Below are 576,716 nucleotides of genomic sequence, written 5' to 3'. Positions count from 1 at the left end.
CTGCGCCAGCGTAGCAATGGTCGCGTTGACTAATGTTCACTGCATCACCCAGACTACCGAAAGGGCTATTGCACCTGTTCAGGTTCCATCCGTTTGTCAGGCGTCTGCACGTTACGACAATCCGTATTACTGAGGCACGCAAGGCATCGCGTCTCGGCACGGTCCTTGATTACATACATGTTTACAACGTGTGAATGAGGCAACCAAAATTTCCTCAGCATCGAGATATATTAAAAGGCAGCTGTGATTCGCGAAATGTTCGCCTATCTGCAGCGACTGCAAAACTTTCTAAAGCACTCAACTTCAAATGAGCAATCAAACGTGAAACCGCCAGCGCCTGTCGCCTGTCACAGTGTTTAACAGCTACGCCGTCGTGGCGCTACAGCCGTGCTATCTACGGCACAATTCAATGCTAATCACACTCTGTCTGAAAGCTATTTCATTCTGAGCGACCCACATCTGGTGAGAGCCAATCCCGAGTATAGCTTTCTCCTGGGAAGCGCTACCCCGCCCATACGAGCGGATGGGAAAAAATCTCTTGTAGACGTCATATTCAATAGGTCAGCGAGAGCCGAGACAACGCAGCGGCAGAAACTGAAGCTGCTTTATTAAGCTGTACGTGACCTCATTGCGTAAAACGAACCCCGTAGTAGACACAAGGCGTTCACGCTTCTGACTCTGGACGTCACGGCATCGTCACCAAACTGTTCTTTAGCCCCACGAAAACGTTGACATTTCTTGCAAGACGGTTGACAATGTGTTTCTGATTTTCTTGTAAATCGCCTATTTAACCTGCTCTCGGCCAGTGTGTCCCGATGGAAGCAGAAATATAAACTGGAAGAATAGTGCCTTACGAGCAGTCGATGGAGGCTGCGTAGATCAGCAAAAACCCGTGAACTAACTGAGCAAAATTCTGACTTCAGAAAAAAGGATCACATTTATTCAGGAAGTATCATTTAGAGTTTTCGTCATACCTGAGATTTCAAAAAATTTCATCTTGTAGATCAGTGGTTCCCAACAGGTGGTCCTCGAGCTATGCCAGAGGGATCCGCAAGATGCTATTAGAATAAAAACATATTAAATATATTTCGTATGATAACAGATTTTTTTGTTTTTGGCCGCTTCCTGCACGAGCAGAGCTTTAGCGAACGTTAACTTCTGCGTCTATCTAGAGCCAACTGACATTAGCACACTCTAGCGGAAAACTAGAGTTAGATAGTGGCAGATAGTTAATAACAATGATGGCTGAATTGAAAAACTTTTAAGCTCAATATTTTTTCAATAATGAATATGCCAATGTTTTTTCTAAGTAACAAAAATAGAAAACGTGTAAAGAGACTCTTCATATGGTTTTTTTAGGTACTTGATACTGTGATATGACAAGGTACCAATCATGCTCGATCAGCGGGTCCTCAAGAAAATTTTGTTGGGAACCCCTGTTCTAGAGGAATTAGACAGAACCTTGGGTGAAGTTAACTTCTGCATGGAAACTAAAGGTTTACTCTGGCGTCAGTTGTAAGTTGCCGATCCACGTGGTCGCTGATGGGGGTCTCTCCGGGGCAGCTAGCTTGTTTTTCATTTTTCAGCAGTGCGAAGCCCAATCGGACTGGAATCAGTCCGGTAAGAGCATCTGTTAAGAGTGAGCTGACTCAAGCAGGGGTCGGCCGTGAGGGGCGCACGGATCTCACACCTGCCGCCAAGGTCGCCTCATCTCGCAGCACGTGACTCCCTCTACGGGAGTTTGACAGGGACTCCGTCTGTGCGACTCCTCTTCCGACAACTCTGGTCGATTGCGACACGACACAGCGAAACAGCTGCGACCGCAGCAACTCCACACAGATTCGCTACGCTACGGGGCGAGTTTGGCTGTCAACTGTGTGCTTGTTTTGCGTCCGGCGGAGGGCCACTGAAAATGTATGAAAGGTACAGTACTGGCCATTAAAATTGCTACACCACGAAGATGACGTGCTACAGACGCGACAGGAAGAAGATGCTCTGATATGCAAATGATTAGCATTTCAGAGGATTCACACAAGGTTGGCGACGGCGGCGACACCTACAACGGGCTGACATGATGAAAGTTTCCAACCCATTTCTCATACACAAACAGCAGTTGACCGGCGTTGCCTGGTGAAACGTTGTTGTGATGCCTCGTGTAAGGAGGAGAAATGCGTACCATCACGTTTCCGACTTTGATAAAGGTCGGATTGTAGCCTATCGCGATTGCGGTTTATCGTATCGCGACATTGCTGCTCGCGTTGGTCCAGATCCAATGACCGTTAGTAGAATATGGAATCGGTGGGTTCAGGAGGGTAATACGGAACGCCGTGCTGGATCCCAACGGCCTCGTATCACTAGTAGTCGAGATGACAGGCATCTTATCAGCATGGCTGTAACGGATCGTGCAGCCACGTCTCGATCCATGAGGCAACAGATGGCGACGATTGCAAGACAACAACCATCTGCACGAACAGTTCGACGACGTTTGCATCAACATGGACTATCAGCTCCGAGACCATGGCTGCGGTTACCTTCACGCTGCATCACAGACAGGAGCGCCTGCGATTGTGTACTCGACGACGAACCTGGGTGCACGAATGGCAAAACGTCATTTTTTTCGGATGAATCCGGGTTCTGTTTACACCATCATGATGGTCGCATCCGTGTTTGGCGACGCACATTGAAAGTGTGTATTCGTCATCGCCATACTGGCGTATCAACCAGCGTGATGGTATGGGGTGCCATTGGTTACACGTCTCGGTCACATCTTGTTCGCATTGATGGTACTCTGAACAGTGGACGTTACATTTCAGATGTGTTACGATCCGTGGCTCTACCTTTCATTCGATCCCTTCCAAACCCTACATTTCAGAAGGATAATGCACGACCGCATGTTGCAGGTCCTGCAGGGGCGTTTCTGGATACAGAAAATATTCGACTGCTGCCCTGGCCAGCAGATTCTCCAGATCTCTGGCCAACTGAAAACGTCTGGTCAATGGTGGGCGAGCAACTGGGTCGTCACAATACGCCAGTCACTACTCTTGATGAACTGTGGTATCGTGTTGAAGCGGCATGGGCAGCTGTAGCTGTACACGCCATCCGAGCTCTGTTTGACTCAATGCCCTGGCATATCAAAGCCATTACTACGGCCAGAGGTGGTTGTTCTGGGTACTGATTTCTCAGGCTCTATGCACCTAAATTGCCTGAAAATGTAATCAAATGTCAGTTCTATTATAATATATTTGTCCAGTGATTACCCGTTTATCATTTGCATTTCTTCTTGATGTAGCAATTTTAATGGCCAGTAGTGTAAATAAATACACTGACCCTTGAACGTAATTGTAAAAAGTATCTCATAGTTCTATATGCAGCCGTGTGAAAGATATGGGCTTGTAAAATCGGATGGTGCTTAGGATATATATATATATATATATATATATATATATATATATATATATATATATATATATTCTCCTATGTGTAAGTTAAAATTTGACCCTAGTTCCTATCTTCATTCAGATGCAGGTTGGTTATTATTAAACTTGAGCTACTTGAGGCACTGTAGACGGAGAACTATTTAAAGTATGAATAACCAAGTTTATAGGAATGCAGTTCAGACTGTGCGCTGTAGAATTTGCGCTGTCAGCAGTGTTGGTGTCATGGCTTGCCGTTCACATTGCGCTACACATTGTCGAAGAAGTTAGTGTTGCCACGGCTGAGAATGCTCTTCCCAATGTGCCACCCTCAGGCAGTGCACGAGCTGTGTAACGACAGCTAAACATTCCACAGTCCGCACTTCTAAAAGTGCTGCCAACAATTGTGAAATGGTATCGTTAGTGCTGTTCCTGGCTGTCGTGGATGCAGATGGTCGGCACACCGAGCAACGTTCGTATCCTGGAACGCAAACCTGGTACGAAATTAACAAATATTACCGTCTCTGGTGGAAATTAAAATTAGTTTCTTTCAAGGTTTCTTTCATTACTTCTCTTCCTCATGCCCTTACAAATGTTTCCACAAATTTTCATTGTTCTACGATCGCTCGTTTTCCATGCCAGCCCTCCCAAGTAGCGAAAGTTCAATTATAACCATCCGGTAGAAGACGTAGTCTTGCGATACACCATGTACTCTGCTGGTACACTTAGTTCCGAAATTGCGATAACAAAGTGTGGTAATGAAATTGTAGCTATGCCTCAGACATAAACACACTTCCGCTCCTTATACAGTAAAATAAACTAAATTAAAACTGCCTCCGAACAGGCCTTGGAAGGCCCAACGGTACTTCAGCCCATGTGCGTCACTGGATGCGGATATGGAGGGGCAAGTTATCAAAACACCGCTCTGCCGGCCGTGTGTTAGTTTACGAGACTGGAGCAGCTACTTCTCAATGAAGTAGCTCCTCAGTTTGCCTCACAAGGGCTGAGTGCACCCCGCTTGCCAACAGAGGTCGACAGACTGGATGGTCACCCATCCAAGTGCTGGCCCAGCCCGACAGCGCTTAACTTCGGTGATATGACGGGAACCGGTGTCACCACAGCGGCAAGGCTGTTGGCTTATCCAATAAACAGCAGAAATCATTCATCTCAGAGTGAGAGGACGCGGTCTCCGGACAGAGGGAGTGAAGATGCGGTTTCCAGCGAGGGGAACAGATGCAGGCGCAGGGGATGCCAGTTGGTTGACATCTGCAACCACTAGTAAGAACAGAATGACCTTCATCAATATTGCAGGTATCTCTGGAAAACATTGTCACCTTAAGCTTCTTTACAAGTATAATGCCACTTTCATTGGAATGGTCCTCAGAAGTATAAAAAAATCGACTGACACAGTAATCCGGACCTAAATTCCCACTAGGAACACCTGAATAACCACCGTCTAAAAACTCTTACAGTATTTCTGATTCGTTCATTTCCTTTAGTTTTCTGAGTACGGCCATGTCTAAAACCAGGAGAAATTTCGGGACGAAAGTAGCAAATGTTTTAAGAATCAAAAGACAATCAAACTGCTAAACAAGCAAAAAGTACAGGAAGGGAATCAAGTTTCAGCTATTGATCGCCAGCTCAACAGACGTAGCAGTTAAACTGTGTGGCAGCAGGCCGCATGTACAGACGGCGTTCACAGAACACGAGTGGCTTCGAGATGCGGCCGTAACGGAAGGGCGCTAAACGCGAGACCCATCCGCAGCGCGTTCAGCGCGTACGGTGAACAAAAAGTTGTCCCGAACTGAGCACAGAGCTGATGTTCACAGTGGCTTCCATGGGATTGCACGTGATAGGGGTAGTAGCGGTTGTCATGCAGGGTACACGTAATCGTACTTTGATTTACGCTATGTCACAGTTTGTACTAAGGTTCTTCCCAATATCCTGAAGAACTCGGTCCTCGGAATCTGGTGTACGCGCAGTGCACCGCCGCCGTGCAAGTTCGTCTGTCTGAAAGGACTCTTGATCGTATAAACGGCCAAAAAGGGCTTGAAACTTTGTGTGATGTGGTCAGTGTCTGTGAGCATACTGGTACTGATATAGCCGTGCCGCCTCTCAACCGTTCCCATCTGCTAGGCCGTTGAGAAACACCATCTCGACTTATTCCCGACTTGAATACCGCACCATTCTGGAGCTTACAGTACACTACGTCAACCACACAGCCTGCAACACATAAGTAGCACATGACACATGGTCAGAGGAACTTTCATCCGTCAGCGCCACCTACCGTGGCAACAATACATTTCCGGACACATGTTCATACGAACTTTTGTTCCGTTAATGCAGTTTATTAATGTTCATCTTGTATAAGCATGCCTAAAGCTTTCAAATTCGATTTTCTTGGAAACGGTTCAGAGTTGCGCCTTCGTTTTAACATACGTAGAACTCCTAGACATGGTCTACACACCCAATCAAGATGAATCAAACCGGTGAGGCCAAGAATGTACGGTTCCCTTGTTTGCCACCGAGCTATACGTACTCCGTAGCAGCCTCGCAAATATAGCAAAGCGATGAATAATAAAATAATTGAACTCGGGAGCGGCAGCGGTATTACCTGTACGTGTCAGGAACGCAAGTGAAGTCTTCATAATTTCTTGAAAACCAATTAGATTCAGATGGTTCAGACTAAAGCGCCTAGAACCGCTCGGCCACACCAGCCGGCGAAAACCAGTTAGGCCATTCTAAAATATGTAATAATGATGGAAAAGTGTAATTAAAAATAAATTTTTCGGTTACTACAGGCGAAACGCCCAATAACATAGAAACAACAACACTGGATTAAACTACTTGCAAATTCCCGTTCTGTCTCCATGCGTTACAGTTATCTGTTCTGAGTGCATCGCTCACTTTTTATAAAAGCGTTAAGAACTATTCCACTGCACGCGAAACAATGTCAGGAGTCCGTAGATTACGCCTGATTTATTATACGGATTACTGGTGCTGCAGAGCTTTCCGTACGACCTGACAGTTCGTCAAACCACATGCAGCAACAACGTAAAGAAACCTTCAATGTGAGGTGCAAAATACATAATACAGCTGTGTCTAAACGAACAGCGGAGACACTTTCGTTCCCGCTACACGAGCATCTACATCTACATCTACAAACATACTCCGCAATCCACCATATGGTGCGTGGCGGAGGCTACCTCGTACCACAACTAGCATATTCTCTCCCTGCTCCACTCCCAAACAGAACGAGGGAAAAATGACTGCCTATATGCCTCTGTACGAGCCCTAATCTCTCTTATCTTATCTTTGTGGTCTTTCCACGAAATATAAGTTGGCGGCAGTAAAATTGTACTGCAGTCAGCCTCAAATGCTGGTTCTCTAAATTTCCTCAGTAGCGATTCACGAAAAGAACGCCTCCTTTCCTTTAGAGACTCCCACCCGAGTTCCTGAAGCATTTTAGTAACACTCGCGTGATGATCAAACCTACCAGTAACAAATCTAGCAGCCCGCCTCTGAATTGCTTCTATGTCCTCCCACAATCCGACCTGATAGGGATCCCAAACGCTCGAGTAGTACTCAAGAATAGGTCGTATTAGTGTTTTATAAGCGGTCTCCTTTACAGATGAACCACATCGTCCCAAAATTCTACCAATGAACCGAAGACTACTATCCGCCTTCCCCACAACTGCCATTACATGCTTGTCCCACTTCATATCGCTCTGTAATATTACGCCCAAATATTTAATCGACGTGACTGTGTTCAAAAAACTGGCTCTGAGCACTATGGGACTCAACTGCTGAGGTCATAAGTCCCCTAGAACTTTAGAATTACTTAAACCTAACTAACCTAAGGATATCACACACATCCATGCCCGAGGCAGGATTCGAACCTGCGATCGTAGCAGTCTCGCGGCTCCGGACTGAGCGCTTAGAACCGCTAGACCACCGCGGCCGGCGACGTGACTGTGTCAAGCGCTACACTATTAATGGAGTATTCAAACATTACAGGATTGTTTTTCCTATTCATCTGCATTAATTTACATTTATCTATATTTAGAGTTAGCTGCCATTCTTTACACCATTCACAAATCCTGTCCAAGTCATCTTCTATCCTCCTACAGTCACTCAACGACGACACCTTCCCGTACACCACAGCTTTATCAGCAAACAGCCGCACATTGCTATCCACCCTATCCAAAAGATCATTTATGTAGATAGAAAACAACAATGGACCTACTAACCTTCCCTGGGGCACTCCAGATGATACCCTCACCTCCGATGAACACTCACCATCGAGGACAACGTACTAGGTTCTATTACTTAAGAAGTCGACGTGCAGATGACAGACGGATCCGAGACCCGATAAGCGAGTCTGACAAGCGGACGATAACGCGCCTGCTAATTTAGCGAACGAGCCACGCCCTGGATGCTGTCCGCGGACTGACGTCTACACAGGATGAGTCTGCTGCACGAAGACTACGTTGGACAACAGGGTCAAATAGTCAGCTCGGTAAAGTGCTTCACGTACAGTCAGCTACAGTGTTTTCCCTCGCTAGCACCAGTAAGTAAGGGAGCTCCGTGTAGGGCGGAACGAGGGCAGACCGACCGCTCCCCGGTGGGAACACCTCGCCCGCGATGGCGGCTCTGCGCCTTTATTCAGCCACGCCGCTCCTTTCTAGCATGAAATCGAGCGTCGAGGCAGCAGAGTAAGGGTAGACGAGTCCCAACGTGACAGTCGTCGCCACAGAAACGGGAACAGATTTCTAGCGCTTCGCAAAACTCCTGTGACGAGGCGGCGCAGCTGGGGTGAGTCAGCACAGCTTCCGAACTATCCAGTAGGTCCCTCTCACGTTGACAGCAGCTCTAGCGTTCTGCAGCATTTCCTTCCATGAGGTAATAAAGAATTTTAATTTCTTCGTAATATACAGGGTGAGTCACCTAACATTACCGCTGGATATATTTCGTAAACAACATCAAATACTGACGAATCGATTCCACAGACCGAACGTGAGGAGAGGGGCTAGTGTAATTGGTTAATACAAAGCATAAAAATGCTCGGAAGTATGTTTTTTAACACAAACCTACGTTTTTTTAAAAAATGGAACCCCGTTAGTTTTGTTAGCACATCTGAAAATAGAAACAAATACGTAATCAGTGCCGTTTGTTGCATTGTAAAATGTTAATTACATCTGGACATATTGTAACCTAAAGTTGACGCTTGTGTACCACTCCTCTGCTGTTCGATCGTGTGTATCGGAAAGCATCGAATTACTTAGGGATCCAAAGGGAACTGTGATGGACCTTAGGTACAGAAGAGTCTGGAATAGCTGATTACGTCCACATGCTAACACCTTTTTATTGGTCTTTTTCACTGACGCGCATGTACATTACGTACACACGTGGTTTCCGTTTTCAATTACGGAGTGGAATAGAGTGTGTCCCGACATGTCAGACCAATAGATGTTCAATGTGGTGGCCATCATTTGCTGCACACAATTGCAATCTCTGGCGTAATGAATGTCATACACGCCGCAGCACATCTGGTGTAATGTCGCCTCAGGCTGCCACAATACGTTGTTTCATATACTCTGGGGTTGTAGGTACATCACGGTGCACATTCTCCTTTAACGTACACCACAGAAAGAAGTCCAGAGGTGTAAGATCAGGAGAACGGGCTGGCCAATTTATGCGTCCTCCACGTCCTATGAAACGCCTGTCGAACATCCTGTCAGGGGCAGCCTAGTGTTAATTGCGGAATGTGCAGGTGCACCATCATGCTGATACTACATACGTCGACGCGTTTCCAGTGGGACATTTTTGAACAACGTTGGCAGATCATTCTGTAGAAACGCGACGTATGTAGAAGCTGTTTGGGCCCCTGCAATGAAGTGAGGACCAATGAGGTGGTCGCCAATGATTCCGCACCATACATTTACAGTCCACGGTCGCTGTCGCTCTACCTGTCTGAGCCAGCGAGGATTGTCCACGGCCCTGTAATGCATGTTCCGTAGATTCACTGCCCCGTGGTTTGTAAAACCCGCTTCATCGGTAAACAGGTAGAACTGCAACGCATTCTCTGTTAATGCCCATTGACAGAATTGCACTCGATGATTAAAGTCATCACCATGTAATTGCTGATGTAGCGACACATGAAACGGGTGAAAGCGGTGACGATGCAGTATGCGCATGACACTACTTTGATTCAGTCCACCGGCTCTCGCAATGTCCCGTGTACTCATGTGTGGGTTCATGGCAACAGCAGCTAACACACCAACTGCCCCCGCTTCTCCTGTGACGGGCCTGTTACGGACCCGTTTGCGTGCTACGACCATACCTGTGGCATACAGTTGGCGGTAGATGTTTTGCAATGTGCGGCACGTTGGATGCTCTCTGTCCGGGTACCCTTCTGCATACACCCTGCAGGCTTCAGCTGCATTTCGTCGACACTCGCCGTAGATGAGTATCATCTCCGCCTTTTCAGAGTTCGAATACACCGTGGTCACAGTTCCTACAACACTCCACTATCACAGACGTCTGGTAACACGGTGTACTACAGTTGGTCTACGTGCGGAGACGAATGCAGAATAACAATAGCAGCAAGCGCTACATGCGGACACTGCGACAGCTAGACCAAACCACAACAGTGCACTACAGCCACACTCGTAAACACGGTCGTCATCGTAAACATGTCCCTGCAGATGCTGCTCGCCGACAGTGGCCGATGTTTGTTACAATACGCAACTGAATGTCGGGGTTTGAAGCGTCAACTTTAGGTTACAATATCTCCGGATGTAATTAACATATTACAATACAACAAACGGCACTGATTACGTATTCGTTTATATGTTCAGATGTGCTAACAAAACCAACGTGGTTCCATTTTAAAAAAACGTAGGTTTGTGTTAAAAAACATACTTCAGTGCATTTTGTATGGTTTGTATTAAGCAATTACGCTAGCCCCTCTCCTCATGTTCGGTCTGTGCAATCGGTTCGTCAGTATTTGATGTTGTTTACGAAATATATCCAGCGGTAACTTTAGGTGACGCAGCCTGTATATTTCCAAAGATTTATTCACCATCTAAAGACTGTATCTTCTAGGCAAATGGAGATAGGGAATAGGGCAAATTTTAATTTACGCAGTAAAAGTAAACGTTTATCACGGTGCTAGTTGTGGGTTGGTGCCTCGTGTGGTTCCCGCCAAGTCTCGCCCTCGTGTTGCTAACTTGTCCGCTCTTTCCCTCAGTTGCGAGAACATGACGTCTCCAGGATACGTGGTTTCTTGTTGTTGTGGTTTTAGAAAGTCTCCAACTACGTGCCTTCACTCCCAACAACTTTGAGTCAGCTGCGACGTTGCATAGCAACAGCAATGAAGGCAAATTGTTCAAATGGCCCTGAGCACTATGCGACTTCTGGGGTCTTCAGTCGCCTAGAACTAAGAACTAATTAAACCTAACTAACCTAAAGACATCACACACATCCATGCCCGAGGCAGGATTTGAACCTGAGCCCGTAGCGGTCGCTCGGCTCCAGAATGTAGCGCCCAGAACCGCACGGCCACTCCTGCCGGCCAATGAAGGCAGTAATCCCACAAAGACTCACAAAAGTACGGGACAACTTCCACTATTGTGTAGGGGTTTATCGTGTGTCCGCTGGAGGACAGTACGATATTTCTCAAAAGGAAAATGAAAACTTCAATATAAACGTAACAATAAGAAATATCCCAACGCTGGACACGCAGCCGCCTAAAATACAGGATGTGCCACAACGGCGTTTGCACTGTGTGAACTTTAATAAATGAGAAGGTATACTTGATAACCTGATCCGATTGTGATTACGTGCTCTCATGGCTTGAGAGTGTATCAGTTCAATTCTTTTTCTTTTGTTTGCGGTCAGTTGCCAGTTACTACACGTAAATAACAACATGGCTGAAAACTTGTCCTCGGAGCAAAGGAAGTGGATTTTAAAGTCTTAAAAATGTTAAAATGTGTGTGAAATCTTATTGGACTTAATTGCTAAGGTCATCAGTCCCTAAGCTTACACACTACTTAACCTAAATTATCCTAAGGACAAACACGCACACCCATGCGCGAGCGCAGTGAAGGGCTTAGGGTGTGTTTGTTGCCCAATACGGCGATCCTCCCTCGTAGTGGTCGGGCCTGGTCGACCGAAACCTTCCCTCACGTTCCCAAGCAGGCCGACATCGGACCACGGTCACAGCCGAATGCCTCACAAATACGGATGTGCCACGATTCGACCAGCAGGCCAAATGGGGATCCACAAAGAAGCTCGTTTCTCACTCTGTGCGGTGCTGACAACACTGCCTCACTCGAGTATGTGGCATCTCCGAGTCATTCATGGTGATCACTCAACATCTGACGCTGTTCTCGCACCAGGTTCGAATCCTGCCTCGGGCATGGATGTGTTGATGTCCTTAGGTTAGTTAGGTTTAATTAGTTCTAAGTTCTAGGCGACTGATGATCTCAGAAGTTAAGTCGCATAGTGCTCAGAGCCATTTGAACCATTTTTTGGAACTTTATTTTTTTTCTCGACGGTGTATGTATATATTAGTTATTACAACGGCGTTTCACATTTTTGTCAAGTAAAACCTGAAGACAATAACACGTGCTTCGCATACAGTATGGAAACACAAAATCGAAAATAAGATACGCATATAACAACTGAAAGTATTGGACCGGAGAGAGCAAAGAAAGATTGGTTCCGACACAAGGATTGACTCCAGAATGCAGAATAACACTTCACAGTGAATTTTGCAGCCAAATCATTTGTAGCAGACTTTGCAACGTTTGTTCGGATACAAAAGGGTTTGTGTGTTCACGCATGGTCTGGTATATTACGTTTCATGTTTGTAAATGCGTAACTGAGAAAGCTTTCTGTGGAGTAAAGGCTTTGGACGTGCGACTGGCGCTTGGGTGACGTCGGGACAATGGAATTTACGGCGAGAGCATTCAGCGGGGTAATATGTGAACTGCGTAGGTAAAAAGAAACGCGAGCGGGGATGAAGCGGAGACGAACGACGTGAGCAACGTACAGCTGCAAATGACATCTTTTGCTGATTTCTTTTTACTACGTTACTATAATTTCTGTCAATTCGACCAGCAAGACTGACAGATCTCTATTACCTGCGTGGCGACCCCTTACCACTAACATTCAACGTGTTCAAGTATTCTTTCTTGCTTATTACAAGGGGATATAAATGACGTCTCCCATCTTTTTAAACATATAAACTCAATAAATGATATTCAAAACGTATTTCTGTTGAAATGATTTCAGACGCAGACGATAGGAAGTTAGGGCTTCACATTCTGTCGAAGACGAGAGGTGGAGGTCAAGTCCCTACTAACGAAGGATGAAGAAGGAACTCGTCCACGTTGCTCTGGAAGGAATCATTTTGCATTTGCCTCAATCGATTTAATGGTGATGATGATGATCTTTGGTTTGTGGGGCGCTCAACTGCGCGGTCATCAGCTCCCGTACAAAGTCCCAATTTGTACACAGTCCAATCTAGGCACTTTCACGAATGATGCTGAAATGATGAGGTCAACACAAACACCCAGTCCCCGGGCAGAGAAAATCCCCAACCCGGCCGGGAATCGAATCGGGCACCCCGTGATCCAGAGGCAGCAACGCTAACCTCTAGACCACGAGTTGCGGACAAGCGGTGTAAGGGAACCATGGAAATCCAATGTGTGGATGCCCAGACGATGACTTGAACGTCCACCTCCTGAACACGAGGCCAGTTTCTCAATCACCGCGCCACTTCCATTGGCGCAGACGTAATGACTAAGCGGGAGGAGTCTATCTGCTAAACAGTAATATCATCTACCGAACAAGACTATAGAGCTAAGACTGCAACAATGTTTTAGTACAAATGAATACCGGTAGATAACACTCCACAAAGATGCGAACACAGGAACACAGCAGAATTTGCAGTTTAACGTCCTGTTGGCATCTGGGTCATTAGGTACGTCGCATTAGTCCCGTCGCAGATAGCTTTGGGCGCAACTTAATGGAACGTAGGGCTTGTTGTTGTTGTTGTTGTTGTTGTCTTCAGTCCTGAGACTGGTTTGATGCAGCAATCCATGCTACTCTATCCTGTGCAAGCTGCTTCATCTCCCAGTACCTACTGCAACCTACATCCTTCTGAATTTCTTTCTCCTGATAACGACATCCTCCTGAGTAGTCCCCGCCCGGAGATCCGAATGGGGGACTATTTTACCTCCGGAATATTTTACCCAAGAGGATGCCATCATCATTTAATCATACAGTAAAGCTGCATGTCATCGGGAAAAATTACGGCTGTAGTTTCCCCTTGCTTTCAGCCGTTCGCAGTACCAGCACAGCAAGGCCGTTTTGGTTAATGTTGCAAGGCCAGATCAGTCAATCATCCAGACTGTTGCCCCTGCAACTACTGAAAAGGCTGCTGCCCCTCTTCAGGAACCACACGTTTGTCTGGCCTCTCAACAGATACCCCTCCGTTGTGGTTGCACCTACGGTACGGCCATCTGTAACGCTGAGGCACGCAAGCCTCCCCACCAACGGCAAGGTCCATGGTTCATGGGGGGAGGGAACGTAGGGCAACCACGGAAAATCCAAGAAGGGAACACTGGACTGGCACTGAAGTACGCCAAAACATTCTGTAGACCATGAAAGGAGATCAGTGTCTCAACAACAAACAAAGGAGAACTTTTGTGTGGCTCAGTGGGAATCCACTCACGGACCGTTTTGTCTCTGACCAGTGCAATGGCAGGTTATTGAATACTAAAACACTGCCTCGATTGTGCCTCACACCAACAATCGTATCAGATTTCACAATTCAAACACATCTTGCCAAACTAGTCTTTCCTAATTGCTACAAACGACTGTGACATTAAAATGCCGTTTACTTTCAACAGAAAAATAATGAAAATATGCGCACAAATTGTAACATGGAGACATTTTTTCCATTGCCATCTGGATCAAGAAAATCGAATGAAGTGCTGAGTTACAAAAGACTTATTCAGTTCGAGTAAGTGCTAAGTTTCACCATATCTTAAGTAGTCAGATAGATTAAATGCAGACATTTCCTTTCAGTTTAGCGTTAGCGTCACATGTGCTCTAGATTCCATTTTTAAGCTCTGCGTAGATTGCTGTGATTGGCAGTCACTACATAAAAAACTGAAGTCAAATGTTGATGTTGAGACAGCAACCAGCCGCAAATTTATTTTAAGTTGCTTTATTCAAAAGGTACCGTTACCGGTTTCGATCATTAGGATTCATCATCAGGCGGCTTTCATGCTTTCATTACAACATGTGCTGCGTTTTTCATTGATTAGTTATCGTTAAATGTCGGTCTGTAGTACTTGTTTTCATAGCTTTCGTCCAGCAGACAACGTTTGTAGTTTCACATCATTGCACACATAAACTTACATAATTGAGCCCTTCATATTTGTCACTGATTGCATTTCCACCATATTTCTATCGTTAAACACGAAAATTGCATCACTGAGCACTTCAGCTTAGTCACAGACCAGACTTCTAACATGCACCGCATGTTTTGAAAGATACAGAGTGTTTACGTGTTTGACGATAGAAATATGGTGGAAATGCAATCGGTGACAAATATGAAGCGGTCAATTATGCAAGTTTATGTGTGCAATGATGTGAATGCGGCGAAAACTACAAACTATGAAAACAAGAACTACAGCCCGACATTTCACGATAAAATAATGGCTCTTAGTACTATGGGACTTAACTTCTGAGGTCATCAGTCCCCTAGAACTTAGAACAACTTAAACCTAACTAACCTAAGGACATCATACACTTCCTTGCCCGAGGCAGGATTCGAACCTGCGACCGTAGCGGTCTCGCGGTTCCAAACTGAAGCGCCTACAACCGCTCGGCCACTCTGCCCGGCATTTAACGATAACTAATCAGTAAAAAACGCAGTACATATTATAATGAAAGCATGAAAGCAGCTTGATGATGAATCGTAATGATTCGAAACCGGTAACGGTACCTTTTGAATAAAGGAACTTAAAATAAATTTGTGGCTGGTTGCTGTCTCAACACAATCAACATAAGTCTTCAAATAACAGCCACGGTCTCCAACCATGTCATCATATGACAAAATCGCGAAAAAAAACTGAAGTGTGTTAATGGAAGACAGGCTCTGTCAGTACACGTGAAATGGCCGTCCAGCGCGCCGAAGTTTGTGAAGGAGCGTTAAACGTAAGGCAAAAACCCTAAATTTTTCAACGAGATCGTTTCACTGTCTAATTTATGCTGTTAATAGTTACCTTCCTGATCTACGTAATTACGTAATGTTCAAGAGAACTTTTACATCACTCTTACGACTTTCATAGTATGGGTACGTTTCTGTGTAGGGAAACTATCGCTTTGCGCACAGGATACCGTCTCGTTTTTGTTTCACGAGGCTTATTATTTTATTTCTATGAATCTAACTAAGCCTACATACAGTCGCAGATGTATGGGTGGTATTAAACTTTTTTATAATTAGTATATTGTAGCGATCGTGCAAGCACAAGCGCCTAGGACCATTCGACAGTGACACACAGCGGGCAAGAAAGTCGAAACAGCAGCCAGTACGCCTGATCTGGTAGGCCGCTGTGTCAATGGACGAACGTCCGTTCCTCCTCGCAATCAGGAGAGTCCAACATTTAACGAAAATAGAAACAACGTGATGCGAATAATGGCACTCTTCTGATAGTCCCTCTTCTTCCATGCCCATCGCCCTTCTGGTGACAAAAATGAAGAGAGTCCAATGCAGCCAATGATTTTTCTCGAATTTTTTATACAACGAGAAAGACATGCACATGAGATTTGCAGTTTATAAGTGACACGAATAAATTTTTGTGGTGAAAGGTATGTAATTATGTAATCTTGCTTATTTATCAAATATCTGCAAACTCAGTAATGATAGTTCTCAGTATACCATCAAAGACACTGGTATAATTATATCGTCAGGCTTCTCTGTGCGACTTTTATGTGGGGCTATGGAAGACCCGTAAGTACTCGTAAAAATATTTGTTTTAATTGCACGTACTGGTGCCCGCAATACTTATCTTCTCACATTAAACACCTATCATCATTCCACAATCGCAACACCAGATCGGATACGTCTATCATCTTGGCTGTACCTTTACATAACACAAAATCTTTCTTCGTGTCATTCTCCATCTCAGCCATAGGACTATGGCACGCGCTCCCCTGTGATCTGCGTTTGATCCAGAACTACTCAACATTCAAGAGGGAACTCAAAACTTACATATTATGGTCGGTATAGCCACCATTGTTGTGCCCCTCCCATCTCTTTCTTTCTCCTCTCCATCACAACTTCGAATTTTACCGTTCTATTTCTCTTCCTCTAACCTATCTACCTCTTATATATCTCTTTCACCCCATTCTATCGTCTTATGTGTCTGCTCGATGAGAATAACTCACAAGCTGCAAGAACATAACGAGAAAATTCCCAACTAACAATGGGACTGACATTCAGAAAAGAAAAGTATGTTTACTTTCATATACATAGTCATTATTATTATTATTATTATTATTATTATTATCATTATTATTCTTGATTGTTATAATTATTTTTTATTGTTATAATTATCGTTGTACTACTGTTATAATATCTATTTTTTCTTTAACATCAATATTGCATAATGGGCTATATGTCCTTAATGTTATGTAGAAACTCGTTCAATCTGAGTATGCCTGGTTAGGTGTAAGAGAGGGCCTGAAGGCCCTAATCTTTCCAGGTAAAATAAATGCATAAATAAATAAAATAAATAAATAAACTAATTTTGACTTCGAGGGGGCACCAAACGACAATGTAAAGGCGTCGAAACTGTGCCTCGATTTAAATTAGTCAGAACTCGTTTCGCTCTCCACGTCAGTGGCAAAAAGGACGCCAGCTGTGATCATCGTGCGATGTCTTGGTAACTGTGAAAGACGTCTCAAACTGCGTTACGGAATCCGCAGAAAGAAAAACCGTGTACGCAGACATTCTGTTACCTAATGGTGTAGACGAGAGAACTCCAAATCGGAAAGTTCAAAGGCGATTTAAAGATGATGTGTGTGCAATTATTGATATCCTTCTGAATGACATAGATCGAAAGTTTAGTCAAGATGATCTGAAACGACTGTCACATCTTGAAGAGATACTTGTCTCGCACTCCCAAGGAAATAGAGATCATCTACGCAACATCTAGAAGAGGGTCGTACTCCACATAAAGGAGAACAGCTGAGGCGAGAAGCGGCCGGCTGGACGAGGGCTGGCTGGCTGCCGCGTAGCCGCCCGTGGCGGCAGTTCTGCACTACATGCTGGGCCAGCCGCGCTCTGGATAGCCGCTGGACGCTGCACGCTGGACGGCGCCGGCCGCTCTGCTGACCCACTCAGGCAACCGGGCCCTTCTCTTCTTTCATCCCAGCTTATACAGGGCGAACGTTGATGAAACCGACAAACTGCAAGCGTACATTCCTCACTGGAAGTGGAGGAAAAAGGGTCCTAAGAACGTAAGTCCCGAAATGCATCGCTGCCACGGTAGATGGCGCTGACGAATAGCAGTTCCTTTGCCGTGGGTTCCTTTGGTGTTGCAGGCATTGAGTAAATATCTCTGGAGTGAGCATTGCGTTCTGCACCTATTGTCAACATTGAACCAGGATTGTCACGTGTTTTCGGGACTTCGCTGTGCGTGTATGCTTTCTGCAGCGTTTGAAGTTTATAATATCAAGAGTTTTTGTTGTGTTTCACCGTTTGTTGATAGTGTAATAGCGATGGTGAATTACTGTTGTTGCTACGGATGCAAAGAAAAATGTGTGTAAGGAGGGACAGTAACTTTTCGCGGGCACATACCATGTAGCTCTAATTATAGTTATCATATTAGTAAGAGACAATGCTTACGTTTAAAAATTTCGAGACGCATTATTATTAGGCTTGATTCTGTAGACCTATTTTTCTCCGATTTTATGACTATATAATAGATATTACGGCTCGTGCAAAAGCTTACAAACAATCGCTTCCTCTCGTAAATTTGCTAGTGGAATAGGAAAAGGAATAGTTAGTTGTTTCAGCAAATACTATCCTCCATGCATTTATCAGTGACTTGTCGATTATGGATATAGATTACTCAGTCTACTATTTATTTAATAAACTGGGAGCAAGTACGTAAATTGCGTTAAATAAATACTTCAAAGTGTGGCTCTGAGCACTATGGCTCTGAGCTCTATGGTACTTAACATCTATGGTCATCAGTCTCCTAGAACTTAGAACTACTTAATCCTAACTAACCTAAGGACATCACACAACACCCAGCCATCACGAGACAGAGAAAATCCCTGACCCCGCCGGGAATCGAACCCGGAAACCCGGGCGTGGGAAGCGAGAACGCTACCGCACGACCACGAGATGCGGGCTTTCAAAGTGTCACCAGTAAAAAAAATGGTTCTTTAGGTCGTAAAAACGAGAAAATAAATACGCAGAAATAGCAGAAAAAAGAACGAATTAGCAGGGATATAATCGCTAATGTGTGGCAAATTCGGTGTTTTTCGGACACTTGCAAAAGTACTAGCGTACTGTCAAGTCGTTTTGCAAGCCTATCACTGCAAAAATGTACTTCAGGCTCTGTAATACTAAAAAGTGCCGTATCATACCGAAAAGTACCAAAAATCGAGTGCATCTGAACTGTGACACCTATCGTAAAGAAGCAGAATGCAATATCACTTGCCCTTAAAAGTTACGTAGCTGGTTTATTCCCGGTATCAAATGGATACTGTTCAAATGTCTGCGCAACATATACAAATAATCCACGACACGTACGAAAAGAATCCATCTGTATTAGGGATGTAGTGCCATTCTAAATATACAGGGCGCTACAGTTTATGAAATATGAACTTTAACAGTGAGGAAGATATTTTCAAGTATGTTTTATATAGTGGCGTGATGTTTTGAAACGAGTTACGTGATATTGCAACAAAAGTAATAAAAAAGAAGTGTAACTTAAATTCGGAGTGCTGATTACGTTTTTACATCATCATTGTCCTAACTTGCAAAAGTATAATCTTCAATAATGGTTTATGAAACACATCTATGAAACTTAAATATCGCAGAATAACACCTAGGCCTCTTTGCATCCGAGCTTGGAATCATCACTACCTAGATTTCCGACGATTGAGCCATGAGTTCACAACGAGACCAGCGTGGGAAACACGAAAAGATGAGTGCCTAGTTTATCCATTAATTCAAGAAATGACTTAATTAACTGTGCTCTAATGACACCTGCCACATAATATAACTTTGTTGTTGCCCGAAAATGCAATATTCAGCAGCGTGAGCAACACTACAATCATAATTAATTTTTGACCTTTGTTATGGTAGAGTTGTTAGAGTAGGCAACCGCAAACATTTTTCCACGAAGGCATTGGCGGTCTTGTCTCACAGGAGGATAAGCGTATTAACTGTTACGGCGATTACTTTTGAAATAATAAACAGACCCACTTTCTTTTCTCCCATCTCTCTCACTTTCATTTGACTGCCCCTTATACAAGCGAACTCTAGCCCCAGAAACTTGGAACTGACTGCAGCCAGTAAAATTCATTACATAACACTGATTTAATCCACAAGATGAATATGTGGATGTGGATGTGGGATTCAGACTTTATTTTTATCTGCCGCAAGGATAGGTGACGTCACGAATTTCATCACCGCAGAAAGAGAAACAGAAAGGCCATTTACGCAAATAATAAAATATGTTGCAGGTATACGGAAGAGACATGAAAAGGAAAACTCAAACAGGACAAGACAACTTACGAGAGAAGGCATTTGTTCCCAACAAGCAATTACAAAGAAGCAGTGGGATATAGTTAACTAAACTATATGTATATGAAAACTTCTCTGTGAGGCTGTGAAAAGATTCAGTGAAAAGAGAAGCAAGCGATAACAGTAAGAGTAAAAAAAAAAAAAAAAAATGGTTCAAATGGCTCTGAGCACTATGGGACTTAACTTCTGAGGTCATCAGTCCCCTAGAACATAGAACTACTTAAACCTAACTAACCTAAGGGCATCACACACATCCATGCCCGAGGCAGGATTCGAACCTGCGACCGTAGCAGCAGCGCGGTACCGGACTGAAGCGCAAAGAACCACTCGGTCGCAGCGGCCGGCCAGTAAGAGTATGGAGAAAAGAAAACAGAAAATTATGGTGTAAGTCTTGTCGACGAAGACCTCTTTGGGGACCGAGCTTGTGGGATGGGGAAGAAAATGAATGCTTCTCAAAGGAACCGTTCCGTGTTCACTTGAAGCGATTTCGGGAAACCACGTAAAACCAAGGTCAGGACAGCCAAATGAGTGTTTGAACTACACTTCTGCCGAATACGAGACCCGCCTGCATTCCACTGAATCCGTTGATCGGGAGAACGGGCATGGAGGAAAATGACTCTTAAACCTCGTTACGTCCGGCACACTGCACACAGTAATTTGCGGAATACGGATGTGACTTGTTTCAGCGCTGTGTTTGAGAGATTTCGTTTTAAATTGTACGCGGAATTCCCGTTATTTAGCTCTAAAGCGCCTGCTGTCATTTGATCCGGGCTCTTTTGTTGGTACAGAGAAATCTCGCACACCTTTACGAGGAGTCCACGATATATTAGTCGTTGTTTCTTTACGAGCAATAGCGCTCTACTTGCGAACGTTTTCGCACCACAATGGCTCTCCGCCAGCGGCTCGGCGGCCGCGGTGCTCTGCCACGCCCCCTTCTCTCGTTAGCTCGCTCCTTTGTGGGCGTGCCGCGAGGTGGGCGTGTCTGCGCGTGCCTAACGGTGCCGCAGGTGGCAGCACGGCGTCCAGCGAAGACGGACGTCCTTGGCGCGGCGCGGCGCGGCGACACAGCCGTGGCGAACCGGTTCCCGCGGCACGTCAGCTGCCGTCATTCATGACAGGCGCCAGCTGTGTGCTGTGCCGCCGAGAGAAAGCGCACACAGGGATCCCCTAACAGAGAAACATTGTTCGTTCCTGTTTCAGCTCGAACGCTTAAAGCCCGTCAGTTCACTAACGGCTCATCGATCATTATACCAAAACAGATTCCGTATCTCCCTTTTCTAACTACATACGTTCAAATTATAAAGGAAGGGTGATGAGTTGTAGGTTCAATAATTAATGACTCACAGTTTTTCTTTTGGCTGAACTGGACACCATGACACCCCTCCAGCACACATTGTAGTCTTAAGAGACACCAAGATTAACATCAACTAGGTTAGTGAATACAGACAACTTTAAGCTCCACGTTTATTCCCATCAGCAGCAACAACAACAACAACAACATCAAGGCGAGTCTTTTGACTCAATGGTTCAAATGGCTCTCAGCACTATGCGACTTAACATCTGAGGTCTTTTGACTGTTTCGTCCTCAAGTATCTCAGAGTTGATCTTCCCATAATATCTGCGGCCTTCCTCTGCTATGTTTCCTTAACGCTGTGTAATAATACATTATTTTTGTATATCTGTTACTGGACATTCTTTCAACACGATTCAACGTGTAATTAACACAAAGAAACTGGTACACCTGCCTTATATCGAGCAGGGCATCCGCGAGCAGGCAGAAGTGCCGCAACATAACGTGGCATGGACTCGGCTAATGTCTGAAGTAGTGATGGACAGAACTGACACCATGAATCCTGCAGGGCAGTACATAAATCCTTAGCCGGCCGCTGTGGTCGAGCGGTTCTAGGCGCCTCAGTCGAGATGCTCGTGGCTGCTACGGTCGCAGGCTCGATCCTCCCTCGGACATGGATGTGTGTGATGTCCTTAGGTAAGTTAGCTTTAAGTAGTTCCAAGTCTAGGCGACTGATAACCTCAGATGTTAAGTCCGTTAGTGCTTAGAGCCATAAATCCGTAACAGCACGCCGCAAGGCATTCCAGACATCCTCAATTATGTTCATGTCTGAGGAGTTTGGTAGCCGCCGGGAGCGTTTAAACTCACAAGAGTGTTCCTGGAGCCACTCTGTAGCAATTCTGGCCTTGTGGGGTGTCGCATTGTGCAGCTGGAATTGTCCAAGTCCGTCGGAATGCACAATGGACATGAATGGATACAGGTGGTCAGACAGGATGCTAACGTACGTGTTACCTGTCAGAGTCGTACCTACACTTATCAGGGGTCCCACATGACTCCAACTGCTCATGCCCCACACTATTACAGAGCCTCTGCCACCTTGAACAGTCCCCTGCTGACATGCAGGGTCCATGGATTCACGAGGTTGTCGCCATACCCGTACACGTCCATCCGCTCGATACAATTTGAAACGAGACTCATCCGACCAGGAAAAATGTTTCCAATCGTCAAGGGTCCAATGTCGGAGTTGACGAGCCCAGACGAGACGTAAAGTGCTCTCCGAAAGCCCATATCGATGATGTTTCGTTGAGTGGTTCGCACGCTGACAGTTGTTGATGGTCCAGCATTGAAATCTGCAGCAATTTCCTGAGGGGCTGCACTTCTGTAACGTTGAACTATTCTCAGTCGTCGTTGGTCCCGTTCTTGTAGGATGTTTTACCGGCCGCAGCGACGTCGGAGATTTGATGTTTTACCGGATTCCTGATATTCACGGTACACTGGTGAAATAGTCGTACCGGAAAATCCCCACTTCATCGCTAACTAGGAGATGCAGTGTCCCATCGCTCGTGCGCCGACTATAACACCACGTTCAAACCCACTTAAATTTTGACAGCCTGTCATTGTAGAGGCAGTAAGTAAGTAATCTAACAACTGCGCCAGACGCTTGTTGTCTTATATAGGCGTTGCCGACCGCAGCACCGTATTCTGCCTCTTTACGTATCTCTGTATTTTAATACGCATGTCTGTACCACATCTTTCCGCTTCAGGGTATTATTTACACCGAATCTGAGTTTTATATCTTCTTTTATGATGAGGTGAGCTCTTATGTGTCCTAAAATCGAACGTAAAAAACACGTTTCTGTTGTCTGGATTCTTCGGCTATATTTGTCTGTCGGGGTTCAACACACTGTTCGATAAAGTATTGTAGGGACAACAATGATTCCAAAAATTTTATGATTGACCTTGCTAACGAAGATTCTTTTAAACTAGAGTATGTTTTTTTTCTTTTTGGAGTCAGTGTCACAGGAATTGTGTAAACTTAAAATACAGTCGATATATGTAAAAAAAAATTGACTTATTCCACAAGTGTGAACTTTATTAAAAGTTTGTGGGTTTTATCCTAATAAGTGCTTGTATCTTACTTTCATGTACAGATATTAAAATAATTCAGGACAGTTCGTAAATGGTTTTTGAAAATCATCTTCAGATTCTGTTTTAGTTATTTTGTGATATGCAAAGAGCAAGTCCACCTTTCGTACTATGCTGGTACTGGACCGAATGTCCACACGATTGATCAGGTAATTTATTTTTGGCATGTCTAAAATATAAACGCAATTCGTGTGCAAATCAGTTATTGGCAAAGGAAGGAAATTTATAGTTTAACCTTCCCCTCTATGGGCCGTTAGAGACGTACACGAACCGAGCCTTTCAAAGGATCCATTCCAGAATTCCCGATGGATAAGAGCCACGGGCAGTAGTATTTCCACTGATTCATTGACGATGGAGTTCCAAAAGTTTTACACAAGGTCCAACCATTATTGTATCATACAGTTGCGTTCTGCCAAAACTGCTACATGAATAACGCAGTAAATGGCACGATTACCGATAGTATAGGAAAAGAAACATAAACATGTAACAGGGAAAATGTGAGCCCACAACTTTTTGTTTTGTTTGGTCGGGTGTTTCTCTTGCACGTAATTAGATCCACACATCATTTTAGTCCATTATCTGTCTTATATATTGACACGATACAAATTGCATTTTATAAGTAACAAAAATTAGTTCATCGCGTAACTTCTGCGCTTTTATGCAACCACTGATTACTTTTGATTCAAATACAGTTTACACACACAAACATAATTATTGTTTTTATTTTATACGTAATCGAACGTTCTTCACCATGATCAAACGCAAGAGTTTCCTGCTATTACTGATAAATGCAAAAGTTGTTTATGAATAACAGAAACATGTTTTATGCAAGTTCGACGAAGTATTGAAGCAAAGTTTGAGATTTTTTGTATTGCGTTCTTTTTATTATTTTGCCTTTTTCTGGAGGAAATTGCATTTTCTGACACTGTATGATAAATCTGTATTGTTCCCTTTATTTTTATTACAACATCACTGTGTTTCAAGAATTTTCAGATAAAACCGGAATTAAACATTGACAATTTCAGTTTTGCTATGAACATTGTTTCTTCTTCAGTTACAGACAGGAGTATAACTATGCAGAACAAAAATGCCGTAGATTACTTGCCCCTTTATATCTCTTCACCCAGTTTCGAGACGGTTCACTGCCTCTGGTTTTTAGGGGAATCTAGTAAGGCACTGATCGTGTAAGTAAAGAAATCAATCGTTGTGAGGTAACGCCCGATAGGTATGCAACACAGCTAACGCACAGGCAACTCGGGTATCAGTTTAAGAAATCAAAGCTACTAGGAAGACTACCGCAATTTACGCTTTTCTATGGTAGTCTGTGGTACAACTCTACTAGTAGCCTAACGAGAGCGGGTTTCCCACCGTGGAACACCAGTGGCATACTTGCCTCCACCGAGGCAGCAAGCAAGTCCGCAACCGGTGAACACTGTATTTCTACTGGTTATTCGATGAAATACACTGAAGCGCCAAAGAAACTTGTATAGGCATGCGTATAAACGCATACAGAGGTATGTAAACAGAAAGAATACGGCGCTGCGGCCGGCAACGCCTATATAAGACAACAAGTGTCTCGCGCAGTTGTTAGTTCGGTTACTGCTGCTACAATCGCAATTCATCAAGATTTAAATGAGTTTGAACGTGCTGCTGTAGTCGGTGCACGAGCGATGCGACACAGCACATCCGAGGCAGTCATGAAGTGGGGATTTTCCCGCACGACCATTTCACGAGTGTGCCATGAGTATCAGGAATCCGGTAAAACATCAAATCTCCGATATCACTGCTGCTGGAAAAAGATCCTGCAAGAACGGGATCAACGACGACTGCAGAGAATCGTTCACGTGCCAAAAGCGCAACCCTTCCGCAAATTGCTGCAGATTTCAATGCTGGGCCATCAATAAGTGTCAGCATGTGAACCATTCAACAAAACATCATCAATATGGGCCTTCGGAACCGAAGGCCGACTCGTGTACCCTTGATGACTGCACGACGACTCCATCAACTCCGGCATTGGACCGTTGATGACTGGAAACATTTTTCGTTTTTCCTGGCCGGGCGAGTCTCGTTTCAAATTGTATCGAGCGGATGGACGTGTACGAGTATGGCGACAACCTCATGAATCCATGGACCATGCACGTCAACAGGGGACTGTTCAAGATGGTGGAAGCTCTCCAGTGGTGTGGGGCGTGTGCAGCTGGAGTGACGTGGGGCCCCTGGTAATTGTAGATACGACTCTGACAGGTGACACGTACGCAAGAATACTGTCAAATGGTTCAAATGTCTCTGAGCACTATGGGGCTCAACTGCTGTGGTCATCAGTCCCCTAGAACTTAGAACTACTTAAACGTAACTAACCTAAGGACATCACACACATCCATGTCCGAGGCAGGATTCGAACCTGCGACCGTAGCAGTCGCGCGGTTCCGGACTGCGCGCCTAGAACCGCTAGACCACCGCGGCCGGCAGAATACCGTCTGATCACCTGCTTCCATTCATGTCCATTGTAGACTGGGGCAATTCCAGCAGCACAATCCGACACCCCAAAAGTCCAGAATTGCTACAGAGAGACTCCAGGAACACTCTTCTGAGTTTAAACACTTCCGCTGGCCACCAAACTCCCCAGACATGAACGTTATTGAGCGTATCTGGGATGCGTTGCAAAGTGCTGTTCAGAAGAGATCGTCACCCCTTCGTGCTCTTACGGATTTATGGATAGCTTGCAGAATTCATGGTCTCCATTCCGTCCAGCATTACTGCAGACATTAGTCGAGTCCCTGCCATGTCGTGCTGCGGCAGTTCTGAGTGCTCGCGGAGGTCCTACACGATACTGGGCAGGTGTACCAGTTTCTTTGGCTCTTCAGTGTAGAATGAAAGAAAAGAAGTCGGAGGATTGAAGCAGACGGTCAGGTGGTATAGTCTGAAGAGCGAGCGAGCGAGTTCCCACTCTGCCAACCGGGCTACGTCACGAGGCGCTTCTACAGGCAGTTTCACAGCGTAGTACCGACCTTGCCGCGGCGAGCGCATCAAATGTGTGGCGAAGCCGTGTACACACACGTCCCGGCTGCGTTTATTTTCAGACAAATGCATTAAGACCATAAGGAATGCAAAAAAACAATACCTTCTTCCGAAAGACAGCATTATAGACTAAATAATATTAACATAAGAACGGATGTCGGGATTCTCAAATGGTTCAAACGGCTCTGAGCACTATGGGACTTAACATCTGTGGTCATCAGTCCCCTAGAAATTAGAACCACTTAAACCTAACTAACCTAAGGACATCACACACATCCATGCCCGAGGCAGGATTCGAACCTGCGACCGTAGCGGTCGCGCGGTTCCGGACTGAGCGCCTAGAACCGATAGGTCGGGATTCTACTACAAACATAGAACCAAATGCCTGTTCATGTGAATGTATGTTCCTCTGTTGCTATTCGTAAAACGAGCCCCATATAATGCAATCAGTCTATATAATTTATGGCTTGTTCTTATTTTGTGTTTCTATTGAAAGGTAGAAGTTTTCTTTGAAGGACTGCATTGAAACTTAACAATTCTTGTAACACAAAGAGTGTTTAAAAAGTAAGCAGAAATTTATAATTTTGTGTGTTGTATTAGTGCGATTTGCACTGCTTTTTGTCACTGTCCTCGTAAACATGACTCAAAAGTATGTGTTCAATGTTATTCATATTGGGTATTTACTCTGTTGTCAGCTGTTACATGTGTTTTGGTAGTATCAATGATTATTTGTTTTGTATAAAAATAAATTAGAAATCTGTATTAAATTTTGTTATAATAATGGAATAAAGTGTATGAAATGTGTACAAATGGTAACTACTGCTTTTGGTGAGCCTGCTATGAGTAAACCAAGTGGTATAAACATTTCAAAGCAGGCCTTAAAGGACAGCGGTTTTGCAAGCATGTATGAGATTAAAATTGCACAGTTAAGAGACCTATAAACTATCCCGAAGAAACAGTTCCTAAAGTGTTTCGGGAATTGGAAAAAGCATTATCATAAGTGTATAGTGTGTGATGTGGAATGTTTTGAAGAGACTAACATTGCTGTAGATTAACAAATAAAGTTCTTACCAAAAAATAAAAATTAATATGTGAACGTACCACGTATGTCAAGCTTTTTGCTTAGAAGTCCAGAATCGGTGTACATGTTTAGAATACCTATTGCGCACATGTTTTAAACAATTTGTCTTACAATCAGGTGAATAGTGACGGAGATAGAGAGTTAGTGTTCCATAAGCATCAAAGGTTTTAGGTGATTTTGAAACTGTATATAACGATGGGTTTCCTCCCAAAATCAATAATTTTCCTTGGTGGCGATTGCAGTAAACCATGCGGCTTATTTTCCGATTCCTTACATCTACATGACTACTCTGCAATTCACATTTAAGTGCTTGGCAGAGGGTTCATCGAACCACAATCATACACAGCGCTACGTGGCGGCGGCGTTACCAATAAAAAAACCTAAACAGCCTACTTACATCTTTCCATCTTCTTTTTTAATTTATTACCTTCCGGAACTTGCCCTTACAGCCACCCCAACACCGGAAATGTTATACTACAGTTTGTTTTCACATTTCAGAATAGATGTTAATTAAGCCCTACCTCGGTACGAAGGTACGTAGGCGCAACAAGAGGCGGACGTAAACAAGTTTTATATCCACAGTATTCTGAAACGAGTAAACAAGACGAAAATAGAACACAAGATGCACAGATATAGTAGACTATAAAAATCCTTTTGGTGTCATAATATAAGATGATAAATCGCTGTTGCCGGCCGGAGTGGCCGTGCGGTTCTGGGCGCTAGTCTGGAACCGAGCGACCGCTACGGTCGCAGGTTCGAATCCTCCCTCGGACATGAATGTGTGTGCTGTCCCTAGGTTAGTTAGGTTTAAGTAGTTCAAAGTTCTATGGGACTGATGACCACAGCTGTTAAGTCCCATAGTGCTCAGAGCCAACTGAACCATTTTTTTGTTGCGGCACTTCTTTGAGCTCGCCGGGGCCCTACACGATGTTAGGCAGCTGTACCAGTTTGTTTGGGTCTACAGTGTAATTACCAACATTAGCAGCGCAGGGAGCTGTATCTTGATGTAGGTGCTCTTGAACAACTCGTACAGAATTTTACACATTCCTGTATCGTTTGATGCTGACATCTGATGACCAGACGTCGGAAGATTATTTGCAATGATGTAGGAATGTATGCCTTCTATCTTCTTGTCCGCAAACACATAGAGGACTAGCGCTTAGGTTGAGCCGATAGAGGTGATTAAATGCCGGCCGTGCTATAACTATATCTACATCTACATCTACATCTACATCTACATGACTACTCTGCAATTCACATTTAAGTGCTTGGCAGAGGGTTCATCGAACCACAATCATACTATATCTCTACTATTCCACTCCCGAACAGCGAGCGGGAAAAACGAACACCTAAACCTTTCTGTTCGAGCTCTGATTTCTCTGATTTTATTTTGATGATCTGTCCTATCTATGTAGGTTGGGCTCAACAAAATATTTTCGCATTCGGAAGAGAAAGTTGGTGACTGAAATTTCGTAAAAAGGTCTCACCGCGACGAAAAAGTCTTTGCTTTAGTGATTTCCATCCCAATTCGGGTATCATATCTGCCACACTCTCTCCTCTATTACGTGATAATACAAAATGAGCTGCCCTTTTTTGCACCCTTTCGATGTCCTTCGTCAATCCCACCTGGTAAGGATCCCACACCGCGCAGCAATATTCTAACAGAGGACGAACGAATGTAGTGTAAGCTGTCTCTTTAGTGGACTTGTTGCATCTTCTAAGTGTCCTGCCAATGAAACGCAACCTTTGTCTCGCCTTCCCCACAATATTATCTATGCGGTCTTTCCAATTGAAGTTGTTCGTAATTTTAACACCCAGGTACTTAGTTGAATTGACAGCCTTGAGAATTGTACTATTTATCGAGTAATCGAATTCCAACGGATTTCTTTTGGAACTCATGTGGATCATCTCACACTTTTCGTTATTTAGCGTCAACTGCCACCTGACACACCATACAGCAATCTTTTCTAAATGGCTTTGCAACTGATACTGGTCTTCGGATGACCTTACTAGACGGTAAATTACAGCATCATTTGCGAACAACCTAAGAGAACTGCTCAGATTGTCACCCAGGGCATTTATATAGATCAGGAACAGCAGAGGTCCCAGGACGCTTCCCTGGGGAACACCTGATATCACTTCACTTACTTATGCGTCCTATTAGTTGAGGCTGACGTTTGCACAAATTGCAGCCCTTTGATTGGGACTGGTAATATTATCCAACAGTTCTTTTGGGTCGCCTCTTTAATACACGCTGTAATAACATTAGAGATGATCGAGCGCTCGTTACTCCCCAAATACCTCATCTTCTTTGGCTACGAAGTCTTTCGCGACGTATTTCTTGAATAAAAATCTCTCGGTGTACATGCCGCGTCAATTCAGGATAAAACTCCAAGCTTTCGACCACTGCCTCCATGGTCGTCGTCAGGGCTAAAACTGACTGTCGTGAACTAGCGATGTTCTCACTTTTGTAAGCAAAGGGCGGCTTCTGATTGGCTGGAATACGTCATAGCAACAGCGATATGGCGCGTAGTGAAGTGGTGCCCTCTACTTCCATAGATGTAGTTTTTATCCCGCGTTGCTTGCAGCGCCATCCCTTGAATCAGGAGGTAAAGTGCGGGTATTCTGCAAATTGTCTTAAAATGCTAGACGATTATCCATCACTTCGAGATATCGAAGTACATCAGTAAGTGTACAAAGTTAACTCACTGACACTGGCACCTACGATCCCACGAACAGAAACGACGTATATCTCTTCACCCCGATCTACACTGCTAGACAGGTAACGGTCAACAGATTCTGGGTGCCTCTGTAGGCCGGTGGCAGCGTTCTTCCGGGAAAGACCCCCACTAAAAGCGGTGCTCGCTCTTGAGTTTACAGACAGACTATATCGGTAAGTTGAATATTTCCGTCTGGAGAGAGTACGGCGTCGGCGTCGCAGCGGCCTCGTGGCTGTGGGGAAATGAGAGGAGGGCCGGGTCAGTGTCCTGGCGGCTCCCGTTATTGGGGAGGCGGCGCGGCGCGGCGCAGCGCAGCCACCCGAACGCCCGCCGCCGCTGCCGGCTTTTTGCGGCGTCGCTCCGGCCAGACCCCGGCGGCCGCGCCGCTCCTTTGATCGCCGTCAGGCATCGCCGCCGGCTTCCCACGCAGGCCGGCCCCTCATCTGCTTTCTTCTCTGGCGGGGCAAGCCGTGTGCGAACGCCTCCGGCCATTTTTGCTCCACTCACTCCGGCGCCGCGGTTCTCTACCCTTCTCACCACCTCTGTCTGCTCTTCGTCAGTCTCTCCCATCGTACCTCTGACTGCCTCCCATGTCTCGTTTTCAGCGTCTTAGGCTAGCAAGTAACAAACCCTATTTCTGCTGTCGCCAAGTATTTTTCTGGAACGGGAAGATCCTAAACGGGCTTCACTCTCCCTCTGGAGGCCAACTGGAAAGTCCTCCAATAAACAGGCAGCCACGATGACGCGAAAATCACAGAAATGGCATCAAAAAATGCTTCAAATGGCTCTGAGCACTATGGTACTTAACATCTGAGGTCATCAGTCCCCTAGAACTTAGAACTACTTAAACCTAACTAACTTAAGGACATCACACACATATATGCCCGAGGCAGGATTCGAACCTGCGACCGTTGTAGTTGCGCGGTTTCTGACTGGAGCGCCTAGAGCCGCTCGGCCACCGTGGCCGGCTGAAATGCCATCAAACGGAGGAGTTCGCAACAGATTGTGAGTCACAAGAAGGTTTACCTACTCATACTGTCAAACATTTGGATTCTCTTTGGCGATACCATTACACGGACTTACATATCTTTCATCGTTTTTGGGTGATATTTGAATTGATTTACTTTTCTTTTGAAAATATTTGTTTGCGTGTACTGCATAACTGATGATTCGACGCATGCTGCTTCGGGATGGTAGTTCTGCAACTGTATAGTACTTATAAATATTTGAAAAAGTTTTATTTTGACCGTCTCAGTTGCATGAATATACATTTTATCCTTTATTTGCTGCAATGGTTATCGGTCTCGGACTGACTCGTCCATTTTCAAACTACAAAACAAAACATTACAAACTGAATGTCGTACAGGTATATGTACGTAGAGACTGCATGTCCATACTGCAAGTACTTATACGACTATAGACGTACCTTGTTATTAACCGTAACTAGTTACACGACATGGCGCCGAAAGGCGCGAAAAGATTTGTACAAGAAAGTCAAACTAAGAGCGACGAAGTCATTGATAAGACAGCCTGTGCATCTACTGCTAGGTCTGAGCGACACAGTCGACCGACAAATATAATTTTAATGGTGTCGCTCTGCCCATTAATTTGCTATTGTGCTGCCACATCCGCTGTCATGTACTAAAACCTTTGAATCACATAGAAAACTACCAGTTTCACATTAGAAAAAATGTCAACAATTTTATTTCACAAAATAACGTAGCATCTATTTTTTTGGGAGCTGTATTACAAAAGAGGCTCTTAGAAATAACGTATTAATGTAAATTTTAACTAAAACTAATGGCGACACTGTTATGCGTGTGAGATCATTGTACAAATAAGAGTTTGGTTTTCACAAGGCCTTTATACCACGGATAATTAGTCTGTCGTTTGATGCTTAATACTGTGCTGCGTTATGTTTCTTCATTGCATATTCGTTGCGTAGCTGCAGATTTGTTATCAAAGGTTACATGTTGTTGTTATTGTTGTTGTTGTGGTCTCCTGTTCAAAGACTGGTTTGATGAAGCTCCCCATGCTACTATATTCTTCTATTCTCTTCTTGTCTAAACTATTTATCGTCCATGTTTCACTTCCGTACATGGCTACACTCCATAGAAACACGCAGAGAAACGACTTCCTGACACTTAAATCTATACTCGATGTTAACAAATTTCTCTTCTTCAGAAACGCTTTACTACTTTAAGTTTCTCATTTCCTAATCTAATTACCTCAGCATCGCCTGATTTATTCGACTACATTCCATTATCCTCGTTTTGCTTCTGTTGATGTTCATCTTAAATCCTCCTTTCAAGACACTGTCCACTGAAGGTTTTTATTTCTTCTCCCTGGATTACGATTCCTCTTCCAAATTTTTCTTTTGTTTCCTTTACTACTTGCTCATTATACAGATTGGATAACGTCGGAGATAGATTTCAACTCTGTCTCATCCCTTCTCAACTACTGCTTCCCTTTCGTGCCCCTCGAATCTTAAAATTGCCATCTGGTTTCTGTACAAATGGTAAATAGCCTTTCGCTACCTGTGTTTTACCCCTGCCACCTTCAGAATTTGAAAGAGAGTATTCGATTCAACATTACCAAAAGCTTTTTCTACGTCTACAAATGCTATAAACGTAGGTTTGCCTTTCTGTAGCCTATATTCTAAGATAAATCATAGCGGTCAGTAGTGTTCCTACATTCCTATAGAATCGAAACCAATCTTCCCCGAGCTCGGCTTCTACCAGTTTTTCCATCGTCTGTAAAGAATTAGTGTTAGTATTTTGTAACCGTGACTTTACACAAATAATGTAATTCGAACAGATGTGACATTTTATGTTTTTCTCCTTATTTTATCTCTCCCAACAATTTGTGATTGGCCGGCAAGAGTGACCGAGCATTTCTAGGCGCTACAGTCTGGAACCGCGCGATCGCTACGGTCGCCGGTTCGAATCCTGCCTCGGGCATGCATGTGTGTGGTGTCCTTAGGTTAGTTAGGTTTAAGTAGTTCTAAGTTCTAAGGGACTGGTGAGCTCAGAAGTTAAGTCCCATAGTGCTCTACATCTACATCCGTACTCCGCAAGCCACCTGACGGTGTGTGGAGGAGGGTACCCTGAGTACCTCTATCGGTTCTCCCTTCTATTCCAGTCTCGTATTGTACGTGGAAAGAAGGATTGTCGGTATGCTTCTGTGTGGGCTCTAATCTCTCTGATTTTATCCTCATGGTCTCTTCGCGAGATATACGTAGGAGGGAGCAATATACTGCTTGACTCTTCGGTGAAGGTATGTTCTCGAAACTTTAACAAAAGCCCGTACCGAGCTAGTGAGGGTCTCTCCTGCAGAGTCTTCCACTGGAGTTTATCTATCATCTCCGTAACGCTTTCGCAATTACTAAATGATCCTGCAACGAAGCGCGCTGCTCTCCGTTGGATCTTCTCTATCTCTTCTATCAACCCTACCTGGTGCGGATCCCACACTGCTGAGCAGTATTCAAGCATTGGGCGAACAAGCGTACTGTAACCTACTTCCTTTGTTGTCGGATTGCATTTCCTTAGGATTCTTCCAATGAATCTCAGTCTGGCATCTGCTTTACCGACGATCAACTCAGAGCCATTTGAACCATTTGAACAATTTGTGATTAACATGTAATAAGAAAAGGATATTTTTGTTTTTAGCATTGGCTATCCGTATGTTATGTAGCAGTTTTTAGTATTGTTTGAAGACGTGGGCAGAAATTTTGCACCTTGCAATGAAAATACGGCAGGGGCGCCTGTCGTAACATCCTAGATGTGTCTGTTTAATTTAGATGCTACATTATTTTGTGACATATAATTGTTAACATTTTTTGTAATGTGAAACTGGTAGTTTCTACGTGATACAAACTTTGTCAGAAAATGACAGCGGATGCGGCGGCAGAGTAGCAAACTAATGGGGAGCGATATGCGCGCGCTCCGATGTACGATGTCGACACCTATCAGGGTGTCCTGTTGACCATTAGAAATTACATTCGTAAGTTTGGCTGTATCGTTCAGATGTAACAGAAGACATACAGGCTATCTTGTACAAATCTATTCGCACCTTTCAGCACCATATTGTATAATTAGTTACGCTTAATATGAAGGTATGCCCGCAACAAAGTAAGCTCTTGTAATACGGAAATGAAGACTGTATGTAAATATTCCTGTACAACACGCACTTTGTAATTTTTAGGTTCAAATGGCTCTGAGCACTATGGGACTTAACTTCTGAGGTCATCAGTCCCCTAGAACTTAGAACTTCTTAAACCTAAGCAACCTAAGGACATCACACACATCCATGCCCGAGTCAGAATTCGAACCTGCGACCGTAGCGGTCGCTCGGTTCCAGACTGTAGCGCCTAGAACCGCTCGGTCAACCCAGCCGACTAATTTTTAGGTGCGTAGTTGGAACGCCGTAACAAAAGACAGTATTTTATTAATGCAAGTGAGATGAACATAACAAAACTTTACCAAATTTTTCTCAGATTAGAACTGGGTAACATATCGGTGGTCAGACACAGAAGCCTGCTTTTGGAGGACAATTCTCTTACCGACTGAGCTACCCAGGCATGACGACTCACCGCACGACCTCATAGCCTTACTTCCGACACAAACTCTGTCATACTTCACGGGCTTCACAGATGTCTTGCGCCCCTCGCGGAACTAACGCTCGCGTACGAAACACAAGAGTCCAGGTTCAAATCCTAGTCGTCAAACAGACAACTGAATCTGCATGGGAGTCTAATTGATAATTTTACTTTTGTGTTACTCCGTATGAAAAGAGGGCGACTCTAATCACCTTTCTCCTCCAGATGTTCTTATTTTAGTTTTTCAAAGTGACCCTTCGTGTTACTCCTCGTTCTGCACTCCCCGTAGTCCTCTTTCGACTCCGACCACGATTCCGTAGCTGAGCTCACTAACGCATGGCAGTGCTGTGTCCCTTGACCCTAAGCCAGCAGGAGAATACTTGGGCGTCGGGTACAGCTGGTGATCGCTACGATGCGGTCCCACGTCTGGGATTAAATCACAAAGTTCCCCCTGCTGCGGTCATCTAGTGAAGACACGTGACACTGCTGGTAATCAGTTCGCCGGATGGGGAACTTAAGCTCGTTGCAACCTACATGTTGTTCGGGAGCAGCAGACTGCGTGCCGACCTTGCTTTTCGCTCTCCTCTACCTTCTCTCTCTGTCCCTCTCTCTCTTTCTCTCTGTCTCTCAATTCCCCTGTCTGCCTCAACAACGCAAACCGGCCACTGTACTTTACACTCACAGGTCACAGTCACTTACGCTAAAACTTTCCTAATGAGAGCAGTGTGCCGCAATGGCTGTCGCCAGTTGTACCGAAATATCCTTTTATTCGCAGTTCTTCACTACTGCAGGGTTTTCGATGTTCCACGCGCTGTAGCCTGCTGTACTCGCTTGAAAATGCAAACGGACCTATTCGGGGCAGAATCAAAATTTTCGTCTGATGATGTATTATTGATTGACAACGTGACAGTACGTGCTCAGATAACACTTCCGAGTGAACTGTGGTCGAACCGAGCTGTTCTCTTAAATCTGAAGAGTCATCTGCGAATTTACATGTCGTATCAACTCAAGAGCAGATAAAAGGCAACCACGAAACCACACAAAGGAGCTGTAATATGCGCGTATTCACGCTCACACAGTTTTGTTCAACTGACCATCTTCAAGTCACGGATTAACGTTACTTGGAATTAAGGAACTGCAACGAACCTTCGTTTAACCAGATGTATTGTTAATCCATGACTGGAAGGCGGTTACAGTGATAGGTGTAAGATAAACTGGTAAAAGTCCAGTCTTACGAGCTTGAGGGTCCTGAGAAGGACATTTTTAGGTATTTTTCCTCCGTAACCTCTGACCGAGAGGTCCGTTAAGTCAGTGTGGTCTCATCTTAATAGTTTTTGCTCGTTTAGGGAGACTCGGGGGACGTGTACGGAAAAGGAGAGCTACTTACCATGGACGTGATCACAGTGATTGAATAATATCTTTAACTTGTAGCAGACGGCATCCCTAGATACTCTGAAGGTAATTCAAAGATATTATTTTCGCATGCCAGGTGTCTGCATGGGAACTCCCAAGCTCTTAGGCATTGTGAGTGTGTTCTTACCATACGACACTCATTGTCTAGAATTTTCCCCGATAAGTAGAATAGAATAACTGTATTTCTTTGAGTACAATTCAATGTAGCATTTAAGACTATCATAGGATGCTAGCATGTTCAGAATTTGTGTTTTTATTGTAATTTCGATGCGAAGTACTTTCTGTGTTCTGGCTGTGGCGCACGGAGCGCTTGTTTGGAGGCGAGCAGGCAGATACTGTCTTTATTTGGGTGCGTGTTATCGTAAATACAAACCTGGGAATGGAAACTGACATCCTAAATGTGTTACTGAGCTCAAAGCCACATCACTTATATGAAATTGAAAACAATACTGTGTGTGTATGAAAACCGATCTTGATCATAAGCAAATAAATAACCAAACCAATAATTTCTCGCTCAGTAGACGTGGTCAGTGTGGACTTTTCGAAAATAAAAAATCGTAATTGCATAAAAATACCAAACTGTAATGCCGACCAGTATAAGAATGCAACCTGAAACACACGAAAATTCCTGCACTGATATATGGACCTGGTAAAATAAAGAAATTGACAGAACCTACAATGCCCAAAGGAAAGAAACAATCACGTGTTATGAATCTCACCTGAAAAATGAAGTACTGGTAGAAATAGCACAACAGCAAGACTCCGCAACAGCTATAAAAATACTGCTAAAAATTAACTACAGGTGGTCCAGGGAGTGTCGACCTAACCGCCGTCTGCTTCACGTCTGCTGTGCAGCGAGCTACCTTAATTTAAGTATTAACTATATTTTTCTTACTTGTCACTTCTTCTTCCGTGTGTTTTTGGTTTTAGGAAGCTTTAATTGTCGAGTGCTATTAATAGTGTTCCATATATTTCATGTTTGTTTTGAATACAGTCAGAGAGAGTCCCTTTAGTCAGCCATAGTGCCAGTAGTGCTAGTGTTTGTTTTGAATACAGTCCAGAGACAGGTAGTGCTATTTTCATTGATTTCTATAAGAAGTGGGTAGCAATCGCAGTTTAGTCAATAATCAGCCGCCTTTAGTGAATTAGCAGTCTAGTTAAAAGTTGATTAAGTCTCTTCAGTAAATTGATTCCTTAGGATGGATAGGATGTGTGACTGCTGTGTACAGACGCAGGAGGAGCTGGCCACTCTTCGCGAACAGCTGAGCGTGTTGATGGCCGCGGTCAGCCGTCTTCAGGCTGCTGCCTCGGAGTGTAGCGGCAGTGGGGAGTCTGGTGCGTCGCAAGGTACACCCCAGGTGTTACATGCTTCACCCACTGTCCCTGCTGTCGAGACATCTTCGTGGGTACCGGGCGCTGTTGGGCCACCCTCTCCCCAAGGGGAGTGGCGGGTTCAGCGGCGTTCGCGGCGCACGAGGCGGAGGGTCAATGCGGAGGCTGGCCGTGTGGCATCGCCCGCTCTGCCGGTGAGTGGACATGTGGCTGCTCCTTCAGCAAGGTCCGAGCAGGCACACGGGGGGAGGGGTTTATTAGTTATTGGGAGCTCCAACGTTAGGCGGGTGATGGAGCCCCTTAGGGAAATAGCGGAAAGGTCGGGGAAGAAGGCCAGTGTTCACTCTGTCTGCTTGCCGGGGGGTCTCATCCGAGATGTGGAGGAGGCCCTACCGGCGGCGATAGAGAGCACTGGGTGCACCCGACTGCAAATTGTTGCTCATGTTGGCACCAATGATTGCCGTCTGGGTTCAAGGTCATCCTCAATTGGCTGAGTTGGTGACGGCGGAAAGCCTCGCTCGCGGGGTGGAATCAGAGCTAACTATTTGTAGTATCGTTCCCAGAACCGATCGCGGTCCTCTGGTTTGGAGCCGAGTGGAAGGCTTAAACCAGAGGCTCAGACGATTCTGCGGAGAGCTGGGGTGCAAATTTCTCGACCTCCGCTATCGGGTGGAGAAATGTAGGGTCCCCCTGAATAGGTCAGGCGTGCACTGCACGCTGGAAGCGGCTACGAGGGTAGCGGAGTACGTGTGGAGTGCACATGGGGTTTTTTTAGGTTAGAGAATTCCCTCCCTACGCCCGACAAGACGCCTCCTGAGACGCGGCAAGGCAGGAGTAGGCAAAATGTAACAAGGAATAACAATATTAATGTGCTAATGTGCTAATGTGCTAATAGTCTATAGAAAGGTCCCAGAATTGCTCTCATTAATAAACGGTCACAACGCCCATATAGTACTAGGAACAGAAAGTTGGCTGAAACCAGACGTAAACAGTAATGAAATCCTAAACTCGGATTGGAATGTATACCGCAGAGATAGGCTGGACAGTGAAGGGGGAGGCGAGTTTATAGCGATAAGAAGTGCAATAGTATCGAAGGAAATTGACGGAGATTCGAATTGTGAAATGATTTGGGTGAAGGTCACTGTTAAAGCAGGCTCAGACATGGTAACTGGATGTCTCTATAGGCCCCCGGGCTCAGCAGCTGTTGTGGCTCGGCACCTGAAGAATAATTTGGAAAATATTTCGAGTAGATTTCCCCTCCATGTTGTAGTTCTGGGAGAAGATTTTAATTTGCCGGATATAGACTGGGAAACTCAAACGTTCATAACGGGTGGCAGGGACAAAGAATCCAGTGAAATATTTTTAAGTGCTTTATGTGAAAACTACCTTGAGCAGTTAAACAGAGAACCGACTCGTGGCGGTAACATATTAGACCTTCTGGTGACAAACAGACCCGAACTATTTGAATCAGTTAATGCAGAACAGGGAATCAGCGATCATAAAGCGGTTACTGCATCGATGATTTCAGCCGTAAATAGAAATATTAAAAAAGGTAGGAAGATTTTTCTGTTTAGCAAAAGTGACAAAAAGCAGATTTCAGAGTACTTGATGGCTCAACACAAAAGTTTTATCTCAAGTACAAATAGTGTTGAGGATCAGTGGACAAAGTTCTAAACCATCGTGCAATATGCGTTAGATGAGTATGTGCCAAGCAAGATCGTAAGAGATGGAAAAGAGCCACCGTGGTACAACAATTGAGTTAGAAAACTGCTGCGGAAGCAAAGGGAACTTCACAGCAAACATAAACATAGCCAAAGCCTTGCACACAAACAAAAATTACGCGAAGCGAAATGTAGTGTGAGGAGGGCTATGCGAGAGGCTTTCAATGAATTCGAAAGTAAAGTTTTATGTAATGACTTGGCAGAAAATCCTAAGAAATTTTGGTCCTATGTCAAAGCGGTTGGTGGATCAAAACAAAATGTCCAGACACTCTGTGACCAAAATGGTACTGAAACAGAGGATGACAGACTAAAGGCCGAAATACTAAATGTCTTCTTCCAAAGCTGTTTCACAGAGGAAGACTGCACTATGCTTCCTTCTCTAGATTGTCGCACAGTTGACAAAATGGTAGATATCGAAATAGACGACAGAGGGATAGAGAAACAATTCAAATCGCTCAAAAGAGGAAAGGCCTCTGGTCCTGATGGGATACCAGTTCGATTTTACACAGAGTACGCGTAGGAACTTGCCCCCCTTCTTGCAGCGGTGTACCGTAGGTCCCAAGAAGAGCGTAGCGTTCCAAAGGATTGGAAAAGGGCACAGGTCATCCCCGTTTTCAAGAAGGGACGTCGAACAGATGTGCAGAGCTATAGACCTATATTTCTAACGTCGATCAGTTGTAGAATTTTGGAACACGTATTATGTTCGAGTATAATGTCTTTCCTGGAGACTAGAAATCTACTCTGTAGGAATCAGCATGGGTTTTAAAAAAGACGGTCGTGTGAAACCCAGCTCGCGCTATTCGTCCACGAGACTCAGAGGGCCTTAGACACGGGTTCACAAGTAGATCCCGTGTTTCTTGACTTCCGCAAGGCGTTTGACACAGTGCCCCACAGTCGTTTAATGTACAAAGTAAGAGCATACGGACTATCAGATCAATTGTGTGATTGGATTGAGGAGTTCCTAGATAACAGAACGCAGCATGTTATTCTCAATGGAGAGAAGTCTTCCGAAGTGAGAGTGATTTCAGGTGTGCCGCAGGGGAGTGTCATAGGACCGTTGCTATTCACAATATACATAAATGACCTGGTGGATGACATCGGAAGTTCACTGAGGCTTTTTGCAGATGATTCTGTGGTGTATCAAGAGGTTGCAACAATGGAAAATTGTACTGAAATGCAGGAGGATCTGCAGCGAATTGACGCATGGTGCACGGAATGGCAATTGAATCTCAATGTAGACAAGTGTAATGTGATGCGAATACATAGAAAGATAGGTCCCTTATCATTTAGCTACAAAATAGCAGGTAAGCAACTGGAAGCAGTTAATTCCATAAATTATCTGGGAGTACGCATTAGGAGTGATTTAAAATGGAATGATAATATAAAGTTGATCATCGGTAAAGCAGATGCCAGACTGAGATTCATTGGAAGAATCCCAACAAAGGAAGTAGGTTACAGTACGCTTGTTCGCCCACTGCTTGAATACTGCTCAGCAGTGTGGGATCCGCACCAGATAGGGTTGATAGAAGAGATAGAGAAGATCCAACGGAGAGCAGCGCGCTTCGTTGCAGGATCATTTAGTAATCGCAAAAGCGTTACGGAGATGATAGGTAAACTCCAGTGGAAGTCTCTGCAGGAGAGACGCTCAGTAGCTCGGTACGGGCTTTTGTTAAAGCTCCGAGAACATACCTTCACCGAAGAGTCAAGCAGTATATTGCTCCCTCCTACGTATATCTCGTGAAGAGACCATGAGGATAAAATCAGAGAGATTAGAGCCCACACAGAAGCATACCGACAATCCTTCTTTCCACGTACAATACGAGACTGGAATAGAAGGTAGAACCGATAGAGGTACTCAGGGTACCCTCCTCCACACACCGTCAGGTGGCTTGCGGAGTATGGATGTAGATTTAGATGTAGATAGATGTAGATGTAGAAATTGCGTTCATAATCTTGACACAGAATACCGATGAAACACATGACTTAACCTTTTGCGCTGAAATTACAGTTAGGGAGGAATTTGTCGAAATAAATTATAGACTATAATATGATAATTCATTTAATCTAATAATTTCCATGGTACACTAAATTAACTCAGAAGATCAATCAATAGAATAATTATAAAAAAGTCGACTGTGGCGAGCGTGAAGTGGACCAACGAACAGAAGTCTACAAAAATAAAAACAATACCTTCCTCTTAGTTTCAAAACATTTTTATGTCGGTACACTATCCAGTCATTGTTATGAGTCATAATTCCTCCTCGTAATGACTCTGCAATTCACATAGTTCCAAAAGTGCGTCCATGCATTACGCTGTGACTCAGTGGAACTCGTATACTACACACCGCAGCTTTCCAATACTGGCTGTCAAAGATTCTACGACTCCAAGATGCTGCTATCGCAGACATAGACACTGTTGCCTAGAAATTGCTTCTCTGACCTCAGCATCAACTCTTCAAATACATCATTTTGCTATACAAACATTAACACATCCAATAAAATCATCAAAAAATACCCATCTTACACTGCTCGTGGGAGCAGTTCTGGAGAGCAGTCACAAAAGTAATAAAGTAAAGTGTTTGTTTCAACTGTGACAGATGCCCGAAGTAACGTGATAACGGTCCCCGAACATTGGATGACATCTTAGACCACTCGGCCGGCCGGTGTGGCCGTGCGGTTCTAGGCGCTTCAGTCTGGAACCTCTCGACTACTACGGTCGCACGTTCGAATCCTACCTCTTGCATGGATGTGTGTGATGTCCTTAGGTTAGTTAGGTTTAAGTAGTTCTAAGTTCTAGGGGACTGATGACCTCAGATGTTAAAACCCATAGTGCTCAGAGCCGTTTGAACCATTTTTAGACCACTCGAATTTGAGCCAGTGGACATGAACTTCGCCTTACGTGAACATTCCATAGATAGCAAGTTGGGTAGCGTGAAAGTGTGGTCAATTTGGTAATGGAAGGAAGTAACGGTGGAGGTGGCGGGGAGATACAAAGTGTTGCGGGAGACCGCAGTGAGGAGGTTTAAGCGGCTGTAGTTACGCGCTGGTGAAGAGACCAGCAGGGGGTGGACTGGCATGGGGACGTGCATCGAAGCGAATGGCGGACATTTGCCACGCCGGACATTTGCCACACTTGGCCCTTCGGCAGGTAGCTTGAGTAGCGATCCCTCAGGTAAGAGACGACCTTCCTCATACTTCTGTCCACTTTCAAACCGGTCTCCACATCTTACTCGATACAACCAGTACGTAAGGGACCTTCTTCTTCGACATCTTGGCGAAATACAGAACATCTTTTCCGAAATCGAAATATTTATAACTTTTGGGAAACGAAAGCAATACCGACGATTATGTCAGCATGTAATTAGTTCTGCCAAGTATAAATATAGATCCCTCTGTCTGCACGGTAGCTTCCTTTCACGCTTACTGATTGCGATAGAAACAGTCAATCGGCAGGGGAGCAACAAGAAAGAAACGGTGTAAAGAGAATGCGAATGTACCCTAATCATTTCTTTTTGATCGCTGCATTTGTGCCTACTTCGATTACTACAACTGCACACCCAAAAGACAATAAGGAAAGAAGAAATGGGAATGCGCATGTTTGAAAAGAAGAACGACGTACTCCATATTAATTTACTCTCTAAAATCCGATATCCCTTGCGGCGAAACATTAGTTAATAAAGTGTAGAGGGACAATGTTCAAAACATGTCTGAAAATAGGTTCACTAAATAGAGGTAAGAACATCTATGATTGACATGTCGTCTAAAGTCGGCGTACAATTTTAAAATGTGAGGAATAAGTAATACAGAATGCTATGCTTGTAACGTACGTTGTTGTTCTACATTGTTTAGCTTTGGTATTTACAGGGTCACAGAGAAAGCATCCTAGGTTTTGGAGGGAAATGCCGTAATTGTAATGATTTGCATTACAACAGAAACAAGAGCTACAACTTAAGTGAAATAATGTAACATGTGATTCAGCTCAGAAGTGACATTGAAGCAGATAGTTCCTGTGACTTAGTATGGGCAGAGTTATATCCGACAACCGGAATAAATTAATAACTGGCTCCTTTTACCGAACCCCGGTCTCAGATGAAACAGTTGCTGAACAGTTCAAAGAAAACTTGAGTCTCATCACATATAGGTAAGCTACTCATACAATTATAGTTGGCAGTGACTTCAATATACCTTCCGTATGTTGACAAAAATACGTTTTCAGACCCTATTGTAAATAGGCCATTCAAATTGTAAATGGTTACAAAAATATACTTGACGTCTTAGCTACAAATAATCCCGAGCATCACAACGGATGCAGGGATTAGTGACACACACAGTCCAGCGAGATTCAATTCCGTAACAAAGAAATTCACCAAAACTAAACACGAAATATATCTATTTATAAAAACAGCTAAAAATTCGTTTGACGTCTTTCTAAGAGAGAGTCTCCAAACCTTCCAAACTTTTCAAGTGACCACCATATGTGGCTTAAGTTCAAAGAAATAGTATCAACAGCACTCGAGAGACTCATACCAAATAAATTAATAAGAGACGGAACTGATCCCCCATGGTACACAAAACACGACATAAAGCTGCTGCAGGAGCACCGAAAAAGGCACGTATAAATTTAGACGAGCGCAAAATCTCCAAGATTGGCGAAGTTTTATTGAGGCTCGAAACTTGGTGCAGATTTCAATGCGAGATGCATGTAATAGTTTAGACAACGAAAGTCTCTAGAAATTTGGCGCAAAATCCAAAGAGATTCTGGTCCTATGTTAAGTAAACCAGCGGAAAGGCTCAGTAAGTACCTTTACTGCACGACAGCGATGTGGAGGAGGGGGAGACAAGGGACCCAACCCTTCGGAGCAAGTAAAGTCGTGGCAGATGTCCGGCGTGGCAAATGTCCCGCACACCCATCCAAGCAGTCTTCCGACTGAACGGCACAGCAGCGTCAACTCACTGATCAGTCTACGTGCAATGAGCCGCTAAAAGCTGATAGGACGAATGCAGGTTAATGAGACGAGAGGGCGGAATTAGAACGTCGCCGCAGACAGGAGAAAAGTTGAAAGCCCCGGTCATCGTGTGAGGACGGACGTGTGCAACGTGGCGAGCGCGCGTCGCCTGTCTCTTGCCGCCCGTCGTGTGTGTGTGTGTGTGTGTGTGTGTGTGTGCGTCGTTGCTTTCACGCTGGAGCGGCGGGCCGCGTGTTCTCACGGGCGAGCGGGCTGTTACAGCCAGTCGTTGATGCTGCCGCGTAGCAGCGGTTTCTCTGGGAGCGGCGCGTCCGCCGTTCCGTGAAAGCGACGGCTGGCCGGTGCACACCCCACACCCCACACCCCACACTCCACGCTGCGCCCGCCTGTGCGAAACCGAAAGGCGGCGCCCGCGCGAAAGCGACGCGACCCATCCGGCGCGCGTCGGCCCAAGCGCGGCCACCGCTACAGGCCGACGTCGCCTTGAACAACGGAGCCGCGATCAGAAGGTGCAGCCCGATCCGCTCCAAACACAAAGCGTGAGCGACAGAGAGAGAGAGAGGTTTCTCTAAATGCTGAGGAGAGGACATAAAAATTCGAGAACAGGGAGCGTGGTATTGGGTCTCCAAGGGGAAAATAGACAAGACTAGGGAAATCATGGGGGTACAAGTTGAGGATAAATATGCAATTAAGAGAAAGGGTGAAGAGCTGTGGCAACAGCAATGGGAAAATCAGGAAACGGGAAGAAGGGTGTGGTGTGCGTACTATAAGACCTTCGGTACACACACCATCAGATTATTTGACTTGTCGCTCTAACGAAGTAGGCGAGTGTGAGCAATATGTCTCGTGGTCTTATCGTGGCGTGTTTATCTTCTGCCATTTAGGTCAGACGATAGAAATGCCACTTGCTCGCTTAGAGTAGCAGATTGACGGTGACCAACTTTAAACAGAACTTGATTAATTTTCACACACATTTATTAAAATAGCAACAAGCATAAAAATTACTTAACTTGATTTTGGATTCTGTTTACAATTGACAATCTGAAGTTCCTTTGGTCCTGGTACGTTAATTCTCACAAAGTGTCCATTCATTTATCTTCATGGCTATGTACAGGAATATGATAATCTTATTAGACGCAGACTGAAACTTGGCTATAGACTGGTACAGGCTAATGCAGTCTGGTACACACTAATGCAGACAAATGCAGACTGACTAATCGGAGGACCCTACACTCGTTATAATACCTCGAGCGTTCAGGTATCACTGCGCGAGTGTGATCCCCGAGGAGAAAAGGTTCTACATTAGCAGCAATCTCATTGGCTGCGTGACATATTAATACGCGGATCGGCGGAAGCAGAATTTGGTCCGTCTCTAAGGCAGCGCCATCTCGTAGAGCGGAGACGGACGAGCGCTGCGCCTGCGCTGTTGTGCTTAGCGGGGCGCGCTCTAGTGGGAAAGCTGTGTACGCGCAGACTACGCGGAACTATGTACACAACAAAGGATATACCAACTATTGCCAAACATTAGATGAGCTGCTTTGAGCCGAGCAGGGGTCTGCTGTACTTTCTTACAGGACATGGGCCATATCCAACATATGTATGTCGATTTGGAAAACGGGTAACACCGGCGTGAGACTGTGGTGCTCCGGGCGGAACACCCAAACATGTCGTCTATGACTGCACTTTGTACGACGATGTGGCGCTCGAACTCGGCAACCAATTACCGAACAGAGATACATATGCACTAATACGACATGCCGAGACCTTTAATGTTCTAATCAGTTTAGAGTTAGAGACCAAAGACAAACCGGTTAAGACACAGGTGCACCTGCAAATGCCGCCGAGCGCGGAACTGGCCGGAAGCCGCGCTGCAGGACCAGGAGGGCAGGTGTATCATTCCCGAACTTGAGATTTCGCACTGGATTTTTAGAAAGTAGTTACACAAGAATAAGGTATAATTAGAACACTAACATAGGTAGGGACTGCAGCGATTTTAAAGTAGATGGCCAACCCAGTGCCAGGGTCACACTCACTAGGATTAGCTCAGTGAGCAGGCCTTAATAGTAGGTTTGTATGTCATCTGGCACACTTGTAACGCTGCAGGGTAGATAGTCTTACAATAACCCAGTGTAGTCAAATTGTTAGATTAACCCTGTCCGTAGCAAGTGCCACAAACCAATTAGTATAAGCTGCTTTGTTATGTATAATAAAAGGACCCACTAATTAAATAAGGTGGTGGGTTATTGTGTTAAACATAATGTTGTCGTTCAAGAATCACTTGTATCATAAACTTGTTTTCAATTGTAAAAAAATTGCTTACTCCACAGTCGTTATAACGGAGAAAGTTTGTATGTAACTGTACGGCATACTGGGACCACATAGATAATATTGTCGGGAAGGCGAGCCAAAGGATGCGTTTCATTGGCAGGACACTTAGAAGATGCAACAAGTCCACTAAAGAGACAGCTTACACTACACTCGTTCGTCCTCTGTTAGAATATTGCTGCGCGGTGTGGGATCCTTACCAGATGGGATTGACGGAGGACATCGAAAGGGTGCAAAAAAGGGCAGCTCGTTTTGTATTATCACGTTATAGGCGAGAGAGTGTGGCAGATATGATACACGAGTTGGGATGGAAGTCATTACAGCAAAGACGTTTTTCGTCGCGGCGAGACGTTTTTACGAAATTTCAGTCATCAACTTTCTCTTCTGAATGCGAAAATATTTTGTTGAGCCCAACCTACATAGGTAGGAATGATCATCAACATAAAATAAGAGAAATGAGAGCTCGAACAGAAAGGTTTAGGTGTTCGTTTTTCCCGCTCGCTGTTCGGGAGTGGAATAGTAGAGAGATAGTATGATTGTGGTTCGATGAACCCTCTGACAAGCACTTAAATGTGAATTGCAGAGTAGTCATGTAGATGTAGATGAAGAGCATCGACTAACAATGAGAATTTAAGACCTCGAGGCGTGCTCGGATAACCAATGGTGAGGCGATGCTCACAAAAAACAAGTGTTTCTGGTTGGAGGCCCTGGTTACAGCACAGAATTTTACGTTTGACGCCATATAAACACCGCAGTCGTTTCAATTAGGGGAGTCTCACTGGTGAACGAATCCTTTTCGCCCGCTGATCAGCTAATGTTCTTTAAAAAGAAGTTTGCAATAATGTGGGGTCAGAACTCATGAAGGATGTATTGCATTAATAATTCATATCATCAAGAGTGGCCCAGGCGAGTGTGATAGGACCGCTGTTGTTCTCTATATACATAAATGATTATTTGGTGGCAGGGTGGGCAGCAGTCTGCGGTTGTTTGCTGACGATAAATTTTTGGATAACATAGTTCTGTGGAGATAACAGCGACTAATTTACTTACAATCAATTGTTCAAAATGACAGTCACAATCGCATTATTTAGTTTGCCGCCAACCGGTTTCAACCCAGGTCATCTTCAGGGCAATTTACACCATTTGGTCGCTCGCTGGAGTTGTCACCCTGCCTGTGCAAGGTAGTTGGTAGTTTTGGTGACTCCGTCTCTGGCGGGCCACTTGAATTCGCGCGTGTAGCGACCTGATTGGCTAACGTCAATGGTAATTAACTCGTAAACGCCGCAACAAATCAAATTTTTTTCTTAACAATTATTTCTCAGCACAACCTACCATGCGACACCATTACAAGCTTTCCACAATATTTATGACCTACATGTATAGTTATATTCATAGTGCAAAATGAGTGATCTGTGGCCAATCGGCGATCACAGTGGGAGCTGTCAGGTGGCTACCAATTACCAAGCTGCCCGTACTATCACAGTAAGTAGCAGAATTCATTTTTAGACACAACACGCGTTCTAGCGGACTGATGACCTCAGAAGTTAAGTCTCATGGTGCTCAGAGCCACTTTTTTTTGCAGTTGCCCCACCTGATGTTTACCATATCAGTTCCTTTCTGTTACTGATCTAGGATTCATTCTTTGCTCGGCTGCAGCTCGAGTCGAGACACCACATAATACCCCCCCCCCCCCCCCCCCCGCCCCATTCTCCTCCTCTCCCCTCCCCCGGGCAATAACATAACGTAAGTGTGACACAATGGAAACAGCCAAAGGTCCGTTATGAGAATGTGAACGACTAATGATCTCACTGCTTGAAATGTGTAAGTCACTTAAAGGGCCAGAGGTAAACTCAGTGACTGGCCATCAATTGCATCTCTCAGCATGATGTATCACCTTGTGCATTGGCGCCATAACAACGTAGTGAAGAATACTTCAAGTTTAAGTAAGATGAATCATATCATGTAGGAAAAAGACACCATAAAGTAAAACAACTAGCTTGACTAGAAAACAGACTATGACCCTGCCCCATAAGTACCACAGAGAGCAAAATATCTTGAACATAATTGATAGAACTGAAGAATCAGATAGTGCTCTTCTACGATATCTTCCAAGGGCTGAATTGACAGAAATATTCTTTTGGCAGGTAAACGGTCACTGCAGCATTACACGCACCCAGCAATAACGTGCACGCACGCACGCACAGACACACACACACACACACACACACACACACACACACACACACACAGACAGAGTGAGGACGGCTTGTTTCAAGGCAGTTTCCGATGCAAACGGGTCCCGCCTCAGGATACGCCAGCCTCGATCACTTCACTTCATAATGACACACCGACCGCCGCTATTCGGCTTGTTAGCCTTGTCAAAGTTTTCTCTTCCGCAAACGACACAGTACCCAGTAATCACCTCGCGTGTCGGGCTGTTACTATCGAGTCCAATTAAGACGTAAAAGAAGGGCAGATCGTCGTTTGCTGACTGGAGCAATCCCCTGCCGCTGCTTCCGCGTGTCCTCCACTGCTTCCTGAATGGATCGATAAGCAGCAGATAACAGCTGAGTGTACAGCACGACGTAAATGTTCTAATTTCGAAATTCGGTATAAAATTTTTCTGTTTCACTGTTAGTGGGGAAGTTAGTAAAGATGCAGCGCGTTGCTGAGAGAAATTATATAGAGTTTTAATTTCATTCAAATAAGTTTGTTGGCAGAGTACATAAACATTTCCAAACGACATTTCACAAAAGTTCGCCGAGTGCGAGTTGTATTCGGCGATGACTTTTACACAGTTTGCAGCCACAGAATGGCGCTGCAAAGCGGAACTCAGCTGGTTGACAGACGGTGGCCGAAGAAACGGTTGAGCACGTGAGATTATGTTCCCCTCATAGCAGTTGGCGAATGTAGTAAGCAGAGAGCTGAACATTCCACAGCCAATTCGTAGTTTGGAGATCGTACGGAAGCGGTTGAAGGAAAACCTCCTGCTTACAGCTGCTCTGATGCCAAGAAAAATATGAATGGCTTTGAGTTTTTTGCACCAAAATCGCAGCATATGCAAAAGGATAGTTTTTGTGACTTATCTATCTTCTTAGATAGAACAGCCTTTTTTATGAACGCACACAATGATCCGATCCGAGGCAGAGAAAATTCTTTGCACTGTCGTAAAGTACGTTCGCTCTTCTTCAAACGCACTTTCCGTACGACCTCATACTTCAAAATTGCTGGTCTCATTCTTTTATACTTACACGACGCATGCTTTGTGGCGAGGATACTGCCAAGATGAGAAACATAGAAGTAGATGCTCTCGGTGTAACAAAGTAGCTTACGTTAGATCTATAATGAGTAAAGCTGTTGCGTACATAATTCCGCGTAGTCAGCGCGTACCCAACTTTCCCAATAGAGAGCGCCCCGCTAAGCACAACAGCGCAGGCGCAGCGCTCGTCCGTCTCCGCACTGCGAGATGGCGCTGCCATAGACACGGACCAAATTCTGCTTCCGCCGATGCGCGTATTAATATGTAACGCAGGCAATGAGATTGCTGCTAATGTAGAACCTTTTCTCCTCGCGGATCACACTCGCGCAGTGATACCTGAACGCGCGAGGTATTATAACGAGTGTACAGACCTCCGATTGGTCAGTCTGCATCAGTCTGCATTAGTCTGTAGTCAAGTTTCAGTCTGCGCCTAATAAGATTATCGTATTCCTGTACACAGCCATGAAGAGAAATGTATAGACACTTTGTCAAGTATCAGAGATATGTGAGAATAAGATTAACGTACCCAGAACAAAGGAACGTCAGATTGTCAATTGTAAACAGCATCCAGAATCAAGTTAAGTAATGTTTATGCTTGTTATTATTTTAATAAATGTGTGTGAAAATTAATCATGTTCTGTTTAAAGTTGGTCACCGTCAATCTGCTACTCTAAGCGTGCAAGTGGCATTTCTATCGTCTGACCTAACGGCAGGAGATAAACACGCCACGATAAGACCACGAGACATATTGCTGGCACTCGCCTCCTTCGTTAGAGCGACAAGTCAAATAATCTGATGGTGTGTGTACCGAAGGTCTTACAGTACGTACCCCACAAAAGCATTGTGCCATTCGCTTTTCTGAATCAGTCAATAATTGAATGTAACAAGACTGCAGGTGAGAGATTTCAAAAGGAGGTCTCGCAAGGACTAGCAGTCCTCATCCATGCAGTGCTGGGCAGACTCGTTAAGAGTGTGGACGCGCTTGTTCTCAGACTGAGGTGCCACATTGCAGCATCTCGTGCTGCTAACACGAGTGAGTGACGTTCGCACTTGGGACGGTGATATCTGAGCGATCACGTGCGAGAAACTAGCGACAAGAATGTCGGCAGATTGACCGTGGGAACGGAAGCTCCAGCACAAATAATTGCGGGTTCCAGTGGCAGCCGAGGGAAATCTGGGACTGCGCTGAGTCCTGGAGAAGCAGGTGTCCGCTCTCCTAGAGGGAACTGTATAGCCGTACAGAGTCGTAGACACGAAGCGGAGTTGGTGCTGTCGTCTCGAACGTTAGGAATTTCTGCCTGCAATAGTACGGGAAATTATTGACACAGTCGATTTGATGACACGGATCTCTCGATAAGAACACCTCTGTGCTCCGTTGACGGTACACAGTAGCTTCTATGAGCATTGGGTGCATTCATTAACTAACGCATCGTCAACGTTGGTGGCTTCAACATTACAACACATACAAGTACTCAGCGCGCTTTGCACGATCAGGAGATACAGAGGGCCGTACACAACACTACCCAGGTTTCTTTACTTTTGGAACGTATTCAATACAGTTCCGCGCTTTTACTCACTGAACAGAATACCTGGTTTACGAAACATCGACTCATCTTAACGAGGCGAAAGCGTCGGACATAAAAGTACTTTGGAAGTGTTACAGGGCCATTGCTGTTCACAGTACGCTGCAATCACCTGGTGGACGACTTTGGATGCTTCGGGAGGTTATTGGCGGATGGTCCTGTTGCATTCGAAAAAGTTACAAAGCCAGAAAACTGTAGGAAAACGCAGGAGGACAATAAATGTGTCCTACTGCGTATAAATAAGGGGGAAGGGCCGTTACTGTTCAAGTGCACCGTTGGCGATAAATCGCTGAAAATAGTTGAAACCCCACACCTTTTTAAAGTAGCTCTCTGGTTCAATATAAAGTGGTACAAACACATGCAGATGGTTGTGGTAGACATGTATACTAGTCGGAGGTTTGGTAGACGAATGCTCAGGAAGTGTAACTCAGCCAGTAAGGAGTAAACCCGAGTACGCTACGCAGGTGGTCATCAAATCCAGTGGCAGATGCTGCGAGACAAGCGCTGTGCATTATTAAGAAGTTTGCAATTACAATTCCCGAAGAGGCAAACAACGTATCACTTCCCTCCGCTTAGCACTTTCTGAAATGACAAGAACGGGAAAAATCAAAGAAATTACAGTTGAGACGGTGGTTCCCGGCAGTGATTTTGGCAATGGAGCGGGACATTCAGTGCTACCGGAAGTACTCTCCAGTGGATATTTGTGTGGTGGCTTTTAAAGCACACGTGCCGCTGTAGAACTGCTCAGTGAATTTCTACGTACCCTGGTGACTTGAGGTACCCGATAACAGCTGCTATACCTCATGTAAAATACGTGAGTATGCTATGGGCAGCCGGCCGCTGCGACCGAGCGGTTCTAGGCGCTTCAGTCCGGAACCGCGCTACTGCTACGGTCGCCGGTTCGAATCCTGCCTGGGTGTGTGTGATGTTCTTAGGTTAGTTAGGTTGAAGTAGTTCTAAGTCTACGGGACTGATGACCTCAGATATTAAGTTCCATAGTACTTAGAGCCATTTGAGCCATTTTTTTGCTATGGACAGCAAAGATACCTTTGAATAAATCTTATTTAGACAGTATTTTTGTCTAGATGCATAGTGGTACAAAATTATCTTTCCATTGAGAACTTGATCTTAACTCTGAAAATTTGTTTTCCTAAATACTATATCTTTCGTATGAAGGTTTGGAGGCAAAAAAAGTTGTACGGTATTGCAAACAGAGAAATCCCATGCGCTTATTCAGCCATCTAATCTTACTACTACTTTACCACAAAAAAAGCGAAACGGAAAACCAAGAAAATACCCTTCGAGAAGACGAACTTGAAGCAGTCACTGGGCTGGGATTTCTCATGCAGCGAAGGCGAGCGCAGGCGGCTGCGGCTACATTTCACGCGGATACAATGCCCACCTCACCGACGGCTGTCCTCCGTAAGAAGAAGCCTCAAGCTGTACGTCTGCAGTGATTACGGTCTTACAATGAAATAATGGAATGAATAATGAATGTCATGTACATCTCTGAAAGTGTAGTTCAGTCTACTGTTGGCCACTCTCGAACAACTTTCACTTTAATCGTCTGAACTGTAACATTTTTAACGCGGTCAAGCTCTGTAATAAAAAAATAAATAAATAACAGAACGGCAATTCGAGAGAAACAGAGAAGAGAGAGAAGAGGTGGTGGAGGAGGAGGGAGGAAAGATGGTGGAACCTGATACAGGGGCATTTCCTGTTCCAGACGAGTACCACCAAGGGTATCGCCAAACATACCGTCCGCATCCGACAGACAAGTCATCACCAACGTTGTGGGAAGCTCTTACTCTACGAGACACTGCGGAGAGCTCACATTGCCACAATGGCTGGCGTGTGTCACTGCCCTGTGTTCACACGTCCTACTCGTGAAGCCAGGATTGGCTCTCAGCACTATGGGACTTAACATCTGACGTCATCAGTCCCCTAGAACTTAGAACTACTTAAACCTAACCAACCTAAGGACATCACACACATCCATGCCCGAGGCAGGATTCGAACCTGGGACCATAGCGGTCGCGCGGTTCCAGACTGTAGCGCCTAGAACCGGTCGGCCACTCCGGCCAGCGAAGCCAGGATTCTGCGAAGTTGTGGGAACATGTAGTGTGAAAACACAAGCGACATCTGCTGTGTTGTATCTTCCTCTCCAGTACGATTCTATTGTGAATGTGAATGTCTGAGACTCCACAGGGGGATACTAGTAAGATGTTTTACTCCTCGTATGGGCTAATTCATGTTTATAAAAAGCGTTACGGTCCGAAAATATAGAAACAAATTGGAGCCATAACTGGTGGTATTCAGCAAAAAGACAGTCGCGTACGTGTTTACCGTAGGATGACTCCTAGCCATCATCCGCGTGCACTCCAGCACAGCAGCAGAATTACACGCGGATAATTAAAAACTGCTTTATTCGTCCTGCGGAGTACGTGAGGACAAGGCGCTCGTGGGTGTGTGTGTGTGTGTGTTTTTATGCCGCCCCCCCCCCCCCCCCCCCACACCCGCCTGCGCTAACAAAGAGCAGCGGGTGCGCAATAGGCGCGTGTGAGCCTTTCCCACGTCCGCCGCCGCCGCACAAAGGCCAGCCAGCCACAGGCAGGCCCCGTACTGGAGGACTCCAGGCTCCAGCCTCCCAGAGGGGCAGTGCTCCAGCTCGCTGGTGGCGGAAGTGCTACGTTCTGCCACCAGCTACACTGATGGGCGTGAAAAGTGTTGCACCATGAAGCACCAGTCCGATATTTACTTAACTCTCTGGACACCTTCACCACTTAATAAATGATAACAATTTCACTATAATCGGAAGTGATGTCCCGAGGTGACGCATACACGTTTACGCGACAGTTAAAGTGCTTTAAAAATCTTGCAAAACTCACCTTGAGAATTGCTGATAAGTTGTCAGTCGAAATATCAGAATGGGAGATAATAATATTAAGGATTCACGCCTGAAAAATGATGGAATGTTCGATCCACCGGCAAAACTTCAAGAAATCCAGGGTTTACCATTGTTGCTACGTACTGGCGAACATTCAACCTCCCTTCGACAACTACCAAATCAGTTCTGCCGTCACATTCCGGAAGTTGGAGAGCTATGGGTCTCGAGAGGCGCTGCTTCCTGACACCTTTCAGCAGATCGTCTGGAAAAGGTTGGCGTCCATTGGCGACCACAAACAGAAGCGACACTCATTGCTGGACACCACAGAATCACTCGGGCTCTACACCACGCAAGTCTCTGTTGTCAGTGCTTCGCAGTCAGTGGCAGTCAGTCAGTTGGTAAGTCGAAAACTCCAAGCAACCTCCAATAATACGATCCCGTCCATTTGTGCTGACACTCTGCCAGTAAGGTCTGCTCGGATTTCACCTGTTGTCATCCGTCTATTTTCAGAGCCAGTCAAACAACCGCCTCCTCGTGGTGTATTCCATCTAAAAAGACGCTGCCTGCTCTCGCTGGCACACAGCTGTCCTACGTCAATCTCGCCGCCACCACACCTGCACTCTTTGCAGTGAACCCAGCAGTGAGAGTGAGCAGTCGGTATGATGTTGACGTGTCCCTCATGCCAATGATTCGATCTATGACGATATGATGTGCTACACGAGCATGACCTCCAGGTATTCTGTTTAGGGGTCTCCAACTGAAAACTTCCAGTAACTTTGGACGCACGCAATAAACATCGTGTACGCACGCGAATCTTTTTTCTGTATTGAAAAGGCTGAAATAAGCAACATAAAGATGAAACATACCTACAGGCATGGAGATACTGGAGTATCAGTTTGATAACGATGAGTGAAGGCGTTTTTGGTCTAACACTTTCCATCTCCATTAGCCTATTTGTGCTTGAGCAGACGTTGCAAGCTAACCTGTTCGAAAACAAGGATGCAGCGAGTAACTCGTAGAACTCATAAATGAATATATAAACAATGGATCTCCTACTGTATTTTTCTATGTTGTGAAATGGTTTTCGTCCGTCGTCTGACAATGTCTGATTTTCGTCGGCTTAGATGGCAGCGTGCTGAAGAACAACTTTGGGAAAGATAGAAAGGTATGTCGTAAAATTCGCAAACTAAAAGTCATCTTTGGTAATAGTATTTCAAGTACGAGCTGAAATTGGACGATGAGATTAGCAAACGTTAGGCAGTAGCCTATTTTGCCTAGATCTAAAGAAAAGCGTATTTTGGTCGCAGCAATTGAATATTCAGAATGTGCAGTAGAAAACTGCATTTGTTTATTACTCTAATGAAGATGCTCAAAAAATAAATATTTTCGCAGATATTCGGATAATAAAGAGTCACCTGCCTCAACTTATCTTAAACTCTCCTCCCATCATAGGCTGTGGAGCAGTATTTACTATTTAAACAGAACTTGGCTCAAAATGGTTCAAATTGCTCTGAGCACTATTGGACGTAACATCTGAGGTCATCAGTCCCCTAGACTTAGAACTAAACGTAACTAACTTAAGGACATGACACATATCCATGCCCGAGGCAGGATTCGAACCTGCGACCGTAGCAGCAGCGCGGTTCCGGACTGAAGGGCCTAGAACCGCTCGGTCACAGCGGCCAGCCGGAACTTGGAGCTAGACATTATGATGTACAGTATACTGTCTCGCTACTAAGACCCAACACAATATCAACAAGTCTGTCAACATATGCTATACCAGCTGACTAACGTGGCTAAACATTTCCGTTACATTATTCTTCCAAGTGCCCGGCAGGTTCTATTGCTAGTTGGCAATAACGCAAAACGTTTACGCAAAAAGATAGCAAGCGAGATCCACGTCTTACTCAGTGCAATCGAGACACAGCAGAAGCTAATCATTCAATAGACTGAAAGGGGCGGCGTACCCCCTAGAATCGTCTAAATTAGACTGTACGTAGGTTGCAATCATGCTGCGACTGTAAATCTTCACGTTGTGTCAGAAACACACGGCTCATCATATTTCCGATAATAGACACTAGACAACTAGTACACAATAGCGGAATACATAAAATTACCGGCCTTGGCTAGATAAATTTGATACTAGTTAGCCACACAGGACCATAAAAGCTATATCAGCTGAAAGTAATGCCGTTTACGAGAAAATTTCTAGGTAGCGAAGGGTAGGTTGCAGTGTTCTGACTACAGCTGCTAAGATTGTTTACAACTGGTGGACACAGCCGGCAGACATACTCCCACGTCCTCTACTCGACACACAAAGGGAGACAGTTGAATGCGATGGAAGCCTACGAAATCAACAAACCTGGGGCATAGGACATTCGCTTAAATTGAAGGACCAAACTCACTATCAGGTTAGTACTTTCCTCTCCTGAACTCTATTCAGTTGCAATCATCCCTAATCTTCCCACAATATATCTGACCTTACTACTCATCCGTATTATGTTACTTTTATTTTATTTGCATTCTCTATGCTTTTCGAATTGCTTAGTATTCCAATGTTTTATGAAATCTGCATCCTCTCTGCAGTTACGTTTAATTCTTCGCGTTTAGAGCAACAATAATTTTTTATATTTGTAGATAATGCGTTATGAACAAAATTCGACTTGGCTGTAGAAGGATTTGAAATTATAATCTAAATGGGTCTCCCTGAACAATCGCCGACAACCTCGATTCCACCACCCCTCTTTTATTTAGTTTTTGATTTTCTTTTTCAGCCATGTTGCGATAACACAATCGAAAACGATTGTTTTTCTGTGAGTTTTGCATCATTCATTTCGTACATATTGTCTTTTCCAAAGTTGTTCCGCAGTATGCTATTGTCTTTGACTGTAGTATCAGTTATTGGCAGACCATGGCTTTGTAAAAGCGGAAACAGGTTCACAGGTTAATTAAATACTATAGCATAATTCTAGGATGTTATTTCAGAGATAAATATGGATGATAACAATTTTGTCCTAGTGCATGCAGGAGCCTTCCTGGTGCATCGGGGAAAACTCACGAAGCCTTCTCAGAACTACTGCCACTCCACGTGGGCTGAGTTGCTCCAGGTGCAAGAAGCCATCAACGGCCGTCGACAACTAACCAGTCTCCTGTGCCATTATTCTCTTTAGAGCGCATTCCAGGCGGGAAAGTCTAGGGTAGAAATCTGCGAACATGCCAAGCCTTAGCGTCATTTCCTCATAGTTTCCTTGGAGACCGCTACATTGAGGTCGCTTTTTACAAATGCGAACCCGCAGTGTAGACTGTCCGTTATTCAGAAAGTACCAATTTTTTCCGTCCATATCGACGCTCAGCAAGGATCTACACTATCTTATCTATCGACAATAAACGAAAAAGTAAATCGGAAGTAGTTTTAGGGCAAAAATTTAGTAACCATCTGATTTAATTAAATCCATATCGTGTACACACTGATCGATAGAATCAGTCGACGAGAAGACAGTCATTCAGAAAACGCCTGAATATACCATCAGTGAGTGAAATGTTTTTCTTTTCTCCTATCCACAAACTTCCCTGAGAGCTACGGAAGGGGAGGAGAGGGGGAGGGCGCGCTCTTGCCGCAGTTATTACTGCTCGACACTCACGAAGCACAGCCGGAAAATGCCAAGGCAGAAATCACTATCCACGGACGAGAGCACGCTTCTCATACTCTGCCTTCCATTCCTTATTGCACTCAGAGCCCTCGTTGATCACCCACCCAACTCCCAAAAAACACAACGAAAATACCACCTCTGCCGTCGAGGCACAATACTCCACTCTGAGCGGGCCGTCGGCCAAACGCCGCGATTTCGTGAGCTCCCCGCTGCTACATGAAATTGTTTAAAATGTAACCTTTTCAGCCAGTCAGAAAACCGGAGCAAAAAGTAAGCACTGTCATTGGCCATTCCCCTGCTCGTGCTTACAACATTCCTGTCACGTGCTGCCCCCTGGTAGGACGTTAGGAACCCTTCCTTCGGCTGCCTTCATGGGGGAATTTCTCGCCAAGCCCGCCATGTAGGCACAAGTAGCCACCATTTAGCAGGATTATCGGAACCCTGGCCCATCATCAGCAGCCGAATACGACGCGAGTGAAACCAGGCCGAGGCGACTACAGAGTGAAACATGACCGACACAAATGGGTGGCCAGGGAGTGATTTGTCACACGTCGTTTCTTAATCCGAGCTTGTGTCCCGTCTCTAATTACCCCAATGTCGACGACATGTTAAACAATAATGCTTTTTGTTTTATTTTATTTATTTATTTATTTACTGCCGGAGGAATGGCGGCATGCAGGACACATGTCCCACGATCAAAGACTGCCCATCGTACCGTCTTTTGAGCAGCCGTCGGCCAGTTGGAGCAGGCCTAAAACCTAATATGTGAATCGTGTTTAAGACTGAACTAACCGTATTGCGTAAAAAAGTTGAATATTTTACGTGGTATTCATCATTTTGTATTTGCTGCTCTTGCATTTGCTGGATTTGTAGATAAACTTATTAGATACAAGGTCCACCTCTTAAGCAAGGCATTGTTTTTGCATATCATCACAGCATCTTTTAGCACCTTTATGCTCTCGTGAGTGGTATTTTCTTTATTCAAATTTGTGAAATATGAAGATATATTAAGTGATACCTAATCTACATAAATTAGCCCTAAAGGTAGTTTTCGTTTTTTGTCGTCATTACCTTAATTTTACATTATACGCCTACGCAGCGCCCTCTGTGTATCACCATGTATGGTAGCTTGTCATCTGCAACTAAATGATGTTAAAGTGAACTTGGTTGGTGAGTTAACACATCAGTTTGTACCTAAACGTAATTTAGTTGTGTCAAGATATTTCGTCCCTATATTTGCTAAAACTTCCGTGTTGCTTTGGCAAATACTTCTTCATTCTCGCTCTCATGAGTTATTGAGAACAATACATGAATGCTACAAAATATTTTTGCAAAATCCTGTTTGTAAACGACACTTTTCACTGTGCCAAAGCACAGTGTAAACGTTGATAAACGTTGATATTGTGTGTCCGGTAACAGTTGGTGCAGACTTGCTCCCGAAGAGTTCGACACCAAATCTGAGTTTTGATCACTTTCTCTCTGTCTCTCTCTTTCCGTATATATATATATATATATATATATATATATATATATATATATATGTGTGTGTGTGTGTGTGTGTGTGTGTGTTAGTTGCGTGATGGTTGTGGGCTATTGGATGGTCAGGATGGTCATCAAATGTGCTATAGCAGCTGTCACTTTTTAGAGCTCTGAGGTGTTCTCAATGTCTCGCTAGAAGTTTCTACATGTATGTTCAATGTATGCTGACGGACTTGTGTTGCTTGTGAGTTGTACGTCGCTGATCTTTTCTATTTATCTGTGCATGTTGCCTGAGTTCTGAGCTTTTTATGTGTTGTGTTTTCTGTCCTGTATCTTATTTGAAGTTCCTGTTTTTTTTAATAGGTTACCTACTCTGTGAATTGTCTTCGAATTCAAGAAAACAATTACGCAAACTTCGACTTTGCTTCCGATCAGGCCGTATCGGCTACGTGTCTATACGGGGTAGCCGATCGGTCTAAGGCGATGCAGTCATTGACTGTGCGGCTGGTCCCGGCGGAAGTTTGAGTCCTCCCTCGGGCGTGGGTGTGTGTGTTTGTTCTTAGTATAATTTAGGTTAAGTAGTGTGTAAGCTTTGGGACTGATGACCTTATCAGTTAAATCCCATAAGATTTCACACACATTTGAACATTTTTTACTATACGGGGTGAACATTAATAAAAACCGACAAACTGCAGGACTGACTAGTAATGGAGGAAAAAAGGTTATGAACATGAGTCCAGAAATGCATCATTACCACGGTAGATGGCGCTGACGGATGAAAGTTCCTCTGGCCATGTGCCCTGTGTTCTTTGTGTGTTGCCGGCTGCGTGACTGTCGGAGTGTACTGTGCGCAGCAGAGTGGTCTGGCATTCATGAAGGGAACAAGCCGAGACAGCGTTTGTGTACGGCGAAGTACTGGAAACGGTCGAGGGGCAGTACGACTATACCAAAACAAGTACCCTCACAGACACCAAACACATCACACAACATTCCAAGTCATTTTCGGATCATTGTGTGATCATGAGACCTTTCAGAAAGAGGGATGTGCAAGGAGGCGGCGGACTGTATGTACACCGCATTTGGAGGTCCAGGTTCTACGGTGTAAGCCAAAGTACGATTATGCGTATCCTGCATGACAACGGCTACTATCCCAATCAGGTGCAATAAGTGTAAGGATTATCAGCAGCGAATTTCCCACTATGGGAAGGATTTTATCGATGGTTTTTGCACCACACCATCACGCTTATGGGACTTCTGTGATCAGTCCTCTTTGCCGACGAAGCAACCTTTACCAGACTGGCATCTTCAATCTGCAAAACCGTCATCTGTGGGCTGTAGACAATCCTCAGCGAACGGCTGAAGCGACTTGCCGGCATCGGTTCAGCATCAGTGCGTAGGCAGGGATTCTTGGCGACCACATACTTGGACCGGTTATTATTCCGCGGCGTCTCGACGGAGCAACGTACCTGGACTTTCTGCGCAACACTCTGCTTGAGAATGAGCGTTTGGCAATATGACTGGTTATGAGGTATTTGCATGATGGAGCACCGTCCGATCAACCGCATTACAATTCGCCGAAACCTCAACAACATCTTCGCCTCGTGAGATTAGCCGAGCGGTCTGTGGCGCTGCAGTCATGGACTGTGCGGCTGGTCCCGGCGGAGGTTCGAGTCCTCCCTCGGGCAGGGGTGAGTGTGTTTGTTCTTATGATAATTTACGTTAAGTAGTGTGTAAGCTTAGGGACTGATGACATTAGCAGTTAAGTCCCATAAGATTTCGCACACAGTATTTTTTCAACAACATCTTCCCCGGACGTAGGACAGAACGCAGAGGTCGTGTAGCATGGCCCCACTAGGTCATCGGTCCTAAGCCGTTGATTATTACTTCTGAGGAATATGAAGAACATTGTTTATGGTGAACCAGTTCCTGATATGCAGACACTTCAGTAGTGTGCTCTTCACGCTGTGACGCTATTTGGAGAGAGGCCGGAATGTGCGGAGAGGTGCGGCAATTAATGATGCGACGTGTGAACGCGCGCTTTGCGTCCCAGAGAGACCACATTATCATCTGTTGTGGCGAGGTTGTGAGCAGCTCTGTACTGTGTTCTGGGACGATTTGCTGTTGTTGCACACAAACTGTCCATTTTCGGACATATGTTCATAGGACCTTTTTACCTCCTTCTTCCAGTCAAGAATCCGTACCTGCGGTTTGTCGGCCATATTAATGTTCACCCTGCATGATGTGGATGTATGGCCTTCCTTGGCGGCGGCGCTCACCGCTCCCACCTCGTGGCCGGTTTCCGCCGCCACAGACACTGCCCAACCCCCACCCCCAACTCTGCCCGGAAGGCCGCAACTTTCTCCCGCTTGCCGGCACACACCCACACACCTCACCGACGCTTCCGCACGCCCTATCGACGCTCGGCCCTCCGTCAGGGCCGCATTATCTCGCAGCTGAGTGTCTGCTTACGTAAGAGTTCGATGTTAGCGATCCACGCCTTAGCCCAGCACCGCCTATCTCCCACTATTCTTCCATTTGCTTCGGGCAACCTGCGCTTTCTCTCCGGCAGTTTACGCAACAGCCGAAAAGCTGTCCCAGGCGGCCACGCTCGAGCAGTTGCGAGGCATTCGTTGCGAATCTTCGCTTCTCCGCTGTGGGCAGAAGTGCGAGCCCATATTGCATTTTCACCCAAGTCTGCCTTCTTCTGCTCCACCTCTCTACCGTACTTGTGCATCCACTCGTTACTGTTTCCCTTATGCTGCCACAGAATTGTCGATTCGTCAACTTCCTAACCAATTTCAACTCCAAACGGACTTCCTTCGCTTTTCTAATAGACAGATCGCGGATAACTTCTTAAACTAAGACAGTGGTCATCAAACCGCGAAGTGGTTACTCTCAGTCGCATTTTGTAATACACTAGCTGGGATATTACGCTTCGCTTGAGGAGCTGATATGAGATTGCGTGGTAGCTGAAATATAAGGATAAACTTTAAAGTATAAGAGGTAAAAAAAAATATTGAAAACATATTCTAACTATTTACAATACTTGTTTATAAACAACACTTTTCATTTTCTTATGCCGGGTATATATGTACAAATTTTTCGAATTTCTTACTCTAGAGCAAAGTACGCATAATTGACCGTGAGAGAAGCAGCAGTCTTTGAGGTTGATGGCGCAATATTTAAACTTTGACCTTCCGCTTTGTTAACTGTGAAACTATAGGCTAATCTGATCGGAAATTGCAGTCTTTGAAACTAGAGTGGCAGTTCAGTAGAGATTAGTGGTATTCTGGGGATAAAAAGTGTGTGTCTTTTGTACTTTTCAGTCATAAGTTCGGCTTCGATGATGTTATTCGATAGCTGTTTGACGGTCATCCTTGTTTCATTACGAAGTTCGGTGAAGATATTTCTAAGTAGTATGATCGGAGATCCAACTTTAAGTAGATAGCGATGTAATGGCATTCCTGGTACTTGCGAGGAGTTTAAAAATCCATAGAGAAGTTCACACTTTCTACAACATTCACTGTCGCGTCCATCGATTTGTATATTTTCTCTCCACCGGGAATTTTCTTTTGAATATTAAAGTTGATATACTTGACAACTGTAAAAATTACTGCGGAGATGCTTCCAGTAGTGATAATCGAATTCCTCCATTCATGCAACAGGTACTGAATTTTTTGCGTTCCAAAGTTTCAGATGTTATCCATTTTTCTGATTACGGTGTTTGTATTTGTTATATTCTTTCGTCGGGTCGTAGTGGAATGCTTCATTCATTAGGTTGTACTGTTTACTCGTCCTCGTCCGTGCTTCTCGTAGGTTGCGGGCTTCAAATCGCACTCGTTTATTATAAGATTTTGTCGCAGTTCTTGATTCTTCAACCTGTTCATTTCGCTGCTCTTCGGTTTCTTTGCTTCTCACGGTGCCCAAACTCGTTCGTTGGGAACCTAAACGTGCTTCGCGTTCTTCGCCTGTTTAGTTTTTTTCGCTGTTCTTTTTGTTTCCGCCATTTTGCTTCAGAACTGACCAGATCTCCTACTCTTTTACGTTCAGGCATTGTCTAAAACACAAATCAAATCAACTTTTTGTTAACAAGTACACTTTACAAACTTTTCGCACTTGGCTCTGAGCACTATGGGGCTTAACTTCTGGTGTCATCAGTCCCCTAGAACTTAGACCTACTTAAACCTAACTAACCTAAGGACAACACACACATCCATGCCCGAGGCAGGATTCGAACCTGCGACCGTAGCAGCAGCGCGGTTCCAGACTGCAGCGCCTAGAACCGCTTGGCCACTCCGACCGGCTTTTTCCCCACTTGATTTTAGATTTATAAAAATGGTTCAAATGGCTCTGAGCACTGTGGGACTCAACATCTTAGGTCATAAGTCCCCTAGAACTTAGAACTACTTAAACTTAACTAACCTAAGGACATCACACACACCCAAGCCCGAGGCAGGATTCGAACCTGCGACCGTAGCAGCCCCGCGGTTCCGGACTGCAGCGCCAGAACCGCACTGCCACCGCGGCCGGTTTTTAGGTTTATATTCAGTCGCTGTATCACTTTGGCTACTCACACTTCACTGTGTGTTTTTATTCACTCAGTGCACTACTTTTACGGTTTCTCTCTTTGTCACTGATAAGGAACCGCCGTTTGAACGCACACCTGGTCTTACTTTATATGCTCTTACCAACGGGTGGTCCCGCCAGTGGCGAATTCCAGAACACACCAAAAAGGCTTCGAATGGTCCACAATGTTTCAAAACATTCCATAACATTTGAGAGTATTCCGGAACGTTCCACAATGATTTGGGATGTTCTCGAACATTCTGGAATCTTCCCGAGTGTATAGACTATTCCCGAACATTCCAGAATATCCCGGATCATTGTGGAACATTTCAAACACGCTGGAATGTTGTGGAATGCTCTCGTGTACTCTAGAATGTTCTGGAAAGTTCTTGAATACTCTCGAATATTCTGGAATGTCCTAGAAATTTCTAGAGGGCTAAATTTCCCAGCCCTTATATCTCCAAAAACACGTCCTTCAGGTAAGAATGGGAACCTTCTTCACGAAGGGAGGATAGAGGGCGACCACACCATATAACTCCCTTGATCGTACCGTGACTCGTTTCTGAGTTTTACTGGCACGAACATTGTACACTAACTTTTGCAGTATACATTGATAATACGCTTCTAACAACCAACAGCAGAATCCAAAAAACGTCAACTAACGTTAAGAGCTTCTTCAGAGGCCATTTTTCTTTATAACCGTCAGCAACAAACAAAAATACTTACAGAGAATAATATTTTGAGAAGTGCTTAATTTTAATTGACGTGGTGCATTCATCCGTGAGGTACGTGAAGTTTGTCGCTTACGTCAGGGGCAGAGCGGTATGCAGAGGGGCCACTGCAGGGTTAACAGAAGCAAAAGGAGAAGTACTTTTTTTGTCTTCCAATGCCAGCAACTCATAAGCGTGCGCAACTAGCACCGATCAGCTGTTAATTGTATAATTGTCAGACGGAAGTAACGTTGATCTTAAAGCGTTAACTGCTAACCCACACTGTTTACACGAGTTCACACAAATTTTGAAAAAAGAAAAAAATATTCGCTCCGTGTAACATATAAACTATATTAATATGTCACCCATCCTATAATATTCACAGCAACTTAATCAAGGCTTAATCAATAGGTTCAAGTTAATTTTAGCCAACGGCCTTACCGCAACGGCAACACCGGTTCCCGTCAGATAACCGAAGTCAAGCACTGTCGGGCGAGGCTAGCATTAGCATGGGTGACCACTCATCTGCCGAGCGCTGTGCGGGTGCACTCAGCCCTTGTGAGGCAAACTGAGGAGCTACTTGATTGAGAAGCAGCGGCTCCGGCCTCGTAAACTAACATGCGGGCGGGAGAGCGGCGTGCTGCGCACATGCCCGTCCATATCCGCATGCAGTGACGCCCATGGTCTGAGGACGACACGGCGACCGGTCGGTTCCGTTGGGCCTTCATGGCCTCTTCGCGAGGAGCTTCTTTTCTGTTTTTGAGTTCAAGTTGATTTTAAGGTGAAACTTTCTGGCAGATTAAAACTGTGTGCCGGACCGAGACTCGAATTCGGGACCTTTACCTTTCGCAGGCAAGTGCTCTACCAACTGAGCTACCCAAGCACGACTCACGCCCAGTCCTCACAACTTTACTTCCGCCAGTACCCTGCCTCCTACCTTCCAAACTTTGGAAGGAGGCGAGGTACTGGCGGAAGGAAAGATGTGAGGACGGGGCGTGAGTCGTGCTTGGGTAGCTCAGTTGGTAGAGCACTTGCCTGCGAAAGGTAAAGGTCCCGAGTTCGAGTCTCGGTCCGGAACACAGTTTTAGTCTGCCATGAAGTTTCGTATCAGCGCACACTCCGCTGCAGAGTGAAAAGCTCATTATGATTTTAAGACGTCTGCCAAATAAAAATAAACGCCTTAAAGCCAAACTAAGAAAGGCACTGTGAACAAGCGTTGATCTAACGAGTTACAACAGTGAGAGATTATTGCGTTGTAGACTTGGACTACGCTTCCGCTGAACGGTAGAGTTCACTTGGGGCTTTCAGCAAAGCAGGAGGCGCCACTTTCGCTGACCAGTTTCGTAGCAAATGATGTTCGGTAAAACTTCGCACGGGGTCGCGGCTACCTTCGTCAACGTAACAACAGCTTATACAGTTAAACTTAAGTCGCGGAGAGCTGATTACACTGCTTGGTGGAATGCAAAAAAATTAATACGTGTAGACTCACCGCCAGATGATATGGTGCTGTTATAAACACTAAGATAAGAGCATAACAAGTTGTTTGGAATGCACATCGTGTTACACAGAGAAGCTAATGTGCCTCAGTCTCTGCCTCCCAATCTCTGATACTCACTTCAAGAAATATGGAAGTCACTAAACAAACTATTAACATAAACTTCCTGTCAGCGTCGATATTCATCAGAACGCCATATTCGAGCTGAGGTACTGTGACTTCCTGCGTCGTAAAAGCGCGTTAACGGCTCGATTAGTCTTCCAGATGGCCGCTGAAACTGTATGCGTGCGAGCGAGCGTTTGTTTGTGTGTTTGTGTGTGTGTGTGTACAATGAGCGCAATTGCTTGCCAGCAACGGGAAAGACTTCCGTTGACCTAACCTACAATCCAGACCGTTAGTTTTGGCATTGGCACAGAGGTCAACGACTCTGTACTGCTCATCGCTGCGGTAATTATTTCTCTACATACCTAACGCTATATGGCAACGGCCTTGCCGCAGTGGATGCACCGGTTCCCGTCAGACTACTGAAGTTAAGCGCTGTCGAGCGTGGCCGGCACGTGGATGGGTGACCATTCAGGCCGCCAGGCGCTGTTGCCATTTTCCGGGGCGCACTCAGCCTCGTGATGCCAATTGAGGAGCTACTCGACCGACTAGTAGCGGCTCCGGTCACAGAAAACCATCGTAACGACCGGGAGAGTGGTGTGCTGACCACACGCCCCCTCCCCCCCCCCCCTCCATTCTCACTGAGGCTGACACGGCGGTCGGATGGTCCCGATGGGCCAGTTGTGGCCTGAAGACGGAGTGCTAATGGTATATACGTGTGTATACTTCTCTATGTCATATACTACGGTATAAAACTCTGTATCTACTTAACACGGCAGTAAGTTCACTTTATGGTATTTTCACTCGTTTAGATGTGCGTTCCATTGCCTTGAGTGCCGTGCTTCCCCTTAGCACTCATTTTCTGACAAAGACCTGTGGATATTATACGACCACAAATGAAAACTGATGTCGGAATACTGAGAATCAAATGTTTCCATGTTTTTATTTTTTCCAAGATAGACTCAAAACGACATCGATCAAACCTGCTTGCTTTGTTAAGAGAACATCCTTTCACAGCTCCGGCCCAAGTTGCGATGAAAGTGCAGGCGGAAGCTCTTAGACTGGCTACAGGAGAAATAAAATTACAAGAATGTACTGAACATTTCATAATTAATTCCATGTCTTGGAAATCATGACCCTTTTGTTACAATAAATAAACTAACACAGTCCAGATCACGACTTTAGCCATTAAAATTGCTCCACCACGGAGATGACGTACTACACACAGGAAACTTAACCGACAGGAAGAAGATGCTGTGATATGCAAATGATTAGCTTTTCAGTGCATTCACACAAGGTTGGCGCCGGTGGCGACACCTACGGCGTGCTGACAGGAAGAAAGTTTCCAACCGATTTCTCATACACAAACAGCACTTGACCGGCGTTGGCTGGTGAAACGTTGTTCTGAGGCCTCATGTAAGGAGGAGAAATGCGTGAAACTTCCTGGCAGATTAAAACTGTGTGCCCGACCGAGACTCGAACTCGGGACCTTTGCCTTTCGCGGGCAAGTGCTCTACCAACTGAGCTACCGAAGCACGACTCACGCCCGGTACTCACAGCTTTACTTCTGCAGTATCCGTCTCCTACCTTCCAAACTTTCAGGAGAAATGCGTACCACTTTGATAAAAGTCGGATTGTAGCCTATCGCGATTGCGGTTTATCGTATCGCGAAATTGCTGCTCGCGTTCCTCGAGATCCAATGACTGTTAGCAGAATATGGAATCGGTGGGTTCAGGAGGGTAATACGGAACGCCGTGCTGGATCCCAACGGCCTCGTATTACTATCAGTCGAGATGACAGGCATCTTATCCGCATGGCCGTAACGGATCGTGCAGCCACGTCTCGATCCCTGAGTCAACAGATGGGGACGTTTGCAAGACAACAACCATCTGCACGAACAGTTCCACGACGTTTGCAGCAGCACGGACTCTCAGCTCGGAGACCATGGCTGCGGTTACCCTTGACGCTGCATCACAGACAGGAGCGCCTGCGATGGTGTACTGAATGACGAACCTGGGTGCACGAATGGCGAAACATCATTTTTTCGGATGAATCCAGGTTCTGTTTACAGCGTCATGATGGTCGCATCCGTGTTTGGCGACACCACGGTGAACGCACGTTGGAAGCGTGTATTCATCATCGCCATATTGGCGTATCACCCCGCGTGAAGGTATGGGGTGCCATTGGTTACACGTCTCGGTCACCTCTAGTTCGCATTGCCGGCACTTTGAACAGTGGACGTTACATTTCAGATGTGTTACGACGCGTGGCTCTACACTTCATTCGATACCTGCGAAACCCTACATTTCAGCAGGATAATGCACGACCGCGTGTTGCAGGTCCTGTACTGGCCGTTCTGGGTACAGAAAATATTCGAGTGCTGCCCTGCCCAGCACATTCTCCAGATGTCTCTCCAATTGAAAACGTCTGGTTAATGGTGGCCGAGCAACTGGCTCGTCACAATACGCCAGTCACTACTCTCGATGAACTGTGGCATCGTGTTGAAGCTGCACGGGCAGCTGTACATGTACACGCCATCCAAGCTCTGTTTGACTCAATGCCCAGGCGAATTAAAGCCGTTATTACGGCTAGAGGTGGTTGCTCAGGGTACTGAGTTCAAAGGGTCTATGCACCCAAATTGCGTGAAAATGTAATCACGAGTCTGTTCTAGTATAATATATTTGTCCAATGAATACCCGTTTATCGTCTGCATTTCTTCTTGGTGTAGCAATTTTAATGGCCAGTAGTGTAAATGAAATAAACACGAGCGCGTGTAGATCGAGCGAGCGACCGATTATGGAGCCTGAAAGCTAACCGCATAGCCGCCGCCAGCTCGCGTTCAGGGTCAGAACGCAGCAGTACATTACTGACGCGTAAAACTTCCCTTGCGAGTTTCACGAAATCACCAAAATAGCACGCCTTACTACGTGATGGACATTGTCTTGTCCTCATGGACTAGTGAAGGGTATGGAGTTTGAAAAATGGTTCAAATGGCTCCGAGCACTATGCGACTTAACTTCTGGGGTCATCAGTCGGCTAGAACTTAGAACTACTTAAAAGTAACTAACCTAAGGACATCACACACATCCATGCCCGAGGCAGGATTCGAACCTGCGGCCGTAGCGGTCGCTCGGCTCCAGACTGAAGCGCCTAGAACCGCACGGCCACTCCGGCCGGCACGAAGTTTGAAGTGGATCCGTTCTGCGAACGCCGTGTCATCTCTTGTCAGACCTGCACACACGCAACTACAGGTTCGGTACGTCGCACAGTGCAGCTGCTCTTGATACGCAAGTGGAGGAGCGGCGGTGCTCGGTGCGACCCGGCGTGACCCCACGCTGGCGCAGGCGGCCGGCCGGCTAGCGGGAACCCAGACCGCGGGCGCCCACAGGCTCCGCGGCCTCTGCAGCAGGCCGCACCTGCCGGCGCCACTGCAAGGCCGAGGAGCAGGCGCCGACAGCCGCACGCGGCGCTGGGGAAGGGACGTCGGTCCGGACAGCGGCGCGCCACACCTTGCTCTGACGTCCAGGCAAGGCCGTGTTTCTCGACTTCCGGAAGCTGTTCGATAGCGTCCAGTTAACAAAATAAGAGCTAGCTGAGTATCAGACCAGAATTGTTACTGGATCCGGGACTTACAAGCACACAGAACTCGACACGGTAACGGGATATACTCCCCTAGCATTACTTTTCCTCAACAGTACTTGTCGATACCACTACCATTATTTGAACATTGAACAGGCCAACGTTATTTCAGCTGCTTTTCTAAAAACTTTCATATAATTTCACACACAGTATCTTATATTTCCAGCTAAAATTTATGAAAAGGAATTACTTTATTCTCGATGTTACAATTCATAATGACCAACCCAGAATGTCCACTTAAAATTATTTTTTTAGAAGCATTTGAAATTACTAGTTATTTCGCATACTTAAAATTTCTATTATTAATTACGCAATCCTGTATTCTTTACTATGTATATTTCTGGATTTACGCTGTTGGCCATTAAAATTGCTACACCAAGAAGAAATGCAGATCATAAACGGGTATTCATTGGACAAATATATTATACTAGAACTGACATGAGATTACATTTTCACGAAGTATGAAAGCATAGATGCTGAGAAATCAGCACCCAGAACAACCACCTCTGTCCGTAAAACGCCTGAACATTGAGTCAAACACCTCTGGCAGTAATAGCGGCCTTGATACGCCCGGGCATTGAGTCAAACAGAGCTCGGATGGCGTGTACATGTACAGCTGCTCACGCAGCTTCAACAGGATACCACAGTTCATCAAGAGTAGTCACTGTCGTATTGTGACGAGCCAGTTGCTCGGCCACCATTGACCAGACGTTTTCAATTGGTGAGAGATCTGGAGAATGTGCTGGCCAGGGCAGCAGTCGAACATTTTCTGTATTCAGAAAGGCCTGTACATGACCTGTAACATGCGGTCGTGTATTATCCTTCTGAAATGTAGGCTTTCGCAGAGATCGAATGAAGGGTAGAGCCACTGGTCGCAACACATCTGAAATGTAACGTCCATTGTTCAAAGTGCCGGCAATGCGAACTAGAGGTGACCGAGACGTGTAACCAATGGCACCCCATGCCTTCACGCGGGGTGATACGCCAATATGGCGATGACGAATACACGCTTCCAACGTGCATTCACCGCGATGTTACCAAACACGGATGCGACCATCATGACGCTGTAAACAGAACCTGGATTCATCCGAAAAAATGAAGTTTCGCCATTCGTGCACCCAGGTTCGTCATTGAGTACACCATCGCAGACGCTCCTGTCTGTGATGCAGCGACAAGGGTAACCGCAGCCATGGTCTCCGAGCTGAGAGTCCATGCTGCTGCAACGTCGTCGAACTGTTCGTGCAGATGGTTGTTGTCTTGCAAACGTCACCATCTGTTGACTCAGGGATCGAGACGTGGCTGCACGATCCGTTACAGCCACACGGATAAGATGCCTGTCATCTCGACTGCTAGTGATACGAGGCCATTGGCATCCAGCACGGCGTTCCGTATTACCCTCCTGAACCCTCCGATCCCAATATTCTGCTGTCATTGGATCTGGACCAACGCGAGCAGTAATGTCGCGATACGATAAACCGCAATCGCCATAGGCTACAATCCGACCTTTATCAAAGTCGGGAACGTGATGGTACGCATTTCTCCTCCTTAAACGGGGCATCACAACAACGTTTCACCAGGCAACGCCTGTCAACTACTGCTTGTGAATGAGAAATCGGTTCGAAATTTTCCTCATGTCCACACGTTGTAGGTGTCGCCACTGGCGCCAACCTTGTGTAAATGCTCTGAAAAGCTAATAATTTGCATATGACAGCATCTTCTTCCTATCGGTTAAATTTCACGTCTGTAGCACGTCATCTTCGTGGTGTAGCAATTTTTATGGCCAGTAGTGTAATATGATGAAAAGACACCTGTATCTGCATGAACTTTCATTGCATTCCCATTGTTATTCGACTGTTTGCTAAATTTTACTATCGCAACAAATGTTAATATTTACGGTAAACTATCGACGAGCAAATGACCAATAGCATAACGTTTCCCTGAAAATGTGTGCCTGGCGTCATTTTCCAAAATCCCTTACATCCGCAATGGTGTAAGGTACTGGAACTGCTCTGCGGCTGGTCGCTTCGATGTGCAGGAGCAGGTATTCAGGGACTAGAGACAAGCTTGGGAAGCTGAAGTCAAACATCGATAAATAATTCAATAGCACAATGAGTTACATTAAAGCAGAATACGGCGGAAATGTACGAATAATCGTCGGATGTGCTTCTGACATTACACATTGCAGGATGATATTTTTCCATACATACGCGGAAAACGTAAGTGAATATGTAGAATAAATTCAATTTTCCCGCGTGCACAACAAATTTAACATTTTCTAAGCAAAAACAAAGCTCGAAAATTTTTTCCTCCTTCCGTCAGTTTGCATGAAAACCAGGCGTAACGCAACATTTGCATAAAAGTCGATGGGCAAAATTGGTGGTGTACAATGAATGTATTTTAATAGCATCGTCATGAGAAGCAATTTCTCGTTCGTTTTCAATCAAATGTCAATAAGTTTGAAGGCGCTTGATGAAGCTTTAATTTGCCTACACGAGCAAAAGTCGAGCAATATTTGTTGTAATAACAAAAATTAGTAAACAGTCAAATATATCGGAAATTCAAGGGAAGTTCATGCAAATACACGTGTCATTTCATCATGCTAGCCGGTCGGTGTGGCCGAACGGTTCTACGCGCTTCAGTCTGAAACCGCGCGACCGCTACGGTCGCAGGTTCGAATCCTGTCTCGGGCATGGATGTGTGTGATGTCCTTAGGTTGGTTAGGTTTAAGTAGTTCTGAGTTCTAGGGGACTGATGACCTCAAATGTTAAGTCCGATAGTGCTCAGAACCATTTGAACCATTTTCATCGTGCTACCTTTCCCTCAATGTAATATGTACGAAATAATACGACTAGCGTTGAAAATATATAAATTAAAAAAAAGAATATGAACAGAACTCAATCCAGCGAGCGACCGATTACGGAGCTGGAACGTTACGCTAACGACGGCCGCCTAACACGTGCACAGGGTCGGAAAGCACCGGTACATCGCTGAAGCGTAGAACTTCTCTTACGATGTTCTCAAACGGCCTCTGCAGTACACCTTACTTTTTGCACATTATATTGTCCTAATGGACTATCAAAAGTGCACAAAGTCTGAAGTAAACCCGTAATCCGAACGTTGCGGCCTCCTCTTCTCACAAGGGAACCTCCCCATCGCACCTCATCAAATTTAGTTATAAGTTGGCACAGTGGATAGGCCTTGAAAAACTGAACACATATCAATCGAGAAAGCAGGAAGAAATTGTGTGGAACTCTGAAAAAAATAAGCAAAATATACAAACTGAGTAGTCCATGTGAAAGATAGGCAACATCAAGGATAGTGTCAAATCAGGAGCGTCGTGGTCCCGTGGTTAGCGTGAGCAGCTGCGGAACGAGAGGTCGTGGGTTCAAGTCTTCCCTCGAGAGAACAGTTTATTTTTATTTTCAGACAATTATTGTCTCTCCGTCCGTCCGTCCGATGCGAGGTAACTGCGCCGTAGTATGGGGACGCTACACCTAAACAAACATCGAAACACACGACGTCAGTCGACCACAGCGCACGGAAGAGAGGGTATTCCTGCTAACGAGGCTCCCTGGCTGGCAGCTGACTGTTCGCTACTTTGGTCGAGAGTGCATTAAATACGTGAGATGTATTCCGTGGGCAATATGAATCCAGCAAAACACAGACACTAAACTTACTACAGTGAACAGAGACGTCATTGAACGAACGTACAGATCATAACTTTGCGAAAATAAAGAAAGTAAACTTTTCCCTCGAGGAAAGATTTGAACCAAGGATCTCGCGTTTCGCAGCTGCTCACGCTAACCACGGGACCACCGCGCTCTTGAGCTCACGTTATCCTTGATGTTGCATGTCTTGCACATGGAGTACTCAGTTTGTATATTTTGCTTATTTATTTCACAGTTCCACACAACTTCTTCCTGTTTTCTCGACTGATCTGTGTTCAGTTTTTCAAGGCCCATCCACTGTGCCAAGTGGGGCGGGGGGGGGGGGGGGGGGTGCGATGTAGAGGTTCCCTTGTCAGCAGGAGGTCAGCCCTCGCAGGCGTGGTGAGCGTCCTTGAACACTTCACGAGCGGCACGCCAGCGATCAGCTTTGTCCCCTCTGGTGTTCCATCGTATCATGGAAACCGTCACAGGGTTCAAAATGGTTCAAATGCCTCTGAGCACTATGCGACTTAACTTCTGGGGTCAACAGTCCCCTAGAACTTAGAACTACTTAAGCCTAACTAACCTAAGGACATCACACACATCCATGCCCGAGGCAGGATTCGAACCTGCGACTGTAGCGGTCGTGCGGTTCCAGACTGTAGTGCCTAGAACTGCTCGGCCATCCCGGCCGGTCCGTCACAGGGGATCTATGTAAATACTATATAGTCCGTATGCACTACCTATTATGTTAAAAAAAAAAAACATCTCGCATAAAAACGGGATTTTTCCGGGGCCCATGGGTGTCAGAAAGGCAGAGACAAGTGGTCGATACCTGCTACCTCAGAAGCGATTATGCTACTGATGTGTAAGTGTCATCATTTCATGTACCACATATGTTCTGCTGCAACAATAAATTGTGAGTGAATTGGAAACTCCAAAAAGGGTGAACTAATTTTTTTTCCGGTACTGTATTTGCGTTGCCTACGTCCCTCCACAAATTTTGCATCAGTTATAGAATAACAGCAGGAAGCTAACTGTGGTGGCAGAGTGTATTACAAGAGCCGCAGCACGCCCGCTGCCTGCTTGCGCTACACCAGTGTGGGGTAAGCGGCGGATACGTGGAGCCTGCAGTTGCGGCAGCGCGGCCGACCCGGTTGCGGGTGGGAAAGACTCGCCACCGAGGCGAGATGTGGCCGGCTGAGGTGAGGTGAGGTGAGGCGGTACCGTTGCTGCGAGCTGGGAGCTGTCCGCGGGAAGATGGGCGCCGCTGCCGCAGCTAGCTGAAAATAGCGCCCGTCCGGTCCCGCTAAGTGCGGCCGGGCGCCAGCACAGCTGCCCAAACCAGTATCCAAAAACTACAAATTAGTCACAGTTTAGAATTACATATGTGTTTCAAATTTATGTTCCTTAAAGATAGAAGCTGAAGCAATGAATTGAAATTTGTGACGTCGCCGGGACTTCAAGTCAGGTCTCCTGCTTCCTACGCAGAAATGCTGCCCATTCAACTGAAGTTTCGGTTAAGGAGGACGCTGGACGAAGGTAGTCGGTGCAGGGGTGCTAGTCACGTTGCTGTGATGGTGTAATGTTTTTTTTTGGGATCCTTTGTTAATACAGGAATGTTATTTAAGATTCGTTACGAGTCCCTAACCCTCCTGAGGAGCAGGGCCGTTGTCATGTCCAGAACATAGCGAAGGCCCTGTTCGTCAGCTGTCACCTGCAACTGTGGCGACGAAGCCCGACGTGCCTCACAAGTCTCTTACTGGAAGCCTTACGACCAACCTCACTCGCACCCCCTGTGATGATATCGGACATCCCAGCACCTTTCTTCTACATTAGACAATTCTTCCTTGAATTAAGCTACATCCGCACTGCACTACTACCCACACGCTTGATGATGACGAGGGCGATATATGCTGCCGTGCAACTGGACGCTGAATGTGATTGAAAGCAAACACCCCACTACAAAGTGGCGCGCTGTGTGGCAGGCAGTGAATGCCACCACCCTCGATACTGACGTGCAATCTGCATGGTACGTAACTGTTAATGGGAAACAGTTGTGCCAGTCCCGCCTACATCACTTCCATATCGCCGACTCACCCTTGTGTGCCACATGCCAAGTGACTGACGCATTTGAACATCGTTTCGAATGCGGGTCGGCAAAGAACGTTTGGTATTGGGTGTGTTGGTTATTGGCTTTTCTCGTACGGACGGCTCCCTGCAGGATAACTACCCGACCACTTCTTTTCCCCGATTTGATGTATTCCCCAAGAGCAAAAACGAACTCTGTGACGTGGATTAGCGGCCACGCTGTTTACTACCTATTCGGTAATGGCGAAAGACAGTACCCGATTTTTGGTATTGTCTCGACGATCGACATTGCGCGATCGTCAAGAACCCTAAATACAGGCAATATTTTTCTAATTTTCTTTGCAGTGCATTCCATAGTCCGCCTCGTAGCTGGATTATCGATGACACGAGAAGATAACCAAAGCACCACTTCCCAGTTCCTTTTCTTTTTTATGGAGACTGAACAAACAACAGAAACAACACAGCAACGAGACGACAGTCATTGAAAAATTCGCAGCGGGCTGTAATATGGAGCATCCTCATGTCGTAACGGGACGACTTCCTGTTATTATGTTTATGTAGCCGAAGATGAACGGTTTTCCTTTATCCATTTGTATAAAAATAAAAAAGACGGAAAAACAAACCTTCCAAAATTCTTTTTCGTTTTTTTACATTTTTGTTAAAAAAGTGGTAATAAAAAGCATGGATAGAGTGTTAAAAAAGTGTAGTTGGTAGTGGCGCCTCATAAAAAAAATGAGTAGTATACCTGACGAGTAAGCAGGAGACCTTTGCTGTTCCACGAATTTTAATTCATTGCTTCAGCTTCTATCCTTCGCCGGAGTTTGATTTTAAAAGGCTCTTATTGGCGAAGGCTCAGCCATAAACAGTACTACAATTTCATTAACATTTAAGTTTTTACTTTAACATTTAAATTTTTACTTTTAAGTTTTTACAAAAATAATTTTTACAAGAAGGATTCCTTTGCGTAAATAATTTCTTCGTTTCTCAAAATATTTGACTATACAATTTATACATTCTGTCAAACTGTCGAACCAATTCCGAAAACATTTTTCCCACTCCACGTTTGGTACTTAAAAAATACGGTTGTCGCGAGTTCAGCATCATGAGGTGATCCAAATGTCTATCGAAGGAAAAGGCAGCGAAAAGAAGTCGTCACGCGACAAATCAGTTTAGTACCCGTAGTGAGACGTTAATCCGACGATTTCCTCCATAATATAATCACTGATTGTTAGGTGTGCTATGTGGCAGCTGGCACTGTCATGATGAAGAAAAATGTGACGTTTTCCGTTATTTCTCCTCATTTCAGCCATGGCTTGTGCCAAAAAGAAAGAAAGAAAAAAATGTGTCTTCCAGTGTTAACTCTTCTTCGATCCTCTAAAGCAGTGCTCGTCAAATTCTTTTGCTCAGCAGCCAACACTAACACTACTGGCCTAGTGCGTTATGAACCCCCAACAGCAAGGATGCAATAAGTTGGCTTCCGGCCCCCAAGTACTCAACGTTAAAAGTTCGGGACCATTGACAACACTTCATGTCGACTGTTTCTTGTTCCAGACAGCTGTCACTGTCAAGGACCTCAGAGCTGCAATCGTAACGAATTCTGATGTGTTGTGTGTGTGAAAGGATGGTCAACTGATTAGTAACAGTAGCTGCACATACATTTCAATGCATTTAGTGAGCGCCGTATGAGGCAGGTTCTTGGAGACTGGTATGGCGGTCTCGTTGTAGGTGGCATAAAAATCAACAGTATAAGGGATGCAGAAGAGACTCTCATGAAAGCAACAGACAAACATCAACTGAAAATCATGCTAAGATTGACCGAACGAAGCAGAGAATATGGTCTTGAAATCAATAACGCAAACATCAAAGTGATGGCTGTAGATCGCCCTACTGACAACAGACCTGACCTCACGAGGACTGCTGTCTACAAGGTTGTCAGTTGCTTCGAGTATTTACGATTTGCTGCCAGTGACACCGGATATTGAGAGCCTGACGTCCGTAGGCGCATTTCGATTGCGAGAATTTCTACAGCAAAACTTGCTCGCATCTGGAAGGACAACTGCGTCGCTGGTAGGATAAATCTCAGCTCCGACCGCACTCCAATCTTCCCAGTCAGCAGAAACTTGGACGACAAAGACGGTGGATCGTCACAGGATTGATGCTCTGGAAATTTGGTGCTATACTGGGTCACTTCGAATGCTAGGGACAGCACATCGACCTAATGAATCGATCATGAGGCAGCGGCATCAGAAGAAGACTGTCGGCTCATCTCACCCAAAATCATCTGAAATATTTTGGTCACATCGTCAGAATGCAAGAGATAATGGAAAGGGGATCTTAGAGGGAAAAGTCGACGTCTGGGTAGACCAGATTAAGAACCCGATCGGGATGTGCTAGCAAGTCACCATGCCCGAGAGAGCACTTCGCAGAGACATCGTCAAGTGATACCACTACACCCTTGAACATTGTTAGACCAAAGAGAGAAAGAGATTTAAATGCATTACGGAGTATCAGACACGATCACAAATGTTTATTAAATGTATTTGAATCTCATTTTTCTTCTGCGCACTGCGTTGTAATACAACAGTCTGGAGTGTAGCCATGTATGGAAGTGAAACGTGGACGATAAATAGTTTAGACAAGAAGAGAATAGAAGCTTTCGAAATGTGGTGCTACAGAAGAATTCTAAAGGTTAAATGGGTAGATCACATAACTAATGAGGAAGTACTGAACAGAATTGGGGAGAAGAGAAATTTGTGGCACAACTTGACTAGGAGAACGGATCGCTTGGTAGGACATGTTCTGAGGCATCAAGGGATCAGCAATTTAGTATTGTAGGGCAGCGTGGAGGTATAAAAATCTTAGAGGGAGACCAAGAGATGACTACACTAAACACACTAAACAGATTCAGAAGGATGTAGGTTGTAATAGGTACTGGGAGATGAAGAAGCTTGCACAGGATAGAATAGCATGGAGCGCTGCATCAAACCAATCTCTGGACTGAAGACCACAACAACAACAACAACAATTTCCCTCTCTGCCCTTGAGGTAAGTCATCAGCTTTACGTAGCCGAATTTACCAACGTCCATTAAAATTACCTCTCTGGGGTGGATGATATTCGTTGGTTTGCCTATCTTTCCGGTCTCATTTTGCTCACAATGTAAAACTTACAATAAGGGTTTATCTTATCTCTAAGACTTGTTTAAAAATCTTTTTTACTAACGAAATTAGAATTATAATCAGTCAGTACAAGTGTGTCATAAAAATAATCGCATATTAGCATATTACGTTGGAGGGACTTTGTTGAGGGTTTAACGTCTTGTCGACTACTTTCAGAGGGACAACAGAACTAGTATCTGCTTAATCACGATGAAAGCAATTTTTATTAGCAGAATTTGATCGTAGCTGGTGGTGCAGAGAGTACAGTTTTGGAATTCTGAAATGTATTCCACTGTCCCGAGTTTTTAACCTCAAGCCCCTGTGAGCGATGGCTCAGGACGTTATATGATGATCAGTTTGGTAAGCGAGAACATTAAAATATCATAGGCCTTGGTGCCGCGCTTTTCCTTTTATTCCTCACATACCCCCCAGTGCAAAAAGTTTCGAGACTGGATCAATAAAAAAAACAGAGAAAAATTAATACGGTGGCTTAATGCAACTTGCAAAGATCTTATGGGACCAAACTGCTTAGGTCGTGGGTCCCTAAGCTTGCACACTACTTAATATAACTTAAACTAACTTACGCTATGGACAACACACACACCCATGTCCGAGGACTCGAACCTCCTACGGGGGGGGGGGGGGGGGGGGGGGGGTAGGAGCCGCGCTGACCGTGACAAGACGCCTTAGATCGCACGGCTGGCTTTATGCTTCAGACGTTCTACGTACTCCGCAACCTACACTTGAGTACAACAGGTAGAACGTTTCTGGAACGAGGTCAGACTTGTCACATTGGCTCGAATGTCGTTTATGCCGTGAAGGCGTTCACCCTTCGTGTGAATTTCTGCACTTGCTGTGTTGTGGTTGGATCGTATAGGTAACAAACACCAAGTCTTCTGGAGAACGTCTTGAACATCTAATTTAGAGACGTTGCTCCACTGCGATTTGCGACACAACAGTGTTGACAGACTACGGTCGCACCTCTACTGCTTAACACTGCCTGTTCTCGACTGACTGGTGGAACGCACGTGTGTTGTTTACAGTTCTTGTCTCCAGATGCCACCATAGTTATTGCGCTGTCGTCAGTTCTACGGCAGAAATAAGAGCAGTCTCGGAAGTGTTTGGACGGACGATGTGTAAGATAATAATATATAAACACACAGAGGCCGGCCGCGGTGGTCGCGCGGTTCTAGGCGCGCAGTCCGGAACCGTGCGACTGCTACGGTCGCAGGTTCGAATCCTGCCTCGGGCATGGATGTGTGTGATGTGCTTAGGTTAGTTAGGTTTAATTAGTTGTAAGTTCTAGGGGACTAATGACCACAGCAGTTGAGTCCCATAGTACTCAGAGCCATTTGAACCATTTTTGAACAAACACGCACACACACGCACACAAACACACACACAGACAGTAGAGCACGACACGACGCGACACTGAGCTACACAAGCGCACATCACAATCATTGAGTCGGTTCTGGTTCACACGTGAAATTACGCTGCAAATTGGTACGAAGCAGCTTGAATTGAAGAAATGTGGTGAGAGACTCAGAACTGTAGCCGGATGGACAATGGCAAGAGATAATAGCAAAGGCAGGTCTAGCTATACGGCTGACCGTTGATAATGTAGGATTCAGCGGTTATGCTGAAATGTAGAGGGTGGGTGGCGAGCGGCAGAAATGGAGAACTGCATCAAATCAGCCTTGGGATAGATGACCTAAAAAAATAACGACAAGATTGTTGTACATATTCCCGACACATTGCCGGTGTAACAACGACCAATTCAGTCCTGAAAAAGTATGTTTGTGTGTACAGTCGCATTTTAATTATTTTCCCTACTGGCTACCAGTTTCGGTACACAATACCATTCTCAGGCAATCCTATGATCAGCATTGCAAGAGAACTTTGCAATGACAGCAAATGTATGGCTTATAGTGAACCTTAAAATGACAGGTAGTCTCTCACCCCTGACACGGAGTCACCACGCTTGCTTCCCAAGTAGGAGCGTCAAATATTTATTTATTTATTTATGCATTTATTTTACCTGGCAAGATTAGGGCCTTCAGGCCCTCTCTTACACCTAACCAGGCATACTCAGATTGAACGAGTTACAGTTACTAAATAACATTAAGAACATTTAACGTATTATGCAGTATTGATGTCAAACGAAAAAAATTTGAGATTATAACAGTAGTACAATGATAGTTATAACAATAAAAATAATTATAACAATCAACAATAATAATGATAATAATAATGATAATAGTAATAATAATAATAATAATAGTGACTAAGTATATGAAAGTAAACATACATTTCTTTTGTGAATGTCAGTTAGTTGGGAATTTTCTCGTTATATTCTTGCAGCTTGTGAGTTATTCTCATCGAGGAGAGACATAAGACGATAGAATGGGGTGAAAGAGATATATAAGAGGTAGATAGGTTAGAGGAAGAGAAAAAGAATGGTAAAATTCGAAGCTGTGATGGAGAGAAGAAAGAAAGAGATGTTAGGGGCACAACAATGGTAGCTATACCGTCCCTAATATGTAAGTTTTGAGTTCCCTCTTGAATGTTGAGTAGTTCTGGATAAGACGCAGATCACAGGGGAGTGCGTTCCATAGTCGTATGGCTGAGATGGAGAATGACACGGAGAAAGATTTTGTGTTATGTAAAGGTACAGCCAAGATGATTGACGTATCCGATCTGGTATTGCGATTGTGGAATGATGATAGATGTTTAATGTGAGAAGATAAGTATTGGGGGCACCAGTGGCTAAGAAATCGATGAAGTAAGCACATTGTGTGGAGATCGCGTGCCTTATGTGGGCGTATCCAACCTAGCTGGGAGTATGAAGGACTGATATGATCATACAACTGAATATTGCACACGTATCTGACGCAAGCATTCATCACTAGCTCGAGGCATCTAGAATTTTCACTATTTGTGCCGTGTTGAACTACATCGCAGTAGAAGAAAAGGAAACTTTTGAGCTTTAAATTGCGGCCAGCAGTCATAGGAGTTTCAATAGGTACAAAGTTTATTTTATTTACGACTACTATTATTATTTCGCCTCTAAAAAAGGTCACAGTGTAAAAGACATCTAAAAATATCCTAAAAACTGAAATTAAGAAATTTCTTAATAAAGTAGTCCCCACTGTAATGACAGATTAAAATCAAAATCGCAAATGTATTTAACCAACTTTACAAATTTTCAAATGTGTGTGAAATCGTATGGGACTTAACTGCTAAGGTCATCAGTCCCTAAGCTTACACACTACTTAACCTAAATTATCCTAAGGACAAACACACACACCCATGCCCGAGGGAGGACTCGAACCTCCAACTTTACATTTTACCGTTATACTGTCAGAGACGGCAAAGGACTTGGAAGAGCAGTTGAACGGAATGGACAGGGTCTTGAAAGGAGGATATAAGATGAACATCAACAAAAGCAAAACAAGGATAATGGAATGTAGTCAAATTAAATCGGGTGATGCTGAGGGAATTAGATTAGGAAATGAGACACTTAAAGTAGTAAAGGAGTTTTGCTATTTAGGAAGTAAAATAACTGATGATGGTCGAAGTAGAGAGGATATAAAATGTAGACTGGCAATGGCAAGGAAAGCGTTTCTCAAGAAGAGAAATTTGTTAACATCGAATATAGATTTATGTATCAGGAAGTCGTTTATGAAAGTATTTGTTTGGAGTGTAGTCATGTATGGAAGTGAAACATGGACGATAACTAGTTTGGACAAGAAGAGAATAGAGGCTTTCGAAATGTGGTGCTACAGAAGAATGCTGAAGATTAGATGGGTAGATCACGTAACTAATGAGGAGGTATTGAATAGGATTGGGGAGAAGAGAAGTTTGTGGCACAACTTGACTAGAAGAAGGGATCGGTTGGTAGGACATGTTTTGAGGCATCAAGGGATCACAAATTTAGCATTGGAGGGCAGCGTGGAGGGTAAAAATCGTAGAGGGAGACCAAGAGATGAATACACTAAGCAGATTCAGAAGGATGTAGGTTGCAGTAGGTACTGGGAGATGAAGCAGCTTGCACAGGATAGAGTAGCATGGAGAGCTGCATCAAACCAGTCTCAGGACTGAAGACAACAACAACAACAACACTGTATACAGTTTATACCGCTATAAAACATCGTTCTGATCACGAATCTGAATGTAGTGGTAAAATGTAAACTTGACTAAACGCATTTGCGACTTTGCTTTTAATAATGTATCACGATGGGGAGTATTTTATTATCCAAATTCTTAGCCTGAAATTTTAGACTATTTTTACATACATTTTACTCTATGACTTCTTTAAGAGGTAAAAAAATACTTACTAAATGAAATATACTCTGCACTCTTGTCATGCTGGCCACTATTTATATCTGTTTTTAACCTTTTCCTGTAGCATTCGGCACACCTACCTGTGAAGCAAGCGTGACGAAACCTTGCCAGGGCTAAGAGAATGCCTCACATGTTAAGGTTCGCTATATGCCATTCGTTTGCTGTCATAAAGGACAAAATATTTTTGTAAATTGCTCTTGCACTACTGTTCGAACTATGGAATCGTATTTCTCGATCTTAGGATGGCCTAAGAATAGTACTATGGACCAAAACCGACAGTCATAGGAAAAGTAGTTAAGTTTGGGCTGTAGACCCAAACATGCACTTTTATAGTAATGTGTAACTGTGAACGGTCTCTAGTAGAACATTGTTCAGAACACCAGTGCGAGATTCTACCGCCACACTCCGTCAGGTGGCTTGCGGAGTATGGATGTAGATGTAGATGTAGAAATGTTACTTACGCTTATTAATAAATACAGTTCATTAAGGAAGCCAGTGTTACTAACACCGTGCAGCAGGTAACTTCTATTACAATGTTTATAATTTACGCAATGACCATCCAACAGTATGGTTTACAGTGTTTACTTAATTCAACTATTCATGGACTGTTTTTTATATTGTCCGCACTACCTCACGGAACAGAGAGCACATAGTGTGTCGTCAACAGCGGAGACTTTAGGGAGAGTGGTTATGGCGCTGGATTCGCATTCCTGTAGAGTGTGGTTGAAAACACCGTTCAGGCATGCTGATTTAGGCTATCCGTGGTTTTCCTGTATCGACTAAGGCTGGGATGACAAATGATGCAGCGCAGTGTGCTTCCGAAACTCTCTCCTATCCCTGCATGTGCTCTGTCTCTTATGACGTCGCCGTCAACGGAAAGTTAAACACTAAAATACTGTATTTCATTCCATTTGCGACAGAGCAATGGGCGAGATGGAAACGGAGAAATAGGTAATTGTCACTACCAAACGAAACATCTCCATTTTGTTATTAATTAAAGAAGTAAATTCCCTAAATGAGTCGGCGTTCACTACGAATTTTTTCTTGATATAATTTTCTACCATTAAGCGATCTGGAAAAGACTATTTGGGAAAATCATTAATTTCGTTGAAATTCAGAGTACAAGCAGGGAGCAACAGAATCGAGTAAAACCGGTTACTGCAGAGTGGGAGTCCAGATGCTTACACTGCAAACTTCTCCTCAGAAGTAAACGGTAGTTTACACTACGAGGAGGCGTCCTGCAGGGGAACTTAACGGTTGCACGATCGGGAGTCGCAGACAGTTCTGAGGTAATCATCTAGACATACGGTTATTTGGAACCTGTTTTATTGCTGCTAAATTCCGTATCCCCTAACTCCATATGGAGCGCCGACTATTACCTCGTAGGATGCTGTGACACATATTTTTCGCCTCTGTATTTTCTTTCTATTTTGAGTCCGACCCGTTGCTGCGCAAGTCTGACTGCTCAATCCAGAACCGTAACAGTTACTTCTTCATTAACAGTTACTACTTCATACTCTTCCTCTCGGTTTTGCAGTCAAGACATTACGTTGGCACACGCTGTTTACAGATACACAGTGATTTTTTCTCTATCCCAGCAACGTATATGGGAGACAGGGGAAAGATTACGCATAACACTTTTCTAGGGAACCAATGTTGCCAGAGAGCTACCAGCAGCGGTAGATTGCTGCTGTCACTTGGTGACTTTACGGCACGAGTTGAGTGAACATCTGAGCGCGAAGAACATTTTATGTTTTTGTCCAAAATGAATAAACTTCGTTATTCAAATGTCGAAGCTACTAGGAAGATTACCTTTTAGAACTGAGAATAAATAAACATATGTTTACCTATGTGTGGTATCTGTTCTTCTGGGCATGGCCGGCCTGCGTGGCCGAGCGGTTCTAGGCGCTACAGTCTGGAACCGCGCGACCGCTACGGTCGCAGGTTCGAATCCTGCTTCGGGCATGGATGTATGTGATGTCCTTAGGTTAGTTAGGTTTAAGTAGTTCTAAGTTGTAGGGGACTGATGACCTCAGAAGTTTAGTCCCATAGTGCTCAGAGCCATTTGAACCATTTTTTCTGGGCATGTCCAAAAGAACAGACACCATTCTTGATCCCACAGCCGTGCTTATACATGACAAAATGATGTAGAAATTGCGACATCAGCCGTAATCGGTCTTTGAAATGAATTCAGTAGCGACAACTGAAAATTTGTGCCGTACCGGGAATTTCCCGCTTTCGGCGAGAGGTTGCCTTAACCGCTTCGGCTGCCCAGGCAGCCCTGTGCAGCCCAGATTTCCGACTCTCCGTGCACTACTTACACGGCAACCCCGGTCCACCACACTCGCTGCTTGCAGCCTCGAGCTGATTCTGTACAAAAGTACAGACACCGTTCTTGATCGTGCAGCAGATGAAATGAACTAGAAATATCTCGCAAACGGCTCGTTGGCGGATCCGTGTTTACTGGAGCGTTTTTGCTGCTGTTATCGTACACTTTCACCGCTGTCAGTTTTCTGTAACGTCGTACAACCAGTGTATTCCACGAGACAATCTATAGTGATTCCAGGGAGGCACCTCATACAAATATCAGCCTTTCCCTGTCCCATTTCATTCGCATATGGAGGAAAGAAAAGTGTCTGTATCCTTCTGCGTACACTAAGAGTCTCTAATCTACAGACTTCTGTGTGAGACAGAAGATGGATATACCGAATCCGTTGGCACATTCTACCTAGAAACTCAGAACTCTAGATTTACCCAACAGACTTCCAATGACAGCAACGTTGCGAAAGAACACTGGACTCGCATATTCGCGAGGATAAATTACATAAGATTAGATTAGAGTCAGTTTTCATTCCATAGACCAAATATTCGCGAGGATAAATTACATAAGATTAGATTAGAGTCAGTTTTCATTCCATAGACCAAAAATGAGATGATTCTCGTGTGTGTGGTACAAGTCAGAAAATCTATAACAAATCTGAGTATAATACTCACTGCGCTGATCAATGATCAAGTGATTGTCAAAATGTGTTAATATATTACAGTAAAGCGGAACTGCTAATATTTACGGAGTTAATACACTGCCAGAATGAAATATAGTTAAGCACTTTTAATAAATTTATCATATAGAAAATACCTCATCTTGACTGTTTTGACCAAGTACTGTCAAAATTGAAATCTAGCAGACATTTTTATTTAATATGGTGTAACAGTTCCTGTTGAGATATCAAAAAGTCGCAATTTATTGAAAATATGTGTTCATGAATATTGCATCCCTTTTCGGACCAAGTAAGTGATTTTAGGCCTTCATGTACATTGTTCTTCCGCCTGTGGGCTGAGAATGACACGGCGGCCTGTCGGTACCGTGGGGCCTACATGGCGTGTTCGGGAGGAGTTTAGCTTAGTTTTTATGTAGAATGTTCTTGTTCCTAGTACTCATACTACGTATTGAGCTACTGGCTGTAAGTAGAGACAAATAACTTGCATCAAATTTCATTAAGGAATAAAATACTGAGAAGCAGTGGTTAGAATACAAAATTCCTTGAACAGGTTTCTAAATGATGTTCTTGAATTTACACCACAAGTGAATCTTATTACACCCTTTTGCACGCTAAAAAATTTTGCTCTATTTGATATCTTACCCCAGAATAATATCCCGTATGACATAATAGAATGAAAGTAAGCAAAGCATGAAAGTTTTTTATATCTATATCTCCTACATCTGACATCATTATCACCGCAAATACAAACTTGTCTAAGTTCTTCAGCAATTCTGTGGTATGTCCTTCCCAACTGAATTTATTATCCAATTGTAATCCCAGAAATTTAACACTGTCAACCTCTTAGATCTTCATATCTTCATATGTCATACACATGTTGGAAGAAAACCTCTTCAGGTTCTGAACTGCATATAGTGGGTCTTTTCAAAGTTTAGTGAAAGTGAATTAGATTTAAACCATTCATTAATGTCAGTGAAAATTTGGTTAGCAGCCATTTCTAAATCAGTACTTGACTTGCTATTTATTGCAATGTTTATACCATTTGCAGACAAAATAAACTTTGCATCTGGCAATTTAACAGACGAGAGATCATTAATATAGAGAAGGAAAAGCAACGGACCCAAGATGGAGCCTTGCGGAACAATGAATTCCCAATCAGATGAAGAGTGACCGCTTATTCCACAGGCGTTTCGCAACGACATCCTTGTTTCCTGTTGGTTAGGTAAGAGTCGAACTTTAAAGTCTGTACCGCCATTAGACTGTTTTTTTATCTACAGTGTTACATTTAGACGATCATGATTTCGGCTTAAAAGTGCCATTATCAATTGTTTTAATGTTATACAATGCCTAAGATGGCATATTGTCGCAATTAAAATACACTATTAGACACATTGTCTAAAGGTCAATGTTTCTGGTAGAAGCCTACTGCTCTTACCAGAAATACTGACCCTTAGACAATGTGTCTCATAGTGTATTTTAAATGCGGCAGTATGCCACCTTAGGCACTGTATAACATTAAAACAATTGATAATGGCACTTTGAAGCCGAAATCATGATCGTCTAAATGTAACACTGCAAATAAAAAACTGTCTAATGGCGGCACTGACTTTAAAGAAATATATTATGACTGTGGCCCTACATTATGAAAAAATTATTAAAAGGCTCCAACCATTTCGCAGCACTGTCAGTTACACCGTAATATTCAAATTACTTAAGGGGACGCTGTGATTCACACCGCCAAAGGCTTTTGACAGTTCACAGAAAATGTCAGTGCCTCTAATTTGTTTTCTAATGCATTAAGAACATTTTCACTGTTCGTGTAAATAGTTTTCTCTATATCGGAAGCCTTATGAAACCCAAGCTGTGACTTGGACAATATATTATTTACAGTCAGCTGCTTAAGGATACGCTTGAACACAACCTTTTCAAATACTTTTGAGAAAGGTGGCAAAAGTGAAACTGGTCGATAGTTTGACTGTGTCTCTTTATCCCCTTTCTTGCAAACTTCGGCATAATTTAGCCAGTATGGAAATCTTCCGCTGATAAGAGATTGATTACACTCAACTCGCACGAGCATTAGCTCCGTTGATGTCTCATCATAACTACTAGAATACTTTGATTTTAAGGATTTTATGATGGGTGGATGGCGGTTCAGTAACCCCATCCAGCGATCCACATTTAGATATTCCGTGTTTTCCCTAATGGCTTAACTCAAATGACGAGTTGGCTCCTCTGAAAAGGTCACTGCCGATTTCTTGCACAACCAGGCAGTCAACCATAATTTTCCTTTCTACCTACTTCCCTTTTCACCGAGAAATTTCACTCGAGTTCCCTGAGCATACCTATTAGTTTCGTACAGCCTCTAACGACCTGTTGCTATCCTAGTGGCGAGCCTCTGAAACATTAGAGCTACTCCGTAAAGATCGCAAGCACTGGAGAAAACTCCATAATATGTACTACCGCCTTTCATGTACGTTCCTTAACAGGTATGCTGTACGTATCTCCTTAGAAGATTTCCAACTAGTCTTTCTCTTCCATACGCTTCCACCACTACTAAGCTAACGTAATCACTCTAGTGTGAAATAGTTTACTTATCCCGTGCCTCTGCACAGGCACTGCTCCAACTCTACGTCACGTCAGTTGCTGGTTGCTGTTATGGTGATTATGATGGTACTAACTGTCTACCACAGATGTGGTAGGCATTTATAGAAGGGCGAAAGTAACATTATGTTGAAACTACGGAAGAAGATGAGAAAGTGGATTAAGATGACATGGGTATCGTGACACAGCGAGGAAAATTTTACATAGTACTGGAATACCTACGTCGAAGCAAGTCACACGGTGCAGACGAGGCTCCATTGCAATTAGTAAGATCATTGGGAGGACCAAGCATCACATAAATGTTTCGCCTGGAACGCAGGATGTATGAGACAAGTCTCATAGTTGCAAAATACAGGCACGAATGACCTGTAGAAGAATGGAACGACTGATAGAAGCCAACCGGAGGGGGGGGGGGGAGGGGGGCAGGGGGAGGGGAGTAGAAAGTGGGTTCCGGAGCAATGTAGGAACACACAAGGCGATAATGATCCAACGGCGTATCTTAGAAAACAGACTGAAGGAAAATCTACTTTTACAGCATTAGTGAAATTTAGAAAAAGCTTTCGAAAATTTTCATTGGAATACTGCCATGGAAATTCTGAAATATTCAGAGATAAAATAGGTGGAGCGAAAGGTTATCTACAAACTGCACAGAAACTAGGCTGAGTTCAAGGATACGAAAAAGGACCAGTGGCTGAGAAAAGGCTGAGACAAGTTTGTAGCCTATAACCCATGTTTTACAATCTGTACATCAACCAAATAGTGAAGAATAGGGGACTGGAATTCGATAGTAGAGGACAAGTAAGAGAAGGAAAAGTAGTCGGTGAATGTGGACTAGTGGAAAGGAATGAAAAAGGAATCCGCCTGGTAGAATTTTGCACAGAGCATAATTTAATAACCGGTAAAACTTGGTAAAGAATCATGAAAGAACGTTATATACGTGGAAGATGCCTGGAGACACCGGAAGGTTCCAGACTGATTATATAATGCTAAGACAGAGATTTCGGAACCAGATTTCAAATTGTATGGCATTTCCGGGGACAAATGTGGACTCTGACCACAATTTATTGTTTATGAATTGTAGAATAAAACTGAAGAAATTGCAGAAATCTGGCAAATTAAGTAGATGGGACCTGGATAACTTGAAAGAACCAAAAATTATTGAGAATTTCAGACGGACCGATTGACAAGAACAGGGGCAAGGAATACATTAGAGGATGAGTGGGTAACACTGAAAAATGAAATAGTGAAGGTAGCAGAGGATGAAACAGGTAAAATGACGAGACCTAGTAGAAATTCTTCGTTAACACAAGAGATATTGAATTTAACTGATGAAAGGAGAAAATATAAAAATGCAGTAAATGAAGCAGACGAAGGAGAATACGAACGTCTGGCTAGAGGACAATTGTAAGAATTTAGAAACATATTTCAGTAAGGGAAAGACAGATACTGCCTAGCCGCTGTATGAATATCAAGAGCTCAAATGGAAAAGCAGTCTTGAGTAAAGAAGTGAAAACTGAAAGGTCCAAGGAGAATATAGAGAGTTCTTACAAGGGAGATGTACTTGAGGTCAATATTATGGGAATGGAAGAGAACTTCGATGACGATGAGATGGGAGATATGATACTGCGAGAAGAATTTGACAGAGCAGGGAAAGACCTCCTGAATAATTTGATTTTTCAGTCATGGTTTCAAAATATATATGTAATATCGTTCGTAAATATCTGTAAAGTTTACTCTCGATCTTTTTCTCAGTAATATAAAGTAGCATACAGATAGGTGAGTTACTTTTAAAAACAAACTGAATTATTTATAACATCTTCTGTTCAGTACGTTAATTTTTATTTAGAAGCATCTAAGGAGGAGCTTAAAGGAACAGCTAAACACTTGCTGCAGCTTAACTGAACTACTTATCGCTGATCTACGTGCGCTGTATGTACACATGAACTGAAACTGAATTGTAGCAGCAGTTTGTGAACTGTTTTCATCTCACTAAGTACCTAACTACTAGTAAAATGGCTCTGAGCACTATGGGACTTAACTTCTGAGGTCATCAGTGCCCTAGAACTTAGAACTACTTAAACCTAACTAACCTAAGCACACCACACACATCCATGCCCGAGGCAGGATTCGAACCTGCGACCGTAGCGGTCGCGTGGCTCCAGACTGTAGCGCCTACAACCGCTCGGACACTCCGGCCGGCTCACTAGTAGTAACTATCGAGTTAATGTAGTCGTATTTTCAGATTCTGTCTGCCGTAAACGATAAAAAGTTTGGGCATATTAAATGTTCGGAAAAATGGTTCAAATGGCTCTGAGCACTATGAGACTTAACATCTGTGGTCATTAGTCCCCTAGAACTTAGTACTACTTAATCCTAACTAACCTAAGGACATCACGCACATCCATGCCCGAGGCAGGATCCGAACCTGCGACCGTAGCAGTCCCGCGGTTCCGGACTGAGTGCCTGAACCGCTAGACCACCGCGGCCGGCCAAATGTTCGGAAATAAAATGCGTCCCAGAAGAATAAAGGAAACAGGTGAGAAATTTTCTAATGACGTTAGAAGATTTTTTTTCGGTTACGTTTGGGGTTGGATTTGGGGGGAGGGGTGAAGATCGAGACAACTTAAACTTCGGCCTACTGCTGGTGGAATACTTGATGAAAAGGCGTCTTTACGTATGAGACTCGCCCAAAACAGTGTCTACCCAATAGTAGTGTATTTGGCAAGTGCACAGAATAGCAGCTAAAACATTTTGAATTGTAGCCTACAGAAACTTAAAAGATTTCGGTCGATTGTGGACAAAAGAAAACAGGAAGGCGTTGTGTGGAAAGCAGTGTTGTACTTGCTTCTCATGAAAGAAAACTCGAAAACATGAGCTATGTTTCGTGTGAAACGCAATCAGTAGTTTATAATACCTTTTGTTTGTGTGACTGACGTGTGTAATGAATTTTTACGAAGTTGACGCTGAGGAAAAGCTGCCTACAGCTACGAGGGGACTTCTAAAAGTAAGACGAACGCTATTATGCAATGCCAACTAACTTTTACTGAATGCTGCACTAAAAGTTAAAGTGCCAGAGATACATGGCACTATTTTGCAACGCAGTCACCGCGTCTGTGTAAACAGCGGTCAGAGCGTTCTACTAATCGTTAAGTCTTGGCTGATAGAAATCCGCCCTCTGGTCACGGAACCGTGTCACCGCTGTGTCAGTGTCCTCGTGCTGGAAAATCTCATTCTCCCCTAGACGTTCTTTCAGCTTGCCGAAAAGACAGAAGTCGCACGCTGCAGTACTTGGACTGTAAGGCGGATCGGTTATCACCCACGTCTGTGCGATCTTGGACAGATTGTTGTTGGCAATATTTCGCTACAGCTTGACGCGGCACTGCGTTTGGTCCGTATACCACCAGAATTTCACGGTGAATCTGTCTGCAATTCAGACATTTTTCCCACAAGAATCGTACAGTTCCGGGTACTTCAGCTTTGGAGTACGTTTCCGGTGGCAGGAGCCATTTCACCCGCACAGTCACGCGCCTGTCAGCAGAACTGTACGCGGGAGAAACGCAGAACACCCACTCTCTTCTGAGAATAGGCCACTCTTGATGCGACACGAGTAAGTTGGTGTCTGAGGTCGGTTCTTCGACTTCATCGTAAGTAAGATATTTGTATAATGCGTGCAGGTCTTCATCTTTGTGATTCCTACATGTGTTTTTCCTCATAAATAATTTATTTCGCGTATGTTGCCATATCATTTTGGTTTTGCGAACAGTCTGAAACCGTGATAAAAAGTTAATGTTTAAACGTAGATGTCACGCTGAAGATAAAATAGCACTTTCAGTAATCAGTAAACATTAATAATGTCATGTATCACATTGAGTAGGCCATAAAGAGGCAACAGGCGGCAACACTTATGATGATCACAGATACGCAGAATATTCGTCGCAGGGAATAATTCGTGAAAATGTCCGGATACGAGTAATCACTAATCACTGCGCGCTTCAGCGCCCTTGAATGGGACCTGTATCTTTATCTGTCCGCAGCGAAATCTGTCAGCAGTACAGATGTCTGTGAGAAGATTTTTAGGAAATCGATTTATGTTTTCAAGATTCTTCTTGCTTGTTATTGGGGTTCCATACATGAGTCGGTAAAAACGAAACCCTTACAGAACGGCTTTGTTGTCCATCCGTCTGACTGTCTGTCTGACTGACTATGAAGAACCATTTTTCTCAGGAATGGGTGCAAGAACGTAGTTGAAATTTATGTCGCGTAGTAAGGTCTACGGTCCGTTGGCAGTGCAAAAAATTAAGGTTCTAAGTAAATGCAATCAGAAGATAAGGTCATTTATATTACACATTTTGATACTCACAAACTTCCTGTTGACCAACAATCATGAAATTTGGTAGAATGCAAAGTTTCACAGTTAAAGTAAAGGAAAAACCCCAAAAAGTGTTAATTTGTAAGTATATTACAAGAAAAAATATTTTTATCATTTTTTATTCGTCTGTCTGTCTGTCTTTCTGTCTGTTCGTCCATTATTATCCATTTTTCTCAGGAATAGCTGGCGACTCAAGCTCAAATGTATGTTACATCCTAAAGTCTACAGTCCCTTGACGGTGTAAAAAATTAAGATTCTATGTCAGTGCAACTGAAAGATACGGCCGTTTACATGTTCTAATACACGCAAACTCACTCATCAAAAGTTATACGGTACTTCCCATTGATCTAGAATCATGAATTTTGGCAAGGAGCAAGGTTTCACAGTACAAGTAAAGGAAAGACCCGAAAATTGTGAAATTTAATTGTCTCACATAAAAATTCAAATTGATCAAATGTGTGTGAAAACTTATGGGACTTAACTGCTAAGCTCATCAGTCCCTAAGCTTACACACTACTTAAGCTATATTATCCTAAGGACAAACACGCAGACCCATGCCCGAGTGAGGACTCGAACCTCCGCCGGGTCCAGCCGCACAGTCCATGACTGCATCGCCTTGGACCGCTCGGCTAATCCCGCGCGGCATAAAAATATCTTTTTGTCATTAGAAATTACATAACATTCATCGCGGTCAAAAGCGTAACAGAAAAGTACTACAGCGTGCAAATACAAAACGTAAATTGTAGTCATTATTCAGCAAGTAAATACAAAATGTTTTGAAGTTACCTGCTCTTTCCTTTTTGTACGTCCGGCTAGTCTTGCGAAGAAGTGTAGAGATTTTGGTACGGTTTAGAAAGGCTCGGTACCTATATCTTGGTAGTATCGATATCGATAGCAGACAAGAATCATCAATATTCACGATTCCCATGAGGGATGAAGTATATACATTGAGGAAAAAAATCGCAACACCATGTAATAACTGATGTAGAGTAATGAAATTTCGGGATTATCGTTTTCTTGGTAACATATTTAAGAGACTAAAGTTGCAAGATCACAGGTTAATGTAAGCACGAGATAAGCCATTGCAAATGTGAAAAGCTGGTACATTAATAGCCGTTCTAACAGCCAGAATCTTGCAGGTATCGTGTTGTACACGTGTCAGATGTAAGTTTGTGGGATGGATTTCCATGTCTGCTGCACATGATCGGTCAGTACTGGGACGGTTACTGTTTGTGGATGACGGAGTTGTCGCCCGACGATGTTCGATATGTGCTCGATTGGAGACAGATGGCCGCGCGGGATTAGCCGAGCGGTTTGAGGTGCTGCAGTCGTGGGCTGTGCGGCTGGTCCCGGCGGAGGTTCGAGTCCTCCCTCGGGCATGGGTGTGTGTGTGTTTGTCCTTAGGATAATGACCTTAGCAGTTAAATCCCATAAGATTTCATAATCATTTGAACATTTTTTGGAGACGCATGTGGTGATCGAACAGATCCAGGCAAAGTGTCAACAGTCTGTAGATCATGTTGAGTTACAACAGCGGTACGTGGGCGAGCGATATCCTGTTGGAAAACACAGCTTGGGATACTGTTCATGAATGGCGGCACAACAGGTCGAATCACCAGATTGACATACAAATTTGTAGTCAGGGTGCGTGGGATAAGCACGAGGGTTCTGCTGCTGTCATAGGAAGGTGAGCGCAGGTGAAGGTCCAGTGTTTCTAGCACTCAGGCACGTTGGTTGCAGGCCTTCAACTGGTTTCCTTCTAGCCGACACGCGGCCATGACTGACACCGAAACAGAACAAGTTTTCATCACAAGAAACATCAGACATACGCCCTGCCCTCCACAGAAATCGCAAATGTCGGTGGTTTGGGGTCGGCGCTTGTGGCTCGGAGTTGTCCCTGAAGTAACCGATTGTAAAAATTCGTTATACCACTGTGGTGCCATGTGGTGCTCAAACTGAAGCTGCGGATGCAGTACGATGCGCGAGAGTCACACGTGGAACACGGTGGAACCACGTATCGTGTACAGTAGCTACATTCCTGCCAAGTCTTTCTGCAATACCGCAGCTTCTCGTAGCCCTGTTACACGACCTCGTTCAAACTCAATGGAATGTTGATAACGTCGTCTTTGTCGCCTTAAAGGCATTTTTCACTGACAGCAACTCATCAGGTGTGTTCTCGAAGGCAATTAACGCTCACGACCGTTACGGCGTGTATTTAAAGCAAACCTGATTTGCATCCTCGTTGTGCCGCTGCTATCGCAACTCTTACGCGACTGGCGTGAAATGTGAATAGACGTCATCTTTCAGACGTAGAAACACGCCTAGCAACTTTGATTTATGTCGCACAAATCCTTCTTGGTGCAACAATATTTTTCCGTCAGTTTATGTACATAATTAAGTTTGTATGGAACCGTCAGTGCGCGGGTCCTATTTGCAACTGGTCACTTTCTTTTTTTTTAACTTGTGAAGTTAAAGTGATCCACAATTTAATCCTTCAGGCCAATGACAACCAGTCGATGAACAGTACAGCTGAATCTAAATAAGACACTTACAGATACTGGCCACAGTATCTACATCTACATCTACATCCGTACTCCGCAAGCCACCTGACGGTGTGTGGCGGAGGGTACCCTGAGTACCTCTATCGGTTCTCCCTTCTATTCCAGTCTCGTATTGTACGTGGAAAGAAGGATTGTCGGTATGCTTCTGTGTGGGCTCTAATCTCTCTGATTTTATCCTCATGGTCTCTTCGCGAGATATACGTAGGAGGGAGCAATATACTGTTTGACTCTTCGGTGAAGGTATGTTCTCGAAACTTCAACAAAAGCCCGTACCGAGCTACTGAGCGTCTCTCCTGCAGAGTCTTCCACTGGAGTTTATCTATCATCTCCGTAACGCTTTCGCAATTACTAAATGATCCTGTAACGAAGCGCGCTGCTCTCCGTTGGATCTTCTCTATCTCTTCTATCAACCCTACCTGGTGCGGATCCCACACTGCTGAGCAGTATTCAAGCATTGGGCGAACAAGCGTACTGTAACCTACTTCCTTTGTTGTCGGATTGCATTTCCTTAGGATTCTTCCAATGAATCTCAGTCTGGCATCTGCTTTACCGACGATCAACTTTATATTATCATTCCATTTTAAATCACTCCTAATGCGTACTCCCAGATAATTTATGGAATTAACTGCTTCCAGTTGCTGACCTGCTATTTTGTAGCTAAATGATAAGGGACCTATCTTTCTATGTATTCCTTGGTTGTATTACCTCTTTATACCACACTGCACAGTACGATGATTTTCCTCTCGTACAATTGCGAGATATTTAATGACATGACGCAAGTTTCATGCTCATGTTCGATACCACATAATTATTGAGTGCAAGGCGATATTATTTTCTCGTGAACGTCCTCTGAATGGATTTCAGGATTCTGACAAATAGCAGCTTTCATGAGATACCTTTCGTTACTTTGGTCCCTTCCCTTCCGCCCTACCTCCGTCCGTCTTGCCTTCACTGATTATGTCTCATGGTTTGACTTTGGTTGTTTTATTGTTGTCTATTACATAGTGAGAGTAGTCTGTGTGTCACTTTACTACAGAGCTGAAGGGCAAAGCTATGACTGACCCGTTACATCAAATTCAAATGGTTGAAATAGCTCTAAGCGCTATGGGAGTTAACATTTGAGTTCATCAGTCACCTAAACTCAGAACTACTTAAACCTAACTAAACTAAGGACATTACACACATTCATGCCCGAGGCAGGATTCGAACCTGTGACCGTATCAGCAGCGCGGTTCCGGACTGAAGCGCCTAGAACCACTCGGCCACAGCAGCCGCACACGTTACTGGGAATCTCAGTCGGCTCTAGCCGCATCTCACCCGAGGTAGTGACGAGTTAAGTGAAACCGCGTAAAATTATTTAAAAACTTTTTGTTTCGTTTTATAGCACATACGAAACGGAGACTAACCGGAGAACGCAAAAAAAGAAACCTATATCGCATAAATTTACGTGGTAAAGTGGTAGGGGAGTCTTCCAGTGGTTATCGGCCATCTATGCACGGAATTAATGCACTGAATCGATATAGGTGTGTTTGGTTTCCTAGATACATCCAGTGATGGGATGTATATTCGGAAATGCGCCGTATATGTTGTAGAACTACTGAGCATCGATAAAGTGCAACCTCAGGGTGTCTGTAACATTTCACTTATTCGTTTCCAATTATTCTCAATAAATTTCTGTCTGCTCTCCATATTGTTCCTTGATGCAAGCAGCACCTTTCTCTTGTAATAGCCTGCCTTTGCCTGAGCACTTCCGCTCTAGTGCAGCTAATTACCAGCTATAATTTAAGATAAAGCGTTACGATATTACTACGATTTCGGAAAGTAGTTGGATCAGTTACGGTCCGTCTCTGTAACACCAAACGGAGAACCACTTCCAGAGTCAGTACAGGTGGGAAGGTATGCACTACGGATTACAGCAGAGGAAGGTATGTTGCAGCAGCGTGGCTTTCAGAGATCGTGAAGCCTTGTCCCACAGCGAGACGTGTCTGTAACATTTCACTTATTCGTTTCCAATTATTCTCAATAAATTTCTATGAGCTCTCCATATTGTTCCTTGATGCAAGCAGCACCTTTTTCTTGTAATAGCCTGCCTTTGCCTGAGCACTTCCGCTCTAGTGCAGCTAATTACCAGCTATAATTTAAGATACAGCGTTACGATATTACTACGATTTCGGAAAGTAGTTGGATCAGTTACGGTCCGCCTCTGTAACACCAAACGGAGAACCACTTCCAGAGTCTGTACAGGTGGGGAGGTATGCACTACGGATTACAGCAGAGGAAGGTATGTTGCAGCAGCGTGGCTTTCAGAGATCGTGAAGCCTTGTCCCACAGCGAGACGTGTCTGTAACATTTCACTTATTCGTTTCCAATTATTCTCAATAAATTTCTATGTGCTCTCCATATTGTTCCTTGACGCAAGCAGCACCTTTTTCTTGTAATAGCCTGCCTTTGCCTGAGCACTTCCGCTCTAGTGCAGCTAATTACCAGCTATAATTTAAGATAAAGCGTTACGATATTACTACGATTTCGGAAAGTAGTTGGATCAGTTACGGTCCGTCTCTGTAACACCAAACGGAGAACCACTTCCAGAGTCAGTACAGGTGGGAAGGTATGCACTACGGATTACAGCAGAGGAAGGTATGTTGCAGCAGCGTGGCTTTCAGAGATCGTGAAGCCTTGTCCCACAGCGAGACGTGTCTGTAACATTTCACTTATTCGTTTCCAATTATTCTCAATAAATTTCTATGTGCTCTCCATATTGTTCCTTGACGCAAGCAGCACCTTTTTCTTGTAATAGCCTGCCTTTGCCTGAGCACTTCCGCTCTAGTGCAGCTAATTACCAGCTATAATTTAAGATAAAGCGTTACGATATTACTGCGATTTCGGAAAGTAGTTGGATCAGTTACGGTCCGTCTCTGTAACACCAAACGGAGAACCACTTCCAGAGTCAGTACAGGTGGGAAGGTATGCACTACGGATTACAGCAGAGGAAGGTATGTTGCAGCAGCGTGGCTTTCAGAGATCGTGAAGCCTTGTCCCACAGCGAGACGTGATCGGGGAGTGGAAACGCCCGGAGTGCTGCAGTCAGTGCGGGGCTGTGCTGTAAGCCGTGATTGCCGATGGGGAGCACGTAGAGGGCGGCTGCCTCAACGGCTGCCTCTGCGGCTCACCTTGGCCCGCGCCCGCGTTTTGCCTCCGCTAACGGTGTTCCCGCGACGCCGGACCTTCGACGCCGCACGGAAACGAGCGACAGCGACTGTCGAGAGCGCATTACTGGTATCTGATGACAGCACTCCTTGTGCCCGTGAACTGAATGACGGATCTTCACAGCCTGGAGAAAATCCGAGGAATGCGACAAGGCCCATTGATGAAGGACGAAACACCAGAACTCAAACATAAAAACAAGTTGGGAGTGACAACTCTAAATGTAATAACCTTAGCTGAAAAGTGTAAATAGGATGTAGACAAGGTGGAGAGGACGAAGGTTCATATCCTCGGCATGATTGAGATCAAATGGAAGGGAATGAATTCAAATCAGCTGACATGTGGGTACATATTATACTGGCTTGGTTTAGAGTGGGTCTTGTGTTTCACAAAGACATTGACCATATTACAGATCTTAGCTTTATAAGCGAAAGAATAATAAAAGCCAGAGTGAACATGGGAAAGAATGATTTCGCTGTACCCCAGTGTACGTCCTTCGCCGCGCGGGATTAGCCGAGCGGTCCAAGTCGATGCAGTCATGGACTGTGCGGCCGGTCCCGGCGGAGCTTCGAGTCCTCCCTCGGGCATGGGTGTGTGTGTCTGTCCATAGGATAATATAGCTTAAGTAGTGTGTAAGCTTAGGGACTGATGACCTTAGCAGTTAAGTCACGTAAGATTTCACGCACATTTGAACATTTGTACGTCCTTCAGCAAGGGCGTAGTGAGGACAAAAGCCGAAATTTCTCCAAGAAATGGACGACCTAGTAACAGAAGATAACAGAATGGCAATTCAAAATGGTTCAAATGGCTCTGAGCTCTATGGCACTTAACATCTATGGTCATCAGTCCCTTAGAACTTAGAACTACTTCAACCTAACTGACCTAAGGACATCACACCCATCCATGCCCGAGGCAGGATTCGAACCTGCGACCGTAGCATTCCCGCAGTTCCGGACTGAAGCGCCTACAACCAGAATGGTAATTGGGGATTTGAATGGTCAGATCGGCATTGACTGAAATGAATACGAGCAATTGATGGGACCTTTTGGATATAGAAAAATAAATGTTGAAAGTAAGGAAATTCTAAATATCTGCGCAAGAAATAGTCTTTTAGTCCTGTGTCTTGAAAGGTGGATATAAGATGAACGTCAATAAAAGCAAAACAAGGATAATGCAATGTAGTCGAATTAAATCGGGTGATGCTGAGGGAATTAGATTAGGAAATGAGACACTTAAAGTAGTAAAGGAGTTTTGCTATTTAGGAAGTAAAATAACTGATGATGGTCGAAGTAGAGAGGATATAAAATGTAGACTGGCAATGGCAAGGAAAGCGTTTCTCAAGAAGAGAAATTTGTTAACATCGAATATAGATTTATGTATCAGGAAGTCGTTTATGAAAGTATTTGTTTGGAGTGTAGTCATGTATGGAAGTGAAACATGGACGATAACTAGTTTGGACAAGAAGAGAATAGAGGCTTTCGAAATGTGGTGCTACAGAAGAATGCTGAAGATTAGATGGGTAGATCACGTAACTAATGAGGAGGTATTGAATAGGATTGGGGAGAAGAGAAGTTTGTGGCACAACTTGACTAGAAGAAGGGATCGGTTGGTAGGACATGTTTTGAGGCATCAAGGGATCACAAATTTAGCATTGGAGGGCAGCGTGGAGGGTAAAAATCGTAGAGGGAGACCAAGAGATGAATACACTAAACAGATTCAGAAGGATGTAGGCTGCAGTAGGTACTGGGAGATGAAGAAGCTTACACAGGGTAGAGTAGCAAGGAGAGTTGCATCAAAGCAGTCTCTGGACTGAAGACCACAACAACAACAACAACAACAACACCTTCTTCAAAAAACGAGATAGCCAAAAGACTGCTAGACATGGCTGGGATGGCAAATCTAACGCAGTTATTGACTATGTGGTAACAGGCAAAGTAACTGAAGTGAGGGGCATTAAAGTTATACCAAGTGAGTGTCTGAATAGCGATAACATGTTACTAGTACCCGATATAAAGTATAAGATTAAAACAGTGATTGCTGCACGAAGAATGCCTAAAATTGGTGAATGAAAGTTGAAAAACGAAAAAATAAGAATAGTTTACAAACGTTAGTAGAACAACAATTCCCAAGAACTGAGATTGGTAGTGTGGTTGAAGACTCTAACTATTTTAGAACGTCCGTAGCCAGTAGTGCTGTGCAAATGTGCGGCAAAACAAAAGGTAAAGTAAAAGATAAAGAAACCAATTGGCGGAACGACAGTGTGAAATATACAACTAAAGAATGCAGTATAGGAAAGAAAAATATGGCGATTGAAAAAAGAGGTTAGGATCAAGGGCTGGCGCCAAAAGATGAGCTCAAGATGATAACATCTGAGGAGGAATAGCGACAGAAGAAACTCCAAGAAAAGAGAGCAGTGAAAGAAGAAAATTGGAAGAGTTGGGAAATATTCACCCAGAAACTAGAGGAAAAGGACAAGGGGAATCAAAAACTGTTATATGGTTTATTGAAAAGCAAAACACAAAACATGTGAAAGAGAAGATATAAAAGCGATTGAAACAGATGATGGGGACATTATCAAGGACATGGAATGCACTAGCGCTGTGGTCAATAACTATTTTGGAGTCTTACTGAATGGTTAAAATGAACAAGAAAGTGACACCGAAGCTATTGAAGTAGAGCAAGAATAGCGTCGTGTTTCTTGGGCAGAAACTGAAAATTCCCTGAAACTTAGGGAAGGTGGCAAGGCGGCAGGCGTAGATGAGATGAAAGTGGATATGATCAAGGCAGATGGAATCTAAGCAGTAGAGTGGAGGTAATATAGAAAGAGAACGAAATGTCGGATGATTGGAAAAAGGGAATTGTAATAACATTGTTTGAAAAACGAAGTAAAACTAAATGCAATAACTGCTGACGACTCACACTGCTAACATAATGCTTTAAGATCATGGAAAAGATCATAGAAAAGTGACTCAGGAAAATCTTAGAACATCAATTTGAGGGACAACAGCATGGATTCAGAAGGAACAGGGGAACGATAGACCTCATTTTCTTCCCTCCGTCAGTTAATGGAGAAGTATTGAGAAAAAGGAAAAGACCTGATAGCAGCGTTCCTGGTTTTGAAAAAAGCGTATGACAGTGTAGCAACGTATGAAACATGGGATTACATAATGTTCCTGACTCATTAATTAAGTACGAAGATTATGAAAGCATTCTACAAGTAGGAAGTGAAAGATCGGAATGGGTTAAGACAAAGGGAGGCATTTCACTGCGTTCAAATTGTCAATTCTTATAATTTCTTATAACAGTATTCATACCTATTCTAAACTTTTTTCTCGCTTGGATGCTTAACGCCAGGTATTTAAGATATTAACTCATTGGTAAAGTAATCAGATGGCTGAAGAACTTTTGCACATGGAAGTTAGATTCATCAAAAAATTGGGGCTGGGGGTTTCATTGGCATAGTTAGAATTCGGCCAATCGTCATTAATGCTATTCTAGCTTTTAGTTCTTTGTCACTCATTCGCTCTATTTCGTAGCAAGTCAGAAGGGAAGAGCTTCTTCCGGCATCTTTACAGTTGGCTGCCCAACGTTCAGCACGAAAGGTCGTGATGAAGGTTAACTGTCACAGTGAAAACACCAAGCTGCGGAACTTGGCGACGGTGTTGGTCTATCTCTACGTGTCCAGCCTTAAGTGCGACACACTTCTGCGAATGATGGATTACTTGGCGCAGGCCTCGGTTGTAGAAGTCTACATTTTTGCTATTCACTATGCGTTCGACCTCGTTGTCGTTCTGAAACAGCATGTCACACAATGGAATAAGGAAGACGTCACTGCGGATCATGTCTCGAGAACACGAGGGTGATTCATAATATGACAGGCAAAAAAAGCAGCGTGTATAACTGTGCCCAGTGCAGAATGAGGCCGGGCATGACGTGACCTTGGACAATTTCCTACAACGCTTAGACTTCACATCCTGTCGTAACCCCGCCGTGAGGACTTCGGTTGTTTGCTCCTGAGACGGTTTTCATCTCACGAGCGTAATTTGTTAGCACCCCGCCCTATGATGGTTGACCCTCACCATTTTCTGAGGCCGTGAATCTGCAAGTTCCCTCTACTTTGTGTAGGGGACATACTGATACACCCGGCATTCGTCCATGATTTACAGGCGTCTAAATGAGACACTATCCACTATCGTGGAACAAGGCTAAAATTATTTTGATACACAAGAAAGGAAGTATTCACAATATTAAAAACTACCGTCCTATCAGTTTGCTCTCAACCTCGTACAAAATTTTCACAAAGATCTTGTTAAATCGAATTAGTTCCACCCTAGACCAGCCTATAGAACAAGCAGGATTCCGAAGCAATTTTAGCACTATTTACCACATTCTGACAGCTAGTGAAGTGATAAGCAGAGCGAATGAATACCAACTGCCTCTCTCCATTGCCTTTATTGACTTAGAAAAGGCATTTGACTCCGGTAGCCACGTAGCTGTCCTCCAAGCTTAGAGTGAGCCAGGAGTGGGAGCAGCATACATTGAAGTGCTCACGAAAATCTACGAGAATTCTTCAACTTACGTTAACATCGGGGAATCAGCTCAAGAAATCCGCATCATGAGGGGAGTCAAGCAAGGCGGTCCCATCTCCCCAACACTGTTCTCTTGGTTCAAATGGCTCTGAGCACTATGTGACTTAACTTCTGAGGTCATCAGTCCCGTAGGACTTAAAACTACTTAAACCTATCTTATTGTTGTTGTTGTTGTTGTTGTCTTCAGTCCTGAGACTGGTTTGATGCAGCTCTCCATGCTAATCTATCCTGTGCAAGCTTCTTCATCTCCCAGTACCTACTGCAACCTACATCCTTCTGAATCTGCTTAGTGTATTCATCTCTTGGTCTCCCTCTACGCTGCCCTCCAATACTAAATTGGTGATCCCTTGATGCCTCAGAACATGTCCTACCAACCGATCCCTTCTTCTGGTCAAGTTGTGCCACAAACTTCTCTTCTCCCCAATCCTGTTCAATACTTCCTCATTAGTTATGTGATCTGCCCATCTAATCTTCAGCATTCTTCTGTAGCACCACATTTCGAAAGCTTCTATTCTCTTCTTGTCCAAACTATTTATCGTCCATGTTTCACTTCCATACATGGCTACACTCCATATAAATACTTTCAGAAATGACTTCCTGACACTTAAATCTATACTAGATGTTAACAAATTTCTCTTCTTCAGAAACGCTTTCCTTGCCATTGCCAGCCTACATTTTATATCATTTCTACTTCGACCATCATCAGTTACTTTGCTCCCTAAATAGCAAAACTCCCTTACTACTTTAAGTGTCTCATTTCCTGATCTATCTAACCTAAGGGAATCACACACATCCGTGCCTGAGGCAGGATTCGAACCTGCGACCGTAGCAGTCACACGGTTCCAGACAGTAGCGCCTAGAACCGCTCGGCCACCCCGGCCGGCCAAAAACTGTTCTCTGCTGTATTGGAAATGGCTATGTCAAAGCTGAGCTGGGAAAGTAAGGGAATTACACTTAATGGAAGAAGGCTTACCAACTTCAGATTTGTTGACGATATTGCCTTACTGGCCAAAGACTTCGCGGAGCTCCAAAACTTAGGTACAGATTTTGCATCGGAATGTCAGCTGGTTGGCTTGAACATGAACCTTTCCAAAACAAAAGTAATGTCCAACAAATGGGTCCCAGCTGGAGATGTGAAAGTCAAGGACAATCTATTAGAAGAGGTCTGTGAATATGTCTACCTTGGGCAGATTATAAATATGAAGGGAGACATAAGACCAGAAATCTATCGACGCATCAAGGTTGACTGGCAAGCATTTGGGAAGAATTCAACAGTATTCAGATCAACAATGGCAGTAAATCTGAAGAAAGCAGAATTTGATGAATGCATTCTTCCTGTTATGACATATGGCTGTGACACATAGACACTGAACTCATTTACAAAAGGGAAACTTAGGACAGCACAGAGAGCCATGGAGAGATCAATACTGGGCTATACAAGAAAGGATAGGAAAAGGGCATATGACATCCGGTCTGTGACGAAGGTTGAGGACATCTTAGAGACAGTAGCCTCCTTGAAATGGGAGTGGGCTGGCCACGTCGCAAGAAGAAAAGACAACAGATGCACGAAGCTAGTACTGGAGTGGAGTCCGGGAGAATACCGGAGGCCTAAAGGAAGACCACCAGACAGATGGGGCAAAGACATCAAGAAGATCGCTGGTAACAACTGGCAGAAAACTGCTCAAGACCGTCCCACTTGGAGAAGACTGCTGAAAGCCTACCTGAATCCACGACTCGAAGAGGCCACATCATTTAATGATTGAACTGGGTGATGATGATGATGATGGAATGAGAAACCTGGATCGGCCTGACACGGCTTCAATATTCCCGCTGCCGACTCGCCGGGTTTTTTGAATAGCTGTGAGCAGTCGTGGAACGCAGCGGTCGGTGACTTTTGCCATCCTCAAAACGCCCACCGAGATGTGGAAAAGTGGTCAGTAACTGATCTCCACTATCACCTCGTTTGTGATAAGCCGGCCTCCGAGCAGCAAGATCTCCTCCTGCGATTCCAAGTTGTTCACAGAGGGACGGTCTGCCACGTCACTGTTCATCGTGGTACTAGTAAGCGGCGTCTGCGAACGGACGCTGCGGAGGACATGTGGGACGTATTGCGGGACCCACTGCTCCCCATTCAGCTGCCGCAGCTTCCATCCAGATTCGTCTGGTCCTCACCAGCAATGTGTTGGACTGCAAACACAGGAGTTGAACGAATTCATAACAAGCACACCACGACGCTACTAAGCATTTGTAGCATTTAAGGATATTAATAGTCTTCGTGTCGTGGGAGGGCCATTCTAATTCTATTAATCTGTTATTAATTTGTCTTCAGACGAGAGCTTTCCCGTGTTTCTGACGCTGGTGTATGTCAAATGTCTTTCTTCTGAAGCCTTTCTGCGATACTGTTCAGCAAGTACGTTTGAAACGTCCCCTTAAAAAATTATACAAAACTGTGCTTAAACTGACACACAATATTTTTTTAGCGCAACGCAATCTGACTTTTAAAAATCCCTACGAAAGAATGGCCCTGACTAACATTAACCTATACCTTTCACAAATCACTTACCTCACAAAAATCTTCGTTACTAAAGCTACTGCAATACAGCGAGCGCCACTACTGCCAGCTAAATAAAAGATTCAAACTACTGAAGCCACTAACTACTGATAGGCATAGTTAGCAAATGAAAGATTTTGATGAACAATCAATGTATTTACCTTAATAGTCATCATATATATAGCAGTTCATGACATCCAGTCTTACAAATTTCAAAACTCCGAAATCTCTCTCCCCAGTTCGACCACTGCTGGCGGCTCACCTCCAACTGCGCAACGCTGCGCGCTGTTAGCATCCAGCTGCCGCTGCCCAACACTACAATGGCAGACAACAATGCAAACCAGGCACAGACTGCACACGGCACAGCCAGTGATTTTCATACAGAGCGCTACGTGGCGGCGGCGTTACCAATAAAAAAACCTAAACAGCCTACTTACATCTTTTCATCTTCTTTTTTAATTTATTACCTTCCGGAACCTGCCCTTACAGCCACCCCAACACCGGAAATGTTATACTACAGTTTGTTTTCACATTTCAGAATAGATGTTAATTAAGCCCTACCTCGGTACGAAGGTACGTAGGCGCAACAAGAGGCGGACGTAAACAAGTTTTATATCCACAGTATTCTGAAACGAGTAAACAAGACGAAAATAGAACACAAGATGCACAGATATAGTAGACTATAAAAATCCTTTTGGTGACATAATATAAGATGATAAATCGCTGTTGCCGGCCGGAGTGGCCGTGCGGTTCTGGGCGCTAGTCTGGAACCGAGCGACCGCTGCGGTCGCATGTTCGAATCCTTCCTCGGGCATGAATGTGTGTGCTGTTCCTAGGTTAGTTAGGTTTAAGTAGTTCTAAGTTCTAGGGGACTGATGACCACAGCTGTTAAGTCCCATAGTGCTCAGAGCCATCTGAACCATTTTTTTTTGTTGCGGCACTTCTTTGAGCTCACGGGGGCCCTACACGATGTTAGGCAGCTGTACCAGTTTCTTTGGGTCTACAGTGCAATTACCAACATTAGCAGCGCAGGGAGCTGTATCTTGATGTAGGTGCTCATGAAGAACTCGTACAGAATTTTACACATTCCTGTATCGTTTGATGCTGACATCTGATGACCAGACGTCAGAAGATTATTTGCAATGATGTTGTAGGAATGTATGCCTTCTATCTTCTTGTCCGCAAACACATAGAGGACTAGCGCTTAGGTTGAGCCGATAGAGGTGATTAAATGCCGGCCGTGCTGTAACTATATCTACATCTACATCTACATCTACATCTACATGACTACTCTGCAATTCACATTTAAGTGCTTGGCAGAGGGTTCATCGAACCACAATCATACTATATCTCTACTATTCCACTCCCGAACAGCGAGCGGGAAAAACGAACACCTAAACCTTTCTGTTCGAGCTCTGATTTCTCTTATTTTATTTTGATGATCATTCCTACCTATGTAGGTTGGGCTCAACAAAATATTTTCGCATTCGGAAGAGAAAGTTGGTGACTGAAATTTCTTAAAAAGGTCTCGCCGCGACGAAAAACGTCTTTGCTGTAATGACTTCCATCCCAACTCTTGTATCATATCTGTCACACTCTCTCGCCTATAACGTGATAATATAAAACGAGCTGCCCTTTTTTGCACCCTTTCGATGTCCCCCGTCAATCCCACCTGGTAAGGATCCCACACCGCGCAGCAATATTCTAACAGAGGACGAACGAGTGTAGTGTAAGCTGTCTCTTTAGTGGACTTGTTGCATCTTCTAAGTGTCCTGCCAATGAAACGCAACCTTTGGCTCGCCTTCCCGACAATATTATCTATGTGGTCCTTCCAACTGAAGTTGTTCGTAATTTTAACACCCAGGTACTTAGTTGAATTGACAGCCTTGAGAATTGTACTATTTATCGAGTAATCGAATTCCAACGGATTTCTTTTGGAACTCATGTGGATCATCTCACACTTTTCGTTATTTAGCGTCAACTGCCACCTCACACACCATACAGCAATCTTTTCTAAATCGCTTTGCAACTGATACTGGTCTTCGGATGACCTTACTAGACGGTAAATTACAGCATCATCTGCGAACAGTCTAAGAGAACTGCTCAGATTGTCACCCAGGTCATTTATAAAGATCAGGAACAGTAGCGGTCCCAGGACGCTTCCCTGGGGAACACCTGATATCACTTCAGTTTTACTCGATGATTTGCCGTCTATTACTACGAATTGCGACCTTCCTGACAGGAAATCACGAATCCAGTCGCACAACTGAGACGATACCCCATAGCTCCGCAGCTTGATTAGAAGTCGCTTGTGAGGAACGGTGTCAAAAGCTTTCCGGAAATCTAGAAATACGGAATCAACTTGAGATCCCCTGTCGATAGCGGCCATTACTTCGTGCGAATAAAGAGCTAGCTGCGTTGCACAAGAGCGATGTTTTCTGAAGCCATGCTGATTACGTGTCAATAGATCGTTCCCTTCGAGGTGATTCATAATGTTTGAATACAGTATATGCTCCAAAACCCTACTGCAAACTGACGTCAATGATATAGGTCTGTAGTTAAATGGATTACTCCTACTACCCTTCTTGAACACTGGTGCGACCTGCGCAATTTTCCAATCTGTAGGTACAGATCTATCGGTGAGCGAGCGGTTGTATATGAGTGCTAAGTAGGGAGCTATAGTATCAGCGTAATCTGAAAGGAACCTAATCGGTATACAATCTGGACCTGAAGACTTGCCCGTATCAAGCGATTTGAGTTGCTTCGCAACCCCTAAGGTATCTACTTCTAAGAAACTCATGCTAGCAGATGTTCGTGTTTCAAATTCTGGAATATTCCATTCGTCTTCCCTGGTGAAGGAATTTCGGAAAACTGCGTTCAATAACTCCGCTTTAGCGGCACAGTCGTCGATAACAGTACCATCGGCACTGCGCAGCGAAGGTATTGACTGCGTCTTGCCGCTTGTGTACTTTACATACGACCAGAATTTCTTCGGATTTTCTACCAAATTTCGAGACAATGTTTCGTTGTGGAACCTATTAAAGGCATCTCGCATCGAAGTACGTGCCAAATTTCGCGCGTCCTAATATACTGTGGTACTGTTGCAATCCTGAAATGCATTAGTGCTGTTGACTGCCTTTGTTTTGAGATGTTCTCGACCATTCGTATTGCAACCGCATCCTGAGCTTGGGTACCATATCTGTGAGAGGGCGTTTTCTCACGAGCGCTATCAGCAAACCAGATGGAAGTGAGCTAGGGACGCGTCGGCGTCGCGGCGACCCACGAGTCCGGCAGGTCGCATCAACCCGGCGCGGGCCCCACCAGGAGCGACAGCCGGGCACGCGTAGCCTTGTGCTGTAAGACCGAGTCGGCGTGTGAGCTGACCACGAGCCGGCCACGCCCCGCCCTCACTCGGCAAAGCCACACTCTCCGACGGACGCAGTCGGAATGTTGAGGCAATACACTACTGGCCTTTAAAATTGCTACACCAAGAAGAAATGCAGATGATAAAAGGGTATTCATTGGACAAATATATTACACTAGAACTGACATGCGATTACATTTTCACGCAATTTGGGTGCATAGAACAACCACCTCTGGCCGTAATAACGGCTTTGATACGCGTGGGCATTGAGTCAAACAGAGCTTGGATGGCGTGTACAGGTACAGCTGCCTATGCAGCTTCAACACGATACCACAGTCGATCAAGAGTAGTGACTGGCGTATTGTGCCGAGCCAGTTGCTCGGCCGCCATTGACCAGACGTTTTCAGTTGGTGAGATATCTAGAGAATGTGCTGGTCAGGGCAGCAGTCGACAATTTTCTGTATCCAGAAAGGCCTGTACAGGACCTGCAACATGCGATCGTGCATTATCCTGCTGAAATGTATTGTTTCGCAGGATTGAATGAAGGGTAGAACCGTTACGCCGGGTGATACGCCAGTATGGCGATGGCGAATACACGCTTCCAATGTGCGTTCACCGCGATGTCGACAAACACGGATGCGACCATCATGATGCTGTAAACAGAACCTGGATTCATCCGAAAAAAAATGACGTTTTGTCATTCGTGCACCCAGATTTGTCGTTGAGTACACCATCGCAGGCGTTCCTGTCTGTAATGCAGCGTGAAGGGTAACCGCAGCCACGGTGTCCGAGCTGATAGTCCATGCTGCTGCAAACGTCGTCAAACTGTTCGTGCAGATGGTTGTTGTCTTGCAAACGTCCCCATCTGTTGACTCGGGGATCGAGACGTGGCTGCACATGCGTTACACCCATGCGGATAAGATGCCTGTCATCTTGACTGCTAGTGATACGAGACTGTTGGGATCCAGCACGGAGTTCCGTATTACCCTCCTGAACCCACCTATTCCATATTCCGCTAACAGACATTGGATCTCGACCAACGGAAATGGTACGCATTTTTCCTCCTTAAACGAGGCATCACAACAACGTTTAACCAGGCAACGCCGGTCAACTGCTGTTTGTGTATGAGAAATCGGTTCGAAACTTTCTTCATATCAGCACGTTGTATGTGTCGCCACCGGCGCCAACGTTGTGTGAATGCTCTGAAAAGCTAATCATTTGCTTATCACAGCATCTTCTTCCTGTCGGTTAAATTTCACGTCTGTAGCAAAGTCATCTTCGTGGTGTAGCAATTTTAATGGCCAGTATTGTACGTAGCCTTCAAAATGCGACTGTAACGGAGCTGCGTTCCAAGCAGAGAGCTGTCATTCAGTTTCTTTTGCGGGAAAACCAAAGCATCGCAGATATTCGTAGGCGCTTGTAGAATGTGTTCGAAGACCTAGCACTGAACAAAAGCTAGTTGAATCGTTGGGCGAGGCGTCCGTCATCATCTTAACCTGTCGGGTCTCCCGCGTGCCGCTCTGCCGCATACTCCTGCAACGTTAAACGTGCGGACACTCTCGTTTCAGATGTTAAACTGTTACAGACAACACCTCGCTTCTCGACTAGTCTGCTGGTAGTGCTGTCAAACTTGTCCACCACTGGTGGCATTGGTTCCTCGCCGCATAGACAGTCGGTTGTCCACCGTTCCGTTTGCTAGGGGAACAGGAAAGGAAATGACTAGCAGTGATGCTAGGTATCCTCCGCCATGATCCGTATGGCGCCTTGCAGAGTATGTCTGTAGCTACACGAAGCTCACTCCAAAAGAAATGCACACAATTTTTGTAAAAATACAGTTTTCATTCTGCATGTGTGAATGTTTTACAGTGTGTAGATACATCCTTCACTCTTGTTTTCAAACTTAGTTTAACCTGTTCCCGCGAGTGGCGCCGTCACAGCATGTCTTAGATATGGCTGCTACACTTGACGTTCGTCAGAAGCAACGTGCTGTCATAGATTTCCTGTGCTGTGAAAACTAGATAGTGGGAAACATCCACAAGAGGTTGAAAAAGTGTATGGAGATACTGCTGTCGATCACAGTACAATTAGTCGGTGGGCAAGCACGTTACGTGATGAAAGCGGGCACGGCAATATTGAGGATTGTCCTCGCAGCGGCAGGCCTCGTACTGCACACACTCCAGGCAATGCGCAGAGAGTTAACGAATTGGTGACTGCTGATTGACGCATCACAGTGAATGAATTGTCACGCTACGTTGGTGTAGGGTAAGGAAGTGTGTGGAGAATACTGAAAGTGTTGGCGTTAAAAAAGGTTCGTGCCAGTTGGGTTCCCAGGATGTTGACAGTGGCTCACAAAGAAACAAGAAAAACTGTGTGCAGCGAACTTTAGGAACAGTACGAGAATGGTGGAGATGAATTTCTTCGAAGAATTGTGACAGGTGATGAAACAAGGCTCCATCATGTTTCACCAGAGACGAAGAGGCAATCAGTGGAGTGGCAACATGCAAAGTCAACCAAGAAAAAAAAAAATTCAAAACCACACCTTGTGCTGGCTACGGTTTTCTATCGATTCCGAACGACTCTTGTTTGTGGACATCGCACCAAGTGGGACCAGCATAAATTCTGATGCATACATGACGACACTTCAAGCTCGACTGAGTCGTGCTCGACCACATCGTCAAAAGCAGGATGTTTTGCTGTTGCACATCAATGCACGGCCACACGTCAGTCAAAAAATCATGGAAGCGGTCACAAAACTCGGATGGACAACACTGAAACAACCACCTTACAGTCCTGGCCTGGTTCCACGTTACTATCATCCCTTTAGAAAACTGAAAGACTCTCTTCGTGGAAAAAGGTTTGAAGATGATGGCTCCCTTGTGCACGCTGCCAAACGGTGGCGCCAACAGGTTGGTCCCGAATTTTACCGTGCGGGTATACAGGCGCTGGTTCCAAGATGGTGTAAGGCATTTGTGACGGATGGAAATTATGTGGAGAAATGAAAATATTGTTCCTAAAGGAAGTATCTACACACTGTAAAACATTCAAACATGTAGAATAAAAGCAGGATTTAAAAGAAAATAGTGTGCATTTCTTTTGGAGTGACCCTCGTAGATTTAAATTTTTTGTAGCCGTTGAACAGCTAGTAACTTCAGAGAATCTTACTGTAGTGAGATATCAGCTTCACATGAGGTAGATGCCACGTATAGGAAAAGTCAGCAAACTTTTTAGAAAAAAGAAAAACAACTTAGTTACTTCTTGCGTTATGGAAGTCAGAGAGGAAGCGAATTGCGTTCGCAGGCGTAAAATTCTACTTAGGTACCACGTCTTATTTTTTCGGCGAGTGTTGAGGAATATGGAGAGAGGACTGTCCGATGAGGAGAGAGAGAGTGTGAGAGAGTGAGACAGAGAGAGAGAGAGAGAGAGAGAGAGAGAGAGAGAGAGAGAGAGAGAGAGAGAGAGACCAACAAATCCCACTGTTTTCGTGCAAATTTGAGTCCGGTGTTTATGTTGACTCTTTTTCTATTGACTTCGAACTGTATTCCCGTTTCTTCGTTGTGATCAGCGGTTGGAGTTTATAATAAATAGATGGATGCCGGCAATCGAAGTTGTAGGTCGCGTCTCGGAACGTGTACCGAAAGTAGTTAGATCGCTACCAGGCTTTCAGTTATTCACTTTGGACTTGTGACGGGCTCAGCCCTGTATCACGTATCAAAGCGAGGCTGGCGATTCCGATTTGAAGTACTTTGCGCTTGTGGCAGTGCAGAGGATTTATCCGGGTCCTCAGACTAACGTTTCGATCCACGGAGCAGCACGCGGCGTAGCTTACCTCGCGAGCTGCAAACCGCTGAAACTGACGTGGCTTCCGCCGCGCCAGCATCGAACTTCCGTATGCGACGCCTTCCGTGCGAAACGCCAGACGCAGCCACATCGGCCGGGATAATATTCTAGCGGCCCTAATGAAGGTAGTAGTAAAGGAGCAGAGGTTTGAATATTTTTCCTTTTCAATAATGACAGATAATAGAAACTTCGACATCAAACTGTCTGGGGTTGCTGCACTAGACGACGGGAGAAGGGGGAGAGATGGAGGAATATCGCTCGTGGTCTCCTTTGGCGTCCCATCCCGGGCTGAAGTGGTCCAGGGAAACCACGGAAATGCTGCATCGGGACGGCCGGAAAAGGATCTCAGCTACGCTACTACCGGATACAGACCCATTGTCTTACCAGGGCAAAGAGAAAATTTCTCGCCTGGTACACTTACGGCGCTGATGAATGAAAGTTGTTTCTGTTCCATTCGTATACGCTGAGCAGTAACGTAAGTGAAGTTTCAAATTGATCTGAATAATAATTTTTTACATGCTTTCTATAAAGAAATGGCGTTGCGTGTGTTTCCTTCAGACAGAACCGAGCGAGCTGGCCCAGTGTCACAAGCTACTGACTGCACTCGTTTGTGGCTGAAATCCTCGTTACCAGTCCAGGTTTACGTCTCCATGAATTCCATAGTCGCTTCATGTGAAAGCCGGGATGGTCCCCCGAAACGGTGCAGCCGATTTCTTTCTCCAGCCTTTCCCTCAGTCCGAGCTTTGGTTCCGTCTCTCACCTCCCTTTCCTTTCTGTCCAAATTGATAAACTGTTATGAGGATCTAGAATGAGATTTTCACTCTGCAGCTGAGAGTGCGCTGATATGAAACTTCCTGGCAGATTAAAACTGTGTGCCGGACCGAGACTTGAACTCGGGACCTATGTTATGAGCATCAGTTGTAAACTTCCTCGGTTTGTACGACTAAACGCCAACGAAAACTCATCTGGAGTGAGTGACGGTTTGTCAGAATCTGCACCAGCGCAGTTAACAAAAATGGTGCTGATTCAAACACGACCGTACTTATCTTGTACGCAATTTATCTGGCGGGAGTCCCAAAGATTCAGCCTCAGCTGAAAACCTCGATAGTGTGGACGGTATGGTATCGGACCATCCGAGAGAAACGGTGCATGATGTACCAGTAACAGTGCATGATGTACCTCACCCCACAGGCTTACGAGAAGAAATATACGGAATATTTTATATCGTATGACAACTGCGATGACACTGTGTAAGATGGTTGCATGTACCCACGTATATGTTTAGGCAATGTAAAAAGCAATATAAAAACATGTAGAAAAAAGTAATTGAAATTAGGAAAAGGAGTCTGATGTTCTAAGTACACATCGAAATAATTCGTTGTAGTATACCGCTAAGATAAATTGAGTATTATCTTAAAAAGTTGAGTCGAAAATAAATTTGGCTTAGGAAAACGTATGAGATTGTAGAATAAATGGAATAAATAAGCAAGAATTTGAAGACAAAATAAAATGTAGAAACAAAATTAAGACATGCAAACCTTTCCAAATACAAGACAGTTCCAGGAAGACAGGGAAGAAAATGGACAACAGCACGGAGGAAAGAAAAAGGGGAGAAAGCATAATGATAGCTTATTAGTTTTGAACATGGTCCTCAGCTGGCCAAGGCTGCCATACATAGTTATATTCTAGATTCCCGCCTAGTGATGGTATCTAGTCGCTGGAGAAACAGACGGAGTTCAGCGTTCAAATTGGTCACTATGTTGAAGATAATTTCATTTCTTACCTAAGATACAGTTTTTCGCAGCTGTTGTTGTTCTTGTCTTCAGTCCTGAGACTGGTTTGATGCAGCTCTCCATGCTACTCTGTCCTGTGCTGGCTTCTTCATCTCCCAGTACCTACTGTAACCTACATCCTTCTGAATCTGCTTACTGTATTAATCTCTTGGTCTCCCTCTACGATTTTTACCCTCCACGCTGCCCTCCAATGCTAAATTTGTGATCCCTTGATGCCTCAGGACATGTCCTACCAACCGATCCCTTCTTCTAGTCAAGTTGTGCCACAAACTTCTCTTCTCCCCAATCCTATTCATTACCTCCTCATTAGTTACGTGATCTATCCACCTTATCTTCAGCATTCTTCTGTAGCACCACATTTCGAAAGCTTTTATTCTCTTCTTGTCCAGACTAGTTATAGTCCATGTTTCACTTCCATACATGGCTACACTCCATACAAATACTTTCAGAAACGATTTCCTGACACTTAAATCTATACTCGATGCTAACAAATGTCTTTTCTTCAGAAACGCTTTCCTTGCCATTGCCACTCTACATTTTATATCCTCTCTACTTCGACCATCATCAGTTATTTTACTTCCTAAATAGCAAAACTCCTTTACTACTTTAAGTGTCTCGTTTCCTAATCTAATTCCCTCAGCATCACCCGATTTAATTCGACTACATTCCATTATCCTCGTTTTGCTTTTGTTGATGTTCATCTTATATCCTCCTTTCAAGACACTGTTCATTCCGTTCAACTGCTCTTCCAGGTCCTTTGCTGTCTCTGACAGAATTACAACGTCATTAGCGAACCCTAAAAGTTTTTACTTCTTCTCCATTAATTTTAATACCTACTCCTAATTTTTCTTTTGTTTCCTTTACTGCTTGCTCAATATACAGATTGAATAACATCGGGGAGAGGCTACAACCCTATCTCACTCCCTTCCCAACCACTGCTTCCCTTTCATGCCCCTCGACTCTTATAACTGCCATCTGGTTTCTGTACAAATTGTAAATAGTCTTTCGCTCCCTGTATTTTACCCCTGCCACCTTCAGAATTTGAAAGAGAGTATTCCAGCCAACATTGTCAAAAGCTTTCTCTAAGTCTACAAATGCTAGAAACGTATGTTTGCCTTTTCTTAATCTTTCTTCTAAGATAAGTCGTAAGGTCAGTATTGCCTCACGTGTTCCAACATTTCGACGGAATCCAAACTGATCCTCCCAGAGGTCCGCATCTACCAGTTTTTCCATTCGTCTGTAAAGAATTCGCGTTAGTATTTTGCAGTTGTGACTTATTAAACTGATAGTTCGGTAATTTTCACATTTGTCAGCATCTGCTTTCTTTGGGATTGGAATTATTATATTCTTCTTGAAATCTGAGGGTATTTCGCCTGTCTCATACATCTTGCTCACCAGCTGGTAGAGTTTTGTCATGACTGGCTCTCCTAAGGCCGTCAGTAGTTCTAATGGAATGTTGTCTACTCCCGTGGCCTTGTTCCGACGCAGCTAGGTTGCTTAATTTTCACCTTACGATCGTAGACATAAAACTATCTTGCTTGGCTCCTTGTTGTTGTGTGGGACGAATGAATCACTCAGTGAACGAACACTTGTAGAACGGACTGCAACCGAAATGACAGCCTGGCACAATTTTAAGAAGACTTAAAGTCTAGTCTGCATGGATTTAAAGGAATTTTCATTTCTTTCATCTGTAAAATAAACTTGCCGTCTGTTTTTCGCTTTGTTACGTTCTTTAAAATAGGTTACAGTTATTATTCTTCACATGCAAAAAGAAAGAAGATTCTATCGTTGCAGCATATGGTTTTCACTTGAAGCAAAAACTGCAGTTCAACTATTAGATAGCACTCCCATGAATTCCACACCAATAAATTACGATCTCAAGCGCTGCTAAAAGAAAAAGTGTCGTACCTGCTAATGTTACATATACTGTATATTCTCGTGTTTTCGCCTGCAGTGCTCGTTTTCAGTTGACCCGCATCACAGTAACGCAATGCGTACAAGCTATCGAGCAGTACGTGCTCTGCTGCCCCACGGTCTGTTAACACCTCCTTAGCCACTTAACGAAAACGTGCCAACAAGAACAAACTTCGGCTGCCAAGACTGTTTGTGTGTGTGTGTGTGTGTGTGTGTGTGTGTGTGTGTGTGCGCCTGTCACACTTTAGTCACGAAGACGGTATCGCATTTTCTCCTGGGAATGGCACCCAGTCGCCAGTTACGGTGTGTGTGTGTGTGTGTGTTTGTGTGTGGTGGAACGTAAACAACAGGTATGGCGACCGTTCCGTTCCCATCCGTAACTTTCGCAAGCAGTGAGAAAGACAGTACACATGGTAAACTCTACTATTGTAATAATTCAAGAACGCCATAACATTTAATACAGAAGACATTTAAAGAACACTCTTTGATCAGTTACCGTAACTGTGCCACTAGGCAAAAGGAAAGCGTGTCTCTGAAATAGAGAAAATGAAGAAAAGCTGGTTCACTCCTGGTAAAAATAAATAAATAAATAAATAAATAAAATTTTAAAAAATGGGTAGAGTACCATATTGAGTGTGTTTTTCGTCAGAAACAGTATCCAATTCAATTTAGTAATCTACCAAAAGTTTGCAGTTCTCCAACGTAAACCGCATCTGCCAGTTATATGTTAGTTAACGAGTGAGCCCCTACTTGAATTATATACAGGATTTTCATAACATATACACAAGAAAAATTCTTACGTAAAGTATAATGCATTTCATAACGAAATAATGTAAGAATAATATAGTGATATGAAATGTCAGTCTGACCCCATGGCCAGGAAAACTTACGTTAAAGACGAGAAAACTTAATAGGTTTCTGTGAGAGGAAACATTCACATCATAATGAAAAATTTAACCTACAGCTGAGAAATGGGACTCGGCAAAAGGGCAGCGGATGACAGCGGTTTTAGGCTGAAATATTAATATAAAGTAAACTTACTCGCCTTTCTTTGAAATGTCTCAAGCGAAACGAATTGTTTTCTTGTGGCATAATTTGGTTCGCTCAGAAAATCTTCTCTTAAACAATATTCCATAGTTACACAGCTTCTAGCGCTACATGACAGTAAGAAAATAACTGACCTGCGTTTTGTGATAATAAAATGGATTTCAAAAGAAATTACTATTTATCTCCGCTTTTATTTTTAGCGGTAAACTGACTATTCAATTTTAAATATGTACAAAAAAATGGGTTTACATGAGTTTCAGTCTCTCTTTCGCTTCTTCTGAAACAGGAACCGGTAAAGAATAAATACAGGTAACACGTATGCTCATAGCTGACAAGTCTGTTTCAAGCGTACGTTATAGGAATGGAAAAAGAAGAATTCCTACGCTTTAGTGACAATTCTGATTATTCGATGTGGGATACACGCATTTTTACACTGCAATCCGTTTTAAAATTAACTATTAGAACAAGAGGAAGTACACGGATTTTTGGAACTGAGGTAAAGGGAGAACCAATGATTCACAATATTAAACAAGAACCGTAAACCGTTTCATAATAAACCCTGGCAGACATCGTTTGCAAATGAATTAGTCATTGAGTACCTACGGACAGTGACAAAGATCGACGCATGTGGGATAGTGAGTAGGTTGGTAATTACTGCCACAATGGCGTACTGCGATTTGTATGCTGATGACTTATTGTTTACCTGTGTTGCATTTACTTAGCGAGTTTACGAGAACGCCCAGGTGTGAAGTTTTTCACGGATATTGCATAAATGCTTATGAGTCATGGTAAACTATGGTACTAATGTCGTATCTAACACGTTGCTTTTTTTCAACTGCGTAAAAAGGCCATCGTAAAGTCTATATTCTCCAAAAGTAACTCGGGTATCAATTGCATTTGAGACAACGTCGAGTTTGGAAGGTTTGGAGCAGGGTCTTGAGCTGTAAATGTAATAACAATCCACCAGTAAAAAAACATTTTCCTGAATTGTACACTATAATAATTCCGTGTGGCTCAACAGCCTGATGGAAATCTTTTTAATTGACGACGCCACTTCTGTGACTTGCGTGTCCTTAAACTACTCCACCAACTCTGTCAGAAAATGGCGACGCACAGTTTAACGTGAAATCCGAGCAACGTGTCGTTTCCGAAGAATCTTCACATAATTGAGGGTTGACAGCTCGTTTAAAGGAAGAGTGGAAAATTTCAGTGCTTCGACCGGTATTCGATCCGGCGATTTATGGGTTTCCGAACTCGAGTCGAACCACTTTACCACCATGCCCTACACCTGTACACGCTTAACCGTACGTCTCTGCGACTTCATGAATCGTAGCCTTTCTATCCACAAAAATACTTTCTTCTTGCTGATTTGTAACCAAAGTAGTCATCCTGGTACATACCTTGCTCGAAAAGAAACAACCCAATGCATCATACGAATATAAGGATAGTTGAATGAGAGAATGTCTGCTAGGCAGAGGACGAGTTTCGAGTCAGAACAGCTCCTGTGTGATAGAAGGATTCTTCTTTCTGGAAAAGTCTCGAAGTTTTTCAGCTGGAAGGTCTTTTGTTCATATTGTGTCTTATGAGCATAACAAAAACGTATTCGTAATTGTATTACCGCGCGCGCACCATATGGAGGTACAGAACAGAAAGTCATGCAGGAGGCAACACGTCGAATTCTAACACCAGATTAATGCTGCAAAGAGTTATGCAAGGGCGCATGCACCTCATCTAAGAAGAAAGTCTTATTGCTCATTACACAACATATTTTTCGGAACAGTATTCTAGAAACTGCTGATGCACTTTAATATTTACAACCAACGCTGAAGCGATGGGTCCGTAATGAAAAGCCACACTATATTTTCTTACACCTTTAGGCTGTTATCAAAACAAAATTAATCTCAAAGTCAACAGAAAACTGACTGCTATTCACGAGAAGGCGATTCCTTCCGTAGGTGCAATTCAGTACATCATAGAGCGACCAGGCTAATTACTCATTATCTTCTGAGGTAAGAGCTGGAAGTTGCTTTTCTGAATGCGACAAAGAAAAAGTCAATTTAGATTTTACTTTGTGTATGTCACTTCACATTTCTACTCGCTATTTAAAAATCTTAGCTTAGTTTTTATTGTATCTGTTGTTTCATGTTACTACTCGCGATCTAAATAATGTATCTTAGCATCTGGAAGGTTGCGTACCTTAATGAAACTAAAACTTATTTATTGTTTCCTGTTCTGCTTTATAATTTTTAATCTGATTTAAGAAACATTGATGATATTGTTGACTAAGCAACATACCACAAAAGCATATGCAAACGCGTTTACCCAATTGCTTCATAATAGTGTTGTTCAGAGCAAACTGTTTATAAAGTCACTATACGCAATCGTGACTGTTAAATAAGTTATTAAGAAGCGTTAACATCGATCATCGAAAGTATTTTCAGGAAAGAAGACATGCCATACGTAAAATTTGTTTTGTCATGTAATTAAGTTGGAAAGGGAAAAACTTTAATTTCACAACAAACGTTGTGCAATGTGATTAGCAAGTGTTCCAAATAGTTAATATAACCCTGTCTACAGAAATATTACTGCTCTCACTGACGATCAAATAACAGACAAGAAAGTTTCAAGATTGTAGCGTACTGTTCCTTTGCACCCAGTATTTTTTACTGCATGCTTCATGGTCATAAATATCAATTTTCAATCAGAGCAGATGTACTCTTTCCTGTGTTCTCAAGAATACACCATTTACGGTCACGGTTTCATAGGTGCAGTCCGTCAGAAACACATAATGAATAGAAAACCCATGCGACTGTAAATAGTTCTTTTAGCAAAGGCCAGTACTGTTTTCTCGTTACATGAGCAGCAGAAGAAGTTCTCAGCCTGACCGTGAACACCTGAGTTATTCGGATAAAAAAATTCACTCATATTTCGCCATAGAAATCTTTCACCTCACGCCTTTTGTCTAACATTTTCGCAGGAAGTAAGAGAATATCAAGTCTGTTAAATAGAGCGCATATTCCATTAATTGCTCTTTGAAAACCGAGGGTTTCTTTATCGTCTAAAAGTCTCTATGGCCACGTGTACTGTTCTCGTGAAAAATCATTTATTTTTCTCTTTTAATCGAGACTTCTACTCACGATTTCAAGGGTTTATTTTATCAATTTGCTCTATACGCCTTGTATGCTATTTGCAGAATTTAGTCTTTGCGAGGAAATCAAGAAGAAGACTCCCATCTGCTTTCCAGAAAACACTAGCTGTAACATTTTCAGCAGACGATATTATTTTTTAGTGCGAAGGCACTGTCGTCGTTTACATAGAAAGTTATCCTGTTTCTGAAGCGATGTACGCAAATCTAATGCACAGTAACAAGTCGGCGCACATACTGGGATTCTTCTCTAAACTATCCACACATTGCTGCAAAATTTACCGCTGAGTTTACATCAGGTGAAAGTGATCTCATTCCTCTGTACTCACATTGCTCACATTGCTCACATTGCTGCAAAATTTACCGCTGAGTTTAAATCAGGTGAAAGTGATCTCATTAGTAAAAAGCTCCGTCAGAGATAGCTCTGCATTTAAAATGTATTTTTATCCCTCTCTTGATATGCTCATAGCATCGGGTAAATCACCGACCTTTGATCGCTTTGTTCAATATAATTTTGTGCATCTTCTCGCAGTTTTTATCTAAAGCCGTCTTTTAGGGAACTTTCTTCATGTGTACGACATGGAAGACAACTGCGATAACGTTGATTTCAGCTACCCATTTACCGAATAAGAAGAACCAGTCTTATTATAGACCTTTACCAACTTTGCTGGCGAGAAGTCGTATAAGAGAGAGTTTTACATAGACATGTATCTTATTTTATCAGTAGAAAACATTCACAATACATTATTCGAAAAAGCTACATAAACGAGATTATTTCTCAGATCAAGTTAACGCGTAACATAAATATGCTATTACGCAACATGGGCCACTGTAAAAAGAGCTGACATTGTATTGCTATCAACACCGTATTTGTGGCAAGTAGAGAAATTTTCTCCTCGCCATCGTTGGAAACTGCTGCAGAGGTGAGCAGATCTTCTCCCACAGAACAGTTCCCCACTGGCGCTTTGGACAGGAAACGGCCATTAGCTAAATGCAACGAGTCGTACGATTTCGTCATGCAGCTTGAATGACCTAAAACTTGTACCCCTTTTATTTCGTGAGCCGATCAAGGTATCGAAAACGAGGATTTCGGGATTTGATAGTACAGAGTAATTTTGTTGCATGTTCAGTCCATTTAAATCTTGTATCAACCGAGATACTGAAGCAAGCATGATTTTTTTTAATGACTAATGACACTTCACATATTTTAACAGTATTCTAAAGTTCCTGAAAAGACGATCAGCATGCAGCGTTATAACGCCTGTCAGTACTGACGTTAAAAAGTTTTCGCAAAGGTATAGTGAAGGTGGCTTGAAATTGAATGGGAAGGCGGCCCGAGTTGGCTATTGCCGTGTAAGCACTGCCAAGTGCCACTTCCGTTTCAGTCTCTGTCGTTATATGCAGCAAGAAGATGGGTCTACGCTACTGATGTAAGATTAAAGGTAATTCTTCTTGGCCCTAATTTACGCGACAATGATTCAAGGTCAGCTATGAGTGGTATGAATGGAACAATGTGTTAACTTATAGCATATCAGAAAGGGTTTGCAAAAAATTTTCAAATGTGTGTACGTACTCAGGTTGAAGCGAACAGCTTTTGGTCATATAGGGAAACAGTCGAAAGCCTTAACACAACAACGGAGCCTGCCACGACAGCCTCGCTTCAGTATCTTGGTCGATATAGAAGTTAAGTCGATTACACACTGAGGTGACAAAAGTCGTGGGATAGCGGTATGCGCATATACAGATGGCGGTATATCGCGTACACAAGGTGTAAAAGCGCAGTGCATTGACAGAGTTGTCATTTGCACTCAGGTGAATCACGTGAAAAGATTTCCGACGTGATTATGCTCGTGCGACGCGAATTAACGACTTTGAACATGGAACGGTACTTGGAGCTGGGAGCAAGGGACATTTCATTTCGAAAATAGTCGGGAATTCCATATTTCGAGATTCACAGAGGGAAGAGTGTGCCGAGATTACCAATTTCAGGCACTGCCTCTCACCACGGACAACGTAGTGGCCGAAGGCCTTCGTTTAACGACCGAGAGCAGCAGGATGTGCGTAGAGTTGTCAGTGCTAATAGACAAGTAACACTACGTGAAGCAACCGCAGAAATCAATGTGGAGCGTACGACGAACGTATCCATTAGGACAGTGGCACTAAATGCCGCGTTAATGGGCTATGGCAGCAGACGACAGACGGGAGGCCTTCGGTAACAGCTCGACATCGCCTGTAGCGCTTCTCCTGGGCCCGTCACGATATCGGTTGGATTCTAGACGACTGGAAAACCGTGGCCAAGAGAGACGAGCCCGATTTCAGATGGTAAGAGCTGATGGTACTGTTCGAGTGTGGCACAGACCCCACGAAGCCATGGACGCAAAGTTGGCAACAAGGCACTGTACAAGCTGGTGGTGGCTCCGTAATGGTGTGGGCTGTATTTACATCTACATCTGCATCTACATCTACATGATTACTCTACAATTCACATTTAAGTGCTTGGCAGAGGGTTCATCGAAACACAATCATACTATCTCTCCACCATTCCACTCCCGAACAGCGCGCGGGCTAAACGAACACCTAAACCTTTCTGTCCGAGCTCTGATTTCTCTTATTTTATTTTGATGATCATTCCTACCTATGCAGGCTGGGCTCAACAAAATATTTTCGCATTCGGAAGAGAAAGTTAGTGACTGAAATTTCGTAAATAGATCTCGCCGCGATGAAAAACGTCTTTGCTTTAATGACTTCCATCCCAACTCGCGTATCATATCTGCCACACTCTCTCCCCTATAACGCGATAATACATAACGAGCTGCCCTTCTTTGCACCCTCTCGATGTCCTCCGTCAATCCCACCTGGTAAGGATCCCACACCGAGCAGCAATATTCTAACAGAGGACGAACGAGTGTAGTGTAAGCTGTCTCTTTAGTGGACTTGTTGCATCTTCTAAGTGTCCTGCCAATGAAACGCAACCTTTGGCTCGCCTTCCCCACAATATCATCTTTGTGGTCTTTGGAACTGAAGTTGTTCGTAATATTAACACCCAGGCACTTAGTTGAATTGACAGCCTTGAGAATTGTACTATTTATCGAGTAATCGAATTCCAACGGATTTCTTTTGGAACTCATGAGGATCACCTCACACTTTTCGTTATTTAGCACCAACTGCCACCTGCCACACCACATGGAATGGACTGTCCTGTCTCGTCCAGCTGAACTGATCATTGACTGGAAATGGTTATGCTCGGCTTCTTGTTCCCAGAAAACAACAATGTAATTTAAATGGATGATAATGAGCCATGGTACCGGGCCACAATTGTTCGCAGAACATTCTGGGCAAGTCGAGAGAATACTTCGCCCTCCCAGATCACCTGACGTGAGTTCCACCGAACATTTATGCATTTATGGGACATAATCGACAGGTCATTTCGTGCACAAAATCCTGCAACGACAACACTTCCGCAGTTATGGACGCCTGTAGAGGTAGCATGGCTCAGTATTTCTTCCAACGATTTGTTGAGTCCATGGCAGGTCGAGCTGCTGCACTTCGCCGAGCTAACAGAGGCCCGACACGGTATTAGGAGGTATGAAATGACTTTTGTCACCGCAGTGCACATGCAACAGAACTGCGTGTCTCTCTGTCTACTATATGTGGAAAACCTCGTTCCGATACCTTGAACGGTTCACGAAATGAAAGGGGCGCAAGTTGTAGGTGATTCGCTTGGTATACTGAAGCAGTACTGTGCCGCGTCGCCCGCTCGGAGGCCTGGGAGGTGAGCCAGAAGGTACGTTCAGCCGGCCGCACCTTCAGCGACGGCGCGCCGCACTTGTGTTTCCAGAGACAAGTTTCTCCGTCCCTCTGGAAAGTGGAGCGGCCGGCCATGATTAGTGGATCGCGCCGGTCACCGCCGAGCGCACTCCTCATCAGTGAAGGCCGAACGCAGGAATGTCCAAGGCCGCTGCGTGAACGGCGTCTCTCTCCCTCTCCCTGCAGTTTTTTTCTTCCTTTTTCCTTTTTGTTTCTCCTTCGCCGCCGACGCCTCGTAAAGTTGCGAACAGCTTTAAGTCAATTGCGAGTGTCCCCCCCTCGCAGACCTATAGCTTTCTCTGACACTGTTTCTCACGGTCGGCGAAAGGAAGAGAGAAAAAGGCAACTCATCGACGCCAGAACAAATACCTACGTGTGATTCGGTTGTGTAGCGCGCGTTCTTCACTTCGTTTGAGCGTCCTCCGTCGAAATTTCGTGTACTATAGCGGCATCTACAGAACGGGTAGTATATTTCCCCCATACTGTTTATTCACATTATTCAAATGGTTCTGAGCACTATGGGACTTAACATCTGAGGTCATCAGTCCCCTAGAACTATTTAAACCTAACTAACCTAAAGACATCACACACATCCATGGCGGAGGCAGGATTCGAACCTGCGACCGTAGCAGTAGCGCGGTTCCAGTGTGAAGCGCCTAGAACCGCTCGGCCTCACCGGCCGGCTTCACATTATTCACTTAAATCTAATTAACTGGATTTCGGTGAGATAATAGTAAATAACACCACCAGCTATACAGCACTCTATGCGGACTGAGTTCGTTTCGGAACCGTGCATTGAAGTCTCCATTCGTGTTCTGGTGGACGGCGGTTTAAATTCCCGTCCGGGTGAATCAAATTTCGATTTTCCGTGATTCCCCTAAATTGCTTAAGGCGAATCCGAGGACCGTTCCTTCGAAAGGGCAGAGGCGACTGCCTTCACCAAAACGATCTTGTGCTCTGTCTCACATAATGTTAAACCTTAGCCTTCGTTGCCTCTGTCCAACTACGTCAGGTGTATAAAATATCACATAGGGCGTACAATGTTGCACTGACGACATCGGTGGTTTCAATGGCCTAAAGATCTTTTCAATTGTCTCTGCGTTGAAAATTCTCAATGTCCGTCAACGTGGAGAAAGGAAAGGTACTGTGCTTAAGAACTACGCAGAATTTTGTGAAGAAAGTGCTATGTTAAAGTGAACACACACACACACACACACACACACACACACACACACACACACAAACACACAAAGGGACACATAAACAGACAGAGAGACAGAAAGAGAAAGAGAGAGGGAAAGAGAGAGAGACCAGGGAGGAGAAGTTAAAATAGAAACAGAGACAAGAAATTAGTATTTCGCTGTTAAGGTATACGGGCGGTAGTCGGAAATAGGGGTTTCTGCAACGTTTGCACTTTCCACGATATGGCGCTGTGTTTGTGTTTACGTAGCTCCAGGAAAATTACACAGACCTGTCGCTCCCGCTGCTTCAGTTCAGGAGAAACGCCGCCAACTACTGTTAAGTTCCTTCCGCTAGCTGTCTAGATGCGCATCAGACTGTAACAGCAGCCACTGCACCTGTACTCCAAACGGTACTGTACCCGTATCTCGGGCACACTATGCCCTAAGCAACAGGAGCTCCACGATTTCATTTTCGCCTCTCGACGTTTTGAGAAGTCGCAGCACTACGGATACAACAGTCACAGCGCGGTGTCTTTCCCGGCAGCTTTTTGCCGAGAGCAGCGTCTAGTTTGCGCTCACCGTCGGCCGAAGAAACGGTAAACGCCGGAGGTAGCGGAGCGGCGTTCACACAGTGGCACCCGGCGAGTCGACGCACTCATCACACGCGGGAGACTCACCTGTGAGAGCAGGCGCTGGCGGCTTCGTGTATCGGTCCACGTGGCCGGTGCCTGTGCTGGAGTCGCAGGCAGCGGGAGCGGAGCGCGCTACGCTGCGGTCAGACCGGGTCTGGCCGCTGGCTGGCTGGCGCGGGGCTGCAGGGTCCGCCGCCGGAGAGGTGGGGGCAGAGTGGGGAGCAGCGAAAGCCGCCGAGGGCCGCGCTCCTCCGAGGACGCCGGCAGCTTTCTGGAAACACGCCCCGTACCAAAAGCTGCGCCTCGTAGGAAATGCGTCAAAGTCACTGACAGAACGTTTAAATAACCCAAAACAAAACAATTTTTGTTGTTGTCATGATCCGCGATTCCTGGTGACGTGATGAATGGTGTCCCTCCACGCACTCTTCCCCATTTCTTCCGGGGTCCTCCTGGTGCTTTCACCGTTGTGTTCTAGCCACCCTCTCGATTTTCCCGGATGCCTTTGACCTTCTGTTCTTCCGAGTGTTTCAGCTTTCTCTGTTGTGTCGGCAGTGAAGGTGACCAATAAACGCAATAAGACATTATTGGTTAAAAACAGTCTCGGTTGCATTTTTTTTTATTATTTTTCAACTACGCGTTTCGCCTTATTTAGGCATCTTCAGGTTGATCTACATAGAAAACACAGAACAAATACATCTATTTAAGAATCGCGATCGTGTTATGCAGGCTTGGATAACCTAAAAGCATGTATAAACAGATCAAATACTGAAAGAGCAGTCCGCAGCTCGTGGTCGTGCGGTAGCGTTCTCGCTTCCCGCGCCCGGGTTCCCGGGTTCGATTTCCGGCGGGGTCAGGAATTTTCTCTGCCTCGTGATGACTGGATGTTATGTGATGTCCTTAGGTTAGTTAGGTTTAAGTAGTTCTAAGTTGTAGGGGACTGATGACCATATATGTTAAGTCCCATAGTGCTCAGAGCCGTTTGAACCATTTGAAAGAACAAATACCTTCATTTGGTATATCTTAGAAACGATCCTTTAGGCAGTTAGCCAAAGGGCATCGTCGAATACATCACGCTAGCATCGCCTTCATTAAACTCAGTAAAAACTAGAAATATAAAATAGTAAAAGCAGATAAGAAAATTAACCAGTGATCGGACACTAGGAAATGTAATCATATTGTCGAAGCCTTAGGATAAGGCCTTACCTTTTCTAGATGGATGCGAGTGACTCCAAGACCCGTATAACGCCTTCCCGTTCACGGGAGCGAGTAACAGAATAAGATGGGGCTCAGGTAGTAAGCATAATGCACCACAGCGTCGTTTGCTAATACTGAAGCCTAATACACAATCACCTCAATAGGTTGCGCTGCCACGCAGCTGCTCGTAAGAATGAGAAATCGTAAACTGGATATACATTGCCACTAAAACTTCATAAATGTAATGCACATAAAACGTGAATATGATGGAATTACTAGGAGCAACACCTGTCCTTAACTTATCATAAAATTTTGACGAAGTAAAATACAAATGAAGGCGATAAATTTAAAATCAGAAAACAGGGTGTATTATACAACACGTAGGTGCAGTATATAAACAGCTTTTACTTATCATATATTTGATGTTCTCGTTATAGTGTTATATGATAGTAAAATCTGTTTATGTACTGCACCTGTGTGTTGTATTATACACCCTGTTTCCTGATTTTAAATTTATCGCCTGCATTTGTATTTTACTTCGTCAAAATTTTAGGATAAGTTAAGGACAGGTGTTGCTCCTAGTAATTCCGTCTTATTCATGTTTTATGTGCATTACATTTATGAAGTTTTAGTGGCAATGTATATCCAGTTTACGATCTCTCATTCTTACCAGCAGTAGCTTCTTATCTGCTTTTACTATTTTATATCTCTAGTTTTTACTGAGTTTAATGAAGGCGATGTTAGCGTGATGTATTCGACGATGCCTTTTGGCTAACTGCCTAAAGGATCGTTTCTAAGAAATACCAAATTAAGGTATTTGCTCTTTCAGTATTTGATCTGTTTATACATCCTTTTAGGTTATCCAAGTCTGCACAACCGATCACCATTCTTGAACAGATGTATTTGTTCTGTGTTTTCTATGTAGATCAACCTGAAGATGCCTAAATAAGGCGAAATGTATAGTTGAAAAATAAAAAAAATAAAAATTCCAACCAAGACTGTTTTTAACCAATACTGTTAAGCACTGGTTTACAGTATGCCACATATGGATTGGAAGAATTGCAATAAGACATCTAAAAGTCAATACATTAATAAGTTTATTTACACTGTCGAATCTTACTAGCATCTAACGTAAAATGAAGGAAAACCGAGGTGGAAGCATTGGTGCCGATGTTCACCTTTATTTGCACCACCTTCACTGTTTTAGATTTCTCAAAGCACATAGAATTTATTCAAACAGTCTTCAGATTTTATGAAGTACACAACATACAAAGTTATCCCGGTTAATACAAAACCGAGGAATCTCTGAAACGGACGTTTAGGTTAAATTTTCAGCAACGAGAAGTTGTCCACGCCATTCAAAATTTGTTAGCTGCAATTTTACAAATTTATGAAATAATGAATAATTAGACCATATATTACTGATGCTGTAAGAATCTGTGGAGAGGGCGTTCAGGTTAGATTTTCGGCAACAAGAAGTTCTCTACACAATTCCAAATTTGGTCAATTAAATTTTACAGAAAATTGAAAATAATGAATAATCACCCCGAGCAATAATTAAATTGTAAGAATCTATAGAGGGGCACCCAAGTTAGATTTTCAGCACAAGATTCTTCAGAAAATACAAAATTTGTTAAGTTCAATTTTATCAGAAATTCTAAAAGGATGGATAATCAGCCAAACTAATATTAAATAGTAAGAATTCACAGGGCGGGCATTTAATTTAAATTTTCAGAAACACTAACTCCCTAAGCCATATAAAAAGGAAATACATCAAAATTTTACAACATTTTCAACCTGACTAATCGGGCGCAGTGACCTACAACCTTGCACTGAGGAAACCGTCTATATCTATCGAGACCTCACAGGAATAGTTCTAAACAGTTAAAATTAAACGCAGAGCACTGAACCGGGGCAAATCTAAAACATAAACAACGTTTAATTACAGCGCCCAAGTGCCCAGCATGATCTGAACAACGAAAAGACTAACTACGCTCTAAGGGGAAAGACAGTATAATTTACAGTAATAAATATTTCTCACTGAAACAGAAGATAACTTAGCCACACACCGTGCTCACATGACTGGACTGCCAAGACAAAATCGCACATCCGAAGTACGGCCGGTCCTGGCATTCATCCGACGCTGAACGTATTTACGGTAATTTCCAAGAATGATTGCCTATCGAAGACGGTGGGTCCAAACGATACACATCGAACGTGCGATCTTAAATCAATCATGCGACTCTAGCGGCGGGCGTTATGAATATGTTTACGTTGGTCACTACAGCAACGACAAAAGAAGAGCGTTACAGAAATACTAGTAATTGCAAAGGAGATGACTTACCTTACTCGTCGTCGTTGTTGTCGTCATGTGGAAGTCCATTACGGTGGTCTGGATGGATAATATGGATAATATGGAAGAATCGAACCATGTATTCTTCCTCATACTCGTTCGTTTTCCACACTGTCCGCAATGAAATTGTAACGGTATTTCAGCATCGAAACTGTTCTTACCCTTCGCACCACCACAGTCTACACAGTCCCTTCTTTCCTCGTCCAGTAGTACTTCATATTTCCGGCAAAAAGACGAGCAATTTTCTATGATTTATAAACATGGAACTAGATTCTTCCATGTGAGAGAATCCGCCGAAGAAACATCAAGAACGCCAGACATCCCACTCACTAACGACTAAATCGTCTGGGTTTCCCTAGCAACTTACAAATAATTCGCGGAGGTATGTAATTTAGAGCAAGTAAGGGAATGACGGAAAACAGATGAAAAAGACGATCACAAATCATTGATCACAACGCCCGCCAACGGAGTCGCATGATCGATTTTCGATCGCACATTCGATATGTATCGTTTGGATCCAACGACTTCGATAGGCAATCATTCTTAAAAATTACCGTATTTACCACGGGGCAAACACAAATAAACAGCGGTGGCGCAGCCATGGTACCGACTACTACAGCAACCCTTAAATGCAACTTAGCACAGGAGTACCGGACACCCAAAATTCTAAAAATTACAACACATCTTAAACTCGGTCAATACACTGGCAATGTCACAATTAATAAAGAAAACTAAGGTGACCGAGATGCCTTAGAAAACTACGCCGAACTACAACAAAGTGAGAATCGATTAAGATAAGCCCCACTAAAGCCTTTGACACACATCACCAAAAATTTGCCATGCGTAACTAGACTGCTACTCCCAACCGATGTGTACCACGTCCATTATACGGGTCAACTATAACCTGCATATGAAGTCACAATACACCTTTATGGAGCCAAGGCTTGACAGTAACCAAAACAGTTTTAAACAACACTTTACACGAGGCACAACATCACACCTCGAAAATTTTTCTTAATTAAATTCGGGGTCTGATTAATATTAAACACAAAGTTTAGAATCTCTTTTGCCAATCCAAGAATTATCATGTCTTGTCACATTTGCGTGAACACACCGCTCTGTGTAACATAACAGGTGAAATTCTGCACCTAAAACGGAGTCATCCATGAGTCCATAAAGCTGTTATCCTCTACGTAGTTCTTCTTATTGTGGTTTTAGGGCGCAAAACTGCTATGGTCATAAGCGCCCATTCTGTGGCTTAGTGAAAGGTAAAAAAACTGAAATTTAAATCAGCGGATATGGGAGCGAAACTCAAGAAAGAAGGAAACGAAAAACGGAAGGAAATATTAGAAAATTGCTATTGAAGGGGGCTTGTTTTTCCCGAAAAGACCTTCAAATGACCGACGTCATCTTAGTAACACTGATAAACTCGAGGACGCGATCGGCTGAGCGCGTGCCATCTGCTAACAGGGAACATGTATCAGGCGACAGTTGTAAACGGGCGCGTAGCGGATTAAAGGTGGCACTGAAGTAAAAGGTGTCTCACCGCCACCCATTGAGAGCAGTGAACAAAGCTGGGGAGGATCGCCACTTAAAAGATGTCGGTGGCTAGAAAGACAGTGACCAGTCCAGAGTCTAGTTAAAATTACCTCCTCCCGACGACGAGGCCGGCAGGAAGAGATCCAAGCACAGGGAAGATGTTGTATGTCCCGTAATTTATTATTGCGAAGTGCAGACCAATGTCTGTGCCATAAAAAAAGCAACACGACGACATAAAACGCTCTGTAGATAGGCAAAGGGAACCATGCGAACAACAGGTCGACGAAGAGATGATGACGATGATTGGTTTGTGGGGCGCTCAACTGCGAGGTCATCAGCGCCCGTGCAAAGTCACAATTTTTTCACAATGCCCACTGTCACAAAGGATGATGATGATGATGAAATGATGAGGACAACACGGACGCCCAGTCCCCGGGCTGAGAAAATTCCAGGAATCGAATCCAGGACCCTGTGATCCAGACGCAGCAATGCTACCCACTAGACTACGAGCTGCAGACCCAAGGAAGAGAGGGACAGCAGCCGTTGCCGCTTTATCAGCTGCCTCGTTTCCGTGGATACCAACATGCCCTGGGATCCAGAGGAATGCAGCAGAGAGGAGCCCCAGTGGAGCATGTGGTGGCAGTCCTGAATCCGGTGGACCGGAGGGGGACGGGATAAAGAGCTTGGAGGTTGAGAAGAGAGATCAGCGAATCTCAGCATATAATATACTGTATCCGCTGATGGCGACGGATGTATTGGACAGCCTGGAGAACAGCGTAAAGCTCCGCAGTAAAAACCGGACACTGGTCGGGAAGCCAAAATCTAGTAGGGGTGTCGGCAACAATATAGGCACTCCTGACACCAAAGGTGGTCTTGGAGCCGTCAGTGTAAATAAATGTGGCATCCTCCATTTGTGCGCATAGAGCAGTAAATGCTAGACGATGAACTATAGGGGAGGGGGGACTATCCTTGTGAAGCTGACAGAAGTCACGGAGAAGGCAGGCCCGGGGTCGGACCCAAGGTGGCATCGTACTCCCATTCCTCAAGAATGTCTTACGAAATTGGAAGGAAAGGTCATGTAGCAATTGATGGAAGCAGACTTCCAGTGGTAGTAGAGAGGAAGGGAGGCCTACATGCTCTAAATCCAAGGAGACGTCGGGAAAAAAGGGCGTGGGTCTCATGAGCAGCATGGAAGACAGATGAATAGCGTAACGACTCAGAAGGACAGCTCACCGATTGGACAGCGGAGGTTCAGCAGTCTCAACGTAAAGGCTCTGCACGGGGCTGGTGTAAAAAGCTCCAGACGCTAAACGCAGTCAACGGTGATAGAAAGACCGTAGACGGTGAAGATGCTTCAGTAGTCCAATATCGAGCGCACTAAGGCGCGATATAGGCGGAGGAGCACCACTCTGTCCACTCCCCAGGAGGTACCACTCGGAACACGGAGGGTGTTGAGGGATCGCAGACAGCGAGCCGAAAGATATGGAACGTGGGAGGACCAGCACTGTTTCTGTTAAACATAAGTCCCAAGAATTTGGTGACGTCCGTGAACGGGAGGGCAAGGCGGAAGGCGGATAAAACTTCGTATGACACCAAAAATTTACACAGATGGTTTCACTGGGAGAAAATCGGAAGCCGGTTTCTATGCTCCAGGACTAGAAGCGATCGAGACATCCTTGAAAACGTCGTTCAAAAAGGCTGGTCCGTTAAGAATGTAAGTAGGCTGTTTAGGTTTTCTTATTGGTAACGCAACATAGCGCTCTGTATGAAAAATCACTGGCTGTGCTGTGCGCAGTCTGTGGCTAGTTTGCATTGTTGTCTGCCATTGTAGTGTTGGGCAGCGGCAGCTGGATGCTAACAGCGCGTGGCGTTGCGCAGTTGGACGTGAGCCGCCAGCAGTGGTGGACGTGGGGGGAGAGATGGAGGAGTTTTGAAATTTGTAAGAATTGGTGTCATGAACTGATATATATATATATATATATATATATATATATATATATATATATATATATATATATATATATATATAATGACTATAAAGGTAAATACATTGTTTGTTCTGTATTAAAATCTTTCATTTGCTAACTGTGCCTATCAGTAGTTAGTGCCTTCAGTAGTTTGAATCTTTTATTTAGCTGGCAGTAGTGGCGCTCGGTGTATTGCAGTAGTTTGAGTAACGAAGATTTTTGTGAGGTAAGTGATTTGTGAAACATATAGGTTAATGTTAGTCAGGGCCATTCTTTCGTAGGGATTTTTGGAAGTCAGATTGCGTTGCACTAAAAACTATTGTTTGTCAGTTTAAGCACAGTCTTGTACAATTTTTCTAAGGGGACGTTTCAAGAACTGTAGTAGAAGGCAAAATCGTCGACAAAGAGGGAGCCAGAGACATCGGGAAAGAGACAATCCATAATTGGATTTATGGCGTTGGCAAACAGTACAACACTTAGCACAGAGTCCAGGGACACCCCGTTTTCTTAGGAGAAGGTATGGGGTAGAGTAGTGTTCACCTGCACCTTAAATGTGCGCTCCGTCGTAAATTCACCGATGAAAAGGTTAGCCGACCTCGAAAGCTCCAAGAGAACAGTGTGCGGAGGTTCAAGTGGTTAAAATGGCTCTGCGCACTTAGCTTCTGAGGTCATCAGCCCCCTAGAACTTGGAACTACTTAAACCTAACTAACCTAAGGACATCACACACATCCATGCCCGAGGAAGGATTCGAACCTGCGACCGTAGCGGTCAAGCGGTTCCAGACAGTAGCGCCTAGAACCGCTCGGCCACTCCGGCCGGCGGTGTGCGGAGGATGCCTGTCCTCAACAGGCATCGTATGCTCTCTTCAGATCACAAAATATTGCTACTGTTTGGCGTTTCCTGAGAAAGTTGTTCATGATATAAGCGGAGAGAGCAACAAGATGGTCAACTGCGGAACGATGCTTTCGGAAACCACACTGGCAGTTAAAAGGTTTCGGTGCTCCAGCCTCCAGCGTAAACGGCAATTTACCATACGCTCCAACACATTACAAACAATACTCATGAGAGAGATTGAGTGATAGGTGGAGGGGAGATGTTTGGCCCTTCCATATTCCGGAACAGGAATGACCATAGCTTCCTCCATCTTCTAGGAAAGGTACTGTCGACCCAAAGTCGCTCATAAAGGCAAAGGAGGTAGCACAGACTAGGGTATGATAGATGCAGCAACATTTGGACGCGTGTATCATCCGATCCTGAAGCAGAATAGCGAGAGGAGGAGAGTAGCCTACATGTCTGAGTATCCGTATAGAAAAAACGGCGTTATAGCTTTCGCGATTTTGAGAGGAAAAAGCAAGAGGTCGCTCTTGTGCTACCCGTTTCTTTGGGAGAAACACTGGTGGGTAATTAGAAGAGATCGAGATCTCAGCAAAGTGTCGACCCAGTGAGTTAGAGGTTGCGACTGGGTACACTAAGGTATCTTGCGCGACAGTTAGCCCAGAGATCGGGAAATAACTGGACGTTTGAGACAGCCGTCGGATTCGACTTCAAACAACTGGTGAGGTAATGAAGGTATTAAAGGAGCTAGTAAAGAAGTCCCAGCTTGCGTTCTTGTTATCGCATATGATGCGACGGCATCGCGCTCTTAACTGCCTATACAGTTGGCCAACGTAGGATGATGGCGAAAAACGCAAAAAGCACGTCTCCGCTCGAGTATTCCGTCATGGCACGCCTCGTTCCACCAAGGAACTTGGGGGCGCCGGGGCGAAGGGCAGGTACGGGTTATTGAACGTTCCGCCGCTTCCATAACATGAGTGACCTGATCGTCGATGCTAGGAAATTGACGGTCATCAAATGTTTCCAGAGAGGAGAAAAGTGTCCAGTCGGCTTGGGGAAACTCCCAGCGTCTTGGGCGCATAGATGGCAGTAGTGGCTGTAATCGAAGGATACATGGGAAATGGTCACTCGAGTATGTGTCACCAAGAGCGAACCATTCAAAGCGCCGAGCTAGCCGACCAGTTCCTACCGAAAGGTCCAAACGAGAGCAGGTTGACATGGAGGCCGACAAAAATGTAGGTTCCCCAGTGCTGACGCAAACAAGATCCACTTGGTGGAAGAGGTCGATTAATAGGGAGCCTCTTAGACAAGGTCGCGGAGATCCCCAAAGCGGGTGGTTGGCGTTGAAGTACCCAACCAGCAAATAGGGGGGTGGGAGGTGACCAAGGAGATGAAGGAGATCGGCTCTTGCCATTGGTGTGGACGATGGAATGTATAAGATACAAAGAGAGTAAATGGATTGGGTGATAATGGATAGTATCATGGAGGAGAATCATAAGTCCCCCGTGTGCCGGAACGCCAGCAACAGATGGGAGATCAAACCAGACTGATTGGAAATGAGGGAAGACAAAGCAATCTTGGGGATGGAGCTCTGTTTCTTGAAGACAGAAGATGACGAAGGAGTAAGATCTTAAGAGGAGCGACAGTTCATCCCGATTGGAGCGAATTCCGCGGATATTCCAATGGATAGTTGACATACGGTGAATGAAAGAAGGAAAAATCTTCCCACAGTTGCTGTCAACTCAGTGACCGCTGTGAGCCGGAGGCCGACGGCATGGAATGGCATTCAGCCAGAGGCAGAAGATCCTAATCCATAGGTTGTTCGGGGGGAGCTCCTGCCGCCAGTGATGGGCTGGCTGATCAACCGCCAGCGGTGCGTCTCAGCGACACGGAAGACGGCCGAGGGCGGCTACTGTTGGGTGGCCTGTAGAAGAGACACGCCGTGACGGAGAAGGAGAGAATCTCTGTATCTTATGACCCTTCTTGGAAACAGGACGATGAAATGAAGGAGGAGTGGTTGTGAGGTCTGGGCATGTAAGAAATTTACACGAGTAGGCTCTTTTTTGGAAGTCTGGATGTCCAATATTGGGGCCCGTGATTTAGCAGCAGCCGATGAAGGTGGAGCCTTAGAGTGAGCAGGAGATAGTGAGGAGGTGGAATGGGCAATCGCTGGGCTGGCCGATCTGACGACCGTGGCACTAAAGGTGAGATCGCAAGTCTGCTTGGCTACCTCCTTATTAGGACGAGGAGAGGCGAGGACAGTGTTGTATTTACCCTCTGGGAGCACAGTGTGCTTTCTACTGAGGAATAACTTACGAGCAGCAAAGGTAAATACCTTTCCCTTCTCTCGGGTTTCTGAATAATTCGTTCATCTTTACATATAGGACAATCTCTAAAGGAAGCACCATGGTCGCCCATACAGTTGATACAGCGAGGGGATGGGGGTGTACAATTACCCTCAGGGGCATCCCTGCGATAGGCAACGCATTTGGCCGTATTGGAACGCGGTTGGCTATTATGATCAAGCCTCTGACACAGATAGTAACTTGTAGGGTTGGGGATGTAAGGGCGAACTGAAATTATCAGATATCCCACTTCAATATGCGATGGAAGTTGAACTCTCTCAAACGTCAAGAAGAGAGTGCGGGTCCATACCAATTCCTTTTCAACCCTTTTCATTGCCCGATGTATGGGCGTTACTCCCTGATGTGAAGAACAATTTTGAATGCCCTCATTTGATAGTCCGTCGAGTAATCGGGTATAAACCACATCGCACGATGAGTTTAAAGTAAGGTGTGCTTCCACCTGGACAGGGAAGGTGTGTAGTAGTGCAGTTCGAAGCAATTTTTGTGCCTGGAGGGCACTGTCTGTTTCTAACAACATGGTGCCATTTAGTAACGGGAATAAGGCTTTACAGGACCTGCAGTTGCGTCGACACCTTTCTGAATAATGACAGGGTTTACTGTTGAGAATTCTTGACCTTCATTAGAGCGAGTAATTACGAGGAGCTTCGACACTGATAGAAGAATTTTCTGTGGCTTTGACTCATCTAGCTTTCTTTTGTGGGCAGAAGTTGTAGAAGTAGAGGAAACCATTACGAAAGTATTCCCCAGGATTACTGGCGTCTCTGATCGCGCGCTTCTTTCTAGTGGGGGCCCTTCTGAAGGCACTCCCGACTTAGGTGATTGTCCACACCTCAGGTCACATCTCCCGAGAAACGGACGGAGGGATCAATCGGCATGTTCGGATATTTAAGGCACCAGCTCAGGCAATCACCCCTCCCTGGGCCTGACCCTTACCAGGGGGTACGAACGTGTCCTATTTGTCTACCTGAGGTGGGGAATTACGCGTTACCCTGTCAGCAGCTACGCGTGGGAAAGCGCGAGTCGGCCTTCAGACACGCAAAAGGAGGAAAGAAAGAGAAAGGGAGGAACAAAGAAAAGGAAAGGAAAAAAGGTAAGAAGGTAAGAATTCTCAGACGCTGCAGTGGAGAAGAACGTAAAGAGAAGAATCAAGGAAAAGACAAGGACAAAGAAAGGACAGAGACTTTCAAGACTCCCGAGAAACGGACGGAGGGATCAATCGGCATGTTCGGATATTTAAGGCACCAGCTCAGGCAATCACCCCTCCCTGGGCCTGACCCTTACCAGGGGGTACGAACGTGTCCTATTTGTCTACCTGAGGTGGGGAATTACGCGTTACCCTGTCAGCAGCTACGCGTGGGAAAGCGCGAGTCGGCCTTCAGACACGCAAAAGGAGGAAAGAAAGAGAAAGGGAGGAACAAAGAAAAGGAAAAGAAAAAAGGTAAGAAGGTAAGAATTCTCAGACGCTGCAGTGGAGAAGAACGTAAAGAGAAGAATCAAGGAAAAGACAAGGACAAAGAAAGGACAGAGACTTTCAAGACTCCCGAGAAACGGACGGAGGGATCAATCGGCATGTTTGGATATTTAAGGCACCAGCTCAGGCAATCACCCCTCCCTGGGCCTGACCCTTACCAGGGGGTACGAACGTGTCCTATTTGTCTACCTGAGGTGGGGAATTACGCGTTACCCTGTCAGCAGCTACGCGTGGGAAAGCGCGAGTCGGCCTTCAGACACGTAAAAGGAGGAAAGAAAGAGAAAGGGAGGAACAAAGAAAAGGAAAGGAAAAAAGGTAAGAAGGTAAGAATTCTCAGACGCTGCAGTGGAGAAGAACGTAAAGAGAAGAATCAAGGAAAAGACAAGGACAAAGAAAGGACAGAGACTTTCAAGACTCCCGAGAAACGGACGGAGGGATCAATCGGCATGTTCGGATATTTAAGGCACCAGCTCAGGCAATCACCCCTCCCTGGGCCTGACCCTTACCAGGGGGTACGAACGTGTCCTATTTGTCTACCTGAGGTGGGGAATTACGCGTTACCCTGTCAGCAGCTACGCGTGGGAAAGCGTGAGTCGGCCTTCAGACACGCAAAAGGAGGAAAGAAAGAGAAAGGGAGGAACAAAGAAAAGGAAAGGAAAAAAGGTAAGAAGGTAAGAATTCTCAGACGCTGCAGTGGAGAAGAACGTAAAGAGAAGAATCAAGGAAAAGACAAGGACAAAGAAAGGACAGAGACTTTCAAGACTCCCGAGAAACGGACGGAGGGATCAATCGGCATGTTCGGATATTTAAGGCACCAGCTCAGGCAATCACCCCTCCCTGGGCCTGACCCTTACCAGGGGGTACGAACGTGTCCTATTTGTCTACCTGAGGTGGGGAATTACGCGTTACCCTGTCAGCAGCTACGCGTGGGAAAGCGCGAGTCGGCCTTCAGACACGCAAAAGGAGGAAAGAAAGAGAAAGGGAGGAACAAAGAAAAGGAAAGGAAAAAAGGTAAGAAGGTAAGAATTCTCAGACGCTGCAGTGGAGAAGAACGTAAAGAGAAGAATCAAGGAAAAGACAAGGACAAAGAAAGGACAGAGACTTTCAAGACTCCCGAGAAACGGACGGAGGGATCAATCGGCATGTTCGGATATTTAAGGCACCAGCTCAGGCAATCACCCCTCCCTGGGCCTGACCCTTACCAGGGGGTACGAACGTGTCCTATTTGTCTACCTGAGGTGGGGAATTACGCGTTACCCTGTCAGCAGCTACGCGTGGGAAAGCGTGAGTCGGCCTCCAGACACGCAAAAGGAGGAAAGAAAGAGAAAGGGAGGAACAAAGAAAAGGAAAGGAAAAAAGGTAAGAAGGTAAGAATTCTCAGACGCTGCAGTGGAGAAGAACGTAAAGAGAAGAATCAAGGAAAAGACAAGGACAAAGAAAGGACAGAGACTTTCAAGACTCCCGAGAAACGGACGGAGGGATCAATCGGCATGTTCGGATATTTAAGGCACCAGCTCAGGCAATCACCCCTCCCTGGGCCTGACCCTTACCAGGGGGTACGAACGTGTCCTATTTGTCTACCTGAGGTGGGGAATTACGCGTTACCCTGTCAGCAGCTACGCGTGGGAAAGCGTGAGTCGGCCTTCAGACACGCAAAAGGAGGAAAGAAAGAGAAAGGGAGGAACAAAGAAAAGGAAAGGAAAAAAGGTAAGAAGGTAAGAATTCTCAGACGCTGCAGTGGAGAAGAACGTAAAGAGAAGAATCAAGGAAAAGACAAGGACAAAGAAAGGACAGAGACTTTCAAGACTCCCGAGAAACGGACGGAGGGATCAATCGGCATGTTCGGATATTTAAGGCACCAGCTCAGGCAATCACCCCTCCCTGGGCCTGATCCTTACCAGGGGGTACGAACGTGTCCTATTTGTCTACCTGAGGTGGGGAATTACGCGTTACCCTGTCAGCAGCTACGCGTGGGAAAGCGTGAGTCGGCCTTCAGACACGCAAAAGGAGGAAAGAAAGAGAAAGGGAGGAACAAAGAAAAGGAAAGGAAAAAAGGTAAGAAGGTAAGAATTCTCAGACGCTGCAGTGGAGAAGAACGTAAAGAGAAGAATCAAGGAAAAGACAAGGACAAAGAAAGGACAGAGACTTTCAAGACTCCCGAGAAACGGACGGAGGGATCAATCGGCATGTTCGGATATTTAAGGTGCCAGCTCAGGCAATCACCCCTCCCTGGGCCTGACCCTCACCAGGGGGTACGAACGTGTCCTATTTGTCTACCTGAGGTGGGGAATTACGCGTTACCCTGTCAGCAGCTACGCGTGGGAAAGCGTGAGTCTGCCTTCAGACACGCAAAAGGAGGAAAGAAAGAGAAAGGGAGGAACAAAGAAAAGGAAAGGAAAAAAGGTAAGAAGGTAAGAATTCTCAGACGCTGCAGTGGAGAAGAACGTAAAGAGAAGAATCAAGGAAAAGACAAGGACAAAGAAAGGACAGAGACTTTCAAGACTCCCGAGAAACGGACGGAGGGATCAATCGGCATGTTCGGATATTTAAGGCACCAGCTCAGGCAATCACCCCTCCCTGGGCCTGACCCTTACCAGGGGGTACGAACGTGTCCTATTTGTCTACCTGAGGTGGGGAATTACGCGTTACCCTGTCAGCAGCTACGCGTGGGAAAGCGCGAGTCGGCCTTCAGACACGCAAAAGGAGGAAAGAAAGAGAAAGGGAGGAACAAAGAAAAGGAAAGGAAAAAAGGTAAGAAGGTAAGAATTCTCAGACGCTGCAGTGGAGAAGAACGTAAAGAGAAGAATCAAGGAAAAGACAAGGACAAAGAAAGGACAGAGACTTTCAAGACTCCCGAGAAACGGACGGAGGGATCAATCGGCATGTTCGGATATTTAAGGCACCAGCTCAGGCAATCACCCCTCCCTGGGCCTGACCCTTACCAGGGGGTACGGACGTGTCCTATTTGTATACCTGAGGTGGGGAATTACGCGTTACCCTGTCAGCAGCTACGCGTGGGAAAGCGCGAGTCGGCCTTCAGACACGCAAAAGGAGGAAAGAAAGAGAAAGGGAGGAACAAAGAAAAGGAAAGGAAAAAAGGTAAGAAGGTAAGAATTCTCAGACGCTGCAGTGGAGAAGAACGTAAAGAGAAGAATCAAGGAAAAGACAAGGACAAAGAAAGGACAGAGACTTTCAAGACTCCCGAGAAACGGACGGAGGGATCAATCGGCATGTTCGGATATTTAAGGCACCAGCTCAGGCAATCACCCCTCCCTGGGCCTGACCCTTACCAGGGGGTACGAACGTGTCCTATTTGTCTACCTGAGGTGGGGAATTACGCGTTACCCTGTCAGCAGCTACGCGTGGGAAAGCGTGAGTCGGCCTTCAGACACGCAAAAGGAGGAAAGAAAGAGAAAGGGAGGAACAAAGAAAAGGAAAGGAAAAAAGGTAAGAAGGTAAGAATTCTCAGACGCTGCAGTGGAGAAGAACGTAAAGAGAAGAATCAAGGAAAAGACAAGGACAAAGAAAGGACAGAGACTTTCAAGACTCCCGAGAAACGGACGGAGGGATCAATCGGCATGTTCGGATATTTAAGGCACCAGCTCAGGCAATCACCCCTCCCTGGGCCTGACCCTTACCAGGGGGTACGAACGTGTCCTATTTGTCTACCTGAGGTGGGGAATTACGCGTTACCCTGTCAGCAGCTACGCGTGGGAAAGCGTGAGTCGGCCTTTAGACACGCAAAAGGAGGAAAGAAAGAGAAAGGGAGGAACAAAGAAAAGGAAAGGAAAAAAGGTAAGAAGGTAAGAATTCTCAGACGCTGCAGTGGAGAAGAACGTAAAGAGAAGAATCAAGGAAAAGACAAGGACAAAGAAAGGACAGAGACTTTCAAGACTCCCGAGAAACGGACGGAGGGATCAATCGGCATGTTCGGATATTTAAGGCACCAGCTCAGGCAATCACCCCTCCCTGGGCCTGACCCTTACCAGGGGGTACGAACGTGTCCTATTTGTCTACCTGAGGTGGGGAATTACGCGTTACCCTGTCAGCAGCTACGCGTGGGAAAGCGTGAGTCGGCCTTCAGACACGCAAAAGGAGGAAAGAAAGAGAAAGGGAGGAACAAAGAAAAGGAAAGGAAAAAAGGTAAGAAGGTAAGAATTCTCAGACGCTGCAGTGGAGAAGAACGTAAAGAGAAGAATCAAGGAAAAGACAAGGACAAAGAAAGGACAGAGACTTTCAAGACTCCCGAGAAACGGACGGAGGGATCAATCGGCATGTTCGGATATTTAAGGCACCAGCTCAGGCAATCACCCCTCCCTGGGCCTGACCCTTACCAGGGGGTACGAACGTGTCCTATTTGTCTACCTGAGGTGGGGAATTACGCGTTACCCTGTCAGCAGCTACGTGTGGGAAAGCGCGAGTCGGCCTTCAGACACGCAAAAGGAGGAAAGAAAGAGAAAGGGAGGAACAAAGAAAAGGAAAGGAAAAAAGGTAAGAAGGTAAGAATTCTCAGACGCTGTAGTGGAGAAGAACGTAAAGAGAAGAATCAAGGAAAAGACAAGGACAAAGAAAGGACAGAGACTTTCAAGACTCCCGAGAAACGGACGGAGGGATCAATCGGCATGTTCGGATATTTAAGGCACCAGCTCAGGCAATCACCCCTCCCTGGGCCTGACCCTTACCAGGGGGTACGAACGTGTCCTATTTGTCTACCTGAGGTGGGGAATTACGCGTTACCCTGTCAGCAGCTACGCGTGGGAAAGCGTGAGTCGGCCTTCAGACACGCAAAAGGAGGAAAGAAAGAGAAAGGGAGGAACAAAGAAAAGGAAAGGAAAAAAGGTAAGAAGGTAAGAATTCTCAGACGCTGCAGTGGAGAAGAACGTAAAGAGAAGAATCAAGGAAAAGACAAGGACAAAGAAAGGACAGAGACTTTCAAGACTCCCGAGAAACGGACGGAGGGATCAATCGGCATGTTCGGATATTTAAGGCACCAGCTCAGGCAATCACCCCTCCCTGGGCCTGACCCTTACCAGGGGGTACGAACGTGTCCTATTTGTCTACCTGAGGTGGGGAATTACGCGTTACCCTGTCAGCAGCTACGTGTGGGAAAGCGCGAGTCGGCCTTCAGACACGCAAAAGGAGGAAAGAAAGAGAAAGGGAGGAACAAAGAAAAGGAAAGGAAAAAAGGTAAGAAGGTAAGAATTCTCAGACGCTGCAGTGGAGAAGAACGTAAAGAGAAGAATCAAGGAAAAGACAAGGACAAAGAAAGGACAGAGACTTTCAAGACTCCCGAGAAACGGACGGAGGGATCAATCGGCATGTTCGGATATTTAAGGCACCAGCTCAGGCAATCACCCCTCCCTGGGCCTGACCCTTACCAGGGGGTACGAACGTGTCCTATTTGTCTACCTGAGGTGGGGAATTACGCGTTACCCTGTCAGCAGCTACGTGTGGGAAAGCGCGAGTCGGCCTTCAGACACGCAAAAGGAGGAAAGAAAGAGAAAGGGAGGAACAAAGAAAAGGAAAGGAAAAAAGGTAAGAAGGTAAGAATTCTCAGACGCTGCAGTGGAGAAGAACGTAAAGAGAAGAATCAAGGAAAAGACAAGGACAAAGAAAGGACAGAGACTTTCAAGACTCCCGAGAAACGGACGGAGGGATCAATCGGCATGTTCGGATATTTAAGGCACCAGCTCAGGCAATCACCCCTCCCTGGGCCTGACCCTTACCAGGGGGTACGAACGTGTCCTATTTGTCTACCTGAGGTGGGGAATTACGCGTTACCCTGTCAGCAGCTACGTGTGGGAAAGCGCGAGTCGGCCTTCAGACACGCAAAAGGAGGAAAGAAAGAGAAAGGGAGGAACAAAGAAAAGGAAAGGAAAAAAGGTAAGAAGGTAAGAATTCTCAGACGCTGTAGTGGAGAAGAACGTAAAGAGAAGAATCAAGGAAAAGACAAGGACAAAGAAAGGACAGAGACTTTCAAGACTCCCGAGAAACGGACGGAGGGATCAATCGGCATGTTCGGATATTTAAGGCACCAGCTCAGGCAATCACCCCTCCCTGGGCCTGATCCTTACCAGGGGGTACGAACGTGTCCTATTTGTCTACCTGAGGTGGGGAATTACGCGTTACCCTGTCAGCAGCTACGCGTGGGAAAGCGTGAGTCGGCCTTCAGACACGCAAAAGGAGGAAAGAAAGAGAAAGGGAGGAACAAAGAAAAGGAAAGGAAAAAAGGTAAGAAGGTAAGAATTCTCAGACGCTGCAGTGGAGAAGAACGTAAAGAGAAGAATCAAGGAAAAGACAAGGACAAAGAAAGGACAGAGACTTTCAAGACTCCCGAGAAACGGACGGAGGGATCAATCGGCATGTTCGGATATTTAAGGCACCAGCTCAGGCAATCACCCCTCCCTGGGCCTGACCCTTACCAGGGGGTACGAACGTGTCCTATTTGTCTACCTGAGGTGGGGAATTACGCGTTACCCTGTCAGCAGCTACGCGTGGGAAAGCGCGAGTCGGCCTTCAGACACGCAAAAGGAGGAAAGAAAGAGAAAGGGAGGAACAAAGAAAAGGAAAGGAAAAAAGGTAAGAAGGTAAGAATTCTCAGACGCTGTAGTGGAGAAGAACGTAAAGAGAAGAATCAAGGAAAAGACAAGGACAAAGAAAGGACAGAGACTTTCAAGACTCCCGAGAAACGGACGGAGGGATCAATCGGCATGTTCGGATATTTAAGGCACCAGCTCAGGCAATCACCCCTCCCTGGGCCTGATCCTTACCAGGGGGTACGAACGTGTCCTATTTGTCTACCTGAGGTGGGGAATTACGCGTTACCCTGTCAGCAGCTACGCGTGGGAAAGCGTGAGTCGGCCTTCAGACACGCAAAAGGAGGAAAGAAAGAGAAAGGGAGGAACAAAGAAAAGGAAAGGAAAAAAGGTAAGAAGGTAAGAATTCTCAGACGCTGCAGTGGAGAAGAACGTAAAGAGAAGAATCAAGGAAAAGACAAGGACAAAGAAAGGACAGAGACTTTCAAGACTCCCGAGAAACGGACGGAGGGATCAATCGGCATGTTCGGATATTTAAGGCACCAGCTCAGGCAATCACCCCTCCCTGGGCCTGACCCTTACCAGGGGGTACGAACGTGTCCTATTTGTCTACCTGAGGTGGGGAATTACGCGTTACCCTGTCAGCAGCTACGTGTGGGAAAGCGCTAGTCGGCCTTCAGACACGCAAAAGGAGGAAAGAAAGAGAAAGGGAGGAACAAAGAAAAGGAAAGGAAAAAAGGTAAGAAGGTAAGAATTCTCAGACGCTGCAGTGGAGAAGAACGTAAAGAGAAGAATCAAGGAAAAGACAAGGACAAAGAAAGGACAGAGACTTTCAAGACTCCCGAGAAACGGACGGAGGGATCAATCGGCATGTTCGGATATCTAAGGCACCAGCTCAGGCAATCACCCCTCCCTGGGCCTGACCCTTACCAGGGGGTACGAACGTGTCCTATTTGTCTACCTGAGGTGGGGAATTACGCGTTACCCTGTCAGCAGCTACGTGTGGGAAAGCGCTAGTCGGCCTTCAGACACGCAAAAGGAGGAAAGAAAGAGAAAGGGAGGAACAAAGAAAAGGAAAGGAAAAAAGGTAAGAAGGTAAGAATTCTCAGACGCTGCAGTGGAGAAGAACGTAAAGAGAAGAATCAAGGAAAAGACAAGGACAAAGAAAGGACAGAGACTTTCAAGACTCCCGAGAAACGGACGGAGGGATCAATCGGCATGTTCGGATATTTAAGGCACCAGCTCAGGCAATCACCCCTCCCTGGGCCTGACCCTTACCAGGGGGTACGAACGTGTCCTATTTGTCTACCTGAGGTGGGGAATTACGCGTTACCCTGTCAGCAGCTACGCGTGGGAAAGCGCTAGTCGGCCTTCAGACACGCAAAAGGAGGAAAGAAAGAGAAAGGGAGGAACAAAGAAAAGGAAAGGAAAAAAGGTAAGAAGGTAAGAATTCTCAGACGCTGCAGTGGAGAAGAACGTAAAGAGAAGAATCAAGGAAAAGACAAGGACAAAGAAAGGACAGAGACTTTCAAGACTCCCGAGAAACGGACGGAGGGATCAATCGGCATGTTCGGATATTTAAGGCACCAGCTCAGGCAATCACCCCTCCCTGGGCCTGACCCTTACCAGGGGGTACGAACGTGTCCTATTTGTCTACCTGAGGTGGGGAATTACGCGTTACCCTGTCAGCAGCTACGCGTGGGAAAGCGTGAGTCGGCCTTCAGACACGCAAAAGGAGGAAAGAAAGAGAAAGGGAGGAACAAAGAAAAGGAAAGGAAAAAAGGTAGGAAGGTAAGAATTCTCAGACGCTGCAGTGGAGAAGAACGTAAAGAGAAGAATCAAGGAAAAGACAAGGACAAAGAAAGGACAGAGACTTTCAAGACTCCCGAGAAACGGACGGAGGGATCAATCGGCATGTTCGGATATTTAAGGCACCAGCTCAGGCAATCACCCCTCCCTGGGCCTGACCCTTACCAGGGGGTACGAACGTGTCCTATTTGTCTACCTGAGGTGGGGAATTACGCGTTACCCTGTCAGCAGCTACGCGTGGGAAAGCGTGAGTCGGCCTTCAGACACGCAAAAGGAGGAAAGAAAGAGAAAGGGAGGAACAAAGAAAAGGAAAGGAAAAAAGGTAAGAAGGTAAGAATTCTCAGACGCTGCAGTGGAGAAGAACGTAAAGAGAAGAATCAAGGAAAAGACAAGGACAAAGAAAGGACAGAGACTTTCAAGACTCCCGAGAAACGGACGGAGGGATCAATCGGCATGTTCGGATATTTAAGGCACCAGCTCAGGCAATCACCCCTCCCTGGGCCTGACCCTTACCAGGGGGTACGAACGTGTCCTATTTGTCTACCTGAGGTGGGGAATTACGCGTTACCCTGTCAGCAGCTACGCGTGGTAAAGCGCGAGTCGGCCTTCAGACACGCAAAAGGAGGAAAGAAAGAGAAAGGGAGGAACAAAGAAAAGGAAAGGAAAAAAGGTAAGAAGGTAAGAATTCTCAGACGCTGCAGTGGAGAAGAACGTAAAGAGAAGAATCAAGGAAAAGACAAGGACAAAGAAAGGACAGAGACTTTCAAGACTCCCGAGAAACGGACGGAGGGATCAATCGGCATGTTCGGATATTTAAGGCACCAGCTCAGGCAATCACCCCTCCCTGGGCCTGACCCTTACCAGGGGGTACGAACGTGTCCTATTTGTCTACCTGAGGTGGGGAATTACGCGTTACCCTGTCAGCAGCTACGCGTGGGAAAGCGTGAGTCGGCCTTCAGACACGCAAAAGGAGGAAAGAAAGAGAAAGGGAGGAACAAAGAAAAGGAAAGGAAAAAAGGTAAGAAGGTAAGAATTCTCAGACGCTGCAGTGGAGAAGAACGTAAAGAGAAGAATCAAGGAAAAGACAAGGACAAAGAAAGGACAGAGACTTTCAAGACTCCCGAGAAACGGACGGAGGGATCAATCGGCATGTTCGGATATTTAAGGCACCAGCTCAGGCAATCACCCCTCCCTGGGCCTGACCCTTACCAGGGGGTACGAACGTGTCCTATTTGTCTACCTGAGGTGGGGAATTACGCGTTACCCTGTCAGCAGCTACGCGTGGGAAAGCGCGAGTCGGCCTTCAGACACGCAAAAGGAGGAAAGAAAGAGAAAGGGAGGAACAAAGAAAAGGAAAGGAAAAAAGGTAAGAAGGTAAGAATTCTCAGACGCTGCAGTGGAGAAGAACGTAAAGAGAAGAATCAAGGAAAAGACAAGGACAAAGAAAGGACAGAGACTTTCAAGACTCCCGAGAAACGGACGGAGGGATCAATCGGCATGTTCGGATATTTAAGGCACCAGCTCAGGCAATCACCCCTCCCTGGGCCTGACCCTTACCAGGGGGTACGAACGTGTCCTATTTGTCTACCTGAGGTTGGGAATTACGCGTTACCCTGTCAGCAGCTACGCGTGGGAAAGCGCGAGTCGGCCTTCAGACACGCAAAAGGAGGAAAGAAAGAGAAAGGGAGGAACAAAGAAAAGGAAAGGAAAAAAGGTAAGAAGGTAAGAATTCTCAGACGCTGCAGTGGAGAAGAACGTAAAGAGAAGAATCAAGGAAAAGACAAGGACAAAGAAAGGACAGAGACTTTCAAGACTCCCGAGAAACGGACAGAGGGATCAATCGGCATGTTCGGATATTTAAGGCACCAGCTCAGGCAATCACCCCTCCCTGGGCCTGACCCTTACCAGGGGGTACGAACGTGTCCTATTTGTCTACCTGAGGTGGGGAATTACGCGTTACCCTGTCAGCAGCTACGCGTGGGAAAGCGTGAGTCGGCCTTCAGACACGCAAAAGGAGGAAAGAAAGAGAAAGGGAGGAACAAAGAAAAGGAAAGGAAAAAAGGTAAGAAGGTAAGAATTCTCAGACGCTGCAGTGGAGAAGAACGTAAAGAGAAGAATCAAGGAAAAGACAAGGACAAAGAAAGGACAGAGACTTTCAAGACTCCCGAGAAACGGACGGAGGGATCAATCGGCATGTTCGGATATTTAAGGCACCAGCTCAGGCAATCACCCCTCCCTGGGCCTGACCCTTACCAGGGGGTACGAACGTGTCCTATTTGTCTACCTGAGGTGGGGAATTACGCGTTACCCTGTCAGCAGCTACGTGTGGGAAAGCGCTAGTCGGCCTTCAGACACGCAAAAGGAGGAAAGAAAGAGAAAGGGAGGAACAAAGAAAAGGAAAGGAAAAAAGGTAAGAAGGTAAGAATTCTCAGACGCTGCAGTGGAGAAGAACGTAAAGAGAAGAATCAAGGAAAAGACAAGGACAAAGAAAGGACAGAGACTTTCAAGACTCCCGAGAAACGGACGGAGGGATCAATCGGCATGTTCGGATATTTAAGGCACCAGCTCAGGCAATCACCCCTCCCTGGGCCTGACCCTTACCAGGGGGTACGAACGTGTCCTATTTGTCTACCTGAGGTGGGGAATTACGCGTTACCCTGTCAGCAGCTACGTGTGGGAAAGCGCTAGTCGGCCTTCAGACACGCAAAAGGAGGAAAGAAAGAGAAAGGGAGGAACAAAGAAAAGGAAAGGAAAAAAGGTAAGAAGGTAAGAATTCTCAGACGCTGCAGTGGAGAAGAACGTAAAGAGAAGAATCAAGGAAAAGACAAGGACAAAGAAAGGACAGAGACTTTCAAGACTCCCGAGAAACGGACGGAGGGATCAATCGGCATGTTCGGATATTTAAGGCACCAGCTCAGGCAATCACCCCTCCCTGGGCCTGACCCTTACCAGGGGGTACGAACGTGTCCTATTTGTCTACCTGAGGTGGGGAATTACGCGTTACCCTGTCAGCAGCTACGCGTGGGAAAGCGTGAGTCGGCCTTCAGACACGCAAAAGGAGGAAAGAAAGAGAAAGGGAGGAACAAAGAAAAGGAAAGGAAAAAAGGTAAGAAGGTAAGAATTCTCAGACGCTGCAGTGGAGAAGAACGTAAAGAGAAGAATCAAGGAAAAGACAAGGACAAAGAAAGGACAGAGACTTTCAAGACTCCCGAGAAACGGACGGAGGGATCAATCGGCATGTTCGGATATTTAAGGCACCAGCTCAGGCAATCACCCCTCCCTGGGCCTGACCCTTACCAGGGGGTACGAACGTGTCCTATTTGTCTACCTGAGGTGGGGAATTACGCGTTACCCTGTCAGCAGCTACGCGTGGGAAAGCGTGAGTCGGCCTTCAGACACGCAAAAGGAGGAAAGAAAGAGAAAGGGAGGAACAAAGAAAAGGAAAGGAAAAAAGGTAAGAAGGTAAGAATTCTCAGACGCTGCAGTGGAGAAGAACGTAAAGAGAAGAATCAAGGAAAAGACAAGGACAAAGAAAGGACAGAGACTTTCAAGACTCCCGAGAAACGGACGGAGGGATCAATCGGCATGTTCGGATATTTAAGGCACCAGCTCAGGCAATCACCCCTCCCTGGGCCTGACCCTTACCAGGGGGTACGAACGTGTCCTATTTGTCTACCTGAGGTGGGGAATTTCGCGTTACCCTGTCAGCAGCTACGTGTGGGAAAGCGCTAGTCGGCCTTCAGACACGCAAAAGGAGGAAAGAAAGAGAAAGGGAGGAACAAAGAAAAGGAAAGGAAAAAAGGTAAGAAGGTAAGAATTCTCAGACGCTGCAGTGGAGAAGAACGTAAAGAGAAGAATCAAGGAAAAGACAAGGACAAAGAAAGGACAGAGACTTTCAAGACTCCCGAGAAACGGACGGAGGGATCAATCGGCATGTTCGGATATTTAAGGCACCAGCTCAGGCAATCACCCCTCCCTGGGCCTGACCCTTACCAGGGGGTACGAACGTGTCCTATTTGTCTACCTGAGGTGGGGAATTACGCGTTACCCTGTCAGCAGCTACGCGTGGGAAAGCGCGAGTCGGCCTTCAGACACGCAAAAGGAGGAAAGAAAGAGAAAGGGAGGAACAAAGAAAAGGAAAGGAAAAAAGGTAAGAAGGTAAGAATTCTCAGACGCTGCAGTGGAGAAGAACGTAAAGAGAAGAATCAAGGAAAAGACAAGGACAAAGAAAGGACAGAGACTTTCAAGACTCCCGAGAAACGGACGGAGGGATCAATCGGCATGTTCGGATATTTAAGGCACCAGCTCAGGCAATCACCCCTCCCTGGGCCTGACCCTTACCAGGGGGTACGAACGTGTCCTATTTGTCTACCTGAGGTGGGGAATTACGCGTTACCCTGTCAGCAGCTACGCGTGGGAAAGCGTGAGTCGGCCTTCAGACACGCAAAAGGAGGAAAGAAAGAGAAAGGGAGGAACAAAGAAAAGGAAAGGAAAAAAGGTAAGAAGGTAAGAATTCTCAGACGCTGCAGTGGAGAAGAACGTAAAGAGAAGAATCAAGGAAAAGACAAGGACAAAGAAAGGACAGAGACTTTCAAGACTCCCGAGAAACGGACGGAGGGATCAATCGGCATGTTCGGATATTTAAGGCACCAGCTCAGGCAATCACCCCTCCCTGGGCCTGACCCTTACCAGGGGGTACGAACGTGTCCTATTTGTCTACCTGAGGTGGGGAATTACGCGTTACCCTGTCAGCAGCTACGCGTGGGAAAGCGCGAGTCGGCCTTCAGACACGCAAAAGGAGGAAAGAAAGAGAAAGGGAGGAACAAAGAAAAGGAAAGGAAAAAAGGTAAGAAGGTAAGAATTCTCAGACGCTGCAGTGGAGAAGAACGTAAAGAGAAGAATCAAGGAAAAGACAAGGACAAAGAAAGGACAGAGACTTTCAAGACTCCCGAGAAACGGACGGAGGGATCAATCGGCATGTTCGGATATTTAAGGCACCAGCTCAGGCAATCACCCCTCCCTGGGCCTGACCCTTACCAGGGGGTACGAACGTGTCCTATTTGTCTACCTGAGGTGGGGAATTACGCGTTACCCTGTCAGCAGCTACGCGTGGGAAAGCGTGAGTCGGCCTTCAGACACGCAAAAGGAGGAAAGAAAGAGAAAGGGAGGAACAAAGAAAAGGAAAGGAAAAAAGGTAAGAAGGTAAGAATTCTCAGACGCTGCAGTGGAGAAGAACGTAAAGAGAAGAATCAAGGAAAAGACAAGGACAAAGAAAGGACAGAGACTTTCAAGACTCCCGAGAAACGGACGGAGGGATCAATCGGCATGTTCGGATATTTAAGGCACCAGCTCAGGCAATCACCCCTCCCTGGGCCTGACCCTTACCAGGGGGTACGAACGTGTCCTATTTGTCTACCTGAGGTGGGGAATTACGCATTACCCTGTCAGCAGCTACGCGTGGGAAAGCGCGAGTCGGCCTTCAGACACGCAAAAGGAGGAAAGAAAGAGAAAGGGAGGAACAAAGAAAAGGAAAGGAAAAAAGGTAAGAAGGTAAGAATTCTCAGACGCTGCAGTGGAGAAGAACGTAAAGAGAAGAATCAAGGAAAAGACAAGGACAAAGAAAGGACAGAGACTTTCAAGACTCCCGAGAAACGGACGGAGGGATCAATCGGCATGTTCGGATATTTAAGGCACCAGCTCAGGCAATCACCCCTCCCTGGGCCTGACCCTTACCAGGGGGTACGAACGTGTCCTATTTGTCTACCTGAGGTGGGGAATTACGCGTTACCCTGTCAGCAGCTACGCGTGGGAAAGCGTGAGTCGGCCTTCAGACACGCAAAAGGAGGAAAGAAAGAGAAAGGGAGGAACAAAGAAAAGGAAAGGAAAAAAGGTAAGAAGGTAAGAATTCTCAGACGCTGCAGTGGAGAAGAACGTAAAGAGAAGAATCAAGGAAAAGACAAGGACAAAGAAAGGACAGAGACTTTCAAGACTCCCGAGAAACGGACGGAGGGATCAATCGGCATGTTCGGATATTTAAGGCACCAGCTCAGGCAATCACCCCTCCCTGGGCCTGACCCTTACCAGGGGGTACGAACGTGTCCTATTTGTCTACCTGAGGTGGGGAATTACGCGTTACCCTGTCAGCAGCTACGCGTGGGAAAGCGCGAGTCGGCCTTCAGACACGCAAAAGGAGGAAAGAAAGAGAAAGGGAGGAACAAAGAAAAGGAAAGGAAAAAAGGTAAGAAGGTAAGAATTCTCAGACGCTGCAGTGGAGAAGAACGTAAAGAGAAGAATCAAGGAAAAGACAAGGACAAAGAAAGGACAGAGACTTTCAAGACTCCCGAGAAACGGACGGAGGGATCAATCGGCATGTTCGGATATTTAAGGCACCAGCTCAGGCAATCACCCCTCCCTGGGCCTGACCCTTACCAGGGGGTACGAACGTGTCCTATTTGTCTACCTGAGGTGGGGAATTACGCGTTACCCTGTCAGCAGCTACGCGTGGGAAAGCGTGAGTCGGCCTTCAGACACGCAAAAGGAGGAAAGAAAGAGAAAGGGAGGAACAAAGAAAAGGAAAGGAAAAAAGGTAAGAAGGTAAGAATTCTCAGACGCTGCAGTGGAGAAGAACGTAAAGAGAAGAATCAAGGAAAAGACAAGGACAAAGAAAGGACAGAGACTTTCAAGACTCCCGAGAAACGGACGGAGGGATCAATCGGCATGTTCGGATATTTAAGGCACCAGCTCAGGCAATCACCCCTCCCTGGGCCTGACCCTTACCAGGGGGTACGAACGTGTCCTATTTGTCTACCTGAGGTGGGGAATTACGCATTACCCTGTCAGCAGCTACGCGTGGGAAAGCGCGAGTCGGCCTTCAGACACGCAAAAGGAGGAAAGAAAGAGAAAGGGAGGAACAAAGAAAAGGAAAGGAAAAAAGGTAAGAAGGTAAGAATTCTCAGACGCTGCAGTGGAGAAGAACGTAAAGAGAAGAATCAAGGAAAAGACAAGGACAAAGAAAGGACAGAGACTTTCAAGACTCCCGAGAAACGGACGGAGGGATCAATCGGCATGTTCGGATATTTAAGGCACCAGCTCAGGCAATCACCCCTCCCTGGGCCTGACCCTTACCAGGGGGTACGAACGTGTCCTATTTGTCTACCTGAGGTGGGGAATTACGCGTTACCCTGTCAGCAGCTACGCGTGGGAAAGCGCGAGTCGGCCTTCAGACACGCAAAAGGAGGAAAGAAAGAGAAAGGGAGGAACAAAGAAAAGGAAAGGAAAAAAGGTAAGAAGGTAAGAATTCTCAGACGCTGCAGTGGAGAAGAACGTAAAGAGAAGAATCAAGGAAAAGACAAGGACAAAGAAAGGACAGAGACTTTCAAGACTCCCGAGAAACGGACGGAGGGATCAATCGGCATGTTCGGATATTTAAGGCACCAGCTCAGGCAATCACCCCTCCCTGGGCCTGACCCTTACCAGGGGGTACGAACGTGTCCTATTTGTCTACCTGAGGTGGGGAATTACGCGTTACCCTGTCAGCAGCTACGCGTGGGAAAGCGCGAGTCGGCCTTCAGACACGCAAAAGGAGGAAAGAAAGAGAAAGGGAGGAACAAAGAAAAGGAAAGGAAAAAAGGTAAGAAGGTAAGAATTCTCAGACGCTGCAGTGGAGAAGAACGTAAAGAGAAGAATCAAGGAAAAGACAAGGACAAAGAAAGGACAGAGACTTTCAAGACTCCCGAGAAACGGACGGAGGGATCAATCGGCATGTTCGGATATTTAAGGCACCAGCTCAGGCAATCACCCCTCCCTGGGCCTGACCCTTACCAGGGGGTACGAACGTGTCCTATTTGTCTACCTGAGGTGGGGAATTACGCGTTACCCTGTCAGCAGCTACGCGTGGGAAAGCGCGAGTCGGCCTTCAGACACGCAAAAGGAGGAAAGAAAGAGAAAGGGAGGAACAAAGAAAAGGAAAGGAAAAAAGGTAAGAAGGTAAGAATTCTCAGACGCTGCAGTGGATAAGAACGTAAAGAGAAGAATCAAGGAAAAGACAAGGACAAAGAAAGGACAGAGACTTTCAAGACTCCCGAGAAACGGACGGAGGGATCAATCGGCATGTTCGGATATTTAAGGCACCAGCTCAGGCAATCACCCCTCCCTGGGCCTGACCCTTACCAGGGGGTACGAACGTGTCCTATTTGTCTACCTGAGGTGGGGAATTACGCGTTACCCTGTCAGCAGCTACGCGTGGGAAAGCGCGAGTCGGCCTTCAGACACGCAAAAGGAGGAAAGAAAGAGAAAGGGAGGAACAAAGAAAAGGAAAGGAAAAAAGGTAAGAAGGTAAGAATTCTCAGACGCTGCAGTGGAGAAGAACGTAAAGAGAAGAATCAAGGAAAAGACAAGGACAAAGAAAGGACAGAGACTTTCAAGACTCCCGAGAAACGGACGGAGGGATCAATCGGCATGTTCGGATATTTAAGGCACCAGCTCAGGCAATCACCCCTCCCTGGGCCTGACCCTTACCAGGGGGTACGAACGTGTCCTATTTGTCTACCTGAGGTGGGGAATTACGCGTTACCCTGTCAGCAGCTACGCGTGGTAAAGCGCGAGTCGGCCTTCAGACACGCAAAAGGAGGAAAGAAAGAGAAAGGGAGGAACAAAGAAAAGGAAAGGAAAAAAGGTAAGAAGGTAAGAATTCTCAGACGCTGCAGTGGAGAAGAACGTAAAGAGAAGAATCAAGGAAAAGACAAGGACAAAGAAAGGACAGAGACTTTCAAGACTCCCGAGAAACGGACGGAGGGATCAATCGGCATGTTCGGATATTTAAGGCACCAGCTCAGGCAATCACCCCTCCCTGGGCCTGACCCTTACCAGGGGGTACGAACGTGTCCTATTTGTCTACCTGAGGTGGGGAATTACGCGTTACCCTGTCAGCAGCTACGCGTGGGAAAGCGTGAGTCGGCCTTCAGACACGCAAAAGGAGGAAAGAAAGAGAAAGGGAGGAACAAAGAAAAGGAAAGGAAAAAAGGTAAGAAGGTAAGAATTCTCAGACGCTGCAGTGGAGAAGAACGTAAAGAGAAGAATCAAGGAAAAGACAAGGACAAAGAAAGGACAGAGACTTTCAAGACTCCCGAGAAACGGACGGAGGGATCAATCGGCATGTTCGGATATTTAAGGCACCAGCTCAGGCAATCACCCCTCCCTGGGCCTGACCCTTACCAGGGGGTACGAACGTGTCCTATTTGTCTACCTGAGGTGGGGAATTACGCGTTACCCTGTCAGCAGCTACGCGTGGGAAAGCGCGAGTCGGCCTTCAGACACGCAAAAGGAGGAAAGAAAGAGAAAGGGAGGAACAAAGAAAAGGAAAGGAAAAAAGGTAAGAAGGTAAGAATTCTCAGACGCTGCAGTGGAGAAGAACGTAAAGAGAAGAATCAAGGAAAAGACAAGGACAAAGAAAGGACAGAGACTTTCAAGACTCCCGAGAAACGGACGGAGGGATCAATCGGCATGTTCGGATATTTAAGGCACCAGCTCAGGCAATCACCCCTCCCTGGGCCTGACCCTTACCAGGGGGTACGAACGTGTCCTATTTGTCTACCTGAGGTGGGGAATTACGCGTTACCCTGTCAGCAGCTACGCGTGGGAAAGCGCGAGTCGGCCTTCAGACACGCAAAAGGAGGAAAGAAAGAGAAAGGGAGGAACAAAGAAAAGGAAAGGAAAAAAGGTAAGAAGGTAAGAATTCTCAGACGCTGCAGTGGAGAAGAACGTAAAGAGAAGAATCAAGGAAAAGACAAGGACAAAGAAAGGACAGAGACTTTCAAGACTCCCGAGAAACGGACGGAGGGATCAATCGGCATGTTCGGATATTTAAGGCACCAGCTCAGGCAATCACCCCTCCCTGGGCCTGACCCTTACCAGGGGGTACGAACGTGTCCTATTTGTCTACCTGAGGTGGGGAATTACGCGTTACCCTGTCAGCAGCTACGCGTGGGAAAGCGCGAGTCGGCCTTCAGACACGCAAAAGGAGGAAAGAAAGAGAAAGGGAGGAACAAAGAAAAGGAAAGGAAAAAAGGTAAGAAGGTAAGAATTCTCAGACGCTGCAGTGGAGAAGAACGTAAAGAGAAGAATCAAGGAAAAGACAAGGACAAAGAAAGGACAGAGACTTTCAAGACTCCCGAGAAACGGACGGAGGGATCAATCGGCATGTTCGGATATTTAAGGCACCAGCTCAGGCAATCACCCCTCCCTGGGCCTGACCCTTACCAGGGGGTACGAACGTGTCCTATTTGTCTACCTGAGGTGGGGAATTACGCGTTACCCTGTCAGCAGCTACGCGTGGGAAAGCGCGAGTCGGCCTTCAGACACGCAAAAGGAGGAAAGAAAGAGAAAGGGAGGAACAAAGAAAAGGAAAGGAAAAAAGGTAAGAAGGTAAGAATTCTCAGACGCTGTAGTGGAGAAGAACGTAAAGAGCAGAATCAAGGAAAAGACAAGGACAAAGAAAGGACAGAGACTTTCAAGACTCCCGAGAAACGGACGGAGGGATCAATCGGCATGTTCGGATATTTAAGGCACCAGCTCAGGCAATCACCCCTCCCTGGGCCTGACCCTTACCAGGGGGTACGAACGTGTCCTATTTGTCTACCTGAGGTGGGGAATTACGCGTTACCCTGTCAGCAGCTACGCGTGGGAAAGCGCGAGTCGGCCTTCAGACACGCAAAAGGAGGAAAGAAAGAGAAAGGGAGGAACAAAGAAAAGGAAAGGAAAAAAGGTAAGAAGGTAAGAATTCTCAGACGCTGCAGTGGAGAAGAACGTAAAGAGAAGAATCAAGGAAAAGACAAGGACAAAGAAAGGACAGAGACTTTCAAGACTCCCGAGAAACGGACGGAGGGATCAATCGGCATGTTCGGATATTTAAGGCACCAGCTCAGGCAATCACCCCTCCCTGGGCCTGACCCTTACCAGGGGGTACGAACGTGTCCTATTTGTCTACCTGAGGTTGGGAATTACGCGTTACCCTGTCAGCAGCTACGCGTGGGAAAGCGCGAGTCGGCCTTCAGACACGCAAAAGGAGGAAAGAAAGAGAAAGGGAGGAACAAAGAAAAGGAAAGGAAAAAAGGTAAGAAGGTAAGAATTCTCAGACGCTGCAGTGGAGAAGAACGTAAAGAGAAGAATCAAGGAAAAGACAAGGACAAAGAAAGGACAGAGACTTTCAAGACTCCCGAGAAACGGACGGAGGGATCAATCGGCATGTTCGGATATTTAAGGCACCAACTCAGGCAATCACCCCTCCCTGGGCCTGACCCTTACCAGGGGGTACGAACGTGTCCTATTTGTCTACCTGAGGTGGGGAATTACGCGTTACCCTGTCAGCAGCTACGCGTGGGAAAGCGCGAGTCGGCCTTCAGACACGCAAAAGGAGGAAAGAAAGAGAAAGGGAGGAACAAAGAAAAGGAAAGGAAAAAAGGTAAGAAGGTAAGAATTCTCAGACGCTGCAGTGGAGAAGAACGTAAAGAGAAGAATCAAGGAAAAGACAAGGACAAAGAAAGGACAGAGACTTTCAAGACTCCCGAGAAACGGACGGAGGGATCAATCGGCATGTTCGGATATTTAAGGCACCAGCTCAGGCAATCACCCCTCCCTGGGCCTGACCCTTACCAGGGGGTACGAACGTGTCCTATTTGTCTACCTGAGGTGGGGAATTACGCGTTACCCTGTCAGCAGCTACGCGTGGGAAAGCGCGAGTCGGCCTTCAGACACGCAAAAGGAGGAAAGAAAGAGAAAGGGAGGAACAAAGAAAAGGAAAGGAAAAAAGGTAAGAAGGTAAGAATTCTCAGACGCTGTAGTGGAGAAGAACGTAAAGAGCAGAATCAAGGAAAAGACAAGGACAAAGAAAGGACAGAGACTTTCAATTATAGAGATAAGAGAAGAGAAACCACGTCGTACATTCACAAGCGCCCGTCTCCGGACGTAGGCGTAAAACATACTCCCAAAGAGAGGGAGGATGGGGGAAGGGGATGGGAAGCATCTGGGACAGGGAGGGATGTGGAAAGGGAAGGAATGTAGCCTGGAAAGGAAAGAGAGCTGCATTAGCTCGGGGTCCCATGCTCGCCACGCACGTATCCACAAAAGAGTTGTGGACACTCTGGGGAGGCGTGGGTAATTTGTACCCACGTTTCATTTTCTATGTTTATTTAGTAATAAGTTTAAGTATTAATAATTGTAGAAGGATTTAAATAATATAATGCAAAACTTGCAAGAAAAAATAAATAGTTGCTTTGACGAGCGACTGCTTCCGGTTCGTGCTATATATTAAAATAAAAATAATTGTAACGAGAAAATATAATAGTATGTGATAGAATAAGTGTGTACAAAGCTGTGTAATGTATTTGGTTTAGACATTTGTATATTGTGAAAAGTATATGTAAATTAATGATTGGTGAGTTGCATGGATGTTAATTTGACTAAAGTAGTGTGTCACGTGACAAAACGCAGGACAGAGTCACAAGGCAGAGATCGTGGGCTTTTGTGTCAGAAACCATGCGGGTAAGGAGAGCTAGATTTCGAGGCTGGATCATGCCTACAGGACTTTTCAGTATCTAGACTTCGGTTCTTAAGTTTGTGAGCTGCGAACATAGTGGAGTTACGGTGACTGTGATGTAGTGGACTGTTTATTGCGTGCAACATCAGAACTAAAACAATTTTAGATGTCGATTGGACCATTGTGTAGAGGAGCATCATTCACAGCAAAATTATTTTCTACGAATAAAGCAGCGATACCATATCCTCATTTCCCGATTTCATTGTTCAGTTTCCTTTTGTACAGTATTTCACTTACTGACGCTAAAGGCCACATTCGCAATTTGGCAGACAGCAAGCTCCCACGGCCATTAAAAGGTACGAAAGGAAAACTCCACCTCTAAGCCTGATAGGTCCCTTATCATTTAGCTACAACATAGCAGGTCAGCAAGTGGAAGCAGTTAATTCCATAAATTATCTGGGGGTACGCATTAGGAGTGATTTAAAATGGAATGATGATATAAAGTTGATCGTCGGTAAAGCAGATGCCAGACTGAGATTCATTGGAAGAATCCTAAGGAAATTCAATCTGACAACAAAGGAAGTAGGTTACAGTACGCTTGTTCGCCCATTGCTTGAGTACTGCTCAGCAGTGTGGGATCCGCACCAGATAGCGTTGATAGAACAGATAGAGAAGATCCAACGGAGAGCAGCGCGCTTCGTTACAGGATCATTTAGTAATCGCGAAAGCGTTACGGAGATGATAGATAAACTCCAGTGGAAGACTCTGCAGGAGAGACGCTCAGTAGCTCGGTACGGGCTTTTGTTAAAGTTTCGAGAACATACCCTCACCGAAGAGTCAAGCAGTATATTGCTCCCTCCTACGTATATCTCGCGAAGAGACCATGAGGATAAAATCAGAGAGATTAGAGCCCACACAGAAGCATACCGACAATCCTTCTTTCCACGTACAATACGAGACTGGAATAGAAGGGAGAATCGATAGAGGTACTCAGGGTACCCTCCGCCACAGACCGTCAGGTGGCTTGCGGAGTATGGATGTAGATGTAGATGTAGAAGCCTCATCCACACCGCAAAGGCAACTAAGATTAATTTCAGCGATTGCGAGGCCCCTCCCGTCCGAGATTCGAGTCCTCCTTCAGGCATGGGTGTGTGTGTTGTTCGTAGCATAAGTTAGTTTAAGTAGTGTGTACGTCTAGGGACCGATGACCTCGGCAGTTTGGTCCCATAGGGACATTTGGACATTTGAACATTTTTGAAGATGAATTTTCCGCCATTAGGAAGGCACGGCACTAGCAGTTCTTAAGCACGGCCACGTTCCAGGGAGACAACAACAGAGGCTGCCACACCTCCCAAGCGAGCAATCAGTTACCGAGCAACTCGACACACACGAGTTCGGCGTCGATTCATCCCAACGCCGCTCTGCGCACGCCACAGTTGGACTCCGTTCACGCGAAGTGGGCAAAGATCGAGTGCTGCGGTCGAAGATCGACCGGATCAGCCACAATAGCTGCGGCTATTGGTAAATTATCGATATGCGAGGGGTGTCCAGAAAGTAAGTTCCGATCTGTCGCGAAATGGAAACAACAGTGGAAACCAGAAACGTTTTATTTGCAACAGTTAGGTACACCTTCCGCCTACTTCTCTACATAGTCACCGCTCCAACTTCGAGTTTTGTCTTAGTGCTGTATCAACTTTTCAATATCCTCGTCACAGAAAGCAATCGCCTGTGCTTTCGGCCAGTTATCTGCACTGGTCTGCAGCTCGGTGTCTGTGGAAAAATTTTGTCTTCATAGTCAGCGGTTCTTATGAGCAGAGATGATTCTCAGGGAGAGAAAATTACGAACTGTATTGTGGGTGATCAAACAGTTCACAGCGGAAACGCTGCAGGAGCGTCTCCATTGCCCCTGCAGTGTACGGCGGAGTATTGATATGAATAAGGAACTGCTCGACAGTTGTGTTATGTGGGCTGCATGACACAGGCGAAATCTATAACCAAGCCCTCACACTTGGCGAGATACGCTATTTCCTACGCATCTTTATGTGCTCACTGTTCACTCAAAACTGAAAAGAGCGACGCGACACGATCGACGGGCATACTAGAGACCTTGCCCAACATATCTGTCCAACGCTTTACCGGATTTTCCCAGTGGTTTCCATTTCGCGACCGATCGAAACTTACTTTCTGGACAACCATCGTATATACCTTTCTCCAAGAAATATCGATATTTATTGGCGTTATTATTTCACCTGTATATCGATATCGGTACGTCAATATAGAGTGCCGATATTTTAATTTTATACTTTTTTCGCAAGTTCTCGGATATTTGAAATTGTTCTTTTGAAGTTATAGTGAAACACAATTTTACTTTCACTGTGTGAAGGTGACTTATACTTTTTGAGCTTTCATCACGTGCAGTCTGTCTCTTTACTGTGCAGAGTAAGTATAGGTGGCACAAAGAAGAAGTCCGATTGCGCTGGTTGCTGGGTCTGTGAATGGAGTAACAAGATTTCCAATGCGAAGAAATAGCACATCAATTGCGCTGGAAAAACAAATTTTAATGTAACTAGTGTGCTATTTTTTCACATCTGTATTCTTCAAAAACAGTTGCTGAAAATAATGAACGAAAATCCAAATGACAAGATTGGTCTTTGTGGTGGGTGGAGACGTGTAGGGGGAAATTCTGACGTAATCGGCTCTCGATGCTGCCAACAGAAACTGCAAACGTTTAACTTCACTGCGAATTTTCACTCTACAACTATCATGAAGTGTTCCTGACAAATCCGATATGTGACGAAAACGAACGACGGACCATCGGACACCTCCTATTGTGTTACTTACATGCTGTTACCATTGTTAGCAAAGTGGTTATCGCTAAGCCTGAACGTGCTCAAAGGGTCCTGTAGCCACCTTTCATTAGTCCGATAGCCCCTCTTTCTTTTCCTTGTTTCTCTTTTCCCATAACTCTCTTAGTGGTGTGATTGAATGAATGTGGTTGTGTGTCACATTGCTAGACGGTGGCGTAGTCTGCTTCTGAAAGTCTGCGATAGTCATAGAGGTTCAGCAGCAGTTGTACAGAATAGACAACTCTCGCAGTGGTCAAGTAGGCAAAGAGGTTTGCGCTACTTGTGAGAAATCCACCTGCGTTAGGTTGGTGGCGGAAATGGCATCTTTGGGTTTTCCGGGCCACGCGGAGCGTGGAAGAGGCCTGAGATGAAAAAGGGAGGCAGTCTGCCGCCGGTACGGGAAGCGTCCACAGCTGTGCTCCAGTCGAAGAAGGGTGAGTTAGACTGACCGCGTGGCGCGTTGTTACTTGGCGAGGTGAGAGCTGTTAGCTTTTGGTCCCGCTTTTCAGCTCTGAAAGTTTGCATTGCCTTGTCGCAGCAAGGGATGCAAAACTTTGGCAGATTTTTCTTTTAGTAAATCCTATAGCAGACTGGGATTCGCTGGAAGAGCGCCACACAAAGGTGTCGATAGTATGTGAGCACTCGCTTCTGTATCAGTGTCTGTTTGCCTTCAGCTGTGCCTGTATAAGCTTTCATTTTTCTAAATATTAATAGCTTTGCCTTCTCGTAAATTTTCCTTGCTTTATCTATCTTTCGTCCATCGGGAGCTAACCATTTGGTTGAAAATTAGAGTTTGTTGGGCTACCGTCATCAGTAACTGACCGATCTCAGGTTTGTTTTTAAAGAATGTTAACTGTTCATGATTGGGTGATGTGATATTATTGCAACTTGGCCACGATACCTAGAAATTGCGTCTCCACAAACCATGTGAGCACGCGGGTGTACTGCGAAACGTGTACCGTTTCACAAGTTATTGCGATCAGTTTTCAGGCAACAGCAGTTGTATGAATGATTCACACCAGTGCTTTTAGGTGTAGAGTACAACGCTGAATGTAACGATGCTTTTCTTTAATGTTTTAGGAATAATGTTGTCAGGAATTGTGTACATGCCTGATATCCATGTCTTAGGAATAAATGATTTTATCCCCAATTTTCTCTTGTACTCCGAGGTTACGTTTTTGCACATAAGCCACTGACCTCATAGCTTTCCCGTTAGCACATCCAACGCGTTTCCTCATGCACAGGTCCAGTGATCAGTTTCCCTTTTATTTTGAAACAAATGCTTTAGATTAAGTCTTATTTTTAGGTGTGTTGCTGGGAGCTGATTTTATGCACAGTGTTCATGTATTCTCTATTTTACTTCAAATGTTTGATTCTCGTGAACAGTGCACGGGCAATACTATTAATTACATCGTATCCCCTAGCGATATCACGACGTATGCATTCTTATGACTTTTTGGTCTGTGATAAAGTTAATTTATTTTCGGACTCGGCCAAACTTTTGATTAGTTGTATGGTTAGAGTCGGTGGCGACCGTAATCTTAACGTAATAACCCGCAGAAACAGGTTAGTTACAGTGCATCGTTTTCGTTTCAATTCTTGCATAAGGGGATAAGCAGTAGAGTAGGTCCTTCTGCGATGCTGTTAGCAGTGTTCTTGATAGAACCAAATAGTCTAGAATCCTCTGAATGTTTGTAATGTGTGGTAGTAATGTGCTAAGTTGATGTGATGTCCTCACTGCAGTTTTCCACACTAGAGTAGATGAGCCTACAGACGTGTGTAATGTGAGGGCGCAGCTGTGTGCTGCTGCTTACAGAGACGCGCCGGCCAGTCTGTCACGAGCATTGGTGTCACAGCCATCCGGTAGCGCATGTGCATAGCCACACCCGACGGAGAACGCCGAGCTACGAAACAGCGACGTTCGCCAAGAGGCGCGCTGGAGGGAGGTTCGAGAGTGCAGAAGCTGTGAGCTGCGCGCCGGGTTTTTACTCTCATTATTATATTTGATCTGCAGTGTTTCGATCTCCAAAAATATTTTCCGTTTTATTTTTTACTTTTTCAGTCCACGAAATCCTCGGAATCCTTCTCGAAACTCACATTTCAAAAAGTCGATTGTCTCGCGATCCACTTTATCCATTGTCCATGTATCCATAAAAAATTATGGCATCAAAGATTTAGCCATTTTTATTTTACTCAGCCGGCCGGGGTGGCCGAGCGGTTCTAGGCGCTACAGTCTGGAACCGCGCATCCGCTACGGTCGCAGGTTCGAATCCTGCCTCGGGCATGGATGCGTGTGATGATGTCCTTAGATTAGTTAGCTATAAAGTGGTTCTAGGATCTAGGGGACTGATCACCTTAGCAGTTAAGTCCCATAGTGCTCAGAGCCATTTGAACCATTTTATTTTACTCAGTAGTAGTATTTTACTTTGTTTTTCCATTCACTAATAGCTGCTGAACGTTAACGGTTCTCTAGAAAGTGGAAGCCACAGAAAATTGTCGCAAATGTCAGTAGTAATTTAATGTTATCTGCATAGAAATAGCATGGTCAGTTCCCTTAACTCACCAAATTGGTTTTATTCCCACAAGTATAGAAAGGACACGTTATCAGTCCGTTTTGTATCCATGAAGTAACACAGACAGAACATAAGTGAGAGATTCCTTGTTTCTTTAAACGTGTTAATGCTAAAATTGAAGAACGTGGCACGATGTCATGTGGCTTCCTCGTCCTCACAAAGCACTCTTGGTGAAAATGTTTGGCGATGCATGCACTGATTGCCTTATTTAGTGCATAAATCTCGATCTGGACATACAATTTTTTTCTCAGATTTAGGCAGTCCTTGGTCATATTGATTTTGGTAAGTCGCTGCTTTGGAGTCTTCACCCCCTCATCAGCACTGTCAAAGCTAGCAAAGATCAGTCAACAAACCCAACCTCAGGATGGCATCATCCTTTTTCTTTATATGAACTGGTCCACAGTAATTAATATCAACTATACTTTATGCGCTTGTTTTGTTTGTTTAGTGAGTTAGGAGGTTAGCTGGCTTCTTGCTTGAATTCAGCTGTGACTACTTGCAGATAAACGAAAAAGGGTAGAAAACTCGCTAGCGTACCCTTTTAAGCTTTCTGTATTGAAAACTGTAATTTTATGGATCACGAAAGATCACTCACTGCTAAACCCATTGAAAGGTAGCACACCACTCTCTCACTTTAACCACACTGTCGGTCAGATTAATATTCATATTTTGGGTCATGATCTCCGCGTTCCCCACGACCACATTTTGTATATGTGTCTCATGATTTACCTACATGACGAAATTGTGGGCAGAATGTTCATATAACTGTATGCGTAGCCTGTAGAGAACTTGTACTCGAGGGGCCATAGTGGAGGCGACGGAGAACAGGGAGAAAGACGGATTGCGGGCCGTAAATGTTGTGTCCAGCGACCTGACTGCGCGAGTGATTTGAGGAAGCAGCGCTCTGTGAATTCCACCTGCAGGGGGACATCGGGCCTCGGCAGCTCAAGTTCTCCACTTGGAGCAGGAGGGCGACAGCTCGCAAGACCTTTTACCTGGGCCAGGTGACAGTCCGTCACGAACACGGCCAGTCGGCGTAAAGTGGGCGGAGGAAGCCATTTAACAGAGACTGCTGTAATCTGAGCTTTTGTGCAAACAATGGGACGCTCACAAAACCACAAGCATTCTCATGTTAGAAACTGGTGCACGAGTTTAGTGGAGGCAAGACTGTAATTTCCCTGGCGCCAGGAAGTCGCCAGTTTCTTTTAGCGAGTGGCAGAAACATATATTTCACGGGAATGACTGTCTGGGAAACTTAATAGCCTTCTCTCAGAAACTGGAAACAGTCGGTGGACAAAGATTAGATCTCTCCATAAATGAAGGACTGTGGTCCCGTCTAGGTGACGTTTTTTGTCGAAACATGACCGTGCTTCCCGTGAGAACGACGTCTCCCTAGTCTAAAATCTTTTTTTTTTTCAGACAAAAGAGATTTTGAATCGCTGATTGGCTCCTCTCAGGATATGCAAAGCAGAGGCTTGCTCCCCAGTGTGGGAACCCCGGTGCTGTGTCTGGATTGGTTACCACGCCAACAGAACAGTCAAGAGGGGATATTCAATGAGTAGAGGATAGGTCGATTGGTTTGTACAACGCGGAGGCGGGTTTTTTCTGCTAATTCGGCTACCATACTGAGCCTTGGTGGAAAGTGATTGTGATTCTGTGCCTTCTTCGCCTTCTGGTTCCACCCTCGTGGGGAACATCAGGTCTTTCCTTAGTGGGCGAGACTTGTGTTATACAGGGTGTAAATGGTATAAGGCGCCAAAATTATACAGATGGTAAATCTCACAATACTTGACAAAAAAGTCTAGTAACATGTTTGCGTATTTCCTACGGTTGCCCCCAGAAAAAAAAACAGTTTGTCTGAGGATAATGGTTTTGGAAAAGTAGATACTTGGCCGTGCACGTACGTAAGCAATCGTTTCCTGTTATTGCCCGCTGAGTGTATTGACATCGCGAGCGTAAATCGTAAACACGTAGGCAACTGCGGCCTGAGTGGCTGCGTCATTGTAATACACCGAGCGACGACAGTAGGCGAGTAACCTGTGCAGATGTTATTGCAACTCTGTTAACTGTTAAGATGGAAAGGAGATTTACTATAGCTGAACTATGCGATATGCATTTAATTTATGGCGAGGCAAAAGGTGTTGCGAGGGCAGCTGTACGAATTTATCGAGAACGCTTCCCACAACGACGACTTCCTGCACGACAGACATTTGCTGCTGTGCACCAAAGGTTTGCGTCATTGTAATTCTGTACTTGTATGCGATTATTATGCATTTACATCTTAATAAAGTACAGTAGTTATCTGCATCTTTGTAAATTTTCGTCCGAATGCGAAACGTATCTTCTGTTCTGATATGCTCTCCGTCTTTGTTACATCACGACAGAATACAACTGACGAGTACGTATTTAATTTCCTTAGATTGAGAGATACTGGCTCTTTACTGCCCCACGCAGAAGGCAGAGGCCCACAACGCGCCGATCGTACATTGGAAGCTGAGGAAAGAATTCCGGACCGCATTACATTGGAAGCTGAGGAAAGAATTCTGGACCGCATCCAGGAGGATCCTTCTCAGAGTACTAGAAGCATCGCCCGCCACGTGGGTGTATCGCACACTGTCGTTCATCGCACTTTGCAAGAGGAGCGTCTGAGGCCTTACCACATTAAACGCGTACAAGCATTGGAAGAACAAGATTTCCCTCCACGACGTGAATTCTCAGAGTGGTTTTTGTTACCCAGTGCGCAGCATGATTTTGTCAACAAAATACTCGTCACAGATGAAGCGTGTTTCACTCGCGACGGAATAACTAATTACCATAACATGCACACGTGGAGTGTACACAATCCTCGCCACGTAGTGGCAACACATTTTCAGCGACGATTTTCCGTAAATGTGTGGGCGGGTATGCTCGATAAATACATTATTCGGCCCTATGTTTTACCTGCACGTTTGACTGGTAACTATTACCGAACGTTTCTAGAGGAAACAATGTTACTAACGTTGTTAGAGGAGATTCCGGTAGGCATACGTCATCACATGTGGTTCCTCCACGATGGTGCTCCACCCCACATTGGTCACAGAATACGCAGATTTTTGGATAGTCGATTTGGAGGACGATGGATCGGGCGTTCGGGTCCACGTCGATGGCCAGCACGCAGCCCTCATTTAAATCCACTGGATTTTTACTTTTGGGGACATAGGAAGGGACTTGTTTATGCTGAGCCAGTAAATAATGTGGACTATTTGACGCAGATTTTATATGCTGCCAGTACCATAAAGGCCAATGTGCATGTGTGTGAACGAGTGCGACGAAACTGGGTTCGCCGTAATGAAGCATGTGTAGAAGCGAATGGTGCTCATTTCAAACATTTATTGTAGTATTGGTGTAGGAACAAACGAAGTAATGGGTTTTCCTTTCGTTACGATGTTGTTGTACAGAAGGAAAATAATGTGAATTTAGTATTCGTTATGGCATTGCCGTAAAAAGGTGAAACAGTTGATTGTAATCCATGCACAACTATCAACTTCGTGATTGATTGAATTTGTACTAATGGAAATACATTGTGTGTTGATATTAGCTTGTCGTTACTACTACGACCTTCGTTATCGACTTGTTGAGAAACAGACTGGTTGTATTCAATGCACGTAAAGCGAATTACATATTCTTGACAACCCAAAAGCCGTTAACATTCCTTTTTTCGGTACCACATGATTATCACAGCACGTCGTTGTACACGTCCAATGATTTCAGTCCTCTGGTCGGCTCGTTGTCTTTCTCTGGCCGCCCCGCCATTGTAGGCAATAAGCTCGGTACGCCGTGTACTGTCGGTTGACTACGTAAACAGAAATGCGTGTACTATCTATCCTACGAATATAGGTTTTAATAATACAAAAATAAAGCATATGATGCAAGGAAATGTCATTGGACTTTTTGTCATGCACACCGAGATGTACCATCTGTATAATTTTGGCTCCTTATGCTGTTTACACCCTGTATAACCTGTGGTGGACAAAGAGCCAGTGGCAATTTCCAAGTGTACTGACAGTGGAACTGCACATCATCTCGGACATATCGTGTGTCCTGAGGGTGAACTTATTCGTCCTGAATCAGTTGTCTGACTTTTGACAATTCCAGCGCGCTTCCATCGTGCCTGTGACTCAAATTGGTTGGCCAGGCCAGCGAATGGGTGCCTCTGAAATCTGCCGGGATTCCACTGCTCTGATAGGGAAGTTTCGTGCGTTCTAATGATCACAACGCCAGTCTGCATAGTCTGCAAATTTTCGTGGACACGTCAGGACATTATATCTGCAACAGTGCTCTGCCCCTCGCACATGGCTTGCCGTTTTCTGCTGCCGCCTGAATCAAGGCGAAAGGGTAAAATACTGCTGCACCGGCGCAGGGTTGTTAAATGATATTCACAGCTGCCTGTTCTCCGTGAACCATAGTTTGTCGTGTACTTGGTCGTAGCTGATTCCATTTGAACAGAATTCGGCCTCGTAGTGGATTCACGTAAACGAAGTCTGATTGCGTTGTAAAGGATATTAATTCAGGGAAGAATTTGTATGGTTTCCATCCCAGTGAATGCTTTGCCACGCAAGTACCATCCCTTTTCTGATATATGTTTGTCATTTTTTGTAAGATTTATCAGCTCGATTGTAGTTATAAAATAACAACTTCTCATTGTCTTTGTAAACTTAGATACACCACTGTTCTCATTCATACTCCTCCAAGCGTTCACTGTTGTTATTTTACTGCTGTGTTACATGGATACACCAGCAATTCAGAATTTACTCGTATTAAATTACTTAATTTGATTTCTGATAGTGACCACAGACATACGCAACAAAAGTAGCAAGAGTAAATTCACTGCCGGCCGCGGTGCTCTCGCGGTTCTAGGCGCGCAGTCCGGAACCGTGCGAGTGCTACGGTCGCAGGTTCGAATCCTGCCTCGGGCATGGATGTGTGTGATGTCCTTAGGTTAGTTAGGTTTAAGTAGTTCTAAGTTCTAGGGGACTAATGACCACAGTTGTTGAGTCCCATAGTGCTCAGAGCCATTTAAACCATTTAGTAAATTCACTAATTTCATATATAAAAATGAAGGGTGTATCTCACGATTTGAAGATTGCTCAGAAAATAATACTTTTCTTTATCTAAAGATAATAACATTTAGCATCACTTGCACACACATTTATGATTAAAGCAAGAGACCTCTTGCACGATATGTGCCAAAATGAGCCCAGAATACGCCTCCTACACCCTGGAGGGCTGGACTGGTGTTTACTAGCTCTCACGAGCTTCAGGAAATTTGTTTTAAAATCAAACCGTTTCAGCCAGCTGGCCTCGGGTTTCACCGCTGGCCAGCTGCTGCTCCCGCTAACAGCGCCCTTCATCAAAGCGCCGCTTGCCGCCATGGCTCCTCAGAGTTTATTTCCAGCAAGTACAGTGAAGCACCTGCTACCATGGGGAGGTCACTCGCTTAAAGCCATTGTAGCGGGCCCCCGACCACAAGCCAGATAGGACTGCAAAAGGCCCAGCCTATCACCAATAAGTCGGCAAAGACCCCTTGCAATATGTCCCAAAAGCTAGGCAGGGCGTCCAGAACAGTCAAAGGGTTGGGCACATCAGCGATGCGAGACATAACACCGGGTGTTTCGAAAAGGACTTTACAACTTTGAAAAATTATGTAAATTTTTCATAGTACCTACAGAGGTGACTGTAGTGTCAGTTTGTAGGGGAATACATCAAATCTTTTCTCGCGTAGTTCGCCAGTGCCGAACCGTCCCGTAAGGAGCGCTAGCTCCAGTTGCGTTAAAGATGGCTGCCTTCGCTGGACCCGAGCGTGTTAGCTGTGAGTTTTATTTTGAAGAATCGAAGTCGAGGACAACAGTTCAGCGTAATTTCCGTACCAAGTACGCTAAAGATTCTCCTAGCAGTGCTACAATTTATGAGTGACATAAATGTTTTGCAGAAACAGGGTGCTCAGTAACACATGGGAAATCATCAGGTCGTCCAAGCACATCTGAAGACGTCGCTGAGCGAGTGAGACGACGTTTTGTCAACAGCCTTACGAAATCGACCAGGCGTGCATCTCGCAAACTGCAAATCTCACGACTGTTTAGCTTGTGTTGCGAAACCGTTTGCATCTGGAACTGTATAGACTGACGATCGTACAAGCAATAAAAGACACTGACAAAATTGGTCACAAGAACTTTGTGCGGATATGTTAAATCGATTACATTAGGATGAAAATTTCTTGGATAAAATCATCTTTTTTGACGAATCGACTTTTCACTTAAGTAGCAAGGTCAACACGCATAACTGTAGGATCTGAGGCAGTGAAAATCGACATCAGACATTGCAACATGTTCGTGATAGCCCTAAGTTGAACTTTCTTTTGTTCACTGAACAAGAACAAAGAGTACGGCCTCTCTTTTTCCTGTGAAAGAACCATCAACGGGATAATGTACCTGGATATGTTACAACAATTTTTGATACCACAGGATGACCAAGAACGAAATATTTACTTCTTGCAAGATGGTGCACCACCCCACTGCCTGCCTGATGTCTGGGATTTTATTGGCGACCTCTGTAGCACTGCAGGTGTAACTTGCTCAGCGCCGGCGTATTCTGTCAATGGATTGGCCATGATGCGCCAGTTGCATGGCGCCCACGTTCCTCAGACCTGACACCACTCGATGTTTATTTTATGGGGATTCATCAAGGATATCGTGTTTGTATCTCATGTGCCGGCTTCTCTACCTGAACTTGGAGCAAGAATTTACGCCGGCGCTGAGCAAGATGCACCTACAATGCTACAGCGAGTTTGGGAAGAAATTGACTTCCGATGGGATGTGTGCAGGATAATCAATGGAAACCACATACAACATCTTTAGTTTAAGGTAAAAAACTTGACGCGTTTCCCTACAAAAAACAGTAAACCCAACTGTACACCTTCTTTCAGTAAATTTATATCAATTTTTAAAGTTCTAAAGTCCTTTTTGAAACACCGTGTACTTTGCAACTGGACGACCTCCTGTAGTCACTGAGGAAACTACTTAATATGCGATGAAACACGGCGAGCCGTTATTTGGAATTTTCGGACCCTTCTCTCGATTTTCCACAAATAGTTTCGTTTGAAGTTGTAACAGGCAGACAATTTTTGTGCTCTTTAGATACCTTAATTACAAAAACCGCAGAACGTGTTCGGTTCTCTGTTGAAAGTGTTTGGATAATGGAATTATCTAATCTCCCGCTACATGGCAATCCCTATGAACGTAATACACTAATGGTCATTCAAACTGTGACACCATGAAGATGACCAGCAACCATCTTAAAGTTGGTATGAAGTGTAGTATATGCCTCTATACGCGAAGAATTAGCATCAGAGCGCAAACGAATATAGATGATAGCAGTATGCCATATGTTTTCTATATACAAGGTTGTTCAACTAAGCTACTCACCTCAAATATTTCCGGAAACGTTTAAAATATCGTAATTCCGTTTTCACGCGGAGGAATATTGAGGCAGCCCTCACTAAATAAGGTACACGTTCTTTTGGAGCTATATTAATTATAGAGACATCGGCGTCAACTTCGCTTCTCATATGCAACTATGATAATGTACGCTGCTAGTATAGTACACGGGTATGCAAAACTTAAGAACGAGAGTAATTTTCGTCTGATCTGTCACTGTCAAGTAACATAGGCCGATGAAACTTGTACTATGCACAAGAAGTACTGCTACAATGTAGTACACGTGCGTCGACTGATGATTAGTTTGGAAAAATAATGACTTTACCTAGAACGCTGAAGGAATCCGAAGGGAACAGTTGAGTTGTACGTCCGAAGGTGTCCCGACAGACAGTGTCCAGCAAGAATGACAATTCAGTAAAAAATGGTATTAGAAGAGCGCTGGAATACCCCGAAGAGAGTAAGAAGCAGGCCTGCAACGAGCGGAGCGAACAAAACAGACTTTCGGCAGCTGTTGCTGATACATAATCCACACGTCGTCTACAGAGAAATACCTCTGGAGCATCAGTCGTGCAAATTTTTGTTCAACAGCCACTACTGACATTGCGGGGCTGCACCTGGGCCCGATTTTTCTATTAATTGGTAACCTACATGAATTAGAATGTTATGAGCCGCCCATAGACTAGCTACTGTAAGGGCGCGGTAAGTTGGCCGCCGGTCCCCGCGTTCGTTAAGAGTCGGCACTACTCGGAACACTTCGTGTCGACTGTTCTTTGTTTCAGGTTGTTGCCGCCCTCAGCGACCACAAAGTTGTGACTGTCTAATCACCTGACGAAGTGCTGTTGCGTTGTCCGTGTGAACAGACGATTAATTGATTAATAACAGTAATTGTACTTATATTAGAATGCAGTATGCAATATGAGATACCATCAAAAAATTTTACTAACTGTATTGAATGTAATCTTTTTTCTGCTCATCGCGTTGTATTAGAACAGTCTTAATTTAATAGGATATTCCTTGCTACAAATAAGTACCGCATTTTAAGATGACCGGTTCTGCATTGCGCGTTCACTTCCAGTAAAATTAAGAACGTCTTAAAAATATTACTCTCTAGTGTAAGTTTTTTTTGTTTGTTACTGAGCAGGAAAACTACACTCTCAAAAAGCCCTTAACGTTAGCTGTCGTTTTTGGTTCGGTTCAAAAATTGTTCAAATTACTCTGAGCACTATGGGCCTTAACAACTGAGGTCATCAGTCCCCTAGAATTTAGAACTACTTAATCCTAACTAACCTAAGGACATCACACACAACCATGCCCGAGGATTCGAACCTGCGACCGTAGCGATCGCGCGGTTCCAGACTGAAGCGCCTAGAACCGCTCGGCCTTTTGGTCCCGCTCTTGGATGCTAGATGCGGACTATTACAAAATAAGGCTGAGAATGGCGGGTCGCACTTTCACAGCATGAGCTACTGAGTCAGTCAGTCCAGCGTTGTCCACATTTTGGGCGCAAAACATCTTCCATCCGTATCGCGTGATACTTTATCAGCAGAATAACCAGTAGGACTGCTGAAGTCACTCGGTTCTGATGCGACGTCAGCACAGAAGACTCTTTCTTCTTCTCTTCGCCTATGAAGCTATTTTTACAAACCATGGACTGGTTGAGGGAAGATGAACATCACAGGCAGTAGCATGTGAACGTTTGGTACCGTATGGGATTACTGGACACTTTCGACACTGACCATTACGTCATGGAAGAACCTTAACTGGTAAAAGATACGCAGAATCACTTATTGAAGTGATACCTGCGCTCTTAGATGAGGAATGACTTGTAACACGTGTATGTACGGGGTACTAGCACCAAGGGTGCGCGGTTGGCTACGTTCTGACCAGGAAAGCGCTCACTTGTCTCTACCCTGGTCACTGGATAGGACGTGACTGGGCTGCGGGTTCGCCTTATTTGATGCCTCTCTACTTTTTACTCCGGGTTAAACTCGAACATGTAAACTATGCACAAGTTCTGTCGGCCATAAAGTATTTGAAACGCCGTACTGTTGCAGTCTTTGCAACTACACTACTGGCCATTAAAATTGCTACACCACGAAGAAATGCAGATGATAAACGGGTATTCATCGGACAAATATATTATACTAGAACTGACATGTTATTACATTTTCACGTAGTTTGGGTGCATAGATCCTCAAAAATCAGTACCAAGAACAACCGCCTCAGGCCATAATAACAGCCTCGACACGCCTGGACATTGAGTCAAACAGAGCTTGGATGTCAGATACAGGTACAGCTGCCCATATAGCTTCAACACGACACCACAGTTCATCAAGAGCAGTGACTGGCGTATTGTGACGAGCCAGTTGCTCGGCCACCATTGACCAGACGTTTTCAGTTGGTGAGAGATCTGGAGAATGTGTTGGCCAGGGCAGCAGTCGAACATTTTCTGTATCCAAAAACGCCCGTACCGGACGTGCAACATGCGGTCGTGCATTATCCTGCTGAAATGTAGGGTTCCGCAGGGATCAAATGAAGGGTAGAGCCACGGGTCGTAACACATCTGAAATGTAACGTCCACTGTTCAAAGTGCCGTCAATGCGAACAAGAGGTGCCCGAGACGTGTAACCAATGGCACCCCACACCATCACGCCAGGTAATACGCCAATATGGCGATAAGGAATACACGCTTGCAATGTGCGTTCACGGCGATGTCGCCAAACACGGATGCGACCATGATGATGCTGTAAACAGAACCTGAATTCATCCGAGAAACTGACGTTTTGCCATTCATCTACCCAGGTTCGTCGTCGAGTACACCATCGCAGGCGCTCCTGTCGGTGATGGAGCGTCAAGGGTAACCGCAGCCACGGTCTCGGAGCTGATAGTCCATGCTGCCGCAAACGTCGTCGAACTGTTCGTGCAGATGGTTGTTGTCTTGCAAACGTCCCCATATGTTGACTCAGGGATCTAGAGGTGGCTGCACGATCCGTTACAGACATGCGGGTAAGATGCCTGTCATCTCGACTGCTAGTGATACGAGGCCGTTGGGATCCAGCACGGGGTTCCTTATTACCCTCCTGCACCCACCGATTCAATATTCTGCTAACAGTCATTGGATCTCGAGGAACGCGAGCAGCAATGTCGCGATACGATAAACCGCAATCGCGTTAGGCTACAATCCGACCTTTATCAAAGTCCGGAACGTGATGGTACGCATTTCTCCTCCTTACACGAGGCATCACAACAACGTTTCACCAGGCAACGCCGGTCAACTGCTGCTTGTGTATGAGAAATCGATTGGAAACTTTCCTCATGTCAGCACGTTGTAGGTGTCGCCACCGGCGCCAACCTTGTGTGAGTGCTCTGAAAAGCTAATCATTTGCATATCACAGCATCTTCTTCGTGTCGGTTAAATTTCGCGTCTGTAGCGTGTCATGTTTGTGGTGTAGCAAATTTTAATGGCCAGTAGTGTATATCGATGGAATCACCTCAGTGTCTGAAGAAGTCCTGACACCAGAGACTGGAGACGTGCAGTGCAGTAGGTGGACATTTGGAACACTTGATGATATGAATGAAAGTCTTAGGTCGTGTTTACCGGCGCATTCTTTTGTGGTTCCCTTCTGGCGCCTGTCGTCCGGAGCCTGGCGTGGCTTCTCCGCAGGACAGGGACAGCTAGGCGCGCTGGTCGCGGATTCGGCGCGCAAGCTGGATGTCCTTGGGAATGGAGGCGACCAGCTTGGGGTCGATGGCGCACAGGTTGGTGTCTCCGAAGACGCCGACGAGGTAGGCATCGCTGGCCTCCTGCAGAGCTCTGGAAGCGCACGACGGTCTCGAAGTCCTCGGCGATCTCGCGCACTAGGCGCTGGAAGTGCTCTCTGGTGGAGTCCGCGCAGAATACCGTGGCCGCTATAAGCGCAGAAGGCACAGCATGCGTGGCGAGAACGGTAGCGGGGGGTTTGCGGGCAGGCGCTGTAGGGGAAAGGCTGAGCTCTGGAGGGGAAGTGCCCTCTAAACTGAAGCCTACGCTCACGTTACTTGTATATGACAAGTGGAGCCACTCTACGCCCACATCTGCATGGTGACCATTCACAAAGATCTGTCAACTCTACTTTGGTTAATATGTACAGAGCATTCCGCCGTAAACGCAGCTATTTATTTACGCCTGGCTTTACCATTTGTAACTTTCAGATAAACGTCATGCGTGAAGAATTTTGAGTAAAACCTACACGTTTCCCTTGTTGCGATGTTAAAATGTGCCTCTTTTGCCGAAACTCAGCGGGATTTACACATTCTCACCTCATTATCATGTTGTGCAGACGCATCTGCAAGAGAATTCTGAAAGAGTGGGTTGTTAAGTTTATTAACGGAGGAACTGAGGAAAAGTAAGGTCAGTATTTTATTTTCACTTCAGTTGTTCCAAAACTTACAGCATTTCTCGTTTCACCAGCTACCGCTGCCCTTAAAAACCAAATTCTTTCATCGAAAAAGTCTGTAGTTAGTGGAACAACACGGTAGATAATGAAATTTTGCATAATAACGATATGGCGAAATACTCTCCTCTTTGTGTGCTATCATTTGCCAAAATCTCATTTCGATATCTGAAAACGATTATGAAATATGAGGAATGTAGTGGCTATTCCGTACACAAAGACTGGAAAGTTGCACAGGTCATACCAATATTCAAGAAAGATAGTAGGAGTAATCCATTAAATTACAGGCCCGTATCATTAACGTCGATATGCAGCAGGATTGTGGAACATATATTGTGTTCGAAAATAATGAATGACCCCGAAGAAAACGGTGTATTGACAGACAGTCAACATAGGTTCAGAAAACATCGTACTTGTGAAGCAAAACTAGCTCTTTATTCACATGAAGTCTTGAGTGCTATTGACAAGGGGTTTCAGATCGATTCCGTGTTTCTGGATTTTCGGAAGGCTTTTGACACTGTACCACGAAGTGGCTTGGGTGAAATTACGTGCTTATGGAATATCGTCTCGGTCATGTGACTGGATTTGTGACTTCTTATCAGAGAGGCCACAGTTCATAGTAACTGACGGAATGTCTGGAGTAAAATAGAAGTGATTTCTCGCGTTCCCCTAGCTAGTGTTATAGGCTCTTTGCTGTTCCTTATCTGTATAAACGATTTGGGAGACAATCTGAGCAGCAGTCTTAGGTAATCTGCAGATGACGCTGTCTTTTATCGACTAGTAAAGCCATCGGAAGATCAAAACAAATTGCAAAACGATTTAGAAAAGATATGTGTGTAGTGTGAAATTCCAAACTGACCCTAAATAACGAAAAGTGTGAGGTCATCCACATGTGTGTTAAAAGGAATTCGTTAAACTACGGTTAAGCGATAAATCAGTCTAATCTAAAAGCCGTAAATTCAGCTAAATACCTAGGAATTACAATTACAACAACTTAAATTGGAAGTAGCACATACAAAATGTTGTGGGGAGGGCTAACCAAAAACTGCCTTTTATTGGCAGGTCACTTAGAAAATGTAACAGACCTACCAAGGAGACTGCCTACACTACGCTTGTCCGTCCTCTTTCGGAGTAATGTTTAGCGGTGTGGGATCTTTACCTCATAGGACTGACGGAGTACATCGATAAAGTTCAAAGAAGGGCAGCACGTTTTGTATTATCGCGAAATATGGGAGAGAGTGTCACTGAAATGATACAGGATTTGAGCTGGACATAATTAAAAGAATGGCGTTTTTCGTTGCGACGGAATATTCTCACGAAATTCCAATCACCAACTTTCTCCCACTAAAGCGAAAATATTATGTTCACGTAGAACTACAAAGGGAAAGACGATCACCATGATGAAATAAGGGAAATCAGAGCTCATACGGAAGATACAGGTGTTCGTCCTCTCCGCGCGCTATACGAGATTGGAATAATAGAGAATTGTGAAGGTGGTGCGATGGACCCTCTGCCAGGCACTTAATCGTGAATTGTGGATATAGATATTTCATTCTGGCTTTATCGCTGGCACGGGGCTATCGCAATTGATTGTACTACATCAGATTAATTTTCTAGGAATTGGTGACTGAAGAGCCCTTCACCAAAATCTAAAGGAATTCGGTGTGTTAACTAAATTTCGTATGCAGCAACGTATTCGTATTATCTAATTTGCACCAAACGCAAAATCATAGTGACTTATATTCTCCATTGCAAAGTTTTCCCAATTTTTCTCAGTGTCTTAGTTTCATGTAAGTTCAAATGGCTCAGAGCACTATGGGCGTTAACATATGAGGTCATCAGTCCCCTAGAACTTAGGACTTCTTAAACCTAACTAACCTAAGGACATCACACACATCCATGCCCGAGGCAGGATTCGAACCTGCGACCGCAGCAGTCCCGCGATTCCGGACTGCGCGCCTAGAACCACTAGACCACCGCGGCCGGCCAGATTTTATGCAATGTATTGTTGACGTCTGATATTTGTAACTATATATGGTAATTAAATATGTTTTTTCTGATATTTATGGTGTTTGAACGTTTTCCTTGATTCTGCATTTTACTAGATTTTGCGTTCTGTAAGCCTGGATCTCATGCAAATACAGCTTTCTTCACCACATATCTGCACAAAATGACAAGAAAAATATATCAAGGCTCATATTGTAGACTAATGACACCATGAGCCTACTTCTCAAAAGTCTTAATTTTTCTAATGATTAACCCTTTGATTGGGGCTGACTGCTACAGCAGTCCGAGCGCGTCGTATCCTGGTTGCAGCTGACTGCCATTCAGTTCAGCACTGCCATGCCCCATGTGCTGCTGCTGTAGAAGTGCTGAGAGGGAACTGACTATGCTATTTCTATGCAGATAACATTAAATTACTACTGACATTTGCGACAATTTTCTGTGGCTTCCACTTTCTAGAGAACCGTTAACGTTCAGCAGCTATTAGTGAATGGAAAAACAAAGTAAAATACTACTACTGAGTAAAATAAAATGGTTCAAATGGCTCTGAGCACTATGGGACTTAACTGCTAAGGTCATCAGTCCCCTACATCCTAGAACCACTTAAACCTAACTAATCTAAGGACATCATCACACACATCCATGCCCGAGGCAGGATTCGAACCTGCGACCGTAGCGGTCGCGCGGTTCAAGACTGAAGCGCCTAGAAACGCTCGGCCACATCGGCCGGCTTTACTTTCATGTAAGTGCCACAATAGCTAGGGCCATTAACGAAATGATGGTCACATCATCGTGAACCTTACATATAAAGCTACAACTAAAGCAAAAAAGATTTTCTTTTTTACCAAGTAGTTCCTGTAAAATCGTTTGAGAAAGACTGCATGCCGTGCGCCTCGATTTTGTCATCCCCGACTGACCGGAAGGTGGCAAACACATCTTGGCCTCTCCTTCCAAAGAAACGAACGAACTCGCCTAGCGCTATGGACGAAAACTGGTCGCACGGCATTGGCCACCGTATTCTGCGCGGACTCGTAACGGTGGATGATTTCTGGCAGGGCGACGGTCCCCCTCTTGTAGCGCTGGCGCTTCTTGACACCGCCTGTGACGGGTGCTCTCTTCTCGCCGCCTTGGTGGCGAGCCACTGGCGCTGCGCCTTTCCGCCGGTCGACTTGCGGGCCGTTTGTGCAGGCCAGGACAAGAGCAGTGGCGAGACGGGGCGGGGCGGAGCGGCGTGGGAGTGTGTGCGCGACAGCCTCAGCGCAGCGTAGGTGTAGCGGGCGGCGTCCCTTAGCAGACAGCTCCCTCTTCCACGGGGTCGTCCTGCTCCCAACTGCCGCTGCCGCTATGAGCGTCCACCCACTAAGAGAGCTCCCGTTTGTGGACGTTCCTCGCAGTAGCGCCTGTAGACGGGTCGCGTGGCACGGCACAACCAGTCTCTTCAATTATAACAATGATGTTGGGGGAAAAAAAGGCAAATGATCCTATGGCATCGTTGGCCTGGAGGCCCCTAGTCGGTGAAGTTCAGCCGCCAAGCGCAAATCTTATTTCATTCGACGCCACATTGGACGACTTGCTGAAGATGAATTGACGGTGAGGACAACACAACACACAGTCCCCGAGCGCAGAAAATATCCGACCCGGCCTTGAATCGAACCCGGGCCCGCTCGCATGGGAGGCGAGCACTAAACTCTACGGCAGGGCACAGGCAGTGGGCTTCACACGTCAGAGATGTACGTTTGCTGCCCAAATTAAGGGCTATGCAAACTGGAGGCGATCATGTTGTGTACCCAACGACACCCTATGCAATCAGGCAAGTGCTGAGCCTGTATGACGACGACAAATACTTATCGGCAACGTTCGTTCTCCACGGAGCCTCCACACGCAGACGAGTTAATCTTGATGCCGCCCCTGTCAGAGCACTCTACCAGCTGAGCGTGTTTTGAATGGGATAACCTGCGACTGTATTGTGGAAGTGTGTGAGCCGCATTGGAATCGTTATACCCTAGCACCTAGTTCGACTGGCACGTGCATGATTAATGCCCGTCGATGTTTCGTTCTAGATGCTTCAGTCTGGAACCTCAGACCGCTACGGTCACAGGTTCGAATCCTGCCTCGGGCATGGATGTGTGTGATGTCCTCAGGTTAGTTAGGTTTGCGTAGTTCTAAGGTCCCAGGGAACTGATGACCTCAGATGTTAAGTCCCATTATGTTCAGAGCCACTTGAACCATTTGATGTTCCGTTTCATGTATCATTGTCCCAACCACCCTTGGGGTGTACTTTCCAACAGCCCTTCGCCGAGTCTATAAATTTGAAAGGATCGAGAGGAACAGCTTTCTCTTTGTGAAACAGGTTACTCTCGTACTCTGAATACTGCTCAGTAAGTATTATTATTGTTTGTGTGTTTAATAATGAACTTTAGAGAGTTATTTTATTGTGTCATTATTTCTAAATTTTCTGCCGGGTCAAGATTACGTTGTACAGCATTAACAATGTTTTATGCTAGTTTTACTCACATTCTTAGTGAGTAAATTCCCAATTAAAAAGACTGTTCTCTATTTTCAGCTGTTACTGACTTTGTTATCAGTTATTGGCCATTCACAGATTTTGGAGAGGTTTAATGTTTAAAATTTATTCTCTTGTTTAGTTTAAGGGAAAAGTTTATAAATCTTATTGTCTCAAAATAAATTTACGTTTTTCTAAAGTTTTTTGTTAACTGAGCAGATTCACACATTTTCTTACTTTTTTTGTATTTATTCTCAAGGTACCTTGTACGTGTGTTTTAGAAGTTTCCGGTGTTTGCATAATCGGATGAGCGTCTTCTAATGTGATCCATAGGCTAATGGGCAACATCAGGGATTGAGTCCTGTTTCCCAAGGTACCATCGAAGATCATCTCAGTTATCTGTAATTCCAGCACTTGCGCCTTGCTATTACTCATATATTGATAAATCGTTTTCATGTTGGAATTTTATGCTACAGCATGAGATAAAGATAAGCTGTGTTGCAATTGCATATGATGTTCAGTTTCCATTGCCCAATCCTTCCACTCCCCAAGCAACCAATGGCAGTTGGCTGCGAATCAGTTTGATAGCACATCGTGGTTGCTTTCAGAATTGGACTAATTAGTTAATTAACTGAGCGTCGTTTAAAGAAAAATACTTTTTGAGGGGAATCGTGGTGAAATTTTCCTTGCCAGATTGTACATGTTTGTTTTGTCTGCAAGTTTGCTTGGTGGCACGATGGAAGCCAGGGATGTGCCCGGAGTTAGCTCCTTTTCAAAACATTTTGTTCTTAGATGTCATCAGTTACTTACACGCGCAGGTTTATAGAGTGCAAGTTCAGATTAAACCACTAGTCTCACCGTATTAAGGATTAGGTCTTGTTATTAGTGGTCCCCAGTAGAAGCTCTTTGTTAATGATTTAGAAGGTAAGGTCATACAATTGTAAATTAGACTGAGCATGTTGAGCGGAAGAAACCGGTAAGCAACTGACTCCACAGGAGGGTAGGGCGCCATTTTTCGCCCTTATACCCCAGAGCCTGTAATTAAGTCAGGGCAGTACTAAATAATCAGCCCCCTTTTGTATGTTCCTCGCTCAACCATGATCTGGTCTGATTGGTTCCTAAGGCACAGCTCAGTGTGTAAATTTCCTAACTTGCAGACTGTCACTCAAGATTACAAAACAGTTAATAGTCATCCATTATCTTCAGTTGGTTTGTTAAGTGTCAGTTGTAGAATCGGTGATATCCCTTGGCCTCCGAACTTTATTGTAGAGCCGGACGCTGTGGCCGAGCGGTTCTAGGCGCTTCCTTCCGGAACCGCGCTGCTCCTATGGTCGCAGGTTCGAATCCTGCCTCGGACATGTCCTTAGGTTAGTTAGGTTTAAGTAGTTCTAAGTCCAGGGGACTGATGACCTCAGATGTTAAGTCCCATAGTGCTTCGAGCCATTTGAACCATTTGATTAGAGAAATATTTGAGTGTTAACCTTCTTTTGGGTTGTAATTTTGTTGGGAAGATCGGCTTTGTCTTGGATTACGCTGATAGGCAATTTCATTTCTAGTTCCGTCTGCTGCAAAAATTTAAGTTTTGTGTGCGTTTGGAATTTCCAGGTGTGTGTAGTGCAGCTACCGAATCTGGGGAGGGGATTGCTCATCTGTCGGCAGGCTCTATGTGCTGGGAGAACTTGCTGAAGTGTTAACTGATAAATTGGTGGCGACCACGGAGGCAGAGTACCACATTCGTCTTTCAAATGAGATGACGACACAGAAATCGCGGTAGAGATTAAATTCTCCCAACCCGAAGATTTTATGTGACTTTGTGGAGAATATGTTGAGTGACAGAGTAATTAGGCCGCCCACTTCGCCATACGCCTGGCCGATCTTTTTAGTGGCAAAAGGTGCATGTCTGCCTATAGGCCGGTAGTGGACCGCTGTGCTTTAAATCGTTAGGTTATTCTACAGTCCCTCCCTCTGCCCGACTTACACAGATGCTTTACGTGGTTTGCTGGGGCACGGTATTTCACAGAGCTTGACGTAAATTGAGCATATTATCACATCAGACTTGTGGAAGAATCGAAGACCGTGACGGCATTTTTTATTGACTGGAATTTGTATGAGTGGGTTATCAACTGGAGCAGTAGTTTTTTCTAGGCTTCTGGATTCCGTTTCGACCGGTGTCAAGTTTAAGTTCGTTTATAATTACCTTGGTGATGAGGTCATCTGTGGTTCTGATGAGCTTCCAGGAGGCGAGACTCACCGTCAAGCCCTCTAAGATCAAAATCTGGTTGGCCAGGAAATTTCTTTATTAGGCCATCTAGTCTCTGCTCTTGGTGCTAATGTAGATCACTGATATACCCGGTCTGTAACAGTTTCCTATCACACGAGAGCAAGGTGAGCATAGCCCCTTTCGTCAGGATGATCAATTTTTATAGGAAATTTGTGTCCAAGTTTGCACAACTTACTGCTGCCTTAAAACAGTTGTAAGTAGGCTGTTTAGGTTTTTTTATTGGTAACGCCGCCGCCACGTAGGGCTCTGTATGAAAATCACTGGCTGTGCCGTGTGCAGTCAGTGGCTGGTTGGCATTGTTGTAATACTCGCCATTGTAGTGTTGGGCAGCGGCAGCTGGATGTGAACAGTGTGTGTAGCGTTGCGCAGTTGGAGGCGAGCCGCCAGCAGTGGTGGACGTGGGGAGAGAGATGGCGGAGTTTTGAAATTTGTAAGGATTGGTGTCATGAACTGATATATATATATATATATATATATATATATATATATATATATATATATATATATATAATGACTATTAAGGCAAATACATTGTTTGTTCTCTATTAAAATCTTTCATTTGCTAACTGTGCCTATCAGTAGTTAGTGACTTCATAGTTTGAATCTTTTAGTTAGCTGGCAGTAGTGGCGCTTGCTGTATTGCAGTAGTTCGAGTAACGAAGATTTTTGTGAGGTAAGTGATTTGTGAAACATATAGGTTAATGTTAGTCAGGGCCATTCTCTTGTAGGGATTACTGAAAGTCAGATTGCGTTGTGTTAAAAAAAAAAATATTGTGTGTCAGTTTAAGCACAGTCTTGTATTATTTTTCTAAGGGGACGTTTCATATGTCGACCCTTAGCCGAGGATACCTCATTGGAATCTTCTGATTTTTTCTTGTAGTTTGTGTAATTAGTGTAGATTTTGTTTATTGCTAGCGCGTAATTGTAGAGAGAATTTCCTCTGTAGTTGTAGTTTTTCATTGTTGTACAGTAAAACAGTTGTGGCATGCATGTAGTTTTGCACGAAGTGTTTCGCAGCTACACTTGCAATTAACTAGATATTATTTTCAGTGCTACGTTAATGTGTTCTCTTATTTTTCTCTTCAAATTGTGGTTTTCTGTGTTGTCGTGTGAAATATTGTGACAATAATGGCGTGTGAAAAACGTAACACTAGGCTCCAAAGTAAACTGAGAAATAATAGTGACGACGAGCGTAGCTTACCAGCACCACTGTGTAATGAATTAACAGACATTCAAAGTATTAATTTGGTAACTATGCATAGGGAAATGGAGCGGGCGTCAAATAATGGTGTAGACAGTGAAACAGGTAGTGAACAGGGAAGCATTATCGATCGATCGGTCGGCAACAGCTCGCCTCAGGAATCCGAAATGACAGAACACAATATTGCAAATACTGTAGACTTAAGTTTTGGGTTCTCGCCGTTTTCTCAAATGAGTCAAGACACATTTTCTGCCTGTCAAAATGTGAATGTTGCCGGTGAAAATGCACTGACAAAAAGCATAGAGAAACAGATTCCAGACACTTAATACATTATTATTGCAATTAATGCAACAAATGGAACAGAATCAGAAACAAATGGGACAAAATCTTCAGAAGTTAGACACAATGGAACAAAATCAGAGACAAACACAGCAAAAGTTTCAAAAGTTAGACACAATGGAACAAAATCAGAGATAAACACAGCAAAAGTTAGACGCAATGGAACAAAAGCTTCAAAAGTTAGACTCAGTGGAACATACGCTTGAACAAACACGTGAAGATTTAACTACTGAATTACATAAAATCGAATCGAAATGTCAAATAGTCTGTAATGACGTAAAAACACAATTTTGTGAGCATTTCCAACCTATTTTTTCGCGGCATGAAAATGCATTACAGAATGACAAAGCAGCCATAAAAGAAGTGCAGACTATTGTTCATGAAAATCATGAGACCTTGCAAGCTAAAATTGACTCAGTTGCATCTACCGATTCGGTTACGCAACTTGCAAAAACTCAAGAAAACTTAAAGGACACAGTAGATACTCTGAAAATTGGTTCAGAAAGACACATGGAGGAAATTAGTTCATTATCAGAGAAAGTAGTTGAACTTTTGGATCAGCTAAATAATTTATCTACGAAGGTAGATGATAATCTGAATGACACAAAACCGGTAGTCTTTAATGACACAGAAGAGTTCGAACAAATTAGGAAATTCAAACAAAATCAGAATCAAATTAATACACAGTACAAAAGAGAAATCCGGGAAGTACAAGATCAGTTGACGCAGGTAATACAAAAATTACATATTTCAGAGGACACTTGTGCTCCAACACGGGAAGAGGGACTTAGAAATACGGAAAAGCCACAAAATAATAACACAGGGCATTTCGGAAATTATGAAAGAAATTGGCAAAGTGCACCGAATTTTGAGATGGAACCGCCGACACGACGTAACAATGACCGATATGCGACTTGCCGACACGATGATTTTGACTATAGGCTGTTCATTACAACACGTAAATTCAAAACATTTAAGAATTCTGACAAGCGACATTCATCCACAAGCATGGCTTCATCAATTTTCTCATTGTTTTCCTCCCAACTGGTCATTGGAACACAGGTTAGAATTTATGTGTGGCTACTTGGAGAATTAACCAGCAGTAAGAATGCGATCGGTCATTCACGACTGTCACAGTGAAGGAGAATTTTACCATGCCTTCCTCTCAGCGTATTGGTCTCAAGCTACACAAGACCAAGTAAAACATAGCATCATAATGATGAAACATTTCGAACAATCTGAATTTTCCAGTCTTGTGAAATATTTTGAAGACATGTTGCACAAGAATCAGTACTGTCAAACCCATACAGCCCCTCAGAACTCATCCGCATTTGCTTAATCAAATTACCTGAACATTTACGGCATATTATTTTGGCAGGACGTTGCAAAGACGACATTGAAGCATTTCAGGGACTCTTACAAGCATTGGAAATTGACACTGACAATCGCGGAAGACGAAAACAGGAACAAAACAATTACAGGTCACATCCGTCGCAATTCCGCGACGAAAGAAATAATAATTGGACACGACAAGGCTATTCTCACAACACAAATCGTGACCAAAACAGACACCACCCATATGACAACCGTTGGCAGAGTAATAATAATTACAGGGAAAGATCGCATTTCCGTGGTAATGAATATTACAAAGACAATCATAGAAACAGACAATATGGCAACCAGAACTATTTGACTATAGGCTGTTCATTACAACACGTAAATTCAAAACATTTAAGAATTCTGACAAGCAATAATTACAGAGAAAGATCGCATTTCCGTGGTAATGAATATTACAAAGACAATCATAGAAACAGACAATATGGCAACCAGAACTATTATTATCAAGGGAGACAGAATAACGTCAGACGCAACGGTCCAGCGCGCAGTTACGATTCAGGGAGAAATTCTCCACCACTTAACCGACAAGAAAGAAACTACAGGAACTACCGACATGACGACAGACGATATAATCATAACGACAGACCGGAATTTCATCAGAACTGGAGGGATTCAAATAGAGCTGGGCCCTCTCGACAAGGTGAATTTGTAGAAGTTAGGTCTCCTAATCCCAATAACGGCGCGCGCCAACAAAGAGACAGACAATGACTCGCACCGCAGGCAGCCGCGTGCGCCGGCTGGCTGGGAGAAAAATAACATAAGCTAACCTTGAGCAAAATTCCAGTGACCTTTACCGATGTACCATATACCACATGATAATTCCGTTGCAGCTGGAGCTCTGCATAGAAGGAAGAGTAAAGGATTGCACCACATTTCACATGTAAAACCGTTTATTGAGAGATAATCTGCTTTTTAACTTTGCCTTTGCCTTATAACTATTCACTTTACATTACTAGTATGCTTTGTTACACTGAGAAACTGTTAACATGCAACAATGTTTTGAAGTTCTATCCAGTCTAGAACCTAGGGAACATTTTTAAACAGAAATTACGAATGCATTGTTATAGTGAACTGACAACACAGTGTTGTTATTTGTACATTCTTGCTTGTTAGTTGCACGATTACGTAACGACTATAAGGCTTACATACTTAGAACATATACTGTTAATGAGATTTTAATGCAACATTTTGGTTTATTTGAAAAGACATTCTTTATTTGAAGTACTTTCTGTGAGATTAAAGATGACTTAGCATTTGGTTTCTTTGATAGCTACACGATTATATCACGACGCTACTAATGTGTGACACAATTTACAGTGTTGCTTTTGTGGTGTTTCTGTTTTATATCTGCACAGTTTTTCTGAATTCTTCTGGAAAGGAAAACATGTTTTAGTAGTAACTTTTGTGGTATAGCTACAATGAGACAGCCTTTTCCGTAGCACAACAATACGTTACAGTATAGTACTTTATTGATCACGGTTAGGTATGTAATAACTACGATATCTATACGCAAAGTATTTCACTTTTGTTTATCATGAGGTAAGTACATTGACTTCTGCAGAACTTAGCTTTCGGTGGACGATAACTACAACACTTCCACGGAGATTATCTTACAACAAGACGCACAGTTTAGCGCTACAGTACACGTATTTGAGTGATTAATTTTGTACTTAAAACATTTATTTTAAAAGATATTTGAAGTACAATGATACAAAGGTTTTCCGTGATACATTTCATTCCATTGCTGTTATCTGTAACACCTGAGGATATAATTACATTAATCCTCAGGGGGGTACACGCCTACTTTGTGTACCATGTGTCTGGCAAGCACAAGGAGCCCTAGCTAATATGGTATTTGATTATACACCTTTACACATCGGTACCATATTTCTCTAACACAGAATTACACAGCTGTCTCATCATTTAACTGAGAGAGACAAATATTTATTTTACTACATCAATGACAGATGTTTACGTAGTTACACCGTTGGATAGCTTCACACTTACGAAATTGTATTTTGTCTGTACTTTGTGAAATGTTCATAGTTTTTTGGAACCATTATGATACTATGAGAGCTTTGAATGATGTATTTGGTATGGGATCATGATTTTTAAAGTACGTTTGAGGTAGATGACACTTTTGACATGAGCACAGAATTTTTTTAGGTTTTGAAATTATTGGTGGAAGCTATGACGAATTTGATAATTTGACTGAGGTGTTATGATGTTATGATGACGATGTGTATTACGTTGTTGCGGTGTGTTTATGATCAATAAGCTGATGCTATATGAGGAATTTGATTATGCTACGTATTTATTATGATGAAATATTGAAAAAGTGTCTAGGAATATGTATATGTGTAATAAAGCAAGGAATAATAAGTAGTGGTTAGGGACTCTGGTTTGTGAAAAAGGTTGTTGGAAACCAAGAATCGTACCTTAAGAATTATGAAATGTGTGTAAATGCGTGAATGTATTACAATGCCGACGAAAATTTTTTGGACACTGTTATATCAATAGGAGTTTGTTTCTACAGATGTGTAACGCAAATTCTTGACCTGTGAAATTTTTTATATGAGACTGCCACTGTAGCAGAAACTGGTGTCGTAAATATTTCGGTAAAAAAGTTAAGTGACCACCTGCACGTAATGCGTCTGGGCACCCAGCTGGGCGACAGCCACCTGGAAACAAGCCATTAGTGTGTGCCTTTCAGAGGCACAGGTGGATAAAAAAAAAAGAGGCCATTATCCTCGCTGTTGACATTCCTTTGTAGAAAGCACCGCAAATACGACACGCTCGTTACTTGGACACATTCTTACATCTGCACACCTGATTATGACAAGTGTCTTTCTGCGAGAGTTGAGAGAACTTCTACTGACTTATGAAATGCCACATAGCTATTGAATGATGTTTTTATTCTTTACTTTGCGTAATTGCTTATTTCATTTGATATCTGTTTCCCAGATGTGTTACAGCATTGGTTTTATAAAATGAAATTAAATGTATTTGCTAATGTGAAAACTTTCTGTCAACAGATCTATTAAATAATCATTTTATAATCCATGTTCTTCAGAAAAGGAGCGCTTGGAAAGGAAAGAACAATAAGAAGGGATTAATAACAGTTAATGTGTATTTAATTTTCTTTTCAACTACTTGGTAATATCTTTTGTAAAATTATTTTTTTGTGGTGAACCACTTTAATGACATAGATATTAATATATGAATAGAGATTTCCTTTATATGCATTGTTGTCTTTAGTGTAATATTTTTTCTGCTTGAGCTTTGTGATGTTTAGTTATAAGTTATTGCATTTGCTGCTGCTGTTTGCCAGGCATACTGCTACTAAATTTCACTTTGTATTACTCTGTTAAGCTAGTTTTATTACTGATTTTTTTGTTGCTGCACATTGGTTCATATTAGTTGTAATATTGCAATTTCTTTACCAATTTCCATTTTTTTGGGTCATTGCTGTTTGTGTTAATTTTTTTTTGTGCTACTGCATTGCCTTGTCCCTTCGTTTAGCATCTGAGCTCACTAAATTTAAGTTAGCTTAAGAGAGGGTAGCCTATATAAAAGAGTGAGTTGCGATGAATTGGAAGAAATGCACTGAGAGGTTATACGAAAAAATGTACAGAAAGCAGGTATAGGTAGGATTTTCTTGGAAATAAATGATGAGGTAAGATACTGGAAAATAAATAATGAGGTAAGAAATATGTGAACATATAAATACAGAAAGCATGCTTGGATAGGAATTTTTGGATTGGATTTTTTTGGTGCAAACAAGTGTTGAAATAAGACAAAAGATCTATGGAATGAAGTTTTGGGTTGGACTGCAGTACCAAATGTTACACTGAAAACATACCCTGTCCTTTCCTTGCGTTATCTCACTACGTGTTTGTGAACCCTTGTGTATTTATTTTCTTCCTGTCCCTGTATACTGTTTCATAGAATTTTTTCTCTTCTAATACTAAGCTACATTCACTATGATGAGGAATACTGTTATCCTCAAATATAATTTGCATTAATAACATGTCAGTTACTTCATAAAGATGTTTACACATTGTTTATTCTGTTTTGTTCTAATGTTCATGTGTGAAGTTGATGTTTCAAAAGTTATTCTGATCTTTTATATATGTACTTATGTCGTAATTTTTGTAACTCTGATGTATTTGTTATTTCGATTCTTTTGTAAAGCGTGTATTACTGTAAATGTTATCTGTACTATTATGTTCTTTAATGATATATTTTGTACCTTTGTTATTGTATTCTCATGTTATAAAATTGTAATTGACACCAGTTCATAAAATTAAGTAACTTGTAAGTTACATTTCACTGCACACGTTTCTGTTGGTCATAGTATATGGACAATATGTGAGAAGTAGGGACTGATAGTGTCTGCACATGTGTTGATAATTCAGCAAGGGAATGGTTAACAGCATTGCAGGCTCTAAGGACAATTCAAAAACTTGGTGAGTGCACAAGTGGTGGTTTATTGTCTTGCTATATGCTCTGCAAGACTCTTCGATGGTGACTGTGCACCTGCACAGTCGCAACAGATGGCTGCCAACCATCTCTACAAGGACTACAGTGGGTCTACACCTTTGATCTACACCTTTGATGACTCACCAATACCATTATTTCTACAAGGACTGCAAGGGTCTGCACCTCTGGTGGCCCATTAATACCATAATCTCTACCAGGACTACTATGGGTCTGCTCTGTGATGACCTACCTACCAATATTCTTCAAAACCGACTGACTCTGCTGTGGGTTTGCTCTGTTGTGGCCCATTACCGGTGTGCATGTCAAGAGTCAGCACTGTCTTTCCGTTGGAACGACAACACTACTTCTTCAAGACTGCATGGAAATTCATCACTTCCGTGTGCATTTTCTTTTACTACCCAGACTTTGAGAAAAGCACTGCTATTTTACTGTGATGAATGATCAGGACTGTCTTTATGGACTGCGAGAAAATTTTAGCTTTTGACCAACATTGTATCAATAAGTGTGTGCATTTGATTTCTTTGTTATTGTAATTATAATTATCAAAAAATTTTTCAAATCACTATTGGCCACTGCCCAAAACAATTTGTAAAATTTTTTGTGGGGAGCATGGGGGATATGTAAGTAGCCTGTTTAGGTTTTTTTATTGGTAACGCCGCCGCCACGTAGCGCTCTGTATGAAAATCACTGGCTGTGCCGTGTGCAGTCAGTGGCTGGTTGGCATTGTTGTTATACTCGCCATTGTAGTGTTGAGCAGCGGCAGCTGGACGTGAACAGTGCGTAGCGTTGCACAGTTGGAGGTGAGCCGCCAGCAGTGGTGGACATGGGGAGAGAGATGGCGGAGTTTTGAAATGTGTAAGAATTGGTGTCATGAACTGATATATATATATTATGACTATAAAGGTAAATACATGGTTTGTTCTGTGTTAAAATCTTTCATTTGCTAACTGTGCCTATCAGTAGTTAGTGATTTCTGTAGTTTGAATCTTTTAGTTAACTGGCAGTAGTGGTGCTTGCTGTATTGCAGTAGTTCGAGTAACGAAGATTTTTGTGAGGTAAGTGATTTGTGAAACATATAGGTTAATGTGAGTGAGGGCCATTCTCTTGTAGGGATTACTGAAAGTCAGATTGCGTTGCGCTAAAATATATATATATATATTGTGTGTCAGTTTAAGCACAGTCTTGTATTATTTTTCTAAGGGGACGTTTCACAGTTGAGCAAGAAGTGTGAGCCATTTAGAGGGACGGACGACCAGCAAGCAGCTTTCGATGTCCTGAAGTCAGCGTCGAGTAGCACCCCTGTCCGGCAGTTCCGGACTTTGAACAACCACCTGTCTTTCAAATGGGCCCTCTGAACTCCGCCCTCACGGCTGTGCTGTTGCAGGAGCAGAACGGTGATCGTCGCCCGGTGACGTAAGCATAAAAGTCGCTTGTCGTGCTCTAGAAATTTAAATTTTATTTAGAACCCCGTGAGTTTACGCTCAAAACAGACAACCAAGCTATTAGCTGAGTTAAAACACGTCCTCATAAGACTGGCCGGGTCCCCTGTCGGAGGGTGAGAATTTCGGCATTCCGCTTTCGTGTCAGGCATATTAGGCGTCGCGAAAATGCAGTCGCCGACACTCTTAGTCGAATGTTTGAAAAGGAAAGCGAAAAACCCGTAGATTCCACAGATTTGGAGTGTGTGGAGTACTCACAGAATTAGCAGGAATACTCTCTCAGCTTGGTGAGTTGAGCGAGCATCAAGAGCAAGACTCTGAAGTAGGTCCCGTTATGAGAGACTGGAAGTAGGGGAGGGAATTCCGGACTACAAGTTACGAGACGGATTACTGTCTTATTGTAGGCAGTGGGATAGAAGCTTATTGACTTATCCCTTTTGTGAGTTGGTTCCGGCTGTGTTTATGTACTACCATGAGTCCATGGTAGAGGTCCATTTGATAGTTTATAAAACCATTCATAAGATTAAAGAGAGTCTGCAAGGACGTCCTTATGTCGGTGGGCAAATGCCAGGCTTGCAACATCGCCAAACCCAATCCTAACAACCAAAAGACTATTTTCCAATCTACCCGGCCAAACATTGCTTACTATTTACTGATAACGCTGGATCACTGCCTCGCACCACGTGTGGCACAAGTTTATTTCTGTAGCTGTGGGCACTTTCTCGCGTTTCATTTGGGTAACGCCCAGCAGCGGTATAATTGGAGGTATCAGCATTTGGCATTTGAAAAGAATTTTTTTCTGTTTGGGCCTCCCAGGTTAATCGTTAGCAATAACGCTCTGGCGTCCATGTCGACGGAGTTCCGCAAATCGTGTTTTCAACACAGCGTAACTCATGTCACCATCACACCATATTATCCTCAGGTGTCTTCCACTAAGATGGATTAGCTGTGATGTAAAGGCCATGTTGATTATCTTTAATGCTGCACCCAGACCAGTTGGGGCCTCTCCTTGCCCTGGTTGAACTTAGTGTACCCCACAGCTAATCACGAAGCTCTTAAAACAACTCCAGCTGCCATAATGTTTTCTTATTCCAGTCTCCAATCAATCAATAATGTGTCGAACAGTCCACTGGTATACTGCCGGTTCATAGTGTCCAACGGGCACAATATTTCGGCGATCAGACATGTCGCCATCATCAGGTACACTTTCGTCAGCTGACGTCAGCACGTCAGCTGACCCGTGGACTGTTCGAGCAACAAATACGCCGGGAGAAACTGAAGAATCACTATCACTAATTTGTTTCCATGCAAAGGTAGTCCCGAGGTGATTCTGGACAACTGAAGATGGACCACCTTAAATACAAAGCACTTCGTTGCGGAGAAACAGTACAGTACAAGCGATGTCTGCGTCCTGGGAATTTTAAAGTTGGCGACTTGGTGTTCATTAAGGATTTCGGAGGTCTCACTGTCGACGTGACATTCGTTGAGCACCCTGTGTGGGTGCAACGATAGGGTTTCGCTCAACTGAGCAGCTCGTGGCCGACTGGACGGAATCAGCCATCTATCTTGGGCAGCCGATCCAGGAAGTTTTTCGTCTGGGCGATCGACACATGGCGTGCGCCTGCACTATGGCGTGGCCAGCATTCTGGTATCCGCCAGATATCCGTTGAATTGCTATCCGCCTGCAGAGGTGTTGACAAGAGATCTTGCTGGAGCAGCCCACTGAGGAGAGAACCATTTACTGAGGGACGGCGTCCTCTACAGCTATATGAGTCTACTATCGCCGGCAGACCCCTATCAATGGACTCTGCTGTGTCAGAATGTTTTGAATTACCTAACCTGTGATTGTGCTGTCGCAGTACGTGGGCATCATTGAAACCATTATACCGCAGCACGTAGTTTGGAGGGCATGTGCTTGATTTACGCCTGTTGATGGTTCAAATGGCTCTGAGCACTATGGGACTTAACATCTGAGGTCGTCAGTCCCCTAGACTTAGAACTACTTAAACCTAACTAACCTAAGGACATCACACACATCCATGCCCCAGGCAGGATTCGAGCCTCCGACCGTAGCAGCAGCGTGGTTCTGAACTGAAGCGCCTAGAACCGCTGGGCAACATCGGCCGGCGCCTGTTGATGTTCTATTTCTTGTATCATTGACCCATTGTCCTGGCGAACGGCGCTTGGCCTAGTGTGTAAATTGGAAAGGTTCGAGAGGAATAGCTTCCTGTCTGTGGTACAGCTCAGTCTCTTGCTCTCGATGTTGATCATAGTACATTATTATTGATTCTGTGTTTAATAGTGAGCCTCTGGAATTATTATATTCTGTCATTATTTATAAATTTCCGCCTGGATCTAGATTACCTTGTTCAGTGTTAATAATTAATTCTGGTAGTTGTGATCAGTTCGATAGCGAGCAAATTCCCTATAGTAAAAGTTTGTCCTGTATTTGCAGTTGTTACAAACTTTGTGTTCGGTTATTGACCATTCACCAATTTTGGCGTTTTTTTTCCTCCAAAGCTCATTGTGTTGTGTTATTTGAAAGGAAGAGTTTGTAAATCTTATTACTTTAAATCAAATCTACGTTTTCCTCAAATTGTTTGTTAACTAGGCAAGTCGACCCGTGGTTCTAACATTGTTGGATTTGAAACTTCCTGGCAGATTAAAACTGTGTGCCGGACTGAGACTCGAACTCGGGACGTTTTCCTTTCGCGGAAGACAAAGGTCCTGAGTTCGAGTCTCCGTCCGGCATGCAGTTTTAATCTGCCAGGAGGTTGCTCAACAGCACGTTAGTCCTGTTTAGACGCATTTGTTAGGAACGTCACCATACTTCACGTTTCCACATTTGCCATACACATGTCGTAAAGTACCATATTAATCCCTTTGCTAACTGTCTGTGCTTATAAACCCGTATCGGAGTCCCGGCTACGTTACATATGCGCTGCAGCAACGTCCTCAAGCCCCCTACAAAGGAGCTCAGAGCAAGATGAGATCACAGAAATAAGCGAATGAAACAATAACAGAAAAATAGAGGGAGAGGTCATTTAATTCAGATAGCGACAGTTGTTAGGAACTGATGGCAAGATCCAAATGGGTCATACCTACATGGCAAAAAAATCCATTTTAGAGAGAAAAAAAAGTGCAATAAATAGTGCCTGGTTATTACTATAAGAGAAAAAGAATTATTGTAATAAATATTTATGTTGTTAGATTCTTAAAAGGTGAGTGAAACCGATGACTAAGGTGATTATATGACATGTCATTTAAGCCGTAAGCCCGCATCTCGTGGTCGTGCGGTAGCGTTTTCGCTTCCCACGCCCGGCTTCCCGGGTTCGGTTCCCGGAGGGGTCAGGGATTTTCTCTGCCTCATGATGGCTGGGTGTTGTGTGATGTCCTTAGGTTAGTTAGGTTTAAGTAGTTCTAAGTTATAGGGGACTGATGACCATGGATGTTAAGTCCCATAGTGCTCAGAACCATTTTTTTAAGGCGTAAACAATAGCTTATGGTGACAGATGGTCAGAAACACAGAATAGAACTGTATGTTTTTAACGAAGGAGCGGAACAGAAGGCTTACAAAACATCTTTTGATTCCCTACGTGCAGCCTCATTCGTATTGATTCTTCACTTTGTCTGTTTGCAACAACCATTACGAAGATAAAAAATCTCCATGTAGCAGACAATGCCATAAACACAGTGTCTGGTACGAGTAGAACTGAGGTATTACACAAATAGAAGAATAAAAGTTCCAAGCGAAAGAAGGTAGACATGTAATGCTTTCTCCAGGTGTATAAATTCAGTTAAGATCCTTTGCGATATTCGGTATACTGGATACTTAACTTTAGTCACGTAGTTGATTTTAACATATCGTAAATAGGCTTTCACTTTAGTAATATTACATCAAACTGCAATTTCGGCAGCACTGACTGGGTAAAGTGGAAACTGCGATACAAGTCGCCCACTGCCACTAGCGACGCGCAGTGTAACTGGCCCCCTTACTGGAGGCAAAGAAATTGGTGGCAGTAGGATAGCCTCTAGCAAGTACAAAACCTTTTCGCTCACTGCCAATCGCAGCTACTAAACTGTACAACACGCTGTAGCATTGCAGTAGGCAGTGTAAACACATATTGATTCCAGAATGCTGCCTGCCCTTCCAGAAAGAGGTGGTGAATAGGATTGGGGAGAGGTGAAGTTTGTGGCACAACTTGACTAGAAGAAGGGATCATTTGGTAGGACATGTTTTGAGGCATCAAGGGATCACAAATTTAGCATTGGAGGGCAGTGTGGAGGGTAAAAATCGTAGAGGGAGACTGAGAGATGAGTACACTAAGCAGATTCAGAAGGATGTAGGTTGCAGTAGGTACTGAGAGATGAAGAAGCTTGCACAGGATAGAGTAGCATGGAGAGCTGCATCAAACCAGTCTCAGGACTGAAGACCACAACAACAACAACAACAACAACAACAACATCTGTCCTCCCTCCGCTGCAGCCGTTAAGCTAGATGACGATCGCTTCCTTGCATTTCCAGCGTCTCCTGCAAAGGAGCCAAGTTACATTGTGCTTTTATAGTGATCGTGCGTCGGATGACGTATACAATATTTCGACTATGTCGTCATATTATTGGCCAAGTTTTGATATGCAAGTAAAGCTACCAGCAGTTTTTATTGTGAGAATTTACTGCATCGGACAAGAGCATACAAAGGATCTGAGCTAGTACACCTTCTCCTGCCAACGGGAGCAGATTCGAGTTCGTTCTGAGAAGAACACTTGCCTTCTCCGCCTCCCTCCCCTTGTGAATACGACCACACCATCGGGAAAAGAAATATTTCGAGGTACAACTACGATGCTTGATATTAAGAGAAACATTTATCGCAAGAAGTATGAATAGAGTCTGGTATCACAAAAGAAGCTCTCCAGCTATAATTGGTACCGCGACACACTCTGCTGACATAAAAAATTGCCGCAGATAAATCAGGGCTAGTATCATAAAATACACTTTAGCTACACAGCTGATTCAAAATGGTTCAAATGGCTCTGAGCATTATGGGACTTAACATCTGTGGTCATCAGTCCCCTAGAACTTAGAACTACTTAAACCTAACTAACCTACGGACATCACACACATCCATGCCCGAGGCTGGATTCGAACCTGCGACCGTAGCAGTCGCGCGGTTCCGGACTGAAGCGCCTAGAACCGCTCGGCCACCGCGGCCGGCTACATAGCTGAAGTAGAGTCAGCGATACACAGTTACGACCACATATGACAGAAGCATATAGAAACAATTATCGCAAGATGATCTTGAACTCTTTACTGGGAAGAAAAGAATCGAGTATAGAAAGAAAAGCTCTAACGCCTTATTCAACGCCGCAGCGCGAACTAAAAAACATACATCGGAAGAAAATTGATGCTAGTATCGCAAAATATGCTTTAGCTACACAGAGGAAACGGAGATTGCGGTATTCACAATTTGGAATAGATGCTTGGGATAAATTCTTGTGTCCGACTCCACTTGTCAGCTTTGAGCAATAACGTAATACCAGAGGCAAGATCGCAAGGGCGCTACATAGAGGCAATCTTTGAGCGCTGCGTATAATAATCGTATACAAGCGATGCAGCAAACGATTGAATTACAATCACAATTTGCGTTATTATTTATTGAGCCACGCACTATAACGAAACGAACGGAAAATAACGGAAATAAATAAGAGCGAGATAAAAGAGAAACTGAAATGAAAAACAACAACGGGGAAATGAAATAAATAATAACGTATATAAAACAGTACCACTAAATGTGCGAAAACGGACACCGGCACAGCAATCCTAAAAAAAGCCGCTACACAAATAACGAAAATTCATAAAAAGTAACAGATACTGGAATCGGTAACTAGAACTGACCTATACACACTAATTCTAGTTACCGATTCGAATATTAGTTACTTTTCACTGTAGTTCATAGAGCTATTATTAGTGCAGAAATTCTATTACACTTCAGTGTACACATGGGTCGGAAAGACGATCTAAATAATGAATCATGGAATGGTTGGAATAAGTAACTATAATGAAAAAAAATGGTTCAAATGGCTCTGAGCACTATGGGACTTAACATCTGTGGTCATCAGTCCCCTAGAACTTAGAACTACTTAAACCTAACTAATCTAAAGACATCACACACATCCATGCCCGAGGCAGGATTCGAACCTGCGACCGTAGCGGTCACGCGGTTCCAGACTGAAGCTCCTAGAACCGCACGGCCACACCGACCGGCCAACTATAATGGACCTAGGAGGTCAATTCTAGTTACCGATTCCAACCATTCGATGGTTTCCAATTTTGAACATGTTTGCTGTAAGTTTGTGAATTCTGTTTTCGTAGGATTTCTCAAGTTCTTATTGATCACTGAACTACTGCGAAAAAGTAACAAACATTTGGGAACCGATTCCAAGTTTTCTCTTTGTCATAGTAGTGAAGAGAGTAATACAAAACACAGAAGTCCTGTAACACTGCAGTGTTGCGAAAGTGGTCTAAATAACGAACCGTGGAATGGTTGTAATCGGTAACTGGAATTAATCTATTTATGTCAGTTCTAGCTACCGATTCCAATATTTGATACTTTTTTTACAGTAATTCAGAGAGCAATTACAAATGTTGAAACCCTCTTACATTTTAGTGCACAAATCTGCTGGAAAAACGATCTAAATAATGCGCCATGAAATGGTTTGAATTGGTAACTAGAACTGACCTGTATAACTTAATTCTAGTTACTGATTCCAATATTTGTTACTTTGTGAATTTTCGTTACTTGTGTACTGGCTGTTCTTTTAAGAATTCTGCGACGGTTTCTGCACATTTCATGCTACTGTTCTTGTAATGTTTCACATATGTTCTTATTTATCTCATTTTCTGTTGTTTAGATTTCAGTTTCTCTCCGCCAAAACCCTCGTTTTGCCCTCGGTAGCTCCTTTACATTCAGTCAGTATTATTATAAATTAACACTATTTTATAATATCACGACTTCAGCAAGCCCTCTACTGTAATAGATTGAAAGGTTTTCTGTGGTTTTCTTAGTCGCAAATATTGCGATAGTAATTTATTACAGACATGTATACCTCTCTTTTTCTCTTCTTACTTATTTTCGTTACCTTCAATTCTTTTTGAAATAATTTGTGGCTAAATAATTAATCACGTGACCTGTGATTGTAATTTCATCGTATGCTACATTCGATTGTTTACGAATATGATCAGTTGCTTTCAAAGCATGGAGGTAAAAAAGGAAAGGAGGTATCATTACATCACAAACTTGAAGCTGATGTCCGCCATCTTCAAATACCTCAAAACATTCGGTTCACCGCATTCATACCTCCTTGATTCACCGCGATGAGACTTCCCCGTGACGTCACTCTGACGTGTCCGTGCTCAGTTTCTACAGTGTTGGGTGCTTTGATTGTGTTGAGAAGCAATTGTTTCATCAAAAATGTCAGCTTGTGGTGCTTATGGGTCTACTGATCGATCCGATCCTAATCTAAAGTTTAAAGGCATCACATTTCATTCGTAGGTGGAGCCGTCCGAACAATATTTTCTTTTGTATACATGAATTGTGGTTGCATTGTTTACTTTTACTGTAGGGATTTTATTTCTGTGATTTAACTTTAGATTTGCCCAGCTTTCCTCAGTGTCCGTTATTTTTCTTCTTTACTGCGTTTTTCACTGCCTACCAAACCGCAAACGCTCCGACAGCCGAACCACACTGTACCATCAGTCTCGTCCCCGCACCACACAGCTAAGTAACCGCTTTGATTGTTGCGGCAACATTTCATGGCTTAGTTTCCTTGCGCCAATAATTATTCATTGTTTACATTTCCTCCGTCTTTCAAAAAGATTTTAGCGAGAACAGCTGGCGAACGCCGTCGTGTGTGAGTGAGTTTCGTGCGTATGATTGTATGAAAATGTAAATGTACTCTGCTTCCTTTCTGAAGGTTGTGGCTGAATACTTAATGTGAGCGCTCTTTTCGTGGTGCCCTCTTGCTGCTCGGAGTGTGAGTAGCAATCTATCCCCTTCACAGTATAGTTATTCACCAGTAAAGTTTGTTGTAAATAATCCACCGCACGTGAACAGGAAGATTGATGTACATCACTGCAATACCAGAACAAAAAAGGCCTGACACGCAGCAAAGTAAAATTTGAAAAGAAACTGAAAAAGTTTCTCTTTGATAACTCCTCTTATTCCGTGGAAGATTATCTATTACCGTAATGTGTAAATGATGATGGGTAGGAATTACTAACATTTGTCTATCTGTAATTAAAAACTAATAAATGATCAGCATGGAGGCATAATTACAAAATAAATCGATGTTAATATATAATGCCTCATTCCATATCATTACTATTTATCGCGCATATGACACGTGAAACACGAAACCAAGCAAATAACTAATGGTATATCACAATGCAAGGTACAGAGTTATATACTTTGGAAACAGCAAAATGAAATTCAAAAGTAAAATCCAGCAGATGATCAAAGTAGACGTACATCCCAATTGCGCTGATTCGTTGTTCCTGAACCGAAAGAGTTACTGACGAGAAATATTCCGAGAAGAGAAGCAAATAGTCAACTGTTGGAAAGATAGGCCTACATCTGACACAGGTTAGGCTGTCATTATTAAAAAGTTACTCCCGTACATGTTAAAGCAAAATATCCATTTTAAAGGGTCTTAATTACATTTATAGCATTCCAGAATGCTCTCCTGTAAATTGCTATTCTTGGTCACAAACTGAACTACACTTCGTAGGAAAGATTTCAAAGTGAGAAGATGTGTATGCCACGGTGAAATTAATGAACTAATAAAACAAGAACTCTATTCTGCAGGTAGATATACCTGTACGCAGTTGTGATTCTTTGACATTTCGATAATCGTTCGCTTTATTGTCATGCACAAGACACGATAGCATGCCTCGGTTCTTTCCTCATTGCACACGTTTATGGGCTTGCAAAGAACACGTAGAAAGGTTTTTTCCAAACGTGAATGCTAAAAATGTTGTGCATACGAGTTGAAAGCTGAAAATGTAAGACTAAGAAACCGTACCGATGCCAGCAAGCAAACAGGTACTGGTTTCAGAGTTCCAGGTTCATTTGCTGTCGATATCACTACAGCAAAAGTGGTATTAAATGGATTGCGGAAGCATGATTTTCGCATCAGCTTCTTTTGTTTCTGGTTATCCGAAAAAAATAAGTTACGTTAACGAGGCCAAATGTGTCGTCCTACTAGAGGAAATACGAATTCAAAAACAGAAAAACGTTCGAAATTTCCTTCCTGACATTGTCATTCATGTACGCTCTGTAATTTTTAATTTTAAACCCGTTGTTGCCGAACACGACAGAAATAATGAACAAGAAGCAATCGTAAACAGCAGTCTGCTAAAGTTTTGGGCTACTTAAAATGGCGACAGGCCCCGCCCACTCTGGCTTCAAAATAACGTGCAGCGTAAGTCTGTGGTGCATAAACCACAGATAACAAGGACGTCGCATGATGTCATTTTACTGAAACCGACATCAAAGTGTGTGACTCGGAGCACGAAGCCGAGCAGTCATTACGAACTTATAGTGCACAATTTATGACATTTTTGTTGCACATCAAATGCTGTGCTTTTTAGTAGATGCAGAAGTAAAGACCTTCATATATGCTCAGTTAAGTCTTATTTTGTATCCAATAGATCAGGTAAAATGACGAAAATGTCAGTTGTGTAAGTGAATTACTTTAAAATACTTGCAGAGGTATTACCATAAGTTGAAAGTTAGGATGGATGTTGGTCCTTTGGTGTAAAACTTGGCGAATGACTAAGATTTTGAGACGATATATCGTTAATATCCAGCTCACTACACCAATATAATGAATCTTTTTTAAATATATTACGCTACCTATCTTGATATCGTTTCAGTATCAGTACTGGATTAAACAAAAGCAAGAAAACATATGTGCTTATTTTGTATAAATATCTGGCATTGTGCACTTAAAGGAATTTCCATTCTTACAAAATCTTACTAAAGCGTTTCACACATATTCTTGTGGAATCGTTAGAAAGCTAATTCTGCGCTCGAAAATGTTATTTTGTTTTCCATTCTTGTGAAAGCGGTAAACTACGAGAATTCACATCGCAAAAAAAGAAAAAAGTATTCACTAAAAACAGTCATTCTGTCGCTTGATAAAAGAACTGTTAATACGTTTCAACTTGACCACATGTAAAAAACGATAACCACTGTTTTGTTATCAGGAATTTCGGAGACATTAGGTTAACTGGGCTACTACACGTGTAAAAATAGTACTACAGTTGTCAAAAACAATGCTTTGTTTCAGCTGCAAATGGAAGAATCTGTAACTGTCGGCTCCACTTCACAGAGTGCTTAATGACAGGAACTCAACTTTCTGCCCTGAGTTACGTGACTTATATGTTGGTTTCAAGCGTTACCTCGCCAGAGATAAGGACATGCGGAGTCTATGTTATATATGGTCTATGTTGTAGCGGCACCTCCCTACCTTTTTTGCATCCAGGGTAAGTCTATAATGCTAACTGCCTTCTTTTTTTGCCTCCATGTTTCAAAGATTGCATCTGTATAGCGTCTTTGCCTTGGATATGACGTTATAGCTCAAAAGTCAACGTGTGGAATCGGACACTACAATTGACCCGATGCTTGTATCACGAGTGAATTGAAACTGTCATGGCCGGCCGGAGTGGCCGTGCGGTTCTAGGCGCTACAGTCTGGAGCCGAGCGACCGCTACGTTGGCAGGTTCGAATGCTGCCTCGGGCATGGATGTGTGTGATGTCCTTAGGTTAGTTAGGTTTAATTAGTTATAAGTTCTAGGCGACTGATGACCTCAGAAGTTAAGTCGCAAAGTGCTCAGAGCCATTTGAACCATTCTTTTGAAACTGTCATAACTTGACGAACTTCAACAATTTATCTGATAGAAAACGAATCTAGTATCGTACAGCGTTCTCAAGGCCGTAGCCAACGTTACAGAACTGATTAAAAAATATATTTATCGTGAAGGAAAAGACAGATAAATCGACTAAATACTAGAATTCCCGCCGAAACAGAAGAGGCAGTATTTTGTTTCTTACACATCAGAGATTAAAGTAATACCTACCGATTCAAACGACAATATGACGACGAATAGCTCACCGTGTAAAAAATTGAAATTTAAAATCAATTCAAAATGGACATCAAAACATGACTCTACAGCGGTCATTACCATTACGTCACTGGTGAAAGCCGACGGCTAGTGTCGTAAATTCCTCTTGTCCCGCATAAGCTGGCATTGACTGTCTCCCAATCATAGAGTAGAAATATCTCTGGGTGAGCATTTCGTCCTGCGCATTTTGTCAACATTAAACTGGAATTGTCACGTGATCTAGGGACGACGTCGATTGTTTAACGCCAATTCGCGTCCGCCATCAGGTGACGTCACGTCTCGTCACATAACATCAAAACATTCTACAATACCTTTCGAATGGAGGCATTAGCACAGGTCGTCAACGGAACGTCACGTCATTTCACGGTACGTCAAGGTTTCTCGGGAAGAAAATTTTGACGGTACCAGTCTGTAAACATGTTAAGTTAACCTATTTCCGCCGCGCTCACTCTTCTTATAATAGTAGATTTTGTACTGTTGTATCTTCATAATCTTTATTTTATAATAGCGCTTTGTTTTAGTGGCAAATTGGAGATGTTCCATGACGACTGGGATATTTTTTCCACTTTCTTACACAATCGAGGTCGTACACCTGAAGGCGAAAAGTTATTTAGCTTTTACGATAACACAACAGCGCTGACGCCCACAATGTATATGTATATGTATATGTATAAGCAAATTCCACCATATGACATTTTAAACAAAGAAGTTAGCATAATGAAGGAGTAAAATACAGTTGTTTATGACGTTATTAATTACGTAAGAAAGAACATAATGGAAAAGTTTAACAGGCTTCATTAATTCGTTTGAAGCTTTTTTTGATTTGTATGAATGTACATATTTTCCCTAGTAAATAACTGTCGATGTTCTGAAACGTTGTCTCACTGCTCAGTAATTTACCAAACATAATTGATCAAGAACATAGTTTATAAAGTTTGCTTTGGCCATTGACAAACTTTGTCGTTTTTAGCTCCTCAGGTCTGATACTATACTCTAACATTTTATGCATATTAGGGATGGTGACTCAAAACCCCAATTTCGCCGTTCAGTAGTGTGTTAAGCGACTTGACGAGATGTGACATGAAAGACAGTGTAAATACATACTGACTTGAAGCTTCTGTGACGTCATGCCCGTTCATTTTGCTCTTCAAAGCTAAGAGCCCAATTTATTTCAAATATCAGACGTAAACTGCTATGGCGCCTGTGTTTACTAGCGATATGACAACATTCAAAATTTATAGGACAAATGTCGGACAAATCTACGGCGTCCAGAGATCACGTGACCATTGTGGCAACGTATGTTGACAACACAAAACCAATTCTGCGCTTCTGAATGCTCACTCCAGAGATATTTCTACTCTATGCTCCCAATCAAAGAGTATGTATACGTGTGACGATAAACAGACAAGTGAAGGGAGTAAAAACAACATACGGATTCTTTGGTAACTTCATTCGTACTTTCGGAAGCAAAGATTTCTTCATCTTCCAAGTATCTGTGTAAAGGTCCGCTCCTTTCAAAGGAGACGTTTCGGGAAATGTAAGGGGACTGTTATCGCGTGCGGGGCTGGTCGTACGTCGACTGCTGGGATCGGAATTTAGCGTTACCGGTAGAGAAGCGGCGCGATGGGGATGAAGTATCTGGAGACGCTGATGCTGCACCGGCCGACGCGGGCCACGGAGCTGCTGGAGCTGGTGCCCAAGCCGAAGGGCGCCGTGCCGCGCCACGGGCTGCCCATCTGGGACCGCCTGCCCGTCGGCTCCAAGCTCCCTATGATGCCCGGCGTCGGCGCCAACGTCGTCTTCTGCCGCGCCAACATCGGCGAGAAGGTGCGTCCCACCTCATACTGTTCTCGCGCGGAATACAGAATAAGCAACTAACTAAAGGACTCTGTTGCCCGCGATACTTAATACAATCGTGGACAAAGCTTCAGTATTAGTCCGAAGGGAAGGAAAGTTGCTAGCAATGAAGAAGAAGATGTGTGGATAATCACACATAATTTCAAACATCCTCCCCCTCTCCCTCCAAACAGAATACGAAAGTAAGATTGTTGGTAATTTCCAAGAATGATTGCCTATCGAAGTTGGAGGGCTCCAAACAATACATATCGAACGTGCGTTAGTAATCGATTATGGAAGTCTGGTGGCGCGTGTTATGATCAGTTATTTGTGATAGTCATTTTTATCAGTTTTGCCTTGTTTCTCCAGTTTATGTACATTACATTCCCGCCGTAACTGTTTGTGATTCCTTTGGGAAGTCGACATGGTTTCTCTTGATAGCGAGTGTAATGTCTGCTGCTTCTGACGTTTCTTCTGCGGATTGCCTCACATGGAAAACTCTAATGCCATGCATATCTACATCTACATCTACATCTACATGACTACTCTGCAATTCACATTTAAGTGCTTGGCAGAGGGTTCATCGAACCACAATCATACTATCTCTCTACTATTCCACTCCCGAACAGCGAGCGGGAAAAACGAACACCTAAACCTTTCTGTTCGAGCTCTCATTTCTCTTATTTTATTTTGATGATCATTCCTACCTATGTAGGTTGGGCTCAACAAAATATTTTCGCATTCGGAAGAGAAAGTTAGTGACTGAAATTTCGTAAAAAGCTCTCGCCGCGACGAAAAACGTCTATGCTGTAATGACTTCCATCCCAACTCGTGTATCATATCTGCCACACTCTCTCCCCTATAACGCGATAATACAAAACGAGCTGCCCTTCTTTGCACCCTCTCGATGTCCTCCGTCAATCCCACCTGGTAAGGATCCCACACCGCGCAGCAATATTCTAACAGAGGACGAACGAGTGTAGTGTAAGCTGTCTCTTTAGTGGACTTGTTGCATCTTCTAAGTGTCCTGCCAATGAAACGCAACCTTTGGCTCGCCTTCCCGACAATATTATCTATGTGGTCCTTCCAACTGAAGTTGTTCGTAATTTTAACACCCAGGTACTTAGTTGAATTGACAGCCTTGAGGATTGTACTATTTATCGAGTAATCGAATTCCAACGGATTTCTTTTGGAACTCATGTGGATCATCTCACACTTTTCGCTATTTAGCGTCAACTGCCACCTGACACACCATACAGCAATCTTTTCTAAATCGCTTTGCAGCTGATACTGGTCTTCGGATGACCTTACTAGACGGTAAATTACAGCATCATCTGCGAACAATCTAAGAGAACTGCTCAGATTGTCACCCAGGTCATTTATATAGATCAGGAACAGCAGAGGTCCCAGGACGCTTCCCTGGGGAACACCTGATATCACTTCAGTTTTACTCTATGATTTGCCGTCTATTACTACGAACTGCGACCTTCCTGACAGGAAATCACGAATCCAGTCGCACAACTGAGACGATACCCCATAGCTCCGCAGCTTGATTAGAAGTCGCTTGTGAGGAACGGTGTCAAAAGCTTTCCGGAAATCTAGAAATACGGAATCAACTTGAGATCCCCTGTCGATAGCGGCCATTACTTCGTGCGAATAAAGAGCTAGCTGCGTTGCACAAGAGCGATGTTTCCTGAAGCCATGCTGATTACGTGTCAATAGATCGTTCCCTTCGAGGTGATTCATAATGTTTGAATACAGTATATGCTCCAAAACCCTACTGCAAACCGACGTCAATGATATAGGTCTGTAGTTAAATGGATTACTCCTACTACCCTTCTTGAACACTGGTGCGACCTGCGCAATTTTCCAATCTGTAGGTACAGATCTATCGGTGAGCGAGCGGTTGTATATGAGTGCTAAGTAGGGAGCTATAGTATCAGCGTAATCATATCCAGCATAGACAAATGTTTGACTTTTTTCCAGAAATGTGGACTTTTGCCGGACGAGAAAACGAGGGTCTGAGTTGACTGTGGTGCCGCGAAATCTGTGAAACTTCGTAAGAGGAGTGTGGACATTGAGATCCCGTTGCAGTTTCATTGCAGAGTTTGCGGAAAGCGAACCATCATCAGGAAAAATGCGTGGTTCGAGTCCTCCAAATTGTCGATTGAGACGACCGTAATTCTTGTGACATGCTGGATTCTAGATTACACGTTGCAAGCGACAACATCAGAAACTGAGTTATCGGCAAATACCGGGTTGACTACCTCGGGTTTTGCCGAGAAGTGTGCTACGTGATAGTGAAAAATGAGAATGTGCCAATTGGTGGACCGAATAAAACAGTTGAAGTAGACGAATCTCATATTGCTAGACGAAAGAATCAGAGAGGACGACCTTCTAAAAGTGATATTCGGGTTTTCGGTGGGATAGAAAGGGAGTCATGCAAGTGTTTCGTTGTGAGGGTATTGTCCCCAGACAAGGTGACTTTAGTGTGTCTCATAAAACATTTCATACTGCCTGGAACAAAAGTCATCACAGAGGGTTTCAGTCTTACCAGACTCTCAAAGCCAAAGGATTCGACCACGAATTAGTGAACCGCTCTGTGGAGTTTGTCTCTTCAGATGACGTCAGTGTACATACGCAGACTATAGAACGGCTGTGGAAGTCTGCCAAGTCTACCATAAAAAGAGAAGGGCCTCCAGGACAGAGGGACGAACTGTACTTGTTCCTGTACCTATACTTCCACAACTTGCGTTTTCAGGGGAAAGTCGACGTATGCGACACTCTGCCGATATTCCTGCTCGATATTGGCAGAGTTTACCCTGAGTACGAGAAAAAAGGAATTGCCCCTGTCTCTTAAACATCACGCGGACTGTCACAAGACGACACAACACTGGCGACGAGTAAGGTAAGTCGTGTCCTTTGCATTTACAAGTGCTTCTCTAACGCTTTTCTTTGGTCGTTGCTGTAGTGACAATTTCAAACATACTCGTAACGCGCGCCACGAGACTTCCATAATCGATTTACTATCGCACGTTCGATACGTATCGTTTGGAGCCCTCCAACTTCGATAGGTAATCATTCTTGGAAATTACCAGAATGTTTATCGCTTAATACAATTTCGCCGTTTATGCACTAAATTCAGTATCAGGTATAATTACTTCTCTACTACTAACCCTATTTGCAACACATTTTGCAAATAGAATCCACATTTACCAATGAATGTAGGCCTACCTGCAAAATTATACCATTGTACGACCCACAATTCAGATGATACGACGTCAGAAACAATGAGATGCGTGAAGAAACTACTTTTGTTTACAATGGAGGGTGAATTAACCAGATTATTCCCATCCTGAGAATAATCCCAAACTATTAAAACACAACATAAGCAGTGTTTTGCGCCTTCAGCTATAAAAATTTTAGGTATGTAACCCAAACTATTAAAACACAACATAAGCAGTGTTTTGCGCCTTCAGCTAAAAAAATTTTAGGTATGTAAGGAGCGACCGTCCCCAAAAATTTAACTTTTTTCCACTTTGTCGGTTGCTACCGAATTTTAAAATCACTTCTATCGCCTAAAAATGTACCAATACTGAAGCTTTGGGATCTAGAACTTTACAGTTTTGAATCATTTAATATGGTTTCAATGTTATTTGATAAAACCAAATTTTGGTACTGAGACTTCAATTTTTATATTCCAGATCTTTTAGGCACATTAACAAGACAGAGTTCAACAGTTCTAAGCATTCGTTTTATGAGAAATGTTTTTAATTTCCATTCAGTTTTTTTTAAATTTCAAACTTAAATTTTCTCTAATTATCGGCACATAAATGTGATAATAAGCTAGACAAATGATGCATAGAAGTACGCAGTTACCTCAAGACTATTTAGCGCAAAAATTTCGTTTCATTCGTTAATATTCAGGATAAAAACTTTGGCATTGACCTTTGAAATACAGACTGACAGGAACACGGATTTTAAAAATTTGTTACTAAATGAATGCTAGTAGATGAATACACTAAGCAGATTCAAAAGGATGTAGGGTGAAATAGTTACTTGCAGATGAAGAACCTAGTACAGCATAGAGTTGCATGGAGAGCTGCATAAAACAAGTATCTGGACTGAGGACCACAACGACAACAGTACTAGACAAGCACCAGAAGTTTCCCCTTCTTGCTCCTGTCAAGCTTGTTGTTGTTGCAATATCGAGACCAGGGCAGCCTCTTCTTGATTTTTTTCCCTCTCCAGGCAGCATGACGTGCATCGCAGGGTAAGGAGAACTTGTTCTGAGAGGTTGATAAAGGAGTGCTGAGACTGCAGCTTTCTTCAGTCTTCAAATATTCGTTACTGAACTGAGAAACGGATTCTATCAGACCCAAATCTATCTTTTCTTTTCTCTGGGACACTATGAAAACTATGTGTCTTGCTGTCAGTACATCTTGCCAATAGTGGATCAGATGCTAGTCTCTGATAGACAGGTGCTATCTTGACCACTTTGGCAGCTGTCAGTGTGCCGTGGCCCACACACTGTGCAAAGTTCTAACATTTCTTAAAAATGCTTTTAATTTGAATATAGCCAAAGATGCGAAACGCCCATTAATTATTTTTGAAAAAAAAATCGAGTTTTAGGGTGGTGTCTCCCCTGACATGTTCCACATCCTGGAGGACCTCCTCACTACGGGTCAATTGGAATGAAAGTAAATTTAATCTAATCTAATGTAATCAAATATTCAACAAGTTAGCTTATTCGTAATGAGACGTTTGAAGCTGTTTTGTGTACATAGGATTTGGAATTTTTAAAGAATGGTGTAAAGGGTTGCTGATACGGACTAAAAAGAATTTGTTGGGATATTATTTAGTAAAAGAAATGAGTTAGCTTTGATTTGCAATGCCACGTTGTTACCTGGTGTACTGCGTCTGTTTTTATATTCATTTTTTCGGAATCTCAATTGACGACTGAGGTTGACATTAGGTTGGGACACAACAGCACAGCTTAAATTTATTTGCTCTTTCCGGTCTATATCATGTTTATGTTTCATTGCGGCTTAGGATATTTTGCTTTAAGGAACGCCAGGATGACATTTATTGAGCGAAATTCTGTCACTGGTTCTTTCCTGTCTACTTCTAGTTCGCATTTCCCATATTTTTCTGAAAATATTTGATCGTACAGTGTGGCAAATTTTATGATTTATTTGTGGCAGGTATACCTCCTTGTCAATTTTCCAGTTTTATAGATATGAATTTAACGTAGGCAGTGTGCATGACGTAGGCGTCAGAAATGTTTTCCTTGATTCATCACTTAATCCACTTCTTGAAACTTTATACGTAGGCTTACGTGTGAGAGTTGATTCTGTCTTCAGGCGTCTGCCAGTTCAGGATTTTAATGATTTCCAAAACACTTTCCTCAACAAATGTTTCATCACTTGTGTTGCTCATCATCGTATACGTTCAACATCACTTTTAGTCCTGTTTTGTACTGGTTCCACATACTTGAGCAATATTTTAGGATATGAGGCACTAATCTTTTGTATGCGGTCTCCTTTGTAGACTGATTGCATTTTCGCAATATCCTACAATTGACCCAAAGCCTGCTGCTTGATTTAGCTGCGATTGAACCATTTTCATCATCCCATTCCATACCCTACAAACCTCTTCACTTATATATTCATCGTATGAGTTGACTGATTACAATTGTGGGTCACCGATATTGCAGTCGAAGAAACAGCATTTTCACGTTTTGTAAAGGTTAAACCAAGGTGCCAGTGTTTGCACCAGTTTGGAATCTTGTCGAGATCGGACTGAATATTATTTCAGATAGCATTTCATTACCGATAACCGCAACATATACTAAAGTTCTCTGGCTGCTATTAACAAGGACCACCAGCTCATTAATGCACAGCAGCAACAGTAAAGATCCCAATACACTTGTCTGGAGCACATCTGAAGTCGCTCCTAGATCTATAGATGACTCTCTATACAAGATAACATTTTGCACCCTCCCTACCAAGAAATCCACAATCCCCTCACAAATTACAATACATACGATAGTACTTTATTAAGGAGCGTTGATGTGCGTCGAGTCCGAACTTTTCGCAAGAGGTACTGCATCCACTTGCTTGCCTTGATCTGTGGCTCGGTAATTTCAAAGAATGTTTGCCTATCGAAGCTGCGAGCTCCAAACGATAGATATCGAACGTCCGATTCTAAATCGATCACGCAACTGTGGTGGCAGGCTTTATGAGCATGTTCATAGTGGTCACTACAGCAACGACAAAAGAAGGGCGTTACTAAAATACGTGTAATTACAAAGGAAACCACTTATCTCACTCGGCGTCAACGTTGTCGTCATGAGAAAGTCAATTTGATGAGTATGGTACGGGAAGCATTCTGTCTTTTCCGTAACATGGGTAGACCGTCACACAAAAATATGTGTAGAGTGTCACATGCGTCAAGTGTGCCTTGCAACCGCAAGTTATGGAAATACAGATACTGAAAGAAGTAGAGTTCGTCTCTTTCTCCTGGACATCCCTCTCTTTTAATGGAAGGTTTCTCTGATTTCCACAGACGCTCGATGTCCTGCGTGTGCGCGCTGGCGTCATCGGAAGACATGAACTCTAGAGAGTGGTTGACGAACTCGTGCTTGAATACTTCTGCTTTCACTGTCATGTAGGACTGAAAGCCGTCTGTAACCGCTTTGCTACCGGGTAGCATAAAGTGCTTTCTCAAACCGACTAAAGTTACCTTGTCTCTGGACAGAACTCTTACCACAAAGCACTTTCGAGACACTTTTTCTGTACCACCGAATACCAAAATATGTTTGATTTCATTCTTTAAAGGTCGTCCTCTCTCGTTTTTGCTCCTTGCCATGTGCGATTCGTCCACTTCAACAAATTTATTTGGTCCACCGATCGGTACACTGTCGTTCGTTACTATTACATAACACACTTCCCTGCAAAACCCGAAATAGGCGCACTCGGTATTAGTGGATAAGTCAGTTTCCGATACTGTTGCTTGCAGGGTGTAGTCCCTAATCCAGCAAGAAACAAGAACTATGCTGGTCGATAATTTGGAATAGTCAAACTATGTACTCTTCCTGTTAGTCGTTCGTTTACTACAGTTTCCGCAATGAAATTGTAAAGGTATTTCACTATTAGAACTCTTCTTACAAGCTTTTATAGACTTCGCCTCACCACAGTCTACACAGTCCCTCCTTTCGTCATCTAGTATTAGTCCATATTTCGACAAAAATTCAAACAATTTTCTACATTGCATAATCATGCAATTAGATTCTTCCACGTGAGGCAATCCGCCGAAGAAACATCTACAATACCAGGCATCTCATGCACTACCGTCACAAATCGTCTGGGTTTCCCTAGCAAGACACAAATAATTTATCCTAACGCCCGCCACCACAGTCGCGTGATCGATTTAGAATCGCACGTCCGGCAACTATCATTAGGAGCCCGCAGCTTCGATAGGCAAACATTCTTGGAAATTACCGGGAGAAAGCTTACGAGAGTATTGAGAAACCTATTGTCCTGAGTGAGACAACTTAGTATTTTGTCGTCTCAGAATCTTCGTCATTCATCAAGTTTAAATTCCACTTTTCTGCTCTGATTGTCAATACAAAATAAGAAAATGTTGTTACTGCCACCTACAAATACAGGGCAGGCTATCTAGGCTGCATCTAGGAGTTCGCACCACAGCAAAACACTTTTGTTTTAACAGTGTGCTCTTATAATCGCCAAAGCCGCAGGCGTGTTTACTTTGTAGGCACTTATTCGAGTGAATTTGTCAGTGGACAGCTGATATGAACCAAGTCAGTGATCGCCTCCTAAACCGCGCACTCCTTCGCGTCATATTCCAAGTGGCGCCCGGTCAAACTCATCTCTCTTCAGTTGAGAACAATAGCAAGACTTTTAAAATTATCGTTTATTTCGGTGTTTTGAAGTGAGTTCCATTATACGAAAAGCTGATTTTTTTTCGTACGTCATTTCTTCCAGACGAAGACCCATAATTTGTGCGGATTCTTGATCTCAAAAATGGTTCAAATGACTCTGAGCACTATGGGACTTAACATATGTGGTCATCAGTCCCCCAGTACGTAGAACTACTTAAACCTAACTAACCTAAGGACATCACACACATCCATGCCCGAGGCAGGGTTCGAACCTGCGACCGTAGCGGTCACGCGGTTCCACACTGAAGCGCCTAGAACCGCACGGCCACACCGGCCGGCTCTTGATCTCATGCAGCTCGGAAAAAATTTCAGGTATCTTTATTTTAACAATGAGGTATTGTAGAAAAAATAAAAGCTCTCTTAAGATTCATAACGTCTGCCAGCGTGCATACTGAGTCGTGACGTTGCAGGTAGTAAGGGCACAAGACAACATTTAGAGGGAAATTCAAAAGTCAAACAAACAAATGCTCTTTTTTTTAAAACAAAAGGTACGAATTTATTTCTGTGTAACCTACATTTTAGTCCTTATAATTATGCTATTACCAAATGGAAACAGCACCCAAAAAGTAGTCAACTTCCCTGTTCCAGCATAACCTACGCCGGTACGGTAGCTCAGCGTGTTCGGTCAGAGAGCTGGATGGCGTCTGTAATTAAAAAAACTGAGTGAAAAGATCAACAACGAGCTTCGACGGATGTCATGTGACGTCCGATACGACGAAATACAACGAAAAAAAAAAACTGAGGGGAATAACAACAGTGCAACAGCAACTCCTAGCTACTGTAACTGTAAAGGGACGATGATACATCTTTTCGTCATTATGCACAGTAGATAAACTTTATGAAACAACATTACTATCGTTAAATGCCGTGCCACATGCTTTTAATTTGAAAAATTGCTCTAAAATGCTATTTTTATAGGTTAGCCATCACAAATCTTCCCCTGGCAGAGCCCACACCACAGGTTAGGCGTGGGGTTCTACAGAACCTCAACACTGTCCTTACAAGTATCACTGCTACACGAATTTTCTTCCGAGTTTTGTCGCTATTGATGTTCTGCTAATAATTGCTCTTATTTAACAACACTAGTCATGCTGTTTCTCAAGGAGTCTTACAAACACTAAATTAAATTTTAACTCAATATAATTTGAAATAGAGTGAAACTAAATGTCTGACCTACTGAAACTCTTGAATAACTCTTTTTTATTTTTTACAATCGTATCGATAAACATACGGGTAAATAAATCGTGTATTTTCACTGTTTAATGTGATGGATACGTCATGCCTGTTTCTGTGAAATTGTGGCTTTCCCTTTTTTCCATTCGATATTAACCAATAAACTCAGATTCTTTAAAAAAAATTGAATCCTCATGTACCGCCTTCAAACATCAGATTACTTTACAAATGAGTTAATGTGCTGAATATTTGATGTAAGCGAGAAACAGTTTAGAAAAGGCTTGAAATTATGCTTAAAGTTTCTTGGAAATCACTAAATGCTCTCATTATGAAACCCTGGATTACAATCGTCTGGGTAATTTGCGCACTATTTCAAGCAAAGGCTGGTTTTTAACGCGTCTCAATCTTTGTGGCGACCTATCTCCTAAACTGCGTGTCGTACAACGATATGATTGTGCAGGAACATTCGATGATATATGAAAACGCTGTCTGCAAACTGTGTTGCAAATAGAGTCAATCGTAAAGAAGAAATAAACTGTAACGTCATGTCTGATGCTGAAGTTCGACTATGAACAGCAATAAATGTAATTAGCGATCAATTTTTTACCTTTCATAATTTTGTGTGGGATGTCAGCGAGAAAAAGGTTCGCAATGGTTTGACACTATGCGTAAAGTCTGTTGTAATTCACTAAGTACTCTGTCTCAAATATTGGATGAATAAAGTCCGGGTATTTGCAAGGTGTCACTTACGTTGCCTCAACGCAAACACCGTTTCTACATGTAGTAATGTCTGATTGTTTCAAACTTTTAACGTAAGATTATACCTCTTAATGAGTAGGTTATGGGAGCATTTAAAACTTGTAAATTCGATCATTAATTAATCGAAATATTAAAAACTAAATTTTTGCTGCTCCTGGAGTCAGTCTGATACAGTATCGGGTTCCGGATTGTAGGATAGTCAATAAACGTTTTTGATGAAACTTGGCGGGTGTGTAGGGGGGGAAAAATAGTGCAATACGTATTTTTTTGTCTATACCCAATTTCACTTTAAACGGCTAAAACACACCCCGAACGGCAATTATGCATTTTAGGTTTAGATGGAATATCTTCGAATCAATGATTTATAAAAAATTAGTTTCATATAAAAGTTGGTATGTAGTTAATGTTCTTGAAAAACGTATAACCAACTATTGTAGCAATTTGAAATTTTGCATAATACCCCACATCGATAATTAATTTTAAAAAATGGAAACTTTTGTTACTACCTATATTATAGAAACTTTCAAGTCACATACATGCCTGTGTAGTGAAGCTGCTTTATGAAATACCATTTTTGGAAAATGAGCTGTACACGATGTGCTGTTGGAGTATTTTCAACACATCTAATTAAAATATCTAAACATTCATCACTATTCTAATTATTTATTTTACTTATATTCGTTTTATTTTTTATTGTTATTTTGCGTTTTACAATCATGGCCTTTTTTTGTTTTTTAGTTTACCGTTTCATATACGTGTAGCTCGTTAGTTGAAAATAATAAGTAACTCATTGTTATGATAGAAAATAATTAAGATAACGGTAATCTGTAAATAAATGCTTAATTATATAACAAAGTTATGCTCCATACACATAAAATGAACGAAATTTATACGCTTACTATACACCACGGAAAAGACAATATAAAACAAAATTCAGTAGTATTTGAAATTGTCACAGGTGAGCCTCTGAATATCCTGATTTGTAACTGGTATACTTCAGTATATTGGCAAACCTAGGCGAGTACAACTGATTATGTACTAGTGAATGCAGTTTGATTGAATTATTTCTTAAGTTGAGATTGACATCATAATCATCCAACAAAACTGTTGTTGTTGTTGTGGTCTTCAGTCCATAGACTGGTTTGATGCTACTCTCCATGCTACTCAATCTTGTGCAGGCTTCTTCATCTCCCAGTACCTACTGCAACCTACATCCTTCTGAATCAGTTTAGTGTATTCATCTCTTGGTCTTCCTCTACGATTTTTACCCTCCGCGCTGCCCTCCAGTTCTAAATTGGTGGTCCCTTGATGCCTCAGAACATGTCCTACCAACCGATCCCTTCATCTAGTCAAGTTGTGCCACAAATTTCTCTTCTCCCCTTAATCTTCAGCATTCTTCTGTAGCACTACATTTCCAAAGCTTCTATTCTCTTCACTTAAAACTTTACCTCCGAGGATGTCTCCTGCAGTCGGAGACGAAACGTCAGGAGAGAGTTTTATACTTCGACCACGGCCTATCAGCCTGGAAGTTTTAAGTGAAGACAATACCGGCCGTGAAAGCTTACATTGTATGAGCTTCTATTCTCTTCTTGTCTAAACTATTTATCGCCCACGTTTCACTTCCATACATGGCTACACTTCATACAAATACTTTCAGAAAAGACTTCCTTTCAGCCAAAATAGATTTGAAAATTCACACATTTCTTCCATCATCGAAACCTGTATACGCCCTGTAGCTGTATCTGTGCTGCCTAGCCTTTTGAAGTTCCTTGCCCTCTGGTACGATGCTCTAAAAGGTTGTTTTACACTGACCTCTGCAAGGGTCTAAGAATAGCACAGATATTTCTCTCTAACTGGGAAAGAAAACATATTTCAAATATTTGATCTGGGCAGACGTTTGTTTGCCGGATTTCGATGCTGCTTCGGTTCAAATTCGTCAACGGTTTATTTTAAAACTATGAAAGGTTGTGGTAAGTGCGAGAAAAAACGTTTTGAGCGTAGTACCCGGGGTCAAGAAACATTTGTCCGCAGCTTGTGGTCGTGCGGTAGCGTTCACGCTTCCCGCGCCCGGGTTCCCTGGTTCGATTCCCGGCGGGGTCAAGGATTTTCTCTGCCTCGTGATGACTGGGTATTGTGTGCTGTCCTTAGGTTAGTTAGGTTTAAGTAGTTTTAAGATCTAGGGGACTGATGACCATAGATGTTAAGTCCCATAGTGCTCAGAGCCATTTGAACCATTTTGAATCAAGAAACGTCTGGTGATCCCAAAGGGCGCGATGGCACAGGTGCAGCTGTGGAACTTATTCGGCTTTCGAAGTTGGAAGAACTTAGTCAGAAGATTTTCTGATTTAGTTCTGTTTAATGATTGCAGTGTCAATCTCCATTTGATAAACAATAAAATCAGGCTGCAGTCACTAGTACATAATCATTTCTTTTCTCCAAGGCGTACCAATGTATTGAAATACGCCAGATACAAATCAGGATATTTAGAGGATCACCCGTGAGAATTAAATCCCGCAAAGTTTTGTTTTATATTGTCTTTTCCATCGTGTATAGGAAGTTCATTTTATGTGCATGGTGTAAAAAGTCATATTTTAAGCTCTTCGTTACAAATTTTAATTATCTTAATTATTTTCTACCATAATAATGAGTTACTTATTAATTTCAACTAACGAAATGCACATACGTGAAACGGTAAACTAAAAAACATAAAAGACCACGAATATAAAACGTAAAAAACAATTTAAGAAATAAAACAAATATAAGTAAAATGAATAATTGGAATAGTTGTGATGTTTACATATTTTAATTACGTATGTTGAGAATACTCCAACAGCACATTGCGTACAGCTCATTTTCCAAAAACGGTATTTCAGAAACTTGCATTCTGACATGTGGATTGAGTCCTCCTTTAGTTTATGCTTTGACAAAAAAATTCATTTTTTAAAATTAATTAATGATTTGAGGACTTTTGCAAAATTTCAAAATATTTCAAAGGTGATTATACAGTTTGTAAGAACTTAAATACATATCAACTTTTCTATAAAAATTTTTGTTTATCGTCGCTTCGAAGATATTCCTCTAAATCTACAAAGCCAAATTACCTTCGGTGTGTGTTTTAGCTGTTAAAAGTGAAATTTGGCACAAACAAACAAATACCTATTGCATTATTTTGCCCCAACTACTCAACCGCCATGTTACATCAAGGTCGTTTATTGACACTTTGGAATATACCATTGTTTAGTGGCATACAGGGTGTCCTAGGAGGAAAGGAACATGGCAGGAACATGGAAGGGACACCCATAGAAGAAAGGAAACTTCATATGGACATATGTTCAATTCCGAATGGTTTCCGAGATAGAACACGTTTCATTGGTCACTTTTTGACCTAGTGGCGCTCACGTTTGTGTGATACCTTAATCGCTGGGTTGGTCGTAGTAGCACAACTAACTGGCCACCAAAATCGCCAGACGTTACGCTTTTAGATTTTTGTTTGTTGGTTTTGATTAAGCCTGTGGTGTACGAACGGAAGGTGAATACGTATGATGAACTGCTTGGTCGCATCGTGGACGCTGCTTCCCTCATTGGGGAACGTGCAGGACAACGTGTCCTCTCAGGAGTGCAACACTGCACGGAAGCTGACAGTGGGATATTCGATCTTCTACTGTGAAGTGCGCAATGTACGATAATGTTTAGAGGTGAATGTGTTAAATACATATTTTTCAACGGATACTTTGTAATGTTTAGTGACTATTGCACACCCCCTACATGATTACATATGCCGAGCAGAGTGGCCGCTTGGTTTCAGGCGCCATGTCACTGATTGCGCGGCCCCTCCCGCCGAAGGTTCGAGTCCTCCCTCGGGCATGGGTGTGTGTGTTGTTCTTAGTATAAGTTAGTTTACGTAGTGTGTAAGTCTAGGGACCGACGACCTCAGCAGTTTGGTCCCTTAGGAATTTACACACATTTGAATAGTTTGATTACATATGTAAACCTGACAACGTATTGAATAATACAAAAAACAAATAGGAATGTATGGTAAACGTGTTCGATATCTAAAACCATTCGGAATAGGGTATACTTCCATATGAATTTTTTGTTTCTAATGATTGTTCTTGTAATATCCCTGAATACTGACATTCCGTCTGAGGAAACCCTGCAGAAGTCGAGGAAATTTACAAATCATTAGCACATCATCTCGTTGTGACACAAAGATAAGTGTCAAAACATTCAGACGAAAACATGCTCGTTTATTTTACAAATGTTTCTTTTCTTAGGCAGTACCGAAACATTCCTTCGTACCTCATCAGTGGAAAAATTATGATGATGTTTACGGAAATAGAATTTACGAAGTTCGTTTCGTAGAAAAAAAAGAAAAACAGTAATTTCTGCAGATAATTTAATGAGAGCTATCCATACTGACCTTTACCGAAACATTTATACACAAATATACTCTGCCTGACAAAAAGTCAAGCATCACCACGTGATCGACTGTGAAGGTATCTTTCTACACGTACATACCATCACCACGTGATCGACTGTGAAGGTATCTTCCTACACGTACATACCATTGCAGTTCTGTGTGACATGTAGAAATGCTAACAGAGCGTGTTAGTGTCGTTCGTGTGTAGTATTATTACTTACTTGGTGGGCTATACAAAAGGGCGTGAACAATGTAGAACATTGAGTGATCACTATGAACGGCACAGGGATGCCACGTACTCGAGAAAACAGTGTTATCAACACCTGACAGAACCTGCAAGGCGTCACATCGTGCGTCTCCATCGGACCTCCTAGTGGGATCGAGCAATATTCAGATTTGTAGCGTATTTGGATGTGACAGTGTTGCACCGCGTGGGATGGTGGCACATCCGGCCACTACACGAGAGGATCGCTGTACTGTGCACCAAGTACATTGAAACCTCTTCACGTCTGTGCTTGGTACCCACGAACAAGTAATTGCTTCCCTGGAACATTCCGCTTCACCCCGCACCATTAGTCTGAGACCAGCAGCAGCCCCAGTAAGGAATTACTGCCACATATGCAGGTCGCCTTGAACAGCACGACACAAAGGGTCACCTTAGGAGCGATGCCGTGATCTGGAAGCGTGGACTGTTTGACTACTGGCGTCGAACTGGGTTCAGCGATGACTTGCATTTCCCGTACATTTCTGGATCTCAGTAGCCAGTTAGAACAACAGTAGGCGAGTTTGCTTCAGGGGATGATACAAAACCCTTATGGCATCCTTTCCAACCGAAATAGCGTCTGCATCCTGGCCAGAGGGGTGCAACGTCATAGTGAGAAGGGAACTCATACTGCCAAGTTCTTCGCAAATCTGAGTCGATTTTGTAAGCACTGAAAGAACATGACGTTCTAGTCGATCCACGAAGTTTAATTTTGTTTTCCTCTGCCATTTTGGGTGCTGCATGTTTGTTGTCAGGAAGCGTACACTCCTAAACAGAAGACCATTCCGAATTACTCCTAGCTTCTGCCTGTATTTTAAGGCCTCGATCGACAAGCTGCATTATCATAATTTTGTCATTTTCAGAACACTCTTAACCTATGTATCGAAAAATTACTCTATTTTGCGTATTTTTCTGTGTGCCCAATCAGTGCACGAGACCTCCACCTTAAAATCCAAACAATCTTGACTGTCAGCATCAGAATATAGGCAAATTAGCATTTACTCTGTGTCCTTCCGTCAGCTGACCGAGACGCTGGTTTTAATATGGTTACGTCACGCATTTTTAGTCTTATCTGTGTCTGTGTTTAAAAGTAATCAAATATTCGAATTAAGCGAATTAAACAGGCAAACTTGTATGTAAATTACCATTTAAGCTATTTAAATATTTGTGTCATGTCTCCATCTGTTTAACAGGAATACTCTGTGAAAATGTGTTTGGTACGGAAAAAATTGTTTTTCGGAACGGAAAGTCATTTGCTACATGTAAATGGTTAGTTTACTTTGAGTCTTAAAACCAGTATAGCGTACACAATCGTTTAATGGTGTAGACAGAGAAGGATTTAACTGAAATTTTAGCAGAAAACAAAACACGTAAGCAGATATGAAATCCATATATAAAGTACAAATGGAAATATCTCAGCAAAACGTGAAAGAATGTGTAAGGTGATATATTCGGTTTTTATTATTCTATGACTGAGAACAACTGTGCAAGTTGTATTGACTTGTTTAATGTCGCAATATTTGCATAGAAATACACGCTTTTACACAGTTTACACAGTGAAAATGTTAAAAGAGCTGTCAGGATAACGTATCTCGTCAACATCAGAAAGTGAAGCAATCATAAATACAACAATATTAAATATTAACTCTCAGAAAGTTAAATTATCCTAAACACGAAAATATTAAAGTTTAATTAGGTGTTTCTTTACGAAATTATTCTTACGATTTCGTTAAAATGTTGGTCAGTACTACAATAAATCATCCGATTCCGGTTCAAAGTTCGGTACTATTTTTACTACGACAATCAGGTCTACAGTGGATGGTTAGTTATGTGACAAATTGAGCAAAACATTACCCAAGGTCGCTGGAACTTGCAGTGGACGCAAGCTGGTGAACCAAAAAGTTTACGCCTCTCTACACGGTATTTATCTTAAGCTGCAATGAGCTGTCGTCTGCTAGGCCGCTCTCTCCTCTGAAATTCCTATAAAACTAATTAAAACCTTTGCTGAATTTTTTTCAGCATAAACTCTCCCTATGTTTCTCGTTATGCGAGAAAACATGTACTCATCCCTAGTCTTAGAATATGGCTATATACACATGCATGGCTGGAGCAGCATGCATATTATAATGCCCTCTCAGTTCTCACAAGAACAATTAACTAATTGGCTGGTTCGCTTCACCACAGTTGGAGCTAAACGATGCTACAGCTAATTTCTAGCTGGATGTCCGCCGCTGTGAACGCAGTGTTCATCCAAATTTCTTCTCTGCGTCATACAGGGCGTTATGTGCTTCATTCTGCACTTCACGCTAGTTCAGAGAAGAGTCCCCCCAAAACTTCCATCTTGTCGTTCTCATAGCCGAACTGTCTCTCCACCTGGGTTCTTTCGTTCTTCACGTCACAGCTTTTTTCGACCAATAGGAGCGTTCCTCTTATTTTGTAGAAACTCTCTCTACCAATCACAAGGGCCTTCCCATTAAACTGCGTAGAAAACTTCGGCTCTTTACTCCTTCCTTGTGCGTTTTCGCCAATAGGACGTTTTGAGCCCACGCCAGACGTCAAAATGCGTGCGTTTCCTCTTGCGTGTGTACCACTTGCTGGGCACATGATCGAAAATGCGCCACTGGTCTTGTTAGTATCCTTTTGGAATTCTGAAACGCAGTTTTTTAAAAGCTTTCTTTCCTGTCCTCCCTCAGATGGCCCGTTATCTCGCTCTCCTCTTCTGAGTCACCTGGTCGGGCGTTGACTTGGCTTGGGACGCCCCTTTAAGTGATTTCTGTTGTATCTCCCGTGGCGTGGCCTTGCCTCTGCTCTCGCCCCTCTGAATTCCAAATTAAAGCGCCTCTCGCTGCTTTTTGCACCCTCTGCTCATAGATAAGCATTGCATAGGAATGGTGTGTTAATTACCATCGATTGAGTGTCATCCCTTTTATACATTACACACTGATAGGCAAATTTGCTCATAAACGCCGAATTAAGTTAGGTGTCATATTCACCTTCCCATTGTGATGACAAAGCTCTCATGTAAGGTGCGAATCTGACCTTAATTTATTCTGCCACCTTACATATCCTCCTCCTGCTGTGTTCAATTTTCTGCTGGGTCAGTCATTGGTTGAGAAATTGATGGAAGTCAGTGCAAAATTGGTTGCAACTGCTGACTGTAGCATTAGACGATTTTACTGACTAACTTCCAATTTTAATATTTTGTATAACTTAAACTGTGGTTCGATTCAGTCTCATTACACTTCTAGTTTACATTGTTCTCGATTTCCTGTTTACAGATTAGACCTCTTAAATGATTTTCTTTTTTCTTTTTAAATTTTAACGTTATTTTTAATTTTCTGCGTTGTATACAGTTCTATTTAACTTATCTAAGGTTTTGCTCCAAAATAGTTGTCTACATTTTAATTGTAATTTTAAATTCAAGCAATTTGAGTAGATATAAAAATTTGATCGCTTCACCTTTTCTACTTTGAGACTGATCTGTTTCTTGCTTGCTTAATTTATGCTAAATGATGATGAATATGTATTGAAGTTGAGGAAACCTTTTGACATTATACTCCCCTTTTATAATATTTTTTCAGCTTCCATATAAATTATAATTTAAGCCTGTTTAATTACTTACAATAAAGCTTTATGATCTATAACTCAACCATTCCCATGACTTTACAGGCATAATCCTATACATGAACATATTTATATTCCCCAAAAATCTTAACTCTGTGCATTATAACTTTACAAAAATTTTCAAATTCGAATTTCACAAATGTATTACATTTATAATCCTACTAATTACTTTACAAAATTTTAAATTGACACCATGGAACAGCTAAACCTCTTCATATTTATCTATCCTATATATTTTAATGAACACATTACAGTAATATCTTAACCCTCAAAAAGTTAACATTAGGTTTTATAACTTAATCATGTTGAAAAAACATAAAATTCAAGGAAATACTGTTGATATGTTAATATATAAAAAAGCACCATTGATAAAATCTAATGCTACCACACAAAAGCTTTCTAATTCAAATTATTTTTTAAGCAAAAAATTTAAATTGTTTCCTTTTCCTACATCTGCAATATGGTTCATCGAAACTGTCACTTTTTTCTTCATGTGTTTCAACGTGTCTCCATCGCACATGGAATGACGGTCGGCTGTGTACCTCGTCACGCCTATGCTGAGCATGGAATGAGAGTCGGCAGAGCCGGCCGGGGTGACCGAGCGGTTCTAGACGCTTCAGTCTGGAACCGCGCTACCGCTACGGTCACAGATTCGAATCCTGCCTCGGGCATGGATGTGTGTGATGTCCTTAGGTTAGTTCGGTTTAAGTAGTTCCAAATTCTAGGGGACTGATAACCTCAGACGCTAAGTCCCATAGTGCTCAGAGCCATTTGAACCATTTTTGTGAATAGTCGGCAGAGAGAAAGGTTGTTGAAAGTCTGAGTGTGTCGTGAATGCGTGGTAGCCTTTGTTCCATGATGCATATGCCCATGGTGACGTTGTATTGGAGATTCACTTTTGCCACCACAAAAGTTTTCTTCATCATTCGTCGTATTTTTTATGCTGGTTCATTGTTGGCCAGTTTGTCTTTAGGTTTCCATACGAGTAGTTATCTCCCATTTTTCGGTATGACATCTGAAGGTATTGCAATTTTCCAAAAGAATATCGGATGTTTATATCTCTAGAACAGTTTAATTGGATTCTCGTTGGTAGTTAAATGCAATAATGGTCTTGTATGGGAAGGGATTTGAAAAGGTTTCTTGATCTCTTCTGGTCCAGGCTCTTCCTTCTTCCGAATCTTCTGCGCTGCATCTTCTGTTCTTGGTGCATCTTGCTGTCTTCTCACTTGTATCTTCGCTCTTCTCTGGACCGGGAATTAGTATTGAAGACCTGTTTAATCTCGTTCTCGTTTAATCCATCCTTATGGCGTCTTCTTTGCAATTGTTGTGTATTCTTCATTGTAATCGGTTGTTCATCTAGTTGAACAACTTTCCATCGTTTTCTTGTTCCGTCCCAAGAGTGTTCAGGGGTTGTTTCACAGTTGTCGAATTTCGTATGGTTTGAAAACAGTTTCCACTATTCTGCACATTGAGTTACATAAATGCGTTTCTTCTTCTTCCTGTGGTGAATCTAAGCCTCCACTCGTCCTCTCCGTAATATGTCCGCCTCCGTCCGGTTCGGTGGACATCCGTTATCTCTTCATATGTTGCTTTGAATAGTTGGCGATAAAAGTGCCACGTATCGAACACTTTCGCAAAATCATTGTTATAACGCTTGTGTGTGGCTTTCATGTGACCAAAGCTCACGTCATGGTACATGTTGATTGTATCCAGGATGTGTTGTAGCTCTCCAAACTTTTCCACAGAGGAGTTATCCTCTAGGAATGTTGCTTCCACCAAGGCCTCTTCTTTCGTCATCCTGTAGCTGACGCACCAGGCACTTACACTAGGTGTCCCTTCCTGTCACGCCTAACCGCTCTCCTCAGTTTTGTCGTCGACCTGGCCTCTGTGATGCTGATTTCATATCTAATACAATGTTTCACTCTTAAATTAAGCTAAAACATAACAAACATTAAACTTCTTTCATGACTTTACAAAAAGTATTATTACTCTATCCAAAAATGTTTTTCTTATTACTACCTTTACTTAATTATCGTTTTTTAATCCCAATCTTGTAATTCTTAATATAAAGGTTATGGTTTCCTCATCTCCATCACAATGCATAGTAAGAGTGAAATTGATGGTTATGACGATTAGTAAGTTAGTGACTTTTCCAAATTTACTTCTTTTTTTCTGACTACAAGTATATTATGTTATTTTGAAAACTTCACACCTTGACTCCCACTCAAGCGTCTTTTTCTCTGCAATCTCTTCTTTTTGTCCTTAGCTGTAACAGAACTTCAAAATACACTTAATCTCTGCTTTATTGATGTTTTCCCTTTAAAAAATTATCTATATTGTTCTATTGCGTTGTTTTTAAAGCTTAAATTTCTTTTTCTCTGTTGTATTTATCCCTTTCTCCTTTTTTCTTGATAGTAAACTTTTATATTACTTTCTTCCCTCATCATACTCTTTCTTACTAAAATCTTGTCTGGGTTAGTTTTTCTTCCCACTGTTGACCTTTCCACGAACTAACATGTTTCTTGCTTAGCTTAATATTTCAATTCTCTTTCCTAATTATTACCACCTAACGACTTCTTGTATTTTTTCCTCATATTTCTCATTCAGTATCAGATTGTGGTACTTTCCACAAATCATGTATGCTTCACATATTCCCCCAAAATATCTCCTCAATTATTTGTTCACCGTCCTCGATGGAACAAATTAAAAATGCCTCTCTCCTTCCCACCAAATATCTATTTTCTTCCCGTTTCTTCACTTCCTTTCATCTACAAAAATCAACTTCCTCCTCCTTCACACTATGTCTTTAAGAGATAATCTCCTACTATTTTGTCAAATTATACACATGCTGACATCTAATTTTCTCCTTAATGTTCACTCCTTCCTCAGAACACATTTAGTTTGTTTAAGAGTTACATTAGTTCTCATTTTCCTGTCTTTTGAGCATCATTCTCCATTTACTTTCCTAACAACATTTATTTTATTTACTTAACTGAGATAAGTACAAGTTAAAATTTTATCTGGGTGCGTTTTGCTATCTTTCATACTCTTTGACTTCTGGACATTTAATACAACTAAATTCTCATGTGGAGTTATTCTTTTTTCCTTTGTTTGACCTTTATATACTCTTAAATGACTCACATGGTGCAAACCTAACGATTTCCCTGTTTTTGGATTAATCAATTCGACTGTGTTATCATGGACTACTTTACTCACTTCCATGGGGCATTTGTAAATAGAAAAGAATTTATGGTTCAGGTGATTTTTCTTGCTAGAGAAATGGTGGGTTTTTACTAGTACCTTTTGTCCTAGTGAAAATACTCGTGTATTTGCCGTTCTATCTGCTCGTTTCTTTCTCTTTAATGCAGCAGCTTTCTAATTGCTCAGTGCTAATTTTACTAAATGCTGATGACGTTCTCAGGGTGCTGGTGGGAATTTAATTATTTCTCTGATTTCATCTGGTGCTAGTTTTTTTTATGATAATGGTAATTGGAGGTAATAACGTGCTGCTATGTGGCATTTCATTTATGAGATCTTGGAAGTCAGATAAATGTCTGTCCCACGTATTATGCTGCTTACTACAATACAAACGACAGAGGGTTCCTAAATCTTTCATCGTTCGTTCGGCTGGTTGGCGCTTGGTTTGTATCCAGAGATACAAACAGGTTTAATTTTAATTCTACCAGTCTGCTTCCTCTTCCATTCATTACCCCGATTCCATATTCACCTACTACATTTGCTTCTCTTCCTTTTCCTACTACAGAATTCCAGTCACTCATGACTATTAAATTTTCGTCTCCCTTCACTATCTGATTAATTTCTTTTATCTCATCATACATTTCATCAATGTCTTCGTCATCTGTGAAGCTAGTTGGCATATAAACTTGTACTACTGTGGTAGGTGTAGGCTTCGTATGTGTCTTGGCTACAATAATGCGTTCACTATGATGTTCGTAGTAGCTTACCCACACTCCTAGTTTTTTATTCGTTAATAAACCTACTCCTGCATTACCCCTATATGATTTTGCATTTAATACCCTGTATTCACCTGACCAGAAGTCTTGTTCCTCCTACCACCTGACTTCACTAATTCTATATCTAACTTTAAGCTAACCACTCCCATTTTTAAATTTTCTAACCTACCTGCCCGATTGAGGGATCTGACATTCCACGTTCCCATACGTAGAACGCCAGTTTTCTTTCTCCTGATAACGACGTCGTCCTGAGTAGTCCCCGCCCGGAGATTTGAATGGGGGACTATTTTACCTCCGGAATATTTTACCCAAGAGGATGTCATCATCATTCAACCATACAGTAAAGCAGCATGCCCTCGTGAAAAATGACGTCTGCAGTTTCCCCTTGCTTTTAGCCGTTCGCAGTACCAACACAACAAGGTCGTTTCGGTTAATGTAACAAGGCCAGATGAGTCAATCATCCAGACTGTTGCCCCTGCAACTACTGAAAAGGCTTCTGTCCCTCTTCAGGAGCCACACGTTTGTCTCAACAGATACCCCTCCGCTGTGGTTGCACCTACGATATAGTTATCTGTATCACTGAGGCACGCAAGCCTCCCCATCAACGGCAAGGTCCATGGTTCATGGGGGGGGGGGGGGGGGGAGGGGTTTTCTTATTATTGCTACCAAGGAAATCCGATATATTTCTTTAAATGGGAGTATAAATAGTGTAATTGTGTTATTATTTGTTTTTTTAAATTTGTATTACTGGTTGTTACATGTCAGTTAAGTTAGAAGTCCCTCGATGTCCAACTTGAGTTCGGTGATTGCTGCAGTAACATCTCAGTACTGAGTCACGCAATGATCGTGACAGTTATTATTATGAGTTGGGTACAATTTTGCTTTCTATGATTACTGGTCTGTGCATTATTGGTAACTACTGCTACCCACGGCTTAGGTTGCCCTGTGTCCATTTGTATCCAGTGTGCTGTTCAAAGGGAATCTTAATGAGAGTCACTTCAACAACTAATAATCAATTTTCTGAAACATATATTTTCAAATAAATGTGCATAATTGGATTGGTGAGCGTTCGATTTTTCATTCGTATATGAATTTTATGATTTTCATTAACCTCAAAGATTAAGCCTGTTCAGTTTTCCTGTTAACTACACTATAATGAAAACTGCAGTCTGATACCTTCGTTCACTAGGCAAACACGCGGTCAAAATTTCCTAAATCCTCTCAGAGGGTAACATTAGCTTGTGTCACAGCAGGTTAGTGTTATAAGTGGCTCTTACCGTGACAGGACTTAAGGCAAGGTTGTTAGAGAAGAGTGACGTATAACAAGCTAATATCATAAACTATATTGAAGTCTCTAACACTTGAAATAACACAGCATTAAGAACGAATAACAAGAAACGTAACATTTACCTAAAATCTGTGGAGGAAAGACAGTGGTGGTAATATTTAAGGAAACTAATACAGTTATTTTTCCCGTGACTCAGTGACACTATTCCCTCGAATTTAATTGTTAAGATGAGTGGTTCTTGACTTAAACAATACAAGAAGAAAAGCTCAAAAGGTTATTAAGTACGCTACGAAGCTCTGTGAAAAGCACAAACACATATTATCGTTAATCTTATCCCCACATTTTCTAACCTGAAATCTGATCGTCCTACCCCTCATTGCTGTCTCAAACCTTCTCACTGCACACTGTTTGCAGTACAGCTGGTTCAATGATTACGGGTGCAGAAGAGGTGCTACTACTGCAAGTCGCACTCTTTCTTCGCTTGTGTCCTCGTGTGATGCAGATAGGCTGTTACCGTTGCACACCTCTGGAAGCCATTGACGCTGATGCTCGAAGTACTCTGCACTCCCCAGTGTAGGATAGAACATTTCTATATCGAATCAAGGCAAACTGTTGCTTACCAAAAACTTCTCAACTCCGAATATGAGCAACTTCTCCCTAAAAACTAGAGTGTACTCGAAGACTCCTAACCACTCAATCCCCATAAGTCGCTCAGCAGGTCTGGCCACCTGAGCTCGAAGCAATGTACACTTTCCACCCCAGCCACAAGGTAGATGCGAGACACAGCTCTCAATCAAAAGAAGTGATAATAATATTTGTCTCCCATTAGGACAGTCGGGCAAAGACCTTGCCGCAGTGGATACACCGGTTCCCGTAAGATCGCCGAAGTTAAGCGCTGTCGGGCGTGGCCGGCACTTGGATGGGTGACCATCCTGGCCGCCATGAGCTGTTGTCATATTTCTGGGTACACCCACCCTCATGATACCAACTGAGGAGCTCATCGGCCGATTAGTAGCGGCTCTGGTCAAAGAAAACCATCGTAACGACCTCCTATCCGCATCCTCAGCTGAGGATGACACGGCGGTCGGAGGGTCCCGATCGGCCATTTTGCCTGAAGACGAAGCGCAAAAACAAGAATATTAGGGCAGTCAGCATAGAAGGGCCAATCGAACGTACTTCTGCGTGAAGCACCAGGGCGCCCAAACTCAGCCCTGCAGTTTCTGACACACTTGTCGAGTTCCTCTTACAATAATGCAAGTCAAAAGCCAAACATGTAACTCCCACTGCTCGGTGATTTCTATAGACTCTGGAAGAGATGTTACCCGTCCTGAAACTTTCTTCTGCCACATTCCTAAGGATAGTGTTTTTAAGCGAAGAAAGCCTTCTGGCACACCTTCAACTGGCTGAGTGCTGCAGAAGATTCAGTGTTACTACATATAAGGTCTCTCTCGATTTTTCACTCCTTCTTTTCTAAACGAAAGGCGTTCTCTTGCGACTTTGCAGAACGTGTTCAGTGCAATAACTACTGCCGCTTTCAAACATGGGTGTAGGCGCTCCCTGTCCCATGTGCTCAGCCCGCATTAAAAAATTAACAATGTTTAGAGTACTAAATGTACTGAAAGTTAAATGAATGTAAATTTTAATTGAAAAAACAATGATTTAATTGCACGGCGATGCAACAGCAATGTCGATCTCGGAATGTTAAAATCACGAGCGATCGTAAGACATTTACATTTGCACTGCAGCAACTGCTCGGCGAATATCGTTTTGATTACGTTTTGTCGTTTTTCATTTGTAATTTCGTACCATTTTCCTAAAAGTAAACAAAAATTCACTTTGTTCCGATACGATAAAAAATATGCCGTCGGGTTTACCCCACCATTTAGCAGTCGACTTTACCCCGCCATGCCATTTTTCATTTAACACACATAGAAACATTTTACACAAAATTTACAACAAAAACGATACAGACACTGAATAGGTCACTAAATGTAATACAAAATCACTTACCGTTTCTTCCGATCGTTTCATTTAACTTATTAAATAAAATCTAGTGATGCAATCTGCACAAAAATTAAATTGAAACAATCGAAAACACACTTGTCTTTTGAGTGCCTAAATGTCAAATGCGGCAAAGCTGTCAAGGTGACACTTTCGTTATTTCGAATGCTCTATATGGTAACACTAATGCGAAATCACTCCGCTCTGCCGTTTCTTACAAATAGAGGGCGGTCGGGCGTACCTAGCCGGTTGGATTTACCCCACCTTACCCTATGAATGTAAATATCAAATAAGAACAAACTCAAATGAACTCGATTTTAATTTAGTGAAATGTTGTTGTTGTGGTCTTCAGTCCTGAGACTGGTTTGATGCAGCTCTCCACGCTACTCTATCCTGTGCGAGCTTATTCATCTCCCAGTAAGTACTGCAGCCTACATCCCTCTGAATCTGCTTAGTGTATTCATCTCTTGGTCTCCCTCTACGATTTTTACCCTCCACGCTGCCCTCCAATGCTAAATTTGTGATTCCTTGATGCCTCAGAACATTCCCTACCAACCGATCCCTTCTTCTAGTCAAGTTGTGCCACAAACTCCTCTTCTACCCAATTCTATTCAGTACCTCCTCATTAGTTATGTGATCTACCAATCTAATCTTCAGCATTCTTCTGTAGCACCACATATCGAAAGCTTCTATGCTCTTCTTGTCCAAATAGTTATCATCCATGTTTCACTTCCATAAATGGCTACACTCCATACATACACTTTCAAAAACGACTTCCTGACACTTAAATCTATACTCGATGTAAAGAAATTTCTCTTCTTCAGAAACGCTATCCTTCCCATTGCCAGTCTGCATTTTATATCCTCTCTACTTCGACCATTATCAGTTATTTTGCTCCCCAAGTAGCAAAAACTCCTTTACTACTTTAAGTGCCTCATTTCCTAATCTACTTCCCTCAGAATCACCCCATTTCATTCGACTACATTCCATTATCCTCGTTTTGCTTTTGTTGATGTTCATCTTATACCCTCCTTTCAAGACACTGTCCATTCCTTTCAGCTGCTCTTCCAAGTCCTTTGCTGTCTCTGACACAATTACAATGTCATCGGCGAACCTCAAAGTTTTTATTTCTTCTCCATGGATTTTAATTCCTACTCCGAATTTTTCTTTTGTTTCCTTTACTGATTGCTCAATATACAGATTGAATAACATCGGGGATAGGCTACAATTCTGTCTCCCTTCCCAATGTAGTGTAACGATGTAAGTTTTGTACATATGATTTTCTTTTGACATATGACCATGTGCAGACTTCGTCACCAACGTCAGTTACAAAACACTTCAGAATTATTTAAATTTTTTTTATAAGTGGTCGCTGAATGGTTCTTGAACGAAACTGTAATTAAAACCTTATCATTTGAGTCGTATGCGCAGAAATACGTCACTCAGTCCAATTGGTTTGCACAAACTTTTTTCAATTTAGATGTCATTTGTTTTTTCTCAGACATTATATTAACGCAAGAACCTGCTTTAATAAATATTAAAACCACATTGAATAAACTTTTAAGACTCAATCTCGAGATGAACGTTCTCAAAATTAATAATCTTGTCAAATAAATCAATAATTTTTCATAAATAAATTCTCGGAACACGTATTTAAACTTTTGTAGTATACACTCGTTTATTATCTTCCTATATACTACATATAGACGTGAACCTGAGCCTTGACAAGATAGGACTGAACATTTACAACATGATGAAACTTTCTATGACGTCATTGATGTAGAAACATTACAAATTCTTATTTTTCAGTTTGTAGAAGCACGACGCAACAACTCGGTTTCAGGATCTTCTGTTGCTGTTTGGCTGTCGACCCGCGACGTATAGTGGCCAGCAATTTTCTCTCTGGTCCCGGCAGCGAAGGTGCTGTCTCCGTTCGTTGCGCCGCCCTCTCCGTAGATGAGACATAAAAATAAATACAACACTTTAGATAATTCACAACAATTATAAATATTACAAAATACCTAAACAAAGCACTAAATTAAACTTACATACACCTGCAAACTGGGCTGACACTGGTGGATGGGTTACGCTTCAATTTCACATCCCACTACATACCCCACCCACAAGCTCAGTTTGTCAGGTTTTAACCGAAAATGAAACTTCATCTATATACAATATTTAACCGTTGATACACTCCTGGAAATTGAAATAAGAACACCGTGAATTCATTGTCCCAGGAAGGGGAAACTTTATTGACACATTCCTGGGGTCAGATACATCACATGATCACACTGACAGAACCACAGGCACATAGACACAGGCAACAGAGCATGCACAATGTCGGCACTAGTACAGTGTATATCCACCTTTCACAGCAATGCAGGCTGCTATTCTCCCATGGAGACGATCGTAGAGATGCTGGATGTAGTCCTGTGGAACGGCTTGCCATGCCATTTCCACCTGGGGCCTCAGTTGGACCAGCGTTCGTGCTGGACGTGCAGACCGCGTGAGACGACGCTTCATCCAGTCCCAAACATGCTCAATGGGGGACAGATCCGGAGATCCTGCTGGCCAGGGTAGTTGACTTACACCTTCTAGAGCATGTTGGGTGGCACGGGATACATGCGGACGTGCATTGTCCTGTTGGAGCAGCAAGTCTTTGCCGGTCTAGGAATGGTAGAACGATGGGTTCGATGGCGGTTTGGATGTACCGTGCACTATTCAGTGTCCCCTCGACGATCACCAGAGGTGTACGGCCAGTGTAGGAGATCGCTCCCCACACCATGATGCCGGGTGTTGGCCCTGTGTGCCTCGGTCGTATGCAGTCCTGATTGTGGCGCTCACCTGCACGGCGCCAAACACGCATACGACCATCATTGGCACCAAGGCAGAAGCGACTCTCATCGCTGAAGACGACACGTCTCCATTCGTCCCTCCATTCACGCCTGTCGCGACACCACTGGAGGCGGGCTGCACGATGTTGGGGCGTGAGCGGAAGACGGCCTAACGGTGTGCGGGACCGTAGCCCAGCTTCATGGAGACGGTTGCGAATGGTCCTCGCCGATACCCCAGGAGCAACAGTGTCCCTAATTTGGTGGGAAGTGGCGGTGCGGTCCCCTACGGCGCTGCGTAGGATCCTACGGTCTTGGCGTGCATCCGTGCGTCGCTGCGGTCCGGTCCCAGGTCGACGGGCACGTGCACCTTCCGCCGACCACTGGCGACAACATCGATGTACTGTGGAGACCTCACGCCCCACGTGTTGAGCAATTCGGCGGTACGTCCACCCGGCCTCCCGCATGCCCACTGTACGCCCTCGCTCAAAGTCCGTCAACTGCACATACGGTTCACGTCCACGCTGTCGCGGCATGCTACCAGTGTTAAAGACTGCGATGGAGCTTCGTATGCCACGGCAAACTGGCTGACACTGACGGCGGCGGTGCACAAATGTTGCGCAGCTAGCGCCATTCGACGGCCAACACCGCGGTTCCTGGTGTGTCCGCTGTGCCGTGCGTGTGATCATTGCTTGTACAGCCCTCTCGCAGTGTCCGGAGAAGTATGGTGGGTCTGACACACCGGTGTCAATGTGTTCTTTTTTCCATTTCCAGGAGTGTATTATACATTTTTCTCAAATTTTCGTAATCTAAAGTCCTTGCTCTTAGATAGATTCAATCCTTTTATGACGATATTGTTGTGACTATTTGTCATTTACTTTTAATTGTGCTATTATGGTAATTTATAACCGAATATATGGAGGTTACTCCTTTTCATTTAATAGTTGCTAGTCAATAATAATTTAGTACGTTCTTTAACGTTGTTACATTAAGACAGAGCGTTCAAATTGTGATGGGTTAGCTTCAGTTTTATTCATTTACTATAATTATTCTTTCCAAAATATATATTACTAATAAATTTCTCACAATAACTAATAGTTCTATTTACTTTACGTCGCTCTTTTCCTTAATGCTTTATTTATGCCTGAGGTCAAGAAGAAATCAAGCAAAACTTCCTTTAGAATCTCGGCACGGCTTTCTTTATCTTCGGACACTTTGTTGGGTAATGGCAATTTATTTAGGAGAAACAAGCGAGAGAGCCCCGTTTGGGGTGTTCTATATTAACACTGTTACAAATCTCTGTTAAAGGCACTCTGCTATGTTCTCGTGAGCCATATAGCTCTGGACGCCCATGGTTCGTAAAATTATTAACCATCCCCTTTGGTTCCTACTATCCGAGTAAATATACAATATACAAAATTCCTTCTGACCTAATAACAAAACTTTCTTCCATATAAATCCCCTTTCAGTTATCTTTCCCTTTTTGAAGTACCGGTAGATTATTGTAGAACACTTGTTTAAACTTCCTGTCATTTCTTTAAAATAACACGTAACTATCACGAAAAACTTCACATTAATAAACTATGAACACTCGTCCATATGTAACATATACTAAATATTAACTTATTTAGAAATGAATGGTTTAATTTGATCGACACTATATAATCTTTTAATTACACCTGATGAAGGTTCCACAAGAAGTAACGCTTTGGGATGTACAATCTTATGAACAACATATGGATCTTTAAAGATAAAGAAGAATTTTCTACATTCCTTATTGATCTTTGAACTTTTAGGATGAGATCATACTAATACAAGGTCTTCCTTTCCTCGTTCGGATAGACAATTCGTAGAATAACATTTTTCTTTCCTTTACATAATACGGTAACCTACCAATTAGGACTCGTATTAGGTGACTTTCAACAATTGGTTCTTCAATTAATTTAGCATTGTTTAAAAGCCATTCGAAATAATTCCTATAGCCTCCCCACCGTTTAGAATAAGGAGGAGGGTCTAATAACTCTAAAGTTAAGTGTTGTTGTTTACCTCTTGACCAATAATTATGTTTAAGCTGCTTAACAAAATCATCCCAGTCCCTAAATTCAGTTCTATGCAGTACTGCCCATTCCGCAGCTTGTGCTTCTAAATGTCCTATTACAAATTGAATCCGTTTTTCATTACTCCATTTAGGAGATAATGAAGTTTCAAAAGCTTTTATAAAGATTATAAGGAGAAGTTAGCCTCCTGGTTTGAATACAGGAAATCGACTATGCTACATTTGAATTCCCATCAACATTCTGCGAGAGACATAGTTAGATTTTGCTTGCAGAGACGGAGTAGCGTCGAATTTGCTTGCCGTGATTTCTTTATTTGTATTGTTGTCGTCCGAACTAGCAAACACGATGCGACTGTTGTCTCTGATTACGTTATTACTTCTACTACTTGAAATGTTTTCATTGTTATCTAATTCCGATAACCGTTTAGTAATTTCCTGTATTCGCATTTCTGTATTGGATACACGGTTAGCTAATATCGATTCTTCACTGTGTTCATGATGTGAACGCTCTGTACCTTCGTCAGTGTTATTATCCTTGGAAGTCTCCAGGTTACTGCATATCTCGGTAATTAAAAATTTCATGTTTTCTATTTCAGTATGATCTTTTTCTACTCGATGAATTAATGTCTCTAATTCTACACTATCTATTGTAGAAATCTCTACAGGTTTGGTAGAAACCTCTTTAACAGATTCTAATAACTCTCTACGAACAGTTTCTGTTTGCATAGAAAATTCATCTCGTAACTTATCGTTATTTTTCTCCATTTCATTTACAACTAAGACATTGACATTATCTAGTCTCTTGGTAAAGTCAGTAATATCATTTCGCATGCGAGCTTTTTCCTCACGCAATTCCTGGATATGTTCTTCTAACCTTTTACAATTATCAGCAATCTTATGACTAAGTCCAACTAGTTTTTCCTGCATTTCTACTTTAGAAGCCTCTATTTTATCACTTAATTCTCGACTGGTTTTATTAAGATGTTCCTGTAACCTGTCTGTAGATTTTGTTAACTCCCCTTTAAGTTCCTCTTTTAATCTAGCCGTAGATTCTTCGTTAGATTGTTTTAATTTAGCGATCGCCCAAAAAGGAATCTCATGCTCCTATCGGACAGAGATTGCTCTTCGTCTGACATTTCACTTCCCGACATTATTGTAAGATATTAACTAGTTACACACGCAGACTTGTAATCAACAATCCTGTTAAAAGCACACTCCCTATGTACAACACTCCACTTCCAACTTAAAACAGACTCACCGGACACTAATATTGTAGTCTGTAGTTCTCGGTGATCAGTGTGCTGCTATGAGCTGCAGAAGTAACAGCCGTCGATGCAGCCGTTGAGATGCTGCGACCCCGCTTCCTCAACCCTCAACTGGCAGGACGCTGAGTCGAACACTGGAGACTGAAACGTCCCCTTAGAAAAATTATACAAGACTGTGCTTAAACTGAAACACAATATTTTTGGCGCAACGCAATCTGACTTCCAAAAATCCCTAGGAAAGAATGGCCCTGATTAACATAAACCTATACGTTTCACAAATCACTTACCTCACAAAAATCTTCGTTACTCAAGCTACTGCAATACAGAGAGCGCCACTACTGCCAGCTAAATAAAAGATTCAAACTACTGAAGGCACTAACTACTGATAGGCATAGTTAGCAAATGAAAGATTTTAATACAGAACAAACAATGTATTTACCTTAATAGTCATTATATATATATATATATATATATATATATATATATATATATATAAATTCATGACACCAATTCTTACAAATTTCAAAACTCCGCCATCTCTCTCCCCAAGTCCACAACTGCTGGTGGCTCACCTCCAACTGCGCAACGCTACGCGCCGTTAGCATCCAGCTGCTACTGCTCGACGCTACAATGACAGACAACAATGCAAACTAGCCACAGACTGCAGACGGCACAGCCAGTGATTTTTATACAGAGCGCTACGTGGCGGCGGCGTTACCAATAAAAAAATCTAAACAGCCTACTTAGAAGACGTCACTGGCTGCAACCACGCCCGGCCGCACCGTAGACAGGCGAAGCCCTCAACAACACCTCTTAATAGCAGCCGGAGGAACGCCCCCCCCCCCCCCCCCCCCCCCAGCTGACGTACTGGGCCTGTTAGTTTAGGGAGAAAAAGCTTGTCGGGATTTGCAGCGTTCAGCTGCTGCCCAACAGATGCGCCTTCTCGTGGAATAACTGCGTGACCGTACTGCTTGGCTGCGCTCCGTCAGATGCCCACACCCGCGAAGTCGCCGCTGGCTGGTGAAGGCTCCACGAAGACTCGCGTTGACTTCCGAAGGACTCTTGATGTTTTAATTGTTTCTTACCTGTGTGCCTTAGTTTCACACAAGTCCTGTTTATAAGGTCGCCACGGTGTAGTGTAACGACGTAAGTTTTGTATATATGATTTTCTTTTGACATATGACCATATGCAGACTTCGTCACCAACGTCAGTTACAAAACACTTCAGAATTATTTAAACTATTTTTATAAGTGGTCACTGAATGGTTCTTGAACGAAACTGTAATTAAAACCTCATCATTTGAGTCGTATGCGCAGAAATACGTCACTCAGTCCAATTGGTTTGCACAAACTTTTGCACAAACTTTTTTCAATTTAGATGTCATTTGTTTTTTCTCAGACATTATATTAACGCAAGAACCTGCTTTAATAAATATTAAAACCACATTGAATAAACTTTTAAGACTCAACCTCGCGATGAACGTTCTCAAAATTAATAATCTTGTCAAATAAATCAATAATTCTTCATAAATAAATTCTCGGAACACGTATTTAAACTTTTGCGGTATACACTCGTTATTATCTTCCTATATACTACATATAGACGTGAACCTGAGCCTTGACAAGATAGGACTGAACATTTACAACATGATGAAACTTTCTATGACGTCATTGTTGTAGAAACATTACAAATTCTTATTTTTTAGTTTGTAGAAGCACGACGCAACAACTCGGTTTCAGGATCTTCTGTTGCTGTTTGGCTGTCGACCCGCGACGTATAGCGGCCAGCAATTTTCTCTCTGGTCCCGGCAGCGAGGGTGCTGTCTCCGTTCGTTGCGCCGCTCTCTCCGTACATGAAACATAAAAATAAATACAAAACTTTAGATAATTCACAACAATTATAAATATTACAAAATACCTAAACAAAACTTACATTCACCTGCAAACTGGGCTGACACTGGTGGATGGGTTACGCTTCAATTTCACGTCCCACTACACCAACCACTGCTTCCCATTCATGTCCCTCGACTCTTATAACTGCCATCTGGTTTCTGTACAAATTGTAAATAGCCTTTCGCTGCCTGTATTTTACCCCTGCCGCCTTCAGAATTTGAAACAGAGTATTCTAGTCAACATTGTCAAAAGCTTTCGCTAAGTCTACAAATGCTAGAAACGAAGGTTCGCCTTTCCTTAATCTAGCTTCTAAGATAAGTCGTAGGGTCAGTATTGCTTCATGTGTTCCGATATTTCTACGGAATCCAAACTGATCTTCCCCGAGGTCGGTCTCCGCTAGTTTTTCCATTCGTCTGTAAAGAATTCGTGTTAGTATTTTGCAGCCGTGACTTATTAAACTGATAGTTCGGTAATTTTCACATCTGTCAACACCTGCTTTCTTTGGGATTGGAAGTATTATATTCTTCTTGAAGTCTGAGGGTATTTCGCCTGTCTCATACATCTTGCTCACCAGCTGGTAGAGTTTTGTCATGACTGGCTCTCCCAAGGCTGTCAGTAGTTCTAATGGAAAGTTGTCTACTCCCAGGGCCTTGTTTCGACTTAGGTCTTTCAGTGCTCTATCAAACTCTTCACGCAGTATCATATCTTCCATTTCATCTTCATCTACATCCTCTTCCATTTCTATAACATTGCCCTCCAGTACATCTCCCTTGTATAGATCCTCTATATACTCCTTCCACCTTTCTGCTTTCCCTTCTTTGCTTAGAACTGGATTTCCATCTGAGCTATTGATATTCATACAAGTGGTTCTCTTATCTCCAAAGGACTCTTTAATTTTCCTGTAGGCGGTATCTATCTTACCCCTAGTGAGATAAGCCTCTACATCCTTACATTTGTCCTCTAGCCATCCCTGCTTAGCCATTTTGCGCTTCATGTCGATCTTATTTTTGAGACGTTTGTATTCCTTTTCGCCTGCTTCATTTACTGCATTTTTATATTTTCTCCTTTCGTCAATTAAATTCAATATTTCTCCTGTCAACCAAAGATTTCTACTAGCCCTCGTCTTTTTACCTACTTGATCCTCTGCTGCCTTTACTATTTCATCCCTCAAAGCTATCCATTCTTCTTCTACTGTATTTCTTTCCCCCATTGTTATCAATTGTTCCCTTATGCTCTCTTTGAAACTCTGTACAACCTCTGGTTCTTTTAGTTTATCCAGGTCCCATCTCCTTAAATTCCCACCTTTTTGCAGTTTCTTCAGTTTTAATCTACAGGTCATAACCAATAGATTGTGGTCGGAGTCCACATCTGCCCCTGGAAATGTCTTACAATTTAAAACCTGGTTCCTAAATCTCTGTCGTACCATTATATAATCTATCTGAAACCTGTCAGTATCTCCAGGCTTCTTCCATGTATACAGCCTTCTATTATGATTCTTGTACCAAGTGTTAGTTATGACTGAGTTGTGCTCTGTGCAAAATTCCACCAGGCGGCTTCCTCTTTCATTTCTTACCACCAGTCCATATTCACCTACTACGTTTCCTTCTCTCCCTTTTCCTACACTCGAATTCCAGTCACCCATGACTATTAAATTTTCCTCTCCCTTCACTATCTGAATAATTTCTTTTATCTCATCATATATTTCTTCATCTGCAGAGCTAGTTGGCATAAAGACTTGTACTACTGTTGTAGGAAAGGGCTTCGTGTCTATCTTGGCCACAACAATTCGTTCGCTGTGCTGTTTGTAGTAGCGTATTAGCATTCCTATTGTTTTATTCATTATTAAACCTAATCCTGCAATACCCCTATTTGATTTTGAATTTATAACCCTGTATTCAACTGACCAAAAGTCTTGTTCCTCCTGCCACCGAACTTCACTTATTCCCACTATATCCAGCTTTAACCTATCCATTTCCCTTTTTAAATTTTCTAACCTACCTGCCCGATTAAGGGATCTGACATTACACGCTCCGATCCTCCTGAGTAGTCCCCGCCCGGAGATCTGAATGGGGGACTATTTTACCTCTGAAATATTTTATCAAGAGGACGCCTTCATCATTTAATCATACAGTAAAGCTGCATGCCCTTGGGAAAAATTACGGCTTTAGTTTCCCCTTGCTTTCAGCCGTTCGCAGTACCAGCACAGCAAGGCCGTTTTGGTTATTGTTACAAGGCTAGATCAGTCAATCATCCAGATTGTTGCCCCTGCAACTACTGAAAAGGCTGCTGTCCCTCTTTAGGAGCCATACGTTTGTCTGGCCTCTCAACAGATACCCCTCCGGTGTGGTTGCACCTACGGTACGGCTATCTGTATTGCTGAGGCACGCAAGCCTCCCCACCAACGGCAAGGTCTATGGTTCATGCGGGGAATTTAGTGAAATATTGAATTAAAAATATTGAATTAAAAATGAGAGGTGGAGGCCCAGAGAAGGCTGACGCCTCTCACAGTTATACATCCGTTTTGGCTTATGGATTCAAGTATGGCACAGTCATTTGTCTCAAAGGTGTCTAGATCGGCGTATCGCGTGCATAATGCTGTGCTACATGCGAGTTTGATGGCACTCGAGAAAATTCAAAAGTATTCGTTATTCAGTCCCGGAAATTTCAGATCTTCGCCTATTTCTTGATTTTATTAATGCATAGCATCCTTTGCTTAGAAAATCTGTGTAAGAAAGTGATGTTTTACTGGGTTTTTGGGTATATGGGAAGATGAGGAGCATGAACTACTAAAAGAGCAGCTAAAGACACCTGAAAAACAGCTACAATGGCAATGAATTAACAGCTGCGGATCAAGTGCCATCGCGAGGACAAGTGGTTGGAAGTGAGGAAAAAAGAATCTGCAGTCAGTGATAACAGTCCTTTGACCATGGCAGTGACAACATGTAGGCTGACTTCACTTTCTGGTGGTGAATTTTTCGATTGGGGAGTGTGGTTACCGAGGACATGGAATCGTTTCTGTTGAAGCCGATAACAATTGATTGTGGTAGTTGTTTCCTACATCGTAATATGGGACATTGTTAGCATAAACTTCTTTAAACGTTTAACGCAATCCCTTCGTGTGTGGCTATTGAAGTAAATGAAATTCATAGCAGTTCTGTATTCCACAGGTTCTGTTGTCACATTGGTTTGGGAATTGAGTTCACGGTTTCATAATTTCTGGTAGTCCTTTATTAATACGTCTCAGCTCGTGAACATTCATTTTTAAAGATCAGTGTTTCTGCTGTAGTTTTTTTGTGTTAGTGGTTCTATCATGTTATGTAACTGGATCTTAGCTTGGCACTAGTGTTGAAGTGTCATTAAATCACCTTTTATTGGTAACTGTTTCCATTTTGAGGGAAGTCGTATATGGGAGATTGAATTTCTGAAGTTTGTCAGTAATTCTGTTCTCTTAATATGGGAAAATAAAGCGAGGGGTATTAGTGCCCGGCAACGTTAAGTTCGTAATTGACCTTTTAACAAGTGCTTTTTTAACGGATTGAAATAGTAAGTTTATAAGGGTATTTTAGTGAAGAATGTTAAGTGTGGCCACCTTAATGTCATAACTGGTTTTAAGGAGTTCGATGAAGTGGTTATGTGAAGTAATTGATAATTGCTATGCTTAAGGTGGAAGGAGTATATAGAGGGTCTATACAAGGGCGATGTACTTGAGGACGATATTATGGAAATGGAAGAGGATGTAGATGAAGATGAAATGGGAAATGCGATACTGCGTGAAGAGTTTGACAGAGCACTGAAAGACCTGAGTCGAAACAAGGCCCCCGGAGTAGACAACATTCCATTGGAACTACTGACGGCCTTGGGAGAGCCAGTGCTAACAAAACTCTACCATCTGCTGAGCAAGATGTATGAGACGGGCGAAATACCCTCAGACTTCAAGAAGAATATAATAATTCCAATTCCAAAGAAGGCAGGTGTTGACAGATGTGAAAATTACCGAACTATCAGTTTAATAAGTCACAGCTGCAAAATACTAACGCGAATTCTTTACAGACGAATGGAAAAACTAGTAGAAACTGACCTCGGGGAAGATCAGTTTGGATTCCGTAGAAATGTTGAAACACGTGAGGCAATACTGACCCTATGACTTATCTTAGAAGCTAGATTAAGGAAGGGCAAACCTACGTTTCTAGCATTTGTAGACTTAGAGAAAGCTTTTGACGGTGTTGACTGGAATACTCTCTTTCAAATTCTGAAGGTGGCAGGGGTAAAATACAGGGAGCGAAAGGCTACTTACAATTTGTACTGAAACCAGATGGCAGTTGTATGAGTCGAGAGACATGAAAGGGAAGCAGTGGTTGGGAAGGGAGTGAGACGGGGTTGTAGTCTCTCCCCGATGTTATTCAATCCGTATATTGAGCAAGCAGTGAAGGAAACAAAAGAAAAATTCGGAGTAGGTACTAAAATCCATGGAGAAGAAATAAAAACTTTGAGGTTTGCGGATGACATCGTAATTCTGTCAGAGACAGCAAATGACTTGGAAGAACTGTTGAACGGAATGGATAGTGTCTTGAAAGGAGGATATAAGATGAACATCAACAAAAGCAAAACGAGGATAATGTAATGTAATCGAATTACGTCAGGTGATGCTGAGGGAATTAGATTAGGAAAAGAGACACTTAAAGTAGTAAAGGAGGTTTGCTATTTGGGTAGCAAAATAACTGATGATGGTCGAAGTAGAGAGGATATAAAATGTAGCCAGGCAATGGCAAGGAAAGCGTTTCTGAAGAAGAGAAATTTGTTAACATCGAGTATAGATTTGAGTGTCAAGAAGTCATTTCTGAAAGTATTTGTATGGAGTGTAGCCATGTATGGAAGTGAATCATGGACGATAACTATTTGGACAAGAAGAGCATAGAAGCTTTCGATATGTGGTGCTACATAAGAATGCTGAAGATTAGATGGGTAGATCACATAACTAATGAGGAAGTATTGAATAGGATTGGGGAGAAGAGAAGTTCGTGGCACAACTTGACCAGAAGAAGGGATCGGTTGGTAGGACATGTTCTGAGGCATCAAGGGATCACCAATTTAGCATTGGAGGGCAGCGTGGAGGGTAAAAATCGTAGAGGGAGACCAAGAGATGACTACACTAAACAGATTCAGAAATATGTAGGTTGCAGTAGGTACTGGGAGATGAAGAAGCTTGCACAGGACACAGTAGCATGGAGAGCTGCATCAAACCAGTCTCAGGACTGAAGACCACAACAACAACATGCTTAAGGTTTCTTTAAATGCCTGGCATATTAAGTTTTTTTGTAACTTTCTCTTAAGGGACTGTTTATATGGGTATTGAGTACGTTGGGTTTCTAACTGTATTTGCAAAGCTTTATCTAGTGGCTCGTCCACAATTTGTGATTGGCTGATCCTTAAAATGCGTGATGTCCATAAACTGTCTTCATTATAAATTGTAAACTACCAAACATCATTCCATCCCGCTTCCTCTTTTATGGTATCTAACATATGGTGGGTAAGTATGGTACGAAAAGGGATCCACGTACCACTATTGTTTCTGCTACATCTACCAAGCGATTCTTAACAGGGCTCAGGACATGTGAATTATCAGTCACAACATTGTCATTTACTTTCATATTTATGGTATCTTATACACTGACTGGCTTCTCTGTTTCCCGTTGACAATATCCCATGCAATTTTAATCTCATTATCTGCATAATTTATTGCTGTCAGGACGTGCGTACTTAATGGGCATTTTAATCACTTTCCTAAATATACTGAAGTATTTTTTTTAGTATGCTGGTAATGTCGAGTCGGCTATTAGATAAATTACCCTCTTCCTCCTGCATGATATTTTAATTCCCTAAGTCATCCACAGCTTTTGCTTTTTTATTTTTTTCATGGATCTTCTAGATTTTTTTTAGGAAAGCAACTTTCACCTATAGACACAAACATACTATAGAATTTAATTGAACTTGACATTAGCACCTCTTTCTACATATAACTCATCCCATATCACCTTTTACCTTACTCATGAAGCACTGCACCTTGTTCTCATTAATGAGCCTCACTGCTTTGTATAAACCTGCCTTAGAGTAGTAACGTGCCATATTGTTTATTTCCATTAATTTTACATCACGATCAGCTAGTTTATTAGCAATTAAGTACATATTCATTTTCTATCTCGCTGCACACAAGTTGGAAAACCGACTACTCCAATTAGGTTGAAACACCCAAGTAACAATTCTAGTTCACTTTTCTTGTGTGTATGTTAGAATCTACGTTGAAGTCTCTACAAACTACTAACTTTTTCTTGTCTGACTGGTAGCTCAATATTGCATCTAGATTTCTCACAAATATCTGAAAGTTCCCGAAGGGGATGAGGAGACTGTAACAGTCATCAGAGAAGTATTCTCAGTAAAAAGTCATAAACACTTTCGTCTATGTTCTTACCAACACAAGTACTATTTGTTTCAATATTTTTGACGTTGTCTCCAACTTTTACGTGTGTTGCAGCTCCTCCCTTTTTCCATATTAACTCTATAAGAAAATGATGCAAGGCTACAACCCCTGGTCCAAATGGTTCAAATGGTTCTGAGCACTATGGGACTTAACATCCGTGGTCATCAGTCCCCCAGAACTTAGAACTCCTTAAACCTAACTAACCTAAGGGCATCACACACATCCATGCCCGAGGCAGGATTCGAACCTGCGACCGTAGCGGTCGCACGGTTCCAGACTGAAGAGCCTAGAACCGCTCGGCCACCACGGCCGGCTCCAAACCCTGATATTTAACTTCTCCATCAGTGTGCTTACTTGGTGTTCAGAGAGACACAGAACATCTATCACTTCAGAAATCTCCACAACTTCTAGGCAAATAATAAGTCTTGTTGTTCAGTCCTCTAATGTTCTTCTGAAACAACTTAATTATATTTTTCAGGAAACTGTTAAAAGTATGGACTTGTACTTTTCTGATCTGTTTCAGTTCTGTCTATAACTTTATTCTAACCTTAAAAATGTGCCCCTTTGATTCCAGTAATCACAGATAATTTTCTTCTATGCTTGTGGTGACACCCCCCACCCCTCATACTTTCTGATCGTAATCAGTTAATCGTTTCTTACGCCCTCCTATTCAAGTGAAGGCCTTGATTGCTATACCCCCCCCCCCCCCCCCCTCCTAATGGCAGCAACAGGAACAGCACAGTTACGAGACTTTGTTTCAGTCAAAAAGCAATTCGCTCAGCTCTTTGATCACACTGATAACCTAGGGATGGTCATGTCACTGCAAAACCTCGACAAACCCCACATGAGTGTGTACTGTTGCTGCTACTATTTGCGCCAGATCAGCTTCAACGCTACGTTCCAAGTTGCTAGCCAGGCTGTTTCCTGCTCCTCCTACTCCACGTACCCTATCCTTGCCATAAAGATCTCTGCCCAAGGCCCGTATGTTGTGTCACCTGGCTAAGCTTTGCGCTAGGTTGTGACCTGGTATTCCACGCCTAGTTTTTTCTGTAGCAATTGGCCTACACGTCCCCCGTTGCAGCGCCCTAGCAGCAAGACTTTTATCTTTCTACGTGACTTTTCTACCGACATATCCTGAAAGTCGTTCCTACGAGTCTGCTGCACTCTGCTTAGCTCTAAAGCTGGTCGAGGCTCTTCACCTACAGCAGGAAGCAAGTCAAACTGACTGCATACCGGAATTCGGAATGTGATTTCTGAGGTGTACTCCTTTTGCCTATTATGTGTCGCCTCCTCCCAACTCCCATTGTCTTGTTCCTCCTTCAGTCTGTCTAACTCAAGACACGCCATTTCTAATTGCGCCTGGAGGGCACAAATTTTTCTTCGCTGTTCCTTTTGTGTCGACTACATAATCTATAATTCCATGAAAGAACCTCATCTGACACATTACTGGCTCCCCTCTGCATTCACTCCAGTCAAACACCGAAACACCAAACCACAATCGTGACACGTTTCTCTCATACTAATTAACGTCCAACAACATCTCTCTTTACCACATATGACGCTATTCTTACAGTAATCTAAAAAACACCACAACACGCTTCAACTGTAATAAAGCAATAGTGAGTAGAAATTTATCTTTCGGTGAGTTGTGCAGTGTGCAGCTAATTTCCAGGTGTCAAGTAGTAGTGAAAAAACCCGAGAATGTAAAAACCGCGCAGATGTTCGCTGAACGTAAGCTTTAGGTATAAGAAGATTCGAAGTGAATGATAAGCATATTTTCTAAAAACAGTCTTAAACTAACATCATCAGGAAATTACGTAAAGATCTATAAATGCAAATCTACACATAACAATTAGGCGGTGAGGAGGTGATGACACTAGCTTGTAATCACACCACCGATGTTTTCTGAACATAAGAGAAGACACGAAACGAATGAAAACCCGAAAAAGCGCGTTATTTATAACAGTATTAAACAGATCCGGAAATTATGGAAAGCACTGCAATGTATCCAAAACAAAGTGAAGCACTCCTCAACTGTTGGTGTTCATGGCAGAGCTTGGAGTGTAACCCTTACGCGTATAGGTCATCAAACCCACGTGGTGGTGGCGTGGTTGTAGTTTCACCAACACCACAAGCATTCCATCCAGATGAATGCTGCGTTGACCACTGACCTGCAAGGTCTCTCGCGCAAATATCAGTTGAGGAGCGCCGGAACAAAAAACGATAAATCCACACTTGCTGTTAACACAGAAAGTCACAAGTAGTGATCTCTGAGTGGTTGCACAAGTTATGAAAAGAAGAAACACACCATGTTGCAGTAACATGAAACATAATTCAGTGTCCAATCAATTACCAGATTTCTCTTTCTATTACCCAGATATTAAACGCAACAAATGGGAGATATTTGGTTGTGATCCGACCGCTTGGAGTTTTCGGATCGTGCTCCGATCGCATTGGATATATCGGGTTTTGTGCAGGCAGCGTAGTTCGATACTATGGTACTGCGAATATAGGAGTGTTTCGACACAGGTCATTTGCTGCCAGTCAAGTGAGGCAAATAGCCAGACAGTAATGCGGCTCCGTCATACCTACACATAACACGTTGGAGTTGTGGTACTGTGGGGTGTAAAATGGATGAAGGAGGCATAGTGAAAGATATTAACATAGGCGTGCTGCGACCCAGAAGACGAGGAAGGTAAACAGCAGTGGAACGAGCAAACCGGTATGTATGGGAAACGTATTGTCGTACTACATTACTGGGGCATGTGGCCTTCATGAGTTATAAGGGTTGCTTGCTTTTTGTAGGTATCGTGATGCTGATCCTCTACGGTTAGACCTTGCATTGCCTCGTGAGCATAATTCAGCAAAGTTGCAATGTTCAAGAATATCGATGACATATCTTCTTCGAAACTTGCAAAGGTTTTATAAGAACCATTCAAAAGTGGCGCAGGACGTGTTCCTTACTGGTTTAATTGCAGCACATGCACCACGACGGCGAAGAGAAAGTAGAGTATCACCAGGAAAGGAAAGAAGGGGACTCGCATTTAGTACCGCATATTACCTAACGGATGTAAGACGAAATAGACCCGTATGTAAGGAATCGTTTATGAAGGTGTTTTCTCTAAAAAAGGATAGGGTGCATGCAATAGCTAAGACAGTGTTTGAGAGACGGATTCCTAAAGGAGGACTAGGTGGGGACCGTAAGTCCGTAAAAACAACTGAGGAGGAGGCAAAATTGAGAGAATTTTTAGGGAAACTCCCGGCAGCCGAGAGTCATTATAACAGAAGTACAAACGTTTTTATTTGTTCTGTGAGCTAAGTCAATGGAAACTACAGAAAAAATATAACGATTCGGTTCCTCCGCATTTACATATCAAGAAGTCTGTTTCACGAGGTATTTACTGCTCGTTTAATATTGGTTTTCGGTCACCTTTTTCTGATGCTTGCAGTACATGCATTGTACTAGCACAAAAATAAAGGCTGCAACCGATCCACAAAGGAAGAGAGTACATACTTTACGTGCAAAGGCATTTTCTAACTTGTGTAAAACGAATGATCCTGATACAGTGTCATTCTGTTTTGACTTACAAGTTCAACTTTTGCCACGAACACCAGTCCAAGAATCATTTTATGCACGACGAATCAGTTTCTATACTCTTTGTTTCGTCGGAATGGTCTCGAGGAACCTAGCGTATTATCAATGGACCGAGGACGTAGGCGGTAGAGGGGCTACGGAGGTTGGTTCAGCACTCCTGCATTATTTGGATTTCTTGCCATTGGACGGAACAAGAATGTTGAGATTATTCTGTGATGGGTGCGGGGTCAAAACAAAAATTCCCACATCATACACACCATCATGTTTTGGCTTGTCAACAAATCATCTCCACAATTAGAGGAAATAAATTTGATATTTCCAGTAAGAAGCCATAGCTTTCTCCTGGCAGACCGAGTGTTCGTTCGAGTTAAGAAGCACCTTAGGACAACGCCGGTTATTACACAAATGACAATACCAAACAATGTACAAGGAACATGTTACTGTACTGATCTTAGGACAGGACTATGTCTTACAAAATATTAAATCCCTTGGAGAATCCTACAAAAAGGTTCCTGGGTTAAAGGACATAAAACGGTGTAACTTAAAGAAATACGTGGTCATTCAGGAAAAAGGGCACAACAGACAGGCAACATTATTCCAGTTAAAATGGTACAGGAATTACAAATATGAAACTGTTGGGGGGAAGCGGTTCTGTATTTTGAAGGGCCGCAGAAACCGTCCACAGACATTGGAGACTGTACATGTACGGCATAGTCTGACAGCGGTCAAGAAACATGATGAGCGAGGTTTGTTGGTCAAGCAATTTGGAAGGGACTGGGCAATGGATGCTCGTTTCCAGTTGTACAAGAACTTGCTTATGACACTGAATGCCACGAATAAGATGCAGATGAAGAAACAGTACCCGCAGATGAGCAGGGTGATTGTCTGGGAGACGAACTGGCATTGATATTATCTACATCTACATCTACATCCATACTCCGCAAGCCACCTGACGGTGTGTGGCGGAGGGTACCCTGAGTACCTCTATCGGTTCTCCCTTCTATTCCAGTCTCGTATTGTACGTGGAAAGAAGGATTGTCGGTATGCCTCCGTGTGGGCTCCAATCTCTCTGATTTTATCCTCATGGTCTCTTCGCGAGATATACGTAGGAGGGAGCAATATACTGCTTGACTCTTCGGTGAAGGTATGTTCTCGAAACTTTAACAAAAGCCCGTACCGAGCTACTGAGCGTCTCTCCTGCAGAGTCTTCCACTGGAGTTTATCTATCATCTCCGTAACGCTTTCGCAATTACTAAATGATCCTGTAACGAAGCGCGCTGCTCTCCGTTGGATATTCTCTATCTCTTCTATCAACCCTACCTGGTGCGGATCCCACACTGCTGAGCAGTATTCAAGCATTGGGCGAACAAGCGTACTGTAACCTACTTCCCTTGTTGTCGGATTGCATTTCCTTAGGATTCTTCCAATGAATGAATAATGAGTATATTGCATTATGTAATTATAAAATGTGTTTCTTGCCAATAAAACGTGCCTTGTGGTCTCAATAGTGTATTCCTTGCTGGACTACTCCAGGGCGGTCGGATCAAAGTCCGATAATTCCGAGCGATTGGATCAAAACCAGACGTCTCCATATGTTTTCACTGAATGCACTGCGTGTTGCATAAACATCTATCGAAGGCACTAAAATGTTCTACGTCGGACTTTCTGCTCCAATGTTTTGGTATTATACCACATTGCACTTGTGCAACCGCAGAGTTAAGCGTTGTTTTCCGAGTGTCAGATAAGTGCTTCCCGGGAGTTATCGAATTTTGATTCAGTTAGATTCTTCAGTTGACGATGTCGCCTTGTGCTGAAAATTATTTTGTGGCAGCGTGTATTATCCCCGTATCTCCCCCCTGCCGTTCAAACACGCGAATACAGCAAAAGTGGACTTGTCGGGTTTCGTTCCGGCGCTCCTCAGTTTTGGAGTCCCCAAAGCGCTATTCGTATACTGACTCGTAAATTAGGACGTGATCACCAGTTAACTCCTTACCTGGAAATTCAAACTAGGGCTCTGGCTTTGTCTGACCCTCCTTTAGCCGAACTCACTAAGACTGCTGAATCACATGAACCTACGGCAGCAGCAAGGGCGTACTTCATTACAACTGGCAGATTGCATTGTTGGCCGGGCGTGGCAAGTAGCTCCAAATGCTCCTTGGGGTAAGCCAGGTTGCCTCTCATCCTCCGTTGAACTGCCATGTGTTGATTTACGACAACGGTGCCGTGATGTCACAGGACTGCACATCTTCGCACGTCTCAGGCTCGGATACGTCATTCAAACCGTCGTAAGACTGCCGCGTGACGTTTTTCGGATTCCTTGTCCGCTTATTGGGCAACCTGGTGGCTCTGCCAAATTGTCATTTGGTGCATGTTCGACGGAACTGGCCATACATATGGGCAACTTTTTGTGACAGTCGGCTAGCTGCATGGCGGTTATTGGAGGCTCCAATGTTTTCCCTGGACTCGGAGGCTGTCTCAAATGCCCCACACGCATCATCCCAGTATATTCTGCTGTCAGTGGTGACGGATGGGTGAACGGTTGAATCTCTGGTGGATACAGAAGTGTGCATCAACCTCATTAATTTAGATACATACCAGCTTTTGGACTGCTTTGCGTTGCAACAGCCATTCCATCAAGTTGGGTCATATAGTACAGTTTATTCCTCTGAGGGGGCAATTCTCACTCTCATTAATGTCTCAGTTGGTCGCTTTCCTCGATTTGACTCCTTAATATGGTTGAAAGACCAGTTATTTGAGAATACTGTGGTCCGGGCAGACAGTTTTGAGGTACAAGTTTCCCTTAATGTGTCTGCAGTCCCTAAATTTTGTCGCCCCCTTCCATTAAAGGTCATGGTCGAGTTGCAGCATTAGCAGGACACCAGTGTCGTTTCTCCAATTTTGTCGAGTCAGTAGGCCAGCCATTTGGTGGCCATTCAGAAGGCAGATGGGGCCATGCATTTTAACCAGCCCATAATTGCACGATGTGTCACAGACGCATATGCCACTGTGCAGCCGGAGGTGCTGTTGGTGAAATTTTGTGGGGGCAGTATCTCTGGTTCATCGACTCGCGTAATGCATACCTGCGGTTGCAGGTCGACGCTGCTTACAGGAATTCCTTGGGGCTTAACATCCATTCGTTATACAGTATTAATTGACGTGACTGTAGTGATTTTCGTTTAGTATGTTTGTAGCCCTTCCATTCCCTGCCAGTCCGGTGCAAGTAGTATGTCGTGCACGTGTTTACATATGAAAACAACCAGCAATATGAGAGGTCAACAAATTGTGTATTAATACACTGGGCCGTAGTAGAGTGGTAGGAGCAGTAGTTTCAGGTGACGCTGTGGGTCTCCAGTTCTAATAAACTGACCACACCGTAATGAAATTGAACAATGCGTATTTGTTTAGTCCTAATGTGTATTTACGTCTGCTGTCAGTGTTCTTTTTGCTGAAAAATCTCGTAAGTAGCTTTGTTATTATTAGTAGCAGGTAACACACTGCCATATTATGGTGACTAATGACACATAACAACTTATTTGTTGCAAAATAAAGGTTAAAAGAGATAACTAACAACAGCCAGAAAAAGAGACTTTTATTTATTTACTTGTCAAGTTCCGTAGGACCAAATTGAGGAGCAAATCTCCAAGGTCATGGAACTTGTCAGTACAAGAAATTATAACATAAAAGTAATAACAGATAAAAATAAATGTTCATGAACCTTAAAAAAGTCAGTCCATTAAGTTTAAGTAGACGCTATCAGCAATACAATAAGAATCAGCTTAATTTTTCAAGGAACTCCTCGACAGAATAGAAGGAGTGACCCATGAGGAAACTCTTCAGCTTCCATTTGAAAACGCGTGGATTACTGCTAACATTTTTGAATTCGAGTGGCAGCTTATTGAAAATGGATACAGCAGTATACTGCACACCTTTTGCACAAGAGTTCAGGAAATGCGATCCAAATGCATTTTGATTTCTGCCGAGTATTAACCGAGTGAAAGCTGCTTATTCTTGGGAATAAACTAATATTGGTAACAAGAAACGACAATAAGGAATATACATACTGAGAGGCCAATGTCAAAATACTCACACTCGTGAACAGGGGTCGACAAGAGGTTCGTGAACTCACATCACTTATTGCCCGAACCGACCGTTTCTGAGCCAAAAATGGGAAGAGTTACCCCACAATATAATACCATACGACATAAGTGAATTAAAATAACCAAAGCAGACTAATTTTCGTGTCGAAGTATCACTCACTTTTGATACCGTTCGAATAGTAAAACTGGCAGTATTAAGTCTTTGAACAAGATCCTGAACGTGGACTTTCCACGACAGCTTACTATCTGAACACCTAGAAATTTGAACTGTTCAGTTTCACTACTCATATGCCCGTTCTGTGAAATTTAAACGTCAGGTTTTGTTGAATTGTGTGTTAGAAACTGTAAAAACTGAGACTTACTGTGATTTAACACTAGTTTATTTTCTACAACCCATGAACTGAGGTCATGTACTGCACTATTTGAAACCGAGTCAATGTTGCAAACAACATCCTTTACTACCAAGCTACTGTCATCAGCAAACAGAAATATTTTAGAGTTACCTGTAATACTAGAACAGGAGTGGCCCCAACACTGATCCCTGCCTCCCTCCCCCCCCCCCCCCCCCCTTAGTTGAGTACCTCACATCACAGCCGTTATCAACGTTGTGAATAATGACCTTTTGCTGCCCGTTGCTAAAGTAAGAGGTGAACCAATTGTGAGCTACTCATCATATTCCGTAATGGTCCAACTTCTGGAGCAATATTTTGTGATCAACACAATCAAATGCCTTAGTTAAATCAAAAAATATGCCAAGCGTTCGAAACCTTTTGTTTAACCCATCCAGTACCTCAGAGAGAAAAGAGAATACAGCATTTTCAATTGTGAAACGACTTCTAAAGTCGAACTGTACGTTTGATAGGAAATCGTGTGATATAAAATGATCAATTATCCTCACATACATAGCCTATATTCTAGAACAATGCTCTAATCCACCGGAAGTCGAAGATTTAAGTCCTCGAAACGCCTCGCGTGGAAAAATGTGGGTGACTGACAGAGATATTTGTTTTAGTTTCTTGTATATCACGATCAGTCGTAGTTTGCAAATCACAGTCCAGTCTGGACGTTGTGACACCATCAGAAGTGAATTATATGAAATGTCTGTTTCGTAAAGGCGTTAGCAATTGACCGACATAGTGCGGAAATAACCACTGCACGTATTACTCTGTAGTTTGACTCTTAGTTACAGTAGCATACAGTGCTGCAGCTGTTTGCAGAAAGGCGAGGACGGCGAGTGACGGGTGGTCGTGGCGGTGTGTCCGCAGCTGTGGCGCAGCATCAAGGGGCAGGACTTCCTGCTGTACGACCCGTACTGCCGCCAGGTGCAGTACGTGTACGAGCCTCTGCACGACGAGCACCTGGCAGAGTTCTTCCGCAGGCCCGTCAACCGCAAGCGCGTGCGCGACGCGGGGCTGCTCACGGCCGACGGCGACGGCGCCGTCTGCACGCTGCGCCAGTACAACATGTACCGACAGTACCTGCACCGCCTGCACATGGACGCCGTCGACAAGGAGCGCGAACTCTGGGTGCGTCCACAGTCTGTCCGCCTCCGCAGCCTTCCTCCATTTCAACCTGCAGGCCCCTCCACTACCAAACTGATACAACTGTGATGTCCTACCAGTATCTTCTCTTTTTAACGTTCTGCTGTAAATTTCTTTTCTCCCCAGTTCTATTGAGCACTTCGTCATTATTTACTGGATCTACCAGTCTGAAAGCAAAACGAGGATAATGGAAAGTAGTCGAATTACGTCGGGTGATGCTGAGGGAATTACATCTACATCTACATGACTACTCTGCAATCCACATTTAAGTGCTTGGCAGAGGGTTCATCGAACCACAATCATACTATCTCTCTACTATTCCACTCCCGAACAGCGAGCGGGAAAAACGAACACCTAAACCTTTCTGTTCGAGCTCTGATTTCTCTTATTTTATTTTGATGATCATTCCTACCTATGTAGGTTGGGCTCAACAAAATATTTTCGCATTCGGAAGAGAAAGTTGGTGACTGAAATTTCGTAAAAAGCTCTCGCCGCGACGAAAAACGTCTATGCTGTAATGACTTCCATCCCAACTCGTGTATCATATCTGCCACACTCTCTCCCATATAACGTGATAATACAAAACGAGCTGCCCTTTTTTGACCCTTTCGATGTCCTCCGTCAATCCCACCTGGTAAGGATCCCACACCGCGCAGCAATATTCTAACAGAGGACGAACGTGTGTAGTGTAAGCTGTCTCTTTAGTGGACTTGTTGCATGTTCTAAGTGTCCTGCCAATGAAACGCAACCTTTGGCTCGCCTTCCCGACAATATTATCTATGTGGTCCTTCCAACTGAAGTTGTTCGTAATTTTAACACCCAGGTACTTAGTTGAATTGACAGCCTTGAGAATTGTACTATTTATCGAGTAATCGAATTCCAACGGATTTGTTTTGGAACTCATGTGGATCATCTCACACTTTTCGTTATTTAGCGTCAACTGCCACCTGACACACCATACAGCAATCTTTTCTAAATCGCTTTGCAACTGATACTGGTCTTCGGATGACCTTACTAGACGGTAAATTACAGCATCATCTGCGAACAATCTAAGAGAACTGCTCAGATTGTCACCCAGGTCATTTATATAGATCAGGAACAGTAGCGGTCCCAGGACGCTTCCCTGGGGAACACCTGATATCACTTCAGTTTTACTCTATGATTTGCTGTCTATTACTACGAACTGCGACCTTCCTGACAGGAAATCACGAATCCAGTCGCACAACTGAGACGATACCCCATAGCTCCGCAGCTTGATTAGAAGTCGCTTATGAGGAACGGTGTCAAAAGCTTTCCGGAAATCTAGAAATACGGAATCAACTTGAGATCCCCTGTCGATAGCGGCCATTACTTCGTGTGAATAAAGAGCTAGCTGCGTTGCACAAGAGCGATGTTTTCTGAAGCCATGCTGATTACGTGTCATGTTAAAACAGCTGATTCCTCAAACTGGGGTGCTATCAAGCACGGGGTCCCACAGGGTTCGGTCTTAGGTCCTTTACTGTTCTTGATATACATTAATGACTTACCATTCCACATTGATGAAGATGCAAAGTTAGTTCTTTTTGCTGATGATACAAGTATAGTAATAACATCCAAAAACCAAGAACTAAGTGATGTAATTGTAAATGATGTTTTTCACAAAATTATTAAGTGGTTCTCAGCAAACGGACTCTCTTTAAATTTTGATAAAACACAGTATATACAGTTCCGTACAGTAAATGGCAAAACTCCAGTAATAAATATAGAATTTGAACAGAAGTCTGTAGCTAAGGTAGAATTTTCAAAATTTTTAGGTGTGTCCATTGATGAGAGGTTAAACTGGAAGCAACACATTGATGGTCTGCTGAAACGTCTGAGTTCAGCTACGTATGCTATTAGGGTTATTGCAAATTTTGGTGATAAGAATCTCAGTAAATTAGCTTACTATGCCTACTTTCATTCACTGCTTTCGTATGGCATCATATTCTGGGGTAATTCATCGTTGAGTAGAAAAGTATTCATTGCACAAAAACGTGTAATCAGAATAATTGCTGGAGCCCACCCACGGTCATCCTGCAGACATCTATTTAAGGATCTAGGGATCCTCACAGTAACCTCACAGTATATATATTCCCTTATGAAATTTGTTGATAATAATCCAACCCAATTCAAAAGTAATAGCAGTGTGCATACCTATAACACCAGGAGAAAGGATGATCTTCACTATGCAGGGTTAAATCTGACTTTGGCACAGAAAGGGGTAAATTATGCTGCCACAAAAGTCTTTGGGCACCTACCAAACAGCATCAAAAGCCTGACAGATAGCCAACTAACATTTAAAAATAAATTAAAAGAATTTCTAGATGACAACTCCTTCTACTCATTGGCTGAATTTTTAGATATAAAGTAAGTAAAAAAAAAAAATATTAATCATTAGTGTCATGCAATATTTTGTGTAATGTAATTTCTTGTACAGACATCTTTTATTAACCTGACACGTTCCACATCATTACGAAGTGTCGTATTCATGATCTATGGAACAAGTATTAATCTAATCTAATCTAATCTAGATCGTTCCCTTCGAGGTGATTCATAATGTTTGAATACAGTATATGCTCCAAAACCCTACTGCAAACCGACGTCAATGATATAGGTCTGTAGTTAAATGGATTACTCCTACTACCCTTCTTGAACACTGGTGCGACCTGCGCAATTTTCCAATCTGTAGGTACAGATCTATCGGTGAGCGAGCGGTTGTATATGAGTGCTAAGTAGGGAGCTATAGTATCAGCGTAATCTGAAAGGAACCTAATCGGTATACAATATGGACCTGAAGACTTGCCCGTATCAAGCGATTTGAGTTGCTTCGCAACCCCTAAGGTATCTACTTCTAAGAAACTCATGCTAGCAGATGTTCGTGATTCAAATTCTGGAATATTCCATTCGTCTTCCCTGGTGAAGGAATTTCGGAAAACTGCGTTCAATAACTCCGCTTTAGCGGCACAGTCGTCGGTAACAGTACCATCGGCACTGCGCAGCGAAGGTATTGACTGCGTCTTGCCGCTTGTGTACTTTACATACGACCAGAATTTCTTCGGATTTTCTACCAAATTTCGAGACAATGTTTCGTTGTGGAACCTATTAAAGGCATCTCGCATCGAAGTACGTGCCAAATTTCGCGCGTCTGTAAATTTTAGCCCATCTTCGGGATTTCGCGTTCTTCTGAACTTCGCATGCTTTTTCCGTTGCCTCTGCAACAGCGTTCGGACCTTTTTTGTGTACCACGGGGGATCCGTTCCATCTCTTACCAATTTATGAGGTATGAATATCTCAATTGCTGTTGCTACTATATCTTTGAATTTGAGCCACATCTCGTCTACATTCGCATAGTCAGTTCGGAAGGAATGGAAATTGTCTTTTAGGAAGGCTTCTAGTGGCACTTTATCCGCTTTTTTAAATAAAATTATTTTGCGTTTGTTTCTGATGAATTTGAAAGAAATGGTACTGAGCCTAGCTACAATGACCTTGTGATCACTAATCCCTGTATCAGTCATGATGCTCTCTATCAGCTCTGGATTGTTTGTGGCTAAGATTAGGAAAAGAGACACTTAAAGTAGTAAATGAGTTTTGCTATTTGGGGAGCAAAATAACAGATGACGGTCGAATTAGAGAGGATATAAAATGTAGTCTGGCAATGGCAAGCAGAGCGTTCCTGAAGAAGAGGAATTTGTTAACATCGATTATAGATTTAAGTGTCAGGAAGTCGTTTCTGAAAGTATTTGTATGTTGTGTAGCCATGTATGGAAGTGAAACGTGGACGGTAAATAGTTTAGAGAAGAAGAGAATAGAAGCTTTCGAAATGTGGTGCTACAGAAGAATGCTGAAGATTAGGTGGGTAGATCACATAACTAATGAGGAGGTATTGAATAGAATTGGGGAGAAGAGGAGTTTGTGGCACAACTTGACAAGAAGAAGGGACTGGTTGGTAGGGCATGTTCTGAGGCATCAAAGGATCACAAACTTAGCATTGGAGGGCAGTGTCAAGGGTAAAAATCGAAGAGGCAGACCAAGAGATGAAAACACTAAGCAGATTCAGAAGGATGTAGGTTGCAGTAAGTACTGGGAGATGAAGACGCTTACACAGGATAGAGTAGTATGGAGAGCTGCATCAAACCAGTCACAGGACTGAAGACCACAACAACAACAACCAGTCTGATCATCAGAATTCTTCTGTAGCGCGTCATTTCAAAAGCCTCTGTTCTCTTCTTGTGTAAACTGTCTACCCTCCATGTTTTACTTCCGTGCAAGGCTACACGTGACACAAATACGGGATTTGTTCAGAAAACTCCGGAAACTTCGTAATTTCGTGTCAGTGGTGTGGTGGAGCGAAATACGAGGGTCACTCCAAAAGAAATGCGCACTATTTTTGTAAATATTTGTGCTCCGACAGGAAGTCATGAAGTCTTACTTATCACCGTGAACAACTAACGTCACGTAATTAATCTCTTGTTTGTCTGCAGCTAAATGCCTGAAGTCGTCGTAGAAAGGGTACAGATATTAACCCTCTACATCCACATTTACAAGGATACTATTCAAATCACACTTAAGTTCTTGGCAGAGGATTCATCGAACCACCTTCACAATAATTCTCTATTATTCCGATCTCGTGTAGCGCGCGGGAAAAACGAACAGCTGTATCTTTCCGTGCGGGCGCTGACTTCTCTTACTTTATTACGAGGGTCACTCCAAAAGAAATGCACACTATATTTGAAAAAATACAGTTTTCATTCTGCACGCGTAAAAGTTTTACAGTGTGTAGATACATCCTTCCCGCTTGTTTTCAAACTTAGTTCAACCTGTTCCCGTGAGTGGCGCCGTCACAGCATGTCTTCAAGATGGCTGCTACACTTCACGTTCGTCAGAAGCAACGTGCTGTCATAGAATTCCTGTGCTGTGAAAACGAGACAGTGGGAAACATCCACAAGAGGTTGAAAACGGTGTATGGAGATGCTGCTGTCGATCGAAGTACAGTTAGTCGGTGGGCAAGCAGGTTACGTGATGAAAGCGGGCACGGCAATATTGAGGATTGTCCTCGCAGCGACAGGCCTCGTACTGCACACACTCCAGACAATGGGCACCGAGTTAACGAATTGGTGACTGCTGACAGACGCATCACAGTGAACGAATTGTCACGCTACGTTGGGATAGGGTAAGGGAGTGTTTGCAGAATACTGAAAGTGTGGGCGTTAAAAAAGGTTTGTGCCAGGTGGGTTCCCAGGATGTTGACAGTGGCTCACAAAGAAACAAGAAAAACGGTATCCAGCGAACTTTTGGAACAGTACGAGAATGGTGGGGATGAATTTCTTCAAAGAATTGTGGCAGGTGATGAAACATGGCTCCATCATTTTTCACCAGAGACGAAGAGGCAATCATGGAGTGGCAACGTGCAAATCCACCCAAGGAAAAAAAAAAAAAATTCAAAACCACACCTTCTGCTGGCTACAGTGTTTTTCGTATGCAAAGGACTCTTGCTTGTGGACATCATGCCAAGTGGAACCACCATAAATTCTTATGCATATGTGATAACACTGAAGAAACTTCAAACTCGACTGAGTCGTGTTCAACTACATCGGCAAAAGCAAGATGTTTTGCTGTTGCACGACAATGCACGGCCACATGTCAGTCAAAAAACCATGGAAGCGATCACAAAACTCGGATGGACAACACTAAAACACCAGCCTTACAGTCCTGACCTGGCTCCATGTGACTATCATCTCTTTGGGGAACTGAAAGACTCTCTTCGTGGAACAAGGTTTGAAGATGATGACTCCTTTGTGCACTCTGCCAAACAGTGGCTCCAACAGGTTGGTCCAGAATTTTATCATGCGGGTATAGGGGCTCTGGTTCCAAGATGGCGTAAGGCAGTTGATAGGGATGGAAATTACGTAGAGAAATGAAAATATTGTTCCTAAAGGATGTATCTACACACTGTAAAACTTTGAAACATGTAGAACAAAAGATGAATTTTAAAAAATGTTGTGCATTTCTTTTGGAATGACCCTCGTACGGTTGGCATCACTGCTCACGCCTGTGGTTAATGTGGAATTGCCGGAGGTTACATTACTGCATGTCTGTTAGTTACTGTTCAGTGTTGCATTGAGTAGAAAGTTGTGTTGCACAGTTTGCGTATTCCGAGATGGCAAGAATTAGAGGATCAATGCGTGTACATTAAATTTTGCGTGAAACTCAAGAATACCTTTACAGAGACACACCAAATGATACAGAAAGCCTACGGTGATGAGTGCTTAAGTCGTACTCGGTCTTACGAAATGTTCACACTTCTTAAAAGTGGCCGGACGAAAGTGGAAGGTGACTCTCGTTCAGGACGCCCTCCGACGCCTACCGAAGACGCTCTTATCAGGAACGTCAACGAAATTGTGCGCACAAATGGAAGACTGACTGTCTCAGAAACTGTAGAAGAATGTAACATTTCGTTTAGGGCATGTCGTGAAATCCTGTAATAGCATCTTGGAATGCATCGTTTTGTCAATAAGTTCGTCCCACGGCTCACGAGTAAAGACCAGGAAGACATTCGCCTCGCATCTGTGAATAGCTTTTGGATTGTGCAAATGAGAACGAGATGTTCCTTAAGATTCAAATGGCTCTGAGCACTAGGGGGCTTAACTTCTAAGGTCATCAGTCCCCTAAAACTTAGAACTACTTAAACCTAATTAACCTAAGGACATCACACACATCCATGCCCGAGGCAGGATTCGAACCTGCGACCATAGCGGTAGCGCGGTTCGACTGAAGCGCCTAGAACCGCTTGGCCACCTTGGCTGGCGTTCCTGAAGAGAATCGTAATTGGTTATGAGACGTTGGTCTACGGTTATGATTTTGAGACCAAGGTTCAATATTCACAATGGGTCGGGAAAGATTCTCCAAGACAGAAGCAGCTCGTCAGGTGAGGTCAAATGTCAGTCATGCTGATAGTTTGCCTTGACTTTGAAGGACCAGTTCACCACAGGGACACAAACTGTTAATCGATGATCCTACCGGGACGTGTTGTGATGCTTGAAAGAAATCTGGTGAGACAATTCATGGCTCTTCCATCACGATAACGCACCGGCACATTCATCACTGTTGGTGCGTGCCTATTTCACAAAAAACGAAATCATTGTGCTGAGTCAGCCTCCGTGCTCTTCCTGCGGACTTCTTTTATTTCCTGAATTGAAAACACCTTGGAAAGGACGAAGATTTTCAACGATAGACGAGATAAAAGAAAAATCGCAGACGGCTCTTCGCGTTATACAGCAAAACGTGTACCAAGACTGCTTCCGGAAGTGAAAACAGCTTTGGAAGCGGTGTATCTGTTGTAGAGGAGAGTATTTCTACGAACACCATGTACAATAAGCGTAAGGTTTGGATAGATAAATTTGTGGACAAAGTTCCAGAATTTTTTGAAGAGAACGTATCTCTAGAAAAGGGCTCCTACCTTCAAACTGATTTTAGAAGTTAACTTCTCTTTTTAGGAATGCTTCCGTTGGTATTACCATTCATCTGTTTATATCCTCTATACTTCGGCCATCGTCATTTACTTTCCTACCCCAGTAATAAATTTCATCTACCACTTTTAATGTCTTCTTTCGTAATATAATTTCCGCGGCAACTCCTGATTTAATGCAACTACTAACACACACCATTGTCGTACTTTTGTTCACCTTATACCTACTTTTCAGACTCTATCTATTCCGTTCAATTACTCTTCCATATCCATTGACGATATTACAGATTTACAATGTCGTTGGCAACCATAGAAGTTTTAATTTGTTCTAATACTACGTTCTTTTCTTTAAACTATCATCTGAGTTAACTCATTGGATCAGTATCGTCTCACATGTTCCTGTGTTTCTCGAGCACTGCCTCACATGTTCCTATGTTTCTCCGGGATCGAAACTGATCTCCTCAATGTCGGGTTATACAAATTTTTTCATTCCGTTGTAAAAAGTTCCTGTCAGTATTTTGAAACCATCACTTATGAACCCAATGTTGCAACATTTTATAGCAGCACCAGCTACGTTTGAAAGTACTACACTCCCCTTGACATCTGAAAGCGTTTCGCCTGTCTCATAGACCTCACGTACAGTACCTGGTGGAATAGTTATATCGTATTTGGTTCTCCCAGATATCTCAATAATCCTGAGGGAATGTCCTCTACACCAGGTACCGTGTTTCGAATGAGCTGTTTCAGTAAGTAAAGCCTCACGTTTTGACCGTGATGCGCCAAACGAGGCCGTCCGGACTGTCATCCTACACTAAAGGTGTCATCAGATGCGGTATGGAGGGGCATATGGTCGTGTGATTAGCACACCGCTTTCCCGGTCGTCGACATTCTTGACTTTGGAAGCGCTACTAATCGGTCGAGTAGCTCCTAGTTAGTCTCACGAGGCCGAATAATACCCATAAGGAAACGTCCCTGGCAGTAGCAGGAATCGAACCCGGGTCCCTTGCATGGCAGTTAGATGCGCGAAGCACTCAGCTACGGAGGCAGACAGGTCTTTCAGTGCTCTGTCAGATGATTCTCGCAGTTTCATATCTCCCATTTCAATTCCATCTGCTTCCTCTTCTCTTCCTATAATATTGTCTTCAGGTTCGTTTCCTTTATGTAGACCTTCCTCACATTCCAAACTGTGCAGCCGTTTTTTTTTTTTTTTTTTTTTTTTTTTTTTTTTTTTTTTTGCTTGGTAACAGCTCGTTATCCGAGCTCTTAATATTCATACTGTCTGTTTTCACCGAAAGTCTCTCTAATTTTCCTATAGGTGGCACCTATTTTCCCATAGTTATGATACTTTGGCAAAAGTAAAGCTGAACGAAAAACGAAAAACACTCCCGTAAAAACGGGTCAGCTAACGAGCCGTTTCCCAGATAATCGCAAAATGTTTGGTTACGAGTCGCCACAGAACGACAGTGTGAAACATTTCTTTCATTTTTCCCAATGTTTTGAAATGTGAAATTTTTGATTAAGTCGCCATCTACCTGGGCTCAAGTTTCACCCACGACCAACTTTTGAAAGAAATGCAACTTCGGCGCGTTTCGTGTTACAATTTATTGTACATTAATGCCTGTTAAAGGCAATGTTCCAAGTGTCGTCAATGGATTTGAAGGCAACATTGCACTCCTCTCTGGACAAATTAAGTAGTCTGTCAGGCTGCTCCGGATCATTTAGTAAGTCTTGGCAACAATGTACAATTAACTGCTCTAGTTGTTCAACCATATAAGCGGGAATCCTGTACACATTTCTCTCTACATGACCCTAGACAGAAAAATCCAGAGGACTGAAGTTGGGAAATGATGGAGGCCATGGTACAGGTCCTGCCCGACCTTCACATTTTGGACCACGCTGGCGCTTAGACGTCGTCTTGCATCAACAGAAATATGTACTGGTGCCCCATCTTGTAACTACCACAGTCCCCCCACCATGATCCACGACTACAATTGGTGCCCAGTTAGATGTGAGACTTAGTCGAGAAGTCTACACTTAAAATACTTTGGTACGAACTAGCCTATCCGTCGCTGGGGCGTGAGCACTACTCTAGCTACTCTGACCTTAGTACTAAAAAATTTATTGGGAAATTAAGGTTGTTTTAGGAGTTACACATGAACACGTTTTGAATAATGTTCATGTATTATCGTACATAACACTTTAAAACATATAATTACTTTAATAACGGATCAAGCGCTTAGACATCAGCGTACGTGGGTTCAGCCTTCAATCGTAAGGAAGAAGTAGGTTATCTGTAGTCGATGGGTAGATCCCAGGAGTGATTTCGTGGTGTAGGAGACTGAAGGCGGCAGAAATAACCTTGAAAAAACCGATGGTGTATGTTGAGAAGCGAGGATGGTGATAGAAACACGGCAGCACAATAGGGTTCACAAAGAAGAGGATACAGCAGGATGTGGGGATTCCATTTTGCAAGAGACATAGCACTGGGGAAGGTAGGGCCTATTCCAGGTGTCTGAGTATGCGTGGGTACTTCATTATATGGTCCAGGACGCGGGCAAGGGTGTAAACAGTGTCGAAAAATGGGACGAAGTGCATGGTCTTCAAGGGTCTGGTCAGAGCGGTGAAACTTTGGGGAGGCCGAGATCCACGTAGCATTGGCGTGAATGGGGTAGGTCGAGTGAGGGTCTGACTGGTATGTATGAGTGTTGAGTGGTTTAGTGCCATGTTTAGCCGGTTAGTAGTTTCAATCTATTGTGGGCTTTCTTTCTGATAGTTAGTAGGTGGGGTTCCAAGTTGAGGGTCTGACTGGTAGGTATGAGTGTTGAGTGGTTTAGTGCCATGTTTAGCCTGTTAGTAGTTTCAATCTATTGTGGGCTTGCTTTCTGATAGTTAGTAGGTGGGGATTCCAAGTTGACTATTGGTCGACTGTTAGACATCTTAATGTTTATATGTAGGTGAATTGGACCAATGGTATGAAATGGATAAGGCTCTCTGTGTACCTAAAGCAAACGACTACTGGACCACTCACTATAATCTAGTCTCCTCTGCTTGGAAGGGATATACCAGACAAGGTGAAAATCATGCAGAAGATAGAGGAACATAAATTGAGTAATGTGATATAAAGAACTAACAGAAAAGATGTGATTCTTGAGTTTCTCCCGGCGTATTAGATAATCAAAATATCCACGGGTGTACTGCCGGTCTACAGTGTCCAACGGGCACAATATTTCGGCGATCATACATGTCGCCATTATCAGGTGAACTGACGGACAGGAGCTCAGTCCGTCAGTTCACCCGATTATGGTGACATGTATGATCGCCGAAATATTGTGCCCAATGGACACTGTAGACCGGCAGTACACCCGTGGATATTTTGATTAATAGAAAAGATAATTTTGTAGCTTCTAGACATAAATAGCTTACATCTTCTAGCAATAGCTTACTTAAGCTCATATAAACTTTTCAGAGTGACAATGTCAGTCTCACAACATGCCTAAAATTTTGCCGCACTTCGTCCAGTATCCCTCATGTCAACTGTACAATGAGACAGGCAGATAACATCCTGTCAAACACTCCTCTTTCTGTTACTACTGTGGTTTCGTGCGTTAACGACCTCAGGTAAACCTGTAACAGACTGTAACATAAAACTACGCTGTCCATGAGTCGCGATTTCCTATTTCAATCCAACGATGAATGTATGTATTGCTCAGACGCTCTGCAAGCTGGGTTTGTGCGATGTCATATGGAAACCATATCTTTTACCGGACAATAAAAGGTAGAAACTACAGTATCTTGGGAGCGCATCGGCACTAGACAACCTACAGCATTAAAACGGGTGTGAGATGTGGTGCTACAGAAGGATGTTGAAAAGCAGGTAGACTGTTAAGTAAAGGAATGAAGTAGCTCTCTGCTGAATCGCGAGAAGAGAAACATGAGGGAAACACTGACAAGAAGGGGCAGCATCAGGGGACACGTTTTAAGGCATCAGTGAATAATGGTGTTCTGTCGAGATATTGTTTTCATCTTGTGCACAATATTTCGCCCACAGACCCAGCCGTTTTCTTCAGGTTCTGCGAGTTTTGCTGTTATGTGTACTCGCTGTCTGGTCTGTGAATTATTAGGTCTCGGCGGAAAACCTGGAAGCCGTCATTAATCAACTAAGCCGAGAAAAGCCGAGAGATAACATCAAGGAATAGCCTCCAGATTACCAGACGGAGCAGTAGAGGTAAAAACCGTACGGAAAGACGGAGATTGGGAATGTCTAACAAACAAACGAAGGACACTGGATGCAAGTGCGGTATTGTCTCTGCGAGACTAGCTATCAAGGTTTGGCTTACACTTATAATGGGATCTTCTATCGACCACCTACTCACCTCCAAATGTAACTGAATACTTCAGAGAAAATGTAAATTCACTAGCATGTAAGTTCCCCAACCTCGCTGTCATCATTGGAGGTAACATTAATAAGCCAATAACCAACTGGGAAAATTACAGTTTTGTATGTGGTGGCCTGCGAAACTTTACTAAACGCAGTCTCTGTTAACAATCTAGAACAGATAGTTAGGAACCCCGCTCATAGTGGAAATATATTAGATCTAGTAACAACAAATAGACCTGATCTCTTTGAGGATGTCCACATAGAAACTGTTGTCAGTGGACACGACGCGGTTGTAACAATGACTACCGAGGGACAAAGGGCAACTAAAACAAGTAGAAGAATTGATTCAGGGTGAGGCATCTAAGACAGGGCACCACAAATATATCCAGAATGAAGAAATATATCGAGATGCGTTCTCCACCAAGCTATAGCGGACAATATGATGAATTTTCTGACGCTCGAAAGCAATCTTTATGGAATTACGACACCGATCTTTTTTTTTTTTTTAATGGGACTTTATACTTATCTGTGTGGCATTTCAAAGAATATTCTAAGAGAACTTCAACGACAAAACACGCATGGGACTTCATCAAATAGGATCAAGATATCAATGTCTTAAACCGCTGTCCCACTGTCAAAGGAAGAGGTTCTATAAACGTCTGCACTATTATACCAACTGCGTACAAACATGTAACTGAGGTGTAGTTCTTGTGTTTGTATGTGCGCTTGAAGCCCGTCGCTTTGGGTTCTACTGTTCTATATCTACATCTATACTCTGCAAACCACCGTGAGGTGCATGGCAGAGTTTCTTCCCGTTCCATTCACGTTTGGAGCGCGGAAAAAATGACTGCTTGAAAGTCTCTGTGCGTGCAGTAATTATTCTAATCTTATTCGAACAGGTTCTTGAAACTTTAATAACACACATTCCTGGGATGGTTTACGTCTACCTTCAAGAGACTGCCAGTTCAGTTCGGTCAGTATCTCTGTGATACTCTCCGACGGATTAAGCAAACCTGTGACCTTTCGTTCTGCCCTTCTCTGTATACGTTAAATATCCCCTGTTAGTCCTATCTGGTACGGGTCCCACACACTTGAGCAATATTCTAGAAACGGTCACACGAGTGATTTGTAAGCAATCTCTTCCGTAGACTGATTGGACTTCGCTAGTATTCTACAAATAAACCGAACTCTTGCTCCTGCTTTGGCCATGACTGAGCCAATGTGATCATTCTACTTCGTATCCCTACAAACTGTTACACCCAGGTATTTGTATGAGTTGGCCGATTCCAACTGCGACTCATTGATATTATAGTCATAGGATCCTATGTTTTTTCGTTTTGTGACGTGTACAATTTTACATTTCTGAACATTTAATGCAAGTTACCAATCTCTGCACCACTTCGAAATCTTTTCAAGATCTGACTGAATATTTATGCAGCTTCTTTCATACAGCACTTCGTTATAGATAACTGCATTATATGCAGAAAGTCTGCTGTTACTGCCAATATTGTCTGGAAAGTCATTAATATACAACGTGAACAACAAGGGTCCAAACACACTTCCCTGGTATACACCCAAAGTTATTCCTACATCTGACGATAACTTTCAGTCTAAGATAAGATACCACGTCCTCCCTACCAAAAATCTTCAGTCCAGTCACAAATTTAATTTGATACCCTCACATTATCTTACTTTTGACAGTAAGCGTATGTTCGGTACTGAGTCAAATGCTTTTCGGAAATCAAGAAATACTGAATCGACCTGACTGCCTTGATCCAAAGCTTTCAGCATATCCTGTGAGAAAAGTGCAAATTGGGTTTCTGACATGATCGATGTTTTCAAAATTCATGCTGGTTAGCATTGAGGAGGTCATTCTGTTCAAGCCGACCGTGGTGGCCGAGCGGTTCTAGGCGCTTCAGTCCGGAACCGCGCGATTGCTACGGTCGTAGGTTCGAATCCAGTGTGTGATGTCCTTAGTTTGGTTAGGTTTACGTAGTTCTAAGTTCTAGGGGACTGATAACCTCAGCTGTTAAGTCCCATAGTGCTCAGAGCCATTGGAACCATTCTGTTCAAGATATTTCATTATGTATGGGGGCACAGAATACGTTCTAAGATTCTAAAACAAATCGATGTCAGGGATACCTGACAGCCATTTAGATTGCTGCTACTACTCTTCCGGTAGACAGGTGTGACCTGTGCTTTTCTCCAAGAATTGGGCACGGTTTTTTGTTCGAGGGATCTACGATGGATTATAGTTAGAAGACGCACTAATTAAGCCGCAAATTCAGTATAGAATCTGATATGATTCCACCGAGCCCTGGAGCTTTGTTCAATTTTAACGATTTCAGCTGTTTCTCAACACCGTTGGCAATACTTATTTCATTCATCTTTTCAGTGGTACGAGATTTAAATTGTGGCAATTATTCTGGGCTTTCCTTCGTAAAGGAACACTGAGTTAAGCATTTCAGCTTTTACTTTGCTACCCTCAATTTCAGTTCCTGTCTCATCCGCTGTGCACTGCACACTAACTTGGGGCCACTATAGTTCGATCCACGCATGTCGAGGCACGGACGGGAATGTCTTTGTTAACGATTCCAAGTGACATTTGCGATACGCACATGCGTGCTTTCCGCTTGAAGGAAGCGTATATCCTGCAAATTATGTCTCTCGCTTGCTTATGCAGAATTTCACTTACCACCACCATCAGCGACGACAACTCGCAACAAATGAAATATAAATTCACTAAACAACTCGCTACGATCACGTTTAATGCTCGCATTAGCTGCGGCATCCAGAGAAGAGCGCCGAGAACACTACTGAAGGCTTGTTGACTGTCGGAGTATGCTTGACGCAGGTGCGCAGAACGAGCCTAAATTCGACCGCCATCGTTCGTGACTCCAACTATAACAGCCTTCACATACAACAGAATTTCTTTTGGTTCTGTGGAAGATCATTTGGCAACATACTGGTACGGTAGTGACTGAAAGCATCACGCATCGCTCTCTTTTCACGTTTCATTCAGAATTTCTCTGTCTATAGCCCTATGCTTTGTTTTACACCTATTATGTAATGATCATTGATTCTTTAAAAGTTTGTAGCTGTCACATAACTTGTTCTTCACGCTATTGAGACATTTACAATGTACATGACAGTTGAAAAATTGAATATCGTTAATGACGAATGTCGCCAAAGTATTGGAGCAGCGTTGCGGTTGCACGTTGAAGAGTATCCAGCTAGTGCCAAGAACTCAACTGTTTGTCCTCCCAGACATTATAGAAAAGTCTAGAAACTGGAAGTATGGAGAACAAAATACACCAGGGAAACAGAAGACCAACTTAAGAAAGAAATGAAGTTACCATTTTAGCAGCAGTAACGCACAATGAAAAGTGCAAAGTGGTATGGCATTTCTACGCAATTTTTTGTTTAAGCAGAAACATCATTTACAAGCCATGGGCAAGTCAGTTTCAAATATGTACTAAAGATGGCTCAAAAAAAGGATAAAAATAACGGTCTTGGTCTACCAACGTTTGGTGCGTGTTTTTAAAGAACTGCGTTATTAAAATTAACAGCAATGGCAGTCCTCAGTCGCAGATAAGAACTCTTTCGTCCCATGTTTCGGCACTGCTACGAGTGCCTTCATCAGAAATAAAACTCTCAAATGGGCCTATAGCATAATTACAAAACTACAGGAAAGAAAAATTTTTTACGTATAAGTGCTTGCTAGTAGTACTAAAAGAAGCAGCACTCACATGTCACGTATTAAAGTAAAAATCAAGGGATACATATTTAGTCACAAAATTTGTAAAACAGTACATAAAAAGCAAGCCACTATGGGCTGCTCACATGTGCCGAGCTTCCGTAGCATCAGACTGAGGCGCTCGCGTAAACAATTGCGGGCAGGTGAACATTACACCAAGAGTGCCATCTAGTAGCCGCAAATACAAACAGGCTACTTAACATTCAAAATTTAGACGGAAGAATGTTACGATGAACATTATTTTGTACGTGAAGTAAACGGCAATATTTTTATCTGATATCAGCAGATACTGTAACAAATTGTTCACATAAGTTAACGTAAGTATGTGAAACTTAGAGGAGAAGTTTCCAGAAGTTTGGAGATGAAAACTGGAGTGAGGCAGGGAGATGACTGCTCTTCTATTATATCCCAGAAAAAGTCAAAAGGGAATAGAGACTGTCATTAGAAGAAAACCGCACTAATAATGGAGTTGAATTAGACTAGAAAGGAGACAAACTATAAGTAGGCTGTTTAACTAATTTATATTGTATATAACAATAGCTAGTTTTTTCAGATTCAGTGGAAACAGCCACTAGACAAGTAGAATTGCTTAAAGAACAAGCTGGATAAGCATGTTTACAAATCACCTTTGAGAAAACCAAATTTGTGGCAAACATTAAGACAGATCTAAACACAATGAAAACCAAATACGAAAAAATTGAGAGAACTATCAAGTCTAAGTAACTAGGAGAAGTAACTGCGCAAGACATTTAGGAGGAAGAAGCCATTGAAGTAAGAGTTATTAAGATGAAAACACCATACTACACTCCTGGAAATGGAAGAAAGAACACATTGACACCGGTGTGTCAGACCCACCATACTTGCTCCGGACACTGCGAGAGGGCTGTACAAGCAATGATCACATGCACGGCACAGCGGACACACCAGGAACCGCGGTGTTGGCCGTCGAATGGCGCTAGTTGCGCAGCATTTGTGCACCGCCGCCGTCAGTGTCAGCCAGTCTGCCGAGGCATACGGAGCTCCATCGTAGTCTTTAACACTGGTAGCATGCCGCGACAGCGTGGACGTGAACCGTATGTGCAGTTGACGGACTTTGAGCGAGGGCGTATAGTGGGCATGCGGGAGGCCGGGTGGACGTACCGCCGAATTGCTCAACACGTGGGGGGTGAGGTCTCCACAGTACATCGATGTTGTCGCCAGTGGTCGGCGGAAGGTGCACGTGCCCGTCGACCTGGGACCGGACCGCAGCGACGCACGTATGCACCCCAAGACCGTAGGATCCTACGCAGTGCCGTAGGGGACCGCACCGCCACTTCCCAGCAAATTAGGGACACTGTTGCTCCTGGGGTATCGGCGAGGACCATTCGCAACCGTCTCCATGAAGCTGGGCTACGGTCCCGCACACCGTTAGGCCGTCTTCCGCTCACGCCCCAACATCGTGCAGCCCGCCTCCAGTGGTGTCGCGACAGGCGTGAATGGAGGGACGAATGGAGACGTGTCGTCTTCAGCGATGAGAGTCGCTTCTGCCTTGGTGCCAATGATGGCGCCGTGCAGGTGAGCGCTACAATCAGGACTGCATACGACCGAGGCACACAGGGCCAACATCCGGCATCATGGTGTGGGGAGCGATCTCCTACACTGGCCGTACACCTCTGGTGATCGTCGAGGGGACACTGAATAGTGCACGGTACATCCAAACCGTCATCGAACCCATCGTTCTACCATTCTTAGACCGGCAACGGAACTTGCTGTTCCAACAGGACAATGCATGTCCGCATGTATCCCGTGCCGCCCAACGTGCTCTAGAAGGTGTAAGTCAACTACCCTGGCCAGCAAGATCTCCGGATCTGTCCCCCATTGAGCATGTTTGGGACTGGATGAAGCGTCGTCTCACGCGGTGTGCACGTCCAGCACGAACGCTGGTCCAACTGAGGCGCCAGGAGGAAATGGCATGGCAAGCCGTTCCACAGGACTACATCCAGCATCTCTACGATCGTCTCCATGGGAGAATAGCAGCCTGCATTGCTGCGAAAGGTGGATATACACTGTACTAGTGCCGACATTGTGCATGCTCTGTTGCCTGTGTCTATGTGCCTGTGGTTCTGTCAGTGTGATCATGTGATGTATCTGACCCCAGGAATGTGTCAATAAAGTTTCCCCTTCCTGGGACAATGAATTCACGGTGTTCTTATTTCAATTTCCAGGAGTGTATGTTTAAAAGGCGTTGATGGAAGTACTGGAAATATCTGGAAGAAAAATATTAAGGAAAAGTATGGGACCAGTTAAGGCGCAAACAAAATACAGGAGACGTGATAATAGTGTAATTCACATACGCATTGAAAAAATAACAGACATGGTAAAGAAAGGAAGAATAGCTTTTTATGGTCACATTAATATGAAAGATAACGGCCTGACAAAAAGACTGTTGAATAGTTCGGTAAGTTGAAAATGAATAAGAAATAATGCAAGAAAGTCGGAAGGGATATGGACGAAATTACTCCACTAGATACTGAGGAACAACTGCCACTCAGAAATAAATCGGAGAACTCCATAGGTTTCCGTGAAAAACCGAGTAAGAAGACTGGAGCCATTTGCATAGAAGAAAGAAAAAAGAAATATGGAGAAATGATTAAGGACATGTGGAAGAAAAGAAAAGACAAACAGATTAAATAACCATGGTCTCTAGCGTCTCATACGTAAAAGAAGAGAAGAAATAGAACTCGAAAAATTAGCCTTTGAAGATTAGAAGTTTACCGAACACTATTGAGTCTGAAACATTTTACTTACTTCAACGAAATCGCTGGTGCCGAAAACGACTCACTACATGATCTGTGCCTCGTGCAATGTGCTGTGTTACTGTGTCCCAGAAATGTGTACAATGTGAGCCGCCTCTCCGCGCTTCTTATTGATTTGTGTTTGATTATTACTTGCTATAACGTGACTGGGTGTGAAATTAGGCATTGGACATTCATAAGTAGCCAGTTGCTAATGGCACATGTATCGATAACTAAAGTTCTAACCGTGAGCCTATGACGCATGCCTAATCTATTCTTAGAAAGTGTGCTACAATTAATTCCCTTCCAAAATATCCTAATAAACTTTTTTTCTGCATCTGGTTTGTAATTGGGTGGATTTACCTAAAATGGTTCAAATGGCTCTGAGCACTATGAGACTTAACTTCTGAGGTCATCAGTCCCCTAGAACTTAGAACTACTTAAACCTAACTAACGTAAAGACATCACACACATCCATGCCTTATTTGAACGAAATCGCCAGTGCCGAAAACGTCTCACTACATGATACTCCACTTTATCAGAGCTTTGTGCCTCCTGCAGCGTACTGTGGAGCGGGAATTTCAGTATGTACCATGATCCTTATGTATATAAACGATTTAGGAGGAATCTGAGCAGCCGTCTTAGGTTGTTTGCAGATGATGCTGTCATTTGTCGTCTAGTAAGCTTATCAGAAGATCAAAACAAACTACAAAACGATTTAGAAAAGAGATCTGAATGGTGCAAAAATTTGAAATTGACGCTAAATAATGAAAAACGTGAGACATCTACATGAGTGCTAAAAAGAATCCGTTGAACTTCGCTTACTCGATAAATCAGTCTAATCTAAGGCCCGTAAATTCAATTTAATACCTAGGAATTACAAGTACGAACAATTTAGATTGGAAAGAGCATACAGAAAATGTTGTGGGGAAGGGGAACCAAACACTGCGCTTAATTGGCAGATCACTTAAAAATATAACTAAAGAGACTGATTACACTATGCTTGTTTGTCCTCTTTTGGAATACTGCTGTGCAGTCTGGGAACCTTAAAAGATAACGTTAACAGACTACATCGAGAAAGTTCAACGAATCGAATGTGACGCATGTGATATCATTAAAACAAAGGCGATTTTGGTTGCGGCGGAGCCTTCTTAAGAAATTTAAATCATCAACTTTCTCCTCAAAATGGGAAAATGTTTTGTTGACACTGAGCTATATGGATAAGCGATTATCATACGAGGGTCACTCCAAAAGAAATGCACACTATTTTTTTTAATCAATCTTTTTTCTACATGTTTGAAAGTTTTACAGTGTGCGGATACATCCTTCAGGAACAATATTTTCATTTCTCCAAATAATTTCCATCCCTCTTAACTGTATTACACCATCTTGGTTCAAATGGCTCTGAGCACTATGGGACTTAACATCTATGGTCATCAGTCCCCTAGAACTTAGAACTACTTAAACCTAACTAACATAAGGACATCACACAACACCCAGCCATCACGAGGCAGAGAAAATCCCTGACCCTGCCGGGAATCGAACCCGGGAACACGGGCGTGGGAAGCGAGAACGCTACCACACGACCACGAGATGCGGGCCACCATCTTGGAACCAGCGCCAGTATACCGCACGGTAAAATTTTGGACCAAACTGTTGGAGCAACTGTTTGGCAGCGTGCACAAGGGAGTCACCATCTTCAAACCTTGTTCCACGAAAAGTCTTTCAGTCCCAAAGAGATGATAGTCGCATGGAGCTAGGTCAGGACTGTAAGGCGGGTGTTTTAGTGTTGTCCATCCGAGCCACTGTCAACACCCTGGGAACCCACCTGGCACAAACTTTTTCTCACGCCAACACTTTCAGTATTCTGCAAACACTTTTTCCCCTATCCCAACGTAGCGTGACAATTCGTTCACTGTGATGCGTCTGTCATCCGTCACCAATTCGTTAACTCTCTGCATATAGTCTGGAGTGTGTGCAGTACGAGGCCTGCCGCTGCGAGGATAATTCTTAATATTGCCGTGCCCTCTTTCATCACGTAACCTACCTGCCCACCGACTAACTGTGCTGCGATGGACAGCAGCATCTCCGTACACCTTTTTCAACCTCTTTTGGATGTTTCCCACAGTCTCGTTGTTACAGCACAGGAATTCTATGACGGCACGTTGCTTCCGACAAAACGTCACGTGTACCAGCCTTCCTGAAGACATGCTGTGACGGCGCCATGCACGGGCACAGGTAGAACTACGTTTGAAAACAAGTGGAAAGGATGTATCTACACACTGTAAAACTTTCACACATGCAGAATGAAAACTGTATTTTTACAAAAATAGTGTGCATTTCTTTTGGAGTGACCCTCGTAATAAAGTAAGGGAAGTCAGCGCTCGCATGGAAAGATACAGCTGTTCGTTTTTTCCGCGCGATATACGAGATTAGAATAATAAAGAATTATTGTGAAGGTGGTTCGATGTATTCTCTGCCTGGCACTTACGTGTGATTTGAAGAGTATCCTTGTAAATGTGGATGTAGATGTAGGATCGATATCTGTACCCTTTCTACGACGACTTCATGCATTACCTGCAGACAAACAAAATATTAATTACGTGACATTAGTTGTTCACGGTGATAAGACTCTGACTTCCTGTGGTAACACATAAAATTAATCCATCTCAGAGCCAGTCCTATCTCAAATGCTGGATGTCTTAGAAGGAGCAGTTCGAACCTCTAATCAAAACGTTCACACAGTTTGTGGGAGCACACCTTTGACGGGATCTCCTGTGCATGTAAGGATTATGGCATGCGTCTGATACCCTTCATCCATGGTTCGAAAGATATAATGTGAAAAAAGGGCGAGTTGCGTTTCGCAGGAGCGATGCTTTCTAAAGCCGTGCTGATGCATGGACAGCAACTTCTCTGTCTCAAGGAAATTCATTATATTGGAACTGAGAATATGTTCTAGAATCCTGCAACAAACCAATGTTAAGGATATTGGTCTGTAATTTTGACCATCCGTCCTTCTGCCCTTCTTATATACAGGCGTCACCTGCGCTTTTTTCCAGTCGCTCGGGACTTTACGTTGGGCAAGAGATTCGTGATAAATGCAAGCTAAGTAAGGAGCCAATGCAGTAGAGTACTCTCTGTAAAACCGCATTGGAATCCCATCAGGACCTGACGATTTATTTATTTTCAACCCATTCAGCTGCTTCACAACCCCAGGGATGTCTACCACTATGTCCTCCATACGTGAATCTGTACGAGACTCAAGCGGCGGTATGTTTTTACGATCCTCCTGCGTGAAAGATTTCTCAAATGCTAAATTTAAAATTTCAGCTTTCGTTTTGCTGTCTTACGTTGCCAGGCCAGACTGATCAGTGAGTGACTGGATGGAAGCCTTCGACCCGCTTACCAATTTTACGTAAGACCAGAGTTTCGTTGGGTTTTCAGCAAGGTCTTTCGCTAAGGTATGACGGTGGTAGTGGTTGTATGCTTCGCGCATCGCTCTTTTTACAGCATCATTCTCCCGATCTTTCTTGTACCACGAGTGCAACTGTCTTTGCTTCCTGAGCATTCTCCGAATTGTGCTGTTAAACCATGGTGGGTCTTTTCCGTCCGTAACCCACTTTTTCGGCACATGCTTCTCCAATGCGTGATTTACAATGTATTTAAAATTTGCCCATAATTCTTCCACATCCATCGTACCGGAAGTAAATGAAGTAGATTCATTTACTAAGTGGGATGCTAACAACTGTTTATCTATTTCTAGTAAGAATACTCTCCTAGCCTTCTTGACCGACTTTTTAACTTTCGTAACCATAATCGTAATGATAACATCATGATCACTAATCCCTGTTTCAACACTGACACCGTCGATGAGGTCTGGTCTGTTTGTGGGTACCAGATCTAAAATATTTCCATTACGCGTTGGCTGCGGATTTAGTTGCTCAAGACAGTTTTCGGATAATGTGTTCAAAAGTAATTCACACGACGGCTTGTCTATACCACCTGTAATGAATCCATGGACATCCCAGTCTATACTAGGTAGGTTGAAGTCGCCTCCGACTAATATAGCATGATCCGGGTACTTCTGCGATACAGAGTGTAGACTCCCTTTGAATGATTCCAGAACTGCCACGGTGGAATCTGGTGGCCGGTAATAATACCCAACAATTAACTTTATTTCTCCTAGCGCTGTTAAACGTGTCCAGATAACTTCACAATCACACTCTACTTCGACCTCAGTAGACACAATATTTTTGTCAACTGCAATGAAGACACCACCTCCTACGGTGTTTAATCTGTCTTTCCGATACACGTTCCAACCCTCACTAAATATTTCAGAACTTCCTATCTCAGGGTTCAGCCAGGCATCAGTCCCGAGAAGAATTTGCACACCACACGCTTCCTGGGGGGCAGCAAATTCAGGAACTTTATTCCGAACACTCTGAAAATTTACAGGTAATATCTTGATAGCTGAAGTGTCTTCACACTGAGCGCGTCCTGATTTCCCTGCCTGCACGTCGCCTGGTGAGTGTTCATCAGGACACCTCGCGGTACTGCCTAGCCTAAAAAAAACCCGTGTGCACGCCACAAATTCTCTGCTACCCGAATAGCCGCTTTCTTTGTGTATTGCACCCCTGACCTATCTAGGGGCGTCCTACAATTCCTTACCCAATAGCGCAAGTCTAGAAATCTGCTAACAATACCGTCAGAGAATCGACGAAACCTCTGGTTGAGACCCTCCACTCGGCTCCAAACCAAAGGACCCCGATACACTCTCGGAACAATGCTGCAAATAGAGAGCTCTGCTTGCACCCCGCGTGTGAGACCAGCGGTCTTCACCAAATCCGCCAGCCCCCTCTACAATCTGAGGATCGCCTCAGAACCCAAGCGACAGGCATCGTTGGTGCCGACGTGAGCAACTACCTGCAAAAAAATGGTTCAAATGGCTCTGAGCACTATGGGACCTAACAACTGTGGTCATCAGTTCTCTAGAACTTAGAACTACTTAAACCAAACTAACCTAAGGACATCACACACATCCATGTCCGAGGAAGGATTCGAACCTGCGACCGTAGCGGTCACGCGGTTCCAGACTGAAGCGCCTAGAACCGCACGGCCACCCCGGCCGGCAAAACTACTTGCAGATTTGCTAGATTTGTTACTAGTAGGTTTGATCATCATGCGAGTGTTACGGAAATGCTTCAGGAACTCGGGTGGGAGTCTCTGGAGGAAAGGAGGCGTTCTTTTCGTGAATCGCTACTGAGGAAATTTAGAGAACCAGCATTTGAGGCTGACTGCAGTACAATTTTACTGCCGTCAACTTAAGTTTGGCGGAAAGACCACAAAGATAAGATAAGAGAGATTAGGGCTCGTACAGAGGCATATACGCAGTCATTTTTCCCTCGTTCTGTTTGGGAGTGGAACAGGGAGAGAAGATGCTAGTTGTGGTACGAGGTACCCTCGCCAAGCGCCGTGTGGTGGATTGCGGGGGATGTAGATGTAGATGTTTGAATTTTCTGTCCAGGAAGACAAGTGAGAGTGTGACTTGTGGCGCGCTGTGCAGGACTCTCAGGACCAGGGACGCAGCGTGCTGCGACAGGCGGAGGCGCTGGCCAGCCGGGACTGCGAACGCGCCGTCGCCCGCAAGCTGTACGTCATGAAGACGGCGGGCCGGCGCGCCGAGCAGCAGGCCGCGCTCCAGGCCAAGATAGACGCGTGAGTACCGAAGGCGCGGGACAGTCCCTGACCTTCTTTCTCGTAGCGGTATAGACTCAACAAGTCGTCCGAAGTCTCCTGCAGACACAGTCAAACGTGCTGCCCCTATAGCGGTCCATAACTGTGAAAGTGTTGCCGGTGCAGAATTTGTGCGCGAGCTGACCTCTCGATTATATCCATAAATGTTCGATTGGATTCACGTTAGGCGATGTGGGTGGCCAAATCATTTGCTCGACTCTCACGGTTATGAGAAGTGTCTAGCAGAATATTAAAGTACTGTGCTGCACATGTTAGCCCTGTATTTAGCCATATTTGTAATTTTTCCTTTAGGAATGGTCAGATTCCTGAGGGATTAAAGTACTCAGTAGTAAACCCGCTGAAGTAGTTAATAAAAAAGAAAAAGATAAGAAAATAAAAGAAAAGGTTGAAAAAGTGGGAAAAAATGGTGAATAAAAAGGGGCTTTTAAAATCGTTAATGACCGTGAAAAAGGGAAAGAATGAAATGCAAATCGGACTTCGAATTGCAGAAAAGCTATCGGACGTCGTGATTCGGAAAAGCTATTGTTGGGCTGGTCCTTGTGGCGTTTCTGACCAAAAGTCAAACCAATATCCACTACAAAACTTATTTGAAAGAGAACAGAATAACAAAATGTGATTAACAGGGGGAAATGGCGTAGATAAGAATACATTCATTACCAACTTAATATGTCTTCTCTCGTCCGGCGTTCAGGTCTTGTTCTCCAACGATCTCCTGCTTCAATTCTACTCCAAAATCTTGTAGTAAATTTCATCGTCCAGGAATTACTAATGACTACAAATTAAAATTATATTGATCTGGAATGCAATGTACTTTATGGCTGCTTCCATCCTCCAAATTTCATACAACCTTCCACAATACTACATGTCTGCACATCAATAAGCTTTCACGTCTTAATGAGACCAAGACTAACGAATAAGTGACGTTAACCTTTCGCTCTCAAGAGACAACAGCGGTTAGAAAACAAAAAGAGTTAAAATTTTTGTACCTTCATTTTCTTATAAATATTTTCTCTGCCATCGAGCGGTATAATTTATATCTGAGGCAACGAGTGTAGCGCGGCGAAATTCAAAGTCCCGCTACACCGATTTATAAAAAGAGAGAAAGAGATAATGTAGATAATTTTCGACCTATTTCTGTGCCATCAGTGTTTGCAAAAGTTATTGAAAAGGCTGTGTATGTAAAAATAATTGATCATTTTATGTCATACGCTTTGCTATCAAATGAACAATTCAGCTTTAGAAGTCGTTTAACAACTGAAAATGCTATGTTCTCCTGTCTCTGTGAGGTACTGGATGGATTAAACTAAAGGTTTTGAACACTTGGCGTATTTTTTGATTTAACTAAGGCATTTGATTGTGTTGATCACTAAAATGTTGCTACAGAAGTTGGTCCATTATGGAATATGGGGAGTAGCTCACAATTGGCTCACCTCTTACTTCAGCAACAGGCAGCAAAAGGTCATTATTCATAATGTTGATAATGGCTGTGATGTGGGGTCCGAGTGGGGTACTGTCAAGTGGGAGGTGCCCCAGGGATCAGTGTTGGGGCCTCTACTGTTCCTTATTTATATAAATGATATGGCCTGTAGTACTAAGGGTAACTCTAAAATATTTCTGTTTGCTGATGACATTAGCTTGGTAGTAAAGGATGTAGTGTGCGACGTTGGCTCAGTTTCAAATAATGCAGTTCATGACATAAGTTCATGGCTTGTAGAAAATAAACTAACGTAAAATCACAGTAAGAAGTAGTTGTTACAGTTTCTAACACACAATTGAAAAAAAAGTGAAGTTTTAGTTTCAAAAAATGGGCATATGATTAGTCTAACTGAACGGTTCAGATTTCTAGATGGATAGATAGTAAGCTGTCGTGGTAAGCCCACATTCAGGTTCTCGTTCAGAGACTTAATACTGCCATTTTTACTTTTCGAACGGTATCAAAAGTGAGTGATACTTCGACACGAAAATTAGTCTGCTTTGCTTGTTTTCATTCACTTATTTCGTATGGTATTATATTTTGGAGTAACTCTTCCCATTCTACAAGGGTATTTTTGGCTCAGAAACGGGCGGTTCAGCAATAAGTGGTGTGAATTCACGAACCTCTTGTCGACCTCTGTTCACGAGTCTGGGTATTTTGACATTGGCCTCTCAATATGTATACTCCTTATTGTCATTTCTTGTTAGCAATATTAGTTTATTCCCAAGAATAAGAAGCTTTCATCCGCTTAATACTCGGCAGAAATCAAACCTGTATTTGGATCTGATTTCCTTAACTCTTGTGCAAAAATGTGTGCAGTGTACCACTCGAATTCAAAAATCTTAGCAGTAATCCATGCGCTTTCAAATAAAAACTGAAGAGTTTCCTCATGGGTCATTCCTTCTATTCTGTCCAGGAGTTCCTTGAAAAATTAAACTGATTCTTATTGTATTGCTGATATCGTTTACTAAAACTTATGGACTGACTTTTTTCAGGTTCTTGAACATTTATTTTTATCTGTTATTACTTTTATGTTGTAATTTCATGTACTGACTCGTTCCATGACTTTGGAGATTTGCTCCTCAATTTGGTCCTACAGAACTCGATGTGTAAATAAAATAAAATGAAATAAATAAATTGTCCAGAAAGTTCTTCAAACCATTTGCCAACAATTGTGGCCCTATGGCATGGTGCTCTGTCGTCCATAAAAATTCCATCGTTGTTTGTGAACATGAAGTTCACGAATGGCTGCAAATGGTCCCCAAGTAGCTGAACACAACCATTTACCGTCTGTGATCTATACAGCAGCATTGAATACCCAGTCCATTCCACCATTATGGAGCCACCACCGTGTTGCACAGTATCTTGTCCGTGACTTCGTGGGGTCTGCGCCACACGCGAAACCTGCCATCAGCTCTTATCAACTGAAATCTGGTCTCATCTGACCAGACCACCGTTTTCCAGCCATCTAGCATCCAACCGAAATGGCCCCAGCCCAGGAGAGGCGGTCCAGGCGATGTCGTGCTGTTGGCAAATGCACTTGCGTCGGTCGTGTGCTGTACTAGCCAGATTTCGCCGCGCTATCCTAATGGATACGTTCGTTGTACGTCCCACATTTCTTCCAGCAGGTGTTTCAAGCAGTGTTGCTTGTCTGTTAGCACTGACAATTCTAGACAAAAGCCGCTGCTCTGAAGGCCGTAAGCCACTGCATTGTCCACGGAGAGAAGTAATACATGAAATTTGGTATTTTGAGCACAATCTTGACACTGTGGATCTCGGCATATTGAATTCCCTAATGATTTCCACAGTGGAATGTCCCATACATATAGCTCCAACTACCATTCTGCATTCAGAGTCTATTAATTCCTGTCGTGCGGCTACAATCATGTCGCAAACTTTTTCACATGAATCAGCTGAGTATAAACGACATCTCCACTGATGTACTGCCTTTTGATATTTGTGTACGCGATACTAGCGCCACCTAGCGCATATCGCTGACCCCTGACTTGGCCGTCTCACTGTATAATGAAAGGTTACAAAGTCGGTGTCTTATGCAGAATCGGATTTGAATGTTGGTTGATATTGAGAACATTGTTATACCTCCTATACGTATGGGAAACGCCTCCCAGTATACCAGCACGTGTCGCAACTCGAAAGTGGCAGTGGCATGGCCTATCGAGACAGCAGTTTATCTTTGTCCACATGCCATGACTCTCCTGCAAATATGGAATCTATATGTGCAGGAAAGTCATATTCAACGTCATCCAGGACTTTAATTGCCTCTGATGACAGACATATGAGAGGTTTAAGTCATATCTACAGAACAGGAAGCAAAAAGCCTCTTTATATGCTTCAAATAATTCAAAGGAGTTTGCCACTTCATCTAACTGGGGTGAAATTACATTAGGTGCTCCACAAGGTTCGATCATGGGTCCCCTCCTGTTCTTGATATATATGAATGACCCCCCTTCTTAAGTGAAACAAGATGCTGAACTGACACTGTTTGCTGATGATACAAACATGATTATTAATCCAGTGAAAGAAAGTTCGATAGAAAATGGTACAAATAAGGTCTTTGGAAAAGTTATTAACCGATTTTCTGCGAATGGGCTTGCTCTGAAATTTGAAAAAACACAGTACATCCAATTTTCTGCTGCAAAAAGTATAATTCCTTCAATAAACATAACACCTCAAAAGAAGTCAGTAGCCAGGGTAGAGCATACCAAATTTTTAGGTGTACAAATAGATGAGAATCTTAATTGGAAAATTCATATTTTGGCTCTCCTAAAGCGACTAGGTTCAGCAGCTTTTGTAATCAGAATAATTGCCAATTTTTAGGATGTAGAAATTAGTAATCTAGCATACTTTGCATACTTCCACTCTCTGATGTGATACGGAATAATATTCTGGGGCAACTCAACACTTAGGCAAAAGGTATTCACTGCTCAAAAGAAAGTAGTTAGAATAATGTGTGAGATTCATAGTCGCACATCTTGTAGGCATCTGTTTAAAAGGTTAGGAATTCTGACAACTGCTTCACAGTACATTTACTCAGTAATGAAATTTTTTTCTCAACAACATGCACCAGTTTAAAATCAACTGCGACATTCGTGATTACAATACTTGAAAAAAGAAAGACCTACACTATCCTTTACTTAACGTATCTTTGGCATAGAAAGGGGTAAAATATGGTGCTATAAAACTTGTTGATAAATTGCCAGATGAAATAAAATGTCTGACAGACAGCAGTAATAGTTTCAAAAACAAAGTGAAATCATACCTCCTTGACAACTCCTTGAATTCTTGAATATGAGTAAATAACTCTGGGGATATAACATGTGCATTTTGTGCCATTTAAGGGAATGGGATAGATAATAGTAATATTTAGGTATAACACTATAATTTTTTTAAAAAAAACTTGTTTCCTGTGCGCATTTCTTCTGCATTTGACACATTTCACATCATAACGGTTTTCCGTGCTATTGATCAATGGAACATGTAACTAACTAACATATTGTCTGCTCTGGCACTCGGGGTTCTAAGGGCACGTCAGGTTCCTTGAGTGAAGAAATGAGTGTATTTGCAGCAAGACAAGTATCAACACACACAGTGCGAAGACGTCTGGAGCAGTGTGAAGTGTGAACATGGCGACTGTTCTTGCCACTCCCCTTGTCCCCTTGACGCAACTACAGAGTGAGGTGCGCCAAATGGCAGCACATGACACACTAGTGGCACCGTGTCGGCGTTTCAGAGAAATCCCTGTTTTCCACACAGTATCACGTTGGACGTATCCCAGTGTGGAGGGTCTGAGCAGAACAAACATTGTCAGATTGCATTGTCATCACATGGGAACAGCACACGGTACAGTAATATGGGTGTAGTAGGGCTGAGTACATTCTGGCATATTCTGAATTGTTGACAGAATTATGCAAGATGGCAGACTGTCGCATCATGCACTGTTACCAAATATTCCCCACCACCTCCCCAACTCCATTCCCTGTCCTCATTTCTAGGCTATTGACTGGGTCATTCTATGATGTCACTGCCATGATGGCCAACTATCTCACAAGATGGCAGTATAAAAACAATGATGGAAGAAAAATGGTAGATTATGACATCAGATAGTTGTTAGTGGTATGGTCACTTACTCCCACCACTCCAGTGTCTGGAATGACTAGCCATTCAGCATTCGTTCTCTGTGCACTGCAGTGGGAGGTTCAACATGATGAAGTGCCCGCAGTAGCAGCAGCAGAAATCAGCAAGTGAGAATAATAAAAACAATAAACTGACACTTAAGTACCTGTTACTCTCGTTGCTCGTTATTCACTACATGTTTGATGTGTATTCTCAAATATTTAGATTTTTCCTTTCCCACAGTGCAAGAGCCCTCCCAAATAGAACTAGCTGGTACGTTAGGAGACATGATTGTTCAGGCTTACAATACATACATCATCCTTCTTAAAGTTGAAGAAATTCACAGACATACAATTCCTCACAGAGCTGCAGTTAAATCGACCCTGTGTACTACTAATTGGCACAGGTTCGAATCCTGCCTCGGGCATGGATGTGTGTGATGTCCTTAGGTTAGTTAGGTTTAAGTAGTTTTACGTTCTAGTTGACTGATGACCTCAGATGTTAAGTCACATAGTGCTCAGAGCCATTTTGTCAAATGCACCCTGCATTTCCATTCCCTGTGCTGTTTACAAATTAAGCAAAATATTAGCTGCCAGTGGGCAATGACTTACATCAATGAGGCAAGTTGAAAATTTGAGTTGGACTGGGATAAAAAAACTGGGTTTCCTACTTTACTACACAGATGTACTGAACAGTGTACCACCCAGACACAGTGATCACAACCAAATATATATCCTAGCATGCCTTCTGTCAGATGCAAAATCTCAACTTACTCCATGTGCTACTGGTGTTGTAATCCTGCTCAATTGCGTCATTACTCACAATATCTCTCTAATTCACATAAGAGTTAGGCCTTGGTGTGCATCTGCTCTGAAGGGGTCATTGGACCACATCAGGTGATGTTGGCATAGAATGTCTGGGTCACAGCTCATCTGTTAACTGGATTGGGCAACATGTGCAGTCAGATGGGGGACCGCAGCAGGCCATCAGCTGTCTATGCAAACCCCGGGTAGAAGCAGCAAATCCTCCTCTGCCATCTGTTGCTACTGGAAGATCTCTCTGTATTGTGAGAAGAATTTTTCCCAATGAGAACCGAACTGTGTAAATAGATATATGGCTAGGGAAGCCTCCTCCTCCTAGCACGACAAAGGGGGCTGCACAATGTGAGCATGGCCCGGTGGCATTCAGCTGGTGAACGTTGGCTGAGGCAGTGCGAGGTGCACTACAGACATGTGCCCTGGCAGCAGATGCGCTGTATTTGATGATAAAACCATCGCCTTTGACCCTCTTCTTACTCTCCTACGTCATATGACAGTACAGACAGTGATGTGATGTGTATGTGTTCTGGTGATGTGTGAGCGTGTGTAAAGGAATTTGTTTCTTGCATAATAAACTTGGAGCAGGCAGGCTTAAGTGAACAAGAGTGATATGTTATGCAGGGTCACAAGTCATGTTTGTTTCCTTCCAGAATATGTGGAAATTGGTAGGTCGATCAAGCTCAGTTACTTTGGAGGGACACATTCCCTACTATTTGCGAAAAGCACACACAGAATAATGAGCAGTATATTCTTACACGTTAGTTTATTCTGAAACACTCTGATACAACTGTATTTACCTGCCAATTAATCTATGGCTAATTCTGCATGACACCCTTGCTACCCTGCTACAGTCGGTGTGACCAGACCAGGTGTGTTGTCTGTATGTGAGCTGCTTCTTCACTCTCAATCACAGGCATGGCTCAGACATCACTAATTTCTGGGGCACATGTCCTCTTTTCACAGGAGGCGAGGCCAGTCTGTGTTGAATGCCAAGTGAAGTATGTAGGTGTCAAATGATGTGTTAATGCTTCAAATGCCTCTGAGCACTATGGAACTTAACATCTGAGGTCATGAGTCCCCTGGAACTTAGAACTACTTAAACCTAACTAACCTAAGGACATCACACACATCCATGCCCGAGTCAGGATTCCAACCTGCGACCGTAGCGGTCGCGCGGTTCCAGAATGTAGTGCCTAGAACCGGCTGCCAAAATGATGCGTTATACATCATGCTAAATTGAGTGGTCATCTTGTGATATCTCAGTAGTTATCCTGGCAGTGATGTCAGACTGGCATACTCGATTTCCTGAAAGGGGGCGGTGATGGAAGCTGGGGGAGGAGGTGATTCATATGGCAACAGTGCATGACATTATCGTCCACCATCTGAGATAAATGTGGCAACAGTGTTTAGTGGGCCAGAATGCATGTAACCCTACAAGTTATGGAACGCCATTGGGTACACAACACGGTCACTGCTGGTTCATATATCTGGTAATTTGTAAAGCAGATTTCACATTTCAGATGTGTTAAAGACAGTGGCCAAGTGCCATCATCGAAGTCTCTGTGATAGTGTCTGCTAACAAGAGAACGCGACACTGCAGTATCGCCGCCCTCCTGTGACCTGTCTCAGTACAGAGGGTGCTGGATTGTTGCCCTGGGCAACACCGTCTCCAACTCTCTCACACAATGAAAACGTTTGGCTATGAGTTAATGAGAGACAGAAATGCCAGTCACTACGATTGATGAACTCTGGCTTTCAGTTGCAGCAACATGAAATGATGTGCCCATATCTATCATCCAAGCTCAGTGCGGCTATATATCCAACCAGGTAAGACCCTCTGTTGTTTCTATAGCTGACAGGTCCATGTAATGCATTATGAACCTTGTGTACTCCAAAAGGAATTTACAAGTCTAACTATGTATTCTTCATGTTACGTTAGTGATCTTGACAGTGCTTCGCAATTAGTAAATATGTCTGGGAAATGGACATATGTCCTAATCTCTTTCTCCCCTGTCTCTATGTCCACCTCCTCCTACCTCTGTCATCTGTCTGTCACCTGCTCCTCCCTGTCTATCTCCATCTGCTCTTCTCCACTTTCTCTGCCCATCTCCACTTCGCCCCTCTCTGTCCATTTCCTTTTCACCCCATCTCTAAGCTTGAGCCTTTTTTATCGTTATTTCAAAATCAGATTCCATAATAGTATTCTACCGTAAGCCGATAAGCTGTAAATACTTTCCTGTTATATGTGAAAACCAATTGTGAGGAAGAAAACAAAACAGCACATTGTTGTGCATAAAATATTTGTTTGAAAGAATGTGTATGTGAGACGCAATTTGTCTAATGGTTGAAATTTTCTGATATCATAGTTAAAACTGACAGCTAGAAAGAAAACAAAACTGGACATTTTCACAGCGGAACACAGCACAGAATTTACTTTCTCCCAGTTGGTTTTAACAGAAAATATGTTCATTAAATAGCTCATGCCTGTTCCCATGTTTATTAGAGTAGCATGTAAAGTTCTAAAGTATATCAATCAAGAACTTTTACAGATTTCTGGTAACAATGGTTCGCTTGAAGTATGTTGGCCAAGAACTATTGCAGATTTTCGGTAACAACAGCTCCTCTTCACACACACACACACACACACACACATATATATATATATATATATATATATATATATATATATATATATATGGGGTGTCCCATTTTTCTTGACCACCTTAAATAACTGTTTGTCCAGATGCATATTACAAACTGTTTCCAGCAAATGTTCTTAAGCCGTCAGGGGGACATCAGTCAGCATGATTGCCCTCGTTGTAGCTTTGTTTGTTACAAAGGTATGAATAGCTGTATGGCTTTCGTAAATGGCACCCTGTATTCTTTATTCGGTAATTCATTTCCTCTCCTAAAGACCTAGACAAAATTGTATCACAGTGTACCATTCACTGAGACACAAAGTTATCAATTACGTAACACAACATTGACGTTGACGCTCCCAGCGCGTAGTGCAGGTACTCAGGGTAAAGGAACACATCCACGTGCCGACGTTGACAGAGGATAAGTGTAAACATAAGTAGAATGCACACCCGTCACCAGAACAGTAATCGCAATACTGCTTTCTTATGTATGGTACATTTAGTAAAGCAGTTTAGTCCTTTTAAATACTATTGCGTAGAGAAGGCATACAGTACAAGCTGTCCTTCCTACAAACTGCATCGACATAACATTCCTTTTATTGTTGTTGTTGTTGTTGTTGAAGGTAGGTGAAATGCTACGCAGGCAGCGGAACTGTACAGAGAGCGATAACCTGACAAGAACCCACCTTCCCAATGGATGTTTACTCATCTTGTTGCGACGCTTCAGAAAATGGGAAGTTTCAACCCACGACAACACAATCATCGTAGCACTCACACAGACTACTCATTTAAATTGCTATGAATCCACATATGACCACACAACAGCTTGAACACGAGATTGGCATTCCTAAAACCAGTGTACATCGTATTCTTACACGTCACCGGTTCTATCCTTACCATGTTCACCTACACCAAGAATTGCATGGTAATGATTTCCAGAATAGTGTACACTTCTGTCAGAGGACACAGCAGCAAATCCTCGCCAACCGGAACTTCTTCTCCAATGTTCTATTTGCCGTTGATTGTTCCTTCCCAAACAAAGGACAGGTAAATATAAGGAACAGGCATTATTAGTCCAGCGACAACCCACGAAGGCTTAGAAAGAAGGAACATCAGCGTGAATGGAGAGTTAACGTCTGGTTTGGGATGCTTGGTACTGCAATTATTGGCCCTTATTTCATCAATCGTAGAGTAAACGGCACAGCGTATGCCAACTTTCTCAGATGAATTCTCCCTCTTCTTCTGGATGAAGTGCCGCTAAGAACCAGAATGCTTATGTGCTTTCAACACTATGGATGTCCAGCACATAATGCCTTGCATGCACGTCATGTTCTGAACCGCAGGTATCCTGCCAGATGGACTGGTCGAGGAGAAAAAGTTACTTGGCCTGTTACGTCTCATGATTTAGATCCTCTGGAATTTTTTCTTTGGGGATGCATTAAAGACGTTGTCTATCGCGATATTCCAAAAATTCCAGAGGACATGCAGGAACGTATCGTGCTTGCTTGTAATTCTCTTCAGCAGGCAACACTGGAAGCAGTAAATAATTCTTTCATTCAACGAGTGCACCAGTGTATAGGTGTCCAAGGTCACCACTCTGAGCACCTTTGAGTGTTTTACTCCTGGGAAATGGTACAGGAGAGTCAAAGTCAATTTTGTGTTATGTTTTTACTTGTTTTTCTTTTGTTTTCTGACAACTCCAGCAACTGGACGAGTTTGTGATCCCAGGCTCAAAGTCAATGTTGTGTTATGTAATTAATAACGTTGTGTTTCAGTGAATGTTTCTGAATAGGTCTTATGGAGAGAAAATGAATTACCGAATAAAAAATACAGGCTGCCATTTAAAAAGGTTATACCGCTGTTCATATCTTTGTAAAAAACAAAGCTACAACGAAGGCAACCATGCTGATTGATGTCCCCCTGACGGGTAAAGAACATTTTCTTGAAATATTTTGTAATTTGCATCTGGACAAACAGTTATTTAGTGTGGTCAAGATAAATGGGACACCATATATATTTGTGATGTGAATCATCTAAATTTTGCAATGCAGGTTTGCGGAAATGAAAAGAGCTATTGATGTGCAGTTTTCACAAAATGGATTGGTTGTAAAGGGCTCGTATTCTTAGCCAATCAACAGATTGTAATAACACTTAGAATGTGTATCTTTTGTGCAAACATGCAGTTTTTGAAGTGCAATAAGGCCCATTAACACTAACAAACTTAAAGTAGGGTAAGTTAGAATATCATTACGAGGTACCTTATTTTGAAAAGTTCTCACACGGGTATTTGTACAAAACCTATGGTAGCACACACTAAAGAGCAAGACAAGTACGTACACTACTTATATGTATGCTGACCAGTAACGACACAACTGACCATCACAGGTTGTGTTGAAAATGACCACCGGCAGTAGCAATACAAGCTTCCAGTTTGGTATGAAACGACTGCTGTACACATGGTGTCATTTGAGCGGAGACGTCGGGGCAGGCTGCAGTAGTACGTCATTGCATATCATTGGGTTTAGTTGGTATGTCATTGCAGACAGCGTCTTTCAGCTCTCCCTAGAGAAAAAAGTCTGCAGGCGTCAAATCTGGGGATCTGGCCGGCCAAGATACAGGTGCTCCGCGACCAATCCAGCGATTTGGAAACAATTTGTGAAGACATGCTGCAGTAGTTCGTGCACTATGGGTTGGGCAGCCATCACGTTGGTACCACAGGTCCCTCCTAGGCTGCAGAGGAACGTCTTCCAGCATCCGTGAAAGATTGTCTGTTAGGAGGCTGTAATACTTGTGCGTGTTCAGTGTTCCGTCTCTGAAAAACGGGCCTTATGAGCTGATGGGTCATTATCTCACATTACACGTTTACGCTCCTTGGATGGTCTTCCAGGTTAAGTCCCTAAAAATGTAACATGAAGGGCCCTGGTGTCGTTTTGAATCCAACAGTTGAGAGATGTGGCCTTATTAGTGGCGTTTCGGTGCCTGGTCTCAACAGTGGTAAGTCTGGGCAACTGAGGCTTGTGTCTCTGCACCGTCAGTCTAACGCAGTCTATGCCACACACTACATATTGAACTCATTGTATAGGTGCTACTATGGTTGTTTTATTTAAGGTCGGCAACGATTCTATGCGAATCTCTCTGGACTCCAGTTCGCTCACTGCGAAACTTAATGGCCTTTGACTAAATGCAGTAATGCACTCTTCTTAAGAAGCACTGACCCTGTTTAAAGGCAAATTTTGGTAAGTTACATTCTGATGACGGTGTGTTGCGCTCGGTTGTGTATTGTTCAATGGAGCTTGCTTGAGAAAGACCTGGATACAAGAGTATAACTACTACACTTCGTGGTCATACGAATAAAACTACACTGTTCTGGAAGCACCAGAGTACTACTCGCAAGCCCGCCCGGTTGGCCGTGCGGTCTAACGCACGGCATTCTGGGCGGGAAGGAGCGCCGGTCCCCGGCACAAACCCTGCGGCGGACTTGGGTCGAGGTCCGGTGAGCCGGCCAGACTGTGGATTGTTTTTAGGCGGTTTTCCATCTGCCTCCGCGAATGCAGGCTGGTTCCCCAGCTACACTATGTCGGCGATTGCTGCGCAAACAAGTTCCCCACGTACGCTTACACCACCATTACTCTACCACGCAAACATAGGGGTTACACTCGTCTGGTGTGAGACGTTCCCTGGGGGATCCACCGGGGGCCGAACCGCACAATAACCCTGGATTCGGTGTGGGGCGGCGGAGGGGTGAAGTGGACTGCGGTAGTCGTCGTGGGGTTGTGGACCATTGTGGCTGCGGCGGGGACGGAACCTCTCCGTCGTTTCTAGGTCCCGGTTAACATAACATAACTACTCAGGCAACGCTGCCAATGTGGTAGGATGTGTAAGTGTTAGCTGTAAACGACAAGCTATGCCAGATAATGAAGTTTGTGGACGCAACATGAGCACTGCGACGTGTAGTGGCAGAGAGCCCATTCAGCTCTTTGCGACAAGACGCGAAACTGAAGTAATCGGCTACCACTGATGACGAGAGCTTTACCATGCCACAGACCTGGCACGCCGCACCATTGGTTCAGCTTTCTACAGCGGTGGCTGCGCCAGTTGCCAACAACAGAGACCACCGGAACTTTCAATTCTTATCTACGGTAAGCTAAAGGCAGAGGTAGATGAAGACTGACAGAAGAAACCTGAACAAGGTCTTCGTGCAGACATCGCTGATGCTGTGGGGAATGCGTGGGGACTGCATTAAACATGGTCCAAGAAAGGAGAAGACGATTTCATCCAGCTCTGCGTGGCACATGCCAAGCCACAACACACCCGCATCAGTTGCGCCAGCAAAAATCCCAGCAAGGTGGGGGCGACACCAAATGAGACAATCAACTAATCTGGTGATCTAATCTCGAACTAGCAATTCTTTTATCTTGTGGGGACGTCTTCTTCAATTCACACGATACTTTCTCTCCCTGTACTTGTAACATTTTCATGCCGATGTGCTCTTTGACCATTTATTATTGCATATATACTTGCTTTTATCTTTTATGTAAATTTATAAATTTATATGTACACGATGTATGGATTAATTTGTTTATTTAGCTGTACAGTCAGTTATGTATATTATGTAAATATCGCTGAGTAATCGCTGAGGGAATGTTAGAGAAACGTTAGGTTTTTGTCAACGAATAAGTATCGTTGGTGTAGCGGCGTCTCTGGAAGCGGGAGGATGTTACGTCAGAGCGCGCGCTGCACAGAGAGAGAACTCTGGTGTGAGACTTGGTGAAGTGCGGACGCATGGATGGCGTGCACTGTACTGGAGGAGTGATTGTTTAGTGGCACGTGACAAGTGATGAGCGTGGGCGGTGAAAATATTGGCTGCAGCAACGTAAAGAACCCGCAACGCCAATATCATTGCCAATAACTCCCGTCCTCGCTAACTGTCTTGGAAAGGAGCCGGCAGCAGTATCGTCGTCAGCAACTTCGTCTCGGCGAGAATGGGCTGAAGTAAGACTGTTGCATCACAGCTTATTGTCAACTAGTTTTGTAACGGTGTTAGTCAGCTTTGTGGTGTTTTGCGAGTGAATAATTACCATAGTTTAATCAAAACTGTTTACCCGTGATTCTCCTAAAATCATTCACGAAGTAGGTTCATGTTCTGTCCTATTGTTACAATAATCCGAGTACCGTTTATGAAAAATGAAAAGTGCAGTGCCAGTTAATTTTGCTTATGGACTGAATGATTCAGTTAGATTAAAGATTTGAACTTAAAGCATACAGTAATTTAAGTATCACTAACTTTAATCTGAGGCGATCTAATTGTTGCAAATAGTAAATCAACTAATCAAATTAAAGTGATTCCTGGCACTATGAACAAAAGCACTAACTAGAATTAATGAGTGAGTGCAAATATCAGTAATTATTGTAATTTGTTAGTAAAGTTCTGGTTCACATTTTGACTTGCAGTCGTGCTAAAGTATAATAATTACCTTTTGCTACAGTAATTATCAATTTCTATTTCCCTGTTCAGAAGTCTTAGTTTCTTTTAATTTTTTTTGCCATTTTCCAAAATTCATATGAAAATAGTAGACGTTATTGTGAGGTAGCCGTTGTCACTTACAACAGTACCATTAACCTAAGTGTTATTTTGTATGTTTTCAAAATTTCAGCCCTATTAGTTAATGATATTTAGAGTGCAAACTATTTTCTTTCTCGCTTTATTACGTAAATGTTTCAATTGTTTTTGCTAACGTGCGTGCAGCCCTCTGTTGCCGCGCGTGTTCGAGTAATTCTTGACATTGACTGTTAAGCTCATTAATTCAACTACCGAACAGAAATTTTCCAATTGGGCTGGCGACTGTATTTCTTTTAGCCATAATTATATCAATAACTCTTCTTATTCTGTTCCGATCGACGTGGTACCCCTTCTCATTGGCACAATACGTGAATGATAGCACAAAACTTTCAAACAACCATACTAAATTTTACAGTAATTAAGTAGGTGGAATAAGTTCTCCTAGAAGGCATCTTGTTGTTGACCTCCCCCTCATTTATCGACTTTATATTGAATGTTCGGAACGGTAATTATTTCAAAATTTTATTTCAATTGTTTAGGCACATGCTTACACTTTCATTTGTTTCTAACATTGTCGATAGAATGGAAGGGGGACGTTACATACTGTTTTAAGTATGGAGTCGATAACCTCTTGTCAGATTGTTTCATTCAAGTGACGATGGTCCCTCTAGGTAGTATTTTAAGTGGGTCGCTGCTTTTATTAAGTATTAGTGGCATAAGATCCACTTTAAGGAGTCCTCTTTAGTGCCCCATACGGGTAAAAGATTTTTAAAAAAATTTTCGTCTCTTTCTTCAGCGTTTCAGCGAACGAATATTAGTTATAAGTAACAACGGAGGATCTATAGGATTGGACTGAAAATACTGGTTCTGCAGAGAAATCTGTTTTTGAACTGTTTAACTGTCGACATTAACCTATAGTTTCCTAATATTTAGAATGAACGACACCGTTTGGTGAAGCTTCTGTGTCTTCTTTTATGTGAACACTCATTTGTTCGGCATTCCCGAAGTAACTGAGATGACAGCCCCTCAAAGCGCTCAATATTTTGAAGACAGCGAATCACGAAACAAAGAATTCGTATGCTCTAGTGTTCGTGGGATCTCAGCTCAGTTGTGGCTGCTCACCTTATTGTTGCAATGGAGTGACATTTCATAAACCATTTGTGACCGAGGCCCTTTTGGAATTCATCGAAAGGATAATATTTTAGAAATGGGTGCTACAGAATTGACTATGCCCCTTTTGGAGCAAAAGGACGCCGTTGTAAGACAAGAGACACAGAAAATTTTAAAACTTTCATTTTTATAAATGAAAGTAGTCCGAGTATAGTTTGTAAAATTTCCTTTTTACGATATTTCAGGGCAAGCGCTGCAAATTTTATTACAGAATATACCTATGGATCTAAGCAGGTGGCACCCTTAGACGGTCTTTATTTCATCCTAGACGTGACCTCGGGACCTGACCACCAAAAATCTTCACGGTCTACAATGCAGAGCTACATGCAATTTCTAGGGACTGGAGCAAATGACATGCGACCGACGAACGAATTCTCTCCTCTGCTCCGACTTTTAATGCAACGACTATAACATACATAAACAATATTTTTTAAAATCCCTTTGGATATACATATCGATCTGTTAGGTTTGAAATTATATACGGAAGTTGGCAATAGATATGTTGTTGTTATGCTCTTCAGTTCTGAGACTGGTTTGATGTAGCTCTTCATGCTGCTCTGTCCTGTGCAAGCTTCTTCACCTCCCAGTACCTACTGCAACCTACATCCTTCTGAATCTGCTTAGTGTATTCATCTCGTGGTTTCCTTCTAAGATTCTTACCCTCCACGGTACCCTCCAGTACTAAATTGGTGATCCCTTGATGCCTCAGAACATGTCCTACCAATCGATCCGTTCTTCTAGTCAAGTTCTCGCCAATTCTATTCAATACCTCCTCATTAGTTATGTGATCTACCCATCTAATCTTCTGCATTCTTCTGTAGCACCACATTTCGGAAGCTTCTATTCTCTTCTTGTCCAAACTATTTATCGTCCATGTTTTACTTCCATACATGGCTACATGCCATACAAATACCTCCAGAAAAGACTTCCTGACACTTAAATCTATACACGAACTTAACAAATTTCTCTTCTTCAGAAGCGCTTTCTTTGCCATAGACAGTCAATATTTTGTATCCTCTCTACTTCGACCATCATCAGTTATTTTGTTCCCAAAATAGCAAAACTCCTTTACTACTTTCAGCCTCTCATTTCCTAACCTAATTCCCTCAGCATCACCTGATTTAATTTGATTACATTCCATTATCCTCGTTTTGCTTTTGTTGACGTTCATATTCTCATTTCAAGACGCTGTCTATTTCGTTCAACTGCTGTCTCTGACAGAATTACAATATCTTGGGCAAACCTTAAAGTTTTTATTTCTTCTCCGTAGATTTTAATTCCTACTCCAAATTTTTCTTTTGTTTCCTTTACTGCTTGCTCAATATACACACCGAATAACATCGAGATTAGGCTACAACCCTGTCTCGGTCCCTTCTCAATTACTGCTTCCCTTTCGTGTCCCTCAGCCCTCATAACTGCCATTTGGTTTGTGTACAAATTGTAATTAGCCTTTCGTTCCCTGTGTTTTACCAATATCACTTTCAGAATTTGAGAGAGAGTATTCCAGTCAACATTGTCAAAAGCTTTCTCTAAGTCTATAAACGCTAGAAACGTAGGTTTGCCTTTCCTTAACCTAAGGGTCAGTGTTGCCTTGGGCGTTCCAACATTTCTAAGGAATCCAGACTGACCTATCCCGAGGCCGGCTTCTACCAGTTTTTCCATGCGTCTGTAGGGAATTCGTGTTAGTACTTTACAACGTTGGTTTAATAAACTGATAGTTCTATAATTTTCACACCTGCCTACACTTGCCTTCTTTGGGATTGAGATTATTACATTCTTCTTGAAGTCTGAGAGTATTTCGCCTGTCTCACACATCTTGCTCACCAAATGTAAGAGTTTTGTCATGGCTGGCTCACCCGAGGCTATCAATAGTTCTAATGGAATGTTATCTACTCCCGACGTCTTGCTTCGAGTTAGGTCTTTCAGTGCTCTGTCAAACACTTCACGCAGTATCATACCTCTTATTTAATTTTCATCTACATCCTCTTCTATTTCCATAATTTTTCACTCAAGTACATCGCCCTTGTATAGACCCTCTATATACTCCAATTCCTTTCTACTTTTCCGTCTTTTCTTAGGACTGTTTTTCCATCTGAGCTCTTTGTATTCATGCAGGTGGTTCTCTTTCCTTCAAGTGTCTCTTTAATTTTTTAGTAGGCAGTATTTATCTTACCCCTAGCGATGTATGCCTCTTCATCTTTACATTTGTTCTCTAGCCATCCCTGCTTAAACATTTCGCACTTTCTGTCGATCTCGTTTGTGTTCCTTTTGCCTGCTTCATTTACTGCATTTTTATATTTTCTCCTTTCAGCAATTAAATTCAGTATTTCTTGTGTTACCCATGGATTTCTACTAGCTCTCATCTTTTTACTTACTTGATCCTCTGTTGCCTTCACTATTTCATCTCTGACAGCTATCCATTCTTCTTCAGTTGTATTTCTTTCCCTTATTCTTGTCAATCGTTCCATAATGCTCTGCCGGCCGGTGTGGCCGTGCAGTTCTAGGCGCTACAGTCTGGAAACGCGTGACCGCTACGGTCGCAGGTTCGAATCCTGCCTTGGGCATGGATGTGTGTGATGTCCTTAGGTTAGTTAGTTTTAAGTAGTTCTAAGTTCTACGTGACTGATGATCTCAGAAGTTAAGTACCATAGTGCTCAGAGCCATTTGAACCATTTGAACCCCAATGCTCTTTCTGAAACTCTGTACAACCTCTAGTTCTTTCAGTTTATCCAGGTCCCATCTTCTTAAATTCCTGCGTTTTTGCAGTTTCTTTAGTTTTAATTTGCAGTTCGTAACCAAAAAATTGTAGTCAGAGTCCACATCTGCCCCTGGAAATGTGATACAATTTAAAACCTGCTCCCTAAATCTCTGTCTTACCATTATATAATCTATCTGAAACATTCTGGTGTCTCCAGGCCTTTTCCAGGTATACCGCCTACTTTCATGATACTTAAGCCAAGTGTTAGCTATGATTAAGTTGTGGTCTGTGCAGCAAAATTCTATCAGGCTGCCTCTTCTCTCATTGATTACACCGAGTTCATATTCAACTATTACTTTTCCTTCTCTTACTTTCGTACTATCGAATTTCAGTCCCCCATAACTATTACATTTTAGTCTCCCTTAACTATCGGAATAATTTATTTTATCGTATTATACATTTCTTCAATCTCTTCATCTGCGGAACTAGTTGGCTGCTAAACTTGTATTACTGAGGTAGGCGTCTTTGTAAGTTTTTAAAATGTATTACTTGGTAATGAATATTATTTTAAAAAGATGAAAAAAGTATAACAATGATTTATCAAATTGTAAGCGACTGCTTTACTCTGAGGGTTTAGTTGATGTTTTAATTAAGAGGAACAATTAATACCGCGAAAATATAGCAACTGGATTGGACGATAGGCTTCCTGTCCTCGTTGGTGCCATGCGCAACTGTGACTGTAAAAAGAGACATTGAGCAGTGTAGACGCATTGTCGATGGCCACGGATGTTAAATTATTTTGGAGCTAAAAGTACTTCGAATCTTCACCAAAGTGGTGCGGCTTTTCACTTAAACGTTACTAAGTCATCCCTGCAGTCATCAAGTCACCGATACAAGAATTTCTGGACTGAAGATTATCAGAGACGTGAAGAAGCTGTCTGAGATCATTGTCCACTACAACTTTGATGATACAATCACTATCACGGTTTTGGCTACGAAAACCAAAGCAGGTCTTTCACTTCGTTCAGTAAAGTACTTTTGTTAGTGGAGTATCACTCACTTCAGGTCAAAGTGAAACAAGATTCAATTTTAACATTACAATTTATTAGTAACTGTGATTAGACTTTTATTTGATCAATCCATTAATATATTATCCTTAGCTATTTGTCGTTTATTACAAACAATAAGTTATGTAAGAACTACTATCCTTAGAATCGTAATTACATTTCCAGTAACTTTTATATTTCAAAATACAATATTCATCAACCAGTTCATTTAAACCGAAATTTAAGTATTTATGCGTTGGTCACATTTGTTTGCCCATTGGCTGAAAATTCATGGTCCGGTTAATAAATTTCAATAATTAATTATGTGAAATAGTTTAAAGATAACTGCCAGAACATGGATTTAGAAACAGTTTGGCTTGCTCCCATACTAGAATTTTGCTCTTAAAATCAAATTAAATTTAAATACCAATTGAGGTTAAACTAGCTCCTTCAGAGCTTGGTTGTCATTTATAAACAAAAACTGAATTTATGTGAAATCGTGAGGGTTTGGTCACTGATTCTCCCAGTACACTTCAAGCAATTCCACATGTGTACCTGGCAGAGAAAATGATATACGACGTCCTTCTTCTGCTATAAACACAGCGGAACGTTATCGCATATTGATGACTAACAAGGCAGCCGGGAGCCATAGAAAAGACTTACCAGACACAGCTGTAAAGTAACCCTGTTGAGACGATACTGCAGTACAATGTGTTGTCCCTCCCGCGACATGCCATATCACACTGAATCAGATCATGAGCGACTGGTAAGAAAAATGGAGTAAAGTGACAGAAAATAAGCCACTGCCAGTGAGTTTGGACGATTTTGGTACTGATAAAATAAAGCTAATAAAAGGACTGTTTGTAGCGCATGTGGACTTCCTAGAGGAGGGTGAAACATGGTCAGACACAGGCCACCATTAAGACTGAATTTCTCAAGAAGGTAGAGCATCTGGTGGGAATATAAAGAGTGGAGATGGAGAAAGTGCTGTTAGAATTTGAGGATTTGTTTCATCCTCATGGTCCGTTAGTGGCGATGCCCGTAACACAACATCGAATCCCAACAGGAAACGGAACACTGGTATATCACAAAAATATAATATAACCAGCATTTGCAGCTTACTGTCAGGGTTTCATTGACCAACAAATGGGAGGGGGGGGGGCGCACCGTTGTGCTCATGGCCAAACATTTAGTGGATCGTTCCAAGAAATATAAATTGTGGTGTGACTAACAAAATCTTTGTAGTACAATGGTACCAGACTTATACCCAGTACCCAATATGACAGAGGCCATCGACAACTTCGTACAGTGCAAGTAGTCCTTTGTCATGGCTCTAAGGAGTTGGTATCATTATTTGGAAGTGGTTCTGGAGGACAAACTGAAGACAGCATTTTCAATCCCCTGGGACCACTGTCAGTACTGAAGAACGCCGTCAGCTGTTGCTGGAAGGGGTACTGGGAGAGTTGAAACCTTGACAATATTTAGTGTATCTTCACGGCATAATTACCTTCTCGAGCGATATGGAGGAGCATATACAGGGGTTGAGAGAGAGGTCTATAAAAGGCTGTGTGCTGCGCTTTACGTTGAGCTCAGAGAAGTGTTATTTTTCTTTGGAGGAAGTGAATTACTTTGGACATACGATCAGTAAGGATGGGGTGAAGATGGACCTGAGGGTGGTGCAAGTGGTACAAGATTTTTCCAGTTCCTAAGACTAGTAATGAGCTACAGTCGTTTCTATGGTTGGCAAATTATTGTAGGAAGTACGCAAACAGGTTCACAGAAGTTGCATACCCAGTCATGCAACTACTGAAGAAAGGAATGAAATTCGAGCAGGTCATGTTCCATTTGAGGAATTGAGAAAAGCTTTGACAATGAGCTCAGAACTGGGTTTTTTCAGGATATCAAAGAGAGTTTGTACTGTTGTGAAACGCCTCCAATCATGCATTGGGATGTGTTTTAAGTCAAGTGGTGGATGGTAAAGAACATCCTGTGACTTACACTTAATGGTGACAGAACAGGGTGAAAAAGAACACAGAAAGCAATGCTGAGCTTGATATACCGAGTTACATATTTTCAATGCTCTCTGCATCGGAAAAATTCACAGTTATGACTAATCATGCAGCTCTGAAATGGTTATTACAGTTGCAGCACCCTTCTAGCAGGCTCACAACATAGGCACTGGGCTCGAGTGAGTTTTATTATGAAGTTATGCATAAGCCGGGCCCAAAGAACAGAACAGCATATAGATTAAGCAGGAAGGTATCAGTTGTACGAGTATTAGGTCACAGAGTTGTTGAGTGGCAAGCTGTACAGTACACAGCTGCAGTTTAGCATGTGTGATAGTTTCTTATGTTAGACAGCTAGATTGGGGCCACACATAGCGGTGACAGGTAAGATTAAAGAGGAGATGTTGAAGGACACACCTAACCACATGCTGTCTGGGCGTGAAGACTGGAGGATAACCAACTAGAGGGTAACAGGACAGCACTGGTGGAAGGGAGGAAGGGAGACATAGTGTAAAGAATTGTGTACAGTATGCACAGCGAATGGACATGCACAAAAGCGAACATATTACAGAGGTTACCAGAACAGCTAAGCCATTCGGTATGAGAGGAATGAGTGTCCTAAGTCTGTTTAGCCAAACTTCATGGGAAAGTCGTTTTGCCTTAACAGTTATGACCATCTTCCACAGTATGTGAAATTGATCGCCATACCGCATAAGCAGTCAGCCTACAGAGGGGCAAGCAATGCTGAACAACTGGTTGCTCAAGTGGTTTGCCTCAAACAATATTCATGGACCATGGAATAAACTTCGTGTTGCTCTTGACCCAACAATTGTATCATTTGGAATGAGTTCAGAAATTAGAAATAGTCCACTGCACCCACAAACTAACAGCAGAACAGAACACGTGCATTGCGCTCTTGGTAGGATGCTGAATTCGAGTATACACTCACCACATAATCACTGGGTTATATACTTGTCATTTGTCGTGGCAGCTTACAACTTAAAGGCTCGTCCTGGTACTGGGCTATCATCTTATGACGTGGATATGGGAGGAAAATATCTTCAGCACTTGTTGTGATCAGACCAAAAACTGGTAAGGACAGGAAGCCATTTGACAGTTTCGCCAAGATGCTAAGGGTGGTATGGAGGCATATGCAGACAGCAAATATCAAAACCCTGGAATGGCTAGATGCGTTGGGGAAATGCACAGGGAAATTGCCACTGCACAGGGTAGGGCAATGAGGAATGGTGTCAAGTTCAAATGGTTCAAATGGCTCTAAGCACTATGGGACTTAACATCTGAGGTCATCAGTCACCGAGACTTAGAACTACTTCAACCTAACTAACGTAAGGACATCACACATCCATGCCCGAGGCAGGATTCGAACCTGCGGCCAGAGCAGCGGCGCGGTTCCGGATTGAAGCGTCTACGACCGCTCGGTCACAGCGGCCGGGGCGGTGTCAAGTCCTTTTGCCTCTAAGGGTAAAACTAACACTTTTGTGATAAGCTAAAGGGACTGTATAAAGTGATAGAGGCGCTACCACCAATCAGTGTCAAACTTTTTTTGCCAACTAGTGTGATGATAGTTCCTTATCAGATGCATATGACCATTTCAGGGTGCTCCAGATTCATTGCCGCTACTATCAGCATGGAAAGCAAAGATAACGGAGGAAAGAAGTAAGGAGAAGAATGAGCATGAAGATGTTGTGTGGCCTGCGCAGGAAATGCCATGTGGGTTAAGGTCAAGGGAATAAGGAGTTAGTTTGTGAGTTTAGTGTTATGTTGTAGTGCAGTTACGAAATTAGGTTACTGAAGGGTAACATTTGATTGTGTAAAGAATATGAGGAAAGAGTTTTGTGTACCAAAGTTACTGTGTTTTTATATCTAGGATTTATGATTAATGCACGTGTGAGGACTGTGTTGAGTGACAAGACCTTTCCAAGAGGGGTGAGGTGGAGGGAGGGGGGAGTAATTGTAATTCCCTCGTCGCATTTTGCTGTATGCCAGGAATAAGGACAGAGTGAATCATAATTATGGCGGTGACCCACCTCTTCACTGAAGGTGGAGTCGCTGTGAGATCAACTGGAAAGTGGAGTGCTATTTACCAGGCAGGAGGATGTGGTTCTTACAAGCCATCAATGGAAATATGGGGAGAGTATGAGAAATTTCGTAGGTTCTACGAACGATTAAGGAGTCAAATGAAGCAAGCAATAAACATGATGCCACATACCTTACAGTGACATAAGATGGGCTGATTAGTCGCTTGGGGAAGGTTATCGAAAATTGTATTTGGAACTGCAGACGACAATGAAATCTGGGAGGTAGACTGTATCATGGGAAGAATGAATGAGGTGGCATAAAGTAACAAGGCAGTGGTTGAGTGGCAGACCATGCAGTTAACCACTGTGGAATGGGGGGCATTAAATAATACACAAGCCTTACAAAAATTAACGACTGAAGTCATGGAGTATGCAAAGTCATTGGCTGATACCATGAATCGAGATCTGGGACTCATACAGACTTGAATGGATCACTTGCTCACAAGGTTAACAATTGAGAGGCATTTTGGATGCAAAAGTGGTAATGACAGGGTTGCAGGAAGCCATTCACCCTGAAGAACACAGACAGCTACCAGAGCTGGGATTCCCTGTGGAGCCGAGCAAGCAGACGTTACCGCTATACTACCATATAACAGTAGTGGTGGTAGCCAATTATTACAAGCACGGGAGACTCGCAGAAGCGGAGCAATTGGAACTGCATAGCAGTAGGCTATTACTTAATGGGACAGTATGCGACATAACAGGACCAGCATTTCATCTGTCAGACACTTACAGGAATTACCAAGTTAAACGTAATGCATCCACAGTTGTACTGTCCAGACAAACTGCTAGGAGTGCTCCCAATACAACACCTGACCTACCTCAGTAGTAGGTTGAAGCTCAACCTAATCCGCTTTCTAATTCAGCTCACAGCAAACAAAAGAATGGCGTATTGCAATGGTACAGATGCCCCCACAAGTCCAGCAGTGTTGGGAAGAACAACCTGATACAGCTGTGGCCTTGAGTGCCACCCATATCCAGCACCATAGTCGCTGCCTCCCCCACCCCTTGCCTTAGTGCACTGGTATGGGTTACTGAATGAGGGAATACCAACTGAGCAATGAGAATGAGGGAAAGAGTGAGAAATTGCTTTAGGTATGTACATAGTAATACGAGTAGCAGTAAGATATACGTTTCCTAATACGTTATGTTAGATGATGTAAAATAGTGAAGAGTGGAGCATGGGGCCTTTGAGGAGTACTGAGATTTTAAGCGACACTTGGAGAGATTCATGTAAAGCATACGGTGACGATAGCAGCTGTAAATTGTGTTGTAATATTTCGTGAGAAACTATCTACTTTCTGTCAGTGAGAGCAGAAAATGTAATCTACTAGTCGTTGACAAAGGCCTGGGAGAACTGGCCAGAAGGCTCAAAGTTGTAGAGAAAATTCTCAGCCTTTGACCCTTGTAGTCCATGCTGCCAGTAGTCGGACAAAGTTCATACCACCCCACGTTGCACTGTTGCCAAATTCATTGAAGGTGGCGGATCGAAGATGGCGGTGGTAGATATGAAACATCGCAATGACGCCACGGCGGGAAGTTCAAATTTTGGCTGGAAAATAGGTCAATTGTTCTACCTCCACTAACCTAAACCCATCCCATCCCCTTGCCCTTCCTTCCCCCCCCCCCCCCCCCCCCCCCGAAGAAAATGGCGGGAAGTTGAGAGTTTGGCAGGAAAAAAAGGTCTCTTGGGCTACCTTAACTAATCTAAGTCATCCGACCGCCACCTCTTCCTATGAATTGGTGGGGAAATGACTCAGCATGTGCTACTGTAAGTCTCTATTTTGCAGGCAGTCATTATTTAAACAATTCCAGTGTATTCACCTTGCGGTCCAGAGTCCAACTGACCTACAACATAGTAATGCCACCAGAGGGCACAATCGTCCCATGGCAGTCTGGGGAAAAATGGTGGGAAAAGGACTCTGTGCTGGACTGCTGGAGAGGAAGGAGTGTAATTTACTTATTTTGGAACAATTTATTTAGGGATGGATTTCACGGAGTTTATACTACTGAACTGATACAAAACACTCGCCCTGATATGCTTTCACAGTAAACAGTCTACAGACTTGCAAATTACTCATAACTCACTGAAATACATCACGCGGTGCACTGATGAACAGACACGAAAACAACTTGTAAATTGTCAAAATAATGCATGTATAATACTCTACAGACACGCTCAGTAATTATAAACTGTCGACATTACGCAGTACACTGATGTACAGACACACAAACAACTCGTAAATTACTGAAATAGTGCAACAGATACGCAAACAATTCGTAACTTGTCAAAATAAAGCATGTAAAAGGCTCTCCAAACACGCTCATAACGCTTAAACAGCAGAAAATATTGTAGTGTACAAACACTCATTGCAAGTCGACTGCGATGTATCAGAGGTCCAACTTGCGCATGTGCCGACGCCACTGCGAGCCACTGCCGGAGAGACGAATGCAGGGGCGTGAGCCATTGCTCTCAGGCCACTGCTGCCTATAGCAATCAGGTGAAAGTCCTGTCTATTTTGGGGTATAGAGTTAGAATTTTTCGGGGGTTGTACTGACATCACATGTCTATGTTGATAAGAGCCAATCCACCCTCTGGATTTGCTATAGAAATGGGTTGCAAATGCTTGCCAGAATAGCACAGGGTGCATTCTCCCTAGCGATCCTAACAGGACATGCAAGATTCCTCCGGCCGCATAGGTGTTTACTGAGCCACCACGCATAACTGCCAGTCCAGTGCAGGCCTAATTACCAAGTGTGAAATGTTTGTGTTGTGATTCACCCATGCAGGTGCAGCTAAAAGGTTCTCAATATTATGCAGGCTTCACATGTCTACGTAAATAAGAGCCAAGTCTACCTCTTGGAAATAGTAAAGTGTCACAGAAATAGTTAACCGTCGCTTTTGTTGCTTTCGTGAGGTCTCAGCTTGTCTGCATGGAAATTCTGGTCCTGACAGGACCCGTTCACGAAAATAGCCCAGAATAACACCGACTGCATTCTTCCTGATGGTCCTAATGAGGCATCACGTGTTACCGTTCCCGGAAATCGTACGTTCTGCTTTCAACATAGTCTCAGAAACCGTAAACTTATCACCAAGGAAAGTTTGCATCATGTATGTGCACGCTTACGAAAACACTGTTAATCATAAAAGCATTCTTGTTATTTGGAGCGAAAGAAAGAGAGGCGGTGGTAGTGGCAAGAGGCATAGAGTTCTGAAGACAGGATTACCAAGTGAGTAAATAATTTGTGTTTTGAATGTAAATTTCCGTGTTACCTTAAATTCACCTTATTTATTCCGCCTCGTTGTTATAGTAAAACTCCAGGATTTTGTCTTAGAATGTGAGGAGAGACAGGAGGGGCCGGACTGTGGCAGACTCTCGAAGTCCAGCTTCCTGTGGTTGGTTCATAGCTAAAATTGCCATGTGAGTATAGTTTTCATTGTAATTTGTTCTTATATAGTAGCGATTTAAAATGTACTTATTTTATACTTGTTTTTCGGTTTATATAATTCGTTTGCTGTTGTTGTAGGCGAGACAGACCAATTGACGGATGTCGATTCTGATGAGAATGACATGCCTGAATGGGTCAGACACAGGACTACTGAACTAGAGGAGGAAAGACACTCTGATCTGGCACTATTAGATGATGATGATGATGATGATGACTTCTTTGAGGGTGTGGTGGAGTCACCCGATGCAGTGTTAATGCCTTGGAGCCAGGGCGAGAAAGGTACACTACTGGCCATTAAAATTGCTACACCACGAAGATGACGTACTACAGACGCGAAATTTAACCGACAGGAAGAAGATGCTCTGATATGCAAATGATTAGCTTTTCAGAGGATTCACACAAGGTTGGCGCCGGTGGCGACACCTACAACGTGCTGACATGAGGAGAGTTCCCAACGGATTTCTCATACACAAACAGCAGCTGACCGGCGTTGCCTGGTGAAACATTGTTGTGATGTCTCGTGTAAGAAGGAGAAATTCGTACCATCACGTTTCCGACTTTGATAAAGGTCGGATTGTCGCCTATCGCGGTTGCGGTATATCGTATCGCGACATTGCTGCTCGCGTTGGTCGAGATCTAATGACTGTTAGCAGAATATGGAATCGGTGGGTTCAGGAGGGTAATGGAACGCCGTGCTGGATCCCAACGGCCTCGTATCATCAGCAGTCGAGATGACAGGCATCTTATCCGCATGGCTGTAACGGATCGTGCAGCCACGTCTCGATCCCTGAGTGAAGAGATGGGGACGTTTGCAAGACAACAACCATTTGCACCAACAGTTCGACGACGTTTGCAGCAGCATGGACTATCAGCTTGGAGACCATGGCTGCGGTTACCATTGACGCTGCATCACAGACAGGAGCGCCTGAGATGGTGTACTCGACGACGAACATGGGTGCACGAATGGCAAAACGTCGTTTTTTTTGGATGAATCCAGGTTCTGTTTACATCATCATGATGGGCGCATCCGCGTTTGGCGATATCGCGGTGAACGCACATTGGAAGCGTGTATTCGTCATCGCCATACTCCCGTATCACCTGTCGTGATGGTATGGGGTGCCATTGGTTACTCGTCTCGGTCACCTCATGTTCGCATTGACGGTACTTTGAACAGTGGACGTTACATTTTAGATGTGTTACGGTCCGTGGCACTACCCTTCACTCGATCCCTGCGAAACCCTATATTTCAGCAGAGTAATGCATGGCCGCATGTTGCAGGTCCTGCACGGGCCTTTCTGGATTCGGAAAATGTTAGACTGCTACCCTGGCCAGCACATTCTCCAGATCTCTCACCAACTGAAAACGTATGGTCAATGGTGGCCGAGCAACTGGCTGGTCAGAATACGCCAGTCACTACTCTCGATGAACTGCGGTATCGTGTTGAAGCTGCATGGGCAGCTGTACCTGTACACCCAAGCTCTTTTTGACTAAATGCCCAGGAGTATCAAGGCCATTATTACGGTCAGAGGTGGTTGTTCTGGGAACTGATTTCTCAGGATGTATGCACCCAAATTGCGTGAAAATGTAATCACATGTCAGTTCTAGTATAGTATATTTGTCCAATGAATACCCGTTTATCATCTGCATTTCTTCTTGATTTAGCAGTTTTAATGGCCAGTAATGTAATTACTCGCTCTGTCCTGATATGATGTCACTATGGCAGAGATAACATCCTCTGCTACTTCCTCAAATTCTACTGGATTCCTTATCGAGGTTTTAACTTCCGATAAGCCTAAATCAAGGTCCCTCCTATACATCTCACAGTCAGGTTTACTGGGATTCCTATAGGCCATGGTCTGTCTGATTCCCATTTCAACCTTGAATTTATGTACATGTGGTCCGATGAGGATGGCTCCATCACCAATGCCATTGTTTGACATAGCTGCCCATCACCACGGAACCAAAGGTTATGTCAGTTACTTCTTCCCTTCTGCTATTCCTGAATGTAGGTTCATTGCCCCCATTTCAGGACGTCTAAGTTGATAGCTAAAAGAAATTCAAGAAGGTACTCACCTCTACTGTTGGCGTCCTTGCTGCTCCACACTAGATTGAGGGTATTGGCGAGCATCCCACCAGCAGTTGGCCACCTTGCCGATGGCAAGTCTCTACCAGTCTCCTCACCTCCAAGGGAAGAGGAGAGCTGTCTTTGTGAGGGAGGTATGCTGATGCCAGAACAATTTCCCTCATGATATTTTCCTCACATTGCTGCATTTTAATGGTCACTAAGTCCCTGGAGCAGAAATCCATCAATGGCATGAAAGAAATTCCATTTCTTACATAGATGCATGTTCTGGAGTTTCTTAGATTTCTAGCATAAATCAGCTTATTCCAATGCCACCGATGCCCTATACAACCCCTTTATGTAAATAGAGTTCTTGTATCAGGGCCACGTCCACTTTCTGCCTCCCCAGGCAGTGACTCAGGGCAGTAGAGGCCCCTTTCTGTGCTAGGGACTGTTGAGGTCATCAGTCCCTAGGCTTACACACTACTTAACCTAACTTAAACTAACTAATGCTAAGGACCATGCACACACCCATGCCCAAGGGAGGACTCGAACCTCTGATGGGGGAAGCTACGTGAACATGGCAAGACACCTTAGACCGCACAGCTAGAATTCCTATATATGTGTGTGAAACAAAAAAAATTTCCATGAGCGTCTTGTAAATAGAATGGTTTTTAAGTTTTTCACCTGCTACTAGCCATCCAAGTCAGAATAGTTCTTAAGTGTGTTTATATATTTCTATCAGTCCATTAGAATTGTTGTTGTAAAAACCTTTGCTATTGGGGGCTCTAGAAATAAGATTCTAAGCGTGCACAGTCCATCAGAATTGTTGTAAAAGCTATGCAGTAGAGACTGTGGAATTCAGTTGTAGTAAAGAAAGTATCTCCACTTTAGTTTTTAGCATAGATTTATATAAAAAAAATCCTGACCAGTGTTACTGTTGTAGCGAGTAAGTTAAAAGTACTTTGCATTGGAATAGCAGAGTCAGTTTATATCTCGGTAATACTATTTTGTACCCCAAAAACTACATTGTACATCAATAATTACATTGTACTGAAGAACTATATTGTATTTGTGTGAACTCTCTAAACAAAGGAAAAAATTAGTCACCATACGTCTTTGTTGTTGTTGTTATTTACAAAAACCCTATCCCCTATTCCATTATGTATGTATATGTATATAAAGGCTGCGCAGGCCAAAAATGACGTTAGTTTTGCCTAAAAAGAGCGCTATTAGGAGGTGAAGTTTAAGATGGAAAATAACAGAATATATAGAATGGTTTCATGGAATTACACCTATCATGCAGCACAAACTGGGTTATGGGAGCAGGAGACATGTAACTTTGTCCGCTTCCGAAGATATATAGCACACATATCTAAAATTATATCTCCTGTGCTTGACGAAAACCACAGACATGGCATGTGGTTAGAGCTGTACATTGTCAAAGTAGGAACAGGGTTTAAAAAAAAAAATAAAAAAATAATAAAAAAGAACACCGAGGTTGTGAGGTAAAAATTCACTTTTTTCTGTCCAGTTTAAAAGTAATTTTACATTTTCATAAGCAGACACAGTGCATATTTTCACACATCTTCTTCTCCTTGAGTTGATGGCGAGGAGGACACCCGTAGAAAAAAATTGTAAATTTGTGGTAAGTTCTATGGGACCAAACTGTTGAGGTCATCAGTCCCTGCGCTTACACACTACTTAACCTAACTAATGCTAAGGACAATACACACACCCATGCCCAAGGGAGGACTCGAACGTCCGACTGAAAGAGCTTATTGAACCATGGCAAGACATCTTAGACTGCACAGCTAGAATTCGCATAGAATTCCAGGTCTTGAATAGCAGCAAATTTACAGATTCGATGCACCCATGAGATCTTCCCCTTCCCCTTCATGTAGATGATGGTATCCGTGTGATCAAATAGTTGTAGCGCTGTCACCATATCTTTATAGGTATGTCAGGATCATCCCAGTGTATTCCATGGTAGAAATGTGTTAACCACTCTGCACTCTTCTGTGACTTAGCACACTTCACGTATTTGAAAGACCTCGGTGATGCTATGTTTGCTGAGGATCTCTCTATTATTCCTACATCTTCTATGAATGCAACATCTTTAAATGTCAACTTTCTATGTTCACCATCATAGAAATCCTGAGCGTCTGCAGTGTTGTTCACGCCTTGAGATGCCATTGTTGAATGCTCTCGGTATGGTGAAGCACCTGTTCATTTATACAGCTCGTTGCACAACACTGGTGAGCGGGCAGTAGTTGATCACACGGCCATGTAGAACTAGAGCATACGCAGCAGTGTGTTTTGGGATATTTTTCAAAGATTCAAATTCAGTTCGCACATCTATAGGCCCAAACTTAATTATCTCGCTCTGTTTCGAGCAGCCTATTACGATGATCGGTGATAGCTCCTTGAACTTCCATGGACTGAGTAGACACCCTCCCCCTTCTTCTTGAGCAATTTCATAGTAAGAAGCACGAAACCTTGCATACATGTCATATGCCAGAATGTATACATTTTCATTCCACTGCAGGTGTAAATTGTCATATGAGTAGAATTCTGAATTCAGGTACTCTGGCATTAGTTAGCTTTCAGCTGTGGAACACGGTGGAATCATTAGCTGTATTACCTCTTCTATCAGTCTGCAACGCAAGTATGGTGAATCTAGGTATTTCTAGTTGTGATGAGGTTTTAATAGCCTATGTTTGTCTGCTCGCAGTCAGTAACACTGGGTACTCGAAAACCTTGCACGAGCGATAGAAATGTACCGGAATTCAGGATTTTTAAAAGCTTCAAATGCTCCGCGTCTGATACACTGATGTGAGGCATTTTCCATATTATCTTGCTGATTGTGAACACATTCCCCTTTTGAGCTCCTTGAATTTATGACTTATTATTTGTTGCACTCCGTACCAGAATGGGTTCCTGTTTAATGTTCATAATAATCTATCTCATGTCCTCAAAGTAGCCCATAAATATTTTTAGAGGTATGACTGCAGTAAATCGCCTGTACTCTGCAACTGTCCTATCCTCTGGATCGTCTATGAACCGTCTCGCATTTTCTAAACTATGCAAATCCGCCGGTGATGCAGAGACGCATGTTTTAAGGGTTGATTTTATGCTGACATTGCGTGTACGATCGATCTCAGACCCATTAAGTTCATAGAGTATCTCTTGGAACAGGAATGCTAAAGCGTTACGTGTAGCTTGGATCGCTCTGTATAGCTGCCTTCAGCTTTCTTGAATGACCCCTCTAGATATATGAAACACTTACATGGAAGCGTTAGTGCGTCTTGGTGCTGGATGACAATCTAATTCCATCATTCTTATTAAATGTGGTTGAAGCGTAAGGTTTCTGCGAAAAGTATACCGAACATATAATTCTCTCATCATACTCTACTGAACTGGTTATATTGAGCGAGGACGTCATTGCGAGGTTTCAAGCCAACATATTTAAGAAACTCGTAGTTCGCAGGTGTTATCACTTTGCAGTTTGGTAGCGAAGTGACATGCTGTGGAAATGCGTGAACTTGTTTTATACTGTACGCCCATCCTGCCTTAGAAGTAATCGTGCAATGATTTCTTTACCACGAAAATCAACAAGTTGATTATTCTGGTTCACAGTACGCAGCTCCAAATATTCCACTGTCTGAGCTGTCACTGGCAGGTATATTGCATTGGCAGGAGTCCCAAAAATCGTATATCCCGTTGCAACAGAAGGAAAGAATCAGTAAATAGTATGAATCAGACTATCGCTGAGATATGAGTTCGATGCAATTGTACACTCGACTCGGAATGTGCTGACGGGAAGTATGTCCACAGTCTGATCTGACTTGTAAAATTTTCTAGGATACTTCTTCAAAACCTGCCCTCCTGTGAAACCAAGTAGGCGCCCTATTGAACCTTTCTGGTTAAAGTCAATCGTTGCATTTACAGTCCTTATTTCAGATTTAAGCGTCTTGATGTTTGCACATAGCTCAATACATTTTCCAGACTGTTTTAAGACTTCGTTTAAATCATTGATATCGCATGCACCCGGTTCTATTTTCACAATGTCTTTTTCACCTTTAATATCCAGATGCAGTTTGTTGTTAGTCTCTGTGATATATGGTATGCTGTTGTACGTCTCCAGTCCAAGCAATGCAATACTCCATTGACCGATGCTCAAATCAGTTGGCGGGAAGTAATTTGCACGCAATACAGATGATCGTTCTTTTAACGTCAAAGTGTACGACATTGCATCTGAATCTCCACTGATGAAGGAATGTTTAAAGCTTCTCCTTATATAGTCTTCTTCTTCTTTGTAAACGTCAAGAGAAACATGATGCATAGATGTCCAGAGAGGCGTGTATTTAAGTCCCCATAGTGTCGGTAATTGTAGAGCACATGTCTTCTGTGAGTGAAGTATCGCTTAATTCTTCTGGCTGTTGCAGGTCACCAAATGAATCGAAATAGCAGAAGGTATCCGTATTTTTCATGATACCTAATGAGCCGGCCGGTGTGGTCGTGCGGTTCTAGGCGCTTCAGTCTGGAACCACGTGACCGCTACGGTAGCAGGATCGAATCCTGCCTCAGGCATGGATATGTGTGATGTCCTTAGGTTGGTTAGGTTTAAATAGTTCTAAGTTCTAGGGGACTGATGACCTTAGCAGTTAAGTCCGATAGTGCTCAGAGCCATTTGAACCATTTTTTTTTTATATATATACGTAATGGGTGCTGGGGCCTCCAGCAACATCTAAATTCACAATGCCACATTCACCAGTTTTCCACATAGTCTTCGGTAATATATCCCGCATAAAAACTCTACAGAATCTTGGAACGATGAATTTTTTCTAACAAACTTAAGAAGATCACTATTTGTGAGTGGTCGATCTGGTAGGACCACTAATGGGCTTTTTTAAAATTTATGAGTGGATCAAGCTGTTTTCTGTACGGTCTCAAGTACAGTCCTTTTCCGAAGGCTGCGGCTTCCATTATGCGGTTATGCCTTCTTGCTTCTTCTAATTGCACTTGGGAGTTTTGTGCGTTCTTGACTGTTCGAGCAATAGCTTCTGCACACTCACGCGATGGACCTACCGCCGAGAGCGCGGAGAGAGCTGGGATGAGTAACAGAAGAAAACCACCAGACGTCTTGAGTATTGGTAGAACTCGAGGTGCTTTAACCGATTCTCTTCTTCTTTTCCCTGCACCTTTGCGCATCAGTGCGTTTTTAGCTGCATACATCGCTGTCAGGATACAGTTCTTCAAACAGCTCTGCTTCCCGCCCTTATCTTTCTTCTTGTTTAGTGCACAACGTGCACCATTCATAACTCGCTTAAAATCCATCACTCCTAAACCCAACTTAATTTTTCCACTCATGGTTTTATCAATTGCAAATGCTGCGATGCACTGACCTATACTAATATCCTTTCTTTTCCGTATCGCCTTAGCCTTATTAGCTAAAATCCTATCTGTAATGTGACAACTTGAGAGATCTTTACTTGTAACATATGCAATGTCGTGTTCCATACACGCTTCGTCAATCAGATTAACTACCTTATCACCTCGTGCCAAGCGTCTCTGAAGCTATGTTCCAGGTCCATAGCAGTTACACATCTGAATGTGAAATTCCACTGGAAGTTTGTCTAGAATACCACCACCTTCTCTAATGCGTCTCCTAGCACGCATGTTATGCTACTGCGGTGGTTGAGGACTGTGTGCTCCCATATATAACAGATCGTTAGCATAAATCCAACTGTTTTGTGCAGTAGGAAAACCAAGGCATTTGACTAGTGATCTATTTCCCCGACGTCTTATTACTCTCTCCACGAGAAACACATCCGATTCTGAGCTTTTCTGCAACTCCTCGGTGTAGAAGCAACCTGCAATTTCTTCGCCTTTACTATCCCTCTATATATAAGTTCTATGATTCATTCTTTGGAATTTTGAAACTGTAATTGTCTGTTGACCATTTCGTTTAGGTATGATTTCTCAAATGCTGTCTTGTGTTTTGAGATATGTACTGTGACGACTGCGATCCTACCCTGTCACTAAGTATGGCCAAAATACCCGAAAAGTACCGTGTTAACTAATGCAGTCAAAATCATGTCGTATCTAAATAGACGTTTCTCCCACTTTTACTTCCCAACACAATATCTGGCCGTGCATTTATCCCAGTTTAGCATAGAATAACCATATTAAATAAGATTTACGGACACTGACAGAAAAAAATTACTGCTAAAATCAATAAACAAAAGAATACCAAACTTGAGTGATGAACCCACAATTTTACACGACTCTCATTCAAAGTAATCACAACCCATGTGGTTTGACAGCTACCCACCTTTGAATTACCCACTATAGAATGTTAGCACCAGTAGCAAGCCAGCTTCACTGTGATTGGTCAACGTTTAAGAAATTAATGGCGGGCGCCCTTGTCCAAGTAGCAAAGCATTACAATACTTCTGGGAAATGTTACGACACACGAATTTAGACACTTACCCTCCAAAAGTTATAAAAAATTCACATGCAGCGGCAGCGGATTTAAAATGTAAAAAAAATGGAAATAATTAAAAGGGAAATGGCTACTGCTAATGAAAGTCAACAATGTCTACATAGAACACACTACTTTGTGGAGAACACTTTCATTCTAAAGAAGACAAATGTTATGTGAATGTCAGCCAACAGGAAAAGAAATTACAAATTAAAATGGTTTGCAATAATTTTGAGTCTTTGAGAGGAGAGCTCTGCTTTTAAATCTTATCTTGTGTGTTGTGACGATGGTCGCGATATCGACGGCAGCTGGCTGGTCCTGGTGAAACGCTGAGATCTGCTCCCACGGTCGTGTGATTGCAGCGGATGATTTTTCCTCATAATCTGGCGGGCGGTGGTATACATTAAGCTGCAAATCTGATTACAGTGGCGTTTTACAGGTCACAGGCTGGTCGATGTAATTGTTGTTACAGATGACCGTATGTGCACATAATGTTTCTGGCGCACACAATTTAAGTTACTTATGCCACACACAGTTTATAAAACTTGCCGACCGCGAATCCTGTAGAAAGTCAATTCGTATTATGAGTGCCGCGATCGCGAAAAAGCGTCCTGGGCGGGAATGTACTCACACATAATAGACAGTTAGCGTAAGTTCACAACAACTGTTACTGATTATAGGCGTCCGGTAGTTAATTGAAACGCGAATAAATACATAAGTTCACAGTGCTTGAGTGTACGAAAACACAGTCAAAATACAAGCGCAGTTCAATTCACAGAGACACAGCTACAATACCGTCCATTCTCGGTTGCATTGTCATAGTTATTTCGTCTCACGGCACAGTCTCCGTATTTACTTCGCCCAGTTTCCACACTCACTATTATCATATCACGCCCTGGTATAAAACAGTAATTAAAAATGTACATCGCTTGCCACTAAACTCCATCTTCACCAGCTCGTACAAGTCATGACTCCCACAGTAAAACATGTGTCCGCCTCTCTAGTACCCAGCAGCACACCCCGCTTTGTTGGATCGACTATCGATATTGCTCTCTCTCAATACTCTCGCCCACAGTTTATACAACATCAAAGTAAATTACATATATCTTTACACAACTATTTTCTACCAAACTTGTTACAGTAAAAGATACACAAAAAAATTAAAGCTTTCCACACTGAATAAACTCTAAACATATTTATCTACTTACAAAAAAGAAACAATTTCCAGTTACATATTACATCTAGAAAACAACCTTTATTTCTATATTACAGGACAAACGAAAAATGAGCTACAACATCAAAGATATATGAACAGACGGAAAAAAGAACAAAAAAAACAAGATAAATATATATCTATCGCAAATAACGATGTCTTCACAGTACCAAACCGCCTACATTAAATTTATGTTTGCGTGGATCCAGCATTTTAACGCCATAGTACACCGTTTCCATGAGTCCATTATCAGGACCATCGATTTCTCTCATTTTTATTGTGATACGTTTGGTTCGATTATACTGAGCAGTTATTTCTAGGAGGATATCTGTCCATTTGTATGAGCCGCGAAAGTTAAAACGCATCCACATCTGACCTTTTATTGTTCTGTTCAGACGCTCCACGAAACTTGCCTTCAGGTGAGTGAATGTTGAGAAGTGATGTATTCTGTACCGCTGCATCACGGTCTTGAAATACCTATTGTAAAACTCTCCACTGTGATCGGTTTGAAGGTTTTCTGGGCATCGATTCGTCCCTGTTTGTAGCAAACGCTCAAACACATCCGCGACATTTCTACCCGTTTTTGTTTTAACAGATAATGCCCAGGCAAATTTGTAGTATGTATCAGTAACCATTAAAATATATTTGTATCCATTATTCTCACGAGAATATTCCCTTATATCTACAAAATCAGCCGGCCATAAGTAATCGAAACCTTTAGCACAACGTGCCTACGAGTGTATGTTTTGCGTGCTGGTTTGTGCAGTTCTCGAACTACTGTCTTCATACTTATTCGATGATACCTCTCTCTAAGCTCGGAGACTACTGAAATAGCCTCATTCGAATGAGCTGAATTACCTGCAGCAACTGATGTCATGAGCAACCGTAGTCGATCTATTAGCTCGTTGGGGTCGTCATAATACACTCCTGGAAATGGAAAAAAGAACACATTGACACCGGTGTGTCAGACCCATCATACTTGCTCCGGACACTGCGAGAGGGCTGTACAAGCAATGATCACACGCACGGCACAGCGGACACACCAGGAACCGCGGTGTTGGCCGTCGAATGGCGCTAGCTGCGCAGCATTTGTGCACCGCCGCCGTCAGTGTCAGCCAGTTTGCCGTGGCATACGGAGCTCCATCGCAGTCTTTAACACTGGTAGCATGCCGCGTCAGCGTGGACGTGAACCGTATGTGCAGTTGACGGACTTTGAGCGAGGGCGTATAGTGGGCATGCGGGAGGCCGGGTGGACGTACCGCCGAATTGCTCAACACGTGGGGCGTGAGGTCTCCACAGTACATCGATGTTGTCGCCAGTGGTCGGCGGAAGGTGCACGTGCCCGTCGACCTGGGACCGGACCGCAGCGACGCACGGACGCACGCCAAGACCGTAGGATCCTACGCAGTGCCGTAGGGGACCGCACCGCCACTTCCCAGCAAATTAGGGACACTGTTGCTCCTGGGGTATCGGCGAGGACCATTCGCAACCGTCTCCATGAAGCTGGGCTACGGTCCCGCACACCGTCAGTCCGTCTTCCACTCACGCCCAAACATCGTGCAGCCCGCCTCCAGTGGTGTCGCGACAGGCGTGAATGGAGGGACGAGAGATGAGAGTCGCTTCTGCCTTGGTGCCAATGATGGTCGTATGCGTGTTTGGCGCCGTGCAGGTGAGCGCCACAATCAGGACTGCATACGACAGAGGCACACAGGGCCAACACCCGGCATCATGGTGTGGTGAGAGATCTCCTACACTGGCCGTACACCTCTGGTGATCGTCGAGGGGACACTGAATAGTGCACGGTACATCCAAACCGTCATCGAACCCATCGTTCTACCATTCCTAGACCGGCAAGGGAACTTGCTGTTCCAACAGGACAATGCACGTCCGCATGTATCCCGTGCCACCCAAAGTGCTCTAGAAGGTGTAAGTCAACTACCCTGGCCAGCAAGATCTCCGGATCTGTCCTCCATTGAGCATGTTTTGGACTGGATGAATCGTCGTCTCACGCGGTCGGTACGTTCAGCACGAACGCTGGTCCAACTGAGGCGCCAGGTGGAAATGGCATGGCAAGCCGTTCCACAGGACTACATCCAGCATCTCTACGATCGTCTCCATGGGAGAATAGCAGCCTGCATTGCTGCGAAAGGTGGATATACACTGTACTAGTGCCGACATTGAGCATGCTCTGTTGCCTGTGTCTATGTGCCTGTGGTTCTGTCAGTGTGATAATGTGATGTATCTGACCCCAGGAATGTGTCAATAAAGTTTCCCCTTCCTGGGACAATGAATTCACGGAGTTCTTATTTCAATTTCCAGGAGTGTATATATACTGCGGGATTAGATTGTTCACTGCTTCATGCTCAATGTCAATACCATCACCGTTGCTGCTGCTGTTGTTTTCGCCATCGAGTATTGGTTGTATAATGGTTTTACATTTCTCGTTGCTAAGGCTTTTTGCGATCTTATATAAATGAGACAAGTGCAGTATTTCACTGTACGTTTCCCTCTCTGAATAATTTGTAGGTTGTTTGGTAGGTTTTAGGAAAATAAGATCATTAAGCCAGGTATTCTTTTAAAACGCCTATCACCAATCTGTATTGTGTCATCAGTTACAGTCATAAGATGTACGTCCTACATGTACGGTCTTCCCCTGTTAGCGCCGAATGTTCTATCTATCTGACCAGGGCGTGGAGGGCAATGAATTCATCAATGACAACACCATCGATAACGCGTATTTTTGTTTTTGCTGAGAGTTGTCGGAGAGTTTCAGTAACCGGCTTAAAGGTCTCTCTTAGTGTTTGCTGTCGATCGTATGCCCTAACCTTAGCAACCGTAATTTCTCTGGAACCGCTTTCCGCGCTTGAATCACTTTCTACTTCGTTGATATCTCGGTGTATACTATTCAGACGTCTCCGCAACGTGAAGCTTTATATATCCTGTCATTTTCTTCTTTCTCTTACTATGTAGTTGCTCCCCCTTCTCAACAACAAGGAAATGTACATCTAATTTCCCCTCAATAGCCTCGACCTTTTCATTTAAGTCGGTTACTTTCTTACCGATTTAATTAAGTAAATCATTTAATGCATTCACTATTCTCAGAAGAGTGTGCTAATACATCTCTAGTTTCCTGCGCATACCTCCAACTTTATGCACGATAGCCTGAATTTTCGCATCCATGTACAGGCGAATGTTCTGTCTGTGTATACCCATTCTCTCGGATTGAGAGCTGGACATGCGTGCGAATTTGTCCATAGTGCAGCGTATACTGATGTACTAACCTCTCTTACCAGGTTAAATATACAGAAACTCTTGAAACTTTCGCCTGTACCTGATTCAGTCTTCTTGTTTTATCAATAACGAGAAACCCGTACTGGGAATGATTCCAGCAATCAGCACACACATTTACAAAATCATTGAACGACATATCAGTTCCTACATGTACCTGGTAAATGTGTTTTAAATTCAGAATGTCTTGTTTGAAGGCTATAATGAGGTTGCGTTATCTCTAACCAACTGCATCGGGATTCTGGAATATGTTTGGCTTAGGTAAAATACATCAGCACACATATGACGAACGAAACGGAAATATTTTCGAATTTGGTCTTGGTTTTCCACAGCAACATCGTCAAATATGAAGACAGTGTTTGGCTTTGCTTTCTCAGGTGGGGGGGAAATCACCGCTTTCACTGAACGTCGTGTATATAACACCATCTACACCGCGCAATATCTCATGTAATAGCTGATACTTGGGCTCAAACAGTGTTTTTGAGAATTCACAAACATGTTCAAATCGGACTCCATCTACATGCGTTAGCAGTTTCATGAGGTCATTAGTCTTGCCACAACTGTATAGACCTACAATAATTGCTGGCATATTAACAGGAAGGAGAATTTCGTTCTTCATCTTCTTCAGATCTTCATTTGCATCTTCACACGACCAGTCACCGACAACGAAGTCCATGTGATGAGGATGTTTCACCCACTCTGTCATGATACTAACTACGCCAGGTACTGACAAGTATTTGGCATATACAGAAAGATACACTTGAAGGGACGGTAATAGTATGTGTAGCCACTATAGCTCCATCACTTAACCGACTGAGCTATGTTGACTACATAGAGAAATCAACTATATATATTTTACCCATGAAGAGTAAACTGATCATTTTGTCAATAAATGGTGAGGCGATTTTGGGATAATTGTTTGCTCCTGGATCATTATAGGTGTATCACTGAAAATAATGATATTAATAAGCATAATACTTGGACTATAATGAGAGATGTATAAAATAAAACGCAAACACAGTTTGAGATTATACAATATTTATTTAAATATCATAAATCGGATGCAGTATTTAAAAAAATCATCAGACTCTTTCTTCATATTGTTCTTCCCATCTATACAGTATTTACCAAAGCTTTTTGATATGCAATGAACTCCGCGCGAATCTTCCTCACGCCAATGGATACCTCACGGTATTCAGGTTTTTCACATGCACATTTAATCTGTTCCTCTTTTGGTTCAGCGTCCATGTGATAACAATGGTACTGCACCAAATATCTACATGTACACTATGTGCAAGTAGGAAGTTTACAACATCATTGTCTGCAGAATCTATGCTCGGCAACCAAAGATTCAATCTCTCAAATGCAAGGCGTAGCGCAATATCCAGATTGTTGTTGTTGTTGTCGTCTTCAGTCCTGAGACTGGTTTGATGCAGCTCTCCATACTACTCTATCCTGTGTAAGTTGCTTCATCTTCCAGTACGTACTGCAACCTACATTCTTCTGAATCTGCTTAGTGTATTCATCTCTTGGTCTCCCTCTACGATTTTTACCCTCCACGCTGCCCTCCAACACTAAATTGGTGATCCCTTGATGCCTCAGAACATGCCCTGCCAACCGATCCCTTCTTCTAGTCAAGTTGTGCCACGAACTCCTCTTCTCCCCTATTCCATTCAATACCTCCTTATTAGTTATGTGATTTACCCATCTAATCTTCAGCATTCTTCTGTAGCACCACATTTCGAAAGCTTCTATTCTCTTCTTGTCCAAACTGTTTATCCTTCATGTTTCACTTCCATACAAGGCTACACTCCATAATATACTTTCACAAACGACTTCCTGACACTTAAATCTATACTCGAGGTTAACAAATTTCTCTTCTTCAGAAACGCTTTCCTTGCCATTGCCAGTCTACATTTTATAGCCTCTATACTTCGACCATCATCAGTTATTTTGCTCCCCAAATAGCAAAACTCATTTACTACTTTAAGTGACTCATTTCCCAATCTAATTCCCGCAGTATCACACGACTTAATTCGACTAAAATCCATTATCCTCGTTTTGCTTTTGTCGATGTTCATCTTATATCCTCCTTTCAAGACGCTGTCCATCCTGTTCAACTTCTCTTCCAAGTCCTTTGCTGTCTCTGACAGAATTACAATCCAGATTTTATAGGTTCATAACTGAGGTGTACCATAGATAAACACACTTGTCACCCAATTTCACGTATAGCGCACCGTCATCAAACACTGTTGTAATAATGTCACACTAGTAAGGCGAATGTCTGAGGGGGGGGGGGGGGGCGTACGAGTTGGATAGTACTCTGTAGTCATCTGCTGATTGATGAAGCGCTCTGCACGAAATATTTCGTTCCAGTAGAACTCAGAAATTGGCACTTTAACACCCTTCGATGCATTTTCAATTTCTATTCTCACAAGCAAGCCCCAGTCATGATGTTCTTCTATACCAACGTTTACATGTTTTGTTCCACTGGGAGTTAAAGTGTCTAGAACTAAAAAACATTGGTACACTGCATCCTCATTCTGTGCCTGCACTAGCACGGGGATGTTCTGCTGAGATGGGTCGTAAGTTGGTAACCAGTACTGTTCCCCATCTTGTTGTTTAGGATCACCACCAGCATTCGATGTGTTGGGAGAAGACCGTGTGTTCTCATCACAGAAATCGATGAGTGGGATGGACAATAACAGCTTTTTGTTCTGCTGCAGCAAGAAGGCTATGTGCGCTACAGGATCCCACATGGTCACTACAGGTTCAGACATGCTGCCACAGGCCCAAAGGTCATTGTAGGTCCCTACAAGATGGCAGCCGAGGTTGTTACAGATCCGTGGGCAGCAGAGGTCGGCATGTTGGTGCTTAACCCTGCAGGCTTGGATGTGTTGAGGACTAGTGCTGAACAAAGAGGAGGAAGTGTCCAAGATGCAAAAACAACTAATAATGATGATAATGCTAACCACACGGAAAGACGTGATATGGGATACTTTTCGACTTCTTCCGGTTCTGTAGGGCTGTGCTGAATCGTGACTGTTGTTGAGACTACAAGATTCTCCTTCTTCTTCTGCTTTTGTTGCTGCTACTGCTGCTGGCTGACTGAGCGAGACTGAGGTCCCAGAGATGCTGAGCCTCCCCTATACCCCCTCCAATGACGTTATCAGATACTACCATCATTTTCTTTTTCTGGTATTGTCGTTGTGTATCTTTTTTACTGGTGAAGTGTAGCAGATCACTTACAACAAACTTCATGGGGGAAAAACTACAGAGTGAATTGGATAAACTGCTGCTCACACGGCGAGCAGCAGGCAGGCACGACGAAAGGAATGTCCGTGTAAAGTTTTCAGCCAAGGCCTTATTCAGAAAGGGAACAAAGCACACACACACACGCATTCATACCACCTTACAAAACTTACACACACGTGGCCGCCGTCTTCGGCTGTTCTAGCCAGAATATTTTTTTAAGAGAGAGGAAATGTGAACAATGTAAAATTATCGGCTGGACGAATGTAGGGCATGACAGGCTGCACCAACAATCAGCGCGGTCAAGTAGCCGTGTGTTGTCCGGGGACGAGCCCGTTTATACAGAGTGGCACGAATGTCGGAGCTTTTGCAGTTTGGAAGGGAATGAAAAAGACAGGCAAGAATAAGAGGGAAGAGCACAGCCATAATTTATGTACACAAGAGGAAATATTCCTTAACGGCTCCATTTGCGAATGAGACCTGTTTCCTCTAAATTTTAGATTACGATTGGATCGATTGGTACACCCATAAACGGTCCAAACTGGCATTTTTGAAGAAACAACTACATCTCCACGCAATCAACAGCACCAGATGGTCGTTGGGATACGACCATAGAAGTCGACAGATATCGTCAACGGTCGAGGTTGGGGACTAATTGTCAGAGTGACATCACGGCCAATGTATCATCGCGGTGAACCGTGGAGGTACAAATGCGGTGAATCTAAAATTTTGGGCCAGTCAAGATGGTGGACGTCGGCTTCAGGTTTTTGACGTAAGGAAAATTCGCTTCTTTATTGCCCCCATATTTGTTGATCTGTTTATTGCTGATTTTGAGGAATTTTCTCGGGTGTGATTCAGTTCGCTGACAACCACTATCTTCATATGAAGGATTCATGTTTCTTTCCACAAAAAAATCGTACCCTGTATACTACTGGCCATTAAAATTGCTACACCACGAAGATGACGTGCAACAGACGCGAAATTTAACCGACACGAAGAAGATGCTGTGGTATGCCTATGATTAGCATTCACACAAGGTTGGCGCCGGTGCCGACACCTACAATGTGCTGACACGAGGAAAGTTTCCAACCGATTTCTCATACACAAACAGCAGTTGACCGGCGTTGCCTGGTGAAACGTTGTTGTGATGCCTCGTGTAAGGAGGAGAAATGCTTACCATCACGATTCCGACTTTTATAAAGGTCGGATTGTAGCCTATGGCGATTGCGGTTTATCGTATCGCGACATTGCTGCTCGCGTTGGTCGAGATCCAATGACTGTTAGCAGAATATGGAGTCGGTGGGTTCAGGAGGGTAATACGGAACGCCGTGCTCGATCCCAACGGCCTCGTATCACTAGCAGTCGCTATTACAGGCATCTTATGCGCATGGCTGCAGCCACGTCTCAATCCGAGTCAACAGATGGGGGCGTTTGCAAGACAAAAAACATCTGCACGAACAATTCGACGACGTTTGCAGCAGCACGGACTATCAGCTCGGAGGCCATGGCTGCGGTTACCCTTGACGCTGCATCACAGACAGGAGTGCCTGCGATCGTGTACTGAACGACGAACCTGGGTGGTCGAATGGCAAAACGTCATTTTTTCGGATGAATCCAGGTTCTGTTTACAGCATCACGATGGTCGCATCCGTATTTGGCGACACCGCAGTCAATGCACAATGGAAGCGTGTACTCGTCATCGCCATACTGGCGTATCACCCGGCATGGTGGTATGGGTGTCATTGGTTACCCGTCTCGGTCACCTCTTGTTTGCATTGACGGCACTTTGAACAGTGGACGTAACATTTTAGATGTGTTTCGACCCGGGCTCTACCCTTCATTCGATCCCTACGAAACCCTACATTTCAGCAGGATAATGCACGACCACATGTTGCAGGTCCTGTACGGGCTTTTCTGGATACAGAAAATGTTCGACTAATGCCCTGGCCAGCACATTCTCAAGATCTCTCACCAATTTAAAACGTCTGGTCAATGGTTGCCGAGCAACTGGCTCATCACAATACGCCAGTCACTACTCTTGATGAACTGTGGTATCGTGTTGAAGCTGCACGGGTAGCTGTACCTGTACACGCCATCCAAGCTCTGTTTGACTCAATGCCCAGGCGTATGAAGGCCGTTATTACGGCCAGAGGTGGTTGTTCTGGGTACTGATTTCTCAGGATCTATGCTCCTGTCAGTTCTAGTACAATATATTTGTCCAATGAATACCAGTGTATCATCTACATTTCTTGTTGGTGTAGCAATTTTAATGGCCAGTAGTGTATAATTCGCAGCAATTCAGAGATATAGTTACATAGCCGAAGTTGAGCAATGAGTCACCGTCTGGGTCTGCTGAGTGCTGTTGGCAAGCGGGCTGCACTCAGCCCTTGTGAGGCCAATTGAGAAATAGGGGCTCCGATCACGAAAACTGACAACGGCTGGGAGAGCGATGTGCTGACCACATGCTACTCCATTTCCGCATCTGGTGTCGCCTAAGGTCTGAGGATGATGTGGCGGACGGCCGGTACCGTTAGGCCTTCATTGCAAGTCATTTACTTAGCAGTGCAAAAGCAGTCACTCGTCCAGTCGCAAAGTTGTTGCCTCAGAATATCGCTTCCTTTAATGAATACGGTAAAATTCAGTGTCACCAACCAGTTGATATCACACGCTCCATACACGTTTAACGCAACTCCGATAGAAAACACGCGGAATCTGTAAAGTGCGAGCATCAACAATCAAATTATTGATACCCAACGAGGTCATTATATTCTCGCCCACTGCTAGGTAGACATTCACACCCACTGAAATGATTGAAGCGACAAGTTTACTAATGCAAGTATTAAACCGGTAGGGTTATGAGAAAAAAATCCTTCTTTGTTATTTCACTGTTGTCTATCAGCGTAAGAGCACAATATAGTTTCAATTTTTTTATTACGTCTGAAATTATCGTACATCTTCTTACGATAGTAATGTGCTTTCGTACATCCTATGCAGCATGAAATTATCAAAAATGTACGATAATTATTGTAAGCTTGTGAACACTAACTTGAACAAAGCTATTGCTGGTATTGGTATGTTGTTTCGCATGGAAATGGAGGTAATTTCTACATGTTTTCTGTAGATACAATGTCTTTAGAATACGTTGTAAGATACTAATGCACACTACACTATCTAATAAGCGAACTGTTAATGACAACAGTTCGGTATGTATAGATTTTTCTCTGTGCAGCACTAGCACTACATTTGGCAAAGAGCTATATTGTAGTGGGATTGTTTTCTTAATTTTTCACGTATTCAGTATTAGATTTTGTGACAGTTGCAAAAGTTCAGGTATCTTCTAAAGTGAATTCTATTTTCTCTGAATAATAGTTTTTATTACAGGTGAGCCTTATTCACATTAGTTAAGGATGAAAGTGGGGTTACAAATTTACATTTGTCTGTAGGTTTTAGTTTGTGGTCAGCCGCTTGCAAAAGTACTAAACATTCAATAATCATGGAGTTCTTGAAATGACTAAAGAGGGCCAGTTTTGATCAACTTGTCAGGTGCAATGATAACTTGACAGCAGTAAAATGTTGTGATACCATAGTAAACCTAAAAATTTTGGTGCACCACAACAGTTTTTTGACTACCGTTATTCTTTTATTATGTTATTTGCACCAAAAAAATTACACTGACTGCCTGTGTAGATATTTAGTTCTTATAATCGCAACGCAGGATTGAAGAGGTTAAGGGGCGCCGTACATTGTAAACGAAAATACAATCTAAATTGTAGAGGCCCACATGAACGATAAAACATTTTGCCAAACTCAACTATGCTTGCCAAATATTTGTCCATGTGCGGAGCAGTTTGTGTATTTGTGGATTGACGTGTTTGAGAGAACTTTTGACGGACAGAAAGTTTGAAAAGTTGGCGGACGTTGTTTGTGTTCACTTTTCGCCGCATATGTTTAGTGAAAGATGATTTTCTTGCGATTTGTCTCACTGTGTTGCTAGGTATTCCACGGGATTCCACTGGTATGAAAACTACGAGCGAGTATAAAAACAAAATAGCACTGACAGTTACCAGAATGGTAGAAGCACAACGTCCTTCACGGCCATATATTACCCACGAAGAGGTTTTGAACAAAATCAGTATTTTGCGCATAGAGTGACATACAGGTGGAGTGGATTGAAATAAAAGAAATCGAAGTTCTCCAGTTCTCCCATGGACGATGTGGGCTATATGTTCCCACGTTGCGGTATTAGATGAGCAAGTAGAAGAGAATAAATTTTCGCGTACTAGTGCCTTCTTTTTTACGGTGAGGGTGAAGTAACGCTATACCAGTTATTAAACGTTTCACTGTCCGCCAGCAGAAAGTTGATGTAATCATCAGATTCTGAGTGAAACATTTCCAATAACAGATTTCCAGTTGCATATTTTTTCTTCTTCTTTAAATACAGTCCCAGAGGCAATGTTAGAAATGTTTTATCTGCATTTGTAGCTATTCCGCTACGGTCGCAGGTTCGAATCCTGCCTCGGGCATGGATATGTGTGACGTCCTTAGGTTAGTTAGGTTTAAGTAGTTCTAAGTTCTAGGGGACTGCTGACCTCAGCAGTTAAGTCCGATAGTGCTCAGAGCCATTTGAACGAAAAGTGTATGTCAAAAAGAAGGTGAAATTGACAAGCTTTCGTAGTACGCTAACGGACTTGTTTGACACATCCGTGGTTAGACAACGGCGAACTTGACAGGCAAGTTTGCTCTTTTAGGAAGAAGTCAATATGTGTTAAGAAGTTTCATTGTCCATTCGGCGGAAGCTGATGTAATCATCGGGTTCTGAGAATAATTTTTCCTTTAGCGTATTTTCATGGCTAAATCTCTCCTTTTAAGCCATTCCTCTTCAAACACAGTGTCAAGTCAATACCAGAACTGCTCTGTCTGCATTTGTGGCCGTACTCACTATGCTCAAAATACACACGAACACGAATAGCGTCTGACTCAAAGTGAGGTTAAACTGACAAACATTGCTTGAACATGTACGTGCTTGCTTGGCAAACGCATGGCTAGGTAAGAGCGGTGTTGTCAAACATGTCTGATTGCTTACAGGGACTTTCAAGTGTTCTGCATTTTCTTGCGATCATCCAGTGATACTTTCCTATCGATAACATCATCGTCTGCAAACAATCTGATATTGAAACTGTAGCGGCCATATTACTTTTGCTTGAAACATATCCGAAATATGTTACTTTCGTTTCCTCTTAGGAAGGGAACGTGAAAATCTCTTCTAGATGCAAATCTGAACTAGTTACGTTTGAGTTACTTTCAAAATTTTATGTTATTCTTTATGTACCGCGAAAAGGGACGAGTTTGTTTCTTTCTTCCAAAACCTAGTAAGCTGTGAAACAGTCATAAATGATCTCTAGTTTGACAATTGGTGAAACAAATGCCAATTAAGAAAAGATTTATACAATAAAAAGATTAAAAACAACAATATCGAGGTTATCTCCGAAATGGTTAACTGTGTTAAAATAAATGGATAGTGGCCACAACAACCACCAAAACGTATGAGACGAGAGATCAGTATACGGTACTTCGGAAACTCTGGTGGAAAGATACATAGGCCTACATATAACTATTCAGATAATTAAAATAGGCAACTTTAAATTCATACTCTCCTAACTTAAAATACGGTACTGGTAGTGAAACTTTCATCACTAAAGGCAAACTTACCCAACTTCCATTGTAGGGAGGGGGTGGATTATATGTTACTATATTATATTACAATATTACTAGTAATAGTAATAGTACTAGTAGTAGTATACATAATGTCTTACAAATTGAGTAAAGGTACATCAGTCACGTCTGGCAAGTAAAAACTCCTCCGAGTGTCGCTTATTTCAAGTCGAATTAAAGTTATGAAAGCTTTAACTCTTCGTCTATACCTAGCCGAAAAGTGCTTATATGAAGCTCACTTCTTCCTCATTAGTGCTGAGTGGAGATTGTCTTTGAATGGAGGCATATTATTTAAATGGTTCTGAGCGGAATATTGTATCTTCTAGGTGCTTTTTCACTGATCCTTTCCTTATTAACCACTGCAAGGCACAGAAAGTTTCAGAGTAATATTGTCATAACCTGCGGCCTTTGAAAAAAAGTAAAACAAACTAAAAACACACCACGTGAAAAAACGTAAGAAAAAAAATTGAGAAAATTAGGAAATTATAGATAAGCAAAGTTGTCCCGTTTTCAGTAAGCATCACGTTGTTACATACAGAATGGTAGCGACGTTATTAAACTTAAATCCATCGTGATATTTACATGTAAAAGTTGTGAAAAACAATTATAGTCTCTGTTAAGCAACACAAGTAGTTTTTACTCAGATGTGGATGAACAATAAGGGCGAGACAGTTCTGCAGGTGACGAAAGAATCGTCTCCTCCGAGACAAGAGCAAAATCGCCGTTAAAGACCTGTAAAACACGTCGCAAAGCTGAAGACTTGCAACATGTCTGCTGCATGCGGTACAAACAGTTGATCCTCGACTGGTTAGTTCTGGAAATTGTCAGTGTCAGATTAACTGTCTTCCTAAACTGGCAGTTGTACCACGTGATACAAGTTGCGCCGTTTAAAGTGTCTTGCAATTTTATCATCTGTTATCTATTTACACCAACTCGACCTCTTTTCTGTGCCGTTTGTAGTTACAGGGTGACAATTATTGAACTATATGAAAAAAGCGCAAATTAGTTACAAACTACGGCGTGCATACACTTTATTCGACGTGTAAACGACACTACAGACATTCGGATTTAGGTTATGACATGTTCGATATGCCTGCCATCATTGGTGGTGATGTGGCGCCGACGAATAGCGAAATTTTGCATGAGCAGTTGAAATGTCGGAACATCGATGCTGCTGATGACCTCCTAAATGGATGTTTTCAGCTGAGCAATGGTTTTGGTGTTATTAATGTACACTTTGTCTTTAATACAGCCCCATAAAAAGGAGTGGCATGTGTTCAGATCCAGAGAATACGGCGGCCAATGGAGGCCCTTGGCAGTGGCCTCTGGCTATCACAGAGCCAGAATGCGGTCCCGAACGTGCTCCTCCAGGACATCAAACATTCTCCTGCTTCTGTGGGGTCGAGCTCCGCCTTGCGTGAACCACATCTCGTCGAAATCAGGGTCACTTAGGGTAATGAGGATGAAATCATCTTCCGAAACCTTCACGTACCGTTCAGTATCCACCATACCATCGAGGAATATCGCACCGACTATTCCGTAACTAGACATTGGACACCACACAGTCACTGTGGCGGAACCGGTTTATAGTATTTCATGACTTTAATTACTTATAAAAGATATTTCAGGTAGATAAAAAAAATATAAAAGCAATTACCTATTGTCCACGTAACAATTCGTTTGATCTCAAAAATTATTACCCCGGCTAATATTTGTCACTCTGCTAGATAAATTTCCACTCGACGTTGTGTAGAAATGTTGTCTGTAAAGTCGTGTGAGTGGCACAAAATTGCATATCATTTATCAGATTTTACACAAGTTTTACTTAAGATGGACGCACTTTTCTCTAGCAAAGGGAATATGTAGTCACAAAATACTACCCGCGCACAACACTGACGTATGTCTCCTATTAAAATATTTCATGTAAATCGTCCGAAATAATTAGGCTTCATACATCAGCAAATAAGAAGTTGATATTACGTAACGTGCTATGGGCACTGTATTTAAGGATTCAATCTGACAAGGGGAGGCCGCCAATTGTGAAATTCAGATTCGATTAATACTGTGCATAATAAAAGGTCATGGCCAGAGGTGTAATGTGGCAAAGCACCAAGATGCACTTCTCAGCCGTTGTCGAGAAAATCGACAGTTAAAAGAAACCGTTGCGGTGAAATACTCTCTAAGATTACTAATTTTCTGCAGCGTCGTGGCGCAGCGGTAAGCGCTCGGGTTCGTAGTCCGGTCACCGGATCGAATCTGGCGCCATGCAACTTTTTTGTTTTTTGTTTTTTGTAATTCAAATGTACACACACACACACACACACACACACACACACACACACACACACACATCGTCCACACACACACACACACACACACATCGTCCACCACCAACTGTCTTCTCCGATTTTTCCCGATATGATACGATACGCGTGGTATGCATCAAACCTGACGAACGATAGAACAATTTTTTTCAGAATGTCAATCAGGTGTGTTTCCCAACAGATAATGTAAAAAACAATTGTTATTGTAAAAACGCATCGTTTATCAGATGTGCTCGATGTCGTGCTGTTTTCTGCTTTCCATGTATCTAAGATAACTATCACTCTGGTTGGTGCGATACTCCAGCTACTTCTGGTCACTAACTGTTAATTATGTGCGATTGTATACCGAACTTTTCAATAAATTGCATCCACTTGAATACTATTTTTATTATTGTGTTTTATTTCAAGTTTTATTTTTCCACGACAAACGGCTTCCAACAACTTATTATATGCATAATTGTTGCAACTCCGGGAAACAAAAAAACAAATAATAAAAAGAAGTTGCATGGCGCGAGATTCGATCCGACGACGTGCGGGTTACGAACCCGAGCGCTTACCGCTGCGCCAAGACGCTGCACAAAATTAGTAATCGTTGAGAGTATTTCACCGCAACGGTTTCTTTTAACTGTCGATTTTCTCGACAACGGCCGAGAAGTGCATCTTGGTGCTTTGCCACATTACACCTCTGGCCATGAGCTTTTATAATGCGCAGTATGAGTCGAATCTGAATTTTACAATTGGCGCCCTCCCCTTGTGAACTGAATTCTGTCTTTTAAAGTAGATTCGGGACTACCGGTGCACATTTATTTCCATTCATTTATTTCTAACAACATTTATGTTTGTTAAAATTCTCGATTCAAAACTGCCGCGGAGATATTTTTTCTAAGATGGCGGCAGACAGACGATAGTCAATTTATCTATTGTTATTCTCGATTTATGTTATCAAGGTAATATATTTAGATAAAACTCTTCAAGCTTTTTATCTCTATTCATTAGCATTTAAAACATTTTCAATTATAAATACCGTCATATTTTTTGTACCAGCTACTAGTCAACTCCGCTGTAAGTTACTAGCGCTAACGGCTGCGGCCCTAATTGCGGATCTGAAAATTAACACTTAAAAACATTAATTAGGTTGGATTACAATTTAAATAAATACAAATCCACGTGTAGACAATAGCGACTCTATTTTTCAAATAATAATTAACAATATATATAGTTACAGGTTTTCTCTTTACAGACCTCACACGTCTCACGTCCGAACAGTTCATCGGTTAGCACAGGAAAAACAACTGAACCACTATTATCACAGATAACAAAGAAGGATTATAATTGTTGCTGTCTGTGAATGTAGTTGTCTGATAATAGTTTTAATTCACACAGAAATTAAATTGATACAGAAATAATGAAATAATTATCGTCATTTTTACACGATACAGTCTTTTTTATACGTAGTATCGATAATACACTCCTGGAAATTGAAATAAGAACACCGTGAATTCATTGTCCCAGGAAGGGGAAACTTTATTGACACATTCCTGGGGTCAGATACATCACATGATCACACTGACAGAACCACAGGCACATAGACACAGGCAACAGAGCATGCACAATGTCGGCACTAGTACAGTGTATATCCACCTTTCGCTGCAATGCAGGCTGCTATTCTCCAATGGAGACGATCGTAGAGATGCTGGATGTAGTCCTGTGGAACGGCTTGCCATGCCATTGCCACCTGGCGCCTCAGTTGGACCAGCGTTCGTGCTGGACGTGCAGACCGCGTGAGACGACGCTTCATCCAGTCCCAAACATGCTCAATGGGGGACAGATCCGGAGATCTTGCTGGCCAGGGTAGTTGACTTACACCTTCTAGAGCACGTTGGGTGGCACGGGATACATGCAGACGTGCATTGTCCTGTTGGAACAGCAAGTTCCCTTGCCGGTCTAGGAATGGTAGAACGATGGGTTCGATGACGGTTTGGATGTACCGTGCACTATTCAGTGTCCCCTCGACGATCACCAGAGGTGTACGGCCAGTGTAGGAGATCGCTCCCCACACCATGATGCCGGGTGTTGGCCCTGTGTGCCTCGGTCGTATGCAGTCCTGATTGTGGCGCTCACCTGCACGGCGCCAAACACGCATACGACCATCATTGGCAGCAAGGCAGAAGCGACTCTCATCGCTGAAGACGACACGTCTCCATTCGTCCCTCCATTCACGCCTGTCGCGACACCACTGGAGGCGGGCTGCACGATGTTGGGGCGTGAGCGGAAGACGGCCTAACGGTGTGCGGGACCGTAGCCAAGCTTCATGGAGACGGTTGCGAATGGTCCTCGCCGATACCCCAGGAGCAACAGTGTCCCTAATTTGCTGGGAAGTGGCGGTGCGGTCCCCTACGGCACTGCGTAGGATTCTACGGTCTTGGCGTGCATCCGTGCGTCGCTGCGGTCCGGTCCCAGGTCGACGGGCACGTGCACCTTCCGCCGACCACTGGCGACAACATCGATGTACTGTGGAGACCTCACGCCCCACGTGTTGAGCAATTCGGCGGTACGTCCACCCGGCCTCCCGCATGCCCACTATACGCCCTCGCTCAAAGTCCGTCAACTGCACATACGGTTCACGTCCACGCTGTCGCGGCATGCTACCAGTGTTAAAGACTGCGATGGAGCTCCGTATGCCACGGCAAACTGGCTGACACTGACGGCGGCAGTGCACAAATGCTGCGCGTCATTCGACGGCCAACACCGCGATTCCTGGTGTGTCCGCAGTGCCGTGCGTGTGATCATTGCTTGTACAGCCCTCTCGCAGTGTCCGGAGCAAGTATGGTGTGTCTGACACACCGGTGTCAATGTGTTCTTTTTTCCATTTCCAGGAGTGTATTTGTTGAAGTTTGTACACTTAGTTCATTTTAGCATCTTGTGACTGGAACATAGCGTAGTGGAAATTACATCACCCGTTGAGGTTGAAGAGACTTCTCGATTGCGAAAAGCGGATTCTGAGTCCCGCAAATGGGCCAGTTTTACCTATCGACGAATGTAATTGCAAGTGCAAATGGCCGACAGCGACGCGGCGCGTGGGCATATGGATACCAATTTCCATCGTGCCCCGCGGCGAACGGTACAGTTTGAATGTCCTAACGCAAACCGTTCAGAAGTTATGACGATTTTATTTCGTATAGTTCAATAATTTCTTTACAGACGAATGGAAAAAGTGGAGTTTTCCACATCCCAGTTAGTGAATACCGGGCTGGTCCCCACGTTCCGCCTCAGTTCCACGTGTCGCAGCCATTTGAAACTCGTTTGCACTATTTCACGATTTACAATAGACACAGACAGCTGGGGTACACTAATTCCGTCCTAGGGGGTACTAGGTGGCGGCGGGAAGGGCATCCCGCCACCCCTTAAACTTAACATGCCAAATCCGTTTAACCATGGCCGACCCTGCATAGCCGCGGGACAAGGCACAAGCGATAGAATATAGACGAAAGGAAAAACTGGTAGAAGCCGACCTCGGGGAAGATCAGTTTGGATTCCGTAGAAATGGTGGAACACGTGAGGCAATACTGACCCAACGATTTATCTTAGAAAATAGATTAAGGAAAGGCAAACCTACGTTTCTAGCATTTGTAGTCTTAGAGAAAGCTTTTTACAATGTTGACTGGAATACTCTCTTTCAAATTCTGAAGGTGGCAATAGTAAAATACAGGGAGCGAAAGGCTATTTACAAATTGTACAGAAACCAGATGGCAGTTATAAGAGTCGAGGGACATGAAAGGGAAGCAGTGGTTGGGAAGGGAGTGAGACAGGGTTGTAGTCTATCCACGATGTTATTAGATCTGTATATTGAGCAAGCAGTAAAGGAAACAAAAGAAAAATTCGGAGTAGGAATTAAAATCCACGGAGAAGAAATAAAAACTTTGAGGTTCGCCGATGATTTTGTAATTCTGTCAGAGACAGCAAATGACCTGGAAGAGCAGCTGAAAGGATTGGGCAGTGTCTTGAAAGGAGGATATAAGATGAACATCAACAAAAGTAAAACGAGGATAATGGAATGTAGTCGAATTAAATCGGGAGATGCTGAGGGTATTAGATTAGCAAATGAGACGCTTCAAGCAGTAAATGAGTTTTGCTATTTGGGGAGTAAAATAACTGATGATGGTCGAATTTGAGAGGATATAAAATGTAGACTGTCAATGGCAAGGAAAGCGTTTCTGAAGAAGATAAATTTGTTAACATGGAGTATAGACTTAAGTGTCAGGAAGTCGTTTCTGAGAGTATTTGTATGGAGTGTGGCCATGAATGGAAGTGAAACGTGGACGATAAATGGTTTGGGCAAGAAGAGGATAGAAGCTTTCAAAATGTGGTGTTACAGAAGAATGCTGAAGATTACATCTACATCTACCTACATCTACATACATACTCCGCAATCCACCATGCGATGCGTGGTGGCGGGTACCTCGTACCACAACTAGCATCTTCTCTCCCTGTTCCAGTCCCAAACAGAACGAGGGAAAAATGACTGCCTCTGTGGCTCTGTACGAGCCCTAATCTCTCTTATCTTGTCTTTGTAAGTTGGCGGCAGTAAAACTGTACTGCAGTCAGCCTCAAATGCTGGTCCTCTAAATTTCCTCAGTAGCGATTCACGAAAATAACCCCTCTTTTCCTCTAGAGACTCCCACCCGAGTTCCTGAAGCATTTCCGCAACACTCGCGTGATGATCAAACCTACTAGTAACAAATCTAGCAGCCCGCCTTTGAATTGCTTCTATGTCCTCCCTCAATCCGACCTGACAGGGATCCCAAACGCTGGAGAAGTACTCAAGAATTGATCGTATTAGTGTTTTATAAGCGGTCTACTTTACAGATGAACCACATCTTCCCAAAATTCTACCAATGAACTGAAGACGACTATCCGCCTTCACCACAACTGCCATTACATGCTTGTCCCACTTCATGTCGCTCTGCAATGTTACGCCCAAATATTTAATCAACGTGACTGTGTCAAGCGCTACACTCCTAACGAAGTATTCAGACATTACAGGATTCTTATTCCTATTCATCTACATTAATTTACATTTATCTATATTTAGATTTAGCTTCCATTCTTTAGATGGGTAGATCACATAACTAATGAGGAGGTATTGAATACAATTGGAGAGAAGAGGAGTTTGTGGCACAATGTGACTAGAAGAAGGGATCGGTTCGTAGGACATGTTCTGAGGTATCAAGGGATTACCAATTTAGTATTGGAGGGCAGCGCGGAGGGTAAAAATCGTAGAGGGAGACCAAGAGATGAATACACTAACAAGGGAACCTCCCCATCGCACCCCTCCTCAGATTTAGTTATAAGTTGGCACAGTGGATATGCCTTGAAAAACTGAACACAGATCAATCGAGAAAACAGGAAGAAGTTGTGTGGAACTATGAAAAAAATAAGCAAAATATACAAACTGAGTAGTCCATGCGCAAGACAGGCAACATGAAGGATAATGTAAGCTCAGGACCGCCGTGGTCCCGTGGTTAGCGTGAGCAGCTGCGGAACGAGAGGTCCTTGGTTCCAGTCTTCCTTCGAGTGAAAAGTTTATTTTTTTTATTTTCACACAATTTTAGTGTGGGAGTAGACGTGATTACCATTCCTCCAGGTTGTACATCCCTTGTGCATCCGTTAGATGTCTTTGGTTTTCGGCAAGTGAAATATTTTGTGAAAAGATTCTATGACTTTGCGAAGCAGAGCATCACTGTTTATATGATCGTCTGCCTTATCAAAGTTCAGGCACTCACACATAATCAACTTCGCTCTCTAAAATTCCAGGACATCTTCAGATTTGCTTTGACATATGCAGGATTTGACGGTCTACACACGGAAAAATTTGAAAACGTTAAAAACATATGTATTGACAGAGCACAGAGAAAACTGTGCGACTGTGAAACTGTTGAATTCATTTGTTGCAGTTTATGTGACACACTCTTATGTTTTCATCACGTTTTTGGGAGTGATTATCACATCCACAAGAAAACCTAAATCGGGCAAGGTAGAAGAATCTTTTTACCAATTCACCAAGTGTGCAAGTTAGGTGGATCGACAAGATTATTCCTGTCACGTAACGCACACGCCGTCACCAGTGTCGTATAAAATATATCAGACGTGTTTTCCTGTGGAGGAATCGGTTGACCTATGACCTTGCGATCAAATGTTTTTGGTTCCCATTGGAGAGGCACGTCCTTTCGTCTACTAATCGCACAGTTTTGCGGTGCGGTTTTACTACACAGACACTAAACTTATTACAGTGAACAGAGACGTCAATGAACGAACGGACAGATCATAACTTTGCGAAAATAAAGAAAGTAAACTTTTCACTCGAGGGAAGACTTGAACCAAAGAGCTCTAGTTTCAAAGCTGCTCACGCTAACCACGAGACCACGGCACTCCTGAGCTCATGTTGTCCTTGATGTTTATGTTGCACATGGACTACTCGGTTTCTATATTAGTTCCACACAACATCTTCCTGAATGACATTTTCACTCTGTAGCGGAGTGAGCGCTGATATGAAACTTCCTGGCAGATTCAAACTGGCAGAAGTAAAGCTGTGAGTACGAGGCGTGAGTCGTGCTTCGGTAGCTCAATTGGTAGAGCACTTGCCCGCGAAAGGCAAAGGTCCCGAGTTCGAGTCTCGGTCGAGCACACAGTTTGAATCTGCCAGGAAGTTTCATATCAGCCCACACTCCGCTGCAGAGTGAAAATCTCATTCTGGAAACATCCCCCAGGCTGTGGCTAAGCCATGTCTCCGCAGTATCCTTTCTTTCAGGAGTGCTAGTTCTGTAAGGTTCGCAGAAGAGCTTCTGTAAAGTTTGGAAGGTAGGAGACGGATACTGGCAGAAGTAAAGCTGTGAGTACCGGGCGTGAGTCGTGCTTCGGTAGCTCAGTTGGTAGAGCACTTGCCCGCGAAAGGCAAAGGTCCCGAGTTCGAGTCTCGGTCGGACACACAGTTTTAATCTGCCAGGAAGTTTCATATCAGCGCTCACTCCGCTGCAGAGTGAAAATCTCATTCAGGAAGATGTTGTGTGGAACTAATATAGAAACCGAGTAGTCCATGTGCAACATAAACATCAAGGACAATATGAGCTCAGGAGTGCCGTGGTCTCGTGGTTAGCGTGAGCAGCTTTGAAACTAGAGCTCTTTGGTTCAAGTCTTCCCTCGAGTGAAAAGTTTACTTTCTTTATTTTCGCAAAGTTATGATCTGTCCGTTCGTTCATTGACGTCTCTGTTCACTGTAATAAGTTTAGTGTCTGTGTAGTAAAACCGCACCGCAAAACTGTGCGATTAGTAGACGAAAGGACGTGCCTCTCCAATGGGAACCAAAAACATTTGATCGCAAGGTCATAGGTCAACCGATACCTCCACAGGAAAAGACGTCTGATATATTCTATACGACATGGCATGTGCGTCACATGACAGGAATATGTTGTCGACCCACCTAACTTATACACTTGGCGAATGCGTAAAGAGATTCTTCTACCTTGCCCGATTTAGGTTTTCTTCTGGATGTGATAATCACTCCCAAAAAGTGATGAAAACAAGAGTTTATCTCATAAACTACAACAAATGAATGCAACAGTTTCACAGTCGCACAGTTTTACCTGTGCTCTGTCAAAATATATGTTTTTAACGTTTTCAAATTTTTCCGTGTGTAGACCGTCAAATGCTGCATATGTCCAAGCAAATCTGAACATGTCCTGGAATCTTGGAAAGCGAAGTTGATTATGTGTGAGTGCCTGAACTTTGATAATTGTCAGAAAATAAAAAATTAAACTTCTCACTCGAGGGAAGACTTGAACCAAGGACCTCTCCTTCCGCAGCGGCTCACGCTAAACACAGGCCCAAGGCGCTCCGGGGTTCGTGTTATCCTTGATGTTGCCTATCTTGCGCATGTATTACTCAGTTTGTATATTTTGCTTATTTTTTTCATAGTTCCACACAACTTCTTCCTGTTTTCTCGAGCGATCTGTGTTCAGTTTTTCAAGGCCTATCCACTGTGCCAACTTATAACTAAATCTGACGGGGGTGCGATGGGGAGGTTCCCTTGTAAGCAGATTCAGAAGGATGTAGGTTGCAGTAAGTACTGGGAGATGAAAAAGTTGCGCAGGATAAAGTAGCACGGAAAGCTGCATCAAACCATTCTCTTAGACCGAAGACCACAACAACAACAGTTCAATAATTGGGTTAGATAGAGCAGCAATCAGTCGTAGAATTAAGTTGATTTAATATGACATTTATAGTCACAATGCAGATGAGATTTCGACCTGTGTCAGGTCATTATCAATGCTAAAACAAATACAAGAGTATATATTTCAATGTGATTTACAAAAGTTATAAGTCCATCACATCGTTGTCTTTTAATGTTAACATTACATACCAATGCGGAAATGTAGCAGTTGTTCGTGCTCAAGTGAATGCTTTCACAATTCAACCATTACTGTCGTAAAATTATATATTGTCAACTAAACATGGACCGCCAATGTTAACGTCAAGTGTAAGGTTGCTACATAGAGGCGAGAAGGGTGGACTCCTCGATCTTTTGCCACCAAAGAAATGCTAAGTGTAACCTGATCAATGATCAGTCATAATGAAAACTATCTACTTGAAAGCAGTGAAAAATTCGACCCAGGGGATCTCAAAGATCAGTCGCAACCTCACGCCATTATGTAGCAGCCACTTGCATAAGATCCAAACGAGTACCACTTTCATAACACTATATTTACATAACTTATTGCATTAGAGTAACACACAAACTCATGAGGGTAACTATTAGCAACAACTGCAGAATAGACACAGAAAACTATAAAACAAAACTAGTCGTTGAAACCCTAGAAGAAGATGGTTTCACCCTACTTAACGATAGACAGATACCTACATACATATGCCACAATGGGAAAAGCACCATTGATATCGCATTAACAAGAGGAGACAGAAGGAAGTATTCAACCAATATGGCATGACTCCATTACTCCTATACGAAAGCACATTCCACTGAAGATAAAAATAAATATCGTCACGTCACCGCCAGCAAGAAAGACCCACCAAATCACACAAAGAAAAATTGATGTAGAAAAATTAACAAACCAGCAAGAACAATTAACACATATAGAAACTTTAATAGAGGAAGGAGACCTTGAAAAAGCAACAGACCAAATAGAAGACCTCCTAAAAGAATTCAGTGATACAAACAATCCCCAAAACAAAGACGGCCAATGCTGCAGCAAAAGGAACACTGTTCTAAGAACCCTCCACAGACTAAGAAACCAGCATGACGAGGAAACATACAAACTGTACGTAGAAGAGAGGCGAATCTACAAAAAACTAATAGAAGAGAAGAAAAAAGAATACACAGAAAGAGAGGCAAAAAGAGAAGCGGATGAAGCAGAGAAAGACCCATACATAGCAGCAAGACCAAGCGAAATGTCTCATACATCAAATATAGACCTGAAGGAATGGGAAGACCACTTCAGTAAGATACTGAACAAACGAGGACTCAAAACACCCCCAAAGAAAGAGAAACAACATCAAACTAAGGAAAAAGACAATACATGGGAACCCTTAAATGAAGATGACGTGAAAGAAGTAATAAAAGCACTGAAGAACAAGAAAGCAGCAGGACCTGATAATATATATATATAATGAAAATATAAAAGATGCAAAAGAGGCCCTCCAACACATATGGACCAAACTGTTTAACAAATGCCTGGAACTTGGAAGAATTCCGACACAATGGAGACACTCGACAATAAAAGTTCTCTACAAAGGCAGAGGAGACCCAATGGACCCAAACAAGTACAGAGGCATAGCCCTGGAAAATACTCAGTTCAAGATGTTTTCAAAGATAACACAAAAAATCCAAGCCTCTGTGGACAGTTGTCTCCCAGAACAACAAATGGGTTTCAGATCTGGAAGATCAACACTTACGGCAGTCAGGCTTCTTCTAAACAACATCGCTACAAAAGAAACAAATGTTCTACACAGTGTTCATAGACTTTACCAAAGCCTTTGACCTATTGGAAAGAGAGCTCATAGTCCGAAAACTGGAAAACACAATGGGAGAAGATAGCGTATGGGCAAGAATAATCAAGTCAATCCTCGAATACAACTTCATTACAATATCAGACAGCCTCTCTTTTTCGAACCCCATTCTGCAATAGAACGGAGTCTTACAGGGTGACCCAATGAGCACTTTGCTGTACATTCTTGCCACTGAAGAAGTACTCCGAATTGGACATAGCCGTAGGTTCAACAGACATACATAAGCTGCAGAGAATCATTGAGAAAATAGACAGATGGTGCAGTGAACACAAACTACACATAAACATAACAAAGACAGAAATGGTAATTTTCAGAAAAGGAGGCAAAACACCCAAGAATGCGGAAATCAGTATCAGAGGACAAAAAGATAAAAATCTCATCAGACTTTAAATACCTAGGAGTGACATTGCAACCAACAGCCAAATGCTTCACAAAACATACAACAGAACGTGCAGCCAAAGCAATAATAGCAACACAGGACATCAAAAACATCCGCCTACTCAGTCCAGAAACAGCCATGAAATTATTCAACACAAAAATCTTGCCAATCCTGGCCTATGGGATGGAGGTTATATGGGACCACCTGACAGAAAAAATCTAGAAACACTAGAAAAGGTAAAATCGACCTATCTAAAAAGAGCACTAGGTCTCTCAAAGACAACAAGATCTAGACTAGTGTATCTGCTAGCGAGAGAGACATTCCTAATTGACATCAGACTTCGATATATGATGCCACACACCAGGGCTTCCAGAAAGCAACTGAAGATCATGGAGGACAAACGAGAAAAAATATGGCCGGAGTTTTATGGCACCGAAGCAATGACGAACCGCTCATGGACAGCACCAAACTTCGAACAGCGACATGTCGTAACTAGACTTTCTATTCACGGCTTTCATCATCTAATCTGCAAAAACAAAACTTATCACGACCCAACCGCAACAGGTGTATGTGAACTGTGTAACGAAGCCTGTGAACGATATCACATAGAACTGTGCAGTAAAAGAGTGAAATCGATAAATGAATATGCAAAAATGTAAAATGTAAATGTAAAATGTTAAGCAAAGTAACTGTATATGGCTATTTGGCTGCAATTTTATTAAAAAATACTAGCAACAATTAATACATAAAACTGTCAGTTTCAAAATAAGTGTTGAAAAGATCACGCTTTATCATATTGTTCTTATTTCTCGGCCACTAAGTGCGACATATCGAAATGATGCTTACAAGCGCTACTAGCGCCAACAAAGTACATTTTGTAAATAACGTTCACGTTATAGCTTTTGTCAAGTAACAGCTAATTAAGTTAAGACAAGTCCCAGCACGACAAAATATGCAATACGTCCTATAACGTACTTTACGTAGCCATATCAGTTTTATAATTAATTCTAGCCCATGAGGCGTAAACTGTCAGTGTTACGTCCTATAGTAATTTTAAACATCTAGCACATTACAGACATGAGAAAAAATAAGAACTGTAATTTTACATAGTTCTACTCACAATAATTTCATGTTACTACTTAGTTACTATACAACATAAATATTACAAAACATGTGGTCAAAACTGTAAACTTCAGGCGCAGCTCATAGAGGGCGCCATACGCAAAACCGATGTGTACTGTGAAACCAACATATAATTTTATGACAGTAATGGTTGAACTGTATAAGCATTCACTTGAGCACGAACAACTGCTACAATTCCGCACTGGTATGTAATGTTAACATTAAAAGACAACGATGTGATGGACTTATAACTTTTGTAAATCACATTGTAATATAAAGGGTGAGTCACCTAACATTACCGCTGGGTATATTTCGTAAACCACATCAAATACTGACGAACCGATTCCACAGACCGAACGTGAGGAGAGGGGCTAGTGTAGTTGGTTAATACAAACCATAAAAAATGAACGGAAGTGTGTTTTTTAACACAAACCTACGTTTTTTTAAAAATGGAAGCCCGTTAGTTTGGTAGCACATCTGAACATATAAACAAATACGTAATCAGTGCCGTTTGTTGCATTGTAAAATGTTAATTACATCCGGAGATATTGTAACCTAAATTTGACGCTTGAGTACCACTCCTCCGCTGTTCGATCGTGTGTATCGGAGAGCACCGAATTGCGTACGAATCCAAAGGGAACGGTGATGGACCTTAGGTACAGAAGAGACTGGAACAGCACATTACGTCCACATGCTAACACCTTTTTATTGGTCTTTTTCACTGACGCACATGTACATTGCCATGAGGGATGAGGTACACGTACATACGTGGTTTCCGTTTTCAATTATGGAGAGGAATAGAGTGTGTCCCGACATGTCAGGCCAATAGATGTTCAATGTGGTGGCCATCATTTGCTGCACACAATTGCAATCTCTGGCGTAATGAATGTCGTACACGCCGCAGTACATCCGGTGTAATGTCGCCGCAGGCAGCCACAATGCGTTTTTTCATATCCTCTGGGGTTGTAGGCACATCACGGTACACATTATCCTCTAACGTACAACACAGAAAGAAGTCCAGAGGTGTAAGATCAGGAGAACGGGCTGGCCAATTTATGCGTCATCCACGTCCTATGAAACGCCCGCCCAACATCCTGTCAGGGTCAGCCTAGTGTTAATTGCGGAATGTGCAGGTGCACCATCATGCTGATACCACATACGTCGACACGTTTCCAGTGGGACATTTTCGACCAACGTTGGCAGATCTTTCTGCAGAAACGCGATGTATATTGCAATGCTCTCCGATACACACGATCGAACAGCGGAGGAGCGGTACTCAAGCGTCAACTTTAGGGTACAATATCTCTGGATGTAATTAACATTTTACAATGCAACAGACGGAACTGATTACGTATTTGTTTATATGTTCAGATGTGCTAACAAAACTAGCGTGTTTCCATTAAAAAAAAGTAGGTTTGTGTTAAAAAACATACTTACGCGCATTTTTGTATGGTTTGTATTAAACAATTACACTAGCCCCTCTCCTCACGTTCGGTGTGTGGAATCGGTTCGTCAGTATCTGATGTGGTTTACGAAATATATCCAGCGGTAACGTTAGGTGACTCACCCTGTAGACTCTTGTATTTGTTTTAGCATTGATAATGACCTGACACAGGTCGAAATCAGATCTATAAATGGCATATTAAAGCAACTTAACTCTACAACTGATTGCAGCTCTATCTAACCCAATATAACCACAGTCGTTGCGTGCACGGAAGGGAACCTGATGAACTACAATAATTGTCACCCTGTATGTACACGCTACGCAGTCGACAGCGGGAAGCAGCGCGCGTGTGTGGCCGGCAGGTGCGTGGCGCGGATGCGGCGCTACGACGCGCGCGTGGAGCAGCTGCGGCAGCAGCGCGAGCTGTGGCTGCGCACGCTGCCGGCTCGGGTGCAGTCGCTGGACGAGCGCATCCGCGCGCACTGCAGGGCGGCCCACGAGCGAGAGAGCCGGCGCGTGGCGGGAGTGCTGCGCGCGCGCGGGGACCGCGACCAGCAGTTCGAGGAGCGACAGCGCCGCCGCCGCGAGGACCGCCTGCACGAGAAGCACATGCGCGTGCGTACCGGACGCAGAATAAGCCACCCATACAGTCTGTCTGGAAACCCAAGAGCGGGCAGCGCTCTTGGTGGGGGAAGTCGCCTTTCCCGGAAGAACGCTGCCACCGGCCTACAGGGGTACCCCAAATCTGTTGACCGTTACCTGTCTAGCAGTGTGGATCGGGTTGAACTGACATACGTCGTTTCTCTTCGTATGATCTTACAGGGTGTTTCAAAAATGACCGGTATATTTGAAACGGCAATAAAAACTAAACGAGCAGCGATAGAAATACACCGTTTATTGCAAAATGCTTCTGACAACAGTACATTTTCAGGCGGACAAACTTTCGAAATTACAGTAGTTACAATTTTCAACAACAGATGGCGCTGCAAGTGATGTGAAAGATATAGAAGACAACGCAGTCTGTGGGTGCGCCATTCTGTACGTCGTCTTTCTGCTGTAAGCGTGTGCTGTTCACAACAGGCAAGTGTGCTGTGGACAACATGGTTTATTCCTTAGAACAGAGGATTTTTCCGGTGTTGAAATTCCACCGCCTAGAACACAGTGTTGTTGCAACAAGACGAAGTTTTCAACGGAGGTTTAATGCAACCAAAGGACCGAAAAGCGATACAATAAAGGATCTGTTTGAAAAATTTCAACGGACTGGGAACGTGACGGATGAACGTGCTGGAAAGGTAGGGCGACCGCGTACGGCAACCACAGAGGGCAACGCGCAGCTAGTGCAGCAGGTGATCCGACAGCGGCCTCGGGTTTCCGTTCGCCGTGTTGCAGCTGCGGTCTAAATGACGCCAACGTCCACGTATCGTCTCGTGCGCCAGAGTTTACACCTCTATCCGTACAAAATTCAAACGCGGCAACCCCTCAGCGCCGCTACCGTTGCTGCACGAGAGACATCCGCTAACGATATAGTGCACAGGATTGATGACGGCGATATGCATGTGGGCAGCATTTGCTTTACTGACGAAGCTTATTTTCACCTGGAAGGCTTCGTCAATAAACAGAACTGGCGCATATGGGGAACCGAAAAGCCCCATGTTGCAGTCCCATCGCCCTGCATCCTCAAAAAGTACTGGTCTGGGCCGCCATTTCTTCCAAAGGAATCATTGACCCATTTTTCAGATCTGAAACGATTACTGCATCATGCTATCTGGACATTCTTCATCAATTTGTGGTGGTACAAACTGCCTTAGACGACACTGCGGACACCTCGTTGTTTTTGCAAGATGGTGCCCGGCCACATCGCACGGCCGACGTCTTTAATTTCCTGAATGAATATTTCGATGATCGTGTGATTCCTTTGGGCTATCCGAAACATACAGGAGGCGACGTGGATTGGCCTCCCTATTCGCCAGACAAGAACCCCTGTGACTTCTTTCTGTGGGGACACTTGAAAGACCAGGTGTACCGCCAGAATCCAGAAGCAATTGAACAGCTGAAGCAGAACATCTCATCTGCATGTGAAGCCATTCCGCCAGACACGTTGTCAAAGGTTTCGGGTAATTTCATTCAGAGACTACGCCATATTATTGCTACGCATGGTGGATATGTGGAAAATATCGTACTATAGAGTTTCCCAGACCGCAGCGCCATCTGTTGTGGACAATTGTAACTACTGTAATTTCGAAAGTTTGTCTGCCTGAAAATGTACTGTTGTCTCAAGCATATTGCAACAAACGGTGTATTTCTATCGCTGCTCGTTTAGTTTGTATTGCCGTTTCAAATATTCCGGTCATTTTTGAAACACCCTGTAGTTGCCAGTGTCAGTCAGTTAACTTTGTATACTTACTGACATACTACGATTTTCAGAAGTGATGGATAATCGTCTAGTATTGCAAGACAATTTGCAAGATACGAAGAAGAGGACGTATTTGGGGAGTAACGAGCGTTCGATCGTCCCTAATGTTATTACATCGTGTATTAAAGAGGCGACCCAAAAAGAACTGTTGGATAATATTACCAGTCCCAATCAAAGAACTGCAATTTGTGCAAACGTCAGCCTCAACTAATAGGACGCAAAAGTAAGGAATCGGAAAAAAAGCCGCATGGTTTAGTGGAATTGCCACGAAGGAAAACTAACAATCTTGGGAAGAAACCGATCGTTATAGACAGTTTCTAAATCACGTGAAACCTTTGATGCTTATGGAACACTAAATCTCTATCTCGGTCACCTTTCACCTGATTCTGAGACATATTGCTTGAAATTTGTGCGCAATAGCTATTCTAAACACTGCTGAAATTTTCTTCGTAACATGTGCGTGGATGCTGGACTTAAGCAAAAAGCTGGACATACGAGATGCGTTGGCGTATTAATTTTTATTTTTTGGTAAGAACTTTATTTGTTAATCTACAGCAATGTTATTCCCCATTACATACTATATACACTTGTACCATTGCTTTTTCCAATTTCCGAAATTCTTTAGGAACTGTTTCGTCGGGGTGGTTTATAGGTCTCTTAACTGTGCATTTTTAATCTCATCCATGCTTGTAAAAACGCTGTCCTTTACGGCCTGCTTTGAAATAATTATACCACTTGTATGCCCTTGGTTCACTTACAACAGGCTCACCAAAAGCAATGTTTAACATTTCTAATAATTTCATATACTTCATTACATTCCTATAACAAAATTTAATAGATATTCTCTCATCTATTTTTATACAAAACAAATAATCGTTGATGCTACCAAAACACATATAACCTTTTTGACAGCTGACAACAGAGTAAATACCCAATATGCATAACATTGTACACATACTTTTGAGACATGTTTACGAAGACAGTGAGAAAAAGTAGTGTAAATCGGATAAATACAACACACAAAATTATATATTTCTGCTTACTTTTTAAACACTCTTCGGGTTGCAAAAATTGTTAAGTTTCGATGCAGTCCTTCAAAGAAAACTTCTACCTTTTAGTAGAAACACAAAGAAAGAACAAGCCTCAAATTCTACAGATTGATTGCATTATATGGGGTTCGTTTTACGAATAGCAATACAGAAACATACAACACATTCACATGAACAGGCATTCGGTTCTATGTTTGTGGTATAATTCTGACATCCATTCTTATCTTAATATTATTTACTCTATAATATTGTGTTTCGGAAGAAGGTATCGTTTTTTGTATTCCTTATGGTCTTAATACATTTGTCTGAAAATGAACGTAGCCGAGACTTATCTGTACACGGTATCGCCACAGATTTAAAGCGCGCGCCGCGGCAGGGGAGGTACTACTTTGTGAAACAGCCTGTAGAAGAGCCTTGTGACGTAGCTGACTTGGCAGGCTGGGGACTCGCTTGCTTGCTCTTCAGTTTACCGACAGACTGGGCGAGAGGGAATCCACAAATACCACATACGGCTCAAGCCTCTCGTCGTTTATTTGATCCCGTCGAGCTACCGAATTTCTGAGCTATCGACTGCGGAGTCTCACCCACGTAGTCCCACACGTTTGCTGCGGGATTAAGATCGGGTGATAACAGCCCAGTCGAGATGCAGTAGGGTGTCAGAGCGGTCGTCAAATGAGTAACGTATGCGCGCAGGACCGAGAACACAGTTGTCGTCATTTTAGAAAGCAGGAGTATCTATAAAATACTCGTTGTGAAGATGTAGAAGAAAGGGCAACACCTGGTCACCGAGAATGACGAAATAAACTACCCAGTACGTGTTCACTGTAACTTAAACAAGCTCACCCAAGTTATTATATGAAGAACATTCCAAAGATCTGACAGAACTACCTTCGCTCTAAACTACACTACTGGCCATTAAAATTGCTACACCAAGAAGAAATGCAAATGATAAACTGGTATTCATTGGACAAATATATTACACTTGAACTGACATGTGATTACATTTTCACGCTATTTCGGTGCATAGATCCTGAGAAATCAGCACCCAGAGAACAACCACCTCTGCCCGTAATAACGGCCTTGATATCCGTGGGCATTGAGTCAGAGCTTGGATGGCGTGTACAGGTACAGCTGCCCATGCACTATACCACAGTTCATCAAGAGTAGTGACTGGCGTATTGTGATGAGCCAGTTGCTGGCCACCATTGACCAGACATTTTCAGACGGTGCGAGATCTGGAGAATGTGCTGGTCAGGGCAGCAGTAGAACGTTTTCTGTATCCAGAAAGGCCCGTACGTGACCTACAACACGCCGTCGTGCATTATCCTGCTGAAATGTAGGGTTTCGTAGGGATCGAATGAAGGGTAGAGCGACGGGTCGTAACACATCTCAAATGTAACGTCCACTGTTCAAAGTGCCATCAGCGTGAACAAGAGGTGACCGAGACGTGAAACCTATGGCACTCCATACCATCACGCTAGGTGATACGGCAGTATGGCGATGACGAATACACGCTTCCAATGTGCGTTTACCGCGATGTCGCGAAACACGGATGCGACCATTGTGATGCTGTAAACAGAACCTGGATTCATCCGAAAAAAATGACGTTTTGCCATTCGTGCATCCAGTTTCCTCGTTGACTTCACCATCGCAGGCGCTCCTGTCTGTGCTGGAGCGTCAAGGGTAACAGCAGCCATGGTCTCCCTGCAGATAATCCATGCTGCTGCAAACGTCGTCGAACTGTTCGTGCAGATGGTTGCTGTCTTGCAAATGTCCCCATCTGTTGACTCAGGAATCGAGACGTGGCTGCACGATCCGTTACAGCCATGCTGATAAGATGCCTGTCATCTCGACTGCTAGTGATACGAGGCAGTCGGGATCCAGCAAGGGGTTCCGTATTACCATCCTGAACCCACCGATTCCATATTCTGCTAACAGTCATTGGATCTCGACCAACGCGAGCAGCAATGTCGCGATACGATATACCGCAATCGCGATAGGCGACAATCCGACCTTTATCAAAGTCAGAGACGTGATGGTACGAATTTCTCCTTCATACACGAGACATCACAACAATGTTTCACCAGGCAACGCCAGTCAGCTGCTGTTTGTGTATGAGAAATCCGTTGGGAACTCTCCTCATGTCAGCACGTTGTAGGTGTCGCCACCGGCGCCAACCTTGTGTGAATCCTCTGAAAAGCTAATCATTTGCATATAACAGCATCTTCTTCCTGTCGGTTAAATTTCGCGTCTGTAGTACGTCATCTTCGTGGTGTAGCAATTTTAATGGCCAGTAGTGTACACACACTGCGAGTTAAATGCTTCATCGGGACAACGGTGCACTTGATGCCTTCCGTCATTTGAAAAAAAAAAAAAAAAGTAAGAAGAAGAAAAGGCTGTCACTTGCATGTCGCTGCAACGCACTACGCACCTCCGATCGGTTACTGTCCACTTTCTGCAGTGTTGCGCCCATTGAAGGCGTGCAGCTTTATATACTGCTGCGAAAAATCGTCTTTGGTGGGGCGTGTGACTACATTGTCAATTCCACGCGATTCCTTTTCGCTGTGAAAGTGGTCCACGTGGACTTGCCTCCACTGATTGCAGCAATTACTTTCTGGATCGGAACTGAACTTCATTGGTGAGGCACGACACTCATCTCTGTTTCTTGTCGGTTAGGATCTTTTTACCAGCACTGTTCCTATACTGCAGTGTTACACTACTGAAAGTGGTGCACTATTCTTTGAATGCACAGTGGAAAGTGCGTGCCGATATACTGACACATCCGGTGATTCGTATTGTGGGCCTGTCCAAGCTCGATAGCTCTGTTCTGCAACTCTTGTCACGTCTCAATGTCAAACCGTCTTAATTCACTGCCACAACTTATCTCAGCGGTGGAGGGTCATGTGACCGTCTGTCTGGTCCAGCTCTGTACCGTCTCCAGCACTCCAGACTGACCGGGCTGCTCTCTGAATGGGGTGATTTTGTCCAGTGAGCTTCCAGCTCACGTGACTTTGTGATGCGTACACGTGGAAGGTAGCTGTCCCTTCCTTCACATACTTGGATTTCACTCCCTGGCAACGAAATTCATCATCATTTCTGTTACTGAAAATAAATATGTAAAAACAAAACAAATACCTGTAATATGAAGGTCTAGGTCTTTGTGCCTCATGTAAATGATAGCATTATCCCAAAAGTCTTGTGACATTTCGTATTTGTGCTGGCGAAATGTTCTGTACTTCGTGGTCACTCAGTTTATATTGGCACTCTACACATATTAGTCATATATTTCAGTTATCACCTTCAAAACACCGAGCTGTGACCGTGAAAATTTTAATGGTGTTACTCCTTTGCTACACATTCTTCCTACAATGCTGTTATGTTTTTCCCAATAATGGATGACTCGTTGGTTACCTCAGTTGTAGAACTTCAGGAAATATTTTACCTCTAAAAAGACTTTGTTGTCGTTCCATAGATGCCTACCACACAAAGATTTATCCATTTAAGAAAACACGAAGAAGAAGTATCAGAGCCTTACAGGAGAATATGGAAGGTGAGGCAAAATTGCCAATCCAGAGAAGCAGCATGTTAACTCTGTCCTGTGCACATAATTGTGCATCTTTACAAAATGGCTCTGAGCACTGTGGGACTTAACAGCTATGGTCATCAGTCCCCTAGAACTTAGAACTACTTAAACCTAACTAACCTAAGGACATCACATAACACCCATTCATCACGAGGCAGGGAAAATGCATCTTTACAGCCTCTTTTAATCTTGTCAGAAGAGTTCTGTTGTACGCTCTTGTGACATTTTGTATCTTAAAGTCGTACTCTGTTTGCACCACAGTGGAGCGGTCCCAAAAACACTCTCCCTCATCCTGCCCAATAACAGCTGGGTCGTCACCTGAGACGGTGGTAGTGATTCCATAAGCCTGCACTGCTCACTTTTCTTCTTAGTGATACACACATAACTCACCCAAGACGACCAGGTAGCTAAAGAAATCGTATGGGCAACATTTCCAGCGCTACCTACTTCAGCACTACTGGAACCCAGCGGGCAGCAATGTTCATCATGTTCAGAAAGTCAACCAAAATATTGAAAACTGATCCACAACTTCTTCTGCTAATCCAATGCCTCCATTTGTCTTGTGATTCCTGGTTTTTCACACAGCAGTGTCCCGCCACTTCAGTATTTGTCATTCACACTTGTCTGTCCTCACTACAAGTGTTCTATGTGTATTACTCATATAGTTGACAGGAGATATCATCAGTTGGTGTTATTATCCTAAGCTTACATTAAATTGGTTCAAATTGCTCTGAGAACTATGGGACTTTAACATATGAGGTCATCAGCCCCCTAGAACTTAGAACTACTTAAACCTAACTAACCTAAGGACATCACACACAGCCATGCCCGAGGCAGGATTCGAACCTGCGACCGTAGCAGTCGCGCGGTTTCGGACTGAAGCGCCTAGAACCTCTCGGCCACAACGGCCAGCCTACATTAAATTGAGGTCTCTTTGTTCACTACCTGCCCCATCTGCACCAACTAGATCTGTAACTATGTAAATGTCTGCGTGTATGACTTTAAGATTTCTGTTCTTAAACGCTAGTACCATGCTATATCCAATATCCTTGTAAAAGTGATCCATGGATGAACAAAAGTACTACTGCCACTGCTGCTGCTAAACGTCTGAGACAGCTACGCTTCAGTGCGCAATGAGCTGGTAACTGATTTTACATTCTTCACCCTATTAACAGTTGCTCATACACACATTGTGAAATGTATTGTCACTACTGGCCATTAAAATTGCTACATCAATAAGAAATGCAGATGATAAATGGGTATTCATTGGACAAATATATTATACTAGAACTGACAAGTGATTACATTTTCACGCAATTTGGGGTCATACATCCTGAGAAATCAGTACCCAGAACAACCTCCTCTGGCCGTAATAACGGCCTTGATACGCCTGGGCATTGAGTCAAACAGAGCTTGGATGGCGTGCACAGGTTCAGCTGCCCATGCAGCTTCAACACGATACCACAGTTCATCCAGAGTAGTGACTGGCGTATTGTGAAGAGCCAGTTGGTGAGAGATCTGGAGAATGTGCTGCCCAGGGTAGCAGTAGAACATTTTCTGTATCCAGAAAGGCCCGTACAGGACCTGCAACATGCTGCGGTCGTGCATTGTCCTGCTGAACTGTAGGGTTTGGCAGGGATCGAATGAAGGGTAGAGCCACAGGTCATAACACATCTCAAATGTAACGTCCACTGTGCAAAGTGCCGTCAATGCGAGCAAGAGGTGACCGAGACGTGTAACCAATGGCGCCCCATACCATCACGCTGGGTGACACGTCAGTATGGGGATGACGAACACACGCTTCCACTGTGCGCTCACCGCGATGCCGCCAGAAACGGATGCGACCATCATGATGCTGTAAACAGTACCTGGATTCATCCGAAAAAATAACGTTTTGCCATTCGTGCACCCAGGTTCGTCGTTGAGTACACCATCGCAGGCACTCCTATCTGTGATGCAGCGTCAAGGGTAACCGCAGCCACGGTCTCCCTGCAGATAATCCATGCTGCTGCAAACGTCGAACTGTTCGTGCAGATGGTTGTTGTCTTGCAGATGTCCCCATCTATTGACTCAGGGACCGAGACGTGACTGCACGATCCGTTACAGCCATGCGGATAAGATGCCTGTCATCTGGACTGCTAGCGATCCGAGGCAGTTGGGATCCAGCACGGCGTTCCATATTACCCTCCTGAACCCACTGATTGCATACTCTGCTAACAGTCATTGGGTCTCAACCAACGCGAGCAGCAATGTCGCGATATGATAAACCGCAATCGCGATAGACTACAATCCGACCTTTATCAAAGTCGGAAACATGATGGTCCGAATTTCTCCTCCTTACACGAGACATCACAACAATGTTTCACCAGGCAACGCCGGTCAACTGCTGTTTGTGTATGAGAAATTGGTTTGAAACTTTCCTCATGTCAGCACATTGTAGGTGTTGCTACAGGCACCAACGTTGTGTGAATGCTCTGAGAAGCTTATCATTTGCATATCAGAGCATCTTCTTCCTGTCGGTTAAATTTCACGTTTGTGGCACGTCATCTTCGTGGTGTAGCAATTTTAGTGGCCAGTGTGTGGGTCTGTGCACAAACCTCCCACGACGTGGCTGCCCTTAGAGTGGTGCACGGTCGACTTATGGGCAATGGGGAGAGAGGATGCCAGAGGGCACATGGCTGCAGATTGTCATATTTCTGTGACCTGTAGGATTTGAATTCTGCTTGAGCATCTGTATTACCATTATTAATGCAGTGAAATTAATATTCACCTCCATGTATATCATTCTGATGATGAATGTGATGTGTGTCTGTGTCATACAAGGAATATTGATAGCGACTCATACATAGCAGTTGGCACTCCGTATTTCTGTCTTGTATGTATTGCTCTGGTCTTCATCTTGCAGGCTACTTTGATGGAGTTCTCCATGTTACAATATCCTCTGCAAGCCTCTTAATCTGAAGGTAACAACCACAACCTACATCCATTTTGAGCTGGTTATGGACTTCAGTCCTTGGTGTCTATCTACTGTTTGTGTCCTCCCCCCCCTTCCCCCCTCCACTTCATTCCATTACCAGATTCACAATCCCTTGACGAATGAGGATTTGTTTGATCAACTGATTCATAATCAAGGTCAAGTTGTGCTGCTGTAAATTTATTTTCTCTCCAATTTTCAGTTCATTACCTCATTATTAGTTACATGCTCTGCCCATCTAACCCTCAACATTATTCAATAGCACCGCATTTCATAACCTTTGATTCTCTTGTTGTTGTAAGTGCTTATCATCCACATTTCACTTCCACATAAGGCTGCACTCTGGGCAAATACCTCCAGAAAAACCTTTCTAACACTTAAATTTATATCCCTATTTTTCAGAAATGCTCTTCTTGTTATTGCCAGTGTGTATTTTATATACTCTCTGTTGATCAGTTATTTTACTGTCCAAGTAGCAAAAGTCAGCTACTAATTTTAGATTCCCATTTCCCTATTTAATTCCCTTAGCATCGCCTGATTTAACTCAGTTACATTCCACAATCCTTTTTTTTTACTTTTGTTGATGTTAATCTTATAATATTCTTTACCATCTCTGACAGAATGCCATTATCAAACCTTAAAATTTTTAATTCTTCTCCATGAACTTTTAATACCTTTTCAGAATTTCTTTGTGGTGTCTTTTACATCAACTTACAACTGCTGTCTGGTTTCTGTACAAGTTGTAAAAAGCCTTTCACTCTGTGCATTTTATCTCTCGTTCATGATGTGATTTAGATAACACAGTGTCTCAAAAAATGAATGAAAGAGATGGGGAAGTGTTTACGACATCACCAATGTGTTCTCTTCCTCTGGCCCACAGCAAACAGTCCAGTTGTTTTATACCATGACATGCTGAATTGTTGGGAGTTACCTCATTTGGGCACATATTTTCTGCTTCCAAGTCGCTTTTGAAATATTTATAAAAAAGAATAACATCACTGTCATTTTTGAATGTAATACTTTTTCGCTTCCTGTATGTCAGCTATACCGAATACTAACAAGGCAAAACAGCTGTTGCCACGTGTAAACTGTCACAAAAATTGTTGTTATATGTTCTGTGTATACACTCAAGCACACATTACAGACAGATGTGACAGAATGACACTAAGGGTTGGCACGCCATGCAGAACACTGCATGTCATCCACAACTCACCTTCTACATGCACAATAATCTATTGTAGATGCAAATTGTGGGACACCTCCTCCCCAAGAGTTGCTTTGATCTGTGAATGCCAAGACATTAATATGCAACAGCGAGACTGAGAGAAAAACGTCACTGATACAATAACATAGGCTTGGGGAGAGTGTTATGAAACCAACTTCAAATTCCAAAATTATTCTCATGTTGAGTGGGGCTCAACAATGAAAAACATTTCTGAAATCTGGCCATTTTTCACCATTCATATTGCTAAGTATTAATTTATTTTCAGTTTTGCCATCTAATCTTTATAGCTTTCTTTCAGTCTTCCCTACAGAAATTACTTACATTTTCCTCCATTGCATGTTTTAATTTTTGAGAAGCAAAGACTGCTGATGCTATTCCTTAGTATATTTATATTAATGTCACTTGATTTTATAAGATTATGTTTTATGTTGCCAGACATGTCATGTTACGTTTCCAGAATGATATGAGAAAATTAATTTCATTATCTAAGTCTATAATAATGTAAGCCTTTGAGTAAGATTATTATAAATATCTATCTAGCTGAGATCTATTCATGGAAGTAGCAGTATCCAGCTATGACTGGAGTGTAGAGATCTGAGGTGCGAGCTCAGGCCTGGTGTGTAGCACTGATGGATGCCCAGGAGCTCAGTGGCTACGAGGGTCTCAGTTCAACCCATGGCCCATCAGTGGAGTGGTTGGACCCCCTGGTGGGGGCCCTGCTAAGATGACAGTGGAGCTGTAGTGGCCCCACTGTGGAAGCCGATTCAACCCGACAAATGGCCTGGCCGTCTGGCCAGTAGTTGTTCAGATAAAAAGGGGTTTGTTGTGGTGTAGCCACTGCAATGTCAGTCATGCTGCCTTAATCTTAAACTTATCCTTTCGTTACTGAGAGACCTGTTCAGTGTATCATGTTGCATGAGCTCAGTGATACCACTGACTGATTCGTTTATCTACAGTTGTTCTACCAGCAAGTGTTATTATGCAATAACATTTTCTCCTAATCATATTTCCTTGAAGTCTGATATACTCTCCTCATTTTGACTTCCATTATTCTGATTCTGACACGAGCAGTTCTAGGCGCTTCGGCCTGGAACCGCGCGACCACTACAGTCGCACATTCAAATCCTGCCTCGACGTGGATGTGTATGATGTCCTTAGGTTAGTTAGATTTAAGTAGGCTAGTTCTAAGTTCTAAGGGACTGATGACCTCAGATGTTAAGTCCCATAGTGCTCAGTGCCATTTGAACCATTTGATTCTGACAGCTATTTTAGGTAGATTCTCTGCTGTTATGCTAATTAAACTTCAAGATACCAGGAGCAGTATAATGGTAGCATCATAGGTATATTGTATCTGTGGTATCTCAGCACCTGGTTATGCTGTTTTGAATCCATGTTGCATGATAAGAAGACAAATGATAGTTAAAAAAAAATAATTTTTCTTTAAAAAAATCAGACTAAACAATACAAAATGATTTCCTCTAGGCACTCACAAGACCCTAACCCCATACAGACAGTCTTGAAAATATGTGCTTGTGAATTTTAATAGCCAGGCCATTACTTGTACTAAAAATAAATTCTTCATTTAACATTTTAAAAAATCAGACTAAAAGATATAAAATGATTTCTCCTAGCCACATATAAGTTCATAACCCCATACAGATACCCACACAACACAACAGTCCTGCAGTGTAATCGAGATGTCAGGTGTTGCCAACCTTTCACGATCCCACATCTACCATACAACAAGAAAGCAATGTAGTATTGCATTATCATTTAGTTCGACCTGTATTTAAAATTTTAATTCCCTAACTTATCAGGAAGCCTATTTAAAATCAACTGCAAAATTTGTACTCAACAGACAGACAAGCAAGTGGCATATTAAAAACATGTTAAAAATTCGAACCATAAAATACTGCTGTGACAATGATATATTTTTATCATGGATGTGGTGTACCATGGCATACAACTACCTCACTAGATTCCAAAATGACAGATAGAAACAAAAGGAGTGCAATACGGAAATGGAAAGGGAGAGGAAAATCTCCACACATGACTCTTAAGTTGTGTACATCAAACCACACGTTTACTAACATAGATCCTCATAGGACTCTGTAATTCACAATTCATCTAACAACACTATTTAAAATAAATTTTGCCTTCACTTGCTTCGTGCATTTACCTAAACTTCCCCAGCACCCATGTCTCAGCGATGCACTCTCTTCACACTGACTGGCATAATGCCCTCTTTGCTGGTGTGTCCAAACTACCACATCATGTGACTCTGTTCATGGAGCCACATGATCTGGTATGTTACATTATCTATATACAATCAGTTTCATCAGCTAATTCATTGGGTCCCTTCTCATGTACCCTATCCAAATCTATTCCTAATATAATCAAGATATATCAACTAGGACGGTGGGCAGAGGAAAAACACAAGTCCAATAGACAAAAGAATACATGAGTAATTACTGAAAGCACATGCTGCTACTTACTTTCAGCCATGTTACTGATGATGCTACCAGTTCCACTAGTCAATTTCTGACACTTCTCATAAAGAGTGGGAGAAAGGGGGGGGGGGTGTTCTATGATGGAGAGGTGGGTTGCACTGAGTCAAAAGCTGCACAGTGACAACAGAATGCATTTATTACTTTTGAATAGTTGATGTTAGTAGAGCTTGCTCACATCTGGTGGGTACCAGGTGGTGGATGTCAAACTGATGGACCTCAGCAGAGAAGCATGGAAGCATTGTTGTGAAGACATCAGTAGCATTTGCAGCCGGCTTGGCACGTCAGCAAACTGACCTTGTGATGTGATAGTTCCTGCCTGAGGTGCACCACAAGCTGATATGGGAGACTGACATGGCTGGCCGAGTGTAGAATGTGCTGCTATTTTCTGCCCCAGCTGTCACAAGCGTCAGGAGTTACACATCTGTGACGTGAGCCCCTGTGTGGCATCTGGCATTTGCTGATACCCAGCAGCTCCATGTGTAGGAGGGCCTCAGTTCAACCCTCAGCCCATCACTTCCGTAGCTGGATCCCGTGGTGTCAGAATGATGGTTAGGTGCTAACAGCATCACGGCAGAAGCTGACACTGCAGCTGACACTTAAGTCCGTGACTTGCCAATTTGATGTAGTAATCAGCCTGACTGGATGACTGGTGTTTGTCTTCGTCAAACCAGGTTTGATATGGTGTGGCTGCTGCAGATGTTATGCACGACGTGTGCCAAAATGTTCCTGGTTTCTGTAACACGTTAGTCACAGATCGACAGGTGAGCGGAGACACCTAGGAGGGCGCTGTGTCGCAGTACTACACCAGCTTACTGCAGGAAGTAGCTGGCTGCAGCAAAAAGAATACAGAGTAGGACTGATAGAGAGGATTTTCAATATATAGACAAAGAAGGGAAACACGAATGGTCACAGGTTTGTTTGACCAATTGGGTAGTATCACAGAAATTTTGAAAAACAGATATTGGTGGACCTTTGAAGATGAACACCAATTGTCACTCAAAAGCCTACTCTAGTTTCAAGAACCAATATTAAGCGAAGAATTTAGAGTTATTTATTAGCCCCTCTGTATGACTCCCATGGGTTCGTGAAGACATGATTAGATTAATTATAGCATACACACAAGCATTTAAGCAGTTATCCTTCCTGCAATCCATATATGACTCGATTGGAAAGAAATCCTGAGTTGTGGTACTACTGTAAATACTCTATGCCACTCCACAGTGGTTCACAGAATATTTATGTGGATGTAGAATCAATCAGAAATTCCTTAAGATTATGACCCTTGCTATAATTTTTCGTATCTTGTAAGATACAGTAGTATCATACACTTCTGCTATCTGCAGTATCACCAAGGTACAATAATTTAAAATCTTTACCTGCAGGAGGCACATCGCTGGAAGATCAAATTCCGCGCACAGACGAAACGGATGGAACGCGAGACTAGACTGCTGTATGACTATCACTGTTACGAGGAAAAATGTGTTGCCCGGCACCAGCAGATGATGGAAGAGGAGTGGACGAACATGAATGGTATGTGTTTCTCTAAAAATACTCGTGATCTGTGAGACAGTTCTGGATTGGATTGTTTGGGGGAAGAGACCAAACAGCGAGGTCATCGGTCTCATCGGATTAGGGAAGGATGGGGAAGGAAGTCGGACGTGCCCTTTCAAAGGAACCATCCCAGCATTTGCCTGGAGTGATTTAGGGAAATCACAGAAAACCTAAATCAGGATGGCTGGATGCGGGATTGAACCGTCGTCCTCCCGAATGCGAGTCCAGTGTGCTGACCACTGCACCACCTCGGTCGGTGAGACAGTTCTGTTCTGGATATTTGTGGATGATATTGGCTGTTGCAAAAGAGACCATAGTTCTCAGACACAGGTGATACTTGTTATGACCACAGTGCAGCAGATTTTTCTTTTTGCAAATAGGTAAGTATAAATAGTACACCCTCAAAGGAGATTCCTGGATGGAATAATATGTAAAATAAATAAAAACCAACGATCACCTATAGCAGCTGAGTGATGTGTGGCACATAAAAACACAGAGTAGAAAACACTTTCACAATAGCTTTTGAGCTCTTGCTCTTTCTCTATCAAAAATACATGCATTCATACACACAACCAAACAGACACTCAAAACACATATACCTGCAGTTGTGGTGAGACTAACTGTTGGCAATCGGTTACTGAGAGCAGTTGCCTGTTACATTGAGGTGGGGACGGAACAGAGAAGGTTGCAAGAAGCGAGGAGGGGATAGCAGGATAGTATGATGCAGGTCTTTCGACAGATGACTCAGTGGCTGCACAAAGAGACTAAATGAGTTTGGAACATAAAAGAGATAGAGAGAGGGAGGGGTGGAAGGGAGAGGAGGAAAGGAGAGGGAGATGGTGATATGAAGGGTGAGACAGAGGGAAAAGAGAGAAATGGAGAGGGTTAGGAAAGGAGGATGTAGAAAAGGGAGAGGGAAAGGGGGAAGAGAGGGAGGAAGAATGGCAGGAGAAGGCAGCACGATCTGGGCGTGGAAGGAGTGACGAGGACAGAAGGGAGAGGGAGAGGTTTAGGCCAGGAGGATTGCGAGAGCACAGGACAAACTGGAGACGCAATTCACGCTTGCATAATTCAGAGGAACTTGTGCTTGAAGGCAGTATCAAAATGGCTCATGTAGTGAAGTAGTTGTTGGGACCATTAGTTTTGTGGTGCACAGCATTTTCGGCAAATGGATAGTGAAGTCTGTGCTTTGCACAGTTTAGTAGTGTTCATTCATGTAAATAGACAGTTGGTTGTTTGTCATGCCTACTTTGAATACTGTGCAGTACTTGTTGCACAGCCGAGACATATCGTGGCCACTTTCACACATCTCCCTGTTTTTATTGGGTAGGAAATACCTTTGACTAGACTGCAGCAGGAACTCATGGGAGAGTGTATGGTACAGCTCTTGCACTTGAGCTTACCACAACGAAATGACCCATGGGATGCAGGATTAGAAGAGGGTATTGGAATTCTATAGGTCGGGTGGATAGCAGAACACTACTCTGGGTGATGTCTGTAAATTTTGGATGAGATATCTCATCTCAGGTCATGACAAGAGGAGCTGAAGCCCTGGTGAAGGATGCGTCTGAGCTTTTAAAGACGTGAATGATACGGGGTGATCAGAGGAGTGCTAGTTGGCGGCTGGTTCACAGATTTACTGGAGTCAGAGAAGGACATGGCACAGGAGATACGTTTATGGATGAGCTGGGTTGGATGTTATTCTATCAGTAAAGGCTCTGGTAAAGTTATTGGCATATTTTGACAACTTCTGTTTCCCACTATCGATGTGGCATCCAAGCATTGGGAGGCAGTGCAGAAGAAACTTTTCAATGTATATGGGAGACGGATGTCAGAGTGGAGATACTATTGGTGGTTGGTGCAGTTGGTAAGAACAGAAGTATTTATGGAGCCATCTGTGAACTGGAGATCGACATCTTGGAAGGTGGTTTGTTGAGTGAGAAGAACCAGGTGAAGCAGATTTGGAAGTTGGTGCTGAGGTTACGGAGGAAAGAGCCAAGTTTGTCCCTAACATGGGACCAAATCATGAAAATATCATCAATGAATCTTAAACCGACAAGGGATTTTAGATGGCTTCTTCTAGATGGTCCACAAATTAGTTGGCATAGGATTGTGCCACACGAGAATCCATGTTGATAGACTGGGCTTTTGAAAATAAAATAATTGTGGTTCAAGATGTGGTTGGCTAGGAGAATTAGGAAAAAGGTGATGGGTCTGTTATTGGGAGGACACTGAGAAAGGCAGTGTTTCATGGCGACAAGGCCATGGGCTTGGAGGATGTTGGTATACAAGGATGTCACATCCACAGTATGATCAAGAGTCTGGAGGTAATGGCATGGGGACTGTGGAAAGACTGTGAAGGAAGCAGGGTGTCCAGTGAACCTTGAAATCTTGAAAACCTGGAAAAATTCAGGAAAAATCTTAAATTTTATTTTTAAAGATCTTGATTTTTAAAATTTTTTGGTACTGTACCAACTTGTGATACTTCAAATAGCATTCAGATATTCAAAGTGTAACCTACATGTTACACACATAATATCCATTGGCGATCCAATGTTTACACAATGATTTGTAACTGCTTCATACTCGTCAAGCTGTCCACGAGGCAGGGATTAGAAGAAGCTGATTGGTGCTGTCTCTGAGAGGTGGGGAGAGACGGAAGAATTCATTTCTTCAAAGTCTAGCATTAAGCACAGATCAGCTGCTATGGTAGAAATACACGGAAGTAATAAGTTTTGTAAAAGCATTTTGTAGAGATGTTCATATGCAGGTTAGTACAATGTACGGAATTACGTTAAGCCTGTTGTAACACATATCAACTTTTAGATCACTGTAGTTGGCAGCAGGCATAAACAAGGTATCATAGTCTATATCTACATCTACATCTATACTCTGCAGACAACCACCTGGTACATGGGAGAGGGCACATCCCCTTGTGCCAATTATTAGGGTTTCTTCCTGGCCTATTTATTTATTTATTTATTCATCTGTGGAACAATAAATATTGTATGGATGTCGTCAGTTTATAATACATGAGCACACATTTACATTTACGATGAAACAGATTTCTCATATTTTGTGTACTTTTTATAACTAGTCATACACATATTTATAATTACATAATATTTTGGTGATAGTGTCATATGTTGCTAATAATCTACATCTATGTTAAATATTCTTTTAGAGTATAACAACTTTTAGTTACTAAGAAGGTTTTAAGCTTTTGTTTGAAAGTGAGGGGCTCATTTATTTCTTTAATTTCCTGTGGTAATTTGTTATATAGTTTTATCCCATTATAAAATATACTTTTTGCGTCCTTGCCTTGTTCTTTCCATCTAGATGGAGGTGGTGACAAGCTCTTGTTTCATTGTCATGTATTAGGCTGTTTATTTTGTACATGTTGAGATTTTTCTTAATGAACATTATGTTCTGAAAGATGTACTCACAAGAAACAGTTAGAATGCCTAGCTTTCTAAATAATTCTAGACAGTGGGCCCTGTTGTTGCTGTTTGTTATTATCCTTATGGCTCTTTTTTGTACTTTGAACACAGTTTGTATGTTACTGGCTCTTGTTCCCCAAAACATGATCCCATAGCTGAGGACTGAGTGTAGATATCTGTAATATGTTATTTTAAGACAGGTATTATTGCATACCGGTGCAAGAATTCTAAGAGCATAGCATGCTGTAGATAATTTCATTGCTAAAATGTTGACATGGTTTGTCCATTTCAATTGGCTGTCTACATTCATCCCTAAGAATTTGGTACTTGTTACACATTCTAATTCATTATTATTATTTTTTATTCTAGCGGCATTGTGATTTTTGTTCAATTGGAAGTTAATATAGTTAGTTTTCTTTACATTTAGGGTTACTTTATTTTTTAATGACCAGTTGTGGACATCATTGAGAGCCTCGTTTGCTCTTTCTGACAGTTGTGTTGGATTTTCACCTGTTATTACTATGTTGCTGTCATCAGCAAAAAGTATTTTTTCTCCATGTCTGATACTTTGAGGAAGCCGTTAATGTATACAAGAAACAATGTTGGGCCTAATGCACTTCCTTATGGGACGCCTATATGTTCTGGGTCAGACAGGTGTTTTACAAGGGAATTGTTTGAAACTTGTGATATCTCAACTCGTTGAACTCTGTTTTCCAAGTATGATTTGAACCACTTCTCTGTCACACCTCTTACTCCTATTTGCCCTAATTTATGAAGTATGATTTGGTGGTCAACTGTATCAAAGGACTTGGACAAGTCTAAAAAGATGCCACTTACATTTTCATCTTTGTCCAGTGCTTCTAAAATTACGTTAGTGAACTGTGCTAACGCAGATTGTGTGCCTTTTCTGGGCCTAAAACCAAATTGGCCATTGGAAAGAAGGTTATATTTATTCAGGTAATTTTGCAGTCTCTTTTTGACTAGTATTTCTATTATTTTAGAAATGATAGACAGTATAGAGATTGGCCTGTAGTTCTCTACATTTTTCACATCTCCGTTTTTAAGGATAGGTATAACTTTTGCTTGTTTTAGGTACTCCGGAAAGTATCCAGAATCGAAAGACTCATTAATTATGTCTGTATATGGGCCCTTTATGGAGTCTACACATTCTTTAGTTACGCAGAGTGGGTTTCTTCGAGTCCTATTGAAATTTTATTTTTTAGTTGGTGTACTACTATTGCCACTTCTCTTTCTGTAGTTGGCAAGAGCACCATTGAGTTTGTTGGCTGGTTCTGAGTAGGTAAATCATACGTATCTGGAAATTTCTGCTGTAATTTTTTTGCAATACTACTGAAATATGAGTTTACAAAATCAGCTAATTTTTTAGGTTTACCTACTGGTACATCTTTGCTTTTAATATGTGAATTGAGGTCCTTTTTAGCAGAGTTAGATGTTTCCTGTTTGACGATATTCCAGGCTGCTTTGCTCTTGTTTTTGGCTTTAAGTAATATTTTGTAGTTTGAAAGTTTTTTGTGGCTAGCAGCACCTTTCTGTATATTTTCTTGTACTTCTTGTAGAATTGCAGAACTTATGGGTTAGATTGATTATTTTTATGGAGTTGAGATATCTTAGAGTTTCTGAGGATTTTTTGATACTAGTAGTCAGCCATTGATTTCTCTTTGTAGTTTTAATTTGATAAAGGGTTTTGGGAAACATCTCTTCAAATCTGAGTTTAAAAATTGACATGAACTTGATAAATTTCTGATTTGCATTGGTTTCTGCATAGACTTCCCTCCAATCTTCATATTCTAGCTGGGATTTAAACTCATACAGGGCTGATTTCGAAAACACACTTTTGTATGTACACAGTTTAGGAGGAGTTTCTACATGAATGTTAGTTTTTAAGATCTGGCAGAGGTGGTCTGATAGGCCCAGGTTTTGGACAACAATATGACATTTTTTACTATCTATAGCTGTAACTAAATGATCTATAGATGAGGAAGATTCTTTCGTTATTCTAGTTGGACAATTAATAAGGGAGGATATTCCACAACAGCTTACAATATTCACATATATGTTACTAGCCTTATCAGGCTTCATTATATTAATGTTTAAGTCACCACAGATAATTACATTTGCTTTTAGTCCAGAAACCTTGTCTAAGCTTTGATTCAGTTTTCAGAAGAATATATCAATGTCTCCACTGGGAGAGCGGCACACACAAAATATGACTAATTTTTTTGCTATGTCAGGTCCTATTATTTCAAGAGTGGAAAGTCCAAAATGTTTGTCCTCACCTAGATCTAAAAGATCATGTCTAACTTTAAATGACATACCTTTTTTTTGTATAGATACATGAACCTCCACTATTCATTGAGATTCAGCTATAGTAACATGTAAGGTCATATGAGGCTAATACAATGTGTTCAATTTCCTTCCCTTTGCACCAATATTCAGTGATACACAAGATTTGGCTATCAAAATTTTCCAATTCTACTTCTAGCTGTTGTGCTTTGTACTTTATGGCTTGAATGGTTTGGTAAAACACTGTTAGGCATTTGTTTTCACTTATCTTGGTGGCGCCCTTCCCTTTAGACCTGATGCTGAAAAAATCCTTTAGATAAGCTGGTGGCACGGTTATTCTTCTGTTGATGACAGTGGAGGTGAGTCTGTTGCCAGTTAGACTTGAAAGTTGATGTATCTGAAGGTCCTATGGTGTATCTTATGTTAGTCTTGTAACTGACGCTGGGTACCAAATTTCCTGCAGAGTTGTAAGTTTCCTGGTTCCTGTGCTTCTTCTGTTTGCTTCTGTTACTGCTGATGATGGTGAGGCTAGTGAAAAGTCTTTCACTGTTGAAGACTGAGGAGGGGCCAATACTGATGAAAGGCCGTTGGCTGCTGGCACATCAGGCGTTTTTTTCTTATTAATGATGCAGTTGCGTAGTATGTAGCTGCTTCTGCTGAAGCTGCTTTGGAAACTTCTGTCCTAATTGAATCATTTATCTGAGCTGCTTTTGAGGAAAGTGGAGATTCTAGTGCTGGACCTGTTGTCAGTGATTCAGTTTCATTTTCTTGTTGGAAATTTTCAGTTACTGTGTTTGGTGGTGGAAGTGGTATGGTCATGCTATTCTTGTCCTTAACTGCCTTCACTGCATTAAGGATTTCTCGACTAATGGATGATTTTCCGACTTTATTTCTGTGAAGCCCATGCCTAGTAAAATGACTTGTCTCTGTAGATGGTACGTCCACATATGTGGCATTTGGGAGGCTTCGGCAGATTTTTCAAATTTCCTATTAGTAACTGTGATTTCTTTGTTGACACAGGATTGTTCTATAAGATCATGGCTTTGTGGGATACTGGCAATGAAGAAGTTAACATCTGTAATTTTCTGTAATGTACTTCTTAGAGCTCTTGTGGCGAGTTTGCCCTCGTTCCTATAAACATCATCAGCACCTCCTATTATTAAGCAGTTGCTTCCCGGCTTCAAAGAATGTTCACAGTTTTTTAAAACTTCGCATATGGAATGCAGGAAGAATGCTTGAATGCCTCTGTGCATGTAGTAATTATTCTAATCTTATCCTCATGATCCCTATGTGAGCGACATGTTTGTGGGGGGTTTGTAATATATTCCTAGAGCAATCATTTAAAGCTAGTTTTTGAAACATTAGTAAAAGACTTTACTGGTTTTTTTTATACCTATCTTCAAGAGTCTTCGTTCAGTTCCTTCAGAATCTCTATGACACTCTCCGACGAATTAACCAAGCCTGTGACCATTTGTGCTGCCCTTCTCTGAAAATGTTGTGTCCCCTGTTAGTCCTATCTGGAATGGTACCACACATTTGAGCAGTATTCTAGAACAGGTCGCATGAGTGATTTGTAAGCAATCTTCTTTGTAGAGTGATTGCACTTCCACAGTATTCTCCCAATAGACTAATGCCTACAGCCTATCTGTTTTAACCACGACTGAACCTATGTGATCCCTTTCATACCTCTAGAAAATGCTACACATGGGTAATTGTCTGAGTTGCCCAATTCCAACAGTGACTCAATGGTATTATTTTCATGGGATGCTACGTTTTTTCGTTTTGTGAAGTGCAAAATCTTACATTTCTGAACATTTCGAGCAAGTTGCAAATCACTGCACCATTTTGAAATCTTATCAAGATATCACCGAGCGAGGCGGCGCACTGGTTAGCACTCTGGACTCGCATTCGGGAGGACGACGGTTCAATCCCGTCTCCAGCCGTCCTGATTTAGGTTTTCCGTGATTTACCTAAATCGTTTCAGGCAAATGCCGGGATGGTTCCTTTGAAAGGGCAAAGCCGATTTCCTTCCTAGCCCTTCTCTAACCTGAGCTTTCGCTCCGTCTCTAATGACCTCGTTGTCGACGGGACGTTAAACACTAACCACCACCACCACTTATCAAGATATCGTTGAATATTTATGCAGCTTCTTTCAGATAACACTTCATCCAAGATAACATGCTGTGCCCTCCCCACCAAAAAGTCCTCAATCCAGTCACAAATTATACTTGATACCCAGTACTGAGCCAAATGCTTTTCGAAATCAGTAAATGTTGCATCTAACTGGTTACCTTGATCCATAGCTTTCAGTATGTAACGTGAGAAAAGTGCGAGTTGGGTTTCACAAAATCGATGTTTTCCAAATCCACGAAGAGTTATGAACTGTACCTATATGTGTTGAACAGGTCTGTAGGGCTGAACGAGTGTTCGGCGGCAACAGACAGAATATTATGAACGAAGAAGTTAAAGCTATCGTGGGGTAACCCACAATCTTGTGTCGATAAATCAGTAGCTTGTGGAAGCTTGCTTAGCCATTTTGTCGAGCGGAGCGGCAATAACTTGGGTAATCATGAAATTTAAATCAAGGATGTTGTAACACAGCTATTCAAAGGAGGAGTCGAATGACATTTTAAACATTTGTGATTGTGTCTCATTTTGCAGCGTTTATACAATTATTAGTATTAAGTAATTATTCACTTTTAAAAAAAAAATGTACTCTTCTGTTCGTGTTTTCTTCCGCAGCACTGAGCTACGTTTATAAAATTTTTCTCGCTCTACCCCGTGTCGATGGCGTCGTAGATACGGATGGGCCAGTAGTAGTTTCTTCGTTCATCATTTTTCCATTCACGCACCCACACGGATGACGTTGAAACAAGTGACTGATCATTGCATTATGGCTACTTGCTACAATGTCACACACTGTTGGATCGCGTTGCTGGCAGTAGTCCCTAGCAGCACGAAGTGCAAGAGCTACAAAATAAAATAAAATAAACACTTTCCTTCAAATACGTTCATGTATGGGTAGTACTTTCACTTTTAAGTAGTTTAATAAAGGCAGACATCCCCTTAACGACATAAATATAGAAAATCTGCTCAGACCATCAGAACGCTTGGTAATCACAGTTGGTGCTGTAACATTGTATAACTAACAATAATTGGAAAAAGAACGAACGGAACGAGATTGTAGAATAACACTGAACAAGTTCGCGCCAGCAGTTTATTTAAAATAGTTTTTTCGTCTTGGAGATGTTGAAATCTCAAAAATGTCGAAATAACGCACAAGCACAACGCAGTATGGAAAGTCTTTTGAGCTTCTGTTTCCGCGGGTTGCTCCTGATAACAAAACAGTACAAATGCTAGATGTACGTCGTGCAAGAAAGTGATCAGCGTTTCCAGCATGGGGAAAAGTGCTTTCAAAAGTCCAGCCGAGAGCATAAAGCGCCGGAGTATCAGTTCAAATTTGCAAAAGTCTCTGCCACAGCAATGTTCCGAACCTTCAACAACAAAATTTCGACACAGCAATTCGTATATCAGTCCAAGGTATTTATGCGAATAACTTTTACACAACTTATAATTTTTTAAATCATCTAGTTTTAGTACAGGTATGTCAAAGTTTGTGTATGAAATGTTACAAATTAATTTAGTGTTAAATATAAAACCTTTAAAAATACATTTTAAAAGCAATATCAATTTATAAAACACCTAAGCAACTTATCTTTTGTTGTTTAACCGTTCTTCTGGAGAGGGAAAATATTCTTGACTGGATTAGTTTATGGACGGTCCAGAAACACACCCCACCCACGATTCCTTAAAGAATCCAACTCCCATGTGTAAAACAGCTTCAAACGTCTGAAAGAAACATAACTGTAGTAAGGAAGCAACAAATTAAAACGTAATGCTTGAAGCTAAAATGGCGAACATTTACTAAGCGGTAAACTGTTTCTCTCTCATTATTTTATAGGACTATAAGAGAGAAAAAGTTTAGAAAAGGTTTTAAATGCTGTGTAAAGTTCACTGGAAGTCACTAAATGGTCTCATTCTCAAATACCGGTTGAATATAGTATGGGTAATTTGCGCACTGTGGGTTGCGCTGCCACACGTGTGCAGATTCTAACTGTAATACTTGACCTACTGTGTTAAACTTTTAACATAAGATTATGTCTGTTACTAAGTAGATTCAGGGTATATACGCCCAGGGACAGTCGGGAAATCTGAGGAAAACCCGGAATTTTCTCATCGGGAAAAAACGTGTGAATTTTTTTTTAAATTCCGGGAATTTTTCGTTGTTTTAGTCTCGTGTTATAGCAGTATGCTGCTATACCAGTTGGAAACTCGGCTCACTTAAAAGAATGTTATGATTGATTGATTAATTGATTTTTATTGCCGAAAAATAAACATTTACAGGGATGTAAAGCTTGTATAAGCAACGTCAATAAATGTACAAACAACATTGACAATAAATACACAAATAATTAATCTATGTTAGAAATTATGCTCACAGAAATCTTCCATTGTATAAAAACAATTCTGAATCAATAAAGTTCTCACAAATATCTTAAAACCTTGAACTGGTTTTCAGCAAACTCTGCTATTCAGACCACAAGTGGACACTATGTGGTGATTATAAAGTGATTTCAATGCTACTCGGTCAACAAAGTGGCTCTACAAAGTTCCCTTGGTTTCTCTGTGAATGGTACAGAAGAGACAGAAAGCAACACCACAAAAAAAAAAAAGAAAATGTTTGGCCCTTGAGAAAAACCTTACAGGTAGGGGTTAAAAATGTTGAGAGGAAAAGACTTGTGGATCCCAAAAATTGTTACTTCCACAATTTCACATTAAGTTGAGGCTAATGAAAAATTTGTTAACGCATTGCCAAAAGAAGGGGAGTGTTTCAGATAGCTTTGTGGACAGTTTCCTGGTTTGTCTGAGACAAAGGTAAAGGTAGGAATTTTTGTCAGACCAGATATCAGAAAACTAATGACACATCCCAACTTTGTGGACAAAATGGAAACAAAAGAAAAGGCTGCATGAACATCTTTTAAGTTAGCTGTTACTGGTTTCCTAGGAAACAAAAGAGATCCAAACTACAAGACAAGCATCACAGACATGCTTGAAAGCTTTAAAAACTGGGCTGTAACATTAGCAATAAAGTTCATTTTCTCTGCTCATATCTTGAGTACTTCCCTGCAAACCTTGGTGTGATATAAGTGAAGAGCAGGACAAAAGATTCCACCAAGACATCAAAGGAATGGAAAGAAGATATCAAGGAAGATGGAACTTCAACAAGATAGTGGACTGCTGCTGGATAATAAAAAGAGATGATCCTCAATGAGTTCTCAGCCGGAAAAGCAATAAAAGAAACATCGACAGAAAGCGAAAGCATTATTATAAGGACTTATGAGCTTAAAGAGAAATGGAAGTGTATTGGAAATGTAGTTTAGAAATTTATTTATAAATAAAATAAAACTTTATAGCGTTGGAAAAAATGTGATAAATTGCATAAATTTTGTTATTATAGCCAAAAATATTCCCTTTTTTGTGAGAAAACCTGATGGGATTAAAAAAAAATGGATTGAATTTTTGAAACCAGCACTGAAAAGCATATTAAAGTCAGTTATTAAATTTCAAACAACTTTCAAAAAATATTTTTTGCAGATCTGTGTAATCTTAGCATATTCAACGATGTCCTAGTGGCTTGCCTCTGTGTGCTTGCCATTTCTGCATTGAAATCACCACAGATAGCAATTCTTGTCTTACTCTTCAATAACTTTTTAACTATTAATTCACATTTTTCAATAAACAAATTTACATCCCACAGATAGCAATTCTTGTCTTACTCTTCAATATCTTTTTAACTATTAAATCACATTTTTCAATAAACAGATTTACATCACCATCTGGCGACCTATATAGACTAACTACCACTGTATTTTAATTCATTAGTTTTACACAACTAAACACCCCATCTAGTTCTGAGGAGTGCATAGATATATCAATTCTGGAAAAATTTATCCCCTCTTTGACAAAAATTCCAACCCACCATTCTTTCTCTGTTTTCTACATATCATGTCTCCCCACAACATAACCTTGGGCAACAAATATATTTACTTGTTTTTTGTTAACCAGTGCTCAGATACACATAAAATATCTATATGCTCAGTGTTACATAAATGTTCTAATTCTAAAATCTTATTTCTAGTACAACATATGTTAACTTGTAGAAAAGTAAGTAGTTTGTCTCTGCATTCCTGTGAGAGCAATTTGACTCTATATTTGAAGTTGTAGGCCCAGTTAATGTCTCTAATCTTGGTGTTCCGTGATCATCTGTGTTATGACAGTCACACACCTGTTCATCCATTTGTTGACTCACTTTGTTAACTGTTTCCTTCTGAGAAACCGCCACTGATCCCACCAAAAATCCTGGTTCCTTTGTAGTGATTCCTTTCTTTGGGTTGACTGGAGTATTCCACCTGTTGGTATTCTCACTCCTTGAGGTTGAGATGCTGGCCTTTCTGCAAGTAGGTCTGTCTTTATATGGTGTCTTCTTTCCTGTCACATCATTTGCTGCTTCTTCTAGCTATTGCACTGATCTCTGTTATTTCTTGAGTAATTGCATTCTCCACAGATACAGTATTCACTTTCAAGGAATCTGTTGTTCTTTATACAGGAGTTGTGTCAGTAACCATTCTCACTGATTCTTTATCTGAGACTGCAGGATCTTTCCATTTAAGTTCTGTTGCTGTTTTGTACATTTCCCTGTTTTCTTCCACAGATTCATGAATGCTTGTGGCCATTAGTTCCTTACCAGTTACATTTAGGTGCTGTCCATGTGCTGTATACAGCTCCTTGTTACTTGGACTATTAATAAAACAAGTGCTGTGAAAGCCTTTCACTATTTTTTTAGTTTTCTGTTTGTGGATTGAATTTATTGGTTTACGCAAGACCATTCAGTCAGATCATGCCTGTGTGGTACTCCAACTACAAACACATTTGTATTTTGTAATGCTGACAAGGCTTTTTGTAGTGAACAAATTGCCGAGTTCGTTTCATTCTTCACTATGTCATTATCCGTTGCCCAAATAATTGCAAAATCTTCAACTCTCAGCTTATGTAGGTCACTGTATTTGTTGTAATATTACACTAGTGGGAGCACCTGGTATCACCTTCCCTTCAATGTCATATTTATTTGAAGCTAAATTTAATCTGTTTCTTGCACAGTCTCTGCCATGGCTATCAGAGGCAATGAATATTTTGGGTCTCCTACTCACTAACTGACTCTCCGGAGAAATGGTTTGTGTTTTCATTGCTGCACCCTTTGCTTTCCTTTTAAAACTGCATTCTGTGTTGTGGTATGCACGCTGTGTTGTGAATCATGCTTTATGCTGGACGCCTTGACTCTGTAGTTTTTACACACATTTTTTCTTGACTGATTCTCGCTTCTGGAGTTCGTTTATTAGTACACATATACAGGGTGAGTCATGAGGTTTTCCCCCAGTTTCTGGAGGGTATTCCTTAGATTCTTTGGAACAAAAACTGTAAATAAAGTAATGGGATCAGATCCATAGCTAAGGAGCTACAGTAATTGAAAAACTCAGGAAAATGGCAGAAAAAAAACTTTTGTTGTAGAATTTCACTATAAAAAATGCACATAAAAGTTAATTTAGACAATTTTGTAGCAATCTCTTGCATTAAGAGTGGATTTAAAGCAAGTGCTCAAAATTTCCTCCCTACAGTTGAAGGCAAAGATTCGCACGGCAATGAACCACACAAGTAGTATTTTGTAATTTCACATGCTCGTTCCATATTGATGTCACGGCATCAGAAATATATTGTATCAATTCTTCTCATGTTTCCACCTTAACCCCGTATGTGATGTCTTTCATCCACCCCCAGATGCAGCAATCTAGGGGTGTTAAATCTGGGGATCTGGCAGGCCAGTTGATAGGGCCCCCATGACCTACCCATCAATGAGGGAACCTAATTAAGATATCTGTTACCGCATGGTGGAAGAGTGCAGGTGCCCCGTCATGTTGGACATACATGTGGAGTCTTGTTTCCAGAGGAACATCTTCAAGAAGTTGTGAACTCTTCTCATAAAAAGTTACCGTACATTTGACCATTTAAATTTCCCGGGAGAATAAATGTCCCCAGTAACTGGTCACACACAACACCAAACCAGGCATCGACACTGAATCTGCATTGAAATTGAAATACTACCATGGCGTGGGGATTTTCGTCTGCCCAGACATGCATGTTTTGCATGTTGTTGATGCCATCTCTTGTAAAGGTTGCCTCAATCCATTTACCATTTAGCCAGTTACAAAAGTGCAAATGGTTGGCACAATCATGTGACTCTACATGGTGAACTTTCTGCACATGAAAAGGATACAGTCTACTCTCATGAAGAATCCTACATATCTTAGATTGTGAAATGTTCATTCGGGTAGCTAGGTGTCTTGTACTTGAACGAGGACTGCGTTCTACTGAATTAAGAATGTTTTCCTCTTCTTGAACATCATGATGTCTTTTGGAGTGAATACAAATACTGGAGAGAGTACTAGTTTCTAGCAATGTTTGACATGTTCCACTACAATTAGGATACCAACAGTGATATTCAGGAACAGCAGCTTTTGCATTATCATCACAGAAGCCCAAAATGTAAATCACCTCTCCATACTCCTGCAGTGAAAACGTGTACAGCATCGTAAAATGTACTGGAGACAATAACTGTAAACAGTGATTGCAGTATCAACAACGTGGTTGTTATGCAAACATACCACTCACAACACTTGTCTACCTAAGACTGATTGTGTGTCCTGTGAACACAAATGTAGTGCCCCATACACCGTGGCATCTTTCAGAACTTTGTTTTAGCTCCTTAATTGTGGATATGATCACATTACTGTATTTACATTTTTTGTTTCAAATAACCTAAGGAAAACCTCCAGAAACCTGGGGAAAACCTTGTGACTCACCCTGTAATTGTTTTTGAATCCTTTAGTTCCTTTCTTACTGTTCTGAGTCTGTTCTTTAACTTTTCACAAATATATGTTTTTCATGGGTCTGTTTTGATTTCATCCATATCTTCACATTCAGTACGAAAACAAGCACTGCACTTCCAGATTCTCATGCTATCAGTTGCATTTACATACAAGTAATACATTTTCTTGCTATTTTGTTACAGGAACATGGTTTATTCCACAGTTCCCCACTTATTTCATAAACAGTATTCAGATTTTTCAAACTGGTTGTGGCTTAGTTACAAAACAGAATATGTCCCTGTTCTTTCAACAGATCACCATACTTTTAGTTGCACACAAGAGCAATTACTAATCCATGCGTGCACACAACAGTCTGCTTAGCTCAAGCTCATTAATCTACACTTCTGGAAACTGAAATAAGAACACCGTGAATTCATTGTCCCAGGAAGGGGAAACTTTATTGACACATTCCTGGGGTCAGATACATCACATGATCACACTGCCAGAACCACAGGCACATAGACACAGGCAACAGAGCATGCACAATGTCGGCACTAGTACAGTGTATATCCACCTTTCGCAGCAATGCAGGCTGCTATTCTCCCATGGAGACGATCGTAGAGATGCTGGATGTAGTCCTGTGGAACAGCTTGCCATGCCATTTCCACCTGGCGCCTCAGTTGGACCAGCGTTCGTGCTGGACGTGCAGACCGCGTGAGACGATGCTTCATCCAGTCCCAAACATGCTCAATGGGGGACAGATCCGGAGATCTTGCTGGCCAGGGTAGTTGACTTACACCTTCTAGAGCACGTTGGGTGGCAAGGGATACATGCGGATGTGCATTGTCCTGTTGGAACAGCAAGTTCCCTTGCCGGTCTAGGAATGGTAGAACGATGGGTTCGATGACAGTTTGGATGTACCGTGCACTATTCAGTGTCCCCTCGACGATCACCAGAGGTGTACGGCCAGTGTAGGAGATCACTCCCCACACCATGATGCCGGGTGTTGGCCCTGTGTGCCTTGGTCGTATGCAGTCCTGATTGTGGCGCTTACCTCCACGGCGCCAAACACGCATACGACCATCATTGGCACCAAGGCAGAAGCGACTCTCATCGCTGAAGATGACACGTCTCCATTCGTCCCTCCATTCACGCCTGTCGCGACACCACTGGACGCGGGCTGCACGATGTTGGGGTGTGAGCGGAAGACGGCCTAACGGTGTGCGGGACCGTAGCCCAGCTTCATGGAGACGGTTGCGAATGGTCCTCGCCGATACCCCAGGAGCAACAGTGTCCCTAATTTGCTGGGAAGCGACGGTGCGGTCCCCTGCGGCACTGCGTAGGATCCTACGGTCTTGGCGTGCATCCGTGCGTCGCTGCGGTCCGGTCCCAGGTCGACGGGCATGTGCACCTTCCGCTGACCACTGGCGACAACATCGATGTACTGCGGAGACCTCATACCCCACGTGTTGAGCAATTCGGCGGTACGTCCACCCGGCCGCCCGCATGCCCACTATACGCCCTCGCTCAAAGTCTGTCAACTGCACATACGGTTCACGTCCACGCTGTCGCGGCATGCTACCAGTGTTAAAGACTGCGATGGAGCTCCGTATGCCACGGCAAACTGGCTGACACTGATGGCGGCGGTGCACAAATGCTGCGCAGCTAGCGCCATTTGACGGCCAACACTGCAGTTCCTGGTGTGTCCGCTGTGCCGTGCGTGTGATCATTGCTTGTACATCCCTCTCGCAGTGTCCGGAGCAAGTATGGTGGGTCTGACACACCGTTGTCAATGTGTTCTTTTTTCCATTTCCAGGAGTGTATCAAAAAAATTTATTTAATGCACAACATTATAAGCAATCAACCATTCCATCACAAACTGTGTTCCATAAATCCCATAATGAAAAAAAAGCCCTCATGCATGAGGAATGAGTCAAGTTACACATTAACAGATGGAAAGAGCCATTGCAGAGTACTACTGTGTAGTACATTAGCAACAAATTATGTCTGCTACTAAGTTATGAACAACAATAATAATCCAGAATGTGATTTTCACTCTGCAGCGGAGTGTGTGCTGATATGAAACTTCCTGGCAGTTTAAAACTGTGTGCCCGACCGAGACTCGAACTCGGGACCTTTGCCTTTCAGGGGCAAGTGCTCTACCATCTGAGCTACTGAAGCACGACTCCCACCCGGTACTCACAGCTTTACTTCTCTCAGTACCTCGTCTCCTACCTTCCAAACTGTACAGAAGCTCTCCTGCGAAACTTGCAGAACTAGCAGTCCTGAAAGAAAGGATATTGCGGAGACATGGCTTAGCCACGGTCTGGGGGATGTTTCCAGAATGAGATTTTCACTCTTCAGCGGAGTGTGCTCTGATATGAAACTTCCTGGCAGATTAAAACTGTGTGCCCGACCGAGACTCAAACTCGAGTTCGGTGATTTTAGAAATCACGCATTGACTGCTACGATGCTATAAATATGAGACGTTGTTCAGCTGTAGTTTCTTGTGGACTCTCCCAACACAAACACAAATTACACAGAATGAGTTCAGATAGTGCCCAATTTTTGGAGCAACTAGTATCAGGTAATCTGACAAAGCAGGATGCAAATTTTTGACTCACTACTTCTCTTGTTAAGAAGAGACTCACTACGAAAGGTTGGTTAGTTAATTAGTTAGTTTCATGTCCCATAGGTCATTTTGCATGATAAATTGTTATGATGTGATGACTCATTTTGGATTCATAAAATTTGTAGATATGGCTACATGCTGATGATTTTCGATTTTCTTTTAATCTACAGGTATGAGTTGCCTTTTACACATTACAATCCAAATTTTCATTTGCTGTCTGTAAGCCATTTTATATCACTGGCTAAGTCATCAAAAATTCTAGCTGCAGTATTGTGCACCTTCTTTTGTGCTGAAGGTAACCTTGATGTGGAGTAATGTATGTCTTTTTCCTTCTTGTATTATGATTGTGTACATCATTTGTCCTTTTGACCAAAGGTTGAATCTTGGCTAATCTCATACCGCATTTTTTTCCCTTATTACATAGGTTGAGTTATGAAGTATTACTTTGTGCTTTGTTTTCATTAGATACGACACTATCCATTGGTTGGTTGTACCAAGAATAATATAAAACTTCTAGGAGAATATTTTGATTCACAGATTCAAATACCTTAGGTGGGTCATAGAAAATACCAACTGGCACTATTTTGTTATTTAATGCTTATAAAATTAGGTGAGAGAACGTGTAAAGGACATTCTCAGCAGGGCAAGTTGACTGAAATTCAAACTTTGATTTACTGAAAATACAGGGTGTCCATAAAAGAATGTCCCAGTTAGAAATTTAAATAGTATCAATTGTACATGTTGGTTCAAGGTCACAATTAAAGAGTAGCTCAAATAGTTTTAGACACGTGCAGGCACGAGTACTGCTTTCTTGTTTTCCCATTTGCAGCGGCCCATAACACAAAATGGCCTCTTTTAAGTGTGAACTGTTTGGCGTCCTGCAGTTTGTGAAGAGTGAATCTACTGAATTTAACCGTGATGTGGAGAAATGTATGTCTTTTTCCTTCTAGTATTACAATTGTGTAAATCATTTGTCCTTTTCACCAAAGTTTGAATATTGGGTAAACTCATACGTGATTTTTGCCCTTGTGGCACTGATGAAAAAGACACCAACATCGATATGCATTCATCTTTGGACTCTAAGCATTATCTTAAGCTGTTCTGCCATGTGAAGTTCAGTTCTTTGTGATCCTTGTATGTGTTAAGGTTAATAAATGAACTATTGCTAAATGGGTGTGATTATTGATACAACCAACCTGGTAATTCTCCTCATTGGTGACCCTGAGCTGTAATGTCATCCGTTTTTGCCATTTTGCTGTGTCCACGACGTCCGCGTCTGTTATTTTCGTGTGTATTACATCGACACAGCATTCGAACAATGACTTCGGCCCAGTCCCTAACGCCGGATTTTGTGATCAACATGCATTGTGTTGCAGACAATGTACACCCACCAGGATTGCAACACGATGCCTCTCACTCGATGATTCCACTGATTTTGCTGGACATTTTTGAGCCTGCAACAATAAGTGAGGTTAGGAGTGCACATGACTCTGGCAAGAAAAACGCCTTTGTTCATGTGACATGTGCCCTCCCTCATCGACATGGCCAGAGCTACTTCATTCGCTGGTCTATCTCCTCAGCATCTGACCACGCCCACACCTGCCTCAGTTCAGCATCAGCACATGCCTTCCTAATTCAATACCTTGGCCTGCAACAGGAACAATAACTTGTCATCTGTGCCTAACCTCCACCTCCGTCCCACTGTTACGCCTCAGTGTTTTGTTACACAACATTCACCTTATCCGCACACTGTTTTGAGTGGAGTGACTATGAACAGTGAACATTCACACATTCCGTCCCACGTTTGACATCATTTCTCACACTGTGCTTCTGGACATCCCGCACCCCTGCAGCCTCCCTGCAACACAGGTGGCCCCGGCTCTGATCATACGTCGAGCTTTCCGCGGAGTAATGCGCATTCTCAAACTTTGAACTTTTTCTCACCTCTCGGCACCGAGCCGGCTCCAGTCGAGCTTCTGCTACCGTTCTCGGTGCCTCATCCACGTCGGTCTTCCGCAACGTGTCAATCCGAACACACCCGCAATGTGTTGAGCTTCCGCAACTGCAATCGACACATTACGGTGTCTCACACGTGTCAGCCTTCCGCATCACGATGGATCGCGCTCAACCACAATGTATCACCTTTACGCTGCCAACCAAACAGCCATTGTTGCCACATCCCCTGGAGGCACTCTCTCCTGGAATACTACAGCAACAACAGCTCGTTTCAGGCAGTGCCCCGACGAACTCTACTCAACCTATTCTTCCGAACATTCTACAACACTTACTTACGCTGCCGCCATTTAATCTCGACAGAGCAACAACCTGGTTCAAAATTGTGGACAAAGTGTTCGACCATTACAAACTCGACAAGTAAACTAGGTTTCTGTGCCTCATCACCCGCCTGCACGACCAGGAGGACTTGATTGCTGACCTGGTCAATGCCCTGGTCTCATCTACCCGGTACACTCTAGCCAAAAAGACAGTTCTACGCTGGCTTGCATGCTCAACTGAGGCAGCAATACGCCAAGTGCTACATGTTGAGCAACTAGGCAACGAAAAACCTTCCAGCTCTGGAGACGGCTACGTGCCCTGGTCAGCGCCAATCTGTTCTCTGACACAGCTCTCCTCGCCATCTGGTCAGATAAACTACCTCCTCACATATGCTTTGCTCTGGTCAAAGGTCTCCTGAACTTGTCGAGTAAAGAATGACAATTGCTGACAAGCTACACGATGCATCACTGCTCTATTTCGCCAGCCACTGCCTACATTACAAGTCTCAGGTTCAGGCTCATCGCCATGTGGCCGGACATGGCCGGGGCCGTACTGTGCCCACCATTCTGCTCACTCTGGGAAGCAGTAAACGAGCAACTGGGACGTTACAGGCTCCGCCCATGGTCACGCCCCCTCCTGCAACCGAACCTGCTGCGGCCACTGAACCTTGGCCACCGCCACTGGCAACGAACTTTCTGCAGGAAATGCAACCGCACTACTCGTACTGTTACTTCTACACACGGTTTGGTGAGGCGGCACGGAACTGCAGACCACCCTGCTACTTCCCAAACGCCAATCGCAGGTAGGTTCGGATGCTGCCTCCTGTGCACAACATGACAGGCACCTCCCCAGTGCTCCATTCTGTCCAGGAACGACTGGATAATTGCGGACGACTTTACATTAAAAACATTTCATTGGGATACCTTTCCCTAATGAACACAGGCGCCGATGTTTCACTGCTGCCTACATCCTTAGCGTCGTCGAACATCTACACTCATCATACTTCACTGCAAGCCGTGAATTCAACTAAACTACAGTGCTTGGTTTCAACTTCCCACGTCGTCTCACTCTCTGCAAACTGAAATCTCGAGTGGACTTTTTTAGTGTGTGAAATTGATGAACCTATACTAGGCATTGACTTCTTGCGACACCAGAAACTTTCACCAGACCTTATGCAAAACACCATGTTTCATCACCTGTCCAAGACTCATTTCCCCTGTACTCCATCAAGCAAACCCCCCTGTGACACATCGGTTCATCTCATCCGTACATGCTCATCTCTGTTGATGATGTTACAAGAAACCACGCACAAGTGCTTTGTCAAGCTCAAGCACGTTGCTCGCCTATGCAAGGAAATCTTCGAGATCTCCCTCTGGCTCCAGCTCTCCAATGCAGCAAAGGAATTACAGACACTACAGCAAGGACAAAGGCAAGGTCAGTAAGTGCGCCGAATCTGCTCGGAATCCCAGCAATCGAGCCTCTGTGTGTTTACCCCCGTTACCCCTCGCAACTGTGCTATCAAGACTGCCATAACATGTACTGACAGTTCCGCAGGGCCACACCCTCCTAACATGGCACTGTTTGACACTCGGGCAGACACAAGTGCGCATGGGCGATGAGCATCACGTGTTCCCAAACTGACGGCTCCTACCCTGCCCCTTGCGGGCAGCACCTCAAACTATGCAACTTCAGCTCCTGCGCGCCACTGTGCGACTGCCACTGACAACACAAACAGTGCACTCGCACCTAGCGTTTCGCTCGCGACCGTGCTGCCACAGGCCGCGCCCTCAGACAATGGACTCACTAACGACTCACCCGACCACGGTGCCATTGCTTCGGACCAGCGGCCATCTTGTCACGTTGACTCCTGGGACACTTTGCCACCTCGGCTCCTGTCAGATCCACCGAGTGGCTCCAAACATCGTGACCACTCCTCGCCTGCCCCGCCCGCCACACATTGTAAACAAACCGCCTCCCATGCCGCCGGCAACATTTCCGTCATCACCAACAGCACGGTTCACAAGCTTTGCCCACACCAGGTCCCCCGATCTCCAGTAAACCATGTCGACTTTGTCCCAAGTACCTCACAGACCTTAAAAATCAGATTTCTGAACTACTAAGCTCCAACGTCATTGAACCCTCTGCCAGTAGATGGTCTACGTCCATAAATATGACACCCAAGAAAGACAAGTCCTGGTGCATGTGTGGAGACTAAACACACGAACAATTATGGACACCTACCCCATACCCAACATTGCTGACTTTACCAGTTCCCTCGCAGGTGCGACCATGTTCTCTATCATTGATTGCAAACAAGCCTACCACCAGATCCCCATGGCACCTGAAGACATTGAGAAGACAGCAATCACCACCCTGATCGGGTTATTTCAGTTTTGATTCATGCCCTTCAGCCTGAAAAACGCAACCCAGACCTGGCAACGCTTCATCAACTAAGTGCTATTCGGCCTAAAATTCTGCTTTGCATATCTTGATGACATTCTCGTGTTCAGCTCCTCCGTCGAGGACAACTTTCAACATGTGCGACAGGCACCAACACTTCTGGATCTCGGCCCATTCCATGGACCCCTGCGATGACTGACTCTTTCACTGCCCTCAAAAATCTTCTTGCCGAGGTCTGCACCATCGAGCATCCTCATCCCAATGCACAGCTTTTCATCACCACAGATGCAAGCAATACTGCCATCGGTGCTGTCCTTAGCCAGACAATCAATGGTCAAACTTCGCCTCTGCAGTTCTTCTCATGCAAGCTCACCAATGCACAATGGAAATATTACACATTTGACAGGGAGTTGCTCGCGGTCTAGAAAGTGAATAAGCATTTCAAGCCTGACATTGAGGGACGCCCTTTTTATGTTTTAACAGACCACAAACCCCTGGCTGCGGCTATCACAAACCCACCAGCTGACCCACCTCCTCGCTGCTTTAGATACATGTTCACCACCAATGTCAGACACATAAAGGGTGCTGACAATATAGTTGCTGATTTCCTTTCACGAGTCGGCCCAGTCCATTCGCTGTTAGACCTCTCTGAATTGCCTAAGCTCCAACCCGCTGACGAGGAAACACAAAACCTGATTTCAGACTCTAATTCTTCACTACACTTTGTCTGCACCACCTTCCCTGGCATTTTTGGTGAGATCTGGTGCGATGACAGTACGGGCACATTATGCCCCCACATCCCAACCACACTCTGTCGTGCTGTCTTCAGCACATTGCATAATTTAGCCCACCCCAGTGTTCGTGCATCCACCCGCCTCGTAGCGGAGAGCTTTGTGTGGAGAAATGTCAACAAGGACTGCCAGCAATGGGCATGCTCCTGTGTCACATGCCAATGCTGTGAAGTACACAAGCACACTTCACCCCCTCTCGGCACCTTTTCGATCCCTCCTGGGCATTTCCAGCAGATTCATATTGACATTGTCTGCCCTCTCCCCCCTCTAACGGCTTTCGTTTTGTTCGCTTGTCTATCGACCAAACAACTCGCTGGGTCAAGGCTGTCCCCCTCCCCAATATTACAGCAGAAACTGTTGCTCAAGCTTTTGTCAAGACATGGGTATCACGTTTCGGATGCCCAGCTATCATCACAACTGCCCAGGGCAGACAATTTGAGTCGGCCCTGTTCAACGAGATTTGTAACATTTGCGACATCCGGCGCATCCATACCACAGCATATCACCCGCAAAGTAACGGGCTAGTCGAGCACCGGCACCACACTTTCAAGGCAGCTCTTTGATGCCACAACTCTCTATGGATGGAGGCCCTTCCCCTTGTGCTACTCGGCATTGGTGCGATCTATAAGGAAGACCTCGAAGGCACAATATCCGAGTTCGTGTATGGCCAGAACATTGTTCTTCCTGACGAACGTGTGAGCCCTTCCGCTTCTCTCCCTCAGTCTGACTTACCATCTTTCATGGACCACCACTTCATCAACCTCCATACCCCTCTGCCCGCCAGCCATTCCCGCCCTAAGGTTCACATCCTGAAATTTCTGGACAATTGCGAGAATGTCATGCTCCGAGATGACACTGTCTGTGGTCCCCTCCAACCTCCATATACCGGCCCATACCGAGTTCTTCAGTGCTCAGCCAACACCTATGCAGATGAAAGATTCAGCTGTTACAGTCTCTCTCAACAGACTTAAGCCTGCTCATGTCGAGCCTTCTTCTACCCCCCTTTAGGCCAGGACCACACCACTCACTGTCATGGCTCATGACACTCCGACCACTCCCTCCATGTTGGACTTACACACTCGATCGTTGAGCTCTCCTCTGACCTCACCCTGTGCTCTGGTCTCACACACTCTGTCGAGTGACTTCCAGCTCCAATCGTTCAGTTCTCCTCCGACCTCGCCCTCTACTCCAGTCTCATGGACTCCGTCAAGTGACCAAATGCTCCCCACATCGAGCTTACCTACAATCACACCCTCACTGCCAGGCCCTTCGCCGGTCCCTTTGACCGCTCCACCATCGCCTGCCTTGCCTTGTTGAGGTTTCTCGCACCCCCCCATCTTGAACATGCCCTCGCTCGAGGTGTGTGCGCCTGTCTCCCTAGACATAATCCATGACGTCTCAATAATACTGCACAATTATAAACTGTTCATTGTGTGTTTCTCTTCATCCAATGCTCATGACACAACCTCCGACATTCCCTGCCACCTGGTGAAATGTGTTCTCCTCCCGCCCGACGTCAACCTGGACATGCTTCGTGTGTTTGCCACGCCCACCAGAGACATCAACGTCGTCGCTCCATTCCACCCGCAAACCGCCGGCCTACCTGTCGCCACACTACCAGCACGCCCAGTATGAGACCCGGCTCGCTTCAGCGACTTCCAGGTTCAGTGGCCGAACCTTCCTTCACGCGACATCTACCCTCACAGCTCCCCGACGACGCTGTTGAGCTGACTGTGGTCCGGCTCCTGCAGACCTCCCCTGCCGAAGCCATAGTCACCCCCCTCCCCCAGCCTCTCAACAGTACTCCGTACAGCAGGCTGGGGGGGGGGGGGAGGGGGGGCAGCTATGTTGCGCCAATGAAATCTACACCAACATCGACATGCATTCATCTTTGGACTCTAAGCATTATCTTTGGCTGTTCCGCCATGTTGAGTTCATTCTTTGTGATCCTTGTATGTGTTAAGGTTAATAAATGAACTACTGCTACATGGGTGTGATTATTGGTGCAACCAAGCCGGTAACCCTCCTCAGACCTAACAGACTCGGCATAGATTCTGTTTGGCATAACATGCATCATATTTGCACTTTTGCACTTTTTAACAGGCCTTCTATGTAGTAGGGAGTGGGAAACAAAATCATGTACAAAAAAATGAATGACGATTTTTTTTTGTCATTTGTTAGCACCTTATTGGGCATTCATAATTAATGTCTTGCCAATGAACTACACATAGCATGATAAGTTTACTAGGGGTACATTTGCTTGAATATTTGCATCTGCTACTAGACGGCTATAGTAAACATATTTTATGTCTGCTTTCAATGTGTAAGACAAAAGTGACAATGAGTTTACTCACATTCATTGAGTAAGATGGTAAATGTCTGTGGATTGTTGGTGCATAATGCCCTCATGATCCCCTGAAGTTTATTGTGGACAATTTGCTAGTTTACAATGATAAATAGCAGCCAGTTTCTACAACACATTGGATGTTTGAATCAATGAATCAATAACACCTTCTTCCATCACGCTCCTTAGCAGTCAACTGTATAATTGACCTAGTCGTTTTGATGGTGATGTCATTAGCATTTTATACAATAAACTTAATAAACTCAATCAGCAATACATTACATGGATTCACTGAACATAGAAAGAAGAGAGAGAGAGAGAGAGAGAGAGAGAGAGAGAGAGAGAGAGAGAGAGAGAGAGAGAGAAGTTGTGTTCTCTCATTCATAGGTTTCGTGGTGAAAAGGTGCAAAAATTTTGAAATCATAAAAACTTTAAAACTCATAGATTGAAAGTTAAAAAACAGATAGGTAAACAGCTGGGTCACTTGTTCTGGTGATACAGTGCTTTGTGCACACCTTGTCACAATACTCGCCGATGAGGCCCACACCAGCTCATCTGCATTCAAATTGATAACTGCTGATGGGGATACTAAAGTTGCTAATTAGCTCACAAATTAACCAGTTACTATGCCAATTAAATAAGGAAATAGCTTCAATTAAGATATCTGTGACATTCCAAGGAATGCAACTTTGCTGGGAAACTAAGATTTATGTGGTAAAAGTAGCTCTGTGCACTATGAGGGTTAGAGAGAATGACTAATTTATAGAATATGGTCTGAAGTAAGTTGTAGAGATTGTGAAACTGTGAAGAGCAAAGAGAATTAATATTGTAGTACTCAATAAAAGAAAGAATGTTTAGGGTGGAGGCACAGAAAGAATATGTAATCATGGACGAGAGGGCAACAGATATTTGGAATAGAAAGGCATGAAATTAGTGAATAGGAGGATAGAAGAAAATAATTAACATGATAGTAAAGTGAAGTGTAATCAGTCCATGCACAACACTGCACAGTACCAATACATTTAAAAAAGCAATACGCAAAAATGCAATTTTTCAGTGGAGCCATATATTTGATTCTGTTGATCACAGAGATTTAAACATAGCACAGTTCCTCCATTTGAGGCAATTTGAGTAAATTGGTTGGTTCTTTTGCATTAGGTGTGCTCTAGACTGAGCCTTATATGGCTTATAAAAGTACCAAAAAGTATGATTTGCTCATGTTCAGTTTCTAGGAAAAAATAGTGATTTCTGTGTGCCAAAAATATCAATTATGGGGATGACCACTTTTATGATTTCTATTGATAACAAATCATCGTATTTTTACCACATGCTCTTAAGATGATGATCTAAGGGAAATTCAAAACTTTTTATATCATCATTATTCATGACTGTGATCCAGGTGTTCAGAGTTACTATAGTTATGCAGAAATCCACAAAAGCCATTTTTGTATGGTTTTGTACCATGGACCACAGTTATCTAAATATCTAGCCACAGACAATGACTTATATTTTAACTGTGTGTTCTTTAGACATTTGTGGGTACTGCAGATTATGAAGCAGTCAAAAACATTGTGAGCTGAATCTACTGTGAAATTTTCCTGACATCTGCCTGAGTTCGTTTAAAACAGATGGCCTTTGTCTCTATCAGTCTGGTTCCAACTACCACATTGTAAGCATGTGTTTCACTTGTACAGTGTAATTAGTAATTAAGTATGTTTCTGCTAACTATCTCTGTGGTTTGCATACTTCTATTAACTTCCCTACAGCGATAAAGGATACGAGAGTAGAGCAAATTTTCTTACTTTTTACTTACTAAGTGCATACAACAGTGCTGTGTTATGCCCTGCAATGCAGCAACCACAAGGACAACAGGATTTTGAACAAATCATGCAGAACAGTGACCTTCAGTGTGGTCTGTGAAACATTTTCATATATTCAAATGCAAGACTAAAAAGTGAAAGTGCAGCTCCAATGTGTTATGTACCGACAACTTCAACAGTATTAGTGGATGAGAACAATACCAGCAGCAACAAGGGTTACTTGGTGATTTTATATCATCATGATTGAGGTACATAGCAACACTAAGACTTTATTCCTGCATTGGATCTGGTTCCTTATGAAAGATACTCATGCATATTATTGGTTTCATCTGCGCAGAGCACTGGGTACACCAGTCTGTTTGACATTAATTACAGGACCCAACCAGTTGGGCATAAAATGTGTATCATAGTTCCCCTCATGCTGTGAACACCTCACTAGCTTTCATCTGACAAGTCTTTTGCCCATGGAACAGGGACATAATATTTGTGCATTTCAGTTCAGACATGGTCTGATCCCCAAACTACCAGTTTTCCAACCCAACTATGTGGCCAAGTGGTTGCACATTACAGACAACACATCAAAATTTGCAGCATTGTTGAACAGCATCTCTGAGATCATAACTGTGACACACATTACCAAAATATATGAGGCAGCTAAAGCTGCACTCCAATAGTGTTTTACTAAGACACCAGAACAACAACTATAAGAAGTTTTGTATGGAAAGACATCTTTGAGCAACAGTGGATCCTAGCATCAAGCCTGATGTTACATTGTGGTAAATTGGATACTATGATTATCATACTCACTACGGTCAGCGCTAATTTTGAGGGAGGAGGACTTGGTCGATATGAGGCTAATTTGGTGGACAGACAGCAATTCTTTGGTGGATACAAGATCAGCAGTTGCCATCTTTCCAGGCAGAGCATCACCATTGACAGCAGGATCGTTGTGCACACATGCAAAGGACAGCTAATGACACATTATGACAACAATTTGGAACTGTCAAATTAACAATAGGCCTTGAACTGAGGACAAAGAGCACATTGCAGTTTCTAATACCAAATGTGTGGACCAATCTTAGGAGAGATTTCCTTCACTATTCTCACCTACTGTGAGGTCTAGTGACCAAAGTGCTTAGGCAAATTATTTCAGAATAAATTGTAAATGGACAAATGCACTTAGGCAAACCACTTCACTGGAAATTGTACACAGATATACTGATTTCACAGAAAAACTTCATACATTGAATCAACAAACCTCCCCTCCTGTAGACAAATCAAACTGCATCCTGTCAAACATGACTGCAAGATGTGAAGCAGTCAAGCTGTGATGAAGCAAGCTGGTATATTTTTACTTCCCCTCTTGCTTTGCCATCTGACTCCTTAAAATCATTTTTTTCAGTTTTAACTAATTACCATTAACATACATGAATATAATGTGCATTTTCATAAAAGGGAAAGGTTGGCCCTCAGTAAAGAATTCAATACCAGATCTAATTTTGTGCTTAGTTTTATGTATGTAATTGATTTTCTAATTTATTTCAACTATTCCTAGTTAATACTTTCATTATAGGGAACAATCAATAATTGTTTCATGACTTAAATTATAGTGTAAACATATAAAAATTCTGAAATAACTGTAAACATTTGGAAGATGAAATGCTAGTAATCTTAAAGTATCTATTTGGCTCTCTTAAAAAACATGTTTGGAAAGCCAGCCCTTAATTAATTCCAAAAAATTTAAAAGTTTTGCCCAAAGTATTGTTTGCCTACCTATATTTGTTAATTTCATGATTTAAACAAATAATTTGGCTTATCCCTTGTAGTAGAAGAAACTGTTAAAAAGAACCAATTTTTCAAAGTATTCAGTTAATTTAATGAGTTAAGTTTTAATTGGAATTTCTGTAAATTATACTTCAAACAATTCATAGTCTCAGCACCTATTATTGTGAGGATATATAAGGACCCGAATTTTGGTCACGAGACAGTCAGTCCATGGCTGAGTTGCAGACTAGGAACCTTTGTTGGTTAGAATGACAAAAATGCATCAACTTAACAGTGTAATAAATGTTACACAATTAGGCCACATGTTAAAACAGTGACAATGTCTTCTCCATACATACCTTTCTATTCTTCAAGAACAGTGAACTTTGTGGTTAGGCTTTTAATGCTCATAGGTGTTCAACAGCATATTGTATCAATATGTGGAGGTCTGCCTGAAACCTATCAATGAGGCTTATCAAAGGTTAAATGGGATAAACAATAATGGACTGGCCATATAACTTGGGGGGTTGTGAAAAGTGAAAGTAAAAGACTGTGAAACCCTTGTGTGCATCTGTTGGTTACGTCATTTACAGTAGACAGTACTACACATGCACCCTCAATTTTTTGTCAACCAGTATGTCAACACCATGGACAATAAATGAAGAAAAAAAAATAGGTGAACTGCTACAAAGTGTGAAAGAATTCAGCTATGAGGTCTGTTCAAAAAGTTCTGGAACTTTGTCCATAAAATTTTTCTGTGCTTACCTTTCACATATAGTGTATGATCTCCTTTGAAATACTCTCCTCCACAATTGATACACCGCTCCCAACACTGTTTCCACCTCTGGACTCAGTCTCGGTACACTTCTCACGTGAAGCACCGTCTGTGCTTACCTCATCTATCATTGCAAATCTACATCCTTTCAACCAGTTTTTCAACTTCACTAATGAAAAAGAGTCCGCAGCTGCCAGATTTGGAGAGTACAGAGGATGATGCAGCACAGTGATTTTGTTTCTTGTGCTGCAGTCACGCACCAACAGAGATGAACTTGTGGGTGTGTTACCATGATGCAAGAGCCATGAATTGTCTCGCCAATTTTCAGGCCGTTTCTTTCTCATATTTTCTTGCAGGAGTTGCAACATTCCCCAATAGAACCATCAATTAACAGTTTGTTGCTGTGCCATGAGGTCATGATGAACTAATCCTTCAAAGTCAAAGAAAACTATCAGCACAGGTTTGACATTTGACCTGACCTGACGAGCTTTTTTTGGTCTTGGAAAACCTTCCCAACCAACTGTAAAGTCTGAACCTTGGTCTCAACATCATAACTGTATACCTGTGTCTCATCACCAGTTATGTTTCTCTTAAGGAACATCTCATTCTCATTTGTGCAATCCAAAAGCTTTTCACAGATTGTGAGGCGAAGGTCTTTCTGGTCTTGAATCATGAGCTGTGGGACAAACTTTACGAAAACACAGTGTATTCCAAAATGCTGTGTCAGGATTTCATAATATGATCCAACTGAAATGTAACATTTGTCTGCAATCTCTGGGACAATGAGTCTTCAATTGGCACAACAATTTTGTTGACAGCCATCACACGAGTGTCATCAGTAGAGGTTGAAGGGCACCCTGAATGATGGTCATCTTTAGCTTCTGTCTGGCCATTTTTAAACCATGGAAACCATTCATAACTCTGAGTATGGCTTAAGAACTCATCACCGTAGGCTGCCTCACCATTTGCTGTGTCTCTGTAAATGTTTTCTTGAGTTTCACACAAAATTTAATGCAGAGCCATCTCGAAATTTGCAAACTCTGGGACGCAATATACTACTAAATATACCACTGAACAATAACTAACAGACATAGAAGGATGAAACTTCTGGCAGTTACACATTAAACAAAGGCATGTGAAGGGATGCCAACCGCATTTTGCTCCAACACACTGTTGGTGTGAAATTACAAATGTTGCGGAATTTTTTGAATAGACCTCATATTCAGAATGAGAATACAGTCTTTAAAACTTTAGTACAGACAACAGAAGCATAATCATGCAAGGTGAAAGCACATCTTGTGAAACTAAAATATGAACAACAGCACAATAAACTTTGGCTTCAACAGCAACATCGTTCATCGGAACCACCAATTCAACAGCTGCATTGAAACACAACATGCCAGGAGAAACAGCCACAGTCCTCACAGAACATTCAGGCCAGTCAGTGCTGTATTCAAACTGTGCAAGTGTACCCATTCTGTGATGCTCATATCAGTCACCTATCCACAGAAGGGAGTCAAACACAATACTGTGCATTGTACTTGGACTGCCTGTGCATATTGAAGTATGACACCTAGCAGTGGGTAGACTGTGTCACTAAGACTGTGACAGTTGAGCTGCTGTGTGCTGATTAGTGCAGCCATTGGGCAGTTCATGGTCCTCACTTTCTGACCTTTGCCTGCTTTATTTCCTTGCTGATTGTTGTTGGTGTTGACGTACTGTGTTGCTATAATGGCTGAAAAATGGGGGGGAGGAAATTCAACACTGATTACTTTAAATGATGTAGCCCAAAGGTGCCCATTTGCATTTCGCAGTTCTTTACTTTCACTGTTCACAATCCCTCCCCCCTTCCCCCCCCCCCCCCCCCCCCCCCCCCCCCCATAATACACAGTTATGTGGCCAGTTAAACTGTTGGTTTGTCTCTTTAAGCACATCCGCTGACTCAGAGTTATTGGTTTGTAGATGCTCAAGTTCACCCATATTAATAGGGATGTGATAATGTTCAACCTGAACAGACAGTCAGCAGCCATGCTGTCAGAGCTGCATATGTAGCGAATGTCAAATACCAGAAGATTAGGTCCAGGGAGCAAAGGCATCTGGGGTAGTTGCACATCTTTGCCAGGATTTTGAATGATGTCAGCAAGCTGACAGTGATCGGTAAGAAAATGAACTCACACCTCTCATTATCTGCAAGGAGTTCAAGGTCTATTGACAATTTACTATGGGTAAATGAGAGGTTATTGGAAAAGAATTAAAAAGGTTTACTGATGTCACTAACACGCTGTTGCAGCACTGTTCCTATGCATGTATTACTCATGTCAGCTGTGGTTGAAATGCAGGTATTGGATATTGGGTGAGCTAATGTGATGGCACAAGTGAAGGCAAACTTAAGATTGTTGGAGACTTGGAGCACAGTTTCTGTCCTTGTCAATTTACTTGCAGCTGAGGTGTTTTCTCTGATCAGAGCACCAGTTAAGGGGGGTTTGAGTAGATGCAGCATGGGGAGATGTTGATGATAAAATTTAATAATGCTGAGGAATCTGCTCAGCTTGTAGTAGTCCATTGGTAGACGGAGATTACAAATAAATTCGTCGTGGTTGGTTGATGGTCAAATACTTTTGGCGAATACAGTATAACCAAGGAAAGCCACATTGGTACTGAATAGGTCAGATTTATCAAGACTGATTTTGACACAGTTGTTACAAAATGTGTTCATGACTTGAGCCAGGTGCTGTTCACATTTCTTGATTGTGGAGCAAAAATTAGAATGTCATCCAGGTATTGCATATGCAAATGCAAAGTTAAACAGTATTGAACTGATAAAGTTCTGCCATTTCTGAGCTGGTTAAGGCCATACAGCATGAGACAGTTTCCAAAAAGTCCAAAAGGAATGATTCGCATAGTCTTAGGAATGTCACCTTTGAACATAGGTATTTGATCGTAGGCCTTTCTGCTACTAAGCATGGTAAATACTCGTGCATCAATGAGCAGTTCAGCAAAGTCCTTAATATGAGGAACTGGGTAATTGTCAATTACTAGGTGGGCATTGAGGGCTCTGTAATCCCTGCAGAAGAGGAATGACCTGTCTTACTTTTGAACAAGGCAGAGGGGAAAGACCATTTACTATCTGATTAGTGAATGATGTCTACACTCCACAGCTCACAGATGATAGTGTTAGCATGGCACACATCTTTTTTTTTTTTGTTGAGGTGCTGAACCTTATGTCTCCTCCATAGTATTGATCTTATCACTAGTACCATCTGCCTGCTTAGCTGTGTGGGAATGTGCTTGCCTCCCAAGCACTCGGCCCAGGTTCGATTCTCAGCCGGGTTGGAGATTTTCTCCACTCGTGGACTGGGTGTTGTGTTGTCTTCATCATCATTTCATCCTGATTACCAGCGCTCAAGTCACCCAACACTGTGTAGAATGAAATAAGACTTGCACTTGGCAGCCGAACTTCCCATAATAGGGGCCTCCTGGCTCATTTTCATTTTTTTATGACTAGTATCATTAGTAATGCTAGCTACCAAGGTGTTGTTCAAGTTCGCAGGGAGAAAGGACACTGCCTGTTTGCAGAGGTGACTGTTGCTGCATAGAAAAACTGGAGTGAGGGGGGGAGGGGGGGGGGGGGGGGGGGGGGGAAGGGGGTGCAATGCCACTGACCTGAGACACTTGGGTAAAAGGCAGCACTCCAGGGTTAGAGGGGGTAGCTGTGAAAACATCATCTAGGCATGGTGTATCGGTATCAGACAGCTGACATAGTATCAGATGAGCCTGCACCAGCTGCGCAGATACTGCATCAATCCATTGCCAAAGAGCATCATTGAGAGCTTATAGATCATGAGAAGTGGAGCACTCAAGGGAAACTTAACCATTGCAGTGGTGAGTCTACCCCTTAGAGAGGAGCACTCAGAAGTAGAGCTGAGGAGGGAGTCCTTTGAGGGAAAAGAGGGAAGAAGGGTCGAATGAGCCTGGGACCAGTAATGCTGCATCCTGGATGTTAGAAGAAACCCTGAAATGTTAAGCAAATCAATACCTATCCTGGGTTCTTCAACACTGAAATGTGGAAGGCTCATGTAAAACTGATACCAGGTGCAAGATGCACTCGCATGTCTGTAGTGCCCTGAATGTTGACACTGCAGTTGCTCACTGCACATAAAATCAGCTTGGTTGATGATATGTGAGCAGGGACCAATGTGATAGGAATGACATTGGCCTCCATGACAGTATCAATCACATATTTAAGGCCTGAGGTCAGTTCATTACATATACACAACCATATAACCTGGATGTTACTTATGCTGACTGTTGCTCAGTGAGGCACAATGAGAAGGTGGGGTGGGCTGGTGCACCTAAACAGGTCTGTGGACAGAGTCTGGGAATGTGCAGGGAGATCAATAGTCCTGTGATGCACCACCAAATTTAGTGTGAACCAACACAATGGACACACAAGGTGTAGTGTATTCTGTGTGTTGCTTGTGCACCATCTGTTGGACTAAGTGGAGCCTGCCACGCAGTGGGAACAGTCTTTATCAAAGTTCAGTGGATTCAGATAACTCACAGAGGCTGCTGCCAGTTTGAAGTTGAACTCACATTATCAAGTGGCCTCTACCATCCAGTTGAAGTGGAGTTGGCATGGGGGGAGTGGGGTAGTTCCTGTAATCAGCCCTATCCTCCTCGCTGGTGCCTGTATTAGTGAGGAGATGCTGGAACTGTAGAAAGCTGTAAGCTTGGTTTTCAAGGTGCAGTTTAGGCTCCAAGGAATCTGTGTAAGAAGCAAGCTGGCGTATTTTTAATTCCCCTCTTGTTTTGCCATCTGCCTACTTAAATTCATTTTAATATTTAAAAAAAATTTATCTAGTTAACATCAGCAAACATGAGTATAATTTCCATTTTCAAAAAAGAGAAAGATTGTTCCTCAGTTTTAAAGAACATAACACCAGATCTGATTTTGTGCTTAGTTTTATGAATGTAATTTATTTTTGGTCCTGATACAGTCAGTCCACAGCCGAGTTTCAGACGAGTAATATGTGCTGGTTAGAACAACAACATTGCTTCAACTGGACAATGTAATAAGTGTTAAACAATTAGGCCACATGTTAAAATGGCGACAGTCTCTGCTCCATACATACCTGATTATTCTTCAAGAACTGTGAACTTTGTGGTTATGTTTTTACTGTTCGAACTGTGAACTTTGTGGTTATGTTTTTACTGCTCGTAGATGTTCAACAGTAAACTATTGTAGCGGTATGTGGAGGTTTGCCTGCTAACTATTTATGAGGCTTATGGAGAGTTAAACAATAGTTCACTGGCTATATTAAATGAGTATATGGGGGGCGGTGAACAGCAAAAATAAAAGACTGTGAAATGTAACTGTGCATCTGACAGCTGCATTATTTATAGTAGTCAGTGTCAGAATCCACAACTCATTTTTCAGTCAGTGTAACAATGCATTACATTGACACCGAGGACAAGAAATAAGAGATAAAGAAAATCAGGTGGAACCACTACAATCTGAGGTGTGAGAAAATAATTGCAGTTGTAGCTCATATGGTAGTTGACAAGCCCTAAGGTCTATAGTGCAATGTCTAGCATGAATTCTACATTGGCCAATCCACTTTGGTGTCGCCAGAGCTGGGATAGGATCCATGAACTCAAGTTCTCTTCATGTATGGTATGGTGTAACATCTCTGATGGAGGATCTGGTGAACACTCAAAAGTGGTGGCTTTTGCAGTAGAATACTTGTGGTGGGTGGGAGTGTACAGTATTGAATCACAGATCACATCTGTATTTTGATGTAGATGGCAACACAGCAGACAAAATGTGATTCATCATTTGTAATACTGTGTAGGTTGATGAGATTGTTAGCCATCGCGAACCAGGTCTAATGGTTTCCTTTTCACAGGAGGGTAATTCAGGAAACCTGCCTGTCAGCACCTGTTGTGAGGAAGAAAGCTGGGTCAAGAGGCCTGGAAGAAGATGTGTGTGTGACAGTCTGTGATTAGCAGTGAAATCTTGATTGAGCACTGAGAGGTATTCACAGTGTCATCACTCAAGGTCGCTGGAGGGTCAAGATGGTGACCACATATGGAACACGATGTGAACAGGTTAACCACACTGTGTGATGTGTTGTTGATGTTCTTGGGTGGGACGGGGGGGGGGGAGGGGGGGGGGGGGGATTTCGCGACATGGGAGGCACTGGAGTGCCTTCAACCATCGTGTTTGGAACAACCAAGGCTGTGATTGTCAGTAACAGAAGTTGTGTAGAAAACGTGATCAGAGGATGTACAGTCTATTGCATAGTACATTGAGCAAACCAGTTCATTGTTTTGTGGTCACTGAAGGTTACTGGTAAAGTATGAAATGTACTCGTCCTCCAAAACACATGTGAGCAGCACATTGTGGATCTCTAGCAGTGCCAGTGTCAGTATGATTGGCATAAGCAGCGAAGACATAGCTCTGTTTTTGTGCCATTGTGAGCTCAAATAGGTAAGAGAGCTCAGTTGTGTTGCCATTTTAACAGCAGCTTGTAGAGGGTAAAACATTTGAGCTTCACCATCTGAAGGAGGACTGCGGTACGAGAGCACCAGATGCAACAAGCTGAATGGTAGGTAGGCTCATTATTCATAATGTGCAGCTCTTCACAGTCAACAGTCACTGAAATAACAAGCCAAGAGATGAAACCAGTCTGGGTTCATCAAAGTGACAAATGCAGTCTCTTAGTCAAGTGATGAGGGAGTCAGAAACCACCAACAATCCATTAACCCTAGAATACTTTTATTCATCCGAGACAACAACACAATGAACAAGCTTGTAGAAAACCCATGAACAGAAGTGACGCAAGGAACAGTGGTCAAAGAGACTGTAAGTCAAATGACAGATTAAATGTCCTTGTGGTTGGTAGTCACCACATACCTAATTCCTACACGAACCTCATTTACATTTTCTGAAGTTTCTACTGTCTATTTTTACCCCATATTAAAATTATGTAGTCCTTGGCTTTAACTATGTTTTGCTCCAAAAATTAATGAAAACTTTCAATAGGTACTACCTTTAATGAAGTAGGCAGAGACTTTCAGTCAGCTCCATGGCTAGTATTTACTCAGTCAGTCTGTTTAAAAAATTTAGCTAGTTCTTCACTAATTTGTTATACATTTTTATATTTCATTTCAGAAATGCTCACCAGAATAAAAAGAGAACGACTGGCAAAACTGAGAGGTGAGAAGCCCCCAGATATTGTTAAAGCTATAACCAAAGTTCTGGAGGAGACACAGGTAATTTACCTAACATGAACTATCTTAAAATCTGAATGTTATTGTTTTAATGGCAAAAATTGAGTTCACATATTTTACATTCTACTGCAGTTGGAGAGCTGTGGCTGAAGTGAAAAATATAGATCCATACTGGCTTGAGTTAGTTAGTTACTTAGTAAGTTAGTTACATGTTTCATAGATCATCTGAATGAGTCTTTTGTTGAAATAATGTGGAATGGGTCAGTTTACAGGATATTTAGTTTTTATGTAGAAATTTGTCAGTTGAATAGCATAAGTTGTTCATGAGTAATGATTCAAAATCAAATTTAAAACTTGCTTCACTACCCGTCAGACATTTTATGTTGTTGGGTAAATGATAAAAAAAAATTATTGCAGCATATGCAACTTCTCTTTGAGCCACTAACAGCTTTAACAGTTCGTAACAAAGATCGTTTTTCATCTAGTGTTGTGGGTATGTATGACACTGTTCTTCTCAAATTGTGATGAATTATTTCTGATAAATTTCATTAGTGATTATATTTATTGTGATGGCGCAGTTAAAATGGCTTGCTCTTTGAAGAGGTGTCTACATGCTTATTGCTTACTTTTGTGCAATGAATACTTTCCTTCCCAGTGATGATATACCTCAGAAAATTATTCCATACAACATTATTGATTGGAAATGTGCAAAATATATCAGAAGGTTGATATATTTGTTTCTGAGATCAGCAGCTACACAAAGAGCAAAAGCAGCTGAACTTAATGTTTGAGAGGTTCAGAATATCCTTCTTCCAATTCAACTTGCATCAACATGTGTGTGCATCAACATGTGTGTGCATCAACATGTATGCTCAAAAATTTGGCGCATTCTATCTTACATACTGACTCCTGTTCATGTGCTACATCAGCAATGGCCAAGATTTCATCTTGCTGACCATGGCTGGGCCTGAGTGCCAGAGTGCTCAGCCTTGCTTCACATTTTCTCCACTGCCAAAGCATGCTGTCTGAGCATGAGGAAGGGGAAGAGGGGAAAATAGCAAATGTGTCATATTTAAATGGCAGTACAGTCATACTGCATATGACTTTGTCTTATATTTCACTTTTCTCAACAACATAGGCCACAGGCAAGTTTTCAGTATTAATTAATTAGTTTTAATGCACTCAAGACATAATATAATTTTTATCTGGTGCAAACTATCAGCATATGGACAGATGCAGACAATTTCGCAAAGTTTCACACTCAAGTTGTCACATAATCATGACTTATTTATTTTGTGAATCAAAAAAGGTCTTTCATACAAATATGTCAATCAAAATATTGTAACACTTTCACAACCTCTATATGGAGACTTGGAAAATCTATCTCGGAACAGCAATGTAGATGTCCTGGACAGTTTTGAAATAAAAATATTTGTAATTAAAACTGGAATTACCTTGCAGGTCAATCAGTTACATCAGCACACACACAGAGGCACTTTCAACTGAAACTGCAAATGGCCTTAAGAACAGCTTGAAAACAGCTGTAAGACTGACAGTGTCCTCAAAACCTTTATAAAACTATTGTTGTAATCCTTCCAAGGCCATAATGAGTTCTTGAAACCTTGCACTTTCCTTAATGCCAGTGAGGTTAGGAAATTCGACTGTATTTGTCAGAAAGTGTCCCTCATACAGTGTGATTTTCTTTTGAAATGCATCCCCATAAAATAAAAAAGAAGTTAGCTTGCAATGACGTATTGTAGGCAGTAAGTTCACTTAAAATAAGAGATCTACAATCCAATCCAGCTGCTCTAATTTTCGTTCCTGCACTCCTTTTTCCTTCATAAATTCAACGAAAACAAGAGTTCAAATGAAAAATCTTTCCAGGCATACCCCTTGACTTTTGGAAAATATCATTTACCAACGCTCCTGTTGCTTTCTGTTTAATGGAATTTATTATAACAAATGGTATTGTCTGCAAAACACATCAATTTTCGTCCTGTTATATATGAAGTCTCCACACTCTTTGTTCATTTCCATTGAAAACTATTGCAATGAGAGTGGCCTAATGGTTGTGACTTCAGAAATTTTACTCTTCATACCACCAATTTCCTCAAGTGCACTATGTCTGCAAATTTAGCACGAAGTGCTTCTTGCTGTACAGAACAATGAACCTCGTCTGTTGATCATTGCAATTTTTTACTCTTTCATTGTCAGTGAAAAGATTCAATTCTTTCTGCATGGCACTGTACTGCTGTTTTGTAACAAATAAGCAGTACCCATTGAGAATTCTCATCCCTCTCTTCTATCACTCCCATTCATTTACAAGGATTGTGATGATAGCTTGCTAGACTGCCTATTTTGTGCAACCCAACACTGGACCTTGAACATCCTTCATATCATGAACAAATAGCAAAGAGTAAACAATGCTGACACAATGATTTTACTGAACTCAGAGAATTATGCCAATCAGAAAATGCTGCACCGTAATGCTAAATCAAATGTCACACTGTTCCGAGTACTTCCAAGGAGGACCAAGCAAAGCTGAGTGACAGGCGAAACTTTGGCCCTCACACATGAATTCTGCCATGCCATGGCTGGCTCCCTATCACATCAGTTGTTGGTATGACTCTCTACAGAACTGAATGTAGCGTTTTGTTGTATGTGTTTCTTTAATTTAGAGAGAGTCCATTTTTCAGAGAAGCACTTAATAACCACTTTTGGAAAATATCATTTACCAAGTCTTCTTTTGCTTTCTGTTTAATGTAATTTATTATAATACAAGTATTGCCTGCAAAAAATATCAATTTTTGGTGTTGAATGTTAGGTGGGAGGTCATTCACATGTATAAGGAATAGGAGTGGACCCAAAATGGAACTCTGTGGGACTCCCTATGTGATCTTTTTTCCGTCACTAAAATTTTCTAGCTTATTTAACACAATCTTCTCCATTGTGTTTGTCAAGTATGATTGAAACCAGTTGCATGTGGATCATATTTAAATCAAATGAAAACTGTGAAATGTGTATCTCCAGTGCAACATTTTCAAATCCAGTGGCTCAACTGTAATATGGCATTGTGGTCTTGTAGCCTGAGAGATCACACACTCTGTAAGTGATCATAAAGCAACTGCTTATAAAAAATTGACCTTGGGAGGGTGTTGTTTGTAGTTTCAGTAGCTCCCATTCTTGCCATGCTTGTTTCAGGATCTTCTTCTACTCCTTAAAACAGTCATTTCTCCATATCCAGTGTGAATTTAGGATGTCGTATGATGACCTCATGTTCTTGTTGTGAATAAACATCTTTAAGTAGCTGGAACCACCTGCTTTTATGTTTTAAGATTGAATTTTGGATTTAGAACATCATTTAATGTACATGACAGGTGCATATTGATTAATATTATTATCTAAACTATAGCAGAATACCTCTACTATTTTCAGCATAAAATAATAGGACTAGATGTCATTATTTACATTGTTCACACACTATAGGATCAGTAATTTTATTCTCTATTATCTAAACTATAGCAGAATACCTCTACTATTTTCAGCATAAAATAATAGGACTAGATGTCGTTATTTACATTGTTCACACACTATAGGATCAGTAATTTTATTCTGCTGCTAACAAAACCTCATAATGATATGTGTAGAAAGGTTGATGTAGACAACAGATATAAGTACTATGCCTGACAACAGCATCACTATCAGAATACCAAGTCCAGGATAAAATTCAACCAATAAGAAATGAACAGTAATTGTCTAGGGGAAGAGTGACTACACAGCTGAGTATTATAGACACAAGTAAAGTGGCCTTCGCCCCTACAAGTACTGTCACATTGTAACCAGTATCAAGTCCAAATCTGAAAGCAGGGTTGTCAATGAAGTACAACACATAACACAGAAAGCACATTTGTTACAGACACAAATGTATGCCCACAACAGAACTGAACTCCTGGATGGAGAGTGCTTCCATTTATAGAAAATAGAAACATTACAAACATAAGAAATTTCAAGAACCTTCCAGAAATGATGAATATTAAATAACAAATAATTGCTGGTGGTAAGATTTGAACTGGCAACCCACAGCATCCCAGGCAACAGTGCTTTTCACTGTGCCACACAGCTTGCAGCACAACTCTTGGCATTGTTCCCTCTCCTGAATAAACAACAGCTCACTGTTTCAGAAGTTCACATTAGAGCCAACAACAGAATCCTAGAGCTCAGTCTTGTTAGTGGTCCTCTGTACAGCAGCAATGTAGGACCTCATGTTCGGGCCATGTTGTAACTTCTTCACAATGATGAGCATTGAAGGTAGGCCCCTCCTGTTAAAGCTTCAAGTTCACTGAGCAGACTTTCAGTTTCTGCCTCATCCACAGTCTGTAATAGGGTCTCATACTGAGGACATGGAGAAGGTCTCTGTGCTTTTGTCATAATGATGAACGGTTGTACTTCTTGAATTTGTGCTGTGCAACAATCAGTGGTCGATATGATATGACCCTTTTATGATAAAACCACTTTCTCCACAGATGTAACAATCTATACCAGGCTTCTAGGCTGTGCGTCAGTGGTCAGTGTTTCCATTATAGTGCATTCAGTCTCTCTTCTAGGTGTACAGGAACTTTAATGCAAGCCAGCTCCCTTTCTTCTTTGGTCCTGGTCACGAGGTCTTTCATGTAGTCATCCTGACTACTATCCAGTTGTAACAGCAGCAGTGTACCCATTGTCAATCCAGCCTCCCTAATGTGGAGCACAGAAAATGGTGTAAAACCTGTAGTGATTTGCTTTTCTGTACTGTGTACAAATGTCATGGTGGACAGTATTATATCTGAATCTCTCTGTTATACATTTATGTACAATGAAAGCATACCTGCCTTTGTCTTTCTAAATGGTTCTGTGACACCATTTGTCTGCAGGTGGGAGCCATTTGTCATCCTGTGACTGATATCAGGTATTGCAATGTGAAATTACATTTGATTTCAGCTGGAAATCTTTTCACAACCAGAGGTCATCTTACAGGGTGCACTGTGCTTCAGAATAATGTCTTATACACAGACTCTCACATATTATGGAGCTTTGGTAGTCAGAACAGCTTTTGTGACAGAGGGCTAGGTGGTGAGTGCAACTATTATGAGTTGATTCCTGTTTGTTGACTTTTAGCACCTCTGCAAGACATGTATTCCAGTTTTGTTGGAATGGTGCTGTTGCAGGTGGAAATGGCACCATATTTCCTGGAAGCAACTGTGCCAAGTGCTTCCATGGCTGACATTCCGTACAAATGGTTCACATAGTGTCTAATGGAACAGTAGAGAGTGGACCAGTGATACCTGTATCTGATTCTGTCTAGATTATCGAAGAATGTCAGTTACCCAATATTGGAGCATCATGGCAAAATTTCATTATAGCTAGCTGTAGATGAGCTGGGATGATGAGCAACCATTTCCACCCAATTGGATCATAGTTCTTCTTATACAATGCTCCTTTTGATAATTGGAATTCTCCTTTGGTTGGTTCCTCATTCTTCAAGGCTTCTATGGTTTTCGGTAATGCTTGATCTTCACTCCTGTCATTTAATGCAGTAGTGACTGAGATTTTGTCCACACTGATGTGTTCTAGCAAAGGATTCCTTGAAAGGTAGTCAACATCCTTATGTTTGTCTCAATTCTTTTATACCACTGTGACATCATATCATGAAGCCTCAGCATCCATCACACCAGTTGATTTGATGGATCCTTCAGGCTAGTCAGCCAGTAGGGAGAATAGTGATCCATCACAGTGATGAATGGTTTGCTAATAAATATGGCCAGAACATATTGATGGTCCAAATAACCACAAGGTACTCTTTATTGTAGCATAGTTCTTCTCAGACTTTGGGAGTACTCTGGAAACATAAGCTATCACCATTTCAGCACCTTCCTGGATGTGTGCTAGAACTACACCTACCACATAATTGGCAACATCAGTGTTAACTTCTGTCTTGGCATTTTCATCATACAGTGGTAGGAGTGGAGAAGATGTTAGCACCTTCTGAAAGACAAGGAAAGATCTTTCTTGCATCTCATTCTAGGTTCAAAAGTTCTGTATGAATTGTTGGTACTATGAGCACATTGTGAGAAAACTTCTTACATCATGACTGTACCAAGGAGTCAGAAAATCTGTGACTGCTCTTATTTTTCTCTGGTTTCAGACACATTCTTCATGATTCACTAGGTGCCTTGTGATTTTTAGTTCTTGGTCAACAGTCTTTTTTGGATTCAGGCACAGGCCTGCAATCCGTCAAATGACAGTGTCAGCCAGATAATGAAGAAACTTCATCCATTTAAGGTGTCAATGCAGGTTTCCACTACACACTTGAAGGTGACTGGAGCATTATGTAGTCAAAAAAGCATAACTCTGAACTCATAAGGCCATTGGAATTTATGAAAGCAGTCATTTCCTGATCTGCTTCATCAACCTCTATTTGTCTGTAGACTTTCTGGATTTCCACAGTTGAGAAATACTTTGCCCTTTTTTCAAGAAATATAGATTATCATCAGTGTGTTGCAGTGGGTTAATATATTTTTCATGATTTTTTCCATCATTGGTAGATGAAACAAACATCATGTGCCATTCTTCTTCTTCTTGAGGACTACATGAGAGGACCAAGGACTTTCTGAATGTTCATTGGTGTCATCTTGCAGCATCTTCTCCATTTTGCCATAGGTGATGCATCATTTGCTGACATTCTCTACATGACCACTGACTAACTTGCAGATGATCCCTAGGTTTTATGTGGTGTTTCACTATGGATTGCTTGATCTGTCATTTCTTCTCTCTAGATTTGAAAAAGTCCAAAAACTGATGCAGAACAGTTAACATCGACATTGTTCCACAGTCAGGCCTGATGCTATTGTCGGATCAACAGTAGCTTTCTTCCTGTGTTGTCTGTAGTGGTCATGGAGCATGACTTTTCATCAGTGGCTTTAAGATGCCCTTTCTGGACTGGTCTTGCTGTCCCTACACATGTACCTTTAGGGATGATCTGTAGCTGCTCATCACAATTAGTAATCCAAAGTCACCCCTGACCGTGCAAAATGCTTATTATGGTTGTTGCTGGCATGTAGATTTCCTTAGTGAGCTTTAGTAGCTTTCTATCATCCACACCATTTAACTGAGCATATCAGTTGATGACTGGATCCCATCTTGTCAATGAGAGAGGGATAGCAGTGTCTTCAACAGCAAACAACCAACCAGAACGATATTTTTTTGTATGTGCTCATTGCAATAACCTCTTCAATATGGAACTTTAATACTCCACAGTCTATGACAGCTTGTGATGCGTACCAGGAATCCCATCAAACAATAACATTAAGATTGCAGTCTGATAAAACAACAACTTCAATGCACTGTGTTCTGTACTGATATTTATTCTTACAATACATATTTCTGTTGGCTGGACATATACCCAACTGCAACTTCAGCATGCGCACTTTTGTATCACACAATATAGTCATCCTTAGCCAGTGATAATAAGCTTTTGACATTACATAAAATGAAACCTGTGAGTCAGCGAACACCCAGATGTGTTGGCTGTCAATGGAAACATTAGCAAGATTTCCTGACACCTTGGTGACTCATCCATAGAGGATTTTTATCTGTGGCTGCATCACCTCCGTGGATTGTTGCCTCACTTAGTTTTTCTGAATTGAGTTGCTAGGTAAGTGGCTGGTACTCGTGTAGAGTGATGGGGAATGGTTACAACATATCATTCAGCGTATGGTATTCACCTTGTTCCACAGGTTGATTATAATTCTCTGCTGTTGACTGGCATGGATTGAACTGTTATCATAGTTGGTGTCTGGTGGTGTAGAAGCTGCTGAAAAATTGTCTTTTTTCTCTGCAGTAGGGAATAATTTGTTCAGGGAATCCACAGTGGAAGTATACAGGCATGTTGTTGTATGGCATCCAGATGTCTGCTCTTCTGCAGGGCACTATACTTGGCTGAGGATTTGGCTGTATTTGCATTGGTTAGGTACTGAGTTTTGTCTGACAGCCGCAGCATAGATTTGAGTTGGCAAAGTCCATTTTTCACAGAGCCTTCAACTGGTGTTGGAGTTTGGGGCTAAAGATCTATACACCTGTTCTTCAACATCCTCTATTATATCCTGACATATGGAGTTGACATTCATGGCTGCTATCTGCTGCTTACTTAGTCCGACACTGCTGGGTCTTACTACCTGGCGTATGAGAGAGGTAAGGTGGTACTGCTGTTCCACTACCAGTCAGGTGCACCTTTTTCATCCAAGTCTTTTTTTTCTTTGCATTTTCTTGGTGCACTGACACTACTTAATAAATTCCTTGGTTGTTGTTACATCTTTACCAAAAGAGCTTCGTACATGTCTTCTGTGACTCCTTTCATCAAATGTGAGATTTTATTGTCTGAATTCACAATACAGTGTAGGAGCAAACCATTCTACATGTAGGACCATGTCATTTCCCCATGACATCAGACTCTGTTTTTCAGCTATCATCATGCTAAGCAGACTTTCTGCTGATTGTCACTGAATGTTATCTTCAGTTCAGCCTGGAATATGCTCTGTCTGTCAAGCTTATCTTTGTTGTTTGACTCTGCCATTCAAGTAAACTGTTGCATTTGGTGACTCAGTTGAATGCTTTCAGCTGTTTTGTCAGGTCCTGTCCAGTGTCTCCTGAAAACACTGATGTATCAGCTGCCTTGTTGCTTTTTCAGAATTCATCCATCTTCTGATTATATGGATCTAGGGAATTGCTTGTATTCCAAGTCCTATACTGGTAGACAATGACTTTTATATTTCCTAGTTGGAGCCACAATAATGTAGATGTTCAAAGACTTCCCCAGCATCTATGTGAAACCATCACATGTAACCAGAATCAAGTACAAATCTGAAAGTAGGATCATCAATGAAGAACTACAGCTAACAATGAAAAAATGTTATTATGAACACCAACACATAATCAGAACAGAACTGAACTTCTAAATGGACAGTGCTGCTATTTATACAAACATCAAATATTCCAGAATATACAGACATTACAAACAAGAAATTCTGAGAATCTTCCAGAAGTTGTTAATACTAAATTACAGATACTTGCCATTGGTCAGGTTTGAAATGATGATCTGCAGCATGACAGCCAGCAATACATATCCCCATCCACCACTCTGTATGCATCACAGCTGGTGGCAACATGTTCTTAGGACTTTTTCCCTAGTTTTCACCAGCATGTACTCTGTAAGAATATTAGATACTGGTATATTTTTTTAAACTCTGTCTAGTTTCATTCATGGCTTACAAATGATCCAGTATGCTATATCCACTGCTAAATCCAATTTATTCCTGTGTTTGAAACAAGTAAGGTGTTGCAGTGAGGACTTGTATATAGGAGGTCAAGGGTTAAAATAATCACTCTGTCAACCAGATTTAGATTTATACAGTTTCACTAAATTTTTCAAGACAACTGTCAGTATATCTCATTTGCAAACGACATGGTTATACGACATGCTTGATCAAAATTTATTTTTCATATAGTCAGTTATGATTTTAGTAAATTGCTTGAACTTTATAAAAAGTTATCTGATAGGTTTTACTTATTTCTCTCTTGTCTGTATGTTTTACACCATCACTCCAGTTTTGATGAAATGTCTTCCACAGACATTCTGTAAATAATTTTGCAATTCGGTTTTATAACTGCCAGCCTTGATTTTTTTCTAGGGGAGTTAGTATAACTATTCTATGAAAATCAAATCAAACAATGGAACCTTCAAGTTGGAATATCACAATGTAAGGAAAAGATAGATTGCTGCTTACCATAAAGGTGACTCATTAAGTTGTAGACAAGCACAATTAAAAGACACACATTATCTTTTGGCTGCAGCTTTTATCAGAAAAGAAAGAGAAACACACATTCATTCACATAAGCAGTCACACCACATACACACTTGACAGCCAACTCTGGCAGCTAATTCCCATACATGGAAATTTTTAAGTCCTGGGAGATCCACATTAATTTATTTTCACATTATTGCTGCAGATACTAGGTGGAAATGTTTCATTTAAGACGCCAAGGATATAACTTAGGATTTTTTTCAAAGTTTTCATCACTTGAATTATGATGATTAAAAGGCCATTTTTTTCTTTTAGCATATTACTAAATATTAGTAAGTTTTCTTTGCTGAAATTCCTTCTCATATGGGTTTTCAACATTTGCATAGTCCTGTTGGTCTGGTACCTCAATGAACAATGCACAATGATCTGAAAACCCTAAATCTAGACTAAATTCCACACATTTTCCACTACATAATTAGCTGAAACATAGTCAATGGAGTTTGCTGATTAGCTATTTTCTGCAGTAGAGTCAAAGAAAGTTTTAAACCATGTTTCTTCACCATATCAGTAAATCTTGATGCTTAGCTAATGTCACATGTGACATCAATATTAAAATTAGCAGCTATTAGAGTTGTTTTCCTTTTTTTCTCTACAAAGATCCTGCAGCATAATTTGAAACTTATATAAGAATAGTTCTGTTCTTGATGTCCTTGGGATTTTTTTATATTGAGCTTACTATAACATTCACTAGTAGATTCAGCACTTCTACACAACAGCTCTCAATCATGCGTTGTTGTATAGTTTAGCTATGTTTTCAGCCTGTTCACTGCTCAATACCTCAATTATATGATGAGTGGTAGTCTTTAATTCTCCTGTTATTTGTATTCCACCCTACACTTTCCAGTATTGCATTATAGTCAATGAAGACTAGTCCACGAATCTTTGAATTCTGGAAGTTTTCAGTGTTTTGGTAGCTGATACATTAACCCTTTGACTGCTGTTTATAACACTGGCAGCTGCACCTTGTGTGCTGCATTGTCACACTGCTTGCGATATGCTGGGTGCTGAACGCATCTGGCCTGCTCACCACACGCAGTGCTTCCAACATGCTCACTGTTTTTCACCTTTCTATTTTGTTCTGGTCTTTGGGCTGACTCTGGAAGAATTGGGGTATTTATTTACAAAATTTACACTTCATTTTCATGTGAGGTGCATTTTTATTATGATGTACGTACAAAGAAAGACGTTTACAATAGTGATATACTTCTACATTCTCACAAAATAAGGTTTAACCATTTTTTATTGCCAAAATTGTGTGTGATGAGCTCTGAAGCATGGATAAGCTCATTCCTTACAGCACAACCTAGTTTGTTTCCTAACACTATTTCAAGGACAGACTATACATGTACTTTTTCCCACTGTTCTGGTAAATGTGCTGACATGTTTAGTCTTGTAGGGTACTCTTGACATTTATGACAACCTGCTCGATTGTGATCAATGTAAAAAGTTGCAAAACTTTGTCTAATTACATTGAGATGAAACTTTTGTTCTTCATTTTCGTCCCATGTTTACAGTTTCAGCAAAAGGCATTGAAAATTGCCGTGCCCAAAATATGGGAAACAATTTCCTGTACTACTTAGATGACTTCCATGTACTTTCCACTGTTCTTATTAGCATGTCATTTCAGTTGACTTGTGTCACTGAGTTACTGTAATATATTACCACACTCGGTTTCCTTTGCAGGTCACCAATCTTCCGATCTCTTTTTGAAGTCAGATGCATTTCAACTTTGTGGTATGTTGATAGTATCCAAACTTCCTTCGTACTCTGCCACCTCAGAGCAATTAGGCCTGAAGACTAGAAAATTCTTTCTCCTTTCTTCAGTTTATCCTCCATTACTGGCATTTCCTTCCCTGTTCACTTACTGTAACACAAGTGTTTGTCGCTCTATCATACTGCCAACAAAATAGATCTGGGCTGGTATACCAGTTGTTGACAAACATTGTATGTCCTTTCTCCAAGTAAGGTTAGAGTAATGTGGCTACTGTGGTTTCAGACACTCCTTTACCATGATTATCAATGTCTGTGTGACAACATAAATGATAAAATCCAGTATAAAATTTGTTTCACAGTCGCAAATTAAAACAAAAAAATGTTTATTCCAATCCTGTTTCTCTTTGCCGGAAAATATTGCTTTGAGATGGGCTTTGAACAGCATCAGAGATTCACCTATACAGAGTTTCTCATAGTGATAGAAAGTTTCCTTGAACATTTTCTGAAAATGTTTTTCAACATGCCAAATTTTCGATGAGTAATCCCCATTTATGGACAAAGTGTTGTGGAAATGCTCTAAATTCAGCAGCAAAAAATATCAGTCTCTGGATATTACTTTGGAAAAATTTGTGTTTCCAGCATAGGATCTGTCGACCAATATTCACTCAGTTTTAACTTTTTCACTCCAGCCATGAGAAAGGAAGACACTACAAAAACATACATTTCTGACACATTTGTGTCACACCACTTGTTTATTTTAGAATCTGTCTTTGGTTTGCAATTGGCTGATTGATACTTTTAATACTTATTTGTTTCCAGGCAAATCATTTCAAAAATGTCTATATTTACAAAAAGACTAAAGAAACAGAGGCAGCTCTCATTTTCACTTACGTGAGCTTTCATTCCTGATGAGGATTTGTTAAACTGATTCTTCTTTGGATTTATGTTTTCACATCTCCATTTGTTTTCTGTCATCCTTGTGAGTCACTGGGCATCTTCATTTGAAGGCGATGAGCACTGAATAGAAGAAGCCAGCTCCCGACTTTCTCTCGATGTGCACTAGTAATTACAGATGGAGATGAATGAGAATCAACAACATCTGTAGACTGTAAACTATTCCTAAGGGAAACTTCGAGCATAGTGATGCTTCAGAATCACTCTCCTTACACATCTGAATTATCTCTTTGGAGGTGAGAAGCTTTTTACATACCATCACAATATCTAAATTCACTATGCAAACACATTTGAATAATAGGCGACTGATGCCTGAACCAAGAATAGAATCTTGCAGAAAGATACGAAACTACAGTTCAACAGAAATCACAGTAGTGTCATCTCTTGTGTCTAATGCTAATTACTCATATAAGTGCTGTGAGGGTCTGTCAAAAGTGCTGACATTGACATCAAATGTAGTCATGTTCCGCATATTGAAACACCATCTGTTGTGGTTAGAGCAAACGATAAGGTGTGGCGAGACTCCACCAGTAGTGCTATAGACAAACAGACATCTTATTCAAGTGCAGCTAACAATAGGTGAACAAACGTCTCAGCACTTCTACAGCAGCAGCACATGGGGCATGGCAGTGCTGAACTGAATGGCAGTCAGCTGCAACCAGGATACAACGCGCTCGGATTGCTGTAGCAACCAGCCCCAATTAAAGGGTTAATCATTAGAAAAATTAAGACTTTTGAAAAGTCGGCTCATGGTGTCATTAGTCTACAATATGAGCCTTGATATATTTTTCTTGTTATTTTGTTCAGATATGTGGTGAAGAAAGCTGTATTTGCATGAGATCCAGGTTTAAAAAACGCAAAATCTAGTAAAATGGAGAATCAAGGAAGACGTTCAAACCCCATAAATATCAGAAAAAAAAAACATATTTAATTACCATATATAGTTACAAATATCAGTCCTCAACAATACATTGCATAAAATCTGTGTAATTGAAGGAAATTAGATATACAATACCATGTTTATGCAGCAATTTGTGGCAATGAATTTCATCACTTCTTAAAAAATCGTTGATGTGTAACAGCAAGCAAAAATTCATGAAAAAATTGAAATTGATACCTCTGGATACAAGGTATTCAACCTACTTTCTGACATGCTACGACCACAAATTATATGTCAAAACACACATATTTGAGACAGCTTTCCTTTGCAATTACCAGAAAAAAAGCAAATATGGATGTTCATGGTGGATTAAATGGGAAACTGTGAAGTACTCTGAAAGCGATCAGAATCTAACATTTTGAAGGAGGGGGGGGGGGGGGGGGAGAAGGTGTCTTCCTGTTGTAGCCAATGGCAGTAAAATGGGGCTGAGAATAGACTTCACACTTCTTTTTGGAGTTGTGATGTCACTAGTGGGCTTTCAACTTCTGACTTTTGCAAGAACTTGTGAATGACTCCTGTGTGAACTGTGTCACTGTGTCCATTTCAGTTATTCATTTCCTTTGTTGTGTGTGACATATGTGGGCAGTATGCCACTTCATAGTAAAGGTGCACTGAAAGTATATCACAAATACATCACACTTATCATTAAATGTCAATTAAAAAAGCATCAGTGATGTAAGGCTTCAAGATATTTTATGACAACTAATGCATAACACAAAATTCAGATGAGTAAGCTATAGTGTAATGTATAATGTCATGGTTAGTTGAGCTGGAGGTTATAGGTTTGCAACTTGTTTCATGTTAAATTTTTTCCTTCAACTTAGTGTTGTTATCACATTCTGAAACTTTGTCATGATTTTAATATAGTATGTTCTCCAATATTTGATGTTATTTAACATTTCTGTCTGATTAGAGAATGAAGGATGAAATAAGTATTTGGCTGTTTATTTCTGAATGCGTGGTGATTTCCGAATGTGTGGTTAGGCAGAAACCGAAGACGGTGGCATATATTCCTGCAAGTAAAATGAGTACCAATAAAATTCATATTCTTCCTTGTCACATATATTTTGCATGTTGTGCAATTACAAACATATTCCCTAGATTCTCCTGTCACTAACACATCCATAAACATCAACTTGGCACTATAGTGATAGATAAATTTGTAGCCTCATTTGTCATCACCTTGACAGTGCCACCATGTCACAATTATGTCAGTCCTCCAAGAAGTAGTGTGAAATGTACTCAACCCATCATCATTGTACAGTGAAGCTAAATGTTGCAAGTCGTGTTAGCAACACTAATCATGGATTATATCACCATTTCTTCTCTCCCATCTCCCCTTAACTCTGCCACCACCCACTGTCTTCAGTAACAACAGATGGCAATAGGAAGAAAGGAGGATGAAGTAAAGCAAGACATCGTCTAAGAACATAGAATCTAGTAAACCTTACTAGGAAGAGATGTAAAGTCAGGAAATTTTTAGCATTGATCTTATGAGTCCTTCACAAGTGCTGTGAAGTTATAACAGTAAATCATGAAAAATATAAAATCGGATAATGTAAAAATGAAGTTCTACTGTATTATTATCACATTACAGTTAGTAAAGACTTTGTTATAAGTAGTGCATAGAAAATTAATTATAACCTCTTCAATTACAGAAATCTACTGTTCATGTGCAGAGTCCATGGGTTGTGGAAAAGTTTGTGCGTGCATCACTGGCTGAAAAGAAACGTGAGTTTTACTTTTTTCTATTTATTTTACTTTGTTTATTACAAGAGTGTATTTAAGGATACTCATACCACACATGTGTGAATTGAATTCCACAGCTGGAGATATTGCGGCAGTACTCCACGGAGTCAAAAAGAAGCTTGAAAGAGCTTCACACCTGGTAGGTATAGAACAATAAATCAAAAATTCTATAGGTTTCATGAAATACTGAGAAGGTGAAGTATCAAAATAATGAATTATGAGGCATGTATGTTTTATATTTTATGGTACTGAAGAAAGATGGAAATTCATGTATTTTGTCAACACTGAGCATTCAGTACATATTACATGAGCAGCTTTGTATATACCTACAGACAGTGCTTGATTTGTAAACCATTGATATATTAGGTTGTAAGGTGATTTAATTTGTTAGGCATGTGTATTCCTTTTTTCTTGCTTCATTTATTGTAATTTTGCATTTTCTTCCTTTGTCATTTAGCTCTATTACAGCCTGTGTTATCCAAAAGTTTCCAATAGGTCTTTCTTTTTTGGCTGTTTGATCCTCTGCTGCCTTCACTATTTCACATCTCAAAGCTACTCAGCTGTCTTCTGCTGTGTTTATTACCAGTGTTTTAGTCAGTCATTATTTAATGCTCCCTTTGGAACTCAACAGCCACTGTTGCTCTCAACTTACCCATATCTCAACTCCTTAATTTCCTACCTATTTACAGTTCATAGCCACAAATTATGGTCAAAGATGATGCACTTCTGGAAATATTTATCAGCTGAAAATTTGAGTTTGAAATCTTTTTCTTATTGTTATCTAATCTGTTTTAAACTTCCAGTGACTCCAGCTCTCTTCTAATTATTATCTATGTTTCCAAATCACTATTTCTTGCAATTCAATAAACTCATTCATACAACTTTGCAAATAAACACAAAATTGATTCCTATAGGTAAACTTGATTTGATTTAATTTTTTATTTGGTCCTGTTGATTATGTATTGTACAATGAGTGTACTAGTAATATTTTACAAGCCAAGTGAAATAATACCAATTTATTTGAGCATTTTAATTATCATACAAATTTTTATGTTCGATGAACAATTGATTGTGAACAATATTAAAACCTGCATTTACTGGTATGAGTTCAAATGAACGCTTAAAATAGCAGAATGAATGAAATTACACATTTTTATCCCAGTACCACAAATAAATAATGAAATTTAAATTTTGACATTATGATTTAAATTAAAACACAATTTTTTTTATCGTTCAAGTGAACACTTAATAGTGTAGAATAAATGGTAGTACACATTTTAACCTATGATATAAATAAATTTACATTTTATTACTATAATTTATATTAGAAGTACACAATTTTGTCTTCATGACATAAGTAAAGATTTTCTTTCCTCTAATTTTTTCTCAAAAGGATGCCTTATTAGTGTAGGAACTCATTTGTTTTATAAGACATTTGTTCTCTGAGGAATGTTTTTAGTTTCCTACTGAATACCTGCATGTTATCAGTTTCCTTTTTTATATAGATGAAGACTTGTTATCTACTTTTATTCCTGACTCGGTTACTCCCCTGTGGACTTTTGTCAAAGTAGCAGAGCTTTGGTGGAGATTTTTCCTCTGTTTTGTGTTATGCTTGTGAATGCCACAGGTTTTCAGAAATAATGCATTGTTTATGGCTACAAACATGATCAGTGAGTATGTATATTGATTTTTAACAGTAAATATACTGAGAGCCTTAAAGAGACTTCTGCAGGATGTTCTATTAGAGACCCCACACATCAACCTCACTGCTTGTTTTTGTAGTTTGTGTTGAAGTGAAAGGTTTATATTAATCTCTATGCTGTGTACAATATCTATGTCTTTGGTTGGTGTCATAAAATAAAATACATGTGTCCTGCTATAGCAACTACATTGTGCTTATTCTTTATGTTATGCCCTTTTGTTCTTTGTTAAAGTTTCTGCAATAGGTTATGGGCCCAGTACACTATTCAAGAAAGGAATTGGGTATTGCAATTTTACATTTCATGATGCCAGAAATGCATTAGCATGTGTTGTGTGCTACGTGTGATTTGTATTGTATATATACTGCAGCATGATTATCTTGTGGAATTTTTGCAGTTGTAAATCTGAACTGTTTTAGGGGACTGCAATGGATTTTCATGGTATAGAGAAGCTGTGTGGGGCTGAAAATTGGACTATTTGGAAGTTTGCAGTACGAAATTTATTATGTGCATCAGACAGAGCATACAAAATGTGTATTGGCAAAGTAGAAAAACCAGCGGCTTTGCCAGCAGATGCAACATCAGCACAAATAGATGTGTTTAATGCTGTGCTTAAATCATGGGACAAAGCTGATCATGCAGTGAGTCAGATTATTGTTGGAACTGTAGGAGCAAAAGTCATCGCATTGTTGGTTGCATGTGAGAGTGCACGAGATATGTAGGACAAGCTACATGCCGTGTTTGAACAGAAAACCAATCAAGCTGCACTTTCTGTTCAGTCAGAATTCTTCAATTTTTACATGAGTTCAGGTGATGACATGGTGGCACATCTTGCTTGTTTTGAAAATTTGGTGCTTCAAATGCAGCAACTTAGTGTGAAACCTGATGAATCATTGTTAATCGAACAACTACTTGACACACTGCCTGAGAGTTATGAAAGTCTGCGACAGGGTTGGTGGGCAAGATCTGAGGATCAACAAACACTAAAACATTTAATGGACATGTTAACTTCTTATGACAGTCATCAAGCTTGTCGAAGGGAGAAATGAGACAAGGTAGTTGCACTTTTCGCTACCAAAGCAAACATTAAAAATGCAGATGGCACCACTGTGAGGAATGTTACTTCATCAAAAAAATATGAAAAGTCTACCAACAAAAAGAAGCTCAAATGTTTTGGTTGTGGTGGATTTGGCCACATTAAAATAATATGTCTAAATGTGAAACACAAACAAAAAACCACCCACAACCAAAATAAGTGATTTGCCTGACCAGGCTTTCATTGGTGAAGTAATAAGTGCACAATTGGATGAGGACTTGTGGATCGCTGATTGTGGAGTGACGAATCACATGACAAAGAAAATTAAGTGGTATACATCATTTACTAAGTTTTCAACAGCACTGTAGAGATGCATGGCCAATGATTCGACTATGAATGCACTAGGAAAAGGGGCTATTTATTTTGAAGCTTTTGTTGATATAAAATGGAAGTTATGCCACATGGATAGTGTTTTGTATACTCCAGACAGGAGAAGAAATCTCTTTTATGTATCACCTGCTATGGACAAGGAATTAGACTTTTATTCATTGAAAGACAAGTGTGAGTTCTGAAACAATGGCACTGTAAAAGTGTGGCATACATAGTGGTAACTTATTGAAGATGTTGATTCAAGTGACAAAACAAATTCAACCTTGTGATCCTGAGGTAAATCTCACGTCAAAGGACACTCTGCAAATTTGGCATGAATGCTTGGGTCATCAAAACAAACATCATGTCCAACCATTCTTGAAACAGTGTGGTGTTGAAGTTGAAGACTAATTGCGAAGAATTTTGTGAGGCACGTGTTAAGGGGAAGCAGCATTGCAGCAGTTTTCAGTTATGACAGCGGTGTGCCACACAACCTGGAGAAGTGATTCATACTGATCTGCATGGACCTATCAAGTGTAAATCGCTGGGAGGAGCAGAACATTTTCTGTGCTTGACTTTTGATTTTTCAAGATTATGCATGTTATATTTTCTCAAACAGAAGTCTGAGACTGCAGAGAAGATTGCAGAAATGGTGAGAATTGTGAAGAATTTTTGTGGTCAACTACCGAAAGCATTTCAATGTGATGGTGGACAGGAATTTGATAACACTGAAGTGAAAGATTTGATGCGCTAACAGAACAGTTGTGGAACTAGCTCGAACCATGTTGCTAGCTCAGGCCTGACTAAGTTTTTGTGGGCAGAAGCAATAAACACAGCTGTTTATGTGTTAAACAGAAATGGTACAAGTCATTTGGATGGCAAAACACCTTATGAAGTATTCACTGGAAAGACGATACAGCTAAATAAACTTCATATTTTTGGGGTGAGTGTTTTGTTCATATTCCAAAGGAAAAGTGAAAGGAATGGGATCCAAAAGGAAAACCTGGAATCTTTGTTGGTTAAAATGATGTCATTAATGACTTCTGAGTGTGGACTGGATCAGAAAAATGGATTGTTCAGAGCTAGGATGTTGTTTTTGAACCTGAGAAAACTGGTAGGACAGTGGTGTTACTCCCAAGTGAAACAGGCAATGAAGAATAGAAGAATCATGAAATTGCAAGTGTGTTTAAGAAACCTACAAAAGAAAGTTCTAGTAAAAGAGAATTGAGAAATAGGCAACAGCTGAAGTAACCAGAGCACCTTATTGAAATTATGCTGGCTGAAATAAATGAGCCAAAGAACTATACAGAGGCTATTACTTCTGAGACCATGAAGACTGGAGAAGAGCAAAGGAGGAAGAAATGACTTCATTGAAAGAAAATGCTAAGTGGACTTTGGAACCTCTGCCACCAAACCATAAGCCCGTTACAAACTGTTGGGTTTATAGAATTAAGTGTAACGCTGAGGGTAAAACTGGTTGCCCTTTAGTTCTGTCTTCAAGTTTCTGCTATTGTTTGGAGACTTTTTCAACTCCTGTAGCATTTTCCCAAAAAATAATACCATAGGAGAGTTGTTGTTGTTGTTGTTGTGGTGGTGGTGGTGGTCTTCAGTCCTGAGACTGGTTTGATGCAGCTCTCCATGCTACTCTATCCTGCGCAAGCTTCTTCATCTCCCATTACCTACTGCAGCGTACATCCCTCTGAATCTGCTTAGTGTATTCATCTCTTGGTCTCCCTCTACGATTTTTACCCTCCACCCTGCCCTCCAATAATAAATATGTGATCCCTTGATGCCTCAGAACATGTCCTACCAACCGATTCCTTCTTCTTGTCAAGTTGTGCCACAAACTCCTCTTCTCACCAATTCTATTCAATTCCTTCCCATTAGTGATGTGATCTACCCATCTAATCTTCAGCATTCTTCTGTAGCACCACATTTCAAAAGCTTCTACTCTCTTCTTGCCCAGACTATTTATCATCCATGTTTCATTTCCATACATGGCTACACTCCATACAAATACTTTGAGAAACGACTTCCTGACACTTAAATTTATTCTCGCCATTAACAATTTTCTCGTCTTCACAAACCCTTTCCTTGTCATTTCCAGTCTACATTTTATGTCCTCTCTACTTTGACCATCATCAGTAGCAAAACTCCTTTACTACTTTAAGTGTCTCATTCCCTAATCTAATTCCCTCAGCATCACCCGACTTAATTAGATTAGATTAGATTAGATTAATACTTGTTCCATAGATCATGAATACGACACTTTGTAATGATGTGGAACGTGTCAGGTTAATAAAAGATGTCGGTACAAGAAATTACATTACACAAAATATTGCATCACACTAATGATTAAGTTTTTTTTTTACTTAGTTTATATCTAAAAATTCAGCCAATGAGTAGAAGGAGTTGTCATCTAGAAATTCTTTTAATTTATTTTTAAATGTTAGTTGGCTATCTGTCAGGCTTTTGATGCTGTTTGGTAGGTGCCCAAAGACTTTTGTGGCAGCATAATTTACCCCTTTCTGTGCCAAAGTCAGATTTAACCCTGCATAGTGAAGATCATCCTTTTAATACATTCCATTATCCTCGTTTTGCTTTTGTTGAAGTTCATCTTATATCCTTCTTTCAAGACACTGTCCATTCCATTCAACTGCTCTTCCATGTCCTTTGCTGTCTCTGACAGAATTACTATGTCATCAGTGAACCTCAAAGTTTTTATTTCTTCTCCATGGATTTTAATTCCTACTCCAAATTTTTCATTTGTTTCCTTTACTGGCTCCTCAATATACAGATCGAATAACATCAGGGATAGGCTACAACCCTGTATCAGTCCCTTCCCTTTCATGCCCCTCGACTCTTATAACTGCCATCAGGTTTCTGTACAAATTGTAAATAACCTTTTATTCCCCGTGTTTTACCCATGCCTCCTTTACAATTTGAAAGAGAGTATTCCAGTCAACATTGTCAAAAGCTTTCTCTAAGTCTACAAATGCTAGAAACGTAGGTTTGCCTTTTCTTAATCTTTCTTGTAAGATAAGTCGTAAGGTTAGTATTGCCTCACGTGTTCCAACATTTCTACGGATCCAAACTGATCTTCCCCGAGGTCGGCTTCAAACAGTTTTTCCATTCGTCTGTAAAGAATTCGCGTTAGTATTTTGCAGCTGTGACTTATTAAACTGATAGTTTGGTAATTTTCACATCTGTCAACACCTGCTTTCTTTGGGATTGGAATTATTATATTCTTCTTGAAGTCTGGGGGTATTTCTCCTGTCTCATACATCTTTGTCAGGATTGGCTCTCCTAAGGCCATCAGTAGTTCTAATGGAATGTTGTCTACTGCTCTGTCAAACTCTTCATGCAGTATCATATCTCCCATTTCATCTTCATCTACATGCTCTTCCATTTCCATAATATTGTCCTCAAGTACGTTGCCCTTGTATAAACCCTCTATTTACTCCTTCCACCTTTCTGCTTTCCCTTCTTTGCTTAGAACTGGGTTTCCATCTGAGCTCTTGGTATTCATGCAAGTGGTTCTCTTTTCTACAAAGGTCTCTTTAATTTTCCTGTAGGCAGCATGTATCTTACCCCTTGTGAGATAAGCCTCTACATCCTTACATTTGTCCTCTAGCCATCCCTGCTTAGCCATTTTGCACTTCCCCTTGATCTCATTTTTGAGACGTTTGTATTTCTTTTTGCCTGCTTCATATACTGCATTTTTATATTTTCTCCTTTCATCAGTTAAATTCAATATTTCTTCTGTTACACAAGGATTTCTACTAGCCCTCGTCTTTTTACCTACTTGATCCTCTGCTGCCTTCACTACTTCATCCCTCAGAGCTACCCATTCTTCTTCTACTGTATTTCTTTCCCCCATTCCTGTCAATTATTCCCTTATGCTCTCCATAAAACTCTGTACAACCTCTGGTTTAATCAGTTTATCTAGGGCCCATCTCCTTAAATTCCCAACTTTTTGCAGTTTCTTTAGTTTTAATCTACATTTCATAACCAATAGATTGTGGGCAGAGTCCACACCTGCCCCTGTAAATGTCTTACAATTTAAAACCTGGTTCCTAAATCTCTGTCTCTTATGTAATCTATCTGATACCTTTTAGTGTCTCCAGGCTTCTTCCATGTATACAACCTTCTCTTATGATTCTTGAACCAAGACTTAACTATGATTAAGTTACGCTCTGTGCAAAACTCTACCAAGCGGCATCCTCTTTCATTTCTTACCCCCAATCCATATTCATCTACTATGTTTCCTTCTCTCCCTTTTCCTACTCTCGAATCCCAGTAACCCATGACTATTAAATTTTTGTCTCCCTTCACTACCTGAATAATTTCTTTTATCTCATCATCATACATTTCATCAATATCTTCATCATCTGCAGAGCTAGTTGGCATATAAACTTGTACTACTGTATTAGGCATAGGCTTCGTGTCTATCTTGGCCACAATAATGCATTCACCATGCTGTTTGTAGTAGCTTACCCACATTCCTATTTTCGTATTCGTTATTAAACCTACTCCTGCATTAGCCCTATTTGATTTTGTATTTACAACCCTGTATTCACCTGGCCAGTCTAGTTCCTCCTGCCACTGAACTTCACTAATTCCCACTATATCTAACTTTAACCTATCCATTTCCTTTTTTAAATTTTCTAACCTACCTGCCTGATTAAGGGATCTGACATTCCACGCTCCTATCTGTAAAACGCCAGTTTTCTTTCTCCTGATAACGACGTCCTCTTGAGTAGTCCCCACCTGGAGCTCCGAATGGGGGACTATTTCACCTCCAGAATATTTTACCCAAGAGGACACCATCATCATTTAACCATACAGTAAAGCTGCATGCCCTCGGTAAAAATTATGGCTGTAGTTTCCCCTTGCTTTCAGCCGTTTGCAGTACCACCACAGCAAGGCCGTTATGGTTAGTGTTACAAGGCCAGATCAGTCAATCATCCAGGCTGTTGCCCCTGTAACTACTGAAAAGGCTGCTGCCCCTCTGCAGGAACCACACATTTGTCTGGCCTCTCAACAGATACCCCTCTGTTGTGGTTGCAGCTACGGTACGGCCATCTGTATAGCTGAGGCATGTAAGCCTCCCCACCTACTTCAAGGTCCATGGTTCATGGGGGGAGGCATAGGAGAGTACAGAATGGAAATATGCAAAATGTGACAAAAGCAATATTTCTTTGTTAACAATGTGTGAAATAGCTCTCAGGGCAAAGCACACTGTGCTAAGTTTTTGGACCATCTGATCAGTTTGCTCTCTCCATCTTAGGTGTCTGTCTGGATGCCTAAGTTTTAACAAAACTGATGCTTGTTTCAAGTGCTATCAGAATAGGCAAAAGGAAAATGTTATTTTCTGATATAGCACAGTTTTCAGGAGATTGTCGCATATTTTGAAATTTTTATTGTACTATCTTATCTGTAAAATAAATTTCTGGGCTCCTGTGCAACTTGTCTCCATTTTTCTTTAGTGTTTTGTCCCAACCATTTCACATAATGAATGTGGTCAGAGAGTATTTTTTATAGGTTCCCATGTGTGAACAGCTAAATGACAAACAGCTTATGATACGATTAGTTACTGCTGTGATAGTAGTACTAACTAAAAATGATTGGTTTCAGCCAGAGCAGGTACTGTTCACCCTGGATGCTCTGTTAGAGGGTGTTGTAAAAGAATTTGTCCTCAAAGGACTGGCATCGATGGTGACTGTGACGATTGAGAAAGCACTTGAACTGGTATGTAAGATTACATTAATATTGCCAATGGCCCCATACTTAGCACTTGCTATAAATAGTTAGTAAAAAAGATCTTAATATTTAAGAATTTTCATGAAGTATCTAGATATTGTAACCATTGCTATAATGCAAAAAAATATATTTCTACCTATGGAAGTATCTAGGTATTCTGAGCAATACTTTTGAAATATATTTGATGTGCGAAATGTTGTATATTTCATGAATTTACTGTGAAGAAGACTTTTTCAAGTTTGAGTTGTACTACTTGGTGCCATACATATTTTGCAATTGACATAATCAAAATCAAATGTATTTCATTAATCTGCTGTGTTAAAAAGAAAAATGAATGACATTATTGCAGAAAAGTATATATAGATCCTGTGAGGTAACTGGGTAACTGACTTTTTCCAGTTTTTTGAGATTTCAAAGTGGCCACTATGCCAATGAGTTTAGTAAAAACAAGATGATGTTATTTTTTGGATAGAGATCTTAGGTGGCAGTGGAAGACTTTGTTCTTTGTTTGGTGTGGAAGTATAATGGCAGCACATTGATATGAGGCCTTTTCTTTGTTCTGTTGTAACAACCTCAAGATGTGAATAAAACATTTTGGAAACTATAAAAAACAATATGAGTAGCAAAACTCAATGGCACATAATTGATTGCCTGAGCATTGGTAATATTACCAGGAAATCTCAATTATATTTTATACAGCAGGGAAACATATCAACTGATCGAGGAGCTGGGATCAACGTAAAACAGTAAGGATGAATTGACATAGGCAGAGGGTGTATACAGGCAACACACACTTTCCTGTTGCAGAGCATTCTGTACAAGATGATGGTCACAACCTTGGTGCCTGTTTCACTACACATGTCATCTGAATTCTTCCCCCAGACACTAGTTTCTCAGAACTCCGCAGGTGGGAAACAGCACTGTGTGGCAAAGCAAGCTGGGATATTTTTACTTCCATCTTGTTTTGCCATCTGCCTCCTTAAAATTCATTTTTTTTTGTTTTAACTACTTACCATTAATGTACATGAGTATAGCATGCATATGCAATTGATTTTCTAATTTATTTTGACTACTCCTAGTTAGTATCTTTTGTTATAGGGTGAAATCAGTAACTGTTTCATAAAAAATTCTATTGTTGGCTTACAAATAAATATAAATTCTGTAGTAATTATAAACATTTGGAGGAACAACTAACAGAATTCTTCAAGTATATGAAAACATGTTAGCAAAGTTAGCTCTTAATTAATTCCAATATAATTAAGTTTTGTCAAAAGTATTGCATGATTTAAACAAATAATTTGGCCTAACTCTTATAGTAGAAGAAACTGTTGGAAAGGTGCAATTTTTTGATGTGTTGAATTAATTTAATGAGTTAAGTTTTAATTATAATTTCTGTAAATTAAACATCAAACAATATATAGTTTCAGTGTTTATTATTGTGAGGATATATAAGGGCCTGACATTTGGTCCCAAGAAAGTCAGTCCATGGCTGAGTTTCAGACAATAAACCTATGTTGGTTAGAACAACAACAATGCATCGACTTAACTGTGAAATAAGTTTTACACCAATACTCCATTTGTTAAAACCATGACAGTGTCTGTTCAATTTATCTGAAAAGCTGTGAAATGTGTGGTTAGGTTTTTACTGCTCATGGATGTTTGACAGTGAACTATTGTAGCAGTATGTGGATTTTTGCCTGCAACCTATTAATGAGACTTATTGAAAGTTAACTGGCCATATTAAATGTGTATACTGGCAGGGGGGAGGGGGGGGGGGGGGGGGGGGGCGAGGGATTGTGAACAGTCAAAGTAAAAACTGTGGATCACAAATGTGCAACTCTCAGCCACATCGTTTAAAGTAGTCAGTGTTGAACTTTCACCCCCCCTTCCCCCACCCCTTTTTCAGCCAGTATAGCAATGCTGTACATCAACACCGAGAACAATCAACGAAGAAATAAAGCAGGTGAGTGTCACAACTGCAACATGTCCTTGGTTCTTGCCACCCACCTGACTTTAATTTATGTTTATGCCTTCTGTCTCAGCATTTATTCACAATAACTACTCCTTTCTTTACTCCATTTTAGTTTTCTACATCTTTCATTTCCTGACTTGTCTATTTTTCTCTGAGCCCACTCCCACCTCTGTTACATATAATGCACTTAGTGTTTCACTCTTACTAACTCAAGAATGACGTTTCAGTAGTGATCTCTGTCTCACACATTACCCTGTCTTCCACCGTTAAGCTCTCAGGTTTTCAAATCTCATCTGGTGCAATCCCCAACAACCAGTCTTTTCTTCTCATCCCATCAAAGAAGTCTCCCCTGGCCCGTCGTTCTGAGTGACTTTTCTGAGCTGTACCCCTTTCCCTAAACCTTTCCAGTCCTTTTCCTTCACCCTTCTTTGTTCCCCTTTCACTCTTCTGCCAGAAGAAGGACCCACTGGCTTTGAAAGCCTGTAAACATTAAATCCTTTTTTGTGCGTTCCCCTGCTGCCATTTGGTGAGTAGATTTTTTATCTATCCATTTACATCATATTTTCAATAACAGATTATTTTTGTTGTGTTGTACACATCAAGATTGGTATGAAATTTGGGCAAAAGAAGATTGTAAGATTGTGAACACAGATGAACAGAGTTTGACCATGAGTACAGCAGCCTTCATCATCTTCCAATTGAGCAGCAACAGCATCATCATCTACACCAAGGTGCCCCAACAAAAATTTTTCCAGGTGTGCAAAGAGCTGCTAGAGTTAGGTCACATGAAGCAACTTGTGGTTGGTGTGACATCACTATTTCGTGATTTTACATTGGGTGACTAGTTAGATCTCTTTGTGTTGTTAAAAAACATAGAAAATGCAATCACAGCAAGAAAATGTAAGTACAGTAAATGTTGGCCTGGGTAGAGAGGAGGAGGAGGAGGAGGAAGAGGAGGAGGAGCTGGTACTATGGATACAGCAAGCAATTAATAGTGTCAATAGTACTCTAGATGACCATATTACTGATAGTGAGTCAGAAGGGGAAGCTGAAGAAGACAAAAACAGTAGAGCTCATTCATCATTTCAAGGGCCTGATGAACATGAGAGAGTAAACAGTAAAGATGGAAGCAGATTTGATAGACTTGCCAATTTTATTACACTTCCTTCAAAACAACAAAGTAGAGAAATAAGTAAATTGGATAAAAAAAAACTAGATAAACAAGGGCAAAAGCTAGATCAGTTAGAAAAGTATGTACAGGAACAAGAGGAACCCCTAAAGCTTTTTCATAAAGATGTTGACAAAATTCACATTACTCTCAACAGTGCTGTATGGGAAAACCAGAATTACTGTAAATGAGGTTACTAATTTGAAAACAGATTATAAAGAGTTCAATATGAGGTTAGACAAAGTTGAGAACAGAAATTCAGGAATTGAAAATAGTTTACTAGATGAGATTAATAAAAACAAAACAAAACAAAACAAAAAACAACAAAAATCAGTAATGCCCTTCATACCATGACTAAAAATGAGAGCTCAGTTTTAAACCAAAAGGCAGATGAACTAACTAAAATGGTTAACAAAAATTTTTCAGAAGTAGCAATGTAGGAGCATGTTTCAGTAACATTTTCAATGTAAGATTGAAGGATTCTTAAACAGAAGAAAATTTAATCACTAAGAACATTTGCGGTAGTGATTTTTTGATTTTTGGATTTTACAGGAGACAATAAAATCCATCCTGTAGGCTTTATGTGCCCGTGTAAAGATAATTTTACATTCAATATGTTAGATAACCTAATGATTAAATTGGTGAAAAGTTTTTTAGATGATGAGGCCTCGTCCTGGGCAAATCAGTTCATACATTCTGAGATGAGTTTCACAGAGTTTGAAAAACGTTTTATGAGTAAGTTTTGGTCAGATATTAAACAGTCAAGAATAAAATCAGAATTCTTAAACGGACTGTGCTTAAGGGATGGTAGAGGACGAGTAAAAAACCTTTTGTGAAGAACAAATTAAAACACTAGCACACCTTGACAAACCATTAGACGAAATGATCCAGATAGATGCCCTTAAGAGATGTTTACTGCATAAAGTGCAATGGGGATTGATCTGTAGGCCAGATGATTTGATAGAGTAATTCTTAAGATACATAGATAAGTTAGATATTGCATAGGAGAGAAATGAAGGAGATAAAGATAGACCAATAGATAATGAATATTACTGAAATGGCAATTTTTGTAATGATCATCATGAGAAAAGAGATAGGAGAAGAAATAATAAGAACCATTATCAGAATAATAATGTTGTCTGAACAGATAACCACTGGAATGATGTCCATGGAGATGATGACAGGAGAACTAACACTGGAAACAATAAGCGTAAAGAAGAGTGCAGGAGCCTTGAGGGAAGAAATAGTCAGTATAGCAATAATTATGACAATACCAGAGAAGAAAAGTTGCTGCTCACCATTTAGCAGAGATGCTGAGTCACAATAGGCACAATAAAAAGATTCACACAATTAAAGCTTTCGGCCATTAAGGCCTTTGTCAGCAGTATACTCACATACACACATGCACACACACACACACACATTCACATAAATGCAACTTGCATACACGTCTGCTGTCTCAGAGAGCTGAGACCACTCTGACAGGAATTTTAGTAATGGGAGATCTGAAAATAGTAGGTACCACCTGGTAAACTAAGGTTTGCCTCAAGCAGGACCTGTCGACTTGAGGCAAGAAGTGACTATTGAAATCAGGTTAACAGTACTTTCAGACGAGAGAAAGATAGATTTAATTGGACATGTCAGAATGGAGAAACCAGCAAACCACAAACAATGAACAAAATATAATTTAGTGGAGAATTTTGGGAAGGTGTTCTGAGTAAAATGAAAGAAGAAGAGAACAATAAGAATAAATCTGAATGAAAGCTTAGTTGTGATATTTTGACAAATTTGTTTGCTGAATCTGATAACAGTATTGTAGTGATACATAATGGTACTATTTTTGTAAATTTTGATGAATGTGGTTTAGTGAGATTAATGGATAATTCTGAAGTAGGTATACTAAGTCAACCTGTTGGTGCTCAGGTTGAATGTGTAGGGTCAAAGAGTCATGTACTTAGAAGCAACAGAGTATAGGAGATTTCCTGAATGATGATGATGTTATCGATGATTTTGTTAGGATTACTGAAATATTTGATGATGATTTAGATGTTAATGATGATTTTTGTGCTGAGGATAATAATGGATATGCTGAGGATTTATGTGATTATGATACTAACTATGCTTTTATTTTTCTGATGTTGATAATACTTCACTGTGTGACAAATTAGATAGAATGATTTACGTGGAGATTAAAAGTGAAAGTTTGATGGAAAATGATGATAGGAGTCAGTTGTGGGTTTAGATGATGATCTTATGTTAGTTGGGGAAGTACATGATAGTTTTGCTCTTGTCTGTAGAGGTCAGTCATATTGTGTTCATTTGCTTTAATAAAAAGAAGAGAAAGGACTTGATCGGTGTTGAAATATTGAAGGTAGTGAGCAATCACTGTGATAATGTTAGTGGTGTAAGTCAAATGCAAGAAGTTTTCAGGAACGTTTGTCAAAATATGCACTCAGTGAATGAAGTGAATATTGCCTCCAGGAGAAAGCCATCTAGATATAATATAGTTTTGTAAAGTTTGTCATCAGTAGAAAGTGATAAAGTTTCAGACAGCGAGAAAGGAATGAGTTTTAGGGAAACTGGGGAAGATCTTTTGTATGAGAATCAAAAATTTGAAAAGAAGGGTGAACTGGATAGCCCTTGCAGGGCCCAGAATCCATGGAACCAGCTAGTAAGAAGACACCACCCACACCTCAAATCAAGGAGGATTTCTTACAGCTAACAATACTTGATGTAAAAAAGAGGTAAGTGGTCAAGCAAGACACAATACAGTCCCTGCTTCATACTTCAAATTGTTCCATCAGAGTGTTCAGTCTCTTTCCAATAAACTGAATGAAATACAAATCTTGTTAAATGATAGGAGCGATATTTCTGTTTTATGCTTTACTGAACACTGGGTAAATAAAGACCTGATATAACTAGCACACCTACCTCAGTTTACATTAGCTGCCACATTTTGTAGAGAAGTACTCAGGCATGGTGGTAGCTGCATATATGTTCGAGAAGATATAGTCTTCACTAATATAACCAAATTTGACAGCTTATCTAAAGAAAGAGACATAGAATTCTCAATAGTAGAACTACACCAGATGGCGATAAAAAACTTTTTTATAATCATATGGAAGAGCTGTTTGAGGATTTCAACACTCTTAAAAAATATTCTCATATGTGGAGATTTAAATGTTGATTTCTCCAAACCAAGTAAATTTAAAGATGAAATCAAAGACTTACTGAAGTCCTTTAATCTAAAACCAACTATAACCAACCCGACTCGTATAACCACTACTTCTCTAACAGCCATAGATCAGGTGTTTGTAAATACAGATAAATATATCTGCAACACACAGACTGAAAACACTGGTTTTAGTGATTACAATGCCCAAATACTAACAGTCGATATTCCAGGAAACATGATAGCCCAGAAAACTAGAGATATTGTGAGAAAGTTTAATAATGAAAACATATGTTACTTTTGTTGTCTCTTGAGAAGAGAAATCTGGACTCATGTTTACAGTTCAAACAGCACAGATGACAAGTGTGATAAATTTATGACCACATACAAACATTGTTTTGAAATAGCCTTTCCTAAACAAACGCCACTTATAAATTCTGTGCACAAACCAAATAAATCGATCACAACAGGAATAAAAATATCATGCCAGAGTAAAAGAAACTTATATGAATACTCAAAGCAAACCACAAATCGTGCATTTATCAACTACTTTAAAGTATATAAACAAATACTTAGACAAGTTATAACAAAAGCAAAGAAAATGGAAAATGACAAACAAATAAAAAATTCCAGGAATAAGACTAAAGCAACCTGGAGTATCATAAAAAGAGAAACAGGTACTACATCATTAGCCAACAAAAATATAGAACTTCATGAAAACAATAAAATCATCAACCTCACAGTAGTGGCTAATAAATCTAACAACTACTTTTCTAATGTATAACACCACCTGATTATGAAACATTACAACTCACAACCAGACAGCAATACACTCCAGTCAGATACAAAAATTCTTACAAGAACCCTATTCATGTCTCCAACAACACCTGAGGAATTATCTGTCATTATAAAAAGGTTACCCAATAAGTATTCAGCAGGTAGTGATGAAATACCAGATATTATCATCAAAGCAAGTGTAATATCTATTGTAGAACCATTAATGGATATTTTCAATTTCATCATTCATGAGTGGTATATTCCCGAAAAATCTGAAAATGGCAAAAGTGACACCACTGTACAAGAAAGGGGATGGACATGAAGCTGCAAACTATAGACCTGTATCAGTATTGTCAGGCTTTGGTAAAATTCTTGAAAAACTATTTCTTAGATGGCTGACAGCCTTTCTAAATAAAGAAAACATAATAAGTGATGTGCAACATGGATTCAGAACTGGCAGATCAACACATTCAGCTATTTATACCTTCTTAAATGAAATTCCAACTGCAGTAGATAATAAGCAGCATGTGTCTGGCATATTTCTTGATCTTACTAAAGCATTCGATGTAATTGATCATAATACTCTGCTGCAAAAGCTAGGTAATTATGGAATATGAGGCCTGCCAAACAAGTGGATACATTCCTACCTTCATGATCAACAGATCATGCAAGTAAAATACAAAGGCATAAAAACAGAAAAAAATTTCTAATTTTTACAGTAATGCATAAAACATTACATATGGAGTTCCTCAAGGGTCAGTCCTTGGGCCAATTCTTTTCATTCTTTATGTTAATGATTTGTCAGAAAAAATAACTAAAGGGACAACAGTACTTTTTGCAGATGACACAAATATCATAATCAAATCATGTGATGAGGAAAGCCTACAAAAAACCGCTACAGGTATAATACAAAATTTGACACAATGATTCAGAACAAACAAGCTTATAATAAATAATGAAAAAAACAGTGACAGTCAGTTTCCACAATTCACAGAAACTACATCCTGCAAGACCAATTTTTAAAATTGATGGAAAAACTGTCTCATCTGTGAGCGACACAAAATTTTTAGGTATACATATTCAGCAAAACCTAAAATGGGAGACACATCTTAATCATGGAAATAAAAAGCTAAACACACTTACGTACACAGCAAGAATCCTCGCACAAAATACAAGCCGTTCTTCTGTGATCAGAAGGTACCATGAAAGTATTCAGTCACTGCTGATGTATGGCATTATCTTTTGAGGGAACTCCGTAGATACAAACAAAACATTTAGGCCACAGAAAAAGATTGTTAGAGTAATAAACCATGCTAAGTACAGAGACTCCTGTAGACCAATATTTAAAAATCTCAATATACTTCCTCTTCCTTGCTTATATATGTATTAAATATTAAATTTCACAAAAGGAAGTATTTTAAAAGATGGAAATATCTTCAAGTATGACTGTGATTACCACAATCATGATACTAGGCAGAAGCTTTACTTGCATGTCAATACAGTAAGTACAAACATTTGTAAGAGGGGAGTGTATCATACTGGCACAGTGCTGTACAGTCACATGCCATTCTATTTGAAACAGATGCAAAATTTACAAAAGTTTAAAGTGAAACTGAAAGAGTACTTGCTTGACCACTCTTTCTATTCCTCCTCTTCCTCAAAATCACCCTCTCTAAACCTTCCAGGAATTTCTCACTTCCAGCCTTGCCTCTCAATCTTTCTTGAAAAACCTTAATCCTACTCCCAACATCACCACAGCTGAAGCCCAGGCTATCTGTGATCTGAAAGCTGACCGATCCATCATCATTCTTCCGGCTGACAAGGGTTCCACGACTGTGGTACTTGATCGTCAGGAGTATGTGGCTGAGGGACTGCGTCAGCTTTCAGACAACTCTACATACAAAGTTTGCCAAGGTAATTCCATTCCTGATGTCCAGGCGGAGCTTCAAGGAATCCTCAGAACCTTAGGCCCCCTACAAAACCTTTCACCTGCCTCCATCAAACTCCTGACCCCACTGACACCTCGCACTCCTACCTTCTACCTACTTCCTAAAATTCACAAACCCAAACATCCTGGCCGCCCCATAGTAGCTGGTTACCAAGCCCCCACAGAACGTATCTCTGCCTACGTAGATCAACACCTTCAACCCATTACATGCAGTCTCCCATCCTTCATCAAAGACACCAACCACTTTCTCGAACGCCTGGAATCCGTACCCAGTCTGTTACCGCCGGAAACCATCCCTGTAACAATTGATGCCACTTCCCTATACACAAATATCCCGCACGTCCAGGGCCTCACTGCAATGGAGCACTTCCTTTCACGCCGATAACCTGCCACCCTACCTAAAACCTCTTTCCTTGTCACCTTAGCCAGCTTCATCCTGAAGCACAATTTATTCACTTTTGAAGGCCAGACATACCAACAATTAAAGGGAACAGCCATGGGTACCAGGATGGCCGCCTCGTATGCCAACCTATTCATGGGTTGCTCAGAGGAAGCCTTCTTGGTTACCTGCATGGACCACAATTAATTTTGCTCCTTGTCTCACTGGCTGATGACGACTACTGCTAGGAGTGTCATCTATCCAGCATTTACTGACAGCTTCCCTGGAATTAACCTGTGTTTTGTCCAGCCATATTATGGAATGAATGTCCTTGCCCATAATTCTGTGCAAGAATATGCTTTGAGCTGTTAAAATATGCACCTGTCCTAACAGGACTTTGCATTTGTCTCATGCATTGTAGCAGATATTCATACTTTTCAATATAATTTTTAGTGATGTTTTCCCACCCCTGAAAAGTTCACTTTCTTTTAATGACACCAGCAACTTTTCTACAATAGGATACACTTACCTGGTGTGGTAAGCATAAATACGCCTGCAAGTAGCATCAGTCTAAAAAGAATCTAAATCAGTGACAGGGTACAGCTACTTTTTCTTCTTTCCAGAAGTCACTAAGAATACATTCTCTGATCCAGATGCCTTGGAATCATTACAGCTCGTATCTACACTTCTCAACTTTTGCAATAACACTACCTTACTTACTCCTGTTCTTGCATTAATTCCAAGACTTACTTATGTGCATTCCATTACTTTATCAGCAGGAACTGATAGTTGTCCATGAATACTTACGATGTCTGCTCAGAAAATTCTGGAACATTCATAACTTCACCCCAATGGTGTTTTGGAGCAAAATGCAGCTGGCATCCATGTACACACCTGTGTTTAATGTGTAACTGCTGAAAGTTTCGTTGCTGCATGTCTGTTATTGTTCAGTGCTGTATTGAGTCAAACATTGTATCTCACAGTTTGTGAATTTTGAAATGGCAGAGTTAGAGGAGCAACATGTGTGCATTAAATTTTGCATGAAACTCAATTAAACATTTACAGGGATACATCAAATGATGCAGGAAGTCTTCGGTGATGAGTACTTAAGCAATACTTTGTGTTACAAATGGTTCACATGGTATGAAAATGGCCAGACAGGAGTTAAGGATGACCCTCATTCAGGATGCCTTTTGACATATACCAATGATGCTCTTGTCAGGAATGTCCAGAAATTGTGCATCTCAAGCAAATACCAACTGTCCAAGAGATTGCAGAAGAATGAAACATTTCGTTGTATCATGCTTGACTGGCATGCTCCTTAATCCTATTAGTTCTCTTGCTATTAACAGAATGAACAAATCTGGCAAAATTAGGAATAATACCTTCATCATAGTACTTCAGCAAGAAAGTGAGTGTATTCAACAGCTTCCCATTTTTCCTTCAAAGTTTATTTAACTTCTATACAAGTTTCACCATCTCCTCACCATACAGGTACTTGATGTGGCTTTGTAGGTTTTCCTGGCATACAAGTCATGAAACTCTCTTCGGGTTTGCAGATGGATACTAAAAGTGACACATTCAATATTTTGGTGACCCATCTGTTTACCATCTTCAGGAGAGCACTGTTCTAGTGCTCAGTCCCACTGAGAACCAATGCCAAGGGTACAAATCGACATCCTATATAGGCCTCCACACTGTACATAGTGCACAGTTGCTGCCCTCTCAGATTGGGCAGGTGGTGCTGCCTTTAGTAGGACACTGGTGGCAATGATGTATTGCACTCAGAGATGATCTTCAAACACACACTCTGGCCACAATGAAGGATGTTATGTTCTGATGAGGGGATAATACAGGGTTCTTCATGCTGTTAAGTGGAAACCATTGCCTCTATTAATCAAATTACCTGCCAACCTAATTTCAATTGCCTCTTTATAAACAGTGTTCTAAAAACTGAAAGTCTTGGCAACTATCACAGTTTTGTCAAATTTCATATTGTGTCCCTCGTTTAAGCAATGTTCTGCTAGTGCCAATTTTTCTTGCTGTTGTAGCCATTGTAGCAGTTCCACCTGCTTTTATTTCTTCATTTGTTCTCCTCTGTGTCAACATACTGGATGAAATTTGGGGTTGTAATTTGGACACTGACTACTGCAAATAATGTAGCTGAGAGATGCATGGTTGCTTCTGGAATGTCCTGCTTGCAAATGCTATTGAGTGGTATTCTGTTTTTCCATTGATTCCCTTTTCCTCAAAAATGTGCCCTCCTAATCCTATATCACAGCTACCTGTCATGAGGCAAAAGGCTAAAGACAATCTTGCTATCACTTAACTGCTTTTTAATTTCATCAAAGGCTAACTGGCATTCATTAGTCCATTCCCACACTGTGCTTTTCTTTAATTAATTTTTGAAATTGGCCACATTCAATGCTTGTGTTCTTTCTATAGAATCCCACTAACCCATGGAATGAACTTTTATTTTTTGGTTTGTGAAACTGTGCTATGGATTCAGTTTCTTTGGGATCAGGCAGAATTCCTCTCTTGAACTTTTCAAGTTTTAATTTCATAAGTCTCATTTTTCTCCCAATTTCCCTTAAAATGTTAATGTGTTCTTCCCACCTTTTACTTGATAATAAGACGTCATTTAGATATGTACTTAATTTTTCCAAAAGTTCCCTTCTCAGTACATAATCCAAACCCCTGATGAAATCTGGCACAGAAACATTCAAGCCAAATTGTGCAACACAATGTGAAAAGCTTTTTCCGTTATATAAAAATGATGTGTATTTTCTTGATTTCTTTTCTAGCCCTGTTTGGCGAAACTCATATCTCAGATCTACACTAGTCATAAACTTTACATTTTCAAACTTATTGAGTAACTTGTCAATGTTCTCTGGATGGTACTCTCCTCCTCAAGATATTTATTTGGCTAGAGTCATGTACAGTTCTTATACCACCTTCTTGTATGGAAACTATGGCTAATGGATTGTTGTACTGGCTTCTGCTTCTTTCTACTATTTACCATCTTTACATTTGTTCCAACTCCCTTTCTACTTCTTTCCTTTTACAAATTGGGATGGCGTAAGGCTTAACAAAAAATGGTTCATGAGCTATTAATTTCAGTTTACAGTGATAACCTTTAGCTCTACCTGAGATAACATTAAAAATATCTTTATATTCCCATAGAAAATCTCCTAATTCTTCTTTGTTTTATGGATCTAAAGTTTCTGCTTCAGACAGTTTTTGAGCTACAAGTTCACTGTAAGAACTACTACCTATTTCATCATTACTATATTCCTCACCTTCCTCAAAACAACCTTTATCTCCAAAGTCTTCTACCTCCCTTTACATTAAAAAACTAGCTTCTCCACAGAACCAACTTTTTGGGTCAGTAAATGTTATTTTCATGTCACTCCAAATAAAATTCACTTTTGTTTTTACTATCCAGTTCATCCTGAGTATTAGATTTTTATTTTACTCCTTGATTACCAAGCATCCTTGAACAAAGCTAATATTATTGATCTTTAACACCAGTAAAAACTGTCTGGTGATTAATTTGCTCCTCTCACCAGTGGCTCCTTTTGTTCTGACACCTGTAATGGGAAATTCAGTAGAGTTTTCACTATTCTTTATTCTATCTCTCAAGTTTCTTGACATGTCAGTAATGGAGCCCCCAAAGTCCAATTATCAATCTGTACAGTAACATACGTATTTGTATTTGTATTTCTTTATTGGTCCTGTAAATCATGTTTAGGTACATATTTTGCACAAATGATGTAGGACAAGTCAGGTTGGTACAGTATATACAACATCATACAAATTATATTAAAAACAAAGATTCCAAGACTTACCAAGTGGGAAAGCGCCGGTAGATAGGCACAATGAATAAAACACACAAACACACACACAGAATTTCGAGCTTTCGCAACCGGTGGCTGCTTTGTCAGGAAAGAGGGAAGGAAAAGGGAAGATGAAAGGATGTGGGTTTTAAGGGAGAGGGTAAGGAGTCATTCCAATCCCGGGAGCGGAAAGACTTACCTTAGGGGGAAAAAAGGATAGGTATATACTCGCGCACACACACACACACACACACACACACACACACACACACACACACACACGCGCACACAAACACACACACACACACACACACACATCCATCCATACATACACAGACACAAGCAGACATATTTAAAGGCAAAGAGTAAGGGCAGAGATGTAAGTCGAGGCGGAAGTGTGGAGGCAAAGATGTTGTTGAAACACAGGTGAGATATGAGTGGCGGCAACTTGAAATTAGCGGAGATTGAGGCCTGGTGGATAATGAGAAGAGAGGATATACTGAAGGGCAAGTTCCCAATTTCCGGAGTTCGGATAGGTTGGTGTTGGTGGGAAGTATCCAGATAACTCGGATGGTGTAACACTGTGCCAAGGTGTGCTGGCCGTGCACCAAGGCATGTTTAGCCACAGGGTGATCCTCATTACCAACAAACACTGTCTGCCTGTGTCCATTCATGCGAATGGACAGTTTGTTGCCGGTCATTCCCACATAGAAAGCGACACAGTGTAGGCAGGTCAGATGGTAAATCACGTGAGTGCTTTCACACGTGGCTCTCCCTTTGATCGTGTACACCTTCCGGGTTACAGGACTGGAGTAGGTGGTGGTGGGAGGGTGCATAGGACAGGTTTTACACCGGGGGCGGTTGCAAGGGTAGGAGCCAGAGGGTAGGGAAGGTGGTTTGGGGATTTCATAGGGATGAACGAAGAGGTTACGAAGATTAGGTGGACGGCGGAAAGACACTCTTGGTGGAATGGGGAGGATTTCATGAAGGATGGATCTCATTTCAGGGCAGGATTTTAGGAAGTCGTATCCCTGCTGGAGAGCCACATTCAAGGTCTGATCCAGTCCCGGGAAGTATTCTGTCACAAGTGGGGCACTTTTGGGGTTCTTCTGTGAGAGGTTCTGGGTTTGAGGGGATGAGGAAGTGGCTCTGGTTATCTGCTTCTGTACCAGGTCGGGAGGATAGTTGCGGGATGCGAAAGCTGTTTTCAGGTTGTTGGTGTAATGGTCGAGGGATTCAGGACTGGAGCAGATTCGTTTGCCACGAAGGCCTAGGCTGTAGGGAAGGGACCGTTTGATATGGAATGGGTGGCAGCTGTCATAATGGAGGTACTGTTGCTTGTTGGTGGGTTTGATGTGGACGGATGTGTGAAGCTGGCCATTGGACAGATGGAGGTCAACGTCTAGGAAAGTGGCACGGGATTTGGAGTAGGACCAGGTGAATCTGATGGAACCAAAGGAGTTGAGGTTGGAGAGGAAATTCTGGAGTTGTTCTTCACGGTGAGTCCAGATCATGAAGATGTCATCAATAAATCTGTACCAAACTTTGGGTTGGCAGGCTTGGGTAACCAAGAAGGCTTCCTCTAAGCGACCCATAAATAGGTTGGCATACGAGGGGGCCATCCTGGTACCCATGGCTGTTCCCTTTAATTGTTGGTATGTCTGGCCTTCAAAAGTGAAGAAGTTGTGGGTCAGGATGAAGCTGGCTAAGGTGACGAGGAAAGAGGTTTTAGGTAGGGTGGCAGGTGATCGGCGTGAAAGGAAGTGCTCCATTGCAGCGAGGCCCTGGACGTGCGGGATATTCGTGTATAGGGAAGTGGCATCAATGGTTACAAGGATGGTTTCCGGGGGTAACAGACTGGGTACGGATTCCAGGCGTTCGAGAAAGTGGTTGGTGTCTTTGATGAAGGATGGGAGACTGCATGTAATGGGTTGAAGGTGTTGATCTACGTAGGCAGAGATATGTTCTGTGGGGGCTTGGTAACCAGCTACAATGGCACGGCCAGGATGATTGGGTTTGTGAATTTTAGGAAGTAGGTAGAAGGTAGGAGTGCGAGGTGTCGGTGGGGTCAGGAGTTTGATGGAGTCAGGTGAAAGGTTTTGTAGGGGGCCTAAGGTTCTGAGGATTCCTTGAAGCTCCGCCTGAACATCGGGAATGGGATTACCTTGGCAAACTTTGTATGTAGAGTTGTCTGAAAGCTGACGCAGTCCCTCAGCCACATACTCCCGACGATCAAGTACCACGGTCGTGGAACCCTTGTCAGCCGGAAGAATGATGATGGATCGGTCAGCTTTCAGATCACGGATAGCCTGGGCTTCGGCTGTGGTGATGTTGGGAGTAGGATTAAGGTTTTTCAAGAAAGATTGAGAGGCAAGACTGGAAGTGAGAAATTCCTGGAAGGTTTGGAGAGGGTGATTTTGAGGAAGAGGAGGTGGGTCCCGCTGTGATGGAGGACGGAACTGTTGCAGGCAGGGTTCAATTTGGATAGTGTCTTGGGGAGTTGGATCATTAGGAGTGGGATCAGGATTATTTTTCTTCGTGGCAAAGTGATATTTCCAGCAGAGACTACGAGTGTAAGACAGTAAATCTTTGACAAGGGCAGTTTGGTTGAACCTGGGAGTGGGGCTGAAGGTGAGGCCTTTGGATAGGACAGAGGTTTCTGATTGGGAGAGGGGTTTGGAGGAAAGGTTAACTACTGAATTGGGGTGTTGTGGTTCCAGATTGTGTTGACTAGAATTTTGAGGTGTTGGGGGGACTGGAGCTGGAAGTGGGAGATTGAGTAGATGAGAGAGGCTGGGTCTGTGTGCAATAAGAGGAGGTTGAGGTTTGTTGGAAAGGTTGTGGAGGGTGAGTGAGTTGCCTTTCCGGAGGTGGGAAACCAGGAGATTGGATAGTTTTTTGAGGTGGACGGTGGCATGCTGTTCTAAGTTGCGGTTGGCCTGTAGGAGGATGCTATGTACAGCCGGTGTAGATGTGGGAGGGGAAAGATTGAGGACTTTTATTTGGGATAGGAGTTGACGGGTGTGTTCATTGGCCGAGGCGATGTATAGGTGAAGGATTAGGCGGGTGATGGCTATGGATTGTGCTGTTTCTAACTGGTATAAGGACTGATGGAAAGAAGGATTGCAGCCAGAGATGGGAACTTTAAGTGTGAGGCCTTTGGGAGTAATGCCAAATGTCAGACAAGCCTGAGTAAATAAAATATGGGAGCGTAATCTGGCTGGGGTTTGGAGTAGGACTAGGTGAATCTGTTGGAACCAAAGGAGTTGAGGTTGGAGAAGAAATTCTGGAGTTCTTCTTCACTGTGAGTCCAGATCATGAAGATATCATCAATAAATCTGTACCAAACTTTGGATTGGCAGGCCTGGGTAACCAAGAAGGCTTCCTCTAAGTGACCCATGAATAGGTTGGCATATGAGGGGGCCATCCTGGTACCCATGGCTGTTCCCTTTAATTGTTGGTGTGTCTGTCCTTCAAAAGTGAAGAAGTTGTGTGTCAGGATGAAGCTGGCTAAGGTAATGAGGAAAGAGGTTTTAGGTAGGGTGGCAGGTGATCGGCATGAAAGGAAGTGCTCCATTGCAGCGAGACCCTGAAAGTGTTAGCATTAGAAAGTGTTGTGTGATATTTGTAGCTCTTTCATCTCAGTAGTTCACAGAGGTAAGGCAGTTGTAATGATAGCATCAACATCAAGGCTTATTTCTACATTCATGATGAAAGTAGATATACAAGAAGAATTGCTCATTACTGCTCCAGAACTAACAACAGCTTATAAAGTTTTCAGGCATCATCAGTTCTTCAGTTCTCTTGATTGTACCATGAAACTGAATACTGCAATGTATCCTGACTCCAAAGTCAGTGCAAAGCAGTCTACAGCCAGGGCCATAGCTACAGCGATTGTTTAAAATATTCTCACACCACACTCCATATCAGAGTGTATAAAACTATTGCAGCAAGTTTCATTTTATGACAGTGGTAATGACACATTAAACCACAAGCCTGAAAAGATGTTTCCTTTAGTTGCTCAATACTTTACTGAAACTGATGGAATCCAACAGAAACTACTGAAATTTCAGTTGCTGAGTAATGAAACATTGAAGGCAGTGGCAACGTTTTGTCTTTGTCACTTTAAGATAATTCCAAATTCCATTAGATAAATTAATCACATTTTCTGGAGACAGTAGCAATACCAAATTTGGAGGTCTTTATTGATGCAGCCAGTGGAATGTGTTTCACCAAATTGAAGAAGAACTAGGAAAATGTGTAGAAGGAATTATATGCCCTGCCCATATTCTCCACAATACTATACCAAGTGCTGCTGGAGCTTTAACTATCAACATTGAAATAATCATCACAAAAGTATTTAATTATTTTTCAGTGTACATGCTAAGGACAGAGAAGCTGAAAGAGTTCTCCTTATACATTTATATCAATATCAGACTCGTCTTTCTCATTCAAAAATAAGATGGCTTTCATTAATGCCTATAGTTGAGACAATTGTTAAGCTTTTTATTCCATTACTAAAACTTTTTTTCATTCTGAAGATGGCCACATAAAATAATTTCAAATTTTTTGCAGTAGTCAGGTAAGTGAAATTTGCTTTATGTCTATGTAGTAAAACTTGGCTCTGTTTGAAAAATTATAAAAAGTGTGGAGATCAATAAAGTCCTGATAATTGAAATAAGAAATATATTAATGGACACTCAAAGATGTCCAAATGAAAGGAAGAATATCAACTTTATTGTGTGAAAACCAAGCTGAAATTGAACAAATTAAAGAATGAGAACCACAACCAAGAAATAATTAACCTGCTTTTGAAATATGAGGAAGAGACAATGGATCTCTATACAACAGCATTTGATTACTGATAGAGAAGGGCTACTTCTTTTAATAAATATCAAGTATTTGATTGGATGATGCTACCTGAAACCCAGATTGGTTGATGATTGAAAACACTATTATATACCTGACTAAAAATGGTGTGAAGGTTTCAGGTGACAATTGTTTTCAGGAATATATTTCTCTGATGAGGTTTTTAGAAACAATGTGTGGCTTGGAAGAATTGAAGTCTGAACACTCCATGGAAGAAAAGTGAGTTTACTTTCTAAAGGAAAGTGAAAATCTTGAATGAAAATGTCAACTGCTAAACTTATGTGACTATTTGTTTTTTATTCCTGCACACAGTGCTACTGTGGGAGTATTTTCACTGATGTTGGACCAGTGGACTAATGAAATAAATTGACTGCTGCCAGGGACTGTGGAATCAATCTTACATTGGCAGTTTAACTACAAGTTGACTTGAATGGACTTTTATAAATGTGTAGAAGGGAAAAAGAGACTTGCTGAAAAAGATGAAATTTTCTGAAAAATATGGTGTACCAACTACTTTGGCCACAGAAAGTTCCATTTAATTGTGTTCTAAATAAAAAGTATAATTAAATAAATTTTTTACTTTATTTCAGCACTAACACCTCAGAGTGTCCTGTGAGGTCACAGCTAGATTTTGCAATGTAGATACGATCATATTACATAGATAAACTTACTTATAAGCTTACTATACCACAAGCTGAATGATTAGTGCAACAAATAATAAACTATGGAAAAGCATACATCTTATTATTATTTGTCATTCTTTTCTTAAAGTATGCAAACAACAAGAACTTCAAATTAATATACCGCAGCTTAGAAAAGCTCACATGATAAAATTTGATGCCAAATTTTGTGAAAGCAGAAGAGTTGTGAAACTGCGTATTCATGACAAACATCATTAACTTCTCAGTAGTGTGCAAAAATTGATGAATTAAAGTTGTTTGTCCAAAAATAAATTTTCTACAAGATAGTGTATAAGGTTTTGAAGAAAATGGCAGTAAAATATTTTCTATTGGTTAGAAATATGGTGACCCTTTTTTCTGACAAAACGTTGAATCATCTGTCTCCTGATGGCTGAGAGGTGCTTTGATTTGGCATTTTATATTGAACAGCTGAGGTCCATCGACCATCTGTATAAAGATGGACTCACATAGACTTTTTTTGTTTTTGGGTTACTTTTATTATCTGCATGGTCATCAATAAAGTGTTAAGTGCTCAATCAAACATCATATTTTGGACAGGACTGGGTATAATGCTGTATTCTTTTGCTCATCCAAATATTTTTCCATGATTTTAAGCCACTTGTGAAGAAAGTCTTCAATTTTCAAACAATGAAACAATAATCAACTGTGTAACACAACCAGTTTTTTTGTAGTTTTGTTCAAATCTGGCACTTAAAATATGAAACATAGTTTCATGTGCAAACATCTTATTTTTCACACATAAAACCTGAACAATATAAGATTTTTGCAAAATGTTTTATAAGTGCCATAAGAATATATTTTTTATCATTTGCACAACTTTAGACTGTTTGTTTACACCAGTTGCTCAAAATCAAATTTTACACGCTGTTGTATGAGCAACTGTAGATTGCTACTTTGTGACAATGGATAAAGCTTTCACAAAACAACAGGACAAACCATTAATGACATGTATTTGTCTACCTTAGTACAAAATTTGATACAATTTACCCAGGTTTGAAACTTAGAAGTGGGGTGTGTAAAAAATCCATTTTTTTTATTTATTTGATTCACTTTAAATCACTTCCATAAATTCAGTTCATGTACAAACGAATTATATAATGTAGCTTGACATTAAACCATCATATCTCAACCATAGATTGGGTGAAGAAAACGGCATTAGCTGTTAGCAAACATTTATTTATTTATTTGCATTTTCTTTCTGTGGAGCCATCATAATGATGGCTTTTGCAAACATCAGACATAATACTATGGTTATATTTACACTTATAAAATACTCTGTATTCTGTAGCTGTTGCTTCTTATGTCTATTTTTTACATTTATCACGTTACAACTGAATGTCATGAAAGGAAGGAGGTAGATTGTGGACAGATCATGCCTGTGACCATTTCCTTGTCAACTTGGACAACATTTAGTTTTATTGAACGATATTGCTTTTTGATTTCACTTATTTTACATTTATATAGTTGTATGACTACATTTTTTTGTTAAAATTTAGCAGGAACCAATATTTTATACTTAACCAGAAAATAGAATTTCCCCCAAAATTTGCCACCTGGTAAATTCTGCCACCTACGGAAAGTGCCTCTTTGCCTCCCACCCTTCCACCTTGGATCCATACCTGGTCACAGTAGAAATGTATGCTGCTACCACTATGATTTCTGTGAGTTATGAAATGCACAGCTTGTGCTGTTAAATGAATGCTACTTGCTGAGCAAGAGAAAAAGTGGATTTAGGATTTACACCATTTGTACTTTCATCGCCTCATATACATGTGACATGTGTCATGTACGTAAATTATCCAACAGAGTTTTAAATTTTTTGGTTCTTTTGGGTGTGCCATTGCACAGATTGTCACTCAGAATCAGCACACGAACAATTATTTTGCACAACATAATAATAATAATAATAATAATAATAATAATAATAATAATAATAATAATAATAATAATAAAAGGAGGATGTGTGCTGATTCTCAATATTCCCATCATTCCCACCAACACGCTATTTCATTTCAAATGACAATTAGTTTCCCATTCACGTTTCATTCATACTGACCATCAGCAGTGTGCTGGGGGAGTTATTTCAACTTTGTGGATTAAACTGGAAAATTCATGCTTTTTACAATGTCAGTCACATGTTGTATGCCCCTGTGTGAGGGAGCCAAAAAAATTATGTGTTTTTTCAAAGATGGAGAGAATAAAAACTGTAACCTTTTTAAGGTTAAATTTTATGTGCAAAATACCATAGTCTTTCATTTATTTTGCACAAGTAAGTGTGTCTGCTTTCTATATATGTACCTTCTTAGAATGAAGAACAGGAATTGCAACATATGCTGTGCACAATAGCTAAAAATAAAATGTACAAATCTGTTACCTACAGATGATACAGCTAAAGCATGGTATTGCAGAATCATGTACACTGATCACAGTGTTTTAAAAATATGTTCCAGGTAGAACAACAAGGACAAATTTGTGAAGCATCCATTGTGGATGGAAAATTTAACTCCTTCATAAATATGTTTTACAGCAATTTAAGTTTTATTTTCCTATGAAACAAACAAGGATAAAGTCAAATAGAAGGTTTGGGATTACAGTTTCTTGTGCTATGAAGGAAGACCTGTATCTAATTCAAAGGATAAGCTATAATTAAGAATTAAAACTTTATTGCCACCAGCATTTTTCAACAATATTCTAATTCTGACAAATATAATCTCGCATAGTTTTGCTCAGAGGTATTGTACCCTTGCTGAGTTTCCTATATTGTATCCATACCTGGAGGGTGGTTGACTTTAATGTATGTGGAGTGCTGAAATTTAAAACAAACTCCAGTTGGGCAAGCATGCAGCCTAGGAAATTATGTAACTTGTCACCCAGTAGAGGTTTGGTAGCACACTGTTGCCTCCAAACAACACAAAACGCACATGGCCTGCAGAAGAGATAGTTCAGTTATAAAACTTCATAATAAAAGCATCCCTCATTAATATTAATAATTGTAAGAAAATTTATTTGCACTAATTCTTACTGCACAGTACTTATTGAAAATGGACCTTATTGCTGCTAATAACTTTGTGTTCATGTGGAGATCTCTGTTTCAGCCACTGTTTCAATAAAAATAAATAATAATTTGTATAATAAATTTACGTGCAGATTAATTGCATCACCATGCTGTCTCACTGTGTAATTGACATCAATACCTATTCATCAATGTACCATCTGTGTTCTTAACTTGTCAGTGAAAAGTCATAACATAGTTATAAATAATAAATGTCTAAACAATAATTATTCTTAATCCATAACTTGTATGACTTTGGTGATAAATTTGTTGGCATCTAGGGCTTCCACCAATTTTAAAAGTATCTTTGGATTCCCTGTAGCATACTTTCCAGTAATTTTAACAGTTTATTTGAATATATAGTATTTTCAGCCTAATATTTCAGTTATTAGTCCATGATGGCTTCCAGTCCTCACTCACAATGGCCTTTCCCATCAAACCAGTATCTGGAAAATCCTGTGGTCACTCAGCAGTTGGTTGCTTACTGCCTCATTCGGCCATGCATAGCAGTCCACTAGCACTTAAAGCTCACAATGAAATCTTATAAAATAATCTGGCTGAGCTGTTAGTAATTTAACATATATGTGACCATTATTTACTGAAAAGTGTATACAACAGTTACTTGCAGGACCTGTCCTGGAGCGACTTTCAGTCTTTGTTCAGTGAAGTCAATTGTACATACTATGAGCCCACTTCAAAACTAAACACAATTTTCAATTGTCTTCTCAGAATGGAAAGATTATCTTTATATTAATCATTTAGCTGTTCTGATGATGTAAGAGCAAGGTGAACCATGTTTCTCCTTTACTCATCCCTATCGTGATAGATCATATTATCTACATCTATTCTCCATTCTTTAATTTCAAGTGCTTTCATGTCAGATGATGTTTGTTAGAAAGATATTCTCATTAATTTAGTTTTTCAAGAATTTGAAGAAAAACTCTTTGTGTTTGACATTTCTGTTTCTAACTGATCTAGTGCAATTAGTACCATGTCTGCATCAATTGCCCATTGAATGTTCTGTTGGCGCCAACTCATTAGAGAGTGCTGTTCCTCTGTATTGTTGTAAAATCTCATAACTGCCATCATCCTTCAGTAAGCTCTATTTGATGATTTTGACATCAGTTATGAGAAACACATTGCTTTGCAAAAATTTTATATTTGTTGTTGCATGTTTAGAAGACTGTAAATTCAAATGTTGGTAACAGACAAGAATGAATACCATTGTCACTAACATGGAAATGTGGACTTTGAATGTTTGATAACTTCAGGCTCATGTAAAGAAAGCAACAATGTGAGTTCTGGAAATTGAGAACAGTAGTCAGTTACAAAATCCAACTTTCTGAAATGGTATTTCTGAAGTGATGAGACTCTCATGTGACTTCTTTGCCTCTGTACAGCACTGTGGAACTACATAATCAGCTCCTCAATGTTGTCTTTACTGTTTATCATATCATCTTTCTTCATTATGCATTTTCTTATTGTCTTTCATGGATTCTTGTTAGCACATTCTTTCATATTGATTCAACCAGAATATTAAATCCCCCAAGCTTCTATTAAACCATGCTGTATTGAAATTTCAGCTCATTGTTGAAACTACCATATAAATAGCCTAATTCATTAGTGCTGAAGACTTGTAAACATTCACTGACTGGACCCTGATGTTGAGCATCTACAATTTCTTGGAGTCTCCAATCCATGGTAGAACGATTACCAGTTACCAAGTTTAAAGAAGTAATGAATCCTGGTTCCAAACCTTCATTAGCTTCAGCATTGTAATGATCTTCATGACAATATGCATGTTTCCCCTACCCCCTTCTCTAAAATGTAATGAGTATCATATAAATATCTTGAAAAGCAAAATCACATGAGCTGTAGTTTCCACATTATGTCATCAAAATCTGTAAAAATGAAGGTCATAACAGTAACATTTTCCTTCATTTCTACCAAGAATTTCAAAACAGTCATAAAATTCTTGAACTTCTTATTCTGTGCCCAGTTTTCATGAAGAGTTGTCAAGGTTTTCCAAATTTAAGTGCAGATTGGAAACTTCGATCATTGTGTCATTACTTAAGTGCTGCCATTCTCCATGTGTTGATAAAATGCCTGAGATAAATATCACTTTCCACTGTTCAGAATATGCACATTCTGGTATTTTATTAAGGTTGTTTTTGATACTTTCCAAATCTTACTACTGTGCAGGACCTCATATAAATTCATATTTCTTTCTGAGTGCACACCTTGGTTTCCAAGTGTAGAATTAACTGTGAAAAAAAAAACTTCAAAGATTGTGGACACAAAAAATACTTGCAAGTTAAGTTTCTTTGTATTGCAAATGTCTACCACTATTTCTAAGCACTTCCAAAGGTCATTTCAAAGAATAAATGCAAACACATGTGCAACACAATTCTTCTTTCTGTTTAATTTATCTGTCATTTGTTTTGCAAGAAAACAGGGCTGAAAGTGCTGTAGGATTGTGTTCAAGGAACCATCAAATTTTTAATCTGTTGTATTTAATTTGTAAATCTTTGCCTGTTGGTCATCTGCTGAGTTCTCTTTAAACATTACTAATGAGTCATTGCTTATGATCATATTATGAGGTAATTTTCTCAGTTTACTTTTTTGATATACATCTAACTGATCATCATGTATTTGTGAAAATATGAATGTTTGTTGTTGCTTTTATTTCCAAATTACTGAAAGTAGTTGAGCCTCAAACAAGTTGCGAATACCTGTTGAATTTCAGTGTTCAACTTTTGTGAAGACTGCACACTAGGAAATAATTTAAACCTGGATATCATTGAGCTGACTCTGAAAGGTACATGGTGCAGTGTTAATGATACCAACTATTTAGTCTGTTGTCAACTGTTAAAAAAGTTATACATGTTTTGTTAGTATCAGAGACTGTTTACTTTGTATAAAAATGGATCAGAGTATTTGCATTACATTTTGCTGTAAGAACAGAATAAAGTGCAGCAAGGTTTTAGAAATGTTAAATATAACTTTGGTCAGTGTGCTGTGTGTAAAACAAGGGTTTGCAAGTGTCATAAGTGATAGGAAGAACACATGAAGACATTAAAGGTGACAAGCACCATGTATGCCTCAGCACATAGTCAACCAGTGAATTCATGAAAAAGTAGAAAAAAATGATTGTGAACAATTGCTGAACCACAATCCAAGAAGTCACTGAGGATGGTGGCATATTAATTGGCTTATTCTATGACATTTCTTTGGATGTTTTGGGTATGTAATGTCTGAGAGTCAAATTTATCCCAAAATGGTTGAATTTCAAACAAAAACAGTAAATAATGCAGTAGTAGTGGTAGTAGTAGTAGTAGTAGTAGCAGCAGTAGTAGCTTTATTTGTCTGTAGATATCTTTTTACATGAATATAGAACATGTCAAAGTACTTACAAGTTGAGATCAATTTAAAATAAGCTAATTCATACACACATATATTTACAGACTTCTAGTTAATGTGTCTAATTTTGTGCTGAGAAGTGATATTCATAGCCATAATACTAGAAATAGAACATCTGTAGATGTACCATATCATAGATTATCAAAATCACATAACTCTTACCTAGTTCTTGGAATAAGGATGTTTAATAGACTAAGTGCTGACTTTAAAGAGCTGCATGTAAATATCTTTAGAGCTAAATTATACAAGCTACTAGTGAATAATCCATTTTACACCACTGATGAATTCTTTGAAGATGAAAATACTGTATTCTAACGTTTACCTATTTTATGTAAACTAATTTACATCGATATAGTGGTTTATGTAGAAATATATGCTCTTGACTTTGTCTATTGCTGTAATCAGCTGAACAACAATAAAATTATTATTATTATTACAGACACACTCATTAGATTTTCTCCTGGTATACAATACTTTTTTTACAAATAACTTATTAAATAATGTAATGCCACACTGTTCACTCATACCTCACACACTGGTGATCTCTGGGCCATTGGGCCATTTTCTGTACCACAATTTCCCATTTGCTATCCTGAAAAACTGTATCAGCATCCCTCCATAATGAGTGAGATGTTGAGCTCAGAAAGAGGAAGAGGTGTTAGTATTGTACTATGCATAGTATAACATTCTCTGGATTGGTTTTACTTATCGCAGCTGGCAATCTGTCTCAGCACAAGTTCTGGAAGCAGTTACTGTAAAAAAAAAATAACTATAAAATTATTTTTAAATATTTAATCCCATATATTGTTTCCACTGAACATTTATTATAATCTCAAATTAATTGAAAACATCTTGACAAATCTGAAATAAATTGTAACATACTTACAATAATAAATTCTCGTCAACAAGCTACATGCTTTCTGTCGAACATTACACAAAGTACTGACCCACTTTGCCAACAAGGCTGCAACTATTTATACTTCCTTATCAATCCCGAACAATCCGCAGCATTATTTATAACCATTTTTTGATTAATTAACAATTAAACCTCTCATCCTAAAACAAATGATACATTTCAATAATTACCTTGACTGTTATATATTAAACATGAGTGAATTCTAGTGTATACGTTAAATGAAACATGTAAAAATGCTTAGGTGTAAAATGTTAACAATACAATTGTTATATTTACTAATTAAAGAAGATTCATACCATATAAAATGTTCCTACCAATTAACAGACTTCTACACATTAGTGTAATTAAGATTCCATAATTATCCCTCCCCCCCCCCCCCCCCCCCCCCCCCTCCAAGACCATGGAGCTTGCCGTTGGTGGGGAGGCTTGCGTGCCTCAGCGATACAGATGGCCGTACCATAGGTGCAACCACAATGGAGAGGTATCTGTTGAGAGTCCAGACAAACATGAGGTTCCTGAAGAAGGGCGGCAGCCTTTTCAGTAGTTGCAGGGGCAACAGTCTGGATGATTGACTGATCTGGCCTTGTAACACTAACCAAAATAGCCTTGCTGTTCTGGTATTGCGAATGGCTGAAAGCAAGGGGAAATTACGGCCATAATTTTTCCCAAGGGCATGCAGCTTTACTGTATGATTAAATGATGATGGCGTCCTCTTGGGTAAAATATTCCGGAGGTAAAATAGTCCCCCATTCGGATCTCCGGGCGGGGACTACTCAGGAGGACATTGTTATCAGCAGAAAGAAAACTGGCGCTCTACGGATCGGACGTGGAATGTCAGATCCCTTAATCGGGCAGGTAGGTTAGAAAATTTAAAAAGGGAAATGGATAGGTTAAACTTATATATAGTGGGAATTAGTGAAGTTTGGTGGCAGGAGGAACAAGACTTCTGGTCAGGTGACTAAAGGGTTATAAACACAAAATCAAATAGGGGTAATGCAGGAGTAGATTTAATAATGAATAGGAAAATTGGAATGAGGGTAAGCTACTACAAACAGCATAGTGAACGCATTATTGTGGCCAAGATAGATACAAAGCCCACACCTACTACAGTAGTACAAGTTTATATGCCAACTAGCTCTGCAGATGACGAAGAAATTGAAGAAATGTATGATCAAATAAAAGAAATTATTCAGATAGTGAAGGGTGACGAAAATTTAATAGTCATGGGTGACTGGAATTCGGTAGTAGGGAAAGGGAGAGAAGGAAACGTAGTAGGTGAATATGGACTGGGGCAAAGAAATGAAAGAGGAAGCCACCTGGTAGAATTTTCCACAGAGCACAACTTAATCATAGCTAACACTTGGTTTCAGAATCATAAAAGAAGGTTATATACATGGAAAAAGCCTGGAGATACTGACAGGATTCAGATAGATTATATAATGGTACGACAGAGATTTAGGAACTAGGTTTTAAATTGTAAGACATTTCCAGGGGCAGATGTGGACTCTGACCACAATCTGTTGGTTATGACCTGTAGATTAAAACTGAAGAAACTGCAAAAAGGTGGGAATTTAAGGAGATGGGACCTGGATAAACTGAAAGAACCAGAGGTTGTACAGAGTTTCAGGGAGAGCATAAGGGAGCAATTGACAGGAATGGGGGAAAGAAATACAGTAGAAGAAGAATGGGTAGCTATGAGCGATGAAGTAGTGAAGGCAGCAGAGGATCAAGTAGGTAAAAAGACAAGGGCTAGTAGAAATCCTAGGGTAACAGAAGAAACATTGAATTTAATTGATGAAAGGAGAAAATATAAAAATGCAGTAAATGAAGCAGGCTAAAAGGAATACAGACGTCTCAAAAATGAGATCAACAGGAAGTGCAAAATGGCTAAACAGGGATGGCTAGAAGACAAATGTAAGGATGCAGAGGTTTATCTCACTAGGGGTAAGATAGATACTGCCTACAGGAAAATTAAAGAGACGTTTGGAGATAAGAGAACCACTTGTATGAACATCAAGAGCTCAGATGGAAACCCAGTTCTAAGCAAAGAAGGGAAAGCAGAAAGGTGGAAGGAGTATATAGAGGGTCTATACAAGGGTGATGTACTACAGGACAATATTATCGAAAAGGAAGAGGATGTAGATGAAGACAAAATGGGAGATACGATACTGCATGTAGAGTTTGACAGAGCACTGAAAGACCTGAGTCAAAACAAGACCCCCGGAGTAGACAACATTCCATTGGAACTACTGACGGCCTTGGGAGAGCCAGTCCAGACAAAACTCTACCATCTGGTGAGCAAGATGTATGAGACAGGTGAAATACCCTCAGACTTCAAGAAGAATATAATAATTCCAATCCCAAAGAAATCAGGTGTTGACAGATGTGAAAATTACCGAACTATCAGTTTAATAAGTCACAGCTGCAAAATACTAACACGAATTCTTTACAGACGAATGGAAAAACTAGTAGAAGCTGACCTCGGGGATGATCAGTTTGGATTCCATAGAAATGTTGGACCACGTGAGGCAATATTGACCCTACGACTTATCTTAGAAGCTAGATTAAGGAAGGACAAACCTACGTTTCTAGCAATTGTAGACTTGGAGTAAGCTTTTGACAATGTTGACTGGAATACTCTCTTTCAAATTCTGAAGGTGGCAGGGGTAAAATATAGGGAGCGAAAGGCTATTTACAATTTGTACAGAAACCAGATGGCAGTTATAAGAGTCGAGGGACATGAAAGGGAAGCAGTGGTTGGGAAGGGAGTGAGACAGGGTTGTAGTCTCTCCCCGATGTTATTCAATCTGTATATTGAACAAGCAGTAAAGGATACAAAAGAAAAAATTTGGAGTAGGTATTAAAATCCATGGAGAAGAAATAAAAACTTTGAGGTATGTCGATGACATCGTAATTCTGTCAGAGACAGCAAAGGACTTGGAAGAGCAGTTGAACAGAATGGATAGTGTCTTGAAAGGAGGATATAAGATGAACATTAACAAAAGCAAAACGAGGATAATGGAATGTAGTCGAATTATGTCAGGTGATGCTGAGGGAATTAGATTAGGAAATGAGACACTTAGAGTAGTAAAGGAGTTTTGCTATTTGGGGAGCAAAATAACTGATGATGGTCAAAGTAGAGAGGATATAAAATGTAGACTGGCAATGGCAAGGAAAGCGTTTCTGAAGAAGAGAAATTTGTTAACATCGAGTATAGATTTAAGTGTCAGGAAGTCATTTCTGAAAGTATTTGTATGGAGTGTAGCCATGTATGGAAGTGAAACATGGACGATAAATAGTTTAGACAAGAAGAGAATAGAAGCTTTCAAAATGTGGTGCTACAGAAGAATGCTGAAGATTAGATGGGTAGATCACATAACTAATGAGGAAGTATTGAATAGGATTGGGGAAAAGAGAAGTTTGTGGCACAACTTGACCAGAAGAAGGGATCGGTTGGTAGGACATGTTCTGAGGCATCAAGGGATCACCAATTTAGTATTGGAGGGCAGCGTAGAGGGTAAAAATCATAGAGGGAGACCAAGAGATGACTACACTAAGCAGATTCAGAAGGATGTGGGTTGCAGTGGGTTCTGGGAGATGAAGAAGCTTTCACAGGATAGAGTAGCATGGATAGCTGCATCAAACCAGTCTCAGGACTGAAGACCACAACAACAACAACAACAACAACAACAATCCAATTCAAGTTCTTGACATAATAATGAATGATCAATAAGGAGTGCTAGAAAAGTTCAATGCTTTTTACCCAAACCAACCAAAAAAAGAATATTCGTATATTTGTTATGAGACAATTAATGTGTAGTGTAACTGTTTACACTTTTTTGCTTGTTCATGATAAAAAAATCTCCACAAAAACGATTTATATTGCCTTTTTTTGTTTTTTGTATTAATTATTTATTGGGATCTCTAAACCAGTATGAGTGACCAACTTCACTAAATTTTAGCTTTTGATGAATTTAAAATTGGTATGGGACTATATTTTATCAAGCCAGTCTTAAATTTTTTAATTTTTTACATTTATAACATGAGGTTCTTTATAGGACAGCTTTAGGAACCTATTATTAATCTTTTATGTAAGATTTGTTGGATCGCTTCACTTCTAATATATGAACAAACACATTGTAAATCAGCATTTCTTGATGTATTTTAAAAGTGATGTGCATTATACTTCCTGACTATTTATTTTAAAAATGGTTTTAAACTTCTATATTGGAATGAAACTTGGTTATTTATCATAATATAAAGGGATCTACTTGTAACACATGACCCAGTCTGAGTCTGCTATGCTTTCTGTCAGCCTGTGCATCAGTGAAGTCATATGGTGACATGTAATGCTGCATGTTTTTTGGATGGTAACTCACCAAAATGATATGTTGATTAGAATGAATAATCTGATGGTTTTTGCTGTAAATCAGCGTTAATTCTGTAAGTTCCTTACATTTAAGCACTTAACATGACTATTTATAGCTGAAATCTGAATGTGGAAGAATAATAAAAAGCTGTGTTCTTATCCTTCCTTATTAAAAAAAAAAATAGGGAAATGAAATGCTTTAATGATGTCCTAGCTTCCATATTTGCCAGTGACTTTATTCTGTTCTTAAAACTGATAAACTTTAATGTTTTACAAATATAGATAGGAAAAAGTGCTGACCTAAGTATATAATTTATAGCAGGGACTATTTTGAAAGAGATAAAATTGATATAGATGAATAAATAAAATTATTTTCAAGGAACAAAAATTCATATTATTTTTGTACTGTCAAACAGAAAGGCAGGACCATTGTCTGCAGAAATAGTTCTGTCATATAAGTTTACATAACCTTATTAACACTTTGATGAATCTTGACATTTCCTACTGGAACCCTGTGCATTGCCATTACCATTTGCCCGTATGTTTCCAGGTCCAATGCTGTGGCAAAGCACTATAATAGCTTTTTAATATAGTACTAATTTGTACACTATGAAAGTTAACAATAATTTATATATACACATCCACTTTTCTTTTCTCACTCTATTGCAAGACTATTTGAAAAATTCTTATATAATTCTAACTAGATCGCATGTAGTACTCTGAAGTCCAGATAATCCACTCAGTATTTAATTAAGCTTGTCCATTATCAATATTGTTAGACACCATTACTGTACGTTAACTGAATATAAGTAAAGAAACTTGTGACCAGTGTTTTATGAATTATTTGTTTACTTACTTTAATAAATTAGTTTTCAAACCTTTTAAGGTTCATCTTCTGTTTATGGATGCAGAAGTTCCATAATTCTGTGTGTGGCATGATGTTGGGTACTGGCTTGTGATATTATTAACAATGTTTCCTTTAATATTTACCTGAGAGCTTAAATTTAAATTGTTTTTCAGCCACAGAACACATTTTTCATTAAAAACACCCTTGCTTAAGATCCATGAACATTTATGAGCTTTAATTAGCATTCTGTAACAACATATGTAACTTTCCATTGGTTCACAAATGCAAGGGTTTTCATATAACCTGTCTCTCATCTAGATGCCTTCTTCACCAGATATGAGTGATGTTATGCATATTGATAAGTATGCATCTTCCATTTTGACACTCTGTGAGATAACTAAATCCTTTCACCATTGAACCAGCATGTAGGGTTGCAATTTGATTGCCCATTATAGGGGAGGATGATGTGCTGGAAGTGTTGGCAGGCTGAGTGATGTGGTGATGGAAGGCTTGTGAGAGATGTCTGGGCTGCTGGTGATGATGGTGCAGTACCTGAATCATTCTTCACAGGCCTGGAGAGCTCTAGGAAAGGAGGAGTCACTGCAGGATGCAGCAGATCCAGTAATTAAACTGTTGTTAAAGCTAGACCGACGATTATAGGTGTGTTCTTTGTAGCTGTTCCACCTCCTCTTTTTTTCTTCTATTGTCCCTGGTATCAATTCACTGGCTGAAAAATGGAGTGTGGAAGTCAAACACAGACTACTTTAAATGATGTAGCCAACAGATGCACAGCTGTGCTTCACTGTCTTTTACTTTCACTTTTCACATATCCCCATATACTCATTTATATGGCCAGTGCGCTATTTTTTAACTTTCCATAAGACTCATTAATAGTTTGCAGGCAAACATCTACATACTGCTACAATAGTTTCCTGTTGAACATCTACAAGTAGTAAAAATTAACCACAAAGTTCACAGTTCTTGAAGAATAGTCAGAATGGAGCAAACACTGATATTGCTTTTACACATTCCTTAATTGTTTAACACGTATTCCACAGTTAAGAAGAAGCATTGTTGTTTTTCTACCCAACACAGGTTTCTCGTCTGAAACTCGGCCATGGACTGACTGTCGCATGACCAAAAATTGGACCTTATATATCATCACAATAATAGTTGCTGAAACTACACATTGTTCAAAGTTAAATTTACAGAAATTACAATTAAAACTCAGCTCATTGAATAAACAGACTACATTGAAAAATTGGTTCTTTTTAAAAGGTTCTTTTACTATGAGGGTTAAGTCGAATTAATTGTTTAACTCATGAAATTTTGAATTAATTATGGTCTGGCTTTGCTAACAGGTTTTCAAGCAGAGCCAAATAAATACTTTAAGATTACTAATATTTTGTCTTCCAAATGTTTATAATTAGTTCAGAATTTATATTTGTTTATACATCAACAATAGAATTTAAGTTACGAAACAATTCCAGATTTTGCCCTATAACAAATGATACTAACGAGACATAGTCAATATGAATTAGAAAATCAATTATATACATAAAACTGAGCACAAAATTAGATCGCGTGTTATATTCTTATAACTCAGGACCAGCCTTTCTCTTTTATGAAAATGCAAATTATACTCACATGTGTAAATCATAATTAGTCCAAAAAATGAAAAAAACTGAATTTAAGGAGGAAAATGGCAAAACAAGAAGGAAATTAAAATATCCCACCTTGCTTTGTCACATCACCCCCTCATTGGATTGAACAGATAGATATTGCAAATAGCTAAATGGGCAATTCAATGACCACAAGTTATGTTAGGAATTGGGTTTAAAATCTACACAAAAAATATTACCTAAGAAATCTTATCAAAAATTACAAGACACATGTTTTTCAAATTCTAACTTATGTGAACTGGCCATACAAAAAACCCCAATTACGTACAGTGTATTGTTGTACAGTATCACACAATATCCATAAGTTATATTTTTAACAAAACTTACACATCTTCATCAATGTGATATCCTATTTTGCTAAGCAAAGGTTACATTTAAAGATACCTATCACTTTATGCAAGTCCTGTCTTGCATAACCAAATAAATCCTCATGGGTTGAAAAGAAACTAAATTATACTGCGCATTGCTGTTCACTTTATTTTTAGATAGAAAATTTCACTTACTCAATGTTCAGTATTTTTCACAAGCACTTTCACTTTTTCAATGAGCTTTAACACAATGTCTCACCAAGCTATCCAAGTGCCTGTTAGTTAGGAAATGCACTGCAATCAGTTCTCTTGGAGGTGGTTCTCTTTTGGCACAGTACGTGAAAAAATCAGACAAAATATCCTACTTTAGTAGACTTACTTTTTACTTCTAACTTAAGTCTAAGAAAAATGTTTCACTAATGGCAAATGATTGTCATTACTTCATAAATATACATGTGAAGCAAAATTCGCACACATCGGCTTTGCAGCACGACTCCTCACATGCCAGCAATAAAAAAATGACTCTCACAAAATTTCATCTGGTGAGTTCAACCAACAGAAAAAGGACATTAAAGACTGGCAACACTGTTACCATATGTCTGGTAACTTCCTCTGTCAGCACCTATCACTCCTGCTGTAAAGTTAGTGCAGTGGATTTTTTTATCGCTGGCATGTGTGGAATCACGCTGTGAAGCCAAGTGTGCGAATTTTGCTTCACCCTGTATACATTTCATAGTTCTTATAACATTACAATACTTAAAACTAAAATTGACTATAGTATGAAAGGTGTGGGCTATCAAAACTTTTAAATCAAGTGCACATTATACTACAAAATATTACTCTAAGTCGTGACTGTATGAATCTGGCTAAACTTGAAAGATTTGGGTTTCTTTTCCATTTGCAAAATAGCAAAATCTGAAAATGTGCAGTTGTATAGATTTACTAACCATTACAATATGACACAGTCACACTTATAAGTTGTATGTTTATTGTCACACGTGGGTTTTAAGATGCATACATATTATGCACTTGCTTGACAATTACAGACTTTAAATGAAATGTTAACATTACGACTGGACCACGCATACTCTGACACAAACTGACATAGTGATGCTAATGATTACATGCATGTTTGTTGAACTCAGGAACTACATAATGTTTTGAATATTGGCTAGGTTAGATTTTGCTGTTTTGAATGGGCTATAAGACTTAATGTCTTCTTAGTTTATGAAAAATGTTGAAGGTTGTTGTTGTTATGGTCTTCAGTCCAGAGAATGCTTTGATGCAGCTCTCCATGCTACTCTATCCTGTGCAAGTACCTACTGCAGCCTACCTCCTCCTGAATCTGCTTAGTGTATTCATCTCTTGGTCTCCCTCTACGGTTTTTACCCTCCATGCTACCCTCCTATACTAATCTGGTGATCCCTTCATGCCTCAGAATGTGACCTACCCACCGATCCCTTCTTTCTGTCAAGTTGTGCAACAAATTTCTCCTCTCCCAAATTCTATGCAGTACCTCCTCTTTAGTGATGTGATGTACCCATCTAATCTTTAGCATTCTTCTGTGGCACCACATTCTGAAAGCTTCTATTCTCTTCTTATCTAAACTATTTATCCTTCATGTTTCACTTCCATTCATGGACATACTCCATACAAATACTTTCAGAAAAGACTTCCTGATACCTAAATCTGTTCTCAATGTTAACAAATTTCTCTTCTTCAGAAACGCTTTCCTTGCCATAGCCAGTCTACATTTTATATCCTCTCTATTTTAACCGTCATTATTCCCTCAGCATCACCTGATTTTTTTCGACTGCATTCCATTATCCTCGTTTTGCTTTTGTTGATGTTCATCCTACGTCCTCCTTTCAAGACACTGTCCATTCTGTTCAACTGCTCTTCCAGGTCCTTTGATTTCTCTGACAGAATCACAATTGTCATTGGCAGACCTCTAAGTTTTCATTTTTTTCCCATGGATTTTAATCCCTACTCTGTATTTTTCTTTTGTTTCCTTTACTGCTTGCTCAATATATAGATTGAATAATATCAGGGATAGGCTACAACCTTGTTTCACTCCCTTCCCAACCATGCTTCCGTTTCACGCCCCTCCACTCTTGTAACTGTCATCTCGTTTCTGTACAAATTGTAAATAGCCTTTCACTCCCTGTATTTTACCCCTGCCACATTCAGAATTTGAAACAGAGTATTCCAGTCAACATTGTTAAAAGCTTTCTCTAAGTCTACAGATACTAGAAATGTAGGTTTGCATTTCCTCAGTCTATCTTCTAAGATAAGTCGTAGGGTCAGTGTTGCCTCACATGTTCCAACATTTCCACAGAATCGAAACTGATCTTCCCTGAGGTCAGCTTCTACCACTTTTTCCATTCGTCTGTAAAGAATTCATTAGTATTTTACAGCTGTGACTTATTAAACTGATGGTCCAGTAATTTTCACACCTGTCAACACCTGCTTTCTTTGGGATTGGAATTATAATATTCTTCTTGAACTCTGAGAGTATTTCCTCTGTCTCATAAATCTTGCGCAACGAATGGTAGAGTTTTGTCATGACTGGCTCTCCCGAGGCTATCAGTAGTTCTAATGGAATGTTGTCTACTCCCAGAGCCTTATTTCAACTTGGGTCTTTCAGTGCTCTGTCAAACTCTTCATGCAGTATCATATCTTGGGAGATACGATACTGCATGAAGAGTTTAACAGAGCACTGAAAGACCCAAGTTGAAATAAGTTCTCTTTCATTTCCATAATATTATCCTCAAGTGCATCACCATTGTATATATGTTCTATAAACTCCTTTGACGTGTCTGCCTTTCTTTTTTTGCTTAGAACTGGTTTTCCATCTGAGCTCATGATATTCATACAAGTGGTTCTCTTTTCCCAAAAGTCTCTTTAATTTTCCTGTAGGTAGTATCTATCTTACCCATAGTGATATATGCCTCTAAATCCTTACATTTGTCCCCTAGCCATCCCTGTTTAGCCGTTTTGCACTTTCTGTCAATCTCATTTTTTAAACATTTGTATTCCTTTTTGCCTGCTTCATTTACTGCATTTTTGCATCTTCTCCTTTCATCAATTAAATTCAATATCTCTTCTGCTATCCAAGGATTTCCACTAGCCCTCCTCCATTTCCCTACTTGTTCCTGTGCTGCCTTCACTGTTTCATCTCTCAAAGCTACCCATTCTTCTTCTGCTGCATTTCTTTCCTCCATTCTTGTCAATTGTTCCCTAATGATCTCTCTGAAACTCTCTATAGCCTCTGGTTATTTCAGTTTATCCTGGGTCCATTTCCTTAAATTCCTGCATTTTTGCAGTTTCTTCAGTTGTAATCTACAGTTAATAACCAATATTTTGTGGTCAGAGTCACCAACTACCCCTGGAAATGTCTTACAATTTAAGCCTGCTTCCTGGAGCTCTGTCTTACCATTCCATAATCTATCTGAAACCTTCCAGTGTCTCCATGCCTCTTCCACATATACAACCTACTTGTATGATGGTTAGTAAATTATAAAAGTGTATGGAACCATCTTATGATTCCACACTGGGAATACCTTAACTACAAGTATGGCATCTATCTTGAAAATAATTTTGCAGTATGTTAAATTGTGGGTAATTGTAATAAGTAATTTAAATAATTAGTGAGGGATGTCATCTGATTCAGAAAAAAATATACCAAAAAAAGGGCAGCATGAAAGTTCATAAGTTAGCAAGCATGAACATAAAATTGGCAATGGAAATTATGATGGTCTGAGAATTTAGTGTCTTTTATTTTATAATGTAATTAGTTTCAGGCAATTTAAAGTATGTTCTCAGACAGAGTGGAATGTTTGCTTCCAAATTAGTGGTAACAGTACCTCAAATTCTGTGTATTAACTCAAAATGCTTTCCCTTTGTGTATTGCAGTGGAATTTTCAACTATCTATAGCCTTTAATTAAGGGAGTATTTATAGGATAGATAAAACAATCTACTCACCAAGTGATGACAGAACACACATATAAAAGATGGTTGTAATTGGGAAGCTTTTGGAGCCAGTTGTTTATCCCCTTGAAGTAGTGAATGAGCCACTGTTTCATTTGTGGTATAGTTGTGATTGTAGGTAATATGAAGTAGTGGTTCAGTTCTTCAGCTGGGACTACAGTATCAAGTGCAGCTTTTACTTTACCTACACCAAGACCATGCAGGTTTTTTTCACAGGAGAGCTGGTCTATTTCTGTTGTTGGTTACTGTATGGGCATGCCTGAGTTTTGCATTTCTTAGAGTTTTACCAACTCAGTTCCACTTTTATCTGTAAGGTATAGGGTGCTGGTTGCATGCCTGATGTGCAGCGACTCTGAGATTCATGAGCTGTTTTAATTCCTCGGTTAGCCAAGAGGCAAGTTTTCTTCTCAATTTTTGCAGTCATTAAGGAAGCATGTTTGTCACTAACTGAGTAAGCCTGTTAGTAAATCCATGAAGTCTCTATCTCTTGAACCTCATTTGAAGTTGAGATAAATTAATGCCTCTGACATCTCTGTATGTAGTTAGCTATGGTTCTAGAACATTCTAGTTAGTATGCCATGAATATTATATCATGAGCAGAAATGCCAGGTGCAGATATTTGAGAGGTACAAACTACCCTATTTGGAGATTTGCTCGTAAATACATCTATGAGACTGTGACTTCTGTTTGTATGATGGGTACAAACAAGCTGAAGTAGAAACATGTTTGGAGAAGAAAGTACCTGCTCAAAATTTCATGCTGGAAGGACTACTGTGTAGTATGTTTATGTTAGTGTCACCAGCTGTATTTGTATGTTTGTATGTCAGTTCAAGACTTGAAAGATTGGTTTTGAAGCAGGCAATCCCATCTACTTTAGCAGGTTTGTAGATGAAACATATCAAAAGCTTTCTTTTAAGGGATTTGATCTATATGAACATAAATTCCATCTGTCTACTTTCATTATATTCTTAACTGGTGCAGTCTCATTAAATCTCCTATACCCAGAACTCACTATATCAGAAAATATCTATTTTGTACACCTATAAATTCTTCTTATATCTGCCACTGTCATTATTGTTATTATTTTTTTATTTTTATTCCTATTATCAGTATTAGTGGCAGCAGCAGCAGCAGCAATGCAAGCACTACCAGCATTAACTATATTAGTTCATAGTATTACTCACTCACATTGCCATTATAGACATTCAGATTGTTTAAATACTACTTGTCATATTAAAATTATTATGATGCAAATAAGGTACTGTATGTGTGCAACCCTGGCCCTATGCAAGAAAGGACCTGATGGCCCCAATCACCTGTGGTTAAATAAAAGAATAACATTTTACAACAGTCAAGTACATATTATGTGTGTAACTGTATTGAAAGTAGAAAGAAAAACCTGAAGAAATTTTAGTTATTCATGGGAGTAGGAAACATAATGGATGGAGAAGTCTCCAACTTTTTACATCCCAAGCTCACTGTGATTGCTACAGCAGACATCCCAACAAGAGAGGCTGCTGTCCAGAGAGTCACAAATGGAGTTGCTTGTGATGCCGGACAATATTCCACACACTGTAGACCCCCACATTACCTGGCATTCCTATTATCCCACCATGGACCCTTGGATCCAACATGGATTCTTCTCAAATGTGCTTGCCCACACTAGAACATGCATATGGAACAGTCTCACTATGTATGCTTCACATTCTGGGGGTGGAAAAAGGAGATCTAGAAGTATCCTATGAGGGCACCCATATAGTAGCTTTGTTGGGCTTCGAACATGATGAGTGCAGATCCTTAAGAAGCTAGGAGGGTAATTAACACAGAAGCCATTTTAACACACACCAATGATTTCAAAATTTGAATTTTGAATGTATGAACAAACTGTTTTGCAAATGTATTTGAGGCTGCTTCAGATGGCTACACTAAGATGTTTAATTCCATTACGGATACGAAACCCTTAGAAATTGGTAGCTACAAACTGGGGCCATTGTTAGTCACCAGTGTGGGGGTGCACCTTCTATTATGAAGATATATTACAACCCACTGTAGACAATGTTATTGTCTGCTTGAGTCAGATGACATATGGGAAGTGGAAGTATGTGTCTACAATAGCTACACTGATGGACCCCAAGAAAGGGGCCACAAAGTCAATGTGAACTCATCCCATGGCTGCGTTGGTGGTAGCCACAGACAGATCAACTGGGATGGGGTGTTCCTGATAAGTGGCATGTTGTCGGATTAACCACATAATATTGTCACCCGTACAAAGCCATTAGATATAGTTGTGTTCTGGTTGGGATGAGATAGAGGAAATTTTTCAAATAGAGAGCCCATCAAAGACAGCATTGTGATTCATGTACCTTAAATTGAAAAACTGACCAGAGTAGCTTGTGGTCAGTGAAAAGATGAAATTTAAGACCATAAAAAATGAAAGTTTGTTGGCCAACACTCTGTTTCCAGACTGTTTACAATGTTCTTGGCTTGAGAAAATGTTTTTGACAAACTCAGTTGGCCTCTCTGTACCAGCCTTTAACTAATATGAAGTAATAGCCCTAATGCTGTGTGTGGATGCATATGTTGCTAAGAACAACAGCAAGTGGGGTTCATAAGCTATAAGAAAAGTTGATGAATGGAGTGCAAATAGTATCCTTTTGGCAACAGAAAGGGGAGTTCTTTTTTATGGAGACAATTAAGCAGGGCAGCTATGCAGGATTCTTGGAGAACAAACCAAGCCTAATAATTTGCTTTTACTAGAAACACTGTAGGGTCCTTTACATGCCGGGGCACAGGCATGTGCTGAAGGGCCTGTGCAAAAATTTGGCTGTACCTGCCTTTCACTCAGAAATAAAATTTGATTTTATTGACCTGCATATGGGATTATCAACTTACTTTATGGAAGCACGGTAGATCACTACCTACCATATGAAGGAGGTGTTGAGTCACAGAGGTAAAAGCCCACTTGGGCCTTAGCAGGTGGAGATGAGAATGGCCATGACTACATGAGACTTGCTTGTGGGAACGTGTGTGATTTTTCACATGTTAAGAAAGACTCAATCCATGTGCATGGCTGTGACAGAATGTCTCCTCTCAGTGCTGAGTAACAATCTGTTCTTTCCGTATTGTTGTTATCCCATCCTGGACTTTCCAATGTTCAACATACTATGTGCCGTTATATTGAAGTAGCTGGTGGATCTGTGGTGCAGGGGGATGCCATGCGGTGACAGTTGGATGGTATGAAATTCTAAATTTCTTTATTATGGCTCTTCACCATGATTCAATGTAGGAAGTGGCAACACATCTGTGGTATTTGGTGGTCTTGTATGTATTGCCGCCCCATAATGCAGGCAGCATACAGCATTGGCCAGGCAGTGGCTGATGCTGCAAATGCTTATGTCATTGGTGACTCTGGGTCTGGGCAGTCTGTTAGCTTTGGCCACATAAGTTGTGACACAGCTCACACATCCTGCACTATCTAGCAGGAGCAAGGCAGGTGACCTAATGTCTGTGACTCACTGCCTTATGTTGATGGCTGGTGAGCTACTTCCTGGGGCTGATGCTGGCCCATTGTGGTGGTAACTCTAGTTCCAACGGTTTCAGGGAGGGCTGCGCTGATGAAGAGTCAAATGGTGGTCCACCAACAACATTCTGAATGGTATCTGAGCACCACAGCCCAATGATGATAGAGCTCTGATATTAAGAGATGTGACTTTAGTGTCAAATGGCTAGATGTTTATATGCTTCTGAGCTGTGCTTGCTTAGGCTGTTTCTACGCCTCTTTGGGCCAACTTGCCGTACAGCATTGTGATGGCTGTTTTATATTTTGTAAGGCATAAGAGTCACATTTCTCTGCGGCTGGCTGCAAACCACTTTCTATGTTGCACATTTCTCATGAAATGTGGTTGGCGCACTAAAGTTAGAAAGCTGACAGTGGCTTGATAAAGTTACCTAAACTTGTTTTTAAGCATTAAACAAAAAGAGACAGATGAGAGGTAGTGGATTTTTTCTCATTATGTGTTGTTTGCTTCTAATATACATACAAATAATTTAAAATTAATTCCCATAATTATCAGTATGAGTACATTTACAATATTCATAATTTGTTGATAGCATGCTCTACAGTAGAAGTCTGCTGTGACAGCAACACTTTCCATGTTGCTGAAGGCTCTCTTTCATGTTATGGTTTATGAAAAAGAATGTGTAGATAAATAAATAAACATTTCCAAGGTGTTTTTTTATAGTATTATAAAGCATCATGGCAGTGTGTTATTTCAAGCATGTCCATGCTTGTTATTAATTTATTTTGCTTAAAACTATTGAGAATGCAGATCTGTCTGTTTTTAATAGTTTCCATAATGAGGCATTGTCTCAAAATACGGCAGAAAACCCAAAGAGAGTCTGGTCATAGGTGTAGTACACCGGTGGCAAAAGACAGTCTCTGTCTGTACCAAAATGGTACTGAAACAGAGAATGACAGACTAAAGGCCAAATTAGTAAATGCCTTTTTCCAAAGCTGTTTCACAGAGGAAGACTGCACTGTAATTCCTTCTCTACATTGTCGCACAGATGACAAAATAGTAGATATCGAAATAGACCACACAGGGATAGAGCAACAACTAAAATCGCTCAAAAGAGGAAAGGCCGCTGGACCTGATGGGATACCAGTTTGATTTTACACAGAGTATGTGAACGAACTTGCCGCCCTTCTTGCAGCGGTGTACCGTAGGTCTCTAGAAGAGCGTGGCCTTCCAAAGGATTGGAAAAGGGCACAGGTCATCCCAGTTTTCAAGAAGGGATGTCGAACAGATGTACAGAACTATAGACCTATATCTCTAACATCTATCAGTTGTAGAATTTTGGAACACGTATTATGTTTGAATATAATGACTTTTCTGGAGACTAGAAATCTACTCTGTAGGAATCAGCATGGGTTTTGAAAAAGACGATAATGTGAAGCGCAGCTTGAGCTATTTGTCCACGAGACTCAGAGGGCCATAGGCATGTGTTCCCAGGTAAATGCCATGTTTCTTGACTTCCACAAGACCTTCAATACAGTTTCTCACAGTCGTTTAATGAACAAAGTAAGAGCATATGGACTATCAGACCAATTGTGTGATTGGATTGAAGAGTTCCTAGATAACAGAACACAGCATGTCATTCTCAATGGAGAGAAGTTTTCTGAAGTAAGAGTAATTTCAGGTGTGCCACAGGGGAGTGTCGTAGGACCATTGCTATTCGCAATATACATAAATTACCTTGTGGATAACATCAGAAGTTCACTGAAGCTTTTTGCGGATGATGCTGTGGTATGTCGGGAGGTTGTAACAATGGAAAATTGTACTGAAATGCTGGTGGATCTGCTACAAATTGACGCTTGGTGCAGGGAATGGCAATTGAATTTCAATGTACATAAGTGTAATGTGCTGCAAGTACATAGAAAGAAAGATCCTTTATCATTTAGCTACAATACAGCAGGTAAGCAACTGGAAGCAGTTAATTCCATAAATTATCTGGGAGTAGGCATTAAGAGTGATTTAAAATGGAATGACCATATAAAATTAATTGTTGGTAAAGCAGATGCCATATAGATTCATTGGAAGAATCCTAAGGGAATGCAGTCCGAAAACAAAGGAAGTAGTTTACAGTACACTTGTTCGCCCACTGCTTAAATACTGCTCACTGGAGTGGGATCCATACCAGATAGGGTTGATGGAAGAGATAGAGAAGATCCCATGGCAAGCAGCATGCTTCATTACAGGATCATTTAGTAACTGCAAAAGCGTTATGGAGCTGATAGATAAACTCCAGTGGAAGACTCTGCAAGAGAGACACTCAGTAGCTTGGTACAGGCTTTGGTGAAGTTTCAAGAATATACCTTCACTGAGGAGTCAAGCATTATATTGGTCCCTCCTACATATATATCCAGAAGAGACTATGAGGGTACAATCAGAGAGATTAGAGCCCACACAAAGGTATGCCAACAATCTTTCTTTCCACAAACAATACAAGACTGGAATAGAAGGGAGAACCGATAGAAGTACTCAAGGTACCCTCCACCACACACTGTCAGGCGGCTTGCAGAGTATGGATGTAGACGTGGAAGATATTTTAAAGTCCTTGGTGGATTGTAAATAATTTCAGGAGTATAGGTAACAACTCACTGAATAGTTTATGCTCTTTTTTGTTGATAAATACATAAATAAAACAGAGCATGTTGCTAGCAATATTCACAGACTTGTTTATGTCTCTATCAGTGACTCAGCACACTTATCCAGTGAGTTTCTTTCTTTACTCCTTAAATTATTTAAATGGTAATTTCTTCACTATAATATAAAATGAGACTAATTATTTTCTGTCTTTTTGTTGACTTTAATAATAAAAGAGAAGAAAAAAAGAGTTTCCAAACCTAAGAATCATTGTTTCAAGTTTTCAAATTATACCAGACAAAAGATACTGTTATTCTTTGCAGCCTCATTTCCCACTATAGTTAGAACACCTTGTTGATTTTTATTTGTAAGAGTGACAACTACAACAATAAATACTTGTCTGTGAAGTTAGTTTTGTTTGATGTTTATCTGGCATGTGTGTTGATTATGGAGTTAAAGTATTCTTTATTTCTTGTGATAATGGATGTTAATGACATTTTGTGTTTTAGGTCCGAATTAAATTACGAGAGCCTCATTCGATGGAAGACAAACATCATCATCTGAAGCATCGTAGAAGAACTTCAGACACAGAACGATCACACAGCAAACTTTCTATTAGATCCTTATCAAGAAGTTCTCAGGAAAGGGAAAAGGTACAGCATCTTAAATGTGTGGCATATCAGCACTGAGCAAGTCAACCATTACTTAGTATGTAGCATCTCATCTGAAAAATCTGAACAGAATTAAAACTAGTTAATACCTGGCATCAAATTGCTCTTCCTAGCAGCAAATTCACTGTTCTGACCATACATATCAGATCTGTTGTTACTGATTAGATAAATTTGTAGTATGATTTTGGAGTATATATTATGTTGTAACATTGTGAAAAACCTCACAGAAAATCTTGTATTGGCACATTATCACCAAAAATTCAGAAAATATTGTTCCTGTCAAACAAAACTAATTCTTCATAAATGAAAATAATTATTTTTTGAAAATGTAATATCACTGGGTGGATAATAAACCTACTCACTAGGAGGCAGCAAGAGAAAATACATTAAAAAGTTATATGTAAGGTTTCAGAGCGATTGGCTTATTTTTCTGGCAGTAGGGGTTAAGGGGTAGGAAGAAAGATGAAAACAAGGATTGCCAAGGTATAAGAAATGGGGAGAGTTATGGAAAAGTCACCCAGAACTCTGGGTAGAGGGGGACTTACCAGGCAGGATGGGAAGAAAAGACAAATTAATTGTGACTGCACTGGATGATATTTTAATGCCTGAAAGCTTAGGTATGGGGACTAGGGTAACAAGCAAAGCAGTGATTACTAACAGAACATTTTCCAAAAGTTAATAAGGGCAAACCCAAGTGCATCATATATGGTAAACAGGTGGCTAGGGGGACACAGAAAAATAGACCAGTCATAAGATATTAAGCTATAACTTTACTTCCATTTTTTTCTGAAAGTTCAAGGCTTTACTGTCAGAAACCTACAAAAAAGTTACAGTACAAAGCACTGATCATTGCTGGTCACTACTTTCTCCTATCTTGAGGTATTCTGAACAGAATGACCTCCTCAGTGCCAGCCAGCATGGATTTTGAAAACATCAATCATGTGAAACCCAATCTGCACTTCATGATATACTGAAAGCATTGGATAAAGGCAACCAAGTAGATGCAATGTTTAATGATTTCCAAAAAGCTTTTGACTCAATACTGCACCTACATCTATTGTCAAAAGTATGATTATACGGTGTATCAAGTGAAAGTTTTGATTGGGTTGAGGACTTTTTTTTTTTTTTTGGTAGGGAGAATACAGCATATTATCCTGGAAGAGATTACTCTTCAGATGTAGAAGTAACTTCATGTGTGCCCAGGAAAGTGTGTTGAGACACTTTCTGTTTATGTTGTATATCAATGACCTTGCAGACAGTATTAGTAGTAATATCAGATTGTTTGCAGATGATGCTGTTATCTATAATGAAGTACTATCTGAGAGAAGCTATAAAATATTCAGTCAAATCTTGAAAAGATTTCAATGTGGTGCCGGATTGGTAACTTGCTTTAAATGTTCAGAAATGTAAAATTTTGGAGTTCACAAAATGAACAAATGTAGTATCCTATGAATGGAATATTAATGAATCACTGTTGGAATGGGCCAACTCATAGAAATAACTGGGTGTAACACTTTGAAGGCTGTATGAAATGGAGTGATGACTTAAGTTCAGTCATGGATAAAGCAGCTGGTAGAATACTAGTGAAGTGCTATCAGTCTACAAAACAGACTGCTTGGAAATCACTTGTGTGACCAATTCTAAAATGTTGCTCAAGTGTCTGGAATCTGTACCAGATAGGACCAACAGGGATATTGAATGCATACAGAGAAGGGCAACATGGAATGCTTGCAGTTCTGTTTCATCCATGGGAGAGTGTCACAGAGATACTGAAGAAATTGAACTGGCAGACTCTTGAAGAAAGACATAAATTATTCTGAGAAAGTCTATTAACAAAGCTTCAAGGACCAGCTTTAAATGATTACTCTGTGGATGTACTACAACCTTCTACATTTCTCTAACATAAACATCATGAAGCTAAGATTGGAATAATTACAGCATGCAAAGAGCACATTCAAATGATCATTCACCTATGCTCCATACGTGAATGGGAGAGGAAGAAGCAATAATAAATGGTACAATGGGGCATATCTTTGCCAAGCACCTCACAATGGTTTGCATTGTATAGATGTTGATGTAGATGTAGATCCTCTGGGCAGTCTACAAATCCCCCAGTGGAAAAATCAGGTATCTTTTGAGGAGATCCATGAATTGATCAAATTTTGCACTTTTTCACATGACTGGAAGTGCTGGTCAGTCAGGCTGTTCAACATGAACAAAAAAGGTGGTAGTTAGAGGGAGCAATGTTCAATATTTGTGTCTATTCAACATGCCATTGATAAAATATGGACTAGTGAGTTTGCTCCCTATGATACCACACCATACATTAACTGACCAAGGACATTGACAGTCAACTTACCATAACCAACAGTAATTGTCTACACTCCACTGATGCATGTTATGCTGGTTAATGCTATTATGGTTGATGAATATAGACACATCAGAAAATAACGCCTCAGCAAATGATGTGGGAGTCATTTGCATTTTTTGACATTCACATTCACAAAACATGACTGGGTTATGGAAATTGGTGGCATGAAGTTCTTGATTCAGTGACACATGATATGGACAATACTTACCTGTATAATGTTGCATTATTGTGAAAATACTACTGCAGACATACTGGAATCACAGTGTGATTGCTGGGTGCTTATACATGGGTTGTGGCATAGTGCCACTAGTACAGCTATTTCATTAGCTTTTCCTGAACATATTTGCTTCATTTCCTTTTGCCAGTGAGTACACTGCTGTCAGACATTAAGGCGTTCACAACCTCGTGAAAAAGTGAATGAAAGTGATCTCTCACTGTGAAATGCTTGGCATAAAAGGCAACAGCAGTCTCAACTTTGCTCCTTCATTCTCTGAAATTAGGATCATTTCAATTTTTTATTTTGTGCCTACAACATTCATCACCTATTTGCACATCTCCAAATGGTAGTTAGGTGTGTAGGCAATAAACACTGTATAAGTATTGTAATGTTTAGAGTCACTATCTGTTCTGCAGCTGCACAATATGTCAGCCTGGTTGCAGTGTACTTCCTGTTATGATACATCATAGTTCATCCCCTTTTTGACATATTAGAGGAATACAACATTGTGAAAAAGGATTCCAATTTGATGTTATGAAATACTAACCTGTCCTACCCTTACATCATGAGAGTGGGGACCCAGCTGGCCTTGGATATTCAAGAGCCAATTTGTTGCATGTCCTAAGTTATGATTGTGTACCTATATCTATTCCTCTGACTAGTGTCATCTGTGGTGAAACAAAGAAAATAATTCAGTCAAAACATATGTAGATTTTTCTGTAGAATGGTAATCTGGAATAAAAAATGGGGGTTCTCAATGAAGTAGCACATCCTCTTGCACTGAAGCATGCCTGTATTTGTTCTGGCATGCTATCCACAAGTTCGTCAAGACACTATTGCTCCCAATTGTTCCACTCCTCAATGGCGATTTGGCATAGATCCCTCAGAGAGGCTGGTGGGTCATGTCATCTGTAAACAGCAATTTTCTATCTATCCTGGGCATGTTCAATAGGGTTCATGCCTGGAGAACATGGCCATTCTAGTCGAGTGATGTCATTATCCTGAAGGAAATCATTCACAAGGTGTGCATGATGGGGGCATGAACTGTCAGCCATAAAGATGAAGGTCTTGCCAATGTGCAGCCAATATGGTTGTACTATCGGTCGAAGGATGGCATTCACATATCGTACAGCTATTACGGCACCTTCCGTTACCATCAGTGGCACACATTGGCCCCACATAATGCCCCCCCAAAACATCAGCAAACCTCCATCTTGCTGCACTCGCTGGACAGTGTGTCTAATGCATTCAGCCTAATCGGGTTGTCTCCAAACACGTCTCCAACGATTTTCTGGTCGAAGGCATACGCAACACTCATTGGTGAAGAGAACATGATGCCAACCCTGAGCAGTCGATTTGACATGTTGTTGGGTCCATCTGTACTGCACTGCATGGTGTCATGATTTCAAAGATGGACCTCACTGGGGATGTAGGGAGTGAAGTTGCACATCATGCAGCATATTGCACACACTTTGAGTCATAACACGATGTCCTGTGGCAGCACGCAAAGCATTATTCAACATCGTGGTCTTGCTGTCAGGGTTCCTCCAAGCAATGATCCATAGGTAGTGCTCATCCGGTCACTGCAGTAGTAGCCCTTGGGTGGCCTGAGTAAGGCATGTCATCAGCAGTTCCTGTCTCTCTGTATCTCCTCCATGCCTGAACAACATTGCTTTGGTTCACTCTGATACGCCTGGACACTTCTCTCATTGACAGCCCTTCCTGGCACAAAGTAACAATGTGGATGTGATTGACCTTCTAGGCATGGTTGAACTACAGACAACACAAGCCATGTACCTCCTTCAAGGTAGAATGACGAACTGATCAGCTGTTGGACTCCTTCTGTCTAATAGGCGCTGATCATGTGTGGTTCTTTAGATCTTTGGGTGGGTTTAGTGGCATCTCTGAACAGGAAAAGGGACTGTGTTTGTGATACAATACCCACAGTCAACATTTATCTTCAGGAGTTCTGGAAACCGGGGTGATGCAAAATTTCTTTTGATGTGTGTATATATATCTATATATATTAAAAACAAAGATTCCATGACTTACCAAACAGGAAAGTGCTGGTAGATAGGCACAATAATAAAACACACACACACAGAATTTCAAGCTTTCGCAACCAACAGTTGCTTCGTCAGGAAAGAGGGAGCGAGAGGGAAAGATGAAAGGATGTGGGTTTAAGGGAGAGGGTAAGGAGTCATTCCAATACCGGGAGCGGAAAGACTTACCTTGGGGGAAAAAAGGACAGGTATACACTCGCACACACACACACATATCCATCCACACATCTACAGACACAAGCAGACATATATAAAGGCAAAGAGTAAGGGCAGAGAGGTCAGTCGAGGCGGAAGTGCAGAGGCAAAGATGTTGTTGAAGACAGGTGAGGTATGAGTGGTGGCAACTTGAAATTAGCGGAGATTGAGGCCTGGTTGATAACAGGAAGAGAGAATATATTGAAGGGCAAGTTCCCATTTCCAGAGTTCGGATAGGTTAGGGTTAGTGGGAAGTATCCAGATAACCCGGACGGTGTAACACTGCGCCAAGATGTGTGGCCGTGCACCAAGACATGTTTAGCCACAGGGTGATCCTCATTACCATCAAACACTGTCTGCCTGTATCCATTCACGTGAATGGACAGTTTGTTGCTGGTCATTCCCACATAGAAAGCATCACAGTGTAGGCAGGTCAGTTGGTAAATCACGTGGGTGTTTTCACACGTGGCTCTGCCTTTGATCGTGTACACCTTCCGGGTTACAGGACTGGAGTAGGTGGTGGTGGGAGGGTGCATGGGACAGGTTTTACACCGGCGGAGGTTACAACAGTAGGAGCCAGAGGGTAGGGAAGGTGGTTTTGGGATTTCATAGGAATGAACCAAGAGGTTATGAAGGTTAGGTAGACAGTGGAAAGACACTCTTGGTGGAGTAAGGAGGATTTCATGAAGGATGGATCTCATTTCAGGGCAGGATTTGAGGAAGTCGTATCCCTGCTGGAGAGCCACATCCAGAGTCTGATCCAGTTCCGGGAAGTATCCTGTCACAAGTGGGGCACTTTTGGGGTTCTTCTGTGAGAGGTTCTGGGTTTGAGGGGATGAGGAAGTGGCTCTGGTTATCTGCTTCTGTACCAGGTCGGGAGGGTAGTTGCGGGATGCGAAAGCTGTTTTCAGGTTGTTGGTATAATGGTTCAGGGATTCCAGACTGGAGCAGATTCGTTTGCCATGAAGGCCTAGGCTGTAGGTGAGGGACCGTTAGATGTGGATTGGGTGGCAGCTATCATAATGGAGGTACTGTTGTTTGTTGGTGGGTTTGATGTGGACGGATGTGTGAAGCTGGCCATTGGACAGTTGGAGGTCAACGCCAAGGAAAGTGGCATGGAATTTGCAGTAGGACTAGGTGAATCTGATGGAACCAAAGGAGTTGAGGTTGGAGAGGAAATTCTAGAGTTCTTCTTCACTGTGAGTCGAGATCATGAAGATGTCATCAATAAATCTGTACCAAACTTTGGGTTGGCAGGCCTGGGTAACCAAGAAGGCTTCCTCTAAGCAACCCATAAATAGGTTGACATACGAGGGGGCCATCCTGGTACCCATGGCTGTTATCTTTAATTGTTGGTAAGTCTGGCCTTCAAAAGTGAAGAAGTTGTGTCAGGATGAAGCTGGCTAAGGTGATGAGGAAAGAGGTTTTAGGTAGGGTGGCAGGCAATCGGCGTGAAAGGAAGTACTCCACTGCAGCGAGGCACCGGACGTACAGGATATTTGTGCATAGGGAAGTGGCATCAATGGTTACAAGGATGGTTTCCGAGGGTAATAGATTGGGTAAGGATTGCAGGCGTTTGAGAAAGTGGTTGGTGTCTTTGATGAAGGATGGGAGACTGCATGTAATGGGTTGAAGGTGTTGATCTACGTAGGCAGAGATACGTTCTGTGGGGGCTTGGTAACCAGCTACAATGGGGCGGCCGGGATGTTTGGGTTTGTGAATTTTAGGAAGTAGGTAGAAAGTAGGAGTGGGAGTTGTCGGTGGGGTCAAGAGCTTGATGGAGTCAGATGAAAGGTTTTGTAGGGGGCCTAAGGATCTGAGGATTCCTTGAAGCTCCGCCTGGACATCAGGAATGGGATTACCTTGGCAAACTTTGTATGTAGAGTTGTCTGAAAGGTGACACTGTCCCTCAGCCACATACTCCTGATGATCAAGTACCACAGTCATGGAACCCTTGTCAGCCGGAAGAATGATGATGGATCGGTCAGCTTTCAGATCACGGATAGCCTGGGCTTCGACTGTGGTGATGTTGGGAGTAGGATTAAGGTTTTTCAAGAAAGATTGAGAGGCAAGGCTGCAAGTGAGAAACTCCTGGAAGGTTTGAAGAGGGTGATTTTGTGGAAGAGGAGGTGGGTCCCACTGTGATGGAGGACGGAACTGTTCCAGGCATGGTTCAATTTGGATAGTGTCTTGGGGAGTTGGATCATTGGGAGTGGGATCAGGATTATTTTTCTTCATGGCAAAGTGATATTTCCAGCAGAGACTACGAGTGTAGGACAGTAAATCTTTGACAAGGGCAGTTTGGTTGAATCTGGGAGTGTGGCTGAAGGTGAGGCCTTTGGATAGGACAGAGGTTTCGGGTTGGGAGAGGGGTTTGGAGGAAATGTTAACTACTGAATTGGGGTGTTGTGGTTCCAGATTGTGTTGACTAGAATTTTGAGGTGTTGGAGGCAATGTAGCTGGAAGTGCGAGATTGAATAGATGGGAGAGACTGGGTGTGTTTGCAATGAGAGGAGGTTGAGGTTTGTTGGAAAGGTTGTGGAGGGTGAGTGAGTTGCTTTTCCAGAGGTGGGAAACCAGGAGATCGGATAGTTTTTTGAGGTGGAGGGTGGCATGCTGTTCTAATTTGCGGTTGGCTAGTAGGAGGATGCTCAGAACAGCTGGTGTGGATGTGGGAGAGGAAAGATTGAGGACTTCGATTAGGGATAGGAGTTGACGGGTGTGTTCATTGGCTGAGTCGATGTGTAGGTGAAGGATTAGGCTGGTTAGGGCTATGGATTGTGCAGTTTGGAACTGGTATAGGGACTGATGGAAAGAAGGATTACAGCCAGAGATGGGAACTTTAAGTGTGAGGCCTTTGGGGGTAATGCCAAATGTCAGACAAGCCTGAGTAAATAAAATATGGGAGCGTAATCTGGCTAGGGTGAAGGCATGTTTGTGGAGGGAATGCAAATAAAATTTAATGGGGTCGTTGTAGGGATGTCTTGAGGGTGACATGGTATTAGAAGGTGGAAAGGGTAACATGAGGCTAAAGTGAAAATAAAAAAAAAAAATAAAAATATATAGGGAGAGATAAAGGTGGGAAAAAAGTAAAAAAAGTGTTGGTTTGAGATGAGCTATGTTGATCCTGTGCTGAACTTAGGTTGGTGAACAACGATGGGTACAAAGGTTAGGTAGTTGTGCTACCTCCAAAACACATTAAAGTGTAGAGAAATTCAGGAAAATTTCGAAAATACTGTGTGTAAAGGTATTCAAAGGACTGGTTATGTACTGGCAGATTATGAAAATGAGACTAACAATTGTCTGACGAAGAAATAATAACGTTTAAACATGTGGGAAGCTGCTAAAAAAACGATCGGTTATGTGGGAAAAAAACAGGAATGGAAATAAAACGAAAGTTGTTGGAAATATCTGAAATGGTCGTTTAATGGGTGAAAGGAACTGAGGCTGTGAAATAGTATTCACGAGTTTACACGAAATGTTCATAAACTGGGAACAGTGGATTTTATAGCAGCGTTAATGTTGAAAGCGTTAAAAATTTTTAGGTTATGGTATGGAAGTAAATCACGTATTATTGTGTATATTTAGGCAGGATAAAATGTATGGTAGATTATGGAAAAAAGGGAAGATGAATACTACTTGTACAAACAAAAAGAGAAAGTAAGATGACAGAAAAGATTTCGAAATGCAACAGTGACAATAACAAACGTAATTGTTGGGTTCAAATTAATGATATAAATAAAATAGAAAGAAACATTCCACATGGGAAAAATATATGAAAAACAAAGATTCCATGACTTACCAAACAGGAAAGCGCTGGTAGATAGGCACGATAAAAAAAAAAACTAAAAACAAAAAAAACAAAAACACACACACAAAATTTCAAGCTTTCGTAACCAACAGTTGCTTCATCAGGAAAGAGGGAAGGAGAGGCAAAGATGAAAGGATGTGGGTTTTAAGGGAGAGGGTAAGGAGTTATTCCAATCCTGGGAGTGGAAAGACTTACCTCGGGGGTAAAAAGGACAGGTACACACACACACACACACACACACACACACACACACACACACACACACACACGTCCATCCACACATATACAGACACAAGCAGACATATTTAAAGGCAAAGAGTTTGGGCAGAGATGTCAGTTGGGGCAGAAGTGCAGAGACAACTCACTCACCCTCCACAACCTTTCCAACAAACCTCAACCTCCTCTCATTGCACACAGACCCAGTCTTCCCATCTACTCAGTCTCCCACTTCCAGCTCCACTCCCTCCAACACCTCAAAATTCTAGTCAACACAATCTGGAACCACAACACCCCAATTCAGTAGTTAACATTTCCTCCAAACCTATCTCCCAATCCGAAACCTCTGTCCTATCTAAAGGCCTCACCTTCAGCCCCACTCCCAGATTCAACCAAACTGCCCCTGTCAATGATTTACTGTCCTACACCAGTAGTCTATGCTGGAAATATCACTTTGCCACAAAGAAAAATAATCTTGATCCCACGTCTAATGATCCAACTCCCCTAGACACTATCCAAATTGAACCCTGCCTGGAACAGTTCCGTCCTCCATCACAGTAGGACCCACCTCCTCTTCTTCAAAATCACCCTCACCAAACCTTCCAGGAATTTCTCACTACCAGCCTTGCCTCTCAATCTTTCTTGAAAAACCTTAATCCTACTCCCAACATCACAACAGCTGAAGCCCAGGCTATCCGTGATCTGAAAGCTTACCGATCCATTGCTTATTATTATTTCATCCAGTCAAGACTGATCTTGAATCTTTAATGTTATACATACCTTTATCTTTCCCTGTCTCTGGGTCAGTTAATACTATTGCATTCAGGTGTGGCATTTCAATTACCAGAAATGATTCCTAATACAGTGTGTATAAATTGCTTATGCTACCTCTTACTTTAATGCTTTTCATATTATTTGTAACCAGAATCAAATCTCCTATCTTTTATTGTAATCATGTATTTCTCTACAATATCTTCTTCCTTTCCTCTGCCTCCCTTATTAGCAATTCATTAATATTATTGTATGATGATGGTTGGTTGCTAGTTTTTTCCTCCAAACATTCAACCCACCTCAGTATTTGTTCTCCTTCTTCATGTTTTCCTACTGATTCCACAAGGAAGAATTTTGTGACCTCAAATTCTACTACTAAATCTGTTTACCTTGTACATCTGCTCTGTCTACCTTGTACATCTGCTCACACACTCGGTTCAGCATAACCTGCCTAGCTCATCCACCCATACAGCACGATTGCATTGTGGATGGTATGTAGAGATTAAAATACAATTTATGTTAACCCATGGTAGAACTTGCTTGAACCATTTGGCAATGAACTGTATTACATTTGTTCAATAATAGGTCCTTAAGTTTAGCAAAATAACAACCTCTTAATTTTATTATCACACCGATGGACATTGCTTTTTTTGGTGGATGCTGTTGAAACAACTTAGATTAGCATTCTAACACAACAAAGATGAATCCCATCCTTCCTGGACTCTAGCAAGTGGACCGTAGCAGTTCCACTGCAAATACTTTGCATAGCATGCTCAAAATAGTGGGATAGAGCATTGTGTGTACTACAGTAGTTTGCATTTCAACTTTTTGGCAAGTCTCACAAGATTTTGATAATTTCTTTATCTGGTGACTCATATCTATAAAGTGATAATACTTATTCATATGCATGATACATTTTTGGTCAGAAAGTCATATGTATTGTAATCTCCCACCCTCCTACCTTTTTCTACCTCTTGTCCACATTAAACAATGCCCAGTCCAAGTAATTAATAAGCAAAGTGTTTTATGAGGATTTGAGAGGGGCGAATATTACAATAAACTATCAAGAATGAGATTTTCACTCTGCAGCGGAGTGTGCGCTGATATGAAACTTCCTGGAATATTAAAACTGTGTGCCCGACGGAGACTCGAACTCGTGACCTTTGCCTTTCGTGGGCAAGTGCTCAACCATCTGAGCTACTGAAGCACGACTCATGCCCGGTCCTCACAGCTTTACTTCTGCCAGTATCTCGTCTCCTACCTTCCACCTACCACATAGTGAACATTACAGGATTGCATAATTAATAACAGAAATTTGAATGGTGAAAATAATTTGTAATTTCAAATGTTTCTAAAAAAATTTAACTGTACATTCAGAACTAGTACTTACCAATTATAACATTGAAACTAAAATATTTTATGAAGTAATTCCTTTTCAGAAATTTTAGCTTGAAATATATCACACTGTGTATAAAATAATATGAAAGTTTTCAGGAAAGCAACTGAGATAGTGTTGACCTGTTCAAAATTTGAAAATTAATACTGATTTTGACAATTACTGTTGACGAAAAGTAATGCTAGAGAAATATGTCCCATTACAGTATCAAGTTAATAATACTACGTATTACATACTACACAGTCTCTGCATTACTTCTCCTATGAAATAAGAGTCCCTTGTGCAATTTCCACTGATCACTGGGAAAGCATTGCTGTATTTACCTGTGCCAGTTTGCCATTAGTAGTTGTGCCCCATTGAATATGGCTGAAAAATGATTGTGGACTAATTTAAATAACTGGTCCACACAGTTAACAGTTCAAATACTTTAACAGCACTTTGGTGTTGGATAATCTACAGTTTATAGGCAGATTGAGTCTCATCTAACCAGTCACATACTACACTCTGTAGAACTGTTATAAGGAGATTGTTTGAGTCAGTAACGTAACACTGAAGTGACCCAAAAAGCTTGTGCAACCAAGAAATCATTAAAATGTTCTTCATCTACATCTGCATCTATACTCTGCAAACCATCATTAAGTGCTTGGTAGAAGGAAAGTCCCATTGTACCAATTTTTAGTATTTCTTCCCATTACATTCAAGTATGGAGTGCAGGAAGAATGATTGTTTGAATGCCTTTGTGCATGCTGTAGTTATTCAAATCTTGTCCTCCTTATCCCTATGTGAGCCATATGTAGGGGACTATAGTATATTCATACAGTCATCATTTAGTCAGTTCTCGAAACTTTGATAGTAGACTTTCTCAGGACATCTATGTTCAAGTGTTTCTCAGTTCAGATTCTTCAGTAATCTTGTCAAACTCTCCAATGGGTCAAACAAAAATGTGAACATTCATGTTGCCCTTCACTGTATACATTCAGTATGCACTGTTAGTCCGATTTGGTACAGCTCTTACACACTTGAGCAATATTTTACAATGGGTTATACCAGTGATTTGTAAGCAATGTCCTTTGTAGACTCATTGCTCTTCCCCAGTATAAATTCAAGTCACATCACCTGCTTTGCCTGTGGGTGACCCTATGTGATCATTTCATCTCGTATCCCTTCAAAGTATTAAACCCAGGTATTTTTATGAGTTGTCCAATCCCAAGAGTGACTCATTGATATTATAGTCATAGGGTACTACCTTTTTTCATCTTGTGAAGTGCACAATTTTACCTTACTGAACATTAAAAGCAAGTTGCCAATCTTTGCAACTCCTTGAAATCCTATCACGTTCTGACTGAATATTTGTAAATAACTGAATCATCTGCAAAAAGCTGATTTTACTATTATATTGTATGCATGGTAATTAATATACAACTTTATGGGGCACCGGATACAGATCATAATATACATAATACATAGTTTCCAAGTTTTGTATATTTTAACATGAAGGCTATGAGACTTACCAAGCAGAAAAGCACCGGTACGTAGGCACAATGAATAAAACACACAAACACACACACAAAATTTCGAGCTTTCGCAACCAACGGTTGCTTCTTCAGGAAAGAGGGAAAGACGAAAGGATGTGGGTTTTAAAGTAGAGGGTAAGGAGTCATTCCAATCCCGGGAGCGGAAAGACTTACCTTAGGGGAAAAAAAGGACAGGTATATACTCGCGCGCGCGCGCACACACACACACACACACACACACACACACACACACACACACACACACACACACACATATATCCATCCATACATACATTGGTATGTATGGATGGATATGTGTACACATGGATATGTGTGTGTGTGTGTGTGTGTGTGTGTGTGTGTGTGTGTGTCTGTGTGTGCGAGTATATACCTATCCATTTTTCCCCTTAAGGTAAGTCTTTCCACTCCCGGGATTGGAATGACTCCTTACCCTCTCCCTTAAAACCCACATCCTTTCATCTTTCCTTTTCCTTCCCTCTTTCCTGACGAAGCAGCCGCCGGTTGCAAAAGCTCGAAATTCTGTGTGTGTGTTTGTGTGTTTTATTCATTATGCCTATCTACCGGCACTTTCCCGCTTGGTAAGTCTTGGAATCTTTGTTTTTAATATATTTTTCCCATGTGGAAGTTTCTTTCTATTTTATTAATATGAAGGCTGATACACATGAACACTGCATGAAGTACAAATGCAGACTCAATTAAACATGGTGCCTTGTCAGAGCAGTTAATATTCCAAAGATTGTAATTTGTGTGGTCGGTGAGACCTATTGACGACCCCCCACCCAATCCGCAGTACAGAGTATGGCTTATGAGACCTGAGGGGGAGGGGTCGTGTGAGTGTCAGTGTCAGCGTGAGTGGTGCGAGGCAACAGGCGCACGACCGGAAGCTCCATCTCAATCGGGTCTGCATGCAAAGGTGCAGAGGGCGGCTGCTGGTCCAGCTCGTAATTCGAAAACCAGTGGTGAGGGATGATGCATCAGCTAACTTGAGAAGAGCAGTATGGGAGAGGAGGCGTATGTGAGCGTGCCTTCCCCGAATGCAGACTGAGTCGTCCGAAGAAATGAAAGCTCGAACACATGATGGGTCATACTCTTGTGGAAGGGACAAGCTGTGCACTATCTTGACGTTGAGTTCCTCGGTGAGGGTCAGGTCTGTGCTGTCGGTGAGCAGTACAACACTATAATTGACACGTTGTCAATGCAGTTAGGTGGTATGTCGCAACGCAAAACAAAGGATGGAGCATCTGCCTCTCTAGTACCTGAAATGTTTTCAAAACCTGTGAATGGGGATGATGATGACATATCTGAGGAACCCGTGAACTGTGGTAGCGAATCGTTGGATGGAGAAAACTCAACCATAGGTTAGCGGGTTTGTCAAAAGAACATGTGCTCAGGCAGTCTGATTGGGATGGCAGAGGTGTGTCTATGAAGGCAGGCAGGCTTGAGCCTGTGTAGAGAAATGCTTTGCAGGCAATCTTTTATCATAATGTCGAATGTCGTCTCGCCCCTCTGGAGTACTTCGAAGGGGCCGAAGTAAGGGGGATGTAAGGGTTGTCTGACAGAGTCGTCCCTGAGCATGACATGTGAACAAGAGCTGAGTTCAGTCAGTACGTAAGTGTCAGGTTGAGAATGACTGACAGGTGGGTGTAGCCAGGTGTTTCTGAAGTGTACACACATCCTTCTGATAAAGTCTGGGAATGAGGGGGAATCTTGGGGGAGAATTAGTTCCCCAGGTAAAACCGGGTTTTTGCCATAAACGAATTCTGAAATTGTCCCACGTAAATCTGGTTTAAATGTAGAATGTAGGCCCAGCAACACCCAAGAAAGTGACTCAGACCAGAGACAGTCATGGCACCTGAGTGCAGTTTTAAGGGTACGGAGCCATCATTCCACCACACCATTGCTTTGCGGGTGATAGGCTGTTGTATGGATCTTTTTAATACTGCAAAGACTGCAGAGAATCATAAAAAGTGCAGATTCAAACTGTCGACCCTGGTTAGTTGTCATGGTGGGCAGACAGCTGAACCTAGTTATCCAAGAAGAAACAAATCCTTTGGCAACAGTTTCTGCTGTGATGTTGGGTAAGGGAACGGCTTCTACCCAATGAGACATTCAGTCTGTTGTGGACAGGAAATACCTCTGGCCCTCTCATGGAGGTAGGGGACTGATAAGGTCAATATGTACATGACGGAAACATCCCTTAGGGATGTCAAACTTGCCGAGTGGTGGAGAGGTGTGACGTCCTATTTTGTTTCGTTGACAGGAAATACAGCTGTGCGCCCATGTTTGACATTCCCGTTTCACATCTTTCCACACAAAACACATGTTGATGAGGTGAGTGGTGGCATGGATGCCAGGCTGGGCGAGATTATGCAAGATGTCGAAAAACTGTCGGTGCAGCATGGGTGGGAGAAAAGGCCGCAGAACGCCCGTAGAAGAGTCACACCACACTTTGTTCAGAATCCCAGGAAACTTAGCCTTGGTAAACATGAGCAAAGACTGCGGGTCTGTGAGCACAACCTGAGTGTCCTTGTCTGAAGCCTGTAGAGCGGCAAGGTCAGATAAATTGACGATACTTGAAACGGCATTGATCCGTGAGAGGAAATCAGTGAGGATGTTCTCTGTGCCTCTGATGTAGCGTACAGTCATAGGAAATTAAGAGACCAGGTATAAGTGGCAGAACCTTTTGGGGAGAGGATCCTCTGGCGTGTTTCAGAAGGTGTCTGGCAGCAGATTGTGATCAGTAAGAATGAAGAAAGGATGGCCCTTGATGTCAGTGCAAAAATGTTTGATGGCCTCGTACATCACCAGAAGCTCTTTATCAAAACCGGAATATTTCTTCTGTGCTGTAGATAGTGTTTTGGAGAAGAAATGAAGTGGATAAATTTGTCGTCTTTGCTCTGTTGTAATACTGCCCCGACCGCAATGTCGCTGGTGTCCTTAGAGATGAACAAACTGGCAAACAGATCAGGATGGGCAAGTATGTCTGCATGAGCAAAGCTGTTTTAAAGAGCCCTGAAAGCCTATAGCATGGGTTCAGTCCAACAGACTGGTTCAATGCCCGAAGTTTGTTTGTCAGAGAGTGAGTCCGTCAGCGGGGCCTGCACGGCGGCAGCAGAATGTAGATGACGGCCGTAGTAATTTATAGTAGCTAGGAAACGTCTGAATTCTTTGTAAATAGCTGGGAGTGGCAATGATGTGATAGCCTGCACGTGGAATTTGGGAGGCTGTATTCCGTCTGTGGAGACAGTGTAACCCGGAAATGTCACAGAAGGCTGACGTAATTGGAATTTTTCTTTGTTGACCTTGACACTATTGGATGGCAAACTCTGGAGGACCTCGGATAAATGGTCTTTGTGGTCTTCAGCTGATTTGCTGAAAATGAGTATGTCATCCAGGTATGCGAAGCAGAACTCGAATCATCGTAAGAATGAGTCAATGAAATGACGTTTGTGCCACTTTCTTTAAACCAAATGACATGAAGTTATACTGGAATGTCTTCCAGCGCTACTGGAATCTGGTGATAAGCATGTTTACAGTCAATCAAGTCAATCACACTGAAGATTGTGGCGCCCGTTAACATATGAGTGAAATTGTTTATGTTTGGCATGGAGTAATTGCCCATGACAGTGCGAGAATTTAAACATCTGTAATCACCACACATTCAAAAAGAACTGCCATATTTTGTGACGTTGTGAATTGGTGAAGATCAGTTGGTGTCCAATGGCTGTAGAATGCCTGCCTCCAGAAGTTCGTTAATTTGCTGCTGGGCCGTGCACAACTTAATAGGGTTGAGGCGTCTAACCTTGTGTCTAATAGGAGGGCCAGCAGTGGTAATTATCTTGAGTATCATTCCATCAGTGATGGAAGAGACTGAGAACAGCACGTGAGGCTGAGTAACATTCTGATGTGGAGTTTTGGGACGAGTGGGGCGTGATGAGGCGTAGCCATTAGTATGAATGGGAAAAGGCAGCATGAAAGTCACATACCTATTACGCGAGCGTGGCATGCACTTGTTTGTAGAGGTCAGTTGCATGTGCAGCATGGAGTGGACTGGGGTGCGCAGTGGCTGTCTGTTGTTAACTTGGCCTTGGGTAACTGGCGCTGGTGAGAGAGGCGCTAGCGTCGAGCGAGGGACAGCAATGGCAGCTGAGTTGCTCGGCTGGTGCGCTTGAGAGGGGGAATGTTTAGTATTAAGCAGGGCAGCTGCCCGCATAGTGGGTGTGGTTGTGCTGTGCGAGCAACTGTTATTAGAGACACTGTTTGAAACACGAGGCACTGTGTATAGTGGGCACTCGCGCAGTGTGGAGGTCACTGAACATGAATTGTCACATGCAATGAATGTTTTTGAAATAACCTGATGAGTGTTCAAAATGGTGCTTGGTGATGAAGTTCGATCCAGTGAAGGTACTGCAGATTGCAGTTTCAACATCGAGGTGCAGGCCACAGCAAGCTCGTTGTAAGTGTGAGCAATGCTTTGTTTCAGCTCGTTGTTCTCCTGGTGGAAGGGCACCGCTGAGTTGCATTCTGAAAGTAGGTTAGTGATACAGGTCACAATCTTGCCTGTGAGGGTGGAACACTTGCAAACTAAATCCGATGTTGCGGCAGAAATGGAACGAGGAGTATGGGTGCCGGATCACGGTATCTGAGTGTTAGACGGTTGGTGTAACACTGAACACTGGACTATGTTACGGGAGAACTTGTAATGGGACAAAAAAATCCATACCGAGGATAGGTTTGTCAACGTTGGCGATGTAGAAGGTCCACGGGAAACGCAGAGAAGGGCATAGGTGCACCACCACTTTCACAGAACCGACAGTTTGTAACGTTGATGTGTTGACTGCTCATAGGAGAGAGTTCGTCGGTGAAAAGCTGGTAGGAGCCAACGATCGAGGTATGATAGACATGTCAGCACCAGTGTCAATTAGGTAGACAAACTGTAATGAAATGTCTGTCACATATAAATGACCACTCGGCCAAGGGGACGAGTGGACAGAGAGCAATTTTAGGGGATACCTGTGAAGTTCCCCGCAGGACTCAGCGTCACATAGATCCTGTGTCGACATTTGGGCAATGGCAAGGTAACCTGCACTTCTTGGCCTCAGCCCCAAAAATCTTGTGGTACCAACAGTAGGGATGAGCCGGATGTGGCGGTGCTGGTGACTGTGATAGCAGGGGAGGCTTATCCTCATTGATCTGTTCTGGGATGTAAACCGGGACGTATGGAGCGTGGGTGAGTCTTGAGTGCTCGGAAAGAGGTGAGAGTGAATGAGTACTGCCTGGCACTGTAGAAGGCATGGAAATGAAATGGGCCCTGCCCCTGCCTGCAGATGGCCAGTAAACAGGAGGTGTAGTGCCACACAGCGATGGGGGATGAGCTGGGCGTTTCTGATGCAGGAGTGCCTACAGCTGATCTGCAATGCATAGGCAAGAACTGATAGACTTGAAAGAGTGTGGCAGTAAGTGTATCTGTAGGTCGGTAGGTAACTTGGCCGACCATACCGTCCACAGGGTGACGTCTGGCATCATGTGCTCACTTATGAGTAACCTGAGGCAGCCCCAAAGTTGTGATGTAGTGCAGTTCCCCAAGTGCTCCTCATACAGAATCTTGATTATCAATTCAGTTCCTGTGGTGAGCAGGCAAGTCCATGCAATATTATTTTCTTGGTGAACTCATACTTCGGTGATGGTGGAGGTGAAAGTAGGAGATCAGGAATTAAATCCAAGTGGTTGTGAAGGCATGTGACCAAAAAATAGGAATTTGGAGCTGTCATCCATCACTTGATACAGCTCAAAGAGGTGTTCCACCAGTCTGAACCATGAAACTGGATTGTCCTCGTATAGGGGAGGTAGCTTGGGTAGGTGCCCTGGAGGTGGAAACAGAAGTTGCTTCGTCTTGTCTTGGAAGGCCTGTGGCCATGCTGGGATCCAGCATCACCAGATCAGAAATATTACTAGCACACATGTTCGGAACAATGGCTGGTTGTAATGTCTCTGAAGATGTCTGAAAACATGACATGGCAGGCACGGTTGGTACCGTGGGAGCAAATAGGCAAGAGGTGCATAATTAGGGCCCGTAAACTGGACCTGAAATTGCAGGAATAGCACTGACATTGTCCAACTCAGAAATGATGTGGAAGGCTGGTGTGGCAGTGCAGACGGTACTGCAGAAGGAGTGAGCAGTTGTATGGTCAGAACCATGGCCCCCTGGGGGGGGGGGGGGGCAGGAGGGGGGGGAGGGGGGGGATGGACAGTGGCCTTGAGCTGAAAGTGGCAACGAGAGTTTTCCATGCACACTAGCCATGCACCCTTTGTGGTAGGACCATAAAACACTGGTGAAACCTGTTGGTGGTCGCACTGTCATAGTACAACATTGGTGGGTGAAGAGGCTATGTTGGGTGCACTCGTACCTACATGTTCGTGAAACTGGCCGCTGATCCTGTGGTTTGTTGTGGCGAAATGGATACATAAAAATGTCTGTTACTGATTTGTGAGGAAGGTGAGGCTGTCGTAGCTTGGTAATAGTTGACTGCGTGTGCATGTTGCAGTGTTGCACACAGCACTACCGTAAGTGACGTCGTGGCGCATAGAGGATCAAAGCACATGTGCGTATTTCAGTCCCTTGGAACTTCGTACAAGTGATCGATTGTCACACTATTTAGTAGAACATCCACTTCACTTTTCACTTGTTGTTGTGTGTAATCCAGTGAAACAAAGCCTGTGTCCATTGTTTGAGGTAACTGTGTAACACTCGGTAGTTGTGAGGTTGCTAAAGTAGAGGTTATCCTTGTCAAAGATCGTAGATCATTGTGTGTTAGCTGCAAAATAACCAATGGTGGAAGGTTGTGTTGGACTGATTGTAAGAGATGGGCCTCCAAATCTTCATAAAGAATGCTTGGTGATGTAGCCATGGTGTCGGATCTGAAACCTGTTGATCTATATGACCAGTGCGGACGTCACGGAAAACGTATAACTTTTTTGTCCGGGGTCATCAACGTGGGATTCTGGATATCAACCATAATGTATGTAATAAACAATTCCCAAGTTTTGTATATAAAATATATTTTACCATAAAGACTGATACACATGAACACTGCGTGAAGTACAAAGGCAGACTGAATTAAACATGGTGGCTCGTCAGAGCAGTTAATATTCCAAAGATTGGTTCATGTGACCTATCAACACCACAACTTGAACAGCAATTGTCCCAACAGATTTTCCTGGGCACATCTGAAATTTCTTCTACATCTGATGATGAATGTCCATCCAAGATAACATGCTGTATCCTCCCTACCAAAAAGTCCTCAACCCAGTCACAAATTTCACTTGATACTCCATGGGATCATACTTTTGACAATTAGCATAGGTAGATATGGTACTGAATCAGATGCTTTCGAGACATCAAGAAATAGTGCAGCTACCTGACTACCTCAATCCAAAGTTTTCAGTATGCCATTAGAGAAAAATATAAGTTGGCTTTCACATGATTGATGTTTTTGTAATCCATATTGGATGACATGGAGGAGGTCATCTTGTTAAGATACTTCATTATGTTTTGCCTCAAAATACACTTTAAGATTCTACAACAAATCATTGTCAGAGACATTGGACAGTAGTTTTGTTTATCACTTCTGCTAGCCTTCTTGTGGACAGGTGTGACCTGTGCTTTTTTTCCAAGAATTGAGCATAGAGTGTCTTTCCACTGTCTACCTAACCTTCATAACCTCTTGGTTCATTCCTATTAAATCCCCAAACCACCTTCCCTACCCTCTGGCTCCTACTGTTGTAACCTCCGCCGGTGTAAAACCTGTCCCATGCACCCTCCCACCACCACCTACTCCAGTCCTGTAACCCGGAAGGTGTACACGATCAAAGGCAGAGCCACGTGTGAAAAGACCCACGTGATTCACCAACTGACCTGCCTACACTGTGATGCTTTCTATGTGGGAATGACCAGCAACAAACTGTCCATTCGCCTGAGTGGACACAGGCAGACAGTGTTTGTTGGTAATGAGGATCACCCTGTGGCTAAACATGCCTTGGTGCACGGCCAGCACATCTTGGCACAGTGTTACACCATCCAGGTTATCTGGATACTTCCCACTAACACCAACCAGTTAGAACTCCGGAGATGGGAACTTGCCCTTCAGTATATCCTCTCTTCTCGTTATCCGCCAGGCCTCAACCTCCGCTAATTTCAAGTTGCTGCCGTTCATACCTCACCTGTCTTTCAACAACATATTTGCCTATGTACTTACACCTCGACTGACATCTCTGCCCAAACTCTTTGACTTTACAAATGTCTGCTTGTGTCTGTGTATGTGCGGATGGATATCTGTTTGTGTCCGAGTGTATACCTGTCCCTTTTTCCCCCTGAGGTAAGTCTTTCTACTCCTGGAATTGGAATGACTCCTTACCCTCTACCTTAAAACCCACATCCTTTCGTCTTTCCCTCTCCTTCCCTCTTTCCTGATGAAGCAACCGTTGGTTGCGAAAGCTTGAATTTTGTGTGTATGTTTGTGTTTGTTTGTGTATCTATCAACCTGCCAGCGCTTTCGTTTGGTAAGTTGTAAGTCACATCATCTTTGTTTTTAGACATATTTTTCCCAGTGGAATGTTTCCCTCTGCCATTAATCCATATTGTGATAAATCACAAGGATGTGGAATTAATCATGATTACAGAACACAGATAAAATACATGACATAATACATGAACGTAAAATGACAAAAATGCACCATAAAATGATGAAAAAAAGCAATCATTGCTTTATCTGTAGGTATTCATCAAGAGAGTAGAAGTAATTTCCCTTTAGGTATTCCCTTAATTCATGTTTAAAAGTAGCTAAGACATTACTGTAAACTTCAATATTTGAAGGAAGAAAGATAAAAATTTTTGTAGCAGAATAATGAAAACTTTTTTGCATGAGACTTAAATTTTCAGATCCCTATGTAAATCATATTTAGACCTAGTATCATGATCATGACATTCACCATTTGTTTTAAAAAGAGATTGGTTATTAGAAACGAGGCTCATTAAAGAAAATATGTGTTGAGAGGTGACAATGTTTGGAACAGATTTCTGCAAGAATATCTTGGATGAACACCACTAAAGATTCTCACAGCTTTGTTCTGCAGTAAATATTTTTTTGGCTAAAGGCTGGTCACCCCAAAATATTATGCCATATGACATGATAGAATAAAAATAACAAAACTAGGCAGCTTTGATAGCATCCACGTCACCAATGGGTTCGATTACACGCAGAGCATAAGTTGCCACACTGAGCCTTCTATATAGGTCTAGTATATGCACAGACCAGTTCAACCTGCCATCAATCAGAATGCCCAAGAACTTAGATGATTCACAGCATAGTATATTTAGGTTAAGTGGCATACTAATTTTTCTTGCTGGGATGTGTGAAATTTTATAAATTGAGATTTTTCAATATTTATGTTAGTCCATGGCACTTAAACCAGTGTAGGATGTCATCAAGTACAGCATCTTATTCATTTTCTAGGTTATTGTTAGTTCGACTTTCAAGCAAAATAGTGGTATCATCAGTAAAAAATGTGATATTCTTTGTTGCACTGTGGTCACTGATACCAGTGGACATCTTGGAAGACATTGGGTTTATTTGCTGCCATTAGATCCAATATACTTCCATCATCAGTGTGGTTCTGAACTGTCTGTTCTAGGTAGTTTCTAGAGAAGGCATTTAGTAATGTTTCACAGGATGCCTTATTGTGCCCCCTATTAAGAGAACTGTAACTGTCTCAAGTGACTGTTTAATGATTAAAGCCTCCATTGATGATTACAATGTAATTGGAGTACTTACATACAAGCAAACTCAGGTTCTTTCTAAAGTTTTCAGTTACATCAGGAGATGTAACTGAATGGGCAATAGAAGGTTCAAATAACCATTTTCTGCCCATCCATGATACTAAATCTTGCTCAAACAATCTCAAATGCAGCTTTAGTTTCCAACTTGGTGGATTAGAGTTTCTTGCCTACTGCCACAAATACACCACCTCCATTTTCCATTAGGTTCTCCTTTAGATATCAATTTAAATTTTCCCCAAAATACTTACTGTCATCACCTGCAAGCTTCTACTGAATTACACTGTCCTTCCAGGTAGAGTTAGTTAGTTAGTTAGTTAGTTAGTTAGTTATATTACTTGTTCCATGGATCATGAACACGATTCTTTCGTAATGATGTGGAACGTGTCAAAGTACACAAGATTCATTTATCCCAAATAATCATTGTTAGTCTTATATACGGTACAATTGTTAATGCTTACTGTATTCGCACGAAGTAATGGCCGCTATCGACAGGGGATCTCAAGTTGATTCCGTATTTCTAGATTTCCGGAAAGCTTTTGACACCGTTCCTCACAAGCGACTTCTAATCAAGCTGCGGAGCTATGGGGTATCGTCTCAATTGTGCGACTGGATTCGTGATTTCCTGTCAGGAAGGTCGCAGTTCGTAGTAATAGACGGCAAATCATCGAGTAAAACTGAAGTGATATCAGGTGTTCCCCAGGGAAGCGTCCTGGGACCTCTACTGTTCCTGATCTATATAAATGACCTGGGTGACAATCTGAGCAGTTCTCTTAGGTTGTTCGCAGATGATGCTGTAATTTACCGTCTAGTAAGGTCATCCGAAGACCAGTATCAGCTGCAAAGCGATTTAGAAAAGATTGCTGTATGGTGTGTCAGGTGGCAGTTGACGCTAAATAACGAAAAGTGTGAGATGATCCACATGAGTTCCAAACGAAATCCGTTGGAATTCGATTACTCGATAAATAGTACAATTCTCAAGGCTGTCAATTCAACTAAGTACCTGGGTGTTAAAATTACAAACAACTTCAGTTGGAAGGACCACATAGATAATATTGTCGGGAAGGCGAGCCAAAGGTTGCGTTTCATTGGCAGGACACTTAGAAGGTGCAACAAGTCCACTAAAGAGACAGCTTACACTACACTCGTTCGTCCTCTGTTAGAATATTGCTGCGCGGTGTGGGATCCTTACCAGGTGGGATTGACGGAGGACATCGAGAGGGTGCAAAGAAGGGCAGCTCGTTTTGTATTATCGCGTTATAGGGGAGAGAGTGTGGCAGATATGATACACGAGTTGGGATGGAAGTCATTACAGCATAGACGTTTTTCGTCGCGGCGAGACCTTTTTACGAAATTTCAGTCACCAACTTTCTCTTCCGAATGCGAAAATATTTTGTTGAGCCCAACCTACATAGGTAGGAATGATCATCAAAATAAAATAAGAGAAATCAGAGCTCGAACAGAAAGGTTTAGGTGTTCGTTTTTCCCGCTCGCTGTTCGGGAGTGGAATAGTAGAGAGATAGTATGATTGTGGTTCGATGAACCCTCTGCCAAGCACTTAAATGTGAATTGCAGAGTAGTCATGTAGATGTATTTCTTTGGTCTATGTCTAAAAATTCATCTATGGAGTAGAAGGAGTTGTCATTCAGGAATTCCCTTAACTTACTTTTGAATGCCGATTGGTTGTCTGTCAGACTTTTGATATTGTTTGGCAATTGACCAAAAATCTTTGTGGCAGTATAATTCACCCCCTTTTGTGCCAATGTCAAATTCAATGAACGGTAGTGAAGGTCACCCTGTCTCCTAGTATTGTAGTTGTGGACTGTGCTATTAATTCTGAAGTGATCTGGGTTACTAACAACAAATTTCATTAGGCTGTATATATATTGTGAAGCTACTGGCAATATCCCTAATTCTACAAGACGATCTTGGATGAGCCCCAGACATTATTCTGATAACACGTTTTTGTGCAATAAATACCTTCTTTCTTAGTGATGAATTGCCCCAAAAGATGATTCCGTAAGAAAGCAACGAATGAAAATATGCATGGTAAGCTAACTTACTGATGTGCTTGTCTCCGAAATTTGCAATGACACTAATAGATAGTTACATCAAAATGAAAACTATAAACACAGCAAATATAATTTGGAAATAATACACTTTAGTGTCTTACCCTATTGTCACATTAAGCATTAGTGAAGGTTATCACACTTCGTGTAACTAACTGCTACTTCACAGCCAATCATTAAAAAACAGTAATTGTGTTAACTCGCAGGCTGGCGTGAGGTCTGGAACATGACAAGGGAATTAGAATTGAGAAAACGGATGTAGCTGGTGGAATACTTAACTTTAATCCATTAATGGAGAACGTCGCTCTTTATGGTACATGATTCACAATATCAATAGTACGGATACTGGCGCCTTGCTAAATCGTAGCAAATAACGTAGCTGAAGGCTATGCTAACTATCGTCTCAGCAAATGAGAGCGTAATTTGTCAGTGAACCATCGCTAGCAAAGTCGGCTGTACAACTGGGGCTAGTGCTAGGAAGTGTCTCTAGACCTGCCATGTGGCGGCGCTCGGTTTGCAATCACTGAAAGTGGTGACACGTGGGTCCGACGTATACTACCGAACCACGGCTGATTTAAAGGCTACCACCTAGCAAGTGTGGTGTCTGGTGGTGACACCACACCTAAGATTATGGAAACATTTAAACCTAAGTAATGTACAGTGGTTGCTGAAATGCATAATCACTTAATGTGAATATAATGAATATCTCCCCATGTACTGGTTTACTCTTTACCCCAATTATTCCTATTATATTATAATACTAGCCCTCTAAATGACCTTCCTACTCAACTTTATCTAAATACATAAGTATGTAATCTCGTTCTTCAAGATATGTCACAAAATACTGATATAGCTCATGCCTGAAATTCAAATAACAATGAACTAACTAAAAAAGAATAGATAATAACAACAGCAAAAAACCTGTAGTTTCCTGTTTATAACAAACTGCAGGCATACTGTGCACAGTTCCACTCACTGATCCGATCGACTCACAGTGTAAAGGTTATTAGAATGCAAAAAAGAGTTTTAAGAATAATTTGTGGCCTTAAAAATATGGAGTTCTGTAAATCCCATTTTACTGAGCTTGGTGTTGTAAATGTTCTAAGTTTATTCATTTATGAAACTATCTTGTCCACTAGGGACTACCTCCTGAAAACAGGCAAACTGCTACAGAACAAAAGTGTACACAACTATAGTACCAGAAGGGAATCAAATATACGTCAAAAATATCACAGAACAACTGCCTATCAGAGGAGCATAATTAACATTGGTGTAATACTACAGAATAAGATACCAGAGGAAATAAAAAGTACTGCTCATCCAATATTTAAAGCTAAACGAAAGGCATTTCTAATAAAGCACTGTTTCTATTCTGTCAGAGAATGTCTGAATACATAACAAAATTAATTGTAGTAGGTACCTAATTTTAATTGCTAATGCTATGTGCAATATCAGTGTGCAATATGATAAAACTGGACCAATAAAAAATCAAATCAAATCAAATGCTGTAACTGGTGGTCAAGGGCATCTGGACATCACTGACATCATGTGATGACATTACCAGTAACATACATGTAATTCTGCAGTTGTGATGTTGTAAATTTCTCTAGTAATGGTCTGTTTAAGATAGTTTTTTGTGGAAGTATTGCCAGCATGTACTTTGCATCTTAGTGTGCTCCATAAATAAAATACACACTGTATTAACTCTGGGGACCTTGTGGGCCAGAGGCCTCTACTGATACATCTGTCTTCAGGGAGCACATTGGTGATGTGGGCCATAATTTGGTTGAATGTCTGAGTGGTTGTTCCATCTTGCAGGAAAACTGCATACAGCTTCCCTACTGCATCTGTTAATTGCGCATTGAAGGATTCAAAGATCTCTAGATATATGTGGCACTGTATAAGTTGTAATTGAAAGATATGGGGAAATTAATGTGAATACCGGATAACACATACCAAACACCTATCTTCTCTGAGTGGAGAGTTTTTCATTCAGAATATGTGGATTGTCCTGCGACCAGTATCTGCAATTCTTGAAGTTTACATAACCTGACAAATGAAACCAGGTCTCATCTACCATCAAGTAAAGCAAGGGGCTCAAGTAACCATTAGCAATTGATATTAAGAGCAAATTAAAATAATGAACTATCTTTTCCTGATCCTCAAGTTTCAGCTCTTGCACCACACTCACAGGATAGGCTTTTCATTTCATGTCTTTTAGTACATGATAACACAATGTACAAAATGAGCAACCTGCTGTGATAGTCTCCTTACCTAATAGCAGATACTTCTTGTAATGCCCATGCAAATTCTGTCTGAAGTTTCAGGTGTCCTCACTCCACAATATCAGTTCATTGTTGTAATGCTAACAGCATCATTTCTGTAACAGTCCACAATACAAGCTTCTCACAACAGCTGCTGCATGAACACACAGCTGCACTCAACTTTCCAATCAAATGTAGTGCAGCCAAATTTTAGGACAGTATTGCCATTACACAACCAGTTTGACTAGAGATGATTAAATGGTACTTCAGGCAGACTGAGCTTATTTGGGACACCCTGTATCATACATAAAGGTAGTACAGGATTTTCCTATTAATAAAATGGTTAGTTGCTGAAGTTCTTACTAATAAAACTGTGAAAAATCTTGTGTCCTCTCAATATGCTTATGGGGATCTACCACAGCATCTAAATCTGTACTCTGTAGACCAGTATAAGGTGCATGGCAGATGGTATGCCCCATTGTACCAGTTATTAGGTTTTCTTCCCATTACATTCATCTATAGAGTGCAGGAAAAATGATTGTTTGAATGCCTTTGTGCATGCAATAATTATTCTAATCTTGTCCTCAATATCCCTATGTGAGCCATATGTAAGGGGCTTTAGTATATTCCTAGAGTCATCATTTAAAACCAGTTCTTGAAACTTTGTTATTAGACTTTTACAGGATATTTTATGTCTATCTTTAAGAGTTAGTCTGTTAAATTTCTTCAGTATTTCTGTCAAATTCTTCCACGGGTCAAACAAACATGTAAACATTCATGTTGCCCTTTCCTGTATACATTCAGCATCCCCTGTTAGTCCTATTTGGTATGGTTCCCAAAGACTTGACAAATATTCTACAATGGGTTGCTCGAGTAATTTATAAGCAATTTCCTTTGTAGACTACTTACACTTCCCCATACTCTACCAATAAACTGAAGTCATATCAACTGCTTTGCCCATGAGTAAGCCTATGTGATAATTCCATTTCATATCCCTACACCCAGGTAGTTATATGAGTTAGCCGATTGCAAGAGTGACTTGTTGATATTATAGTCATAGAGTACTACATTTTTTTTATGTTTCGTGAAGTGCACAATTTTACATTTATGAACAGTTAAAGCAAGTTGCCAATCTTTGCAACACTAATCTTATCAACATCTGACTTTATGTTTATGCAGCTCCTTTCCGATAATACTTCATTATAGATAACTGTCATCAGTAAAAAGTCTCAGATTACTGTTAATATTATACACCATGAGCAGCAAGAATCCAACACACTTCCCTGGATTACAACCAAAGTTACTCTCACAATGACTTCCCATCAAAGACAACATGCTATATCCTTCATGCCAAAAAGTCCTCAGTACAGTCACAAATCCCACAGGATTTTACGTTCGACAATGAGTGTAGGTATGGCACTGAATCTAATGCTTTTCAGAAATCAAGAAATTCTGTGACTACCTGACTGCCTTGTCCAAAGCTTTCAGTTTGTCACAAGAGAAAAGTATGAGCTGGGTTTCTCATGACTGATATTTTGGAATCCATGTTGATTGGCACAGAAGAGGTCATTCTGCTCAAGGTATCCATCATCTTTGAGCTCAGAATATGTTCTAAGATTCTACAAGAAAACATTGTCAAGGATACTAGAGAGTAATTTTGTGAACCACTTCTACCACATCTAAAACAAAGACGTAGTGTCAGAGCACAATCTTATTACTCACAGTTATATTGCCATGTGTACCATCTATATGTGTGATGCGTGCTTTTTGCATATTTAAATACTGTCATTGCTGATATCCAAATTTTTCTGAATACTATATATTACATGAAAGTAATTAATATAAAATGTGCAACACAAGGAGCAAACACCAATTAAGGTAAACCATATAGGTATATTAACATCTATGTGTATGTGTACTTGTATTTCTGTATGTGTTTTTGTTTCTGTGTATTTGTGTGTATGCATGAATTGTTGTTGTGGTCTTCAGTCCTGAGACTGGTTTGATGCAGCTCTCCATGCTACTCTATCCTGTGAAAGCTGCTTCATCTCCTAGTACATACTGCAGCCTACATCCTTCTGAATCTGCTTAGTGTATTCATCTTTTGGTCTCCCTCCACACTGCCCTCCAATACCAAATTGGTGATCCCTTGATGCCTCAGAACATGTCCTACCAACCGATCCCTTCTTCTAGTCAAGTTGTGCCACAAACTCCTCTTCTCCCCAATTCTATTCAATACCTCCTCATTAGTTATGTGATCTACCCATCTAATCTTCAGCATTCTTCTGTAGCACCACATTTCGAAAGCTTCTATTCTGTTCTTGTCCGAATTATTTATCGTCCATGTTTCACTTCCATACATGGCTACACTCCATACATGTACTCTCAGAAACGACTTCCTGATACCTAAATCTATACTCGATGTTAACAAATTTCTCTTCTTCAGAAACGCTTTCCTTGCCATTGCCAGTCTACATTTTATATTCTCTCTACTTCGACCATCATCAGTTATTTTGCTCCCCAAATAGCAAAACTTCTTTATTACTTTAAGTGGCTCATTCCCTAATCTAATTCCCTCAGCATCACCAGAGTTAACTTGACTTTATTCCATTATCCTTGTTTTGCTTTTGTTGATGTTCATCTAATATGCTCCTTTCAGGACACTGTCCATTCCCTTCAACTGCTCTTCCAAGTCCTTTGCTGTCTCTGACAGAATTACAATGTCATCGGCAAACCTTAAAGTTTTTATTTCTTCTCCATGGATTTTAATACCTACTCTGAATTTTTCTTTTGTTTCCTTTATAGCTTGCTCAATATACAGATTGAATAACATCGGGGATAGGTTACAACCGTGTCTCACTCCCATCCCAACCACTGCTTCCCTTTCATGTCCCTTGACTCTTATAACTGCCATCTGGTTTCGGTACAAATTGTAAATAGCCTTTCGCTCCCTGTATTTTACCCCTGCCACCTTCAGAATTTGAAAAAGAGTATTCCAATCAACATTGTCAAAAGCTTTCTCTAAGTCTACAAATGCTAGAAACATAGGTTTGCCTTTACTTAATCTGTTTATAAGTCATAGGGTCAGCATTGCCTCACATGGTCCAATATTTCTACGGAATCCAAACTGATCTTCCCCGAGGTCGGCTTCTACCAGTTTTTCCATTTGCATTAGTATTTTGCAGCCATGACTTATTATATGTACGTCTATAGCCTATGTATAGCTCTAATTGCAACATGCAAAACTATTTTATTTGCTTGTATTTAACTGATATATCTGATATCGTGTGAGACAGCCTGGTGGCAAATAAACTAAACTCATAACTTTTGTGTTTCAGTCTGACTCATTACTGCAAGTACTTCGTGGAGTAAGGTATGCCATAACTCACAGACTTCAAATTTATATACACAGAAAGTGCTGACATGGAAGTCCTTTTATACAAAGAGCAGATACTTGTTTAATGGATAGGTTTTTTATTCTAACTTTTCCATGTTACTGATCCTGATATGGGAAGTTGTCACAGATGGCCTTTAGAATTGTAGGGCACTAACTAAGTAATATATTTGGCTCCAGAACTTCTTCTCTTTTTTCATAAATTTATCCTCACTTTCTTTGTTCAAAAACTAATTTTAAATCGTAGTCACCCAGAAATGGTAGCAGTAACATTCAAAATGTTTGATATTAAAGGAAAGAGGAGTATCAGAATTCTAGCAGATGAATAAAGTTTCAGATTAATGGCAAGCCCTGAAAGTGTAGTAGTAATAATAATAACAGTAACAATAATTATTATAATTGGTATAATGTCAACTTTATACAGGATGTATATATACAACTACAGAAATCTGTAACTATTGATACATGTTCAATTACCCAAGAGTTCCTAAGTGCAATGTAACATATACCGTACAGTTAAAAGGAAGTCACGCTTGATCAGGGTCCACGTCACTTTCCATTTTTAACCAGGCATAACATCTGAGAAAGGAAAGAAATAATAATAATATTCAGCTATTTGATTTTGCTTAAAAGTTTTCTGTGAATTTTATTTCAATGTCTAAGTTTTTACTTATACTTTTTATGCAAAAATCATGATTAAATTCTTCAAGGTCCTGTTGATGACTCTGTCCATGTGAATATCATCTTACTGTGTGAGTATGAGAGGAACATAACTCCATTTTAATGATTTTACAGGAGAAGTAAAAGAAGGTATTTTAACATGTAAATTTCATGTTTGAGTGACATGATACAAGCTTTATTGAAAAATCTCTACACCGCTAAAGAATACACTTAAAAAGCTATCATATGAGAATATATCTTAAAAAATAATCCTTACTGGTTGCCCATTATTTATTGTTTAATATGGTGCTAAGAAGACATCTCTTTATGATTAGAAGCTTTATGTTTTGGAGATATGACCCTTTCTGAGAAAGTATATATAAAAAAAATTAAGTTGCACATTAAAAACTGAACAGTTCTGGTTAAAACAAAAGCATGTTAGTGAATTTGCACCAATGTCACCACTGAATGTTCACTTTCTCACTCACTTCATCACAACCATTGCCTCCACAGTCTTAACCTTCAGCTTTCACTTCTTGAAGATTTTTGTGAAGTGTGTGATACTGGTCCTTGATCATGCCTGTACAACAAAGATCCATGAGGTTTTTCATTTTCTGTTCCAGAAGATCTTAGTGCTCAGTGGTATTCCGAACTTATCTCCATTGCAAAGGTCGCCAATGCTTGGTTGTATGGTGGTGTTCGATCTGGGGGGAAAGTCAGTTCAAAACCTAGTGGTGGAAACAAATTTGCACTGCCAGTATTTGTCTGTCAGGGGAAAAATAGATGGTAGCAGCAAGTTCTTGATCACCAGACTGTGCACCAATTTCGTGATTTAAATGCCAAAAATATCCACAGTGTCTGATGAACTGAAGGCATGTGACATAGTTGATGGTGATATGTCTGTCAGCTGGGGACGTTTATTTTGGTGACCTCGTTGGTGCTATTCATGAGGAGTAGGCCATGTGGTGGCACTGGGTTTCACCCTCTCCCTTCCCTTCTCTCATCATCATCAGCATCATCATCATCATCATACAACATGAACATTACAGTACACTTAACACATACACACACATCAACAATACATACAATTCTGGAAATGGAAAAAAGAACACATTGAAACCGGTGTGTCAGACCCACCATACTTGCTCCGGACACTGTGAGAGGGCTGTACAAGCAATGATCACACGCACAGCACAGCGGACACACCAGGAACCGCGGTGTTGGCCATCGAATGGCGCTAGCTGCGCAGCATTTGTGCACCGCTGCCGTCAGTGTCAGCCAGTTTGCCGTGGCATACGGAGCTCCATCGCAGTCTTTAACACTGGTAGCACGCCGCGACAGCGTGGACGTGAACAGTATGTACAGTTGACGGACTTTGAGCGAGGGCGTATAGTGGGCATGCGGGAGGCCGGGTGGACGTACCGCCGAATTGCTCAACACGTGGGGCATGAGGTCTCCACAGTGCATCGATGTTGTCGCCAGTGGTCGGCCGAAGGTGCACGTGCCCGTCGACCTGCGACCGGACCGCAGCGACGCACGGATGCACGCCAAGACCGTAGGATCCTACGCAGTGCCGTAGGGGACTGCACCGCCACTTCCCAGCAAGTTAGGGACACTGTTGCTCCTGGGGTATCGGCGAGGACCATTCACAACTGTCTCCATGAAGCTGGGCTACGGTCCCGCACACCGTTAGGCCGTCTTCCGCTCACGCCCCAACATCGTGCAGCCCGCCTCCAGTGGTGTCGCGACAGGCGTGAATGGAGGGACGAATGGAGACGTGTTGTCTTCAGCGATGAGAGTTGCATCTGCCTTGGTGCCAATGATGGTCGTATGCGTGTTTGGCGCCGTGCAGGTGAGCGCCACAATCAGGACTGCATACGACCGAGGCACACACGGCCAACACCCGGCATCATGGTGTGGGGAGCGATCTCCTACACTGGCCGTACACCTCTGTTGATCATCGAGGGGACACTGAATAGTGCACGGTACATCCAAACCGTCATCGAACCCATCGTTCTACCATTCCTAGACCGGCAAGGGAACTTGCTGTTCCAACAGGACAATGCATGTCCGCATGTATCCCGTGCCACCCAACGTGCTCTAGAAGGTGTAAGTCAACTACCCTGGCCAGCAAGATCTCCGGATCTGTCCCCCATTGAGCATGTTTGGGACTGGATGAAGCGTCATCTCACGCGGTCTGCACGTCCAGCACGAACGCTGGTCCAACTGAGGCGCCAGGTGGAAATGGCATGGCAAGCCGTCCCACAGGACTACATCCAGCATCTCTACGATCGTCTCCATGGGAGAATAGCAGCCTGCATTGCTGCGAAAGGTGGATATACCCTATAGTAGTGCCGACATTGTGCATGCTCTGTTGCCTGTGTCTATGTGCCTGTGGTTCTGTCAGTGTGATCATGTGATGTATCTGACCCCAGGAATGTGTCAATAAAGTTTCCCCTTCCTGGGACAATGAATTCACGGTGTTCTTATTTCAATTTCCAGGAGTGTATGTGTAATATTAGAAATCTTGTAATACTACTTGTTGCAAACAAAAAAAGGTGGTATTTCAGTTCCAACTGGAAGACTGAATCATAATTTTGGAATTTTCTGTAAACTGCCAAACATTTGAGTTGTCGATAATGGAAATGTTTGTGATATCAAAGCTTCATCACATTAAGCTGTCGTACTTGATTTACATCATTGACAATTTTTGTATTTTTCAGCTGTTCCTTCTGCATAGCACCAAAATCCAGGAAGTTCTTCTGGTTCATTTCAGTGATTTATTATAGCTTTTATTTTGAATCAGTCTGAAAAACAGTATAACATCCTCTAGGGTCATTGATGTTAAGGTATTTTTGCAGTGTTCTCTATACTGGCACACAGTCCAGGATCAAAGAAGCATTGCTTCTCTCCTCCACAGGTGCTGAGATCTTCTGGAGTTCTTGAAATATACATGATGATTCTTTGTCTGATCCACATTTAGCCTCAACTTTGTGCTACATGTAACTCCTAGCTTTCCTGGTAACTGTATTGTATAATGTGAGATTGTATAAAGCTGGTCTTCTTTGATGGAAAATGCCCTTAGCTACTATGTTTGGACTGTACCCCTTAGCTTCTAGATCATATTCCAGTAAATGGCATTCTCTTGTTTGGACCCATTGTTTCATTTCAGTTTTTAGATTTATAGCTACCTCTTTTCCATTTAGTGCAGGTCTTTTTTCTCCGCTTCTTAATATTCATAATAGAGATTTTGAAAGTGACATCTGTGGTTGCATACATGTTTTCTAGGTATATGAAAGCCTATGTTAAACTCTGTATTAAATCTGTATTAAATATTTCTCTATAGAGCCAGTATTTTTGAGCAGTAACCTGTTCTGCTTCAGAATGTTCCTTATGTATTTCATGCATTGCTTATATATTCAAATCTAAGAATTGACCATATTGTTCTTTTGGCAGTAATGCAGTGCAACAATAGGAATTGATTTTATATGGTTCCTTATTCTCTCCCTTGTCTCTTTGGATTTGCTTATACATAGATGATGATGACATCTCTTGTCAACTGTCAAAATCATTTTGCTGCTATCTCTTTTCTTCTGTATGTATTGCTCAAATGTTTCTCATACAGTGAAAGTGCTCAGGAAAAATCCTAGACTTGCTTGAACTTCACAACCATTTTTCAGCTGAAAGCACTTCTTTACCACTGTTTTTTGAGACTGTGTAACTGCAGAATGTGACTTTGCTGCAGACATCTCCTTAATAAGTGTACCTAAATGCTGTCACTGCTGTTTTTTATGCCTTTCATCCTCCAGAATCCATGGAAAATTCCCCTCACAACAGTCTCACTGTTGATCTCACTACACTTTCTTGGGCATTTGTTGCAATTCTCATACTTAAGTGTATTGAGTGGTACTTCTTTGTTAGCAGTTGATGATTATGCCTTTGTTAACTAGCTGTTCATTTTTCTTATATTCTCCTCCACTGCCCTGTATTCTTATTTCTTTTCCTCACTTTCTTTTCCTTATCAGTGCCTTTTCCACAACAAAATTTTCTTTGCTTTCCAGTAGCACATCTTATCTTTACTTGTGCAATAGAAATTTCCACAAAATTCTTACTGTATTGGATCTTGTCTCTAAATTGTTCAGATACACCACAAACTGAGCTACCCATATCACTCATACATTTATCTTCCAACTGATCAATCTTAATTTTAATGTAAGGACATCCAAATACTGAATCATCTTCTCTGCTGTCAGACACTCCATGCAAAAGATCACTTTCAGTTTCATCAAATGTAGCATCTACACTGTCTTCACACAGTTTTATCAACTGTACTGGTATCATAGCATTACTTTGGTTACTCATATTGTCAAGTAAAGATTGAACACATGAAAGGATCCCATGGTACAACTAACATCACTTGTTAAAGAAAGAACACAAAATACAGGGTGACCCAGAAAAACAGGAACAGTTCCACAATCCAATATAACTAGAAGTGATGAAGGAAGCAAATTGCATTCATAGTAATAGAGACCTTACAACTTTTCCATTTATGAAACATTTATGGCATTTATATTTTTTAAAAAATTACTTGCTGTAGATTGTGTTGTCCTGGATGAATACATTTGTGAAATCTACTGTTTAGGTTCTTCATTGACTGCTGCAACATCTCAGTTGGGATACTGTGAATTGCATCAAATTCTCTGTTTTAACTCATCCAGGTTTCTTTGTTGAGTCATGTAGACTTTGCTCTTGTGGTAGCCCCACAAGAAAAAATCACAGACAAATAAATATGGTGATGTAAATGGGCACAGAATGTTACTGAATCGTGAGATCACATGGTTGCCATACAATTCTTGCACATATGCCATTGATTGCTGTGCAGTATGTGATGCTCCATCCTGTTGAAACCAGGCTTCTTGGATGTTTGGATAGTTGTCCAACGAAGGTGTAACAAAAGTTTGTAACATCTCCATGTAATGAGCAGTATTGGCAGTTATTGTGTTTCTCTGTTTATTTGCAAAAAAATATGGTCCGATGATCCCATGTAATGAAACACCACACCATACTGTCACTTTAGTAGCATGTAAAGGGCTTTCATGAACACCATTAGGATTTGTGTTTGCCCAGTAATGATAGTTCTGTTTATTCACCTGTGAAATGAAAATGTGCCTCATCTGACATCCAGAAATTGTTTAGAAATTCATCATCATTGTTTCTTTTTGATATTATTTGTTGACCGAATCCTAATCGTAACTGGTACTCATTGTCCTTCAATTGTTGCACCATCTGTAGTTTGTGCAGTTGAAATTTTAAATCAAGATGAAGAATTCAGCGAGCACTCTCCCAGGATATTCCAAACATTACTGCTTGCTTATAAGTTGAACACTATGGGCTCTTTAAGATATACTTGTGTATGACATCAATGTTTGCAGGAGAATGCACACTTCTTGGTCATCCTGTTGGTTTTTTCTTGAGTGCAGATAAAGTCTCTTCAAAGTTATTAATCCATCACTTTATTACATGTTTCAACAGAATGGCATCATGGCGTCCTAAATTATAAAATCCTCATAACTTCCTCTGCACCTCTACCAAACTATCATTGTTTTTGTAAAATATTTTTATGGCTAACACATGCTGTTGTCTGTACCACTGATCCATGATTACCCAAATGGTGGACTGTTTACTTGCCAATGTCATGAACCTGCAATGTTGCCATCTGCCCATGGCTGCCATTACTCATTTCCAACATTCCTGTTATTCTGTGGCACCCTGTATATTACTGTCAAATTTACACATCCTGCTTAGATCTTCTTTCATTTCATTCCACCAATTAGGATACAAATTTTTATTAACCGCAGCTAACTTATTCTAGAATGCATATTTATCTATGTTATCATTAATCTGGTCCCAAACAAACTTCAAAAAATTTTAACCTTTACTCTATATGCTTACAGATAACTCACATTTACTGTTTGGATCATTAATCTTCATTACATTATTACTCTTCATTACATTAGTGAGAAACTCTTTCTGACTGGGCTGGTATACCATGACTCTCACTTGCAACATCATGTACATCACTTACTGTACCTGCATTGTCAACATCATTCACAAATAACTCTGGAAGTTCAATATTCTTAAACTCCTCAAATACCTGATACTCATCATCATCATATTCCTCCAAAATTACCTCATCAACAACATCACTAACGATGCATTTTCATCTCCATCAAAATCACTTATCTCAACTGCATTTATTTGCAGTAAGCTACCAGTCTAATACTTTCCAACCTCAGTTACTTTAAACCTCTCATTCACATCTACATCAAAAATACCACCTAATTCAGATACAGTACGTTATGGGGACACCATATGATTATCGGTCAAATGCAATAACTATCCCAATTAAATTCCGCATCGAGATACACTCCTGGAAATTGAAATAAGAACACCATGAATTCATTGTCCCAGGAATGGGAAACTTTATTGACACATTCCTGGGGTCAGATACATCACATGATCACACTGACAGAACCACAGACACATAGACACAGGCAACAGAGCATGCACAATGTCGGCACTACTACAGTGTATATCCACCTTTCGCAGCAATGCAGGCTGCTATTCTCCCATGGAGACGATCGTAGAGATGCTGGATGTAGTCCTGTGGGACGGCTTGCCATGCCATTTCCACCTGGCGCCTCAGTTGGACCAGCGTTCGTGCTGGACATGCAGACCGCGTGAGACGACGCTTCATCCAGTCCCAAACATGCTCAATGGGGGACAGATCCGGAGATCTTGCTGGCCAGGGTAGTTGACTTACACCTTCTAGAGCACGTTGGGTGGCACGGGATACATGCGGACGTGCATTGTCCTGTTGGAACAGCAAGTTCCCTTGCCGGTCTAGGAATGGTAGAACGATGGGTTCGATGACGGTTTGGATGTACTGTGCACTATTCAGTGTCCCCTCGACGATCACCAGAGGTGTACGGCCAGTGTAGGAGATCGCTCCCCACACCATGATGCCGGGTGTTGGCCGTGTGTGCCTCGGTCGTGTGCAGTCCTGATTGTGGTGCTCACCTGCACGGCGCCAAACACGCATACGACCATCATTGGCACCAAGGCAGAAGCGACTCTCATTGCTGATGTCTCCATTCGTCCCTCCATTCACGCCTGTCACGACACCACTGGAGGCGGGCTGCACGATGTTGGGGCGTGAGCGGAAGACGGCCTAACGGTGTGCGGGACCGTAGCCCAGCTTCATGGAGACGGTCGCGAATGGTCCTCACCGATACACCAGGAGCAACAGTGTCCCTAATTTGCTGGGAAGTGGCGGTGCAGTCCCCTACGGCACTGCGTAGGATCCTACGGTCTTGGAGTGTATCCGTGCGTCGCTGCGGTCCGGTCCCAGGTCGACGGGCACGTGCACCTTCCGCCGACCACTGACGACAACATCGATGTACTGTGGAGACCTCACGCCCCACGTGTTGAGCAATTCGGCGGTACGTCCACCCGGCCTCTCGCATGCCCACTATATGCCCTCACTCAAAGTCCGTCAACTGCACATACGGTTCGCGTCCACGCTGTCGCGGCATGCTACCAGTGTTAAAGACTGCAATGGAGCTCCGTATGCCACGGCAAACTGGCTGACACTGACGGCGGCGGTGCACAAATGCTGCGCGGTTAGCGCCATTCGATGGCCAACGCCGCGGTTCCTGGTGTGTCCGCTGTGCCGTGCGTGTGATCATTGCTTGTACAGCCCTCTCGCAGTGTCCGGAAAAGTATGGTGGGTCTGACACACCGGTGTCAATGTGTTCTTTTTTCCATTTCCAGGAGTGTATATTTTGTAGTTAGTCATAAACGTGCACACAGGTTGCGTTACAGAACAGAACTAAAAACCAACATAGAGGCTCAGCAGGGCAATAAGAGTCCAATGATGGTCTTAATCATGGTCGATACGACCTATCGACGCCACACAGACCCCCATTGTTTTTTTTTTTTCATTATAAAATTATTTCGAGTTTTCTGAATAAAACAAATAAAGTTTCACCCTTCTAAGTGAATTCTAATTGTGTTTTTTATCACTTCAAAGTTGACGTGCTGCGTAAACAGTTGTAGTGGCTTGGGGTGTCACCTCAGACGGCACCGCTTGCTGCAAGCACTGTATCTTAGCAGAATTAGACAGTGTTTTGTTTTCCAACGTTGTATGGCTTTATCTCTGTGACAAGTGACTGTTCATATTGGTAAACATAAATGCTATAACATGTGTGTTGACTTGTGGAGTTTGCTTTGTGTTGTTTAGCTGTTCAATTTTGCGTATTTGACGAATTTTGCTTGTACCTGTTTTATGCATTTGGTTTGCGGATATCAATATGCCCCATTTCATCAATTGAGTGTTTAAGAATGGGCACAGTGAGTGGAAAAATAAATCTTTTGTTGTTTTGAAGGGAGATGCTGCTCATACTGCTTCACTGACTACTCCAAATGAAAGTGATAGAACTTCTTCCAGCAAGAAACTGTGTGTCAGTAAAGAAAAAATTGAAAACAATGAAAGCAATAGTAATGATGTGAATGAAATAATTAACATTTCCTTGTTCTCTAATATTTTGAAACATAACGTGTTATACCAAGTATTGCAAAGAAAAAGGACTGGAATTGAAAAAACTTCACACAGTGGTTTAGCATGTAAAATGTTATTGAAGTGTAACAAATGTGCTGCAGAAATCTCGTTTTCTAATTCTAACAGTATTCCTTGTAGTGGCAATAGTGTATGATATAAATGTTAGTCTAGTGTATGGCTTGCGCTGCATTGGCAAGTGCAGTGCTGCAGAGACAATATTATGTGGAATTATGAACTTACCAAAACCACCAACCAAGTTTGGATTTTATAATAAATTGGTGGGATCATCTGCTGAAGGTATTGCTCAAGCAACAATGAAGAAAGCAGTTGAAGAAGCTGTGACAGATAATGGGAATTGTAGAGATTTAACTGTTGCTTTAAATGGATCATGGAAACGTAGAAGTCATAAATCTCTAAATGGAGTTGTGACAGCTACCAGTGGAGACAGTTGCAAAGTAATTGATGTTGCTATTTTCTCAAAACATAGTAGATGTAAGGGCAATACCTAGGACAAACATAGTGAATGTTGTGAAGCAAATTTTCATTGCACGAGTGGAGCGATGGAAGTAGAGGGAGTGAAAGCAATTTTTTCCAGATCACAGGAGTGGTATAATGTACTATACACTAACTATGTAAGACATGGTGATTCTAAGGGATATAAAGCTGTAGAGGAACTCAGACCTCATGGCAATGAAATTCACATTAAAAAACAGGAGTGCATTGGATATGCGCAGAAGTTCATAGGGGTTTGCTTGTGCAAACTAAAGCAGACATTAGGATCCCAGAAGCTTAGTGATGGTAAGACCCTTGGAGGAAGAGGAAGATTGACAGATGAAGCAATTGATAGATTGCAGAGGTATTATGGGTATGCAATTAGGCAAAATACAAGAAGCATTGAGCATATGAGGAGAGCAGTATGGGCATTATTTTTCCATACTGCATCAACAAATGAGCACCCACAACATGCACTGTGCCCCACAGGTGATGACTCATGGTGTAAGTACAAATCAGGAAAGGAATATGCCCATAAAAACAGTTTGCCAAATGCTGTAATTGATGTAATCAAGCCAATATTCAGAGATTTATCACAGCCAAGTTTATTGGAAAAGTCTTTACATGGGAAAACACAAAATCCAATTGAAAGTGTAAATAATTTAATTTGGATTAGGATTCTGAAAGGAGTGTTTGTACAGATAAAAAATTGCATTTTGGAGTGTATGATGCAGTGGCAACATACAGAGAAGCAAACATTATCAAATGTGATGTACTGAAACGTTTAAGTTTCCAACCAGGACACAACACCATTTCCACAATGCGCCTAATTGATGAAGAAAGACTAAGAGGTGCAGGAAGAAGAGACAAAAGCCTACAACATGTAGCAAAATGGAAAAAAAGACCAGTGGAAAGGAAACTAACACTGGAAAAAGAAGAGGATGCTGATAATCCATCATATCGGGCAGGAATGTATTAAAAACTTTGGAAGCCACTTTTCCTTCATTTTTATAACAAATTGTAAAAAAAAAATAGTATAATTCAAGAGTTATAGAATAAAAAGTGCAAAAATTTAGAGAAATAAATGAGCATCTGTTTAAAGAAATTATAAAACAAAAACCGATAAATATTTCTTCACAGGGCATTATAACTTTATAGAGAAATATGCACTGAACATGTAGCCCAAATTTTGGAGCCTTATGTTTAATGGTTGTAGAAAAAATGTTTCTTCTATTTGCTAAAATTAACATGGAGGAGATGGATTGTTCCGGCTCTCCTCAAAGGTCGAACGGAGACCGAGTAACATCCATGGAAGTGCCTCAGACCAGAGGTAGTCATGGCACCTGAGGGCAGTTTTAAGGGAGCAGTGCCACTGTTCAGCTAACTCATTGCTTTGTGGATGGTAGGCTGTTGTATGAATATTTTTAATGCCACAGATGTTACATAAAATGGTGAACAGGGCAGACACAACCAAACCTGGCATTCCATGAGGAGTTGAAATCCTTGGCCACATTTTCAGCAGTGATATTGGGTAAAGGAACAGCTTCCACCCAGTGAGACATGCAGTCGATTGTGGAGAGAATATATCTGTGGCCCTTCGACGGTGGTAGTGGACAGATAAGGTCGATATGTACATGACGAAGTCTTCCTTGTGGAATATCGAGCTTGCCTAATGTAGGGGAGGTTTGGCGGCCAATTTTGTTGTGTTGACAGGAGATGCAGCTGCGTGACCAGGTCTGACAGTCCCATTTAATATTTTTTCAAACTAAATGCCTCAGATACGAATCGTGTGCTGGCATCAATGCCAGGGTGAGTGAGGTTATGCAAGGTGTCGAAGGCTTGCCAGCAAGCACATTGTGGGCGGAAGCAATGGCTGCAGGGTGTCAGTAGAAGAATCTCAATCACACCACAGCTCGTCCAAAATGCCACAGAACTTGGCTTTGGTAAACACAAAAGATGTTTGAGGATCTGCAAGGAAAGCTTGAGATTCCTCGAAAGAGGCCTGGAGAGTGGCCGCGTTGGCTAAGTCAATGATGCGTGAGACAGTATTGAGCCACAAGAAAAATCTGTGAGGATGTTTTCTGTACCTTTGATGTAGCAAACATTTGTTGTGAATTGAGAGACTAAATCAAAGTGGCAGAAACACCGAGGGGATTAGTCCTTGGGAGGGTTGCATAAAGAGTCCCCTAGTGGTTTGTGATCAGTAAGGATTAAGAAAGAATGGCCCTCGACATGGGGGGAAAGTATTTGACAGCTTCATAGACTGCCAGAAGTTCCATATCAAAAGTGGAATATTTCTTCAGAGCTGTACAGTTTTTTAGAGAAGAAATGAAGGAGAGAAACCATGTCACATTTGCATTGCTGTAGTACTGCCTCCACCGCGATGTTGCTGGCATCCGTAGTGATGAACAATTCGGCCAACGGGTCAGGAAGGGCAAGTGTCACAGTGTGAGATAAGGAAGTTTTTAGAGCCTTGAAGGTCTCCAGCATAGGTTCAGTCCAACGAACTGGTTTAAGGCCTGAAGTCTGTTTGCCTGACAGTGAATCTGTCACTGGGGCCTGCACGGCAGCAGCAGAAGGCAGATTCTGACAGTAGTAATTTATTGCACCCAAGAAACGTCAGAGTTCTTTGTAAGAAGCTGGAGGCAGCAGTGACATGATTGCCTGCACGTGGGATTTGGGAGGCTATATTCCGTCTGTGGAGATGGTGTAACCCAAAAATGTGACAGAAGACTGGCGCAATTGGAATTTGCCCTTGTTGACCTCGATACCATTGAAGTTCAAGGTCTGGAGGACCTTGGATAAATAATTTTCATGTTCTTCAACCGAGTTGCTGAAAATGAGTAAGTCATCCAGATATGCAAAGCAAAACTCGAACTGTCATAAGATTGAGTCGATGAAACGTTGCCATGTTTGTGTCGCGTTTTTCAGGCCAAATGGCATGAAGTTGTATTGGAACAAACCAAGTAGTGTGATAATAGCTGTCTTTGGAATGTCTTCTGGTGCTACAGGAATCTGGTGATAGGCACATTTACGGTCAATAACACTAAATATTGTGGCACCCGATAACATAAGAGTGAAATCGTTTATGTTCAGCACTGGGTAATTGTCCATGACAGTACAAGCATTTAAGTGTCTGTAGTCGCCACACACTCTGAAAGAACCATCATGTTTGGTGATGAGGTGAATCGATGAAGACCAGTTGCTGTCTGACGGTTGCAGGATACCTGCCTCCAAAAGTTCATTAATTTGCTGTCGGACAGTGCACAACTTAATGGGGCTGAGGCATCTAACCGTGTGCCTAATACGAGGGCTGGCAGTGGTAACTATCTTGTGTGTCATTCCGTCAGTGATGGAAGAAACTGAGAACTGCACACGAGACTAATTATTGTCCTGACTCAAAGTTTTCGGATGAGTAGGGCGCGGCGAGGTGTAACCATTAGCGTGAGTGGGAAAAGGCAGCACGAAAGTCACATGCCTATTACATGAGTGTGGCATGTGCTTTTTTGGAGAGGTGGGCTGCACACACAGTGCAGAGCCAGTTGGGATGTGCAGAGACTGTCCGTTGTCAGCCTTGCCTCAGGTAACTGGCCCAGACGAGAGAGGCATTGGCATCATGTGGGGAACAGTGATGGCCGCTGAGTCACATGGCTGGTTCACGAGAGAGGGGGAATGTTTATCAAGACATGGGGTTGCTCCCTGTGAAGTGGTCATATCATGCTCGTGACAGTCATTAGAAGCACTGTTTGAAACACATGGCACTGAATGTGGCTTGTGCATTGGGGTGTGGTGTCTACCAGACATGAATCGTCATATGCAGCTCATGTAGCTGACTTTGTGTTTATGTTTGGCATAGGGCTTTGTGATAGTGAATTTTAATTCACTCGTGCATTGAAATTATTCCTGTTGTTTTGAAATTTTTTTAAAAATTGATTGTTTTTTCTGTTCCTGTTATTGTACTCATTACCTCTGGGTAAGTGACTTTGTTGTTGTGTGTACCATCTTTGCTGTGTGTTTAGATCACATTGCACTGACTGATTTACTTAACTATGTTGTTGTTGTGCCTGAATTTTTGTTGCTCTATTGGGTACAGGTCTTTCCTCATAGATTAAATCGATAGAATCAAGCACTGACATAAAATAATTAGTGTTGTGCTCTGACATTGTGACTAATTTTTCTCTAATGTGCAATGGTAAATGACTTTTCAAAATTTTTAACACATCTACCTGTGATATTGGGTTCATACAGTGGCAAGTCTTATTCAGGTATTTTTCAAAGTATCCACGTAGACTACTGTATTTGCCATTGAATAGTGCAGGGTTAAATGCCTCGTGTCTGAGTCTTTCTTGCACTGCCTCAGAGCAGTATTTGTTGAAGAAATCTTGATGAAATTGGATATAACTGATGCAACATTCGGCCACTTCAGTTGCCCATAAAATAACATCACCTTGCATGTATCCCACAACAAATCTGATTTTCTATGCTTCCATCAAGCTGCCTGTAAATACATGATGAAAAGCACTGATAAATACTACTGGGTTCATTCTTTTTCATTCAGTAGTGAATGTAGGAAACTGTCAATGTCTCAGCAAACCTTCATCTGCAAAAATAGTTGATAAACACATGGCATTTGTGGTCATATTTATGTTTCTTATTGTAGTTACCAGTAATTCTGGTTGGTAATTGTTCAGGTATTGGAGTTGTGGGTTTGTTTACATTTTGCGCTCTACAGCTGTCACTGGTACCTGCCATGGGACTTGTGACAATTTGTGGATGAATACCAACAGATTGAGGTTTGTTCACTGTTGCCCGTGCATGATTTATTTGCATATTTCAAGATATGGTAATATTTTCTTCTAAAAGATTGGGGATCCTATTTTCCACAGCTTGTAGGTTAAGGTTTACCTTGTTCACAATTTCATTTACTTTTTTTCTGATTAGGCCTTTCTACTACATCTGTGTATAACTTACAATCTGTTGCTAGCTTCTCTGCAATGTTATTACCATTAATTAATGTACCTGCTTCAGCTTGACTATGATATCACTCAGATTTTCATTGATCTTCCCTCTCCTTCTTAGCACATGCCAAGGCAACTTCTAATGTTGCTACTTTTAAAGTAAGCTTGTCTACAACTAGAGGTACACCTTCATAACAACAGTGGTTACTTTTTCTACTCTCAAACACAACAGGTTTTGTGTGGCTTCAATATTTGTGTTTGCGTCTGTGATTTTACTTATCTGTTGTTCTTCTTGATCATGAAGGTCATATACAGGATCTACCTTCTGTTTTAACTCCATAATGTTACTGTTAACTTCAAAAGTACTTCATGCTTTACTTGTTTATTCATATCATTCAATTTTGATTAGATATCACTGCAAAAATTTTTGGCTAAGTCATTGAATTTCTGTGAGATCATGGCTTGCAAATCCTTGAATACTTGTTTTGGTTCTTGTTTCATCACATTTAGATCTTGGGTGACAGTGTTCAGACTGTGTGTCAAATTATCAATTTTGGTATTCATATCTTGTTTCATATCACTGAAATTGGTGTTCTTATTGTGTTTCATATCACTGAGATTGGTTTTCATATTATCAAATATCATATTTATGTTAGACAGTAACTGCCACGGTAGTGGTTCAGTTGTAGTATTGTGGCTGCTGTCAGCTGTACTTTCCAAATTAATGTATGTGTTGTGAACAAGTAGTGTTTGAAATGTGTTGTCAAGATTGATATTTGTATCATTCTCTGATGTTTCATTCATGAGTGGTACATCACTTTGGGAGATGCGTGACATTGTCTCATCAGTTGTAAACATTGTGTTGTCAAGGTTATTCTGTCATGGAGCATTGCTGTCATTTTTCACACCTGCGACACTCATGTCTGACCTACTTAAACCTTCTGCAATAGGCATGCAGGATGCCTGAACTTCAATTGTTCTATCGTTCATTTCTATGCTGTCTTGGCTGATTGCATTTTCGTTATTGCTATCAAAAATGGACATATATTTTTCTGCCATGTTGTGTGAACATGAAAAAGTAAAAATTAAAAAAAAAACATTAAAATTTTGTACTCTAATTGTGATTTATGCAATGTCAAAGACAGTTTTATGTCTATTATCATGCGTAAACTATTGTCTCACAATTCTTTTATGTTTTACTGACAATGTGTATCACAGTGAAAAATTCCTGTAAATTTTCCACCATAAAATTCAAGGAATGGAATAATGAGGAAAAGGTTTTTATATGCATCAAAAGAGGCACCACCAGGTATAACCATCCAAGCAATTTGCATAGCTGTCCTTCCTGTGCTGCGCCAAACAGAATAGCTTACTATGGAAAATTTTATGTAACCTGTGTCCAATTCTTATTCCTTTCCAAAATTTTCTCCTCAATTTTTGTCTTTTTGCTTTACAAGCTCTTCATTGTGATACACGCAAACAAAAAATACAGAAAATTAGCTTTTATGATTCATAACAATGTCATAGAAATTTCTTACTATAACAATAGTTAACAAACCCTACTCACAACTGGTGCCCTGAAGTCCTGGCACACAGGTCAACAGTTGTTTTGTAATAAAATAAAATAAAAATTAGTAAATACATATGCATATGAAAGGCATTTAAAGGGGATAATACAATTGTATTTTTAGAAATGTTCTGTGCTTGTACAAATTTTAGGCTATTGGACTTCTTCTCTTACATTTCAATTGTAGTTGCAAGCAGTGGGCTTCAAGTACGCCAGTGTGCATCACAAATAAGAAAATTCTCCTTACTTGGTTTCACTTCACTTGAATAAAAAAAATTTAATACTGGTATCAATTTTTTTCTTATTTCGAAACTTGTATAGTACAAAACACTTGTAACCCATCATATTCCAAACGGCACTTCTTAACAGAACATCTACATACAAGAGAGTCAGAAACAAAATCATGTACAAAAAAATGAATGAATGTTTTTTCATTTGTTTGCACCTTACTGCACATTCATAATTAATGTCTTTGCCAATGCTTATGGTTGATCAGTATTTCATTTTTGTTTTTAATAACTTTAACTGTATGATATCCTTGGGGTCTTTCATCATGTACCTACACATGGGCCAGGACAAAAGGCTGGTATCCTGAGACATCAAGAAGGCATGTGGTTGTGCATTGTTTTGCTCAAAAATGGCACCCAGGGTGTTGTGCAGAAAGGGTATGACTACATGATGTCATTCACATAGATCACACTGGTCAGAATGTCCTGAACATGCACCATCTATGATTTGTGGTTGTACCCAATAGCACTTAACATTATAAAGCCTTGAGTTTGTTCCTTATATCGTGTGAAAATGCACTCACTGTGATGCCAATCCCACTGTCTGTGGCAAACAAAAATACAGCCATCTTTTTCAGACAAACAGAACCTGAATTCATCCAAAAACTCTGTCTGATGCCAATCCTGTTCCCACTGACATCATCCTATACACCATTGCCATCTAGCATGTTCCTGCACATTCATCAAAGGCAGACAGCGAAGTGGATGATGCACACGAAACCAATGTCATAATAAATGGCCATGGACTGTCACCCCTGGTAGCGTTGATGTACACTCCTGGAAATGGAAAAAAGAACACATTGACACCGGTGTGTCAGACCCACCATACTTGTTCCGGACACTGCGAGAGGGCTGTACAAGCAATGATCACACGCACGGCACAGCGGACACACCAGGAACCGCGGTGTTGGCCGTCGAATGGCGCTAGCTGCGCAGCATTTGTGCACCGCCGCCGTCAGTGTCAGCCAGTTTCCCATAGCATACGGAGCTCCATCGCAGTCTTTAACACTGGTAGCATGCCGCGACAGCGTGGACGTGAACCGTATGTGCAGTTGACGGACTTTGAGCGAGGGCGTATAGTGGGCATGCGGGAGGCCGGGTGGACGTACTGCCGAATTGCTCAACATGTGGGGCGTGAGGTCTCCACAGTACATCGATGTTGTTGCCAGTGGTCGGCGGAAGGTGCACGTGCCCGTCGACCTGGGACCAGACCGCAGCGACACACAGATGCACGCCAAGACCGTAGGATCCTACGCAGTGCCGTAGGGGACCACACCGCCACTTCCCAGCAAATGAGGGACACTGTTGCTCCTGGGGTATCGGCGAGGAGCATTCGCAACCGTCTCCATGAAGCTGCGCTACGGTCCCGCACACCGTTAGGCCGTCTTCCGCTCACGCCCCAACATCGTGCAGCCCGCCTCCAATGGTGTCGCGACAGGCGTGAATGGAGGGACGAATGGAGACGTGTCATCTTCAGCGATGAGAGTCGCTTCTGCCTTGGTGCCAATGATGGTCGTATGCGTGTTTGGCGCCATGCAGGTGAGCGCCACAATCAGGACTGCATACGACCGAGGCACACAGGGCCAACACCTGGCATCATGGTGTGGGGAGCGATCTCCTACACTGGCCGTACACCTCTGGTGATCATCGAGGGGACACTGAATAGTGCACGGTACATCCAAACCGTCATCGAACCCATCGTTCTACCATTCCTAGACTGGCAAGAGAAATTGCTGTTCCAACAGGACAATGCACGTCCGCATGTATCCCGTGCCACCCAACGTGCTCTAGAAGGTGTAAGTCAACTATCCTAGCCAGCAAGATCTCCGGATCTGTCCCCCATTGAGCATGTTTGGGACTGGATGAAGCGTCGTCTCACGCGGTCTGCACGTCCAGCATGAATGCTGGTCCAGCTGAGGCGCCAGGTGGAAATGGCATGGCAAGCCGTTCCACAGGACTACATCCAGCATCTCTACGATCGTCTCCATGGGAGAATAGCAGCCTGCATTGATGCGAAAGGTGGATATACACTGTACTAGTGCCGACATTGTGCATGCTCTGTTGCCTGTGGTTCTGTCAGTGTGATCATGTGATGTATCTGACCCCAGGAATGTGTCAATAAAGTTTCCCCTTCCTGGGACAATGAATTCACGGTGTTCTTATTTCAATTTCCAGGAGTGTATTACAGTGTTCCACTGTTGTGAGAGAGCTGTGGAGGACACAGATCTGTCCTGTAATACCATTCAGATGAGGTTTTGATCTTCTCAGAGGGTGGTCTGGGTGGTGCTACCTGACCCATATTGTCATGTTCTGTGGCATTCCATGAACCATTCTGCACACACCCGTTGCACTGCCAAAACATATTTGTCCCACACAAGCAGCAATTTCCCAGATAGATGCCTCACTTTCTCTCATGCCAATAACTCCCCCTCTTTCAAACTCATTGATTTGATGGTATGCTATGTGCATATGTCTGTGAGGCATCCTGCACATCCGCTCAAGTCACACTGGCGATATAACCTTCAGTTTATAGTGACAACAAAAGCCGCAGGAATTCTTTACTCTTAAGTAGTGTTGCGCTGTGATATTGATGTTGATCTTGAACCAACAGGCTGACATGATTCAAATGCTAATCATTTCTGCAGATCATACTAATGTATATGTCCTATGAATATGATTGACCTTTCTCTAGTCATTATAGGTGTTTTGTTTTTTCTGATCATTATTGCATTTTGTTGGTGTCCATTTACATAGGGAGAAATGATCATGATGAGGAAATAATAGAAATCAGAGCTCACATGAAAAGATTTAAGTGTTCATTTTTCCCGTGTGCTGTTTGATGGTGGAATGGTTGAGAAGTAGTGTAAAGGTGGTTTAATGAACCTTGTGTCACACACTTAATTGTAAATTGCAGAGTAATCATGTAGATTTAGGTGTACAGGTGGCACACTACCTGGCTTGTTGAACTAGTAGATCCCTCATTAGTAAGGAGTGAGGGATAGTTGGAGAAGGTTAGGAGGGAAGAGCAGGTCACTCAGGCCCAGGCTGAGACACACACCTGTAGTGAGTAGTCCTGTAGTCCTGTAGTCCTGTCCTCTCTACAGGTGGGTCTCTCTCACCCTCAGTCTGAGTGATCTGCCCTTCCTTTTTAAACCTCCACAATTGTCCCTCTCTTGCTCCTACTTTTATATGGGCTGGGCAGTGGAACAATTTATCTTGCCTGCAAAGTGTTGTCACGCCACTTACAAATTTACCTTTTATCTTGTGTGGCTTAGACATTAGCCTTAAAGGTACAAATACAAATGAGAACTGAATGTTGACACAAGTATAACTGATGTCCTTTACCATACACAGCTTTGGAAATGCCACTACAATTGGGAGATCATCTTTGGTGGATGTTAAAGGACCATTCCGCTCTTCCAGAGATAGGCCTCCAACTCCAGTGGTAAACATAATCATTTTTGCTTTGTGATTTTTTAATTATTTATTTTTAGTATAATTTTTGCTCTCAAAATTGCCTATAAATTAATCATTAAAATCTGTGTTTATTATAAAGTGTTTCGTGCATGCTCTATGTTACTGTATGAAAATGCTTTGTGTGGTCAGAGCTTTCTGTTGCGTCCATTATTTCTTGGTGCTCAGCATCTGCACATGGGATGAAAAAATGTTAGCATGAAGCTATCTACTGTCATACTGTCATGGTCTGTAAATGCTGCTTCAGAAAAACTGAGCTTCGATTGTGATAATTGGTGATGGTGTTGGTCCTCCTCTAGCTACTCACCCTTTGATGCAACACATTTTTTCCAATGATGGATGGCTCACTAGAAATATCTGTTGTAGAAATCTGCATTGTGGCTATTCAGGAAATGTTCCACTTTATAAATAAGCGCTCTGTAATTCCAGAAATTCTTCTCCAAAGGAAAGAGGAAGAAGAAGGCACTGCACAGTGTGCCCTGACAGGAGAATATAATGTTGTTACTGGGGGGTGGGAGACAAAATCTGACGGTAGTGTGTTTGGCTGTGTCCTGTGCACAATGGGCTGGGTTATTGTCACATCTGCCCACAGCGCTTTGGCTTAATAGCCTCATTAGGAGATGTCAGTAATATGCTCTCCTGGTGGCTTGCTTGTTATGAACATAACTGTGACACTCACAGATTAGATTAGATTAGATTAATACTTGTTCCATAGATCATGAATACGACACTTCGTAATGATGTGGAACGTGTCAGGTTAATAAAAGATGTCTGTACAAGAAATTACATTACACAAAATATTGCATGACACTAATGATTTTTTTTTTTTTTTTTTACTTAGTTTATATCTAAAAATTCAGCCAATGAGTAGAAGGAGTTGTCATCTAGAAATTCTTTTAATTTATTTTTAAATGTTAGTTGGCTATCTGTCAGGCTTTTGATGCTGTTTGGTAGGTGCCCAAAGACTTTTGTGGCAGCATAATTTACCCCTTTCTGTGCCAAAGTCAGATTTAACCCTGCATAGTGAAGATCATCCACAAAAAACACTCATCACCAGCTCGTTCAGTCAATGTAGGGACTTCACATTTTTTTCTTGTGTTTGTCACAACTCAGTTTGCTTCTTCATTTCCGCATCCTAGTGATGCACCCAGCAATTGTTTCTCATGGTTAGGCAATTAAAGAAGTCACTTGGATTGGCCTTATACACTAGCAACATTGCTGCTGATTCCTTCACTCATCAGACTTCTTGAATGAATTTGAGTAGTTTTGGAGGCCAGAGGGTGCAGTCATGTAAGATGTAGAAGAGTGATTTTGACATTTCCCACAGTCACCTCAGTTGTCTTTGATCACAACGGTGTAGTGGTTAATAAAAACGAAAAAGAGAAGAAAAGAAAAGGTTGAAAATGTGAGAAGAAATGGTGAATAAAAAGGGGGTTTTAAAATCATTAATAACTGTGAAAAAGGGAAAGAATGAAATGCAAATTGGACTTCATATTACAGAAAAGCTCTTCTTGATTCAGAAAAGCTATTGTTGGGGTGGTCCTTGTGGCGTTTCTGAGCAAAAGTCAAATCAATTTCTACCACAAAAATTATTTGAAAGAGAACAGAGACTAACAAAATGTGATTAACAGGGGGAAATGGTGTAGAGAAGAGTTCATTCTTTACCAAGTTAATATGTCTTCTCTTGTGTGGCATCCAGGTCTTGTTCTCCAACAATCTCCCGCTTCATTTGTGCATGAAAAGTCGTAGCTGCTCCAAAAACTTGCAGTAAATTTCATCCTCCAGGAATTACTAATGTCTACAAATTAAAGCCATCTTGATATTGAATGCAATGTATTTTACTGCTGCTTCCATCCTCCAAATTTCATTCAAGCTTCCACAATAGAATATGTCTGCACAACAATAAGTTTTTTACGTCTTAATCAGTCCAAGACTAAGGAATATGTTTTTATGTCTGAATCATACCAAGACTAGCGAATAAGTGAAGTTAAACTTCCGCTCCCAAGAGACAAGAGTGGGTAGAAAACAAAAATAGTTACAATTTTTTGTACCTTCATTTTCTTACAAATAGTTTCTCTGCTGTCGAGTGCTCATACAGCTGCAATGTTATAATTTATATCTGGGGAAATGAGCGTAGCGTGGCGAATTCCAAAGTCCCGCTACAATGGTCTCTACTGCTCTTCTGAAAGATGGTCTGCAATTTTGTTCATCATCATTCAGTCTTATTGGACCACTCTTGAAGCACCTGTATCACCTAAATACTTTGTCATAGGATGGTGCATTGTTACCATACTCTTCCCCCAATTTCAGCATAGGCTGTTGCAGCCTTGGTCCCCCTCAAATACAGAAAATGATTCTGCATGATACTCCCCTTATTAACGGGTGCTGTACTTTTGTTTCAGTTTCCATAGCAGTGTGCAACGGTGCTACAATGCTGGAATTCCAATGAATACTGGGACTGCAGACATGTATCAGCAATTAGGCAAAAAACTAAATGGAACTGGGTACATTAACTAAATCTGAAGCTTGTGCTTTTAGTGCATGGACCTGTGATTTGAAATTGAACAAGGAAAGACAAATGCAGTGAATGCAAGGAACTACAGCTGAATGAACAATAGTGGAGCTGGAACAATGAACACATGAGAATCCAGAAAAGAATGAGCCTTACCAAATGAGACCAAGGTGGGAACAATGAATGAGAATGAGCAAACGAGTTTGAGATGAGAATGAGGGATGGGACCAATTGAATGAGAATGCGTTGGAAATGAGACCAGTCTGAAGAGAATGATGAGCGAACATTCCTTAGAAATAATTCCTTGGTCCTTCCATTCAGTTCAGTGACAAATTGCATTGGGCATGTTCCTTCGCAAACAATGTACCTCTACAGGTGATGGACAATGTTCTTCCTCTATATCCTTGCACTTGTCTAATTCTATTGCAGCTCAATAATTTCCATGTGCATAATATCTCTAAATGTTTCATCAGACTCTGCAGAGATTGATAAAATTCTTCAATTGGTTTGTGACCATAATTTCACAAGGAAAGTATCTAATGTATTGTAGTGTCATTGTTTTTATCACTGGAGTACATCAAACAACTTTCAAACATGTTAAAAGATTTGAGCTGCCTCTTCCACATATATAACCAATGTTTAATGTTAATTACATTTTGCAACACTGCTTACAAACTATTATATTTAAGTTTGCCACTTTTGGAAGACCTTCAAACTTTCTTTCATTATTCTCTCAAGTAATGGAGCAATAATACTAACATGAAGCCTATGCAAAGTACTGTTTGTTAATTTTGTTCTTAAGGTCCATCTTAAGTTTTATGAGTGACTAGGAAATTATAAGATCTGTGATCCATGCTGGTGTAAGTCAAACAGATTTGATGTAAGCTAAGTATTACAGATTAAAATACTGGAAAAGATTTATTCATGTATTGCCCACAGATGGGCATTCCTTACTTGTGAGTATGAAATGTATCTTCTATGAAATTCTAGTGGTGAACTCAACATAGCATTCCATCTTTTCAGCTAATGAAGGTCATTGAATGATGCACAGAGCGTGTAGTGCTGGGAGCTGGTGAATCTAAGCAAACTCCTCTTTTTGGTATCATGTCAACTTCATATTTGTGAAACTGTTCAAAAATCTTTTTTTATATTTGCAACTCTTCATTTCCCAAGTAGGCCCACTAGCTCCCACTTTCCCAGTGTGAATTAATACCTCAAAAGAAAAGACTCATTCTGCTGCTTCTTTCTCTCTTTCTAGATTGTTCATTTCTGTGACTTTTCATTGGTATGATTAATAAACCAATACATCAACTCACACAAATCACCACTGCTTCTTCTCTGTTAGGAACAAACATAAAGGATTTTTGGTTTTTGTAGTAAAATTTAGCCAATACATTCTTTTGCACATATTTGTCTCTTGCTGTATTAAATCTTATCAAATGTTGGAAAATCCAGGATTGAATGTAACAGTGTCATGAAAAGGGAAGTTGCTATTTACCATATAGTGGAGATGCTGTGTCACAGATAGGCACAACAAAAAGACTGTCACAAATAAATAAAGCTTTTGAACATTAAGGCCTGGGGTGGGAAGGGAGAGGTATAGTGTGGTGGGGTGTCAGACAGTGAAGTGCTGCAGGTTACATAGAGGACAGGGGAAAGGTGGAAAGGGGGGGGGGGGGGGGTGGCGGGGGGACATAGCAGAAAAGTGGAGAAGTAAAATGAGTGAGTCTGATGGTGGAATGAAGGCTATGTAGTGCTGGAATGGGAACAGGGAAGGGGCTGGATGGATGAGGGAAGTGACTAACAAAGGCTGAGGCCAGGAGGGTTATGGGAAGGTAGGATGCATTGCAAGGACAATCCTTCCTAAAAGAACAGAATCCTAAACCCCCACCTGGTTCAGATTCATTGATGTCATCTTTACGATCTGGGTCGATGGTGAGGACACCCATCCGCATCCCTTCAGGAACTCAATAACTCCTCCCCTATTTGTTACACCTGGTCCTACTCAACTCAACATGCCATGTTCCTAAATGTGGACCTCCACCTCAAAGATGGCTACATCAGTACCTCTGTTGACATCAAACCTACTAACCACCAGCAATACCTACACTTCAACAGCTTCCACCCATTCCATACCAAGAAGTCCATTCCGTACAGCCTAGCTACCCATGGTTGTTGCATTTGCAGTGATGAGTAGTCCCTCTTGAAATATACTGAAGGTCTCACTGAAGCTTTCACAGAACATAATTATCCTCTCAACCTTGTACAAAAACAAATCTCCCATGCCTTACCTTTCCAGTCTCCCACCACCTCCCAAAGTCCCACCATCTGGCCACAAAGGAGCATTCCCCTTATACACTGGAACAACTGAATTACATTCTCTGCCAGGGTTTTGACTAGTTTTCAAAGTGCCCTGAAATGAAAAACGTCCTGACCACTATCCTTCCAAACCCCCATCACCGAACCTACACAATGTACTCATCCAACCTTACACAACCCCTGCTCCTAATCCCTTATCTTATGGCTCATACCCCTGTAATAAACCTAGCTGCAAGACCTATCCCACACATCCACCCACCACCACCTACTCCAGTCCAGTCATGAACATCACATATCCAATCAAAGGCAGGGCTACTGTGAAACCAGTCATGTGATCTACAAGCTAAGCTGCAACCGCTGTACTGCATTCTATGTGGGCATGACAATCAACAAGCTGTCTGTACACATGAAGGGCCACCGACAAATTGTGGCCAAGAAACAACTGGACCGCCCTGTTGCTCAACACGCTGCCAAACATGACATTCCTCATTTCAATTACTGCTTCACTGCCTGTGCTATATGGATCCTTCCCACCCACACCAGCTATTCTGAATTGCACAGGTGGGAACTCTTCCTGCAATACATCCTACGTTCCCGTAATGCTCCTGGCCACAACCTTCATTATTCACTGTCCTCACACATCCAGTCCCTTCCCTGTTCCAATTCCAGCATTACACAACCTTCATTCCACCACCACACTCAGTCTTTTTACTTCTCTCATTTTCCATTACGCCCCCCCCCCCCCCCCAATTCCCACCTTTACTGTGCCCTCCATGTAACTTGCAGCACTTCACTGTCCACCACCCCCACTATACTATCCCTCCCCCCCCCCCCCTGAGCCTGCCTCCTCCTTATACCCCCCCCCCCCTCCCCCCCAAATCGCTACTCCCATCATGCACTGGTGCTGCTGCTCACAGTATAGTTTCAGCTACCTGGGCCTCCGGTGATGTGTGTGGTTTGCATATATATATATATAAAATAGAAAGAAACTTCCACATGGGAAAAATATATTAAAAACAAAGATTCCAAGACTTACCAAGCGGGAAAGCGCCGGCAGAGAGGCACATGAACAAAACACACAAACACACACACAGAATTATAGCTTTCGCAACCGATGGTTGCTTCTTCAGGAAGGAGAGGGAAAGACGAAAGGATGTGGGTTTTAAGGGAGAGGGTAAGGAGTCATTCCAATCCCGGGAGCGGAAAGACTTCCCTTAGGGGAAAAATGGACAGGTGTACACTCGCGCGCACACACACACACACACACACTGCTTGGTCTGCTTGTGTCTGTGTATGTGCGGATGGATATGTGTGTGTGTGTGTGTGTGTGTGTGTGCAAGTGTACACCTGTCCTTTTTTTCCCCTAAGGGAAGTCTTTCCGCTCCCGGGATTGGAATGACTCCTTACCCTCTCCCTTAAAACCCACATCCTTTCGTCTTTCCCTCTCCTTCCTGAAGAAGCAACCATCGGTTGCGAAAGCTATAATTCTGTGTGTGTGTTTGTGTGTTTTGTTCATGTGCCTGTCTGCCGGCGCTTTCCCGGTTGGTAAGTCTTGGAATCTTTGTTTTTAATATATTTTTCCCATGTGGAAGTTTCTTTCTATTTTATTTACATCATCATTAATTTGAACCCAACAATTACGTTTGTTATTGTCTCTGTTGCATTTGGAAATCTTCTCTATCGTCTTACTTTCTCTTTTCGTTTGTACAAGAAGTTTCACTTTGTATTCATCTTCCCTTTTTCCGTAATCTACCATACATTTTACCATGCCTAATTATACTCAATAATACGTAATTTACTTCCAAACCATAACCTCAAATTTTCAACGCTCTCAACATAACCGCTGCTATAAAATCCATTGTTCCAAGTTTACAAACATTTCGTGTAAACTCGTAAATACTATTTCACAGCTTCAGTTCCTTTCACCCTTTACACAACCATCTCAGTTATTTCCAACAACTTTCGTTTTATTTCCATTCCCGTTTTTTCCACATAACCGATCATTTTTAGCAGCTTCCCACAGGTTTACACGTTATTATTTCTTCATCAAACAATTGTTAGCCTCATTCTCACAACCTGCCAGTACATAACCAGTCCTTTGAATACATTTACATACACATTTTTCGAGATTTTATTCGAAAAACTTTTTCGAATTTTATTTTTTCGGAAATTATTTTTTCGAAACTTTTTTCGAAAATTTTTTTTCGAAATTTTCTTGAATTTCCCCACCCTTTAACGTGATCTGGAGACAACATAACTACCCAACCTTTGCACCCATTGTTGTTCACCAACCTAAGTTCAGCACAGGATCAACATAGCTCATCTCAAACCAACACTATTTCGACTTTTTTCACACCTTTATCTCCCCCTATATAAATTTCTATTTACTTTCACTTTAACCTCATATTACCCTTTCCACCTTCTAATACCATGTCAACCTCACAACACCCCTACAACGACCCCTTTAAATTTTATTTACATTCCCTCCGCAAACATGCCTTCACCCTAGCCAGATTACGGTCCCATATTTTATTTACTCAGGCTTGTCTGACATTTGGCATTACTCCCAAAGGCCTCACACTTAAAGTTCCCATCTCTGGCTGCAATCCTTCTTTCCATCAGTCCTTATACCAGTTCCAAACAGCACAATCCATAGCCCTCACCTGCCTAATCCTTCACCTATACATCGACTCGGCCAATGAACACACCCGTCAACTCCTATCCCAAATCAAAGTCCTCAATCTTTCCTCTCCCACATCCACACCGGCTGTACATAGCATCCTCCTACAGGCCAACCGCAAATTAGAACAACATGCCACCCTCCACCTCAAAAAACTATCCAATCTCCTGGTTTCCCACCTCCGGAAAGGCAACTCACTCACCCTCCACAACCTTTCCAACAAACCTCAACCTCCTCTCATTGCACACAGACCCAGTCTCTCCCATCTACTCAATCTCCCAATTCCAGCTCCACTCCCCCAAACACCTGGGATGGATATGTATGTGTATGTGTGTGTGTGTGTGTGTGTGTGTGTGTGTGTGTGTGTGTGTGTGTATATTGTTAACGAAGGCCTTAATGGTCAAAAGCTGTATTTATTTGTGACAGTCTTTGTTGTGCCTATCTGTGACTCAACATCTCTGCTATATGGTGTATTAAATAAAAATGAGATTCCTGTACATTTTGTATAATACTGTAGAACATGAAATAACTCTGCCTCCATTAACCATAATTTTAAAGACATCCCATCCCTACTTATTATAAAAGTGGACATATATATCTTCCGTGTATCATTGTAAACCACTGCACCAATTTCAACCAAACTAGGTACACAGGTTTCATTCATCCAGTATTTGAAAATGAGACCACTTGAGACTTGCAATCACCTTTAAAAATAATTTCAAACCTATGAGACTCTTTCTCACTGATAACTCCTACAAAAAGATGAAAGGAAAAACATTTATTTCTTAGTAGATTTTCACTTTCCATGCAGTAGAGCTGCTACACTAGTCATGGCGTTTTATTTTATTACTTCTATACTACTTACTGAATTTGTCACACATTTTTCAAACTGTATTCACTTATACTACAGAATGTGTCCACAAAATTATGTCATTATATGACATACTGTTCAGGAGATATTATGTCATAAGGTTGAGCTGTGTGGTAACAAAACTGCAGGGTGAAATTTGCTACAGATACAGGTGATATAATGAAATTCGTTGAAAATGTGTAACAAATGCATACTACAGCAAGGAGCTGTTTAAAAATCTCCTCCTAAGTGCCTGCATCGAATTCAACCAAACTTGGTACACACATTGCTTAATACCTGGGAAGAAATACTGTGTGGGAAGAACCACCAGTCTGCTATTGTGGTGGGGGTGATAAGATGGAGAAAGAAGGTGGATACGGGGAGATGTCCAGAGAAAGGAAAGGAGATTAATACGTATAGGAGTTGAGGAGGAGGGGGACAGAGAGAGCAAAGGAGACATGGACAGAAAAAGAGAAGAAGATGAGGTGGATAGAGAGAAGGGAAGAAGCTGATAGACAAAGTGCTGGGGCAGCAGTAGATGGATATTGAGAAGGGCACAAAGCACTGGGTAGAGAGAGAAAGAGAGAGAGAGAGAGAGAGAGAGAGAGAGAGAGAGAGAGAGAGAGAGAGAGGGAGGAGGAGATAAACTGGGATGGGGAAAGAAGAGACAAACTAACAAATGATTGGCATAAATATGTACCTGGACAATGCTGGTTACTCAGCTGGACAATCCTGGGGGAACACAGACCATCAAATAGGAAAAGGTGGCAACACACTGTATAGTTCAAAGTGTTGCACAGCATATAGGCACATAAACAAGAACTTGTATATAACAGTTCTGTTTCTAAAATGTTTATTCTTCTTCAGAAAATGCAGGCATATACAGCTACATTATGTTGGTGCTGCAGCCTTAACAAAATGGATGAATTGAATATGTAAGTGGAAAAGGATGGGAGAACAGGAGCTGTAGTAGTGAGAGACATCAGAGGAAGTGTGTAAGAATGGAACACTAGCTAAACTCATTGCGGCATCTGCTTCAGCCACAACATGCAGCACGGCTGTAAAGTGCAAGTCACAAAAAGCAGCACTCGTATGGCCCACAGCAGCCATGTGGGATTTTCAATTGTACACCATGACTGCCAGGAGGTGCTCTGAGGGCTATAGACTGCCACATACCTAGCTAGGCAACAGCGAGATGTCAGTGGTCACATCGCAAGACCATGCTAACATCTAGTCATGAATTACTAGGAGGGAGCATGCCTCTTCCTGGAGAACAGATAATTAAGGAAACCCAGGGATCACTGTGGACAATTCCCACCAATGAGAGCTGGCCAATTCATGTACTGACTGCTTGCAGTCACTCAGTTAAGCTCTTGTTGAGAGTCCATTAATGAAAACAGTGTAACACCAAGTAGGATTCTGCAATGGAAAATAGCTCTTCAGTAGTTGGTAATTGCAGTTTTAAGTTCTGACTCTGGTGTTAGCTGGAGACAAATCCACAGAATTATATTTTGGTTAGAACTGCCAAAGAGGCAGAGTTAATTTGTAATTATAAATCATGATGAATAGTTTTTTTTCCCCAGAAGGACAATGAAGAAGCTATTGTTCTCCTACTGGGACTTTCTTTAAATTAGGGATAACAGACAGACTTTGTAGTGCGAGCGTAGGTTGCTGAGGGGTGGGATGCGGTGTGGGTGGGTGTGTGGGGTAGAGGTTCAAAGGAATCAATGTGGATAAGCACCATAGACCAAACTAAATTGGGAGGAGGGGAGGAGATTGTGAAATACTTTCTTTTTAGTGTAGAAGGGTGTATTTGATTTGGAAGGGGGAGCGGTGGAGGAAAGCTAGAGTTCAGGTAGATAAGATAAGAATTATAGTCCATTCGAAAATATTGTAGGATTGACAGCCGAGAAGGATGTACTGGTATGACATTTATGAGAAAGGCATGATTTTTCATTCAGCATATTCTGTGAGACCCATAACATTTGTAGCTTGCAGTTTCAGTTAGCTTACTGTCCTGTGCTATTGAGTGATGCATGCTGAGAGTTTGCTTGTTTTTATTTCTTAAGTTGTGTGGTCAATATTTTATCTGTTGTTTCTCTGGTGTGTGTTGTGTGGTACTGCTCCATGTCACTCTCTTGGTCATATAGAATATCTTGCGCATTATGTGCCTAACTGTCTACAGTTGTTCTTGATGGTGCTCCCAACCATTCTGTTCTTGTTAATAACTTGCATAAGTTGCCTACCATGGTAAAGCAAAAGGAGGAGATAACCAGCATGAGCATTTAAATTGTACAGTAAGTGATACAGTTAAACAGATAGAAATTAAGGATTTAATATCTCTCTATAAATAATGATTCCCCATAAATGAAATTGGTGGTCTGGCAAAAATAATTAAAGAGTTTTTCATTATCCTCACAAAAAGGATGACAAATGAATTCATCTGAATGTATGGTGTATGAAGTTCAAGTGCCTGCACAACAAAATTATATTTTAATTAGTTTTCACTATTGATAATAAGGTTGGTATCATTAACTGAGTTGAAAGGTAGTTGATCTTGGTCAGTCTCAATCAGACAAAAGAAATCCCTCTCACTGTTTACTTATGATGCTTGCAATATAGAGGTAGTGTATTTTTGGTCACTGTTCCCCTTACCTGCAAATGGATAAGATTAGTTTTATCATCTGAATTAAATGAATATTTTTTTTTTGTTACACTACAAATAAATAGAAAGTTTGATCAAAAAACATGGGTTATCCCATTGCTCTGTTTTTCATAATGAAAGAAAGAGGTAACCAGTCGGTTTTCACATGACAGTGCAGCATTTTGCGTCACATTTAACTTAAAATTGTCTTGTGTAACAGTTCTCTGACTGATATATTAAAAACAAAGATTCCAAGACTTACCAAGCGGGAAAGCGCCGGCAGACAGGCACATGAACAAAACACACAAACACACACACAGAATTACGAGCTTTCGCAACTGGCAGTTGCTTCGTCAGGAAAGAGGGAAGGAGAGGGAAAAATGAAAGGATGTGGGTTTTAAGGGAGAGGGTAAGGAGTCATTCCAATCCCGGGAGCGGAAAGACTTCCCTTAGGGGAAAAAAAGGACAAGTGTACACTCGCACACACACACACACACATATCCATCCGCACATCCACAGACACAAGCAGACATATTTAAAGGCAAAGAGTAAGGGCAGAGATGTCAGTCGAGGCGGAAGTACAGAGGCAAAGAAGTTGTTGAAAGACAGGTGAGGTATGAGCGGCGGCAACTTGAAATTTCAAGTGGTGTAAAGGTAGGTGTTGCCACCAGCTGCATGAATTGCAGCACATTGTGGCACAATGTGGTTGACTAATTGAACCTTGTGCCTGATTAAACATTTGCCCTATCAGCTGGATTTTCTTGGTTCATGTGTGAGTTTGTTGGCAAAAAGAGTGTGGTTCTGAGTGCAATTACAAGGCTAATTGTTTTTCACATTGTATTGGTTGTCATTGTACACTGGGGGTAGCTCTGTCCAAGAGAATGTCACTATTAGTTTTTACCACTCAGGTTGCATTCATGATGTTACCTGTAGCAACAGGTGTCTGTCAATGAGACCTACACAGCATAGTGGAAGCTCCTCGGTAGTACTGTCTGTTTGTAATTGTCAGAAATAATGAATTTCTATGTGATAATGATCAACAGGAGTCATCAATGTGGCAGGGTACAGGAGATGATTATGGCAAATAACCACATGGCCCCAATACACTGTAGAATAATATTTATTACAGGCAAGAGAAAATGTTTGTGAGCATGCAAACCCAACCAAGTCACCAGATGAACTGCTGGTCAAGGAGTCTGTTGAGCCAGGGCCAAGTTGAGCACCAACAGTGATGGATCATGGAGCAATGTTCCTGCAAACATAACATTTTGTGTAACTGATTGACACTGACTTAAATCTAAATATTATATCTGCTTTCTATCAAACATATTTTCTCAGAGAGAAAACTTTGAAAATTAGTTCTTCTGCTGCTACCTTTTTAACCTCTGTACATATTTCCATTTCTCTGGTTTTTCATTCTCACTACTCTCAATGGATGTTCTGATTCAAAATGATAATAGCTGTTATTGTTGGTTTTTTTCATTTTTTCACCATGTCTTTGATCTCTTTCTGAAATTGTGTTGAACATTTGCACATCATCATTTGCATTAAATTCACTGTAATATTAGAAACTAAAATAACCAGTATTAATGCTTCACAATTGCATTTTCAGAAATAAAGTTAGCTGTTCTGCAATTAAACATGATTTCAAATGGTGAAGAACCTGTTGAAGGATGTTGTAAGCTGTACATAATATCCTCAAAATCACTAACATAAACTATCCAACTGGTATGATTCTTACTACAATATGTTCTAAACAGTCTTCCAGTTTCTCTCATATATCTTTCTGCAGGGTCATGTGAAGGATGGTATGCTAAGGTTAGAATACACCTTATTTTTGCATGATCAACAAAATATTTCCAACCTTGAGGTGTAAACTGAGAACCATTATCATATAAAATTGTTTTAGGAATACCCACCTGATGAAAATATGTGTTTGCAAACTTAGAGATGATTTGCTTACTGGTAGCTTTCTTGAGATGAAATTGGTTTATGAACTTTGAAAATACATTAACCAACACAAAATCATAACAAAATCCATTCTTAGACTTAAGTAAAGGTACATCCACAGACATGAGATCAAGGTTATTATTAGGCAGTATGTTTTGCATTTGGCCTCTACTTCTTTGGTTGCTTACCTTCACTCTTTGACATCTGTCACAGCTGCAATCTTCTTCTTGACTCTCCTTCCTATGTTATAAAAATAGATGTTTTCCTGAATCCCTTGTGTGCATTTGGTTGATCCACGGTGACCAAAACTCTCATGCATATAAGTATCAATGCACTGTTCTGGCCAACATAGTTTCCAATACTCTGAGTCAGTCTTATGTCTCCTGATTAAAATACCCTTGTTTCCCTTATAATACCATTCTGTCTTTTCTCCTCCTTTCTTAGCCAACATGCTCTCAAGCAATTTCCAATTTTGATCCTGATTTTGATGACTGTGTATGTCTTTGCAAATTTTCGAGCTCTCTTTTTTCCTTTTTCACACCTCTCAAGCACATAATTTTAAACTCTTTTTCTCCTTCTCCAAAGCTGCTAGATGATTCACTCCCCAAAGGCAGCCATGACAAAGCATCAACAACCACATTGTCTGCACCCCCCTCCCCCTCCCCCACACACAATGCATCTGATTTCACACCTGAACTGAAGCAAAAACAAGACCCAGTGAGCAATTCTGATATGGTACAGCCCACACACCTGAAGATAACATAATGCTCCATGATCAGCATAGATGATGACTTTGTGACCTAGTAAATAATTTTTAAATTAGTTGAATGCCCAATGTACAACCAAAAGTTCTTTCTCACTTACAGTGTATGTCCTTTCATCTTTCTGCAATACTCTACTAACAGATGCAAGAGATCTATGTTCAACAACACCACCAGCTTCAACCTTCTGAAATAAATGTGCACCCAAACCAACATCACTACTGTCTTTCATGATACAAAGGAAGAGACAAATATGGTCTGAACAATATCTGACTTTGACAAAACTGTCCTTTGATCTCATCGAAAGTATCCTGACACTACTGATTCCAGTCCCAAGCAGTATTCTTCTTCAAAAGTTCACACAAACATGGGGCATTCAAAGCTTGACTTCTACAAAATTTTCTATAAAATCCAGTTAACCCAAAAAATGATTTAAGCTGTTTTTTTTTTTGTCATGAGGAGTAGGAAAATTAGCAATAGCATCAAGTTTCTCTCAATCAGGTGTTATTCCTTTTCAAATATTACATGTCCTAAAAAGTTTACTTCTTCTACATCAAATTTAGGCTTACATATTTTAAAATTTATGCCTCCTGATTCTAATTTTGAAAACACATCTCTTACCTGACCCAAAGGTTGTTCACAAGTTTTTTCAGTGACCAGAATGTCATCAACATACACAATTAATTTTGAACTCGCTTCACTTCCTAAGACAGAATCCAGAGCTCTTATGACTTCAGCTACAGATATATTTATCCCAGATGGCATCACACAATACTGAAAACACTTTCATCCATAAAATAATGCTGTATACTTTCAGGAATTAATTTCAAGTGGGATCTGGTGAAATCCAGTGGTCAAGGCCAAACTACTCACATAGTTTGCATAATCAGCTCATCCATGTTCTCAGGATGGTCATTCTCTCTGATAAGGAATTTATTAAGATGTCTAGAGTCCAAAACAATTCTCACTCTACCATTTCTCTTACTTAACATAATTAAGAATTATTGTAAGGACTCCTACTTCTCTAAATTACATCCCATGTGTCCATTTTCTGAATTTCTTTCTCTACATCTTTCCTTTTTGAAAATGGTATATTGTGTGGCTTGAGAAAGAAAGGTTAATGAACTCTTAAGGCAAAGTATGCACTGAGGGCCTTTTACTTTGCCTGGTTTTTCACTAAACACATTTCTAAACTCCAATAACAAATTTCTAAGTTGTTCCTTTTGTAAGTCATTAAGATTCATAGCTTCCCTTGCTTTAGAATTTACTACACTTTCAAAATCCTGATCCTCAGTCTCATCACAATCTATATCAATCATCAAACACTGGGTATTCACATTGGTTCAAAACGTTTTGCAAATAGTTACAACTTTTCCCACAGTTTAAAATACAGAAATTAGTTTTCATGTAAGTATTACTTTTAGGTTCCAAAATTAACAATTCTTTAGCATTCCATCCAAAACAAGCCTCAACTTTCTCTATCCAATACATACCAAGAATTATATTTTCTTCAAAACTAGGCATCACTAAGCATCCATGTTCAAAGGTTTTGCCTTCTATGCTAAACATTAAAAGTACTTCAGATTTTATCAATTTGCTTTGCTTACCTGTAGCTCCACTTACCTTTACACCTACAATGGGCATTTCCACAAAATTCTTACTATATTTTATCTTGTCTCTAAATTGTTCAGATATACCACAAATTAGGCTAACTGTATCAATCAAACAGTTCCCTTCCCACCAATCAATCTTAATCTCAATGTAAGCACAACCAAAAACTGAATCATCATCTCTGTTATTAGTCACCTCATGTAAAAGGTCTCTTTCAATTTCATCAGATGTTGTATCCACACTGTTTTTGGAAGGCCTTATCAACTTTACTTGTGCCATAGGATTACTTTGGTTACTCATGTTGTCAGGTAAAGAGTGAACACAACAAATGGATTCCACAGCACAACTAATGTCACTTATTACAGAAGAAACCCAAAACATATTACTCTCAAAATTACATTACCTACTTAGATCTTCTTTCACTTCATTCCACCAATTTGGATACAAATTTTGACTAACCACAGCTAATTTATCCAGAATGCCCATTTATCTATGTTATCATCAATTTGGTCCCAAACAAATTTCAAAAAGTTTTCACTTTTATTCTCTAGATTACAGATAAATCACCTTTACTGTTGGCATCATTACTCAGCATGGTATTAATGAAAAACTGCTTTGACTGGACTAGTATTCCATGACTCTCTCTTACATCATCATATACACCACTTACCTTACCTGTATTCACAAATAACTCTGAAACTTCATTATTCTTAAATTCCACAAAAACCTGATACTCACAATCATCATCATCAACAACAACAAGAACAACAACAACAACAACAACATATTCTTACAAAATTACTTCACCAACAACATAATTAACAATGCAAGACGCATTTCCTTTAAAATCACACACCTCAACTTATATTTATTTGCAATAGGCTACCAATCTCAGACTTATCAACCTCAGTCATTTCACAACTCTCATTCACATATACACCAAAAATACCACCTAATTAAGATCCAATTCCTTCATCACCTGTTTTGTATACATCGATAACACTGTTTACTGACCAAGAGAAGAAATAATTAGTACACACTACATCAAAATTCTCATTACTCTCACATTCTGGTTTGTGATTCACATCTGTATCACTATAATTCAAAATAATATTCCATAACTTTTGATCAAAACATAAATGAGGAATCTGATATTCCTTCTGTTCAACATCAGATACATGTGCCACGTTATTAACACTGTTATTATTGTCTAATTGCATGTGTAAATTGGGGGTTTTGTACTTGTGTTTCCCCACCCCAAAACTGTGGAGGTGTACTACCATTTTCCTGAGTAGTTACTTCTATGATTATTTCTCCTATTAAATTGACGGTGGTTATCTCCATTATTCCTATTCTGGTGATGTTCAAAATTTCTGTCTCTGTTACCATTTTGACCTTCATAGAAGTTACCACTATATCTGTTTCTGTAGTTGTTACCATTGTGATCTCTATCATTTCAGTAATTACATTACATGTTTCTTTCTACCATTGTGATCTCAGTGATTTCAGTGATTATATTATGTTTCTTTCTACTGCCCTGTCCAGCCTGTCAGCATATTATAAAAACTGTTCAAGGCATTCGTCAGGTCTGTGTACTAAATCCCACTGCAATCTTTCTGGTAATCTCCTTTTTAGTGCATCAATCAATGTCATTTCTTCAAATGGTTTGTCCAGGTGTGTTGATTTCTTAATTTTATTCTTACAAAACTCTTTCAGAGTACTGTCCCTATTCATATAATTACAACCATTCAGAAATTCACTTTTAATTCTCCCTTGTTCAGCTTCTGACCAAAATTTATTTAAAAAGCTATTTTTGAAACTTTAATATGTCTCCCACTGACTTAAATTTAGATTTACCCAAGACAGAACTTTGCCTTCAAGACATAATTTAACAAATTTAATTTTTTAATCATCATTCGTGCCTGACACAAAACTATCTCTACAGTGGTGCAGAAAATCCACTGGATGTAAGTAAATTGTCTGATGAAAAACTTTTTAATCCATCTGACAATCCATTTTTCAGCTCTGGAACCTGATTTGTAAGTTGGTCTATTTGGTATTGTACCCTGTACTTTATACCATTGTTTTCAGTTTTCAGGTCATTTAATTGTCCTTGCAGTGTAGTAAATTTTTCAGTTAACTTATCATTAACTGTTTGAAATTTGCTATTGTTATCTGTTTTTATTTCAGCTAACTGATCATTAACTGCACTAAATTTGTCATTGTCATCCATCTCCATTTCCTCTAATTTTACTAAAATCAACTGCAAAATATTTGCTTTCACTGTTTCTTTGCTGACTAAACATTCACTTGGTTCAATGTTCTGGCCAGGTCTTACATCTTTCACTTTATCACTGTTGATACAACTTTGTTGGGCAGTCCTCGGGTCTTTTTTCTTTGAGTAATTGGAATTTTATATAAACTGAAGTTGACACAAAACACTGTCCTTTCTTCTTCTGCAACAGACAAAACTTTGTTATCAATCAACTGAGCCTGGCTGATGCACACACTTATAATCTTACCCTCCCACATGTCACCACTAAATTTCTCTGTCTCTGTAAAAGTTTCGAAAGCTTTGAGAGGCATGACATATACAAAAGAAAAACTTTTTACTTATCTTCATTTTCTATCATTGTTGGCTGCAGTTCTCACGTTAGGGGTACATTCTTGAAGCTTCCAGTTGATCTGAGTAATTGATGAAATATTTTCTGTTGCTATGACTTCCTTTTATTTTATTCCATTCTTCTATATCACGCTGACTTCACAATCTCCATTTTCATAAAACCAACAATTACATTGTTACTAATAAAATGAAAATAAAAATATGTGCATTTCCATCAGAGTCATGCCCACTACTACCTACATTCAGCAGTACTCACAATATTCCAAAGAGTTCACAAAGCAAAAGAGTTAACAAACTTCCTTGACAAAAGAATAATTTACACAAAGTTATATCATTATTTTATAAATGATTACTGAACTAGATTTAATAATTAGCATTAGATTGTGCAATTAATAATACAAATTTTAAGTATACAAGATATTTCGTAGTTTCAAATACTTCTAAAAGAGGAGTAATTTTAGCTGTACATATCTATAATAACTTTTTATACATTTTAGCCTGAAATATAATACATTGTATACAAAACAATATGAAATTAATTTAGCTAAACAGCTGATATAATGTTCGCCTTTACAGGAATCAAAAGTATAGATACAAAAAAAAAAAAAAAAAAAAAAAGGTAATGTTAGAGGATTACAACAGGTCAAGTAATTTGCCTAAATAACAAACCACTGATTTTCATATGCAGTGATTGTGCCTGATAGTGACCCAGATTGGTTCCATAGAATTTACATCAGGTGAATCTGGTCTTCAGGATATCAATGTGAGTTCACAATAATGCTCTTCAAAGCAGTGTAGCATGGTCTAGCTCTGAGATACAGACAATTATACTACTGAAATATGATATCACTGTTGGGGAAGACATCAAGCATGAAGGAATGCTGGTGGTTCGCAGCTGTCAGAATGTCTTTGATTACTACCTCAGGTCCCACGTAAGTGGAGAATGTGTCCTACAGAATAATACTGCTCCCACTAGCCTGTGTCTGTGGCACACTGCACATTTTGACCCACTGCTCACCTCTTTGTCAATGTTTGTGAAGAAGACCATTGAAATAGTGGAGCAAAAATGTGATTCACCAGAAGAGCCAACCCATTTCCATTGATCGACAGTTCAATCCTGATGGTCCTGTGCCCACTGCAATCATGACTGATGATGTCAAGGCTCAGTGTGTGAACACATAGGGATAGTCTTCAGCGGAGCTATATGTTCAACAATGTATGATGAATGGTGTGCTCTGAAACACTTGAATATGCACCAGCAGTGAGCTCTTTCAGCAGAGATGCCGCAGACCAACATTGACTCTCCTTATAGAGCAGACAAGCCTTCTAACCCCATGTTCTGTCAAGAGTCATGGATATCCAACCATTTAGTGCCCATTGGTAGTTTTACTGTCCTTCTACCTCTTTCCATGAATGCTCACAACAGTAGCAAGAGAACATTCAATCAGTTTTACCATTTTCAAGATACTTCTTCACAGGCTCTGTGCAATAATAATTTGTCCTTTGTCACAGTTGGGTATTTCAATGGATTTCCCCATTTGCAGCACATATCTTTGCTATGGTGGTCTACCATCTGTGTCTGCTCCATTTACAAACTTTTGTTAGCACATTACATGCCCACAATGGCACCTGATGGCATCTAACATCACAGTGGGCAGTGGTCATAATGCTTTGGCTTATCACTGTATTTTATACAGTATTGTGAACCAATGTTTGGCTTTCCAGGCCACTGTCAAACAACTGAACACTGAACACACAATCCACACGTCAGCAAGTCTTTTTAGCTGTACAAAGCCAATTATTTCCAAAGATATGGAAAGATTTGAAGAATATACATCAGTAAAAAAACACATAATTGCAATGCATCAATCTGATGTGGGCACAATACACACAATATTATTTAATAATGCACTGAATGTTTTATACTCTTATGATATCAGTACAAATCTATAAACACATTGCTTATGTCTGCAGAATCTAAAGTATCAGATATGATGATGTTGTCTTCAGTCCAGAGACTGGTTTGATCCAGCTCTTCAAATATATCATTAAATAACACTTTGTGTTTTGTCTCTGTGTTAGACTGAAGCATTGCATCCTGTGCTTTTTGTATAGATACCTAATCTTTAAATCATCACATATATTTGGAAATAACAATCTTTTTACAGATAGTAACTCTTTCTAATTTGTTCAGACTGTCTGCCCAGTCTTGAGTTTTCTGATGATGGCAGAGAAATTTGAAAACTGGTTGTCAACAAAAAATAAAATAAATGTTATTCTAGAACATTAATCCTGTATGTTTCAAACTTCTGAAGGAATATTCCATGAATGTTAACTAAAATAACTCTCAACATAATTAATGGTTATGAAATTTAATGAAACAGTTTGACATCACTTGAATTCATTCAGAAGTGTTAAACACACAATGTAAAGAATATGCCATGACAATAATGGAAATCTGTGTCAGACCAGGATTTGAATCAAGATTTGCATTTTTATCAGTAGCTCGTTTACACTCCAGAAATAACAGGAGGGAGGAATGAATCAAACAATGGGAAATCCAGATGAAATGTAACAATATTATGAGAAGGAAAGTTGCCACTCACTATATAGAGGAGATGCTGAGTCGTAGGTAGGCACAATAAAAAGACTCTCACAATTAAAGCTTTTGGCCATTAAGGCCTTCTTCAAAAGTGTGTGTGTGTGTGTGTGTGTGTGTGTGTGTGTGTGTGTGTGTGTGTGTGTGTGTGTTTTTTTGTGTGCGTGTATTGTTGACAAAGGCCTTAATGACCAAAACTTTAATTGTGACAGTCATTTTGTTATGCCTATCTGTGACTCAGGAGGGAGAAATGAGCTCAACTGAAAATTTGAATCAATCCTAGCAGCTTCCAAGGATGACCTGAGGTGATTAAAGTGAATATTTGTGATTAGTAGAAGACTTGGTTTGAATCACTGTGTGACACAGATGAGTAGATCAGGTAACTAGTGAGGAGGTACTGGATCAGACTGGAGAGAAAAGAAACTTGTAGCACAATTTTCAGATGATAATGCACATTGTGAGGCAGTAAGGAATAATTAATTTGTTAATGAAGGAACATGCAGAGAGTAAAAACTGTGAAGGGCGACCAGAGCATGGCTAGAACAGTGAGCTTCAAATGGATATAAGGCTGCAGTAGTTATTTAGAGGTGAAGAGGCTTGCACAGGATAGAGTCACTTGGAGAATTGCTTTCAACCAGTCATTGTGCTACTGAGCACAAAAGCATGACAAATACATGTTCAGTGGTCAGTGATTTACCATATATAAAAATATACTTCATTATTGCGCTTTAAACTGTATGTAGTCTGAGCTGCTAATATTGGCGTGAATCTTGACTACTACTGGTCTCGGTTCTGAAACATGTTCTTTGAACAAGTCTTAAGTGTGAAAGTTAAAAATTTCCTGGTATACAGACTGTTCAATGAAATTTCAAGGTGGCAGCAAGTTTTGACATCTAGCAGTACACCCAAAATTTTTTTGAAAATGTTTCCTCAATCTTGTTTCATTGCATTGTTTTGCAGCCATCAGTTGAACATCTTGCCCAAGAAGTTTTTAAGGATCCACCAGAAGAGGAAGAGGAAGATGAAAGTGAAATTAAAGGAAAACCAGATTATCATAAATTAAAACTGGAGAGACAATTTGCTGCTCTCTCAAGACGTTTAATAAAATCTGTTGTAAACAAGATAGAAGCATGCGATCTAAGACGAAAAATTATGAAGCCTCCATTGCCAGGTAACTTCTTTTTTCGTACCACACTGTTGACAATAATTTCAGGTCACATCAAATTTTTCCAGATGCTTCCTTGATAATTTAGACCAACCTGCCTGTAAAGTAAAGAATAAGAAAGTATTATGTGCACATGGTAATTTTTTTTAACCTCTCAAAAGAGTAATATAACTGTATCAGTAGCTTCCAAAGAGTGCATTGGACCTATTTTATCATGTAGTCAGTGAAATAAAAAGTTATAAGTTAAAATAATGGAAGAAAGACGGTAGCCACTCATCATATAGTTGACGAGTTGAGTGCTCGGAAAGTACACAAGTATGGTTGAAAACATTACTGATCGTTTAGACACTGTCCATCATCAGAGCAGACTAAAACAATGTGGGAGATAGGGTAATACACAGGACAGAGATTACTGCAAAAACATTGTCCACAAGTTAGTAAGAGGTGGGAGGTCAGAGTGGGGATGGGCATTGGAGGGAATAGACAGGTCAGAAAATAAATTGTATACTAAACTAAAAGGGAGTGAAGAAAGGAATGGTTACTGTGAAGCAATTCTGAGACCAAAGAAATTAAATGCAAATTAAAGCCAAGTGGCTGATGAGAACCAGGGACATTTTGTAATCCCAGTTCCCACCTGCGGTGTTCTGAGAAAATGGTGTCTGGGTGAAGATTCCAGATGGCTTGTGTGATGAAACAGGTCACAACTGTCATGTTGTGGAGCATGCTTTGCAAAAGGATATTGTATGTTGCCAGTATCCACACATTCATCATAACTGATAACTTGGTGATAATTGTGTCAATATAAAAGACCAAACAATGGTTACATGACAGCTGGTACTTGACATGTGACATTTCAGAGATGGCTCTCCCTTTGATAGTATATGTTTTGCTAGTAACAGGGCTGGTATAAGTGGTGGTAGAGTGGTGCATAGGGCAGTCTTACAATAGGTTCAACCACAGGGTTAGAAGATATAGGGTAGGGAAATGGTGCAGGTGGAGCAAAGGATCTGACAAGGATTTTGTAGAGATTTGGACAGCAACAAAAAGTTATTATAGGTGTGGTGGACCGAAGCTATGCCTGACTGGACCTCATTTCAAGGCATGATTTTATGAAGTCATAGCCTTGTCAAAGTTGCTGATCAACATATTCAAGACCAGAATGATACTGAGTGACAAGAAGTGTACTCCTAAGTTGTTTTCTGGAGGGTTTAGAGGTACCAGGAGTGGATGTGCTGGCTGGGACCTCTGTTTCTGAACTGGACTGCTCCGCTGGGGTAATTATGCCAGTGAAGGCTGAGATGAGAATAGTGGTGAATTGTTGTAAAGTTGCCTCAAATGCCAAGACTGTATGGGAGGGCAACTGTCAAAAATTAAGTACTTCTGATTGTTAGTAGGTTTAATGTGAATAGAAGTGTGTTGCTGACTTTCAGTAAGGATGATGTCAACATTAAGGAAGAGTGGCATGGGACTGGGAATAAGACCATATGAAATTTAATTGCAAGAATCTATTGAGACATTTCAATAATTTTAACAGGTCAGCCTCACCATGTGGCAAAGATGTCATAAATGTATCTAAATCAAACGAGGGCTATAGGCTCATGGATCTTAGGAAATCCCCTTTCAAATGACCAATGGAAAGGTTAGCATAGAAAAGAGCCATCCTGGCTCCACTTGCCATGATCCTTACCTGTTTGTATCTGTCCCTCAAAAGTAAAGCATTTGTTGGTAATTATAAAGTTGATTAAGACAAGCAGAAGGGAAGTCATCAGTTCAGAGTCAGGCAGGTGCAGAATGAGGAAATGTTCAGCAGCAGTCAGAAAATGTGCATTGGGGTGTTGGTATAGAGGGAGGTGGCATCAGTAGTGACAAACAAAGTGTGTGGTGGGAGCAGGATGGGCACAGATTTCAGACACTCTATCAAATGGTTGTTGTCTTTAATATAGGAGGAAAGTCTTTGTACTTTAGGTTTCAGGTTCAGTGCTCTTAAGCCAGAGTGAGCAAAGTGGTGCAGTGAATAGCACACTGGACTCGCATTTGGAGGACTACATTTCAAACCAGCATCCAGCCTTCCTGATTTAGGTTTCCTGTGATTTTCCTAAATTGCTTCAGGAAAATGCTGGGATGGTTCCTTCAAAAGGCCACAGCCAATTTCCTTCCCCATCCTTCCCTAATCAGAGCTTGTACTACATCTCTAATGACCTCATTGATGAAACATTAAACACTAATCTCCTCTTCCTCCTCCTCCTCTTAGCCAGCAACTGTGCGACAATCAGAGTGATTCAATTTTTGGATCTTAGGAAGAAGGTAAAAGCAATTCTGGTAACTGGAATGCAAAGTTTTTGTTAATCATGCCTTTTGCATTCTTGTGGAGATATTTCTATAGTAAAGATCATCCCCTAACAAATATTTCTTTATATCAAGCCAATAAATGAAATACCAGTTTTCATAAATTTAGCTCTAAAATTATTTTTAATGTAACAAAATATTTTATTAAAAATTTCCATGCACTATTGCACTACCTTAGGCACTGACTTACCAGAAACACTGAAATATGTATTTCTTTTTATTTCTGTACCAGAATTCAAATTTCAGTTGTCACAGATGTAACCTTAAAAATCCTTAGTAGTTCTTTAGTAATTTTTTATTTTCAAGGAAACTGTCACCCACTGTTTTACCCCCTTAGTGGCTGAATTTCCAAAAATGCTGTAACATGTATTTTTCATTTTCTGACTGAGAAACAAAATACCATTTATCATACTACTAGCTTCAAAATTCCCTTAATAGTAAGATACTTTCAAAAAGCCTTTCAACCTCCATTTCACCCAATTAGGAGTGCAATTTCAGACAATCACTTCCTAAATAATACCCGCAGTATCAGATCCACACCCTCTGCAAACTTCAAGTTTCTTTTCTTAGCAGTTTGTGCTGGATGATGATAAGTCAGTGAATCAGTCTGTCCCTATTTCACCTCCTTACAGGCTGAATTTCCAAAATGAGTGATACATGTATTTTTTCATCCATAACTGAGATGCAAAATATGATATTTCAAAGATTTAGCTTTAAAAATACCTTCACAGTGAAATATTTTCGTAAAATGTTTCACCTCCCACTTCACTCCCTTAGGGGTTGAATTTAATAGTGATATATTTTCAAAAAAAGCTTTCACCCCAATATTAACCCTAATAAGGTTAAATTTCCAAAAAAATTGAAACACATATTTCTTTATTTCTGACTGAGAAACCAAATACCAATTTTCACAGGTGTAGCTGCAAAATTGCCTTAATAGCAACATTTTTCAGAAAAACACTTCATCTCTGTTTCAGCTCCTTAAGGTCAGAATTTTAATGAATCCCTTCTTAAATAATGTCTACAGTACAAGAGCCACACTCTCTCCAACTTTCAAGTTTCTACCATTATAGATTTGGGCTGGGCAATGATGAGTCAGTCAGTCAGCTGGGACATTGCCTTTTATATACAGACATTATTGTTCTTATTATTGTGTTGGCTTTGATGACACCATTTGCATCTAAATATGTTTCAAGGTGAACTAAAACATTTGTATTTGTATATGCTCTAACCAAGGAAAGATGAGGGGCAGATAAGCGTTGTAGGTTGCCCCGTAAGTAGCAAAACATATACTATCAGTGGAAGAGACATCTGTAAATCAACACACATTGTATACAAGGCATTATGTAAAAACTGTTTAGCTTTTTATTTTGGCATGATGCCACCAAGTTATCAGCTAGGATGAATGGTTGTAGCTGAAGGATGTCCTGAGCAAAGCATTCAATTGCATTCCTGTTGACATATTAATAAGGAAAATGGAGTTAAATGAGGTGATGCATTCTTATTTAAGCAATGTAAAACAGTTTGTCTCAGTCATAAATATAAGTTATTCCATAATGGAAACCAGCACAAGTGTTCCACAAGGATCTATTCATGGACCCTTCTTCTTCATTGCAGCAATCAATGCTTTTCCTAGTAACATAGCTCATTCTGTCATATGTTATGCAGATGATACAGTGCTACTTACCACACATTGGAGAATCTCAGACCTGAATAAGATAACAAAAGAAAGTCTTGATACAGCCTTGGACAGGTTTGCAGCTTGTGCATATTACGTGTCATAAAACCATAGTAACGCACTTTAAGAGTCAAAATGAACATTTATTTCGGCACTAAACAGAGCAAATACAGAAGTGGACGTTGAACATGGTGCAAGAGAACAAAGACAGAATGCAAAGCCAAAGAGAATAATCAAAGAAGTGTCACTTCCCCCCCCCTCCCCCTCTGGCAGTCAACTGGGTAAACCTAGCACATGTCCACCAAAAACTTTTTTGTGCCAGCACAGCGGGCGGAGGCGGTATACAGCACTCGATGTGAGTGGCTCAGGCATGTTGTTGTCACGGTCTCGCACAGCAGACAGCTGTGTAGGTGGTGGCAAGTTGATGGGGGCCATGGAGGTGGCAGTAGCAGGCGAGGCGTCGGCAGATACAGGTCAGCAGGGAGCGGCGGAAAGTGGTCCCAGGAGGAATCACACAGGCTTTACTCATTGAACAGAAACCATATTTGCTCGTGCAGATTCAGTTACCAGTGCCATTGCTGATTGCTGAGACCCACAAAGGGAGGTGTGCATGGAGTGGTGAGAGGGGGGCGCACAAGCAGTGGCAGTTGACTGACCTTGGCATTCCAGGATGGTATGTGTGGAGCGTCAGCAGCAGGCAACGACCGAGGGTGCAGCACAGTAGCCACGAAATGCGAGGGATCCTGTGAAGCGAGGACATAAGCGTCCATGCTGGGGCGAAGTGAAGTGGGTGGGGTGTCGGCAGCAGAAGATGATGGAGTGTATGGCGCAGCAGCCATGCCATTCGAAGGGTCCCACAGAGCAAGAACAGTGCCGGCCTGCAGGTCCAACTGCATTGATGCAGAACTGGCAGCAGGGGAAGTACAGCTCAACACAGGAGCGAAGCAGAGTGAAGACACTGTAGGAAAGGGAGGCGGCATTGAAAGAAGCAACTCTGCAGAGAGGCTGCATAAGGTACTCTGTGCATGAGCCAATGCAGTGGAGGCACTAGCAATGCAGGAGTGTAACTTTGTGTTATGTGTGGAGAGCCCATCGATCTGTTTGCAGATGTCTGGTAAATTGGGGAGACGTGCTGTAATACCTTTGAGCAGAGAATCACATATGGAAAATGTAGCCAAGGAGCAAGTGTGCATGAGTGTAATTGGATGTGTCTTTTAGTTTGTAGCATATTATGTATCAGAGGATGACCTAATGGGTTGGTTCTGAAGGCCACAAATGAAACAAACAACATAAAAACACACACACACCTGACCTAGATGTGTTGTCCATGACAGTGCTCTCCTTATAGAGCTTAGTATGCACTTATACACTGCTCAGTATCATTGCTGCAATTTTTTGTCACAGACTTTTTGTGGCAGACTGTTTTGTCCTTTCTCACAAACAATCATGACTTCATCTAGATGTGATTCGAGGAAACCAAAAAGTTGGCTGTTGATTCCTCTGCCATTCTGCTGAAAAACTTCCCTCATACAAACGAATCAAAGCTGCATCCCTTTCTGAAAAAGTTCGTTGGAAAACTTCTACATGCAAAACAAAACAAAAAACCACAGTTTTTGGATTGACATCACCTAAACCTCTGTAGAAGTCTTTACAAATCTTTTATAATAATCAATAAGGAATTTCTCAGTCCCATTCCATCCTCTGTTTTAAAGGTGTCAAAAAGATCATGCCATGTCTGCTACCATCTTTAAGAAGCTTTTGAATCCACCAAAGTTTATGAGTAATGCTGGTACTTTTCAGTTGGTGCACTTTAGTTGTACATTACTGGTCCCAAAGAGCATATGCCACTTTCTTGTCAGTGGAGATTTGTTTATGAGTCATATATATAATTTCAAAGTGTTGAAACAAATAATATCTGAATATTTTAAGCTACATGCAACCCGAGCATTCTATGCTGAACACATTCCACCTGTTTTTATTACATCAAATGAAGTGGAGTGTTCATACACACCTAGTTTGAATGAGGCTGCATTATTCCATATAGAACTGTGCTACCAAAGAGTTGTGCCATTTGCTGATAGATGGCTGTGGCATCCCTTTTACAATGCTGGTGGAAATCCAGTTTGTGCGAAATACTTATAATTTATACCCACAAATGGCCGTTGTGAATCGGTCTGTGTAATAGTGGAACTTGCACCAAAACCCCTACTGTAGTTTCTGCAACTAACTCGAACGTACAGACAGAAACTTTGGTGGGGGGATGTACAAACTTCTGTTCCAGTGGAATCTATGGTATGAGTGTCAGACTAGGTTCCAGAAAGTGGAGGAGAGGAAAGGCTTAGACCAAATAGAGTACGGAAACAGTAATTGAATGTTCCATCATTTCTTGTGGAAAGTTCTGCACAAGCTAATATGGCAGATGAATATCCACCCACCTGAAGAAAGACCATAGAAATTGGGGAATACAAATAGACTCTACTTCTGCAAACCACCTCCTTAAATGAGGGCACAGTTACAAGATGCAATGTGAAGTCATTAAGTCTTACATAACATACACAAAATAAGGAAGGTGAACTACATTGAAATACCTGCCCAGCCAGCCGCGCAGTGTAACAAGCTGCTTTCCGAACAGTCCCTGGTATGAATCTGCCTGGCAGATTAGAGTTGAGTTCCAATTTTCCAGCCAGCCTGTGGATGGATTTTAAGGCAGTTTTCCATCTGCCTCGGCAAATGCGGGCTAGTTTGCCTTATTTTGCCTTAGTTACACTATGTGCTGTGCAAACACTGTCTCCGTGTATGTGTAAACCGCAATTATTCTACCATGCAAACATTTGGGGTTACACTGGTCTGGTATGAGACTTTCCTTGGGGGGTTTCCACTGGGGGCCAAACCGTACAATAACCCTCCGTTTGGTGTGGGTCAGTGGTGGGGTAAGTGGACTGCTGTGGCCTGGTGGGACAAAGCCCCTCTGTTGTTTCTAGGTCCCCATTTTAATACACACACACACACACACTGAAATAATAGAAATTAATAAACATTTGTTTACTAGCCTGAGCTTAATACTGAATGATCAGACACAGTTCCCTTGATCACTGCTTCTCACTGGAGTTACTGCTAATAAACCCTACGAGACTGCTTTATAAATTACTCATCTACGCACATGTCTTATTTTCTCCTTTGTTTCAGTTGTTGTTGCACTTGCCATGCTAACCTGACATTGTTTAATTACAGTTGTTTATAGTCATTATATTGTACCTGTTTATGATACTGCACCTTTTGAGAATAAGATTATGTTATTCATTACCCCCATGGAACACATCACTCAGTCCTACCAGATATTGTTCAGATTGTTTTCCTCTTAGAATCATTATTGTAATTTGTTATGTAATTCATTATTTAATATGTCATTTATTGCACAAAACCCAATTACATTTACATCACATGTTTACTGCAATAACCATTCTTGTATTAGTCATAAATCAAGCACTAACAGTTGAAGGGCACTTTTTCAAAACTCAGTAACTGTAAAAAATTTCACAATTGAGTTAGGAAGGCATAATTTTGACCTAATATATCAATATATTTTATTACGATGATTTATTAATGTCAGTGACATATAGTAATCATGTAAAAATTAAAATATTCAAAAATATCTATCTACACAAAAATAGAAAAACTCTTTTCATGGAAAACTTTGTTGCAATTATCAAGTTGAAAAAACACTCCTCATTTGTCAGCTTGCAGAACCATGTGAAACAGTAGCATGGTTGTACAATTTTAAAATCTTTGATCCCACAATCACAGCCACAAATATTTATCTTTGTACTAACAATGAGGTAATAAATGGAAACAGGTTTGTAAAATAATAAATATTACAGAACAACAACAATTTTGAAAATGATTGACTGCTACTCACCATAAAGATGCCATGCTGAGTTGCATACAGGCACAATTAAAAGCCTATTACAAACTAAGGTTTTGGCCAAATCCTTCTTCAGCTAAGAAAGGAAAACACTCACACACACACACACACACACACACACACACACACACACACACACACACAAGGCTGCCATGGTCAGAGTTGAAAAACTGTGGGGGAAATGGGAGTCAGGAGTGGAAAAATAAATGAGCAGAAAGGAGAAAAGATTGGTGGGTGTGATGACAGAGGAAAACAGTGAGGGTAAGGGGATATGAATTGGGGAGATTATGTGACAGACCTAAACCCATATTTAAGGATGTTGAGCTTGTCAAAGACCTACCTCCTTCTCCCAATTGCTGCAATGGAAATACCTCTTCACAACAAATCCCTCCTACCAAAGCCAACGTAATCCCAACATTGACGCCTGCTTCTCCCAGTTCATATCACCATCCAACCATGATTCTCCTGCTCTCCCATCTCACCATCCACCGATCACCTTCCAGGAGTTTCTTACCAAGAAATTGGTCATACCATTGTTCCCCACATCCTTTCTAGGAACATCAACCTTTCTGCAGATGGAAAGCCAACCACACACAGCTTCAAAACAGATCCTCACCTAATCATCCTACTTGCAGGCAAAGGTTCCACCAGTCATCATGAATTGCAGTAACTACCTGGTGGAAGACCTTTTCCAGTTGTCTGATTCCTCCACATATAAATTCTCCTAAAGTGACCCCATCCTAGAAGTTGAACATAATCCCTAATCCCTCCTTCAAGCCTGCACATCCTACAACATCCTGCACACCCACATGCTCCTAAAAATCAACAATCTGGACGCCCTATTGTAGTTGACTATTGCGCCATCACTGAAAGAATTCTGCTCTTGTTGATGAATGCCAACCAACTGCCCAAAACCTAACCTATCACTTCAAGGATACCAATCACTTTCTTCACTGACTTTCCACCATCCCTGCCCTTTTACTTCCTGGATCGCTACTCGTCACTGTTGATGCCGCATCCCTATACTCCAGCATCCAATATGCCCATGGTCTTCCCACAATTGAACACTCCCATTACCAACATCCTTCAGACTCCAAACCCACTACCTCATTAGTTATAAATTACCAACTTTATTGTAACAGACAACTACCTTTCCTTTGAAGCAAATATAGACAAATAAATATGCAACACAGCCATTGGCACCAGCATGGCATCTTCCTATGCCAACCTATTTATGGGACACCTAGAGGAAAACTCCACAGCCTCCCAAAACCCCAGACCCCTGGTATGGTTCAGATTCATTGATGACATCTTCATGACCTGGACTCAGGACAGAGACACTCTGTCCTTATACCTTCACAGTTCAGCAACTTCTATCCCATCTGCTTCAAATGGTCTCCTCAACCTATCATGCCACCTTCTTGGACATTGACATCCTCCTCTCTGAGGACTCAATTCACATCTTTGACCACATTAAACTCACTAACCACCAAAGTGCCTGCATTTTAACAGCTGCCATCCCTTCCACACCAAAAAATCCCTCCCATTCAGTCTGACCACCTGGGAACAGCATATCTGCAGTGACAAGAATTCCCTTGCCCAGTATGCTGAAAGGCCCTCACAGACAGACATTATCCTCCAGACATAGTCCGCAAACAGATTTCCTGTGCCATATAACCACACACCCCCAATTCTTCTACTACCCCCAAGAACCAGCTGCAAAGGAGCACCCTCTTCATAAACCAGTACTACCCCAGACTCGAACAACTGAACTACTGCCTTCATCAGTGGTTTGATTATCTATAATCATACCCTGGTATGAGGGACATCCTACCCAATATCCTTCCCACCCCTACTAAAGTGGTGGTGTGTTGTGAACCCTACCTCCACAACATTCTAGTCCACACCTATGCCACTCCCAATCTCTTTTAGAATCCCAGAGGTTTTTCATTGTTTTAGTTTTCAGTTAATTTTTTGTAATTTTGACTGGTAGAACCGATACTTTAACAAAGAATTTTACTTTAGCCCACTGCTGCAGCAGTAAAACATAAACAAGAGAAAAACACCAAAATGAAACTTAAGTTGCAAATTAAATGCACAATACACAACAACAAAACGTGATGCACACACTATTATGAACCTACAGCAAAATGTGTCAAATGCTTTAGGATGAAGACTATGCTATACTTCATAAAAATAAACTGCTTTTGATGAGCATGGTGTCACACCTGTTTACGTTTCTAAAGGGATCCATGCACAAGTGATGGATCACAGTGATCCCTGACATGGGTGACTGTTTGCTTTGTAGATCGCATGTGTGTGTGCAGATTATGGCAGTCGATTGCTGATTGCTGGTTGCATAGAAATCCCAGGCAATCAAATTCATGACATGTAATTTTTGCACGCACTATGGCTGCCCAGCTGGTTGTAACAGGCTTGACAAGTGACATGGCTGCTATTATAGAGTTCTTAGCTACTAAATTCACAACAGGTGCCTGCCATGTGGCTGGAGTTAGGTTTTAGACACAGATGTGCATATGGCATGTCAACAGTGGCACAACCAAGTAATGTGGTTCAACAGTAAGATGCTGATCTTGTATTCAGGAGGATGGTGGTTCTAATGCCTGTCTAGTAATCCAGATTTAGTTTTTAAAAGATTTCCTTAATTTTTTGAAACTAACAGAAGGGTTCCATGGAGGAGTATATATACTGTGGCTGAACCATGGCATAATAGCTGAAAATATTTTAATAAATGTGACATTTTTGTGGTGAACATTTACATTTTATAGATTTCCTTTTTCCCAAAGTTGTTTCAGCTCTGAGGGTAATGCTCTTGTCCTTCCTTGTCTTTCCTTCAGTAGGAATATGACCCATGGGCTGTAAATTGGGAACAAGAGTGTTATAAGGAATAATATACAACCCCTATATCATACCAGGTCCAAACAGGTATACCATTGATAGAGGTTTGGCTTTTGTTTCATCCTAAAATGAAATGATGAAGATTGTTGTTCTCAACAATCTTCCAACACCCTTGGCATTCACCACCTCACCTACTCAGTTTGTGTATCATTATTAATATTTCTTGTGTAAACGAAATATTTATTTGTGCACTGGTGTTGTACCTTTGGTTGTCAAATACATCACATGTACATAGTAAGTTTGACTATAGATCAATATCGTATTTTATTATGGTTAATTTATTTCATCTATAAAAATAATCTCTGTTAAATTAAGGCTTGAGATGTCAAAAGTGGGATTTCAGTATTTTGGATTTGTTGAGTTTCTTATTTAGTCATTAAATTTATGCCATTTAGTTAATAAGTTTTAGCAGAACGTAATCTTACTATTAATTTTATTGGATTATGATTAATGAATTACAATTTAGGCAGAACATAATCTTATTATTAATTTCATTGGATTATGATTAATAAATTACTTATACAATTTTCATTTTAGTGTCCACTGTTCACAATCTTGTTTGATGTTATTGTTACATATACTTTGGAAGTTGTGTTTCCTCATGAAATATAGGAACCCTTGATGACTTAACATATCTAGTACTGAGATGCCAGTTAATATATATACACCAGTACTTGTGTTAGTAAGGGTAATTGTTGGCTTTACAATAGCACTGGTAACACAGTTGTCTGCCTTTGGGCTATTTGTACAACCAAAGCTGTTACAATGATAGATTGAACCAATTTACATAAGTGATGAAGGACTACATGATAATTTGTGTTAGTGTGTGTGTGTGTGTGTGTGTGTGTGTGTGTGTGTGTGTGTGTGTGTTCTAATGTTTTTGTCGACAAGAAAGTGTGAAGTTGGATTGCAACCTTCACACTTCTTTTACACGCGTAGACTTACTTGGTATGCACAGCCGATCTTCTTCTCTGGATAGCCAGCTATGTCAGTCTCCCAAAACTTCTTCTCCAAAGAACGATGGTAGTTAAAGGAATAAATATGACTCTCTCTCTCTTTGTGAAGTAATGAGGTACTTGCAGAATACTTTTCAACAACTATCGGTATATTTGAACTTCCACACAGAGAACAAAATTGACACTTCTCACATAAACAATTGACTTCCTGTAAGTCAACCCATGTTGTCTCACATTAGAAACAATTAAGTTACATTTACAACAGAATTGGCTTGATAACCATGACTCTATTATACTGGAATCATACATGTCTTACCTCTAGCAAATTCAAGTTAAAAGTTACTAAAAATCTTTTTCCACTCAATTGTTCTTTCATCACTAACAATAGTCACAGTCATAAAACAGTACAGAATAACACAGAAGTTCTGCCATGTTCTTTCATTAAACTTCCATGGCATGACCAGCAAACACTTGTCGGTGCCATTCGACCACCATGTCTACAGTCATCTTACTACTTACTTCAGACCTGCACACACAGACAGCTGACGCACAGTAGATAGGCTCTCTCACACTCATATTTAAAATATTGTGTGTTCGAGATGGTCGAAGACAAATTAATTCTAGAATTTACGAAACACTAGAGAGAGAGAGAGAGAGAGAGAGAGAGAGAGAGAGAGAGAGAGAGAGAAAGAGAGAGAGAGACTGTGTGTGTGTGTGTGTGTGTGTGTGTGTGTGCGCGCGCGCGCGCGTGTGTACAAGATCACAACACATTAAACACATTAAATGCAACAGTCAATAATTACATCAAAACAAGTGATAACCAGTTGTGTTTCACATTATATCACTTATTATTTACTTGTTTTGTTTATTTATATATCCATCTGCAGGCAATAGAAATTGTATGGATGTTGTCATCACATAAATACATAAATAAAGATACAAATAAAATAGAAAGAAACTTCCACATGGGAAAAATATATTAAAAACAAAGATTCCAAGACTTAACAAGCAGGAAAGCGCCGGTAGATAGGCACAATAAGTAAAACGCACAAACACACACATAGAATTTCGATCTTTCACAACCGGCGGCTGCTTCGTCAGGAAAGACGGAAGGAAAAGGAAAGATGAAAGGATGTGGGTTTTAAGGGAGAGGGTAAGGAGTCATTCCAATCCCGGGAGTGGAAAGACTTACCTTAGGGGGAAAAAAGGATAGGTATATACTCGCACACACACACACACACGAACACATATCCATACATACATACACAGACACAAGCAATGTCTGCTTGTGTCTGTGTATGTATGGATGGATATGTGTGTGTGTGTGTGTGTGTGTGTGTGTGTGTGTGTGTGTGTGTGAGGTAAGTCTTTCCGCTCCCGGGATTGGAATGACTCCTTACCCTCTCCCTTAAAACCCACATCCTTTCATCTTTCCTTTTCCTTCCCTCTTTCCTGACAAAGTAGCCGCCGGTTGCGAAAGCTCAAAATTCTGTGTGTGTGTTTGTGTGTTTTATTTATTGTTCCTATCTACCGGCAGTTTCCCACTTGGTAAGTCTTGGAATCTTAGTTATTAATAAATAAAGATACAGAGATATATAAATGTACACAATTACAAACATTAATAGATACATAAATTTCTTGCCTTACTGAGTCACCCATTTGTACATGATAATGTGATTGAACATACTGTAAAATGCCTCTTAAGTCATCATTGGCATAATGGTCAACAAAATTTACACATCCTTTTAGGTAATTCTTTATGGTATAAAAACATTTTCCTAACAAATAACTTTTTTGTGATTGGATAAATAAAAAAAATATACTCACAAAGTGGTGACAGGTGAACACACACATAAAAAGTTTTAAATTATGCAAACTTTTGGAGCCAGGGACTCCTTCTTCCAGCAGAACAGTTGAAGGGGAAGGAAGAGTGATGAAGGAAAAGTACTGGAGAGATTTAGGAAAAGGGGTACAGCTTGGAAAACTCACCCAGAACTCTGGGTCAGAGGAGACTTACCTGAATGACACCATTCCAGGATGTTGGATTGACAGAGGAGGAGCAGAACATGAGCTTCATCACTGGTGGTCTCCAGACCTCACACCTTGTGACTTTTATCTATGAAGTTACGTGAAAGACCCCCTACCCCTGACACTCTTGAAAGTCTGCAACATTGCACTGTTGAAGCTGTGAATACAATAACAAGAGACTAGCTGCTCCATGTATGGCAGGAAATGAGCCACCATTTTGATATCTGTCATGTAACACATTGTGTTCACATTGAATGCATAAAAATTTGAACTTTTCGGTTTCCAGGAATGTTGGAATTGTGTTCCCATCTTTTGTAGATAGTTTGGAAGCAATAAATGTTTGAAACCTGTTCCTTCTTTTTGAATAGTCCTGTATTCAGTCACATCTCAATAAGATTTCAAAGTGGTGTAAAGCTTTGCAGCTTGTTTTAAAAGTTAATAAATGTAAAATTTTGCACTTTGTAAAATGAAAATAATGTAGTATCCACTGAATACAGTATCAGCAATTCACAGCTGGAGTTATTCAACTCATACAAATACAAGGGTGTTGTAACTTGAAGGGATATGAAATGGAATTATCACTTAGGCGCAGTCATTGGTAAAACATATGGCAGACTTCTGTTCATTGGTAGGCTACTAGGAGAATGCAATCAGTTTACAAAGGAGATACATCCTAGAGTATTGCTCAATTGTGTGGGACCTATACCAGATAGGATGAACAAGTGATACTGAATATATACAAAGAAGGGCAGCAATAATGCACACAGGTTTGTTTGGCCCAAGCAAGAAAATTATGGAGATTCTGGAACAACTGAACTGGCAGGCACCTGACAACAGATGTAAACTATCCTGTCAAATCCTGCTTACAATGTTTCAACAGCCAGCTTTAAGTGGAGACTAGAAGAGTGTTACAGCCTCTTATGTATCAGTTCTGTAGGATCATGGAGGAATAGTTATAGCATGTACAGAGGCATTTAGCAGTTATTCTCCTTTGTACACTGGGTGGTGCCCCTGTGACAATTTGTAGTTTGTAGATGTAGATGTAGAGGTCAGCTTCTACCAGTCTTTTATTCTTATACTTCTGTAATGTCCCATTGACATTACTCTGTCATTGCAGACAGAGTACAAGGTCAGATTTGGGTGGAATTTGGAAGGATACCAGTTGTGCCCATTCAACAAAGGAGGATTAATATTCCATGTTCCAGCACTTGCACGGTCACTAGAGACAGAACATGAGGTTAGATTGGGGAATATGGTGGAGAAGCTTTGCCTTAAACTAATGCTCTTGTAAAAATGAGTTCATTGCCTTAGCGCTGCACCACAGCACTTGTTATAATGTATTGTATATGGGGAAAATGCAAACTGCAGTCAGAATGCGCTCAGCCAGGTTGCATTCAAATTACATTATTAATAATGTTTGCATTTTTTGTACAGATATGAAACACATGCTAGTAGTATAACATAACTAAATCCTTGTGATTATATAATAATTCACAATACAGAAATATAAATTATTTTACTGAAACTTTTTTAATAGTACAAGTAGGAGAATTTATGTGATTTTATAATCATTGTCATCTGCTAGTAAGTAAATTATCTTATTAGCCTCTAAATTCAGTATTGTCCAACAGATTTCAAGAAATATCATGTTATCAACAAGCTGGCAGAGAGAATTTTAGAAGATGAATCTCGAATTAGTACAGACTCAGATGAATTTCAAGATGCCGTGACTGTCATAATTCAAGAAGTTATCAAGTTATACCAGCAACAAGAAAGTCATGTCAATAAATTATAGGTTTTGATGGCTCTTCTCTCTTGGAGGCACCAGTAATGACAGATTCCATGTGCCATTACATGGATTTTGTGCAAAATCTTTTGTATAACAACATATTTGTTTAGTTGCACCAATGAGAAAATATACTGGAAAAGTTTTCATGAAATTTAAAATTATGCATTCACTTGCTTGAAGAAGGGAAATTTATTAATTATATACATTTTGCTGAAATAAGAAATAATTACTCTATGGGAACAATTGATGCTGCTTGTCTCTTTGTACATTTATTTATTTATTTATTTATTATCATCCCAATGATCACATTTGTGATATAAGATTTGTCAGGATACATTTTAACAACTATATAATATCTTTAAAAAAATTCTATGCTGAATTCACATTAATCTATCTTATGTTTAATACAATATACAACTAATAAGTGTTTTTATAACAAATTTCTTATGTGCTGGACATATCTATTCCTTGATGTGATTTCATTTGTCACATTAACTTAAACATATACTCTTATACAGTTGCACAGAGATATTCACTTATGCTGTAATAACATTTGTCAAGCATGTGGTTCTTAATATTCTAATACAGTTGAGCATAGAAATTACTTACACTGTAATAACATTTGTCAAGCATGTGATTCTGATTGATGTCAGCTGACGCATACTACAAGTCATGCTTCAAGTTCATTCACTCCCTTGTCTTTGTTCTCATCTAGTCTCATTCCTGCAAATTGGAGTGAGAGGAACCAGTAAGATTAAGTAATGATAATAATTGATACTCAGTACCAAAATATCCACAGAATGCCAACCAGAGTATTGTCTTCACACTCCATGGAATTGTTCTTTGTCCCCAATTTTGATATTTGAAAATATTCCTTCATTTTCTAATAATGGTCTTAGGACCCAGTTATGTACTTATTGATTTTTCAAATGAGAAACACAGTTGGTAAAAGAATTTAGTACTGATGACAAATGTTGATTATGAAGACAGGGTGTACAGCAAAAGCAATAAACAGTAGTTTTCATATGGAAATAGGAAGTTGTAAATGGTAATACTCTTTGATTGCAATCTTTCTGTGCCAAGCACATGAAAATTTTGATCTTGAAATCTCTAAACCAATCCAGGCCTATTCTGCTTATTTCTTTTACTATACTATATTCAGTGTTTTTACTATCCTGAGCACAAAAACTTCTGGATCCACAGGACACAGAAGATGGTTACAGTGAATATTGACACAATCCTAATATTCTGAAGGACAGTATTTATTAATGTTATGAGCATATACAAACAATCGTCTGAACACAGTGAAGTCATCAGACTGACTAATTGGCAAAGAGTCTGCAGCACCAGTACCAGGTCGATCTCAAGCAATGTTACTTGAAGAAGCAGTATTCTCACAGAGGTCCTTCCCTCCACCTCTGTGCAGTGCTGAGGCAGTGAAAAAATGTGGAGACAGGTCATCTGCATCATAGAGAAGATTGGGCACTGAGGTACACTGGAAGACATACAGGTGCAAATCCTGGAGGTGGACCACAATACAGTGGGGCCTGCCATAGTCCCAATCTATGGGAGTATCAGCAGTAAGGGGTGCAGGTGGTGTTTCACCAGATGTGGGCAGCACCAGCAGTGTGGTGGTGTCTGACAGAAGCAAGCACAATGCTGTGACTGTGAGCATGTCATTGCCAAAGATGTGGGAGGTGAGGGGTAGCTGTAGTGATGTCACATGGCAGGAGCGATCTGTAGTCTGGCAGTCTCTGTTGTCATTCAGTGAGCAAGTAGTTGTCTATAATTTTGATGGTGAGATCTTAGGGAAGCATGGCACTGACCTCTAGACAGAATTCAAAGATCAGTGATCTAGCACTGATAGCGTGATGTTTGTCGGACACCAAGTAGGAGGGTGTTTGGCACATGTCATCACCCAGTTCAACATCTTTTAACGTGCATGTGGTGTGCAGTCTGCTAATGAAAACAATTGTTTGTTTTCTATTGAATAGGATGAGGAAAGTTCAATTTCTTATAAAAGCAGTTTGTGGGCTCCTTTGTGGGGGGGCTGTAGTGCAGTACGTACTATGCTTTCTCTCAACATGATGCAGTCATGATCTGCAAAAGCTTTGTGAATGAACACTTCTGGTACTGAGTGTGAATTTTTTTGTCAGGTCTTGAAGTACAAAGTCTGCCAGGAGGCATGTCATATCCCAATACAGGACTTCTCCCAGTGATGCTCTGAGGTCATGTTTTTGTGCTGTGCAAACCTCTTGAGAATCCAGAGGACTGCCTCCAGCCAAAGTCCCCCATGGCACATGAGGGTCACTTTTAACATGTTATATCATTGTTCAACCAGTTTATTACTCTAAGGATGGTCATGTGGTGCCTGTTGAACAGTATGGTTCAGCCATCATTACGATGGCTCCATGCAAAGAAAATTTAAATAAATAAATAAAAAATTAAAAAAGCATATTGCTTTGGCAGTGGCTTCAGCCATAATTTCTTTAACTGGTGTTGTGTGTGTGTGTGTGTGTTTGAGGTTTACGGGCGCTAAACAGCGTGGTCATCAGTGCCCATTAACTGGTGTTGCCCCAGCACATTGTGTGGCATGATTAACAGTTAAGAGGATATATTGATGTACACCAGATGCTGGTATTGGGCCAGTGAGATCAATTTGATCATGTTTGAAGCATCAGTTTGGGATATCACACTAGCCCAGTGGTGGTTGTGCATAGGACAAAAATTTACTTTTTTAAACTGGTATACATGCATGGGCCCAAAGTTCGCAGTCAGGGCAAGTGAACCTGTCTATCACTAGTTGAGTCATGGGATGTATGCCAGGGTGCACCAGACTGTGAAGCCATTCAAAAATGGCATGATGGATGCATTGAAGTATGAGTGGACATGTTCTGTTTTAAGAAGTATCACATAACATGTGGTGAGTCACGCATGGGATATGAAGAAGTTCTGTTCTTAGTTTTGTGTCTGGTCCTTGGTTGAGGGCTTGTAACTGATGGCTGTTATATTGTACCTCAGCAAACTTACCATAAACTGTGGTAGATAACAAGGAGTGATGGATGAGAAAAAGTCACTGTGCCTTTGAGGTGATGAGTATCCAAAACTCAGCTATGTAGTTCAATTGTCAGTACTGTCAGGGACAGGTGTCTTTCGATAGGCTGCAAATAGAGTCCATGAGAGGGCAATGATTGGTGTAAGTCATCAGTGTATGTCCTTCAAGATCGTGCCTCAAATATCATACTGCTTCATAGAGTGCCAGGAGCTCCCTCTCGTAAGCATACTACATGCTTTGCAATAGAGTGTGTTTGCCAGTGAAGAATCAGAGTGGCTGTGGGATGCCCCCTACCTCTTGTCGTAACACATCTCACAGCAGAGCTGCTAACATCTGCTGTTATGATGAGCTATGCATTAGGGAATGGATGCGCAAGGGTAATGCCCTAGCCAAGGTAGTCTTTGAGGTGTTCAAATGCTGTCTGCACATGGTATGTTGACATAACTTCATGTTTGTCGGTGAATGTTTGCCAGTAAGGTCTTCTGTTAGAGCTGCTTGCAAATATGCTACTTTGCAAGATGTCTTCTGTAGAAATTTATTGCGCCTATAAATCTGTGTAATTCATGGTAGTCTAATGGTGTAGGCAATTCTTGGACAATCTCAATGCATTGTGGTGTGAGCCTTATTCCCAATGTGTTTACAAAGTGTCCAAGGAAGACTACTTCTTTGAGATGGAATTGACATTTTTCTTTGTTTCTTATGATGCCATTGTGAAAAAGTGTGTTTAAAACTTGTTTGAAGTAGTTTTTGTCTGATACCCTGGGTGATAAAATGAAGATATCATCTAGGTAGGCATAAGAAAATGCAAGTTTGAAGAGTAACCCATCAATAAAGCATCTGCCACCTTTGTCCCACATTTGAGTCAATACAGCAATAACAAGTATTCAAATAGACCAACTGGCATGATTGTGGCTGTTTTTTGGAATCTCATTTGCGCACATAAGTATTTGTAGACATGCAATTTTACAATCAGCGACACTGAAAATAGACACATTCTCCAGATTGTAGGTGAAGTCCATGTTTGGAACTGGATAGTTTTCCAAAATAGTGCAAGCATTAAGTATTCTATGGACACTGCATGACCTGACAGAACTGTTTTTCTTACAGACCAATTTTGTGGGCTAACTCCAGGAAATGTTGGTGGAGAAAATTATACCTTCTTGTAAGAGTTGGTCCACTGAACTCTCAGCAACCCATAATAGGTCAGGTGGTAGTCAACATGGTCTGTGATGTACCAGGGAGTCGGATGTGATTATGATTTTATGGGCTGTTCCATTCTTAACTGTACACTTTCTGAAATGTACTTGTCACAGGTATAACTAGAAAACTCAGTGACAGCTGAATGGGCAAGTGATGCTTTACTAACCTTTGAAGCGACCACTGGGAGCGATGGTGTGGGAATCTGTGTGGGTGTGATAGAGGTGCCAAGTCAGCTTGTTGTGAGTGTGTCATGGAGGAGGAGGCGACAGGTGGAGGTGGTTGGCAAACTCAACTGATGTGTCACAAAGAGTTTGCGTTCAACATCGTGAACCTTGACTTTGATAGTGTTGTTGTTGTAGTTGCCTAAATGAAAACTAACTTCACACATGTCAGAATATAGCTGTTGGACATATTGCTACTGATGAATTGTGCAGAGACACTCCTGAACAAGCTGATGAATATCAGGTGTGTTGATAGAGGTCGGATGCAGAAAGGGCTGTGTCATTATCCTGACATGTCAAAGGGTCGTGGCTGAGGGCCCTAGTGATGGAGTGGCTGTTAGTCATGTGTATGAGCCTACCACTGGACAGCTCTGCAACCAAGCTGAAGTATCAGAGAAAATCAGCATCAATAATGGGTTTTGTCACATCCATGACAACAAATGTACGTGCCATAGAGTTGGACTGTCAAGTTCTTCACTGCCCAGAGATGGACGTACTTGTAGGTTGTGCTGAATTGCTCACCTCGGAGCCTGTGTCGATAACATATACTCTGCTGGTGTAGTCGCACACAAAATTCTGTAATTATGAAGTGAGTGGAGTCAGTGCAATCTGTCATTGTCTCCTTGAGTGTTAATGTGACTTAACACTGCGCCGACGCGGACTCTTCGAGTATTTGCTGCACTAAATAATTATAAAAAGCGTTGTTATTAAGCTATTTTTAAATGTCTACAGCTGATATAAATATAATATAAGTGTTGTTAAATAAGTGGAAATGTTAGTGAACTATAAAATAAGATTAAACAGTGTAAGAAGCGTATTTTTCTTCTCGCGCCTGTAGCACGAATCCTAGGCCTAATCATAAGTAAGCAGTGAATTAAACTTATAGGTAAACGTTTCCAGTTGGTGTAAATATATTGTAAGTGTTGCTACATTAGTGGAAGTGTTGGTGAAGTGTTAAATAAGATTAAATGGGTAAGAAGTTTATTTACCTTCTCGCGCCTATAGCACAGACTTTAGGCTTAAATTCACGCGCGCGTATCGTAAGTAAACAGTGACTTAAACTTATATGTAATCACCAGTGTTTTTTTTTTATTCATTACTCTTTTAACTTATTTATATCTGCCTGAATAGTTTCTAGGGTCCTTTGTTTACGTATTAGCCAGTACTTAAATCAGTTTGTACGATATCTGTTTTTGCCATGAGTGAGAAGTGTGTGACATGCCGTAGGATCGTTAGTTCTGGGGTATGGTGTGATGAGTGTTGTAGTTTCTTTCATTGGGGCGAATGTAGTGGCGTGGGAAATGGGGACATACATGAGGCTCACCAGTGGTATTGTAGAATCTGCAGTAGAGATAGGAAAATAATGGAACAGGAAGGGAAAATTGCAGCTCTTCAAGCTGACCTAGACAAGGCAAGGGAGGATCTGGACAGGTTAAAGAGAGAGAAGGGTGAACAGAGGTGGGAAGTGGCAACTGGTAATAGGGGGAACAGGCAAAGGAGAGCACCAGACAGCTTTGTGATAAATCTTGAAAATAGATTTGACCTGTTGCCTCAGTCAGAATCGGATGAGCCTCATGTAGCTGAAGCTGTAGAAAGGGCACAACAAGCTTTCAAGGACTTGAAAAAGGAAGGAAAATTTGTAAAGAGAAAGAAAGTTCTGTTGTTAGGTAGTTCCCATGGTAGAGGTCTTGGCCAACTACTGCAGAAAAATCTAGGTCCAGAGTACCAGGTCACAAACTTTTTCAAGCCTAGTGCAGATCTGGGTCAGGTAACAGAGGATATAGGTTTTCTATGCAAGGATTTCACGAAGGAATATGCCGTGGTTATAGTGGGTGGTCCGGGAAACAGCATTGACAGAGACTCTGAATATTTCATAGAGAGTGGCCTGGTGAAGATAGCATCAGCAACGAAGCATACGAGTGTGGGATTTGTGTCTGTGTTGAGACGCCATGATCGGCCTCATTTGAACTCTTCTGTAGGGAGGGTGAACTTGGAGTTGGAGTGGCTGCTTAGGACAGATATAGGGTCCCATATTGGTTTGATTCCTGTGGATGCTATTGATAGGAGGGACTACACTAGGCATGGCCTTCACCTCAATAGGAAAGGGAAGGGAAAACTGTCTGGCTTGATTGCAGAAAACTTAAGGGGGGACAGTGTCACAAGTGGTAAAATACCAGTGGTCACAGGTGTCAGAGGGATGCCTCTTTTGGATAGGGAAGGGGGATAGAAAACGGATTTTAAGAGAGATTGGCAGACACACTCAGTTTGAGAAAATAGATGAACAGGAGTCAGATTTTAGCATACAGCCTCCATTTAAACAATGTTTAACAGAAAGTAATCAGAAACTGCCAGTTCATCTTCACCAAAGGAGTTATAATCCCATTAGTATGCAGTATCAGTTATCTTTATTACACCAGAACATTCTAGGACTCAGAAATAAGGTAGATGAACTACTCATTTGTATCAATAAAATGAATTCATCTAACGAAATTGACATAATCTGCCTCTCTGAACATCATTTGACCACTGGTATAGATATGTTAGACATTTCAAGATTTGAGCTAGCTTCCTACTTCTGCAGAGGAGATATGGATGGAGGAGGAGTTGCCACATTTATTAAAAACTGCCATAAATTCAAGAACATTGACATTAATAAATTCTGTTTAGAGCGGCATCTAGAAGCGTGTGCAACAGAAGTAGAGTTCCATAACAGATACTATTTAATAGCAACTATTTACTGAGCACCTGCAGGAAATTATAATCTTTTCATAAATCATCTAGAAGCTCTTTTGGATTATTTAACAGTAAGAAACAAAGACATTTTGATTGCTGATGACTTTAATGCAGATTTTCTAATTCAATCTTCCAGTAAACATTTACTGCAGTTAGTAATGTTGTCTTTCAATCTAACTCACACTGTAAACTTTCCAACTAGAATCACTAAATCCTCAAGGACAGCCAATGATAACATTTTTATTGACAAATCGAAGGAACAAAATCATATCATAAAACCCGTAATAAATGGACTATCAGATCATGACATGCAGCTCCTTGTTTTAGATGTAAATTCTAAGCAGATTATCAAGACTGCTAAATCTGAGTACAGGAGAGTATTCAATCAACCAAAAATTGAGTGTTTTAGAAAACTGCTCAAAGATATGAACTGGAAAGACGTTTATTGTGCTCATGACATGAATGAAAAATACAATACATTCATGAACAATGTCAGTACCATGTTTGAAAACTGTTTTCCTCTAAAAGTTATTCAAATTAAACAGAAGGCTATAATAAAACCATGGATCACACAAGAAATAAAGATTTCTTGTAAGACAAAAAGGAAAATGTATCTGTCGACCAAGAATAGCTCCAATGCAGATGATTTAGCTAAATACAAGGAATACTGTAAAATATTAAAAAAATTAATTCAGACATCTAAACAAATACACTATGAGAAGAAGATACCAATGTCAGGGAACAAAATAAAAACAATATGGGATATAGTGAAAGAGGAGACTGATAGAACCAGAAAGTAACAGGAGCAAATAGCACTAAGGGTAGATGACATGTTAGTAATCGACGGGCATAGCGTGGCAAATCTATTTATCAAGTACGATCAGTAAATAATGCCCTTGAATATCTGAAACTAACCTTTACAAATAGCTTCAGCTACATGAATAAGTCACTCACTTTACCAAAAGAAATAACTTCCATAATAAAATCTTTAAAACAAAGCATTCTAGTGGTTACAATGAAATATCAACAAAGTTAATTAAGGCATGTTCTTGTGAGTTTAGTACAATTCTAAGTTACTTGTGTAACCAGTCAATTATAACTGGGACATTTCCTGACTGGCTGAAATATGCAGATGTAAAGCCTCTATTCAGGAAAGGGGATAAAGAGATCCCATCAAACTACAGACCGATTTCACTTTTGCCAGCATTCTCAAAAATTTTAGAAAAAGTAATGTACAGGCAGCTTCTCAACCATCTGACCACAAATAACATATTATCAAGAACACGGTTTGGATTTCTGAAGGGTTCTGATATCGAAAAGGCTATTTACACCTACAGTGAAAATGTACTTAATTCATTAAATAACAAGTTACAAGCAGCAGGTATTTTCTGTGATTTGTCAAAGGCATTTGATTGTGTAAACCACAACATCCTTTTAAATAAATTAGAATTCTATGGTGTCACGGGCAGTGCTGCAAAATGGTTCAAGTCATACCTCACTAACAGGAAACAAAGGGTGTCAGTACAAGGGACTAGTGAATTAAGTCATCAGTCATCATCAGAATGGGAATAAATTACATGTGGTGTCCCACAAGGATCCATCTTAGGGCCATTGCTTTTTCTTGTGTACATTAATGATCTCTCATCAGTTACACTGCCAGAAGCAGAGTTCGTTTTGTTTGCAGATGACACAAGTATTGCAATAAATAGGATGTCAAGTGTAGTTCTAGAAAGATCTGCTAATGATATTTTCATGGATATTAATAAATGGTTTAAAGCCAACTCACTGACATTTAACTTCGAAAAGACTCACAATATGCAATTCAGAACCTGTAAGAGGTTTCCACCCAGCATATGCACAAAGTATGAAGAAGAGCAGATAGAAGAGGTTGACTGTATTAAATTCCTGGGATTACAACTTGATAATAAATTCAGTTGGGACGAGCACACCACAGAACTGCAGAAATGCCTTAACAAATCTGTATTTGCAATTCGAGTGTTAGCAGACATAGGCGACATAAAAGCGAAAAAGCTTGCATACTTTGCCTACTTTCATTCCATAATGTCATATGGTATAATATTTTGGGGTAACTCTTCAAGTCAAACAAAAGTTTTCAGAGTCCAAAAGCATGTAATACGTATTATTTGTGGAGTAAACTCACGGACGTCCTGTAGAAACCTCTTCAAAGAACTGGGTGTACTGACTACTGCCTCTCAGTATATTTACTCCTTAATGAAATTTGTCCTAAATAATATATATCTTTTTGCGACAAACAGCTCAGTTCATACATACAATACCAGGAACAAAAATGATCTGCACAAGGACTTAAAAGCACTTACTTTAGTTCAAAAAGTGTCCACTACTCAGGAACACTCATCTTCAATAATTTGCCAGCAAACATAAAAAATTTGGTTACAAATAAAGATCAGTTTAAAAGGAGCCTGAAAGACTTACTAGTGGCCAACTCCTTCTACTCCATTGACGAATTTTTTAATAGAAACAGATGATGTGTTGTATATATTTATACTATTAGTATTGCTATTTCAGCTTAAAAAAAATGTGACTTGTTCCACATCCAAGAGGATTTCCCCAACACAGATCTATGGAACGAAAAACTAATCTAATCTAATCTAATCTAGACACTATCCAGTGTGTCTTCATCTATCCTTGCATTTGGTTTGGGAGATTGTAAGGTTATCTGCAGTTGGGTGCAGCAGCAGCGTATCTTGCATGATACCAGCAGGAGCAGTTCTGTTTGAGTACAGCGTCGGGCAGTGTTCTTCACAGGCATGGGTGCAACAAAGTTGGTGATGTCCTGTGCATGTGCAGGCATGATGTGTATGGTGGGAAAGCAAGTGTTTGTTGACGCCATGTGAAGGTGAATGCTCCAGTCGAATGCAGTGGTATCAGAATTGGAGGGGGTCATTCATAGTTGGCTCGGCTTGTAACTGGCAGGCCATTGCTTATTTTGAGGTTGAAGTTGTGAATCATTCCCACTGTGATTTCTGTTAATATCATTAATGCTTTGTCTGTATTGTATAATCAAGGGTATCCAATTAGTGAGCTTAAGACAGGCATCCAAATTTTCATGTTCATGGGTAACTATTGCCAACTGCAGTTGTGGGGTAGTCTTACAACCCAGTCCAAAAGTGTGGATGGGCATAAGATTGAGTTCAATCTGTGTGCAAAGATGTCACCATAATTGCGTGGAGTCATGTCAGTGATGGCTTTGTCATGGACAGTGTGATGGATTTGCTGCCCCAGTGAGCAGGTGAGATGGTGCATAATGCAGCTTTCCCTGTCTCATGCCTGTTGTCTGCTGGAGGGGTGAGACTCATATCATTTCTTGTGTCTGCATGTCCCCCTAATTAGATTAATAAAGCAATGAATTTCCAAAAATTGCAGATGATGTCACTCATTGTGAATATACGGTCCATGATGCACGAACTGCAAATTAGGTTGGTCTGGTGGGAAAGGCAGCAGCCTGAAGTGTGTCCAATGGCCATAAATTTGCCAGGGTTACGTTTGTAGTGGTAGAACTGCCAAGAAGGTATTGTCCATAAGTGGTATGACATTATGTGCAGGAGGCAACAAGGTAGATGATACAGTCAGTTGCATAATTTCTGAAATAATCATGTTTGCATGAGGTATGCTTGTCTCACATAAAGTTATTAAACATGCATCCAACTAGTTAGATATCCATGGCTCATGAGTATCCCAGTTTGTGAAAGAGATGGGGTTCTGAGTTGCATCACAAAGTACATCATTTGTCACTTTCCATTATTCGGCATTGTTGCACTCTAACATGGCACTGTCTAGAGAGTGTCACTGTCATATTTTCTCACATGAGTTGCATGCTAGATGTGATCCATAGTGACTGAGTGAAAACTGCACAGCACAATGTGGGCATGCTGGCAACATTGTCATTGAAGACTAGACAGATATATTGAATTTATACATGATTGCAATCATCAGGAGTCACCAGTGTCGATCCACAGGGTATAGGAGATGGTTGTGACAAATAATCATGTGATCCTAATACTCTGAAAAGCAACATTTATTAATGATATGAGCAAACACAGACAAGCATCTGACGATTAACTGTGAAAGAGTCTGTTTCGCTGGAGCCAAGATGACTGCCAGTAATATTACCTCACAAAGCAGTGCTCCCACAAAGTAAATTATCTGGTTCTTTAATTTATTGTCAATTTTTATATTTTCTTTTTTATGTCTTCGTTACACATTGTTTTAGTCTTATTATCATAACTGAGTTTTACGTATATTTCCAAATTTTCTGTATTAATCTCTCCCATTAGTTTCCAACATTTAGCTGCACCAGAGGCAAACAGCACAAAGTTAACAGCAATATGAAAGTGGTTCTTATAAGTTCCAGTAACCTGTTCCTTCTTTATTTTCCCAATTAAATGATCTGAGTAATTCCTGTAGAGCTACTGAGAACAGTTCAGTTCATATAATGTGAAATATCCTTATCTGACTTCTCTTTCATTTGCAAATTTCATACCTAGAGGTATCATGTCTCAGTTGATCAATGTTTAAGTGTCAGTGTCTAGATCCAGAGGTCTGAATTGCTATCATTTGTGAGTCCTAGCATTTTTATCTTTCAGTTATGTCTTCTTTCACCTCTGACAATGTTTCTTAATGTAAATAAAGGCTCCTATTATCAACCAAACAATATGTCAAGCTTAACTATGTTGTGAAATTACTTGGCAGTGTGTGTGCTGTATTTGTCAAACATTGACTGTGTCTGACTTGTTTGAGAGACATTTTGATTGATGACCAATTTAATGTGATGTCAGACATTGTTTGTGTTAATGTTTCACAGCACATGTTTAGGAGGAAAGAGTTCCTCTCAAAGTATTTTGAGTTTCCACAATTTTGGGAACTGTAATCAAAAGAATATATGAATAAAAACAAAAAAGACCAGACAACTACCAAACTGGAAGTGGTGTTACATCTTTCCCAGCCATTATAGTTATGAAGAAAATCAAAATTCTACACAACATATAAGTGAGATTCTAATAATATAAAAAATGAATAAAAGATGATGCAATTGTCAGGTTCTGAGTGTGATATTTCATTTAGCACATTTTGATGGGTATATTTATCTCTCTAATTTAACCATTTCCTGGACCTGAGTCTTGTTTTCTTTTCCTTCTTCACATACAGTGCCAAAGTCACTGCATGAAATGCTTTGCCTGCACTAATATCCATTCCCACAAGTGTGAAAATACTTCATGATACACATACACATTGTGGCAGTTGCTTTAAAAGTTAGGTTGAATTTGGAAAACTTTGTTGATGTGTGTACATGCTTGTTCGAAAAATCTTTGGACAGAAAACAATGAACAGGCCAAACTAATTTGATCATTACCAGGCATTTTAATCCCAAATTTCAGTGTGGTATGGTGTTGACATTAAACTGTATGTACTGTGTAATGGCTCGGTGGTAAGGTTTTAGACTACAGATCCAAAATCTTGGGTTTGCTGCCCAGTTAGTTCTGACACCATTAAGTGCCACTTATCACTTTGTTCTCCTCAGACAGTATTTGATAACGTGAAAGGTGCTGAGTTGGACAATGGTCTGGAACCTATGTTAAATTGTAGAGCCCCCTCTAACTGACAGAGTAAGTCAGTTCAAAGGTCAGAGAAAGTCAACAGTGTACCAACTTTAATTTTACCATGCCTTTAGAACCCTGTGGTGTTCAAATTAACCTCCAAATTGATGACAGCTTTACCTTTATGGGAAGTATATTGGGGTCTGTTGTGTTTATGTACATATTATTCAGTATAATTACATAATTTGAAACCGTTTATTGTTTCTAAGGTTCTTCACCCACCATGAAACAGCTTCACTCCACAATTTCACAAGACAAATTTCATGTAGAGGTGTGTGGCTGGTTTACAACAAGGTAGACCCCTTCACTTATGAGCACACACAAAAGCCTCACTATAGATTTACATAGTGTATATGTTGTTGCTTGTTCTGGGTGAAACAATGAAGTACAGCAAAAACATCCACCTCATACTATTGTACAATAATTATTTGCTTCTCTGTGATTACATACAAAAGCCCATCAAAAATGGGCAAACATTAAGGTGCAGGGAACAAAATGAGCATGATGCTTCAACAGCCAATCACAACTTTGAAACAAAGACATAGAGAAGTCAAAGGTCAGAGGATAACAAAAGCAGAATCATTGGATCCAGTGAAAATTTTGAATTCCATATGTTTGCACAATTTTTATTTTACACCATTTCACAGAACACTTACTTACTAGTTATATAAATAAACATGAATCTTTTTTATATGTATTAGGATTTATATTAATTGTAATGATTTGCTTACAAATACTTCAACTTTTTAAACAGCAAAAACAACTAAGATGCAGTGCTGGATGCATCTGGATGTGATGTAAGTGCATTCTTTAATCAACATCTGTTCTACAATGGCTTCATCAATAGTGCCTTCATTTTCTTCCCCATTATGAAATACAGCATTGCCAGGAAGGTGAAAATGAATGCAGCAGTCAGAAATATGATTAAGCATGCCAGCATAATTCGTTTCAAAATGCTTGAGTGGATATTGCTGAGATTATGATCAAGGATATAAAACTGTAGTCATGTCAACACAAGTTGATCTCTGACAGCTGCAGTGGGCTGGGAGTGGTGGGTTTTCACGTCTGACCCTACCACTAGCATAACACAATTTTGTAAACATATCTGTGGAAATGTTTCAGTAGTGTTACAACTCTGTAGGTGGCTACCTTTTTCCCTGGCAGCCATTAGCACTTTGCAGGTGAAAGCTGGAAACAGTGCTGTGAGCTGTCAGGGGTATTCTTATGCCATCTTGACTATAAATTTGTCCATATAATCAGAAAAAAACTTCAAAAATTTTTGAAATTATCAATAATGTATAGAAGTGTGAAGCCAAAAAGTTATGATTAGAAATCATTAATATAAAACAGAATTTAGAAAAGGTGACTGATTTGTTCAAATGTGGCACTAATGACAAAATATCTTTTAATTCACACCAAGGTTAACGAGGTTTAAAAAATTTTTACGTGAAGTGTTGGGTGGAAAGGTGTTGTTCTCCACTTTTTAATCCACAAAATATTACATATTCAGACTAATAAAACAGACATAAAATTTGTTCCTTCAACTGTGAGAACAGCAGTGGGACTTACAAACAGTTATGCCAAGAACTGACAAAGGCTTTTGCCACTGTCTCCTCCATCATAGCATTAATTGGTACCAGTACCAGGTACTGTGAAAAAATATTAATAACTGAAAGAATGTAATTGTTCTCCGGTTGTGTACAGAAAGAGTCCCATAGTATATGATTCTCTGCAATATGAATCTCATCTGCTTGTAGTACACAAACCTTTCTAATCAATGGATGTACCTTCTGAGGCAACCTTCCTGGCTTATGATATATGGCATAGTCATATTCATCCAGTTTCAAGGACCATCACATCAGGTGACTCCTTGGGTTTTTCAAATTCAGTTGTCACTTGAGATGTTTCCTTAAAACAATATACACCTATTTATTGATATTAAGGACAGAACCTATCTTTAGTATATAAGTGCAACTTTCCTTCTTTAATTACATCTACAAATTTTATTACATTACAAATGTTGTTTACATCAATACTGTATAACACAGGTATCCTATGAAAAATACCAGTGATCTATATTTTAAATCAGAACTTTGTAGAGACTCAGAGACATTTGATATTCATTTACTAAAACCAGAAAATGAAATGGTAATGCTATTTTTGTGTGAGTGCTAGATTATTTCTAGCTGTCTTCCATCTTCTGCATTGAAGAATTGAGTTATTCTGTGTCCACCCACGTGAGTATTTTTTGCTGTCTTTAAGCTAGATTAAATTTGAGTATAACCTATTTAACTGTTATCATTTACAGAATACTCTCCTTTCCTTGAATTTTGACAAACATACATAATTCACTATTTGTCATAATATTCAACACCTGGAACAGCAAAGCTGATAACAAATTCTTGGGGGACATAATAACTTTAAACATGTCATTTTCATCCATTAATTTGTGTTTCAACAAAATACAAAGCAGCCCTGATATACGTTACTGATTTTTTAAGTTATTTTGCAGCAATTTTTGTGCAAGCTGTGCTGAAAATGATTTGGTCATTGGTCTCATGTCAGTGATGTTGTTGATCAGCAATACCAGTCAGATCAATGGAGTATTCTGTACTGAACATATGTACTTTCTTCCTGAAGCATGAACCCCGTGTGATAGCAGAATCAGTTACTACTTTGAAATCAAACAATGGAAAATCCAGGATGGAATGTAATAATATTGTGAGAAGGAAAGTTGCTACTCACCATATAACAGAGGAGCTGAGTTGCAGATAGGCACAACAAAAAGATTTCCACACTTAAAGCTTTTGACAATGGGCCTTCATCAAGAATAGACACAGACAAAGACACACACACACACACACACACACACACACACACACACACACACACACACACACACACACACACATACACACAAATGCAACTCACATACATGACTGCAGTCTCAGGCAACTGGTTTCTGTTTCCACACTTGTGTGTAAGTTTCATTTGCGAGTGTGTGTGCGCATGTGTGTGTATTGTTGACAAAGTCTGTTGGCTGAAAGCTTTAACTGTGAAAATCTTTTTGTTGTGTCTATCTGTGACTCAGCACCTCCGCCATATGGTGAGTAGCAACTTTCCTTCTCATAATATGGTGACTACCTTGAAAGTAAGTGTTGTCCTCTCTTGATGATTGTTTCCTGCATCTGATACATACATATCATTTAAATTAATTAAATCCAATTCAACTGTCTCTTTGAAAACTTCCACTATTTCAGAGAAAGTAGACTGCATGGTCAGTAGCTACTGTGAACGTCCTGTCATATAGTTAGCATTTGAAGTAGTTCACCCCAAACATCAGACATAACAACTCCTTCTCTGCTGTACTATAGCCTATTTCGATCTTACTGAGCTGGCAAGAAGGTAACCAATTGGTTTCTCTTTGCCATCCTGCTCTTGATTTAAAGCACTTCCCACAATGAAATCGCTGGCATCATAGGTCAAAGTAAAGGGTTTCTTGAAAACAGGGTATATCAACAAGGGAGAGCTCATTAATAAAACTTTAATCTGGCTACCTCACTTTCCACAGTCCAATCAAAAGGTACCGTGTTTTTCAAAAATTCCTTTAAGGGTCTGGTCACTAGCATGATCCTTGATGAAACAATGACAACAATTCACTAGCTTGAGAAACAAATGTAATTGTTTTATGCTGGTGGGTGTAGTAAAATTAGTTACCACTTTTGTAAGTTATGGCTCTGGTTTTATTCCAGCAGAATTGATAATATGGCCCAGATACTGAACCTATGATTTTGCAAAAGAACATTTCTCTAATTTCAAACTCAATTGTGTCCCTGTAATCATAATGGCACCCTACCTAGCCATTTCGCAGGTTCTTCAGTTGTCCATGAAAAGACAATGATATCATGTACATAAACTAAGCAAATTGTTGGTTTCTGTCCTCTCAAAAACAGATCAGCAAACTGCTGAAATTTAATGGATGCATTTCTCAAACCAAATGGCATCCTAAGTTATTCATACAACCCTTGGGGCATTTGAAAGCGTATGTGGGTGGCAAACCATGAAACATTATTCTTAAAATACATCCTGTTGCAATATCTTAATAAGTTTCTTCATCTTCTAACTACTTCCAATGATTTTCCACTGAACTATATAACAGTCTGCATTTACTAATTATTTTATTTTATTTCATGAACTTTTACAGGTGAACATTCACTTTGGATATCTGAGTGCAGCTTTAAAAAGACTGACACATTCTCATTTTTATTAGCACATCTTATTTCAATCTGCAATCTTCCTTGGTAAGTCTTACTGATGCCTTCATTGTGGAGCATCTTCAGCATCCATCCAGTGTTGGAATCTCAATAACATACTTGCTGTGACTTAAAAGCATCTGCTAGTGAACTCCTGCTGTCTCACACCATCCAGGAAGTGCCTCAAGCAAATAACAATACAACACAAACAAATAGCTACATTAACATAGCAAATACTATGCAAAAATAAGGCTAGATATGGATGGAGGAGGAGTTGCCACATTTATTAAAAACTGTCATAAATTCAAGAAAATTGACATTAATAAATTCTGTTTAGACCAGCATCTAGAAGCATGTGCAACAGAAGTAGAGTTTCATAACAGATCCTATATAATAGTAACTATTTACCAAGAACCTACAGGAAACTATAATCTATTCATAAATTATCTAGAAGCTTTTTTGGGTTATTTAACAGGAAGAAACAAAGAAATTTTGATTGCTGGTGACTTTAATGCAGATTTTCTAATGCAATCTTCCAGTAAACATTTACTCCAGTTAGTAATGTTGTCTTTCAATCTAACTCACACTGTAAACTTTCCAACTATAATAACTATAAGTATTTGAGCATAAAATTTTTCAATAAGTTACCATGCTCAGCTCGTACAGTACCACTAAATAAATATAAGAATACATTGCAAACCTGACTAAAAAACAACGAATTCTATACAACTTCAGAATTCTTAGAAACTAATCATCAAAATATATGTTTTACCTAAGTTGTGAAGAAAATGTTTTGATATTAATAAGCTAGTTACTTACTGTGATTCTTTTCTTATGTGTGTATTTAATTACTGTAAAAAACATTGTTTTACATAATGCTGAAGAAAAGGTCTTTAGTTCCTTTTCTCCCCTTTCTGTAAGTATTTGAATATCGTACTGAAAGTAAAACCCTCTGTAAACTTTGACGAAGCCAATTGTATGAAAAATACTGAAAGGCTAATAAAAATATTCTGTTCTATTCTATTCTAACTAGGATCACTAAATCCTCAAGGACAGCCATTGATAACATTTTATTGACAAATCAAAGTAACAAAATTATATCATCAAACCTGTAATAAATGGACTATCAGATCATGACATGCAGCTCCTTATTTTATATGTAAATCCTAAGCAGTTTATCAAGGCTGCTAAATCTGAGTACAAGAGAGTAGTCAGTCAACCAAAAATTGAGTGTTTTAGAAAACTGCTCAAAGATATGAAATGGAAAGATGTTTATAGTGCTCATGAAATGAATGAAAAATATAAAACATTCATGATCAATGTCAGTACCATGTTTGAAAACTGTTTTCCTCTAAAAGTTACTCAAATTAAACAGAAGTCTATAATAAAACCATGGCTTACACTAGGAATAAATATTTCCTGTAAGACAAAAAGGAAAATATATCTGTCGACCAAGAATAGCTCCAATGCTGATGATTTAGCTAAATACAAGGAATACTGTAAAATATTTTTAAAAAATTAATTCAGACATCTAAACAAATGCACTACGAGAAGAAGATACCAATGTCAGGAAACAAAATAAAAACAATATGGGATATAGTGAAAGAGGGGACTGATAGAACGAAAGGAACAGGAGCAAATGGCATTAAGGGTAGATGACACATTAGTAACCGATGGGCATAGTGTGGCAAATCTATTTATTAAGTACTTTATACCTGTTACTGATAGAATGGGATTGTCAGGCTCAGTAAATAGTGCCCTTGAATATCTGAAACTAGCCTTTACAAATAGCTTCAGCTACATGAATATGTCACTCACTTCACCAAAAGAAATAACTTCCGTAATAAAATCTTTAAAAACAAAGCATTCTAGTGGTTACAATGAAATATCAACGAAGTTAAGTAAGGCATGTTCTTGTGAGTTTAGTACAATTCTAAGTTACTTGTGTAACCAGTCAGTTGTAACTGGGACATTTCCTGACTGGCTAAAACATGCAGGTGTTAAGCCTCTATTCAAGAAAGGGGATAAAGAGATACCATCAAACTACAGACCGATTTCGCTTTTGCCAGGATTCTCAAAAATTTTAGAAAAAGTAATGTACAGGCAGCTTCACAACCATCTGACCACAAATAACACATTATCAAGAACACAGTTTGGATTTCTGAAGGGTTCTGATATTGAGAATGCTATTTACACCTACAGTGAAAATGTACTTAATTCATTAAATAACAAATTACAAGCAGCAGGTATTTTCAGTGATTTGTCAAAGGCATTTGATTGTGTAAACCACTACATCCTTTTAAATAAATTAGAATTCTATGGTGTCACAGGCAGTGCTGCAAAATGGTTCAAGTCATACCTCACCAATAGGAAACAAAGGGTGTAAGTGCAAGGGACTAGTGAATTAAGTCATCAGTCATCATCAGAATGGGAAGAAACTACATATGGTATCCCACAAGGATCCATCTTAGGGTCATTGCTTTTTCTTGTGTACATTAATGATCTTTCATCAGTTACACTGCCAGAAGCAGAGTTCGTTTTGTTTGCAGATGACACAAGTATTGCAATAAATAGTATGTCGAGTGTAGTTCTAGAAAGATCTGCTAATGATATTTTCATGGTTATTAATAAATGGTTTAAAGCCAACTTATTGACATTAAACTTCGAAAAGACTCACAATATGCAATTCAGAACCTGTAAGAGGTTTCCACCCAGCATATGCATAAAGTATGAAGAAGAGCAGATAGAAGAGGTTGACTGTATTAAATTCCTGGGATTACAACTTGATAATAAATTCAGTTGGGACGAGCACACCACAGAACTGCAGAAATGCCTTAACAAATCTGTATTTGCAATTCGAGTGTTAGCAGACATAGGCGACATAAAAGCGAAAAAAGCTTGCATACTTTGCCTACTTTCATTCCATAATGTCATATGGTATAATATTTTGGGGTAACTCTTCAAGTCAAACAAAAGTTTTCAGAGTCCAAAAGCGTGTAATACATATTATTTGTAGAGTAAACTCACGGACGTCCTGTAGAAACCTCTTCAAAGAACTTGGTGTACTGACTACTGCCTCTCAGTATATTTACTCCTTAATGAAATTTGTCCTAAATAATATATCTCTTTTTCAACAAACAGCTCAGTTCATACATACAATACTAGGAACAAAAATGATCTGCACAAGTACTTAAAAGCACTTACTTCAGTTCAAAAAGGGGTCCACTACTCAGGAACACTCATCTTCAATAATTTGCCAGCAAACATAAAAAATTTGGTTACATATAAAGATCAGTTTAAAATTAGCCTGAAAGACTCACTAGTGGCCAACTCCTTCTACTCCATTGACGAATTTTTTTAAAGAAACAAATGATGTATTGTATAAATTCATACTATTAGTATTGTTATTTCAGCTAAAAAATAAAAATAAAAAAATAAAAAATGATATGTTCCACATCCACGAGGATCTCCTCAGCATGGCTCTATGGAACGAAAACTAATCTAATCTGCTCTAGGAACTATGTGCTACTCAAAATGCAAAATTAATTTAACATTAATAAACAACATGTTTACTTGAAAACTTCCTGGCAGATTAAAACTGCGTGCCCAACCGAGACTCGAACTCGGGACCTTTGCCTTTCGCGGATAAGTGCTCACTTGCCCATGAAAGGCAAAAGTTTCGAGTTCGAGTCTCGGTCAGGCACCTAGTTTTAATCTGCCAGGAAGTTTCATATCAGTGCACACTCCACTGCAGAGTGAAAATCTCATTCTGGAAACATCCCCCAGGCTGTGGCTAAGCCATGTCCCCGCAATATCCTTTCTTTCAGGAGTGCTAGTTCTGCAAGTTTCGCAGGAGAGCTTCTAGAAAGTTTGGAAGGTAGGAGTTGAGGTACTGGCAGAAGTAAGGCTGTAAGTACCGGGCGTGAGTCGTGCTTCGGTAGCTCAGATGGTAGAGCACTTGCCCACGAAAGGCAAAGATCCCCAGTTCGAGTCTCGGTCGTGCACACAGTTTTAATCTGCCAGGAAGTTTCATATCAGCACACACTCCGCTGCAGAGTGAAAAACTCATTCTGGAAACATGTTTACTTATTTATATACGATTTTGCAATTCTGACATATGGGTAAATATCCCAATTTTATCAATGCAAAATTTCAGTACCTTTACGCTACCCTCACACACTACAAATGTTCTTATGGAAGAGTCATGAGACACAATAGGAATCTTATGCTATCCTGGTTTCATATCCAGTGTAGTGAAATACTTGCAATTCCCTAACCTATTCACAGTTTCATCTACACACGACACCAGATGTGTGTCAGGTGTTACAGCTTTGTTCACTGCTCGCATGTCAGCACATAAGCAATAGGGTTTTTCATCCTTAACTGACTTTTTGGGTACAATTTCTACGGGCTAGTGCCAGAGACTAGAAGATAGCTGAATAAGCCCTGCATCTAGCTGTTGCTAAATACTCCTCTCAACAATTGGTTGCAAGTGGTATGGGATCTGATAATTCTTTTTTGTTATTGGTCAACATTCCCAATTGGAATTTCATGGTATGTTTGATCTGTGGCTGACAAACATTGCCTTTATCCAAATAGGCATGCAATTTCCTTCAATACCGGTATGAAAGGCTTTTGTCTGATTCTTACAACAGACAATTTCTCCTTCATACTATTTCTAATGGGTGACATGATTGTGTAACCTTGTCTCGTGGGTAATGACTTGGCTTCCCATTCTTTCGAAATGGCTTTTGTTCCATCACACATTGTCCATTGTAAACTATTTGCCAAATACTGGTCAGTATAATTCCATGTGGAATTACTACATGTGGTCCATCCAAATTTATCCAAGCATGTTGACAGACATAACTTTTTCATTCATGGTCTCAACCTTGAGAAGGCCTTAGAGTCAATCAAGAACCTCATTCTGAGTGAGCATACCAACCAGAAAGATAATTCCATCAGGCTCCCAGAGAAATCTTCTGTCATTACCACATATGGTTACAGGGGTATTGGCTTTCGACACTGAGATACATGACTCAATAGAAATTGGAAGTAGATCATTTTTCTCGGATTTCTCATGCCTCTGTGGTGTTGCCCCAGACAAAATAATGAACTGCTACACTGAATTGGACAGTTTTTGACTGATAGTCTTTGACACCCTGAAATGACACTTAAAATTGCTCCCCATATATTGTGAAAACGCCATCCTTATTTGCCGGCCGGGGTGACTGAGCGGTTCTAGGCGCTACAGTCTGGAACTGCGTGACCGCTCCGGTCGCAGGTTCAAATCCTGGCTTGGGCATGGATGTGTGTGAAGTCCTTAGGTTGGTTAGGTGTGAGTAGTTCTAAGTTATAGGGGACTGAATGCCTCAGAAGTTAAGTCCCATAGTGCTCAGAGCCATTTGAACCCATCCTTATTTTTCGATTGCTGGCATCTCAAACCTGTAGCATCCTCCTTCCCGCCAATGAGTAGTTTAAAATAACTTGTCCCTATTGGCTTGATGAGCTCCAGCCCAGCCAACTAATGGAGGTTTAAGTCCTACTTATCACCAGGGAGCAAAAACACTAACCTAACTTGAGCACATATGTAGAAAAATGTAATAGCTCACACTTGTCTTATCTGAATATCTCTCTTCTAATCCCTGAGGCAATATTTTGAAATTGACTTTCCATATGTGTATACAATCAACATTTTGCAGAAAAGTGGACACATTCTTTGTTAGATTCCCTGAGAAACAAGAGACAAATAACTGCAGGGAAGCTGTTCACTATCCTGTAGTTGAGATGGTGTAAGTAGATCCCTGACAGCTCGCACCTTTCAACTGTGAAGTGCTAATGACTGTAGGCAGATACAGTAGCCCTCTACAGCCCTGTTCCAGAGATTGCCCCTCAGTTTGCAAGATCCAGGCAGTCGCAGAGGGTGGGCTTACTGGTAGTTGGGAGCTCCAACGTCAGGCGTGTAATGGGGCCCCTTAGGGATATGGCAGCAAGAGAGAGGAAGAAAACCAAAGTGCACTCTGTGTGCATACTGGGGGGGGGGGGAGTCATTCCAGATGTGGAAAGGGTCCTTCCGGATGCCATGAAGGGCACAGGGTGCATCCATCTGCAGGTGGTCGCTCATGTTGGCACCAATGATGTGTGTCACTATGGATCGAAGGAAATCCTCTCTGGCTTCTGGCGGCCATCTGATTTGGTGAAGACTGCCAATATTGCTAGTGGGATGAAAGCAGAGCTCACCATCTGCAGCATCATCGACAGGACTGACTGCGGACCTTTGGTACACAGCTGAGTGGAGGGTCTGAATCAGAGGCTGAGACGGTTCTGTGACCATGTGGGCTGCAGATTCCTCAACTTGCGCCATAGGGTGGTGGGGTTTCGGGTTCCGCTGGATAGGTCAGGAGTCCACTACATGCAGCAAGTGGCTACATGGGTAGCAGGGGTTGTGTGGCTTGGGCCGGGCGGTTTTTTTTGTTAGATGGCCTCGGGCAAGTACAGAAAGGGCAACAGCCTCAAAGGGTGCAGGGCAAAGTCAGGACATGCGGGGACCAAGCAGCAATCGGTATTGTAATTGTAAACTGTTGAAGCTGCATTGGTAAAGTATTGGAACTTCAAGCGCTGGTAGAAAGCACTGAATCTGAAATCGTTACAGGTACAGAAAGCTGGCTGAAGCCAGAGATAAATTCTGCCAAAATTTTTACAAAGGCACAGACGGTGTTTAGAAAGGATAGATTGCATGCAACCAGTGGTGGAGTGTTCATCGCTGTTAGTAGTAGTTTATCCTATAGTGAAGTAGAAGTGGCTAGTTCCTGTGAATTATTATGGGTGGAGCTTACACTCAACAACCGAGCTAGGTTAATAATTGGCTCCTTTTACCGACCTCCCAACTCAGCAGCATTAGTGGCAGAACAACTGAGAGAAAATTTGGAATACATTTCACATGAATTTTCTCAGCATGTTATAGTCTTAGGTGAAGATTTCAATTTACCAGATATAGACTGGGACACGGGTGGTAGGGGCAGAGCATCGAGTGACGTTATACTGAGTGCACTATCCAAAAATTACCTCAAGCAATTAAACAGAGAACTGACTCGTGGAGATAACATCTTGGACCTACTCATAACAAACAGACCAGAACTTTTCGACTCTGTATGTGGAGAACAGGAAATTAGTGATTACAAGGCTGTTGCAGCATCCCTGAATATGGAAGTCAATAGGAATATAAAAAAAGGGAGGAAGGTTTATGTGTTTAGCAAGAGTAATAGAAGGCAGATTTCAGACTACCTAACAGATCAAGATGAAAATTTCTGTTCCGACACTGACAATGTTGAGTGTTTATGGAAAAAGTTCAAGGCAATCATAAAATGCGTTTTAGACAGGTACGTGCCGAGTAAACAAAGTTAGGAAACTACTGCGAAAGCAAAGAGAGCTTCACTCCGAGTTTAAACACAGCCAAAACCTCTGAGATAAACAGAAGCTAAATGATGTCAAAGTTAGCATAAGGAGGACTATGTGTGAAGCATTCAGTGAATTTGAAAGTAAAGTTCTATGTACCGACTTGACAGAAAATCCTAGGAAGTTCTGGCCTTACGTTAAATCAGTAAGTGGCTTGAAACAGCATATCCAGATACTCCAGGATGACGATGGCATTGAAGCAGAGGATGACACGTGTAAAGCTGAAATAAATACTAAACACCTTTTTCCAAAGCTGTTTCACAGAGGAAGACCGCACTGCAGTTCCTTTTCTAAATCCTCGCACAAACGAAAAAATGGCTGACATCGAAATAAGTGTCCAAGGAATAGAAAAGCAACTGGAATCACTCAACAGAGGAAAGTCCACTGGACCTGACAGGATACCAATTTGATTCTACACAGAGTACGTGAAAGAACTTGCCCCCCTACTAAGAGCTGTGTACTGCAAGTCTCTAGAGGAATGGAAGGTTCCAAATGATTGGAAAAGAGCACAGGTAGTCCCAGTCTTCAAGAAGGGTCATCAAGCAGATGCGCAAAACTATAGACCTATATCTCTGACGTCGATCTGTTGTAGAATTTTAGAACATGTTTTTTGCTCGAGTATCATGTCATTTTTGGAAACCCAGAATCTACTCTGTAGGAATCAACATGGATTCCGAAAACAGTGATCGTGTGAGACCCAACTCACTTTAT

The 576,716-nt window shown here is 41.8% G+C and overlaps 1 protein-coding gene and 2 non-coding genes across 3 annotated transcripts; 2 read left to right on the top strand and 1 right to left on the bottom strand.

The window, feature by feature from the left end:
• Positions 1 to 68,061: 68,061 nt before the first annotated feature.
• On the bottom strand, positions 68,062 to 68,136 carry Trnas-cga (transfer RNA serine (anticodon CGA)). The gene has a single exon. It is a non-coding gene; the product is annotated as a tRNA-Ser (tRNA).
• A 210,802-nt stretch (positions 68,137 to 278,938) lies between these two features.
• LOC126266661 (uncharacterized) lies at positions 278,939 to 551,873 on the top strand. Its single transcript, XM_049971077.1, has 12 exons — positions 278,939 to 279,008; positions 343,864 to 344,116; positions 358,638 to 358,785; positions 395,506 to 395,606; positions 410,726 to 410,798; positions 410,894 to 410,955; positions 419,559 to 419,672; positions 463,747 to 463,890; positions 493,987 to 494,021; positions 513,981 to 514,071; positions 535,610 to 535,820; positions 551,295 to 551,873. Exons 1-12 carry the CDS (start codon positions 278,950 to 278,952, stop codon positions 551,456 to 551,458), a joined length of 1,455 nt encoding a protein of 484 aa, XP_049827034.1. The 5' UTR covers positions 278,939 to 278,949; the 3' UTR covers positions 551,459 to 551,873.
• On the top strand, positions 337,391 to 337,465 carry Trnas-cga (transfer RNA serine (anticodon CGA)). The gene has a single exon. It is a non-coding gene; the product is annotated as a tRNA-Ser (tRNA).
• Positions 551,874 to 576,716: the final 24,843 nt, after the last annotated feature.

This window comes from Schistocerca gregaria, chromosome 4 (assembly GCF_023897955.1).
Source record: "Schistocerca gregaria isolate iqSchGreg1 chromosome 4, iqSchGreg1.2, whole genome shotgun sequence".
NCBI classification, from domain to species: Eukaryota; Metazoa; Arthropoda; class Insecta; order Orthoptera; family Acrididae; genus Schistocerca; species Schistocerca gregaria.
This window is presented reverse-complemented; position numbering and strand designations above follow the sequence as displayed.

What these genes read in the sequence shown, in the direction of transcription:
- LOC126266661 (XM_049971077.1), top strand. Translation starts at nt 278,950, where the DNA reads ATGAAGACGGCGGGCCGGCGCGCCGAGCAGCAGGCCGCGCTCCAGGCC. An exon ending in GGAGTGGACGAACATGAATG is followed by an intron (nt 358,786 to 395,505) that starts GTATGTGTTTCT and finishes ATTTCATTTCAG; the next exon opens with AAATGCTCACCAGAATAAAA. An exon ending in GTTCTCAGGAAAGGGAAAAG is followed by an intron (nt 463,891 to 493,986) that starts GTACAGCATCTT and finishes TTTGTGTTTCAG; the next exon opens with TCTGACTCATTACTGCAAGT.